We start from the raw sequence: 532,660 nt of genomic DNA, 5'->3' as shown, positions 1-532,660 counted from the left end.
GTTATAAAGTTCGATTATTTGTAATTTAAAGAGAAAGGAGAGGGAACGCATTTTTTTTTCCAAATAATTTTAAAGCTGCCAAACATTATATTTTAAATAATGGTACTATAATGTTGATAAACAATGTGCGTTCATAATGTCCATGTTGTATAATAGATATTGTTCCGAAGACTCGTACTATCCCAAATCCCCGTACCGTAAATTCATATTCACGAACGGGGAATGTCAGAAAGGCACGTAAACTATAGTCTGTGTTTAGGGGAACTTCAACCTATCACATTGTCTATAGCTTTAACAGAAGCTGCGGTTTCATCGCCGCAACGGTGGGAGATTCGTCGCAGGAAAGGTGGATAAATATGGCCGAATGCATCATTATTTTACTTGACAGGAACATACATAGGCATATGTTCTCTGCAAGAAAATGGTGGATGTTGGATGGTATCATACTTAAGGTATGATGCGAAACCATCAAGTGTCGTTTTGTACAATATTCTACCATTTATATTCCGGCGAAATTCCTCAGAAACGGTAATCACGATGGTCATTTTCCCATGATTCCTGACTAAATATAGTAAGCCCAATAACTTGATTTCCTTTTGGGAATTAAAATCAACATTTTTGACATTTTTTCCCATCGAAAAGGCACAGTGCATAAGAATATACATTTTATTATAAAATGCATCATTTTGAATCTGGAAGCATAGATTATATGTTTACATTATGAATTTTATCGGTAAAATGGCGCGAAAGTTTGTCAACAGATGGTATCCTCATATAATACAAAACTGATACAGCGGTTATTAAACTTTCAACAAAACTGTATATACATTTTTGAAAGATGTAGGAGGAAAGTCTGAGTGGAAACGATTGAATATTCAAATTACCATACCCACACTTAAAATCAGATTGACTGGAGCATCCTTACAATATCCAAACTTGACGCGACAATGAAAATATTCCTACAAAGTTTAATCAAAATCTGATTTCAAGGTTGTACACATATTTTCAATCAATAAATAACTCGGACGTTAGAAATTTAGACAAATCTTTTACAATTGCGTACTGTATTGTATTTTTCTTCTGCTGTCTGTTTTTTTTGTGTAACTAACCCGACGGCAAGCAAATTACTATATTTACTCTCCCGTTCAGGATGATCAATGAGTGTGCTTCCCCGACGGCAAGCAAGTTACTATACTTACTCTCCCGTTCGGGATGAGTGTGCTTCCCCGACGGCAAGCAAGTTACTATAATTACCCTCCCGTTCGGGATGATCAAATAATGGTGAGTGTGCTTCCCCGGCGGCAAGCAAGTTACTATACTTACCCTCCCGTTCGGGATGATCAAATAATGGTGAGTGTGCTTCCCCGGCGGCAAGCAAGTTACTATACTTACCCTCCCGTTCGGGATGATCAAATAATGGTGAGTGTGCTTCCCCGACGGCAAGCAAGTTACTATACTTACCCTCCCGTTCGGGATGATCAAATAATGGTGAGTGTGCTTCCCCGACGGCAAGCAAGTTACTATACTTACCCTCCCGTTCAGGATGATCAAATAATGGTGAGTGCGCTTCCCCAACGGCAAGCAAGTTACTATATTTACTCTCCCGTTCGGGATGTTTGGGATTTAGGTAAAAACCTAATTATTTCTCAAATAATTGAATGTATACATTATTATTGTTGTAGCAATACATTATAACTATTGTGACATACAGTAAATAGAGTTACACTAATATCATCCTTTGTAAGCTGTTTTAAAAGAAGAACTTACATTGAAGGCAGAATTGTGTCATTATTTGGTAAATGGAGGTAACGCGGAACTAACGAACGTTGTCTGGAAATGCAAACATTTTTTTTTCAAAGCTAAACACATTACTGTTTGGCTTGGACAATTGGTAAATGGACAATGTTAACCTGCATATTTGGATTTGAATAAGTCTTGCACTATATGGCAATATGTGACCATGATGGTATGCAAGTGTTCAAAGTTTCAAAGCCATATACCAAACAGTTTAAAAACAAAATATCAAATGGTATGCCAAACTTAACTAATTTCTATGTCAAAAAAGGGCCATAACTGAGCTAAAGTCCTTGACCTACGTATGTAGACTATGATGGTAAACAAGTGGTCAAAATTTCAAAGCCATATGATAAAAATCTAACAAGGTCATTATCAAGATTTTAACCTGGGGTTTGAAACATTTGATAAAATATACTATAATTATGTCACACAGAAAAGAAAGAGCAGTATTAACTATTATAATTCGACATGGTTTTACAATGTCAATTCTAAAATTTATTTGTTTTATTTATTGATATTTTGTGACTTGACAGACAAAAATACAAAATAACATTTAAGAAACTACATATTAAGTATTGTTATGGTAAAAATGACTTTTTTAATTTCTTATGAAAAGTCCCTTCTTTTACATAGTTTGTAACTTAAAGTGCATGTCAATTATACTGTTTAATTTCTTATGGAAAACCACTTGAAATTGAAACAAACATTGAGATGATAATACCCGGAGGCAATAGATATCGACATCGCAATGCCGGTCACCCGTTACCAATACCATATAGCTGTTGTCTCCCCTGGTATGAAAAACTTAACTGATTTCAAAGTCCAAAAAGGACCATAATTCTGCCAAAATAGTTGACAGAGTTATGTACTCTTGCTGACAAATGGGAATCATGACAATAAACAAGTGTTAAAAGTTTAAAAGCCACTTGTCAAATAGTTTTGACAAAACACTGACTTGTATGAAAACTGAACCGATTTCCAAAAAGGACCATAATTCAGCCAAAATACTTGACAGAGTTATGTACTCTTGCCTACAGATAATAAGATGATAAGCAAGTGTTCAAAGTTTCAAAGCCACATGTCAAATAGTTTTGATAAAACATGGACTTGTAAGAAAACTGAACCAATTTCCAAGTCCAAAAAGGGCCATAATTCAGCCAAAATCCTTGACAGAGTTATGTACTCTTACCTACAGATAGAAATCATGATGATAAACAGTTGTTCAAACTTTTAAAGCCACATATCAAATAGTTTTGACAATAATGGACTTGTACAAATATTGTACCTATTTCCAAGTCCAAAAAGGGCCATAATTCATCCAAAATAGTTGACAGAGTTATGTACCCTTGCCTACAGATAGAAACTGTTATAATTTACTAGTGATTAAAGTTTCAAAGCCATATGTCAAACACTTTACACAAAATGTGAACAGGTAAGAAAAACTTAACCAAGATTTCTAAGTCGAAAAGGTGCCATAACTTAGCCAAAATCCTTGATGGAGTTATTTTCTCTTGCCTAAAACTGGACATGGTGGTGGTACACAAGTGTTGAAAGTTTCAAAGCTTTATCTCAGAAGACTTTGTCAAAAATGTGGACTGGTATGAAAAACTTAACCAAGGTGTGACGCTGACGCCGACGCCAACGCCATGATGAGTAGGATAGCTCTACTTATTCGTCGAATAGTTGAGCTAAAAAGGTCTAGAAGTCGGGTTCCGAACTTTTTTGGTTGAAATTGACGTAATTTGGCACTGATGTTCTTCCAAACTTGTTTGGCTTCACAGAGGCACCAACTTTTAACATAAAAATGTTGCTTTGATCCTCTACCAAGATTATTCAGTTATCAACGTTCGATAAAACATGGCCAGTAGCATTGTCTAACACTCACCTTGATTATATTATTCTACATTCGTCATTCCAACCAAACTACTTCTCATTGTAGTGTTTTGGCTTTATCTGAACAGCCATTTCATTGGTTGCTTTATTATTTAATGAAGATTACACTGTTTGATATGGGTTCCATGCACATTTGGAGACCCTGCATAAAAGATTTATATGAATGAAAATATATTTTAGGCCATGAAATATAATTTAGGCCCCGTTAGTAGTCACTGACTTATAGAAAGACTTATACAAGAGGGCCAAGATGGCCCTAGGTGGCTCACCTGAGAAACACACCATAACAGTGTAAACATTTGAATTGTCCTAGCGACCTAGTTTTTAACCAAAGATGACCCATATTCAAACTTGACCTTAACTTCATCAAGGCTATAATTCTGACCAAATTTCACGAAGATCAATTGAAAAATACAGTCTCTATCACATACACAAGGATTTTTTTTATTTGACCTAGTGACCTACTTTTTGACCACAGATTACCCATATTCTAACTTAACCTAGATTTCATCAAGGCAATTATTCTGACTAAATTTCATGAATATCCAGTGTAAAATGTAGCCCCTATTGCGTACACAAGGTTTTTCTTTAATTTGACCGGGTGACCTAGTTTTTGAACCTAGATGACCCATTATCGAAACTGATCTAGATTTCATCCAGACAAACATTCTGATCAAATTTCATGAAGATCCAGTGTAAATTGCAGCCCCTGTTGTATACAAAAGGTTTTTCTTTAATTTGACCTTGTGACCTAATATTTGACCCCAGATGACCCATACTTGAACTTGACCTAGATTTTATCAAGGCAATCATTCTGACCAACATTCATGAAGATCAATTGAAAAATACAGCCTCTATGACGCATAAACAAGGTTTCTTTTTTATTTGACCTAGTGACCTAGTTTTTGACCCCAGATGACCCATTTTCAAACTTGGCCTAAATTTCATCAAGTTAATCATTCTGACCAAAAATCATGAAGATCAATTGAAAAATACAGCCTCTAGCGCATACACAAGGTTTTTCTTTGATTTGACTTAGTGACCTAGTTTTTAATCCCAGATAACCCATTTTCAAACCTGGCCTAGATTTCATCAAGGTTATCATTCTGACAAAATTTCATGAAGATCAGTGGAAAAATACAGCCTCTATCGCATACACAAGGTTTTTCTTTGATTTGACCTAGTGACCTAGTTTTTGACCCAAGATGACCCATTTTCAAACTTGGCCTAGATTTCATCAAGGTAATCTTTCTGACCAAAATTCATGAAAATCAGTTGAAAAATACAGCCTCTATCGCATACTCAAGGTTTTTCTATAATTTGACCTAGCTTAGTGACCTAGTTTTTGAACCCAGATGACCCATTTTCGAATTTGCCCTAGATTTCATCAAGGTTATCAGTCTGACAAAATTTCATGTAGATCAGTTGGAAAATACAGCCTCTATCGCACACACAAGCTAAATGTTGACAGACGACAGACAGACAGACGCCGGACATCGAGCGATCACAAAAACTCACCTTTCTCAGGTGAGCCAAAAAGTGGTCGCCAAAATTATAACATGTTAAATAAGCCATTTTATGGTATTTCTGGTCAATGCTGTGCAGTTGATAGGTTCACCATTAATTTGGTAAGTTAATTAGTTTCTTGTCTACGGTTAATATCACAGACATTTGGTCTATGATGGGGCAATTATGACAACATAATTATGTTTGTCAAAATTAGGAATTTATGAACATTGCTTTATTGTAATTTAGATGCATGTGGGGTATAATACATTAGTTCTCTGGATATATTACTATAAATTTGTAGAGATAATATATATGCTCCTAAAGTGAGATTACTCTTGGTGGCTGCCTCCTTGCATAAACTTGAACTAGAGCTATCACAGTTGGTGAAGGATACTCCAGCTAAAAGACCTGTTTGTAAATGTTTGGAAGATTATTCAAGATGTTTGCAGGAAGGATACTAGAAACCATATCAACTGAAATGGGATTTTTCCCCCCAGTTATGTGTCCCCCAGTTATGTGAGGAGGCAAGGTGTAATGCAGGCAATAGTTGTGGGTCATGTGGACGGGAATACTAAAATAAAAGAGAACAAGGAATTAAGTAACTAATAGAGATAGGAGAAAGTAGCACCTAAGTTAAAGCTTTAATTATAATCTATATTCTTCCGGTTTGAAGACTGTTAGTTAAAAAGGCATTTATACAAGCATACAAAAACACCTAGTGCAGAATGATTGAAGTGTAACAACATTTCAAATTTTCATTTTCTTTATTTTTTTTCAGGTCTAAAAATAAAGACAATGTGACACAGATAACATAATGCAAGGAAAAAACAGTAATAATTAGAGTTTACATTTCATACAATGTTTTAAACTGAAATCAACAAAGTAACATTTAATATGTTAATAATAAATAATATCTAAAATATCTGTGATAATGTGTCTATAGAAAACTGTCTGGAATGTAGAATGAGACACCTGAGAAACAAATCACAGTTGAATCATGCTTTGTAACCTCTCATGCAGACCAGTATGATAAGCAAGAAGCCCAATTGGGTCCAAAGCACTCACCTGAAGAGGACCTTGACTTTTTTTAAAATTGCGGAATCATTTGTGGAATTAATAAGATGAGAGAGATCCATACCATTATGCTACAGACTAGTTTGTTGAAGATCAATCAAGTGGTATATCTTCTCAGGTTTTTCTATATTTAGCTCTGGTGGTCCCTTAAAAGGGGGTTAAGCAGATCCATTTTTTCTAACTTTGCTGTGAAGGCCCAAAATGCATAGCAATTTGAGCAAACCTAAGAGAGATGGTCCAACCAAGTGTGCTTTAGATCAAATTTGGTGAAGATCTAGCACTTCATGTAAAAGTTTTTCTTTTTTCGGCTCTGGTCTTTAAAAGAGCAAAGTTAAACCTTTGAACAACATTGAGAGAGGTATAGGCCAAGATTGGCAACAATCCATAAAGCAGTTTATAAGAAGTTGTTTCAAGGTTTTCTACTTTTAGCTCTGATGCCAAAAATTGGTAAAGTGGAACCATTTGAAAAAAAAATAGACAGAGGCCAATCGGAGTCAACTGAATAAATGTGACAGAGGGCTATAAAACAATACTACAAACCAACCGAGTTTGCTGAATATCCATCAAGTGTTTCATGGGAAGTCTTTTAAAGGTTTTCCTATTTTTAGCTCTGGCAGCCCCTGAAAAGGGCCAAGTGGAACCATTTGAAGGATTCTGACAGATGTCCATGTAATGATGCTACAGGCAAAGTTTTTAATGATCCTTGGAAGATGTTGTCTAAAGATTTTTCTATTTTTACCTCTGGTATCCACTAAAAGGGCCCAAGCAGAACCATTTAGACACACTTTAGAGAGATCCATACAAAAATGTTATAGAATATGTTTGGGAAGATCAACAAGTGGTTCATGGGTTGTTTTAAGCTTTTTTTCCCTAGTTTTACTCTGGCAGCCCTTACACAGGGCCAAGCAGAGCCACTGAACAAAACTGACTAAGGTCTATGCATGGATGTTACGGGCCAAGTTTGGTGATGATTCATCGGGCAGTTCATGACAAAAAGTTGTTTAAACATTTTCTATTTTTAGAGCTGGCTGCCCCTAAAAGACCCAAAAACTGAAATAAGTACATGCAAGGATAACACAGGCCAAGTTTGGTGATAAACCATCAAACTGATCATGAGAAGAAGCTGTTTAAAGGTTTTTCTATATTTAGCTCTGGCAGTCCCTAGAGGGGCCAAATAGAACCATTTTGAACAAACCTGAGAGATAACTGAGTAAAGATACTACAAGCCAAGTTTGGTAATGAATATATATTATAAAAATTAAATGCTTAAAGTTTTTTTTTCTATTTTTTTGCTCAGGTAGCCCTTGAAAGGGCCAAGCATTACAATCTGAGCGCATTTGAAAGAGGTCAATGCCGGGATGCAACAAAGTCTGGCATAATTCTGAGCAGCAGTGTCAGAGAAGAAGTTGTTCAAGTGAAAATAATGTCATAATAGGATGGTTCTCAGACATATCTAATCATTAGGCCTAAAAAAAAATCTTTGTTTTTTTTGATATATGCTAAAAAAATAGGATAAGTAGATCCAAATTTTTATTATTATTTTTTTAAACAAAGACTTTTTGCAAATTATTTTTGTGTCAAAATGAATAAAAATAAGGGGGTTATGCCTTTAGTTCATCAGTTAGTTGATTTCTAACATCACTGACCATGTTTAAAGCATAAAACATGCAGTTGAAAAAAAAATTCTCCAAGGCCATAAAAGCATTTAGGGTTGGGCAAAAAATTTAGGGTCGTTTACGCCTTACTATAGAAACAGCAACTTGCCAAAAAATTCCAAAACTGACATAGAGATAGATTTGATTTAGAAGAATTACACAGCAAGAGAAACAGGCCAAATAAATACCGATAGGTATGCTGTCAAGTAAGACTCTTAAGTTCATTGGATAAAATCTGATCAAAATTTTTTCCTGAATGAGAGACAACATTAACCTGGCCAGCAGATTAAAACCACTCATTGAAAGAGAAGATTACGATCACATTTCTAAAAATGATGAGGTCCCTATCTCACTAAACAATAGTCCTCACATTTTAAAAGGGCATACCTGCTTATGTACATCATAATAACATATTGCCATCTCTATAAAATATCCAAACCTACAGGTATAAATCTATAACATTTCAGCTGAGACTTGTATAATTGATGAATTCCTTCACTTTGATACCAATTTGACAATACTGACAATGTGGAGGTGTGCCCCTTTAAAAACATCCTATGGAATTAACTAATACTGGCACAGTGACATAGGCTTAGCTGCTAAAGTCATAAAATTACAAAGACAAAAAATGTCAAACAACTGATGAAAATGTTTTGATCAATGCATATGTAAAATGTGCTAACTTGCACAACAACAATTTCGCCTAAACAGATATTTTTAAAAGAATACATAATAAAAAAGAACGATGTAAGGATGCTCCTGACTGAATTCTGACAGTCATTTTCAGAGATTTATTGTGTAGTAAGACAATAGGCAATGGCAACATTTGTCAAATACAAATCACCTATTTTGGTAAAGAGCAAATAAATATAATAAATAACAAGAGCTGTCTCCGTAGGATGACACATGCCCCCGATGGCACTTTGAATGAATAGTTATGGCCGATGTTAGAGTTTAGGACCTTTGACCTATGGAGCTGGGTCTTGCGCGCGACACATCGTCTTACTGTGTCACACATTCATGCATAGTTATTTTAAAATCCATGCATGAATGACAAAGATATGGACCGGACATGCCCATCAATGCACTATCATGAAAAATGATCTTTAACATCTAAGTGTGACCTTGATCTTTGAGCTACGGACCTGGGTCTTGCGTGTGACACGTCGTCTTATTGTGGTACACATTCATGCCAAGTTATTTGAAAATCCATCCATCGATGACAAAGATATGGACCGGACACGCCCATCAATGCACTATCCTTTAACATCTAAGTGTGACCTTGGCCTTTGAGCTACGAACCTGGGTCTTGCGCAGGACACGTCGTCTTACTGTGGTACACATTAATGCCAAGTTATTTGAAAATCCATCCATCGATGACAAAGATATGGACTGGACACACTCATCAATGCACTATCCTTTAACGTCTAAGTGTGACCTTGACCTTTGAGCTACGGACCTGGGTCTTGCACACTGCACGTCGTCTTACTGTGGTACACATTCATGCCAAGTTATTTGAAAATCAATCCATCAATGACAAAGATATGGACCGGACACGCCCATCAATGCACTATCCTTTAACGTCTAAGTGTGACCTTGACCTTTGAGCTACGGACCTGGGTCTTGCGCACTGCACGTCGTCTTACTATTTGAAAATCCATCCATCGATGACAAAGATATGGACAGGACACGCCCATCAATGCACTATCCTTTAACGTCTAAGTGTGACCTTGATCTTTGAGCTACGGACCTGGGTCTTGCATGTGACACGTCGTCTTATTGTGGTACACATTCATGCCAAGTTATTTGAAAATCCATCCATCGATGACAAAGATATGGACCGGACACGCCCATCAATGCACTGTCCTTTAACATCTAAGTGTGACCTTGGCCTTTGAGCTACGAACCTGGGTCTGAACACTGCACGTCGTCTTACTGTGGTACACATTCATGCCAAGTTATTTGAAAATCCATCCATCGATGACAAAGATATGGACCGGACACGCCCATCAATGCACTATCCTTTAACGTCTAAGTGTGACCTTGACCTTTGAGCTACAGACCTGGGTCTTGCGCACTGCACGTCGTCTTACTGTGGTACACATTCATGCCAAGTTATTTGAAAATCCATCCATTGATGACAAAGATATGGACCGGACACGCCCATCAATGCACTATCCTTTAACGTCTAAGTGTGACCTTGACCTTTGAGCTACGGACCTGGGTCTTGCGCACTGCACGTCGTCTTACTGTGGTACACATTCATGCCAAGTTATTTGAAAATCCATCCATCGATGACAAAGATATGGACCGGACACGAAAATTGCGGACAGACCGACAGACGGTTCAAAAACTATATGCCTCCCTTCGGGGGCATAAAAACAATATGTATAAAAAATGTTGTATCTAATATGTCAATTTGCCATATGCTCGTATTTAGTATAGCAATTTGCTATATCTTTGTATCTAATATGGCAATTTGCTATATCTTTGTGTCTAATATGGCAATTTGCTGTATCTTTGTACCAAATATGGCAATTTGCTATATCATTTTTAAAACAGATTTATAAAAACATTCAAATTAAATAAAAATTTATCCAAATAAACAATCAACATAAAACTTCTAGAAATGTGTTCATAGAGAAAAATGCACCCTTTTATGTTATATTAAGACACAGAAGTATGTTTCCTTAAAGAAGGCACTTCAACAACAGATCATTTAAACTGAACCCAAAATGTGACGTTTCAAACTTTGAACTAGAAATCGAAGTCTTGCAAAGGTCATATTTAAATGTTTATGTTAAGTTATTTGAATATCCCCTTCATCTATAAAGAATTACAGTCAAGCCTGTCATATGTGACCTTCGATGGGACAGATGAAATAAAGTCGCATATGGCAGGGAGTTCACAAACGGTCCTCCGATACCCCACTCACTTACAAATACAGGTCTGAAAGATCGCCCATGCCGGGCTCTTGTGGTACCCAAACACACTGATGTGTAAACTTATCACTAATTGATTACACCTTGGTCTATTCTCTTCGTACACAATAGGGGATTATGAGATCGTTTGACACTAAACAATGACATAATTAGCTGGTCATTAGACAAACTGAATTGCCAAGTCGAAATCAAACTTTTAAAACCATTTTGTGATGGACTTTTTAATAATTTCTGAATTTTAAACCCAGTGCGATTGAATTCGGCCCGAAAATCGGCAAACCGGTACGGATAAAGTTGCTTAAAAAGAAGAACTGAAACAAATCTGACCGAAAAATGAAGGTCGCTTGTCACGTTAGACAGGGAGTCTCTAAATACGGACTCATTTTATAGCATTTTACATCGGGCGGACTTGACTAGGGTCACATAAGACAGGGAGTCATTAAATTCAGGGAGTCGCTAAGGCAGTCTTGACTGTATTGACAGAACAAGAAAAATTACTAAAAGCATTGGACCTTGGCTTTTGAGCTAAGGGTCTACTCCAAATTTTGCGAGGGACAACTCCACATGAAACCATTAGCGAACAGCATGGATCCTGACCAGACTGCACGGATGCGCAGGCTGGTGTGGATCCATGCTGGTCACAAAGCCACTATGTCGGTTTTCTCATGGCGAGGCTTAAATAAAGAAATATGGCTGGTGGAGACTTTATGAACTTTAAAACATTCATGGCATAAGAGAAAAAATGCTGCCTGTCTAATAAATGAAATAGAAAGTGAAACTGAACAACTGAAAATGGGCTAGAAATAATTATGGGCATTATGGCACTTTCAAAATACATGAGAAATATTCCCTCATTTATCTACATGTATAATCTTAAATGAACTAGATCAGAAATTGTTTGTTAAAACCAAGTTGCATTCACACTATCTTATTATTGAACTGGTCATATGTGCTGCCCATCAACATGAGAGGTATTATATAACATGACTTTCAAGACAGCAACATTATTGGCACAGGAACTATTGCCAAATACATGTGTTTTCAATTCCAGTACAATTCCCCCAAAAATACAAATCAGCAAAGGATTCTAACCCAACCTGTAAGACTAGTTCAATATTTGACCTTGACTGTAAAATTTGTATTACAATAATGAAACTGAAAATAAGCTTGACTGAAAAATATCAATACTTCAGTCAAATAAAACATTTTTATCAGATCATTGTTCTTTTCATGAAACATAACAAGAGGGCCATGAAGGCCGTGTATCGCTCACCTGACCTACTGACCTAAAGATCATCAAGAATAACATTCTGACCAAGTTTCATTAAGATATGGTCATAAATGTGGTCTCTAAAGTGTAAACTAGCTTTTCCTTTGATTTGACCCGGTGACCTAGTTTTTGACCCCACATGACCCAGATTCGAACTTGACTTAAAGATCATCAAGATTAACATTCTGACTAAGTTTCATGAAGATACAGTCATAAATGTGACCTCTAGAGTGTTAACAAGCTTTTCCTTTGATCTGACCTAGTGACCTACTTTTTGACCCTGTGTAAATTATGCACATAGATCTTTGCTCATTGGTTGGTGAGGTTCCCGGATAGTGCCATTAGTAGCTAGAGATAAACTTGAATAATATCTCAGTACAATCTAAAAAACATGATCTGGGACAACTGGGTGTAAAAAAAACATTTATGTAAAGGTTATACAACAATAAAAATTTCCATAAAATATTTGTTACAGATTAAAACTACATGTAACTAAGACATTTAACGATGTATGACATAAGGCAAATATCAGCTTCACATTTACAGGTGCACTTAAAGTAAATGAAACAAAACTAGAATTGTGTTCATTGGACATGGATGCCCCTATACTTCACCAGTCTCTGTTTATTGGACATGGATCCCCCCCTGCATACCATATAGCGGGTTATTTCTGCGGTCAAAAACTTCTGCGTTTTGGTCCCAAAAATTGTGGAATAAATTTCTGTGTGTTTTATTTCTGCGCTTTCACATAAAAAAAAGATAGATTTCTGCGTTTTCAATGCGAAGGAGTAGGTAATTCTCCGAATGATGCGTCGCTGTGAGAATTACTAGCGCGTGAAAAATAAAGAAACTCTGCTTTGAATGAATACATTGTAAGATATAATTACATGTTAATTGAAAAAGTATATGTTAGCAAACTGCTATAACATGAAAAAAATTCTGTGGGATTAACAGTTAGGACTTTGCTGGACCATCACACTCAATCATACAATTATCAGTAATTGATAGACGACGGCAGTAATGTCCAATAATTAGACCATCCTATTGTGAACTTTGGATTACCTTGGGTAAAATAGCGTGAAAAAGTTGGTGAAAAAATGCAGATTATTTTGCGGTTTAAATTTTTTCTGGGTAAAAATTCTGCTGGAAATATTTTTGCAATTATACTGAGAGACCACAGAAACGCAAAATTATCCCACCCGTAGAAATAACCCGCTATACAGTATTGCACTATTTTCTATTAGCAAAGTTTCAAATGAAGAATGTTCGACTAAAAGTTTGAAGCAAATTGTATTCAGATTAAGGTTGTGCATCTGGGCAAATTTGAATCCATTTCTTCAAAAAGTGCATGATGAGTTGAACACTATGGCCTATTTTGTGAAATTAAGAAAGAACAGTAATTGTAGAAAAAATAGCCACAGAAAATGATCATCTTCACATCAAGGTCCTTCATTTGTGAAATTTACAAGCAAATCCTTTCATAGCATTTGAGGAGTTGGACACACATTTTTCTCTATATTCTATATGCAAAACTATTAAAGGGCCATTACTGCATTACAAATAGTCATAGCAAAAGTTCGTAACTATGGTCGTCTGCATATCAAGCTTGTTCATCTGTGAAAGTTTGAAGCAAATCAGGCTAATAGTGTGGGAGAAGTTGTACACACAAGTTATTTCTCTATATTCACACAAATTTTTGGGATGTACAACAGAAGTACGTTCAGACAGCAGCAATGCTATATGGCCCGACATAAATTTGGGGGCATAACAAAATAACAACACACAGACACAAGTATATATTAAACATTTTGAGACATGGCTTTGATCAAATATAGATAAAAAACATTTATTTCTAAAGCAACTTTACCCAGCCTTAAAAGTAACATTAACAATCAACATAAAACATGATATGTGCACACTGCATATAGTAAAACAAGATGTGTGCCACAGCATTCTTTAGTTATCGTTTTCAGTCTCACTGTGACCTTGACCTCTGACCTACTCCCCCCCCACCAAAAAAAAAATAATCAAAGGCCTGAAGGGCCTGAGTCGGCTAATGATTGATGTACTGACAGTATAGTCTACCAGTTTCAGTTTGTTTTTAGTTTTTTTCTTAAAATTTCATAACACATCTCGATATTTACCCAAAATATTATATCCGGATACGATTACACTTCTCTCCAGTTTCAACAATATATTTTACAAATTGTGATGATACGAAGACATTTAGCAGCAATTGGCAGTATCTGACATTGAAATTTACGGTTAAATTACCTCTTATTTATATCTTTTCATAAAAAAGTTGTTTCGTTTCGTGAAAGCAGCCAAACATAGACGATCTACTTTCGATTTCAAAAACTACAAGAAAATACAATTTAATGTTTCGCCGATTTGTTCATTTCTCGAAAAATAAGAATTAAAATCATTTTTAATATCTGTAGTAACTAAACAAACCAGTAAGAGCTTCTTCTTCCGATAATTTATCCGTTTACTGACTGCAAAATTCAACCCACGCAAAGTTTATAGAAATCATACGATGCGTGTATACGTTCAATGTGGGAGAATTAAGGCTGATCGGCTATGTTACCTAACGCATCCAGACGATTCAGATTTTGTTTTTAAAAAAGCATTGTGTGCATTTCTGTAATTTAATATACGTTTTTATACGCTCAGAAATTATCAGACATGCGTATTTGCATTATTTCTATACGTAATTTACGCTAATACGCATCTTATCTGGAGCCCTATGGAACTATTTTTTGTCTTTCGCTGGATGTTACGCAAGCTTTGTAAGCCTGCGCAATTCATAAAATGCACATTTATGCTTAATGAGTTACATTCGAGTATTGCACAATTACAAGTCATAAATATGACAGATTACATTGTATATTGGTCATAGCAAAGGGAATTGACACAACTTAACTTCATTCATGCAGTGAACTGTTTGAAGTTTGAGAAATCTAATGGAACTACATCCCTTCACTGTGTTATTTGGTCCATTTAGAGAATCGCTGAACAGCAAGGACTTGTCAAAATGCTTTCAGCGTTTAGCCGACTCAAAAACAAACAAAATCATTAGGGTTCTTCTACTGACCACAAGCATCATCATCTGAAGTTTGGCGACTGTAGACCACAAAGCTTCAGTCTCAATGTCACTGTAACCTTTATGTTTGACCTACTGACCTAAAAAAAGAGGTCAATTACTGACCACAGGAAATCATCCTTTGAAGTTTGATGCCTGTAGGCCAAAAAGTTCTTCATATATCAATTGGAAACCATATTCAGCTTCAATGTCCTGTGACACTGACCTTTAATCATCTTATGAATTTTGACATCTATAGGCAAAAGTGTTTTTCAGTTATTGTTTTCAGGTGTAAGGTCACTAACCCCTAAAACAATATGGGTTATATAACTTCTACAGCCAATCATCCCGTGAAGATTGGTGCCTGTACGCCTAAGCATTCTTCAACAGATACATGTTCAGACAGATGGACAGTACAACTACAATATGCCTCTGTTGGGAGGCACAAGAAAAGACAAAACAGTAAATAATGCCCTAAAATGTGAAACATACATACAAGGGGTGTTCGAAAAGTATCCGGAAAAGTCTCATAACTTATTTATTTATATGGTTATTATTATTTATCCTGTCACTTGCAGTATTTTCGTCCCGATATCAGGGTGCCGTATATCTTTCTTGATATACCGTCAGTTGACACGTGACCAGTGATATACGGTCAGTTGATCATGTGAACTTATGATTGATATTGTTGTCATAAGAAATTTTGCATTGAAACCATCACCATTGTGTTGGAAATGTCCGAACTAAGAAAATGAGTGGTCAAATAATGAGTTTTTATTCAAAAACGAAGAAGTTATTGCGATTTTGTCGTCATTATATAAGTGACGTCATTACGAATATGACGTCATTAAAACGGTTGTCGCATACTTATTTTTGTAAAATAAATTGCCAAATATCGGAAAATGAAGTAATGACAAGATAAATAGAATAATAGGTTAGTGCCTAAGATGGAGAAAGTTTTTCTGGCTCGGCTCCGGACGTTATCAGGTTCGCCTTCGGCTCACCCGATAACCTCCTCCACCTCCCAGATAAACTTTCTCATCTACGGCACTAACCTATTATTCTCTATAAAAATTGCAAAAGTGATACTTTGATAATTTATTATATTTTGTAAATAATCCGAAAGAAAACATGATACAAATTGCACTAATGCAAAATCCACCGTCTCTATAGCAACGTCTGCTGACGTTGAGCGGAGCATATTCGGCAAATCACGAAACATGTCAAGTGTTAATGCGTCTTTAAAGAGTACATAAAGACATATTATTCTCGGCGTCAAAAACTGCCCAAAATACAAGTGCATCTTTTGCGCCCTTCTGTCAATTCCTGTGTAACATCATGGGCTGAAATATGACATCATTTCCTTAAACAAAGGAAACCGAGAACATGCAGCCGTCAATATGGCACTTGAGCAGCGATATTCCGTGAAGTTTTGTGTATTAATAGGAAAAACAAAATCAGAGACACTCTCCATGGTCATGGACACTTCCAATTCAATGAAGAAAACCAGCATATATGACTGGTTCAACGTCTTCAAGAACAATACTTTGCACGATGTTGATGACCGCTCAAGATCAAAGCTGCATGGCAGTAGGTTTGATGATGTTGATGACTTACCCACTGTTGTCCAGGAAACATTCCGTAAAATTCTGAAGGAGCATTTCAGGTCATCCTTTGACAGGTGGATTTGTAGGTGGGAGAAATGTGTATCATGCAAAGGCAAATATTTCAAATGGATGTAAATTTTAGAGGCGTCAGACAGGCTTTTCAGATGCCATAATCCTGTAGGGATCCGGACATTTGTCCCCAATAAAATAGTGGACTGCTGGACATTTGCCCCCCAGTGAAAATGGTAGATAGGACATTTGCCCCCAAGTGCTTATTTCTGAAACGGACATTTGCCCCCCAATGTTTGTCCCCTAGTGATTTTTTTAGAAACTTAGTAGAAGATAATTATCATATTGCAGATAACAATGTCTTTGTTTCTTACATCTTTCTAGTAGATAATTGCCAAATTAACAAGTTTGAGTGTTAAAAACATTGCACAAATTAAAAAATTATAACATTGTTATGAGCACTTTTATAACTCAATAATAGGGTATTATTTACCTTAACACCTGAATGTAATTAACATATTCATCAAATTTTTATCAATAAAATAGTTTGTTTTTTTACTGAAAATTGCTTTTTAGAGTAATTTTGATAATAAAACAACATAAAACACAGTATATCTACTGCCAGATAGGACAAAAATATTGGGGGGTAAATGTCCATTCTAAAAATAAGAAGTGGGGGGCAAATGTCCTATCTGTCATTTCAACTGGGGGGCAAATGTCCGGTAGTATATTTTTTCATTGGGGGGCAAATGTTCTGGGGGGCAAATGTCCTACAATCATTCCTGTAGTTTGCCCCGCCCAACGTTACCATAGTGACTGTGGATTTTGCAAGAGTGCAATTTGTATCATTTTGTCATTTGGATCATGTACAAAATATATCAAAGTATCACTTTTAGAATTTTCATTCTAATATCCATATAAATAAATAAGTTAAGAAACTTTTCCGGATACTTTTCGAACACCCCTTGTATAAAAACACTCTACAACTGAGACTGAGATACAATTTTATGAATATAAGAAAATAAAAATAAAATCATGAAGAGAATAGACAATAATAAATCCTTTCAAAGTTTTCTACTACATTTATGGCGTAAGAATTTATTGTTGTAAAAATCGAATATAACGGCATCAAACAACATGGCACCTACACATAAAATTAAAAACAACTTAAAAAAGATGACTAAACTAGTCCAAATCCATCATGTTCAAACCAAATAAAATGTTGGACAATCTGTTAGGCAGATCTAAACTTTGTTTACTCATCTGACTTTAAAAAGATTTACTGATATATATGATTATCATGTGGAAACTTGTTTTTAACAAAGCCTGAGCAACACCTACCTAAGATGACACTTGCTAAAGTAGTGTGCCGATATGTTGTTAACTTTTGTTGTTATAAAGGGTTACAAGTGTACCTTGTTCTTACAAGTACACTTTCTCACTTCCTTATGTCAGTTGATAGGCTTTACTTGCAAAATGATTGCTTGAAACCTTGTCCACTAGTAATTACAATATACCTACGTACATGCCACCAACATAAACATAAACAGAAGATTAAAGAGCAGAGATTTGTCCCGGGGACAATGTTGAATATCTGAAAAATGAGAATGACAAATGAAGAGATCTTTCACAAATATTAAAAAAATTACAATACAGTAAATAAGAACATGATGTATCATTGTATGATATATGCCCCCTTGAAAATGCTTGTTAGAATAATGAAGTCCAAAAAGTCGGACATAAAATTTTAACAAGACCATGATGGTCCTGAATCGCTCACCTCTTCCCACATGACCCAGTTTTGAGTATGACGTCGTTTTTCTATTATTTGACATAGTGACCTAGTTTTTGAGCTCATGTGACCCAGTTTTGAACTTGACCTAGATATTATCAAGATAAAAATTCTGACCAATTTTCATGAAGATCCAAGGTTTTTCTATTATTTGACCTATTGACCTAGTTTTCAAAGGTACGTGACCCTGTTTTGAACTTTACCTAGATATCATCAAGGTGAACATTCTCATTAATTTTCATGAAGATCTCATGAAAAATATGGCCTCTAGAGAGGTCACAAGGTTTTTCTATTTTTATACCTATTGGCCTAGTTTTTGATCGCACGTGACCCAGTTTCGAAACTGACCTAGATATCACCAAGGTGAACATTCAGATCAATTTTAATGAAGATCCATTGAAAAATATGGCCTCTAGAGAGGTCAAAAGATTTTAATAATTTTAGACCTACTGACCTAGTTTTTGATCGCAGTTGACCCAGTTTCAAATTTGACCTAGATATCATCAAGATGAACATTCAGACCAACTTTCATACAGATCCCATGAAAAGTATGGCCTCTAGAGAGGTCACAAGGTTTTTTTTATTATTTGACCTACTGACCTAGTTTTTTAAGTCACGTGACCCAGTTTCGAACTTTACCTAAATATCATCAAGGTGAACATTCTGACCAATTTTCATGAAGATCCATTCAAGGGTATGGCCTCTAGAGAGGTCACAAGGTTTTTCTATTTCAAGACCTACTGACCTAGTTTTTGACCGCAGTTGATCCAGTTTCAAATTTGACCTATATATCATCAAGATAAATATTCAGACCAACTTTCATACAGATCCCATGAAAAATATGGCCTCTAGAGAGGTCACAATGTTTTTTCATTATTTGACCTACTGACCTACTTTTTGAAGGCACGTGACCCACTTTCGAACCTGACCTAGACATCATCAAGATGAACATTCTGATCAATTTTTATGGAGATCCATTCACAAGTATTGCCTCTAGAGAGGTCACAAGGTTTTTCTATTTTTAGACCTGCTGACCTAGTTTTTGACCGCACATGACCCTGTTTCGAACTTGAACTAGATATCATCATGATGAACATTCAGACCAACTTTCATACAGATCCCATGAAAAATATGGCCTTTAGAGAGGTCACAAGGTTTTTCTATTATTTGACCTACTGACCTAGTTTTTGATGGCACGTGACCCACTTTCGAACTTGTCCTAGATATCATCAAGATGAACATTCAGACCAACTTTCATACAGATCCCATGAAAAATATGGCCTTTAGAGAGGTCACAAGGTTTTTCTATTATTTGACCTACTGACCTAGTTTTTGAAGGCACGTGACCCACTTTCGAACCTGACCTAGATATCATCAAGGTGAACAGTCTGACCAATTTTCATGAAGATCTCATGAAATATATGGCCTCTAGAGAGGTCACAAGGTTTTTTTATTTTTAGACCTACTGACCTAGTTTTTGATGGCACGTGACCCAGTTTCAAACTTGACCAAGATATCATCAAGGTGAACATTCTGACCAATTTTCATGAAGCTCTTGTGAAATATATGGCCTCTAGAGAGGTCACAAGGTTTTTCTATTTTTAGACCTACTGACCTAGTTTTTGATGGCACGTGACCCTGTTTCGAACTTGACCTAGATATCATCAAGAACATTCTGACCAACTTTCATAAAGATCCCACAAAAAATGTGACCTCTAGAGTGGTCACAAGCAAAAGTTTACGGACGCACGGACGGACGCTGCGTGATCACAAAAGCTCACTATGTGACAGGTGAGCTAAAAAATATGTGCATGTCCATTTCATGATGAAAATGTATACCAAGATTCATTTCTATTTGATGGAAACATTAGGAGAGGTTGAGAACACAAATGTTCTGATGTACTGGTAATATTCTAGGTCCAAAAAGGGCCTTTACTCCATAAATAACAAGAGTGCGAGACTGTTACAAATACATATAAATATTCAGTTATGTATCATAAAGGTATTAATGTTGATGTTTATGCCTTGTTAACAGTTCCATTTGGGATGAAATTGACAACTGGATCATAACTGTTTGAATGGACAAGGCAGATTTCGAGTAAGTCAAGAGTGACTGGGGCAATTTGGGAGATTATCGAACTTGGCTGAGATATTATGGCCACAAACATTATCGGCAAGTTTGGTGAAGATCTGATGAAAAACTGTTAGACTTAGAGGACAAGGCTTAATTTGCAGTTTTTGGAGTAATTCAAGGGCCATAATTTAAGAGTGCCTGGGATGTTTGGCTGGTTATCTAACTTGGCCAAGATATTATGCCCACAAACATTATCAGCAAGTTTGGTGAATATCGGATGAAAACTATTTGACTAAGAGATTGGGCAAGGCTAAATTCAGTTTTTCGAGTAATTCAATGGCCAGAATTCAAGAGTGCCTAGGGCAATTTGGCTGGTTATCGAACTTGGCTGAGATGTTATGCCCACAAACATTGTCAGCAAGTTTGGTGAAGATCTGATGAAAACTGTTTGACCTAGAATGCGGACATGCTTTTGGTCGGCGATACGTGTGTTCACATGATACGCCCCACTCTTTCAAGGACGGTCATATAATAATTAGACATTAAAAGTCCCCACAATATGCGCTGGTCCATTTCATGTTGATAAAGCATGCTAAGCTTCACTTCAACTGGATAGAAACTGTAGGAATTGAGTACATAACAAAGTCTGACAGATGGACAGACAGTTCAAACATTATATGCCTCCCCGCTCTTCTGGCTCTTATGGTGACTACATGTCATTTTATCACCTGAGTTTCTAATCTTGAATACAACATGAAACATGATGGACGGCACAGATTATGGCAATATACCAGATACTGCTAATTGGGTGACCAGATACAAACTTATATAATACTTAATACAGTTATAATACAGTTATAATACATAACATTTGATACTGAATGAAACATGTACTTTAATTAGAGTAATACAGTCAAAACTCGGTATCTCAAACTCGCTTACCTCGAAATTCTGCTTAAGTCGAAGAAATTTTCAAGTCCCGTCAAATTTCCTTCTTTATATATGTAATTCAACTTCGGTTACGTCAAAATTTGACTTGCCGATACTTCGGATGTGTCAAAAGGGATTTTCAGTTCCGTCATTTAAATTCAAGTGCATTGTAAACTCGGTAAGTCGAAGTGAGAAAAATATGCGATAAAATTTAACACGTCATTGTGAATGTGTTTGGTTTTTAACACATGTCCGTGTTTATTGCCTAACCAGGAAGCCGTGATGCCGACATATCAAAGGTGCGGCGATTATCAAAGTGAGACGATGTCATAATGATTGCACGTGCCATAATGATAACTGATTCATGTAAACATTAGATTTCTTTAATTAGCAGTCATTTGTTATTAGACTTTATGAAAATTGATTTTAATTTAAACTAATGAATTAATTCGTTTGAACAGTTGGGATCTTTAATAAGGATTAATTAGAGGTAATCGCGATGACACTGTAACTATTAAAATTTACTTCTTGTGGGAAGGCATAATTCATCCAAAATGTCAGATCGAAATGCTGTCAATCCTCTGGGAGAAAAACATGGTACAAAAAGGAAACTTGACTCAAAAACATTTGAGGTTAGTATCATTTTTATTTTCGAAAAACTGAAACAAACTGTACGGGATCGTGTACGCGTAAAGTGCCGACAGCTAGCGTATACATGGCATCAAGGAAACACTTTTTATTTTTTATTAAATCTTTTCGTAATGTGTACACATTTCGTCCATATACTTCCCTCCTTGTAACTCGAATTTCGGTTATCTCGAAATAAAAAGCACGGGCCCTTGAAATTCGAGATACCGAGTTTCGACTGTACTTCAAACAAAATTTGATTTTGTGTAAGTTGCAGCTACAATTTATCTTAAATTTTTAACATTAATTGAGTCTTAAAGTACATTTAACTGGACTATCCAATCAATTAAATCTTATTCAAATACCCGGCAGTAAGCTTCATGGCAAAAAAAAACACAAAAATAATTTATCAAGTGACAATGAAAAGACTTTTGTACTGACAAGAAGTTTTTTGCAAAATTTCCTATCTAACAACCTTTCTTTCAATTCATCTTGAGATCCATTTTTTAAATTTCTGATAGATGATTCATCGAGATATATATTTCATTGACTGTAGCTAAAAAAATTCTGTCAGGACATTGCAACATCTGGTATTTTCTTTCCATTTCGGTAAGGGCTTTTCTTAGATTTTTCACCTGGCTTTAAACCATCTGAATTATATTTTCTATCAACTTCTTGAAGATTATGTTTAACATCAGCTGTTACATAGCTCTTCACACCACTAGATGAACCGCTGTTACCATGACAACTGCTTGTTGACTGATGTTCGATGGAACTGTCACTGCCACTTGAAATACTATTCCTATTATCAATCAAGTTAGGTACACTTGAAATGAACCCATTTTTACCAATCAATCCATTGACAATATTGTTTTTGTTCTCTAGTTTTTCCATATTCATTACATGCTGATCACATGATTTTAATACATCTGTGCTTTTAGTCTGATCAGCTGAATCACCAGATACACCCTCAATGTCATCTTCACTCTCACTCATGCTAAATACATCCTCTGATCTTTTATAACCTGTATCATCCTCACTCTCACTCATGCCTCTCACATCTTCTGATCTTTTATAAATTACACTTGAACTATAGGATTCATTCAAGTTATTGTCTGTACCATCAATGTCACTGGTGGTTTCAGCCTCATCTTTTTCAGATAAATCAGACATACTACCATTTATTGATTTCTCTGAACTGTTTTGTTCTAATGGCTCACTAGCAGCTGTTAAATTGCATGCAATTGCACTTGTTTGACCAGAAAGATTGACACTGCCTGATTCATTATCACTCCTATCAGACACATCTATACTTCCATCTACAGACTCTGAACGATCCTGTGGGTATGATCTACCCCCACTGCTGTCACTTTCTTTCACAAAAAGTTGATCAGCCTTACCATTTTCCTTATCATTTTCATTCGATTCTTCTACACCACTTTCATAAAAAAATGTGGAACCACTGCCGAATTCTTTGTATAAATCTTCAGATGTTACTTCCTGATCTATAAACATCTCAAAAGGTATGCTTGTTAACTCAGTTTCGTCTTCCAATTCCTGAGGTACAAGTATGCTAGCAGATGAAAAATGGTTGGCACAATTAGATGTCATAGTTTGCAGTTCAATGTTTTCTTTATGATTGCAGTCATTTACCTGATCCAGCTGAAGTTCTGACTGACTTTTAACAATATTTCTGTTCTGATCAGGTTCGTCTTTCATTGCAACATCACTTCTGTCAACCATATCAACATTAGCCAGAGATTCAGCTGTCTTTTGTTCCTCCAAAGTCTTCTGAGATTCTTCCTCCTGGTCTTCAGATCCCACTTCCAGTGAATTTTCAGAAGTTAAAGCTTCCTCTTGGTATCCTGACTCAATTGCTTCAAAGTCATTTGGCTGTTTATAACCATCAATATCACCTGAGCTTTCACAGTCATAATAGAGTAGTGGTTGACCCTCAGAGATGTTGGGCACACGTGTGGATGTTGTACCTGCACTGGAGTAGTTGTTAGGAACAGATTCTGAAGTATCCATACCAGATGTTTCATTGTAAAGCAGTCTGTCATACTGGCCCTGCATGTTGTCATGGTTACTATCAATCTGAAATGATAATTCATATGGAGTTCTTAAAACTGATATGTTAATGCTAAACATGCAAAGATAGGAGATAAATTAATTCCAAAGCTGTCTGCTCTTTCACAATTTATATGCATGACAAGGGAACAGACTGCAGCCTCTGTATTGGTAATTCAAACCTATTTTCATCTGACCAGCTGTATGAATGCTGAAAATGAAGTTATAATGGAAAAGAACTAACCTCTGGTAAAGTAATCTTTCCCCTGTCTTTCATTTTTCTGTAATATTTCCTGAAGTAAAGTGTACAATACAAGTTAATACAAATGCAACAGGAGACTTTTGCCAACTAAATGAAAAATGTCTGCTCTGACTGAGATGCATAATAAATAAGCATTTAACAAAAGTTGCTAGAATAATTGTAAAAAAAAATTTACCTAAACTTCTCTCCTATCCTTACCTTCTAAGCCAGGTTGAGTAACATTATATAACAACTTGGAAATAGGAAACATAAGAAACTAGAGCTACCACAGAAGGTGGTGAATGTAACCCCTGCATGCACTGACACAGTACATTGCAATTTAATGCACACATGACTGCATAATTATGTGGACTGTATGTATATAACATAGTAACAAACAAGAGTTGTCACTATTGGTGACAAATGCCCCCGAAGTAGGCCCAAGAATGCCACAGTTGTATGCGCAAAAAAAATCACATATCATATTGGGACCTTGACCTAAGTGGACTGGGTCATAAACATGACACATCTTCTCAATATGGTTAACATTTGTGTCAAATTAATTTCAAATCCCTTGATAAATGGCAGAGTTATGGACCAGACAAGAAAAACCTTTGACTTCTAAGTGTGACCTTGACCTTGGAGCTAGGGGTCTGGGTCTTGTGCATGACATGTCATCTCATTATGGTAAACATTTATGCCAAGTAATTTCAAAATCCCTTCATCAATGGCAGAGTTATGGACCAGACAAGAAACAGACCATGTTAACCTTTGACCTCTAAGTGTGACCTTGACCTTGGAGCTAGGGGTCTGGGTATTACTTACGAAACGTCGTCTCATTATGAGGAACAATTATGCCAAGTAATTTCAAAATCTCTTAATGAATGGCAGAATTATGGACCGGACAAGAAACATTCCCTGTTAACCTTTGCCTTCTAAGTGTGACCTTGACCTTTGACTTAGGGGTCTGGGTCTTACGCATGACACGTCATCTCATTAAGGTAAGCACTTATACCAAGTTGTTTCAAAATCCCCTCATGAATGGCAGAGTTATGGACAGGACTCGAAACAGACCATGTTAATATTTGACCTCTAAGTGTGACCTTGACCTCGGAGTTAGGGGTCTGGGTCTTATGCATGACATGTCATCTCATCATGGTGAACATTTATGCCAAGTTATTTCAAAATCCCTTTATGAATGAAAGGATACAGCCCGGACAAGAATTTACCAGACGCACACACAGACGGACGGACAGTGCCTTCGGGGGGCATAAAAACAAAGTCCCATAACTTTGCAGAATATTGTTCTGAAAGAACAATACATACACCATACACAAATAAGGTTGGTACTGATCACTTTTTTGAAGTTTCATTAAATTGTGTGCAAGGGTTCAGGAGATAAGGCGTGCACAAGATTGCATATGCAGACTGTATGTATATAGTAAAGTAACAAAAATCGAAGTGCCATAACTCTGCAAAATATTTTCCTGAAAGAATCTTGCATGCATTATGCACAAGTAAAGTTGGTACTGATCACTTGTGTGAAGTTTCATTAAGTTGTGTGCAATAGTTCAGGAGATTAAGTGTGCACAAGACTGCATACACAGACTCTAAGTATATAGCATAGTAACAAGAAACAAAGTCCCATAACTCTGCAGAATATTTATCTCAAAGAGGGTAACATCGACCATACACAACTAGGGTTGGTACTGATCACTTGTGTGAAGTTTCATTTAATTGTGTGCAAGGGTTCAGGAGATTAGGCGTACACAAGATTGCATATGTAGACTCTATGTATATAGTATACTAACACTAGATGCCCACAGGCAACATGTCGAGCCTGCCATACAAAAGGAGTAACATTTATGATACTATTTTGCAGCAGCAGAACTATTTGCGGCAAATATTTCTGCCAAGTTATTTAAGAACATCTCCATCCATGGCTAAGTAACAGCTTGCATCAACTTTTGACCTTTGACCCGTAAGTGTGACCTTGACCTTTCAACTACTTATGCCTGACAGACTGTCTCATTATTGAGGCAAACAATTGTGCCAATTTATTTAAGAAACCCTCAATCCATGGCTGAGTTACAGCCCAGACAAGGAAAACTGCACAAAGGAGGGGGTGGGGTGGAAGGGGGGTTCAATGAGGATTTGGGAAACTGTGTCTATGTGTAGACAGGCATTTGGACAGACATACAAATATAGAACTTTATTAAAAACTTAATATATGAATTCTGTCAAAAAAACTGCTTGTATTTCACTAATAAATATAAACAGGCAGGAAATAATTTCATATTGTACCTTTTGTATTGTATGTTGCCGGACAACTTTCATTTAATATGCATGGCCTGACATAACAAAACAACAAAACAAAAACACTGAGGTATAAAATAAAAGAGTCATCACAATAGTAACTAGATCTGGGACTTTGTATTCAGCTCTTACTGATTTTGGGAGGACGGATCACACTGGCACTTGTGCGTCTCGTGAGATCTGATCTTGCAATATCCACTCGGGCTGAATACAGCATCCCAGATCATGCTACTGTTATAATAACCCTATTATATCTCTGCTGGTTATAAAGAAACCTGAACCTGCAACTAGAAGATGCTTTTGTAAACAAGAGGACCATGATGGTCCTGAATCGCTCACATGTCCCAACATGACCCAGTTTTAAACTGAGTATGACGTCGTTTTTTTTCTATTATTTGACATAGTGACCTAGTTTTTGAGCTCATATGACCAAGTTTTGAACCTGACCTAGATATCATCAAGATGAACATTCAGACCAACTTTCATACAGATCCCATGAAAAATATGGCCTCAAGAGAGGTCACAAGGTTTTTTCATTATTTGACCTACTGACCTAGTTATTGATGGCACGTGACCCAGTTTCAAACTTGACCTAGATATCATCAAGGTGAATATTCTGACCAATTTTCATGAAGATCCATTCAAAAGTATGGCCTCTAGAGAGGTCACAAGGTTTTTCTATTTTTAGACCTAATGACCTAGTTTTGACCACAGCTGACCCAGTTTCGAAACTGATCTAGATATCATCAAGATGAACATTCAGACCAACTTTCATACAGATCCCATGAAAAATATGGCCTCTAGAGAGGTCAAAAGGTTTTTCTATTATTTGACCTACTGACCTAGTTTTTGATGGCACATGACCCAGTTTCGAACTCGACCTAGATATCATCAAGGTAAACACTCTGACCAATTTTCATGAAGATCTTGTGAAAAATATGGCCTCTAGAGAGGTCACAAGGTTTTTCTATTTTTAGACCTACTGACCTAGTTTTTAACCACAGTTGGCCCAGTTTCGAACTTGACCTAGATATCATCAAGATAAACACTCAGGCCAACTTTCATACAGATCCCATGAAAAATATGGCCTCTAGAGAGGTCACAAGGTTTTTCTATTATTTGACCTACTGACCTAGTTTTTGACCGCACGTGACCCAGTTTCGAACTTGACCTAGATATCATCAAGGTGAACATTCTGACCAATTTTCATGAAGATCTTGTGAAAAATAAGGCCTCTAGAGAGGTCACAAGGTTTTTCTATTTTTAGACCTACTGACCTTGTTTTTGACCGCATGTGACCCAGTTTTGAACTTGACTTAGATATCATTAAGATGAACATTCTGACCAACTTTTGTAAAGATCCCATGAAAAATGTGACCTCTAGAGAGGTCACAAGCAAAAGTTTACGCACGGACGACGGACGCTGCGCGATCACAAAAACTCACACTGTCACTTTGTGACATGTGAGCTAAAAAGCGCATGTCTCCCCCAATGCAAAGTCATATAGGCAAGAAGTCAATTAGGGGTCAGGAGCGAAAGTCAAAGAGACACTGATGGTTGGATGCTATAGGGATCATCTACTTGGCATGTCCAGTCATCCCGTTAAGTTTCAACATTCTTGGCCTAGTGGATCTCAAGTTACTGTTCAGGCTCCTGAGATCTTGACCTTTGATCAAGTGACCCCGAAATAAATAGGGGTCATCTACTCTGCATGTACAATCATCCTATGAAGTTTCAACATTCTAGGTCAAGTGGTTCTCAAGTTATTGATCAGAAATGGTTTTCCATGTTCAAGCCCCTGTGACCTTGACCTTTAACCGAGTGACCCCAAAATCGATAGGGGTCATCTACTCTGCATGTTCAATCATCCTATGAAGTTTTAACATTCTGGATCAAGTGGTTCTCAAGTTCTTGATTGGAAATGGTTTCTAATGTTCAGGCCCCTGTGACCTTGACCTTAAACGAAGTGACCCCAAAAACAATAGGGGTCATTTACTCTGCATGACCAATCATCCTATGAAGTTTCAACATTCTGGGTTAAGTGGTTCTCAAATTATTAATCTGAAATGGTTTTCAATGTTCAGGCCCCTGTGACCTTGACCTTTAATGGAGTGACCTCAAAAGCAATAGGGGTCATCTACTCTGCATGACCAATCATCCTATGAAGTTTCAACATTCTGGGTCATGTGATTCTCAAGTTACTGACCAGAAACTGTTTTCCATGTTCAGGCCCCTGTGACCTTGACCTTTAATAGAGTGACCCTAAAATTGATTGGGGTCATTTATTCTGCATCTCCAATTATCCTATGAAGTTTAAACATTTCAGGTCAAGTGGTTTTCAAGTTATTGATCTGAAACGGCTTTTCATGTTCAGGCCCCTGTGACCTTGACCTTTAACAGAGTATCCCCAAAATCAATAGGGGTCATCTATTCTGCATGACCAATCATGCTATGAAGTTTCAACATTCTGGGTCAAGTGGTTCTCAAGTTAATGACAGGAAATGGTTTTCAATGTTCAGGCCACTGTAACATTGACCTTTAAAAGAGTGACCCAAAAATCAATAGGGGTCATCTACTTTGCATGTACTGGTACAATCATCCCATGAAGTTTCAACATTCTGGGTCAAGTGGTACTCAAGTTATTGATTGGAAATGGTTTTCAATGTTCAGACCCCTGTGACCTTGACCTTAAACGGAGTGACCCCAAAAACAATAAAGGTCATCTACTTTGCATGACCAATCATCCTATGAAGTTTCAACATTCTCAGTCAAGTGGTTCTCAAGTTATTGATCGGAAATGGTTTTCAATGTTCAGGCTCCTGTGACCTTGACCTTTGATGGAGTGACCCCAAAAACAATAGTCATCTACTCCAGCAGCCCTACCACCCTATGAAGTTTGAAGGTTCTAGGTCAAATGGTTCTCCAGTTATTGATCAGAAATGAAGCGTGACGTACATACGGACGGACAGGGCAAAAACAATGTCTCCCTGGGGGGGGGGAACGGACGAACGGACGACGGATGCCACGCAATCACAAAAGCTCACCTTGTCAGCTAAAAACTAGAGCTGCTTTTGAGAAAAGTGCATGTCTCCCACAACTGAATTATCAGACTTTCAGTGCTTTATCAACAAGAGCTGTCGGAGGACAGCAACGCTCGACTATTCAACAGCCTTGTCGATTAAATGAATACGAAAGTCGAAAAAGGGGCATAATTTAAAAAAAGCAAAATAGGGTTATGGAACCTGCATAGTGCTTATCAGCTCATGACAGTGGACAAGTGTGTGAAGTTTCAATCCATTCCCGTTAGCTGGTACTGAGATACCAGCTTACATATAAGAATTTAAGCAAAAACTCCTAAGTTTAAAAAAAGGGGCATAATTTTGTAAAATGCAAAGTTGAGTTATTGACCCTTTGCAATGCATGTCATATCATGACAGTGAACAAGTGTGTGAAGTTTCAATCCTTTCCCATTAGTGGATACTGAGATACCAGCTTACATACAAAAACTTAACCAAAAAATTCTATGTTGAAAAATGGGCATAATTTTGTAAAAAAAGCAAAATAAAGTTATGGGACCTGCTTTATGCATGTCAGATCATGACAGTGAACAAGTGTGTGAAGTTTCAATCCATTCCAATTAGTGAGTACTGAGATACCAGCTTACATACAAAACCTTAACCAAAAAATTCTAAGTCGAAAAAGGGGCATAATTTTGTAAAAAAACAAAATAGAGTTATAGAACCTATGCAATGTAAGTCAGTTTATCACAGTAAACAAGTGTGTGAAATTTCAATCCATTCCCACAAGTGGTTACTGAGATACCAGCTTACATACAAAACCTTAACCAAAAATTTCTAAGTCAAAAAAGGGGCATAATTTTGTAAAAAAGCAAAATAGAGTTATGGAACCTGTGCAATGTAAGTCAGTTTATCACAGTGAATAAGTGTGTGAAGTTTCAATGCATTCCCACAAGTAGTTGCTGAGATACCAGCTTACATACAAAAACTTAACCAAATCGGGACGCGGACGTGGACGCAGACGCCGACGCATGGGCGAGTCCAATAGCTCTACTATTCTATGAATAGTCGAGCTAAAAACAAGTTTCAAAGGCCATAATTACCAAGTGCCTGGGCTGATTTGGCTAGTTATCGAACTTGGCTGAGGACTTATTGGCAAACACATTTTTATCAAGTTTGGTGAAGATCGGATGAGAAATGTTGGACTTAGAGTGCGGACAAGATTTGTGCCAGACAGACACACAGACTGAAAGACACACACACAGACAGGAGTAAATCAATATGTCTCCCACACCACTGTGTGGTGGGAGACATAACGAACCAAAGTCACTCAAATTTCATACTGTACCTGATAAAGAGAAGCAAACCAATCATAAGAATGACAAAAGAAAGAAGAGACAAAACCACTGCAATAACTTTCAAAACAATACTATCTGCTTCACCTGCAATGTAAATAAATGTACATAGATAATATGACAATCTTATTTTTACAAAACTGCTATACAATGTGTAATCCCTGGATAGATATGGCAGTTCAGTGAAAAATAAATACAAATTTGGCTTGAATATACAGTAAACCTCGCTTATAAGGAACAGCTAGGGACCTCTAAAAAGTGTTCCTTATAACCGAGGTTCCTTATATCCGTATAGCGAACTAGTTCCTTGTAACCGAGGTTTGTATAACGAACACAATTTGTATAGCGAACACTATTTGATTGACGTTTCATAAGGGCTATGTGTTCACACTCCGGGCCGACCTTGAATCTTTATGTGAGGAAGTTGCTTTTCTAGTACCGGTCCTATCCTGGAGAGATGGTAAGGTAAACTGCCTGCATGCATATGACTGAAAGAGTGCTGAAACGCGGCGTTATACCTAAACCAAGCCAAAATGTTCATCGGTAAGAATGATCGTAATTTATGTTTATTTTTTGTCGGTCAATGATGACAATAAGATATGTTGCAGTTACTCCCCTTACCTTGCTTGACTGTATGTTATCTGAATAGTCATCAGTACTAATATAAAATAAATGTTCAATTTTTTATTACAAAAATGTTAAATTAGACTACCCATTAAAAATCAAAAGTAGGGTATTTATGACATACAGTGTATTACCCATACATACAGATTAAAGTGTAAATTATACCTATACTTTTGCTATTGTCCATTTTAGCACCTGCTATAATTTTTACAATTGGAAATTTGGTAAACTGGACTGTTTGCCATTGTTAATCATGTGTAATTAGCAAATTTGTTTAGGATTTTCGTTCACTATTGTTAACATGACATACCCAATACATGTAGCTGTCGAACATAATCTTGAGTAAATATAGTCTACTATCGTTTAGTATTTGGTAATCTGATGATATTATATATTTTCTTTTTATCGTATCCGTGAATTAACAAACTAAAGATCATAGAAATGAAATAATTTGTGTTTATTCATGTGCATGAAAGTGATTTTCATGTGCATGAAAGCGCGTGATAGTGCCGACGTTGCTCTGACATCATCAGCGATTCTCATGTTTATTTCCGGTTTTCAATCATTTTTATTCTTTATGTCTGTTCGCTATAACCGAGGGGTTTTCCATTGCATTTCGTACTTTGGGCCTGGAAAAAAAGTTCCTTATAACCGAGTGTTCCTTATAACCGAGTTCCCTATAACCGAGGATTTTTACATTAAATAAAGAAGGAATTAGATCGGGGAATTGAAAACTGTTCCTTATAACCGAGTGTTCCTTATATCCAAGTTCCTTATAAGTGAGGTTTACTGTACTAACTTTCTTGAGTTTGCTGAATTTGAATAAAATGTTTATCAATGACATGAAAGGTGGAAAATAATTCCTTAACAATATCAAAAGTAGTTACACGAGGATAATGATTCCATTTTATAGATAACAACTATAGTACATTGTCACATGGTGAGAAAATGTGCAGTCAATCAGGGGCCCCTTGCTTACAGGACGAATGTTCTACCAACTGAGCTAACCGGCTGCCTGACATATTCTCTCCTAACGTGACCAAGACTGTAACGTGACATACAACCCCACAAACTGGAAATTTGTCCTCGAATCCCTGAGGTATATAATATTGCAAGCGTCATAAGACTGACCAAGCAAGCATGCCGCAGCCCCACTTTGGGCACCTAATGTCACAGGGTGAGAAAAATGTGCAGTCAAAGGGTTCGAACCCGGCACCCCTCGCTTACAGGGCAAGTGCTCTATTGACTGAGCTAACCAGCTGCTTGTCACATATTCTCCCCTAACTTGATCAAATTCATACCTTGACAACTTTAATAATTTTTTTTAAAAAACTGTGTCTGTTTGCCTCCATATTATCATACCTTACTCTTACTATTTACAGTTACTTTATTTTACACTCAATTTCTAAGTTTTGTTCACGATCAAATCTATTATGGTAATACTGACACAAAGAAGTGTTCTAAAAGTTCAAATGACTATTCATAAACTAATTTTTTTTAGAAAATGTCTTATGTCCAAAAAAACTAAATAATGACAAACTACTTCCATGCAATTTTTCAGTCAGTTTTTTAGAAAAAATGCAGACTTTAAAAAAATATTATACGCAATCAAAGTACAGTTGAAACTCACTTATCTCAACATTCCAGCTGTCTCGAAAGTATTTTCAAGTCCCATCAAAATTCCTTCTTAATCTTTGTATTTACAATCTATATAAGTGTAAAAACTGTGACTTTGGTTGTGTCAAAGTGAATCTGAAGTTCCATCAATTAAATTTTATGTATTTCTATAGTCAAATTAATTTCAAATCCTTTAATAAATGGACCAGACAAGAAAAACCTTTGACTTCTAAGTGTGACCTTGACCTTAGAGCTAGGGTTCTAGGTCCTGCACACGACATGTCATCTCAATATAGGGAATATTTATGCTAAGTAATTTTAAAATCCCTTCCTCAATGGCAAAGTTATTAACAGGACAAGAAACACACCATATTAACCTTTAATCTCTAAAAGTGACCTTGACCTTAGAGCTAGGGGTCTGGATTTTGCAAATGACATGTCATCTCATTATGGGTCACATTTATGCCAAGTAATTTCAAAATCCCTTCATGGATGGCAGAGTTATGAACCGGGCACTAAACAAACTCTGTTAATCTTTGACCTCTAACTGTGACCTTGCCCTTGGAGCTAGGGGTCTGGGTCTTGCGCATGACACATCGCTACATTATGGTGAACACTTATGCCAAGTTATTTCAAAATCCTTTTATGGACGGCTGAGTTACAACCCAGACAAATATTTACAAGGACGCACTGATGGATGGACAGTGCAATTTTAATATGACCATCTTCAGGGGCATAATAAAAGCTATGAAAACAAAAGGGCCATGATGGCCCTACAGATGCTCACCTGACCTTTATTTTTAGTCAAATGATAAAACACTTGGAATCTGAGATACCCAAGTTTCAGCTGTGTATGTTTGGCCAAACAAGTTTTACTAAACAAGCTTTATCTTCTGACAGAAGTATACAAAATGGCACTTTCGCCCCAAAACGCAAACAAAATAAAGCTTAAGTTTTCTCATCTTCTTACCAATATTTAGTGTTTTTGGTTTTTCATTTGCTGGTCCCTTTCCAGTGCTGCATACCCCTCTAACCCAGACGCACACATGGGAACCAGCTAATAGATCATTCGTCGAAGTGTAACTTGTGTTATGTCGAGAGACATTCACAGTGTTTTTACTTTTACCTGAAAGGAACAAACACATGTTTGATTTGTTTGTTTGTTTTGGGTTTAACACCATTTTTCAACAGTATTTCAGATATGTAACTGTACCAGTACAACCATTTTCTCTGCAAGTAACCGCCAACTTCCCGAGTTGTGGAGGACGAATGATTTCAGACACAATGTCTTTTATCAAATCGTCACGGAGGATCGAACTCCACCATCTGCACATCAGCGCTCTCCTTATTGAGCTAAGCGCGTGGGTTAACATGTCTTTGAAGTCAGTCAGTAAGTACAAGGATGATAATTATTTTGTCACTTTAATTCAAACTGTAGGTAACACGATACAACCAAGGTACTAGCAGTGATCCACTGATTAATCACTGTATCCACCAATCACTAGTTCACGACTTGACCCAAGACAACTATTTTCAATGATTCACTGAAAAGAAACTTTTGACGTTATGTTCTACTTTGTCATATACAAAAAATTTCAATTAATCACTATTGTAACACCTTACCACAGCACTGGCCAAAACGACAGAATCATAACAGCCAAAAACAGTTCTGGCTATACAGAAAATATGTTACAGTAAAATATCAATACATTCTTTAGACATGCAAGAAGTATATGGGGAATTAGTTTAAATGTAAATATTTTAAAACTCTAAACAAGAACAAGAGGACCAAGATGGCCCTAAGTCGCTCACCTGAGTAACACACAATAACAGTGTAAACATGTTTTACCTAGTGATTTCATGCAGACAAATATTCTGACCTATTTTCATTAAGATTGGACCAAAAAACGGTGCCTCTTGAGTGTAAACAAGCTTATTCTTTGAATTGGCCTGGTGACCTAGTTTTTGACCCTACATGACCAAGATAAAAATTCTTCCAATATTTCATGCACACAAACATTCTGACCAAGTTTCATGCACATCAAATGAACAAGAGTGTTAACAAGCTTTCCTTTGATTTGACCAGGTGACCTAGTTTTTGACCCCATATGATCCAGTTTAAACTTACCTAGGAATCATCAAGATAAACATTCTGACCAAGTTTCATGAAGATAGGGTCATAAATGTGGCCTCAAGAGTGTTATCAAGCTTTTCCTTTGATTTGACCGGGTGACCTAGTTTTTGACCCCATACGAATCAGTTTCGAATCTGGCCTAGAAATCATTAAGATAAACATTCTGACCAAGTTCCATGAAGATAGGGTCATAAATGTGGCCTCTAGGTTGTTAACAAGCTTTTCCTTTGATTTGACCTGTTGACCTAGTTTTTGACCCAACATGACCCAGTTTAGATTCAGACCTAGAGCTCATCAAGATAATCATTCTGTGCAAGTTTGTATCAAATCAAAGCATAAATGAAACCTCTATATGGCTGAAAAGTCCAAAATAGAAAATTTTGCCACTTTCAGGCGCAGTAACTCTAGAACCCATGATGGAATCTAGCCAGTTTTCAGAAGGAACCGAGATCTTATTGTGACTTAAGTTGTGTGTAAGTGTGGTGTAAATCAAATATAAAATGTCACTTCTATCGTGTTCACAAGGTAAAAATTACCAAATTTTGGCTCTTTCAGTGGTCAATCAGGGGCTGTTACTCCCGAACCTATGATTGGATCTGACAGATTCATCATGGAATCCAGTATCAAATCAAATCATAAATGAAGTCTCTATATGGCTACAAAAGCCAAAACAGCAAATTTTGGCCCTTTAAGAGGCCATAACTCTGCAACCTGTAATGGGATCTGGCCAGTTTTCGACAGGAACCGAGATACTATGCCAATACAAGTTGTATGCAAGTTTGATCATAGTGGATTGCAAAATGTTGTCTCTATTGTGTTCATAAGCCAAAAAAAGCAAATTTCGGCCCTTTAAGGAGCCATAACTCTGTAACCCATGATGGGATCCAGCCAGTTTTCGAAAGGAAACGAGATATTATGCCAATACAAGTTGTATGCAAGTTTGATTATAGTGGATTGCAAAATGTTGTCTCTATTGTGTTCACAAGCCAAAAAAAGCAAATTTCGGCCCTTTAAGGAGCCATAACTCTGCAATGCATGATAGGATCTGGCCAGTTTTCTAAAGGAACCGAGATATTATGCTGATACAGGTTGTGTGCAAGTTAGATTAAAGTTGATTGCAAAATGTGGTCTCTATCGTGTTCACAAGCCAAAAATAGCAAATTTTGGCCCTTTAAGAGGCCATAACTCTGGAACCAATGATGGGATCTGGACAATTTTCAAAAGGAACCGAGATAATATGCCCATATAAGTTGTGTTCAAGTTTGATAAAAATCAAATACAAAATGTGGTCTCTATCATGTTAACAAGGAAAGTGTGGACAGACGACGGACAGACGGACAAAGGGCAATCACAAAAGCTCACCTTGTCACTACGTGATAGGTGAGCTCAAAATGACATGCTTTTATATTTTTTTTACTTACATGAACAATCATCTTTATCACCAGACACACAGTATTCTACATTGTAATGAGTGATAAAAACTTTCATTTCTTTACAGTTGTAGTGAGTCCATTCGACAGTAAATCCTGTACCCTCTTCAACCTCCCACAGTCGAACATTGCCTAACGGCTTGTCAATCTCTGAAACACACGGCAAATATAACTTGAGTTTATGATTCGCACTCGCCAATAAATCGTCATTTAACCCTTATCCCGCTAAATTTCTATAATGAACTTGTCCACCTTTCAATTTGAACAGTACCATTAACTGTTAAAAGGGGTGTTTACCAAAAAATACTGACTGAATGGTGAACAGTGCAGATCTTGATCAGACTGCATGGATGTACAGGCTGATCATGATCTGTACTGGTTGCAAATTCAGAATCAATTGTGTCAAGCATGATAAGGATTAAAATATCTTTGAAATATTTAAACAAAACAAATATATATCATAACGTAATATAATGAAAGATTTTATGCGGTAAATAAAGTATCATGGTGTAAACTATCATCCTTCAAGGAAAATTAATGTTAACATGTATCTCTTCATATAAAGTACTTTTCCTTTAACCTTTACCCTGCTAAATTTCTAAAATGGACAGGTCCATCATTCAATCTGGCCAATACCATTTATTATTTGGAGGGGTGTTTACTGAAAATCTACTGACTGAATAGCAAACAGTGCAGACCATGATCAGCTTGCACGGATGTGCACTGTGCAGGCTGATCTTGGTCTGCACTGGTCGCAAAGGCATAATCACTTGCCGCCAGCAGGCTAAAGGTTAAGCATTATTCAAATATAATTTACCAAAATATTCCTATCTTAGATAAACTTCTGTACATAAAGAATGAGTCTGACAAAATCCCCACAGAAGAGAATACTGTGAAATCATTAATATTCGTGGGGGACTAATTTTCGTGGATTTCGTGGTTGAGTCAATCCACAAAATGTAATCCCAACGAACAAGTAAAATTCCCATTCACTTTATTTTCAAAAGTTGTAATTCACTAATTCATGTCCCCATGAAATTGCCATTTTGACCAAAACCACGAAATTTCATGCCCTCGAAATTAAATGATTCATAGTACATGACAAAGAGAACATTTACAACTGGTATGCCCGTTACTGTGCAACTTAAATAATCTGTATGAATATATTGTTTCCATCTACACTTTTACATGGTGACCTTCAGGTCATGACCAATGTAAAGGTCAAAGTCTCAATTAGAGATCCAAGTTATAACAAGGCAGTCTGAAAGACAGCTAAATCCCCCGCCACTGCTATGGATAGTGAAAGGGTAAACCTTTGATTTTAGCTGTGACCTTGACCTTCAACTGACATGGCTGACTCATGAATTCTGCACAACGTCTTGATGAGGTGATCATTTGACCAAAGTTTCATGAAATTCCTTCAAGGGGTTTAGGAGATACGGAGCTGAAACCTTTGACCTTCAGTTGTGACCTTGATCTTGAGTTGACATGGCTAACTCATGAGTTCTTGATGAGGTGATCATTTGACCTAAGTTTGATGAAAATCCTTCAAGGGGTTAAGGAGATACAGAGTGGACACCAAATGGAAGGCTCAAACCTTTGACCCTTAGTTGTGACCTTGACCTTGAGCTGGCATGGTTGACTCATAATTTCTGCATATCGTTCTGATGAGGTAATCATTTGACCCAAGTTTTATAAAATTCCTTCGAGGGGTTTAGGAGATATTGAGCGGACACGAAATGGAAGGCTCAAACCTTTGACCTTCAGTTGTGACCTTGACCTTGAGCCGACATGGCTGACTCATAAGTTCTGCAAATCGCCTTGATGAGGTGATCATTTGACCCAAGTTTGATGAAAATCCTTCAAGGGGTTTAGGAGATATAGAGCGGACACAAAATGGAAGGCTCAAACCTTCGACCGTAAGTTGTGACCTTGACCTTGAGCCGGCATGACTGACTCATGGGTTCTGCACATCGTCTTGATGAGGTGATCATTTGACCCAAGGTTTATAAAATTCCTTCAAGGGGTTTAAGAGATATAGAGCGGACACAAAATGGAAGGCTCAAACCTTTGACCTTGAGTTGTGACCTTGACCTTGAGCCGGCATGGCTGACTCGTGGATTCTGCACATCATCTTGATGAGGTGATCATTTGACCCAAGTTTTATAAAATTCCTTCCAGGGGTTTAGGAGATATAGAGCGGACACAAAATGGAAGGCTCAAACCTTTGACCTTGAGTTGTGACCTTGACCTTGAGCCGGCATGGCTGACTCGTGGGTTCTGCACATCGTCTTGATGAGGTGATCATTTGACCCAAGTTTTATAAAATTCCTTCCAGGGGTTTAGGAGATATAGAGCGGACACAAAATGGCAGGCTCAAACCTTTGACCTTGAGCTGTGACCTTGACCTTGAACCGACAAGGCTGACTCATGGGTTCTGCACATTGTCTTGATGAGGTGATCATTTGACCCAAGTTTCATGAAAATCCTTCAAGGGGTTTAGGAGATATGGACCGGACACGATTTTGTTACGGACGGAAGGATGGACGGAAGGACGGACGCTAACCATTCCTATAATCCCTCCGCCACGGCGGGGGATTAAAAATTCCCTGCATACATTGGAAATTATATAAGCAGGTCTGTAAGTTAAATTGTCTACAATTAAAGTATCTCCTAGCTTTGACCTATTCACTATATACCTGTTGTATCCAAAATCATATAACATGCAATCTTAAAAGGTTTTAACTGGTAGATATGACCTTAAACTGACCAATAAATGGGCCAAAAGTAACAATAACTTGATTTAATTAACAAAATGTCATTTTGGGTTCAATAAAAGGAGATACAAAAGTATAAATTTTATGTTCAAGTTATGGCCCATTCATTTCAATTTCCTAAATTGTATACCGGTAGGTCATAACCTTAACCCTTATCATGTTAAACATGACTGATTATGCCTTTGCGACCAGTGTAGATCATGATCAGTCTGCACATCTGCGCAGTCTGATCATGATCAGCACTGTTTGCCATTCACTCAGTATTTTTTTGGTCAGCACCCATTTTAACAGGGTTAATGGTAACTGTCCAAATTGCAAACTGAAAGATGGGTGACTTCATTATAGAAATTTAGCAGGGTAAAGGTTAATATATTTTTATATGTCAATGTAATCCTGTCACACTTATGCCAAGTTTCTTCAAAATCCCTTCAAGGATAACATAGTTACTGACCAAACATGAAATGGATTCTCTAAATATATTAAACCAAATATGACTTTGACTAAGATGCAGTAGACCTGAGTGTTGATTGTGACACACATTCCAGTTATAACTTACCTCTACCATAAGAAATAAAAAATGTGAGAACTTTCCCTATAATAGATGTTAAAAAAGTTTTAAGTCTTCTAAAAATCACTTGATGAATAACAGACTACCATCACACTGACCTTAAAACTGAGAACCTGGGTAACATGACTGTTAAGGCTCACAATTATGCCAGTTATTTCAAAATCCCTTAGGAATGAGATATGGAATTGACCCGAATCTTTTATCTCCAAGTGTGACTTTGATCTTGGAGTTATGAACTTTGGGTTTATATTCTCCAAAAGACATCATCATGTCACAGTGAAAATGTGAGTGTGACAGTTAGTGTGAAAGTGTGACAGTGATAGCGATTAACAAGCTGACATACCACAAATCATCATTTTAATGTCTGTAAATAGTTAGCATTTTCTCTATTCAACAACTTGAAATATAATCTGTATTGTTGAGCATTAAACCTGGTACAGTCTCAAGATCTCTGTTTTCTTAAAGGTTTTAAATAGATAACATTTAGCGGTCATATCCGAGTGAGCTAGACATCCAGAGATATACAGAGCTACAAGTGTAACATGGTATAATATGTAGCAGTCATATGTATTTGTAAGAGTTCAGCATACTGAGATGTTTCATGTAGCATATAACTTTACCTTTTCCTGACTGGTAAATACAAAGTTCCCAGTGAATACCAGTATCAGTTATCTCACTTTGACCTTTAAGGTAACCATGGGTAGCTAAACCATAGCGATAGTCAGCATCACACAGGTTGCCAGGGAACACAAAAGCAGTTGCATTTTTCAGTTTCTCAAATATAACTGGCTCCTGAAATTCAATTAGATCACAATTTAAAAACTTCAAAAATAAAAAACATAAGGGCATTAGGTTGCTGCTACGAAACTCTAATCTTATTTATTTCAGCAGTAAAGCTCTACCTGCTTACAATTTAATAATTTTAAAATGGTAACATAATTTAATGCAATCTATAGTAAACAAGAGCCCCACCATGTGGATGCAGAGGCTCATCTGATTTTTTTGTCTCTGTCCAAAAGGGGCCATAATTCTTGCAAAAAGCAATGCAGAGTTACAGTACTTGCTGTGCAGTGTCAGCTTTTAATGGTGAATAAATGCTCCAAGTTTTAAAGCAATAGCTTTGACCGTAAAGGAGAAATGTTGACCTAAATGCAAAACTTAACCAAGAAATCTGATATTTTCTATGTGCAAAAGGGGCCATAATTCTTGCAAAAAGCAGGATGGAGTTATGTTTCTTGCTGTACAGAGTCAGCTAATGATGGTGAACAAGTGTTGCAAGTTTTAAAGCAATAGCTTTGATAGTTTAGGAGAAAAGCTGACCTAAATATAAAACTTAACCAGGCAACGCCAACGCCGATCAAGTGATGACAATAACTCATCTTTTTAAAAAAAAAATCAGATGAGTTAAAAATGATCACTGCAGTCACTGAAGTAATTTAAACAGGCCATTGTAATAAACATAGCATTATACTGGTAACTAACAAAATGTGTATTTTCCTCATTTTGCAGTCACAAAATCAAAAGTTAGATACTTGATACACTCCCACTTGAGTGTACATCAAAATCCCATTGATCGAAATCTCCTTCACTGAAAAAAGACAGGTTGTTACAAAATCCCCTTGTGATACCCCTTTCAAAAGTGTGAAGGGGATTTTCTAACACTCCATCTTTTTTCAGTGGAGGGGATTTTGATCAAGGGGATTTTGATTATCCCCTGTTTCACTCATAACAAATTAAGTGGGCACATTACATACATCACAGAGCCTACCTGACAGTCTTGTGTTCCTTTACACCAGACCAATGTATGGGACACATCAGAGAACTTGGACAGTTTTTCCCTGACTACTATCTCAGCTGATGTCACACAATCTTTAATTGTCTTGTTGTACTGTACTATCAGTTCTGAGGGACTAAGGTCTGTCAAATACAGGTAAAGTATTATCAGATTACTAAAAGCATAATTAAATGTTGAGTAAAATTTTCTTTTCTTCTGATTTTTATGTGTTTTTGCCATTTCCATATCATTTATTATTTAATCAACTATACATAGTCTGTCTGCAATGTTTGATTCCATTAATGTTGAAAATAATGAACATAACATAATCTTTAAAACAGAAAAAAACAGATTAGAATTTTGATACAAAATAAGACTAACACACAAAAAAAAAATAATACAAATTAAGACGAACACACAAATAAAATAATAACATGTGAAAACTAATTTTCACCATACCATCCAATGCTGGGAAAATGGTAACATCTCTGTTCGAGGGAGGGGAGCCCACGCTGTTTGAAGCTTGAACAGTAACATTGAGCATACTCATTCGTGGAACATGTATATCTATCTCTGCCATGAAAGCCGGATGTTTCACTGATTTGGTCACATTGTTCAGTGACAGAATGTAACTCACGTTATCTGATGCATCATGTAAATCGCAATCCTTCATTGGCTGAAACAGTAACCAAATTTATAACATTAATGATATACTCGGCCAAAATTTCATATTTGAAAATATGAGCAATTACTAGATATAATTTACGAAAACGTAAAATTTACAAGTTTATGTGCATTAACTGTTAAATGCATTATGTTTAAAAAAGTACACAACACATTTATAATTAAACAGTATAAATATGTCTACTGGTAGTGATGATAAACTCGGACAGAAAATGAGGTTTTTTACCTGTAACTTTTTTATTTCTGCCAATTGTTATAAATGGTTGGTATCAAAATAAAGAACATGTGCAAAAAAATATCCTCTTCCCCAATAATTTTGGATAAATATTTTTAAACAGATAAATGTAAGGCCACACCAAATTGAAAAGTTGTTCATCGGATTTTTTTCTGAAAAAATTGAGGCGGCGAGCGAAAAAATTATTTAAATATTTTTTTTTGTTTCTGAGAAATCATGAGCGAGCAAAGAAATATATTTGTCTTGATTTGGCTTTCGATTGACTAATAAAAACCTTAAAATAGAATGTACAGCCCTTTACATTAAAAATAATTCACCAGGGATTGAGAAAATTTGACCTGCAGACGCACAACAAAGCGAACATGTGAAAAAAGGTAATAACATTGGCATATAGTACAGTGTAATCAAAAAATGTATGCTTTTGAAAATGCTGTTAGAAAATATGTAATATATAACAGTGCATAACATAAATCATAATAATGACATAGATATGTGACTTAATATTTACTGCTTTGAAAATGTAGCATTTTTAGCTCGACTTTTCGAAGTTTTTGATAAAGTCAAATATCTTTGTTACTATTAAATTTTTTAACTTGAAACTCAAAACAGTTATTTACTATCAAAGTCTACACCAGGAGAAACAATCCCTATAACTCTGATTGAATTTTGACAGAGTTATGCCCCTTTTTAACGTAGATTTTTTTTGTTTAAGTTTTATACAACGTCCAATAGCTCTGTTACTTTCAAAGCTTTTGGCTATTATGCCCTTTTACTAGCAAAGCTCTAATTCAGAGTCAAGGCACTAAAAAAAGTCGAGCATGCTGTCTTACGGACAGCTCTTGTTCTAACTTTAAACTTCCTTAACGGATTAAATTTGTTGAAATAAAGTCTCAATTAAGGTCTGAAATGGAGATTAACGTGCATTAACATTATTCTACTCGAGGATTGGAAAATTTGAAAATCTAAACTTGTCTGAACACAACTCATAATGTAAATTCCTTACCCCACCCACTTTCATATACAAATGCTGATCATTTGGACAGGAAAACAGAAAAAAGAACAAGAGGGCCATAATGGTCCTATATCGCTCACCTGTTATCATTGCACTTCAGAACAGGAAGGTCAAAAAATCATACTCAAGATCAATCAAAAGAATCATGAGTAAATATAGTTGAAATTTTCTTAAAGGTACAGATATTTCAAAATACACCTAATTGGAGGAACCATCCATGTTGTACCACAGAAAAGTGGTCTCGGTTTTTCCCTACGGCCAATAATCTTTAGAAGTTACTAAATAAGCTATTTATAGTTACATAAAATAAAGTAACCCCTGGGGCTGGGTCAATTTGACCTGGGGGGTCAAGATTTGAAAAAAATTTGAAGAGGTCCACTAGGCAATGCTACATGTCAAATATCTAAGCTCATCTAGTTTATTTTTAGAAAATTTTGAAGATTTTTCTATGTACAATCCAGTAACCCCATGGGGCGGGGTCAATTTGACCCCTGGGGTCATGATTTGAACAAATTTTGTAGAAGTCTACTAGGCAATGCTACATGTCAAATATCTAAGACCTAGGCCTTCTGGTTTATTTTTAGAAATTTTTGTAAAAATTTTCCTATGAAAAATCAAGTGACCCCTGGGGCGAGTCAATTTTAACCCCGGGGGACATGATTTGAACAAATTTTGCAGAGGTCTACTAGGCAATGCTACATGTGATATATCTAAGCTCTAGGCCTTCTGGTTTATTTTTAGAAACTTTTTGAAGATTTTCCTATGTAAAATCAAGTGACCCCTAGGACGGGTTCAATTTTGACTCCGGGGTCATGATTTGAATAAACTTGGTAGAGGTCCACTAGGCAATGCTTCACACCATATATCTAAGCTCTAGGGCTTCTGGTTTTTGAGAAGAAGATTTTTTAAGATTTTCCTATGTAAAATCAAGTGACCCCTGGGGCGGGGTCAATTTTAACCCGGGGTCATGATTTGAACAACTTTAGTAGAGGTCCACTAGGCAATGCTACATGTCAAATATCTAAGCTCTAGGGCCTCTGGTTTTTGAGAAGAAGATTTTTTAAGATTTTCCTATGTAAAATCAAGTGACCCCTGGGGCGGGGTCAATTTTGACACCAAATATGCTTCACACCAAATATCTAAGAGCTAGGGCGTCTGGTTTTCGAGAAGAAGATTTTTTAAGATTTTCCTATGTAAAATCAAGTGACCCCTGGGGCGGGGTCAATTTTAACCCCGGGGGTCATGATTTGAACAAATTTTGTAGAGGTCCAGTAGGCAATGCTACATGTGACATATCTAAGCTCTAGACCTTCTGGTTAATTTTTAGAAATTTTTTGAAGATTTTCCTATGTAAAATCAAGTGACCCCTGGGACGGGTTCAATTTTGACTCCGGGGTCATGATTTGAACAAACTTGGTAGAGGTCCACTAGGCAATGCTTCACACCATATATCTAAGCTCTAGGGCTTCTGGTTTTTGAGAAGAAGATTTTTTAAGATTTTCCTATGTAAAATCAAGTGACCCCTGGGGCCGGGTCAATTTTGACCCCGGGGTCATGATTTGAACAAATTTGGTAGAGGTCCACTAGGCAATGCTTCACACCAAATATCTAAGCTCTAGGGCTTCTGGTTTTTGAGAAGAAGATTTTTAAAGATTTTCATTTCGGTTGCCATGGCAACCAGAGTTCTACATGGAATTCAATTCTTTGAACAATTTTGAAAGGGGGCCACCCAAGGATCATTCCTGTGAAGTTTGGTGAAATTCTGCCCAGTGGTTTTCAAGAAGAAGATTGTTTTACAAATTGTTGACGCACGACGCACAACGCACGACGCACAACGCACGACGGACATCAAGCGGTCACAACAGCTCACCTTGTCACTTTGTGACAGGTGAGCTAAAAATGACATGCATCAATACATATTTATCCTTACCAAAATAATGTAGATTGATGTTATCAAATAAATTAGTATGTTTTTTTCATCCAATTTTCAATGAAATAAATCCGATTTTTGTAGCAACTCAATTTAGTAAGGAAGTGGCTATTCTTACGGTCCTATATGAATAGCCTCGCAGGCTATTATTACGGCTCTCCCGTAAGAATAGTGAAAAGCCCGCAGATGGTTATTCCTACGGCAGTTTTGTATTACAATACATTGTACTGAAGTCATTCAACAGATTTATTTTCAACCGATTTCGGAAATGACATGTAATCACATTTGGTCATTGTGTAACAAATAAAATGTCAGGTCAGAACTGATGCAAACATGTCAAGCTGATGTGTGACAAACGTCAAGTATAAAACTACATTAAAGGGCAATAAACATGTTTAGAGTGGTAAGAGATTTGTACTGTTGTGAAAAATATGCATGTATATACACGAAACATAGATCAATGATTCTCTGACTGGTTTAGTTGAAAACACTTGGACAATATTTTTTTAGTGTTTCAATATTAATAACGTATGTATTTACATCTACATCTGTACAACCAACAATCATTTTCCGATTTATTTAGAAGACAAATTTCAGTTAAATAAGTATTTTACACTTACGATAAATTTGTTGTATTAAAATTATTTGTTTATGTAACAAATGGAAGTAATAAAATGTGATAAAATGCGTTAAAACTAGGGGAATCACTTCCCTTTTTTTGTCTTCTCTGGATTTCCTTACCGGAAAAGTAATTCAGTACGATGTGTAACACAAAACTGCCGTAAGAATAACCACCTGCGGACATTTCATAATTCGTAGGGAGAGCTGTAGGAATAGACACATGCGGGCTTTTCACTATTCTTAGGGAAGAGCCGTAAGAATAGCCTGCGAGGCTATTCCTACGGAACCGTAAGAATAGCCACTTCCATTTGGTAATCATCTGAAGAAAATGGTGTAACTGCATAAAGGGGAAATAACTTTAATGCAACTAAATATTATGATATATTATATAGACGATGTGTGCGTAGTATGTATTTATTATGATTAAAGTCCATTTTAGAACAATCTGGGACTGGAATTATAAGCATTTGTACACTTTTACGTCCGTAAAAAGTAGTGCACCATCAAATTTTGGCTTGACTTTTTTCAATGGGGCGAGCGCAAGACAAAAACAAACAAAAAATCATTTTTTTTTGTGTTTCTGAAAATATACGAGCGGCAAATCTGATGAACAACTTTTTAATTTGGTGAGGCCTAAGTCATTTATTTATACAGAATATTTACCAGTTTTGTTTTTATTTACACCAGTTGGTGTTGTATAAGTGATTGCTATTAGACAGGGTGTTCAATTATATAAATAACCGACAGAAATTGAATAGTCTGAAGGTGGTCGACTTTATCATCTGTCCGAGTTTATCATCAGTACCAGTACCAAAAAAACTGGAAGATTTTTTTACAACTGACTGTTACTGCACGACATCTAATTATGAAAGCAGCTCCACATACACTTTAAATCCATATATGTAGTAAAGTTACATTTCATGAGGGTTTCTATCATTTGAAGTCAATAATTAAAGATGAAATATTTTAGTGAATGATAGGCAATGAATATCTTTACAGAAACTATTGTTGTGGTTCTTTCTGCCTCAGTTAAGAAGCATAAATTTTGTTTTCTGTCAATATCTAAGCCCAATTTTGTTCAAAATTCCTGAACAAAAAGTTGTTTCTAGATGCCTAAAAACTGCTTTACAAGCATCTCCTAATTCCATGTCTATGCTATCATGAAATCAAACTAGCTAGAATGCAACTCCCAATAAATATAATTTTTTTAACAACTGATAAAAATTCACTATTAATGGCTGTCAGTGTCATCCTGCTGCTTATTGGTTTAAATCAAACAGTTAACCCTGGAATATTTTGTTACCATCTGAAGTCTTTAACTTGATATGACCCCCGTTTTCATAAAACCTTTAAAATCCTCCACAGTTGCTACACAATAGAGACATACCACTTCGCAGAGATTGACAGTGGGAACAGAGAGATCAAGAACAACAACTCTGTGAGAAATAGTGTCAGAGAAGCAGAACATTTCGATCTAAAGCTCAAACAATTATTCATACTGATGTATTAAATACAGCATGACTATCAGTAATTACTGTAACAGATATGATCATGAAAATACATTCCAAAACTACTTACAGTCCAGTACAGATGTAGAGAACACAACAGCACATTCCAAAACTACTGACAGTCCAGTACAGATGTAGAGAACACAACAACATATTCCAAAACTATTGACAGTCCAGAACACATGTAGAGAACACTACACATTCCAAAACCACTAACAGTCCAGTACACATGTAGAGAACACAACAACACATTCCAAAACTACTGACAGTCCAGTACAGATGTACAGAACACAACAACACATTCCAAAACAACTGACAATCCAGTACAGATGTACAGAACACAACATCACATTCCAAAACAACTGATAGTCCTGTACAGATGTAGAGAACACTACACATTCCAAAACTACTAACAGTTCAGTACAGATGTAGAGAACACAACACATTCCAAAACTACTGACTGTCCAGTACAGATGTACAGAACACAACAGCACATTCCAAAACTACTGATAGTCCAGTACAGACGTAGAGAACACTACACATTCCAAAACTACTAACAGTCCAGTACAGATGTAGAGAACACAGCAACACATTCCAAAACTACTAACATTCCCAGATGTAGAGAACACAACAACCAACACATTCTAAAACTACTGATAGTCCAGTACAGAGACGGAGAACACAACAACACATTAAACAAGAGGACCACGATGGTCCTGAATCGCTCACCTCTTCCCACATGATCCAGTTTTGAGTATGACGTCATATTTTCTATTATCTGACATAGTGACCTAGTTTTGGAGCTCATGTGACCCAGTTTTGAACTTGACCTAGATATTATCAAGATAAAAATTCTGACCAATTTTCATGAAGATCCATTGAAAAATATGGTCTCTAGAGAGGTCACAAGGTTTTTCTATTATTTGACCTATTGACCTAGTTTTTTGAGGCACGTGACCCAGTTTCAAACTTAACCTAGATATCATCAAGGTGAACATTCTGACCAATTTTCATAAAGATCCATTCAAGGGTATGGCCTCTAGAGAGGTCACAAGGTTTTTCTATTTCAAGACCTACTGACCTAGATTTTGATCGCAGTTGACCCAGTTTCAAACTTGACCTAGATATCATCAAGATAAACATTCAGACCAATTTTCATATAGATGCCATGAAAAATATGGCCTCTAGAGAGGTCACAAGGCTTTTTCATTATTTGACGTACTGACCTACTTTTTGACGGCACGTGACCCACTTTCGAACTTGACCTAGATATCATCAAGATGAACATTCTGACCAATTTTTATGAAGATCCATTGAAAAATATGGCCTTTAGAGAGGTCACAAGGTTTTTCTATTATTTGACCTACTGACCTGATTTTTGATGGTACGTGACCCACTTTCAAACTTGACCTAGATATCATCAAGGTGAACATTCTGACCATTGTTCATGAAGATTTCATGAAATATATGGCCTCTAGAGAGGTCACAAGGTTTTTCTACTTTTAGACCTACTGACCTAGTTTTTGACCGCATGTGACCCAGTTTATCATCAGATATCATCAAGGTGAACATTCTGACCAATTTTCATGAAGATCCATTGAAAATTATGGCCTCTAAGAGAGGTCACAAGGTTTTTCTATTTTTAGACCTACTGACCTAGTTTTTGATGGCACGTGACCCAGTTTCGAACTTGACCTAGATATCATCAAGGTGAACATTCTGACTAACTTTCATAAAGATCCAATGAAAAATGTGACCTCTAGAGTGGTCACAAGCAAAAGTTTACGGACGGACGCACGGACGGACGGACGACAGACACCGCGCAATCACAAAAGCTCACCTTGTCACTTTGTGACAGGTGAGCTAAAAAAAAACTGACAGTCCAGTACACATGTACAGAATACAACAACGCATTCCAAAACTACTGATAGTCCACTACAAATGTAGAGAACACAACACATTCCAAAACTACTGATAGTCCAGTACAGATGTAGAGAACACAACAACACATTCAAAAACTACTGATAGTCCAGTACAGATGTAGAGAACACTACACATTCCAAAACTACTAACAGTCCAGTACACATGTAGAGAACACAACACATTCCAAGACTACTAACAGTCCAGTACAGATGTAGAGAACACAACACATTCCAAAACTACTGACTGTCCAGTACAGATGTACAGAACACAACAGCACATTCCAAAACTACTGATAGTCCAGTACAGACGTAGAGAACACTACACATTCCAAAACTACTAACAGTCCAGTACAGATGTAGAGAACACAGCAACACTTTCCAAAACTACTAACAGTCCCAGATGTAGAGTACACAAGAACCAACATATTCTAAAACTACTGATAGTCCAGTACAGAGACGGAGAACACAACGACACATTAAACAAGAGGACCATGATGGTCCTGAATCGCTCACCTATCCCCACATGACCCAGTTTTTAACTGAGTATGACCTAGTTATTTCTATTATTTGACATAGTGACCTAGTTTTTGAGCACATGTGACCTAGATATCATCAAGATAAAAAATTCTGACCAATTTTCATGAAGATCCATTGAAAAATATGGCCTCTAGAGAGGTCACAAGGTTTTTCTATTATTTGACCTAATGGCCTAGTTTTTGAAGGCACGTGACCCACTTTTAAATCTGACCTAGATATCATCAAGGTGAACATTCTCACCAATTTTCATGAAGATCTCGTGAAAAATATGGCCTCTAGAGAGGTCACAAGGTTTTTCTATTTTTTGACCTACTGACCTAGTTTTTGACCGCACATGACCCAGTTAAAACCTGACCTAGATATCATCAAGCTGAACATTCTCACCAATTTTCATGAAGATCCGTTGAGAAATATGGCCTCTAGAGAGGTCACAAGGTTTTTTCTATTTTTAGACCTACTGACCTAGTTTTTAACCCCACGTGACCCAGTTTCGAACTTGACTTAGATATCATCAAGGTGAACATTCTGACCAATAATCATGAAGATCTCATGAAAAATATGGCCTCTAGAGAGGTTACAAGGTTTTTCTATTTTTAGATCTACTGACCTAGTTTTTAACCCCACGTGACCCAGTTTCGAACTTGACCTAGATATCTTCAAGTTAAACACTCTGACCAATTTTCATGAAGATCCATTGAAAAATATCGCCTCTAGAGAGGGAAAACCTTCTGACCAATTTTCATGAAGATCCATTGAGAAATATGGCCTCTAGAGAGGTCACAATGTTTTTCTATTTTTAGATCTACTGACCTAGTATTTGACCCCACATGACCCAGTTTCGAACTTGACCTAGATATCATCAAGATGAACATTCTGACCAATATTCATGAAGATCTAATGAAAAATATGGCCTCTAGAGAGGTCACAAGGTTTTTCTATTTTTAGATCTACTGACCTAGTTTTTAACCCCACGTGACCCAGTTTCAAACTTGACCTAGATATCATCAAGGTGAACATTCTGACCAATTTTCATGAAGATCCATTGAGAAATATGGCCTCTAGAGAGGTCACAAGGTTTTTCTATTTTTAGACCTAATGACCTAGTTTTTGACCCTACGTGACCCAGTTTCGAACTTGACCTAGATATCATCAAGGTAAACATTCTGACCAATATTCATGAAGATCTCATGAAAAATATGGCCTCTAAAGAGGTCACAAGGTTTTTCTATTTTTAGACCTTCTGACCTAGTTTTTGAACCCACGTAACCCAGTTTCGAACTTGACCTAGATATCATCAAGGTGAACATTCTGACCAATTTTCATGAAGATCTTATGAAATATATGGCCTTTAGAGAGGTCACAAGGTTTTTCTATTTTTAGACCTACTGACCTAGTTTTTGATGGCACATGACCCAGTTTCGAACTTGACCTAGATATCACCAAGATGAACATTCTGACCAACTTTCATAAAGATCCCATGAAAAATGTGACCTCTAGAGTGGTCACAAGCAAAAGTTTACGGACGCACGGACGGACGACGGACGACGGACACCGCGCCATCACAAAAGCTCACCTTGTCACTTTGTGACAGGTGAGCTAAAAAATCAACTGACAGTCCAGTACACATGTACAGAACACAACAACACATTCCAAAACTACTGATAGTCCAGTACAAATGTAGAGAACACAACACATTCCAAAACTACTGATAGTCCAGTACAGATGTAGAGAACACAACAACACATTAAAACAAGAGGACCATGATGGTCCTGAATCGCTCACCTCTTCCCACATGACCCACTTTTGAGTATGACGTCGTTTTTTCTATTATTAGACATAGTGACCTAGTTTTTGAGCTCATGTGACCCAGTTTTGAACTTGACCTAGATATTATCAAGATAAAAATTCTGACCAATTTTCATGAAGATCCATTGAAAAATATGGTCTCTAGAGAGGTCACAAGGTTTTTCTATTATTTGACCTATTGACCTAGTTTTCGAAGGTACGTGACCCTGTTTTGAACCTTACATAGATATCATCAAGGTGAACATTCTCACTAATTTTCATGAAGATCTCATGAAAAATATGGCCTCTAGAGAGGTCACAAGGTTTTTCTATTTTTATACCTACTGGCCTAGTTTTTGACCGCACGTGACCCAGTTTCGAAACTGACCTAGATATCATCAAGGTGAATATTCAGATCAATTTTCATGAAGATCCATTGAAAAATATGGCCTCTAGAGAGGTCAAAAGATTTTAATAATTTCAGACCTACTGACCTAGTTTTTGATAGCAGTTGACCCAGTTTCAAACTTGACCTAGATATCATCAAGATGAACATTCAGACCAACTTTCATACAGATCCCATGAAAAGTATGGCCTCTAGAGAGGTCACAAGGTTTTTTTATTATTTGACCTACTGACCTAGTTTTTTAAGGCACATGACCCAGTTTCAAACCTGACCTAGATATCATCAAGGTGAACATTCTGACCAATTTTTATGGAGATCCATTCACAAGTATGGCCTCTAGAGAGGTCACAAGGTTTTTCTATTTTTAGACCTACTGACCTAGTTTTTGACCGCACATGACCCTGTTTCGAACTTGACCTAGATATCATCAAGATGAACATTCAGACCAATTTTCATACAGATCCCATGAAAAATATGGCCTTTAGAGAGGTCACAAGGTTTTTCTATTATTTGACCTACTGACCTAGTTTTTGATGGCACGTGACCCACTTTCGAACTTGACCTAGATATCATCAAGATGAACATTCTGACCAAATTTCATACAGATCCCATGAAAAATATGGCCTCTAGAGAGGTCACAAGGTTTTTCTATTATTTGACCTACTGACCTAGTTTTTGATGGCACGTGACCCACTTTCAAACTTGACCTAGATATCATCAAGATGAACATTCTGACCAATTTTCATGAAGATCTCATGAAATATATGGCCTCTAGAGAGGTCACAAGGTTTTTCTATTTTTAGCCCTACTGACCTAGTTTTTGACCGCACGTGACCCAGTTTCGATCTTGACCTAGATATCATCAAGATGAACATTCTGACCAACTTTCATACAGATACCATGAAAAATATGGCCTTTAGAGAGGTCACAAGGTTTTTCTATTATTTGACCTACTGACCTAGTTTTTGATGGAACGTGACCCAGTTTCGAACTTGACCTAGATATCATCAAGGTGAACATTCTGACCAATTTTCATGAAGATCTTGTGAAATATATGGCCTCTAGAGAGGTCACAAGGTTTTTCTATTTTTAGACCTACTGACCTAGTTTTTGATGGAACGTGACCCAGTTTCGAACTTGACCTAGATATCATCAAGGTGAACATTCTGACCAATTTTCATGAAGATCTTGTGAAATATATGGCCTCTAGAGAGGTCACAAGGTTTTTCTATTTTTAGACCTACTGACCTAGTTTTTGATGGCACGTGACCCAGTTTCGAACTTGACCTAGATATCATCAAGTGAACATTCTGACCAACTTTCATAAGATCCCATGAAAAATGTGACCTCTAGAGTGGTCACAAGCAAAAGTTTACGGACGGACGGACGGACGGACGCACGGATGGACGACGGACACCGCACGATCACAAAAGCTCACCTTGTCACTTTGTGACAGGTGAGCTAACAAGAGGACCATGATGGTCCTGAATCGCTCACCTCTTCCCACATGACCCAGTTTTGAGTATGACGTTGTTTTTTCTATTATTTGACATAGTGACCTAGTTTTTGAGCTCATGTGACCCAGTTTTGAACCTGACCTAGATATTATCAAGATAAGAATTTTGACCAATTTTCATGAAGATCCATTGAAAAATATGATCTCTAGAGAAGTCACAAGGTTTTTTTATTATCTGACCTATTGACCTAGTCTTCGAAGGTACGTGACCCTGTTTTGAATTTTAACTAGATATCATCAAAGTGAACATTCTCACTAATTTTCATGAAAATCTCATGAAAAATATGGCCTCTAAAGAGGTCACAAGGTTTTTCTATTTTTATACCTACTGGCCTAGTTTTTGACCGCACTTGACTCAGTTTCGAAACTGACTTAGATATCATCAAGGTGAACATTCAGATCAATTTTTATGAAGATCCATTGAAAAATATGGCCTCTAGAGAGGTCAAAAGATTTTAATAATTTTAGACCTACTGACCTAGTTTTTGACCGCAGTTGACCCAGTTTCAAACTTGACCTAGATATCATCAAGATGAACATTCAGACCAACTTTCATACAGATCCCATGAAAAGTATGGCCTCTAGAGAGGTCACAAGGTTTTTTTTTTATTATTTGACCTACTGACCTAGTTTTTTAAGGCACGTGACCCAGTTTCAAACTTGACCTGGATATCATCCAGGTGAACATTCTGACCAATTTTTATGGAGATCCATTCACAAGTATGGCCTCTAGAGAGGTCACAAGGTTTTTCTATTTTTAGACCTACTGACCTAGTTTTTTAAGGCACGTGACCCAGTTTCAAACTTGACCTGGAAACATCAAGATGAACATTCAGACCAACTTTTATACAGATCCATGAAAAAATATGGCCTTTAGAGAGGTCACAAGGTTTTTCTATTATTTGACCTACTGACCTAGTTTTTGATAGCACGTGATCCACTTTCAACTTGACCTAGATATCATCAAGATGAACATTCAGACCAACTTTCATACAGATCCCATGAAAAATATGGCCTAGAGAGGTCACAAGGTTTTTCTATTATTTGACCTATTGACTAGTTTTTGATGGCATGTGACCCATTTTTGAACTTGACCTAGATATCATCAGGGTTAACATTCTGACCAATTTTCATAAAGATCTCTTGAAATATATGGCCTCTAGAGAGGTTGCAAGGTTTCTCTATTTTTAGACCTACTGACCTAGTTTTTGACCGCAAGTGCCCCAGTTTCAAACTTGACCTAGATATCATAAAGATGAACATTCAGACCAACTTTCATACAGATCCCATGAAAAATATGGCCTTTAGAGAGGTCACAAGGTTTTTCTATTATTTGACCTACTGACCTAGTTTTTGATGGCACGTGACCCAGTTTCGAACTTGACCTAGATATCATCAAGGTGAACATTCTGACTAACTTTCATGAGGATCTTGTGAAATATATGGCCTCTAGAAAGGTCACAAGGTTTTTCTATTTTTAGACCTACTGACCTAGTTTCTGAAGGCACGTGACCCAGTTTTGAACTTGACCTAGATATCATCAATATGAACATTCTGACCACCTTTCATAAAGATCCCATGAAAAATGTGACCTCTAGAGTGGTCACAAGCAAAAGTTTACGGACGGACGCACGCACGGACGGACGACGGACACCGCGCGATCACAAAAGCTCACAAAGTTTCATGAAGATACAGTCATAAATGTGGCCTCTAGAATGTTAACAAGCTTTTCCTTTGATTTGAACTAGTGGCCTAGTTTTTGACCCAACCTGACCCAGATTTGAACTTGACCTATAGATAATCAAGATTAACATATAGACCAAGTTTCATTAAGATATGGTCATAAATGTGGCCTCTACAGTGTAAACTAGCTTTTCCTTTGATTTGACCTGGTGACCTAGTTTTTGATCCAACATAACCCAGATTCAAACTGGAACTTGAGATCATTAAGATTAACATTCTGACCAAGTTTCATGCAGATATTGTAATAAATGTGGCCTCTACAGTGTTAACAAGCTTTTCCTTTGACTTGACCTAGTGACCTAGTTTTTGACCCCACCTGACCCAGATTTGAACTTGACTTATAGATAATCAAGATTAACATTCTGACCAAGTTTCAGGAAGATACAGTCATAAATCTGGCCTTTACAGTGTTAACAAGCTTTTCCTTTGATTTGACGTGGTGACCTAGTTTTTGACCCCGGTTGACCCAATATCAAATTCATCCAAGATTTTATAGGGTAACATTCTGACCAAGTTTCATTCAGTTTGGGCCAAAATTGTGACCTCTAGAGTGTTAACAGTCAAATTGTTGACGACGACGGACGGAGGACACAGGGCGATCACAAAAGCTCACCTTTGAGCACTTCGTGCTCAGGTGAGCTAAAAACAACTGACAGTCCAGTACACATGTACAGAACACAACAACACATTCCAAAACTAGTGATAGTCCAGTATAGATGTAGAGAACACAACACATTCCAAAACTACTAACAGTCCAGTACAGATGTAGAGAACACAACAACACATTCCAAAACTACTAACAGTCCCAGATGAAGAGAACACAACACATTCCAAAACTACTGACAGTCCCAGATGTAGAGAACACAACAACACATTCCAAAACTACTGATATTCCAGTACAGATGTAGAGAACACAACAACACATTTCAATACTACTGACAGTCCAGTACAGATGAAGAGAACATAACAACACATTTCAAAACTACTGATAGTCCAGTACAGATGTAGAGAACACAACACATTCCAAAATTACTTACAGTCCAGTACAGATGTAGGGAATTCCAAAACTACTGACAGTCCAGTACAGATGTACAGGACACAACAGCACATTCCAAAACTACTGATAGTCCAGTACAGATGTAGAGAACACAACATGACAGTCCAGTACAGATGCAGAAAATGCAACAACATATTCCAAAACTACTTACAGTCCAGTACAGATGTAGAGAACACAACAGCACATTCCAAAACTACTGACAGTCCAGTACAGATGTAGAGAACACAAAAGCACATTCCAAAACTACTTACAGGCCAGTACAGATGTAGAGAACACGACAATACATTTCAAAAGTAATCAGAGTCCAGTAAAAACACAGAGAACACAACAATACCTTTCAAAACTACTCACAGTCCAGTATGGGAACAGAAAACACAACAAGAGGGCCATGATGGCCCTATATCGCTCACCTGAGTCGAGTTGCTTGCTTGCACAAGTTTAAGTTTTGCACTTAAGCTTTAATTTAAAAACAAAAAAATTAGGAGAGCTGGTCAAGGTAAAAATTATGCAAGATTACATTTGAAATCTGTAAAAAAATATTACAGGTGGTCCAAATCTTTTTGCTGTAGCTTAAAAACAAGAAAGTAGGTCAGTAGGTCACATTCTTGGTCACTGAAAGTCAGTTTTAAGATCCGTGTGCAAAACTGTACATGTAATCCAAATTCAAGGCTGTATCTTAAAAAAACAAGAAAGTAGGTCGGTAGGTCACATTTATGGTGCAAAACTGTACAATCATCATGTCATCCAAATTTCAAAGCTGTATCTTAAGAAACAAGAAAGTAGGGCCTAAAATATCAAATTTTGGCCCTTTAAGGGGCCATAACTCTGGAAACCATGATGGGATCTGGCCAATTTTCGAAAGGAACAAGATATTATGCCAATACAAGTTGAGTGCAAGTTTAATAAAAGTTGATTGCAAAATGTGGTCTCTATCGTGTTCACAAGCCAAAAGTAGCAAATTCTGGCCATTTAAGGGGCCATAACTCTGGAACCCATAATGGGATCGGGCCAGTTTTCGAAAAGAACCGAGATATTATGCCAATACAATTTGTGTGCAAGTTTGATTAAGATTGCTTCTAAAATGTGGTCTCTATCATGTTCACAAGAAATTGTGGATGGACGACTGACGGGCGATCACACAAAGCTCACCCTGTCACTATGTGACAGGTGAGCTAAAAATATAATCCAAACTATTCACAGTCCAGAACGGACACAGAGAACATGACAACATGTTTCAAATCTACAGTCCAGTATAAACAAAACACAAAAATACCTTCCAAAACTACTTACAGTCCAGTACAGAGACAGAGAATCAGCAGATATCTCATACAGTCCAGGTGTTGTCACAGGATTTACATCCAGCACTGAAATGTCAAATATAGGGTTTGTATTGACAGTAGATGATAGTAGATTGGCAAGGTTCAACATCTGAGATCTGAACATTCAACCATGACTGCTTTCATATCAAACTAAATAATGATAGGTTTTTCAACATTGTTTGAGCAATAGATTGATATATTTGGATAATCACTTATTCATAAAACATAATAAGAGACTGGGTGTTAGTCTGAATATAAATTTATTGTTCTGTATAGTAAAACATTTTATTTTATGTTTTCCAGTGAATTATGGAGTTTTTTCAGTGAAATAAAAGTGATAATCCACAGTTTTGAAACAGTAGATTATCATTTTTATTTTTCACTGTTTTTGCCGAACTAATTCCGGTCCTCCGTCGCGATTGAAGTCAAATTGTATACCGAGCGTTATGAATACCAGGGACCAAAATGACGATGATGTCGTAAAAATGATGTCATTTTTGTTATGCTTTCTGCTGACCTTTCCCGCGATTTTCGACATTTATAAATTATGCAACAAAAATAGAGTTTTACACATGAAATAAAAAGAAAATTTGTTTGTGTGATTGAAGTATCAATTTTATTTCACCCGTAAGCACCAAAAACAAGTCATTTTCACTCGAGACTATGCCACTCGTGAAAATATCAGTTTTTGATGCTCACTTGTGAAATCAAATTGATATTTCACTGAAACAAACAAATATCCTATATAACTTTTCCTTTCATTCTGTGTTTACCCAGTCTCTATATTCTAGGAGATCTGAGTGATACTGAAGACAGAACGGTTCCTACAGTGAGACTGCTGCTGAGTTCCATGAACTGGAATTTGTAATAATGTCACATCATTCAGTATGGAATAAACTGTTATCATACAGGGAACTACAATGATGGTAATCTTGTGCATGCAGAGGAGAAATACAGAATAACAAAGTTTATCCACAGATTTACATTGCTTGAAACAGATATTATTTAATAGTCTGTCACTAAATGACTTTAAACTCAGGTGCACACTTAATACATCATGTCATATCAATAAGTTAAATTTATGCAAAATCAAGGTGTAAGTCCGTTACTACTGTGTTACAATTCAGATGTTATAAATCAATTCAACACTAATCCTAGTATAACTGCCCAAAACTATCCAACTGAGATTTTCACAGACAAGTTTGTGGGATGCATGTTTAACATAAGATATTAATTCTAGTAACATAAAAAGACAAACCATCTTTGTCCGTTCGCACTTTAACTACTTCTGGCTTGCTCCAGTAACCACGCTCGATGTATGTTCCACTGTCTTCAATTACTCGACCTTTGACACTGAATGTGTACAAGGTATATGGCACCAGATCACATATTACAACACTGTCATTGAATTTCTTCTTGTAATAGTAAACTCTTTTCTCCTGCAATACAACAATACTGTCCAATCATTCATTTTCAATGGACACTGATTTTCGAGGATTTCACTGTTGAGTCAACCCATGAAATTTAATTCCACTGAAACAGTAAAATTTCTATTAATTTAAGTTCAAAGGTCAACATTCACAAAATGATATCCACATGAAACTGTCACTTAGGCCAAAACCATGGAATTTCATGCCCATAAAATAAAATGATTTTGCAGTAAGTGAATTCTGTAACATGGGGAAAAAAACTTTGTAAAATATCACATCAACATTCCAACTCACCAGTTCTGGAGAGCAAGTTGATCTGTAGGTCACAATAAACACGTAGGATCTGGTTGGACTTGATGGTTTCCATTGAAGCTCTACACATCGGTTTTGCAATGGTTTCCCCTTCAGTTCAGTCACAGGCCCTGGTTCAACTAAAAGCATAAATAAAACATACACATTTATTCACACATGTGACTTGCGTATATATATGTAGGAGTAAAAACTGAACATTTTATGGTTGTTGAGTAACAGCAATAAAATGTTGCATCTTAATTTTTTCCTTAGATTTTTCTAGTGGGAATGGCAAGAAATACCTTCACTTGAAAATGTTAGAGCAATTTCAGAAACAAAAGAAGGGTACTAAATTATTATTTAAAAGCTGGGAACAAATGCTGTCTACATAAACTGCTATCATAATATAAATTATTTCCTTAAAATAATTTTATTTATTTATTGAGAAATAAGGTTTTTCCGTTGCTAAGGAATCGGGATTAATTTGCTTTTATCCCCGAGTTAAACTGGTTCCCGTCTTATCAATGCAGAACTGTTGTGTATGTGTAGTGAGCCGAGAACATGGCTTGCTGTTCGATATAAAAGCAAAAATCCCGTGCAAAATCTTCACTGTATTTCTACACGTTGTTCAGTAAGTTTAACTTACACTGTTCTACACGTCGTCAATACACCGCAATTAGAAAGGTCTTTGAGATGCCACGTGAAAGGGTTAGGCACAGACAGCGAGGCCGGGAGAGGAACGATGGTGTTCAAAGGCAGAATGCCAGAGCGAATCGCCATGATGACCAGCAACAGGAAAACCGCCCAAGGACGAGGGGTCAGAAACATCAGGTGGATGAAATGGCTAGAGACGAGGTTCAGAACCCACAACCACACGACCTTGAGACAGGGGCAGACGAATTAGAGACAGGGGGAAACAGGACTCTACAGGATGATGCCGGTGGGTGCAATATAATGTTATGATTTTGAAACTGTTCTGCATGGTTCTGGTATTTTACAAAATAATGTAGTTGATACAACGAATCAAAGTAGAATTCAGTGGGGTGTGGTGAGGTAAACGTCAGGGCAATTCTAGTAGTTCATCTATATGGCGTTGAGTCTATTATCAAACCAAACAGGTCACAGCTCATGGCAAAATGCACAAAACGTTACTTCTATTCATCTAGCCAATGACGATTTGGCGGCACATGTGCCTTCACCTCTTAAACAACAAATATGTAAAGGCGAATATATAAATTTGACGTTATTGCTGAAAGGGGTGGTCGAGCTGTCAAGTTTTTGTACAGGGGGCCTTCTGAAGTTGTCTGCTGACGGTCACATCGAATCCGCTCAAAAAGAGTGTAAGGACAAGATTAATTCTATAGAACAGTGGACGAACGCGTTCATTATTTACACGTCAATTTATTTACTGAATCATAGTGATAAAATTCATGAGATGCTCCATTACATGTACAATATTAGGGAGTGCGCTATGCGCCAGGGAGGTTTTGCATGGCGTGTGTATGACGAGCAGTTTCGGTTACGTCAGGCAATATCGCCCGCATCCTGGTCACAAATCAATAATGATCTGTGGTGGCGATGTATGCAGGTTAACGACACGCCGAAAACGGTTCAAGCGAACACACGTCGTTACACGTGCAATGACTTCAATAGCAGCAATTGTATTTGGCCAAATTGCAAATTTTCTCATGTATGTAACACATGCTTCGCTCCACATCCAGAGGTGTCTTGTAATCAGTACAACTCTTCAGTGAAGTACCAGAACCCCAGTCCCGGGGTAATTTTCAAAGTAGGGCATTTCAATAATCCAGCAAATTCACCGGTCAATGTAGAAGCTTTGAAACGCTACGCTCACAATTATGATAAAGAAGAGGCTGATTTTTTAATTCGTGGTTTCACTCAAGGTTTTCCAATTCAGTAAACGGGCCCTAGGTTACCACGTGATTCAAAAAATTTACGCTCTACCTCTCTGAACCCGGATATAATTAAATCTCAGATAAATAAGGAAGTAGAAAAGGGTAGAGTAGCTGGTCGTTTTCAGAGCGCCCGCTTCCCAATTTGATAGTTTCCCCGGTTGGTTTAGTTCCTAAACAAACGCCGGGCGAATTTCGTATGATACATCACCTGAGTTACCCGGAGAATAAGTCTGTCAATAGTTATATCGACCCAGCAGTTTGTTCTGTCAAATACACCAGTTTCGATGAAGCTGTTAAATTAGTTCAAGATCTAGGTCAAGGCTGCAAATTGTTCAAATCTGACATCAAAAGCGCATATCGTTTGATACCAATACAGCCATCGGATTTTGAACTATTAGGTTTCTGTTATAATGAAAAGTTTTATTTCGATAAAGCACTCCCTTTTGGGGCCTCGATAAGTTGCATAACATTTGAAAGATTTGCTAGATTTTTAGAATTCTGCGATAAATCAAATCTGAAATCGGACAAATTAAAACATTATCTTGATGACTTCACTGGAGGCGGTTCTACAACAAAATCTTGTACAGAGGCTTTAAAGATATTTAAGGATACAATGTCGGAATTAGGCGTACCATTGGCAGACGAGAAAACAGAAGGCCCGACCGAGATTCTTGTATTTTTGGGTTTAGAACTTGATTCTATTCAGATGGTGGTCCGAATTCCGCTTGCTAAAATTCAGGAAGTAATTAAAAAAAATAGAGGAAATTCTGTCTCATGAAAAAACAACTTATAAAAAAATGCAATCCTTGATTGGTTCATTGAATTTTTGCTGTAGGGCTATTGCTGTGGGTAGACCATTTTGTCGTTGCTTAATTGACTCAGTCTGCGGGCTTACCAAGCCTTATTACCACATAAGGGTTAAGAAGGAAATTTGTTTAGATTTAAGAATGTGGTTAGGATTTTTCCGAAATCACAATGGTGTATCCGTTTTTTCATGACCGTTTCTGGGTTACCAATGAGGATGTACAGTTGTTTTCTGATAGTGCTGGGGGTAAGGTTTGGGCTTCGGAATTTATTTTAAAGGTCACTGGTGTAATGCAAGATGGCCGGACACGTGGCACGCACGTGGCATAACCTCTGATATAACGTTACTGGAACTATTCCCAATTTTAGTTGCATTATACATTTGGGGTACTGAATTGACGAACAAAAAAATCAAGTTCAATTGTGATAATATGTCTGCTGTTCAAATTTTAAACAAACTGTCTTCTAAATCGAGTCAGGTCATGTGCCTGCTTAGAGTATTGACTTTAAGATGCCTTCATTTAAATATTCTTATCAAAGCCAATCATGTGCCCGGTCGATTAAATGAGATTTGTGATGCCTTGTCTCGCTTTCAGCTGGCAAGGTTCAGGAGGCTGGCGCCAGAGGCAGACCCAACGCCTACCCCAGTTCCAACGAAAGTAAAGTACCTGCGATAGTGCATGTAAAAAACTGCTTTTAAATTCATACCACACACATAACGCATGGAGTCATTTCATCAGAGTCGTTATTCATACTTAGATCACTGTACGTCAGTATTGCGTCTTAACTGTTCACAAGAAATATAAAACATAGTTAAGAAATGATATTTTGACAAAGTTTATATACAGAAACAGTAAAAGGTAGACAATACGGTGAACTCTTCCGTGCCAAACAACAAGGTGAATCATATTGCATGGAGAGTTTACTTGCCTGATTACCATTTTACTATTGAAAATATTTTGTATATAAACAATGTTCAAAATATCGTCTGTGAATATAACTAATATTAGGATTGACATGTATGTTGTGATGCAGTAAGTTTGTTTGTTTATTCATTTGATTTCAACGCCCTGTTTCAACAGTCGGAGTTATATGAAGTTTTTGAAGTTTGAAGTTTATTCAAATATATTCCACTGGGCTATAAGCCCACGGTGGCACACAATTACATAATATAAACGAATAGTGGTGATATACAATATATATGGGGAAAGTAAGACAAACATAATTTTCACAAATATATAAAAACGTTACAAAACAGAAAGTTGTATACCAAAAAACAAATCTATGACATCATATAGAGAAATGCAAAAAACACTGGCCGTATTAGGTTTGATATCCCAAATTGATCAGTTAGATCTATCAATTTAATGAATTCCATATACATTATTATTTACAACTCAAATATAATTATAATTATGACATGAGGCGGGCAGTTCACCTAACCATCGTTCCTGGGAAGTACCAGTATACTAGACTCCCATCCTCCGTAAGCAATGCATACTTTCTCACATAAAGAGACATAGTGGGTAGCTGGGGCTCGAACTACGGTCCTCTATCAATGAGAGGTTACAGTGGTTTGAAGTCAGCGACCTTAACCACTCGACCACGGAGGCAGGTCACAGTAGATAAGTATAATGGAGTGTCCTTTATCACTAACAAAGTAGAAGACAATCAAAATACTGGTAAAATTATGTCTGTTAGATCATTTTAAGAGAAGTTCCTTGGACAGTTCACCCCTTCATAACAAACAATTTTATTCTTAATTTGCTTGATAATTTCTTTGGAGCCTTATTTTCTGCAATGGTCTTGTTAGAATGAATGTATGCGCTTACAAAACCAACACAAAAAGCAAAAACTATGATAGATATTTCTCACAACAGACTGTGACGAACTCTTCTAAAATCACAAGCTGAATTTTAATTATCAAGAAATGTAATTGATTGAGTGTTTCTTTAAATTATTTGGCTGTACTTTTAGCGATAGACGCGCTACAGATTGGTTTTGTAAGCGCCTACATTCATTCTAACAAACTGCGCCCTCGGAAAAATTCCTTTCCTCTAAATTCCAAAAAAAGAAAAAATTCAGCGACAAATACGGGAAGAGTTTTTTTAAATTTTTTTAAAAAAGGGCTTGCGGCTCTGGAAATGACACCAGTTTTAAATGTGTGTGGTATGTTTTTAAAATAGAAAAGTTTTTTTAAATGCATTTACCGCGGGTTTACTTTCTTTCTTTGGGAGGGATTGAACCCCTTTCTTTATGTTGAAAAGGGGTTTTGGGAACTACAACCCGAATTTATTTAGTAATTTGGTTTGGTTTCCCAAACGTATGGGCGCAAAGCTACAATTAAAGGGCCTTTTTTAGTCCCCACAAAACCACGAATTTGGGAGCAGGGGAATTTTTCCCTTTGGAGCACATCCAAGGTATGTTCTTTGCTCTACCTTTTTTGCCCCCCAACTTCCCTTCCCTTTTAAAATTTCCCCGTTTATTCGCATAAACGCTTTTTTGGGCCCATTTTTTGGGGGGTTTTTTAACGGGGAGAAAAAACGTGGTTAAAAAGAGTTTTCTCCCCGCTCACGGGGTTTGTTTTAAAAACCTTTATATTTTATGCTTTTCCCAAAGGGCAAGCGTAACGCTTTTACCTGTTTAAACACCCAAAAAAAAGGATAATTAAAAATTAAAATTTGACTTTCAACGTGACAAAACAACGTAGATTTTTACCGCGCATTTTCATGGAAATTTTCAATGACATTGGGGAAACAATATTTTCCCATTTTCCCGTTTTTAACGCGTTTTTATGCTAAAATTTGCTTAGCCCCATATTTTTTTTTCGGGGTTATAACATTTTAAAAACCCCTTGGGAATCGTTGGTCCCTCGCCGTAAGGGGCCCCTCGGGAAACCAAATCAATCCCCCCGGAGCCCTTGCAAAAGTTAAAAACCCCAAAAAACCAGTTTTTATCCCTACAAAAAAATTTTGAAAAACCCCGCTCGTAATCAAAAAACAAAAAAGAATCGACGCGCTACCCCCTATAACACAGCGATTTCTAAAAAATTTTAAAAAAAAGGCCCCATTTAAATGCTAGAGGGAAAATCATTTTTTCTCTAAATGAACCAGAGAAAGTTAAAACTCACTTAGACAAGTATCTCAACAACGGTTTATTTTTATGATTTTTCCCTCCCCCCACATAGCATAAATTTAGCGGCACCCACAAATAGCATTTTTTATTTTTTTAAAAAAACGAGGGGAAATAGCAAAAAATATTTCTTAACGATAAATTTTAAAAACTGTCAAAAAAGGGTTTAAAAAAATTACATTCCCTTTTTTTCCTTTTTCCCTTGTGCTGAACCGCTTTTTTTAAAAAATTTTTTTATAAATTTTTTTAAAACAGAATAAACCCACACAAAAAGCACGTCGGCAATCTGAAAAAAAAACCCGGGGTTTTGAAATTTTCAACAAAAAACAAAATTTATTTTTTTAAAAACTGAGGGGCCTTGATTGTATCTTTTCTTATGGGGGGCCCTCTTTTTTATTTGAAAAAAAATTTGGTGGGATTAAGAAATTTTTCTTTAAAATTTGTTACCTAAATCGACGGCTTTTTTTATTTTTTTTAAAATCCCCAACACATAGCCATAAAAGTCCCACGTGGTGGGGGCCCACCGTGTTTAAAAGGGCTCAGTTTTCCTGCCGTTTTAAATAAATAAAATCAAAAAAGTTTTGGCCCTTGCCCCGGTTTTGTCCCGGGACACATATTTTTTCAAATCTTTTGGGCTCCCAGACTTAGAAAAGGGGCCTTCATTCAAACCTTTTTAAAAAACCCTCGGCAGATGGACGTCAGATTTTTTTTAAAAATTTGTAAAATTCCGGTCTAAATATTTCAAAATTTCTGTAGAAAAATTTTTGTTTTTGGATACTACACGGGGATAATTTTTGGAACCTTAGCAATAGCAAAAATTTCGTTAAAAAAATTTTTAAAATTTAAAAATAAAAATTTATCATATTGTATTTAAACAAATATTCTTTGTGAACTTGTACAAAAGTTTGGGGAGAGATCGCCGTAAACTCACGCTTAATATTGTTTATCTGGGGGTTGGCCCAAAAACCAAAGGGTTTTTTAAACACCGTTTGCGTATTGAATCAAAATTTTTTAAATTTTTTTAAAAATAATTTTTTTGGCTCATTTATGGTTTTTTAAAAATTTAAAAAAAAGTTTTAAAATACAAACAATTTTCATTTTTTTTGTATCCAAAATTTTTTTTAAATGAAAAACCTTTTTAAAAAATTACATAAAATTTAAAAAAAGCGGGTAGTGATTTTCAAACCCTTTTTAAAAAAACAGTTTTAATTTTAAGCGTTCATAATTAATCCATTTTTTTCAAAATTTAAAAATTTTAAAATTTTAAACCCCAAAATAAAATTGTTTGGTTTAAAAAACTTTCCTTTTGATCAAAAAATTTTTAAAAAAATTTGTGTTTTAAGAAATTTTAAACCCGTAGAAAAACATCACTTTTTTACAAAAAACGGGGACAGTGGGCCCTTCCTCCCACCCGATCCGGGTCTTTTAAATTTTCTAAAAAAAAAAATTTTGGGTATACAAAAAACGATCCCCTCCAAATATGGGGAAACTATATTTAGTTTGACTTTACCATTTTTTTTTTAAAATCATTTTTCTTTATTTAAAACAGGAACTTTTTTGGGGGAAAACCGTTTTGGATCATAAAGCGTAGCTTAAAAAAACCACATATTTTCTTGTTTTATAGTTCCCAATTGGGGAAACCCACTTTTAATTTCTTTCTATATATAAAAATTTTAAATTCTTTTTTTTGGGCATTTTTTTTTTAAAATTTTCTCAGAAATATGGATATTTGGGGGAAATTTCGATCCCTTTTTTGGGCTGGCGGGGGGCCCCCGAAAAAAAGGGGAAGGCTAATCTCTTCAAAATTGGCAGGACTCCCCCTGGTGGGGGTGAGAGGTCTGCAAATGGAGTGGTTTTCGACCCCACAGCCCAAACCCCATTGTTGTTTGTCTCCTCCTCCTTCTCCCATTGCCATACACTTAGGGGGGAAATGATTTCCCATGATCTTTCTTTTATAAAAAAAAAAAAAAGAGCATTGGATCCGAAAAAACCGGTATTTAAAGGGGGCCTTTCCTGCCCAACCGTTTTTTGGAAAACCGGGGAAAATTTTGGAGGGGGGGTTTTTTTCACCAAAAAAGTTTTTAAAATTAAAAAAGTAAAAAGGGAAAAAACCGTTTGGGGTTCCGTTCTTTTGTTATAGGTCGGGCCCAAAGGGGTGACTGGGTTCTCCTTGATGTAGATGTAGAAACTAATTTTTTCGCCGGATGGCGGTCCATCTGAACGAAGGGGGGTTTTAGATTTTTACCTCGATTATTTAAAGAGAGGGCTTTTTTAAAAAATTTTGGGAAATGTTAATTTCAGCTTTTTTGTTTTTTTTGGGGATAAATTTTTTTTGCAAAATTTTTTTGTGGCAAAAAAAAATCAATCGCCCAGGAGGAAAAAATTGGGTGCCGGGCGCTGGTCAAATTTTTTTCTTAAAAGCACTAGATTTTTTGGCCCTTTTCTCTTGACTTATTTCGAGGTACCATTTTGGTACAAAAGCCAGAGTAACCCGGGGGGTTTTAGGGCCCATGCTTTGGGGTGTGGCCGTGTAAACCTACTATAAAAACCATTTGCGGGTTTTTTTAAGGAAATTATCGTATCATGTTTTTGTTTCATGTTTACCTGGTCTCCTCCGTTTCGAAGTTTTTTAGAGCGGCCAAAACAGGCCAACTTAATTTTAAAGTTTTTTTCCCCACACATATCTGTTGATGCATTTTTTTTTGGGAAATGTAAATTTTTCTTCATATTTTTGATGCATTTACTTTGAAAATTTGCTCCTTCAAAAAAAATTTTTTAAAGCCCTTTATATTGGTTCATCAAAAATTTTTTACATGTTTTAAGGGTTTTTGCTTTTTTAAGTATTAAAATATAGTAATGGGGGGAAAATTTAAAACAAAAATTTTTAACATTTTTCTTTTTTTATTTCGAAAAACTTAAAAATAATAAATATTTTTTCCTTAAAAAAATTTTATTTATTTTTGAAAAAAAGGTTTTTTTTCCCCTTTTGCAAAGGGAAATTGGGGTTTAAAATTTGGGTTTTATCCCGAGTTAAACTGGTTCCCGTTTTAAAAAATGCAGAACTTTTTTGTGTTTTTTTATTGACCCAAAAAAACAGGGGCTTTTTTTTTCAATAAAAAAGGGAAAAAATCCCGTGCAAAACCCTTCACTGTTTTTCTAAAACGTCCGTAAGTTTTTTTTTCCCCCCCCCGGGCCACACCCCTAAAAATTGCTAGGGCTTTAAATTTTGTTTAAAATTTTTGGTTAAAAAAAGAGAGAAACGCCAAAAACTTTTAGTGTTTTTTTTTTGGGTATAACATCCCAAACAGGGGTTATTTTGTTTTCATTTTTGCTGTTTTTTGTATTACCCTTTCAGGATCGTTCATATTTTTTAAACTTTTTGTTAAAATTGGGTAGTGAGCGGGTTTGTGAAAAACTTATGACGTCTCCGATTTTTCCAATTACAAACCACCCAAAGGGAAAATTTAAATTTTAGAACTTTTGGTTACACAGAAACTAAGGAAAGGGAACTTCCCCTTTTTACTGTAAATTTTTTCATGGCGACCCCTTGGGAAAAACCCACACATCAGAAAAACCCCGGCAGGGAACTGAACTAGAAAAATAAGTGAATTTTTTGTTTTTGATTTGTATATCAGTGTTTTTTTTAAAATAATTTTTTGTTTCAAATTTTTTGTGAGGATATCGAAATTAGAGATTACTCTAGGATTTTTTTATTTTTTAAATAAACTGAGGAAAAGAAATGATAAAAATTGTGCATTACATTTTTTTTTATTATTTCTTTTAAATTTTCTAAGTTTCATTGATAGGGTTAAAGCTCACTGATAATAATTCTTTGTCACTTTATGAATCAGAAATTGTTTTTTTTAAATTTATTGGGATTGCCCGCCCAAGAAAAATTGGGAGGTTCGCGGGCATCGGGTTTTAACAGGGTGATAAATTTTAATGGGGTTTGGGGTTTTTTTTTTCATGGTCACAAAGAAATTTTTTTACAGTGAATGTTGAACTTTTGAAAAATTAAAAGGCTTTTAAGTTTTCCAGAATTTTTTTTTGTAACTGTTTAAGTGGGAATTTGGCAAAAGGGACATAGTCAGTTTTGTTGTGCATTGTAAAATGCGTATAAAGGGGCCCTATCAGGGGTTTTAGGTTTTCCTTAAACCGTACAGCTTCCCTTCACGCAAAAAGGGGGTTTTTAAATTTTTAAAAGAGGGAAATTGCTTTTTAAAGGGTTTTGGTTTGGGCCCCGGTTCCCTTCGGGTTCACTGGGGGGCCCGGGCCCCTTTAAATTGTACTGGGGGGGTCCCAAGATTGCTTTTGCATTGGGGTTGTTTGGCTTTAAAGGTGCCTGTAGTGCACCACTTTTGAAATTTGCGAGTCTGATATTGCTTTGGGTTTTTTTTGCAAATTTAGTGCCCCGCATTTGCATCACTTTTGTACTGGCTTCTGTAGTTCTTTTTGCTTTGGGGGCACAAGTAAAGGGGTGTTTTTGGCACCCACTAGGTTTTAGTGGGGGCCCTAGGGTTGGCTTTTGCTTTTTGTAAAAGGGGTTTGCCCCTGAAAAAACACCCCTTGGTGATGGGTATGTTTGGCCCCAAACCGCCCTGGTCGGGAACCGATGGAAACCATGAGCTGGGGTCACAAATTTTTTTTAGAGCGGCCAAAACATGCCAATTTAAATTCTTTAAAGTTTTCTCAAACATATCTGTTGATCCCTTTTTAACCTTTGGAAAAATGTAAATTTTCCCCCTTTATATTATTGATGCATTTATTTTGAAAATTTTTCCTTCAAAACTAATTTTTTAATTCTTTAATATTGGGTTTTTTCATAAATTTCTAGGGCATTTTTTTACGTTAAAAAGCTCTTTTAAAATGTAAAATATAGTAATGGGAAAATTTAAAACAATGAATGTTACATGTTTTAAATTTTTTTTCAAAATAATTTTGAAATAAGATTTTTGGGAAATTTTACGCCCGGGTTTAATAATTTTCAAACCCCTTTAAACCCGGGCTAAATTTCTTTAATAAAATTTTGGTCCATCTTTTAAATTTTGGGACGTCCCATTAACTTTTTAAATGGGGGGTTTAAAAAAAAAAAGGATCCCGGGCCCTAAAAAGCAAACAGTCCCAGATTATGATCAGATTTCCACTGAGGTGCGGGCTGATCTTGATTTTTCACGGAACGAAAAGGGGCAGAACCAATCATGTCTACAGGGGAAAGGGGGTTTTAAACCCCTTACTTCCCTATATCAAATTTATTGAATGTTTGATTTTCATTTCTGAACTTTTCCCGCCTGGTGTTCCTCACGTCCCCTTTACATCTATTGTTGATATGGGTTGTGGAAAATGATAAAGGATCCCAATGACAGGGAAATGTTAACCAATTTGGGCCCCTCTCCCGAAGCTACCACCGTTTGAAAAAAAACCAAAAAAAGTATATAAACAAAAGGAAATAGAGAATAATATAAAAGGGGAAACCCTTTCTTAAACCCAACCCGGGGTTTTTTGTTTTTCAAAAGTTTGGTTTTTAAATTTTGGGCATTTTGGGTACAAACAAAACTGTATTTTTCGCACTTTTTATTTTCCTACTGGTTTCTTCATTTTTTTATTTGGTTGTTTTTAAAAACAATTTTTTTCCATAAATTTTAAATTGAAAAAATCATAGGGAACCCTTTTCTTTTAGGGGTTAAATCCCAAAAAAAATGAAAAAAACCTAAATGATTTTTTTTGTGCAAAAAAAATATGATACGTATCAAAAAAATTTTTCATTTTTCCCCCCTCAAATTTTGTAAAATTTCAAAGGAAGTAAACAAAAGATTTACTTATAAATATAGCCCAAAGGGAAGGTTTTCCCTTCTTTTGGATCACAACCTTTTAAAATTTAAAAATTTTAAAAATTTTTTGTTTTTTGATATTAAAAAAAACTGTCAAAACTTCACAATTTTTGAAATCATTTTTGGTTATTTTAAGGACTTGGAAATCAAATTTTAGACTTTAAATTTAAAGTAAACTAAACATTGAAATTTTAGGGCCTATCTCTATGTAGGAATTTTTTTAAAAATCTCTTGTTAAAAAAAATGTAAAATTAAAAATTTTTTGTAAAAATTTTTCAAGTTCATCTGTATTTTTACTATACAAAATGAAATTTTTTCCCCTACTTATTTTTCCTTAAAAACATATATTCAGCAAAAAACTGCTGTTTTTTTGTCACTTTTTTTGGGGGTGTTTTAACAGGAAGAAAACGTGTGGTTTCAAGAGAGATTCTCGCGCTTGTGTGCTGTTTAAAAAAACCTTTTTATTTTGGCCATTCCGTGGCTAAGCAAAAAACGTCATTCGACCCCCCAAAAGGATTTTAAACAAAAAGGATGAATCAACTTAAAAAAAAAATCAGACTTCCCGCGCAAATTTTGGGAAAATTTAATGCGTTTTTGTTACAAAAGTATTCCCTTTATCAGTTTTTACGCGTTTTTAAAGCTAGAACAAGCGGGGGGGGGGGGATGTCGAGGGGCTTGGCCCCAAAACTATTGTAAACTTGTTCTTTATTTATATACACTTACAAAAATTTTTTTTGCACCAAACCCTCGATGTTTTTTTTTCGTTTTATAACATGTGCAAAATCCCCGGGAATTTCGTTTGGGACCCTCGCCCCCAAAGGGCTTGGGGGACCAAAAAATCCCTTGGGGATTCCCGCACATGTTATAAAAAACGGGAAAAAAAAGCGTTAAACCCTAAAAATTGAACCCGCCCCTAAATGGCCCATGTTTTTAAGCCCGCCAAATTGTTTGGGGATTTCCTAGTGAACTAAAAAATCACAAATGATAATTAAATTTATTTTTACATGGCTTTAAACGCCTTTAAAGGGAAAAACTTTCCCAAAAGCTGGGTCCTTACTGGTTTTTTGGGTAAGCAAAGAGAAATTTGGGGTTTAACACAAATTTAAAACAAAGTCTTTTGGGAGCCCAACAAGTTTTCTAGAAGGAGAAAATGGGATCATACTAATAAAAAAATGAAATAAAAAATTTAAAATCCCAAATTTATAAAAAACTCACCCTTTACGGAAGGTAATTTTCTTGTTTTAAAAAAACATTTTTTTACAGTAAACTTATAAGGTCCCAAAAAAAAAAGGCCCTAGTTTGCTCAATAAATCTCCATGGGGGGCCTAAATAAAAATTTGGGAAAACCCTTTCCCGCTTTAATTTAAAAAAATAGAAATAAAAGTTCTTCCCAAATGTGGTTTTCATAAAAAAAACCTGTGGTTTTTAAATTCTTTTTTGCGTAAGAAAAATTTCCCTGAAGGCCCAAGGCCCCGATTTACTTTTGTGCGAAAAAGGGAAAGAAAAACCTTGTTATTCTACGATTTTAAAACCCGGCCCTTTGGGGAAATTGTTTTTCGATTCTAACACAACACCCTATTTTCAACAGTGTTTTAAAAAAAAGATACTGCCCTTTTGGGGGCAGGTTTCCCCTAAATTTTTCACTGTAGCATTTGGTTTTTTTTGACCCGGGTTTTTAAATAATTCTTAAAAGTTTGCAACACAAATTTTTTTAAAAACCTTTTGTGTATTTTTTACTTTTTTAGCCATAACTCTGGCCCCAAAACCCAGGGAAAACCTAAAGAGAACACTTCACAGGCTAAAAAAAAACAATCCTCTAATGTTTTTATGATTCTAGGTCAAGTACAAATTTTAAAAATTCATGTTTTCACAAACTTTTTTTTTTTTTTTAGTAAGTCCCGGAAAAAGAAGTCTGGGCCCTTTTGTAATGAAAAAAATTTAAAAAAAAAATAATCAGGGGGCCTAACTCCTACACGACGAAAGAAAAAAGAAACGCGAAACCAAAAAGGTTTCACAACGGGACATTTCTGACCAACATTTTCCCGTAAACTTTGGGGACCCTTTGGTCAAATAAATTTTGGGCTACCCCGCGACCAACATTTTAAAAGACCAAAATTTTTACTAATTTGGGGCCCTTACTCCCCATAGAAATGAATGAAAAACCCGGAAAGGGGAAACCCCCGGTGCACAACTAAACTGCCTTTACCAACATTCCGTAAAGTTTTGTGACTCTTTTTTCCAAAAAACTTTTGGAGCGGCGCGACACCCAAAAACTAAAATTTAAACCCAATTTTTTTAAAAAAGTCAGGGGCCCTTTAAAACCCCAAGGGCTGAATGAATCAAAATTTCAAAAAACCCCGGGCACATCTAAAACATGCTGACCAACATTCCCGTAAAGTTTTTTACTCCCCATCAAATACTTTTGGAGGTTGGGCGACCAACAAATTTTTGGAAGGGCGGGCGGACGGGGGACGGACAAGAGCAAATTTATATGCCCCCACCAAAGGGGGGGTTGGGGACAAAAAGGCAACTTCTTTTTTCGGTTTCAAAACCAAACCTTTAAATTTCTTTTCAAAAGAGGTGAGTCCAAATACTTTCCGTGCAAAAGGGTTATCGGGGAAAAAAACCGTTGTTTGAAATTTTTTTTCCCCTTTTGTTTTTGGTTATTTTTCCAAATCATGTTTGAAAAACTAATTATCTTTTTTTATAGAATCCAATTTAAAAAAAACATTTAATATTAAGCATTATAAAAAAAAACAAAAAAAAAAGACAATTTTTTTTTAACATACGTTTGGACTGCCCCACTGGTTTTTTTTTTAATGGCATTAAAAAAATTTTTCCCTTGGGGTTTTTTTGTCACCCGGATTATGATAAATTCCCAAAAGCCAGGGCCAAGGGGTTCACATCATCTCAAATTAAAAAACAAAAACCCCCACTTTTTGGGTTTACAGGCTTGCGTTGGGGAAACTGTGGTGGAAAAAAAACAAAATTGGGGCATTCCTTTAAAAAATTTTCAAAATCAGTTTAAAAAACACATCTTACCCAAAAAAAAGAGACTTTTACCCAATTTTAAAAAAAATTTTCTAGAAATGGTAAAATATTACAAAGGGCTAAAATTTTTAACTTTAAATTAAAAAAACAACCCCCAATTTTAAATTTTTTGTTTTTTTTTGTTTTTAAAAAAAAAAAATTTTTTTCATTGGGTTTTCCGCCCCCCCTTTCTAAGTTTTCCTTTTCACTGGGTTTCAGATGAAAGCTTTTAGTGCCCAAACCCATTTCCTTTGTTTCCCCAAAAAAACATTTTTTTTTAAACCTTTAAAAAATTTCAAATATTAAAAACTTGATAAACTGCAAATAACTTTAAAATTTCAAAAAACCAAAAAAAAATTGGGAAATTTGGGGGTACCTTTTGAAAAATTGTTGGGGTTTTTTGACCTATCAAAATGTTTGAAACAAAATCCGAAACAAAAAAAATTTAAAACAGGCCCTTTTTTAAAAGTCACAAAATTTGGGGATTAATAAGCCCATTTTTTAAAAAAAAGTAAATTTTATAAGTAAATGCATTAAAAAATTCATAACAAAAAAAAGAAAAATTTTTATGTGAGTGAGTTTTTGGTTTTACGGAGAATCAAAACAAAATGGTTTTTATATCGGGCCCAATTGTTATGTGAGGAAAAAATGCTTGACGGGATTATAGTTTTTGTGAGAAAAAATGCTGGACAGCCTTTTAAAAAGATATAGTAAGACTGTTAAAATTTAAAAAGACCCTGTTGTGATGGGGTTGACCTACGGAGAAAAAGCTGTAGGTTTTTTTGGGCCCCCCAAAAGCCCTTTTCTGCCATAAAACTTTCCTACAAAGGGGTTTTATTGGATTTAAAATTTTGTTTTTACTTAAAAAATGGGAAGCAAAAATTTCAAGTTTACCTAGCTTTTTGGTAAAGGGAGCCTTCATGGGATCTTTTCAAACTTCTGTTTGCCTTATACAAGCTTTTTTAAAATAATCGTTTCTATTTTCCCGTTAAAATTTCAATAGGAAAAAAGGGGAAAAAGTCTTTTTTTTTCCTACACGCCTTTAATTTCATTTATTTTTGTTTAGTAATTTTCCCAAACATTTTAAAGGGTATTTTAACAAAATTCAAATATTTACTTTTTTAATTTTTCAAGTTTTAGATAAAAATGTAATAAAAAGGTTATCTTTGCAAACTGAAAAATATGACTTTTTTCTTTAGCAGGGAAAAAATTCGCTCCTAAAAAATGGCGCAATATTTTCCCCCCTGCAGAAAATCCCTGCATAATTTTCCCATACCCAAATAATAACCCTTTTTTTTATAATCAGATATTTCACAAAATATAAAAGATTTTTTTCCCGGGGGGGAGTAACATTAAAAATTTTATTTAGACCCCTGTCAGCAAGGTTTGAAAAATGATTTTTTGCTAATTTGAAAAAAATTTAATAACCCGGTGGTTTAAAACATTTCATTTTGTCAACTTCTTTTTTAAAAAAAATTTTCTAATTAAAAGCTAAAACAAAACCCACCAAAATGAAAGTTTTCCCTCTAAAAGGCCTTCCCAAATTTTAAATCCTTTTCCCTTTTAAACAGGAAAATCCTTATTTTGTTTTTTTCTTTAAAGCAAATTTTTACTGGGTATAAAGTTTACTGACTAAAAAAATTTTAGAAAAATTTTAATCATGCATGAATTTTCCCTTTTGCCCCAATACCCCTTGATCTTATACATGTATAGGGTCCCCGGCAAACCCTAATGGTGTTTTTTATATGATTTTTGTTTTTGAAAATCATTTCTTTAAAATTTAAAAAAGGAATAAAAATTTGGTCCCAAACTTAGTAAGATTTTTTTTTTTAAAAGAATTTCTTTAAAAAAAAAGAGGACCCCCGATGGTCCTGAATCGGGTAAACCCCGCTTCCCCATGACCCGTTTTTTTTGGGATTTAATCGTTTTTTTTTTTTTATTTGGGGCATGTGACCTTGTTTTTTAAAATTGACCCAGATATTTCAGAAAAAAATTTTTGACCAAATTTTTTGGACCCCTTGAAAACCAAAAGGGGCCCCTTTGAGAGGTTTAAAAAGGTTTTTTTCTATTATTTGACCCATTGACCCCGTTTTTCGAAGGTAAGTGACCCTGGGGTTTTTTTTTTAAAAGATATCATCAAGGTGAACATTTTTCACTAATTTTTTTAAAAAATTTCTTTAAAAAAAAATGGCCCCTAGAGAGGTCAAAAAGGTTTTTTTTTTTTATACCTTTCTGGCCTATTTTTGACCGCACGGGATCCGGGGTTTTTAAATTGACCCAGATATTTTTCAAAGGGGAACATTCAGAACCAAATTTTTTTTGAAGATCCCCTTTTTAAAAAAAAGGCCTCTAGAGAGGTCAAAAGATTTTCATAATTTTAGACCTACGACCTAGTTTTTGACCGCACGTGACCCAGTTTCAAACTTGACCTAGATATCATCAAGATGAACATTCAGACCAACTTTCATACAGATCCCATGAAAAGTATGGCCTTAGAGAGGTCAAAAGGTTTTTTTTATTATTTGACCTCTGACCTAGTTTTTTTAAGGCACATGACCCAGTTTTCAAATTTAACCTAGATATCATCAAGGTGAACATTCTGACCAATTTCATGGAGATCCATTCACAAGTATGGCCTCTAGAGAGGTCACAAGGTTTTTCTATTTTTAGACCTACTGACCTAGTTTTTGACCGAAGTTGACCCAGTTTCGAACTTGACCTAGATATCATCAGGATGAACATTCTGACTAATTTTCATACAGATCACATGAAAAATATGGCCTTTAGAGAGGTCACAAGGTTTTTCTATTATTTGACCTACTGACCTAGTTTTTGAAGGCACGTTACCCACTTTCGAACTTGACCTAGATATCATCAAGATGAACATTCAGACCAACTTTCATACAGATCCCATGAAAAATATGGCCTCTAGAGAGGTCACAAGGTTTTTCTATTATTTGACCTACTGACCTAGTTTTTGAAGGCACGTGACCCAGTTTCGAACTTGACCTAGATATCATCAAGCTGAACATTCTGACCAATTTTCATGAAGATCTCATGAAATATATGGCCTCTAGAGAGGTCACAAGGTTTTTCTATTTTTAGACCTACTGACCTAGTTTTTGACCGCACGTGACCCAGTTTTCGAATTTGACCTAGATATCATCAAGATGAACATTCTGACCAACTTTCATACAGATCCCATGAAAAATATGGCCTCTAGAGAGGTCAAAAGGTTTTTCTATTATTTGACCTACTGACCTAGTTTTTGAAGGCACATGACCCAGTTTCGAACTTGACCTAGATATTATCAAGGTAAAAGTTCTGACCAATTTTCATGAAGATCTTGTGAAATATATGGCCTCTAGAGAGGTCACAAGGTTTTTCTATTTTTAGACCTACTGACCTAGTTTTTGATGGCACGTGACCCAGTTTTCGAACTTGACCTAGCTATTATCAAGGTGAACATTCTGACCAATTTTCATGAAGATCTTGTGAAATATATGGCCTCTAGAGAGGTCACAAGGTTTTTCTATTTTTAGACATACTGACCTAGTTTTTGATGGCACGTGACCCAGTTTCGAACTTGACCTAGATATCATCAAGATAAACATTCTGACCAACTTTCATAAAGATCCCATGAAAAATGTGACCTCTAGAGTGGTCACAAGCAAAAGTTTACGGACGCACGCATGGACGTACGGACGGACGGACGACGGACACCGCGCGATCACAAAAGCTCACCTTGTCACTTTGTGACAGGTGAGCTAAAAAGAAAAGTGTTGCATTAGAAGATTTGCTAAGTGTATATAAACTGATGATATCATGTCCTAAGAAGCTATTTGACAAAGGTTGCAACCTTTAACATTGTTGTGCTGGAGCAAACACAGAACAAGAGGGTCATTGACCCTGAAGTGCTCACCTGTGTACAAGGCTTCAAGTGTGTTTGTATAAGTACAGAGTTAGGTTTCTTTTACGTTAGCCTATATTATACACATGTCACACACACTTTTGAACCTAGGGCAATAATTTGAACAATTATGGTAGACATTACAAATCTGATATCACACACCAAATATCAAGGCTCCAGCTATTATTGATTCAGAGAAGAAAAGTGACCACGCCCCCTGGCAGCCATGTTTTTTGACGAATCGGAATAATTTGAATAATCTTAGTAGAGGGTCAAACAAGAACCATTTGTGTAAAATTATTTTAAAATCCAGCTTGCAGTTTCAAACAAGAAGATTTTTAAAGTTTCCTCTATATACATATAAGGATAAAAAAGGTGACTATGCCCTCTGGCGGCCATGTTTTTTGACGAATCAAAATAATTTGAACAATCTTGGTAGAGGGTCAAACAAGGACCATTTGTGTAAAATCATTTTAAAATCGGGCTAGCGGTTTCACACAAGAAGATTTTTAAAGTTTCCACTACATATATATAGGGAAAAGTGACCACGCCCTCTGGCGGTCATTTTTTTTGACGAATCAAAATAATTTGAAAAATCTTGGTAGAGGGTCAAACAAGGACCATTTGTGTAAAATTATTCTAAAATTGGGACAGCAGTTTCGCACAAGAAGATTTTTAAAGTTTCCACTATACACATATAGGGAAAAGTGACCACGCCCTCTGGCGGCCACGTTTTTTGATGAATCAAAATAATTTGAACAATCTTGGTAGTGGGTCAAACAAGGACCATTTGTGTAAAATTATTCTAAAATCTGGCAAGCAGTTTCATACAAGAAGATTTTTAAAGTTTCCACTATATACATATAGGGAAAAGTGACCGCGCCCTCCAGCAGCCATGTTTTTTGACGAATTGGTATAATTTGAATAATCTTGGTAGAGGGTGACATAAGGACCATCTGTGTGAAATTACTTCAAAATCGGACCATCAGTTTAGGAGGAGATGTCGTTTTTTCTATTTTTAGCGCTGGCAGCCCCTATGTGCAACCAAGCGGAACCGTTTAAACAACTTTGGTAGAGGACCATCCATGCCAAGTTCCATCAAAATCCATTCAGTGGTTATGGAGGAGATGTCGTTTAAACACATATGTTGACGACAGACGGACGACTTGATGCATGGATGACGGACACAGCATGATCACAATAGCTCACTATGAGCACTTTGTGCTCAGATGAGCTAAACAAGAGGGTCATGATGACCCTGAATTGCTCACCTGAGTAATATGAGCCACATGTTTAAAATGGCAAACTGATGCTAAAATATTAGAAAGTAGGTCAGTAGGTCACATTCATTGTCACTGAAAGTCAGTTTTAAGATCGGTGTGCAAAACCAAGAAAGTAGGTCAAGGTCACAGTCAAGTGACCCCTAATCACTTGGAACCATCAGGTAATTATAATTAAGCAGTCTAGGAAATATGATCTGATAATATTTGAAGTATTTATTCCTATATAACTAATATAACAAGTGACCCCCAGGGTGGGGCCTCTTTTCAACCCAGGGGCATAATTTGAACAATTTTGGTAGAGGACCATAAGTCAATGCAACATACCAAATATCAAAAGCCTAGGCCTTTCAGTTTCAGACAAGAAGATTTTTGAAGCTTTTTCCTATATAAGTACACATGTGACCTTGCCTTTAACCTACACCCAATGGAGAACATCTATATACTGACTACAATCCCAGTGACCTTCACCTCTGACCTGTTTATCTCCAAAACAGTAAGTGTTAATACTACATGTGCTTTATAACAAGAAATTGTTGTCTGGTGAAAATCGAGCAAACAGTTCATGACAGAAAAAATCTTGTTGCCAGACAACCGGAGGAACTACCATACTAACAGTCTACCCGAGCCTTTGGCTCCCGTGAGCTAAAAACTAAAGTGCATTAATTTTTACCACAATACTTGACACTGCTTGTCTTAAGAACTGAAATGTTGAACTACCTTTAACCTATAAGACAATACATTCAACTGTTCCACTCTTGATTTGCCTTTCAGCACTTTCTGCCATTACAATGTGTTGCATAACAAGCTGATACCAAACTTTATCAATTAGTTGTAAAAGTTTTGTAAGAGTTCAGCCCTGGGAAGTACAGTCTGTCTGTTAACACAGTTATCATCAGATTTACATTATTACATTATGGTCGTATGATATATTAATATACCCCCACCCCAACCCCCATTAGTTGATTCTCTGTATCTTGAATTCAAAGAGACGAGTATTTTACTTTGCAATAACAGAAATTCAACCTGAAAATTGTTTCAGTTGTTTTTAACAAAATTTTCTGTAAATCATTTGCTAAAGCTTCATAAATATATAACAAGAGGGCCATAATGGCCCTAGGTCGCTCACCAGAGTAACACACCATAACAAACATGTTTGACCTAGTGACCACCTTTTTGAAACCACATGACCCAGTTTCAAATTGTCTGAGTTTTCAAGGAGATAAACATTCTGACCAAGTTTCATGAAGATTGGAGCAAAAATGTGGCCTCTAGTGTTATTTTCTTCGATTTGGCCTAGTAACCTAGTTTTTGACCTAGTGACCTAGTTTTTACCCACATGACCCAGATTAAAACTTGTCCATCATTTGATGAAAACAAACATTCTGACAAATTTCTGTGAAGATTGGAGCAAAAAGGTGGCTTCTAGAGTATAAACAAGCTTTTCCTTTGAATTTACAAAGTGACCTAGTTTTTGACCCCACATGACCCAGAGTCGAAATTATACAAGACTTCATGATACCAAACATTCTGACCAAGTTTTATGAAGATTGAATAAAAAATGTGGCCCCTTGAGTTTTAACATGCTTTTCCTTTGATTTGGCCAGGTGACCTCGTTTTTGACCCCACATGACCCAGTTTCGAACTTGGCCTAAAGGTCATCAAGATAAATATTCTGACCAAGTTTCATGAAGATTGCATCATAAATGTGGCCTCTAGAGTGTTAACAAGCTTTTCCTTTAATTTGACTGGGTGACCTTGTTTCTGAGCCCACATGACCCAGATTCGAACTTGACCTAGAGGTCATCAAGAAAAACATTCTGACTAATTCTCATGGGTTTCAAACTTAAAATGTGATTTTCCTTTGATCTGGCCTAGTGACCTAGTTTTTGACCTGACATGACCCAGGTTCAAACTTGGCCTCAAGATCATGAAGATAAACATACTGACCAAGTTTCATGACGATAGTGTCATAAATGTGGCCCCAGAGTGTTAACAAGCTTTTCCTTTAAATTGACTGGGTGACCTAGTTTTTGACCCCACATGACCCAGATTCAAACTTGACCTAGAAGTCATCAAGAAAAACATTCTGACTAATTCTCATGGGTTTCAAACTTAAAATGTGGTCTCTAGAGTGTTAACAAGATTTTCCTTTGATCTGGCCTAGTGACCTAGATTTTGACCCGACATAACCCAGATTCAAAATTGGCCTAAAGATCATCAAGATAAACATTCTTACCAAGTTTCATGATGATAAGGTCATAAATGTGGCCTCTAGAGTGTTAACAAGCTTTTCCTTTAAATTGACTGGGTGACCTAGTTTTTGACCCTACATGACCTAGAATCAAAGCTGACCTAGAGGTCATCAAGACAAACATTCTGACTAATTCTCATGGGTTTCAAACTTAAAATGTGGTCTCTACAATGTTAACAAGATTTTCCTTTGATCTGGCCTAGTGACCTAGTTTTTGACCCCACATGACCCAGATTCATTCATGGCCTAGGAATCATCAAGATAAACATTCTGACCAAGTTTCATGAAGATAGGATCTTTATGTGGCCTGTAGAGTGTTAACAAGCTTTTCTTTTGATTTGACCGGATGACCTAGTTTTTGACCCAACATGACCCAGATTCAAACTCGGCCTAGAGGCCATCAAGACAAACATTCTGATCAAGTTTCATGAAGATAGGGTCATAAATGTAGCCTCTAGAGTGTTAAAAAGCTTTTCCTGTGATTTGACCTGGTGACCTAGTTTTTGACCCCAGATGACCCAATATCAAACTCGTCCAAGATTTTATTGAGGGTAACATTCTGACCAAGTTTCATTAAGATTGGGCCAAAATTGTGACCTCTAGAGTATTAACAGTTAAATTGTTGATGACGATGGACGACTGACGACGGACGACGACACAGGGTAGTCACAAAAGCTCACCTTGAACACTATGTGCTCTGGTGAGCTAAAAATGTTAACATCACATATACATTTTTTGTACATGTAACGAATGTGTAGTAATTAGAAATGCATTTTTCATTGGTTTTGTTTATTTCAGATCACCCCTTTATATAGGCAACAATTTTTAGACATAATATATACGATTTGACTGCATAATGAGACTTATAATTTAACTTCAACAAAGTGAAAATACAAATACATGTATTAATAAGACATTTAGATGGGACTTGAAGAATTCTTCAAGACAGCTGGAATTTCAAGATAAGTGAATTCAAGAAACAAAGTTTCAACTGTATATATAAAAAATTCTTCCCTCAGGAAGGCTTAACGCCGAAACGTTGGAAGTTAATAATTATCTATGAACAAACGCTACACATGTTGTTGTTGATTTTTCTTTTTCTTATTTGTTAATAACTGTATATATACAAATTCTGTATGTTGGATTGCAAGGAAAGAAATAAAGCTTATCTTAATCAATCCCGAGTCAGTTACCTGGTAAAGACATTAACAGTGCCAGGATGATGCAGTATGAGGATGATGCGATCCTTCAGGTTGAGTCGTCAATATATTACCCACTAAACCCCATGTAGATGACATATCAGTAGCAAATACTTACATTCCAGACGAACATAAACATTGTCATAACATCTTTTCTTTTTATTACCGGTATGTATACATCTGTACTGTGTAAATGGGCTACTAGCATCAATATCTTCTGCCGTTATATTTGGAATGACCATCTGTCAATGTTTAAAAAAAGTTTCAAGTTAGTCAAGTATAAATTGTAGAAATCAAGAAATCAATATACTGAATGACTCTACTTTAAAGGAGACATTATGAAGATAATTTGTCAATCTGTTTGACATTTTCTGCTCTATAATTTACATTGGGGTCATATTTGTTTCATTCTGCAAGAAAAATTAAATTGAAATTCTATGTAAAAAGAGATACTAAATCATGAAATATTTCAGCTAGAGGTGATCAAGTTTCATGAAAATCCTCCAAGGGGTTTATGAGATAGAGTGGACACAAAATGTTACAAACAAATGGACGGAAGGACCATGAGTGGTGGGGGATTAAAAAATCACACATGTAATATCCTCTATCTATAAAACATAATTTTCTCCTTGATTCTTTTCAACCACATTTTGGAATGAAATTAGACATTTCATAGAATTGTTTAAACAACAATATATCCCCAACAGTGTGAAATGCGCAACGGATCACATTGTTTCAATTCTGATATAACATTGTGTGAAATGCCCAATCAATCACTGAGATACATTGTTTCAATTCTGACATAACATTGAGAAATACTATCAATGAAGGCATCCCTTGAAAATTTGTCTGTTTTGTATTTATTCCAACATGCCATCATCATATTTGAAGCTTGAAACATGTATAAGGATAAATTCAATCATTCTATTGCATAATCAATGTCACATATTCTAGTCAGTAAATCTAGCTGGAAAATGCACCTAACCTATACAGACTTCTCCGCTTAAAAGAAACAAGAGGGCCAAGATGGCCCTAGGTCGCTCACCCGAGAAACACACCATAACAGTGTAAACATGTTTGACCTAGTGATTTCATGGAAAAAAATATTCTGGCCAATTATCATTAAAATTGGGAGCAAAAATCTTGAGTATAAATAAGTATTTTCTTTGATTTGACCTAGTGCCCTAGTTTTTGACCCCAGATGATCCATATTCGAACTTGACCTTGACTTCATCAAGGCTATCATTCTAACCAAATTTCATGAAGATCAATTGAAAAATACAGCCTCTATCGCATACACAAGGTTTTTCTTTGATTTGACCTAGTGACCTAGTTTTTGACCCCAGACTACCCATATTCGAACTTGACCTAGATTTCATTAAGGCAACCATTCTGACAAAATTTCATGAAGATCAGTTGAAAAAATTTAGCCTCTATCGCATACCCAAGGTTTTTCTTTGATTCGACCTAGTGACCTAGTTTTTGACCCCAGATGACCCATATTCGAACTTGACCTAGATTTCATCAAGGCAATCATTCTGACTAAATTTCATCAACCTCAATTGAAAAATACAGCCTTTATTGCATACAGAAGGGTTTTCTTTGATTTGACCTAGTGACCTACTTTTTGATCCAAGATGACCCATAATCAAACTTAACGTAGATTTTATCAAGGCAATCATTCTGACCAAATTTCAAGATCAATTGAAAAATACAGCCTCTATTGCATACACAAGGTTTTTCTTTGATTTGACCTAGTGACCTAATTTTTGACCCCAGATGACCCATTTTCAAACTCGGCCTAGATTTCATTAAGGTTATTATTTTGACTTAATTTCAGGAAGATCAATTGAAAAATACAGCCTCTATCGCATATACAAGCTTTTCCTTTGATTTGACCTAGTGACCTACTTTTTAACCCCAGATGACCCATATTCAAACTTGACCTAGATTTCATCAAGGCAATCATTCTGACCAAAATTCATGAAGATTAATTGAAAATACAGCCTCTATTGCATACACAAGGTTTTTCTTTGATTTGACCTAGCGACCTAGTTTTTAACCCCAGATGACCCGTTTTCAAACTCGGCCTAGATTTCATCAACGTAATCATTCTGACCAAAATTCATGAAGATCAATTGAAAAATACAGCCTCTGTCGCATACACAAGGTTTTTCTTTGATTTGACCTAGTGAGCTAGTTTTTAATCCCAGATGACCCATTTTCGAACTTGGCCTAGATTTCATCAAGATAATCATTCTGACTAAAATTCATGAAGATTAATTGAAAATTACAGCCTCTATCGCATACACAAGGTTTTTCTTTGATCTGACCTAGTGACCTAGTTTTTGACCCCAGATGACGCATTTTCGAACTAGGCCTAGATTTCATCAAGATAATCATTCTGACCAAAATTCATGAAGATCAATTGAAAAATACAGCTTCTATCGCATACACAAGGTTTTTCTTTGATTTGACCTAGTGACCTAGTTTTTGACCCCAGATGACCCATTTTCGAACTCGACCTAGATTTCATCAAGGTTATCAATCTGACCAAATTTCATGAAGATCAGTTGAAAAATACAGTCTCTATCGTATACACAAACTAAATGTTGACAGACGACAGACGCCGGACATCGAGTGATCAGAAAAACTCACCTTAGCATTGCTCAGGTGAGCTAAAAAACAACAAATATGGTTGTAGCCAGACTTATTAATTATTCGTCTGTTCTAAGTGTTCTGAGATATACAACCACATTAATTTCTTATACCTTTATTGCAGTGTCATTGAATTGTTGAATATACTTGTCTGGCACTAATGTAGAATTCTGACCTCTAACAAACGTCAAATGTTTAGATGGGCCCTTCTTTCTGTTGCACATGAGAACAATATCTTCCCCTTCCAGGAAATATGGCTCTGCTGGTGTAATTGCTAAAATAATTGTACAAATAAAACAAAACAAATAACTAATTGAGTATTGATTAGTCTTTCAAAATGGTGACAGCGTTTCCATCTGTTCAGATACATGTATATTAATTGATTCTATGATAATTTACTGTGAAATCATTGTCAGTAACTAATTATTATATTGCAATTTAATCCTAAAGAATAAATATTGTTCCTTTTAACTTTATCTTCCAAATCTAAAATCCTATAATGGCCTGGCTTTTACCTGCACAAGAGACATAGGTTATGTCACGGTATAGAACTTGTATATTTAAACAGGGAGAAAGTGTGTAGGCGGCCGGGTAGCTCAGTCGGTAGAGCATCAGAACTGTATTCTGAGGCCCCGGGTTCGAGTCCCGGTCTGGCTGCACATTTTCCTCACCTTGTGACATTTGGCGCCTAACCTGGGCCGTGACTGCATTACACTGGTTAGTCTACGACGCCTGTAATTGCTTATATATAAAGTACCCGCCGCTGAAATTCGAGGACGAATTTCAAAATGGTGGGGAAATATGTCACGGTATAGAACTTGTATATTTAAATGGGGAGAAAGTGTGTAGGCGGCAGGGCAGCTGTCAGCAGAGCATCGAAACGGTATTCCGAGGCCCCGGGTTCGAGTCCCGGTCTGGCTGCACATTTTTCTCACCTTGTGACAGTTACAAACAATTATAGTGCTTATTTGATTGAATTTACAAATGGCTTACTCTCTCACAATCTGTATCCAAAACAATACAGGGTGAAATCCCTTCAAAATTGAAAGGAACTGGATGTTATACCAACCATATACCTGTGATAAATGTCACTCCTCCCTATTTAACCTTTCGCCTGCTGGCAGCAAGTGGTTTTGCCTCTGCGACCAGTGCAGACCAAGATCAGCCTGCACATCCGTTCAGTCTGATCATGATCTGCACTGTTCGCTATTCAGCCAGTATCTTTTTGGTAAGCACCCCTTTTACTAAATTGGAAGATAGACATTCAAGTTCATTTTAGAAATTTAGCAGGGTAAGGGTTAGATCTTTTCAGTCATCTGAATTTCAGTGTAATTTCAAATTGGTAAATTACTGTTTGTTAAACTTCAATCTTTGGATATTTAATTTATATTTTTTACTGAAGTCACAAAAATTTGTCAAATACGGCCCAAAATAAATACCCTCACCCCCTTATGCAAAAATGCAGTACTCAATGGGCATTTATATGCAGGTATATGGTAGTTAAGATGAACACAAAGTAAAAGTGAAACTTTGTGTTGAAACAACAATGTCATTTCTATTTATAGACAGTAATAGATTACTTAAAGGTGGATAATCAGAGTTTGTCTAAGTAACGGATTTGTTTTAAACTTTAACATCTGATCATTTACACTCATTTATGTTCAGTTAGCGCTTAATACAAGTTAGGTTTTCACTGGAGATATTTTTAATAATTGGTTTTCCTACTGCAGTTGCCCAACCAAGATCGAGTTATTTTATCATAAGTATAAATGTGATAAACATACTTTACTTAAGAAAATGTAAAACTAACCGATATATTGTATTATATTCATAAAATAATTGCATTAACAATTACATATGTAGATTGAATTCATTAGAAATGCAAGTTTGAAAAATTATTATTACCTCCCTTTGCCTATCTTGGTTGCGCAACCATGATAGAATGGAAAAAAAATGAAATTCAGAAGCTACATGCATTTTAAAACCCACCTTTTGATTCAGATTGTTAAATATTCGGTATATCTATCCAATGCAAATGTAAAACTCGGAATTATATGGAAATAAAAAGAAATACCAAGCATTTTAAATATTTTCATATTAAAGGGGAGTAATTACAATTTTTTATGAAAATCAATAAAGTATACATTTCTAACAGGGATCTAACTCTAAGTAATGGGTATTTTTGTTTCTTAAATAAATCTCTAACAGAATATACAAAAAGTAAAAAATGTCACTAAATTTTGCTTAAATATGATTGACCACCTTTAGGCCATACCAAATTGATTAATAGTTCTTCGGAAAATTTTCAAAAAAAATAGGAGCGGGCGAGCGAAATTTTTATTTTATTTTTTTTTTCTCAATTTTGATTTTTTCAGAGGCGGGTAGATTTTACATGAAGCGAGCGGGCTTTTTTTATTTTTTTCCCCAGCTTGGACCTTTGAGGAGGCGGTTATGATTATACATAAAGATAACATTTCTTTAGAAATAACACAGAAATCAAACATTTACAGTGTGGGTATCACAGTATATAGCTTTTCTATATGTTTTAAAGACTACATGAATGATTTTGCAAATAAATTCTTGCCAAAACTCACTGAATCACTTTTATTTTTATTTTGTTATTATAATTACTAAGGGATGAGTGTCTTATTTTTAATTTTGAATTTTCTACATTAATCTGAAGGCGTGCCTATTTAACGGCACATGATGAGGAATATTTAAGACAAAACAGGCACATGTGTGGAATAACATTTCTTCTGAAACACAGTTAGATGGCTTTGACACATGAACAAATTTGTGCCCCTAGTGGAACTCCAACCCATAGAGGTGAGGGGAAGTAATAAATCACTTGACCAGTGAGACCAAAGTGAGTTGGGCAGACAGATGCTTTGACATTGCTCAAATCCCTTCGGAATAATTTCTTAACAGATCAGGCTAGCTTAAGTTTTTGTGGTAGAGATTCATTTCAGGCAAAAATGATAACAGACGGTCAAAGAATGATCCCAATAAGGCCACCCTTAAAAGTGGTTTGTTGTGCTTTGACTGAACTAGAAATTTAGAGTTGGGGAGATCTGTTTTTTTTTTCAGTTTCTTTCGTTCAATCAATTTACAGCCAATTAATATATCCTGGCGTCATGTGTACAAACAGGCAAAATTGGGGTTACAAAAGGACAGATTTTGTTAGAAATTATTTTCATATCAACACTACTTATTTGAACAGCTAAACAATTTTTAAATTGACAAAATGCGTTTTGATAGAATATCTGACTGCTGTACTAAAAAAGTTACGTTCAAAAAGATTTGGGCCGAGACAATGTGATAGGTCGGTCAGGATCTGTGAACAAATATTTTTTTAAGATAGTAGTTGGCCTCAGCTTTGGGCTCTAGATATAACATGCTGAACTAAACAACTGATAACAAATGGTTTGAAAACTTTATATCTGAACAATATTTCCAAATACTTTTAACTTCATCCCCGTGCACTTCTTACAAGTCGGGCTTCGTTCTTTTCACTGTATTGAACAAAAGTAGAATGTGCCTACTTCATTACCTACCGGCACATCGAAGGCCATGTGTGGCACTAGCACAGACACTCCAGATTTAAAACAAATGATGAACAACACCATAATTCCTGACTTTTTAAGTTTGGGACATCAGCTACATGTATTACGGACGTATGAAATCCGATCAATATCACTTTGACGCATTAAAACAGCGATAAAATCTGTTTTGCCGTTATTATTCTGGACCGCGTAATCGGAAAAAAATTTTTTTTTCGGAGATTTTTATGTACGTGCGGGCGGGTGATTTTTATTTTTTTTTCTCAGGAATGAAATTATTGATGCGGTAGTTCCGACGAACGACATATCAATTTGGTATGGCCTTAATGCATCAACAAGGAAGCTAGTCACAAACATACTGCAGGATCATAATTATTTAAATTGTAAGTTTATACCAACAAAGCAAATCAAATGAAAGAAGGAAGTTATTTTTAGAAATGGGAAACCTGATGATAACTAAAGTGGTAACTACTATACAATATTTTCAGAAATATATTTTGCAATTCAGTGATCATGCCTTAAACAATCCAATCAACAATAAAAGCGATTAGGAACCCAGGAACACCTCACTCTAATATCACATTCTTTCTTGATCTTCAATATTGTCTTAATTTTTGGCCTTAGTTATTTCTATTTACACACAGATGATTCAAACTTTACATTGTTCTACAGTTTAGTGCCAATTTTTAACAAAGAATATTGTTAAAATTTAGTGCCCATATCCTTATACTTAGAAATCATTATTAATGGACTTCTTAACAAGAGAACCATGACCATCCTAGACTGCTCACCTGAGTTTCAAACCTAAAACAGAGCAAACTTTTGGTAGAGTCACTCAAGAAACATTTCTACTTACCTACTTTGAAAACCATAAACTGATAAAGTCATACGGGGCCATGTTTTTGATAAATCAAAATTTTAGACCCAGCGAACATAATCTTTGAAAACATTTTAAAAATCCAACTGGTGGTTAGGAGGATCATATGGCATTTCAAAATTCTTCCATTTTTAGCTCTGGCAGCAAAGTATTTGTGACAATTTAAATCAGAATAATTTCACCAATCTTGGTGGAATATTTCTGTGTAAAAATTTCAAAACCAGACAGGTTATTTTGTAGGAGATGTTGTTTGAATTTTTTTCTCTATTTTCATCTCTTTTTGCTATGTTTTTGACCAAACAGAATAGTTTGAAGAATTTTGATAAAAAATTACTAAAGAAATGTTCGCCCTCAAATATTTTTAAATTTTAAATTAAATCAGTTTCTGACAGGATTTTGTTTCTACTACATACATAATAGAAATCAATACCGGTACTGGTTTTCCAAAGAAACATTTAGATCTAACTTAAATTATTTTGCAATCAATAAAGCAGTTCCTGACAATATAACTCTTAAAGTCTCCAACATAGCTATAAAACAAAAACCCCGCCCACTCCTCAGGACTCATGTTTTTTAACAAGGTGGAATGATCTGATAAATTCCGTAGAGAGGTGTTTCTAACAATTAGATTCGCTGTAGCCATGTAAAAATGGTGGCCAAAATTTTGTAACAACAGACTGACCGCACTGTACAAGGTCACTTAAGGAATGTTTCTATTTATATATTATGAAATTGGACCAGAGAAGATTTTTTATTTCTTCCCTTTTGGTTGCCATATGTGATACAATAATTTTGCATACATGACCTAAAGAAGGTCACAAGGTTTTTCTATTATTTGACCTAATGACCTAGTTTTTGAAGGCAGGTGATCCAGTTTCGAGCTTGACCTAGATATCATCAAGGTGAACATTCTCACCAATTTTCATGCAGATCTCATGAAAAGTATGGCCTCTAGAGAGGTCACAAGGTTTTTCTATTTTTAGACTTACTGACCTAGTTTTTTACTGCACGTGACCCACTTTCAAACTTGACCTAGATACCATCAAAGTGAACATTCAGACCAACTTTCATGAAGATCCATTGAAAAATATGGCCTCTAGAGAGGTCACAAGGTTTTTCTATTTTTAGACCTACTGACCAAGTTTTGGACCGCATGTGACCAAGTTTCAAACCTGACCTAAATATCATCAAGGTGAACATTCTTACCAATTTTCATGAAGATCCATTGAAAAATATGGCCTCTAGAGAGGTCACAAGGTCTTTCTATTTTTAGACCTACTGACCTAGTTTTTAACCGCACATGACCCAGTATCGAACTTGACCTAGATATCATCAAGATGAACATTCTGACGAACTTTCATAAAGATCCCATGAAAAATGTGACCTCTAGAGTGGTCACAAGCAGAAGTTTACGGACAAATGCACACACGCACGGATGGGCGGACGCCATGCGCACGTGACCTTCTTTCGAACTTGACCTAGATATCATCAAGGTGAACATTCAGACCATCTTTTATGAAGATCCATTGAAAAATATGGCCTCTAGAGAGGTCACTAGGTTTTTCTATTTTTAGACCTACTGACCTAGTTTTTGACCGCATGTGACCCAGTTTTGAACTTGATCTAGATATCATCAAGGTGAACATTCTGACCAATTTTCATGAAGAACCATTGAAAAATATGGCCTCTAGGGAGGTCACAAGGATTTTCTATTTTAAGACATACTGACCTAGTTTTGGACCGCACGTGACCCAATTTCGAACTTGATCTAGATATCATCAACATGAACATTCTGACCAATTTTCATGAAGATCCATTGAAAAATATGGCCTCTAGCGAGGTCACAAGGTTTTTCTATTTTTAGACCTACTGACCTAGTTTTAGACCGCACATGACCCAGTTTCAAACTTGACCTAGGTATCATCAAGATGAACATTCTGATGAACTTTCATAAAGATCCCATGAAAAATGTGACCTCTAGAATGGTCACAAGCAAAAGTTTACGGACTCACGCACGGACGACGGACGACACACGATCACAAAAGCTCTTCTTGTCACTTTGTGACTGGTGAGCTAAAAATAAGTCAATTCTGACCAGACGCAGACACTGTAAGAAGACATTGCTGTTGTTCCACAATAAATGCTTGGGATTTTTGCTTCACCAAACTTGCTAGATATATTTCTTACAAATACATGTCCTAAAACAAAACTTTCAAGAGTAAATTCTATAAACTAATGAAAACAGTTGGCAAGTGTTAGCTGAAGTGGTTGTGGATGCAAAATTTTTCCGCATTCTTTCTGCAGCTTATTGGTGCAAATACCGTCTTCCTGGTATACATACTTAATTGATAATATATATGATCTGTGCAGTCATTTAAACAACTACTTTGGATAACTTTACCAAAAGGACTCCTGTTCTAATGAAAATATAGGCATCTGTAAAAAATATGCTGATATAGTGGACGCAACTTGACCTCGATGGTTGACCTTTGCATTATAATACATAACAAGAGCCATGTCAGACATGGCTAATCCCCCCACCGGGCATATCATAATTGAAGGATGTGGTCCGCATCAGGGGTTTTAAGATGTGGAAGAAAGAATAAGTCAGTAGTGAGGTGGTTTACTGCTAAATTTTATTAATTTTCATGAAGAGTATAACTATGATGTTTTTCTATATGGCTACTGTAAAAAGAAGGAATGGAAAGCTAACAGGGAACAAGAGTGCCAGAATGTCACAATATATGCCTGTCAAAGCAAATTTCTTTACTCTAGCAGCTGTATTTGCAAATGGAATGTTAATTTTGTGGTTGTTTAGTAATCACTGTAAGTCTTTTGTTTTTTTAAGTCCACAAAAAAACTCCTTACTAGGTAGAGATACCTTATATATAATAAAATTAATAAAATACACCTAAAACTGGAGAGTAACATCTATGCTGTACCACAGAAAAGTGGTCTTGTTTTTTCCCTACGACTAGTAAGGAAAGGGAAGTTAATCTTTAAAAAAAAAAAAAAAAAAAATTGCAAGTCCACACAAAACTCTTTATCAGGAAGAGACTGGTCAAAATACACCTCAAAACTGGATTTAGCATGTTTGTTGTACTACAGAAAAGTGGTCTCGATTTTTCCCTACGACTAGTAATGAAAAAGTTACAATAAAAGCTATTTAAAGTAACAACAAAGGGAAGTAATTCTAAAGAAGGGAACTGCGCATGACACTTTGTCTCATGATGGTGTATAATTGTGCCAAGTTACATCAAAATCCCTCCATGCATGAAGAAGAAATGCTTCGGACAAAGTCATTCTTGTATCTGACCTTTGGCCTCTAAGTGTGACCTTGACCTTGGGCCTAGTGACCTGGATCTTGCGCATGACACTCCGTCTCGTGGTGGTAAACATTTGTGCCAAGTTATATCAAAATCCCTCAATGCATGAAGAAGAAATGCTCCGGACAAGGTTTTTATTCTTGTATCATTTGACCTCTAAGTGTGACCTTGACCTTAGACCTAGGGACCTAGTTCTTGCGTATGACACTCCGCATCGTGGTGGTAAACATTTGTGCCAAGATATATCAAAATCCCTCCATGCATGAAGAAGATATGCTCCGGACAAATTTCTTTAAGAAAATATGATAAAGGGGAATAACTCAAAAAATAGGCAAGGTAGAGTTATTGTTCTTGCACACTGCACTTCCTCCCAGTGTGTTCTATCAGTGTATGAAGTTTGAAGAAAATCCCTCCAGTACTTCTGGGGTTATGCTCCGGACAAAATGTTTTAAGAAAATATGATAAAGGGGAATAACTCAAAAAATAGGCAAGATAGAGTTATTGTTCTTGCACACTGCACTTCCTCCCAATGTGTTCTATCAGTGTATGAAGTTTGAAGAAAATCCCTCCAGTACTTTTGGAGTTATGCTCCGGACAAATATCGTTGCGGACGCACGGACGGACGGACGGACGCACGGACGGAGAGCATTTCTAATATCCCCTTCACCTTTGGTGGGGGGATAAATAAGGCACAACCTATAATTGAAAAGGAGTGTACGTAAAACACGAGCTGCACGAGAAAAGGGAAAAATAAATTTGTGTAGAAATTAGTGTATTGGAAAGTTTTAACTGATCAAATGTAAGTATATATACTTTGATACTGCACTGATTACAAACGAATTCCATATAAATATACACGGCTACCCTAAGCACCCTAAATTTCTACAATGAAATAATCGATATGAATAATCAGCCTAAGGTCAACCATCGCGGTCAAGTTGCGACTACTATACCTTGAATGGAATCATCAGACTATGCATAGAACTAATAATTATTGTTTTAATATTTATTCACTATAAATAGCTACCTATACTGCAACTAGCATATTTTAATAGTTAACATATTAAATATGCCATGATTTTGGCATTTTGTTTTACCAAACATTTCCTTGACTGTGCTTTGTTGCATCAAATGCATATCATAATTTGAGAATAAATGTATCAGAAGTTCCATGAGAGACTTGATAAATCATACTTTTAACCCTTGTTTATAGACACTTTTCATGTGGAATCCATGATTCTGGTTTGTTTTGAGCAGCAAGACTCACGTGCTTTGCATTCCAAGGTACTGGGCACTGTAAAATGCACTACAAGGTTTCCTTTATGGATTAACACCTTGAATATTTCAAAGAAGACCACTGAAGGAATATTTCTATGAAGTTTGGTTGAAACTGCTAGGTGGTTTAAGAGATGTTTTTCAAACAAATTTGTACAATTTAAATCCGACAATTCTAAATTATTGCAATGAGCAATATATGCTCATACGAGGTACAAATCACTTGAGAAATTACTCATATAAAACTCCTACATTGTAACCTAACTGAACTGTTTAATTCTGTGCAAACAAAATGAAGTTATCTAACATTATTTGAGCCGCACCATGAGAAAACCAACATAGTGCGTTTACAACCAGCATGGATCTAGACCAGCCAGCACATCCGCGCAGTCTGGTCAGGATCCATGCTGTTCGTTTTCAAAGCCTACTGCAATTAGAGAAACTGTTAGCGATCGACAACATGGATCCTGACCAGACTGCGCGGATGCACAGGCTGGTTTGGATCCAAGCTTGTCGCAAATGCACTAAGTTGGTTTTCTCATGGTGTGGCTCATTTGTATGATAACATGGTAAAAGGCAGAAAAGAAAATGGTAAGTAAAGCCTTGAATGTGTATTGTTAGATATATAGTAGACTTACTCCCTCTATTACAGGTTCTCTGGTCTTTGTTGGAATTAGAGGCACTACACACAGTTAACAAAAGCATCAGACACACCAACACTGAAATACAACATAAACATGTTTAACTCATTCAAAGTTGTTTACCTCAATCATAACTGAGGATAAGATTTTGTATTCCGCTGATCATTTTAGATATGTAACATGGCTAATATTAACAGAACAAGTGTATCCATTTGGGGATCAAACTTTCATAGTGTTTAGTTCTACACACTGCATGAGTTTACTTGGTGAACAACTGTGGAAACCTGCTGGCCATTAATCAGTGTATGAGTTTTCTTGGATCTTATATAACTTAAAGCCTGACTATATATACTTGTATGCACAGCTGACTAACTTTCATATAACAACATTATTTCTGGACATCAAAAAAACTATTTGTCTTTTTGCACCAAAAACTAATTTCTTGGTATTAAGAAAACAAATCTCTATAGAAATAGTTATTCTCTTTCCAGGAAAGCAACCAGTATTTTTAATAACAGTCAGACTTCCCAAATTATGCATCTGAACATCTTTTGTATAACTGGCGCTTCATCCATGACAGACAACTTATGGCTGCACCAATTATTGTTTAATTATAATGGCAGCTAGGTGGTGTAGTCACCACCCACACATTCAGAATAGCCCATTATGTATTATGTTTATTTATATGTGGAAAAATTTCAGAAAATTTTCAGCAGTTACATGTCATATAAATAAAAGTTTCTGAAAATGAAAGTTGTTCATCTCGGGTCAAAGAATGACATATCGGTAATACTATTATTAGATATATATATATATACTTACAGGCCTATACATATGCTGTATTAATAAGCCTATCCTTGAAATTTCATTGATATAATGTGAAATAATTAATGTTCATAGAGGACTAATTTACCACGAAATTTAAACAAAGTTCTCATTTAAGTTAATGTAGGATTAAAAACGTAGTCTGAACACGGTATAACTGTTCATATATCTTATCTGTAATCTACAAATTCATATATCCACAAAATAGCTATTTTTGCCAAATCCATGAAATTTCACACACACCAAATTAAATGATTTTGTACTATGATAAAGCAATACTAAAATATTTTCAACAGGATTATACACCTGTGAGATAACAGGACTAGGAATCAATTAGCCTTTGCCTCAGATTTAATATTTCAAATGAAAACTTTCTTATTCGATATGCCGGTACACATTTGTCATTTTGCCCACCCTATTAACTCAATAGGGAGAGCGCAGATCCACAGATTGCGGGGTCGTGAGTTCGAGCCTTGGACGAGGTATATGTTCTACGATTTGATAAAAAAACATTGTGTCTCAAATCATTCATCCTCCATCTCTGATTCATGTGGGGAAGTTGGCAGTTACTTGCGGAGGTTTGTACTGGTACAGAATCCAGGAACACTGGTTAGGTTAACTGCCCACTGCCCATTATTAAACTGAAATACTGTTGGAAAATGGCGTTAACTCAAAACAAACAAACAAACATTTGTTATTCAATGATAAAGCATTAAAACTAAATATTCCACTACAAACTACATCTTATTAATTCATGATTTATTATAGTTAGAATTTAAAGCACACTAACCAGTAACCATCTTAATCAAACTACAGTGAGATCACAGTAAAGTGGCACAAATTTACTTTTATAAATTACATGTATTCTGACAATATCGGCCTCTACCAAGTTTGGTGTAGATACATCAAACTGACCATGTAAAGAACTTGTTTAAAAGATTTTTTTCTTTTTTTTTCAGCCCTAAAAAGGATCAAGTAGACACATTTGAATAATTTGAGAGAGGTCCACAAAGGTTTGCATCTGAGCAAGAAGATGGTTCATGTGAAATAGTCATTTAATGTAAAAGACTACTTCCAGATATAACATCACATATATTAACTTCATATCTTACTGCCATGATATAATTCTTCCATTCCCATTCCTATCTCAATCCCCAGTTAAAACAAAAGACACAGTAAACTGAACCGCATGTATGTCACTTACAATTAGTTTAATACTGCTCCCCGCCTCGTACTTTTCCGACTGGCCTGATTTACTAATTAAATTTCTGCCACTAAAACGCTCACCTACAGAAGAATTCTTGCTAGTTTTACCTTTACCACAGTATTTCCCGCAGCACATGTGGAAACACTGGCATAATTGTGCAGGGGTGACGGCTGTTGATGCAGTTACCATAGTGACAAAAACCCTCCAGAAAGCAGTGAACATCCCAACACTTATTGCCCTACACCATCACTGGTCCTTCTCAGTACTTCAAACATCTGGCAAACAGAAAAAAATCTGATGAAACTGTTAATGCATGCGATAACAACTTGGCTCACCAAGACGGTATGACTTGTCTAACTAAGCAGTACTAAAGTGAAGCTGAAGCAGTGACACTCAGTCAGTGGAGCTAAATGGGAGGACACTTAGTCAGTGGAGCTAAATGGGGGGACACTCAGTGGAGCTAAATGGGGGACACTCAGTCAGTAGAGCCAAATGTGGGACACTCAATCAGTGGAGTGAAATGGGGGACACTCAGTCAGTGGAGCTAAATGGGGGACACTCAGTCAGTGGAGCTAAATGGGGGACACTCAGTCAGTGGAGCTAAATGGGTGACACTCGGTAAGTGGAGTGAAATGGGGGACACTAAGTCAGTGGTGTTAAATGGGGGACACTCAGTTAGTGGAGCTAAATGTGGGACACTCAGTCAGTGGAGCTAAATGGGGGAGACTCTGTCATATGAGCTAAATGTGGGACACTGTCAGTAGACCTAAATGTGGGACACTGTCAGTAGAGCTAAATGGGGGACACTCGGTAAGTGGAGCTAAATGGGGGACAATCAGTCAGTGGTGCTAAATGGGGGACACTCAGTGGTGCCAAATGGGGGACACCCAGTCAGTGGAGCTTAATGGGGGACATTCAGTCAGTGGAGCTAAATGGTGGACACTCAATCAGTGGAGCTAAATGTGAGTAACTCAGTCAGTGGAGCTAAATTTCAGTCAGTGGAGCTATATGGGGGACACTCAGTCAGTGGAGCTAAATGGGGGCCACTGTGTCGGTTGAGCTAAATAGGGGGACATCTAGTCAGTGGAGCTTAATGGGGGACATTCAGTCAGTGGAGCTAAATGGGGGACACTCAGTCAGTGGAGCTAAATGGGGGAGACTCTGTCATATGAGCTAAATGTGGGACACTGTCAGTAGAGCTTAATGGGGGACACTCGGTAAGTGGAGCTAAATGTGGGACACTGTCAGTAGAGCTAAATGGGGGACACTCGGTAAGTGGAGCTAAATGGGGGACAATCAGTCAGTGGTGCTAAATGGGGGACACTCAGTGGTGCCAAATGGGGGACACCCAGTCAGTGGAGCTTAATGGGGGACATTCAGTCAGTGGAGCAAAATGGCGGACACTCAATCAGTGGAGCTAAATCAGAGTAACTCAGTCAGTGGAGCTAAATTTCAGTCAGTAGAGCTAAATGGGGGACACTCAGTCAGTGGAGCTAAATGGGAGAGACTCTGTCATATGAGCTAAATGTGGTACACTGTCAGTAGAGCTAAATGGGGGACACTCGGTCAGTGGAGCTAAATGGGGGACAATCAGTCAGTGGTGCTAAATGGGGGACATTCAGTGGTGCCAAATGGGGGACACCCAGTCAGTGGAGCTTAATGCGGTACATTCAGTCAGTGGAGCTAAATGGTGGACACTCAATCAGTGGAGCTAAATGTGAGTAACTGAGTCAGTGCAGCTAAATTTCAGTCAATGGAGCTATATGGGGGACACTCAGTCAGTGGAGCTAAATGGGGGCCACTGTGTCGGTTGAGCTAAATGGGGGACAACCAGTCAGTGGGCTAAATGGGGCAGACCCTGTCATATGAGCTAAATGTGGGACACTGTCAGTAGAGCTAAATCAGGGACACTCGGTCAGTGGAGCTAAATGGGGGACAATCAGTCAGTGGTGCTAAATGGGGGACAATCAGTGGTGCCAAATGGGGGACACCCAGTCAGTGGAGCTTAATGGGGGACATTCAGTCAGTGGAGCTAAATGGGAGACACTCAGTCAGTGGAGCTAAATGGGGGCCACTGTGTCGGTTGAGCTAAATGGGGGGACACCTAGTCAGTGGAGCTTAATGGGGGACATTCAGTCAGTGGAGCTAAATGGGGGACATCTAGTCAGTGGAGCTTAATGGGGGACATTCTGTCAGCGGAGCTAAATGGGGGAAACTCAGTCAGTGGAGCTAAATGTGAGTAACTCAGTCAGTGGAGCTTAAATTCAGTCAGTGGAGCTATATGGGGGACACTCAGTCAGTGGTGCTAAATTGGGGACACTCAGTCAGTGATGCTAAATGAGGGACACTCAGTCAGTGGTGCTAAATGCGGGACTGCCAGTCAGTGGAGCTTAATGGGGGACATTCAGTCAGTGGAGCTAAATATGAGTAACTCAGTCAGTGGAGCTAATTTTCAGTCATTGGAGCTAAATGGGGGCCACTCTGTCGGTGGAACTAAATGGTGGCCAGTCAGTTTCAGTGGAGCTAACTGGGGGACACTCAGTCAATGAAACTAAATGTGGGACACTCAGTCAGTGAAGTCAAATGTGGGGCATTCAGTCAATGAAGCTAATTCTGGGTCACTCTGCCAGTGGAGTTAAATGTGTGGCATTCAGTCAGTGGAACTATATGTGGAAAACTCAGCCAGAGAGAAAAATGGGGGAAATCTCTGTCATTAGAGCTTAATGTGGGACACTCAGCCAGCAAAGTTAAATGTAGTGAAGCTAAATGTGAGACACTCAGTCCGTGGAGCTTTATTTGGGACACTTAGTCATTGGAGCTTAATGTGAGAAACTCGGTCAGTTAAATGTGAGACACTCAGTCAGTGGAGCTAAATGTGAAACACTCATTCAGTGGAGCTAAATGTAGTGGAGCTAAATGTGAGAGAGTAGTCTTAGTCAGTGGAGCTGAAAGTGAGTCCTCAGTCAGCAGAGCTAATTGTAGTGGAGCTTAATATAAGACACTCAGTCAGTGGAGCTAAATGTAGTTCAGCTAACTGTGAGACACTCAGTCGGTGGAGCTAGATGTGGGACACTCAGTAAGCAGAGCTAAATGTGGAACACAGTCATTAGAGCTAAATGTCGGACGCTCAGTTTAGCGGAGCTAAATGTGAGACATTCTGTCAGTGAAGCTAAATATAGCCGAACTTTATGTTGCACACTCAGTCTGTGGAGCTTTATTTTGGATGCTCAGTCAGTGGAGCTAAATGATCGACACTCAGTCAGTTGAGCTCAATGTGGGACAGTGGAGCTAAATGGGGGAAGGGCTGCATTCAGTCAGTGGAGCTTATTGCAGGACACTCAGCTAAATGGGGGTGGGGGGGGGGGCGTGCATTCAGTCAGAGGAGCTAATTGTGGGACACTCAGAGGAACTAGTTATTATGGAACTAAATGTGTAAAACTCAGTCAGCAGAGCTAAATGGGGGACACTCAGTCTATAGAGCTTTATGTGGGACACTCAGCCAGCAAAGCTGAATGTAGCAGAGCTAAATGTTGGACACTGTCAGCAGAGCTAAATGTTGGACACAGTCAGCAGAGCTAAATGTTGGACACTGTCAGCAGAGCTAAATGTAGCAGTGCAAAATGAGAGACACTCAGTCATTGGAGCTATATGTGGGATGCTCAGTCAGCGTAGCTTAATTTATGACACATAGTCATTAGAGCTAAATGTGGGACACTCAGTCAGTGGAGCTAAATGTTGGACACTCAGTCAGTGGAGCTTAATGTAGGACACACAGTCAGTTGAGCTAAATGTAGCCAAGCTAAATGTGGGTCACTCTGTCAGTGAAGCTATATATGGGATACTCAGTCAGTGGAGCTAAATATGGGGAAGTCAGTCAGTGGAGCTCAATATGACACACTCAGTCAGTGGAGCTAAATGTAGTGGAGCTAAATGTGGGACACTCTGTCAGTGGAGCTAAATACGGGACACTCAAATTCGTGGAGCTAAACATGGGACAATAAGTCAGTGGAGCTAAATGTGGGACACTCTGTCAGTGGAGCTAAATATGGGACACTTGAGTCTGTGGAGCTAAATGTGGGACACTCAGTCAATAAAACTAAACATAGCTGAGCTAAATGTGGGACACTCTGTCCGTGGAGCTATATGTGGGACACTCGTCAGTTGAGATATATCAGTAAACCTTTATTGGGACACTCAGTCAGTGGAGCTAGATGTGGAACACTCTTGTCAGTGGAGCTAAATGTGAGACAGTCAGCAGAGCTAAATGTGGAACGCTCTGTAAGTTGGTCCTATTAAAGAATATAGTCATGCACATCCAGTCAGTGCTGCATGAATGCTATAAGTGCATGTATAATTCATAGATTTTTCCCTCTTGCGTCTCTGCAACATTGTTAAAATGCAAGGAACCATGGGTAAAAAAAGCTGATAATGTGGAAACAATTTAGAAAACTAGAAAATGCTTTTGTAAAAAAGCGCATGTCTCCCCCAATGCAAAGTCCTATAGGCAAGAAGTCAATAGGGGTCAGGAGCGAAAGTCAAAGAGACACTGATGGTTGGCTGCAATAGGGATCATCTACTTGGCATGTCCAGTCATCCCGTTAAATTTCAACACTCTTGGCCTAGTTGTTCTCAAGTCACTGTTCAGGCTCCTGTGACCTTGACCTTTGATTAAGTGACCTCGAAATAAATAGGAGTCATCTACTCTGCATGTCCAATCATCCTATTAAGTTTCAACATTGTAGGTCAAGTGGTTCTCAAGTTATTTCCAAAAAATGATTTTACATGAACAGGCCACTGTGACCTTGACCTTTAATAGACTGACCCCAAAATCAATAGGGGTCATCTACTCTGCATGACCAATCATCCTATTAAGTTTCAACATTCTGGGTCAAGTGGTTCTCAAGTTACTGACCGATATGGTTTTCAATGTTCAAGCCCCTGTGACCTTGACCTTTAATGGAGTGACCCCAAAATCGACAGGGGTCATTTACTTTGCATGTACAATCATCCTATGAAGTTTCAACATTCTGGGTCAAGTGGTTCTCTAGTTATTAATCGGAAATGGTTTTCCATGCTCAGGCCCCTGTGACCTTGACCTTTGACGGAGTGACCCCAAAATCAATAGGGGTCATCTACTCTTCATGACCAATCATCCTATGAAGTTTCAACATTCTGGGTCAAGTGGTTCTCTAGTTATTGATCGGACATGGTTTTTAATGTTCAGGCCCCTGTGACCTTCACCTTTGATGGAGTGACCCCAAAATCGATAGGGGTCATCTACTCTTCATGACCAATCATCCTATGAAGTTTCAACATTCCGGGTCAAGTGGTTCTCTAGTTACTGATTGGAAATGGTTTTCAATGTTCAGGCCCCTGTGACCTTGACCTTTGACGGAGTGACCCCAAAATCAAAAGGGGTCATCTACTCTTCATGACCAATCATCCTATGAAGTTTCAACATTCCGGGTCAAGTGGTTCTCTAGTTACTGATCGGAAATGGTTTTCAATGTTCAGGCCCCTGTGTCCTTCACCTTTGACAGAGTGACCCCAAAATCAATAGGGGTCATCTACTCTTCATGACCAATCATCCTATGAAGTTTCAACATTCCGGGTCAAGTGGTTCTCTAGTTACTGATCGGAAATGGTTTTCAATGTTCAGGCCCCTGTGACCTTCACCTTTGACGGAGTGACCCCAAAATCAATAGGGGTCATCTACTCTTCATGACCAATCATCCTATGAAGTTTCAACATTCTGGGTCAAGTGGTTCTCTAGTTATTGATCGGAAATGGTTTTCAATGTTCAGGCCCCTGTGACCTTGACCTTTGAGGGAGTGACCCCAAAAACAATAGGGGTCGTCTACTCCAGCAGCCCTACAACCCTATGAAGTTTGAAGGTTCTAGGTCAAATGGTTCTCCAGTTATTGCTCGGAAATGAAGTGTGACGTACGGACGGACGGACGGAAGGACGGACGGACGGACGGACAGGGCAAAAACAATATGTCTCTTGGGGAGACATAATTATTCACTTTGCTATTCACCCAGTTTCTATTTTTCATCACAATTGATTCTCTTTTCAAGGTAAGAAAATCAATCCAGCTCAGACAGTGAAATTTACATTCTGGGGCTCTATATATAATCAAAATTGATATCCTCAAGGTTGGAAGTAACTTTATTCCACTGGCAGGATAATCACATCATAATTGTCATAACACTGAACTGCTATTTAATTTAAAGATGTTCTTTTATTTTGTTACACCCTTAGTCTTACATTTTGAGAAAACAAGAGGGTCATGATGATCCTGGATGGCTCATCAGAGTAATATGAGGTACATGTTTCAAATGTCAAACTTATGCTAAAATATTAAGAAAGTAGGTCACATTAACGGCAATGCTACATACCAAATATTAAAGGCCTAGGTCTTGTAGTTTCTGACAAGAAGACTTCGTTTTGTGGGGGTATAATGAAGTCTCCACATGGCTGCAAAAGCCAAAATAGCAAATTTTGACCCTTCAAGGGACCGTAACTCTTGATCTGGCCAGTTTTCAAAGGAACTGAGGTATTATGCCAACACAAGTTGGGTGCAAATTTGATTAAAATTAATTACAAATTGTGGTCTCTGTCGTGTTCACAAGCCAAAAATAGCAAATTATGGCCCTTTAAGGGGCCATAATTCTAGAACCCATGATGGAATCTGGCCAGTTTTCAAAAGGAACAGAGATACCATGCCAATACAAGATGTGTGCAAGTTTGATTAAAACTGATAGCAAAATGTGGTCTCTATCGTTTGCACAAGCTAAAGATAGCAAATTTTGGCCCTTTCTGGGACCATAACTCTGGAACCCATGACTGAATCTGGCCAGTTTTTGAAAGGAACCGAAATATTATGCCAAAACTACAAGTGTGTGCAAGTATGATTAAAACTGATTGCAAGATGTGGTCTATATATTGTGTTCACAAGCCAAAAATAGCAATTTTGTCCCATTAGGGGACCATAAATCTGGAACGCATGATGAGATCTGGCCAGTTTTCAAAAGGAACTAAGATATTATGCCAATACAAGTTGTGTGCAAGTCTGATTAAAATCAATTGCAAAATGTGGTGTCTATCGTGTTAACAAGAAATTGTGGACTGACGACAGATGGACAGACGAAGGGTGATCACAAAAGCTCAACTTGTCACTATGTGACAGGTGAGTTAAAAACAGATTTGGTGTAATTCTGACAAATAGTTTCAGAGAAGAAGATGTTGCTCACCCTGAACCTTCAGTGCAGATGAGCTTAAAATCTTTCTTCAGCTTTCATTATCAATATAATTATGTACAAAATTGTCTACTGGTGTTCTGCCCACATATTAAGATGTAAAAATGCTATAATTTATCACTGTATTTTCAAATATGACAATAGCTAATTTTTGTTTTGGTTGGCTTTAGCGTCACACTGACATAAGTAAGGTCATATGGCAATATTTATCAGTAGCTGAATATAATCTTCTGGAATGCACACCTTGTTTATTTTTCTGAAACCTTATATGATAACATTGTAGTCAGTAAGTTTAATGACAGTTTAACAATCTGCTTTGTCTTCCATTGATAAATTCTATTTAAACCACATAGCATTGTTTAATGTACCATTCAAAGCTAATATTAACTTTACAGTCAGCACAAAATTACCTACCGGTATTTTTTATTCCATTTTGAATATAAACAAAATAAAGTTGTCACTGAAATTATCACACATGTTATTGAGAATATACTCAAAGTTAGATCTGATTCTTTGTTTTGTCTTGGTTTTATTTAATCCTTAATTACCCTGCTGAATTTCTATAATTAACTTGTCCATTTTTTAATTTGGACAGTACCATTAACTGTTAAAATTTCTTATAAAAATTGATATTATAACACAGAAATTTTTTCAGCTGTTATTACTTTTATTTGCTCTGACTGCAGTTTTGTACAGTTTAGAGCTCATTCGCTAGAAATTTCTATAATACTAACTCAAAATTTTGACTTACAAACTAAAAATTTTGATTTCAACTAAAATGACTTGAAATATTTTTCCATTACAGCTTCTTTTTGTTGTGGGCCTATTATGCAAATGCGTGGCTCTGTGGCTGTGTTTTTAGTGCCCTGAGCTTCCGAGAAATCTACCCTTACCTATTATCTTTTGAATATATGACTTGAAATTATACTGACATAGGTTTAAAGGTCCTAGCCAAAATTATAGGTATCTTTGGTAGCTCTTGATCAGCCCTGCAGGGTCATACAAGATAAAAGATTAGTGTTCTAGCCCCTACAGCAAGACTGAAATATTTTCAAATACAAGAGCATGCTAAAAGTGTGCTGAGGCCAAAGCTGTAATAGGATAGCTATATTTATTCTTTGGATAGTCCAGCTAGAAATGGTTACCCAAACAACAAGGATACTGACTGAAAAAATGATGCTCCATGATGCATGTGCTTTAGGGAGATACAATAAAACCTGCTTAAGCAGTCACCTCTATTAAGCAGCCAACCTGTCTTAAACAGCCAGTGTCTCATTTCCCAAAATAGTCATTCATTCTATATATAACCTGCATTAAGCAGCCACTTTTCACCACTCCCTTGGCTGGCTGCTTAAGACAGGTTTTACTGTAATTAAAAATCTAGGTAAGAAAGAGTTATGGTTCTTTGACACTGCACTTTCCCACAATGGCCTCTATCATTTTGTGAAGTTTCAATGAAATGCCATAAATACTTTTCAAGTAATACTCTGAACAAGCCTTATTTGTATAATAAAGGAAAATAATTTTAAAAAAAACTTAGTAGAGTTATGGTTCTTTGACACTGCACTTCCCATCAATGACCTCTATCATTCTGTGAAGTTTCAATGAAATGCCATTAATATTTTTCAAGTAATACTCTGAACAAGCCTTATTTTGTATAATATTTTAAAAGGGAGATAATACAAAAACAGGGTAAAGTAGAGTTATGCTTCTTTGACACTGCACTTCCTGACAATGGCCTCTATGATTACATGAAGTTTCAATGAAATGCCATTATTACTTTTAAAGTAATGCTCTGGACAAGCCTTATTTTGTATAATAAAGGCAGACAATTCAAAAACAAGGAAAGGTAGTTATGGTTCTTTGAAAGTGCACTTTGTCTCAATGGCTTCTATGATTACGTGAAGTTTCAATCAAATGCCAGTAATACTTTTCAAGATATACTTTGGATAAAAGTGTGACGGACAGACAGATAAGCCACCAAAATGATATAGGGGGCCATTTCTTTTGTTATTTTCTTTTGTTGTTCAAGGGCCCCGGCCCTATAATCTATTATTAACAGATTGAAGCTATTGTTCTCTTTTGATCTCTTTACAGTTAGATTGGCTTCTCTATCTTTTTAGTTGCTCGGACGGACGCCTTCCGGGAGCATGAAAATTTGCTCCAATAAACATTGTCAAACTGTCAAAACCACTTTTTTGTATTCGCTAGTAAGTTCCATTTGCGATTCATTTTAACAATCAAGAAATGCTTGCAATGGAATGCTAACATAACATGTTCCATTGAAATTCTATCAATAAGAGCCACCACATCTATGTATAAAACAAGGCAGTCTGAAAGACAGCTAAATCCCCCGCCACTGTTATGGATGGTGAAGGGTAAACCTTTGATCTTGAGCTGAGACCTTGACCTAGAACTGATATGGCTGACTCATGATTTCAGCACATAGTCTTGATGAGGTGATCATCTGACCCAAGTTTCATGAAAATCCTTCAAGGGGTTAAGGTGATACAGAGCTCAACCTTTGACCTTGAGTTGTGACCTTGTCCTTGAGCTGACATGACTAAATCATGAGTTCTTGATGACGTGATCATTTGACCTAAGTCTGAGGGGTTTAGGAGATAGAGAACACAAAATGGAAGGCTCAAACGTTTGATCCCAAGTTGTGATCATGAGTTCTGCACATCATCTTGATGAGGTGATCATTTTACCCAGGTTTCATATGCATCCTTCAAGGGGATCAGCTGATCAGGAGATACAGAGCAGACACAAAATCAAAGGCTAAAGCCTTTGACCCTGAGTTGTGATCATGACTTTGAGCCACCATGGCTGACTCATGACTTCTGCATATCATCTTGATGAGGTGATCATTTGACCCAAATTTCATGAAAATCCTTTAAGGGGTTTAGGAGATACAGAGTTCAAGATGGGACTGTTCGGAAATACATATTCAATAGGTAATATCTTTATTCTTTAATACACTATATCAGCAATATCTATATACTTATACAGTTCAGAATTATAGTTTTATACACACGCTAAATCAGTTTGAATCAAGTACTCTATAAACAAATTGTTTTAAAATGGCAATATAAGCAGGTATTTCCGAACATTTAACATTATTGCTGAACTGTTCAGAAATACCCACATCCCTTCTAAATCAAATATTTATATCAATTAGTTCTTAGTGTATTATGGTGAGTGATCTGTACGATTCTGAATTCCTTTTCACATGATAATGAATCTGACAATACACAAATCACACAGCTTGTTGTGAGTTTTTTTACAGGTTATATAACCTTGCACTTGTTGCAGACAACAAACATTTTTACATGACTGACAAGTCAATGAATAATTGATCCCAACTAACTTGCCTTGAGTAAAATAATTTTGTTGTAATTGTTATAGGCTTATAACATTGAAGATATTTTTCTATTATCTTACATACAACTGTTTACCATTTTATCATTATTCTGAGCCCCTTATCAGGTATTTAATTCAGTTCTTGTCAGTAATATAATTAAGGTTCAAAAGTTTATGCTATAGTTTGATACTCCAACAGTTAAACTTAAAAAATTCCCGTGAAGAAAAATTCTAAGGATTGTTGTCAATAAATAAACCATGCTTTTACATGTTGACCCTCACCCTCTGAAACAGCCAGTAGCTTTCCTGTTGAATCGAGACAGGGTTTTTTTCCGGCCGTTTTTATAGCCGTTATTCGGCTATATTCCCAATGCCAAAAAGTATGTATTTTTCCCAAAATGAGTGCAAAAATTCCCAATCTACATTCTGAAAAAAATTTCATCAAAATTGCACAAACATTGACCAAATTATGGACAATTTTGTAATGGAAGTATGTTAAAAGAGATTGTACAATGTGAAACAAGTGTATGAGAAAGTGCTTAAACACATCTTTACTATATCCTATGGGACTAAATATTTCCCAATTCAAAACATTTACGCGTCAAAATTCCCCAAATTTTTGGGGGGTTTGGCTATGTTTCCCCAAAATTTGCTAGAAAAAACCCCGCGAGACTTTAGACTAGCTAACTGTCGCTGAGTGGCTGCTTTTTTAATTTCTGACTTTTGCAGCCACCGCGACGTTAGATTGAACGTCACGGTATTAAACAAACTGTATACATCGGATAAGTTCAACTACCGAGACTTGTGATCATTTGTACTAGCTCGCAAAAACTAGGGCCTTTTTTGAAAAAGTTCTTTTTCAAAATTAAAAACAGACAAAAACAAGTTTTTCAATAATACGGGAAAGCTGAAGGTTTTTCCGTCAATAGATAATGTATATAGGTGGTTACTAAAACAGTTTCCAATAAGAATTAAGCTTATATATTAGGAGTGGCTATTCCTACGGTCACGTAAGAACAGCCTCACAGGCTATTCCTACGGCTCTCCCAAAAGAATAGTGAAATAGCCCGCAGGAGGCTATTCCTACGGCTCTAAAGACATTTTTTTTATGTCCATCTTGACATGCATTGTACTGAATTAATTCAAATGGTATATTTTTGAACAAATTGTTTACTTTTCAGTATCACATCAAGAGAACAGGAAGTACGTGATTTCGAATAATGGAAAAGGCTAATTTATGTCTATGTGTAATATTGTTGTCATCGAAATGAGATATATGTATAGATATATGCAACAAATCAATGAATATAATGATAATAGTGTGAGTAATAAATATGTCATTATGTTAAGTTTATTTTGAATATCATTTGGATAGAGCTGAAAACTGATATGCAACTACAACAAATCGAACTCACTTCCTCTGGATGTGATATACTGAAAAGTAAACAATTTGTTCGAAAATATACCAGTTGAATTAATTCAGTACAATGCAAGACAAGATGGACTTACAAAACTGTCTTTAGAGCTGTAGGAATAGCCACCTGTGGACTATTTCACTATTCTTACAGGAGAGTTGTAGGAATAGCCTGTGAGGCTATTCTTACCGGACCGTAGGAATAGCCACTTCCATTCCTATACAGTGTTTTAGGGTATAGCGGACTATGGGATAGCTTACTATTTTTTCCTGCATTCCAGTTCAAAGAAATGACAATAATAGTTCTTTCTTAGTATATCAGACAGAAAACATCTATTCTTCTTAAAACAGTCAGCTTTTCATAGAAATTCATGTGTTTTTTCTCTCCACGCCATTGTTTACATATGAGCTGATTTAGGGTGTACAGGATAGCTTTGGTCATTTTTTACATTATTAGTTTAAAATCCACATCTTAACAAACTTTCCAAGACTTCTTTACTATAAATCGGAATAATAATGTATTCTCTTTTCAAAAACATTTAGGTTTTTACATTTCTATCAAATACTTTTCATTCACTGACGTTTTTTACATATGCACTGGTTTAGTCTATAGGGGATAGCTTTATTTTACATTTGATGACATATGAAAAATAACACAATGAGCAAATATTTAAAATGTATGTCAGAATGTCTGTTTGCATGCCAGTAAAAGAATGATATGAAAATTTATACAATAATTCAAGTCTAAATATAGAATTTATCAACCTATCCTCTATACCCTAAAATCCGCTGTACCCTAAAGCACTGTATATTACCCCAGTGATTTTAGATAAGCAAATTTTGTGCCAAGATCTTCTATTGTGTATATTTCTATTTTTTGTGAATAACACTATTTTCTTATAAATATTTTTAACAGTCATATGGTTTGCCACAACATGCATAACATCTACATCTACATCGTTACAACCAACAATCGATTTCCGATTATGACTGGTCTTAGAAACAGGAAATAGCTACAAGTGCAAATTTTCTAAAGGCTTTGATCAATGAAAAAGCTCAGAATTACGAGAACGTGACATAATATATAAATACTATACCCTGGTACATTTATTCCAAAACACTAAACACAAAACACCTAGCTATAATTTGTAAACAACAACACGTTTCGCAATGTTCAATTTGGGAATAACCTACTTTCAGTTTCAGTTTATCTAGGTTAAAATCTGGTAACCGGTATATTTTAGTAGAGCATGCCTGTATAAACTCCAGTTTACAGTGTACGGGAAAAACTGCATGTGATCAGTTTTCTATTACATTTCAGTCAAGACTGGTCAGTTACGGTTTTTACCGGGAGTATAATCAAGAGTAAAAGTCAAAATCTACCCACAAACAGTTTTGTTTTGCAAAAACTGTTTTAAATGAAATAAGTGTGGAATGAAATGAGGCCTAAAAAAATCCTTTGTTTCCAGTAGCAATGCTCAAAAAAATTAGGGTAGGTAGGTCTGAATTTTTTTTTTGTGGGGGGGGGGGGGATTTTTTTATGTGTAATTTGATTTTAGCTAGGACTGTTCGACTTGATTTAAGTTTAGTACCAAGACACAAAGCAATGAACTGTTTTTGCCTTTAAGAGGACAATAACTCCACAATTAAACGATATTTTTCAAATATTGACTTTTCAAAAGCTGCATGTTTTAAATCAGAGAAGAGCCTTAAACATTCTCATCAGCTCATTATGCAAAAGCTCCTTGTGTTTCATCTCAATTTTTTATTCCACTGTTTGAAGATTTTCTGGCATTATGATTTTCTTATGTCTAAAATTAAATGTAATGAATTGCAACTAATGTTTTGTGAGAAAAAAAACAAACAAAAAAACCCAAAACCGATCATTTAATACAACGAAATCGATATAACAAACTGATTTTTAAACACTTTTAATCATTTATATTTGGAAAAGCAAATCCATGCAAATTTCAATATAATCTAACAAAGGAATGAAATGTTTTTGTTCAAGTACATTGCTCTCACTTGACCCAACTCCTGAAATTTACTCAAATAAACATTAAACTATGACTGAAACCACAGCAAAATTCAAATGATATTGAATTCTAACCATGACAGTGAAAGAGTAAAATCGTGTAAAATGGTATTACCTTTCATAAATAATCCTTGATTAAATCACTCAAACCGATTATATCAGTAAAATACTACATTGTCAACATAGAATAATGCAGGTCATGTATGATAACATTTTTCTCAGTAGGTAATAATTTAAGGTGTGTATCCTTTCTAAGAAGAAGGTTATATTTAAACATGTATTGTCGTCTTTAGAACTGGGTAGTATTCTATTTAGTCTACTTTATTGAAGTTATTTGTTGACTACATGACTCACCTTGAAGATCAATAAGTTTATCAATATTTAAGGCCGAAACACAAACAAAATAGTTCCTTGTGCACCACTGCATTCTTGTTACATAATCTTAATTATTATAGCGAACAGTATTTCACAAAATCAAAAAAAATGTGTTTGTACTTCATTATTCACAAGTATAATTTCATTATGATCTGAACAGGACATACCTATAACATTCACAGGGTTAAGCTTAATATGGATGTGGTAAATCACATTTAATTAGCAACAGGACATCTTATATAATGTAGCAAATTTGTTTCTAATATTCCTTATAAACTTTGTTTTCTTTTTCTTTTTTGAATGCAGTTGAAATGATCTAATGAGAGTAACTTTTGTCAGTATACAATGTAGATGAAAAGTTTAAGAGCACAATATATCATAGTAAAAAATATACATGATTTCAACAAACTTTGTAGAAGACTTTAAAACAATGACGACTTGTCAAATATATAGGCTCTTGGCCTTGAAGATTTGGACAAGATTTTTGAATTTTTTCTTGTATATATTTTTGTATATGTCTATGTAAAACATGTGACCCCATATTTATGATTTGAATGAACTTGGCAGAGAACAGTTAGTCAATGCTGCATATCAAATATCTAAGCTCTGAGTCTTGCAGCTTCAGACAAGAAGATTTTTAAGATTTTCAGGGCCAATTTTTACACAAGAGGCACAATCGGAACAAACTTGTTAGAGGATCACTACACAATGCTATATGCCAAATATCATAACAAATTTGCCAAATACGAAAAGAGGCATTATTACATCAAAATGATAATATGAGTTATGGTTCCTTCGTCATTCAGTTGGTACTACCATGGTGAAGACATGTGAAGTTTCATTCAGTTGCAGTGTGTAGATACTGAGATGCTAGCTTGCTGACAGTTATGGACAGAATTTTATTGAAACTAGACATGATTATCTTGTAAACATGTTTTACCTAGTGATTTCATAGGAGACAAATATTCTGACCAATTTTCATTAAGATTGGACCAAAAAACTTGGCCTTTTGAACGTAAACAAGCTTATTCTTTGATTTGACCTGGTGACCTAGTTTTTGACCCTACACGACCCAGATATAAATTCATTCGATATTTCATGCACACAAACATTCTGACAAAGTTTCATGCACATCAAATGAACAAGAGTGTTAACAAGCTTTTCCTTTGATTTGACCGGGTGACTTAGTTTTTGACCCCATATGACCCAGTTTCGAACTTGGCCTAGAAATCATCAAGATAAACATTCTGACCAAGTTTCATCAAGATAGGGTCATAAATATGGCCTCTAGGTTGTTATCAAGCTTTACCTTTGATTTGACCTGATGACCTAGCTTTTGAAACAACATGACCCAGTTTCGATCCAGGTCAAGCGATCATCAAGATAATCATTCTGAACAAGTTTGTATCAAATCAAAGTATAAATGAAACCTCTATATGGCTGAAAGGGCCAAAATAGAAAATTTTGCCCCTTTCAGAGGTAGTAACTCTAGAACCCATGAAGGAATCAAGCCGGTTTTTGAAAGGAACCAAGATCTTATTGTGACTCAAGTTGTGTGTAAGTGTGGTTAAAGTCAAATATAAAATGTCACTTCTATCCTGTTCACAAAAAAATGAAACTGAAACTGTTTTATTTGATTAAACGCCTGTTTTTACGTAAAATATATTCATTGGCGTTTTACAAATGCATAAAAAAAATATGGTCACAAGGTAAAAGTTAACAAATTTTGGCTGTTTCAGGGGTCAATCAGGGGCCGTAACTCCAGAGCCCATAACTCTAGTCTTGAGGCAAGTCTCAAACAAAAGCCCAGGTGCACAACTTCACATGCTGAATAATATTCCTATGTTTCATGACTAGGTGAAACACTTTTTAAGATATGAGCCGTGCCATGAGAAAACCAACATAGTGGGTATGCGACCAGCATGGATCCAGACCAGCCTGCGCATCCGCGCAGTCTGGTCAGGCTCCATGCTGTTCGCTTTTAAAGCCTATTGGAATTGGAGAAACTATTAGCGAACAGCATGGATCCTGACCAGACTGCGCGGATGAGCAGGCTGGTCTGGATCCATGCTGGTCGCATACCCACTATGTTGGTTTTCCCATGGCGCGGCTCATATGTGCAACACAAATATTTAGACCCATTAAGCATATTTTTGATAAAGTTAAGGGTAATAACTTTGGTGTGACTAAGTGATATCCAAAACAAAACCTTAGATGCACAACTTCACATGATGAATAACATTTGTATAAATTTCATGACCACAAGTCAAATACTATTTGAGATACATACACCACAAACTTTTAGCTCTTTAAGTACATGTATACTTTTTACTAAGTTAAGGGCCATAACTATGTTTTGGCCAAGTTCTGAATAACAGTCCTATAATCTTTGGCTTTAGGTCAAATACTTCTTGAGATATGCTCAACACAAATTTGGACAGACAGGCCGACAGACATATAGACAATGGCAAATCGAAGTGCCTCTCTCAATTTTGAGGGATGGGGGGATGGGGAGGAGGAAAAAAAGTGGCTTAGTACAAGGCAAGTGCAGCAAGCCATCACAAAATACACCTATTACAGCAAAATACTCTATTGAGCAGACAAGTTGTCAATTTTCTCAACTTCAATCAATGCAAGGGCCATAATTCAAGAGTGACAAAGACTATCTGGTTGGTTGACAAACTTGGAGAAGATAATATGCCTAATAATAACATCCTACGTTTGGTGAACATTTGATAAGAACTGCTAGTTATTAAGCAGACACTGTCAATTTTTGCATTTATAAGTAATTTAAGGGTCATCACTCAAGATCTACTGTGTACAAGTGGTTATCACACTTATTTGAGATAATATACTCATAAACATTGTGACCAAGATCAGTTAACACTGGTAGAACTGCTTGAGTTAGAGAGTGGACATTATCCATTTTTACAATAGTAATTCAAGGGCCATAACTCCTTGCAGGACCCAGGTGGTTATCAAACTTTGCCCAGAAAATATACCCATAACATTGTGACCAAGTCTGGTGAACATTGGATGTAAGAACTATTAAAGTCATAGAGCAAGCACTGTCAATTTTCACAATTTTTAGTAATTCAAGAGCCACTGGGATAATCTGGATGGTTATTCAACTTGGTCCATAAACATTGTGACTAAGTTTAGTGAATATTGGATAAGAACTACTTAAGTTTAAGAACAGACAAGGGCCATAACTCAAGAGCCACTAGGACAATTCAACAAGCTATTATGCCAATAAGCAATTATATTAAACCTAGTTTGGTGAACCTTGGACAAGAACTGCTCTGTTTAGAGAGCAGACACATGCTGCCTGTCGCTGGTGTTCCCATAACACTGTATAAATATGTCCCGTTTCATGGGCATAAATAGGAGAAAAATTTCATCAAAATACTATTATACCAGATTTATGAACCACTGGTGTTCAAAAGTGCTTTACATACAAAGGCAACCAGTCAGGACATCAATTTCAACCTCTACCAGTATAGACACAGAGTGGTGTGACCAGAGGGATAGATAGAGGGAAAGTCCTAAGGTCTGTGAGAGAGGAATATTTTAGATACAGCCATGTCCAGTTAACCAGCCGTGCTCTTTTTGAATGGAAAGCCTGGATCTTTTATGTACCTGGTGTATAGAAGTGATACATGCAGAACCCTCTTTCCTGGGAAGAACCAGAACTGGACTCTTAGAAATGAGGGGGTGGGGTTAGCATATACTGACAGCAAGGGTTATATAACCTGGTATTATGGGGAAGGCACTATGAAGTTTCATTCAGTTGTGATCAGTAATCAATGAGATATAAGCTTGCTGAGAATCAATAACAAGGTGTCTATACAAGATGCTAACAGTGGAATAGCTCTTGTGACAATTGGCATAGTGAGCTAAAAAGATGTGTTTTTTTTTTAATTCATTAGCAGTTTTCTAAATCAGTAGGTTATATTTCAATAATCTACACTCACTAATATAAAAGTGACTTTCATTTTTATTCTGTTGGTTGAGCATAAATGATACAACTTTTGTATCTATCGAACCGCAACATCTTTAATTCAAATTTTTATACATATTCCTGAATGATGTAAGAAAGCAGTGGTCAATAATATTGAAGGTAGTCTGAACAAGAAGTAGATAGATTTTCTATTTCTCAGTGTATCTGTCTGCTGTAGTTTCAGTGTTACATACTGTAAACTTTCTATTACCACCAGAATATGGCACCATGTTCATGATTTCCCTCGGTATCACAGTTTAGACTTTGAGAATGTGTTTTTTGATAGTCTAATCCATGGATTGTACATCTCTATCCTGTAGGAGGTATGTTCTATCAAATACAGATAAAATATCACTAGAGTTCCGACAGATGACAAAATCCAATATATTTCCTGACTGACAGATAACTAATTTCCAAAGTAGAGAATGATCAGCTTAATTAAATGAAATATTCAACAGAACTGATCATTTATTAAATGACATACATGCTTGTTACTGTTGAAACACGCTTATGCTAAAATGATGTCATGTCAATGGACTATGGCGTCAATGTTTCTGATGCGACCAAGAAAGAGCGCTTCTATATTTTATCTCTTGTTTTAGATAAAGGGCATATAAGAATGGAAACATTGTATAGGAAAATTGTGTTTTACGTAAATTAAAACACTCAAAATCGGTTGTATGTTGCCAAACTAATTCACTCAGGCTACACCCTCGTGAACAAATCCACGGACAGAGCCTCTTTTTCGTGTATAAATAACTTTAAAACACTATTTTTCTATACATTATGTCGTAAATGACATAGTCAATAGAACATACCATTTATTAAACTAGAGCTGCTTTTGAGAAAAGCGCATATCTCCCACAACTGCCTAATCATCTAGATTGGCATTTCTTTTCCATTATGTATCTGAGTCAACCATGAACCAAGACCTGTATCACTGGCATCAGTATTTTTGGTAATTCAAGGGCCATAATTCCGAAGTGCCTGGGCCGATTTGGCTAGTTATCAAACTTGGCCGAGGACTTATTGTCAAACACACTTTGTTCAAGTTTGGTGAAGATCGGATGAGAAATGTTCAACTTAAGAATGCGGACAAGATATGTGACAGACAGACACACACACAGACAGGAGTAAATCAATATGTCTCCCACCACAAAATACTAGTAAGTGAAATTTCTGAGGGTAGCAGAGCAAGAGGGGTAGTTCGTCTTTCATTCATTTCTATACACCTGTACAAATAATGAAGGGTGTATGGTTAACAAAAAGACAGAATCAAACCCAATGTTAACAAAATTTTATTCTCATTTAATTAACGTGTCAATATGAAAACACAGAATGCGCAAAAAATATGTCACAATTTCTTCAGTCTTACTGAAATACATAATTTCACTGCGGCTCACATAGCCAATCATTTGATTTAAGACAAGTACACAATGTATAATGAATAATGTAAGACAAAGAGATTGAGCAACATGAATAATGAATAGATAATTGACTCAACATATACAATACAGGAAAATAAATGATGAAACCTCTTAGGGCAAAAGTTGAAAGTAATTGCTGAGTTGGCAAAAATGTCTCAAATTTCAATGAAGAAATTGCTTTTAACTTGTATTCTGACTCAATTACATCGATTTTATTGAGTCAAGTTGGCATCTTTGTTACTGACAAGGGAGACAAGCTAACAGAAATCTTTCCTTTTTTCTGGGAGCAAACTGACAACTGAGGAAACAGTGGCATGACTTTTTCTCTTGATCTTTATGTAATAACAAAGTACCAGGAAACAAATGAAATATAAAGACAGAATATAGAACATATAGGCAAAACACTGAAAAAACAGAAATCTTTTTAAAATAAAGTAGAGTATAAAAATGTAGGAAATGTGTGACATCTATCTGAACAATGTAGTAACAAACATGATCGATGAAGAAACAATTACTTATTGTATCATTGTACCAACTGTTCTAATCTAAAAATGCATTGACTATCATGTTTTCCTTATTTACATTTACAATCATTTTTTGCTGTGATGTGATCATTGTTGTTGCAATAAACCATGGTGAATCAGTAAAACACTGATGGGAACTCTGCCCTCACCTCCTCCTCCTCCCTCACCCCTCTTCCTATACATAGCAACCTGGTAGGGTTCAGTGACTTAGCTGACTACAAATATGTAAAGTTTTCAGTATAACTTGTGCTGTGAATATGAAAGTTGGAATAAGTCTATAACAAATGATGTGAAATATGTGATAATATCTGGCTAAGGTAAATGAGCCGTGCCATGAGAAAACCAACATAGTGGGTTTGCGACCAGCATGGATCCAGACCAGCCTGCGCATCCGTGCAGACTGGTCAGGATCCATGCTGTTCGCTATTAAAGCCTTTTGGAATTGGAGAAACTGTTAGCGACCAGCATGGATCCTGGCCAGACTGCGCGGATGCGCAGGCTGGTCTAGATCCATGCTGGTCGCAAACCCACTATGTTGGTTTTCCCATGGCACGGCTCAAATGTTCTACTATGTAAACCACCTACTACATGTATGATTCTGGTTCTTCTGGTTCAGAGAAGATTACTTATACCACTATTTTTGAGTTAATTTGGAGTCATAATAGATTATAAAAGAGACAGTTTTCCTTAAATATTAAACCCTTGCCTTAGCAAGATAACTGTTTATTCTTCCTGACCAGGCAACATACATATCTAAACTCACAATTCTAATCATTTACAAAACTTCAACTGAAACCTGAACTGAAGGAAATTAATGTATGATAATAATTCAAACATTCATGTTATTAAACGTTTGCGTGTAGCACAGCTCTGTACACACAGATGAACTTATACTATACAACATGAGATACCTGTAGTTTGTTATTTTTGTTCTTACTTGACACCAGTGATCATATTCACATGTCAAAATACATTAAGAAAAGTAAGTGGTAAACATTATTAAGGCATAAGTAATATTTAATTGATTATATAATAATTCTGAAAACATAATAAAAAGATGTATGTAAAGTATCTCTTTAATTAGAATACATCTTTTTACATAATGCCCAATTTTTAATAACATTAAATCCTGTTAAAATGACTAAAACAAAGATCTGAATATAACTGAAAAATAAAGAGAACAAAGTGAAAATGAACAAAAAATGCCCAAAAGTTAGAACATAGGTAGGGTATATACAATAAATGAAAGCTAGATACAGCACTGTGTACAAAAATATCCGACCATTTATACATGTACAATTGTGAGTAAAACATCTAATGAAAAATATATACAAAAATATTGACAGTAGTCACAGTACCGGACATTGTTCAATCTGCTACTAACAGTTTCTACTGACAGTAGTCACAGTACTGGACATTGTTCAATCTACTACTTACAGTTTCTACTGACAGTAGTCACAGTACCGGACATTGTTCAATCTGCTACTTACAGTTTCTACTGACAGTAGTCACAGTACCGGACATTGTTCAATCTGCTACTAACAGTTTCTACCGACAGTAGTCACAGTACCGGACATTGTTCAATCTGCTACTAACAGTTTCTAGTCACAGTACGAGACACTGTTCAATCTGCTACTAACAGTTTCTACCGACAGTAGTCACAGTACCGGACACTGTTCAATCTGCTACTAACAGTTTCTACCGACAGTAGTCACAGTACCGGACACTGTTCAATCTGCTACTAACAGTTTCTACCGACAGTAGTCACAGTACCGGACACTGTTCAATCTACTACTAACAGTTTCTACTGACAGTAGTCACAGTACGTACACGTTCAATCTAGCTACTAACAGTTTCTACGACAGTAGTCACAGTACCTGACATGTTCAATCTACACTAACAGTTTCTACTGACAGTACCTGACACTGTTTAATCTACTACTAACAGTTTCTACTGACAGTAGTCACAGTACCTGACATTGTTCAATCTACTCCTAACAGTTTCTACTGACAGTAGTCACAGTACCTGACACTGTTCAATCTACTACTAACAGTAGTCACAGTACCTGACACTGTTCAATCTACTACTAACAGTAGTCACAGTACCTGACATTGTTCAATCTACTACTAACAGTTTCTACTGACAGTAGTCACAGTACCTGACACTGTTCAATCTACTACTAACAGTTTCTACTGACAGTAGTCACAGTACCGGACACTGTTCAATCTACTACTAACAGTTTCTACTGACAGTAGTCACAGTACCTTCAATCTACTACTAACAGTTTCTACTGACAGTAGTCACAGTACCTGACATTGTTCAATCTACTACTAACAGTTTCTACTGACAGTAGTCACAGTACCTGACATTGTTCAATCTACTACTAACAGTTTCTACCATTTAAGGTAGTTCTGCATGTTTGCATCATACAGAATTTAATTTAAGTCTTGAATTTCATACGTTCAAGATACTGTGAACATTTGGTCAACAAGAGATGTCAGTGGACAGCCTGCTCGACTATTCTCAGTGCTTGATAGTATAATATAAGCAATGGGTAAAACTTTAACATTACAATAAACATATTCTAAGTCAAAAAGGGGCCATAATTCAGTCAAAATGCTTGATAGAGTTGCCTCCTCCTTTTTACAGACTGGGGTCATGATGGTAAACAAGTATGCAAAATATGAAAGCAATATCTCAATGGACTTTGAAAATATTTGGGGTGGTACGCTTTGCTTGTTGTATATATCCCGTAGACAAAGGCACTCATTGTCTATCCTATACATAATTCTCAGTGCTTGATAGTATAATATAAGCTATGAGTAAAACCTTAACATTACAATAAGCATATTCTAAGTCGAAAAGGGGCCATAATTCAGTCAAAATGCTTGATGGAGTTGCCTCCTCCTTTTTACAGACTGGGGTCATGATGGTAAACAAGTATGCAAAATATGAAAGCAATATCTCAATGGACTTTGAAAATATTTGGGGTGAGTAGGATAGCTCCCCTTTTCTTCGAATAGTCGAGCTTATAAAAGGACAGGTACATACGCTGGAGATTTTTGCAAGACTAAACTGAAAACTTAGGTCCTTAGTCAAGGATGTCTATGGGAATATCTCAATATTGATGATATGGGAATATCTCAATATTGATGATATGTTCCCATACAGAAAAGTTTCTGCAGTGTAGATTTTAGTAAAATTTCTCAGTTGTAAATCTACATATCCTTTCCCCAGCCTTAACGTACTAAAACGTATTAGCGTCTGATGGCCTTTTCACGCTTCCATAGAAACAACATTTATTACACGAAACTTATTTTGAAAATATTTCTGAAATGTCTAGGTCTGCAGCTCTCAAATACGGTTATATCTTACATCTGAGGCATATACTGACACTCTCAGACAACATCAAAAATGACATTTTGAGCGATTTGATGAAGTTCCAAAATTATTGATGTACCCTTCGTCCATTACGGACCCCTGTGGGATTTCTGTTTATCCAGAGGTAATTTCAATTTGTAATAAAGTGCTGAAAATTGGCTCCCCAATAAAAGAGAATTATGCCATGACTTTCAAAACATGCAGAAATACCTTAAACGGAAGTTAACTCTAGGTGTTGGTACAGAAATACAGCTTCATAAATAATATGAAATGAATTTTTTTCTGACAGGAAATGTGACAGAATTACCACCTATATCAATGACATTGTAGACAAAACCTCAAATAATAGAAACAAAATATATTGAATTCCTTACAATTCAAGGAACATTAGGCAAACATGTATGAGATAATGAAGACTTTGAGAGCACTTGTTGTTTGCAGATAATCAGCACTATAATAACAAGAAGAGATTAACCAGGAAGAAGTCAGGCACGGTTTGTATGCACTTAATGTATCGGATGTATCAATGACAATGAGTAGTTTTTATTGATAAATTGTTCATGTAAGAATTTTGAATGCAAATAAAATGAAGTTTCAGCATTTTTTATTAGTCCCATCATCTGTCATTCAGTCAGTCCATCTCAGTCTTGTCCTGTACCTCACTCTGCCACCCATCTTGGAATTTTCATGTAAATTGGCACAAATGCTTCCTATAAGATGCTGTGTCATGCACAAATACCTGGCCTATAGTTCAAATTTCAAGATCACATTTGAATGCTTTACGTTAACTGGGACTATTTTGTTTTCCTTCAATATATTCTTTCCGTCAAGATATTTAGCTGTTACTTGGTACATGTGTTCCCTAAAACAAGACAACATGTCAAAGGCAAGACCCAGACCCCTAGCTTTAAGGTCAAGGTCACCTCTGAGGTCAAAGATGTCATGTCTTTTTTTGTCACATTTACATTTTTATCCATGGATGTATGTTGTAATAACCTAGCATACACATTCACCAGGACAAGAGGATGTGTTGCACCCAGGACCTACACCCCAATCTCATTTGTCAATTCAAACTGAGAGGTAAATGATGACTTCTTTTAACAGTTTTTGACATTTTTAATTAAACTTTTTACACAAGAACATATATCTTTTACTTAATTTTCAATACAGAATGTAAGAAACAAAATTTTAAGAATACAGGAGACTTTACAATACATTTTATGACATGAATTACTTCCTTTTAAAATTTAATGATTGCAAGTCTTAGAGATAATTTCATTTACTAATATTACTTCCCTTTAATTCAACTTGTTTTTATTGTCTACAATTTAATTCAATTCAGTTTATTTATACACCAATTCCTTATAATTTACAACGTAAAATCAATTTAAGCAAATAAACAAAAGGAGTGAATATGCATTTAACAAACTGTTTTTAAAGAAGTAGAAATGGAGCATATGCCACTGGACTGTATTCTTCTAAAGCTTAACCAGTATAGAACTTTGGGTACAACTGCCAGATAGATATTAGAACTATTCATGTCTGTGGGCACACTACCATACATCCATGACAGCACTGCAATCTTCACAATTACTTGTGTGTTATCTACCTATGTATATCATCACCTGCAGGGGAATCTGAGGAAAAGCAATCAGACTTCACCCAAACATAATGGCATAAACCAGTTTCATACTTGTATCCATGTTGTGTAACCTATATCCTAAGGACATGTCTTTAAACTGAAACTGATGTTTTTGTTGAAAATGGGGTGCATTGTTAAGATACTTATCTGTTATGTAATCTGATTTCTTGGAAGAGAATTAATATCAATGCATAATTCGAACAGCTATATCTGGTAGTGACTAGTGAAATAGAAAAAAATTGAAACTTCACAGGTCGCTCAACACGACAAAAACGAAAATGTTGCAGGCTTGGTTTGATTGAGCCTGTTCATGGACGGTAGTGGAAATGCATGCTACCGTCCATGCCCTCTAGCCCCGGGTTGAACAGAACTCAACATTTACACAAGCTAAAAGTACAAAAAGCAAGTTAGAGACATCCGCAGATGTATTCAGTCCACACGGGAACAAATAATTTAAACCAAACAAAGAAAGTTGTTTCAAATTAGAAGCAAAAACGTCAAAATTACACCTGAAAAGCTACAGGTGTCCAAAGGCTATGTACCGGTAGTTTGAGAACTAGTCAGTCTTCTCTTAGGAAATTCAATGGCCTTTTATGTCCCCCATATTTTTTTCTCCATAATTTATCATCATTATTTACATAATCATACAACAATATGCAAAGTCAAAACTACATGATAAATATATAAACTTAGATGATTCAAGTTCACAACCAAGGTTTATTGATTGTTATAATGCTGATTCAAGGTATAATTAACTATATAAATTTACTGCATGTCTGCTCTGACATATTCAGTCACACACACCCACACACATTTTAGGTACAACATATTTTATACACCTGTATGTGGGGGAAGCGCCATGTATGCAATGCCATTGGTACCTTTCACATTATGCACTTGCCTTTGGTGCCACCAGTAACATTACATTATGCATTGGGATTCCCTTGCCTTCAGTGCCGCTGGTACCAGTCACATTATGCATTGTGATTCCCTTGCCTTCAGTGCCACTGGTACCAGTCACATTATGCACTGTGATTCCCTTGCCTTCAGTGCCACTGGTACCAGTCACATTATGCATTGTGATTCCCTTGCCTTCAGTGCCATCGGTACCAGTCACATTATGCACTGTGATTCCCTTGCCTTCAGTGCCACTGGTACCAGTCACATTATGCATTGTGATTCCCTTGCCTTCAGTGTCATCGGTACCAGTCACATTATGCACTGTGATTCCCTTGCCTTCAGTGCCACTTGTACCAGTCACATTATGCACTGTGATTCCCTTGCCTTCAGTGCCACTGGTACCAGTCACATTATGCACTGTGATTCCCTTGCCTTCAGTGCCACTGGTACCAGTCACATTATGCAATGTGATTCCCTTGCCTTCAGTGCCACTGGTACCAGTCATATTATGCATTGTGATTCCCTTGCCTTCAGGTAAGTCAATGGCAGTACAATTTTGACATCTGGGGAGTTTGAATTCTTAAGTTTCAACTGAAATGAAGCAGAAGTACAATAAAGTTTATGCTTCAAAATATCCCATTATAATATACAGGTGTTATGGTACACTACAGCTACATACAGAGAAAATGCCCAGATATATACGGAGAAAATACCCAGATATATTACAAATAGCACTATACAATTGTATATCCTAAAGTAACAGTTTTACACTAAATAAAGTCTATAGCTATATAATAATTATCTTTGAACAATTCACTTCATATGAAAAATAACGAAGCTATTGAAAGAATGTACAAAAAATCAAGTAATGGAATGTACAATATGGAATAAATATAAAAGGAAGGAATGTACATTTTGAGTAAAAAAGTAAATAGAGAATGGAAAATTATCTCCCATTTTCAATAATAAATAAGTTATTAACATTAAGATGCCAAATAGAAAATGCAAGCTTTTCAAATTCTTTCTTTTAAAACACATTGTGTGTATACCGGTAATGGTTTTAGAAGTGCTAAAAAAAGTCAAAACAATTTAAAAAGCATCATACTTGTAAGTTAGGTGCTCAGATGACCTAAAATCAGCCACACAATATGGTGACCTAAAATCAGCCACACAATATGGTGACCTAAAATCAGTCACAAGGTATGGTGACCTAAAATCAGCCATGTGATGACCTAGAATCAGCCACACAATGACTTAAAGTCAGCTATATGGAGACTGAAATTCAGACACACGGTCACCACAAAAAAAACATTGGTGACTTTAAACCTATCACTAGTGTAATAAGTTTATAATAACTGCTGAAGAAATACAATTTTATGATTGAATCAATGCTAAACCATCTTCCAGCTAACTTCTTATCTCTTATACAACCAAATAATTAATTATGCCATATAAAGGTTTAATTATGCTATAAATTGTGAAAGATAGGCTTCAACATAAGTTACATACAAAGGAAGACTGCTTGCATGCATCAAGCTCCGACTTATTACAGAAAATGCAAAATATACTTGAGGTACCAATTATACACTATAAATAAGAAATACATATGTAAACATTTATGACCTGATTAAATTTTCACAATTTCATTTCTGTATGTATGTAAAAAGTTGTTGCAAAACTGCCTATGGCTACAAGCTTTAAAAAAGTAGCTGTCCACAAATAAATGAAATATGTTTTAAAAAACATTCCGATGCCCATCAACACGTTTTCCATAAATATACAATAAGATTCCAACATACATTTTAAAAACAACAGGAAAAAAAGTACAGGAGTGGGAGGTTGGCAAGTAGTAAGCAATTCTTATTTATATATTTTTATGTCCTATGAGTAGACATTCTCAAAACACTGACAAAAGGTTATATATAAAGGTATCACTTATAATTTAATTCAAAACGTTAAATTAGTCCAGAAGTTGAAAGGTTTCTGCGATATTTCTATTCATGTGTACATATACTACATAGGGTATGAATCACACTTAAAGAATCTGTTTCTAGAACTGAAGACCAGAATAAATAATATTCAAGAGGTTTATTTCAATAGCTCTTACAGAAATAAAATTTTCAAAGTTTTAGATTTTGGATTTTAATAAAAGATTTATCAAGAATTATTAGAACTTAGTAAGAAATTCCTATAAAGAAACAAAGTAAGGTGAAAAGGCAACTACTGGATGAGAAATTGATACAGAAATGAACTGATCTTATATCTGAACATGAACTGATCTTATATCTGAACATTGTTCTGTATGGTTAACATACCCAAATAAGCAAGAAAATGAAAATTTGTTCATTGTAAAAAAAATTATTGTCTTCCTTAATCATAACATGATATCATATTTTCATCAAGTATATCTATTGTAAATTTCTACATTAAAACTACCTGATACAAAACAGCAGAATATTATGCGATTCTCACCGGTGGAGCTGAATATATAACATCGTACATTAACTTCAAGTCAAATATTTACTCTACTTCACCAAATATGGCACAAAAACATATATTGTTAAATATGTGATTGTCTTCAGATATTACATCATTCTGACATAATAAACAATCAAATTATACATAAAAATATACAGCTATGCTTCATTCTATTGTATGCCAGCCATTTGACAATAAATACAATATATGGCAAGTCCGAATGAACAGTAGAACAGAAATAATCCAGCTTTGGTCCATAATTTATTTCTAAGTAATTACAACTTTAATCTCTTTTATGTGAGAATATTTTATTAAGTTTCAGACCTCAGTTTGGAAGAAATATTATGATAAGTAGTAGAGTGAATCTTGATATATTCAACATCTTACAAATGAATTTCATGATTCCTGTGCAATTTTCTTTCAACAAAAAAACAAACACTTGTAAGTTTCAAGAATAATTGCTTATATAATATAATAAATTGCTATTGTTTTTATCTGAACTACTAACATAGTTTTTATGTAGAAATAACAAAAGAAATGATATCACTCGCAAATGATATAATCTGTTTTTGGTGATATCAGTGGTTACAAGTGACCATTACAAAATACATGATATCACTGAAGATAATTACTAATTAAGGACGCATATGGCAGTTTGGGGTAAAAAAAAATCCCCAATAATAGAATTTGTTCAAACTTTGTATATGAACACAGTGTCATGTTAGAAACAGAATTATGAAAAAAACTGAAGGTCACCATGCTTGTTCAGGAGTTATCTGCCCTTGAATATGAAAATTTGAAGAAAAATGGTCACAAATGGTTTTAAGGGCAGATAACTCCTAAACAAGCAAGGTGACCTATGATTGCTTTTTGCATTTTTCTGTTTCTTACATGAAACTATGTTCATATACAAAGTTTGAACAAATTCTATAATTAGAAATTTTTTGTCCCATCTCTCATACAAGAAACTGCAGCCTGTGTCTTTAAATAGTTACAGAACTGATGTCACCTATTCAGTGTTTACACAAAAAAATGTATACACAATCAATTCCTGTTCATTTGTAGTCATAATATATATATTAAAAAACATTTTTTCTATTTTCTATTTCAAGATCTGTTTCTGTATTATGCTGTATCAGATTGTGTGAATTAGTATAAATCTTTAAAATAATCACAGATACATATGTGACAAAAAGATCTTTGCACAATGTATTATTTCCACATTCTCTAGTTTTTCAAGCATTGTACATCCATACAGTTTTATGAAAGCTCTAACAAAGCCAGCGGATTAAGTGTAACATTATCCCTTAAAGTATAACATGACCTGTCTTGTTGGCTGGTTTTGTTATTTACAATTCAGTTGTTCGGGATGGGTCTACAACAGTTCCCATGGAACCAAAGTAATGTGGTGGAAGGTTAAACACTTGACTACACGGACGTAATCCATTCTTTTCTTTATCCTGTAAACCTGAAACTTTCTGAAGGACATCATCATCTTGTCTCTGAACATTTGAAACCTTCTCACGTAAACACTCACAATTATCCTCAGAGTGAGAAATCATGGCTGCCTCGGTGACGTAACCATCACCAACCATCACCTGTGTCCCATTGTTTTTGTGGCAATCACAGTTACACTGTAACAGAGACACATCTTCCATTGACTCCATTTTCTTACTGTCAACAAATTTTAAGTAAGAGTTCATTCCTGGTACCTGGCTTCCATCTGATCTATATACCAAACTTTCTGGTTCTCGGCTACTAAATGAGTCTGTGGTTTCATGTTCTATATCCTCCACACTGTCAAGGGTACCAGCTTCAGAATTCATGTCACTTGATTCAAATTCTTTAGTTTCTCTCATTGAGCTTAGTCTTCGATGTTCCAAATCTAAGTCATCTCCAGCACTTTGAGCTCTATAGTCTAATGGCTGAGACATAAATGTTGACATTTTACACAACCCTGGTGGTAAAGATAATGTGCTCCCTTTACACTTTGATATTTCTGCTTTATCACAAGACGACTTTCTAAGTAACTGTTCAGATTTACTATCAATTTTTTCCACAATGTCAACACAACTGTATGGATTAACTTCCCCACAGTTCAACTTTCCGTTATCACCACTGAAGTTATAAATATTTATATCACAATTGTTCTTGCCCCTGCTCTTCTCTGATTGGCTGGTGTTTGTATAAGTACAAACTTGGCCCCTCCCATCAACAATTACACCAGAGTCACTCTCTGACTTGTTGGATTTCTTGTTTTTCTTGTGCTTTCTGAGATGAGATGGATGAAGTCTCATGAGTAAAGTGTCAGCTGATTGGCTCAGACTGCCCCGCCCACTGTCACTGCTGTGTCGGGCACGCTCTTTTTTACCATATATATGTTGCTGTAATTAGAATAATGTTAAATGACTATTACTGATACATATATAGGTTAACTGTCTTGATACCTTTTTATTAGCATATGCCTGTAGTATTTGATTAAATAGAAAGGATGTATTATATGAGAAATAGCATGCAGCTTATTTGCACTTTTAGCAAGAAATGCTGGAAAGACAGCTTGCTCGACTATCCAGAAACTGCTTGCCTAATAGAGAAGTGAAAATTACAGCAAATAGTGAATGCAACAAGCAGTTGCAGATAAATTAGGTTTTTCACTGTCAGATGGATTAAACTTAGAAACAATGACCTTGACCTTTATGATCTTTTATATTTAAACCACAAAGACAAGTACCTACATGAAATCTAAAAATTTTAAGGGCAGTAAGTAAGAATTAACTGTCATATAGGCATTACTGCTTTAACCCTTACCCTGCTAAATTTCTATAATGAACTTGTCCATCTTTCAATTTGGACAGTACCATTAACTGTTAAAAGGGATGCGTACCAAAAAGATACAGACTGAATGGCGAACGGGTGTGCAGGCTGATCATGATCTACACTGGTCTCAAGGCAGACTCAGTTGTGTCCAGCATGAAAAGCATTAAAGCTGTAACCAACACTATTATCATATTTGACCTCAGTGTTCTTGACCTCCAGTGGACCTGACCCCTAAACTGAAAGATGCCTTCCCCCAACCCTTATGTGAGGTTTGATGATAAAGGGGGTGCAGTAAAGAAGATTATAATTCAAACAAGCCATAAAACTTTAACCTGAAAGCAACGGCAACAGCTACTTCAAGGTGGATAAAAAATTCTACTTTTTGCAATACAAAAACTATGCTGTTTTATAAATGAGAAGTCAGATTAAACACAGTTTATAATGGTCTTTATATATAATATATATCTAAAGAAACCTTTAAAGATGAAAATTTCCATTTGTTGTTAATGAGAGGAGCTTCTACACCAGTGGTTGATTCAGTTGAAGAGCTGGGGCTGGGCGGGCCTTCTACAATTTTCTCATAAATTCCGTCTGAACTATCTGAGTCTGGGGGGTTTTGGCGTGGAGGCATCGGCTAAAAATTTTAATTAAAATCCATTAATCATTTAAAGAAATATATATTAATTCATAACTTCTGACATTATTTATCTCTGTTTCTAAGTAAACAGACATTAAAAAATTCTTATGTCTGCTTTACTTATGTAATGAAAACACCAAACACAATCACTACCTGCTTTACTGTGTAATGAAAACATACACTATAATCACTATTTGCTTTGCAAGCGTAATGAATGTCAAGACTTTCATGACCTGTTTGCATTGATAGTGTAATGAAAAACATCCAACACAATCACTACCTGCATTGCAGTATAGCGAAAATGCTAGTGTAATGAAAACAGACACCACAATCACTACCTGCACTGCTGTACAATGAAAACACCCAACACAATCACTACCTGCATTGCATTTTAATGAAATCAGACAACACAATCACTACCTGCTTTGCTATGTAATGAAAACAGTCAACACAATCACTACCTGCACTGCAGTACAATGAAAACACCCAACACAATCACTACCTGCACTGCATTTTAATGAAATCAGACAACACAATCACTACCTGCTTTGCTATGTAATGAAAACAGTCAACACAATCACTACCTGCACTGCTGTACAATGAAAACACCCAACACAGTCACTACCTGCATTGCATTTTAATGAAAACAGACATAACAATCACTACCTGCTCTGCTATGTAATGAAAACAGTCAACACAATCACTACCTGCACTGCTGTACAATGAAAACACCCAACACAATCACTACCTGTATTGCATTTTAATGAAATCAGACAACACCATCACTACCTGCTTTGCTATGTAATGAAAACAGACAACACAATCACTACCTGCACTGCTGTACAATGAAAACACCCAACACAATCACTACCTGCATTGCATTTTAATGAAATCAGACAACACAATCACTACCTGCTTTGCTATGTAATGAAGACAGTCAACACAATCACTACCTGCACTGCTGTACAATGAAAACACCCAACACAATCGCTACCTGCATTGCATTTTAATGAAATCAGTCAACACAATCACTACCTGCTTTGCTATGTAATGAAGACAGTCAACACAATCACTACCTGCACTGCTGTACAATGAAAACACCCAACACAATCACTACCTGCATTGCATTTTAATGAAATCAGTCAACACAATCACTACCTGCTTTGCTATGTAATGAAAACAGTCAACACAATCACTACCTGCATTGCTATGTAATGAAAACAGACACCACAATCACTACCTGCACTGCTGTACAATGAAAACACCCAACACAATCACTACCTGCATTGCATTTTAATGAAATCAGACAACACAATCACTACCTGCTTTGCTATGTAATGAAGACAGTCAACACAATCACTACCTGCACTGCTGTACAATCAAAACACCCAACACAATCGCTACCTGCATTGCATTTTAATGAAATCAGTCGACACAATCACTACCTGCTTTGCTATGTAATGAAGACAGTCAACACAATCACTACCTGCACTGCTGTACAATGAAAACACCCAACACAATCACTACCTGCATTGCATTTTAATGAAATCAGTCAACACAATCACTACCTGCTTTGCTATGTAATGAAGACAGTCAACACAATCACTACCTGCATTGCATTTTAATGAAATCAGACAACACAATCACTACCTGCTTTGCTATGTAATGAAAACAGTCAACACAATCACCACCTGCACTGCTGTACAATGAAAACACCCAACACAATCACTACCTGCATTGCATTTTAATGAAATCAGACAACACAATCACTACCTGCTTTGCTATGTAATGAAGACAGTCAACACAATCACTACCTGCACTGCTGTACAATGAAAACACCCAACACAATCGCTACCTGCATTGCATTTTAATGAAATCAGTCAACACAATCACTACCTGCTTTGCTATGTAATGAAGACAGTCAACACAATCACTACCTGCACTGCTGTACAATGAAAACACCCAACACAATCACTACCTGCATTGCATTTTAATGAAATCAGTCAACACAATCACTACCTGCTTTGCTATGTAATGAAGACAGTATCAACCACAATCATACCAACCTGCATTGTAACATAAATGAAATCATACCAAACACAATCACTACCTGCTTTGCTATGTAATGAAAACAGACAACACAATCACTACCTGCAGCTGCATGTACAATGAAAACACACCAACAATAACACAATATCATCAAATACACTTGCATTGCATTTAAAATCATACTGAATTAATAACAACAACACAATCACTACCTGCTTTGCTATGTAAAGAAACAGTCAACAACAATCACTACCTGCACTGCTGTACAATGAAAACACCCAACACAATCGTACCTGCATTGCATTTTAATGAAATCAGTCAACACAATCACTACCTGCTTTGCTATGTAATGAAGACAGTCAACACAATCACTACCTGCACTGCTGTACAATGAAAACACCCAACACAATCCTACCTGCATTGCATTTTAATGAAATCAGTCAACACAATCACTACCTGCTTTGCTATGTAATGAAACAGTCAACACAATCACTACCTGCATGCTATGTAAGAAAACACACACACCAATTCACTTACCTGCAACACTGCTGTACAAACAAACACACCCAACAACAAAATCACTACCTGCATTGCATTTTAATGAAATCAGACAACACAATCACTACCTGCTCTTTGCTATGTAATGAAGACAGTCAACACAATCACTACCTGCACTGCTGTACAATCAAACACCCAACACAATCCTACCTGCATTGCATTTTAATGAAATCAGTCAACACAATCACTACCTGCTTTGCTATGTAATGAAGACAGTCAACACAATCACTACCTGCACTGCTGTACAATCAAAACACCCAACACAATCCGCTACCTGCATTGCATTTTAATGAAATCAGTCAACACAATCACTACCTGCTTTGCTATGTAATGAAGACAGTCAACACAATCACTACCTGCACTGCTGTATAAAATACACCCAACAACAATCATACCTGCATTGCATTTTAATGAAATCAGTACAACACAATCACTACTCTGCTTTGCTATGTAATGAAGACAGTCAAACATCAAAACATCACTACCTGCTTTGCTATGTAAATGAAAGTACAGTCAACCACAATCACTACCTGCATTGCTTTTAATGAAATCGAAGAACAACACTAAATCACAATCACCACTCTTTGCTATGTAATGAAGACAGACACCAACAATCACTACCTTGCACTGCTGTGACAACAAGAACACTAACTCTAACCAACAACAATCACTACCTGCATTGCATTTTAATGAAATCAGACAACACATCACTACCATGCTTTGCTATGTAATGAAAAAACAAATCCATACACAATCTACATTAACACTTGCTTTGCTATGTAATGAAAACAGTCAATCACAAACACTACCTATCTGCATTGCTGTGTAATGAAAACAGATGACACAATTGCTGTGTAATGAAAACAAACAAAACAATCACTATCTGCTTTGCTGTGTATGAAAACAGACAACACATATCCATTTGCTGTAGTAGTGAAAACAACATATGCAACCTATCAACTTTTGCTGTGTAGTGAAAACAGACAATGCAATCACTACCTACTTTGCTGTGTAGTGAAAGCAGACAACGCAATCAGTGCCAATCACTACCTACTTTGCTGTGTAGTGAAAACAGACAACGCAATCACTACCTACTTTGCTGTGTAGTGAAAGCAGACAATGCAATCACCACCTACATTGTTGTGTAGTGAAAACAGACAACACAATCACTACCTACTTTGCTGTGTAGTGAAAACAGACAACGCAATCACTACCTACTTTGCTGTGTAGTGAAAACAGACAATGCAATCACTACCTGCTTTGCTTGTGTTATAAAATCAGACAATATGATCACTATCTATTTGCTTGGCTAGTGTAATGAAAACAGACAATAAAATCACTATCTATTTATAATCTGCTAGTGTTATACAAAGGAACAACACAATCATTAATTGCTTTACTAGTGTAAAGGAAACATACAAAATATAATCACGGACAACACAATCACTATCTGTTTTGCCAGTGTAGTAAAAACAATAAGTTCACTACATGTTTTGTAATGATAAAGACCGCATTGTTACTCACCGTGTTTTGCTATTAAAAACAAGGACCTTTTTAATTGGCACAATATACGCTTATTTAATGGCTAGCCAGTCAAGTAAAAAATATTTGCCCACAGTCCAATTAGTCATAGCTGTTTGCCTGAAGTCCAAAAAAACCAGGGCTGATACTTTTGACTGTTGACCAGCAAGCCATTCAGAAAGTGTTAAGTTAATGACATCAGAAAAAGTTTGGAATTTTTTTTCTTTCTTCAATTTTTGACTTTAGCGCAGCAAACCACTGACAGAATAATGCAGAATAACTATCCAAGGTTCCTGACTGTCTAAATACCAGCTGGTATGTAGGTGCATCTTCTTTCTGATAATTAAATATAGACTACGAGTGTATAAATATTTAAACAGTGCAAGAAAAATTTCAAATATAACATTTACAGATATTTTCACTAATGAAGCACATCTAAACTTTCTATCCTTTATTGAAGTACTTGACATAAAAACAAGCAAAAAGCCACTTACTATTGGTGGTAATGGGGGTAAAGAGGTATGAGGTATTTCTATGGGGACTGGTACAAAATATCTCTGCTTCACTGTCCTAAACACTTGCCTGCAACATAATAGAATATCTATGTGAAAGTTACAATGGCATGCATGTGTCATCACTACAGTGGAAGGCATGTGTATGGTCACTATGTATAGCTAAGTTTTGCACAACTACAAACTACAAATATGTTAGTCTAATATGGGTATTATTATACAATCAGTTTACAACAACAGTTTCTGTATTATACACTTGCCCTAACTTGTTCTTCCTAATGTAAGTTCAAAGTGGAGAAATTTATATCTGGCATGTAGTATTCTGTCAAATAATGATGCAAATTCAAAAAGGGACCGTACCAATGGAAAGTGGCTAACACAAAATTGAAGAGACTGTGGTTAAAGATATATATATCCCATATCAAACTTAACACAACAATGTCTATTTATATTTAAGTGTATTTCTGTGTGATCACCTGCTAGAAACATCTATCATGCAATACTGAATGTATCTACATTGTATCACTAATCTACAGCAAGGGTCTGACTGTGCAAACAAGAGTATGTGTATTATATATCACTACGATCTTTTGTACATTGCATCAAGAACAAGGTTCCTCTTAAGGAGGTAGGTTACCTTCATATTTGTATGTGCGCATGTCCAACCGGAAGCTAACGTGACGATTTACGACGACGTTTACGACAAACTAAATGTATTTGTATATTCATTCTTCTGAAAACAAATCATGAACCTGTCTTCGATCTGATGCTTTATGGTTTAATAATGCAGAAATAATGAATGAATTGCCGCAGAAACGCTTCAAAACAATGTTGCCTTAAAATGACGTCATTGACGTCATGACGTTACGTGTCAGTTACCGCGCAAAATTAATAGCTTTTATCTTGAAAGTACGTAATTCTGTGCATTTTCTTTATTTTAACTATTTTCAAATAACCATTATTTGCTGAAATATTTTTTATGAGTCTTTTGCTCTGAACAATAATCAATATTTTGCTTCTTTTATGTAGTTATATTGAAATGTTATGCGGAATGTAAGAAAATGGATGATGATAAGCAATGTTATTTGGATATAGTTGGATGAAAGGTTACTTGTTACGGTCATTTTCAAATAGAAAATCTAGCAGTTTGATTTGTAATACCTATTTTTCAGGTTCTGTTGATAATTTGTTACTTATGTACTAAAACTAAGATCTAAAATTGTTCAAATTTCAGTAGAAAATTGTGGTTTCTTGAATTGAATTGATGTTACCATGGAAACGAAGCCCGTGACCTATGTATCTAAATGTAAAATTTAAAAGCGTTGACACTGGTCTATTTAAGAAACACACCTTCGGCTTTTTATTTTCATTTCAACAATATCCATGAGAATAATAGCAGCATGCTGGACGATTTTTCCATGAAAAATTCCGGACGAAGGGTACTGCTGTAAGTATTCTAAGCTGTGAAATTTGTTTGAATAAATGCAAATAACACGAAAATATAACTTACGTCAGAAATAATATGTTTTAAAGCTACATCAACTAGAAAGATAATCTTATTCAATACTTTTTATAAGAAATTACGACAAAAATCAAGATATAAGCTATTTTAAACATCCCTGTTGCCATGGTTACTTTAAACTTTAAGAAAAATAGGGTACCATGTAAAGTGCTTGGTATTTTGCTAATAATATTACCCAAATATTCCATGTTGGTCATTAACAGAATGGCACGGAAGCCGTCGAAAACCCCTATTTTTATACATAGTTGTTTAAAAATGTGAGAAAATGCGTTACCATGGAAACACGAGCCCCGTGACATATACATTTTAAGCTTATATTAGAAAGCTAACGTGCATATTAGTAAAATTATCAATTATGCAAACTTCTAAGAATATCAATGAAATTAAAATACACTGAAAAGTGTTAAATATCCGTATTTTCCTTCTTCTTTCAATATGAAATACCTTTGGAGGGTCATGTTCTTCAAACCTAGATAAAAAATGAACTTGAAGGGACAGAGACAAACGAAATTGAGATTGTAGCAGTTAAAACTTCATATTACACGAAATACAAAAGAATAATGCGGTTCAACTAATTTGAATTTACCCTTGTAACAAGGTAACCTACCTCCTTAATTGGTTACATGAGAAACTGTTTTATGGCAGCTTTCTTACTTTTATATTCAAGAGTCATAATAATATTTAAACAAAAAAATGTTTAAACATATTAGAATACATAAATTCTTTATTTTCAGCTCTGTTTTTTTTTCTTCAAGGAAACAATTTAAACAACATTTTAATATCTTTTATTTCCTTCCCTTTCTTAACATAATTTTCTTCATTTAGTAGACTGTTTTCCTGTAAAATTGTCATTACATAACAGAATTAGTCTCTACAGGACAGCTTCCTTTTAACAAGAGGGCCATGATGGCCCTATATCGCTCACCAGAGTTGATCTGCCTACTGACTTAGTTTTTGAGTTTTTGACCACATATGACCCAGTTTCAAATCTGACCTAGAGATCATCAAAACAAACATGCTGACCAAGTTTCATAAAGACTGAACACAACTGTGGCCTCTAGCGTGTTAACAGGTTTTTTCCTTTGATTTGACCAGGTGACCTAGTTTTTGACCCCACAAGACTGGACCTATAGGTCATCAAGACAAACATTCTGACCAATTCTCACGAGTTTCAAACTTAAACTGTGGACTCTTAGAGTGTTAACAAGATTTTCCTTTGATCTGGCTTAATGACCTAGTTTTTGACCCCACATGACCCAGATTCAAACTTGACCTAGAGGTCATCAAGACAAATATTTTGATTAACTCTCATGACTTTCAAACTTAAACTGTGGACTCTTGGAGTGTTAACAAGATTTTCCTTTGATCTGGCCTACTGACCTAGTTTTTGACCCCACTTAACCAAGTTTCAATACTGACATAGAAATCATCTATACAAACATTCTGACCAAGTTTTATAAAGATTGGGCCACAACTGTGGCCTCTAAAGTGTTAACAAGCTTTTCCTTTGATTTGACCAGATGATCTAGTTTTCGACCCCACATTACCAAGATTCAAAGTTGACCTAGAGGTCAACAAGACAAACATTCTGACCAATTCTCATGAGTTTCAAACTTAAACTGTGGACTCTAAGAGTGTTAACAAGATTTTCATTTGACCTGACCTGCTGGCTAGTTTTTGACCCCACATAATCCAGTTTCAAACTTTACCTAGAGATCATCTGTACAAACATTCTGTCCAAGTTTCATAAATATTGGGTCACAATTGTGGCCTCAAGAGTGTTAACAAGGCAAATGTTGCCGACGCCAGCGGACAATGACCGGTCACAAAGGTAAGTAACCATCTTCCTGTCAGATGTGATGTTGTATACATGGTAGTCAGTTTTTAGCTCCCCTTGATCGCATCTGACAAGAAGATAGTTACTTACCTTGTACACAATATCACATATGAGGCTATACTGTCACTTTACCAGCTTTTGATGGTATAGGAAGACCAACAGGTGCCCCTCGAGACACTGTCTCAGGCATAGACAGACACCTAGATAACCTTCTGTAAGCCAGCTGGATGCCTTCCTCACATCAAGATTTCTACATCCTAACCAAGGTTTTTACCCCATTATGACAAAGTATTTCAAAGTCAGTGACCTTGACTACTTTGCCTGGTAGGCCACATACACCATACCAGACCTGAATCGCTTACTGTGTACAGTGCTTACCATGTACATGTGTATACAAATTCTTGCCAGGAAGATGATTACTTACCATGTACACAATATCATGTCACTTACAGTGTAAAGAACAATAAAATAAAGGATGATCACTTACCGTGTACACAATATTATACCGAACAGGAAGATGATCACTTAACATGTACACAATATTATACTAAACAGGAAGATGATCACTTACCGTGTACACAATATTATACTAAACAGGAAGATGATCACTTACCGTGTACACAATATTATACTAAACAGGAAGATGATAAGAACAAACAGGGAGCCAACCACTATACCACCAATTTCACCAGCATTCAACCCTGAAATAGTTATTAAAAATTTATCTCATTTGTGAAGTTCCAGCAAAACATTTTCCCTCTGAGTAAGTCTACGACAATCATCAATCTTCAATAAAATGACATTCATTCAGTGCAACAATTTTGTTTTAGATCTCTATAAATAATGAAGTGAATGGTATAGCAAAGAGACTTTCATCACATCCGTGAAAATTAGAGTAATTCTCACAAATGATCTCTTTTTACACAGCACCAGACACTCATAAAAATTTCATTGAAATCTGTCAAAATGACAGTAAGGACATAAAATGATTTAATAAATAAAATTTGATTAACTGTTGACCTTAGTATAGTTTACAATAAGAATTCAGTAGAAATATATTCAGTAAAGGGAGACATTTCTGAACGATCACAAAATGCTGTCATTTCACACATCAGCAAAAAGTTGGATGCTATTTATGTAACCTAATGCATTTGTTGATTATAAACAAAGTACATGTAGAAACTACAGCATTATTCACACAAACATAGGGTCTACAGATACAGGCAACATTTAACATGACCCTGCACCCTTACAGAACAAGGCTTCTCTGGTGTACATTAAGTTTACTATATGTGTACTATTCGCATACAATGAAGTTGCGGCAGGAGTACACAAGATGTTCACGGCAACGGGTGTATAGTTCGCATACATTTATTTGATGTCGCGAATAGTAAACGGGAGAACCAAAGTACGCTAACAGTTCGCTGCAAAAATTGATAGTATACAAAACATACACAACAGGGACTTAAAATTTATATTGAACAATTTTTTATTTGCTGAATGTTCACAGCAGCAACTTGAAGATTTTTTTCCATAGTTAAAGTACACGACACATACACCGCAGGGACTTAAGATTGGTATTTCATAGTTTTTGGTTTGCAGACTGTTTGCAGCAAAAACTTAAAACTTTTATCTGAAACCATATGTTATAATACGAAACATACACTGCAAGGACTTAAAATTTATGGTTAATTATATAAGATTTGTTGAAATAAACATCATTACTTTTTCTCCTAGAGTAGATCTAACACCAAGAAGAACATCATTAACAGTAGTTGCATAAATAATATTGCATTTTTTTTCCACCTGGCTATTAAGGGGTGATAAATTAATCTACTGCAGTGTATTATGCTGCTTGTCTCACAACAGAAGATTACCACAGACTGATAAGATCTTGCCTGCTTTATATTTAGAAACTCTACCGGCCAAGAGGTCAGCCAATGAAAATAAAGTCAGTGAACTACTTCTGGGGGTTGTGCATGTACCACAAAAAGTAATCCTTAACTTTTTTGGTTTTTTTTATCAGAGTAATCTTTAAAATTTATCAGTATCTAAATGGAATAAAATCTTACTCTAGTACAGAAATAGTTTTAACATCCTAGATATATCCTTCATTAGCTGACTGTAAATGACAAATTTGCCCAAGAATATCAAAATTTCAAATCTATAAACAGGAAGTTCTTTGAGAGCAGGATGGAGTTATTTTACTAAGGCTACAAAGAAGTTTATTTATATGGTTCTTTGTTTACAATGTGCAGATTATTTTAGCATGGAATTTAAGAGTAATGAAAAGAATACAAATTAAATGGTGAGTCAATATATTATTTATTCATTTTCCAAGTTATCTAGATTACCTGTAACTATAGTAGCTCTAAAACATATATATTGTTCATATGTAGCTCAATGTGAGCTATTTAAATCATGGAAAAATGAAAAAATACTTTGTGCATTATCAATTTATTTTTTCATGGAACTTTGTAAGAATATAATTATCTTCCTATATTCAAACAAGTATCTGGATAAAAAAAAAGATATATATTATATATGTCAACTTAAGTGTGGAAGTGAAAACTGATTTATTTAGATTTTATTATTTCATGGTATAACTGAATAAATAATACCTTAAAATATTGGCTTTTGGCAATAAGTAAAATAAAAATGGTCTTAAAGTAAACTTACTTAAGTTGTGTTTGTGCATACATCCTTTATTTTGCATGAGTTTATTTGACTGCAATAATAGTATTGCAGAACCATAAAATTTCTGTCTGCTGACATTTTTGTGAGTATAGTCTATACAGTTTTTTGTATAGATTTAATAAGGGTGTAATAATTTATTTGATATAACCATTTGTCATGTATACATATATATATATATATCTATCACCATGTATTATGTTGCCGCGTACATTATGTGTACAAAACCTGCCGTGTACATTATGTGTACAAAACCTGCTGTGTACATTAAGTGTACAAATCCTGCTGTGAACATTCTGCGTACATTGCCTGCTGTTTACATTCTGCAAATGGAATCTTGCTGTGTATAGTACGCGTACAAAACCTGCCGTGAACATTCTGCGTATAATGCCTGCCGCGTACATTCTGAAAAGTTTATTGTCAGCATACATGCCGCATACATTTCTGCGGTGTACACTCCGTGTACGTCTGCGGTGTACATGCAGTGTATATTTTCTGTGGTGTACCTTTTGCAAACTAAAATGTCCACGGGAAGAAATGTATGCGGCAAACCATCAATTTTCTGAAAAGTTTACTGTTGGCGTATGTTTCGTGTATATCAAGTGTATGAGTCGCGAACATCTTATTTTGTATACCGGCAATAAACATATAGTATGCCGAAGGTTCACTGCAATAGTACGCGGGAGACCATTTTCTTCCGTAAGGGTGAACTTAAAGTTATACAAACATGTGTACCACAAAACAAACATACATAAATGTGAAACAGCAAATTCTATATATTGACCGTTCACTAAGCCATAGGAATCTTTGAGCATTCAAAAGTTGATGTAATACATGAAATTCTAGAATAAAGCACACAATGGTAAATCTTTTCATGCATAAAATGCTGTTTTACAGCAGACAGTATTATGCAGTTCATGCAATACAAAACCCAGTCACAGTGAAGCTTTCAAGCATTTAACACTGAAATTCTATTGCATAATAGGAGTCATTTTAAAGATGACCTTTGTAGGAAGAGAGCAATGCTTCACTTTTTGCAAGCCTCATCATCAAACAATTAAATGAATAAATACATGGTCATACATAAGCACAAATGGGGCAATAATTTTGCTAACACTTAAGTAAGAGTTGTAGAACTTTCCTCCCTTTTGTCTTGACTAAATGAGCTAGAAAAACTTAACCAAAAAAATTTAGGTAAAAAAAGGAGCATTATATAAATTTTGTGAGAAAGCAAAATAGTGTTATGAAACCTTTACACTACACAGGTCCTATCATCACAGTTAACAAGTATGTGAAGTTTTAATGTTTTCCTAACAGTTGTTACTAAGATACCAGCTTAAAAAACCTTAACAGAAAACTGCTTATTCGAGGAAGAATAATTTTGCACAAAAAAAAAAATAAGTATTTTGTTCACTTTAATACAAGCGCAATTGAAGTTTACTCACAATTTATGAATATAGCTCATTTGTTCAGACAAGTTGTACAAACATCTTAAAAAAGTTATTTCCTCATGATTGTTGGGAAATCTTTTAATGAAAAACAAATAAAACTAGAGGCTTTACAATAATCCCAAAAACTACAGTAATTCATTTAAAAGCCAATTGAAGTGTACTCCACAATAGTAATTAATCCTTTGTCAGCAAGCTTGTACAAACATTTAAAAATTATCTTCATGTTTCTTGAAATTCTTTTATTCAAAAACAACATAAAACTAGAGCTGCTTTTGAGAAAAGCGAATGTCTCCCACAACTGCCTAATCATCTAAATAGCAAGTCAGTCTGTATAAACTGTTTACTCACTACAATTCATGGGCCAAAACTCCAAAATGCCTGGACCGATTTGGCTCATTATCGAACGTGGCCAAGGTCTTATGATCAAACACATTTTGTTCAAATTTGGTGAAGATCGGATGAGAAATGTTCGACTTAGAGTGCAGACAAGAGTAAAAAGGCCGATTTTTCGGTAATTCAAGGGCCGTATCTCCAAAATGCCTGGACTGATTTGGCTAGTTATCGAGCTTGGCTGAGGTCTCATGGTCAAAACATTTTGTTCAAGTTTGGTGAAGATCGGATGAGAAATGTTTGACTTAGAGCGCGGACAAGAGTAAAAAGGCCAATTTTTGGTAATTCAAGGGCAGTAACTCCAATATGCCTGGACCGATTTGGCTAGTTAAGGAACTTGGCCGAGGTCTTAGAGTCAAACACATTTTGTTCAAGTCTGGTGAAGATCGGATGAGAAATGTTTGACTTAGAGCGCGGACAAGAGTAAAAAGGCTGATTTTTGGTAATTCAAGGGCTGTAACTCCAATATGCCTGGACCGATTTGGCTAGTTAAGGAACTTGGCCGAGGTCTTATAGTCAAACACATTTTGTTCAAGTCTGGTGAAGATCGGATGAGAAATGTTTGACTAAGAGTGCGGACAGACACACAGACAGAAAGACAGACAGACACAGACTGGAGTAAATCAATGTCTCCCACACCACTGTGTGGTGGGAGACATAAATATACATGATAAGTATACACATATTGACAATAATGCATAACAGTCTCTAGAAAAGCATTGTAATAAAGGATTGCCTAATTCAATCTAGAAATAAATTATTTTACATGGCAAGCCTTAAATTAGTTTAAAAGATTAACAAACCAAGATGTAAGATCTCACTACTTCCTGATGTCACAACTAAAAAAAACAAAGTTTTTATTTAAAAAAGTCAAGACAAAAATATGTGCTGTTTTGAACACACTTAAGAGTGTATCAAAAGACAGCCAGATGGAATATTGACTTCCTCCCATGCTTTCTCAAGCAAGGTTTGAACCAACAGTGGTGAGGGACAAGTGATTCAATAGCTGCCGCCTAAACCACTTGGCAGCAGAAGCCCATTCCTTCATATTATATGTCCTGTAACTTTAACACCTTAATCACACATATTTTTAGGCTTCAAATATTGTAACTTGGTCTCTAGTTACACTACATCTTATTGAATTAATGATTAATTTAAACAATTAACCACTCCAAAATATCTTACGTAAATTTTAACACTTTTTATCTTTTCAACAGATGAACTTTTCGACTGACAAAGTAACTGACTAAGATTTAGCACTGAAAGGTGTTTTGTTAACATTTTGTCCTGTAGGTATAAAGAAAGGATCAAGGACAGAATTTTAGCAACAGCACTAGAGACACAGGAACAGTATCAAACACAGTGAGATAAACAAGGACGTACAGACAAGGGAGACAACTTTGCAAAGGGGGACAATCCTGCCAAATACAAATTTTTCAGTCTCTTTCTATAAAGGAAACAACTTACGTCTGTCAACAACAACACCATAGAGTACGCTGCTTCTGGGACCGAGTCCTGCTGCTGACCTCACATTCACCCACACTTTGTAACGGGAACCCTCTGCTAAATCATGTATTGTAAAGACATTCTTATCCTTGTCTACTTGGAATGTTGATGTCTCTCCTACCAAAGATATATACAGTATGTATATTTATTATCATGGAAATAAATTTCCAATATTGTCACAGGCCACTTGTCTGTTAAACTTGCGGACTGACATCTGGTTAAATGTTCGACACAGTCCTGACACTACAAGGAAACAACCTAAACATTTTGTGTGGGAGGATGAACGACTAACTTAACTGTATTAATGCCTTAATTAGCCTTGTGTATTATGACAAACAATCATTAAACTATGACAGTATCATATACTGCTCATTAATATGCTCAGTCAGTTTTTATAAATATGCATGAATAAACTTTGCATAATAAAATCTAACCTGAGCAGTTTTCTCCCTTGACTGAAGGACAGATATGGACAATGTAGCTTTTTATGTAGGCATGAGTGTCCTCACATGACAATTTGTCCCACTCTACACTGAGTGCACTGTCTGGTTGATATACTGCAGCATGGAAGTTTCGTGGTGCCACCTCGGGTTCTAGAACAGCAAGCATAATCTTCATACATCTATTAAATAAACAGCTAACCCATTACAATTTCCTTTAGCTTTGTTAAGGGCCACTGTCTTCTGAATGTTATTCCAAAAGAAAAGTTGCTTTATTTACCGTCATCCTACGAATATAAGACGCACATTTTTTTACCGAGATTCTGGTCTCAAAGGACCGATGCGTCCTATATATGGGGATAGAAAAAGACCAAACATTTCCCACAACTCAAAAATTAAGAAAATCGATCTTTGTTTACACCACGTACCTTTATATTGAAGAGAATTCAAGGGGAGTAAATACCAATGACTTGGGCTAATAGCAAGTATCGGGACCCGGCTTCTTAAATTACTTTTGTATAAAATGTAAAATTTAGAGCTAACGTAAAATCCTAAGATAAATAAATGCTGTTTTTCATTAAAATATATTTTAAAATGCATTTCTGTAACTGATCATAAGTTTTGAACAAAACCTGTGTAAAACTTTCCCGGCCTGTTTTCACACATTTTGCATTCAAATACTTGAAACTCCGTATCAGGTAGCCTGGAAATCAACTATCTAGTCTTCAAACATAATTTTGATAGTTGTCTATAATCCTCTTGTTCATCGAGAAATTCACGCCCGAGGCATTACTTATCTTACACCTACTGTCACAATCTGCAAACAATCGTTTAATCATATCCGGAGGCAAATGTAAACATGTGGATGCAAGATTTTAGACTGATCCACTAACAAGATCATAGTCACTGATCCGTAATGTTCAAAACAATTTGCAAACCAGTCATTAAATTACGTCATTTTGCCGCCACATGCCAAAGTGTACTTTCGTTTTCGCTGGCGTCAATATTCATGGAGTGATCAGAGGATGCGGCTGTTTAGTGCTTACACAGAGTTTATGCTTTTCAATTTAAATACTTGCACAACATGCAAAAACATCGAAAATGATTTTGCAAAAACCAGCGAGTTACTAGTGTCAGAACCTATAGCGAATTTTGGACAACATAAATTCGGATAAGTGATAAGTGGGTATAAGCATTTTTCCAGAATTCTGTTGATATTTTTTCACTGTGTCCTATACACGAGTGCGACCTATAATTGGCCGGTTACGGTAATAGTGCGTATGATCAACAGACAACATGAGCTATTACAACAATCTAGGTATGCACAGATAGTTACCTGGGCTTATTTTCCTCTGTGTACAATCCTTTGAAAAACAGTCTGCTAATCAAGAAAACCACTGGTTACAGTGATACCATATTCCACAATATATCATATCTCTACAAAAATTTTGAATTGTAACCAAATTGAATTTGGCTTAATACCTGTCTACCAAAACTGAATTCGATCCATTCATTCTTTGAATATTTTTGATGAATTTAAAGTTGAAAAGGGGCCATAACTTTTGGCAAAAATTTGTGGATTGTAACCAAAATCATCTTCTGTACATACCCTCTGATCATATACTGGTATAGCAAAATTGTTGTTAATCCACTAATCATTTCAAGTTATCACAGGGGTACAGATGTACCAACATTGTGACCCCCAGTATATCCACTCCTAAACTTTGTTTTAAGGATTCTTATAGCAGCTACATTAAGTGAATGAGACCTCAAACTTATTTTCATTAAAACACTTACTTGTATTTTTGATGTAGATACAAGTATTCCACTTAAATCCACTACTGATAATCTCCCCTGATGTTGACAAGGCATTTACTGCCACTCCAAACATATACATCTCAAAACTATGCAAATGTAGCACATACTCTGTTTCAGTTACAGCCACGTCAGCAGAATTTATAGCATCCTGTGGAAAAGACAAGAACATTTCACTTTTATTTCCAACTGTCATATATATAAATCCAAGGATGCTGCAGACCAGGTAAAGATCCATCATGTGGCTTAAAAGTGTTCCTATTTTTAGCTTTGATGGCTCATTAGTGCAATTCAAGTGGAACTATCTAAAAAATCTGAGAAAGATATCATATATCAAAGGATGCTTCTAACAATGTTTGGTGAATATCCGTCCATCCAATCTTGGGAAGTTGTTTTAAACCTTTTTCTGTTTAAAGATAATTTACCCCTACCATCTGCCTCAATTACTTGCCCCTAAATGCAGTCAAGTGGAACAATTTGAATATATCTGATAAAGATGTACCTAAGAATGCTTCTAACCAAGTCTGTTGAACATCAATCTTGTGGTTAATAAAACAAGTCATTTAGAGGTTCTTCTATTTTAGGCTCAGGCAGCTGCTATGTGCAGTCAGATGGAAACATTTCAATAAACTTGAGACTATGCAAGATGGTGACAGACAAAGTTCAATGTAAATCTGACTTGTAGTAAACATAATGAAGAAGAGATGCAGGACCATCCAACTATACTCACAATTCACCCATTTTGTCTGGTTCAGGGTGAGCTATAAACATGTATACACTGTTTTATCACAAACCAGAAATGATTTTTCATTACCTGACAATTTTCTAGTTTTGAACCCCTACACCAGAAGACAGTGTATGATATGAGATTTCTCCAGTAACTGGATGACCGTGTGTCCACTGGCTTCCAAGATATAGTTACTCTTGTATCCTTTGATGCATTGTCGGCCTCTACAATGTGTTCTGGTACCTTTGGTTCTAAAATATAAATTGAAACAAGCAATGAAGTGTGCGTGTAAGCCCTTGAGCTGTCACCATGATCTTTGACATACTGACTAAAACGCAACAGGGGTAATCTACTGACATATACCTTTGGCATATTGACCACTAATGCAACAGGGTTATCTGTTAACAAGCAATCATCCACTGAGGTTTGGCAGTCACAGGCCAAATGCTCAACAGTTATTGAAAGGACACCAAATGGTTTGATGATGGACTTACAGAAACCAACAAAAGGGAATGGGACATCAAATTTAATATTCATCAGGTTTATGGACTGTAACATATGTGAACAAAGAATGACCCAGAACCATACATACCATACACCATTGTAACAGATGTACAAAACAAAGAGTAACATAAGCATCAATGGGGCAGCACAGATTCACAGTCAGTGATATGCTTGTACTCCCACATGATGTCACATTTATCTGTCACTTACATGACAATGCTTACCTAAACATCTAATATGATATGGCAGCTGCAGTGCAACATATGTAACTCTTTTAGAGCTGTTTGTAAAACACATATTCCCCCCAGTGATTGTCTGTTGGTAGAAATTTTCAATCTCAAGTACACTATGTTGATGACCTTTGACCTTATAGCATCGCAAACATTAGTGGTCATCTACTGACCAAAAGCAATCACACTTTAAGTATAATAACCTAAACCTCAAACCTTTTGTTACTAATCAGAAACCCATTTCAGCCTAAATGGTAAAGTGAGTAACTTTACCTAAAACAAGAGGACCATGATGGTCCTGAATCGCTCACCTGTCCCCACATGACCCAGTTTTGAACTGAGAATGACGTCGTTTTTTTCTATTATTTGACATAGTGACATAGTATTTGAGCTCATGTGACCCAGTTTTGAAATTGACCTATATATTGAGATAAAAATTCTGACCAAGTTTCATGAAGATCCATTGAAAAATATGGCCTCTAGAGAGGTCACAAGGTTTTTCTATTATCTGACCTAATGACCTAGTTTTTAAAGGCATGTGACCCAGTTTCTAACTTGACCTACATATCATCAAGGTGAACATTCTGACCAATTTTCATGAAGATCTCATGAAAAGTATAGCCTCTAGAGAGGTCACATGGTTTTTCTATTTTTTGACCTTATGACCTAGTTTTGGACCGCACGTGACCCAGGTTCGAACTTGACCTAAATATCATCAAGATGAACATTCAGACTAATTTTCATGAATATCCATTTAAAAATATGGCCTCTAGGGAGGTCACAAGGTTTTTCTATTTTTACACCTACTGACCTAGTTTTTGAACGCACGTGACCCACTTTCTAACATGGCCTAGATATCATCAAGATGAACATTGTGACCAATTTTCATGAAGATCCATTGAAAAATATGGCCTCTAGGGAGGTCACAAGGTTTTTCTATTTTTAGACCTACTGACCTAGTTTTTGAATGCACGTGACCCACTTTCGAACATGGCCTAGATATCATCAAGATGAACATTCTGACCAATTTTCATGAAGATCCATTGAAAAATATGGCCTCTAGGGAGGTCACAAGGTTTTCCTATTTTTAGACTTACTGACCTAGTTTTTGACCACACCTAACCCACTTTCGAACATGGCCTAGATATCATCAAGATGAACATTCTGACCAATTTTCATGAAGATCCATTGAAAAATATGGCCTCTAGGGAGGTCACAAAGTTTTTCTATTTTTAGACCTACTGACCTAGTTTTTGAACGCACGTGACCCACTTTCGAACATGGCCTAGATATTATCAAGATGAACATTCTGACAAATTTTCATGAAGATCCATTGAAAAATATGGCCTCTAGGGAGGTCAACAGGTTTTTCTATTTTTAGACCTAATGACCTAGTTTTGGACAGCACGTGACCCAGTTTCAAACTTGGCCTAGATATCATCAAGATGAACATTCTGACCAATTTTCATGAAAATCCATTGAAAAATATGGCCTCTAGAGAGGTCACAAGGTTTTTCTATTTTTAGACCTACTGACCTAGTTTTGGACAGCACGTGACCCAGTTTCGAACTTGACCTAGATATCATCAAGATGAACAATCAGACCAATTTTCATACAGATCCCATGAAAAATATGGCCTCTAGAGAGGTCACAAGGTTTTTCTATTATTTGACCTACTGACCTAGTTTTTGATGGCACGTGACCCAGTTTCGAACTTGACCTAAATATCATCAAGGTGAACATTCTAACTTTCATGAAGATCCATTGAAAAATATGGCCTCTAGAGAGGTCACAAGGTTTTTCTATTTTTAGACCTACTGACCTAGTTTTTGACCGCAGTTGACCCAGTTTCGAACTTGACCTAGATAAACATTCTGACCAACTTCCATAAAGATCCCTTGAAAAATGTGACCTCTAGAGTGGTCACAAGCAAAAAATTACGCACGGACGCACGCACGGACGACGGACGCTGCGCGATCACAAAAGCTCACACTGTCACTGTGTGACATGTGAGCTAAAAACAACAGGGGTCATCTACTGACCACAAGCAATTATCGTATTTAGTTTGGCTGCCATAGGTCCCAGGGTTCTCCAGTCACCAGTACTAATCTGTTCTCTTCAAAAAATGGCCAAATCCTTCACATGAATCTGAGTTAGAGGATAAATCATTTCAGATACGATATATTTTATCAAATCATTATGAAAACCTACAAGGGCTTTAAGACCATGCCCTTTGACCTAATGATTCTACACCATGATTCACAGACTTAAAGTGGCATTATGCGCATCTTTCTGCACATAGTGTGTTTTTTGGTGACTGTTTTATAAAAGCAATTTTCGGTTGCTGTCCATTTAAATGTGTTAAATTAATGATAATGCTGCATAAGTATTTGAAGTTGATGCTTTAGAAATAAAGAAATCGGACTAATAAAATAATAGTTCTTTTCTTCAATCTCCTTTGCAGTGATCTCCCTTACCTATATGAAGAGATTTCTGAAGTGGAAGGGAAGCAACTCCTGAATGCAGTTTGACTTTCCTTTAAAAGACTACCCCAGTCAAAATAAGAAAAGTCATATTTGGAAAGTTATTATTTCGTACTGGTAACAGGAAGAGTTTGGTATATTAAGTTAAAAGTTATTATTTCCTGCACCCTGTTTACACGCACATCTATTTCAGCTAGATTTTTACTAGAAAAATGTGCATAATTCCACTTTAAACTGATAACATTCCAGGACATTCTTCAGTTTTCCATGCCATTTTTCGTACGGACAGAGATATACAGTTTAGTGGATGTACGACCAAGCTTTCTTTAGTTGACTGGTCTCAAGGTTGCTAACACAACAGAGGTCCTCTACTGCTCACAGGCAACCAATCTATGAAGTTTGATAGTCCTAAGCTCAGCCCTTCCTCGGTTATTAATCAGGAACCAAATGGTCTTCCTATGGACAACCAAGCAACATGAGTAAATGATTATACCAGACTCAAATATACCCTTTCCTCTGAAAGTGGGCATTACCAGTGTGTCAAACAGTACCTTGTTTATAACACCTACATTCAGTATTACCAATCCTCTATTTATGGGATATATATTGTAAACAACTTAAAATGGTGCATAGGACTGCCAAACATATTAAGTGAATGAACAATCTAAATTGCAAAGTAAAATTAATTTTTCATTCTGTACAGATGCATATACCTAATCTTCTCTATAGCTATTAATAAATCCTGTAATTGATGACACTAAAACTGATTCCTTTTGTAATTTAAATGGTTCCTTACTTTCAGATTTTGCAGGAAGACGTATTTCTGAGAAGACTTTGGATAGTCCTTTTGAAGTAGCTGCTTGAATGCGGATAACATAACTATCTGTGTCTATCAATGTTAGAATGTCCTGAGTCTCTCCCTTGACCTGAGTTGTCTCCCATTGTGAAGCCGTGCCACAATTACGATGCTTGATACGGTAGTAGGTGATGTTACCATTGGCATCTTCTGTACTTAGACGCTGGAAAACAACAACAGTTGAGTAACTGATATGGAAAAGTAAAACTAAGAAAGAATAGAAGTGTCATGATTAATTTCGTTACAGCATGCCATACAGCCTTCATGTCATGAGTAAGTGATAAACTATGCTTGCAGACGTCTACTATACCTTCCTGGAGTAATAAACTATGCTTGCAGACATCTACTATACCTTCCTGGAGTGATAAACTATGCTTGCAGACATCTACAACAGCTTCCTGGAGTGATAAACTTTGCTTGCAGATGTCTACTATACCTTCCTGGAGTAATAAACTATGCTTGCAGACATCTACTATACCTTCCTGGAGTGATAAACTATGCTTGCAGACATCTACAACAGCTTCCTGGAGTGATAAACTATGCTTGCAGACATCTACTATAGCTTCCTGGAGTGATAAACTATGCTTGCAGACGTCTAAAAATACCTTCCTCGAGTGATAAACTATGTTTGCAGACATCTACAATAGCTTCCTGGAGTGATAAACTATGCTTGCAGACGTCTACTATAGCTTCCTGGAGTGATAAACTTTGCTTGCAGACGTCTACTATACCTTCCTGGAGTGATAAACTTTGCTTGCAGATGTCTACTATACCTTCCTGGAGTGATAAACTATGCTTGCAGACGTCTACTATAGCTTCCTGATTGAACATCTCGTATATTTCCTCATCAGTTTTAGTTTTATAAATGTCACAGAAACTTTCTTAGATAATAGCTTTTATAGCAAAGTTTTGCTCTATAAAATATTTCCTTTCAGTTTCCTGCAAACATATGCCTAAAATAGTGCAAACATTTATGAATCTTATTTGTAAAACAACAGCTGTCTGTTGACAGCGTGCTTGACTATTGGAAGAATTGATGGAAGTATGGGGTCAAAACATTACCAGAGATTTTCAGACAAAAGAAAAAAAAAAAAAAACAATGTACCTGTATTTGTGGATTTGGACAAGACTTGCACTATATGGCAATGTGTGACCATAATGGTAGGCAAGTGTTCAAAGTTTCAAAGCCATATAATCAAACATTTTTTTTTTTTGTTGGGTTTAACATTGCACCGACACAATTCTAGGTCATATGGCAACTTTCCATCTTTGATGGTGGAGGAAGACCACAGGTGCCTCTCTGTGCATTATTTCATCACAGGCGAGCACCTGGGTAGAACCACCGGCCTTCTGTAAGCCAGCTGGATGGCTTCCTCACATGAAGAATTCAACACCCCCAGTGAGGCTCCAACCCATATCAGTGAGGGGCAAGTGATTTGAAGTCAGCAACCTTAACCACTCGGCCACGGAGGCCCCATCAAACAGTTTAGACAAAATATGGAATGGTATGCGAAACTTAACTAATTTCTATGTCAAGAAAAGGGCCATAACTGAGCTTAAGTCCTTATCCTAGTTATGTAGTCTTGCCTACATAATGTTTGTAAACTATGATGATAAACAAGTGGTCAAAGTTTCAAAGTCATATGACAAACAGGTTAGGCAAAATATGGACTGGTATGAAAAATTTAACTAATTTCCAAGTCCAAAAAGGGCCAGAATTCAGCCAAAAAAAGAGTTATGTACTCTTGCCTACAGATGGAGATCATGATGATAAACAAGTGTTCAAAGTTTCAATGCCACATGTCAAATAGTTTTGACAAAATGTTGACTTGTACGAAAACTGAAACAATTTCCAAGTCCAAAAAGGGCCACAATTCAGCCACAGCCAAAATAGTTGACATAGTTATGTACTCTTGCTTACAGATGGAAATCATAATGATAAGCAAGTGTTCAAAGTTTCAAAGCCACATGCCAAATAGTTATTACAAAACAGGGACTTGTATGAAATCTGAACCGATTTCCAAATCCAACAAGAGCTGTCCGTAAGACAGCATGCTTGACTTTTCTCAGTGCTTGACTCTGAATTAGAGCTTTGCCAGTAAAAACTTTATAAAACTTTAACCAAGAAAGGGGGCATAACTCTGTCAAAATTCAAATCAGAGTTATAGGGACTGTTTTTCCTGGTGTAGACTTTGCTAGTAAATAACTATTTTAAGTTTCAAGTGGGATCCGGACATTTGCCCCCCAATAAAAAAGTGGACTGCTGGACATTTGCCCCCCATTTGAAATGGTAGATAGGACATTTGCACCCCCCCCTCCCCACACACACACCCGTGCTTATTTCTGAATCGGAAATTTGCCCCCCAATATTTTTGTCCCCTAGTGATTTTTTAGGAACTTAGTAGAAGATATCTATCATTGTAGATAACAATGTCTTTGTTTCTTTCATCTTTCTAGTAGATAATTGCAAAATTAACAAGTCTGAGTGTTAAAAACATTGCACAAATTAAAAAATTATAACATTGTTATGAGCACTTTTATCACTCAATAATAGGCTATTATTTACCTTAACACCTGAATGTAATTAACATATTCATCAAATTTTTATCAATACTTTTTTTTCACTAAAAATTGCCTTTTAGAGTAATTTTGATAATTAAACAACATAAAAAGCAGTATATCTACTGGCACATAGGACAAAATATTGGTGGGCAAATGTGCATTCTAAAAATAAGAAGTTGGGGGCAAATGTCCTATCTGCCATTTCAACTGGAGGGCAAATGTCCGGTAGTACATTTTTTCATTGGGGGGCAAATGTCCTACAATCGTTTCAAGTCAATAGCTTCGATGCTAACAGAGATATCTGACTTTATCAAACACTTTAACCAATGGCGATGAAGACAGTGGGGCTAGTGCAATAGCTATACTTTTTCTTCGGAAAGTCAAAATAAAAAAGGCCATAATTCAGCCAAAATACTTGACAGAGTTATGTACTCTTGCCTACATGTAGAGACTGTTATAATAAACAGGTGTACTAAGTTTGAAGTAAATATTTTTGATGGTATACAAGATATTACCATTTCATAAAAAAAACTTTAACCAACACCGACGCTGGGTTGCATAGTATAGCTCTCCATACTCTTCAAATAGTGAGCTAAAAACCAAAATTTGTATTGCTTTAGTAAACCAGGACACTGGTAGTTTAAGCAAACTGCTAAATTTGTATTGCTTTAGCCAGGACATTAAAAGCAAAAATTTGTTTTCTTTAGCCAGAACTTGCCAATGCACTAACCTTCCAGTAGATTCTAACCCTCTTCCAGTTGTAGTGATGGTACGGTTTCTCAACGTAACTTCCTGGCAACAATTCTGGGGCTTTTGCAGGAACTGTAATACAAACAATATATCTTATACACTTTTAATTTGACAATTTTCTTATTTTGTGATTTCCAAAAGAACAGCTTTGTTTGTATTATCAAGAATGCATAGTTTATAGTTGTTTAATGATTTTTCATCCTTCACAAGTGTTCTGAATTTGCCTGTCACTCTGGATAGTGAAAATTAGCAAAAATAAAACCTATACAATTATTTCCCAATTGTCAGTGATTTCAGTTTTCTATATATTCAGAATAGGTCTCTTTTGAGAACAAAGCATAAGAATTTCACACAAACTTGTGTATTTGGAACAAATTTCAACACAATCACTTCTTTAAAACAAGAAGCTGTGTTCAATAAACGCTTGATGCCCCCAGTGGCAGCCTTGTCATACAAAACAACTCAAGTCCAAAACGAGGTCAAAGTCAAACTGAGGTCAGGTGATGTTTGAAACTGAGGAATGGTCACAGGTTACATCTGCATTAGTATCAAGTCATTCTAGTAAGGGGTATTGATGCTAGACGAAACGGTCCCATTTGGTTAACCTGGTACGGACGGACGAACGTTCCTACAGATGGACCTTTACTGGGTATTTCTTTTGTTAAAAAGTACCCAATATGCTACAAAAAGTACCCAATAAACACTACGGAATGAATAGAATTTACCGTTACCTATTGTTCTCTATACCCAACAAATGTTCATTCGTGGGCTCGGACAGACAGACGAACGGAAAGGACAATCACTATATGCCTCCCGCATCAGTAGATGCCGGGGGCATAAAAACTAGAGCTACTTTTGAGAAAAGCGCATGTCTTCCACAACTGCCTAATCATTTAGTGATTCAAAGTGGTTTAGGTGAGTGGTTCCTTTAGTGATTCAAGGGTCATAATTCAAAAGTGCCTCGGTCCATTTCGCTAGTTATCAAACTTGGCCGAGGACTTACTGGCAAACACATTTTGTTCAAGTTTGGTGAAGATTGGATGAGAAATGTTAAACTTAGAGTGTGGACAAGATTTGTGACAGACAGGAGTAAATCAATATGTCTCCTACACCACTGTGTTGTGGGAGACATAATTAAGTCAAATTAATAAGGTCCTGGTCATTAAAAATTGATACTGTAAAAGACGTACATTCTATGAATGTTTCTTAATAAATATGAATTCTATAGCCTGCACAAATATGACAATTTTGATTAATGTAAGGGCTATGACTCTAGTGTTATTTAAGTAATCCAGTCAATTAGTGATTCATACACATTCTAGGAAAGAAAAATGACCTCCAATGATATACTGGTACAGTAATTCTAATTTATTTAAGAACCATATGGCATATATCTTAACCATTATTTAAATAAGCTTGCCCCCATTAGTGTTTTTAAAGCATGTGCTATTTCAAAATGTATAAAAAATACATATGTGTTCAAAAGCAGGGACGAATGTAGGACAAAAACCCACCCGGACAAAAATCCACCCAGTGTTTTAACATAGGCAGACAAAAACCCACCCTAATTATTTTCCAGGTGGACAAAAACCCACCCTATATAATTTGTAGGCGGACGAAAACCCACCTGTGACAAAATATTCAAGGAATACAAAACCCACCTGTGACAATAAATTGACTATTTTTGTTGGGATATTAATCGCATTTTTTTCCCTTTTAAATAAATTAATCAAATATACAGCAAAGTTAAATTCTTTTATCAGATTCCTCATTCCTCTAATTATTTGAAATATCATCTTATGAAGTTCAAACTGATGTTAGGAAAAGTGTCACCCTTCCATAATTGCTGCATCCCAGGAAATTTGCTATGCAATTTGTAAATGTGCTACTTCAAAAATTAATGTGCTACTTAAAACTGTGTTTCGTACATATTATTAATTTTCCATGTGACTGGTATACCTGCATTCTTTAGTTACATTTACTTTTATATCAGGTTCAACTCTTAATATTTCGTTTCGATAAGGGTTAACATGGAATATAATATTAATTCCTTAATTTTAGCTTGAATCTAATTATTATATCATTTTAAATCTATTTCTGATCATGTTCAACTATTTCATTCTGAGAAGAGTTAACATTGATAAAATGATTTCAACAAAATTGTTAATCACTCAAATTAATTGCTCAATTTTTTTTTCGAGTAGATATTGAGTGAATATCTAGCTGTTTGTCTTGTAATTACATTTATTTATTTATTATTTGTTAATAGTATAATGTTGTTAGCATTCCATACCATTGAAAATATTTAAAAATATCTTTAATTGGATAATTTCATCCAATTTTATCATCATCAGCCTTTATTCTTTGTCATGTTATGCAATTAGAAAAATAAAAACTGTTGAATAAAATGTTTTTATTCATTGGCTTTTATTTAGAATGAATGTTATCTATCTCTAGTACTGAAAACTGTTTCAAATGTGAACAAAATGTAAGTAATAGTATATATTATATAATATTTTTTTTACAATATATATAGTATTCTTAATAATTTTGTTCAAATTTCAAACAGTTTATAGATCTAAGAGTATAAACTATAGCAATATAGGAATAATAATACAGCAAAAACAGCTGGCACGATACTCACTACTTTATTCCAAAAATTGACAGCATAATTAACCCTTATATATACATAGTAATATGTATCAGGTGGGTTTTTGTCCGCCTACAAAATATATAGGGTGGGTTTTTGTCTGCCTGGAAAATATTTAGGGTGGGTTTTTGTCCGCCTATGTAAAAATCGCTGGGTGGATTTTTGTCCGTGTCCCTGTGGGACATATCAGGCAATATTAAGAAAAGGTATTGTATATCCTCAGTACCATGTACACATTTTTTACATGTTCATAAGTGTTTGCCTAATTTAGCAGTACTCATCAGAATGAAATGAGATCTTAGAGGCAGTTATCTGGGAGATTTTTCAAGGGGCAAGCATGACTTAGACCTTTAGTGTTCCATCACAGACATTTATGTAAACTGTTTTAGAAACTGGTGAAACAGGTTAAATTTGTGAAGTTCTTTAAGAACCAACAAGAGCCTATCTCAAACAATCTAACAGACTTTTATCAGTAAATGTTTGTCTTGTATCTTTTTAAACTTGTGAGATCAGTACTATAAAGTAAAGATAATACCATCTTCGTCTGTCCTGACAGGCAAAGGTGTGGGCTTGCTCCAGAAACCTTCCTCTTTACCCCCAAACAGTCGGGGCATACACAGTACTTGGAAATCATACAGTGTGTTTGGGTGTAAGCCACAAAGTGTCAGTGTTTCTGATTCTCCTACATGTTTTGTCTGAAATAAAAAGAAACATTCTGATAACGTAAGAAGCATGTAGTCATAAATGAATACAAACCAGAATTATTAGCTCTTCACTGTGTACTAAAGTTTCCAAAAATTGTAAATTCAAAACACATCCCCCACCCCTAAAAGTATGTATACCCATGTTTTTACCTTTAACTAGATGTTTTAAAGCAACTTAATTGTAATTTAATGAAGCTGGCGTGATGCTTGTGTTAGCTATATACTGGTATCTTTAGACACAAGCCTAAGTTCTTATATATTAATATGAGCTCCAAAATTCCATACAAGCCTGTGTCTATAAGCTTATATGAAGTTTTGAGAATTTTTACCTCCCTAAATGTACTTTTACAAGGATTTTACTTTCAAACAAGTGCTAAAAGTTAATTAAAATGACATTCACTTTTCAGGACTGATGTTGCAATTATTTTTTATACATACAGATTTTATCACAATTTCAAATTGTAACACCTGGCTGTATTCATTTTTTTACCACTTAATGCTGTTGCTTTCTAATTGAAACACTTTCAATGAAAGTTGTCTAGACTGTTCACATATTTAAACAGAAAGTTACTATTTCCTTGGGAATAAATCAATTGAACTGATTTACCTGTTGATAATTGTATAAAAACAAGGAATGCATTTCTATCAATATGTGACCAAACATGTATATAGTGCCTGGTATTTCTTGTTTCCAATAAAGATTTGTTTGTGTTTTCAACATATTGTTCTCATTGTTCAGTCTTGCAGCACGTAAAGTTCTTTGAATGTCATTTTTTTTCTTTTGACAACATACCTAATATGAAATTTTAACAAGATCTATTTTTACTTTAAGCCGGCTCAGCTATGCCATTTCAAAGTTTAAAATCTAAAATGAGTGATCAAATTTAAGTACTTAGCATGCACCATTAAGTACTCATATAACAGCATCAGAAAATGGTTCTCCAAAAAAATAACACGTTACTACTATCAACATAGAAAGTGTTATGAACAAGCTTACGTAGGGTTGTTTACAGATGTTTTCATGCTAATTACATGCTTTCTGATACAGCTGATAAACTTGTGTTTTGTATTTATTTAATAAGTGATACATTCTTGTGATAGTTTATTACTTAAAACTGAATAATGTTTATTATGAAATATTATATATCCTTCTCAAATGCGCTCATCTGATTGGTCGAAATGAGTGCACGAGCGGGTCCGTAAAAAGCGATGTTGACCTGCAAAAGTGATAATGACTTTTCTGATATCACTTTTTCTTATATGTATGAAATATGAGTGAGTCAAATGAATGCATCTGAGAAGGGCATATAATATAACAATTATAGACTTATGTTTCGGTCAATATGTGTTTTTACGGACCTCAACATAAGTCAATAACTGTATAATAAATATTAATAAAACAACTTTTGGTTAATCATAATAATTCAGATCTAGTGGAACCCCTGACACAGGTTTTTTTTTTATGAAATAGATTCATGATTTATCTGTTCCTTTACCCTGCTAAATTTCTAACCACTTATTTTTCAAAGCGGTGTTCACTGAAAATTTGCTGACTGAATAGCGAACAGTGCAGACCAATGAATAGCAAAGAGTGCAGACTATGATCTTGGTCTGCACTGGTGGCAAAGGCAGGATCTCTGCTGCCAGCAGGCTAAAGATTAATTAAAGGAAACAGAAAGGGGCTGTTATGTCTAATAAAATCTTGCCGTGGTAGTAGCTATAATAACTACATGTAACAAGAGGACCATGATGGTCCTGAATCGCTCACCTCTTCCCACATGACCCAGTTTTGAGTATGACGTCGTTTTTTCTATTATTTGACATAGTGACCTAGTTTTTGAGCTCATGTGACCCAGTTTTGAACTTGACCTAGATATTATCAAGATAAAAATTCTGACAAATTTTCAAGAAGATCCATTGAAAAATATGGTCTCTAGAGAGGTCACAAGGTTTTTCTATTGTTTGACCTATTGACCTAGTTTTCGAAGGTACGTGACTCTGTTTTGAATTTTACCTAGATATCATCAAGGTGAACATTCTCACTAATTTTCATGAAGATCTCATGAAAAATATGGCCTCTAGAGAGGTCACAAGGTTTTTCTATTTTTATACCTACTGGCCTAGTTTTTGACCGCACGTGACCCAGTTTCAAAACTGACCTAGATATCATCAAGGTGAACATTCAGATCAATTTTCATGAAGATCCATTGAAAATTATGGCCTCTAGAGAGGTCAAAAGATTTTAATAATTTTAGACCATCTGACCTAGTTTTTGGCCGCAGTTGACCCAGTTTCAACCTTGACCTAGATATCATCAAGATGAACATTCAGACCAACTTCCATACAGATCCCATGAAAAGTATGGCCTCTAGAGAGGTCACAAGGTTTTTTTATTATTTGACCTACTGACCTAGTTTTTTTTAGGCACGTGACCCAGTTTTAAACTTGACCTAGATATCATCAAGGTGAATATTCTTAATAATTTTTATCGAGATCCATTCACAAGTATGGCCTCTAGAGAGGTCACAAGGTTTTTCTATTTTTAGACCTATTGACCTACTTTTTGATGGCACATGACCCTGTTTCGAAACTGACCTAGACATCATCAAGATAAACATTCAGACCAACTTTCATACAGATCCCATAAAAAAATGGCCTTTAGAGAGGTCACAAGGTTTTTCTATTATTTGACCTACTGACCTAGTTTTTGACGGCCGTGACCCACTTTCGAAACTGACCTAGATATCATCAAGATGAACATTTAGACCAACTTTCATACAGATCCCATGAAAAATATGGCCTTTAGAGAGGTCACAAGGTTTTTCTATTATTTGACCTACTGACCTAGTTTTTGAAGGCACGTGACCCACTTTCGAACTTGACCTAGATATCATCAAGGTGAACATTCTGACCAATTTTCATGAAGATCTCATGAAATATATGGCCTCTAGAGGGGTCACAAGGTTTTTCTATTTTTAGACCTACTGACCTAGTTTTTGATGGCACGTGACCCAGTTTCAAACTTGACCTAGATATCATCAAGATGAACATTCAGACCATTTTTCATACAGATCCCATGAAAAATGTGGCCTTTAGAGAGGTCACAAGGTTTTTCTATTATTTGACCTACTGACCTAGTTTTTGATGGCACGTAACCCAGTTTTGAACTTGACCTAGATATCATCAAGATGAAGGTTCTGTCCAACTTTCATGAAGATCTTGTGAAATATATGGCCTCTAGAGAGGTCACAAGGTTTTTCTATTTTTAGACCTACTGACCTAGTTTTCGAAGGCACGTGACCCAGTTTCGAACCTGACCTAGATATCATCAAGGTGAACATTCTGACTAATTTTTATGAAGATCTTGTGAAATATATGGCCTCTAGAGAGGTCACAAGGTTTTTCTATTTTTAGACCTACTGACCTAGTTTTTGAAGGCACGTAACCCAGTTTCGAACTTGACCTAGATATCATCAAGATGAACATTCTGACCAACTTTCATATAGATTCCATGAAAAATGTGACCTCTAGAGTGGTCACAAGCAAAAGTTTACGGACGCATGCAAGCACGGACGACGGACACCGCGCGATCACAAAAGCTCACCTTGTCACTTTGTGACAGGTGAGCTAAAAATATATGACATATTATACAATCAGGAACCTGACCATAAAACCTAATAATCTTATCTTGCCCATGGCAAACAAGAGCACCGCAATGTGGAGCAATATAGGCCCGAAGGTATGACTTGTGACCCCTAAGTGTGACCTTGACCCTTGAAGCAAGCCATCTGAAACATGCACTCTGCACGTCATCTCGGTGTGGTGAACATTTGTGCCAAGTTTCTTTAAAATCCTTCAAGCAGTTCAAGAGTTACAGAGCGGACATAAAACAAAGTCATATGACATTTGACCCCTAAGTTTGATCTTGACCTTGAAGCGAGCCATCTAAAACATGTGTTCTGCACGTTGTCTAAATGTGGTGAACATTTGCGTCAGGTTTCTTTGTAATCCTTCAATGGGTTCGAGAGTTACAGAGCGGACACGGAATTGCTAACAGACGGATGGACAGACACCAGTGTCATAACATAATGAGTAACATGAAAAAAAACAAGAGCACCACCTTGCAGGTGCAGACGCTTGTCTGATTGTTTTTTTTGTCTCTATATAATAGCTTTATGATATTTTCTAAGTCCAAAAGGGGCCATAATTCTTGCAAAAAGCAGGATGGAGTTATGTTTCTTGCTGTACAGATCAGCTTTTGATGGTGAACAAGTGCTGCAAGTTTTAAAGCAATCAAAACTTAACCAAGAAATCTGATTTTCTAAGTCCAAAAGGGGCCATAACTCTTGCAAAAAGCAGGATGGAGTTATGTTTCTTGCTGTACAGAGTCAGCTATTGATTGTGAACATGTGTTGCAAGTTTTAAAGCAATAGCTTTAATAGTTTAGGAGAAAAGCTGACCTAAACATAAAACTTAACCAGGCAATGCCAACGCCGATCAAGAGATGACAATAACTCATTTTTCTCTCAAAAAATCAGATGAGCTAAAAAAAAGAGGGTATACTGTAACTTTCTACTGCAATTTTTTAATGTTATCCTTACTTGGCATTCATGGGTCATGTTAGCCAAAGCATGAAAATTGCCATCAAACAGCGTCAAAGTAAGAAACCAGATATCATTGCAAGTAAACATGTCAGTAAAATGTGAGTAATATCACTTCTACAATGATTTAATGGATTCTTATTTCTTATCCATAATTTTACCTGTGTACCCCTCTAAAGGCATAAAAACCAAATACTGCTTACCTGCCAGTGTCTATCTGTGGTTTGCTTGAAATCTACCCTGTATACCTTGTCCCTACGTGTTTTTTCATGTCTCCAAGACAGAGATACACATGTACTATTTTTGTCTGCAGTAACATCTTTCACAGAAGCTGGCTCAACTAAACCAAAATAAAAATCTCTTAAGTGTAATGGGGTGGAACATTACATGATACACAACGAATGCAAAAATGAAATTCACAATTAAATCTATGTCCAATCAATTTACCTCTATGTCAAATCAATTTACCTTTCACTTGACATACGCTAAATGCAAGCTCCTGCTCATATCGATGTACCGTACATAACATGTAACAAGAGGACCATGATGGTCCTGAATCGCTCACCTCTTCCCACATGATCCAGTTTTGAGTATGACGTCGTTTTTTCTATTATTTGACATAGTGACCTAGTTTTTAAGCTCATGTGACCCAGTTTTGAACTTGACCTAGATATTATCAAGATAAAAATTCTGACCAATTTTCATGAAGATCCATTGAAAAATATGGTCTCTAGAGAGGTCACAAGGTTTTTCTATTATTTGACCTATTGACCTAGTTTTTTAAGGCACGTGACCCAGTTTCAAACTTGACCTAGATATCATCAAGGTGAACATTCTGACCAATTTTCATGAAGATTCATTCAAGGGTATGGCCTCTAGAGAGGGCACAAGGTTTTTCTATTTCAAGACCTACTGACCTAGTTTTAAATCGCAGTTGACCCAGTTTCAAACTTGACCTAGATATCATCAAGATTAACATTCAGACCAACTTTCATACAGATCCCATGAAAAATATGGCCTCTAGAGAGGTCACAATGTTTTTTCATTATTTGACCTACTGACCTATTTTTTGAAGGCACGTGACCCACTTTCGAATTTGACCTAGATATCATCAAGATGAACATTCTGACCAATTTTTATGGAGATCCATTCACAAGTATGGCCTCTAGAAAGGTCACAAGGTTTTTCTATTTTTAGACCTACTGACCTAGTTTTTGACCCCACATATCCCTGTTTCAAACATGACCTAGATATCATCAAGATGAACATTCAGACCAAGTTTCATGAAGATCCATTGAAAAATATGGCCTTTAGAGAGGTCACAAGGTTTTTCTATTATTTGACCTACTGACCTAGTTTTTCATGGCACGTGACCCACTTTCTAAACTGACCTAGATATCATCAAGATGAACATTCAGACCAACTTTCATACAAATCCCATGGAAAATATGGCCTCTAGAGAGGTCACAAGGTTTTTCTATTATTTGACCTACTGACCTTGTTTTTGATGGCACGTGACCCAGTTTCGAACTTGACCTAGATATCATCAAGGTGAACATTCTGACCAATCTTCATGAAGATTTCATGAAATATATGGCCTCTAGAGAGGTCACAAGGTTTTTCTATTTTTAGATCTACTGACCTAGTTTTTGACCACACGTGACCCAGTTTCAAACTTGACCTAGCTATCATCAAGATAAACATTCAGACCAACTTTCATACAGATCCCATGAAAATTATGGCCTTTAGAGAGGTCACAAGGTTTTTCTATTTTTAGACCTGCTGACCTAGTTTTTGACGGCACGTAACCCAGTTTAGAACTTGACCTAGATATCATCAAGGTAAACATTCTGACCAATTTTCATGAAGATCTTATGAAATATATGGCCTCTAGAGAGGTCACAAGGTTTTTCTATTTTTAGACCTACTGACCTAGTTTTGGATTGCACGTGACCCAGTTTCGAACTCGACCTAGATATCATCAAGTTGAACATTCTGACCAATTTTCATGAAGATCTTGTGAAATATATGGCCTCTAGAGAGGTCACAAGGTTTTTCTATTTTTAGAACTACTGACCTAGTTTTTGACCCCACGTGACCCAGTTTCAAATTTGACCTAGATATCATCAAGGTGAACATTCTCACCAATTTTCATTAAGATTTTTTGAAATATATGGCCTCTAGAGAGGTCACAAGGTTTTTCTATTTTTAGACCTACTGACCTAGTTTTTGAAGGCACATGACCCAGTTTTGAACTTGGCCTAGATATCATCAAGGTAAACATTCTGACCAATTTTTATGAAGATCCATTGAAAATTATGGCCTCTAGAGAGGTCACAAGGTTTTTCTATTTTTAGCCCTACTGACCTAGTTTTTGATGGCACGTGACCCAGTTTCGAAGTTGACCTAGAATTTACCAAGATGAACATTCTGACCCATTTTCATGAAGATCCCATGAAAAATGTGACCTCTAGAGATGTCACAAGGAAAAGTTTACGGACGCACAGACGACCGACGACGGACACCGCGCGATCACAAAAGCTCACCTTGTCACTTTGTGACAGGTGAGCTAAAAATGTCCTATTTACAGAAGTGTTGGGTGTTAAAGTCACAGTGACATTATCTTGGGTATATGGCAACTGTTCAGGGTATATATTCAGGGTATAAGACAACTATTCAGGGTATATGGCAACCATTCAGGGTATAAGACAACTATTCAGGGTATATGGCAACTGTTCAGTTTGTTTGTTTTGGGTTTAACGCTGTTTTTCAACAGTATTTCAGTTATGTAACGTTGGGCAGTTAACCTAACCAGTGTTCTTGGAGTCTGTACCAGTACAAACCTGTTCTCTGCCAGTAACTGCCAACTTCCCCACATGAATCAGAGGTGGAGGACTAATGATATCAGACACAATGTCTTTTATCAAATCGTCACGGAGAACATACGCCCTGCCCGAGGATCAAACTCACGACTCTGTGATCCGTAGATCTGTGCTCTCCCTATTGAGCTAAGCCGGCGGGCAACTGTTCAGGGTATATGGCAACTGTTCAGAGTATATGGCAACTGTTCAGGGTATAAAACAACTGCTCAGGGTATATGGAAACTGTTCATGGCATGATGCAACTGTTCAGGGTATATGGCAACTGTTCAGGGTATTTGACAACTGTTCAGTGTATATGGCAACTATTCAGGGTATAAAACAACTGTTAAGGGTATATGGCAACTATTCAGGGTATATGGCAACTTTTCATTGTATGAGACAACTGTTCAGGGTATATGGCAACTATTCAGGGTATATGACAACTGTTCAGGGTACATGGCAACTATTTATAAAACAACTGTTCAGGGTATATGGCAACTGTTCATAGTATGAAACAACTGTTCAGGATATATGGCAACAGTTCATGGTATGAGACAACTGTTCAGGGTATATGGCAACTATTCAGGGTATATGACAACTGTTCAGGGTATATGGCAACTATTCAGGGTATAAAACAACTTTCCAGGATATAAAACAACTGTTCAGGGTATATGGCAACTGTTCATGGTACGAGACAACTGTTCAGGGTATATGGCAACTGTTCATGGTATGAGACAACTGTTCAGGGTATATGGCAACTGTTTAGTTTTAGTGGTGAAGAAAGACCCAATAAGCCCCTTAAGGCATAATTTTTATGCATTAGTCTGCACTTTGGCAGAACCACCAACCTTCCACAACACAGCTGGATCATTTCTTCACATGATGACCTTGTTTCAACTCAAAAGATGAGGGGCAAGCAACAAGAGTCAACAAATTTAAACTACAGAACCAAGAATGTGGCTACTGTATACCTATCTTCGAAGTATCAACTGTGATTGCTTTAGTTTTCTTTGGGTAGAAAGTTGAAGGTTTTGTTGCTTTGTTTTCGATACTGACACCCATGTGGTAGTCCTGACCAGGCTTGAAGGAATCATCTCCATCAATCTTCCACCAAGAACACGATGTTGCTGTCTGACGTAAACAATCATGCTGAGAATCCCCCCTGAAAACATAACACACATGTACAGCATAAAATCTTCATTACATACACAAGATATAGAGAAAGCACATCAAAATTAACATGAAGTTCTGAGTAAAAAGAGGGCATAATTCATGAATTACTGTTGTCCTAAGATGTGGATGATGATGTTGAACAACTTCTTTAAGTCTGAATCAAATCTCTGTAGTAATAACAGAGACAAAACTAGAATCAAAAAACTTTAACCTGAATTTTAAGCAAAAAGGGGAAATAATTCATGAAAAATTGGTGTGACAGTTGTGGTTTTTGTGTCATATGATGCAGGTAATGATGAGGAATAACTATTATGAGTTTGAAGCAAATCCATGAAGTAACTACAGAGATAAAGAGAAAGTATATCAAAATTTTAACCAAGGTGTGGACACCAACACAGGGTTGAGTAGGATAGCTGTCCATATACTTTTAATAGTTGAGCTTAAAACTAGTGTGGCGAGATGCCCCTATCAGGATTTATAGGTGTTGATATGATTTAGTTGTCGCATACCTTATAATTCGTACCTAAAATAGTTAAACCCAATAATATTCGCACTCACTAATGAGTTGTTATAATTCAATATTTTAGATGATAAACAAAATGAAACAAGAGCACCACTAAGCGGGGCAATATATGCCTGAAGGGTTACATCAGGGGATGGGAACAAAATTTAAAGAACTTGACTGTTGAAGCCCAAAGGACAGGAACAACAAAGGGAAGAAATTCAAAACAATAGCTAGAAAACTAGCCTAATCCCATGAGGACCATGCTTTTTAAAGAAATGAAAGAGTTTGAAAGAATTTGGCAGAGAGTCAGTTACAACATTGCTGTAAAAAACGATGACCTAGATTTTAAGGACTCTATAATGTAATGCGTTTTAACAATGATAATAATAATAACGTCTTTATTTACAGAGGCTACACATCTGGGTAACCCAATCTTCCATGTGGGCCTCTCTAGATATTTACATGTATAATATGTACAGAACAAACAAAATTCTTGACAAAAATAACAAAAGAAGAAAATAATAGTAATTACAACAGTGAAAACAGTTTAGAAAGATGAACTTGCCATGAAGATACAGATCAATGTACTCTAGTGTCAAGGAGAGGAGTTCAGACCGCCAGAGAACCTCCATTTTATGTAAAGATTTTTGAACTGTTGTAATGTATCTGTGTGTCTGACTGCGAGTGGTATTATGTTCCATAGTTTAGGTCCTGAATAATCAAGTGATTTTCGAAAGAATTCTAGACTTGGTTTTATGTTTATGACTTGGTTTAGATTTATGTTATGTTTACTTGAACTTTTGGTAAATTTTGTTTGCATATGTGTTGAAGCTGAGTCAGTGTTTACTGATTTATACACAAGAATGGCTTTTTTGAATTCAACTTGATCCTTGAATTTCATCTAGCCTAGCTGTTTAAAGAGAGTTTTTGAAGGTGTGTCAAAATCTTTTAGTATGATTCGTGCTGCTCTTTTCTGGAATTTTAGCATATCATCAAGAAGATCATTGCTACAATTTCCCCAGACTGTGCAACAGTAATCCAGATGTGGTAATATGTATGCAGTGAAGAATAGTTTTCCGACCTCTAGTCTCAAGTATATTCTAATTCTTAAATGAAGACAGGAGTAATGAATTGCATTTCTTTAGTGTGTTTTGAACTTGATCTCGCCAATTTAGACTATTATCTACAGTAATGAGACAGTGGATACTAGCCACATCTGTTTGAATATACAATTTGACTTTCCTCTATTGCTGAACACCATGACCATGTATGAGCTATGGCTGGAGAATGCCCTAATATTACACAAGAATACATACTCACCTGAAAATTACAGACTGTCATCACTACCCCATCAACGTTCTACCACTCACATTTAACCAATTGAAAGGAATATTTCATCAAATCTTTGTCATAATGAAACTTAAAAATGAACCCTTAAATTTTTCACCAACTCAAATTTCAAAATTACAGATGGTTGTGCACTAGATATCTTGGTAGGTGCTGACAAAACTTTATATCTTAAAGTCATAAATATAGGTGAGGAAGTTGACAGTCACTTGAACAATCTGGTGCTGGCTAGAAATCTTCTAACACTAGTATGCAATACCAATATATTGTTTTATATTACAGTACATAACTGAAGCAATGTTGATAAATACAGCTTACATTTATAAAAGGTACAGGCAATCCAAACAGTGGTTTCAGCAAGTATAAATTAAACACATTGTACATGAAAGTTTGGCGCTCACAGTATAGTCCAGGCAAGCCTTAGGAAGTGTGTATGTATATAAGGTACTCACAGTATAGTCCAGGCAAGCCTTAGGAAGTGTGCATGTATGTAAGGTACTCACAGTATAGTCCAGGCAAGCCTTAGGAATTGTGCATGTATATAAGGTACTCACAGTATAGTCCAGGCAAGTCTTAGGAAGTGTGCATGTATATAAGGTACTCACAGTATAGTCAAGGCAAGCCTTAGGAAGTGTGCATGTATATAAGGTACTCACGCTATAGTCCAGACAAGACTGATAACCATAGTTTTGGGGTGTATGAACTGAACACCGAGATCCCATGTACATGTCATGTTTTCCCAGTTGTAAACTCGGCATTTTACCTCAGTAACAGGCTTAGGCTCATCTAAAAACATAGAACTGAAATTTAATGCATGTGAAAATCATAAATATCCACATCTGAACATTTTTAATAAAAACAGACTGACTGATTTACTTCTGATCCAGCTATGTTCCGTTTTAGCAGAATTTTGCCTATATTTTACTAACTACTTGACTGATTTTCATAAGATAGACAGCACTGTAGATGGAAAAATGTGTGCTTTCCTCTGCACAGAACGACTGCAATCAGTTCTCAGAATTTTTCTCCAACACTTCGCCCAACTGCGAAAGTGTGCACGATATCTCCACAGTTTGTCCATGAAAATCAGTTGTGTGAAGTATTCGAGACTGATGGAACATCAAAACTAGGCAGATAATTAGTTTTTAATACAAAAATAACTTACATTCAACCATAACATACTGGGTTCCAATGATTTCTGGTCGACCTGTTGTCCTGTTAAGTTTACACAGATAGTTGCCACCATATTCTGAGGATGTCATTGGATAACGGAGTACAATGGATCTTGTTGAAAGCACAGTGATGTACCTTGATGGAATAACTTCATCATTTTTCCGTGAGAAGCTCAGGTAGTTAGAGTTGTATACCTCATCGTATTTTGTCAGGTTACATGTCAGGGTCAGATTCTTACCAATATAAATATACGGGTCATTTGGAAGAACCACTGAAAAATAAACAAAATATCAATTGAGCCGCGCCATGGGAAAACCAACATAGTGGGTGTGCGACCAGCATGGATCCAGACCAGCCTGCGCATACGCACAGTCTGGTCAGGCTCCATGCTGTTCGCTTTTAAAGCCTATTGGAACTGGAGAAACTGTTAGCGAACAGCATGGAGCCTGACCAGACTGCGCGGATGCGCAGGCTGGTCTGGATCCATGCTGGTCGCACACCCACTATGTTGGTTTTCCCATGGCATGGCTCAATTAGGCTTTCCACAGGAGGCAGGTGCCCCACAAATTGTCACCTCAATTTAATATTATACAGCAGAGCACCACTACTGGGAAATTGTGTTCATACTGAGGTACTTTTGGTGGAAGAACAGTGCAATACAGAAGACTCACGAATACCAGAGGCTTCCATGGTTCTTTAGTGTACCAGGTGTAAAGGACCCAAACACAGGAGTCTCATCTCAATGCATTGAAATCATGAAGATGAATAATGTTAGCATATTAACATAGTCCGTACTTAACATGTATTTTCAAACTGACAGTAACATCTATCAAAATTGCTTAATTATTGAAAGTTCAAATAAAAAATGTAAAGAATGCATCATCTCAAAGAAAGAAGTTGCATATTAACAACTTTTGTTCTCTGAATTAATATCCCCTGCCGAATAAGTTTTTTTGTGAATGAGAGACCTATACTTTTAAAGACATTTCATTTCGAGATATATTCAAGTTATGTACAAAAGAACCATGCAATGGTTTGTTGGTTTTTATTTTTAAGATTAAGAAGTAGGCCTTGAGAAACAAAAATCAAATAACACCAAAATCATAGAAAGAAAGAGTTGTTTGACATGAAAATTGAAGATGTAAAACATGTATATTACTTTATGAAACAAGTGTTAATATACTGATATAAACATTGTTTCCAGAAAATGACTGCCTATAGGGGCCCCACTTCTGGACAGTCAAACGCCTTTAAAAACTCACCATTTTCAAAGAACTGCTACACATGCTCCTATTTGCTATAGTGTGCAAGTGGTGAAGTTTCACATAACAAGGTGGAACACAGTTTTCAGCAATTGCTTATCTTTATTTCTTTACAAATGGCATTCATTTTCAAAGGGAGACAACTTTTTCTCAACGATTACTTAAAATAATCTGAAAAAGTCGTCTCCCTTTAAACAATTGCTAAAAACTGTGTTCCACCTTGTTATGCCAAATTTCACCACTCGCACACCATAGCAAATACATCAAAACGAACATGTGTAACTGTTCTTTGAAAATGCTGAGTTTTTAAAGGCGTTTAACTGACCAGAAGTGGAGCCGTTTTAGGCAGTCCTTTTACGGAATTCTATGTTTATATCAGTATACTAACACTTGTTTCGTAAAGTAATATACCTGTTTTACATGCTGTTCAATTTTCATGTCAAACAACTCTTTCTTTCTATGATTTGGTGCTGTTTGATTTTTGTTTCTCAAGGCCTACTTCTTAACCTTAATGAAATAAAGGGGAAAAGCTATGCTCTACAGTGATCTATATCTGTATTAAGTTTCATGAAGACCATCAATAGGTTACTTTGTTTTGTGGGAATTTATGAATTTTAAAACAATTTAAGGGCAAATAACTCTGCAGTTACTGAAGAAATCCTGATGAAAGACATGCATGCACCACCGCCCTATAATGTTCTATAATGTCATGAAAATCCATCAATGGATAACTTTTTATGCAGGAATATAATTATAGGGCAATAACTCTAATTAAAAAAGTGATCCTGCACCACCACTCCGCAGTGATTTAAATTTGTGTAGCTTCATTAAGACCCATCACATAGGGTACTTAGATGCAGTCCTAATACTCTTTATTTTTGACCAAATCATGGGGAAAAACTCTGCTTTTACTGAGTCAAGGGGAATAATACTACATGTGAGCAAATGGATTGTACTAATCTGTTATTATTTGAGGTTTGATGATTCTAATTAAAATACTTTCTGGAATTGTAGGCATTTTCTACCATTTTTATTAAATCAAGGGGAAAAACTCTGCTTTTACTGGGTCAAGGAGATATTACAAACGGTGAGCAAAGTTCATGTTATTATTATTCATTATGTGAGTACTGGTGATTCTAGCTGAAATACCTTCTGAATTATAAGCATTTTCAAAAACAAAAATTCAAAGGGGAAAAACTCTGCTTTTACTGAGTCAAGGACAATAATACTAAATTTGAGCAAAGGTCATGTGCTTCTTAAGAATGTGAGATTTAGTGATTCTAGTTTAAATACTTTTTGAATTATCAGCATTTTCAATTATGAACAGACAGCCGGATGAACAAAGAGCCGGAAGGACAATGCCAAAACAATATCCCGCCGTCTTTAGTGGGGGATAATTCAGCACTTTGTCAATAAGGCAATCTTTATAGACTTTCAAAAAACATGAAAACCATTCAAAACAAAGAAAAACAGTAGATCCCCTTAAGAGTTTAGGCAACTCTTAAAAAAATATAAGAAAATACAGCAGAGGTTTAATGGCATATCTGTATCTAAAACTGTAAGAAAAGCACAACCACCAAGAAAGAAAATCCATGATAAATATGCCTGCAAGAGAGTTTGTTTGACATACCTCCGCTACCGCTGCTTCCAAAACTGAAACTTGAGGTTGTGGGTATGAACACTAGAAGACATGGGATTACATACTGTAGCAACACGTCACCCATCTCTCATCCTCTAACCTTGTCTGCAATCACCACCTCTTAACATCAGGATTGCTCTTCCCGCATTCTGTCTCCCTGAAAAATACAGGAGTTTCGGTTATTTTTTTTCCATTGCACTTTCTGTTTATTAGTTTAAATATACTTTTTGCATGCAACTACACCTTTTTCTCTGACTAGGCAACACTGCCTTAGTTTCACACCTTGCATTAGCTAAGATCAATGGCATGTTCATCCAAAACCTTAAAGTAAACATTCACCTCCACATGAGACTTCTTACATCTAGTTCTGATGTTTCAACATTTTAAAAGCAATACAATGCCCCCATCAAATATCCAATCTTGTGGGCAGTGCACTGTCCTCTTACAAACGTCCATCTACAAATATACAATCTTGAGGACTGCACTCCTACAAATATCTACCCTCAAATATCCAATTTTGAGGACAATGCAGTCTCCTCTTAAAATGTCCACCTTTTTCAATCTCTAGGACAACGTACTATCCTCTAACAAAATGTCTATCCTCCAATCTTGAGAACATTGCATTTTCTTCCTACAAACGTCCATCTTTAAATATCCAGTCTTGTGCACAATTTACTCTCCTCTTACAAATGCCCACCCTCAAGTACCCAGTCTTGAGGACAGTGCACCCTCCTCTAACAAATGTCCACCCTTAAATATCCAGTCTCAGGGACAAATGTCTACCCCACAAATATCCAATCTTGAGGACACTGCATTTTCTTACAAATGCCTATCTTTAAATATCCAATCTTGAGGAAATTGCATTCTCCTTTCTTAAGCGTATATCATTTAAACATACAAAAAACAAAAAACTCCACTGTTTTTTTTTGTCATAGTTTACATTTTTGAAAGGCACTGACCTTCAGATTTTTGCTTAAAATGAGCTTTATTTCAAACTGAAGTTTGGTCATATTATGAATAATAGAACACGAGTTTTTGTTTCTAAACTATCTTAAAAATGCCAAATCATGAAAAAAACAAGAGGACCATGATTGTCCTGAAACGCTCACCTCTTCCCACATGACCCAGTTTTGAGTATGACGTCGTTTTTTCTATTATTTGACATAGTGACCTAGTTTTTGAGCTCATGTGACCCAGTTTTGAACTTGACCTAGATATTATCAAGATAAAAATTCTGACCAATTTTCATGAAGATCCATTGAAAAATATGGTCTCTAGAGTGGTCACAAGGTTTTTCTATTATCTGACCTATTGACCTAGTTTTCGAAGGTACGTGACCCTGTTTTGAACTTTACCTAGATATCATCAAGGTGAACATTCTCACTAATTGTCACAAGGTTTTTCTATTTTTATACCTACTGGCCTAGTTTTTGACCGCATGTGACCCAGTTTCAAAACTGACCTAGATATCATCAAGGTGAACACTCAGATCAATTTTCATGAAGATCCATTGAAAAATATGGCCTCTAGAGAGGTCAAAAGATTTTAATAATTTTAGACCTACTGACCTAGTTTTTGACCGCAGTTGACCCAGTTTCAAACTTGACCTAGATATCATCAAGATGAACATTCAGACCAACTTTCATAAAGATCCCATGAAAAGAATGGCCTCTAGAGAGGTCACAAGGTTTTTTTATTATTTGACCTACTGACCTAGTTTTTTAAGGCACGTGACCCAGTTTCAAACTTGACCAAGATATCATCAAGTTGAACATTCTGACCAATTTTTATGGAGATCCATTCACAAGTATGGCCTCTAGAGAGGTCACAAGGTTTTTCCATTTTTAGACCTACTGACCTAGTTTTTGTCCGCACATGACCCTGTTTCTATCTTGACCTAGATATCATCAAGATGAACATTCAGACCAATTTTCATACAGATCCCATGAAAAATATGGCTTTTAGAGAGGTCACAAGGTTTTTCTATTATTTGTCCTACTGACCTTGTTTTTGACGGCACGTGACCCACTTTCGAACTTGACCTAGATATCATCAAGATAAACATTCAGACCAACTTTCATACAGATCCCATGAAAAATATGGGCTCTAGAGAGGTCACAAGGTTTTTCTATTATTTGACCTACTGACCTAGTTTTTGACCGCAGTTGACCCACTTTCAAACTTGACCTAGATATCATCAAGGTGAACATTCTGACCAATTTTCATGAAGATCTCATGAAATGTATGGCCTCTAGAGAGATCACAAGGTTTTTCTATTTTTAGACCTACTGACCTAGTTTTTGACCGCACATGACCCAGTTTCAAAACTGACCTAGATATCATCAAGATGAACATTCAGACCAACTTTCATACAGATCCCATGAAAAATATGGCCTTTAGAGAGGTCACAAGGTTTTTCTATTATTTGACCTACTGACCTAGTTTTTGATGGCACGTGACCCAATTTCGAACCTGATCTAGATATCATCAAGGTGAACGTTCTGACCAATTTTCATGAAGATCTTGTGAAATATATGGCCTCTAGGGAGGTCACAAGGTTTTTCTATTTTTAGACTTACTGACCTAGTTTTTGATGGTACGTGACCCAGTTTCAAACTTGACCTAGATATCATAAAGTTGAATGTTCTGACCAATTTTCATGAAGATCTTGTGAAATATATGGCCTCTAGAGAGGTCACAAGGTTTTTCTATTTTTAGAACTACTGACCTAGTTTTTGACGGCACGTGACCCAGTTTCGAACTTGACCTAGATATCATCAAGATGAACATTCTGACCAACTTTCCCATGAAAAATTTGACCTCTAGAGTGGTCACAAGCAAAAGTTAACGGACGCACGGACGGACGGACGACGGACACCGCGCGATCACAAAAGCTCACCTTGTCACTTTGTGACAGGTGAGCTAAAAACAACACCTGAGTCAGGAATCGAACCGGGTTGCCAGGGCAAAACAAATTTTTTGTCTTGACCAATACACCAAGGAAGAATAAGTATGACATGATCGTCAAATATAAAGCTTTTTAATTAGGGCAGTTCACCTCTGGTACCATTTTTTATATGCTTTTCAAATTTGAATGGCACAATTAATTCTAATTCTTACGTGTTTCCATAACTTATAATCTGACAGTAACTAAGGTTACAAGGCCGTACGTCTTAAGAAATATATCAATAATTTTCTGATATCTAAAAACAGATATTTTTTGTTGTTGTCATACAATCTGGAGGTGTGTTTTATTCGACCTGGGAGGGTTAATCTCTGACATAGGCAAATAATTGTTATCTCAAATAAGAGCTGTCCGTACGACAGCCAATGCTCGACTATTCGAAATATTGTCCCAAAAGCAAATATTACCCAAAATGTTAAAATATCAAAAGAGTTTTAAGTTCAAAAGGGGACATAATTTGACCAAAATGCAGGTCAGAGTTATTGGACTTTATGCTATCAACTAGTTTTATAACCCCGAAGGCACATGTGAAATTTCAACTTAATATCTGCATTTGTTCTGCAGATAGTAACTTGCACGCAAAACTTTTAAGTTCAAAAGGGGGCATAATTTGCCCAAAATACATGTCAGAGTTATGGGACTTGATGCTATCAACTAGTTTTATAACCCCGAAGACACATGTAAGTTTCAATTCAATATCTACATTAGTTTTGGAGAAAGTAACTTGCATGTAAAACTTTAACCAAGTTTAAGTCCAAAAGGGGGCATAATTTGCCCAAAATACATGTCAGAGTTATGGGACTTGACCCAGTGGGGTTGGTAATTGATCTAGAAAAAGAAAAAATAAGTTTCAAAGCTATACGCCTTTAAATGATAGCTGTATGTACTTGCACGCAAAACTTTAACCAGGAATTTCTAAGTCCAAAAGGGGGCATAATTTGCCCAAAATACATGTCAGAGTTATGGGACTTGACCCAGTGGGGTTGGTAATTGATCTAGAAAAAGAAAAAATAAGTTTCAAAGCTATATGCCTTTAAATGATAGCTGTATGTACTTGCAGGCAAAACTTTAACCAGGAATTTGTAAGTTCAAAAGGGGGCATAATTTGGCCAAAATGCAGGACAGAGTTATGGGACCTGATGCTATCAACTAGTTTTATAACCCCGAAGACACATGCGAAGTTTCAATTCAATACCTGCATTAGTTTTGGATATAGTAACTTGCTTGTAAAACTTTAACCAGGATTTTTTAAGTCCAAAAGGGGGCATAATTTGCTCAAAATATATGTCAGAGTTATGGAACTTGACCAGTGAGGTTTGTAATTGACCTAGAAAAAGAAAAAATAAGTTTCAATGCTATATGCCTTTAAATGATAGCTGTATGTACTTGCATGCAAAACTTTAACCAAGGTGTGACTGTGACGCCGACGCCGACACCAGGGTGAGCAAAATAGTCGAGCTAAAAACGTGCAAAATAGGTTGAGCAATATAATTTTTTAATTCCGTAATCTTTCGGTAACAAACGCTACATTGCTTACAATGTAAGGTAGATGGCCACTGAATAAGAAATCAGGTTGCTGAATATACTACAGATCCTGCACAATAATGCAGTAGACCGTCGCAAAACCCTGCCCCGCCAGGTTGTTTAAATTGCAAAATAAATGCTTTTAAAAGCATATTATAAATTTTGTAACTTTCATAATGATAATAATTTTCATGAAAGATGATTGATAACTTATTATTTGGGGATTATATTTAAGGATCTTAAATGCCTGCCTGTGTAAGGTAGGATTTGCTGCAGTGAAAGAGAAAAGCTGTACCGTGCTAAATTTCTATAATGAAGTTGTCTATCTTTCAATTTCGACAATACCATTAAATAACTGTTAAAAGGGGTGTTTACCAAAAAGTCACTGACTGAATGGCGAACACATCCATGCAGTCTGATCATGATCTACACTGGTTGCAAAAGCAGAATCAGTCATGTCCAGCATGGTAAGGATTAAGTACCTTATAACTTACTATTTAACTTTATCATAGTATAGGTAATACTTTTTTTTTACCAAAATTGGTAATTTATCTGTAACAGGTAGAGCAACTGATCGTTGTAACAAATGAAAAACATCCCCTGTCTACAGATAATTCCTTTGACACCTGAAAACTGTGCCATGCCACTTTATATTATATGTGCAACTATCCAAGGACAAACAATTGATGACGGTTAAAATCAAACTTGTAATTTTCATACTGTGTGCTAATTAGGTGTGTGTTAAATCTATCTGACTGGACCCAGTAGCAAGTTAACATGCATCTTTAACCTTTAACTTGCTAAATTTCTAAAATGGACTGGTCCATCATTCAATTTGGGCAGTACCACTTATTATTCAAAGGGGTATTCACTGAAAATTTACTGACTGACGAATGTGCAGGCAGAATCACTTGCCGCCAAATGACAAAATGTTGTACAAAAAGCTGAAATAGTTTATGTTTGGTATCGTAAAATTATAACTACAGTATTCCATTACCTTTATAGTAGAATTATATTAACTTTCCTTTCTATCTATGTTTTTTTTAAAATCCATGTTTAGTTGTAAATCCTATTTAGAGTGCAGCTTTATTTGTCATCCAAAGAACGCTAACATATACCACTAACAAACACCCGAGGTTATGTCGAAACTGTGTCACCACCTGATATTATGTGGCTTGCTACCTGAAAATAATACCTTGCCGCGCATAATTTTATCTGGTGCAGAAAGAGTACACAAGTCAAGTATGTCAATATTTGTATTCTGTCCCACTCTAAATAACATTCAATCATATTTGGCATGTAACTTTATGCATGACTTTGCAATTATATCATTGTGTACATTGTTAAACAAGTAAGCAAATAAAGATCTAAATGTTTTGTTGATGGAATGAAATATCAAACTAATTTAATATATCTGTATCCTCTACAAACTGCTCCTGTGGTACACACATGTTCTGTCACTTATATCAGCCGCACCATGAGAAAACCAACATAGTGCGTTTGCGACCAGCATGGATCCAGACCAGCCTGCGCATCTGTGCGGTCTGGTCAGGATCCATACTGTTCACTAACAGTTTCTCTAACTGCAATGAGCTTTGAAAGTGAACAGCATGGATCCTGACCAGACTGCAAGGGTGCGCAGGCTGGTCTGGATCCATGCTGGTTTTCTCATGGTGTGGCTCATTATGTTTTTTTAATTCTCCAAGAATTTAGAAGTTTTTTTCACCACTTAGAAATGTTTTTTTTTTATAAATAAATGAACAAACACAATGGTCTTAACTCTTTTATGGTCGATATTTATAAAGAAGGTGTTTATGTTAATTTTCAATTATTAAATTAATCTCACTGTTTGCATAGTATTACATAAAATGAAATGGAAACAAATGGGGTTACCTTTTAGGGGTCTCAATATGAAAATTATGCTTCTACTTAGTGCAGAGATATTCTGAATTCTTTTTTAGCAAAATGGTATTAAACAATGCAATTTTATAGAATATTACATGTGTTGGCTCCTGCAGCAAAAAACTCCAAATTAAAAGGTAAAAAGATATCCAAGAACTTTTAACTTCTGACCTAAGTCATGTGACTTATTGTATTCTTGTCTCTGTGCTGCAGAAGGTAGTTTAAATAGCCTGTTGGTGCATATCAAATTACCACAAATGTTACACAATATACAGCTAACAAATGACTAAAGCTCAACTGTCACTCTTGCCAAGGGTATATCAAAAACTTAAAACTTGAGTAAGTGTAAGTTGTAAGAAGGTTTGTCAAACACACATAAATAGGAGGGAGGCTAGTATTAAGGTAGTTAATTTTTCTGCTACCTGAAACATCTGACAGATGCTTATGTTACCTGAAGCTTGAACATGTTTCCTGATGCATGCATAATTATGTAACATGAAGCATATGCACATATTAGCTGAAGCATGTATATGTTAGCCGAAGCATACATGTGTTACATGCAGGATGGGTGTGTTACCTGTAGCATGCACATGTTACCTGAAGGATGCATGTGTTACCTGAAGTATGCATATGTTACCTGCAGAATTAATATGTTACCATAAGCATGCACATGTTACCTGCAGGATGCACATCGTACCTGAAGAGTGTTCAAGTTACCTGAAGCATACATATGTTACCTAAAGCATGTACATGTTACCTAAAGGACTCACATTATCGGAAGGTCTCACATTTTACCCGAAGTTTGCATGTAACTTACCTATATGCTGTCAGTATCATACAGAGATGTGGTTGTCAGCAAGAAGGGTATCAAATATCAGTGACGTTTGGGTAGGCTGACACAGACTAAACATACTTTGTGAGAAATTTGATGTAATTAATGTGACACTTGACTGTTCCAACGGTTGATCTTGACTATCAACATTTCTATATACTCTGATGTGAGTGTGTTCAGGTTTAACGTCTTTTTCAACAATTTTTCAGTCATATAAAAGACCGTGTCTACTTGTAGCAGTGAGCACAATGCCAAACTTTATAGTGCTGCCTCACTGGAATACCACGCCATAGACACGTGGCATGATACCCCACCCAGTCCTAGCACTTTCCCCTTAATGCTGAGCGCCAAGCGAGGAAGCTGCTAGTACAATATTTTACGTCTTTGGTATGACGCGGCTGAGGATATCAAGGAGCAAGACTATACTACATTGGAAAAGTAAAAAGTCTCTTAATCCAGTATAATATATTGATTACAGATGGCTGTAAGTGGTATGAAACTTCTCATATGTCAGCCCTTTAAAGGTGGTCAATCACATTTAAACAACATTTAATGACATTTTTTACTTTTTGTATATTCTGGTAGAGAATTATTTAAGGAACAAAAAGACCGATTACACAGAGTTAGATTCCTATCTGAAATGTATATTTTATCATTTTTATAAAATTTTGTAATTACTCCCCTTTAATATGAAAGTATATAAAAAGCTGGCTATTTCTTTTTATTTCGATACAATGTCTAGTTTTACATTTGCATTTGATAGACATATCAACTATTGAACAATCTGAACCAAAATGCAAGTTTTAAAGCTGTGTGTAGCTTCTGAATTCATTTATTTCCAATCTATCTTGGTTGCGCAACCAAGATAGGCAAAGGGAGGTAATAATAATTTTTCAAACATGCCTTTCTAATGAATTCCATCTAAATACATAATCTTTAATGCAAATATTTTACAAATATATTACAATATGTCTAATATTTATACATTTCCTTAGGCAAAGTATGTTTATCAAAGTTATACTTATGATAAAATAACTCTTATTGCAACCAGGATAGGAAAATGAAATTTTAAAAATACCTCCAGTGAAAATCTAATTTGTATTAAGTGTGAAGTGAACATAAATGAGTGTAAATGATCAGATGCTAAAGTTTCGAACAAATCCATTACATTGCCAAAATCTGATTATCCACCTTTAATGGTCAATAAATCTAACACATTACCATAACTGAAAATATTTCCTCAATATTGGTGCCACAAAGCAATAATATCAGTAAACATGCTCACTGTAATACAGCTGGAAAACAGATTTATCCCCTGTCACTATAGCACCTTCTATGTTCAAATGATATTCTCTTATATTAGTCTGCAAGAAGTAGTGTAGGTTCAATCTAAAACTAATCTTAAAATACAGGTCTTATATTATTCATAAATGTTATTAAATTACTCAAGTAATTTTAACTGTTCTAGCAGGATGTTGCTGCAATGGATAATATTTTATGCCATATCCATATTATATCCTGGCAGTGACTTCCACCAATCTGCAATACATTTCATCTAGATTTTTTAAACAGGATTTTGCAAAACAATACCATTAAAACTACCCTCAATTATTATTGCCTTCAGTCATTTAGACACCAAGTGGATTTTTCCTTTCCATAAAGTGGCCAATAATCTTCTCAAATTATTTTGGAAAAAAGAAAAAAACAATCAAAATTTCAAGGTTTGGCTACAGCTCTCCTTGTTGGAGGTAATAAAGAATCTATTTAACTGTGATGCAATTCCATTATGGAATGCAAAATTGGCATCTTACTGTTTACCAAAGTGGGGAATCTAGTATTGTAAACAGGCAGGAAAACACTTTTGTATAGTTTTATTTTCATCGGTAGGCAGGTGACCATTTCATTCAACCAGGTAGAAATTTTGTAAATACATGTTTTCCATTTAAACAGACTGAGCTTGTTTAAGCATATAAAAATGGCAGCCTGGATAACATTGCTTTTCCTGGAACAGGCTACCACCAACATGTCTTTCCATACTGGCCTTTTACAAACTGATATAGGGCCACAACTCTAGGAATAATGGCACCTACAAAATTTTGTGTCAAATATACATCTACCAAAAATATCACCACATTACCAAGAAATTGTCTGTACATTACCAGAATGTCATTCCTACATTACAATGGCTGCACAACCAAGATGGATTGAACATAGATGAATTCAGAAGCGACATGCTATTTCAAAACTTAGCATTTGCTTCAGGTAGTTCAAATATCCCAATATTTATTAAATGCAAATGTAAAATTAGAAATTATATTGCAATCGAAATAAATAATTCACTTTTTTAAAAAAGAATATATTAAAGGGAGGTAATTACAAATTTCCATACAACTATTAAAATATGCATTTCCAATAGGGATCTAACTCTATGTAATGGGTCTTTCTGTACCTTAGATAAACCTCTAACAGAATATATGAATATTGAAAAAGAGGGCCATGAAGGCCCTGTATCGGTTACCTGACCTACTGACCTAAAGATCATCAAGATTAACATTCTGACCAAGTTTCATTAAGATATGGTCATAAATGTGGTCTCTAGTGTTAAATAACTTTTCCTTTGGTTTGACCCAGTGACATAGTTTTTTACCAGACATGACCCAGATTCAAACTTGACCTAAAGATCACCAAGATTAACATTCTGACTAAGTTTCCTGAAGATACAGTCATAAAATTAATGTGGCCTCTAGAGTGTTAACAAGCTTTTCCTTTGATTTGACCTAGTGACCTAGTTTTTGACCCCACCTGACCCAGATTTGAACTTGACTTATAGATCATCAAGATTAACATTCTGACCAAGTTTCATTAAGATATGGTCATAAATGTGGCCTCTACAGTGTAAACTAGACTTGATTTGACCTGGTGACCTAGTTTTTGATCCTACATGACCCAGATTCAAACTGGACCTTGAGATCATCAAGATTAACGGATGGACGGACAGACAGACAAACAACCTGAAACCAGTATACTCCCCTTATAACTTTGTTGTCGGGGAGTACAATAAAAAATTAGAAAGGTCATTTTGTAAGTAGAGAAATTTTGGTTTGAAAACGTGTCAACACGTATGACCTAGTAATCGAACTGTACTGTGCGATACCTATACATTCGCATGGTATTTGTAACAATAACATGTTAAATGTTACTACTGAGAAAAGGGGAATCAGGTAGTGAAACCATTATCAGTAACAAAATAGTTGTACTACTTTTGAATTGTATTGACTATAAAGAAAATCCTGGTTTATCATGAAGTAATAACCCTGAATTACCAATAAAGACATAATCGACTTTTCCAAACAGTTCTGTTATCGTTCTCTATTTATACGTAGAACAACTACAGTAAACGTTTACATAAGACGTTAATATTCACATACTGGTACAAGTAAACAGGTTTCACACTTCTTGCACATGCAGCAAACACACAAGGTGTCAGGCACACACAAACTGTTGACAGAGGTGATTTTCTCTAATATAACAACCACCACAGTTAAACACCAAAAATCAATTTACATTTCCTTATTACTGTACACCAGAAGAGAAGGTTGGTCTGTAATCAAATTATTCAAAGCTCTCGGCACTTAGCAAACACTTCTATATATGGGCATAAGTGTTAAAAGTTCCAAAAGGTTTTTGATTTTATATCAAAAACAGATAATACAGATATCCAAGTAGATTCTATGCATAATAAAATTGTAGGAAAATCACTATTTTCAATATCACACAGGAACTTACATTGTTAGGGCAGTAAAGGGAGGTTATCATAAACAATGTATTCAACAATATTTTCAGCAACATAAAAGCTTTGGCAAATACATGAGAAAACAATTACTAAAGTTGGGATTAAACAAAAAACAGAAATATTTTATATTAATGATAATAAAAAAACAAGAGGGCCATGATGGCCCTATATCGCTCACCTGAGTTTAATTGCTTTCTTGAAAAAAATTCTTTGCTAAAGCTAAACAAATAACCCCATGGGGTGGGGTCAATTTGACCCCGGAGGTAATGATTTGAACAAATTTTGTAGAAGTCTACTAGGCAATGCTACATGTCAAATATCTAAGATCTAAGCCTTCTGGTTTATTTTTAGAAATTTTTTGAAGATTTTCCTATGTAAAATCAAGTGACCCCTGGGGTGGGGTCAATTTTAACCCCGGGGGTCATGATTTGAACAAATTTTGTAGAGGTCCACTAGGCAATGCTACGTATGAAATATCTAAGCTCTAGGCCTTCTGGTTTATTTTGAAGATTTTTCTATGTACAATCAAGTAATCCCATGGGGCGGGGTCAATTTGACCCCGGGGGTCATGATTTGAATAAATTTTGTAGAAGTCTACTAGGCAATGCTCCATGTCAAATATCTAAGACCTAGGTCTTCTGGTTTATTTTTAGAAAATTTTTGAAGATTTTCCTATGTAAAATCAAGTGACCCCTGGGGTGGGGTCAACTTTGACCCGGGGGTCATGATTTGAACAAATTTTGTAGAGGTCCACTAGGCAATGCTACATGTCAAATATCTAAGCTCTAAGCCTTCTGGTTTATTTTTAGAAATTTTTTGAAGATTTTCCTATGTAAAATCAAGTGACCCCTGGGGCGAGGTCAATTTTGACCCCGGGGTAATGATTTGAACAATTTTAGTAGAGGTCCACTAGGCAATGCTACAAGTCAAATATCTAAGCTCTAGGGCTTCTGGTTTTTGAGAAGAAGATTTTTTAAGATTTTCCTATGTAAAATCAAGTGACCCCCGGGGCGGGGTCAATTTTGACCCTGGGGTCATGATTTGAACAAATTTGGTAGAGGTCCACTAGACAATGCTTCACACCAACTATCTAAGCTCTAGGGCTTCTGGTTTTTGAGAAGAAGATTTTTAAAGTTTTTACTTCTGGTTGCCATGGCAACCAGAATTCTGTATGGAATTCAATTCTTTGAACAATTTTTAAAGAAGACCATCCAAGGAACAACCCTGTGAAGTTTCATCAAAATTGGCTTGTTGGTTTAGGAGGAGATGTTGTTTAAAGGAAAGTGTGGACGGACGGACGACGGACAGACGGACGGACGGACGACGGACGGATGGCCGGACGCCGGACGGTGAGTGATCACAATACCTCACCCTGAGCACTTTGTGCTCAGGTGAGCTAACAAGAGCACCGCCAAAAAGGGGCATAATTCTTGCAAAAAGCAGGATGGAGTTATGTTTCTTGCTGTACAGAGTCAGCTTATGATGGTGAACAACTGTTGCAAGTTTCAAAGCAATAGCTTTGATAGTTCAGGAGAAAAGTTTACCTAAACATAAAACTTAACCAATAAATCTGATATTTTCTAAGTCCAAAAGGGGCCATAATTCTTGCAAAAAGCAGGCTGGAGTTATGTTGATTCCTGTACAGGGTCAGCTTATGATAGTGAACAACTGTTGCAAGTTTCAAAGCAATAGCTTTGATAGTTTAGGAGAAAAGCTGACCTAAACATAAAACTTAACCAAGAAATCTGATTTTCTAAGTCAAAAAGGGGCCATAATTCTTGCAAAAAGCAGGATGGAGTTACGTTTCTTGCTGTACAGGGTCAGCTTATGATGGTGAACAAGTGCTGCAAGTTTCAAAGCAAAAGCTTTGATAGTTTAGGAGAAAAGTTGACCTAAACATAAAACTTAACCAAGAAATCTGGTATTTTCTAAGTCCAAAAGGGGTCATTATTCTTGCAAAAAGCAGGATGGAGTTGTTTCTTGCTGTACAGGGTCAGCTATTGATGGTGAACAAGTGTTGCAAGTTTCAAAGCAATATCTTTGATAGTTTAGGAGAAAAGTTGACCTAAACATAAAACTTAACCAGGCAACACCGAGGCTGATCAAGTGATGACAATAAGGCCAGAGTTTTTTTATCTTTCGTTTTACGGGAGATTTTTGAAAAATGAGCAGGGGGAGGAGGGAATAAAAATAAAAATAAAAAGCTTGAAAGTGAGCATCTCGGAAAAAAATAAAAATAAAATAGAATTTTTTAAGATTTTTTTTATTTTGATGAACTTTCGTTTCAAGTTTTGTTTACTTGCGTTTGTGTCCAATATTTAATATTGTGATGTATTGTTATGTTTTAAGACTATAAAAGCCATTTATACAGGATGAACATTGAATAAAATTTTCATGCATGCTTGTGAATAAACTGCTTCAGGCACTGTAACTCACACTGGCAAGTCTTTAAAATTCAGAAAGCTTGTTTTACTTAATTTAAGTGGAAGACAAAAATTATTTTATCTGTTACAACAGCCACAGTAAATTTCAGTGACAGCAAGTAGGAACTAAACACGTCTGGTATAAAGTGGCTTAATTAGTAGTGTAGTAGTTTTGGTGGTTTGGTTTGCTTGCATCTACTGCTGTGTAACCTCTGCTTTTTATACTTAATATTTACTTATTGTATCTTTCACCAATACATCTTTAATGAGCTAACTTTACAGTTTATGCCAGCTCATAATATACTGGATTTTATCAGCAAAATAAAGTATTTAATAACTTTGAATAACAGTCACAGTGCAGAGGGCAAGATTTTTTTTCAGTGATGAAAAACGAAAGATAATCTAGCAAAAAGTAATCTGAAAATTTACCTCATTTAACTCTGTGATTTGCACCTTTTTATAATACACTTAGTGCAAGTACTGAAGTTGCTTCTGTATTTGCACCTTTTTATACTACACTAAGTTCAAGTACTGAAGTTGCATCACTTTTTGTCAAAATATGTCTCCAATAAAAAGTATTCTTAATTATTCTTTATACACCTATGAATTCTATCAAGTTACAAAAGAAATGGACCATCTGTCTGAGATTTTGCCAACACTACCAGCTGCTTTATGCCAGACAGTCCCAAGCCTGTGTAAAGTGTGAAAGGTCACCATTGAAATAAAAATGTAAAAACAATCTGCTGTTACAAACATTTATTTGTTCTGCAAACAACTAATGTTTTGAATAAAATTTAATGTCAAAGCACCTTTGATATTGTATTACCTTTCTATGGCAAACTTGCAAGTTGAATCTATTGAAAACAAAATGTGAGTAAGACAATCTTTAGACAATTTAATACTTTTAATACTGTCACTTTTATGAAAGGAGTATTATGTACAATAGTATTATTCCCGCAAAAATATATATTTTGAAAAGTGTCTAAAAAATTTGGACACAATCATCGTCCGTCCACCCGTGTAGAAAGAGAGAAAAAAAACGTTAAAGATTATCGGTAATTATTCAGTGATAAACTAAGTAATGTTGACCTTGTTTTCATGATCAATTTACACCCCCTCTAAGAGCTAAAAGAAGTGTGTCAGTATCTTGACATCTGAAGCGAGATCAAAGCGGTATTTTTGCTCGAGATTGTCATGGCATTACGTCATGTTTTCCGCGCCATGTGACACATCACTGTCTGATCGTACCGCATCGGTTCTTAAAATTGCTGAGAAATAGAAATCAATAAAAATTTCTTCTTTAATTTGTTATCAAAAGCGAATGTGCTATATCCCGTATAAAAGGTAAATGTCTCAAACGATAGTTACTATAGTGGATATCCTACCTCTGTGACCTATTTGCCCTCAAGGAATTTACATTACTGTTTGACAAGAAAAACTTTAAATTGTTGGTCAAAAAATACATGTACAAAGATTCATTTAAAACTTATTAAAAACCGCAGTGACATCACATTGCTTTATTTTAAAATCGCATTTCTACTTACGTTCACGAGGTCACGTAATCTATTCTGCCGCACTAACAGAAATCTGTTTGCCAAAAATCGTTTACTCCATGTATTGTAATCGCAGCCGCTTTTTCATTATTTAAGATTTTTTTATTCTGTTTTTTGTACTTTCTGGTCAAAAGTCTGAATTTTAAGCCCATAGTATTCATCATTTATTTACTTTTAGAAAGAAATAAGTAACTAAGATCGCGCTGTTTGAATTTTTACAAATGATTATATGAAAATTCGACCGTTTTTATAAAATTTTGCCTACATTTCTGTCGATATCTTATTAAAATCATTATAGAATTCAAAAAGTATTATTTCTCGAGGGTGTTGAAAACTTGAAGCGAAAATATTAAAAAATGAATGCACTACGCACGGTTTTTGTGTACGTGTCGATGTAAATTAGATGTTACGATAGGTCACACGTGCTTGTGGAATGGAAAATTACCGGCATGACGTTTTGGTATCTTTATTTGTTTCCAGTCAATCCAGGTAGCGACTGAACCATCTCAAAGTTTGTTGACGTTTTGTAGATGTAATTTCTGAATTTTGGTAAAGTAAGGACGTAATAAAAACCACTCGCCCGATCGGTCGAGTACACAGCGAGGTCCACTCGTCCTACTCAGACTTAACTCGCCAATGCAAGCAGGCGAGTAGAATTTTACACCCTGTTAATGCCGATAAATGTACGGCAAAACACGATATTTTGCACACGTTAAACTCCCTTCCTGTGAAATTACGTCCAGGTGAAAATAGACTAATTTTATTTTTTTTGGGGCTGAAAACAACCGACCGGCGGAAAAAATAAAATAAAACTCGGGAAAATGAATTTTAATTTTATTCCACTTTTGCAATATTTAGGACCGGCGCTCCCGTAAAACGAAAAATAAAAAAACTCTGGCCTAACTCATCTTTTTTTTTTTCAAAAAGATCAGATGAGCTAAAAATGTCTCGGCAACACTATAGAGCGAAAATAACTAATCTTTGCTTTTTTTTTTCATATTTCCCACACATTCTGATTTCTCTTAACCAAAATAAATTTATGAATAATATGGGATGATAATGAAGCAACTTTTCCTGTAAATCTAAAATATAGCCTTTCATAAGGCAACATAGATGTATCCTAAAACTACATAGATTTCAATCACAATCCCCTTCTGATTATCTGGAACACTTCAAAAAACTGAGAATTCTTATTTTCCTTAGTGTTCGTAATTATAGGTTATTCACTTTGTATGTGGATATATGCACGAGTTCTGCAGCGGTAATATTGCGCAACTTTTGGAGCACAATATTATCCGCAAAAGAACAAGTGCATATATCCACATACAATGTTGATAACCTTTTTATTACATACCCACTATTAAATAAGCAATTTATGTCTAAATTATCGTTCTGTAATGAAAGACAGGAAAATTACGAAAAGAACTTCTCCGAAAATGTCATAAACAAATCAAACTGACGCGCATTAATATTTTCCGCGCAAATGACGTCAACTTGTTATCGCAACGTGCGCGCCATGGACGTCATGCGATTCTTTCCATTACAACGTTAAGAAAACATTCCACGTCCGATATGAAAGCGTTCCACGTCAATATGGAAAAATATTGCACGATCACGGTCCATTGATACTCAATGGAAAATAATTTTAGGTATGTAATAATTACAGGATATCTATCATTATTGTCAAGTACATAATAATTTAACAATTTTCATTAGTCATGTGTTAAGATATGTTTAAATTTCTTATCTTATCATGGTAGGACATTTATTCATATTCTTCAAAATATATCTTTGGTTTTCAGATTATTTTGATCATGTGATTCCCTAGTGTCTTAGTAATGAAACAAAGCAGCTGAAAGAACATCCATTTCTTTTCTCTGTAATTTTAAGACTAAAAACTGATACAGTTGCCACTTTGCTAAATGAGAGCAATATTAATGCCATCGCGCAGTAGCATATTTGTATTCTCTCCTGGTCTCTTGATGAGACAGTGCATCAAGATAGAGGTCTAATGTGGCAGCACACATCAGTATCTGTCATGGATGATTGATGACTATGCACATTATTCTTTATCGGTATTAACTACTGACACTCCTTAAGCTGCTTCCTTCTAGACAGACAAAACCTACGCTGAACACTACAATCCTTTTAACTTGAGGACATAACCACCACCACATTTTTTTCAGAATTAAAGGAATATTAAAATGCAATTTTATTCATTCAAACTTAAAATTTGTATTTAAGTATATTAAGTTTCTGTTTTAAGTTATATTATTTGTTTGAAATTAAAACAGCAAGAGGAGGGATAAAACAGAGAAACATTGAGAGTGAATTAACTTATGTTAGCTTTACATAACATTAGAATTGCACTGATGCAGTGAAATTATAAATATTTACATTTGCCCTATTCTTTTCCATTGAAACTTTTGACGTTCATTTAATTAGTATGAACAGCAAAAGGAAAGGCGCGAAATTTACATCATCACTGCTTAGTGTTAACTGACTGCTGTTTTGATGACATCCGCCAATAGTCAGGGAGAACGTTCCTTAAATGACGTCGCAGTTGTTCCGTCTGGTGAACAGAATGGCCGGGAAGCTGATTTTAATGTTAAATGCTACAAATTATATGCAATTCATAATATTATATATTTTACAAATGGAAAGGAAATATAATGTAAATATAAGAAATGAAACTATTTTTTTTCGGTGTTCACGCGAAATGAATGACAGAATAGGATTGGCAAATTAAACATGAATCGCTAGCACAATTCATGGATTTGCTGATCCTATTCTGTCGTTCATTTCGCATGAACACCGAAAAAAATCATTTCATTTCTTAAAAAATCTCAATTTATATGTTCTTGAACATTTTACTTATGGCATAAATTTGAAATTGGCATCTTTAAGCTGATCAAAATGATTTACAGTGATAACTTTACAGTGAAACATTGGCAAACACTGGTAAAACAATTCTAATCACCAGCTGTACAAAAACCCATATGAGGCAAGCATTATGATGTTATAATCCCTCCCAAATGAATACCAATTAGAGAGGACCAGTTCTAGAATTACTCTGCATTATTTATCCTTAAATATGGATAATAATTTGATCCTTTCTAATGCTGATTTCAGCATATCTGCCCTGTATTTGATATCCTGGCAGACAGCTCAAGAGCTGAAGGAACAACAGGGTTATCAGACGACAAAGAAATTAAAAGTAACTTAAAACCTCGCATTGCTTGGATTCACATGACTTCTGTACAGTTGGTAGGGTGGAAAAATTATGCCAAGTCGAAATGTAAAGGAAGGTCAACAAGGAGTGTTGCCCCTGAAAAACTTCACCCTTGGCTTGTGTTATTTTCAGTGGAAGCACCGCAGCCATACACTACTGGACAATATACAGTAGTCTAACTAGCACATATCCATCAGCACTAATCATTTATTGAGAATGAACAATCATAACATGGTTGGGTAAGTATCTTGACTAATGTGTAACAAGCTCAGGTTTTAGAATTATATTGTGAGCTTGAATTGTAATCAGAACGTAATATTGTATTCTAGTATTTTGGCACCGAGTATCGCTGTTTAACATGTACATTTGAACTTAAAACAGATATCCTTAAGACAGCACAAGTAAGTAATCTGAAACGTGGATGGTGGTAGGGTGGACAAATGTGAAAGGATAAAGAGTGGGTATGGGGGGGGGGGGGGGGGGGAAAGAAAGAAACACAAACAACAAACAAGACAATATACTAAGTTGAAAATAGGGCCGCAGCAATGAAATATTCAGTAACCTATATAAAGGAAACTGAAGGAAACTTTGAACTGCATTGTTTTTTATTGAACATAATTATGTTATCAGGAAATACTAAGTTGAAAAAAGGGGCGCAGCAATGAAATATTCAGTAACCTATATAAAGGAAACTGAAGGAAACTTTGAACTGCATTGTTTTTTATTGAACATAATTATGTTATCAGGAAAGATTCAATGCCAGTGACACACTTGCTGGTGGCCTAGCTGAGTTTAAGCTTTGCATGGGAGTAAGTAAATAAAAATCAAGGTTACATAGAAAAATGAGATAACTGTTCCTAAATAGATTGATACCTTAAAATCATGACCTAAATAACACTGTTTGAAACTATCAGCTACTTGCATGGAAATTATTTAGAACATGATGATGAACAAATCATAGGCAAACTTTCTTTAGTAGAAACCAAAATCTAGATGTGTGTCCATATGACGTTGGTGCCCCAACTTCCTGTCACTGTACCTTAATCATACGAGTATAGGTCACATTCCTGTATAAGACGTAGTGAAAAAATATTAACAGATTTCTGGAAAAATGCTTACACCCATGTATTGGTCGCAGTAATACAGGGAATCTCTTGCTCCGGATTGTCCATATTTAGATTAAAGCTACATGTATTTAAACTCGGAATTCTTCTCTCATTAATAAATGCAACATTGCAATATCACAAAAGGAATGTCAATTAATTTTTATGAACTTGCAAAATCCACAGGGCAGTATGGATTGCAATTTATCTCACAAATTCACTTATCCGAATTTATGTTTGTCTGAAATTCTCTATAGTTTCTGACATGAATTTGCCCATGGTCGATTTTTTGCATGTTGTGCAAGTATTTAAATTAACAAGAGGGCCATGATGGCCCTATATCGCTCACCTGAGTAGAGTTGCTTACTTGAACAAGATCTAGGCCTTCTGGTTTATTTTTAGCAAATTTATGAAGATTTCCCTATGTACAATCAAGTAACCCTGGGGCTGGGTAAATTTGACCCTGCGTTGGGGGAGGGGGAGTCAAGATTTGAACAATTTTTGTAGAGGTCCACTAGGCAATGCTACATGTCAAATATCTAAGCTCTAGGCCTTCTGTTGTTTTTTTTAGAAAATTTTAAAGATTTTTCTATGTACAATCAAGTAACCCCATAGGGTGGAGCCAATTTAACCCCAGGGGTCATGATTTGAAATTTTTTTGTAGAAGTCTACTAGGCCATGCTACAATGTCATGTCAAATATCTAAGCTCTAGGCCTTCTGGTTTATTTTTAGAAATTTTCATATGTAAAATCAAGTGACCCCTAGGGCGGGGTCAATTTTGACCCCGGGGTCATGATTTGAACAAATTTAGTAGAGGTCCACTAGGCAATGCTACACGTCAAATATCTAAGCTCTAGGCCTTCTGGTTTATTTTTAGATTTTTTTTTTTTTGAAGATTTTCCTATGTAAAATCAAGTGATCCCTGGGGCGGGGTCAATTTTGACCCCTGGGTCATGATTTGAAATAACTGTAGTAGATGTCCACTAGGCAATGCCACTTGTCAAATATCAAAGCTCCAGGGCTTATGCTTTTGAGAAGAAAGATTTTTTAAGATTTTCCTATGTAGAATCAAGTAAACCCTGGGCGGGGTCAATTTTGACCCCGGGGTCATGATTTGAACAAACTTGGTAAAAGTCCATTAGGCAATACTTCACACCATATATCTAAGCTCTAGGGCTTTTGGTTTTTGAGAAGAAGATTTTTTAAGATTTCCTATGTAAAATCAAGTGACCCCTGGGCGGGGTCAAATTTGACCCTGGGGGACATGATTTAAACAAATTTTGTAGAGGTCCAATAGGCAATGCTACATGTCAAATATCTAAGCTCTAGGCCTTCTAGTTTATTTTTAGAAATTTTTTGAAGATTTTCATATGTAAAATCAAGTGACCCCTGGGGTGGGGTCAATTTTGACCCCGGGTCATGATTTGAACAACTTTAGTAGAGGTCCACTATGCAATGCTACATGTCAAATATCTAAGCTCTAGGACTTCTTGTTTATGAGAAGAAGATTTTTTAAGATTTTCCTATATAAAATCAAGTGACCCCTGGGGCGGGGTCAATTTTGACCCCAGGGTCATGATTTGAACAAAACTGGTAGAGGTCCACTAGGCAATGCTTCACACCAAATATCTAAGCTCTAGGGCTTCTGGTTTTTGAGAAGAAGATTTTTAAAGTTTTTCCTTTTGGTTGCCATGGCAACCAGAATTCTGTATGGAATTCAATTCTTTGAACAATTTTTAAAGAAGACCATCCAAGGAACATCCCTGTGAAGTTTCATCAAAATTGGCCTGTTGGTTTAGGAGGAGATGTTGTTTAAAGGAAAGTGTGGACGGACGGACGGACGGACGGACGGACGCCGGACGGTGAGCGATCACAATACCTCACCCTGAGCACTTTGTGCTCAGGTGAGCTAAAAAGCATAAACTCAGTGTAAGCACTAAACATCGCTCCATAAATACTGAGGTCAGCGAAAATGAAAGTACACTTTGGCAGGCTAAATGACATAATTTTAAGACTGGTTTGCATATTGTTTTGAACACTACGGATCAGCGACTAAGATGTTATTGGATCAGTCTAAAATCTCACATGCACATCTTTACAATTGCCTCCGGGTGTGATTAAATGGTTAATTGTTTGCAGATTATGACAGCAGGTGGTAAGATAATCAATGCCTCGGACGTGAAATTTCTTTATAAACAAAGGGATTATAGACAACTTATGATTTTTCGACAGATGACTTTTTTTTGTATTTATTTTTTACGGGAGATTTTCATGTTCCAGTGGGAGACCAGGAGATATACTGAAAATACAGGAGAGATACCACATGTATGCTCGTGTTGTGGCAGCTTGTTATTACATTTGGTTTGATGTACTTGCAAAATGTGTGAAAACATGTTGGGGAAAGTGTTACACAGGTTTTGTTAAAAACTTAATGAGTTATAGAAATGCATTGTAAAGTATATATTTAAGAAAAAACAGCATTTATTTATCTTAAGCTTTAACATGTGCTCTTAATTTTTCATTTTATACAAAATTAATTTAAGACACTGGGTCCTGATACAGGCTTTTAGCTATGCTCGAGTTATAGGTAGTTACTCCCCTTGAATTCTTTTCAATGTAAAGGTATGCGGTGTAAACAAAAAACGATTTTCTTAATTTTCTTGAGACAGGGAAAAACGTGGTCTTGTTCTGTGCCTGTGTATAGGCTGCACCGGTCCTGACCAGAATCTCGGTAAAAAATGTGCGTCTTATACTCGTACGATGACGGTATATGGTTTCATGACTCTAGATAAAATATTTTTCAAGATAAACAAACTTTTAAGCACTTTACATGTTTTTTTCCAGTAAGAAAAGGACCATAACTTTGTCTGGCTGAGTGAATTCCCAAACAGAACACAACATCCTCTAATATTTATAACTCGGTCAAATACGGAGAAAAACTTTCATACTCTTTATGCATATTTTAAGGGCCATGTCTCTATTTTGTCCAAACCAAATCTCAAACAAAGATGCTAGGAGCAAAACTTCATTATCTGGGTAATATTCCTATAATGTTTTATTATCTTAGGTCAAATACATGTTAAGACACATGTGACACAAACTTTTAGGCCCTTTTTATGCCTATTTTTTAAATAAACCATGGGCCATAACTCTGGTCTGGGTGCTGTATAACAATCTTAAAGGTGGTCAATCATATTTGAGCTGCATTTTATGACATTTTTCAGTTTTCATATATTCTGCTAGAGATTTATCTGAGGACAAAAAGAAACATTACAAAGAGTTACCCTAGATTCCCATGTATTAGGTGCACCCGTGTATAATGCGCTTCTGCTTCTGCCTTTGTGACCTGTGTCTGGTGTGTATGATAATATGTAAGAATCACTCAAAGGGTTATTGCAACACTCGAAGTTCAACAAACCCAGTCGAAAAATTGACAGTTTATTACCATGGTAATTCATGGTCATAGGACAATGGTTTGCCATGGATGTGGTAATTGGCGTCACAGTCACAAAACATGGTATCAGACCATTGTCAAAAACCATAGTCAACCATGGCTGTGGACCACAGTCAACCAAGGTCCACCATCATGGTCGACCCTGGTGATAATAGAGTATCCAACTGTATAAATTTGAATTTAAAAGGGTTGTGAAAATACACGACAACTGCAGTCTATATCCATTTTTACAAGGTAGTCATTTATTTGTCATTAAAGTGCTAAGATGACAACAAAATATAGTCAGACTATGAAAGTTTACCTTTGAATCTGTCTATAAATGCAGGAAAACTATTAAACTTCTGGTGCCAAATAGAGAATAATAGGTTAACGTCGATCGGGGTATTATCGGACAAACCAATGAACATCGGTTATTCTAAAAGACATAATCATAAAAATGCATTATTACATCGGTCACATGTTTTTTAAAGTTTATGCCGCCTGATTTCAGATGACTACAGAAGCAACAGCGATAAAAGGTAACAAAAATACAAACAAAAAGATTCTCCTATGCAGAATAAATCCACTTCCTGTTACAAATATTAACATTCCGATATAACATTTGTTGGAATATTTCTTTGAAAACATGTACAATGATGTGCTCAAGTGGTGATTTGGCACCAGTGTTTACAGTCGGTTTGATAAACAAACAATGCAAGGTACAAATGTACTTTGTATGACAGAGACGCTTTGCTCTCCATGGAGGCCCGTCAAGGGGTATTTTTGAACACTTGTTTAAAAAAATTGGGAGACTACATTAACCAAATTAATAATAAATTTTACAACACTCCAAATTTTCTGCTTGTTGCTTGCAAAACTTTAATTATAATTGCTGAAGGGGTTGGTGGAGACACAGACCAAAAAGAAACCCCCTCCTGCACCTACCCCTATTCGTCTCGTATTCGCACCCGCTTCCAGAAAATCCTTGCTACGCCTATTGCATACTATTACAGTAATTAGCTGAAAGACTTTATTTTTACGAACTTTGTCCGATAATACCCCGATCGACGTTACTGTCTTTTGAGAAAGGGTTTCTCAGACGAGGCTAGATATGGTCCTGGAAGGAGTCACAGGCTTGCAGAGCTCCTTCCGGACCATATCTAGCCAAGTCTGAGATATCCCTTTCTCAAAAGACAGTTACCTATTCTTCTATTTATCATGCCATTATTAACAACTTTTATTGTACCTTCATGCGAAATAAAGGGCAAAACGTGGGGGTAGAATAAATTTTGCTGTTTTGCTGGACTTCTTCAAAATGACACCATCTTCTTACGGGGAATAACTGCTAAAAACAATTTATGCAATTATTTTTATAAACACGCTCTTATTAGGTAAGACCATGTCACTCATGTATAGCATATGCCTACCGTATTTGCAATTTCTACAAAAGTTTTTATAACAGAAACATTCGAGAAATGGAAAAAGACTCATATAAAGCGTTTGTTCAGGATTTTAGCTCTCTGCACTTAAATCAAGAGATTTTGTATCTGGAATGAAATGTTATTGAATAAATCATCGAGGAAACGGTAATGCCTATTTTTTCTGTCAAGCGGCATTGTGGCTTGTGTATTTAAGGTTTAGGAGTATATCACCAAAACACAGAAATATTTTATAAACAAATAACATCGTTACCAATATTTTACTTAACCATTACATGTTCTGCCGTACTGTCCCGTACTGAAAATATTCTAAAAAAGTTGTCCCCCTTTGAAAATGAATGCCATTTGTAAAGAAACAAGCAAATTCGATGAATTGGTAACCCCCGCCGAAAAGGGTTTGTGGTCAGGAATGGCAAAAAAAAATATCTGGCAAAAAGTTAAGGATATTACTAAGAAGCAAATAATTTCATTTGTCAAAATCAATTTAACAGAAAATGAATGCTATTTTTTGGTTGGGGAAGAGGGGGCAGCAGGGGTGACTTGGTGAGGGTACAAAACATCGATTATGATTGTCATTGATCATTGATGTTGATTATAAATATTGAAATATTGATGGAAAATTAAAAATGAAAAAAAAAAAAAAAAAAAATGGGGGGGGGGTGGGGATGACTTGGTGGAGGAGTGAGGTGGGGGAACAGTACAACTTTGCATGTTGATAAATATTCATGGAAGGTTTGAAAATAATAATAATAAAAAGGAAAGAATTTTTTATTTTTTTAGGGGGGTTGGTGGGGTTGGGAGGGGGAGGGGGTGTGACGAAGGCAAGGTGGTGACCAGGTGTGGGTAAACAACTTCACATGTTTATACTAAATGTTCATGGAAAAGAATGAAAGAAGTTTTATGAAATTCTACCAATTGGTTGGTTTGTTATGTACAAATCTGTAGATTTTCAAACAATTAAAGGGCAATAACTCTAAGGAAAATTGACCAATTGAAAAAAAAAATGACAGACATCATTGAAGTATGTTGGTTCATATTTATTCTAAGTTTCATGAAATTCCACCAGCTTGTTACTGAGAAATGGCTGCAGATGTGGATTTTTCATTTAATCAAGGGCAATAACTCTAAGGGAAATTGACCAATCCAAAAAAAACCTTGATGGGCATCATTGCAGTATGTTGGTTCATATTAATTTCAAGTTTCATAAAATTCTAGCTGCTAGTTACTGAGAAATGGCTGCAGACGGACATTTTTGGGCATTTTTCATTAAATCAAGGGCAATAACTCTAAGGGAAATTGACCAATCCAAAAAAAAACTTGACGGGCATCATCGCAGTATGTTGATTCATGTTTATTTCAAGTTTCATGAAATTCTACCAGCTAGTTACTGAGAAATGGCTGCGGACGGACGCACGCACGCACGCACACACGGACGTGACGGACGGACAACGCCATTTCAATACCCCCCTCCCGATTTCATCGGCGGGGGATAATAAAAATAAACAATTGCTGAAAACTGTGTTCCACCTAGTTACGTGAAATTTCAACACTCGCATGCTATCGCAAATGAATCAAAACAAACATGTGTAACAGTTCTTTAAAAATGGTGATTTTTTGAAGGCGTTTGACTGCCCGGAAGTGGGGCCCCTTTAGGCAGTCCTTTTTTTCGGAATTCAATGTTTATATTAGTATACTGACACTTGTTTTGTCGTTTTTGTAATGATAGCGTGTATATTACTCTACAAAACAAGTGTCAGTATACTGATATAAGCATTGAATTCCAAAAAAGGACTGTCTAAATAGGCCCCACTTCCAGACAGTCAAGCGCTTTTAAAAACTCACCATTTTCAAGGAACTGTTACACATGTTTGTTTTGATACATTTGTAATAGCGTGCGAGTGTTGAAATTTCACATAACTAGGTGGAACACAGTTTTCAGCAATTGTTTATTTTTATTACTTTACAAATGGCATTCATTTTCAAAGGGGGACAACTTTTCAGAATATTTTCAGTACGGGACAGTACGGCAGAACATGTAATGGTCAGGTAAAATATTGGTAACGATGTTGTTCGTTTATAAAATATTTATGTGTTTTGGTGATATACTCCTAAACCTTACGTCACATCTACCGTTTGCTTGGTGAGAATGGGTAGCCGACTTGCAACTGAACTTCGAATAGAAATTCACTTGGCAGCAAATTAGAATTATTCATTCATGTTTAGCAGAACAGAGATGTAAGGTATAAAACACAAGGTAAAATATTTGGGATTTTAAAGACCTATTTTAGTGCAGTAAGTTTAAATGCTAGACAGACACAATCTGATGTCCTTGGACTTTATCTTAGGTTTACACAGTGCAAAGTGTTCTCTGGTTACTAACATGAGAAAGGTTGCTTTTCTCAAACAGGCATTTGTTATAGTAATTGCACAATAAAATGCTGTCAGGTGTCCTTGGTGCATTGTAAAACTTGATAAATGTGAAAATTACTAACATGATCATGGTAGTCCATGGTTAATTATGGTTAAAAAAAGCTGACCATGGTAAACCATGGTCAAACTGTTGATCATCTTTTCTCACCATGGCCAAGCTCATCTCACCATTGTCGACCATGCTCCTGACCATGTTTTTCATCACCGTGGTATTTGATAAAAAAACATGGTTATCATGGTCAACCATGGTCATCATTTCGTCTGGGTGTGTTTCTAGGTACTTTGTAATAGCCATTTTATGGCAAACAAAAGATACAGACTCACAAAATCGGTTTACTGAAACTTTACAGGACACTCTTTCAAATGCTAATTGTATACAAATTACTTAAACCCACTGATGACCAGACAAGCAGACAATTTATTCCGGTTATTGATCAATGGAGTATGAGGTTTCATTGACCATTACAGACTTCTGATAGAAGTTTAAGTATTCAATGACCTTGTGAATATAATCGATACCACAATTTAGTATGTTGTCAAAAGCAGTTGTGAGAAAATCATTTAAGTAACCTTGAACAGTTAAATATTTAAAATCTCATGCCCAACAATATTTAATTTCAAACTACTTTTAATCAATATTTTTGCAAGATACAGTATTTGAAACAAAATTTAAACAAGAGCTGTCTCCATAGGGTGACACATGCCCCCGATGGCACTTTGAATGAATAGTTATGGCCGATGTTAGAGTTTAGGACCTTTGACCTACGGACCTGGGTCTTGCGCGCGACACGTCATCTTACTGTGGTACACATTCATGCCAAGTTATTTGAAAGTCCACCCATGGATGACAAAGATATGGACCGGACACAAATGCACTATCATGAAAAATGACCTTTAACGTCTAAATGTGACCTTGACCTTTGAGCTACGGACCTGGGTCTTGCGCGCGACACGTCTTACTGTGGTACACATTCATGCCAAGTTATTTGAAAATCCATCCATGGATGACAAAGATATGGACCGGACACGAATGCACTATCATGAAAAATGACCTTTAACTTCTAAGTGTGACCTTGACCTTTGAGCTACGGACCTGGGTCTTGCACGTGACAGGTCATCTTACTGTGGTACACATTCATGCCAAGTTATTTGAAAATCCATCCATCGATGACAAAGATATGGACCGGACACGAAAATTGCGAACAGACTGACAGACCGACAGACCAGCAGACAGACGGTTCAAAAACTATATGCCTCCCTTCGGGGGCATGAAAAAACAACAAACAAGAGGGCCAAAATGGCCCTATATCGCTCACCTGTTATCACTGCACTTAAGGACAAGAAGATCAAAGAATCATAATCCAGATCAATCAAAAGAATTATGAGAAAATACAGTTGAAATTTTCTTAAAGTTACTTCAAATAAAATCATTTTCAAATCAGGCCAGTAGTTTTATGCCCAAAGGATTACATCGAGCAAAATTTTGACCGATGAAGCCCAAAGGACAGAAACAACAAAGCTGCTATTAAGCCGAAAAGGTCAAAATAGCTAATTTTGGCCCTTTCAGGGGCCGTAACTCTGGAACCCATTAGGGGATCTGGCCGATTCAAGAAAGGAACCAAGACCTTATGGTGACACAAGTTCTGTGCAAGTTTGATTAAATTCAAATATAAAATGAAGCTGCTATTGTGCAGACAAGGTCAAAATAGCTAATTCTGGCCCTATCAGGGGCCATAACTTCGGAACCTATAAAGGAATCTAACCATTTCAAGAAAGGAACCAACATCTTGGTTCAATACAGGTTGTGTGCAAGTTTGGTTAAAATCAAATTATAAACAAGAGCTCGTCGAACACGAAATGCCCCCCTTGATGCATTTAGTAATTGCACAAGGAACAGAAATTATATGCACACTGTAAATAAGTATATGTAAACCATGTGACCCACAGGGTGGAGCCATATTTGACCCTTGGGGAATAATTTGAATAATCTTTGTAGAGGATCACTAGATGATGTCATATACAAAATATCAAATTCCTAGGCCCTGTGGTTTTTGACAAGAGGTTTTTCAAAGTTTTTTCCTATATAAGGCTATATAAACCATGTGACCCTAGGGGTGGGGCCATATTTGACCCCAGGGAAATAATCTGAACAATCTTGGTAGAGGACCACTAGATTTTGCTACATACTAAATATCAAAGCCCTAGGCCTTATGGTTTTGGACAAGAAGATCAGAAACCATTTAACTGTTCCTGGCCAATGTGACCTTGACCTTTGACCTAATGACCTCAAAATCAATAGGGGTCACCTGCTGGTCATGACCAACCTCCCTATCAACTTTCGTGATCCTAGGCCTAAGCGTTCTTGAGTTATCATCCGGAAACTGTTTTACTGTTCAGGGTCACTGTGACCTTGACCTTTAAAATACTGACCTCAAAATCAATAGGGGTCATCTGCTGGTCATGGCCAACCTAACTATCAATTTTCCTGACACTAGGCCCAAGCGTTCTTGAGTTATTGCCTGGAAACCATTTTACTGTTCCTGGTCACTGTGACCTTAACCTTTGACATACTGACCTCAAAATCAATAGGGGTCACCTGCTGGTCATGACCAACATCCCTATCAACTTTCGTGATCCTAGGCCTAAGCGTTCTTGAGTTATCATCCGGAAACTGTTTTACTGTTCAGGGTCACTGTGACCTTGACCTTTAACATACTGACCTCAAAATCAATAGGGGTCATCTGCTGGTCATGACCAACCTCCCTATCAACTTTCATGATCCTAGGCCCAAGTGTTCTTGAGTTATCATCTGGAAACCGTTTTACTATTCAGGGTCACTGTGACCTTGACCTTTGACATACAGACCTCAAAATCAATAGGGGTCATCTACTGGTGATGACCAACCTCCCTATCAACTTTCATGATCCTAGGCCCAAGCGTTCTTGAGTTATCATCCGGAAACGAATAGGTCTACATTCCGACCGACCGACCGACCGACCGACAGACCGACATCTGCAAAACAATATACCCCTCCTTTTTCAAAGGGGGGCATAATGAAGCTGCTATTGTGCAAACAAGGTCAAAAAAGCTAATTTTGGCCCTTTCAGGGGCCATAACTCTGGAACCTGTTGCAAGATCTGGTCAGTTCCAGAAAGGAACCGAGATCTTATGGTGACACAAGTTTTGTGCAAGTTTGATTAAAATCAAATCATAAATGAAGCTGCTATGGTGCAGACAAGGTCAAAAAAGCTAATTTTGGCCCTTTTAGGGGCCATAACTCTGGAACACATTATGGGATTTGGTCGGTTCAAGAAAGGAACTGAGATCTTATGATGACACAAGTTTTCTGCAAGTTTAATTAAATTCAAATCATAAATGACGCTGCTATTGTGCAGACAAGGTCAAAATAGCTAATTTTGGCCCTTTCAGGGGCCATAACTCTGAAACATATAATGGAATCTGGCCAGTTCAAGAAAGGAACCAAGATCTTATGGTGACACAAATTGTGTGCAAGTTTGGTTAAATTCAATCATAAATGAAGCTGCTATTGTGCAGACAAGGTCAAAATAGCTAATTCTGGCCCTTTCAGGGGCCATAACTCTGGAACCCATGAAGGAATCTGGCCAGTTCAAGAAAGGAAAAAAGATCTCATGGTGATACAAGTGGTGTGCAAGTTTGGTAAAAATCAAATCATAAATGAAGCTGCTATTGTGCAGACAAGGTCAAATAGCTAATTTTGGCCCTTCAGGGGCCATAACTCTGGAACCCATAATGGGATCTGGCCGGTTGAAGAAAGGAACCAAGATCTTATGGTAATACAAGTTGTGTGCAAGTTTGGTTAAAATAAAATCATAAATGAAACCACTATCGTGCAGACAAGAAATTGTTGATGCACAAAAATAGCAAATTCTGGCCCTTTTAGGGGCAATAACTCTAGAACCCATGATGGGATCTGGCTAGTTTTTGAAAGGAACTGAGATATCATGCCAATACAAGTTCTGTACAAGTTTGATCAAAATTGCTTGCAAAATGTTGTCTCTATCTTGTTCACAAGAAATTGTGGACGGACGACGGACGGACGGACGGCGGACAAAGGGCGATCACAAAAGCTCACCCTGTCACTATGTGACAGGTGAGCTAAAACCATCATACAGGAAAAAGTCAAACTGTATAAATTTTTTAAAGAAATACATAACAATATAAGGTATCAAATACCACATTTAAATGACCAGTTTGAAATGTCTACAAAAAACTTCTGAAGAACAAATATTAACCGATCTTCCATGGTAAACAATTTTTTCAAGTAGACCGTTTGCTATTCAGTCAGTAAATTTTCTGTGAACACACCTTCAAATAATGAATGGTATTGCCCAAACTGAATGATGGACCAGTCCATTATAGAAATTTAGCATGGTAAGGGATAAATACCTAAAAAAACAATCAAGTCTTCTTTGGTATATTTGTGTACAGTATGGAGATTTATGCTTAATTTTCTTTACTGTACACCATAACATACATAATAAATTACTCCTTTGCTCTGGTATGGTCTATAAGATGTAAAGGAACCAACATGAGAACCAATCTGGTCTTGTCATGTAATGGCAGGTTGTAGGACACTATATCTCACTTGGAATAGCCAGACATATATGCATACAGCAAGTTTTTGCTTAAATTTCAATGTGGATGTAATTTTCATATTTTGATAGAATCTGAAAACAAGAGCACCGCCTTGCGTGTGCTGACACTCATCTGATTTTTTTGTATAATAGAAATATTGTTCTACCCATGATTTTCTAAGTCTAAAAAGGGCCATCATTCTTGCAAAAAGCAGGATAGAGTTATGTTTCTTGATGTACAGCGTCCGCTTATGATGGTGAAAAACTGTTGCATGTTTTAAAGCAATAGATTTGATAGTTTATGAGAAAAGCTGACTTAAACATAATACTCAACCAAGAAAACTGATTTTCTAAGTCCAAAAGGGGCAATAATTATTGCAAAAAGCTGGATGGAGTTATGTTTCTTGCTGTACTGGGTCAGCTTATGATGGTGAACAAGTGTTGCAAGTTTCAAAGCAATAGCTTTGATAGTTTAAGAGAAAAAGTTGACCTAAACATAAAACTTAACCAAGAAATCTGATATTTTCTAAGTCCAAAAGGGGCCATAAATCTTGCTAAAAGCAAGATGGAGTTATGTTTCTTGCTGTACAGGGTCAGCTTATGATGGTGAACAAGTGTTGCACGTTTTAAAGCAATAGCTTTGATAGTTTAGGAGAAAAGCTGACCTAAACATAAAACTTAACCAGGCAACGCCGACGCAGACGCCAACACCGATCAAGTGATGACAATAACTCGTCACTTTTTTTTTTTAAAAATCAGATGAGCTAAAAAATGACAGAAGTTGAAGTATTTGGTGGAGAAGGTGAATTATCTGGTGAAGTATTTGGTGAAGGAGAAGATGAATTATCTGGTGAAGTAGATGAATTATCTGGTGAAGGAGAAGGTGAAGTATCTGGTTAAGGAGAAGGTGAAGTATTTGGTGAAGGAGAAGGTGAAGTATCTGGTGAAGGAGAAGGTGAAGTATTTGGTGAAGGAGAAGGTGAATTATCTGGTGAAGGAGAAGGTGAAGTATTTGGTGAAGGAGAAGGTGAATTATTTGGTGAAGGAGAAGGTGAAGTATCTGGTGAAGGAGAAGGTGAAGTATTTGGTGAAGGAGAAGGTGAATTATCTGGTGAAGGAGAAGGTGAAGTATCTGGTGAAGGAGGTGAATTATCTGGTGAAGTGTTTGGTAAAGGAGAAGGTGAATTATCTGGTGAAGTATTTGGTGAAGGAGAAGGCGAACTATCTGGTGAAGGAGAAGGTGAAGTATTTGAAGGAGGTAAATTATCTGGTGAAGTATCTGGTGAAGGAGAACGTGAATTATCTGGTGAAGGAGAAGGTGAAGTATCTGGTGAAGGAGAAGGTGAAGTATCTGGTGAAGGAGGTGAATTATCTGGTGACATATCTGGTGAAGTATTTGGTGAAGGAGAAGGTGAAGTATCTGGTGAAGTATTTGGTGAATGAGATGAATTATCTGGTGGCATATCTGGTGAAGTATTTAGTGAAGGAGAAGGTGAATTATCTGGTGAAGTATTTGATGGAGGAGGTGACATAGGTATCTGGAAAAGAAAGTGAAGTATTTGGTGAAGTAAAGGGTGAAGTATTTGATGAAGTAGAAGGTGAAGTATTTGGTGGAGAAGATGAAAATAAAACAAGAAAGAATATCCAACAGGAAAAGCCACGTTCAAAACACGCAGCCTCCCCAAAGACACACACGAACAACCCTCGCACACAACACAAAAAATGAAACACAAAAGGACAAAACAAACAAATATAGGAACACAGTGGGGCACCGCCTTGGAACGGTCAGTGGCAAAACCACCACTGGGGAGTTTAAACCGATTTATGGTGCACCTAATCTCACTCTTACCCCCACCATGTTCCGAAGTCACAAGACAGTGTAAATAAAAGTAATCCCCGCCAGGTGAAACCCTAACATACGTAAAGGCAACAGAAGTCTTTGCTGAAGAAAAGGTTGAAATATCAATAATTTTGGCAAAGAAGTATTTGGTGGAAGAAAGGGTGGAGTTTCTGATAAAGGAGAAGGTTAAGTATTTGGTGGAGGCAGTGAAATATTTGTTGAAGTGAACTAAAATGCATGCACAAGTCAGTAAATATCAGGTCTAGTGAACATGATCTGATAGAAGATACATGACCCTATCTTTTGTAGCTGAATTATGTTTATAGTTTAAAGATTATTCATCAGTATAAGTATTTGTAACCTGAAATTGGTCTAGCTATATGCAACATCACTGTTTTGTGAACATTGTTCATTTTATACAGATTTGTGAAAAGAATTTAGTGCATTCATGCCTTATGGAAAACTGGCAGCATAATTATTAGATTCATAAAGGAGATAAATCAGAAAAAGTATTAGCTAATGCTGACGGGAGTCAATAAACCAGGAGATTTGCTGGACTTCTAATGAAGGCTGTCATTTAATGCTCCATAAATCACAACCATTTTGTCTAAAGATGGTGACCAGAAGTTGACAGACATGCCAATAATCTGGAGATTTACACAAGTCAATATTTCCAAATATGGATATAGTACATATACACAAACCAAGCAACTGCAAAATAAGAAATTATTCTGTGTAACAAACTAAGGAAATAATGAAAAAAATGAGCCACACAATGAGAAAACCAACATAGTGCTTTTGTGACCAGCATGAATCCAGACCAGCCTGCACATCTGCGCAGTCTGGTCAGGATCCATGCTGTTCACAAACTATTTCTCTAATTGCAACAGACTTTGAAAGCGAACAGCATGAATCCTGACCAGACTGCGCAGATGCGCAGGCTGGTCTGGATCCATGCTGGCCGCAAATGCACTATGCTGGTTTTCTCATGGTGCGGCACAAATTGGCCAGATGTTCCGTATTTCAAATGAAGCAGGTTTTATGTCACCAAAAAAGAATGTTATGGTAACTCAACGACAGCAGATTTTTTCACATTGATGTACTTTAGGGCAGAATAGTTTTGATTACAACCAAATTTCTTTTGTCTACACAGTAGCGTTGTTTTCTAGGGTTATTACAGCAGGGTTTTATTCAAATTTTAATCAATTATAATTATAATCAAAGCTGCTCTAAACAAAGGTAATCTATAGGGTAATGGTAAAAAGGTAAATGTAAAAGTGAATTTTATTTACCATCACTTTGTGAAACAATGTACATAAGGAGGCATGAGTTATCATACTCTTTATTGGGGCTATACACTGGGCATGTTAAAGAACCAGACTGTTGATTTGCAAAAAGCTAGCAGACCTGTATCTAAAAAGGATTTCTCTCTATCTGTTCTGCAGGCTTTATCTCACTCTATCCCTCTGGTCAGACCACTCCGTGTCTGTACTAGTAGAGGATGAATTTCGTGCCCTGTGTGGCTGCGTTTGGTATATCTAAAGTGCCTTTGAACCTGTTTATCATGAAAAGGGGCACTATATAAATCTGGCATAATAATAATAATTTCTTTTAAAAGGTAAAAACAAGAGTGTTTTCATGGCAGCTTCCAAAAGTACATATTAAGGTGAACAATGCATTATGTAAGTGTCTGATCTAGATTTTGCATAAGACCTTTCTTAATGTTAGACACAAGTCTGTTAAATTATCCAGAAACAGTTTCCTTTTCTGTCCTCAAAGTAATTTATTCCTCAAGGGAGACATAAGAGGAAACTGCTTTTAACACCCCTAATATGCCATACCATTTTCTGTAAGCTAAATAAATTGCTTTATACCCCTAAGGAATTAGGCTAAATGAAATCTACAAATAAGTTGAAAAATAAGCTGTGGACAGCAAAATTGATGTAAATCGTATTCTTGAAATTCTAACACTCTAACACTCAGTGCTTCAAAACACTGGCAGAAAACAGACTCAAATAAAAGCATTTTGAATAAGCAGAACAATGAATGTGCCCACAGGCTAAGTTTGCTGCTGGAAGTGTACATGCAGGATTGTAGATTGAAGAGGTAATGTGTTGTGGTGAACTGCAGATGAGGAACACCAAGATACAATATTAAGAAACTGTCAAGAGAGTGCCAAACTGTCAAAATATAAACCTGTTACAATAAATTACTTTGGACTGTTCAAAAACTCTACTTACTGAGCAGAACTGTTGTCAATTTTCCCTATTTCAACTAATTCAAGGGCCATCACTCCACAGCAACAAAGAATACCCAGGTGAACATCAAACTTGGAACCTAGTAAGTCATATTATGTTCATATAATGTTCATGCCAAGTGTTCATATTACTAGTACTACTGTATAAATGGACTAAGAGAGGTGGGAGTGGAGGTGGTGGGAACAAATCAAGCAACAGTTTAAATAATTACTACAAGTTACTACAAGAAGTACAGAGCCTAAACGAAACATAAGATGACCTTTGACTCCTAAGTGTGACCTTGAACTCGATGTGCGTCATCCAGAACATGCCCTTTGCATGCTATCACAATGTGGAAAATATTTGTGTCAAGTTTCTTTGAAATCCTTCAAGGAATTTAAGAGTTACAGAGACACGAAATTGCTAACAGACGGACGGACAGACACCAGCGTCATAACATAATATGTCCCTTCAGGCATACAATAAGAGCAAAACAGATAAAACTGCATAACGCTGAATTCAAAACTGAATGAAGTCAAAGAGTACAGCTAATGAAGACATTTTTAGGATACAAAATTTTTATATAGTGCAAAATAAGGAAAACAGCCTAAGATTAATCAGTGCCAGGTCATTACTTACAGGCAATATCACTTAATATAGATCGCTTTTCCTGCAATGTATCAATAAAAAGGCTGGATTTTCATACTTGTACCTGGTCAGATCTCATAGTTTATGCCAATTAGTGCTTGAGATATTAAAATTCAGAAAATTACCATCTTGCACACTGTCTGTATGCATTCCAAAATGTACTTGCAAAACTTGTAAGTTTTTAACATTTTTATTTATGTGCAATGAATAACTAGCTATGCTATTCTGTAATCACTCATACAGTAGAAGATTTTCATTTGCATTTGGAAGGTGCTTGTTCCCTTGAAGAAATAAAGTAATTAATTTGGTTGAGATTTAATGTGCATGTAGGTAAGTGTAGAACATCCAGTGCATATCTGTATAAAATTACCTGTTCCAGACAAACTTTATATTTCTGAAATGTAAACCGCTAGTTTCAGATGAAATTTCAATACTTTGACTTCCTTGTCCTCAGACTCTTACCAAAATATTAAATAACAAAACATATCCATGCACATTTAACATTTTTCAAGTTTTTTTAGATACTGATCATTTGTAAACTCCTTTTTAAAGAAATATGGAGAATGTAGCTGTTCTTGGCATTTACTGTAATTAATATAAATAATAATAATAATAACTTTATTTCAAGAGATGACCCAGTCCTCCCTGTGACTTAGTCATTATGATTCAAAGTTAGAAAGACTGAGATTAGGTCTCGTGTATGCCAGGGTCTGTATATAACTTGATCATATATCCTTAGGACAGCCGCACATTTTTATGCAGTCTCGCCAGGCATGTTTTTGACAACACAGAAAATGATGTCACTCAACCTTCAGCTATTTCCGGAAGTAAAGAAAATGAAAGTAGAAATGCTAAACTGCCCCTGTGAAAAAGGTTCATGAACAAAAAAGTTCATGAACTACAATAAAAAGTTCATGAACTTAAATTCATGAAGTCTCAAGTTCAAGAATATTACTTTCATTTCATGAACTTGTAAATGTAGTTCATGAACATTTCAGAAAATCCATTAAATGATTTAAGAAATTCATGAGTTTGAAAATGAAATTCAAATAATAATTAAAATTGTGATTCAGGAACTACAGGGTTATGACCCTGTAAAAAATGTTCTAGAACTAGTATTAAGTTCTTGAACATTCAAGAACTTCTCAAGAACTTAGAGAACTGTTCATGCACCAACATAACGGTTCTTAGACTGTGATTCTAGAACAATGATAGTTCTTGAACACTGGTTCAGAAACTGCAAAATTTCAAGAACTTATAGAACTTTACCAGTTCCTGAACAGTTACTGTTGGTCTAGACTAAGACTAAGAACCAAAATTGTTCATGAACACAGGTTCATTAAAAGTACTAAAATTCAAAACCTTTTTCTAGTTCAGTGTAACCAGTTCTTGAACCCAATTGTGAGTTTCTGAACTGTTCATTCATTAAACATAAAACTTAGGTTTATTACCTTTTACAATAAATGAATACGTTTCATAAATGTTCATGAACATTAAACTGATAATGTGGCATGATCAGTTTCCATTATTTTGTTGCATGCTGGGAAATTTTTTGCACATGTGATTCAGCAAGTTTGTGCAGTAAATAAGAAGGTAATAATTATTATACTACAGTTAGGAATTGTTTAAAAGGAACCTGAGTATACTGAAAATCAAATAAGTAATTATGGTTTTGTCATAAATCATCCATTTAAAAAAAATAAAGTCCTTTTAAAATGTCACAAGTTTTCACGACCCTGAAGCAAAGCTGGTACATGTACCTGAATTTCAATCTTGAGATTAAAGTAAATTATACATTGTTTAACTTAATGTTTTGTATTTTATACAGCAATTGTTTACTTCTTATTATGCTCCCAATCCCACTCTAGTTAACTGTTTTACTCAACATGTCATTTGTTGAGGGTTGAAAATGTCATTGTCACAATGACTCAGCAGACTAAAAAAAAAACAGTCTCTGACCAGGCTAACTGAACAACACTTTGACCTACAGGATTTTTTCTTGTATCAAGCTCTTCCGGAATTGTTAAAAGAATTCCATTATATGCAGATCTCTCAGGCGTTACACTCCTACCAGGTTTCCTCGACTAGTTCATGAATTTGTTCATGAATAAATTCATGAACTTTTCTTCTTCTTTTTTTTTTTTTACAAAAATAGTTCATGAATAAATATTCATGAAAATCAAAATGTATGTTTCATGAATTTCAATATTCATGAACTAGTTCATGAATTAAAATTCATGTATGATTTTTAATTCATGAACAAGTTCATAAATATCGAGTTCATGAAAACCAAAATTTATGTTTCATTAATTTCAATATTCATGAATTTGTTCATGAATATATATTCATGAGAATCAACATTTATGTTTCATGAATTTCAGTATTCATGAACTTGTTCATGAATTAAAATTCATGAATAGATATTCATGAGAATCAAAATTTAAGTTTCATGAATTTCAATATTCATGAATTTGTTCATGAATTAAAATGCATGAATAAATATTCATGAGAATCAAAATATATGTTTCATGAATTTCAATATTCATGAACTTGTTCATGTATTATTTTAAGTCCATGAATATCGAAATTCATGAAAAATAAATTTTGACTCTCATGAATATTTATTCATGAACTATTTCATGAATAAATTCATGAAGTTCATGAACCTTTTTCACAGGGGTAATTTTGTAAAATGCGAAGTTGAGTTATTGACCCTTTGCATTGCATGTCATATCATGACAGTGAACAAGTGTGTGAAATTTCAATCCTTTCCCATTAGTGGGTACTGAGATACCAGCTTACATACAAAAATTTAACCAAAAATTTCTATGTTGAAAAAGGGGCATAATTTTGAAAAAAAAAGCAAAATAAAGTTATGGGACCTGCTTTGTGCATGTCAGATCATGACAGTGAACAAGTGTGTGAAGTTTAAATCCATTCCAATTAGTGAGTACTGATCGAGATACCAGTTTACATACAAAACCTTAACCAAAAAATTCTAAGTCGAAAAAGGGGCATAATTTTGTAAAAAAGCAAAATAGAGTTATGGAACCTGTGCAATGTAAGTCAGTTTATCACATTCAATAAGTGTGTGAAGTTTCAATCCATTCCCACAAGTGGTTGCTGAGATACCAGCTTACATACAAACACTTAACCAAATCGGGATGCGGACGTGGACGCATGGGTGAGTCCAATAGCTCTACTATTCTATGAATAGTCGAGCTAAAAATGCCCAAAAATATTGGTGAAGATTTATGAGTGCCAGTAAATATTTAAAACGGAATGAACTATGAACTGGCATCGTCTCTGAACATAATTTTATTCTTAATAATTCACAGCCAAGCACTGCTTTCTACAATAGTATGTATCAAAGTAATTTCACGACTATTTTTGTTTGATTAAAGTAAAATTCTAAAGCATATTTCCTTTCATAATTTTGACATGCCGTTTTGTGCCTTTTCATTCAACATACACTCAATTATTTGAAATAAATTGAATCTTACAATTTGACACCTTTTCAAGAAAATTAGGACCATAGTCTAACAATAAATTTATAATGGCTTTCTTCATCAAATTCTGAATTAACATACAACATGCATTAACATGCATTACAATACTACAAAATTTCAATGTAAATTTACTGATGATAAATGATAGTTTAAATGAAATTAAATTTGTCACCACAGTACAAGATGATGCGCTCACTCTTGTTGCACTAACATGACTATATAATTATGTATACCTAATAGGCTATTATCAATGTATCAACCTGTATTTCATGCTTTTCAGTGGGTTACTAAAATATAGTTACATTTATAACTTCAAATTTTCACTTATAGAACTTGCTTGAATGCATAAGAAAATTAAGATTTAGCAGTAATTATCACCAAACCACAGAAATATATGGTAAATGAACAACATCTTTACCACCAACCAACTGTCTAATACATGTTGTGTGTGACTGAATACTTGAAATATTCTCCAAAAGTTGTCCCCCTTTTGAAAGGAATGTCATTTATAAAGCAATCAACACAGCTGATGAAAATTAGATTAAATCTAGTTTTGTGAAATATCAGCACTGGGACTTATTAATAATTGCAAATGCATCAAAACGAAAAACATGTCAAAGTTCTTTGAAAAAATTGCTGAACTGTCCAAAAGCATGGTGCCTTTATTCAGTTCTTTGCAAGAATCTAATGCATATATCAGTTAACTTGCAATCTTTTTACAGAATAATATACATGTTTTATATGCTATTTCAATTTCATATAAAACGCCTCTTTCTTTCTATGATTTGTTGATTGAATTTTTTCTATTCAAAATGTGAACCTTACCAATAATTATAAATAATCAGGAATTCTTTCCAGTATGTACAACAACTAAGATTTCTAAGTATATATTATATGCCTACAAAAACATAAAGATATGCATACCATGGTATTAAAATGTAGAAGAAATTGAAAAATCAATTTTGTTTTAAATGTATGATTGAACTAGCTCTACCAGTATATCAAAATTGTCACTCTTGCCTTTATCTGATCTTAGTCTGTGAAGATATGAAACAAAAAGATATCCTCTATACGATATACATCAAAAGGAAGTTTACCTCTCTTTAAGTGTTAGCATCCTTTTTGTTACAAAATCAAATGTATCCTTTTACTAGAAAATAATGTATATTCTTCTTGTATCAGCTGTTCAAGAATGCATACATAAATCCTTTCTACCAGAAAAACACAGTTTAAATTGTCACACTGCATAACAGTGTTTTAGATACCTATATATTGACATACAGATAAACAGTGTCAGCTAGAAGCTTGCTACCCTAATATCAAGCCTCTATTTACTGAGAGGTACAATTATCGGAAAACAATTAGAGCTCAGTGTAACCAGCGTTCATACACACAATACCCTATTAGGAGGAAACTGGAATCTAATGGAAGAAAATGTTTCTATAGAACACACAGCTGGACAGAGAAAACCGGAATCTAATAGAAGGAAAAAGTCTTTCTACTGAACACATAGCTGGACAAAGGACTGAAATCAGGATCAATTTTACCATACAAAAATATTTAGAATTTTTCAATTTTCCTGACGGAAGTGTTTAAACAATTAACAGATTTTTTCAGGCCGGACATGGTCTTTATCTAACCACAAAAAAAAATAAAAAAAATTTGCACCATAATATGAACTGACACTACTTTCACAGGTCACCTAGTTCTGTTATCAAATTTTGGTCAAAAGGATTAAAGTTGATCACCTACATTGCAACATTGCAAATAAAAATATATCTGTAACCATGTGCTTTAAGCATTGATCTTCCTTTCCCCACCCACCACACTAATCAAACATAAACAGTTTGAAAAATGGTTGTGCTTTTTTTTTCAAGCAGGTAGAACAGGAAGAATTTCAAAATGGTGTAACAGTTCTGACTATTTCAGAACCAGTATATCTGAGAGACTTGAGAGGCACAAGCTGAGCAAGAAGGCCTCGATCATCAGCAATACGCACAGAGTTAGGTGTAGGTACAGGACAGGGATGCTTCTGCCTGTAAGGGGCTCTAATCCTAGAAATTTATGAAACACTGGTATGAAATGGTGGACACTTGCGCATTTCTGGGTACTTTGATGGTGGCTTGTCATGTAATGAAATAAAAATGCCAAACCTTTTGCAACATGCTCGAGTACAAAAAGCACAATTTTATTATTGGATGAGTAAGTATTACAGATCTATTACATGGAATAGTTAGAACTGAATTTTGTCAGAGATCTAACTGACCAATCAGCATCCAGGTTGGTATTTTTGCCTCTCTTACCCAATGATTCAACACAACCAAGGGTTAAATTTTGATAATGTGTGATCAATGTATGATAATATCTTTATGAGACCTCTACCCTCAAATTAGAAGGACTCTAACATAAGGAACAGCTTTAATGACCTCTTTTCTACCTTTAGAAGTCTGTTTACACCTTAACAGGTAAAGTTTATTACCTTGTTACAATCCATTCATTGATACTTGACCAATATATGACAATGTGAAATTCTGTTATGCTTGATAATGACTCAGCTTTTATATTGCAGGATTGCTATAGACCATTAAAGCATTTTCATTCATTTTATAATTTCCAGTTTCTATCATGTTATAAACTCCAATTTAATGATAAATGGTTCTACTTAAATCAATAAGGTGACTTCAAACCTTGCAACAACAAGCAAAATCTTGGTTTATTTAGACACAGCAAGTCTTCGTTCCACTCAAAGTGTAGCCTGGGTGCCTATTTTAGTAAAATTAACAAAAACAGAAAACAAAACATACCTTAGCAAACAAAGTCACTGCTTGATAACTAATGTACCACACATGCAATATCTTGCCTATTATGAGGAAAAATCATGTTTATTGAAATCCTTCAAACCACACCTGAGTGGTGACTCCAGGCAAACAGAAAATTAAGTACAGACATTATATGCACTACATTTATAATTACCAAGGAACCAGAAGGGTCCTAAGTCTGATCTTCCTCAAACATACTCACTGAATCTTGCTAGGCTGCATTTTGATTGCAGTTTACATTTCTACCATGTCTTGTTGAAACCTTTCAAATTGTGCCTAAGATATGGCTCCGGAAGTAAGGAAATATTGAACATGACCTATCACTAATGGTGATAAAATCCCCAGACAGCAGCTTATTGACAGAGGAACAGGGTACTGAAAATATGATGCATTGCTTTGTATATTGTATAGGGAGAAAATGTAAAAAACAAGAGGGCCATGAAGGCCCTGTATCGCTCACCTGACGTTTCATTAAGATATGGACATAAATGTGGCCTCTACAGTGCTAACTAGCTTTTCCTTTGATTTGACCCAGTGACCTAGTTTTTGACCACACACGACCAAGATTCGAACTTGACCTAAAAATCAACAAGATTTAACATTCTGACTAAGATTCATGAAGATATATCATAAATGTTGCCTCTAGAGTGTGAACAAGCTTTTCCTTTGATTTGACCTAGTGACCTAGTTTTTGACCCCAGATGACCCAATATCGAACTCATCCAAGATTTTATTGAGGATAACATTCTGACCAAGTTCCATTAAGATTGGGCCAAAATTGTGACTTCTAGTGTTAACAAGCTTTACCTTTGATTTGACCTGGTGACCTAGTTTTTGACCCCAGATGACCCAATATCGAACTCGTCCAAGATTTTATTGAGGGTAACATTCTGACCAAGTTTCATTAAGATTGGGCCAAAATTGTGACCTCCAGAGTGTTAACAAGCTTTTCCTTTGATTTGACCTGGTGACCTAGTTTTTGACCCCAGATGACCCAATATCGAACTCATCCAAGATTTTATTGAGAGTAACATTCTGACCAAGTTTCATTAAGATTGGGCCAAAATTGTAACCTCTAGAGTGTTAACAGTCAAATTGTTGACGACGACGCCGATGCCGACGGACGGACGGACGACGGACACAAAAGCTCACCTCTGAGCACTTTGTGCTCAGGTGAGCTAAAAATGCACAAAAAAACGTTGTCAAAACTGTACAAAATCTCCAAATTTCATTGCTGTAGCTTAAAAAGAAGGAAGTAGGTCAGTAGGTCAAAATCAAGGTCACTGAAAGTCAGTTTTGAGATGTGTGTTCAAAACTGTGTAAGTGGGTCCCAATTTTATGGCATATCTTAAAAAAGAAGAAAGTAGGTCAGTAGGTCAAGGAACCATGTAATCACTAAGGGTCATCAACTAGTTATAATAACAGCATATGAAATATGTTAGAAAATTATTGAAGTTTTTTCCAATGTAACTCTATTCATATCTGAAACAAATAAAGGGCAATAACTTCGCGAAAAATTATTAAAATGAAACGTGCTTCACACATGCACAGCTGCACTTGGCACCAGTGATAATTACTAGGTTTGATAAAAAGTCTGGCAAATAAGAACAGAGAAATAACGTGGACAAATTTTTTCCATATACATGTAAAGAAAAAATTAATAAAGGGCCGTAACTTCGTGAAAAATCATCCAAATGGAACTCGCTTCATACATGCACAATTAGGCCTGGTACTAATAATCATAACAAAGTTTGATGGAAATCTGGCAAATAATGCTGAGAAATAGCGCAGACAAATTTTTTCCATACATACATATAAAGAAAAAATTAATAAAGGGCCATAACTTCGTGAAAAATCATCTGAATGGAACCTGCTTCATATATGCACAACTAGGCTTGGTACTGATAATAATTACAAGGTTTGATGGAAATCTGGCAAATAATTGTTGAGAAATAGTGTGGCAAATTTTTTTCCATACATATATATAAAGAAAAAATTAATAAAGGGCCATAACTTCGTGAAAAATCATCTGAATGAAACCTGATTCACATATGCGCAACTAGGCTTGGTACTGATAATAATTATAAGGTTTGATGGAAATCTGGCAGATATTATTGCTGAGAAATAGCCCGGACAAATTTTATCCATATAAAGAAAAAATTAATAAAGGGCATTAACTTCGGATCATCCGAATGGAACCGCTTCGCACATGCACAACTAGGGTTGGTACTGATAATAATTAAAAGGTTTGATGGAAATCTGGCAAATAATTGCTGAGAAACAGCCCGAACAAATTCCGTCTACAGACGGACGGATGGACCTGAATCCAGTATAGTAAGTCACTATATAGAGCTATGTACTATAAATAAGTACAAAGGGCCAGAAATCTTTCTTCTTGCTGCACTTCCCTATAACAATTCACATTTCTACCATGTTTTATTGAAATCTTTCAAATTATTATATAGACATGTCTTTGAACAGGAAGATGGAAGGAAGGATAGATGGATGGAAAGACGGACTGACAACATTAAAGTGGTATCACTCAATCTCCAGCAGAGGACAGTAAAATTGGATATAGCAATCTGAGCTGACTTGAAAAGCAAAGCCTATCTTGCCTACTAGCTGAAATTTCAAGATTTAATTTCTGCAAGCATCAAGAAAACAATATTGAAGTTACATGATACAAGCAATTACAAATGCCATAGAAATGAAATGCCATCAGATTCAGGAGACAGATTTCCATAAACGAGATTTTAAAACTATAATCTATTATGAGACAGGAGACACTATAATTAAGGAAACTCAAGACGAAGAATCAATGAAGACGGAACTCGCAATGTTTCATAATAAAGTTTCAAAAAAATAAAACAATATCCTGTCTTTGTCATTATAACACAAATCACTTGGCTTACTGGAGACTATGTTACATTTAACGAGCGGCATTTTCTTCACAGTAGGTTCTTCATATGACTGTTAAATCAGCTTACACATTTCCATGACATGACTGCTGTGCCAGTAACAGAGTCATCTCCCTTGAAGTTATGTTATATAGAATGTAATGCAGAGCATAACTTGAGATGCTTCTGAGAAAAGCGCAACTGCCTAATCACCTAAATACGTAAATAGTAAGTCAGTCTTTATATACTGTTTACTTAATCCACATGTGCATGCGCTTTTCTGACACCAAAAGGACGCCTATACTACTAGTAGTATAGGCGCTGGTTTAGGGGTAAAACTGCGCAAGAAATCTGAGTGTTTTTGGTAAATCAAGGGCCATAATTCCGAAGTGCCTAGGCTGATTTGGCTAGTTATCGAACCTGGCCGAGCACTTATTGGCAGACACATTTTATTGAAGTTTGGTGAAGATTGGATGAGAAATGTTCGACTTAGAGTGCGGACAATCTTTGTGACAGACAGACAGATAGACAGACAGACACACACACACAGAGACTGGAGTAAATCAATATGTCTCCCACACCACTGTGTGATTGGAGACATAATTTATTATCATCAAGTTCCTTTGAAATGTTTGCTCTTATAGTGCTCATACAGATTTGTATTTTGCTCATTTTGTTGACGACTTAAGTCTCTATACAATAAAAGTCTGTAGCACAGAGCTGCAAATCCTTTTAACTGGACCCAAATTGTCCATGTGAGTAAGCCATCTAGCTGGGTTGCAGTTTTACCCTGATGCCTGCCTAGGCCAGTATATTTGAAACAATGCCTGTTTCAAACCTTATGACCAACATTGTGTCAGTGTGACTAATAAACTAACAAAGGAAAATCTGATTTTTTTTTTAAAATGTCATTATGACTTGGTCAACATAGAACTGATAGCACGTACTTTAAGCCTTCATGTCAGAGATGCATTTGTTAAATCAAATTGCAGTATAGCATTTCTGACATATTTAAGGTGATGTCACTTTTTGAATTTCCGGTGAATAACAAAAAACCAAAGAATATTCAGTTCTTTCCAAAAACCGTTATATCATGATTCAACCAAATAGTTTCCTTTGTCTACCAGAAAGGAACAATTCTTATTTAAGTTATATCTTAATATTGAGATTTGATACCTTTATAACAGACAATAAACTAAAACAATAGACATTCATATGTGACGTCGGTGAGCTCAACAAAGCAATTTCAAGCACAAATATTAATGTGGAATATAAAGTAAGTTGCACATTACAATATCCGTCCAAGATACTTTCAAAAACAATGCATTTGCAGAATAGAGAGATAAAAATAAGTTTGACAGCTCGCGAAAACTAATGACAAATTTTGACAGGTATATGATGACTCATGACCTAATTAATTTTTTTCTGTTATTTCTTACTTCCAGATTGATTTTCATAAAATGGGTATTCTTTATTGTAGCTTACAACTCATACATTTAAACAATAAAAGAATATATTTTTACCTCACTGTTGTTTTGTCTATCCATCTCTCGTACGAATTCCTATTGTTTCAGTCATTTGTCAGTAATTAGAGCAACTCACAGTGTTGCAATCATACAAAACACATCCCTTGTTTTCACATAGATATTGAGGATTTATCTAATTAGCACATGTATTGGAAACACAATTTCAATACCGACTGTGTATTGTAATAATGCTAAACTATCTCAGTAGTGATGTCTCCTTAACTACTCGTTTTCTTACTTATGCAAAATTTGCAAGCTGTCAAGTTTTTCATCTGGGTTGATGTTAAAAGTATTCCAATACAATTTATCTCAATTTATACTTTTACACATTTGTGCTACTTTACAATCATCTGTATGTACACAAGCATTTTGCCATGCATAACCCAGTCAATTAAAAGTATCCAAGTCAAATAAGAAAATTCAGTTGTGGTATGGAAATAAAAGCCAGAACTTCAAATAAATATTTGCATAAAAGTGGATTTAAAATGTGTTTGATATCATTATTTTTTTAAACTGGAATAAAATTTCTTGATTTAGAGAAAAATAAGCATGCAGCTAAGATGTTCTGACCAAGAACTGCGTTTTACACTGACTCATGTCAGAACAAAGGTGTTCATGAATACCAAATATGGCTAACATCATCTGGGAGTTTAAGGAGAAACTTTTAATCTTAACAAAGAAAACATGATGGTAGAGTAACACATAATTCATGCAGGAAAACAAGAAGCTGGAATTCTGTTACTATGGCAACCATATTTCTGCTTCCTAATAGTATTCATGACTTAAGGCAGTTAAAACTCTGGAAAGCATCATAATTAACCAAAGTATAAATTCAGCTTAAAAGATGATAAAAACCTAGTATTAAATGGATGATCAAATCAAACGAAAACTAGAACATAAGACATCCATTAATTTTGGACACTTCCTTAGTTTCCTGACAATTTTAACCAATATCACTGCTTCTTTTAATTACTGACTCAGCATCAATACAAATCAATCACAATAATACTGCCATAAAACTACATCTGCCATGTTTTTGCCTTAAGACAAAATGCTTCTTTTACAACAGTCACATGTCATTGAATGCTACACACATTAGTAAATTCCTGAACTGCTGTCCCCAGGCAACTGTCTCTGTCTCCCAAGACAATCAAGTTTTGATTTGAGATGGAGGGAATAAATGGGAGCTTTTTCAACATGACCTTATTTGGTGAGGTTAATTCTAGTTCTATTTTATATAACCAGGTCTTGTTCTAATGTGACTAACTTGATTGCTGCAGATTTTAATTGATAGTATTTTACCTGACAAGAAGAGACATAAATCTGCAATAAACCTCAAACCTAATCCATGTCTGTGACTCATAATGTGCTGGTTTAGTGCCTGTTGTAATCAATAGCTTACATGACTAACAGTAACACACAGGTTAAAAGTTTATTAAGCAGAAAAGCTGGCCTTCTGAGAAACCTCTAAGCTCTGTTTACCTTTTTTGGTTGGGTTTAAAGCCATACAGTAACAGTCTTAGATCATCTTTACCTTTGTTTTAGGTTTTATTAGTCGCAAAATCACAAAATTAGATCATCTTTTCCTTTGTTTTAGGTTTTACTTAGTCACAAAGTCACAATATTAAATCATCTTTACATTTGTTTTAGGTTTTACTTAGTCACATAGTCACAATTTTAGATCATCTTTTCCTTTGTTGTTTGGTATAAAGTTTAGATCATCTTCACCTTTGTTCATGGTGCAGTCATCAAGTTAAACATTAAGAGATTAATTTCTTTACATTTGAACATTATTGGTCACAATTTTTAATAATGCATAGATGTTTTCATCTTATTCTAGTATTATCACCATCAATTTAGCCATATAATGTGGATCATTCCGAATAACTGCATTGTTTCATTAACTGCATTACAAAGTACAGCTAACACCAAACAACAAAGAACTTGAACTTTCATCGCACCACTTTGAAATACATTGATGGCAATTTATTATTTTCATGATAAATATTTGATGATTTTGCATATAGTATTTGCTAGAAGGCAGCATCATAGGTAGAAAACAGCCATATAAATATCAGCATTTTGTTGACCAAATCCTTGAACCTCCATAAAATACTCAAAGACAGTGACATTTAAAAATTCAGAAAGACAAGCAGAGACATTGATTACTTCTACATTCGCTCATAAACCAGTGACTTTCCATATATGGGCATACAGCGAATAAAGTGATAAAATGTCTTTCAGGTTTTGCACAGAATTACCTCATCAATAACTGTGCCTTTCAATTTGTTCTCTAATGAGAAATTAAATCAAATTTACAGTCAATTTACTCTAAACAAAGTGATTACCTTGCTGCTGATTAGTACCAGAACTTCCAAACTTAATCCAATATAAGTTCTCTGCATGCAAAATTGCAAAAATGGTGCGAGAATGCAAGCACAAATGTGATTAAAAAGACATTCTCATTCTTGGTATACAGTGACATGAACTGACAGACTTAACTTCAATGTTTTACATTAAAGCACCAAAAGGAGAAATTACTGACATTTTTATTTTGTATTTTTCAAAGAATAAAACAAGAGGGCCAAGATGGCCCTAGGTCGCTCACCTGAGAAACACACCATAACACAAAATAACAGTGTAAACATGTTTGTCAGACCTAGTGATTTCATAGAAATAATTATTCTGACCAATTATCATTAAAATTTGAGCTAAAATCTTGAGTATAAGTGAGTATTTTCTGTGATTTGACCTAGTGATCTAGTATTTGACCCCAGATGACCCATATTCGAACCAAACTGACCAAATTTCATGAAGATCAATTGAAAAATACAGCCTCTATTGCATACACAAGGTTTTTGTTTGATCTGACCTAGTGACCTACTTTTTGGCCCAAGATGACCCATATTAAAATTTGACTTAGATTTCATCAATGCGATCATTCTGACTTAATTTCAGAAAGATCAATTGAAAAATATAGCCTCTATGGCATACACAAAGTTTTTCTTTGATTTGACCTAGTGACCTAATTTCTGATCCCAGATAACCTATATTTGAACTTGACCTATATTTCATCAATGCAATTATTCTGACAAAATTTCATGAAGATCAAATGAAAAATACAGCCTCTATCGCATACACAAGGTTTTTCTTTGATTTGACCTAGTGACCTAATTTTTGACCCTAGATGATCCTTTTTCCAAATCAGCCTAGATTTCATCAAGGATATCATTCTGACCAAAATTCATGAAGATTAGTTGAAAAATACAGCTTCTATCGCATATACAAGCTTTTTCTTTGATCTGACCTAGTGACCTACTTTTTGACCCCAAATGACCCATATTCAAACTCGACCTAGATTTCATCAAGGCAATCACTCTGACCAAAATTCATGATTAATTGAAAAATACAGTCTCTATGGCATACACATGGTTTTCCTTTGATCTGACCTAGTGACCTACTTTTTGACCCCAGATGACCCATATTCAAACTTGACCTAGATTTCATCAAGGCAATCATCCTGACCAAAATTCATGAAGATTAATTGAAAAATACAGCCTCTAGCACATACACAAGGCTTTTCTTTGATTTGACCTAGTGACCTAGTTTTTGACCCCAGCTGACCCCTTTTCGAACTTGGCCTAGATTTTATCAAAGTAATTATTCTGACCAAAATTCATGAAGGTTAATTGGAAAATACAGCCTCTATCGCATACACAAGGTTTTTCTTTGATTTGACCTAGTGACCTAGTTTTTGATCCCAGATGACCCTTTTTCAAATTCGGCCTAGATTTCATCAAGGCAATCATTCAGACTAAAATTCATGAAGATTAATTGAAAAATACAGCCTCTATCGCATACACAAGGTTTTTCTTTGATTTGACCTAGTGACCTAGTTATTGACCCCAGATGACCCATTTTCGAACTCGGCCTAGATTTCATCAAGGTAATCATTCTGACCAAGTTTCATGAAGATCAGTTGAAAAATACAGCCTCTATTGCATACACAAGCTAAATGTTGACAGACAGACGACGGATGCCGGACATCGAGCGATCAGGTGAGCTAAAAACAATTCAAAATACTGCAAAACCTGAAACAGGTACTTGAAATTTTCTACCTGAACTATGCCAAAACCACAATTTAAGAATCACCGATACTTGTTTGACATTTTATCACTTAATATGAAATAAGGCTTTTCTTACTGAATAAGTGACATAATTATTCTGTGCCTAATGGTAACTAGAAAATGCTTTTGTAAAAAAGGGCATGTCTCCCCCAATGCAAAGTCCTATAGGCAAGAAGTCAATAGGGGTCAGGAGCGAAAGTCAAAGAGACACTGATGGTTGGCTGCAATAGGGATCATCTACTTGGCATGTCCAGTCATCCCGCTAAATTTCAACACTCTTGGCCTAGTGGTTCTCAAGTCACTGTTCAGGCTCCTGTGACCTTGACCTTTGATCAAGTGACCTCAAAATAAATAGGGGTCATCTACTCTGCATGTCCAATCATCCTATTAAGTTTCAACATTGTAGGTCAAGTGGTTCTCAAGTTATTTCCAAAAAATGATTTTACATGAACAGGCCACTGTGACCTTGACCTTTAATAGACTGACCTCAAAATCAATAGGGGTTATCTACTCTGCATGTTCAATTATCCTATGAAGTTTCAACATTCTGGGTCAAGTGGTTCTCAAGTTATTGATCGGAACTGGTTATCAATGTTCAGGCCCCTGTGACCTTGACGTTTAACGGAGTGACCTCAAAAACAATACGGGTCATTTACTCTGCATGAACAATCATCCTATGAAGTTTCAACATTCTGGGTCGAGAGGTTCTCAAGTTATTGATTGGAAATGGTTTTCCATGTTCAGGCCCCTGTGGCCTTGACCTTTAACAGAGTGACCCTAAAATTGTTAGTGGTCATCTACTCTGCATGACCAATCATCCTATGAAGTTTCATCATTCTAAGTCAAGTGGTTCTCAAGTTACTGACCGGAAATGGTTTTCAATGTTCGGGCCCCTGTGACCTTGACCTTTGACGGAGTGACCCCAAAATCGTTAGGGGTCATCTACTCTGCATGACCAATCATCCTATTAAGTTTCAACATTCTGGGTCAAGTGGTTCTCAAGTTATTGTCCAGAAATTGTTTTCAATGTTCAGGCCCCTGTGACCTTGACCTTTAATGGAGTGACCCCAAAATCGATAGGGGTCATCTACTCTGCATGTACAATCATCCTATGAAGTTTCAACATTCTGGGCCAAATGGTTCTCTAGTTATTGATCGGAAATTGTTTTCCATGTTCAGGCCCCTGTGAGCTTGACCTTTGATGGAGTGACCCCAAAATCAATAGGGGTCAATTACTCTTTATGACCAATCATCCTATGAAGTTTCAACATTCTGGGTCAAGTGGTTCTCTAGTTATTGATTGGAAATGGTTTTCAATGTTCAGGCCCCTGTGACCTTGACCTTTGATGGAGTGACCCCAAAATCAACAGGGGTCATCAACTCTTGATAACCAATCATCCTATGAAGTTTCAACATTTGGGGTCAAGTGGTTCTCTAGTTATTGATCGGAAATGGTTTTCAATGTTCAGGCCCCTGTGACCTTGACCTTTGACAAAGTGACCCCAAAATCAATAGGGGTCATCTACTCTTCATAACCAATCATCCTATGAAGTTTCAACATTCTGGGTCAAGTGGTTCTCTAGTTATTGATCGGAAATGGTTTTCATTTTCAGTGTCAGGCCCGGTGACCATTGACCATCATTTGAACTGGGCAGTGGACCCCAAAAACAATAGGGGTCGTCTACTCCAGCAGCCCTACAACCCTATGAAGTTTGAAGGTTCTAAGTCAAATGGTTCTCCAGTTATTGCTCGGAAATGAAGTGTGACGTACGGACGGACGGAAGGACGGACGGACGGACGGAAGGACGGACAGACGAACGGACAGGGCAAAAACAATATGTCTCCTGGGGGAGACATAATTATCTTTATTAATTTGAAATGAAGGACTTACCTTGTATAGTCTACAGCAATCACTGCATCAATCTGACACACCTGAAATATGGGATGTGTGAGATATTGTTCATGGAAATTTACAACACTCCATAACTTATATACACTTTTAAGACAAAAAAAAAAAAAAAAAAAAAAAGCAAGGAGGAAAAAAATCTACTTTTGCAATACAGTAGCATTACAGATTCAGTTGGAACTCCGTATGAAGAACTACTGTCAAAATTCTATTTCAATGTATGTATTTTAGTTATGTTTAAGTAATCTGACATACTTCAACTGTGAATTTAAAAATCCATCAGTAAAATTCCTATATATGGCAATGCCTCATTCTGCTGAGAGAAAAGCTTTGGTTGCTTATATAAAGGGTATAATTATATATGCTTTGCAAATATGAATACATTTCAAACAAGAGCTGTCTCCATAGGATGACACATGCCCCCGATGGCACTTTGAATGAACAGTTATGGCCAATGTTAGAGTTTAGGACCTTTGACCTACGGACCTGGGTCTTGCGCGCGACACGTCGTCTTACTGTGGTACACATTCATGCCCAATAATTTTAAAATCCATGCATGAATGACAAAGATATGGACCGGACACGCCCATCAATGCACTATCATGAAATATGACCTTTAACGCCTAAGTGTGACCTTGACTTACGGACCTGGGTCTTGCGCGCGACACGTCGTCTTACTGTGGTACACATTCATGCCAAGTTATTTGAAAATCCATACATGGATGACAAAGATATGGACTGGACAGGAATGCACTATCATGAAAAATGACCTTTAACGTCTAAGTGTGACCTTGACCTTTGAGCTACGGACCTGGGTCTTGCGCGCGACACGTTGTCTTACTGTGGTACACATTCATGCCAAGTTATTTGAAAATCCATCCATGGATGACAAAGATATGGACCGGACAGGAATGCACTATCGAGAAAAATGACATTTAACGTCTAAGTGTGACCTTGACCTTTGAGCTACGGACCTGGGTCTTGCGCGCAACACGTCGTCTTACTGTGGTACACATTCATGCCAAGTTATTTGAAAATCCATCCATGGATGACAAAGATATGGACCGGACAGGAATGCACTATCATGAAAAATGACCTTTAACGTCTAAGTGTGACCTTGACCTTTGAGCTACGGACCTGGGTCTTGCGCGCAACACGTTGTCTTACTGTGGTACACATTCATGCCAAGTTATTTGAAAATCCATTCATCAATGACAAAGATATGGACCGGACACGAAAATTGCGGACAGACTGACAGATGGACAGACTGACAGACGGACAGACAGTTCAAAAACTATATGCCTCCCTTCTGGAGCATAAAAATATTTATTTTTTAAGCTGAATTAAGCAAAATGCTCAGTCTCATGGATTGAAGATCAATGCACAATTAAAATATGGATAGGGCATACTGCAACACTGTCTTAGGTACTGTAATACTTGACTATGTAATACTTCTGGAATAGACACTTCTATGTTTAAATGCCTAAAATTGCCAAAGGCAACAGGATATACTATATACCCGAGAAATGAGAAAATTTCTTATATTTTTGGTAAATATGCACGTATGAATGTATCAAAATTTCAGTTTTTAAAAGTGACCTAATATAAAAATTAACCCTATAAATACAATTTTGATGCTTACTGATGCTTTAAAGGACGGGTTATTGAAATGATGAACATACTCCTCGTTTAAATGGGCCAACAGTGTTGTACTTATAAAATAGACTGGCCGGCTTATAGGTTGGTCAGGGCTTTGGATATGTATTGTATTTTGTCATCGAAATATTTCTATAAAATGCTTCTTCCACTTCAGTTTGGAACCGTCCATGTTTACAAACACGTTTGTTTATTTTATGACTAGTAACATTCTTCAGGTGTTTGGTAAGTGTATTTATTACCCTCATTTTTGTTCATTGTGGTTATATGCAAATTACATCAAACTATGAGGTAATATAGACAAGTACCTGTACAGATGAGCAGTGGTGAAGTGGGAAAAGTGCAAGCCACTCTACCTGAAGGTTGTGTGTATGAGCTGGTTTTCCAGGAGCAGACACAGGACAGATTTATCATTTACTGTTGATCTTCTTATTAATCTATAACTGCTGAGTGTAAGTTATTTATTACTTTAGACAAATATGTAAACGTCACAGGTTAATTCAGTTTAACTCTGTATTAAATCCAGTACTTTAACTCTGTGTTAAATAAATAATCATGTTTGGGATTTCAATCTGAAAGAAAAGTTGTTGATCCCTAAAAACTAATCACCTTGTTTAATCCATGATTAAGAAGTATAATTCATACAATTGCACTGCTATTATACTATAATGCAATAATCCAAAGTTCAAAAGGCTATTTAAGATTATTTTCTCCTATTTGTGTAAGATTCTAAGAATCTGCATTCATGACCTCTTTAATATAACTTTGTCAAAGTTGGTTTGATCTATCTCAAGTTGGTTCAGATGGTTACCCATTTTGGTGCCATCATAGAGAAAACAGAAACTCATTTATGTAACGTTATATGAATGGCTTAATGCATACTCATAAAACTTAGTCAGATGCATGTGTCTTAGACGATCAACCTATGCCCATTTGGGCCTCTTGTTTATATTTCTCAGACGGACATTTTTCTTCACATTTTTTTTGCTCATCTTGCAAAAGTTACCTCTCTGTCTGTTTCCCTACATACTGCAGGGCAATGGTGGTTACTCTGGAAAAATGAAGCAGATTTTGTTTTTTGGTAATTATGCTGCCAATTAAGTAGTTAGTGAAGTTAATTAGTAGTCTTCTTCCTTTACTCTGCTAAATTTCTAAAATGGATTGGTCCATCATTCTATTTTGGCAGTACCACTTGTTTATCAAAGGGGTGTTAGACATTTGAGTTTTATTTTATGTAGTTAAAGAAAGCCCATTTTATCCCTCTTCAGAGATTTTATATGCCCAGAGGAAAGTAACATGTAATGGCACTGGTTGTTAACTTGTTAGTCTGTCCATCTATCTGTTAGCTATTGAGTATCTGCTCAGTACCTTGCGAATGCTTTGACTTATGAACCTGCAACTGTATAGGAACATTGCTCATGTTAAAGTTTTGATGCACTTTCCCTTTATCCCAATTGTTACCAAACAAATTTGCTTCGCACTTAAAACAGTAACTGTTTTTCTACATCATCACCCACATCATATGACCCAAAGATCATAACTCTGGCACAAACATTGCATGAATTGTATCCACTCTAGTTTGTATATAAGGTAAAAATTGAGAACACTTTCACTTATGATCCTCAAACTTTATACAATATAGGTACTTTGCTCATGGGCAATGGACAACTCTTACTGATTTTCAAAATCTCAAAGATTGTTACTGTGATCCTCAGCCCTGGGAGGCAAATTTCCCAGGGGAAGTGAATGATCTATATTGATTTTGAGGTCAGTGGGTCAAAGTTCAACATAAAAGTAACAGTGTTCTTTTCTGTTTCTTCTCAGTATCTTAAGAATACCTTGACCTATTCTCCTCAAACTTGGCATGCACATTGTATATAATGGGCATCAGATTCAGCTTACTGATTTTGATGTCAGTTGGCCAAAGGTCTAGGTTACAGAGTTTATTAGTACAAAAACTGTTCCTGCACAGTGTCTTGGAAATTTCTTGACCGATACCGATCACAGTTGCCAGGCATATTGCCTATGAGCAGTGAATGACCCATCTTCATTTTAAGGTTTCTTAGTCATAGTTCATTGACACTGTGAAGTTAGGTGGTCAGATATACATCTGCTAAATACCTAAAGGGTTCAACACCATCAGCATCAAAACTGGCTTCAGGCATATATTGCTTAGCAGAGTGGCCTCATCATTTTAATTTTTGTTTTATTTTATACTGTGACTGATTCTTTTCTGGAAGACAAAGTGCTCTTCCTTTTTCTGAATATGTAAATTCTGAGATGGCCCTACTGGCCCACAGTACTTCTTTTTTAGTCTTTTTTCTCGTAACTGTTAAATTTACTACTGATCTGTACAGTGTCTCTGATATGTTTGTTTATAAAGTAAACTAAGTGTTTTTAAATATTTAGCATTGCTGACTTAAATGCATAGTTAATTAAAAGTGGCTACACTGAATTACCATTTCCCCTAAACAAGAATGTTCATCACTTTGGGTAAGACCAAAAATCAGTGTCAGGGTCAGCATGCCATGTCTACTGATGTGTGCCTGTAGCAGGTTGTGTCGATGGAATATCTCTGATTTCAGACTGTGATTGTGGAGAAACCAAATGAATCTAAGTTTGTGAGTGACATGGGCACTAACTCTTGTATGGGTAATGTGAGACAGTAAACATTTTGTCTCACGTCAAAATCTGTACAGGCAGTATTCTGCTTTCCCTATCTACTTCACCGCAGGATTACACTTCCAACATCTGTACAGGCAGTATTCTACTTTCCCTATCACCACATCTGAACAGGCAGTATTCTGCTTTCCCTATCTACTTCAACACGAGATTACACTTTCAACATCTGTACAGGCAGTATTCTGCTTTCCCTATCTACTTCAACACGGGATTACACTTTCAACATCTGTACAGGCAGTATTCTGCTTTCCCTATCTACTTCAACACGGGGTTACACTTTCAACATCTGTACAGGCAGTATTCTGCTTTCCCTATCTACTTCACCACAGGATTACACTTCCAACATCTGTACAGGCAGTATTCTACTTTCCCTATCACCACATCTGAACAGGCAGTATTCTGCTTTCCCTATCTACTTCAACACGAGATTACACTTTCAACATCTGTACAGGCAGTATTCTGCTTTCCCTATCTACTTCAACACAGGATTACACTTTCAACATCTGTACAGGCAGTATTCTGCTTTCCCTATCTACTTCAACACGGGGTTACACTTTCAACATCTGTACAGGCAGTATTCTGCTTTCCCTATCTACTTCAACACGGGGTTACACTTTCAACATCTGAACAGGCAGTATTCTGCTTTCCCTATCTACTTCAACACGGGATTACACTTTCAACATCTGAACAGGCCTTATTCTGCTTTCCCTATCTACTTCAACACGGGATTACACTTTCAACATCTGAACAGGCAGTATTCTGCTTTCCCTATCTACTTCACCACGAGATTACATATTCTGCTTTCCCTATGTACTTCACCACAGGATTACACTTTCAACATCTGAACAGGCAGTATTCTGCTTTCCCTATGTACTTCACCGCGGGATTACACTTTTAACATCTGAACAGGCAGTATTCTGCTTTCCCTATCTACTTCACCACGGGATTACACTTTCAACATCTGAACAGGCCTTATTCTGCTTTCCCTATCTACTTCAACACGGGATTACACTTTCAACATCTGAACAGGCCTTATTCTGCTTTCCCTATCTACTTCACCACAGGATTACACTTTCAACATCTGCACAGGCCTTATTCTGCTTTCCCTATCCACTTCAACACGGGATTACACTTTCAACATCTGAACAGGCAGTATTCTGCTTTCCCTATCTACTTCACCACGGGATTACACTTTCAACATCTGAACAGGCCTTATTCTGCTTTCCCTATCAACTAATTTGGCAGACAGCTAGATAAAGAGGAGAAATAAGGCTTCTATGTGCTTACTTCATTCTGTAAATAGTAGGAAAAAATGAATAAATATATTATAGGAAAAAAAGTCACCCTCTAAATCTTTTTTCATTAACTATTCGTGTCAACAATATTTGAACAAAATTAGGGGCGGCTACGTTCTCCCCATACCAAGGACTTTCTTACAGTTGGGTACTTTCAGTCGGGTACTTTAAATAATAACATATTCAAGGCCCACATAATCAAGTAGTTCAATATCACTTTGAAAAAAAAAAAAAAAAAAAACATTTTGATGTCTGATTTTATCAGCATGGTTTTATTGCTCTATCATACACTGATATTAGGCTGGTCATTTTAACTAATTACAACATACACATTTAGATATGGAATATGTTATGTATGTAAAGATATGAAACACAGAAAAAAAGCTGACATAATTTTTGAGATATTGCAATTGGAATTATGCAGCTACATCTAAAATGTATTGTGGCTGTTACTGTGAACCATAATTAAGCTTTATTATTCTACTATCATAAATGTTTTCTTTTAATATCAGAAAAAAATGGTATTTTAAAATTTCTAGCAAGTTCTGGTAGGCTATGTTTAGTATTTTACCATCTTTGTCAAAAAGCGTTGGTGTCGAGATTCAGAATATAGAATTTCCAACCAAATTTGTACATACATATTTCTAAAATAAACATGTCTGCATTTAAAGTGGAATTATGCACATTTTTCTAGTAATTAGATGCCCACGGGCAACATGTTGAGCCCGCCAGCTGTCAAAAGCACTAGGAGTTGCACATGACACCCTGTCTCACTGAGGCAAACATTTATCCCAAATCAAAAACAAGAGGACCATGCTGGTCCTGAATCACTCACCTGTCCACATGCAACCCAGTTCATTGTGGCTAAGTTTCATTGAAAACCACCAAGTAGGTCACAAGGATTTTTTTTTTAGACCAACTGACCTAGTTTTGGATTGCACATGACCCAGTTTCAAACTTGACCTAGATATCATCAAGATGAACATTCTGGCCGGCTTTCATAAAGATCCCATGAAAAATGTGACCTCTAGAGTGGTCACAAGCAAAAGTTTACACACGGACACATGGATGACGTAGACCTACTGACCTAGTTTTTGACCGCAGTTGATCCAGTTTCAAACTTGACCTAGATATCATCAAGATGAATATTCAGACCAACTTTCATACAGATCCCATGAAAAATATCGCCTCTAGAGAGGTCACAAGGTTTTTCTATTATTTGACCTACTGACCTAGTTTTTGATGGCATGTGACCCAGTTTCAAATTTGAATTAGATATCATCAAGGTGAACATTCTGAACAATTTTCATGAAGATCCATTGAAAAGTATGGCCTCTAGAGAGGTCACAAGGTTTCTCTATTTTTAGACCTACTGACCTAGATTTTGACCGCACATGACCCAGTTTCGAATTTAAACTAGACATCATCAAGTTGAACATTCTGACCAATTTTCATAAAGATCCATTGAAAAATATGGCCTCTAGGGAGGTCACAAGGATTTTCTATTTTTAGACCTACTGACCTAGTTTTGGACTGCACATCACCCAGTTTCGAATTTATCCTAGATATCATCAAGATAAACATTCTGACTAACTTTCATAAAGATCCCATGAAAAATGTGACCTCTGGAGTGGTCACAAGCAAAAGTTTACGCATGGACGACGGACACTGCGCGATCACAAAAGCTCACCTTGTCACTTTGTGACAGGTGAGCTAATGATTGCAAAAAGTTACAATATAAGTTATTTATAGTAACAACAAAGGGAAGTAAATCTTTAAAAAAAAATCTAAGTCCGCACAAAAAACTTTACCAGTAGAGATAGGTCAAAATACACCTCAAAATTGGATGTAACATGCATATTGTACTACAGAAAAGTGGTCTTGATTTTTCCCTACGACCAGTAATAAAAACGTTACAATATAAGCTATTTATAGTAACAACAAAGGGAAGTAATTCTAGGTTCTTGCACATGACACTCCGTCTCATGATGGTGAACAATTGTGCCAAGTTGCATCAAAATCCCTCCATGCATGAAAAAGAAATGCTCCGGACAGTCATTCTTGTATCTGACCTTTGACCTATAAGTGTGACCTTGAGCTTAGACCTAGGGTCCTGGTTCTTGCGCAAGACACTCCGTCACATGGTTGTGAACAATTGTGCCAAGTTACTCAAAATCCCTCCATGCTCCGGACACATTTTTCTAGTAAAAATCTAGCTGAAATAGATGTGCGTGTAAACAGGGTGCAGGAAATAATAACTTTTAACTTAATATACCAAACTCTTCCTGTTACCAGTACGAAATAATAACTTTCCAAATATGACTTTCCTTATTTTGACTGGGGTAGCCTTTTAAAGGAAAGTCAAACTGCATGCAAGAGTTGCTTCCCTTCCACTTCAGAAATCTCAACATATAGGTAAGGGAGATCACTGCAAAGCAGATTGAAGAAAAGAACTATTATTTTATTAGTCCGATTTCTTTATTTCTAAAGCATCAACTTCAAATACTTATGCGGCATTATCATTAATTTAACACATTTAAATGCACAGCAACCGAAAATTGCTTTTATAAAACAGTCACCAAAAACACACTATGTGCAGAAAGATGCGCATAATGCCACTTTAAGTGAAAACGGGCTGAACACCAAACATGTGTACCTCAAAGTCAGAAACAAGAAAATAAGTGATTCGTAAAACAAAAATGTATTTACAATGTTACTGCAGGTGGGGGGGGTACTTGATAACATGAAAATGATAAAACAGTTACGGAAGTTATTTATAAAATGCTTCTTGAACTGCTTTATCATGTAACGAATGTATGTGAATAAATAAATGATACTGCTATTTTGTTAAATTGATATCATTTTAGATAAATTTGCAATACATTGTTTAATTAAAATCTAAAGGATGATACATACCCTTAAATATCGTCTAATTTTGAGAGTTTGACTTAGATTTTTGTTTTGAGAACTTTGTTTAATATGTAGATTAAAACTCATCAATAAAGCTTCATGATGGAATCAGTTTCAAGTTCTGACAGCCTGGCCTATATATCATTTTAAATTGATTACATCCCTACTTAAACCTAATTGAGCTGCGCCATGAGAAAACCAACATAGTGGTTTTGCGACCAGCATGATCCAGACCAGCCAGACAAAATATGGAATGGTGCACAAAATGCAACTACTATATGGCAAAAAAGGCCTTAATTGAGCCAAAATCCTTATGATAGTTATATAGTCTTTTCTACATATGGAGACTATGATGGTAAACAAGTGGTCATAGTTCCAAAGCCATATCTCGAACAGTTTTGACAAAATATGGATTGCTATAAAAAATTTAACTGACTTCCTAGTCAAAAAAATTGCAAAAATTTAGCCAAATATTTTTACCATAGTTTCATACCCTTGACTACAGATGGAGATCATGACGATGAACAAGTGTTCAAAGTTTCAATGCCACAGTCATGTCAAATAGAATCAATTTCTCAGGTCCAAAAATGGTCATAATTCAGCAAAAATACATGACTGAGTTATGTACTTTCGCCTACAGATACAGACTGTTTTAATAAATAAGTGATAAAAGTTTCAAAGCCATAATTATGTCAAACAGTACATACACAAAATATGAACTGGTACAAAAAAATTCACCAAGATGTGTAAGTTAAAAGAGGCCATAAAACTGGCCATGGTGATGGGTTTCAAAGCTATATAATTATCTAAAGGTTTTGTCAAATTGTGGACTGGTAGGAAAAAATTTAACCAAGGTGCAACGGCTACACCACAGTGAGTAGTATAGCTCTTGAGCTAAAAGATACTCAAACTTAAGAGCAGAGAACTTTAGCAGGTATCTCGGAAATGCCAAATTACGTATAACTGGTCCCGGTATACGCGTGTTTTTCGAAGCTTAGGAGTCCCCAGAGGCAAGTTTGTGCAGTGGGATGCAAACTTTAACGAATACACATGGTTTGCTTTACTTTGTTGGGTTTAACGTTGCACCAACACAATTATAGGTCATAATTATGGCGACTTTCCAGCTTTGATGGTGGAGGAAGACCCCAGGTACCCCTACATGCATTATTACATGAGCGGGCACCTGGGTAGAACCACCGACCTTCCGTATTAAAGCTAGCTGGGTGGCTTCCTCACATGAAGAATTTAACGCCCTGAGTGTTACAGAAACTGTAGCAGTAAGTGTTTGATTCACAAGTGATAGTTCTAATTATTTTTACTGGTATAAATAATTTAATGAACAAGAGCTGTCTCCATAGGATGAAACATGCCCCCGATGGCACTTTAAATGAATAGTTATGGCCGATGTTCGAGTTTAGGACCTTTGACCTACGGAGCTGGGTCTTGCGCGCGACACATCGTCTTACTGTGTCACACATTTATGTGTAGTTATTTTAAAATCCATGCATGAATGACAAAGATATGGACCGGACACGCCCATCAATGCACTATCATGAAAAAAGACCTTTAACATCTAAGTGTGACCTTGACCTTTGAGCTACGGACCTGGGTCTTGCGCTTGACACATCGTCTTACTGTGGTACACATTCATGCCAAGTTATTTGAAAATCCATCCATCGATGACAAAGATATGGACCGGACACGCCCATTAATGCACTATCCCTTAATGTCTAAGTGTGACCTTGACCTTTGAGGTACGGACCTGGGTCTTGCGCGCGACACGTCATCTTACTGTGGTACACATTCATGCCAAGTTATTTGAAAATCCATCCATCGATGACAAAGATATGGACCGGACACGCCCATCAATGCAATAACCTTTAATGTCTAAGTGTGACCTTGACCTTTGAGCTACGGACCTGGGTCTTGCGCGCGTCACGTCGTCTTACTGTGGTACACATTCATGCCAAGTTATTTGAAAATCCATCCATCGATGACAAAGATATGGACCAGACACGAAAAATGCGGACAGACGGACAGACTGACAGACGGACAGACTGACAGACGGACAGACCGACAGTTCAAAAACTATATGCCTCCCTTCGGGGGCATAAAAATTGCTGTGAACACCTGGACTCTTTCATGGAAGTGGTTTGTGTTTTGAGAGCAGTTGTCACATTGCCTATTTGACCCCATGTCTTACAATATACAGTAGGTATGTTGCTGGCCTGTTTATCTATAGTCACTAATTAGCTGTCATGATCAATAATCCCACTGTACTATTCTCAATGCTTGAACATGGTAACTTTATTTTAAAAATAAGTAATGCAATCATGGTATTCAATTTACCAGTATTGACCACTACATGTACTTTCAGGAATACTGCACAGGACTAAAATTTGAATTGACCAATACCCTCCATTTTGCTGAGTGTAATTTATAGTAATAAAATCTTTAATTCATTTAAAATCAAGGCTAACTGTAAGAACTAAAAGCATTGAATAAACTAGTATTGACCAGTCTAAGTATATTGTCCAAAATGTAGCTTGACCAGGACACATTGCCAGAGACCAAAACTGAATCGACCATCATTGACCAGTATACTTTTTAATGAACAAAACTTTATATTATTCAAACTGCTTTTATTATTTTTATATTACTAGTTGGCCTGTGCTATAATCTGTGAATGTACAATATATTAAAATGTTGAATAAACCAATATTGACCAATCAAGAATAACCCTACGTCTTGAATCAACCAGTATTGACCGACCAGTATTGACCGGTTTTAACCAGTACTGACCACCAGCCCGGTCAATACTCATACTGACTGGCTTTTTGCCAACATTGGCCCTGAGTGAGGCTTGAACCCACATGGATGAGGGGCAAGTGATTTGAAGTCAGCGACCTTAACCACTCAGCCATGGGGGCCCCTCACACACATGGTTTGACTTTGAGCAATATTAGATGGAAGAGTTACTCGCTTGTCATCAATTGTTGTGTATAGCTGCAATCACACACCCTGGTACTGTACAGTATTTACTGAGTATTTTACGTGTTTTCTTGACATTTGACATTTTTGAGTCAAACGTTCACGTTTAACTCGCCGTATTTTGTTTATTTCAAGATGAAATTTGTTTATTTCAAGATGAAATGTTGTGACACTCACAGAACATAGTCATCAATTATTCATCAGGACGCAGATATTTTTCATTTTACAAAAAGTTTTGAATTACCAGAGATACAATAAGAAATACTTACACCACCGCTCCTCCAAAATCGCTTATTGAGCGCTGTATGTGCGAGTGCCACCTGTACTTGGGAGCGCCGGTACCAGGGTGTGAATCAGTGTTGCCCTTTTGCATTACACCACAAGACATGATGGCATGTGTATTATCTATGCAATTACATGTGATGTAGGTGGCAATCGCTGATTGAAAACTAATGGTTTATAAAGTGTTTGAAGTAATTTCGATTGTTTTCTCACGTACTAATTACATGGCAGAATTAAAGAACATTTTAGAAAAAGTTAAAATTACCCTTAATTATAATTCTTCGGGTAATTTTACGATGCTGTTGATGTTGTTTTACCATGATTATTTCTTCAGTTTCAAATTTTGTTACAATGCTGAGTCAGCAAACACTGTTTGGTTACAATAGGGGTAAAAAGAAATAAAAATGATGCAAGTCAATCCTCCAACTCTGAGATCGTTAGTGACATGCAAAAATGAGATGAAATGTACTGTGCATTATTGTATTAAAATTGCTAGTAAGAACCCTGCTTTAGCTGGCACCACCTGCTTGCGGGTGTATAAAAACTCAGAATGTACTCAAAAAGATTTTATTTCCTGTAAAGGAACTGAGTGTTGAATGAAATTAAATATTCTATTTGCAGTTTTCAACTATTCATTAAGATTGAGCTTTGATTTTTGTTGAAGATTTTTAAATTTTAGCTTGTTAAAGGTGGTCAATCACATTTGAGCAGCATTTTATGACATTTTTTCTGGTTTTTTTTTTTTCAGTTTTCATATATTCTGTTAGAGATTTAGTTATGGAACCAAAAGACCCCTTACATAGAGTTAGATCCCTATCAGAAATTTATATTTTATAACGTTTTATGAAAATTTGTAATTACCTCCCTTCAACATAAAAATATTTGGATATTTCAACTGCTTGAAACAAAAGGCAGGTTTTGAAACAGTATGTAGCTCCCGAATTCATATATTTTCAATCTTATAATTATCGCCTCAATAGCTCAGTGGTAGAGTGTCTGCTTTGAGTGCAGGAGGTCTGGGGTTTGATTCCCGGCCGCGTCATACCAAAGACATGAAAATGGTACTGGTAGGGTCCCTTGCTGGGCACTTGACACTCAGCATTTAAAGGTTAGTATCAGGAGGTACAATAAGCACAGATCTACATCTACGGAGATACTCCCAACAATCAATTTCTGATCATAACTGGGAGCAGGATAAGTACCTGTTAATGGATCACTAGTTTATCGCACATAGTCTTTTTGAAATTTTTTGACAATAAGCCATTAGAAAGGTTTTTATGCAGTATTTCTTTATAAATGGTTGGCTGTCATTTGGGCAAGTGAATACTCTTTCAGAAAAATCTTACTTCAAGGCCCAGTTGCAAACCGTTTACGCACAACAAGCGAGCAACGGCGTAAAAAAATTTATAAGACACTTCCAGTGAAAATCTGACATGTATTAAGAAGTCTGTGAACATTTAAATAAGTGTAAATGATCACACCATCTATGTATGTATGGTAGATTTGTATCATTTATAATCATTAACTGCAGTGATCAAAGTGTAATATAATTTCACAATTACTGTATCTAAAACACTAAACACACACTGTTATCTTGATCAAGACAAAATGCTTAATATGCATAAGAAATATCAACTTACCAAATACCTTATAAAGCTCCCTCTCGTAAATGTCCCAGTTTTGAAGTATAATAAGGTAACATATTTCAATAGCGCATAAGATATTGAACTCAATTTATGACAAGAAACCTGAAATAGGTCATTCGATAAAGTATTTCAAGATGAAATAAATGTAGCCAATAAATTTATACAATTTATAAGCATTTATACAATTTATAAGCACTTACAAACACTTGATGAAATAACTGGATAACTAATTCAACACTTTCTTACATTTGCACCATTTGTTGTATGTTTACCCTATTAAATCCAATTTAATCTTCAAAATTATGCTTTCCATATATAGGTTCCATATATAATATAAATCACAAAATTCACTAATACATCTAAATTACTGTATAAATCATGTATATAGATTGTGAAAGTTGTATAAAAATTTTGTTGTGTCACAGTTGAAATATTATGCCCGGAGGTAGTCATTGATGCGGACAGAAACGTCTTTACAAAACTAAAGAGATCATCACTGACTATTGTGACTCCTTTGTAGTACAATACCCCAGGCTGTATCTGTTAAACAAACAGCTGTCAGGCCACGCATACAAGGTTCACGTCTAAAGTAATTTTTGACAAAATTATTATCATAAACTCTATAAATTTTCTAAAGATATATTAATACTTTTATAAGACTTTTTTTCTTTTTTTTTTTTTGGTAATCATTTCAAACGGAGGTTGATGATCGAAATTACATTGTTTTCATGGATAAAAATTTAAAGACACACCACAAAATAACTGTATTCTTTTGTATTTCCATGATGGTGAATATACCTGATTTGCAGAAAAAATTGAGATGGACAAGTTTGTACAAATAAACTTTGATAATGTGGCTGCAGTTGACCTCAATACAATCAACACTGTTTTTTTCCAATACAGGTAAATCCAATAATTGCTTTGCAATAGATCTATGACGGATTATCTTTGAACACCCCTGTACTTATTGGACTCAACTGCCACATTATCAAAGTTTATTAGTACTCATAAAATAAACAAACGTGTTTGTAAACATGGACGGTTTAAAACTGAAGGTGATCCATGCTCAAAAATAATGACAAAATACAATACATATCGCATATCGTGGGCTGAGCACAAAACCTTTGTAACTGTATAAAAATAAAGAACAAGATACAATAGTTTCACGCTCAGCCCTCGATATCTGTAGCCCTGACCAACTTATAAACTGAGCCAGTCTTTTTTGAAAGTACAACAACACTGTTGACCCATTTAAACAAGGAGTAGTTATAAATCCCGCATGATAACTTAAACGATAACATGTTTGATAATTATGATTTTTCTTCATTAAAACGTTTCAATACAGAAAATATTTTTGTATAAATTTACAGTTTGCAATTTACTTCTGTCACTGATAACAGTTTTGAGTGCAATAATGCATGAGAACTTAAATATAAACATGCTGTCATTTAAATTATCGTGCGAGAGTATTGTCCGTATTCAAAGTATTGACCTGGCACTCATTAATCTTCGTCAATATTTTCGGACGTTTTCGTTTAATTATGCAATATTTGTATCCTGGAAATATCTATATTGCTGAAGTAACAGATATTCAGTTAACCAATGACATGGTAGCGTGTCTGACTTCCACGCATGTCACCACGGGTCCGAAATCACATTTTTATGTAATGTAATGTTATCGATACCTGTTTTATTGAAACATTATTTTATGCATCATATTTCATGAAGTTTAATTGTTTCTCTTGTAGTATTTATTTTCTGGAAACGCTGGTGACAAGAACTTTGTATTTTTTATCTAAGGCCACCCCAAACTGAAAAGTTGTTCATCAGATTTTTTTCTGAAAAAATTGAGGCGGTGAGTGAAACAATAGTTTAAATATTTGTTTTTGAGAAGAAATATATTTGTCTTGTTTTGGCTCTCGATTAACTAATAAAAACCTTAAAATAGAATATATAGCCCTTTTACATTAGAAATAATTCACCAGGGATTGAGAAAACATGGGTACATTTTGGTTTAGGTACATTTTGACCTGCAGACGCATAACAAATCGAACTCATGGAAAAAGGTAGTAACATTGGCATACAGTACAGTGTAATCAAATAATGTATGCGTTTGAAAATGCTGTTAGAAAATATGTAATATACAACAATGCATAACTCTACACCAGGAGAAAAATCCCCATAACTCTGATTTGTATTAAGAGTTATGCAACTTTTTAACCTTGATCTCTGTTACTTTCAAAGCTATTGACTGTTATGCCCCTTTTACTGGCAAAGCTCTTATTGAGAGTCAAGCACTGAGAAAAGTTCATATCGGAGTACCTCAATTATATAATGGTTTAACTTTCATACTTAATTTTTCATGCTGAAAGGCAATATTTCATCCAAAAAATTTGGTCCTACTTGGAAAAGTGAAGCCAGTGACACATATCCTATATTGTTTGTATAAAACTTGCGGTGCCTTCACTTTTTGGTATAAGCAACAAACTTTTACGTACAAAAAATGTAAACACGCTATAGAGCAGGAGGCGAGTACGTGGAAAAATACGACTTTTAGAGACGTAAGTTGATTTTACTGATGATATCACGGAACATAAGTAACTTCTAAGCTTCCACCTGCATGAAAACAAAATGAAAAGTTTCAGCAGTTTTTGCCATATAATCCTTACAGTTCGAGTACTGCTGTACAAATGCAGCAAATGTAAATTGTTTACTGCAATTTTTTTAAAGATCTGTGACGTTTTAAGCACAGTTTTTTACAAATATATTCAATTTTTATCCATAGAAACAGGAAAAGAAAAGAAACCAAATTTTTCTACTCTTAAAAACACGATTTCATCAAAATATGAAACACCTATTTTTTACGTATAACACTGAACTGAGGCACCTCCATTATTTTCCAAAACTTTAATGTAATATTTAGCAACTATATTTTGTTTTTCTGTGCCAACGCTCAGAAGTGGCGTTCATCCCTACTTTGGCTCCAAAAGCCAAAATGAAGAAGATCATTGACAGACCATGTAGATGTGGCAAGGACAATTAGGTGTGAAATTATAGATCGAGCTAATAGTTTTATACTAGAAGATTTTCTAAGTTTCTACTACATACATATAGGGAAAAGTGACCTCGCCCCCTGGCAGCCATGTTTTTTGACAAATCGGAATAATTTGAACAATCTTGGTAAGAGGGTCACACAAGGACCATTTGTATGAAATTATTTTAAAATCAGAACTGCAGTTTCACATAAGAAGACTTTTTTAATTTCCACTACATACATATAGGGAAAAGTGACCACGCCCCCTGGTGGCCATCTTTTTTTACAAATCAGGATAATTTGACCAATCTTGGTAGAAGGTGACAGAAGGACTATTTGTGTGAAATTATTTCAAAAGTGGACAACTGGTTTAGGAAGAGACTAATGTCCTTTGAAGATTTTCTATTTTTAGCTCTGGCGGCCCTTATGCGCAACCAAGCGGCACTGTTAAAACCAAATTTGGTAGAGGACCACCCAAGAAACATTCAGGCCAAATTTTCTCAAAATCCATTCAGTGGTTTTGAAGGAGATGTCGTTTAAACACAATTGTTAACGAGGGACGACTTAACGGACGGACACAGCGTGATCACAAAACCTCACCATGAGCACTAAAATGTGCTCAGGTGAGCTAAAAATATTTTGGGTTGGGTTAGGGTTATGAGTTTTTGTGCAGTGGCAGTGATGGAATACTAAGAAGAGTATTTTTTTCTAATTGGTGTTGGCAGGGGGGTGGGAGGAGGTAAATGTGTATGTGGTAGGGAAGAGGGGATTTAATATGGTTTGCTGCACTCCTCAAATGGTTTCATCACCAACCACCTATATTTCAAGTTGATAGTCAATACCTTGAATAGAGTTGATGTTGTGCTCTGGACACAATCTACAAAGGACAGCTTTGACATTTGACCTCAATTTAGGACAATGACCATTGACCTACTAAGCAAGTTCATGCGCTCAAATACAATGGCGCAAGAATACAAAAGTACATGTAATTGTTTTGGATGTGGGTGGAAATTAATGTGGATTATTGCACTCCTCAAATCACCTCATCATCAATAAAATCTGTAAAAAGATCCCTTGGGAGCAAAGAATGCAACCAAGAAGAATAATAGTAGACACTTATATTCCAAGTTTTAAATTAATACCTTGATCAGTTTTTAAGTTATGCCCCCTACTCAAAATATGAGGCACAAAATGACCTTTGAGCTCCATTTGTGTCCTTAATGACTTGGTTCATGAGCTCTGCACATAGTCTCATCGCTACCTACCTATATGCCAAGTTAAAGTATATACCTTGAACAGTTATTGAGTAATACTCCGGACATGAAATTAAGTTTAAAATCAATACGATGAATAGTTATTAAGTTGTACCCCAAACACAAAATATGAGGAACAAAATGACCTATGAGCTCCATTTGTGTCCTTGACCTTTGATGTAACGACCTGGTTTATAAGTTCTGCACATCGTCTCATTGCCACTTACCTATATGCCAAGTTTAGTCAATACCTTGAATAGTTATTGATTTATGCTCTGGACACGAAATATTGTATGGACAGTCAGAAAGAGGGACAGACAGACGATCCACTTCATAAAATGTCCGTCTATCCAAAATGGGATAACAAAGTTAATGTACATCTGGGATAAATAGCACAGATCAAACACGGCCATAACCTGTTTCCTGCTGAATGTAATAACTGTTATCTGATAGAATTAACACAATGGACCAACAATGTTTGAACAGAATCATTAATGTGTAATAAGGTCTTTACTTTCTGTATAATATTGAGCTCAAGCTATGAAATCAATCTCTTTCAACGAAAAACTATAGCGACCTTTGATGTCTATCAGATATACAAGAAAATAGTCTCAGTATTTTGCAACCTATTCTTCAAGCTATTATAATTCAACGCCCCAAGTGAGGTTCAAACCAATATCGATGAGGGCAGAATTATGGTTCTGCTTTGGCAATCTACACCAATATCGATGGGGGCAGAATTATGATTCTGCTTTGGCAATCAACACCAATATCGATGGGGGCAGAATTATGGTTCTGCTTTGGCAATCAACACCAATATCGATGGGGGCAGAATTATGGTTCTGCTTTGGCAATCTACACCAATATCGATGAAGGCAGAATTATGGTTCTGCTTTGGCAATCTACACCAATATAGATGAGGGCAGAATTATGGTTCTGCTTTGGCAATCTACACCAATATCAGTGAGGGCAGAATTATGGTTCTGCTTCGGCAATCTACACCAATATCAGTGAGGGCAGAATTATGGTTCTGCTTTGGCAATCTACACCAATATCGATGAGGGCAGAATTATGTATCTGCTTTGGCAATCAACACTAGTATCAGTGAGGGCAGAATTATGATTCTGCTTTGGCAATTAATATTCAATGTAAAATGAATGTCCACTTAAGGTATGCCTAATAGTAATTTTAAACAAGAGCTCACTTAGTGGATGCAATGTCCTATTATTTGTCTCTGTTAATAGAAATTGTCCTTCCATGTATTTTTAAGTCCAAAAGGGGCGAAATTCTTGCAAGAATGTAGTTACAGTCTATCAGTGCAGACGTCAGCTTTCTTGGCAAATAACTGCTCCAAGTTAAGAATAGCTTTGAGTTTAGGATGATAAAGCTGACTTAAACACAAAACCTTAACCAAGAAACTTGATTTTCTAAGTCCAAAAGGGGCATAATTGCCATAATCAGGATGGTTATGTTTCTGTTGTCAGAGTCAGCTTCTGATGGTGAACCAATGCAGTTAAGTTTAAACTATAGCTTTGATAGTTTAGGAGAAAGCTGATTAAACTAAACTTAACCAAAATCTGATTTTTAAGTAAAAGGCCATAATTCTTGCAAAAAAAGATGGAGTTATTTTTGTTTGACCTTTATGCTATCGATGGTGAAAAGGTTGCACGTTTCAAAGCAATTAGCTTTGATAGTCTAGGAGAAAAGCTTACCTAAATAATACTTAACAGAAATCTGATTTTAAGTCAAAAGGGGCATAATCTGCAACAACTCAGAAATGGTATGTTCTTGGTACAAGAAAGTTCTGATGGGTGAACAAGGTTGCACGTTTCAAAGCAACTAGCTTTGAATGTTTAGGAGAAAGTTACTAAACATAAACTTAACCAAGAATTGAATATCCAAGTCAAAAGGGCCATATTCATTGCAAAAAGTGAATGGAGTTTTTTTTGTTGTAAAGTGAGCTTCAGTATGGATGAATCATTGTTGCACAAAATAAGCAATTTGATGTCTATAGTTTAAGGAGAAAAGCTACCTAAATTTCAAACTAACCAGAAATCTGATTATTCTAAGTCAAAAGGGGCCATAATTCCTTCGAAAAGCAGGATTATGGTTTGCTTTTGTCGATTCACTATCTGGGGTGAAATGTTGCGTTTCAAAGCCAATAGCGTTTGGGGAAATAGTTTCTAAACAAACATAACCATGGAAATTGATGTTCTAAGTCAAAAAGGGGCCATATTATTGCAAGAAAATGGATGGAGTTAGTTTCTTGTTGTCAATAGAGTCAGATTCTGGTGTGAACATTTGCACTTCAAAGCATAGGCTTTGATTAGTTTGGAGAAGCTTACCTACAAAAACTTAACAAGAAATCTGATTTTCTGCAAGTCAAAAATGGGCCATAATTCTTGCAAAAATCGGGTGGAGTTATTGTTCTTGTAGGGCAGATTAGTTCTGCATGGATGAAAAGTGTGCACGTTTCAAAGCAATTAGCTTTGACTTTAGGAGTAAATATCCCAAACATAAATTAATCAGAAATTGATTTTCTAGTAATAAAGGGGTCCTATAATTAGAAAAATCCAGATTGAGCTATGGTTTCTTGTAAGAAGCAATTCTGATGTGACAATGTGTGCACGCAAAGCAACTATGCTCATTTTAAGAAATAGTTAGAAAACTAAACTTAACAAAAATCTGATTCTAAGTCAAATTAGGCTCATAAAGCCAAAAACAGTGAGGAGGTATGTTTCTTGTTCAGTCGCTTTGATAGGGAACAAGTGTACGTTTCAAAGATAGCTTTGATAGTTTAGGAGAAAAGCTGAAACTTAAAACTTAAACAGGTAACCCAACGCCAACCGAACCAAGTAGACAATAACATCCATCTTTTTTTCAAAAAATCAGATGAGAAAAATGGTGTATTCTTAAAGTTAACTGTGTTTCGCATTGTGTTGCAAATTTTTAAACAACTTTTATTGTGCCATTTTTTATAAATTTTGTATTATTTATGGTATTTCCTCAAGCTCAAGAGATAAATTGCAAAGAGATGGTCACTGACCAAAACATTTACAGAGAATTCATTATACCATTAATTTTGATAAAAGAAACACCAAACTATTAAGTAAAACTTTCAATATGATATTTTTCTAGGTACTGCCTCAAGTAAACAGATTTAATGAGACAGAATTCTAGCTACAACATTGAACAATTATGGTCGAGTCCTCTGGGACTGTTTTAAATTTTGCTCACTTCATTCAAAAATAATATTGGGGCAGAATTAAACTTACCTACATTTCTTTCACAATATGTATGCTACAGAGTATAGGCAAAATAAAGAACTTTCACTGCATGTAACTCAGTATTTTTAAAGATGTCTAACTCCTCCCCCTTCTGTTTCAGAGGTGAATTCACTTTGAACAGCAAGAAATTGAACTGCTTATCAAATGAAAAATTTCCACTTTTGTACAATAAATCAATAATAAGTCTTGAAACCAGAGCTGTCAGTGGACAGCGCGCCCGACATAATTCTCAGTGCTTGATAGTATAATATAAGCTACGAGTAAAACTTTAACATTACAATAAGCATATTATAAGTCGAAAAGGGGCCATAATTCAGTCAAAATGCTTGGTGGAGTTGCCTCCTCCTTTTTACAGACTGGGGTCATGATGGTAAACAAGTATGCAAAATATGAAAGCAATATCTCAATGGACTTTGAAAATATTTGGGGTGGTACGCAAACTTTAACATTACAATAAGCATGCATATTCTAAGACGAAAAGGGGCCATAATTAAAAAGTAAACAACGAAAGGCATTCTTAGTGTTTGTGGGCAGGAAAGACTGCACTTAAGGCCTTCAAGATATAACGTCATAGCCTGGCACAACAATGTTAATAAATTACAGAGTCCAAAATGACACCTAAAATATGGCAATTTTAAAAATTGTACATACTATATATGAATAAAGGAACCTCAATCATTGGGTTTACGCAAGTTTAAACTACTATTATACCAAATTTTAATACACATTTTCAATTGTTTCCACATTTTTTAGTACAAAAGATAATATTGGCCAGTTCACTCACCTTGTAATCCTTCAGCAGCAATTTCCACCATTTATTTGTGCATTCTAGTGTTATATTTTGCATGTGTTGCTGTTACTCACGGGTGGTAAACACGCAGTCCAATTCCCACTGGGAATACACTAAAAATGGGTTGCGCGACGTACGGTGCTGGTGTTGCGCATCAATATATACAAAATCGAGGTAGGTGGGTTTTTGTTTTTGTAAATAATGACACATTTACCAATGTTTTCGAAAAAAGCAAAATGCTATTCGACACGAAAATGAATAAAGATCATGTTTGTGAAATACCAACTTATTAATTTAAGAATCAGCACTACTATCAAGAAAACTCTGCTGGCTCGAACTGTCAAAAAAGCATGGAATCATGAAAAATGCAAATTTTCTAACTCTTGTGCCTTCTTTCTGGAAATGTGATGCTTCTAATGATCAAACATGTGTAAAACAGTCATGAATATTACATACACTTGAATGAAATGTTGCTTTTGGGAGAAAGATTGGCAAAAAATAATTGGGAATGGGGTTGTGCCCCGGGAATGGAGTTGAGCGTAAACATTATATACATTATGATGTATACAAGCAACTCCATTCCCGGTGCCCAACCCCATTCCCGATGATTTTTTGCCAATTATGTCCCCGTAAGCAGGATTTGAAGCAAATAATTTTGATATTCGTTACTTTATAACAGTTGAGTTATCATAAAAAGCATCAGTTGTCCTCAGATTAGGCATAATTTATGAGGTCAGAAAATTCTATTTTTGTTGATTTCATACTTTTTTCACGCTTCGTGATAATAGAGCCGAATCATAAATTACAAACCAGATATTTTACATACTTGTACTGATGATAAACCCAGACAGATGATAAAGTCGACCACCTCGGAAATATTTGATTGCAATCGGTTATTTAAAAAATTGAACACACCATCTAATAGTTTCCATTTACAACACCAACTGGTGTAAATAAAAAAAAAATTGGTAAATATTCTGTATAAAAAAATGACTTACATTTATCTGTATAAAAAAATATTTATCCAAAATTACCGGGGAAGAGGGTGTTTTTTGCCCATGCTCACTGTCGCCACATGAAGGCCTGACATTGGGTAACCTTTTTATTTCTTGATCAGGAATGACTGTTGCAGCTTTTTGGGAAAGTTTCAATATAATACTACAAAGAACATTTTGTAAACGACAAAGTGTTCGAATTTATTATTAGTCAACCTGCTTTCAGTCCCCAATTTACTAACCCCTTTCAGGGCCTCACTTCGTGTGAGTTTGCTAACTAAATATAAATTTAAATTATGCAAAGTTTTCACAAATGTTAAGCTTTATTTTGATACCAACCATTGATTACAAATTGCAGAAATAAAAAAGTTACAGGTAAAAAACCTCATTTTCTGTTCGGGTTTATCATCCGTACCAGTATATGATGTATTATCATATTTGTGTCGAATAGCATTTTGCTTTTTTTGAGAAAATTTATTCTTGTCTCATATTAAGCAAAATCATAACTTCACATACCTCAATTTCATCTTTTTTACACGCAACACCAGCACCGGATGTTGCACAACCCATTTTAAGCATAATCACTATTCCCAGTGGGAATTGGATTGCGCGTTTACCACCCGTGTTACTGAATATAAACGGTGACTACAGTGTCCATGTAGCTGAGCTTTACATTGACTGAAATGTTTTCTGTACTCTTACATTATAGACTAAATCTGATCTTTTCAGAATATTGGTATGGAGTTAAAACCTTTGAAATACATGCAAATATACATGTCCGTATATTTCTCTTTATAATATTTTAAACAAAAATACATAAGTCTTTTTCTTCTTCAAGTTACTGCACTCCTTGTTAGAAGCTGATTAAAATTTATATTTTTAAATATCAAGTTGGTACAGTCTTGACAGTCATGTACTTTCCAAATTTTACATGATTAAAACTTTGTACACTGGTTGCTGTTTAGAGACTAAGGGCAGAATTAGAACAGGCACAGTGACAATAGCTTTGAAGGAGTATGAACTTACCAGTTAAAAATAACTCACACAGAATCTTTTATATTTGCCATTTTAACTGCAGGCGAACAGCAGACAACTGTCGATCAGTATTATGACTAAAATCGACTGTTATTCATTCATTCCATTGTTTACATTTTTACAAAGTTACAGTTTATCAACATGGCCCATATGGGCATCAGTATTGAATATCAATGCAACAAGTTACATAAACAAATTAGAGCACAAACTACAAATAGATACAGATTTGCAAACATACCAAAGATAACTAGAGTTGTCACAGGAGTGACGAATTATACCCCCACAATATGGCCTTGTCACAGAACTAAGCCAATGTCAAAGCTGAACTTGCTTGACCTTTGACCTACTGACCTCAAAATCAATACAGGTCAGTTATGAAGTTATTGTCCGAAAACAGTTTAAATGTTCTGGGTCACTGTGACCTTGACCTTTGACCTACTGATATCAAAATCATTAGGGGTCATCTGCTGGTCATAACCAACCTCCCTACCAATTTTCATGACCCTAGGCCCAAGCGTTCTCAAGTTATCATCCGGAAATCGTTTAACTGTTTCGTGTTATTGTGACCTTGACCTTTGACTTACTAGCCTCAAAGTCGAACTTGACCTGTATTCAATCATGTTACACCTGTGTACAAAAATTTATTATCCTAGACCCAAGATTTCTCAAGTTACCTTCTGGAAACCATTTAACTGCTCCGAGTCACTGTGACCTTGACCTTTGACCTACTGACCTCAAAGTAGAACTTGACCTGTATTTCATGATGTTACACCTGTGTACCAAAATTTATGATCCTAGGCCCAAGCATTCTCAAGTTATCATCCGGAAACCATTTAACTGTTCTGAGTCACTGTGACCTTGATCTTTGACCTACAGACCTCAAAGTCCAACTTGAGCTGTATTTTATGATGTTACACCTGTGTACCAAAAATTATTTAAATCGGTCAAACCTTTTATAAGTTATCATCCGGAAACCATTTAACTGTTCAGGGTCACTGTGACCTTGACCTTTGACCTACTGACCCCAAATTCGAAGTTGACCTGTACTTTCTGATGTTACATCTGTGTACCAAATAATATTTAAATCGGTCAAGCCTTTCAAGAGTTATCATCCGGAAACCATGAAAACCAACGGACCGACCGACCGCCAAGCTCACGTCTATATACCCTCCCAAACTTCGTTTTGTGGGGGGTATAATTAAATTTGCACTTTTACTAACTAAAACAACCAGAAATAACGACTGTAGTTCTAGACAGATTACTGACTAAAAGGACTAGAAATAACGACTGTAGTTCTAGATAGATTACTGACTAAAACGACCAGAAATAACGACTGCAGTTCTTGGTAGATTACTGACTAAAACGACCAGAAATAACGACTGCAATTCTTGGTAGTAGATTACTGACTAAAACGACCAGAAATAACTACTGAAGTTCCTGGTAGTAGATTACTGACTAAAACGACCAGAAATAACGACCGCAGTTCTTGGTAGATTACTGACTAAAACAACCAGAAACAACATCTGCAGTTTTTGGTAGATTACTGACTAAAACGACTGCAGTTCTTGGTAGATTACTGACTAAAACGACCAGAAATAACGACTGTGGTTACTAAAACAACCAGAAATAATGACTGCAGTTCTTGGTAGATTACTGACTAAAACGACCAGAAATAACAACTGCAGTTCTTGGTAGTAGATTACTGACTAAAACGACCAGAAATAACGACTGAAGTTCCTGGTAGTAGATTACTGACTAAAACGACCAGAAATAACGACTGCAGTTCTTGGTAGATTACTGACTAAAACGACTGCAGTTCTTGGTAGATTACTGACTAAAACAACCAGAAACAAGCAAATTCGATGAATTGGAATCCCCCGCCGAAAGGGTCAGAGTTGAGGAACGGCAAAAAAATATATCCAGCAAAAAGTTAAGAATGTTACCAAGAAGCAAATAATTTCATTAGTCAAAATCAAATTAAAAGAAAATGAATGGTTTGTTTGGGTGGGGCTGGGGGGGGGGGGGGGGGTGAGGATACAACAGTTTACATGTTGATTATAAATATTGATAGAAAATGAAAAAAAAAAAAAAAAAAAAAAAAAAAAGGGGGGGGGGGGGGGGGGGGGGGGAACCACATGTTTATAATAAATGTTCATGGAAAAGAATGAAAGAAGTTTAATGAAATTCTTCCAATTGGTTGGTTTGTTATGTACAGATCTGTGGATTTTTAAACAATTAAAGGGCAATAACTATATGGAAAATTGACCAATCGAAAAAAAACTTGAAGGGCATCGTCGCAGTATCTTGGTTCATGTCTGTTTCAAGTTTGATGAAATTCTACCTGCTAGTTACTGAGAAATGGCTGCAGACGGACATTTTTCATTAAATCAAGGGCAATAACTCTGACGGAAATTGACCTATCAAAAAAAAAACTTGACGGGCATCAGCACAGTATCTTGGTTCATGTCTATTTCAAATCTGATGAAATTCTACCTGTTAGTTACTGAGAAATGGCTGCAGACAGACATTTTTTATTAAATCAAGGGCAATAACTCTGAGGGAAATTGACCAATCAAAAAAAAAACTTGACGGGCATCATCGCAGTATGTTGGTTCATGTTTATTTCAAGTTTCATGAAATTCTACCAAGTAGTTACTGAGAAATGGCTGCTGACGGACGGACTGACTGACGGACTGACAACGCCATTTCAATACCCCCCTCCCGATTTCATCGGCGGGGGATAACAACATCTGCAGTTCTTGGTAGATTACTGACTAAAACAACTGCAGTTCTTGGTAGATTACTGACTAAAACGACCAGAAATAACGACTGTAGTTACTAAAACAACCAGAAATAACGACAGGTAGATTACTGCAATAACGACTGCAGTTCTTGGTAGATTACTAACTAAAACAACTAGAAATAATGACTTTACACTTAACAAAATAAGACTGTAGTTCTATAGGTAGCATTAATGAATTAACTCCCACATCACATGCATGAACTTGATAAAGAGCAAATTTTAAGAGTAATAGGAAATATAGTACTAATAGACATTTGCAAATTAAGAGGAAGTGGAGTGTGAACACCTAGGAGGATCAATTTTTCTAGGGGGAGCATCTCAAAATAATTTGATTATATTATGTGCGGTAGGAAAAACATGCGTATAACGGTGATAAGGTCTAATTTAAAGTACCTAGTGTACAGATTTCGCTTTTATTATCTGTCCATCCGACTGTCTGTCCGTCAGAGAACATCTGTGTTACACATATCGCCAAAAGAATTAAACGTCTGTTATCAAATTGTATAGGAAATGTTATTCAACCTACCTACCTACCGGCTACCTCGTTTGAAAATGGTCTATTAATATAACTTATAGACAGCTTAATTGGTCTATGATAATTACCAGACATGTCCTTCTTCTATTGGTTACACTACAGAATATAATACAATATTTCAATGTCAAACAAACCCACTCAGTAACATTTCCATGAGACAACCTCCGTCTAAGTACTGGCTTGGTCAGAAGAAAAATTCCCGAAATATGAAAACTTACAGAAATAACAAAGCTGTCGAAGGATAGCAACGCTCGACTATTCAACAGCCTTGTCAACTGAATGAATATACACGTTGAGAAAGGGGCAAAATTTTGTAAAAATGCAAAACAGGGTTATGGAACCTAAACTGTGCTTATCAGCTCATGACAGCGGACAATTAAGTGTGTGAAGTTTTAAGGGGACGCATATTGCTACATTCACAGTTCATACAGCAATGCGGAAGGGGTGCATATTCAAGAAATCAATGGTGGGAAAATAAAAAACATATTCCTAAACTGATATAATACTGATGGACACCTGTAATATTCAGTATTTTGTGGATAAGGATGTGGTACTATGAATGTAATAGGAAAACAGAGGTGTTTGTGAAAGTACATTCAACACAAAATATTTAGCTTTTGTATAAGGAAAAAACAGGTTTTTTACAATAACAGTGTTCCAAATAATGTTGAAGGGATGAGATTTTCTTTCTAACACACCAGGTTTGCTTAAACATGTAAAAATTTAACGCCACGTCAGTTCATCTCGGGATGGACGCCATATTTCTCATTGATAAAAAATGTAAACAAAAAAATCAGAGTGGGATTAGCATTGCAAGGGCATAACATGACATTCTACACAATGAATACCTTAGAACAGATATCTAAGATGCTACACAGGTCAGGCGGGTTAAATGCATAATGTCGATCACTTGAAATTCATCTTGAAAAGGTGGTTAATTTTAGCTTGTTTACATGGTTTTTAATTTTCCCACGACTTCTCGGCGATTCACTGCAAATGTATTACTGCGCCGGACGAAAGGTAACTCTAATAAACAACGGGAGACAACTTAGGTGTCAGCACGTGTACGATTTTTAAAAAAACATGTCGATGATTATAATTTCTTATCAAATAATGAATCCTATTCAGATATTCGTCTTTAATATTAGAAAATTATTAATTTCTGTGGACATTTGTCAAAAAATATTACCTACAGTGGACTACTTTGCGCATCAAACTGGTTTCCGCTTCAGTTGTGAGGCACTTCCGTTATACTTTTGACAACAATAACAAAACACAAAATGAATCAATAAAGTCACTTATAAACCGACTGCTACTTAAATCAAAGCAAGTAAAGTTGTTGTTACAACATTATACATGTTCGTTACGTTATGAGATAAAGTTTATCTTGAACTGCATAATCCATTAACTACGTTTACATGATATTGCATTTACAACTTATTTGACCCCATTTTTTTTACGTGAATGACAGCATTCTCGTGCAACTCGTGCAAACAGAGTTATGAAAAGTATGGTGGAGAATTCAAGGACAAATTATAAATGACATTAAAATGAGGATAACTGTATATTCGTCCAGTTTTGATCATTGACATTCCTGCTGTGTATTAGTAACTTTTGTGAACAAGATTAGAATGTTGCTTTTGCACATATACACATTGATTGGACCTCTCAACCAAATTTCATACCTTATTTTAGGGATTTTTAAGACAGTACATTTTCAAAAGTTTGTTGAATGTGTTTTGATATTTAAGTGCATTGCAATTCATGAATACCAAATTAAAAATTAATAATGGCAACATTTCTAGGCCTTTATTGTTAGCCACTAGACTTCTGTAATGATAAATGTTTAATGTATTAAGGGGAATATACTCTTTTAGTTTTGTAATGTGGCATTCCTTGACCACCGTATCTTTTCTTATGCACTACTTTGTAAACAAACTAAATAATGTGTTTTAGCTCACATATGCCAAATGAAAAGCAAGACAGTGAACTTATTTCACATTCTTTCTTTAAATTAGAATCTGTAGGACATTGATAAATGTTTGGACAAAGTGAAGCACTATTATTTTTGCACCAAAAAGTCTTAATTGTTGACTTTGAATGTACACAAGAAGTCTTATGTAATTCAACAATAACTTTCTTGTTTCAGTTTTTCTCATTTTTATTTTAGTGAGCAATCCTTTGTGTACTTATAACAGTTGAAACAGTATTCATTTCATTTACCAAAACCTTGTACTTTTTTGCAGGTAAATTTTATAATACCCCACCCACTTTTTTCTAATTTCAAAGTATGCGTCCCCTTAAACCTTTCCCATAAGTGGGTACTGAGATACCAGCTTACGTACAAAAATTTAACACAATTTTATAAAAAAGCAAAGTTATGAAACCTATGCACCGCATGTCAGATCATGGCAGTGAACACGCGTGTGAAGTTTCAATCAATTCCCATTAGTGGGTACTGAGATACCAGCTTACATACAGAGCATTAATCAAAAACTGCTTGGTCGGAAAAGGGGCATAATTTTATAAAAATGCAAAGTAGAGTTATAGAACCTGTACACTGCATGTCAAATCATGACAGCGAATAAGTGAAATTTCAATCCATTTCCCATCAGTTGGTACTGAGATATCAGCTTACATACAAAACATCAACCATATATTTTTAAGTCGAAGAAAAGGAGAATAATTTTGTAAAAAAGCCAGTTATTAAGCATGTGCAATGTAAGTCAGTTTATCACAGTGTAAGTGTGTAAAGTTTCAATCCATTCCCACAAGTGGTTACTAAGATAACAGCTTACATACAAAAACCAAATGGGGACGTCCGCGTCTGACGCGGATGCAGACGTGGATGCCGGCGCACGGGTGATCGAGTCAAATAGCTGTTACCTATTCTTTGAATAGTCAAGCTAAGAATGACAAACTATAAACTCGCAAAATTTGCAAACATCAAAAATTTCCGCTGAGTGCATTATTAATTCTCCATGAAATTTACATGGAACACATCTGTCAAACTTGTATTTTAGAAAAAAAAACTTTTAACTATTCAGAACATATTTCTATAATGTTTCTGGGCTTGTCTGATACTGTTTAGAATGTTTCTAAGACATCAGTTTGGAGATTGGTGATTCAGAAGTGTTTTTGACATAGTACATATCTCGTTTTCTAAACAAAAATCTCCATAATTTTGCCGAATATAGTTGAGTTATATCAAATTAATACATTTTGTATTAGTATTAATGTGTGCTTTTAGACATTCTAACATAAAAGTTCTGTTCTTCTCACATTTTGGGGGTGTTTTAACAGGAAAGAAAACGCTCTCACGTGCTATTAAAACACCTTTTTATATATGCGAGTTCCGTGGAAAAGCGTAAACTTATTACTGCCCCAAAACGGATAATTCAAAAGGAAATGACGTTAATGTGAACAAGAAGCTGCGTTCAATAAACGCTTGATGCCCCTGGTGGCATCCTTGTCGATACAAAGCAACCTAAGTCCAAAACGAGGTCAAGTTCAAGGTAAAACTGAGGTCAGGTGATGTCTGAAGATGAGGAATGGTCACAGGTTACATCTGCATTAGTATCAAGTCATTCTAGTAAGGGATATTGATGCTAGACGAAACGGTCCCATTTGGTTAACCTCGTACAGACGGACGGACGAACGAACGAACAGACAGGACAATCACTATATGCATAAAAACATCGTAGACATTCCCATGTGCTTCATGAAAATTTCATGACGTTGAGGGATAATTTATTTGATTTTTGTTTACTACGCATTTTATCCTACCGGGCTCGGGCACTAACCAATCCCTCGTGATTCTGCAGCTGTTATAACAGGAAACAAGGAGCTGCGTTCAATAAACGCTTGATGCCCCTGGTGGCATCCTTGTCGATACAAAGCAACCTAAGTCCAAAACGAGGTCAAGTTCAAGGTCAAGGTCAAACTGAGGTCAGGTGATGTCTGAAGATGAGGAATGGTCACAGGTTACATCTGCATTAGTATCAAGTCATTCTAGTAAGGGGTATTGATGCTAGACGAAACGGTCCCATTTGGTTAACCTCGTACAGACGGACGGACGAGTAAACAGACAGACGGACAGGACAATCACTATATGCCTCCCACATCAGTAGATGCCGGAGGTATAAAAACATCCGTTATCCCTACATTATTTCATTTATTCACTGTAAAAAGTTTTGTATGTTTCTCTAAATCTTATAACATTTATATAATAATCTTTCATTTATGTATATAATGTACTAGACTAAGTATTAACTTTATATTGGAAAGTAACTGACAACTTCTCCAGGTGAATCAGATGTACATGACAAACCATTTTAAACATAAATCGAGGGCTGAGCGCGAAACTATTGTATCTTGTTCTTTATTTATATACAGTTACAATAGTTTCGCGCTCAGCCCACGAAATATGAACAGAATAGAACAGAACATATACAGTAACTAAACATCCCCAATTGGAACCCAGTTTTAACAAATTAGTGATTATAAGGAGCCTTTTGAAATGTCAAAATTTTTACCCTTCTCTGTTGTTTGTAAAATAAAATGGTTACAGCAAAGAAAGAGAGTCAGTGGCACAGTGGTTGGCAGGTTGGACTACAATTTTAAACAACAGCAATCCGTGTTCGATTTGCGGTTGCCACTGACATCCCTAAAAGTCTTCAGTGCTGGGAGGTTGTCTTACTTTGGTATGTTTCTGGCACTACTGGTCTAGACTGAATGCTGGGGAGGTAAGTAAGACTTGGCTGAAAATAAGTTGTTCCACCCATTCCAGATGGGGACTTTCGTCTACTACCCAAGCTAAACAAGAAATATGGTGAATAATCTGGTATAAGGAACACATTTCCTGGTCATTGAAAAAAAAACCCATAGGGTATACCAGATCTGTCCGGATTTTATCCATCCCGGAGTACATATCAATGGCGTCCAGTAAAACGAAAGTAGAAACAAACGTAATTCAGACTGAAAAAACATCTTTGAATTAAAGTCATTCGTAATTTTAATAGTCTGTATGGGTTATTTACGATATATTTTATTGAAAGTAACCGCTATTGGTTGAAAAGCCGCCGATATTGATATTTTTTATCCATTTTGTTCGTTCGTAACAGATGCATGTAATTTTGCGAGAGCTATGGTCAGAAAATTGGCCCGAAAAAAAAAACTGCTGGCAATGTTCTGTCGTATAGGTCGCAGGAACTTTTTCAGGCAGCAGAATGGGTAGAAAAAGTGCGACCTATACACACCAAAATACGGTAGAAAAGTCCAAAAAAAAATTTTCAGATGTTATCCACAAAGCTTTAATTTACATAAGGGTTAGGGTTAGGGTGTCCGGTAACATACTAAAACAATTAGGGTAGGTAGGACGGAAAAACTTTTTGGGGGGATTTTTTTTTATTAAGTGAGACTTTCCGGAAATTATTTTTGTGTCAAAAATTGAATACAAATAAGGCAGTTAATACCTTTTGAGCATCAGTAAGTTGATTTCTAACACCAATGACCATGTTTAAAGCATAAGAAGTGCAGTTTTGCAACTTTTTATTAAAAAGTTGAAAAAAATATTCTCCAAGGCCATAAAAACATTTAGGGTCGGGCCAAAAATTTAGGGTAGGTCAGGATACGCCTAATCATTTGGTAGACATTGTACCAACAATTTTGAAATATTAACTTTTTTTAAACATAGCGTGATTGTTGATATATATCAGAACGACATTTAAAACCAAGTATAACACTGAAATCTTGATTTGGTAATCTTTAAGAATGTTGTTTAAGGTCTATTGAAATATAATACAGGTAATTTAGTTACCTATTTAATATGCCATTGCAAATTATGTAATCACTAATTGTAAAGAAAGTTCAAATACACTTTGTAGGGTGTCAAACCTGTGCATTACTCTTAGTAGGATTTAATTTGGTGTAATTATTTGATATATCTTTTGTACTTCATTTTCTACAACCTTGCTGCACTGAAAATAATGTAATAATCATTATGCATGAAAAATTATGTCTGCAGTATTATTAATCTCAGCAAAATGTCCTATTCAAAAGCTTTTTGGCTTTGCTGATTTTCTCAACCAACATTTTATCAATGTTTGACATATTCAGCATTATAGTAAACCTAAACAAAGCAGTCTGAAAGACAGCTCCCCAGCCACAGTTATGGATAGTGAAAGGGTTGAAGGTATTGGGTGGAACCATTAAACATTCAAGTCGTGACCTTGACCTTAAGCTGGCAGGTGTGAATTTTAAATTCTACACATTGTTAAGGGGAATATTACAGCCAAGTCGTATTAACATCCTTCAAGGGGTTTTGGAGATACAGAGCAGACATAAAATGGAAGGCTCAAACCTTTGGCCTTGACCTTGAGCTAACATGGCAGACGCATGGGTTCTGTACATTGTCTTGATGAGGTGATCATTTGACCATGAAAATCTTTCAAGGGGTTTAGGAGATATAGAACGGACACAAAATTGAAGGCTCAAACCTTTGACCTCGAGTTGTGACCTTGACCTTAAGCCAACATGGCTGACTCATCAGTTCTGCACATTGTCTTGATGAGGTAATCATTTGACCTAAGTTTTATGATTATCCTTCAAGGGGTTTAGGAGATACAGAGCAGACAAGACAAGGAAGGCTCAAACCTTTGACCTTGAGTTGTGACCTTGACCTTGAGCCGACATGGCTGACTCATGGGTTCTGCATATCGTCTTGATGAGGTGATCATTTGCCCAAAGTCTCTTGAAAATCCTTCAGGAGGTTTAGGAGATACAGAGCAGACATGAAATGTTACAGGACAGATGGACGAAAGGATGGACAGAGACCATTCCTAACGAGTGGTTGGGATTCATAAAATGTCTGTACAATTTTTTATGCACTTACAGAATGTTGATTTCATGATTATATAATAACTTTTCCTTTTTTTTAAAAAGTTCAGAATAGAAAATGGTTTTGTCAATAAATTATTATGATAAATTTATTTCTGCTTCTGATAAAATCTCTTAAAGGCTCACTGTTCAAGGCTCATAATGCCTTTGTTTAAAATGTGGCAGCCATATTTTTTCGTTATTAACTTAAAATATGTTAATTTCTTGTTAAATCTGATCTTTGATAATTGTTTTGTACAAAAGGATGGATGGACGGACGGATGGAAGAATGGACAGAGACCATTCCTATAACCCTCCACCACTCGTGGCAGTGGATTCATAAAAATGCCTGTACTTAACAATTTTTTATGTACTTACAGAATGTTGATTTCATAATTATATGATAACTTTAAAATTTAAACCAAAATCTCTTAAAGGCTCATAATGCCTTTGTTTAAAATGTGGCTGCCCCAATTTTTTTGTTATTAACTTAAAATATGTTAATTTCTTGTTAAATCTTAAGTTTGACAAGTTAAAGCATAGCAAAAGTTCCTTCTAGGGCACATCTATATAAATATATAATGATCATCTTGTAAAATTTTGGTTGCAATGTCTGTTTTATAGAGCTACTGCCAAAAATGTCAACATAAATTGTTAATCCAACAACAAATTAAATCTGTTACCACTTTCAGTTGAGTAAATAGGCAATAAGACATTGACCCGGTCAATCCCTTACGATTCGATGCCTGAATTTGTTGCACATAATTAGAGGGTCGCAATGGGGTTTGTTTTCCCATATTAACCATGCATTTGAAGATAACGATAATATTTAATTGTTTACATGTAAATTTGCTGATATATGTCTATCTGTTTGTACATATGTTATGTTCTTCAAGAATGGAGGAAATAAAAGGATCAGTCAACCATCCTCGGGTTCAGTAATATGTAATCCATATGGACGCGTTCAGTCAGAGAGTCGCCTCAATTAGGAAAGAATAGTTTTAACGTCAGAGGTTATTTCTAAGGTCACGGAGTTTGACTGGCCATCTTGTAATGACAACAGCTTTCGATATCAGTAGCTCAGTCAAGTGTGACTAACAAAACTATAATATTCCTTCTCAAGAGAAGGAATAATAATTGTTTCGTAAAATTTATAACTGTTTCGTATAAATTTTACAAAGGTCTGAATATTGATGAATAAAGTTGAGAGTTTTATTGAATTCAATCTGTTATCTTTGATTACCTCCCTTTGTAGCTCTAACTGTACAGTCTCATGTACAGTATTAAAAGTAACGCTTTCCAAACCATATAATTTTTCATGAGATCTATTTGGACAGCTGTTTTATCAGTCTTTATCATAAAATTTAAAGCCTTATGGAACTTTAAGTGTGAAATCTCTACAATAAACACAAATATTGCATAAAATTTTTTTCCCAGTGAACATATTATCCACATTTCCTCCAATTTTTCATCTGATATTGGAGAAAGTTTTTTGTTTTGTTTTTGCTGGGTTTAACATTGCACCAACACAATTATACTGACTTTCCAGCTTTGATGAATGCAGAAAAAAAACAGCATTCTTTATTTCATTCAATTATTCATACTATTAAAGAAAATATTTCCATTGTAGCAAAATTGCATTATTTCATCATGAGCGGGCACCTGGGTAGAACCACCAACCTTCCTTAAGCCAGCTGGAAGGCTTCCTCACATGAAGAATTCAACGCCCCGATTGAGGCTCGAACCCATATGGGTGAGGGGCAAATGATTGGAAGTCAGCAATCTTTATCACTCAGCCATGGAAGCCCCGGTATTGGAGAAAGAGTAGTTCAGAGCATGTTCTATATATATTCCATGTTTACAAAGGCGACCGAGACATTCTGTACTGATGTCATTTGCACTGGTTTGTTTGATCACATTTTCTCTGGTAAAAAGTGCTCTTTTATGACAAGTGTTGACATTTGATTTTAAGAGCAAATCTCCTCCCAGCCATTTTTATATGGATGAGAGTTCAGTAATTTGTTTTTGCCATATGTAGTGCAAGAAGCTTTCAGACAATCAATTAATCATCTCCATTAAAAGCAATTTACAAGCTGAGTTTCAGAAATACAGCCCTGGAGACTAAAATATATATTTCTTGTTTCCATTATGGTATATTTTTTCTCTGAGAAATGTATTCATTAAATGCCGACTAATGCTATGGTAATGAAAGTTATGTTGGATAATGGAGGTAAAATTCCTTGTTTTTCCCTATATTTATGTGTTTTGGAAGCCAGTGCAATGTCTCCTGTCTTATCCTAGTCTGTCATTAATTCTCCCATCTTTTATTTAGTATGACCATTTCCATAATTCAGTATCATATTGTATCTTATTTACCCTGTTATTTTCACTCTCGTGTCCTTTTATTGTTCTGTTCACTTAATATAGGCCTTTCCATTTCTTGCTTTTATTTCTTTTAGTCTGATTTTGAAATTCAAGCAGTTAAATACATTGAATAAAATGTTGCCATTTTGCATAAATTCCATTTTACAATGCTTGTTTAGAGGCTGGAGCATCTTGAACATTACACAGGTTGCAAAATAACTGCGGGAATTTATGATGTAAGCTGGCAGGAGGTAGTGCACTAGTATTTTGTTGTTTTTTTTGTTGTTGTTTTTTTGGTAAATCATAGTAATACTGTATACAGTGTAACCTGTCTGAAGCAGCCAGCCAGGGCAAACAGACAATGTGGCTGCTTAAGCCAGGTGACCACTGATCAAAGGGGCAATGCATAGTGGGATTAGGGAGCAAACTGTATGGTTTATAAATTGGACAGTATATATATTTCAGACTTCTGACCAGCATTCAATAATGAGTTTAGGCCCATTTCTTTTTTTGTTTAAATCTTATCATTTTACCTGGATACATTGACATGCATTACCTTCGCAATACTAATTTGTCTTCTTAGCAATCAACACCTCCTGTGTGTGTTTAACAACAAAAATTGCCATTTCTTTGGCTCGCGAAAACCGATTCACTATGTTAACATTAAATGGAAAGAGTGCTTTCCCTTGCCTCTGTTTGGGGTGCTTTTCACATGTACATGCATTGTAATAACTCCGAGATTCTGACACAATATTTATTCTTAGTCATTTTCGTCCCAGCTGATAATAAACAATGAAAACAGAAATTTTATACAAGTCTTTAATTAACTCAATTAAATAATAATAAGATTTAAGTTTGCATACTTTACAATACTAGGTGCTAAGCATGAGACAGTTTTGATCTTTTGTTTGGAAAAAATGTAATGATGTACGGCCTTCATCAAAAATCATTAAATATCTTCAATCAATGAAGCTGATTTCGCACCATCACGTGTTTCTCAAATCGGGTATCTTCGGCGATTTTTGCCAAAAAAATGATTCTGGTTGAAACATGGCCACTCACAGGAGTCAAATATGGTGGTCGGGAGGCAATTCTAGTGGCCGCTGCCCAAAGGGATGAAAAAGAGGAAAATCTGTTGGGGCATCACAAAATAACTGCCAAACGGAGGTTTGAAGTGACCGTTAGTACAGCTTAGACTGTACTTACTTCATGGTTACCATATAACTGACTTCACAATATCCCAAAATATTTCCTATTTTTGGATAAATAAGAAAAATCAACAACAACACGTGTAGCGTTTGTTCATAGATAATTATTCACTTCCAACGTTTCGGCGTTAAGCATTCCTCAGGGAAGAACTAGAAAATGCTTTTGTAAAAAAGCGCATGTCTCCCCCAGTGCAAAGTCCTATAGGCAAGAAGTCAATAGGGGTCAGGAGCGAAAGTCAAAGAGACACTGATGGTTGGCTGCAATAGGGATCATCTACTTGGCATGTCCAGTCATCCCACTAAATTTCAACACTCTTGGCCTAGTGGTTCTCAAGTCACTGTTCAGGCTCTTGTGACCTTGACCTTTGATCAAGTGACCTCAAAATTTAACTACTCTGCATGTCCAATCATCCTATTAAGTTTTAACATTGTAGGTCAAGTGGTTCTCAAGTTATTTCCAAAAAATGATTTTACATGAACAGGCCACTGTGACCTTGACCTTTAATAGACTGACCCCAAAATCAATAGGGGTCATCTACTCTGCATGTTCAATCATCCTATGAAGTTTCAACATTCTGGGTCAAGTGGTTCTCAAGTTATTCATCGGAACTGGTTATCAATGTTCAGGCCCCTGTGACCTTGACCTTTAACGGAGTGACCCAAAAAACAATAGGGGTCATTTACTCTGCATGAACAATCATCCTATGAAGTTTCCACATTCTGGGTCGAGAGGTTCTCAAGTTATTGATTGGAAATGGTTTTCCATGTTCAGGCCCCTGTGGCCTTGACCTTTAACAGAGTGACCCTAAAATCGTTAGGGGTCATCTACTCTGCATGACCAATCATCCTATGAAGTTTCATCATTCTGGGTCAAGTGGTTCTCAAGTTACTGACCGGAAATGGTTTTCAATGTTCAGGCCCCTGTGACCTTGACCTTTCACAGAGTGAACCCAAAATCGTTAGGGGTCATCTACTCTGCATGACCAATCATCCTATTAAGTTTCAACATTCTGGGTCAAGTGGTTCTCAAGTTACTGACCAGAAATGGTTTTCAATGTTCAGGCCCCTGTGACCTTGACCTTTAATGGAGTGACCCCAAAATCGATAGGGGTCATCTACTTTGCATGTACAATCATCCTATGAAGTTTCAACATTCTGGGTCAAGTGGTTCTCTAGTTATTGATCGGAAATGGTTTTCAATGTTCAGGCCCCTGTGACCTTGACCTTTGACGGAGTGACCCAAAATCAATAGGGGTCATCTACTCTTCATGACCAATCATCCTATGAAGTTTCAACATTCTGGGTCAAGTGGTTCTCTAGTTATTGATCGGAAATGGTTTTCAATGTTCAGGCCCCTGTGACCTTGACCTTTGACGGAGTGACCCCAAAATCAATAGGGGTCATCTACTCTTCATGACCAATCATCCTATGAAGTTTCAACATTCTGGGTCAAGTGGTTCTCTAGTTATTGATCCGAAATGGTTTTCAATGTTCAGGCCCCTGAGACCTTGACTTTTGACGGAGTGACCCCAAAAACAATAGGGGTCGTCTACTCCAGCAGCCCTACAACCCTATGAAGTTTGAAGGTTCTAGGTCAAATAATTCTCCAGTTATTGCTCGGAAATGAAGTGTGACGTACGGACGGACGGACGGACAGGGCAAAAACAATATGTCTCCTGGGGGAGACATAATAACAATAAAAACAACGGACATGACGTCGTTTAACAACGTCGCGTAAAAAGGCGGTAAAATGTATACAAAGTTTAGATCTACATTATTTACAATGTTAAATAAATTAAAAATAACGTTCCTTTAAACGGATTTAACAAACATACCGAGTAAATTGTCGAATAGTGTTTATACAAAATTTCCTATACTTATGTATATAAAAAACAGAAATAGGAAAAAATGATATACTCGGCATTACATATCTATATATGTAGATCAATACAATTAGTTGATTGGTCAATTTATATCAAATAAAACTTTAGAATTTAAACCATCTGGATAGAGCGTTTTCAGTTTATGTATCCACACTGTTTCTTTGCAGAGACGATCAATGTCATTTCTTACAACATCAATAGGCATAAAAGAAAAGTCCTTTAAGCAATGATCTCATAAATTGAAATGTGATGCAACCATTGAGGAAAAAGTAGGGTCAGTAAAACTATTAATATCAAATCGGTGACTGTTCATGCGTTTTGATACAGGTTACTTAGTTTGTCCCACATACTGTTTGTCACATTTTTTGCAAGTAATCAAATAAATTACACAGTTACTTTTACAGTTTACGTTATGATGTAAACTGTATGCTTGACCAGTCATTTGAATGGTAAATTCTGAACCTGTTTCGATATTGGTACAATGCGAACATCGGCTACCATTACATCTCTGTGAGAGATAAAGTTTATCACTTTGCTTATTGAACTCTGAACTTATCAAATAGTCTTGTAAATTTTTCGGACGTCTATAGGCAACAACAGGTTTACAGTTCTCATAAACGGATTTAGTTGTAAAGCTTTTTGATAGGTTCAAAATACTCCAGTATTTATTAATAGTGTTACCAATACGTAGAAGCGCTGGATCATACACAATAGTAAAAGGAACTAGAAAATGCTTTTGTAAAAAAGCGCATGTCTCCCCCAATGCAAAGTCGTAAAGGCAAGAAGTCAATAGGGGTTAGAAGCGAAAGTCAAAGAGACACTGATGGTTGGCTGCAATAGGGATCATCTACTTGGCATGTCCAGTCATCCCACTAAATTTCAACATTCGTGGCCTAGTGGTTCTCAAGTCACTGTTAAGGCTCCTGTGACCTTGACCTTTGATCAAGTGACCTCAAAATAAATAGGGGTCATCTACTCTGCATGTCCAATCATCCTATAAAGTTTCAACATTGTAGGTCAAGTGGTTCTCAAGTTATTTCCAAAAAATGGTTTTACATGAACAGGCCACTGTGACCTTGAACTTTAATAGACTGACCCCAAAATCAATAGGGGTCATCTACTCTGCATGTTCAATCATCCTATGAAGTTTCAACATTCTGGGTCGAGAGGTTCTCAAGTTATTGATTGGAAATGGTTTTCCATGTTCAGGCCCCTGTGGCCTTGACCTTTAACAGAGTGACCCTAAAATCGTTAGGGTTCATCTACTCTGCATGACCAATCATCCTATGAAGTTTCATCATTCTGGGTCAAGTGGTTCTCAAGTTACTGACTGGAAATGGTTTTCAATATTCGGGCCCCTGTGACCTTGACCTTTCACAGAGTGACCCCAAAATCGTTAGGGGTCATCTACTCTTTAAGACCAATCATCCTATTAAGTTTCAACATTCTGGGTCAAGTGGTTCTCAAGTTACTGACCGGAAATGGTTTTCAATGTTCAGGCCCCTGTGACCTTGACCTTTAATGGAGTGACCCGAAAATCGATAGGGGTCATCTACTTTGCATTTACAATCATCCTATGAAGTTTCAACACTCTGGGTCAAGTGGTTCTCTAGTTATTGATCAGAAATGGTTTTCAATGTTCAGGCCCCTGTGACCTTGACCTTTGACAGAGTGATCCCATAATCAATAAGGGTCATCTACTCTTTATGACCAATCATCCTATCAAGTTTCAACATTCTGGGTCAGGTGGTTCTCTAGTTATTGATTGGAAATGGTTTTCAATGTTCAGGCCCCTGTGACCTTGACCTTTGATGGAGTGACCCCAAAATCAATAGGGGTCATCTACTCTTCATGATCAATCATCCTATGAAGTTTCAACATTCTGGGTCAAGTGGTTCTCTAGTTATTGATCGGAAATGGTTTTCAATGTTCAGGCCCCTGTGACCTTGACCTTTGACGGAGTGACCCCAAAATCAATAGGGGTCATCTACTCTTCATGACCAATCATCCTATGAAGTTTCAACATTCTGGGTCAAGTGGTTCTCTAGTTATTGATCCGAAATGGTTTTCAATGTTCAGGCCCCTGTGACCTTGACCTTTGATGGAGTGACCCCAAAAACAATAGGGGTCGTCTACTCCAGCAGCCCTACAACCTTATGAAGTTTGAAGGTTCTAGGTCAAATGGTTCTCCAGTTATTGCTCGGAAATGAAGTGTGACGTACGGACGGACAGACAGGGCAAAAACAATATGTCTCCTGGAGAGACATAATTACACTATTTTTGTCCCCAACTTGTGTCTGTAAAGCTTCTTGCTGAGATATATTGACTACTTTTTGGAAGGCACGGTCTAACACATCATGTGGGTAACCTCTGTCAACGAAGAATTCACGAAGCTGCGATAATGAATGTTTGAACTTGTCATCATCTGATATTATACATCTATAGCGTTTTGCTTGACTATACGGAATACCGTTCTTACATTGTTTGGGATGACATGATGTATAGTCCAGGTACTGGTGGTTATTAGTTTCTTTCACATATATGTTAGTTTCGACACATAAATTCTCTCCCTTGGATATATTTACATCTAGAAACAAGAGCGAATATTGTGAAATAGTATGCGTAAACTTTATTTTTTTTATTTTTTTTTTTTTTTGGATATCAATAACTCATACAATCAAAATTAAGATACCTACAATTCATTTTCTGATATCACAAAATTGATGTACTGAATAACATCCTTAACTCTATTAAATGAAACATTAAATTCATTGGATGACATCAATATTCACCCAGATAACGCAGTCTCAGAACTGACCCCATACTAAAGACAATGATAACAGAACTTCGTCCAAAGTAAATCAAATGTAGACACTAAAATATAAACAAATCTTTTGTATGTTTGACTTAGTTTTTGATATCAGATGAACAACTTTTAAATTCTATCTAGATTTCATAAAAAAAGATCCAAAAAAAACAAAGGAAGCTACCCAAGCCTGCAGAACTGCATATCATGTCCTTTTATGACAAGCAATTCTGAATTCACTAGCTCGGCAACTGGACAAAAATTCAAAGTCGTAGGTAAATTGACCTGCAAAAGCATCAGTATCTCATCCTGTAAAGAATGTAAGATCCAGTACGTTGGACAATCAAGTAATTCTTTTAGAGATAGATTTTACAGACATAAAGCATATATACCTGCCAGAAGTTTTGAGCCATTTCACACTTGCAGTCCACAACGTCAATGGTATTGATGTTACGATAATACAAACAACAGCAAGAGATACAAATATCTGTTTACCTACTGAAGAAGTATGGATAGCGAAATTGAAAACAAAAACACCAGCTGGACTCAACATTATCCAGTAGATACCAAAATAGAATACATAGCACGACTAGCAGCTCTCTCTCCAAGAATTAACAAATACTGCCAAACGCTAAAAATCAAGAAAGAGGGTTGGAAAACGCTTCAACCAACTATGTGATGTCTGTGGAAATCAGTTCACAACATCTTCTAGTTTATACAGACACAGGAAAAAACACAATGACACAACAGTGAAATTTCAATGCTCTTGGTGCAAGAAAACCTTTGCCACTAAACAAACTCTATAATGACATGCCACATAAACCTGTCACTACCAAGATGACTACAACACCATCACAACCAAACAACTACAGAGGGAAATACCAAAACAACACAACTTTCAACTTGGAACATGAACATTCAACCTAAATTTAGAGTAGTACCAGGTACCAAAACTTGGATTTGAAAGCCTGAGAAAAAGAACAAACCAGGAAAACACCAAAAAACGGAACACTCACCCAACATCAATGAATGCATATTTACTATCACAGATCCTATTTCACCACCATCTACACCTGCTAGGAATGTTCCAAGCAACACAACGATTTGCCAAGATGAATATGGACTATTCAATGAAGAAAACGAACTAATTATCAGTGTTGGGAGAGTATATGGAACTTCTGACAGTAATAATATTTGTAATTGTCTGAGTCTAAACTTGGCAGCCTGCCAGACCATTAGATATGAATAGTAACATTTATGCTATAATTAGTAACAAACTTCACAAACTGACACAACAATTTATGTATTTCAGTGAATATTTTTCTAATGAAATTTATCCTGATGAAGGTCTTAGTAGACCGAAATAGTAGATCAAATAATAAATAGTCTATTAACCACCCTGGTGTTCGACATGTTGTTCTCCCCTCCCATGTTTTGTATTTGTTGTAATTTCATAGACAAATATTCCAACACAGTTTCCAGTCTTCGTCGTAACTGGGTTGCCCGAAGTCCAGGACAAGTAGACCCTGTTTCGGGCAAGCCAAAGTTTTCAGGTGGCTGCCCGAACGGACAAGTGCTTTTCCGAAATTTAAATCCCTTAATTTTCACAATAATTACAAAAAAGAATTTCATGAATCTGAAATGAACATCCTAAATACCAGCTTTCGTATATTGATGCATAAATTGATGACTTCACGTGACATTTGCAATATATAAAGTTACTTTACAAAATTCAGAAATTACATCCCTATGACTGGAGTTTACCCACGAATCGTAAAGATATCAAAACGTCATGCCAGTAATTTTCCATTCCTCGAGCACGTGCGACCTATCGTATCGCCGTTACTTTTGTTTATCGACACGTACACAAAAAACGCGTGTAGTGCATTCATTTTTTAATATAATCGCTTCAAATTTTCAACACTGCTTGAGAAGTAATACAGTTCTAATTCTATAACAATTTTAATAAGATATCGACAGAAATGTAGGCAAAATTCTATAAAAACGATCGAAGTTTCATACAATTATTTGTAAAATTTCAAACAACGCGATCTTAATTATTTATTTATTTCTAAAAGTAAATAAATAATACATACTATGGTCATAAAATTCAGACTTTTGACAAGAAAGTACAAAAAAACAGAATTAAAAAATCTTAAATAATGAAAAAGCGGCAGCAATTTAAATACATCGAGTAAAACATTTTTTGGCAAACAGATTTCTGCAAGTGCGGCAGAATAGGTTACGTGACCTCGTGAACGTAAATAAAAAATTGTTTTAAAATAAAGCAGTCTGATGTCGCTGTGATTTTTAATAAGTTTAATAAGTAAATGAATCTTTGTACATGTCTTTTTTGACTCCACACTATGTCAGATATTCTTTTCAAACAATAACGTAAATTCCTTGAGGGCAAATAGGTCACAGAGTGTAGGATATCTACTATTATCATTTGACACATTTACCTGTCAGTTTATACAGATATTGCACATTCGCTTTTAAAAAAAATTAAAGAAGATACTTTTTTACTGATTTCTTCTCAGCAATTTAAAGAACCGAGGCCGTACGATCAGACAGTGAAATGGCGCGAAAACATGACGTAATGCCATAACAATCTCTGGCAACTATACCACTTTGATCTCCACTTCAAATGCCATGATACCGACACACTTCTTTTAGCTCTTTGAGGGGGTTTTAATTGATGATGAAAACAAGGCCAATTACTTGTTTATCAACAGAATAATTACCGATAATTGTTAATGTTTTTTTTTCGCTTTAAACACGGGTGGGTTGATGATGATTATTGTGTCCATATTTTTTGGACAGGTCGCCCCGGACTGTGATATTTACTTGATAATAATGATTCAACTTTTTTTGGCCATGCCACCAGAAACACAACAATTTTTTTTTGGGGGGGGGGGGGGGGGGCCTAACCAGGCTGATCCATTATTGCAGTTAAATTTGAACAACTACACTATATTTTAAAGGCCCTGGATTAAAAAAGTAAGTTTTAGAAGGGTAGTGTAAATTTGAACCCCACACCAGGCATATAACTAGATACTGGTATAGGTTTTACTTTTTTTCTAGTTTTCTCCCATAATTTTTGTCTGCTAGTTACTTGAATATTGCAACATGGTTATCCACTTACGTTGGCTTAGCCTGCCCATCAATAGTGTGGGTAGGTTAGTTGACTACCATTTAAATAACTGAATGTTGAATTAAGCATAAACCAAAATACATCATATTTATAAACAAAATGATTTCGGGCAAGTAAAAATGTTTTCGGGCAAGTGGTTTTCTTAACTTACTTGCCCGAAAGGACAAGTGCTGAAAAAAAATTAAGGCGAACACTGCAGTTTCAAGAAAATCAAGCAGCAATGTGTATCTAGGAAGCTTATAATGTTTTTTTTTGTTATGACATTTTAGACCCCAGATGACCTTGAAAACTTGACACAAATTTCATGAACTTTTTGATCTGCAGGTTCACTAAGTAGAATTATACATAAAACTTTGTTCTTTCTGGACCTACTGACCAAGTTTCAATCTTGTCTGATTTCATAATGATCAGGTGACATAAAGGTGAAACTGAAAATATGACCTCTCAAATGTTAACAAGGTTTTTCTATGACTTGACCCACTGACCTAGTTTTTGATTACTGATATCTCAATTTCAAAATCATGCGAGATTTTATTAAAACAACTTTCTTACCAAGTTTTTCATGAAGATTTGGTCAAAATTACATGCATGTAGTTTTCATGAAAAATGTTTGGTTGCCAGACATGGATGCCATCATATATCTTTTATAATAATAGCTCACCTTATGGTTTAAAGCAAAATATATTAATTCTTAGAAATGGCCATTCAATACAGCCATGTGCATCTAAATGTCATGAATGTTTTATATTAGTGTTCTTGCTTCTAGTTACTTGGTTTGATAAAATCTTTTGCATATCTAATTTCCACAGGTTATAAATAAGGACTGCTTGAAAGAACTAATTATTCGCTTTACTTCAAATTTCCGTTTACTAATGTTTGTCGGAAGTTTTTCCCCAAAAAAAGCCTTGGAGAAGAGGAATAAATTAAGAGTCAGAAGGTTTCTTCATTTCCATATGAAAATCCTGCTTAAATCTCAAGATGTTATACAGGCAATTTGTTGTGACACTGACTTTTAAAGCTTTGTTGCAGGAAGATTGTTAATCAACCATTTTGATGCGTTTACTTTTAGGATCCATAGAAAATGGGATTTCTGTGCCTTTCCATTATTTCTGGAGACATGGAAAGATAAATTGAGATGTCAACGCCTTTGATCCTCCACCTCCAATGATGCTGAAAAGCAACCATAATTATGACGTTTTGAATGCAGTTAAAATGAAGATGCAAATTACATGTACTAAAACTTAAAGATGACACAATTCGTTATATAATTATATAAAGATTATAGTCACATGACTTGAAATTGTTTGGCCAGTATCAATGTTTCTTTTTTTAATTGCTTTAAACATTTTGTCATATTCCTTCTTTTTTCTATTTTGTTTTAAAGTCTGATAACTAGGTAAACTTTTAGAGCCTTTATGCATTTTGACTGTCAAGGGCCATAACCCTGGTCTTACTGAGTGAAAATCCGAACAAAACCCCAGGTGCTCAACATTACATGCTGAAAAACAGATATAATATTTGATGGCTCTTGGTCAAAATCCTTCCTTGAGACATGCATGGCATAATTTGGACAGTTGTAGGACATTTGCCCCCCAAGACATTTGCCCCCAATGAAAAAATGTATTACCGGATATTTGCCCCCCAGTTGAAATGGCAGATAGGACATTTGCCCCCTACTTCTTATTTTAGAATGGACATTTGCCCACCACTATTTTTGTCCTTTGTGCCAGTTAGATATACTGTGTTTTATGTTGTTTTATTATCAAAATTACTCTAAAAGGCAATTTTCAGACAAAAGAAACTATTTTATTGTTAAAAATTTGATGAATATGTTAATTACATTCAGATGTTAAGGTAAATAATAGCTAATTATTGAGTTAAAAAGTGCTAATAACAATGTTATAATTTTTAAATTTGAGCAATGTTTTTAACACTCAAACTTGTTAATTTCGCAATTATCTCTTAGAAAGATGTAAGAAACAAACACATTTTTATCTGCAATATGATAATTATCTTCTACTAAGTTCATAAAAGAATACTAGGGTACAAAAATATTGGGGGGCAAACATCAGTTTCAGAAATAAGCACTGGGGGCAAATGTCCTATCTACCATTCCAAATGGGGGGCAAATGTCCAGCAGTCCATTTTTTTATTGGGGGGCAAATGTCCTGGGGGGCAAATGTCCGGATCCCAATTTGGACAGATGGACATAAAGATGGATAGACAGACAATCTAAGTACCACCACCCAAATTTTTGTAAGCATAAAAAACATGAAGAAAAACATGAGTAAGTAAAAAAGAAAGAAAGGGACAGGAGAAGAAAACCTAATAAAACTTTGGAAATGGGGTGGGAAGAAAGGACTTTTTAGGGTTTTGCAGAAACAGGCTCCTGGTTTTGAGTGATACTGACAGTAGTGTAATATGGGAACTTTTCAGCTTCACTGGTAAAGGTCCCTGGCTTTCCCTGGGAACAAGATTTCTGATAGAGAAGTGCATCTCAGCATATACCTATATATACCTGCTGGATGCCAGCTCAAATAGGCTATAAACAAGAACTGACACACTCGACTATTTTGATGCTGGATAGTGAAACCGGGCACATCTTAGGAAGCTGGGGCTGCCACTGGAGCATTTTATAACTCCAATGGTGGATTAAAATATTGCACAATAGCTTGAGTCTTATTCCACAATAGCTTGAGTCTGTGTCCGAAATATTAAGTAATAAGAGAGGTAAAGATAAAGTGTATCAAAACACTATATAAGTATAATTCTAAGCAAAAATTGGGCATAATTCATAAAATATTGGTGTAAGAGTTATGCACCTTGTATCATATGATGCAGGTGATGATGTGGAACAACTACTTCAAGTCTGAAACGAATCCATTTCCTAATAACTGAGATATAGTGAAAATGCATCAAAATTAATATAAAACTACCGTAAAAAACTTGAATATATTATGCTAGCATGTATATTATGCACCCCCGATCTTGTATCAAAATCTTGGGAAAAATGCTTACATTGGAATATATTACGCACCAAAAAATCAGTCAGAAAACATTGTTTACAAAGTCGAAATCGGCCATTAGAGGCATGCGTAAAAACAATTTCTCGTGAAAATCGCAATTGCTGCATAATTGGTTACAGACAACAGTGGCAATATCTGACAGACAAATCAGTCAGAAAGTCGAAATCGGCCATTAGCGGCATGCGTAAAAACGATTTCTCGTGAAAATCGCAATTGCTGCATAATCGGTTACAGACAACAGTGACAATATCTGACAGACAAATTCTTTCTAAAGTATTTGAGAACTTTCTCAAGCTGTCAACACCTTAGTACACTTTAACTGACGTGTGAACAAACATCTCATAATTATGGGCACATCAAACGAGAAAATCGCGGCTAATTAGCGTGTTTGTTTAACAATGTACGAGCCGATGTATTGATCAGTAATAATTTGCTGGAAATAAAGAAATAACAAACAATCTGTTTTAATTGCAATTTATTTGAGCATCCTTGAAAGATAATGATTTTAATGATCAAACACCTACAACCAGGAACCGCGAAATTTTGTATTTTGCCTAATTATTAAACTGACACATTATCCAGTTCTCTGGATATGTACGATACTTATCAATTACAAATACAAAAAATTTAAACTCACAAATAAAATCAACTTTACCATATATCATCAGAGGTTCCGTTCCGTACGTGTTTTTAGACCCACCCAATAAAACGCTCTTCAAGAGGAGGTTAAAAAAGCACGGCCCAAAATGTAAACACATGACAGTTTACAAAATTGTCCGATTTTCGCCAATATTTTCGGGTTTTCAAGCTGGGAACAAGAGTGCAAGAATGTTACAATATACGCCCGTCACAGCAAATTTCTTTACTCTAGCACCTGTATTTGCAAATGGAGTTTTAACTTTGTGGTTGTTTAGTAATAACTAAGTGTTTTGTTTTTCTAAGTCCACAAAAAAAAACTCCTTACCAGGTAGAGATACCTTAAAATACACCTAAAATTGGAAAGTAACATCAATGTTGTACCACAGATAAGTGGTCTTGGTTTTTCCCTACGGTCAATTATAAAAAAGTTACAATATAAGTTATTTATAGTAACAACTAAGGGAAGTTAATCTCAAAAAACAAAAATCTTTACCAGGTAGAGACTGGTCAAAATAAACCTCAAAATTGGATGTAGCATGCATATTGTACTACAGAAAAGTGGTCTCGATTTTTCCCTATGACTAGTAATGAAAAAGTTACAATATAAGCTATTTATAGTAACAACAAAGGGAAGTAATTCGAAAGAAGAGAACTGCGCATGACACTTCCTCTTATGATGGTGTATAATTGTGTCAAGTTACATCAAAATCCCTCCATGCATGAAGAAGAAATGCTTCGGACAAAGTCATTCTTGTATCTGACCTTTGGCCTCTAAGTGTGACCTTGACCTTAGACCTAGGGACCTGGTTCTTGCGCATGACACTACGTCTCGTGGTGGTGAACATTTGTGCCAAGTTATATCAAAATCCCTCTATGCATGAAGAAGACATGCTCCGGACAAGGTTTTCATTCTTGTATCCTTTGACCTCTAAGTGTGACCTTGACCTTAGACCTAGAGACCTGGTTCTTGCGCATGACACTCCGCCTCATGGTGGTGAACATTTGTGCCAAGTTATATCAAAATCCCTCTATGCATGAAGAAGAAATACTCCGGACAAAATTTTCATTCTTGTATCCTTTGACCTCTAAGTGTGACCTTGATCTTAGACCTAGGGACCTGGTTCTTGCGCATGACACTCCTTCTCATGATGATGAACAATTGTGCCAACTTTCATCAAAATCCCTCTATGCATGAAGAAGATATGCTCCGGACAAAGTCATTCTTGAATTTGACCTTTGACCTCTAAGTGTGACCTTGACCTTAGACCTAGGGACCTGGTTCTTGCGCATGACACTCCGTCTCATGATGGTGAACAACTGTGCCAAGTTTCATCAAAATCCCTTCATGCATGTAGAAGATATGCTCCGGACAAGGTCTGTGGACGCCGCCCGCCCGCCCGCCCGCCAACCCACCCGCCCGCCCGCCCGCCAGGGGCGTTCCCATAATACGTCCCGTTTTTCAAACGGGCGTATAAAAAATGTTTGAAGCTCTACCTTGGTATATATGATGCACCCCTTTGAGAAAATGAAAAAAATTGTAAAAAAGCTGCGTCATATATTCGAGTTTTTACGGTAGATGCTTTTGAGAAAAGCGCATGTCACCCACATCTCCCAATGAAAAATGTCTAGTTTCTCTAGATGGTTTAGACGAATGGACCTAATTAGATGGTTTAGACGAGTGGACCTAATCAGTAATTCAAAGGCCATAATTTAAAAGTGCCTGGGTGGATTTGGCTAGTTATCGAACTTGGCCGATGTCTCATGGTCAAACACATTTTCTTCAAGTTTGGTGAAGATCGGATGAGAAATGTTTGACTTAGAGCGCGGACAAGCTTTGTGACAGACAGACAGACACACAGACTGGAGTAAATCAATATGTCTCCTACACCACTGTGTGGTGGGAGACATAATTCTAAGTATAAAGGAGGCATAATTTATGAAACATTGGTGTCAGAGTTATGAACCTTGTGTCATAATTATGATGTAGGTAGTAAGGTGGAACAACTATTTTAAGTTTGAATCAAATCCATTCAGTAATATTTTACTGAAATAAAGTAAAAAAGCACCAAAACCTGAAATTCTAAGTAAAAAGGGGAATAACTCATGAAATATTGGTGCCAGAGTTTATGATCCTTGTGTCATATGATGTGGGTGATGATAAGGAACAACTATTTTAAGTTTGAAGCAACTCCATCAAGTTATAACCAAGATAAAGTGAAAGTGCATCAAAACTTTTACCTGAAATGTTAAGTACAAAAGGGGGATAACTCATAAAATACTGGTGTCACAGTTATGCCCCTTGTGTCAAATGATGTAGGTATTGATGATGAACAATTATTTTAAGTTTGAATCAAATCGTTTGTGAAATAACAGAGATATAATGAAAAATGCATAAAAATTAACATACAATTCTAAGTAAAAAGGGGACATAATTCATGAAAATATTGGTGCCAGAGTTATGGGCCTTGTGTCATATGATGTGGGTGATGATGTTGAACAACTATTTTAAGTTTGAATGAAATCCATTAAGTAATAACTGAAATAAAGTGAAAGTGCACCAAAACTTTAACCTGAAATTCTAAGTAAAAAGGGAGAATAATTCATGAAATATTGGTGCAAGAGTTAATACCCTTGTGTCATATTATGTGGGTGATGATGAGGAACAACTATTTTAAGTTTGAAGCAAATCCATCTAGTAATAACAAAGTTAAAGTGAAAGTGCATCAAAACTTTAACCAAAGTGTGGCATGGAAGGACGCCGACGCTGGGTCAAGTAGGATACTTCATATAGTCGAGCTAAAAATGTAAAATCATCTTTTATAATATATCCCTTAAAATAACAGAGGTACATATCAGTATTCCAAATCCAGTCTCTGTTCCAGCAGTTTATTTGAATGAAATGAAATCATGATACTGAATCAGTCGAATTGCTCCTTGGATATGATTTGAACTGAAACAAGCTTATTCAAAATGGCCAAGGTTGCAAACACGGATGAAATCAATCATGTGAATCAGAACCTTTTTTAATTTAGAGAACATTTTACAGATTCACCGAATCCAGATTCAGATTTGGGTAAATCGAATGCACCCCAGGACACAGAAAGGTCTTATGATTATTCCCATTTTCTAAGCAAGACAGCCAAATTATACAGCTTTACAATCTAAATGATCAAACACTCTAAAGCCATTGTTTTGTTCATCTCTAGATGTCACAACAGATCACGAGTAAAACAGTCTTCAGAAATTAGGCAGGATTTACATATGGAAATGAAGAAATCTCCTGACTCAAATTTATTCTTTTTACAGATTTTTTTCTCTATAAAAACATTTGCCAGCGGAAATTTGAAGAAAAGCGAATAACAGTTCCTTCAAGAATTCATGATTTATACCCAGAGGATATTAGATATGCAAAAAGATTTAAACAAAACAAAAACACTTTAATGCCTTGCAAACATGTACATGTCAGAGAACTAACTGAGCTTGTAACAATCTTTTTCTAGACCAATTAAATTCCTTGTGAATGTTACTCTTTGATGGAAATGTGACTGTATCACAGGGAGCTGGCTCAGTACAAGGCAATTCCATGAATTATGAGACAAGTAAAGTATCAGGTTTAAGTACCAGTGTTTGTTTGTATTATTTAGAACATATAAAAAGACAGTCAGTCAACTCAGTGATTTTTTTTCTCCTTTTGGGAAAAGGTCTGGTACCGGATAAATTGGGAAAAATAGCGGGGTTTTTACTCCGATTGGGAATTTTTATAGTTAATTTATAACATCATTTAGAATGCTTCTTCCTTTATTTCCATGTAAATAGAATCAAACAAACTGTTTAAATGGTTAAATCATGGTGAATGTCAATTGTAACTAAGTTTTCCTTCTGTAATCATCAAAATGCAAACTTAATTTGGTCATTTGGGGAATTTTTGGATGATAATTGGGAAAAAAGATTGCATTTTTCAATTGGGAAAAGGTCCTTTTAGGGGTACTTTATAAAGAAGGAAAAAAAATCACTGCAACTAGATCCAGTTACCTTTTAAACAGTATTTGAAAACTATGATTTTGTTTAGATCCAGGTATCTGTACATAATTCATTCTTTTTATACATTTTCATAAAAAAATTGAGAGGATACCTCAAGCCAAAAAAAAAAAAGAATGCCATTTGTTAAGAAATAAAAGTGAACAATTGTTAAAAACAATGTTTAACATATATAAGTTATCTAAAGTTTAAGCACTGAGACATTGTTGCAAATGCATCAGAACAAAGACATGTAGCAGCTTTTTACAAAAGGTGAGTTTTTAAAGGCGCTGAACTGTCCAGAAGTCCCTTCATGAAGTATCTTTTTCAGAATTCAATATATATATATATGAGTAAATTGACAATTGTTAGGTAGAATAATATAAATATTTTACATGCTGTTTCCTTTTCATGTAAAACAATTCTTTCTTTCTATGATTTGATGATGTTCAAACTTTTATTTGTCCGAAAAACATGGACCTAACTCTTAAACTTTTCATGCAGTGGAATCATTTCTTAATACCAATACTGTTATTCTCATGTCTTTGCTGAACGGTCTCAATTTGTAAGGCTAAGTGTTCTACCCTAGAAAAAGAAATCATTTTGATGAATGGGAATTTTACTTGTTAAATGGAATTTAATTTCTCGGATTGGCTCAACAAGGAAATCCACAAAAAATAGTCCTGCAGTACTACAGTACCTACTGGAAGAACTTTTATTACAGTGCCAGAGATACTAATATGAAAATGGATGAAATAAAAAAAGATGTCCTCTACATACAGACAGACAAACTGAAAAGCTAGAAGAAACCATCCATTCAAACTGAAGATTCCATAAACTGCTTACTGTTTTTATTATAGCACTAATGGTCTAGATGTCATTATATTATTGAGAGATAGTATCAAATAATGCTGATAAACTAATAGCAGACAATAGAAATATTCATATAAACTTCCTTAACTTCCACCTCATCTAGATCCTGTATATCATTACAATAATTAGAACAAGAAGGGATATATCAGCTTTTTTTTTCTCTTTATTTTTTTGGTGAGGATTTTTTTTGTAAGCGGTACATCCCCATGGCAGTATGATAGGCACTAATCAAGGCTAAATGGGTTGCTTCCTTAGTCTTAGTATTTACTTGAAATATCTTAGATCTCTTGTGTGACCCTAAATGGACAACATGAAGCACTGGTCAGTCATTTAAACTGCAGTGAGATAAAACCTTCATAAAAATTTGTGTGAAAAAGGGATGATGAAACATAGATTAGACTTGTTGATAGTAGCAAGTAATAAATTTATCCATTACAGCAATTGTTATAAATCTTATGTTGTGTGTAGTTTCCTAAAGCACAAACTCTTGCAAGCTTAACATCATCAACTATTAAAAGCTGCTCCAATCTCTTTATTAGCATTGTAAAATGGAATTTATGCAAAATGGCAACATTTTATTCAATGTATTTAACTGCTTGAATTTCAAAATCAGACTAAAAGAAATAAAATCAAGAAATGCAAAGGCCTATATTAAGTGAACAGAACAATAAAAGGACATGAGAGTGAAAATAACAGGGTAAATAAGATACAATATGATACTGAATTATGGAAATGGTCATACTAAATAAAAGATGGGAGAATTAATGACAGACTAGGATAAGACAGGAGACATTGCACTGGCTTACAAAACACATAAATATAGGGAAAAACAAGGAATTTTACCTCCATTATCCAACATAACTTTCATTACCGTAGCATTAGTCGGCATTTAATGAATACATTTCTCAGAGAAAAAATATACCATAATGGAAACAAGAAATATATATTTTAGTCTCCAGTGCTGTATTTCTGAAACTCAGCTAGTAAATTGCTTTTAATGGAGATGATTAATTGATTGTCTGAAAGCTTCTTGCACTACATATGGCAAAAACAAATTACTGAACTCTCATCCATATAAAAATGGCTGGGAGGAGAATTGCTCTTAAAACCAAATGTCAACACTCACCAGAAAACAGCAGTTTTTATTAGAGAAAATGTAATCAAACCAGGGCAAAATGACATAATTATATTCAAACACAACATCATATTGTATGCTTTTTTATTCTAATTAAAGAGAAAGAAGAAAATTGCAGGTTCACCTTTATAGAAAAACTTGATCTATCACTCAATATGATATATACCACATGATTACACTTTGTCATAAAGAAGTAAGAAATTTTGTTTTTACTCTGCAATGTCTCTGGTCACTTCATTATGATCAAGTGTATGATATGCACTGTAATCCATTTATATCTGTAGAAGTACCGGTACCAAACATTTTTGCAAAGGAGTGGCAAACATTACACAATAAACATGTAAATGTAAAATGACTCTTTTATACTCCCTAACTTTGCTGGAAGTACTCTGTGCTCTTTGCTGGAATCTACCCTTCCCTTGTATCTTTCATATCTTGCTTGTACAAAGGAATAGAAATGAAAACGAATCTATTCAACTGGCATAATCTTTGTTACATTAAAACAAGAGGGCCATGAAGGCCCTGTATCACTCAACTGACCTATTGACCTAAAGATCATCAAGATTAACATTCTGACCAAGTTTCATTAAGATATGGTCATAAATGTGGCCTCTAAAGTGTTAACTAGCTATTCCTTATATTTGACCCCACGACTTAGTTTTGACCCGACATGACTCAGATTTGAACTTGACCTAAAGATCATCAAATTTAACATTCTGACTAAGTTTCATGAAGATACAGTCATAAATGTGGCCTCTAAAGTGTTAACAAGCTTTTGCTTTGATTTGACCTAGTGACCTAGTTTTTGACCCCACCTGACCCAGATTTAATCTTGACCTAAAAATCATCAAGATTAACATTCTGACCAAGTTTTATTAAAATACGGTCATAAATGTGGCCCCTAAAGTGTTAACTAGCTTTTCCTTTGATTTGACCTTGTGACCTAGTTTTTGACCCTACATAACCAAGATTCCAATTTGTCCTAAAGATCACCAAGTTTAACATTCTGACTAAGTTTCATGAAGATAGAATCATAAATGTGTCTTCTAGAGTGTTAACAGGCTTTTCCTTTGATTTGACCTTGTGACCTAGTTTCTGATCCCACCTGACCCAGATTTAAATTTGACCTATAGATCATCAAGATTAACATTTTGACCAAGTTTCATTAAGATATGGTCATAACTGTGGCCTCTACACTGTAAACTAGCTTTTCCTTTGATTTGACCTAGTGACCTACTTTTTGATCTTACATGACTCAGATTCAAACTGGACCTTAAAACCATCAATATTAACATTCTGACCAAGTTTTATGAAAATATAGTCTTAAATGTGGCCTCTACAGTGTTAACAAGCTTTTCCTTTGATTTGACCTGGTGACCTAGTTTTTGACCCCAGATAACCCAATATCCAACTCATCCAAGATTTTACTAAGGGTAACATTCTGACCAAGTGTCATTAAGACTGGGCCAAAAATGTGACTTCTAGAGTGTTAACAAGCTTTTCCTTTGATTTGACCTGGTGACCTAGTTTTTGATCCCAGATGACCCAATATGAATTTGTCTAAGATTTTATTGAGGGTAACATTCTGACCAAGTTTCATTAAGATTGGGTGAAAATTGTGACATCTAGAGTGTTAACAAGCTTTTCCTTTGATTTGACCTGGTGACCTAGTTTTTGACCCCAGATGGCCCAATATCAAATTCGTCCAAGATTTTATTAAGGGTAACATTCTGACCAAGTTTCATTAAGATTGGGCCAAAAATGTGACCTCTAGAGTGTTAACAAGCTTTTCCTTTGATTTGACCTGGTGACCTAGTTTTTGACCCCAAATGACCCAATATCAAACTCGTCCAAGATTTTATTGAGGGTAACATTCTGACCAAGTTTCATTAAGATTGGGCCAAAATTGTGACCTCTAGAGTGTTAACAAGTTTTTCCTTTGAATTGACCTGGTGACCTAGTTTTTGACCCCAGATGACCAATATCAAACTCGTCCAAGATTTTATTGAGGGTAACATTCTGACCAAGTTTCATTAAAATTGGGCTAAAAATATGACCTCTAGACTGTTAACAGTCAAATTGTTGACGAACTGACGGACGGACGACAGACACAGGGTGATCACAAAAGCTCACCTTTGAGCTAAAAAGTTTGGGTCACTAGTTAGAACTGAACTGTACACAGGGTACCTATTAATCATAATAAGATTTATATCCTGTCCAAATCATAGTCCACTAACAGCTGATATTAGAATTGTGACCATAGGATTTATATCATCCTTCATTTACTGGAGGAGTAATTTATCGGATGTCATGCAGCAACTCAACGTCATAAATTAATGCTCTCTTATCGGTCTGTGCGTCAATCATTGTTTATCCCAGAATATACAGAGCTTGATTTCCTTCTTTGTTTAACTGGAAATCAAATCGAGCAATGTTAGACTGTGTTAGATAACAGTTGATTGCAGTAGAAAAAAATTTTGTCAGCAAGGAAAGTTTCTGCAGAGTAAAGTTTCAGTGATAATTTCTTATCTGTTAATGTAGTATCTCATTCCCAATTGGAATGAGTAAAACATATTTTCATCCACAGAAAGTAGCCTTGCAACTAATTGGAACCTATTTTTTTCAATATTTGATATATAGCAAAATATCTACATATTTTCATTTCTGGCCGACTCTTGTTTATTTTTTGATGCTAGGTCTGACACTACTATTTGTAACAAAGTGTTTCCTGTCATAATAGGCAATAATATCCCAATTACTGAAATATGCGCTACAATCATAGCATCAGTAATGATGATGGCCTGTCAACTGTAATTCTCATCTATTTATGAACCGGAAATTTAAAATAAGTCCCCACTTTGGAGACCTTCACACTGCAATGGAATGATTTATTATCATTGTACTCATTAAATAGTTTCCCTATGAAATCACTGTATCTAATTACATATTGTAACATATTATAAGTCAACAACCTCTATGTATAATTAATTAATATAATATGCAAGATTTATTAAATACAATATAAAACAATAAAGCCAAAATGACCCTATCAGCTGATGGCCCATAATACAAATTCAAGGAAGTATACAGTCATGTTGTCTCAACATGGCAGGAATGGTGAAGAAATTTAATTGCTTATGGTGTTAAAATGGTAAACCATACTACTTTCTCACAAATAACAGGTACTTAACTCCAGACCATCTCTTCAGTTTCAACCTATTCACCTTGAATGATAACTCATTTGGACTGGCAAAGAAATAAAGATGATAGAAATGAAAAACAGGAGGACCATCATGGCTCCAAATTGCCCAACTGATTTTCTTCTTTATTTGGCTATCAGAAAGACAACCCTTGTGACAAATGTGACCTATGTTTTGGTCTGAAGTAACCCAATTTCAAACTTTCATTTCATTAAGATAAACAGTTTGACAAATTTTCATATAGTTTCAATCTAAATTTCATATAGACAAACATTCTGACCATATTTCATATTGATCAGGAGGACAATTTACCCTCAAGAGTGTAAACAAGTTTTTTATTTATAATTCCTTTTTGATCCCAGATGACAAGTTTCAAACTTGGACTACACTAGTCTTGATAATGACAAATATTCTGACTCAAATTAATCATGAAATTATGGCCTCTACAGTGCTAACAGCATTTTCTTATCTTTTGACAGAGTGAATTAGCTTTAGACCTTACATGAGCCAGTTTTAAACTTAACCCAAAAGTCCACAAAGACAAACATTCTGATCAGGATCCAATAAGACAAGGTAGAAAATATTGCCTCTAGTGCTAACAAGGATTTCGAATTATTTGACCCATTGATCTAGTGTTTAACATGAGATTACCCATTTTCAATTTTGACCATCAAAACAAACTTTCTGACCAGAATGGAAAAAATATTATGGTTCCTAGGATGTAAACAAGTTATTTTTTAAAGTTTGACGTAGCAACCCAGTTTTTGAACCAAGATGACCGGGACCTTAAAGAAATAAATATTCTGCTTGTCTGCATAAAAAGAAGAAATGCAAGTTGCTAGATAGAAAATTTCCATGCTTAAATACGATACTAAGATAAGATCAAGACAACAATAACAACACCTTGACCATTTTTTTTTACAAATGTTTCAATGCAATACCTTTTTGAAGATCAATATAGCATTTTCTGATATAGCTCTTAAACTAAAAGTCTTCTATCAAACTTGACTGTCATCTAATGGCCACATAGACTATATCCAAGGTCAGTTAAAACTGCCTAGAAAATAGGATAATGTTAGCAAACAAACTGCAGACAACATACTAACAAATCAGATCAATGTCCGGCATGAAACTAGCAGTTGAGCTGATATAGTATGAATAAACTTGCAGTTGGGCTGATAAGGCATGAAACTAGCAGCTGAGCTGATATAGCATGAAGAAATTAAACTAACAGCTGAGCTGGTATAGCATGAAGAAACTAGCAGCTGGGCTGATAAGGCATGAAACTAGCAGCTGAGCTGATATGGCATGAAGAACAGGGCTCCGGAAATTTTGATAACTCAATCGGTCCGAAACGAAAATCCTGACATCGGCGCTACCCCACCCACCGCATTCCCAATATTACATATTTTGTAAAACGTGATAGAGTAAAGAAATAAGCATGTCATGCATTAAAACTGAGTTACCGGTCACCGCGAGTTACCATAAATGAAGACAGTTATTCAGTGTTATGTGTGATCGTTACTTTGTTTAAATTTCGATGTTTTTCCAAGAAAATACTTGGAAGGATAAAATTGCCGAGGCATTGACAACGCGTACGTAACTAGTCTAAAAGCCAACGCACGTGACTTCGGTACCGTACACACGCCAGATACTTTGTGATGTTTCCTCATACTTTGACGGAATTCTATAAAATACAATGCGTCAAAGTGAATTATACGATACATATTCTCTGCTAAACAGCCTCAGTATTTTAAGAATACTCTGCCGCGGACCGAATGTGTACGTTATGTGAATGCTGAGATCGAATTTCCCGCATGCATAGTACCAAAATGTCACGCTCTAAAGACCGATTTGATAAACAGCGCCACTCCGGTTCTCTTTATCATTCGTTGTTTTCATTTTCTTTTTTTGTACAGTCGGGTTGCAAAGAAGATTTTCCACACTTGTTTCAACTGGAGCCCCAACAAATGAATCATGTAATTTTTTCAAATAAATTAATTATAAAAATTATTTTTATCGGTTTTCCGTGTGATGTCTCATTAAATCAAAGACCTATAATGCACAATTACAACTCTTTGATTAAATGCAGTGACCCTTTGTTTTTTACCGCGATCAAACATAGCCTTTTGTAATAAACCATCCATCGGATTCTAGATAAAAGAAGTGGACCCCCGTCGAAATGATTTGGATCCAGTCAGAAACATTTTGAAACCAGTCAAAAATGTTTAATACATTGCAGTCGGCTGTCTGCAAACATTAAAGGATGTGCCGCGCGAGCACTGACTGCGTCACGTGCTAATTACGGAACGATTATCAAAGTGACAATCAGACCGTTTGACACGTTTATTGATTATCTGAGAGTGCGACCAGCAATTTCCTGCTTGGCAGGTGATCGTGTATTGAGATATTAGACCGAAATTTATACTTTTCTCCATTTTTACGGGACCGATTTTTTTCGTTTTTTCACTTCACAAATCGGTCTGAAAAGTCAAAAATCGGTCCAAAACCGACAAACCGGCAAATTTCCGAAGCCCTGATGAAGAAACTAGCGGCTGAGCTAGTACGGCATGAAGAAACTAGCGGCTGAGCTGGTATGGCATGAAGAAACTAGCAGCTGACCTGGTACGGCATGAAGAAACTAGCTGTTGAGCTGATAAGGCATGAAGAAACTAGCAGCTGAGCTGGTATGGCATGAAGAAACTAGCAGTTGAGCTGGTAAGGCATGAAGATACTAGCAGTTGAGCTGATATGGCATGAAGAAACTAGCAGCTGAGCTGGTATGGCATGAACAAACTTGCTGTTGAGCTGATATGGCATGAAGAAACTAGCAGTTGAGCTCATAAGGCATGAAGAAACTAGCAGCTGAGCTGGTATGGCATGAAGAAACTAGCTGTTGAGCTGATAAGGAATGAAGAAACTAGCAGTTGAGCTGGTATGGCATGTAGAAACTAGCAGTTGAGCTAGTATGGCATGAAGAAACTAGCAGTTGAGCAGATATGGCATGAAGAAACTAGCAGCTGAGCTGGTATGGCATGAAGAAACTAGCTGTAGAGCTGATAAGGCATGAAGAAACTAGCAGCTGAGCTGGTATGGCATGAAGAAACTAGCTGTCGAGCTGATAAGGCATGAAGAAACTAGCATTTGATCTGATATGGCATGAAGAAACTAGCAGTTGAGCTGATATGGCATGAAGAAACCAGCAGTTGCGCTGATAAGGCATGAAGATAATGTTCTTTTCAAAAGTCTGTGATTTACTGGTATAAAATTTTGAAAAAAAAAAAAACTGGAAAAATGTATGGTTATTTCTTATGTTCAATGAGACTTCACTTAACCTTTAAATCTACTTTACTGCAAAAATTAATCACCCTCAAAATATCATTTCACAGAATATCCTAAATATACAGACATCTAATGACATCAAAATAAGCAGATATATATCGGTCTAATGTAAAACATACACATTTATGAACAAAAACCTCTTGGCATTTATTTAATTTTGCCATATATCTCTTTTTCAGACAGAGTAATTGTATTTCATATAACAAGGAAAAAATAAAAACGACAAAATTTTCCTGAGTAGATTAGAAATAAACATGAAGGCCACGATGGCACAGGTTCCTCACTTAAGTTTTTCAACATAAAAATGTTTCATTAGGCTATGGTTCTGCATAGGATAGATAAGGAGTGATCAAGGAGGTCGTGGGTTTGACCCAACTATGGTCACCACCATGACCTCTCAAATGACACCTGTACTGGTTTTTCCAGGAAGTGGACTAAAGAGTGATTCAGATAAGCTTTAAGCTTTAATCACAATCAAGCTAAAATCAATTAGTATAATCTAAAACTTGTGACCATATCTATTTGAGAAATACTTGAGGGCATCATGGGTACATATCGAACAGACACGGTCACAAGTTTATCTATACAACTTTGACCACAATATCCAGTCAAGATAATGTTCATGAGTTCATGTACTTTCATGAAAAGTTCATGAACAGTTCATGAATTGTTCATGATCTGTTCATAAAGTGTGTTCATGAACAGTTATTCATGAATAGTTCACGAACAAATTTGAGGTGGTTCATGAACAAAACATCTTTAGCAAACTTAATTCATTAAAATTTCATGAACTTTCATGAACATCGAAGTATTCATTCATTATACATAATACTTAGGTTTATTCAACCTTAATAAATAATGAATAAGTTCATGAACTGTTCATGAACTTTCATCAACATTAAATTCAAAATGTCACATGATCAGTTTCCATTATTTTGTTGCATGATGGGAAATTTTTTGCACATGTAATTTGAGAAGTTTGTGTTGCAAATAAGAAAGAACTATTTATCATACCACAGCAAGGAATGGTTTAAAAGGAACATGAGTGCACTGAATATTAAATAAGTAATTATGGTAAAAAATAAAGAATCCTTTTAAAATGTCACAAGTTTTCACGACCCTGAAGAAAGAACAAAATCCTAAAATGTGTTCATGATCTGTTCATGAACAGAACAGAGTCTCATTTTCAGTTCATGACTTCATTCATGAAATTTTCAACAGGGATGACATAAAAACTTTAATCACTCAATATTGTCCTATGTGTAATTTAGAAATAGACATTTAACTATTATCTGCTATTTTTTATAATATTATTTTCGGAACCATTACCACAGTAGCCCATGGAAACATGCATGTTAGCTTGCATGAACTCTTTTTGCCAAATACAGGTTTTCTAAAATTTGACATTTATTAATATTTTGAGTCAGTTGTAGTCTGTGATGAACAGTTAAAATAAGGAATTCCCAAAAATACTCGAAATCAAAATTGCCGGACATTATTTTTTTGCGAGTGTGAGCATATGGTATAAGCTTTGTTTCAAGATAAGATAGATTATAAAATACAGTACTAGCAGCAGAGCGGACATTAACGTGTCAGTATCCAGTACTAGCAGCAGAGCGGACATTAACGTGTCAGTATCCAGTACTAGCAGCAGAGCGGACATTAACGTGTCAGTATCCAGTTCTAGCAGCAGAGCGGACATTAACGTGTCAGTATCCAGTTCTAGCTAGCAGAGGGCATTAGTCATATCAGTACAGGCAGAGCGGACATTAACGTGTCAGTATCAGCTCTAGCAGCAAGCGGACATAAACGTGTCAGTATCAGCTAGCAGCAAGCGGACATAAACGTGTCAGTATCCAGCTCTAGCAGCAGAGCGGACATTAACGTGTCAGTATCCAGTTTTAGCAGCAGAGCGGACATTAACGTGTCAGTATCCAGTTCTAGCAGCAGAGCGGACATTAACCTGTCAGTATCCAGTACTAGCAGCAGAGCGGACATTAACGTGTCAGTATCCAGTTTTAGCAGCAGAGCGGACATTAACGTGTCAGTATCCAGTACTAGCAGCAGAGCGGACATTAACGTGTCAGTATCCAGTACTAGCAGCAGAGCGGACATTAACGTGTCAGTATCCAGTACTAGCAGCAGAGCGGACATTAACGTGTCAGTATCCAGTTCTAGCAGCAGAGCGGACATTAACGTATCAGTATCCAGTGTTGGTGTTTATTTCAAAAAAATAAAAATTTCCAACCTTACTTACCCTAATTTTTTTGAGCATGTTACTGGAAACCAAAAATTTTATTTTTTAGGCCTTATGACAACTGCATTGAAAGTTAAGTGTCACACAATCTTTCACGTTCATTTTTTTTGTGTGAAAAAGGTCCACTTGTCTTTTATCTTAAATTTTTCCAAAACAGTATTGTAAGCACGGTCTCTGTAACAAACAATTGGCTGAACTATAAATTTATACTGTTCTCGGAAATCCGATACGGTGCAAAAGCAGTGTAGAACTGGCCATTGTCATTTCTTCTTGTACAAGAAGATCAAGATTTTAATCAGATTGTACAGCTACCTGAACAAAAATAAGATGCATTTGAATTAACATCACCTTTGATATAAGTAATACCCTATGAAAGAAATAAGAAAATGCATTTTCAAAGTCTTGATGAAACTTATGAACTTTAATTTATGAAATAAACCCCAGAACACAATAAGTATATATACCCAAATTTCATTTAAAATGTATCCCTATTTCAAATGAGATCAATCTTAGACATATTTCAATTGCCTTTACATTTATTACTCCATACATGTATCTCCATTGCAAAAAGTAACTGACACTAGGACTAGATATATTTTACCTCAGTTTCATGCTTGTCCAGAATTTGCAACTCACAGCTAATCAATTATTAAAATTTAATATTACTGATACGCATGCCTGATTTAAATTGGAAATCAGTTACAAGGGAAAATAAAACCAATGTAAAAAGTATTCAACCAACAATATGTATAATAATGAAAATAAAAGACAGGTACATTACAATCCATTTCATTCTCTGTACTCCCCAAAAGAGAGATATAGTTTTTTCAGAAATAAATACAATGAATGATAACTCTTTTATCACAACTCGGTATTCACATAGTCATTAAATATTTACAACTGAAATTGAATTGGATTCCATCACAGATATACTACTGACAGCTATTCTGATGTTATCATTATTTGTGTCTAATGTCTCACACTTGCACAATTTTTTGCTCATCCAATTATCTAATCGAACCTGCAATTAATTACTATACCTTTGAGCTAGCACATAGATTTTTTCCATCATAAATTGGCTACAGCAATGTGGCTGTAGTGTCATCAAAGCTGATATAACATGATAGATGTGCATTCCCAGAGGGACAAGAATATAGACATTTGGGCTAGGCTATGAGCACTGGCAGCTTGACTCATATACCTCATCCTTCTCTGCTAACACAATATACTGACATATCTTTTCTTTATCTGAAAACACACTTACCTCAATAGAGAGTGAAGATCTACAGATCACTGGTCTGTGAGTTTGATCCCTGATGAGGGGAGGTGTATTTTCATCTCATCTGAAGTGACAGTAAAGATTGTCAAAAAAAACTAGAGCTATCACTAAAGGTGATGAATGTACCCCCCGCATGCACTGACACAGTACATTGCAATCTGACGCACACAAGATTGCATAATTATGTGGACTGTATGTATATAGACTGTATGTATACAGTATAATAACAAAAAACAAAGTCCCATAACTATGCAGAATATTTATCTAAAAGAATGTAGCATGCATCATGCACAACTAGGGTTGGTACTGATCACTTGTGTGAAGTTTCATTAAATTGTGTGTAAGGGTTTGGTAGATTAGGCACGCACAAGATTGCATATGCAGACTGTATGTACATAGTATGTTAACAAGAAACAAAGTCCAATAACTCTGCAATTTTTGTCGCTGAAAGAACCTAACATGCCCCATGCACAACTACTGTTGTTACTGATCACTTGTGTGAAGTTTCATTAAATTGTGTCAAGGGGATGTGAGGAGAGATGGTGTGCACAAGATTGTGTCTATGTATATAGTATAGTAACAAAAAAACAAAGTCCCATAACTCTGCAAGTTTTTTTTCTGAAAGAACCTAACATGCCCCATGCACAACTACTGTTGTTACTGATCACTTGTGTGAAGTTTCATTAAATTGTGTCAAGGGGATGAGGAGAGATGGTGCGCACAAGATTGTGTCTATGTATATAGTATAGTAACAAAAAAACAAAAGTCCCATAACTCTGCAAATTTTTTTTCTAAAAGAACCTAACATGCCCCATGCACAACTACTGTTGGTACTGATCACTTGTGTGAAGTTTCATTAAATTGTGTCAAGGGGATGAGGAGAGATGGTGCGCACAAGATTGTGTCTATGTATATAGTATAGTAACAAAAAAACAAAGTCCCATAACTCTGCAATTTCTTTTTCTAAAAGAACCTAACACGCCCCATGCACAACTACTGTTGTTACTGATCACTTGTGTGAAGTTTCATTAAATTCTGTCAAGGGGATAAGGAGAGATGGCACAAGATTGCGTCTACGGACAGACGGCCAGACGGACAGACAGACAGACGGACAGACAGAGAGACAACCTGAAACCAGATACCCCCCCTTACAACTTTGTTGTCGGGGGGTACAAAAAACCCTGACATATGGATGACAAATCTTTAAAGTTTGACAGTAATTTCACTTTCATCCCCCACTTCCCACTAACCCTGCTGAAGGGCATCAAAACACCAATAGGAAACTTAAGAAGAGGGCCAGTTTTAGTAGCGAGTCATAGGAAGAAATCTTTGTAAAATTATATTGAAGTAGGGCCAGTGATTTTTTACAGGGAAATTTTCAGAAGTTTCCACCAAGTATATACTGATAATTTGTGGTGGGAAGGTTCAAGATGTATCCATGCCAGCAGCTTTAGAAGAGAAGATTTTTAAAGATTAAATTTCACAAAGGAGACTTCCAGAGAAAACTAGACTTGCTCCCTGGGGGCCATATTTTTAACTAAAAAGAACAATTTGCAGGCATATGCTAGAGGATCAATTAAGAAACACTAATTAATGCCAATTCATTTTGAAATTGGGCTAGCAGTTGAGAGGAGAATTTTCTTTAAAGTTTACCATAAATCCAAACAGGGAAAAGTAGCTCTAAGCCTCCGGTGGCCATATTTTTTAAAAATGATTTGAAGGTGTTTGGTAGAGGGTCACTTAAGAAACACCACTGTGAATTATTTTGAAATCGGGCCCGCTGTTCATATCGCCAAAAGGGAAAACTAGCCATGCTCCCTGGCACACCTGTTTTTAGTTGTCTTTTTTTTTAATGAAACAGAATGATCTGAAGAAATCTCATGTGTCACCCAAGCCCACAGAATATTTCTGTAAAATTATTTTGAAATTGGAGTAGAAGATCTATAAAGTTTTTCCTTTTAATTGCCATGTAACTAGAATTCTTGGATGACCTAGAAGATTTGTGATGATCTGAAATGAAACACTCCTGTGAAGTTTATGAAATTGGTTTGGTCATTCAGGAAGAGATGTCCTTTAAAAGAAATTGCAGATAGATGGAGGACAGCATTCAAATGTCCTAAAAGCTCACCTTGAGCACTTCATACTTAGCGGAGCTAAAAATCTCATAGGTTATCATGCACTGATGTTCATATAAGATGTCACCTAAATGAAGGTTGAATGTGTCAACTTTGGTAGTAACTACAACATAATACCTAACAAATTATGTCATGTTTATATCTTCTATGTTCCAAAAATGTATCATATATTTAACCCTTACCTTGCTATATTTCTAAAATGGACTTGTCCATCATTCAATTTGGGCAGTACCACTGATTGTTAAAAGGGGTGCTTCCAAAAAAAGATACTAACTTAATGGCAAACAGTGCAGATCATGATCAGACTGCACGGATGTGCAGGCTGATCAAGATCTACACTGGTTGCAAAGGCAGAATCAATCGTATCCAGCATGATAAGGGTTAAGGCATTGTAATTTCTTTTTTTACAATATTGATGATTTAAAACATGACATCAGTTCTGACATAGAACTTTTTCAGTTTTTCTTTGAATTTTGGTTTCATCAATATTTTAAATATCAGCAACTAAAGCAGTTTCCACAAAAGTAGTGTTACAATCACAATAATAATGGAAGTGTTTCCTTAAAACTTAGTCTTGTCTTTTTTTTTACTCACTTCCACTGGATTAAAATTCCTTAAACTTTTTTTTTTAAATGTGAATACAACTCTTATATCAGTAAATATTTTACAGTCCAAATGCTCTTCCTTCCTCTGACTGTTGTATTGGCTGATGATTTGTCATTTCCGAGATTTATTACTTCAAAAGAATGTATTACTGAATCAATTTTTACAATGTGATAAAAGGAGAAAAAACATGATATTTAAACATCAAATAACTAGAGCTGCTTTTGATAAAAGCGAATGTCTCCCACAACTGCTTAATCATCAAAATAGCAAGTCAGTCTTTATATACTGTTTACTCACTACAATTCAAGGGCCAGAACCCCAAAATGTCTTAACCGATTTGGCTCATTATCGAACTTGTCCGAGGTCTTATGATCAAACACATTTTGTTTCAAGTTTGGTGAAGATCGGATGAGAAATGTTCCACTTAGAGTGTGGACAAGAGTAAAAAGGCCGATTTTTGGAAATTCAAGGGCCATAACTCTTATATGCCTTGACCGATTTGGCGAATTATCGAACTTGGCCAAGGTCTTATGGTCAAACGCACTTTGATTAAGTTTGGTGAAAATCGGAAGAGAAATGTTCGACTTAGAGTGCAGACAAGCTTTGTGACAGACACACGGACACACAGACTGGAGAAAGTCAATATGTCTCCGACACCACTGTGTGGTGGGAGACATAATTTCAGTTGGGAAAACAAAATCTTTGTGTTTATTAGCATCCACTCTCACATGTATTCTATTACTAAACCAAGATACAACAGACTTTAGCAAAAACAAGAGCTGTCCGTAAGACAGCGTGCTCCACTATTTTGGCTGATTTGACAGTAAAATGAATATGTATCTCAATAAGAGACCTCTACTTAAAAAGGAAGATACACCAAGTGGCATGATTCTGTCAAGAACACAAATTAGACTTATTTGGGATTGTCACCACACATGCAGATGATGATGGTAAAGATATATTTTGAGTTTGAAGTCACTTTCTTATGTAGTACAAAAGTTATATCCAAAAAACAAAGTTTGTCAAAAAAATTAAGTATGAAAGGGGCATAACTTGGTCAAAAATACAAATCAAAGTTATGGGGATTGTTTCCACATATGCAGATGATGATGATAAAGATACATTTCAAGTTTCAAGTGTCTATCTTATATCTTATTTTGTACTAAAGTTATATCCAGAAAGTGAAGATTGCCAAAACATATGAAAGGGGCATAATTCTGTAAAAAATACAATTTGTAGGCATTGTAACAATACATGCAGATGATAATTATAAAAAATAATTTTAATTTCAAGTCTTTATATTTTAAAGTACCAAAAATATGTCTACAAATGAAGCTTTCTAAGAAACATGAAAATAATTACATGTATAACAACTTTGTGACCTTGACCTTGGGTATAATGGGCCATGCCCCTACACATACTTTGTTTGTATACTGGACAATGTTTTTGCAAACTTACAGTTAGATATAAGCAATAGCAACAAAGATATGACAGAAAACAAAGGTTGCCAAAAAACTTTAACCTGAAAAATAACCTAAGTATAACACCTTTGTGACCTTGACCTTGGATATAAGGGCCCAGCCCCTACACATACTTTGTCTGTATACTGGACAATGTTATGAGCGCCTCAGTAGCCAAGAGGTAGAGCGTCCGCTTCGAGTGAGGGAGGTCGTGGGTTTGATCCCCGGCCGCCTCATACCAAAGATGTAAAAAATGGTACTAGTAGCTTCCTCGCTTGGCGCTCAGCATTATAAGGGTAGTGCTAGGACTTGTCAGCCCGGTGTCAGTATAATGTGACTGGGTGGGGTATCATGTCACGTGTCTACGGCGTGATATTCCAGTGAGGCAGCACTATAAAGTTGGGCATTGTGCTCACTTCTACAAGTAGACACCGTTGTTTATATGACTGAAAAATTGTTGAAAAAGACATTAAACCCGAACACACACACACACACACACACTGGACAATGTTTATGTGAACTTACAGTAAGATATAAACTATAGTAACAAAGATATGACAGAAAACAAAGGTTGCCAAAAAACTTTAACCTGAAAAAATAACCCTAGTATAACACCTTGAAGACGATGACCTTAAGTATAATGGGCCCAGCCCCTGCACATATATTGTTTGTATACTGGACAATGTTTATGTGAAGTTACAATAAGATATAAGCAATATAGTAACAAAGATATGACAGAAAAACTAAGTTTGCCCAAAAACTTTAAGCAAGATAGCTCATGTTGATGCCATTGCTGGAGCGAGTAGAATAGCCCCTTTATTCTCCGAATAGTGGAGCTAAGAACTTATTCAGCAGTAAAAATTCCCCGGCTTGGACCCAAGAGGAGGTGGTTATGATTATACCTGTATGTATGAAGTTAACATTTCTTTAAGAATAACACAGAAATCAAACATTTACAGTGTGACTAACACAGTAGATAGCTTTTCTATATGTTTTAAAGACCACATGAATGATTTTGCAAATAAATTCTTGCCAAAACTCACTGAATCACTTTGTTTTTATTTTGTATTTATAATTATTTAGGGATGAGTGTCTTATTTTTAATTTTGATTAATCTGAAGGTGTGTCCATTTAACGGCAGAGGATGAGGAATATTTAAGACAAAACGGGTACCCGAGTGGAATAACATATCTTCTGAAACCCAGTTAGACGGCTTCGACACATGAGCAACTTTGTGCCCCTAGTGAAACTCCAAATGGTCGAGGTGAGGGGAAAGTAACAAATCACTATGAGACCAAACGGAGTTGGGCACACAAATGCTTCGACAATTCCAATTGGAATAACTTCTTAACAGATCAGGCTAGCTTAAGTTTTTGTGGAAGAAGTTCATTTCAGTCAAAAATGATAACAGACGGACAAAGAATGATCCCAATATGGCCACTCTTAAAAGTGTTATTTGTTGTGCTTTGATTGACCCTGAAATTTTGAGTTGGGAAGGTCTGGTTTTTTCAGTTTCTTTCTTTCAATCAATTCACAGCCAATTAATAAACAAACAGGGAAAATTGGGGTTACAATAGGACAGAATTTTTTTTTATATCTACATTACTTATTTGAAAAGCTAAACATTTTTTAAATTGAATATATCAGGGGTGGTATAGTACGTCATCAACAGGTGCGCGCAACACTTCCCGATGCGGCTTTTTTATGTCAAAACACCTCGATTCGGTGAGTAAACTTGCGATTATTTCATTGGTAACGAATAGATTTGGAAATGACATATAGTCTAAAGTACCAGCATGTGTCTCTAGTTTATCGCTGACGTTTGCATTTTTCAAGAAAGTCTTACGTTTAAGAGAACATTCGAGCACAATGCACTTCATGAAAACACCTCACCATTCACCGCACCATATTATATCGCATAAAAAGAGTTTTCATGCATTTTTAATGACTAAATGCCTTGACGGGTGTTCTTTTATGGCAAACAGATGTCAGTGATACCTTAATTAATTATAGCAATCTATAGATTCAAAGAAATCAGTAATATAAAAGGTCGCCTTCCGGGTTCATCAGGTAAAACGATGCACTTCCCGGCTCACCGACCGTGTGGCATTGTGTTTGACTTAACTTTATGTAGCCTTTCAATTTATTTTGACGCATGGTACTTCGGTTGCCATACCAGCAAAACTAGTATTTAGCAATGAACGTTTATGTCAGTAAAAAACAGTGATTAATTTACCTTCAAGGGATATATTATGACAGATTTACTTTTACTTTCTTTTTCAGATCACAACAGAAACACCTGAGATATTCTGTTTATCAGAATTAAATTATGAAGCTAAACACTTGGGGTTCAGCAGTATGATATTCGTAGACAGATGAACATAAACTGCATATAGTAATTCATGCATTTCTCGGGAATAAAATGACACGTCAAAAAAATCGGAATTGTAGAAAGAACAATACCCGCTTGTTGTGGGTGTTTGTTAAAAAAGTCAGAAATGAAGACCACAAAAGTAGTCGTTGTTTGAGGTTCACTCACTGGCAATATGTGCAGACACCGTTTAAAACAGCTCACTGTTACGTGTGACCACTACCGTACAATATTTAGCCATAAACAGCTTTTGTAGATGGAATTTAATGTGATTTTGCGTGACTGTGGTGCCCTTCAAACAATTGTGAGTTTTTATTGAAATATTTTTTGTTTTGTCTGTCTGTGTTGAAGTCACAGAGTCTTGTCAGTGCCTCTCCTTTCTTCTAAATATCATTTGACAGATTTTGATGAAAGGCAACAGCAGCATAAAACTTTGTATGAAATGTAGTTGACACTAATGCTCATAACGGATGTAAATATTCTTGTTATCTCTATATTTTGGTCAATAAACGTTCACAGATTATACTACATTGCCACTTTATCAATTTTGTGTGTTTTTAATGAAATTTCTGAGTTATAACTAGTGTAGTTGCGCAAAACCACATCATTTTTTTAGTTTAATGGTTTCAGGAGTTATTATATTCTGATCTTTGTTGATTTTGAAGCATAGGCAGTGCATCTCCACTTCAACCTTTTTATAATCTTCATAATTACAAAAACATGCACATGGTGTATATCATGGCTATAATTGGTTTTAACGGCAACTTATCAATAACATTTAGAGCTTTCATTTCCACGTAATTCCTTCCTCTATAGATGTTGACATATTCTTTGACATGTTTTCCACAGAAAGCTGCTGTCGTCTATACAGAATGTGGATGAAAACAAACGGCCATTTAAAATAAAACACCTTTAATTTCATAATAACCATGTTGTTGAGGGCATTGTGCGTTTTAGAATATGTGATAATAAATTACCAATAGTCTTTTATCATTTTTCTTTTACAATAAAATTACCACAAAAGTTTTGTAATTATTTTAGGGTTCCCCGTCGTGTCTGAATATTACCAATTGTTGAGAATATGTGACACAGAGATGTACACTACTTCTTGATCGAAGAAAATTAAGGCATACAATGTGGAACGGATTTGTCAGGTATGCGATCTTAATAAAACTTAAGGTGAATTTCATTTTTTTTAATGTTGAGTTATAAAGAATTACGTCCAAAGTTAATAAAACGTTATCATTTATACTCGTATAAGTGTGTATAAAATTTAGAATTGCTACAATCAAGTACTAAATCTACTTTCGTTGATTTGTGTAAATATATAACATTAGCTAATAACAAGGAAAATGTTGTTGTGTCTTGAAAGTGTATGTGTGTATGTTTATGTCACAACGGCTTCCACTGTGTAAGGGCTTAAATAAGAAATCAATAAAATGTCCTATTTTAAATAATCTTTTATACAACAACATTTTCAACAACTAAACAGTTAAAGAAAGTAAAATAATTTACATTGCAATTAAAATTGTTCTACCACTGTTCAAGCTCACTACGAGTTTTAACATGAAATTGGGTACACTAAGATTTGCAAGCAAAATCTAAACATTAGTCAAATGTTAAATCTTGAACTGCTTTCTCGTGTAGATTCAATCGATGTCCCATTCTACTACGTGGTAATTATAATTCGGTTGCAGTCACTATTATTCTTTCCCTGCGCACATCTAAAACCCCTTAATAAGAACATTCGTTGGCGCGATACAGTAATTTCTCATTTTTCCCGAGCAATTGTGATGAACACGTGACCTCTGAAACGTTAAACAAAATTAAATAGTAGCATATCCTTAAAAACTAAATTGCATTGGTGCAACTTTATACCTTTAAAATATATTAAAAGGTTGCTCCTTTAAAAAACAGCACATGATAATAATTTAACTATACAATTTTGCTTTACTTAGCATATTATCAATGCATATTCTCATTTGTCTCATCGAGTCTTGCCTTGAACTCAAGTTCGGAATCAAAGCCATCATACTCGACTATTTTCGATGACACGCCATATATAGTTATCATGAAAAAATAATTAGAGTAACAAGTTAACTAATTGTTTCCAAAATACTTTTTATTTATATTATCATGTGTTGAAGTGCCTATCTAACTATACCCCTGATTAAGGTTTATCTACTGTAAAATTACTGAAATTAAATCAGTTATTTATATCCATACCTTTAAACAGCAACCCACATAGTCATGTTTGGTACGGAGACCTAGTTGAGCGTTGAAATCCTTGTCTGAGGTAATTCCGTTAGAGGATGTTCTCCAATTCTCAAATATTATGTCGTACAGCTTTTGGAAAATATAATACGTCAATTATCATATGTCTTGCATGCCAATCACTCAGCAAGCCTTTTTAACATATATTGACAATTCCATTGTTGCAGACTAGAAGTTTTGTTTCCTTTTTCATCTTTCATGTACCTAAAATAACAAATATAAGGACATGATAGAACATATATCATACATATGCACGTTTATAGTACACAACATGTGTTCAAGGTACGCCTCGTTCTTTCAATATTATCTTCAAATGCTTAAATGAAGTTTACGAACCATCTAGTGCAAGCACTCTAACTATTAGTTATTCCAATTAATAGAACTTCCAGGCAAGCGTGATCACATTTACATGAGCACCAGCCCGATTTTAGTCATGCTGGAAATTGGTGAGCCGGGAAGGACATCAATTCAGTTGGTGAACCGGTGTAACAGCCCAGTTTTTCCCCCAGTCAGTCACCGGGAAGGCGAAATTTTAGTTCACTGATTTTTCGGAAAGTTTAGATTCCAATGACTAATCAAGGTATCACTGACATCTGTTTACCATAAAAGAACACACGTCAATGCTTGGATTTATCAGAAATGCATGTAAACTCTTGTTATGCGACATAATATGGTGTGGTGAATAGAGAAGTGCTTCCATGAAGTGCATTGTGCACGAATATTCTCTTAAACAGAAGGCTTTTTTGGAAAATGCAAACGTAAATGATAAACTAGACACATGTGCGGGTACTTTAGACTATATGTCATTTCCGAACCTATTTGTTATCAATGTAATAATCGCAAGTTTACTCACCGAATCGAGGTTTTTTGACACAAAAAAGCCGCATCGGGAAGTGTTGCGCGCACCTGTTGATGACGTACTATACCACCTCTGATATGCATTTTGATAGAATATCTGACTGCCGTACTAAAGAAGTTACGTTCAAAAAGATTTGGGCCCGAGACAATGTGATGGATCGGTCACGATCTGTGAACAGACATTTTTTTTTTAAGATAGCACTCGGCTTCCCTTACAGAAGCAAGCCTCTGTGGCGTATATGCTGCGTATTTGCTGTGTTTATGCAGCGAACACAGAGGAGTACATTTTACATACACCGCATGCCGCGTACTATTTCGACGAGTACACAGCATGTACGCAGGAGGTCACTAGTACACTTCAAGTACGCAGCACAGACTCTGAAAATTTAAGGAGTACACTTCATATACGCAGGAAAGACTTGTACAATTTCTTTTGGCATTTATACTTAGTTTTTTTTTACAAGTTAAAGTCTGAAGTAAACTTCATATACGCGGGAGGGACTTGTTCATTTTCTTTTGGTGTTTATACTTTGAATTTTTTTAGGTAAAAGTCTGAAGTACACTTCATGCAGGAAGGATTTGTACATTTTTTTTTTTTGGAAGCAAGAACTTGATTTCTGAGTAACTTTTATCTTAATAGCATATAATAGTTCAGATTACCGGTATTCTGAACAATGAAAATTTGCCAAACTATTTGCAATGTTCATTTGTGAAGCTTACATCTTAGTGATTTCTGAGCTGCACCTTGCATGCAGTGTAAAAATATATTCTTTTTCATTTTGAATTAATCCTGGAGCTTTCTAACTTGGATAATTGAAAAGCCTTATTTGAACTTCGTTGCATTACATTTTGTAATACATGAAATAATTACCAAGATAATGCCTCAACAGTGCCCGATTGAGAAGAATTAATAGCTCTCACTGTTATTTGAATACTCTTAAGCAAAACACCATTCTATCATGTTTTATAAAGGCTTTAATGCTCATTATGTTAACTTATTAAGGCCTCACCAAATTAAAAAGTTGTTCATCGGATTTGCCGCTCGTATATTTTCAGCAAGTTTTTGGCTAATTGCGCTCGCCCCATTGGAAAAAATCAATCCAAAATTTTTTGGTGCGCTACTTTTACGGACGTTAAAGTGTATAAATGCTTATATAATTCCAGTCCTAGATTGTTCTCAGATGGATTTTAATCAAAATAAATTCATACTACCCACACATCGTCTATAATAAATCACAACACTTACATTTAGTTGCATTAAAGTTGTTTCCCCTTGATGCAGTTAGGCCATTTTCTTCAAATGTTTACTAAATTACATGCTACAAAAATTGATTCATTTCATTGCAAAGTGGATGAAGAAAAGCATACTAATTTATTTGATAACATCAATCTACATTATTTTGGTAAGGGTAAATACTTATTGATGCATGTCACTTATCTTTTTTCTGTTTTTTTCTGTCCAAATGATCAGCATTTGCATACGAAAGTTGGTGGGGTAAGGAATTTACATTATCACAGCAGTTTCGCCACAAGAGTACACAGCATGTACCCCGCAGGACTCGGGCCAGAGTACACAGCATGTACGCCGCAGGGGTAGTACACCGCAGGCTCATTTGCATGTGAAAAGTGTATGTGCCGCGTACATGCTGCATACTATTTCCCGCATACTAAATTCCTCCAGCGTACATCCTGTGTACTATGTAGTCCACAGCATGTACGCAGCAAGTAGTATGCGGCAGAGCTCATTTGCATGTCAAAAGTGTACTACAAACGTACTATCGGTGTATGTGCGGTGTATATCCTGCGTACTATCTAAAGCCCTTGATTTCAGTACACATTATGTACGCAACATATACGCTGTATGTACACAGCAAGAGTACGCAGCAGGCCTTTTTCTTCTGTAAGGGTTTGGCTCTAGATCTAACATATCGAACTAAATAACTGATAACAAATGGTTTGAAAACTTTATCTAAGCGTACATCCTGTGTACTATGTAGTCCACAGCATGTACGCAGCAAGTAGTATGCGGCAGAGCTCATTTGCATGTCAAGTTACTACAAACGTACACGTGTATGTGCGGTGTATATCCTGCGTACTATCTAAAGCCTGATTTCAGTACACATTATGTACGCACATATACGCTGTATGTACACAGCAAGAGTACGCAGCAGGCCTTTTTCTTCTGTAAGGGTTTGGCTCTAGATCTAACATATCGAACTAAATAACTGATAACAAATGGTTTGAAAACTTTATCTGAACAATATTTCTATGTTTAATCCAAATATTTTTAATTGAACCCCCGTGCACCTCTTACAAGTCGGGCTTTGTTCTTTTCACTGTATTGAACAATCATAGAATGTGCCTACTTCATCATCTACCAGCACATCGAAGGCCATGTGTGGCACTTGCACAGACACTCCAGATTTAAAACAAATAATGAACAACACCATAATTCCTGACTTTTTGAGTTTGGGTCATCAGCTACATGTATTACGGACGCATGAATTCCAACCAATATCACTTTGACGCATTAAAACAGCGTTAAAATCTGTTTTGCCTTTATTATTCTAGACCGCGTAATCAGAAAAAAAAAATTTTTCTTCAGAGTTTTTATGTACGTGTTGGCCGGTGAATTTTTTTTTTCGGGAATGAAATTATTGATGCGGTAGTTCCGACGAACGACAAATCAATTTGGTATGGCCAATTATCTATTTTATTTATCTAATCATGAACATTAATATTTGCAACACATAACAGTAAAATATATTGATTTACCGTATTGGACACACGTTCATCCGGACGATTCAACGGACAGTTAAACTTTCCCAGGTTAAACATGCGCTAAAGCCTGAAACGTGTGGTAATGTTCCGAATGTTGATCGGGTGAAGTAGGCGCTCTTTGTACATATTATATGTCTGTATAATATATATTTGCACTCATACTAAGCTGGAGGCCGAAATACAATATTCAGTGAATCATTTTTAATATAAACTAAAATAAAATAGATATAAGATGGAAAGGTTATTTAACATTGTGATGTACAATATACGACATATATTTGGACTCGTACCTAGCGGCTCGTCCAACATGGTTTTCTCAATTGGGTACTCGTCCAAATATATCTGTGTATTGTACAGAACAATGTTAAATAACCAAAATATTTTACGAGGGCTTGGCGCAAAACTATTGTATCTTGTTCTTTATTTATATACACTTACAATAGTTTTGCACCAAGCCCTCAAAATACAATAATATAATATAATAGAAAAAGCAAAATTTCAACATCACTCTTTTCTACATTTTTACTGCAATGACAAAATCAAAGGAAACAAGTAAATTCGATGAATTGGTATCCCCCGCCGAAAGGGTTTGTGGTGAGGAATGGCAAAAAAATATATCCAGCAAAAAGTTAAGGATGTTAATAAGAAGCAAATAATTTCATTAGTCAAAATCAATTTAACAGAAAACAAATATTTAATGAAAGAGTACATAATAGATGTATGATACTTTGATCCTGACTAAAGAATTTATTTTGAATGGGATAGACTTACTGTAGTAAGCTTAGCTTTTAAAATTAAATGCAGTTAATTGAAATGTGAGCTTGGAACTTTAACTGGAACAAAATATTGTCTTTGAGTGGTTTGGCACCAGGTGTTGCTGTTTAACATGAACATTTGAACTTAAAAGAACAGATGTTCTTAAGAGAACACAGGTAAGATATCTTGAACATGGCTGAGGACAAGGTTTGTGCAGTCACAACTTAATATATTTATTTTTTTAGGGGGTGGGGGTGCGGGGGAATGGGAGAGGAAACAAAATTTCACATGTTGATTATAAATATTGATGGAAAATTAAAAATGAAAAAAAAAAAGAGGGTAAAAGGGTGAAGTTGTAGGGGGGGGGGGGGGGGGGGGGGGGCAGAGGATGCATGGATGCATGTTCATTGGTGGGCATGACTGGGTGGAGGAGTGAGGTGGGGGAATGGTACAACTTGCATGTTGATAAATAATCATGGAAGGTTTGATAAAAATCTAAAATAAGAAATGAAAAAAAAGTTGGTTTTTTTTGGAGAGGGTGTGTGTGGGGGGGGGGGGGGAGGGGTGTGACCAAGGCAAGTGGGTGACCAGGTGTGGGGTGCACAACTTCACATGTTAATAATAAATGTTCATAGAAAAGAATGAAAGAAATTTAATGAAATTCTGCCAAATGGTAAATTTGTTATGTACAAATAATTATGTGGATTTTTATACAATTAAAGGGCAATAACTTAATTTACATATAAATACAAACAAAATTGTGTGTACACAACCACATTATGGTGATCTAAATTCTGTTTAAGTTTCATAGTTCTAGGTCAAATATATCAAAAATTATGATGCAGAAATTGCCATATCTATAGATCTATAGTATATAGTTAACACTGGAAACTTCTAAGGGCCATAACTCTGGCGTTACTTGGGCAATCTGTCTGAAACTTGATGGGCCACATAACCTCATAGTGGTGAACATGTATATGAAGTTTGTTTAAAAAAAATTAAAGAAGGATTTTTTTTTTTTTGGGGGTGGGGGGGGGGATAGGGAGGGATGTAATCAAGGTAAGGGGGAGACCAGGTGTGGGTACAAAACATCACATGTTTATAATAAATTTTCATGGGAAAGAATGAAAGAAATTTAATGAAATTCTACCAAATGGTAAGTTTGTTATGTACAAATATGTGGATTTTTATACAATTAAAGGGCAATAACTCTTAATTTACATATAAATACAAACAAAATTGTGTGTACACAACCACATTATGGTGATCTAAATTCTGTTTAAGTTTCATAGTTCTAGGTCAAATATATCAAAAATTATGATGCAGAAATTGCCATATTTATAGTACCCTATATAGTTAACACTAGAAATTTCTAAGGGCCATAACTCTGGTGTTACTTGGGCAATCTGACTGAAACTTGACGGGCCACAAGAACTCGTAGTGGTGAACATGTATATGAAGTTTTAAATAAATATTCACAACCATTTCCTAGATATGGCTCCGGACGGACGGACAGATGGACAACACCAAAACTATATCCCTCCGACTTTCGTCGGGGGATAACAACAAAGTTTTATACAAGTAGTGCTGAAAACCATAGGAAAATCATGTGAGACTCTATGTTATAGTGCATTTTATTTGACCTGGTAGGACAGAGTTAATCTCTATGGTAATCTCAAAGGAGAGAAAACTATGACAGAGTGATGGACAGATGGAATGACAGACAGTTCAAACTCTATATGCCTCCCTGGCAAATACAAAATGTAATACTTTAAACAAGGGCTATCTGTGGAAACAGCACACTTGTATATTTCCATGCTTGTTAGTGATGTATGACAAGTCTCAGAAAACTATAGCTATCACTGGTGTGATTTATAACCTCACAATACCTCTTTGTCAGTGGCAACAAAACCACAGGTGCCCGTCCAGTCTTGGTGCCCATATGGGTGCCGCCCCCCCCCCCCCCACCCAACCCCACTCAAAAAAAGAGTTAAAAACCACTGTTTTAATCCTAAAATGAAAAAAAAATTGAATTTTTTTTTTTCCCTATATACTCTTATATGGAAAAGGTGCTTGTGTTGCCATAATGCTATGGAGGTTTACTAGAACATGCTGTGGAACAAACAAAATGTCCAGTTCAGTAACAGTTGAGGCTACCTTACTGCAATTTACACATCATGCATTTATAAAATAGTAAACAATCTTGTTCTGCCTAGTAAACAGCCTTAAATAACTTACATTTAATCATCCATAAAACTAAGGTATTAGACCGGTAATAGGGTACCTCCTTTTTTGAAGAGTATTCAACTCCTACCAAAAACCTACTTTGACTGCTACTTTCGGCGGGGGGTGGGCGGTTATGGGTGTAGGTTAAAGCCCCACTGGGACCAAATTTTTTCTCCTTATTTTCCTTTTTTCTAGTTAGTTTTTACTTCTTTCAAGACTTATTATTGCTTTATTGTACTAAAAGTGTAAAAAAATTCATTTGATAAGCGATTTCTTGCTGTTCAAAGTAAATTTACCTCTGAAATAGAAGGGGTAGAGTTAAACATCTCTAAAAATACTGAGTTACTTGCGGTAAACGTTGGCTATTTTGCCATCACTCTTTAGATTACATTTTGTGGAAGAAATGTATGTAGGTGTTACTTCTACCCCAAGGTTATTTTGGAATGAAGAGAGCAAAATTCAAAACAGACCTGCAGGATTCGACCTTAATTTTTCAATGTAAATTGGAGGTAGAATTCTGTCTCATTAAATCAGTTTACTTTAGGAACCCTAGGAAAAATGATATTGACAGTTTTATTTCATATTTTATAATTGTTTACCAATAGTTTGATGTTTCTTTTATCAAAATTAATGGTATAATGAATTCTCTGCAAACGTTTTGGATAGTGGCCATCACTTTGAAATTTGTGTCTACTTAAGCTTGAGGAAATACCATAAATTATACAAAATTTATAAAAAAACGGCACGGTAAAAGTTGTTAAAAAATTGCAACACAGTGCGAAACACGGTCAACTTTAAGAATATACCAAGCAAATGCCTTTTTTTAAACATTACTATTAGGGGTCCAATACCTTAAATTCAAACAAGCCAAATTGTCTAGACACTTGCAAAATAACAGTGATGATCGGCCATTTTGTTTCAAAACGAAAGTAGAAAACCTATTCTGTTGTTGGCGTCTTAGAATTTAAATGTAAGTTATTTAAGGTTGTATACTAGGTAGAATAGGATTGTTTACTGTTTTCTAAATGTCCGATGTGTAAATGGCAGCAGGGTAGCTTGCATTGGTACTGAACTGGACATTTTGGTCGTTCCACAGCATGTCCTAGTAAACCTCCATAGCGTTACGGCAACACAAGCACCTTTTCCATGTGGTACTATATAGGGAAACAATTTTTTCAAATTTTTTTGTTTTTCGTTTTGGGCTTAAAACAGTGTTTTTATTTTATTTTTTCATTTATTTATTTTTTTGGAGGGGGCGACACCCATATGGGCACTAAGACTGGACGGGGACGGGCACGGCCTTGTAAGTTTTAATATTTTACAATTTGGAACTTGCAGGGAAAATTATTCTTTTTTTCTGTTGCTTATTATATCATAATATCAAAGCAAAGCTTTTCTCTTTCAGGTAATTTAAAAGGGAACACTGGCAGCAACACAAACTGACTGATTCAAATGCATATAGATATTTAGTTCCTTCCTGAGCTACGATACTGTAAAATCATTTTATTTCGTGGGCATGTAATTTCGTGGTTTTGGTCAAAATGGCAATTTTGTGGGGATATGAATCCGTGGATTATAACCTTTGAACATAAAATGAATGGGAATTTTAATTGTTCGTTGGGATTAAATTTCGTGGATTGACTCAACCACAAAATCCATGAAAATTAGTCCCCCACGAATATCACTGATTTCACAGTACCTAGGATCTCAAGTCAGGACAGAACATGGCAACTATTTGACATTGGTATTAGGATGATTCAAAATACACATTGTATCCTGATAAAACCTGATTAAACAAAGACTGAATAAACTGGATACTGTTGTTTCATAGTTTAATTACTGCATACAATCCAACACATAGAGTTTACTAAGTTAATGCAAATATTTAAGTCCTATAAAAGTACATTTTTTTTTCCATTTTCCTTTCTTCCTGTTGAGTTTTATCTTTTGTAACATGTTTACTTTAAACTCAAAATTTATCACAATGCACAGTTAAACGTGACACCTACAAAGGAACAGAAAAGATTCAAAGCATGCAGAATATAAAATTCTTTCCCTGGTCGTAGTTAGGGGTGTAACAATATGCTAATCTCACAATACAATACATATCGGGATACAGATGCAACAATATGGTACATATCATGATACACATGAGTACCATAAGTAAGCATTCATAAGACAAAATGAAACAAGAGCTGTCACTATTGGTGACAAATGCCCCCAAAGTAGGCCCAAGAATGCCACAGTTAAATGCGCAAAAAATCACATATCATTTTGTGACCTTGACCTAAGAGGCCTCGGTCATAAGTGTGACACATCTTCTCAATATGGTTAACATTTGTGTCAAATTATTTTCAAATCCTTAGATAAATGGCAGAGTTACAGACCAAACAAGAAAGAACTTTGACTTCTAAGAGTGACCTTGACCTTGGAGCTAGGGGACTGGGTCTTGCACATGACACCTCAGCTCATTATAGGGAACATTTATGCCAAGTAATTTCAAAATCACAGCTATATCAAGTCACTAATGGCGCATTTCATTCATAGTCAGGTACAGGTGCCGGATGAGCACAACATCTCGGGCTAATTCTAAATGTATAAGCGCAATATTACTTGTACATTTACTATGATCTAAAGTTGAATTATAAAATTTTAAGACAAAACAAATATTAGGAGAGAACTATTCACATATATTCTCATGTGCTTGTGCTTCACGAACACCCCGAATAAACTTTGGGTGAACAAATCAAGTACAACTTCCCACATTTACACCCTCAACACACTTTGTAACCAACATGAAAGTCAGAAGTGCCACTGGTGAGGCTAGAACTTAAGACTGTATTGAATCAAGGTGAGAGAGTGACTCCTGCCTCAAAGGTAATGGGACTGGGCACTGATGGGCCCAAGGTAATGACCGGAACTGGGAAAGGACTGACCGGATTCATGCTAAGAGACAATCCAATGCTGGTAAAATACTATTACATTGCACACAGGCTAGCACTTGTCTCTTCACGAGCAGCCAATTCCATTCCATACTTGGCTGATTATCAAAACACATTGACTGAAATATTCTACTACTTAAAGTCTTCTGCTAACAGAGTTGCACAGCTCTCAAGTATTCAAGCTTTGCTTGATGAACCCACCTTGAAGATAAAAGAAGTATATGAAGTAAGGTAGCTGTCAACATACATTGTTGTGCAAACAGTTTATAAGACACTAGATTCATTGCTGACATTTTTCAGTTCAAGTGCTGATGCTAAGGCAAAAGGTTGTGTGAAGAAACTTATTCAGCATGATTTTATAGCCTCGACATACATGTTGAGGATGTGCTACCAGTTGTATCAAAAATGTGTCATGTCTTTCAAAAACAAGACTTAGATATCAGTCAAGTGAAAGTTCAGGTTGACCACACAAAGTAGGCACTGGATAAGATGAAATCTGATGCAGGTGATCTCTCATACCTGAAAGAACTACTGGTAAACACCTTAGCATTGAAAATGGGAAAGTAGTTTTCAAGAACAGTCACATAGTACTGGGGAAAAGAAATACTGACACCATCAAAGTTAAGTTCATTGATGCCATCATGCAAAAACTAGAAGACAGATTCCCTAATGATGACAGTAATGTTATTTATGCATTTTCTGTTTTAGCCATGAGGCCACTGTCATTTCTCAAGAAAACTGAGCTAGAAACATGGGGCAATGACAAGCTGGAAGTATTAATTAAGCAATATGGAGAACAGAAGGTCTCTAAAGCAACAGAAGATCAGCCAGAAGTGACAATGGAAGCCTTGAATGATCAAGAAAAACAAGATCAGAATGGAGTAAAGTCAAAGACCTTGTCTTGCATGAAGGTTACCCAAGACATAAGACGAGTGTGCTGTGGGGCCTCATACATCAGCATTACAAGGAGAATTACCCCAACTTACTTTCATTAGCAGCCCTGGCAATGACTGCTCCCATCCACACAGCAGATTGTCAGAGAGGATTTAGCACCCAAAATGCCACAGGGACAGCTGCAATAGGCAATCTGCTGAAAAAGTGGATGAAATGCCAGCCATAAAGCTTGAGCGTGGCAATAGGGGAGATTTTGACTTCACGGAAGCTCTTAAGGAGTGGAGACTCAAGAACAGGAAATTTTTTGCTTAACTTTCTGGCAAGCAAATCATATTATAGAAGTTCACATGTTTTAAATAGTTGAATTTTTAACAGTTAAGTGTTCATGAATCTAATTAATGGACAAATCAAATTCATAACATTTACATGATACTTATGAAACTTGTGTTTGAAAAACACTCCTGAGAAAGTTAATACCAGTGTTGGTCAATGCAGAGCTGCTCTAGATATGAGCCGCACCATCAGCAAACCAACATAGTGCGTTTGCGATCAGCATGGATCCAGACCAGCCTGCGCATCCGCGCAGTCCAGTCAGGATCCATCCTGTTCGCTTTCAAAGCCTATTGGAATTAGAGAAACTGTTAGCGAACAGCATGGATCCTGACCAGACTGCGCGGATGTGCAGGCTGGTCTGGATCCATGCTGGTCGCAAACGCACTATGTTGGTTTTCTCATGGCGCGGCTCATATCAACCTAATATAGTGCAATCATAATTAACTCCTTGAATGTAGTAAAGGAGAAAGTGTCAAATATAATAAAGAGATTTAATCAAATCAATGTTTAAGGGTTTCTAAGCATACCGTAACTTAGATATATCAATGTCAACGTTCTGCACATCTCGAATGCAATTTTAACAAGTTCACGGTATCAAGCACTGTCTTAACACTTCAGTAATATAACTGTCAATTGTTTTGCACATTTAAACAATCCACAAAATCACTGTCAATGAATATATACAAGACACTAATAATCAATTAAAACATGTGCAGTATATCACTGATATAAAATTAAAGTTTAGAAAGAAGAATTTGCTTACATGTTCTTTGACCTCTAAGTCTGACCTTGACCTTTGAGCTAGGGACATGGGTCTTTTACATGATATGTCATCTTACTATGGGGAACATTTGTGCCAAGTTGTTTCAACTAGATGCCCACGGGCAACATGTCGAGCCCATCAGCTGTCAAAAGGACTGGGAGTTGCACAAGGCGCTCTGACTCATTGAGGCAAACATTTATGCCAAATAAAACAAGAGCTGTCTCCATAGGATGACACATGCCCCTGATGGCACTTTGAATGAATAGTTATGGCCGATGTTAGAGTTTAGGACCTTTGACCTATGGACCTGGGTCTTGGGCGCGACACGTTGTCTTACTGTGATACACATTCATGCCCAATAATTTTAAAATCCATGCATGAATGACAAAGATATGGACCGGACACCCCCATCAATGCACTATCATGAAATATGACCTTTAACATCTAAGTGTGATCTTGACCTTTGAGCTACGGACCTGGGTCTTGCGTGCGACAAGTCGTCTTACTGTGGTACACATTCATGCCAAGTTATTTGAAAATCCATCGATGGATGACAAAGATATGGACCGGACACGAATGCACTATCATGAAAAATGACCTTTAACGTCTAAGTGTGACCTTGACCTTTGAGCTACGGACCTGGGTCTTTCGCGTGACACGTCGTCTTACTGTGGTACATATTCATGCCAAGTTATTTGAAAATCCATCCATGGATGACAAAGATATGGACCGGACACGAATGCACATCATGAAAAATGACCTTTAACGTCTAAGTGTGACCTTGACCTTTGAGCTACGGACCTGGGTCTTTCGCGCGACACGTCGTCTTACTGTGGTACACATTCATGCCAAGTTATTTGAAAATCCATCCATCGATGACAAAGATATGGACCGGACACGAAAATTGCGGACACACCGACAGACTGACAGACCGACAGACGGACAGACAGTTCAAAAACTATATGCCTCCCTTCGGGGGCATAAAAAAGATTGCAAAAAGTTACAATATAAGTTATTTGTAGTAACAACAATGGGAAGTAAACGTTAAAAAAAAAAAAAAAAAAAAAAAATAATTCTAAGTCCACACAAAAATTCTTACCACTAGAGTTAGGTCAAAATACATCTCAAAATTGGATGTAACATGCATGTTGTACTACAGAAAAGTGGTCTTGATTTTTCCCTATGACCAGTAATGAAAAATATAAGCTATTTATAGTAACAACAAAGGGAAGTAATTCTAGATTTTTGCGAATGACACTCCATCTCATGATGGTGAACAATTGTGCCAAGTTACATCAAAATCCCTCTATGCATGAAAAAGAAATGCTGCGGACAATGTCATTCTTGTATCTGACCTTTGACTTCTAAGTGTGACCTTGACCTTAGACCTAAGGACCTGGTTCTTGCGCATGACACTCCGTCTCATGGTAGTGAACATTTGTGCCAAGTTACATCAAAATCCCTCCATGCATGAAGAAGAAATGCTCCGGACAAAGCTGTCATTCTTGTTTCCTTTGACCTCTAAGCGTGACCTTGACCTTAGACCTAGGGACCTGATTCTTGCGCATGACACTCAGTCTCATGATGGTGAACAATTGTGCCAAGTTACATCAAAATCCTTTCATGCATAAAGAAAAAAATGCTCCGGACAAAGTCATTATTGAATTTGACCTTTGACCTCTAAGTGTGACCTTGACCTTGGATATAGGAACCTGGGGTTTGCGCACGACACTCCGTCTCACTGAGGTTTACATTCATGCCAAATATAAACAAGATTGCTCCATGCATGTCAAAGTTATGGACTGGACAAACAAATCCGGACGGACGCACGCACGGACGCACTGATGCACGCACATACACCGAACAGCCATTTGGACAACTATGTCTTCACTTCCGCAAGCGGGCTCGACAAAAACACTTCGTGGATGGCAGAGTTATAGACTGGACACTAAGTGTGATGGACGGAAGGAAGAACGGAAAGCTGAAGTCCTTTCCTATATCCACATTTTTTTCCCTCGAAAAAGGCCGGGGACAATTAGCTCTAGTTTGTTTTATCAAAAAATTCAATTTCCTTTACTTCCTACAAGCCTTTAATAACACAAGTTTCGAGAGGGGAAGTAAACTCAATATGAAATGACCATATGCATTAGTAACCTTCTGTCAAAAGAAAAAGACTGGTATGCTTTGAAGTGAATCAACCCTTGTTTCTAAGAAAGAAATGAAAATAGGTTAACAATAAATTTACAGCCGCTGTAAAGAGTTTACGATTCCCTTATAAATTTTATGACATACTGAATTATAAAGGATACTGATTTCTGGAAACAATGTTATATTTTCTCACAATAACTTATTTCAAAACATCTGCTAATAACACAACAGCTGCATTTACATGTGTACATTATAAATGATATTCATAATATTGGATAAAATACATACTAAAAGTGGGATAAAGACAAAAATAGAGGGATAAACTTTTATTTTATGCTAACTAATGAAATACTGTATTCTATCAGTTAAATATTTTTATATCTCATCACTCACACTGTGAAAATATGAAATCTATATTTTCACACTGTGAGAGATATAGCTCCGATCTACTTGTACATTGTGTATGAATTTTAAATTATTTGCTTAAAACGGGATGAAAATTGTAGTCGCACTTTGTTCATTATAGTATATTTCTCGATTCAAATTATTTTACTTAATGAGAATTTCATAACGTTATGCAGCAAAAGATAAAATAAAATGGAACTTTATATTGTGTGCGTCTTCTAACGTCACAACACGTCTGACGTCATGTCTGTTTACGCGCGCCTGTTTCCCGTGCTGAGATTAAAATTTGTTGCAAAATGCACATCTCAATGTAATTAAGCATGAAATAAAAAGAAAATTTGTTTGTTTTTCGTGAATATGGAAAACATCTCACCCCTAAGTGAGAAAATTTTCACATTCTCACTTGCACACGCGCTCGTGAAAATATCGAAATTTTCTCACTTTTCTCACTTCTCAGTGAGCCTGCCCGCTTAGCTCAGTAGGGAGAGTGTTGGTCCACAGATCGCGGGGTCACGAGTTCGATCCCCGGGTGGGGCGTATGTTCTCCGTGACGATTTGATAATAAACAGTGTCTGAAATCATTCGTCCTCCACCTCTGATAATTCAGGTGGGGAAGTTGGCAATTACTTGCGGAGAACATGTTTGTTCTGGTACAGAATCCAGGAACACTGGTTAGGTTAACTGCCCGCCGTTACATGACTGAAATACTGTTGAAAAACGGCGTTAAACCCAAAACAAACAAGCAAACAAAAAACTCACTTCTCAGTGAGATATGAACCAGTATCTGGACTGGACCAATCTCCAGACACATGTTAAAATACCTCATTTAGGTGTTTTTCATACAACCGTTTCATCTGGGTCCTTTGAATGTTTGTTCTCCATAGTGTTTCACAAGACTGTTTATCACTGCCTCGGTAGCCTAGTGGTAGAGCGTCCGCTTCGAGTGCGGGAGGTCGTGGGTTCAATCCCCGGCCGCGTCATACCAAAGACGTAAAAAAAATGGCACTAGTAGCTTTCTCACTTGGCGCTCAGCATTATGAGGGTAGTGCTAGGACTGGTCAGCCCGGTGTCAGTATAATGTGACTGGGTGGGGTATCATGTCACGTGTCTACGGTGTGATATCCCAGTGAGGCAACACTATAAAGTTGGGCATTGTGCTCACTGCTACAAGTAGACACCGTCGTTTATATGACTGAAAAATTGTTGAAAAAGACGTTAAACCCGAACACACACACACACACAAGAGGAAAAGTATAAAAGCCAGCCAGCCAGAAAAATGGCCACTTGTTTTGAACTCTCTGAGCTGTCTGCTAGCAGAAACAGAGAAATCAAAATGCTATTTTTTTTATTTTCTAAAGACACACTGCATACTTTTTTCTGAAATTTGGCATACTGTTTATTTAGAACACAAGCAATATTATCTGAAAATTTTATTTAATTCTGACACTTATAAATGTGTTAATCCAAAAATCTTTTACAAAGCAGTTTAAAAAAATTCAAATCTGACGGTTGCTTGAGTGACAGGTGAATAGAGGTTATGACCTTTCCAGCAGCCAACTAGATTTCTGTAGGAATGTAAACTTTCTCACAGCAATGAGGTCAGCTAAGGTTTTGACATATGGCGGGAAGTAAATACTACAAACTGCTGGAATTACCTGAATACGAGATGTATCTTATTGAATCAAATGTACATTAGTAATAGTATAAAGGAATCAAAGCATATTCAGAATGCACATTTTGGAAAATAATCTTACTATATTAAACAGTTCCTTTACAGAATTAGTATACACTAATAATGTTCTTGAATGATTTCCTTGAAGAGCGATTAAAATGTAAATAAGGTGTTGGTTATAGATATGGAAATCATTTATAATAAATACTGATTGAATAAAATTTGATTTTAACTTCACAAAAATTAATGTTTCCATCTGAATGTTTTTATAATTATGTGCACTGTTTATTCCCATAAATGTCCCATGTATGGATCTCCAACTGGATTTGGGAACCTTTCCCTCACGACAGTTAAGACACATTTTGGCATAATATCACGCCTGTGCCATACATATTTTTTAAATCGCCTGTCTCTTTGTAATGCAACAGTTTTTGCTTCAACATAACGCGGATCAAACCAGGCTTTGCGGTGAGGTAGCATTGTCCAGAAGCATTTGTACAGTTCCTTACGCAAGCTACTGTTTCTCGCACTGGCAGGGTTATTTTCAGTTTCCCACCAAAGTTGCCTCATACTTTCGTCTGTAATACATGGCCTACATAGACGGTATCTACACTCGTCTTGAGAATAATCCTGTTCAATTTGAAAATCAGTTACACAATTGCTGTTTTCCTCATTATGAAGCGATTCATTTTCTACACATGTTTGAGTTGAAACTTCTGTATTACTGGTGCAACCATTCTGCCTTTGAATTTCCTTATATTCCCACTCATAATGATTGAATAATTGATTTACTGTCTCTAATTGGGTTGGTAATAATTCAAGAGTTACTCTGATTCTTTTCTCAGACATAATAATTTAATATCGAGTCACACATATTATGTTATATTAATAAATCCAATACTGCAATTAGAAATGATTTTATTTTTTCTTGTAAACCTGTAGATCTGAAATAAATTACAAACTTCCTAATCCTAACAACTCAATGTATAACACTTCTTTATAAATGGCACTCAACATCTGTATCAGATTTGCAACATAGATAAAATTGCATAATGTACTGGTACTTTATGGTCAGCATGTGGTCAAGAAATGCTGAAGGGATAAAGATCAAGATTATTAGGCATTGGAAGAGTCAAATATTATGTTCATGCAGGTAAAGTAGGTATTAAAACTTGAATGAAAGTCACTGTGACATCTTATTATATGCATGTAATAACAAAGTTTTGTGTAATAGCAGCACAATGAAGTACAATATAACGTATGTAAGATGTTTTTTTATTATTATAACAACCATTTAAAGGGATAACTGGGCTGTTACATTAACCTTTAATAACCCTGTAAAGGATTCCTCCATTATACATTCACTCCTTTGTGCAGAATCCTAATCTCTTTTACAATAGATATTGCTCTCTATTACAACTTACATACATTATTATAATACATATTATTTTGGACATTGAAAATGAATAGAAGAAGACCGCCTAGTTTTAGGATTGAGGTACCTGGAGATGAAGATAAAAAGAAAGAGTTTCTGCAAAAAATAAAAAGTGTCAGGGATGTATTAACACGAACATACAATAAGCCTGCCAACATCTTGGACATATTAGATACTGCTCTCTCGTTTTGGATTGATAACTTTAATGGAAGTGAAGGAGACAATACAACAACTGCATCCTTCGCAACAGTTGACAGGAATGAGACAGAAGAAAGCCTGTTTGTGGTGGCAGGCTCTTCACTGCAACGATTGGTGACAATGACTGAGGAACATGCTTAGTCGTGTAGGCATTCGAACAGGGTTGTGAAAACAGTATGTCGTGGACATGTGGGAATTAATACATTACAGTGTGACAAGGCAGACAGACCTCATGTTATGAAGTGGTCATCATCCCCATACCTATCAATTAACAAGTTCCTTGTAAACTACAGAATGCATCATGCATTTATTTGCAGTGGAATGCTTCCTGTTCATTACACAAGGTTTGCCAATGCTGCTGGAATTGGATATATAACGAAAAAGGAAAGAAAAACCATGTCAGGGATTTATAATGAAAGTGTCCAGAAGGCATACAATTCTTCAACTGAGGAGGCATTACTGGAGGAAACTGCCTGGTATGAAAACCTTGATGGCATTGACATCATGACAGACGCCCGCCACAGTTGGCGTAAAAATGCAAAAGACAGTAGCATCGTTGCGCTGGGAGAAAAGACCCACATGGTTCTTCAGTGTGTTACTGTGACCAAGCAAGATGACATAGTGTCTCAGCGGCATGAATCAGTTGGCACAGCAAAAGTGTACGAGTATTTAGATTCCAAGGATGTCAGTGTACGCGTTCATACCCATGACAGAAATTTGACAATAAATAAAATGGTTAAAGGCAGGGGTGTTACTATAAATCAAAATGATTCCTGGCATGGAGTGAAGAATTTGAAAAAGGCAATGAAAGCAGTGTCTTCTGGACCACTGTATAAACAAGGACAAACTTGGTCAAAACAATTGCTGGATAAGGTTGAGCCTGTTGCCACACACTTTCACTGGGCAATCCGAAACTGTCATAATGATCCTGCAAAACTGAAAAAGCTTTTCTACAATGTACAAAAGAACATTTGAGCCGCATCATGGGAAAATAGGTCTTCGGGAATCTTCGAGGCTTTGCGACCAGTGTGGGCCCTGATCAGCCTGCACATCTGTGCAGGTTGATCAGGGCCCCCGACACTATAATTTTACTGTTACGTCAAAGAAGGCTCATTCTACCTGGAGATGCAATTTTCTTATCCTAATTCAGATGCATAAATGTACAGGACAGCCTAAAAACACGTTCCGGAAATTCGCAAAAATATCCGAAGGAACATACTCCGGTGATGTGGCTCATTTTTTCATATATATATATATAGGACATTAATGAATAAGTGACATTTTAGAGCATTACTTCGATCAAAGACAAATCATGTAGTGACAAAATTGATGCAAAAAGTACATTTATAGTGTATTCGTTTAAATAGTGCTTCTGCTTCATTCTAAAAAATATCTGTCTTGAATATGTCATATATAGTATAAGAGAAATTACAATGGAATTCACAATCATGTGAGTAATATTTTAATTATTTATCCTGCAGGTATATAATCTTAATTACATAGATTTCTGTAACATTTTGTGTTTAAATAGAAGCTAAATTGAATTCTAATTGTACAAAATTACACCTCTTTCCCCAAAGCTTTTATCTATGCAGCAGACCATGTGCTTCTATTTACTAGAGAGTGAATGTTTATAAACTTATCTGACCCCAGGTCAGTGCTGTAACAGTGTTGTAAAACTCCACCCCTCTAGCCATATAGGCTTAATGGCCATCCACCTGGACTCCGGCCTTTAACAACAATGTAGCATGGCATTTGTGCTGATGCACAGGTTACTTTTATTTCAAGGAGCTAATAACATAAAATGAATGGCTGGCTAATTTTATTCTATATCCATTTGAATTATCAGACAAAATTTGATATATTGACAGTTAGCCTCTCTAGTTTTTGTCAAACGTATATTTTATGGAAATGTGGTTATCTTAAATGCCATATTAATTTTTCCATAGTAACCTACATGAAAGAGTTTTGTAAAATATAAGACAAACAGTATTGTTGCTTTGCATCACAATAAAATCACAATAAAATCAATAACGCATCTGAATTGTCAAAATGCAGAGAAGATACTGGTAATAATAGGTATATATTCAAATTACTTTCATTTACAATAGATTAGAGGTTTGACCTTGAATTTGACTTTGACCTTGAACCTTCCAGCATCCTTTTTTCTCATGGTGGTTTAGATGTGTTTAATATACTTTAAACATGAAAAAATCAATTCTAATTAATTTTGTCATATCTTGCAAAAATGGAAGCTATCTTGGATGCCATCCTGTTTTTTTGGCTGGTACAAGTCAGAAAAATACGTTTGCATGATCCACAAACATCAGACTTGCCAACATTTTGATATATAATATCTTTTGTTACATGTATATCCCTTGTAATAAGCCTGTTTTTGGTTAAGGCAACATACTTAAAACAGAGATAAAGTGAAAATGTGTAGGAATTTGGACATGGACGTGGAAGTGAACACAAGGGTGGTTAGGATAGTTTTCCATAAAATTCTGATTAAGTTTTCCATGCATCAAATCATACTGTTTGTTAGAATGTATGAAATCTGTTAAATATGTAAAAATGTCAATCAAACCTTTAAAGCTTGAGACACAGGGCTATTAGTTTTCACTGATCAATACCTGCAGACAATTAAGTGTTCCATATTAGCATACCTTTTGTAGCCAGCTCATATTGCCACATGCAAAACATCCCCGCATTTGTGTCCAGTCATTAACAACCTGTGTAAAATCACCAGCTGAAAGCTATCTGAAAATAGATTCATGCAATCTTTTGTTAGTTATAATACATTGTGTAACAGGATGCATCCCAATTAGACAACTTTCAAGAATTACAGATTTCTTAAAACAAATAAGGAAGATTTCAATTTCATTCTAATTTTTCATACCAGTCAGCCAATTTAATTTTTTCAAATATTTTGAAATCACAAAAATATCAATTTCTTTGTTGGTTACCATTAATACATATTTCATACTTGATCATGATCATCAAATGAATTTTTCTAAATTTAGACTACTTTAGTTTATACTAATTTGTTTTAGCTTGATTGTGATGAAAGCTTTAAGCTTACTGTAACCACTCTCGAGTCCGCTTCCTGGAAAAACGAGTATGCCCTATTCCTACCAATTCATGGCTCTTAACTGTTAAATTTGCGCATGCGCGTTACACATCTCGTCAGTCAAAATTATTTTTTTGTAATAGTGAAGCAAAACAATTAACTCAGAACATTAAACATCGAAAACAAACAAAAACATCGTTTTTATCAAGGTTACTGACCTTTTACACCATGACCTCCATTATCAGAATCACACAGATGCTTTCCTATTGATTTCGTGGCTGCGATTGGCTCGTCTATAAATAGCATCACGGATTTCTCCATCCAAAAATATACTGCGCAATAAAAAGTTTGTGGTCCCTACTATAAATGGTGCAAATTTGGTAAATTCCAGGTTTGTTTCTTTCAGATAAATGATTTATTCAAATAGGTATTGTCATTTTCTTAAGCAGAAGGAAAAACGATTTTTAAAGTTGCTTTAAACGTTTATATATTCTAAACAAGCTTTAACAGTTTCAAATAAGTATGAAACCAACACATTTACACAGTAGTACTTTACTGTATATATACGCATGTATTCTACACAGTAAAGGCACTGAAACGTGCTGTGTCTCCTCACAATATGCACGTCAGTGCACAGAGTCAGATGCACCCAAATGACCACATTTGAGCTAATTGAGTTTTAAATGGTTTCCATATTTTAAGTGTTGCTCAACTTTTTTTGTGAATTATAGATGATGGCGGGCAAAATTTAGGATCTGACTACCATATGTGACATCATAAGATGGATGCTGTGTAGGATTTCTGTCAAACATATCGGCAAATACTGAAGATATTACTTATTATTGGGCGTATTTTTCACTGTATTTCAATGAAAATGGAAACTTATCAGCAACTTTACATGTATTAAATAATAAATACGTTAAATTACCTGTTTTTGCACTCGTAGTTACTGTATGCGTGTTTCCGGAAAACTTTCATGGACCTCGGAGACGCGGATTGCTTGCACGAGCAATGTTTCTGTAACCACGAAATCGATAGGAACAAGCAAATTCGATGAATTGGTATCCCCCGCCGAAAGGGTCTGTGGTGAGGAATGGCAAAAAAATATGTCCGGCAAAATGTTAAGGATGTTAATAAGAAGCAAATAATTTCATTAGTCAAAATCAATTTAACAGAAAACAAATGTTTAATTAAAGAGTACATAATAAATGTATGATACTTTGATCCTGACTAAAGAATTTATTTTGAATGGGATATGCTTACTGTAATAAGCTTAGCTTTTAAAATTAAATGCAGTTATTGAAATGTGCACTTGAAGTTTAACTGGAACGAAATATCGTCTTTGAGTGGTTTGGCACCAGATGTTGCTGTTTAACATGTACATTTGAACTTAAAAGAACAGATGTTCTTAAGAGAACACAATCAAGTAAGATATCTTGAACATGGCTGAGGGCAAGGTTTGTGCAGTCACAACTTAACATGTTGAAGGTTTGAACATTTAAAAAAAAAAAAGGAATGGAAATATATATATGTAAATATTTATTTTTAAGGGGGGTGGGGGTGCGGGGGAATGGGTGAGGAAACAAAATTTCACATGTTGATTATAAATATTGATGGAAAATTAAAAACAAAAATAAAAAAAATGGGTGAAATGGGGGAGGGGTTGGGGGCAGAGGATGCATGATCAGTGGTGGGTGGAGGTGGGGGAATGGTACAACTTGCATCATGTTGATAAATATTCATGGAAGGTTTGAAAAAAATCTAAAATAAGGAATGAAAAAAAAAAATTGGGGGAGTGGGGGGGGAGGGGTGTGACCAAGGCAAGTGGGTTACAAGGTGTGGGTCCGCAACTTCACATGTTTATAATTAATGTTCATAAAAGAATGAAAGAAATTTAATGAAATTCTGCCAAATGGTAAGTTTGTTATGTACAAATATGTGGATTTTTAGACAATTAAAGGGCAATAACTCTGAAATTACAAAAGAAATCCCTACGAAATTGTGTGTGCACAACCACATTAAAGTGCTCAAAATTCTGTTTAAGTTTCATAGTTCAAGGTCGAATATATCAAAAGTTATGTTGCAGAAATTGCCATATCTATAGTACCCTATATAGTTAACACTAGAAACTTCTAAGGGCCATAACTCTTTCTCTTTTTTTTTGCGGGGGGGGGGGGGGGGGGGGGGGGGGGGGGGGAGGGGTGTGATCAAGGTAAGGGGGTGACCAGGTGTGGGTACACAACTTCACATGTTTACAATAAATGTTCATGGAAAAGAATGAAAGAAATTTAATAAAATTCTACCAAATGGTAAGTTTGTTATGTACAAGGGCCATAACTCTGGTGTTACTAGGGCAATCTGACTGAAACTTGACGGGCCGCAAGAACTCATAGTGATGAACATGTACATGAAGTTTAAATAAATATTCCCAACCATTTCCTAGATATGGCTCCAGACGGACGGACGGAAAGACGGACGGAAGGATGGACAACGCCAAAACTATATCCCTCCGGCTTTCGTCGGGGGATAATAAGGCATACTGGTGTCATATGAGAAGTCATGGTTGTGCCCCAGTGGGGCTCGAACCCAAGACCCCTGGATTGAGCTGCCAACACCTTATCCACTAGACCACCACTGCCCTTGACTACTTTATCTAGTTATTTATTGTAAAAATCAAGAATAATGTCAATACTGTATGACACATGCCCCCTGAAATTGCTGTATAAAATTAAATATAAATTCAAAAGAGGACAAACTAAAAAAATATCTGACAAGAAATTTCGAACAATATATGCATGTCTACTTCATGCTGATGAAAATTTTCAAGTTCCATCTGAATTGGATGAAAACCATAGTAGGAGTGGACTGTAAAATGTACAGATCTGGTTGTACAAAAACGGGCATAACTCAAAAACTAGTAAATGGGCATGAAAGTTCTATTATGCACCTTGAAGATGTATACCATATTTTATTTGAATTAAACAGAATTTTCAAGAGTTGAGTACACAAAATACAGATGAAGTTCTAATACAAATGTTTGGCTAAGTCCAAAAATGGAGCATAACTCAAAAAATAATAAAGTCCCAACTATATGCTGATTTCCACTTCATGTTGACAATTTATACAAGGTTTCATTTGCACTGGATGCAAACTGTAGGAGTTAAGTACACATGATACCGAGGTTGTTATGGCTAAGTCCAAACAAGAGGGTCATGATGACCCTGGATCGCTCACCAGATTAATATGTTTCAAATGTCAAACTGATGATTTTTAGAAATTTTTTGGAAAATTTTCCGATGTACAATCAAGTAACCACTGGGGCGGGGCCAATTTTACCCCGGGGGTCATGATTTGAACAAAGTTTGTAGAAGTCGACTAGGCAATGTTACATATCGAATATCTAAGATCTAGGCCTTCTGGTTTATTTTAAGCAAATTTATGAAGATTTCCCTATGTACAATAAAGTAACCCCTGGGGCTGGGTCAATTTGACCCTGAGGGGGTCAATATTTGAACAAATTTTGTAGAGGTCCACTAAGCAATGCTACATGTTGAATATCTAAGCTCTAGGCCTTCTGGTTTATTTTAAGAAAATATTGAAGATTTTTCTATGTACAATCAAGTAACCCCATGGGGCGGGGCCAATTTGACCCCGGGGTCATGATTTGAAGAAATTTTGTAGAGGTCTACTAGGCAATACTACATGTCAAATATCTAAGTCCTAGGCCTTCTGGTTTATTTTTAGAAATTTTTTGAAGATTTTCCTATGTACAATCAAGTGACCCCTGGGGCGGGGTCAATTTTGACCCTGGGGTCATGATTTGAACAAATGTTGTAGAGGTCCACTATGCAATGCTACATGTGAAATATCTAAGCTCTAGGCCTTCTGGTTTATTTTAAGAAAATTTTTGAAGATTTTCATATGTAAAATCAAGCGACCCCTAGGGCGGGGTCAATTTTGACCCCGGGGGTCATGATTTGAACAACTTTAGTAGAGGTCCACTAGGCAATGCTACATGTCAAATATCTAAGCTCTAGAGCTTCTGCTTTTTGAGAAGAAGATTTTTTAAGGTTTTCCTATGTAAAATCAAGTGACCCCTGGGACGGGGTCAATTTTGACCCCGGGGGTCTGATTTGAATAAATTTGTAGAGGTCCACTAGGCAATGCTACACGTGAAATATCTAAGACCTAGGCCTTCTGCTTTATTTTTAGAAATTTTTTGAAGATTTTCCTATGTAAAATCAAGTGACCCCTGGGGCGGGGTCAATTTTGACCCTGGGGTCATGATTTGAACAACTTCAGTAGAGGTCCATTAGGCAATGCTACATGTCAAATATCTAAGGTCTAGGGCTTCTGGTTTTCAAGAAGAAGATTTTTTAAGATTTTTCTATGTAAAATCAAGTGACCCCTGGGGCGGGGTCAATTTTGACCCCGGGGTCATGATTTGAACAAACTTGGTAGAGGTCCACTAGGCAATGCTTCACACCAAATATCTAAGCTCTAGGGCTTCTGGTTTTTGAGAAGAAGATTTTTAAAGTTTTTCCTTTCGGTTGCCATGGCAACCAGAGTTCTGCATGGAATTCAATTCTTTGAACAATTTTTAGAGAAGACCATCCAAGGAACATCCCTGTGAAGTTTCATCAAAATTGGCCTGTTGGTTTAGGAGGAGATGTTGTTTAAAGGAAAGTGTGGACGGACGGACGGACGACCGGACGGTGAGCGATCACAATAGCTCACCCTGAGCACTTTGTGCTCTGGTGAGCTAAAAAGGGGCATAACTCAAACGAAAATAATGCTTTCTACTCAAGACATGATTAGATGCAACAACTGCATTATTAAGTCACATCAGTGTACTTTTTCAAAAGGTAGATTTGAAAAAATATATGTCAGCCTTAAAAATGAAGGTATTAATAAATAGTGTCATATATACTGGCACATGATAGCGTAACCTACAGAATGGCACTAACCATGTCTCAAACGATTGTTATGGTCAGTTATATACCTGTTTGCAGGAATTGGGCCTATACTTGTGACAGCAGGACTTCAGAGAAACATACCATAACTTTATCCTTTGGCTTGCATAGATTGTGATGTAATTAAAGTCTAAAAGCTAGTAAAGCAGTTCTAGCCAACAAGCTGAAGATTCTCTTAAGCCATCTGAGACAGTGACGGTATTTTCCAAGTCTACAAGTCTATCATGTTGTATATTCAACAGGACCAGAAGCCGACTGAATTCAGATCTCTGTAAAACAGAAACAATAAATATGCATTAGTAATTCATTAGCTTCCATCAGTCTATAATTATTCTTTGTGTTAGCAAGAATCTGTGACAAAACCTAACAAACCATTGTTTCTTTATTGATTTCTGTAAGAATGTTCATGTAAAATTAATGGTTTAGTGAGAGCAAATGTTTAAGGTCAGTTATGAAAGAAGCTAACTAAAATTATTACAGAAAGAGTTAATAAATACGGATAAAAAATTCAAATTAAAAGCTATAAAATATAAAACCATGGCTACAGCATTAATGTCTCCAGTCTATTGTATGCAATTTGTACAAATTATCTGAACATAAATAGCAGAATGTTTTTTGACATCCAGCAATTATTTGCAGACAGTAAAAGCATCAAAAGATCTGTTAAATACCAACATGTCCATATTTCAAAGTTAAGCAAAACCAACGAAAATACTACACTTTTAATTTCACTTTCTTAAAACAGGTTTGGCACTCCATGATAAATAAGCGATTACAAAGTAACAAAATGCCATTTAAATGTAATAATTGCTATTTGTATAGTCAGAAATTGTAAATAAAAAATACAAATGCTTGCAATTCCATGGAAGGTGATTTTAAGTACAGCTGAACATGCCTTAACAGCCATCTGTACTAAACAGCCACTTGCTCAGTTTACTTCCAAAAATGACTTACCAGTAATTTCAATTTGTCAGCCTTATTAACAGTTGTATGGTGTCACCCCTTAGCTTGCTGCTTAAGGTTGTTGCATGTTCGGATCAAATTTTTTTCTACTAGAGACTTTGATTAAACCCTGATTTTTCGAAACTTCAGAATATACAAATAAAAAAGATAGGGTTGTGTGCTTAAATTGTTGCTAAATTGATTAAAAATTTTTGGACCTTACACAAGTTTTCATAATGGGAGTCAATGGGAAAATCACATTTGCTTATAGAATTTCTTCTACCATGTAATTCTTAATGAAATTTCTTACAATTATAAATTAACATAATTTCTATAGTTAATATTTAGTTGAAATAAAATGTATAGGTCTCTGTGCTGATTTCTGAGATATTTGCCCATGATGAAAGAAATGGGAACATTTAATGCTGATTTTAAGACATAATTCAGACTTACTTTAAATGTTTTAGACTTTATGATATCACATTTTATCTTTAAAAAAGATAGTAGTGTTGCTGGTTTAAGAAATTTACTCAATTTGCCATTAATTCATAAAATGATTTTCATTTCCTTATGCCAAGTCCAGACTTTATTCTACATTATCCGGTTAAATGATGTTACATAATTACTTCCAACATGCAGAACTACCTTAATACAGGTATGACTATATACAAATAGTGGTCAGGTTGAAAGTGTTACAAGGGACAACTACTACCATCTGGCCAAGAAGTATTGAGTAATCAACACTGTTAGCCCAGCCACAGATTAATATTCAGCTGAGGGTAGTTGCCATGTAAACGAGGGTAGCTGCGATATAAACGAGGGGAGTTGCCAGTCGATGTCCACAGAGGCATTGGAGAGTACATCTTTGAAGTTCAAGTAAACGAGGGTAGTTGCCATGTAAACGAGGGTAGTTGCCATATAAACCAGGGGAGTTGCCAGTTGATGTCCACAGAGGCATTGGAGAGTACATCGTTGAAGTTGAAGTTAACAAGGGTAGCTGCAATTTAACAAGGGTAGTGGCCATGTAAACGCAAGGAACAACCAATTCTTATTTTTCTTTACGTCTATATTTTCATTTATTAGTGAGCAAACTTAAAACTGTCTCAGTGTAACTAACTGACATGGAAACTTTTCAAAAGTATGTGCAGTTAAGAAACAGTATAGTCAGACTATATCTTTTAAGCTACAAAATGTATGTATACATGTGTTGTATGTTCCTCAGAGTGTTTTACAATTACGTTATAGTCCTGAAAATACATTGTAAATCTTGATAGCTTTGATTTAAGACTGACCATTTTCCACTGAAAGAACTAAAGTGAGCATTGTTTTTCAATCAACTGTTCAATTAATGGAGTACTGATGACTGATGGATGCTGCTGAAAATTCAATGTTCTGACTAAGCTACTTTTCCTAGCAAAGCCAACATGGTGCCATTGTGCATTGTGCATAGTTTAGTCATGTTTTTAGTCATTTCTTCTTGCCAGATCTGCTGGAACACACCAATATTGGAGAAGCCCTAAGCCATACCTAAGGGAAAATACTATATAACAAATAATAGTATAATGGTAGTAAAAGTTTTCTCTCTTGTATCATGCCATATCGTAATGGCATTTTGATGCAGAAAGGAAAATTAATGTATTTATTTTACCATGTCACCTGGAAAATACTGGACCAATGTAAAATGCTGCAAAACTGTCAGGTAATGAAATACCAAATTTTGACTCAAGGAAAATTTTTCAAGCTAAAATACTTGTAGTTTCAGGAATTTCAACAAAAATGATCAGCAGTATAAATTTTAAACCCCATTTAAACTAATGTCACATTAGTCGATACACTTTTTCAAATATCATGACCATTTAGGGAGAAAATCTTGTTTTACTTTTCAGTAATTACTAGTTCTCAGTGCGTGACTCACAGCTATATAATTTTTCAAGAAGGGCTCCCTTAAAACAAATTTCCAAAGACTAAGGCCTGATTTTTATGCTTTTCTACACAAAATAGTGAAAATCTGATAATTTGGAAACAATTTAATGTTAATTGTCATAAAGATTTTCATGCTTTATGTGACATTTTTATTAGAAGACAACAATGTAATAACAGTAAATCATCTGACATGTTGCAAGTTATTGAAATTTTTGAAAATCGGGAACCATTTTGTTATATAAAGCCTATGTATCCCTAAGATTCCATTCTCGCATACCAGATGTTTATCATGGTTCACTAGTTGAACCTCTGGCATATTTCGTCAATATTTTTAGTTTGGTAACATTACAGGTAAAATGTTTCAGCCAATCAGCAACATTCTGTGACAAATCTTCCTGAACCAATCAAAATCAGCCGTGAAAAGAGTGACCATCTCCTTTTCAATATCAAACACCAAATAACGAGGAATATTCTTATTTTTAAACATCCGATTAGAGGAAGTAACCTTTATTAATCGCAGTCATGCAGTATCATTTTATTTCATAGTGCACTTGTAAGTATTTTTTATAAAAATCCTATTATTTTTTCAATTCGGTGTGATGAATAATTGCGAACATAAATTGGCTTAATTATTTCCATCATAGTAATTAGGAGACCAGATGCTCACCTGAGATAAACAAAAGAAATATATCAGAGGTCTGTCTCAGGATTTTGACGAACCTCTAATGGATAAGACTGTATGATTCGAATGATGTATCAAATGGCATGCATGTAAATCAAGAATATGATTTAGGAAACCATTATTCATTGGCTCTTTATTTTTATTCTTGTGCATGATGAGAATTTACCAGTAAGATTCCAACGAAATCCATATGTCCAGCCTGTACTTTTACATCTCACCAGCATGTGCAATTTAATTTGCAATATGGAAAATACCAAATACATTGTTTATTTTTAACACATTATCGCCTCAGTCACCATCAAATGCATACTTTTTATGTGCTCCATGTTATATACAATATTTAAAAATGCATGTTTATATATTCTATCTTCAGCACTTCAGGAGTTACATATCACTACCCAGTTGCAGGTAAAACTACTTTCAGGTATCTGATGTACATATGTAACTAACGCCATGCTGTCCAATAACAGAAAAAAAGGTCAAAATTCAGTGTTATGTTGTTTCACCTTAAAAAATATGCTTTTTGTCTTTTGATTTGAATAAAAACCTGAACAGCAAGACCTTTTTGTGGTATTGGATGTACAGGAAAATTTGTCTATAAATTTCACTATAAATTATTTCAATTCTAATATGCCTTTAATCTAAAACAGTAGATACAATACTGAAGTGCTCTTTCTTGGTCGCAACAAAAATTTTGACGTCACCGCACATTAATGTGACATCATTCTAGCGTAAGAGAGTTTTAACAGAGACAAGCATATTAGAATATAAATAATTCATTTTTCACTGTCTTATTTGCCTCTGTGTAAACTTCAGTCTACCGTCTTCTGAAAATGATAGCATTCTTTCAGGTGGAAATTTCGTATCTCATCAAATTTGACTCTGAACGGACAATGATAAATGCGCCAAATTTTTTGTCCTGTCCCTAGACACCTATTTTCTTTGTGAAGGATATAATATTAGAGTTTGATCACTGTGGATATGAAAGCTGCTAGGATAGTGTCTAAGTTGATAAACATTAGACTGAATTAAGCTGGGTTATAGAGATATAAAGAGATATAAATAGTGGTTGAAATGCAAAATGTCTTGTCCATAGACACATGTCTTGTCCATAGACACTAAAGAAACAAAGGTTTTTTGACAAATATCATTTATAAAATCATACTGGAGCTATTTATCAAGTTTCAATGATACTTCACACTTAATGTTAATACAAAATATAGAATAAATATATTTGAAATGAAACTGACTTCTTCAAAATGCAAAATGTTACCCATGTAATCTTGCAAGTACAATCTGAATCTTGCACCTACAATCTGAATCTGGTAAGTACAATGGATACAGAATATGTTTTAATCTTATACATCACTTACATAAATGTTAAAAGCTATCTAAAAAGAATAATACATTTCTTTCTAACCCTCCCTTTGTTATGGCAAAGACAAGACATACAATGAAAGTGTCTACGGACAAGACATTACGCACATACTATTCAATATATTTTCTGTTTTCAGTAAAAACTAACAATGGACCTTAGAAATAAATCAAGAAACTCTGAAATGCAAAACAAACAATCTGAAATAAAACAAGTTAGTAGTAAAACAGAAAGAATGAGAAGATACAGGCAAAAACATAAGACTGAAAGAAGTCAGGCATATAATCCATTCAGACTGACTGACACACACACCCAGAGGAGTAAATCAATATGTCTCCCACCACAGTGGTGTTGCAGACATAATTAAGCTATGTATTTAAGCACGAAATTTATTGTTGTTTCCAAGTAAATCATGGTTCATAATAAAAATTTAAGTACTTTTCAAGGATTTTTTTCCCATTTTCAAGGACTACAAAATCGCATTTGTCACATTTATTTCTTTTACTTATGATGACCTAGTTTTTAAACCTGGCACAGGAATCATCAAGATAGATATTCTTACCAAGTTTCATGAAGATATGGTCATAAAAGTGGCCTCTAGGGTGTTAACAATGTTTTCCTTTGATTTGACCTGGTAACCTAGTTTTTGACCCCAAATGTTCCAGTTAAGAACTTGGCTCAGGAATCATCAAGATAAACATCCTGACCAAGTTTCAGGAAGATAGGGTCATAAATGTGGCCTCTAGGGCGTAAACAAGCTTTTCCTTTGATCTGACCTGGTGACCTAGTTTTTGACCCAACCTCACCCAGTTTCTGACTTGGCCTAGAGATCATCAAGATAAAGATTTTGTGCAAGTTTGTATCAAATCAAAGCATAAATGAAACTACTATATGGCTGAAAGGGCCAAATAGAAAGTTTTGCCCCTTTAAGGGGCAATAACTCTAGAACCCATGAAGGAATCTAGCTGGTTTTCAAAAGGAACCAAGATCTTATTGTGACTTAAGTTGTGGGTAGGTATGGTTAAAATCAAATGTAAAATGTCACTTCTATCGTCTTCACAGGGAAAAAATTAACAAACAAATTCGATGAATTGGTATCCCCCGCCGAAAGGGTTTGTGGTGAGGAATGGCAAAAAAATATATCCGTCAAAAAGTTAAAGATGTTAATAAGAAGCAAATAATTTCATTAGTCAAAATCAATTTAACAGAAAACAAATGTTTAATTAAAGAGTACACAATAAATGTATACTTTGATCCTGACTAAAGAATTTATTTTGAATGGGATATGCTTATTGTAATAAGCTTAGCTTTTAAAATTAAATGCAGTTAATTGAAATGTGAGCTTGAAGTTTAACTGGAACGAAATATTGTCTTTGAGTGGTTTGGCACCAGGTGTTGCTGATTAACATGTACATTTGAACTTAAAAGAACATATGTCCTTAAGAGAACACAGGTAAGATATCTTGAACATGGCTGAGGGCAAGGTTTGTGCAGTCACAACTTAACATGTTGAAGGTTTGAACATTTAAAAAAGAAAAAAAAAAAAAGGAATGGAAAAATAATCATATATGTATATATTTATTTTTTTAGGGGGTGGGGGTGCGGGGGAACGGGAGAGGAAACAAAATTTCACATGTTGATTATAAATATTGATGGAAAATTAAAAATTAAAAAAAAAAAAAAAAAAGGTAAAAGGGTGAAGTTGGGGGGGCAGAGGATGCATGATTAGTGGTGGGTATGACTATGGAGGAGAGAGGTGGGGGAACTTGCACGTTGATGAATAATCATGGAAGGTTTGAAAAAAAATCTAAAATAAGAAATGAAAAAAATAAATTATTATTTGCTTTTTTGGGGGGGAAGGGGGGTTGGGAGGGGGAGGGGGTGTGACCAAGGCAAGTGGGTGACCAGGTGTAGGTGCGCAACTTCACATGTTTCTAATAAATGTTCACAGAAAAGAATGAAAGAAATTAAATGAAATTCTGCCGAATGGTACGTTTGTTATGTACAAATACGTGGATTTTTTTTGGGGGGGGGGGGGGGCAGAGGATGCACATGATCAGTGGTGGGCATGACTGTATGGAGGAGTGAGGTGGGGAAATGGTACAACATGCATGTTAATAAATAATCATGGACGGTTTGAAAAAAATCTAGAATAAATGAAAAAAAAAAAAATTTTCGGGGTGGGGGGGGGGGGGGGGGTGGGGGTTGGGATGGGGAGGGAGTGTGACCAAGGCAAGTAGGTGACGAGGTGTGGGCGCGTAACTTCACATGTTTATAATAGATGTTTACAGAAAAGAATGAAAGAAATTTAATGAAATTCTGCCAAATGGTAAGTTTGTTATGTACAAATATGTGGATTTTTAGACAATTAAAGGGCAATAACTCTGAAATCCATACAAAATTGTGTGTGCACAACCACATTATAGTGCTCTAAATTCTGTTAATGTTTCATAGTTCAAGGTCAAATATATCAAAAGTTATGATGCAGAAATTGAAGTTTGTCTGAAAAAAATGTAAAATAATGAATTTCTTTTTTTTTTTTGGGGGGGGGGGGGGGGTGATCAAGGTAAGGGGGTGACCAGGTGTGGGTACACAACTTCACATGTTTACAATAAATGTTCATGGAAAAGAATGAAAGAAATTTAATGAAATTCTACCAAATGGTAAGTTTGTTATGTACAAATATGTGGATTTTTATACAATTAAAGGGCAATAACTCTAAATTTACAAATAAATCCAAACAAAATTGTGTGTACACAACCACATTATGGTGATCTAAATTCTGTTTAAGTTTCATAGTTCTAGGTGAAATATATCAAAAGTTATGATGCAGAAATTGCCATATTTATAGTACCCTATATAGTTAACACTAAAAACTTCTAAGGGCCATAACTCTGGTGTTACTTGGGCAATCTGACTGAAACTTGACGGGCCGCAAGAACTCATAGTGGTGAACATGTATATGAAGTTTTAAATAAATATTCCCAACCATTTCCTAGATATGGCTCCGGACGGAAAGACGGACAGACGGACGGAAGGACAGACGGACGGACAACACCAAAACTACATCCCTTCGACTTTCGTCGGGGGATAACAAATTTTGGCTCTTTAAGGGGCCATAACTCTAGAACCCAGGATAGGATCTGGCCAGTTTTCGAAAGGAAACGAGATATCATGCCAATATAAGTTGTGTGCAAGTTTGATTAAAATTTATTGCAAAATGTGGTCTCTATCGTGTTCACAAGCCAAAATAGCAAATTTTGGCCATTTAAGGGGCCATAACTCTGGAACCTATGATGGGATCTGGCCAGTTTTCGAAAAGAACCGAGATATTATGCCAATACAAGTTGTATGTAAGTTTGATTAAAATTGATTGCAAAATGTGGTCTCTATCATGTTCACAAGAAATTGTGGATGGATGATGGACGCCGACGGATGAATAAATGCCATTTTTAAAGAAATGAAAATAAACAATTACTAAATTTCAGCTCTGGGACATTATTGCAAACATAACAAAATGAAGGTATGTAACAGTTGTTTGAAAATGGTGTGTTTTTAAAAGAGCTTAACTGTCAGAAATTGTGGCACTTTTATGCAGCCCTTTTCCCAAATTCAATGTTACACAGCATATATCAGTAAATTGACACTTGTTTTGAAGAGTAATGTATACCTGTCTTATATGCAGTTCAATTTTCATGTAAAACATTATTTTCTTTCTATAGTTTTCTAAAAATATGGGCTTAACCTTCAACCAAGATACTGGAATATGTTGGGAATATAATGCTATGTTATTATAATGGGCATAACTTCAACACATCAGTATAGTCATTTGATTTTGCAGATGCTGAAATTTAGCACGCACGCACAAATAACTCAAGTTGATTAACTTTACTTTTCACCACTGATGATGATAACTGATTTGACTTTTTCTACTGGCACATGACTGTGCCTCAGAGTGAACAATAATAGTTTTTATTTGTACATGCTGTCTTTGGGCCTAAAAATAAAAGTTGTTTTTTCAGGATAACCCAAACCTACCAAGCTAAAACACCTATCCTAGAGTTTTTTCCAGTTTTATAGCAATTTTTTTATTAATTAGCAAAAAGGTAAATAATACGTATTGGATATATCTGTCAATATATCTACAATGTCTAATGTTTTCTATATATTAAGTATAACACTAACGACTCTAGTTACTAAATAGTGAGGATTCAGGTGACACTGCTTCCTTCACTGAAACTGTTGCACATATATCAAGCTGCTGATCATTGTACTCTCTGAATTTCATATACGAGATTTTTTTTGCCAAAGGTGCTCTACAGAAGATCAGTATTCAAACTGTGAGTGGACATGTAGGTGTTGCATGCTATTTCTTTTGATGTATGACATATTATGTGATGGCGTGACAAAAATTACCCTACGTTGCCAAATTAAGTCTCCGTTTATGTATAAACTCTTGGCGTTTACCCTTCACTTTCTGTAACTATGCTGCACATTTTAACATTAATTTGGTAAATTCAGACAACGTTAATATATGTATGTGAAGAAGCTCACTACTTTTACTCGTGATTTTTATAATGATATTTTACTTTAAAAAATAGACATTTAAAATATCAGATAAAATATATAAGTAACAAACACAAGATCTTTACTTCGATATGCCATTCCCAAAATTATGTATAAACATTAATCAGGTTGAAAAGACTTGCATTTTTTATCAAGTTCTAATAAATTAATGTGAATTGAATGCAAAGCACTGATATAAGGCAATAGGGTTAAGGGGCCTCAGGTGGCAGCGTGCAGTCATGACTGTTTGTTTAAATGAAGTTATCATTATTATCATTATGTACACACCATTGAATATGTTATTGTATAGAATAAGGTGTTAAATCAAATTATTCAGTTCCGGTTTCAGTAATAAATTCCTATAAACATATATAAATATACATAGCACAGTAAGGTAGAAGAAACGCGCTTTTATCATTAGTGGCTTATAGCCTAAAATAGAACACGGAAAACCCTAAATAATCTCAGGAAATCCAACAACAAATTATGCCTGGGGAAAAGTCCATTACTTTTTAAAACAATTTTGGTATCTTCACTCTTTATTTCGATGGTTCTAACACCATGAAATATATATTTTAGAATCGTAAATAGATATATTTATAAAGTTGTTGACAAAACTCTTATTGCAAGATTTTAAGTGCGTTCAAATTTGTGTAAGAACTTAACCACTATCTCTGCAACAGACTATCACACAGTCTAAAAACAAACCTGTTAAAAGTGAATGAACAAGCAGAGTGACGTCATGCCAGCTTAATGAAGGAACGCGTAGTAAGTTCGAATGTAATTAGCAACGCTTTTATAAAGACCTGTTTTTACTTTCAAATACATTTCCTTTAAAAGAAATCATGATTATAAAATGGTTGAACAAGAGCTCCGCCAAGCGGGGCATTATACGCCTAAGGGGTTACATTAGATGATGGGAGCAAAATTTAAAGAACTTGGGAGTGTGAAGCCCAAAGGACAGGAACAACAAAGGGAAGAAATTCAAAAAAAAGTCCACCAAAAAATCCTTACCAGGTAAAGGTATGTCAAATACACCTAACAATTGGAGGTACCACCACAGAAAAGCGGTCTTGGTTTTTCTCTACGGCCAATAATAAAAAAGTTTCAAATAAGCTATTTATAGTAATATAAAAAGGGAAGTAATTCAAAAATATTTTACTGTAAGTGAACAAAAGAGGGATCTGCCAAATAAAAACAAGAGCACTGCAATGCAGTGCAATAAACACAAAGCAAAGTCATATATGACCTTTGACCCCTAAGTGTAACCTTGACCTTGAAGCGAGTAATCCTGAACACGTGCTCTGCATGTCGTCTTGGTGTGGTGAACATTTGTGTCAAGTTTCTCTGAAATCCTTCAAGCAGTTCAAGAGTTACAGAGCGGACACGAAACAAACTGATATGACCTTTGACTCCTGTGACCTTGATGCGAGACATCCAAAACATGTGCTCTGCAAGTCGTCTCGGTGTGGTGAACATATGTGTCAAGATTCTTTGAAATCCTTCAAGGGGTTCAAGAGTTACAGAGCGGACACGAAATTGCTAATGGACGGACAGACAGACGGTCACCAGTGTCATAACATAATACGTCCCTTCGGGGGTATAAAAAGATTTACTGAAACAGGTAAGTTTAACTATTATTATTATCATTCATGCTAAAATCACGGGGGAGGAAGTGTCACACGAAGAATGGAGTTCTTCTGATAACCTGTCATGTTTTCTTCTGATAACTGTTACAGAGTTCCTGGAAAACGTTACAGAGTTCGTCTGATTTCTGAATGACGTGCCAAGGAATCGTAGGAAAAAATGGTAATTATTTATTTTTAAATAGAGAGAATGGGGTGTAAAACTAAAGTTTGATGATCAAGGCTGCCTGATGTCTTGTGCTATGCGTCAGAAAAAACTGTTTAGTCTAATAATCAGCGCCACTACTTTGAAAAGAAGACATTTTGAGTAAAATATCGAAATCGTTTGCTCATTCATACATATTATTCTTCTTATTCACGTTCTTCATCCGCAGCACATGCAATAGAATAATTTTAGTGCAAAGTTGCAAACATATACCACTTTCTAACAATTTTATGCCCGATTTTTAAAATGTTACGGAATTCCGGTGATAACTCTGAAGATATCACAGAGTTCTTATGATTACTTTTATTACTGCCAGGGTGTTTCTTGAGCTATGTTAAGATACTTTTTAGCTAATTTTATTATTTAAAAAGGGTGTTAACGATGTTCTGACGTAACATAATATATTTATCCAAGGCACAGTATTGTGGTTATATAATGTACAGAATGAGTCTTTTGTAAAGTTTAAAACTATATGCAGTATAATGACATATATAGTAAAATACGAATAGATAATAAATGCAGTAAATGGTATTTTTTCGTTCTATCAATGGATGTGCTAATGTTCGTGAACAACGATTTATTGGTTTCCATTTTGATTGATCACTGAACTGAAATCAAATTCGTTATCTTTAATCTAGGGTACATCTATTTGCTGCATTTGCAGAGGCTGTCTTTTTCTGAAGTGGTTGATCGGATTAATATGTATGACTGCTGTTGTCATTGCATGCAATTCAATTGCTTGTCTAATTATGCATATTCATACTACGGTCTTTACGTTAAGTTAATATGTGGTAGGTTGAAAAGGCCAATATGCTAGGTAAAGCTTTAGATAATTGTCCTTTGTTTCAGGATGCGACAGTCAGATGTAAATACTGTCACAAAAGATTCCCGACCCCGTCTGAAGCAGTTGCTCATGTTGTAAATATTCATCAGAATATGAATGATATATGAAACAATTTTAGAATTTTTTCAAATTGTTAATGGTTAAATTACGAAATATGGTTCTCTATAGTAAAAGTTCAGTACCACATGCAATCTCAACCATCAACATAATACTGCAGCATGTGTGATTTGACTAGAGCATGACCATACTATGAGAATATGGAAATAACTCTAAATTAAAATCGTTATTGTATGATATTTGTTGACTAGGGACCATAATTTGCCACACCACAGTAGATTATACTCCATAATCAACAAAAATCGTACAATAACTAATTAATACTTAAACGGCAACAAGAAATTATTTTAAAACACACCAATATTATAGCCCCAAATGTACAATATACATAAAATCTATCAAGGATAATTGTGTTTGCGACTTTGCTAATGTAAATTGCATGACTATTTTCATAAAAGCATTTAACTTTAATCCGAACGCCTTCGCATACAGTTGTATTCATATCAATAGAATTTTTATAAAGAATGTAATAAAGATAAAAAAATAATGCTATATAGTACAATTTACCATGATAATTATAACTTTACCATCATAATTTTTTTAATCCTTCATATAGTTGACACTGAAAAAGTACAGTCACAATGCGACACTACACAACACAGAGAGCGAGCTACCTGTGTCATTACATCTTACAGAATGCATATAGTTTTCGATGGGCTGAATACTGCGTACCAGATATGGGGTTGTCATCCTAATACGTGCATATACTATTTGTCATATAGAATATCATAATGAGTGAATAATGTGAATTTTAAAGTGCTATCTAAATGCTATAAGATGAATAGAATGGCATTTTAGAGTTTAGCTGGAAATATTATAAAGTAAGAGGATTCTGCACTTTCTTACAATAGAATCCACAATGTAATTTCCAAGCCAATTAAATGAAAATAAGAGTATATTTCTGTAACTGTTTAACACTGTACATCATTTATGTGCAATTTGTATTTAAAAAATTAACCATACTTAGCCAGATCATCATTATTAGCATTCACAGTCCCTTTAAAAGTAACATCTAGTCAGAATAACAAATATAACACTAAAAACTTATCATTGGAACTCAAAAACACACATACTGTACATTATATAACCACAGTACTGTGCCTTGGATAAATATATTACGTTAGAACATCATTAACAGCCTTTCTAAATAATAAAATTAGCTAAAAAGTATCTTAACATAGCTCAAGAAACACCCTGGCAGTAATCAAAGTTATCATAAGAACTCTGTGACATCTTCAGAGTTATCACCGGAATTCCGTAACATTTGAAAAATCGGGCATAAAATTGTTAGAAAGTGGTATATGTTTGCAACTTTACACTAAAATTATTCTATTGCATGTGCTGCGGATGAAGAACGTGAATAAGAAAAATAATATGTATGAATGAGCAAACGATTTCGATATTTTACTCAAAATGTCTTCTTTTCAAAGTAGTGGCGCTGATTATAAGACTAAACAGTTTTTTTCTGACGCATAGCACAAGACATCAGGCAACCTTGATCATCAAACTTTAGTTTTACACCCCATTCTCTCTATTTAAAGATAAATAATTACCATTGTTTCTTACGATTCCTTTGCACGTCATTCAGAAATCAGACGAACTCTGTAACGTTTTCCAGGAATCAGAAGAAAACATGACAGGTTATCAGAAGAACTCCATTCTTCGTGTGACACTTCCTCCCCCGTGAAAATTGATAAACAGCACAGAACTGTTTGAAATAATTTTGTGTTGTCAGTCTCTTTCAATTTATGGTAATAATAGTAGCCTAAAATAGTTTGTCTTTTGAATTTAAAACAAGCTTTGTACATGTAATTGATTGCTTGTCATTCTCCCATACCAGACGTCTATCATACAGTACTTTTGCCTGAAAGTTGGACCCATACATGAACTATTTACATTATTAGTCCTCATTTCCAAACATTCACACAAAAAGAGACACAATTTCTACGGCTATAGGCCTAATGAGATTCTGTTAGGTTTAAAAATTTAACAGTCCAAGCTTTTCAATTTGAAGAAGTTATCATTTGTGACTGATTTCTATGATAATAATTTTTGTAAAATTGTTGATGCAGTACGCTTTAAAATGAACAAGGCAGTCTGAAAGACAGCTAAATCCCCCGCCACTGGTATGGATAGTGAAAGGGTAAACCTTTGACCTTGAGCTGTGACCTTGACCTTGAACTGAGATGGCTGGCCCATGAATTCTGTACAACGTCTAGATGAGGTGATCATTTGACCCAAGTTTCATGAAAATCCTAAAAGGGGTTTTAGGAGATACAGAGCTCAAACCTTTGACCTTGAGTTGTGACCTTGACCTTGAGTTGACATGACTGACTCATGAGTTCTTGATGAGGTGATCATTTGATCTAAGTTTAATGTAAATCCTTCAAGGGGTTTAGCAGATACAGAATGGACACAAAATGGAAGGCTCAAACCTTTGACTCTAAGTTGTGACCTTGACCTTGAGCTGGCATGGCTGACTCATCAATTCTGCATATTGTCTTGATGAGGAGATCATTTGACCCAAGTTTGATGAAAATCCTTCAAGGGGTTTAGGAGATACAGAGCGGACACAAAATGGAAGGCTCAAATCTTTGACCTTCAGTTGTGACCTTGACCTATTGCCGACATGGCTGACTCCTGGGTTCTGCACATCATCTTGATGAGGTGATCATTTGATCTAAGTTTAATGTAAATCCTTCAAGGGGTTTAGCAGATACAGAATGGACACAAAATGGAAGGCTCAAACCTTTGACTCTAAGTTGTGACCTTGACCTTGAGCTGGCATGGCTGACTCATCAATTCTGCATATTGTCTTGATGAGGTGATCATTTGACCCAAGTTTGATGAAAATCCTTCAAGGGGTTTAGGAGATACAGAGCGGACACAAAATGGAAGGCTCAAACCTTGACTTCAGTGTGACTTGACCATTGCCGACATGGTGACTCTGGTCTGCACATCGTCTGATGAGGTGATGAGTGATCATTTAATCCAAGTTCAATTATCCTCAGGTTTTAGAGATACGAGGGACATGAATGGTAGGCTAACTTGACCTGAGTGACTTGACTTGAGCAGACATTGCTGATCATGGTTCTGCTAATCGTCTTGTGATGTGATCATTGATTCAAATTTCATGAAATCCTTTAGGGGTTTAGGAGATACAGAGCGGACACAAAATGTTACGGAATGACAGAAGGACAGAAGGGCGGAAGGATGGACGAAGACCATTCTTATAACCCCCCACCACTTGTGGCGGGGCATTAATAACAGAAATTATTCAAATATGTTTTTAATCCCCCGCCACGAGTGGTGGGGGATTATAGGAATGGTCTCCGTCCGCCCTTCCATAACGTTTTGTGTCCGCTCTGTATCTCCTAAACCCCTTGAAGGATTTTCATGAAACTTGGGCGAAATGATCACCTTATCAAGACCATGTGCAGAACCCATAAGTCAGCCATGTTGGTTCAAGGTCAAAGTCACAACTCAAGGTCAAAGGTTTGAGCCTTCCATTTCGTGCCCGCTCTGTATCTCTTAAACACCTTGAAGGATAATCATGAAACATGGGACAAATAATCATTTCATCAAGACAATACACGTGCAGAACCCATGAGTCAGCCATGTTGGCTCAAGGTCAAGGTCACAACTCAAGGTCAAAGGTTTGAGCCTTCCATTTTGTGTCCGCTCTGTATCTCCTAAACCCCTTGAAGGATAATTAAGGAACTTGGCAAAATGATTACCTCATCAAGAAGATGTGCAGAACCTATGAGTCAGCCATGTTGGCTCAAGGTCAAGGTCACAACTCAAGGTCAAAGGTTTGAGCCTTCCATTTTGTGTCTGCTCTGTATCTCCTAAACCTCTTGAAGGATAATCATGAAACTTGGGAAAATTATCACCTCATCAAGATGTGCAGAACCTATCCTATGAGTCAGCCATGTAGGCTCAAGGTCAAGGTCACAACTCAAGGTCAAAGGTTTCAGCCTTCCATTTTGTGTCAGCTCTGTATCTCCTAAACCCCTTGAAGGATAATCATGAAACTTAGGGAAATGATCACCTCATCAAGAAGATGTGCAGAACCTATGAGTCAGCCATGTCGGCTCAACGTCAAGGTCACAACCCAAGGTCTAATGTTCGAGCCTTCCATCAGGGGCATAGGGACGATTTGAGCATTGGGGCGGAAGAGGGGGTGGGTTTGTGAGGGGGGTCCCCCTCCTATGAACGGGGTCCGGTTGCCCCGGGAAAATTTTGCATATAGCTAGAGTAAATGGTGCAATCTGGGTATTTCTTTGACTGCTCAGTATCTGTTGAACATACTCGTTTTTTTTCGAGTTTTCACCCCTATTTACAGTTTACTGTGTTTAAACACTGTAATGGCGGTATGATGTTAGATAGAACAATGTCTTGCCAGGGTAAAACCAGTACTGTCCTGAGTAGGGGATTGAGCACAAGACCCTGACTTAAAGGGGTAATCCAATCCTTGTGCAGGGTTTTCCCTCAGTTCTTTTATTTGGGAGTCCATGGACTCCCATGGCTGCTAATTTCAGGGTCCCTTATAATTTTTGGGGGTCCACAAATTACTGATCTTGAAAATGGACATTATTACTATAAAAATTCACCCTAAAACGGAATGAACTTGTATCTTTTTAATTTAGATAGCAGATGATTCAATATTTCGTAATGGTATCTTTCAAAGTGACATCCCTTACAGAAGCAAGCCTCTGTGGCGTACATGCTGCGTCTTTGCTGACGAGTACACAGCATATACGCAGGAGGTCACTAGTACACTTCAAGAACGCAGCACAGACTCTGAAAATTTAAGGAGTACACTGCATGTACGCAGGAGGGACTTGTACAAGAAAATAGTACACTGCATGTACACCGCAGATACTTTGAAATTTGTGCAGTACACTTCATATACGCGGGAAAGACTTGTACAATTTCTTTTGGCATTTATACTTAGTTTTTTTTTTATAAGTTAAAGTCTGAAGTAAACTTCATCTACGCGGGAGGGACTTGTTCATTTTCTTTTGGTGTTTATACTTTGAATTTTTTTAGGTAAAAGTCTGAAGTACACTTCATGCAGGAAGGATTTGTACATTTTTTTTTTTTTGGAAGCAAGAACTTGATTTCCGAGTAACTTTTATCTTAATAACATAGAATAGTTCAGATTACCGGTATTCTGAACAATGAAAATTTGCCAAACTATTTGCAATGTTCATTTGTGAAGCTTACATCTTAGTGATTTCTGAGCTGTACCTTGCATGCAGTGTAAAAATATATTCTTTTTCATTTTGAATTAATCCTGGAGCTTTCAAACTCGGATAATTGAAAAGCCTTATTTGAACTTCGTTGCATTACATTTTGTAATACATGAAATAATTACCAAGATAATGCCTCAACAGCGCCCGAATGAGAAGAATTAATAGCTCTCACTGTTATTTGAATACTCTTAAGCAAAACACCATTCTATCATGTTTTATAAAGGCTTTAATGCTCATTATGTTAACTCATTAAGGCCTCACCAAATTAAAAAGTTGTTCATCGGATTTGCCGCTTGTATATTTTCAGAACGTTTTTGGCTAATTGCGCTCGCCCCATTGGAAAAAATCAATCCAAAATTTTTTGGTGCGCTACTTTTTACGGACGTAAAAGTGTATAAATGCTTATATAATTCCAGTCCTAGATTGTTCTCAGATGGATTTTAATCAAAATAAATACATACTACGCACACATCGTCTATAATATATCATAACACTTATATTTAGTTGCATTAAAGTTGTTCCCCTTGATGCAGTTACACCATTTTCAACAAATGTTTACCAAATTACATGCTACAAAAATTGATTTATTTCATTGAAAAGTGGATGAAGAAAAGCATACTAATTTATTTGATAACATCAATCTACATTAATTTGGTAAGGGTAAATACTTATTGATGCATGTCACTTATCTTTTTTCTGTTTTTTTTTCTGTCCAAATGATCAGCATTTGCATACGAAAGTTGGTGGGGTAAGGAATTTACATTATCACAGCAGTTTCGTCACAAGAGTACACAGCATGTATGCAGCAGGAGTACACAGCATGTACGCCGCAGGACTCGGGCCAGGAGTACACAGCATGTACGCCGCAGGGGTAGTACACCGCAGGCTCATTTGCATGTGAAAAGTGTATGTGCCGCGTACATGCGGCGTACTATTTCCCGCATACTAAATTCCTCCAGCGTACATCCTGTGTACTATGTAGTCCACAGCATGTACGCAGCAAGTAGTACGCGGCAGAGCTCATTCGCATGTCAAAAGTGTACTACAAACGTACTATCGGTGTATGTGCGGTGTATATCCTGCGTACTATTTAAAGCCCTTGATTTCAGTACACATCATGTACGCATCATCTACGCTGTATGTACACAGCAAGAGTATGCAGCAGGCCTTTTTCTTCTGTAAGGGATGAGCTTCTCAATTCAGACCGATAACAAAAGGTGTGATACCCTTTGTTACGAACAAACAGCCTGTAATTACCGGCAATTAACGTGTCACCTCGTGCAAATTATATTGTTCACAGTTTGATCTCGGTTAAAGATAATACTCGATCCTTAATTAGTATCATAATTTTTGTGATTTAATTATATTTCTTTTATCAAAACACTTCTAAATTTATATGAAATTAATTTTGTTTGAAAGAAAAATAAACCATTCGATCTTTTACGGAACGTAACGGCAATCTTAGATTTTAGCGGTGACAGTTAGTGCGGAGAGTAGTTTCCCTTAACTTAAATGGCGAACATTGGTAACAAAACTTGGTTTGAAGTTGGAAAATCGTCTATACCTGTGTATAAATGTGCACCCACGATTCGGGGGTGGTCCCGGAGGTAAAAAAAAATGTGCATTATACATGGGTATCTCACAAAAGAGGCTTCAGTGCAAAGGAGTTTCGTGACCGATTTTGCGGGTCCAGTGGACGCAGAGGCACTGAAAAATGCGAGTTCAAAGCAGTAAAATCGCGTCAGAGACGCAGAAAACCTGCGTCCAGGAAAACCCTGCTTGTGGCATTTTAGTCATTAAATGGCATTATAAAGGTAAAACGCAGTTCACTGTATTCTTTGAACCATTGAGGGTTGAATGAACGGAGTGCAGGGTTCTTTTTACCAAATGATCGATTTGGAAATGCAAAATTGCGAGGCTGATTGGCCTTTTATATTTTTATGTAGAAGCTGTAATAATTGTTAATTTAACTAGATCTGTAAAATCTGTGAGGATTTTACTACATTTTATGCGTTGAATTTAATCATTATGATTGGTGCCTTTGATTTTCAAACAATATGTTTAAGTATCAAAAATATTTAATTTAATATATTTTATGTAAAGACATCTAAAGATCCCGATTTGCGTTTGTGTCAAGATACTTTCCTTTGTCGGCAGAATTTGAGACACAACAATAATTGCAATTTTGGCAGTAAGCAATTAAATACGATTAACTTTCATTAATTAAATTAATGTATTGCCTATAATCCGAGTCTGCGGGGCGTGAAAATACAGCAACCTGGGTCGTTGCGGAATCCGCAATGCGGATTATCGATTTTGTACAATACCCTGTCATCAAGGTGATCTAGCAAGGTGTCAGCGATATGACAAGATTCTGTGTACATATCAGTCGCCGATGCACTTCATGATAAATGGAAGACCGCTGTATTTATTTTCAATTATATTTTCTAGCCTTTTCAAAAATTTACGAGTTCGGCATTTCGCTGCTCCTCTAAATATTGGGGCGGCGGGTGCCGCCCCTGCCGCCCCAGCTCCTACGCCCTTGTCCATTTCGTGTCCGCTCTGTATCTCCTAAATCCCTTGAAGGATAATCATGAAACTTGGGTCAAATGATCATCTCATCAAGACGATGTGCAGAATCGTAAGTCTGCCATGTTGGCTTGAGGTCAAGGTCACAACTCAAGGTCAAAGGTTTGAGCCATTATCCATAACAGCGGCGGGGGATATACATGTAGCTGTCTTTCAGACTACCTTGTTCTCTTCATCTTGGTGCAGATGTAAATCTATACCGAACTTTCTTTTGTTTAGAATATTTGTCGAGTTTTCGCATGTTGAGATTTAATCTTAATGCAATCTAAGACATAACAAACTTATATTGCATTCAGAAATCATGAATTATCATTAACACAAATAATTGTAATAGAACTAAAAGAACATAAACTTCCTAAAATGGTTCCATAATTCCAGATATTTGCAGCCACTACTGTAACGATTACTGAATGCATAAAGGGAAGTAACTGCATTAATATGCAAATTTGTAAACCTGTCAATTGTCACTGGAGTGAAATGACAGTATATATGCACATTAAATCACCTTTGGTGATGAGCTAGCTTTTCACCAACGGGATTTGTGTGGCACTGAAACGTTACAAATGGTGGCAGCGGTGGGATGAAGTCAACTGCCGGACTGGAGTTGCCTTACCCATGTATTTCCTAGGCCAAATCTCCGGACGAGATTTCTCGGAGGGGAAAGTAATGTAACGATTACTGAATGCATAAAGGGAAGTAATTGCATTAATATGCAAATTTGTAAACCTGTCAATTGTCACTGGAGTGAAATGACAGTATATATGCACATTAAATCACCTTTGGTGATGAGCTAGCTTTTCACCGACAGGATTTGTGTGGCACTGAAAAGTTACACTACAATAACAATTCCTTTAATTTTTTATGGGGCATTGGTGGTTTTTCAAGTGAGCTCTGCCTTTTAGGTAGCCCCTAATTTCATATTAGGCCACTTTCAATGGCCTTGCTGTTAGGATAACCCTTTAGCGACGTGGTTAGTGTCCGCCTACGGATCATGAGGTCCGGGGTTTGAGCCCCAGTAGGGACCTTGGTATTATCTCTCCCAGGGTTTATTTTAGCTCCAAAAATCTCCATATACACTTGCTCCATTATGGACCCCTGTGGGATTTGTCTTTATTCTGAGTTCAAATATTTTTTTTTGTATATGAGGTCACAACTCAAGGTCAAATGTTTGAGCCTTTCTGTAGATGAGAAGCAGACAGTGACATGCAGCGCCGTAGCCACACTGAGGCAAACCGAGGCAGTTGCCTCGGTTAAAATTTGAGGAGCCAAAAATAAAAAAGGAGTAAAAAGCAGGCCTGTCACACTCATGAAAATTCAGTTATAAAAGTTCAAAAAAGTATATTAACACCATTAGAATATATCAGAATATCATTTGCCTCATGACATCATTGAGGCAAGGTGAGACAGAAATCCTAGCAGTCCTATTGATAGCCTGGCCAGGCCCAGATCCAGGGCCGGGCCAAGTAGGCCCTTGCCCCTCCCCCTTCCACAAGTTGGCTGAGAAATGCACCAGAGACCACCATTTCATGCATGTAATTCAAATTTTTCCAGGGGGAGTGCCCCCAGACACACTAGAATGAGGGGTTGCCTCTACAGTACCTCAAAATTTAGACCAATTTTTTTCCAGGAAGAATTTAGACAAATTTTTTTCCAGGAAGAAAGCCCACTGACCCCTCTAAAATATGGGGGAAACCCCCTCCAACAACTTAAAATTTAGACCAAAACATGCACCAGAGGCCACCATTTCATACCTGTATTTCAAAAACTTCCATGGGGAGAGCCTCCTGACTCTCCTAAAATGAGGGTTTTCCCCTACAGTACCTCAAAATTTAGACCAAAATATGCATCATAGGCCACCATTTCATACTTGTATTTCAAAATTTTTCAGAGGGAGAAAAATCCAGGGGTTCCCACTCCCACACCTTAAAATTTAGACCAACCAAAGTACCAGAGGTCATGTTTCTGTATTAATCCCCTGGCCCCCTAAATTGAGGTGGTTCTTCCTAAAATACCTAAACATTAGGACCGAAAATGCACCATAGGCCATCATTTCATATCTTAGTTCAAAATTTCAAAAAAAATTAGAGCCCCATGACCGCCCTAAAATGAAGAGGTTCTCCCCTTCAGTACCTCAAAATTAAAAGCAACAAGCAAATTTTATGAATTGGTATCCCCCGCTGAAAGGGTTTGTGGTGAGGAATGGCAAAAAGATATATCCGGCGAAAAGTTAAGGATGTTAATAAGAAGCAAATAATTTCATTAGTCAAAATCAATTTAACAGAAAACAAATGTTTAATTAAAGAGTACATAATAAATGTATGATACTTTGATCCTGACTAAAGAATTTATTTTGAATGGGATATGCTTACTGTAATAAGCTTAGCTTTTAAAATTAAATGCAGTTAATTGAAATGTAAGCTTGAAGTTTAACTGGAACGAAATATTGTCTTTGAGTGGTTTGGCACCAGGTATTGCTGTTTAACATGTACATTTGAACTTAAAAGAACAGATGTCCTTAAGAGAACACAGGTACGATATCTTGAACATGGCTGAGGGCAAGGTTTGTGAAGTCACAACTTAACATGTTGAAGGTTTGAACATTTAAATAAAAAAAAAAAGGAATGGAAATATATATATCTATATATATATAGATATATGTATATATTTATTTTTTTAGGGGGTGGGGGTGCAGGGGAACAGGGGAGGAAACAAATTTTCACATGTTGATTATAAATATTGATTAAAAATTAAAAATGAAAAAAAAAAAAAAATAAGGGTAAAAGGGTGAAGTGGGGGTGGTGGGGGGCAGAAGATGCATGATCAGTGGTGGGCATGACTGGGTGGAGAAGTGAGGTGGGGGAATGGTACAACTTGGAAGGTTTGAAAAAAATCTAAAATAAGAAATGAAAAAAAAAATTTTTTGGGCGGGGGGGGGGGGGGGGGGGGGAGGGGGTTTGGGAGGTGGAAGGGGTGTGACCAAGGCAAGTGGGTGACCAGGTGTGGGTGCGCAACTTCACATGTTTATAATAAATGTTCACAGAAAAGAATGAAAGAAATTTAATGAAATTCTGCCAAATGGTAAGTTTGTTATGTACAAATATGTGGATTTTTAGACAATTAAAGGGCAATAACTCTGAAGTTACAAAAGAAATCTGTACAAAATTGTCTGTGCACAACCACATTATAGTGCTCTTAATTCTGTTAAAGTTTCATAGTTCTAGGTCAAATATATCAAAAGTTATGATGCAGAAATTGCCATATCTATAGTACCCTATATAGTTAACACTGGAAACTTCTATGGGCCAAAACTCTGGTGTTACTTGGGCAATCTGTCTGAAACTTGATGGGCCCCATAACCTCATAGCGGTGAACATGTATATGAAGTTTGTTTGAAAAAAATCCAAAATAAGGATTTTTTTTTGGGGGGGGGGGGGGGGGGGGGGGGGATAGGGGGGGAGGTGTGTGATCAAGGCAAGGGGGTGACCAGGTGTGGGTACACAACTTCACATGTTTACAATAAATGTTCATGGAAAAGAATGAAAGAAATTTAATGAAATTCTACCAAATGGTAAGTTTGTTATGTACAAATATGTGGATTTTTATACAATTAAAGGGCAATAACTCTTAATTTACAAATAAATCCGAATGAAATTGTGTGTACACAACCACATTATGGTGATCTAAATTCTGTTTAAGTTTCATAGTTCTAGGTCAAATATATCAAAAGTTATGATGCAGAAATTGCCATATTTATAGTACCCTATATAGTTAACACTAGACACTTCTAAGGGCTATAACTCTGGTGTTACTTGGGCCATCTGACTGAAACTTCACAGGCCGCAAGAACTCATAGTGGTGAACATGTATATGAAGTTTTAAATAAATATTCCCAACCATTTTCTAGATATGGCTCCGGACGGATGGACGGAAAGACGGACGGAAGGACAACGCCAAAACTATATCCCTCCGACTTTCATCGGGGGATAACAATGACAACTTCCCCCCCAACCCCCCCCAAAAAAAAAACAACAACAAAAAACAACAGAGATCATGTCATGCCTATATTTCAAAACGTTTTAGTGGGAGACCCCTGACCTCGACCCCTCTCCCCAACCCCATCACAGACAGAGCAACCCTCCCGTACCTACGCCCTCTCGGGTTATAAACTAATTAACTATTGAACTACTAGTAACCTGATAGATAGCATGTTGCTGTATGTCTTTACTGATGGTTTTCTTGTTATCAATATATTTTTTTTCTTAAAATATGAAAGTGTGAAAGTGACTGTGAGAAATAGGGCTAAAAGGACGATTTTTACTGTGATATTACACAGTCTGAGAGTGCTCCAGAACGCACCAGAGATGTCCTGGGGGGAAATTTAGGCGGGGCTTCGAACGGCTGGCATGCCCCCGGACGCCCCTAGTTTGCCTCGGTTAAAATCTGTGTCTGTCTACGGCACTGACATGTCGTGCTAAAGCCCAGGTATTTTCAAATCAGAGGTCACCCTGTCCCTGTCTATGCGAATGGACTTTGTTTGCAAAGGCTTATTATGCATTTCTGAGCCTCGACAAACATAAATTCCGGAGTTTAAATTTTACGCGCGTTCCTTACTTATAAAAAGAAAACAAACTTTTGGCAAATGCTTGATTTTTTTTTTCGGTAGATTCTAAAATAATGTTTACATTTAATCGGAGCCTTTGTGAATGACATATAGGATAACAAATAAGACATGAACTTAATTAAGCTTCCTTTACCTTAGGCACCGTTTTTGGATGAAAAAGTCCGCATGGAGGCTGCCATTTGTTCTGTTCTGTTCAGCACTGTATACATGAATAAAAACCAAACCGTCATTACGGTTTAGAAACGTACACCTCAGATATGTTTTGGATTGAATTTAATCACAGTTATTTTATGTTCTATAATGATGATCTTAATACGCAAAAGAGTACACGATCATTTGTATCAATCTCAGCTATCTTCGTTAATCCAGTTTTTAGTCTTTTAACACTTAACAGTCAATTTCAGTTATTCCTGGAATACTAGTACAATGTTTACTTCTTAGTACAGTAGAATCTATATGTTTTTCCCCTTTAATATACTTGCGTTATATTTTTGAAGTGACGTTTCCTGGTAATTTTGCTACATAATAGTAAGTGGGGAGTGCTTGCCCACATAACGCCTGTGAATAGTAACTTGTATTTCAAGACAAGAGGAACTGAAGGAGCGAGACGGTATCGTGTGCAAGCTGTTAAGATACAGCTTACATCTAGTCCTGATCATGAACTCCAGTGGGACACACTTCAGCACAGACGCAATATATCCAGAGTAACATGTTGTACAAAATTAGGCATAATCTTATCGACATTATTCCTGATCCTCCTCTACAGCCACCAAGATCAGTCAGAGTCCACAACAAACAGTTCAACCAAATCTTCTGTAGCAAATCTGCCTACCAACACAGTTACTTACCAGCCACTGTTGTCCTTTGGAACCGCCTGCCTCAATGTGCCTAAATCAGACTACGCTAAAGGGCTTTAAGGCTGTTATAGGAAATATCAACACATTCGTTTTATCAGTTTTTAAACTGTGTGCACAGAGTGACTTTTAGGGTTTTAGATGTAAATAGTTGTCCCTTGCGACTGCGCATGTACAGTATTTCAATCAAATCGCGAGTATACTCTTCTAGAGTGAGGCAATTACTGAAGAGGATGGTGTTGTGGATAAAGTTTGTACTAAGTGTGATAATGATGTCAACACCTTGGATGAGGCCCTCCATTGTTCTGCTTGTAAAAAACAAAGACAAATATCAAACAGGGAATGCCACGCACCAAAAACGCAGCCTCCTCAAAACGAAACCCACAACACGCAGACGCGTGCACCACACACACACACACACACACATCCAACACATTAGGACAAAACGAACAAAGGAACACACACACACACACACACACACACACACACAAAGCCAACACATCAGGACAAAACGAACAAACAAAGGAACACAGTGGGGCACCGCCTTGGAACGGTCAGTGGCAAAAACACCACTGGGGAGCTTAAACCGGCTTATGGCGCGCACCCAACCTCACTCCCACCCCTACCATGTTTCAAAGACACGGGACAATGTAAATAAGTTGTTCTTCTGCATGAGATGCACAAGCTCAAATAAAAAGGTCTTTGATATGATAATTAGAGATGAACTAAGTGATAACAGATTCGTGTGTAAGAGTTGCAAGGCAACTATTCCAACACTGGAATATATAAATGAAACATTGAACCAACTAAGCGTGAGGCAAGAGGAGCGCTTTGAAAGAATAGAAGCCAGCAACAAAAACGTATTGATTTGGGGCTAGAAAACGCTAGGAGGGAGCTTAAAGCTGCTTCGAAGGATGATATAAACTGAAAATGGAAATTTGCACCAAAGAATACGATGAACAGAGGAGGGAAGAACACAGTGTGGTTATCTTTGACTTAGTTGAATGTACCGAGAGTAGTGGCTCGGGCAATAAGCTGTATGATGAAAAAAAGTGAAAGAAATTTCAAAAGATCTAGGTGTAGACAATTTACAAACACTAAAATAAGAGGCTCTAGAGTTGTTCTTACAGAATGTATGCAAAGAAAAAACTTTTAGAGAATGCAAGTCACATCAAAGTCAAATGTGACAAAATATTTAAAAGGTGATCATTTAAATGACTTGGCACATAAACAATGGAAAATTAAACCAAAGAGTTAGGGCTAAGAATGTCTTAAACGCAGAACCTTTAACATTTGAATCTAAATCTCCGCTGTTGAATCTCTACCATTCCCCCTTCTAATAATGATAAAAGATCATCGGATTTTTAAGAGTCTTTGTATAATTTTTGTTCTCCTTCCCATGTGTTCAAACACGATTTGTTTCAATATTCATAGTGCTCGTCAAAATTAAATAAAATGTATAGGACTTTGTGCTTCTTTCAGATATTTGCCCATGCTGAAAGAGATCCGAAAATTTCAAGCTGATTTTAAGATTATTTGAAAATATTATGTATTGCGTTTATTTTCGTATAAAAAACAGTCGTGCAATACTATCAAGGGTGGTCATTTCCGCGATGTTTCACGCGCGATCTGACGTCATTCACAAAAAAAAGTTCGAAAAAAAAAAACCGTTCAAAATTGGACACCACTATTTATAAAAGACCATTAGAATAAAGATAGAAGTTATTATTCTGACGGTAAAGATCGAAATTGATTTCCTGAATTTAGGGATATGTTAAATGAAAATCGGGGACTGTATTTTTTTATCGGAAAGCGAAGTGCAATGTAACGTGAGCGGGTATTTTAGTCTGTTCTATTTAGATGTTGAAAAAATTGATATCCTGATATTTTTTGCATCTATTTTGATTTTCTGATACTCATGGATACTCATGGAAAGCATACAACTTATTCTTGTAGCAAGCTACTGTAAAAATGTAAATATTAGAATTGAGTGCTATTTTACACGGGTATAAATCACATTGGGACATCTTGCAAATCATCCACGAATTCCTAGCGCGATACTTGGATTTACAAGATATCCCAATATAGTTTCAGCACGTCTAAACGCACTAATATTGCATTTAGTTTCTTCTTTATTTCTTCTCATTTCAACATTTTATTATTTTATTTTCACTGAAAGGCCTAGATCTTGGCAGTGGACCAAGGGACTTCCGTCTTCATTAGCGCAGTTGGGGGCTAATGACTATCACAGTTTGGTGCCAATAAACAAGGGTCATTGTCTATTGGAAAGTCAGTCTACCAAAGAAGTATAAAGTATTATTTTTTATAGATCTTTGCTCTACCTTATAAGTGTATCAATAAGTGAGAAGGGAAACAGTGTATCTTATTTAATAAATATGTGATAACTTTAAAAGTTATACCTATTTTGGCAATTTTTATACTGAAAATATTTTTTTGTGATCAAGCATAATAATAAATAGTAACTTATTTAAGAATATTTTACAAATTTCATTATGTTTTTAGAAAAAAAACAAGTTTTTATTTTTTAAAGTTCTGACTTAAGATGTGCACAATTTTAGAAAAATGTGACATTCACTTATCTAAAAGTTTTGTTTTAATGCTTGCTGAATATTGTAAATAACATTTCTCTAAGATTGAAAACCGAATGTGCATTTCAGTGTTATAATGTAAAGCATGAAAAAGTACAATTTATGTAACTTATTATTGAAACTGAAAATTCAGTATAGATGGAACACAATAATTTGATTTTATCCAGTCATATTATATTCCGTATATATTGGATTTGGAGGGGGACACTTATATAGTATCTAGGCCTTTATGAGAATGATAGCGACATTGTTTTTTCTTTATATAATTCACACACGAACTGCCAGTACTTCATAGATTAATGTTCGATTCTGTATGCCGGTAACAGACTTTATTCTATGTTATCCGGATAAACGACATTACGCCATCGCTTTCGGATTATAAAATGTGCAGAATCACCTTAATTAAACTTGAATGTTTCATCCGAATCTTTTATGATTATTATTATTATTATTTAAATGTTTTCGGGTCAGTATCCTTGTGAGTTCTAGTTTCATTTATCTACACTTGAACTTGAGATTATCATACAGATTATCCGTAATTCCGTTCGTGATAATAACAATGCATTGTTGTGTCTTGGTTAGAGAAATGTGCAGTAATTTCATGACATTATTTAGATATGACAGGTACCTATATATAAAGAAGCTTCTTCATATTGACTCCTGTTATTTAATTTCGAAACTTCTCAAATTTACTTATCAGGTAAGAAATGCATGACATAAAATAATCATATGGATTACAAAACATCCTTTAACATATTGAGGACTGAGGTTTTGTGCATGCAAGAAGGAAAATGTTTCGTCTAGCTTTTGTGATCTTTTGTCTTAACTCCTGTAAGTAAACATTATATATGTCTTAAAAGCGTTTGAACTTTATTAACACATTTCATAAATCATAATTATTAGAAAAATAGTTCGATACAATGGTTGCAATTCTCAAGTTTCATTTTTCATTCGCTCGAACTAGAATGTTTCATTATTCGAGAGATGGGTATTTCGAGATATATATGTGTTTCCATTGTATATTTGAGTCGAAATTTCAAGAGAAATGTCAGTAATCAATCATGTTTAAAATCAAGAATAATAATTCTGAGGGTATTGTTAAGAAATGTATATATTCAAAGAATTCTCGTACATTAAACTAATATATTTAACATGGGTTGCAAACAAGGGAAATGAAATTGCTTCTTTTATTTCACGTGACATGACAAACGATAGGGGAAACAGCAATCAAAGTTTTTAACGATCATTACAGCAAATGCCTGCACGCAAAGCGGCTGGTCGTCATGGATAAATGATAGACTCGCTTCACAAGCTCCTTTGCCAGGGGAAGAGAATGCGACAGAACTTAAAAATCCTGGCGGTGATTTCGAAAACATGAACACCACAGTCAGGGACCATTTTTGTGCGTCTGGTCACGGTGTTATTACAGATATAGAATGCGTCACGGCGAATAACGGAACCAGTTACGCACATGCGCAGTCAGGACAACATGCGATGTCATGTGAAGCTGCGAGCGGTTTCAAGTGTTTAAACCGGCACGTGGATGGCGGCTCCTGTTTGGACTACAAGATTAGATTGTTTTGTAATTGTACAAGTCAGTTGTTTTTCTCTATAAAGCTTGAACTGGGCAGTATTCATAAACGTTTAAACGTTTTATATTTGAAAATTCAGACTTAAATTTAATGTTTTACTGCCATTGTTGAATCAGCGCAGACTTTAATGGAACTTTGTACGAGTGTTCCCTCTTCAGCTACTGGCAGCTCAGTAAAGTGCTGGCTGTTTGAATTGATTGTAAACAAATTGTAGCAAACTAATATTTTGCACCCATATGTCTAACCGTTGATAAACACGTCACCAACAAAAACGTTTTTAAACATCATAAAATTTACTGTTAACTCTACAATCAATGTTCTTTGTAGCTTATCAAAACATATCAATGCAATTTACTGTCAACATTGTGTCTGTAAATTTATATTCTGCAAAATATTTCTTTATCATACAGGTCCTGTACTAATATCACCTGCATCTGCTGTGGTTACATCATCAGAGACTACTCTACCAAGCAAAACGATGTCTTTACCTTTAAAGAACAATACTGAAAAGTCTCTATCCAGTCTATCTGCTAAAAGATACCCTACCACGAGGAGAGAACCAGTGACGTCCTCAAACGGCAAGGACATTTCTACAAGCAAGAGTGCAAATGAACAAGGGGAGCAAAGTGCAGCAAGTAAGCATTGAAAAAAAAACACGCATTCTTGTAAGTAAATCCTTCTTCTGGTCAATGAACTAAAGCTTAATGCGGCCTTGTCAGAGGTTATATAACTGATTGTAGGCACCAGTGCCAATACAACATTTTGGATGAACAAATGACGAGGTGTTGTGCTTTATGTTATCAGCAAACTCGGTTGTATAAGCTTTCAGTTGTATTAAAACGGTCGCTTATACCCAATAAGTTTTGTACAAAATTGCCCTAAACTGTGTTTTCTTTTTCATTTTTTTTCAGAGAAAAATGCTGGTGTAGTTGTCATCATCTGGATGCCATTCACTTTCCTCTTGGCGTTGGTTACAATCGTACTTACCATGAACAATAAGTGCTAAAACTCTTTACCTTATCATTCTGAGCATGAATATGTAGCGTAATGTCTACAAACTTTTGCAGTAATTGCTTCTTTTACAATTTAGCATGCATTAAATATGCCAAATATGAAGTTAGAAATTCAGATTATGTTGCTTCGAGTAACTGCTACTCTATTTTTACAGAAATTAGAATTGTAAAATATTTCTTGTGCCTACACCGCATTTGTTTCCATGAACCGGACTTGAGAGTAATTAAAAAAATCACCTCTTAAAACTGTCATTACCATCGAGCTAATATAAATTAGTTACGATTTCATACTTGTATGTGTGCGTGTGGTTTCACCTTTGTTTAAGAAAGCGTATTGGGCGTAAGTGTTTAGAACAATATTAACACAATTTAGCCACACACGTTCAACATATACTTGTAAAGCCTAAATGTTAAGTCTCAAACAAGGAGAAAAAAATCTGTAAGTCTTATCTTCCATTCTTTTCCTTTCCTGGTAATATCATTTTGAGAATTATCCCTTTTACACCTTCTTGACATTAACAAACGTCATTTCTTTCTGTATAAATATAAAGTATTTATGTATAAAGATCAGACTTGTAAGGTTTAATATTTGTTCAAAGATATATAGCTCATTTGTTGCTATTATTCATTTTGACAAATTCCAACAAAATTGATTAGATCTATAAGCCAAAATAAATAGAAAGTATTTGGACATTTCCATCAGATTTCTCAAAAACTAAGAAATCATCAATGTATGTGGTCTTTGTAACATTATGTGATATTGAACGCACGTAGTTAAGAGCTGTTTATGGTGTCATGAAATGACGTCACTTTTATTCTCGGCGTTTAAACTGCTTTTGATTTTTTTTGTTAAATTTCACATTTTAGATTTTTAATAGTTTCGTCAAAAAATATACATCACAATTTTCCCTAATAATGAAAAATTCCTGAACACGAAACGCAGATATAACTGCTGGGCAAATAGCTAGAACATTATGCGTAACTTTTATTACTTTAGTGTTGTTAATTAGATCTAACCTGATAACATGTTTTACTCTAAAATGTCTTCAGTAGAACATTGTAGTGACAATTCTGCTATTACATTTAAATAAACTCTTATAATCAAGTTATGCATGCTCATTATTTTTGTCAAGTGTTAAAAGCATGACCTAAAATAGAAAAAAGGAAGCCCGCAGGCCGTCCAATGCGACAGAAGTGAAGATGTTGCAGGCTCGGTTTGATCGAGTCTGTTCATAGACGGCGCTGGAAATGTTTGATTACAATCACACCCTCTGCATAATGAAGTGTTTTCAGTCGTTTAATACAATGATGTGGTCGTAAGTAGACCTTATTGCATGTGGTTTTTGCAGAGTATTTTTAAAACAGGCATTACATTTTGTCCCATGTACCATTCCGTTTGTTAGTCGTGATTTGCTTTTGCTCTGCTTGCTCTGATCTCTGATACACTACTCTTGCAATTCATTTAATCGCGACAACCTTTCCTGTATTATGAACTTAACAAAATCAAAATGCATGAAGACTTACCTTCGCCTGAAGGAAAACGTCTCTTGTCTCTTGTCTCTTTGTGCTCTGATCTCAGATCCCCCAAGTGTTAGAGCTTAGCTCAATGGGAAATTATTTTATTTCCATTGTCTCCTCTTACAAATTGAATTCAGGCAAGTGAGAGGTTGGTTGGGTTTGCATGCCAAAACACATTTTAACCGCAGTGACCATTTCTGGCTGTTTCTGGCAATGCCTCAATCTTCAACTTTTCATCTTGGCTGTTGCAAATGTTTTGTCTGTATGCTTCCGATGTTCTAATCCTAACCCTCCACCCTAACTCTTTCATACTCCCACTGTTTAAACACTAACTCACTTCTTCCCTGTCCCACCTATTGTTTGCATTGTTCTTAAAGCAGACTCGGTTCATAAGAAGTAATGAAATGTGCAAGCCTGATTTTCTTACATTCAATTAAACCAATATAAATTTCATGTAGGTATGCAATATCAAGCTATGCAGTTTGATGTTCTTATGTCCATGTATTCCCTGGACATTTACTAGAAGTTGTTGTTACTTAAATCAAATGACAGATTTAATAGGAATAACACAACCCTCTCAAATCGAACATTTATAACAATTTATGTATAGATGTTTGCATGTACACAAGTATACTTGCTTATTGCTAGTAATAGCTACTAAACAGGAAAAGTAGAAATTATGAGAACATTAAACACAGTCAGCTACTCTAGATTTACACACCAAAAAGACACTCGTCAACAACATACATTTATAAATTCATCTGTGACGTTGCTTGGTTGCTTTCCACGGGATATTTCTCATATTTTATTAATAGAATTTCCCATGGTCAGCGGATGAATCGTAATTGATTTCTTGTAAATAGGTCAAAGGTCAACGTTATTATGTCCCTTCAGTCGATAATGGTTTCTGATAAATAACTTTTTCGGCTTAAGAACACACAACGTCGCAGGATGGTTGCCCGTAGTCTGTAGATGGAATTTATTTGTGTAAAACCAAAGTCGCCCTTACCCTGTTATCTGACCAAAAACTGCACAAAACTTGAATGTGTTATACAAAGTAGGGATGCCTATGGTGAATAGATGAGCGTAGATTCCTGCCTGCATTTGGTGCTCTTGTCCAGTCTAAGCTTCTCAAAACAAAATGTTCTGTCTTTAGATATAACATTCCTGTAACCTGAATGGACTTCATTGGGATATGAATCACCGGACAGGGTGATTCACATCTAGTATACTAAAGAACGAGGTAAGCTTCTGGAATGAATACGAACGTCATCAGTATCTTGCTCTATCCTATAACTAAAATTGCCCGTATGGGTCACTAGTGGCGACTTGTAAATGAGCTAAGAATATATACTAAAAGCTAAATCTCTGACATACCCAGCAGCTGATTCAAATTTCTGGGCTAAAATTTCGAGGAAAATTTGGCTAAAAACGTTACTGCAAAAGTCGACAAAAATATTTTAATTAGAGGAAAAACAGTACATCTGTATTATGAATAGAATGTTTAAAACGCTATGCGCCTATGTCTGGAAAACTCTCTGTTTGGCCCCGCTGTGATACAAAGTACTAGAATTAAAGTTTTCTTGTTTTGTAAAACAAGTTTTGTTCAGTAATTTTTTCTAAAATCCCTTCGATATTATGGCAATACGTTACATAATATCCGCAGTACATTTATGAAACTTTCTGTTCGTTTAGACAAATGTGTTGTTTATCAGATTAAAAGACATCAACAAAATAAAGTACTGAAATGTTATGACTTGAATCATTTTAGTCCTCTACCCATTGTTTTAAAGTCACAAAACTGCGCATGGATGTTTTGTTTTAATTCAAAGAACGAACACCCTTGGTGTATATTGATTTTTACGGGCATATGGTCAAATATCAAACATAATTTAAATTTGTTTCTTAGAAGTGTCAGGTATGTCCAGAGAAAGAACTAATATTGTTTGTGCCATGATTTACTTTGGTGTTTAGATGTATTTTTGGGACATTTTAAAATTGACTGTATGCTTTCTCCTAAATCCTACATACAACGGACGGAGGGAGTTGACTTTTGTCTTACAGTTTTCTTAGTCGTGCCCTTAAAAGTTAGGCTTTTGTTGCTCTGACTTCAGACAAGTTGTTGAGTACATTGGTGTAATTGTACCTTAAATTTACCTTAATTTTATGTTTTGCTTTATTTATCTGTTACTTTTGCACTAATGTTAGAGACTTTCTCAGCGGGGACTTTATTTACATTGTGTTGTTTAACTTGTTGAAAATAGGGTAAGTGCGAGTTTGGCATGCCCTAAACGCGTTTAAACCCCCAGTTTCCTTTATCTAGGTTACTGACCGTTCCAAGGCGGTGCCCCTATTTTCAACAGGTTGTTTAGTCTGTCTTGTATTGTGTGTTGCGTATGTTTTCTTGTTTGTTGTAAGCGTTTTTTTTTCTCCGCCCCACTCCCCCTTTTGCCCTCTCCTTTCCCTTGCATTTACGCTACTTTTTGCATCCCCTCCTTTCCGTGGCTCCTCTTTGTTTTGGCAGCCGAATCCCAAGACGGTACTTGATTGTTTTTTTCCTACTTGTGTGGGTGTGTTTGTAAGCTTGTGAGTCTATAACGGTGCCCTACTGTTTTCTTATGTGTTGCTTGTTCGTTTTTCTATGTTATTCAGTTGATCGTTGATCAGTTGAAGCAACCCGTCTGAAATATTTTTCCATTACAGCTTCTTTTTGTTGTGGGCCTACTATGTAAATGCGTGGCTCTGGGGCTGTGTTTTTTCGTGCTCTGTGCTTCCGAGAAATCTACCCTTACCTATTATCTTTTGATGTCCTAAAATGAATCACATCGATTTTGGTTCTAATGTTATTCACAATATATGTATCTAAGCCGAGGAGGAATTTCATAAATGTACGTAAGTAATAGGAAAGATATTTTAAAAGATATCGAGGGTATTAGAAGTTTCTTTAATGTAGATCTATGTAATTTGCGTTGGAACAAGCAACAACAATGTTCTTTAAATTTTGTTCCCATATTCGTCGCTACATAAGAACAACAGCATGCAGAACATTTCATTTAAGATTTTCAATAAATATTCAAAGATGATAACTAACATTATCTGGCACCATCTGTAACTCTTTGATATCTATCTATAACAATAAGTGAAGACTTACCACGTGTCTGACAGCATGTTTTGTTGGTAAGTTCTATCAAATTAACATAGAATTTCTTGTTCCTGAATGTCTTATTAATAGCAGCTGGGATACAGCTTTTCTAATATACAAATTAAAGGCAATTTGTTATTCATATAAACTGTTACTGATCAAGTTATGTGTTTACTCAAAGAAGAGTGTCCAAAAGCTATGATATAGAACCCAAGTAGAAAAGAAGAAGCATGCCACATAGTAAAAAACAAAGACCTGATAATTTAACAAATTAAAGAAAACAATGTCAACTTGTTTTGAAAACTACACATGAAATTACAAAATAAAAACAAAACCGATAAAAATAACAAATACCCAGAAAATCTATCTTTGTGATTTTTTAGATGAAAGATATTTATTTTAATTATCATTTTTTCTATTACTGCTAATAATATTAATATAGATATTATTCTACATTTATATAGCACTCGTTTCATGTAGGCCTATCAAAAGTGCTTTACTAAATATATTCGAAAATGCAGACGATTGCGAAATAAAAAATAGGGCCCGGACTGTTATTTAGATTTACTCAACATGAATATCATATCAACAAAAACAAAACAAAGAAATATACAATTAAAATATTTCAAAAATAAAAGTACACGAGCTTATGCAACTTCTTTAGAGACATGATAAGTAGTAAAAAATAGTGTTATTATATTGTCTGTATGCAACAATTACATGAAATCAGATACACTACACGTCTTTCTTTTATCTTCTGAATTTTCTCAGTATATTCTAGAACTTGGAAAACATCGATTTTGTCAAATTGTATGATTATTTTGAAAAATATGATGCTGACTGCACAGTATCCGGTATTATCAATTATATACACCAGATTTATATCTGCCAATGCGTGTGAAATCTTGCTCTTAAAAATAAAAAGTACCATAACATCGGGGTACAAATTACTTGTTGCTTAATCTACAAAAAAAATTCCAAAAACAACCTTTCAATTATTTTTAAATGCATATTTTGAGAAGTCTAGCTAAGACCATGACATATTATTTTTTCAACTTTTGTTTTTAAAATTGTGAATGTAGCCAGTCTATATCATATATCCAATAATAATATTACAACCAGTTCTCTGAGAAAATCATTAAAATAGACTGGCATTTGTCATTATTACATAGATTAAATAAAAAATAACAAAAATTTAAATTTTGTGGCAATTCTTTATTATCAGTCTAGTGTAATTTTGAAGAATGATGTGTATTTCACATTATAAATTTAAGCTTTTTTCGCTACAGGTCAAACAAAAATCTTAGTAAACTTTGAGAATGTTTAGGAATGCAAATTCCATTTTTAACTGATTCTGATTCTTCATGTCCTCCACTTGGTGCATATTACAATTATAATTAACATCAAACATACATGTATATCAAAGTACATAGGTAAAATACAATTGATGACATATTAACAGAATTTTATCATTTACAGATATATATCAAGGAGCTAAACGGCAAATTCCTGTTATGTGTCCTCCTGCTCTTTTATATAAATTATTTTTTTGGTCGTTTTTTTTAAACTAGGGATTTTGTCCATATGTTTGCTATTATATATCTTTTAATTGAGTCTGTGCGACTTACTTTCATACACTTGATAGACTATGGCGGATCATATCAGTCTGGAGTATTATGACATAATCAAACTGCATTTAACCGTTCCTGCCACAATTCATATTCTTTCCTACTTATAGCATCCTTCACCTTTGATTTCCATGTCAGTTCAGTCAATATGCCTTGTCATTACTGATGTGTTGTACTTTTTGAGAAGTTTACATATATCTGGGACGAAGCCGCTTGTTACCGACATCTCATGTGCCACATGCATAATGTATTTGCGCACGAATAAGCTGTTAGTAAAAGAGTCGCTCCGAAGGATTAATTAATATTCTATGTCGTTAGAGAAAACAAAATATCCTTGATTCGAGGATAACGTCATTGTATGACGCCTTGGATAATGACCAACTACACGCAGTCACGGTGCGCCCTGTCTGAGATGCTAGGCAACAGAGTTCATACTGTTTCCAGTATTCTAACCAAACAACATGTTATGACTTAGGAATTGTTAATTAGAGTTAATGAAATAAATTTACAAATTTAAATTAATGCAAACTTAAATGAAAGTATCTCGAGGAAGTCACGACGTCGTTATCGTCCTTGAAATATGATCACCGTGCGCTTGGTTCGTGTAGATGACTGTTTACGAAGAGACATAACTTCTTACTCTGTGCTCATAATCACGTCAAATTCACGGTGAAATTAGTAGAAAGATTGCGAATCATTACGGTATATTTCTTGCTTTTTTGTCATTACGGTATATAAAAGCAGGAGACAAAGTCTATGTTATGTTTTGAAGAGTCCTCGTAAATATAATATTACAGGTAGATACTAAAATTATGATTCACTGAAGAAATTACACCTTGTGTTATTTCATTTTAGAAATTAAAACAATTATAACAATAGAAGTAACGTAACTATTCTCTCATTTAGTCAATAGTCAATGCATTTTTGCAGTAAAAATGTTGATAAATATAGATCTATCCAAATATTAACTGATTTTGACATTGATATTCAAAGCATTGACAATACATTGAATAAGATCCACAATTTTGCCGTCTCTTTAACATTTCAACAACGGCAGTTTCGGCTTTCATTGGTGTGTTTCATATGTAATGTTATTGACCTTGCTTCCTCCTTGTATTGCACGTAAAGCACGCAATCTTTACACTTCTGTTAACTTCAACGTTGATGCCAATACACACATGCTTGGCATTTGTGCCTAACAGATACATCAGGAATTGTATTATGCATATGGGCATAATGAAGTGTCATAAATGACAGTAACAATGTCACACTTCCAGTGCAACGTCTGAAACGTACTTCAAGAAAGTTGTTGATGTAGAGAAACCTGATGCAGGGCTTACCGTTCTTGGCTTACCGTCCTTGGCTTACCGTTTGTCAAATTGCAGTGGTCGTTGGTATATCACTGGTCAGATTTTATCAATCTAATTTACATACACCTACGTTATAAAATAGGTTATAGATTTTCACAATGTTTGTTTTGTAAATTGTTTTAATGTTTTTATATATCATAAATATCTTTTATGTCATACTTTCCTACTGAGGGCCTCTATCCTTTATAAACTGAGAACTAGTCAACATTTTAAAAAAATATATATACAGATAAATGTTTCTATAGCTGTATCTAGAGTCTATCTATTCGGCTTTTTAAATTCTACATTCTGCATAATTTTATTAAAAAGTTATTGTCAACAGCATTTCTGTGTAATCGATTGTCCCGCAAGTTCTCTACACAAAACTGATAAGTTCATATATTTCGGGATGTTTGTCAATATCATCCGCCCTTCTAAAGCAAACTTAAGCTTGCATAACAAGAACAGAGGACTTTTTTACTCTTTATACAAAGAAAATAGAATGTTTCCTTTTCGCCGACTGATTCACAACTTCCTGATCAGCGAACGCACTCAATGTCGAGCCTCTAGATGGCAAACCTAAAGATATAGTACTTTTCTTTGGACTGATAAATATCTCACTGTCTCTAGAAAGCCGCATATTCTGTGTAGACGTTTCTCTAGTTAAACGCAAAGCTTGTACAGAACTGTCCCTGGACAGACGTACACTCAAAGGAGAGTGGTCTCTTGAAAGACGTCCAGTTTTGGGAGATGTCGTTTCGCTAGAGGTTAGTACTGGTAACGGCAATGGCGCCATTGTATCTTCTTCATCTGTCTCAGAATTGAAGTCAGGTGCCACATGCAGTGTGAGCGAGATTTTTTGTGCATTTCTGTTAAGCTGTAAATTATGGAAGTAAAATGCTACACATAGGAATACAATGACGATAAAGGCTGCTGTTGGTCCTGCAACAATTATGGCGAATGGTAATTCTTTTTCTGGGTCATCTGGTTTCCATGGTAACTCTCCATTTTCTGTGGCATTTGTTTTAATCGTCACTGTATTATTAAGTTCCTTGGAAACATTTGGAAGTTTTGTAAAATTTTCTTCCGGCTGAGATAAATTGTTATAATCCAGGTATGAACTCATGTCAATATTCAGTTTAATTGTGCTGTTTACATATGTACACAAGTATTGCTTGGTAGCTACTTGGAATGTTAAGACAGAAAGTAGCAATGTCATTGTGTTTTTATGTTTACAATAATATCATATAATCACATCTGATAAAAGTAATTGCAATTGTGCAACCTATGAAACCACTTTACATATTTTCTTCACCTTTGTTAATATATTTTATATGTTCCACAGAATATCATAACCGTTTTATTCCTTTTGTACAACAAAATCCTCTTTGATGATTTTCAGAATAAAATGTCCAAACTCTGTTTGTTTTAGATCTTCAGCTAATCGTTGCGATGTTTGCTCTAGTAATGTTATTCTAATGGATGCTGCACCTTCTGCAGTTATATTCGTTTTCTACGTAACAGGATCATCATTCTGGCTAATAGCACAGATAGTGTAAACAAGATATTTTTATATATTATTTTGATAACCTCGAACATCTGCCGTCTTGATGTTTCTATATGATCTACCATTGAACATTAGAAAAAAAAACTTCTTTTGTGGCTCGTATTAATAATTTCGCTTAAAGTTATGTTTTATTATCGACATATAATATACTGTGAAAGAACTTAGGTAAAGATCAGCTCTTATTCTCATGAATTTAAAATGAGAAAATATGATGCACATATACCTACATAGTGGCACGACCGGCTGTGACCGTTCAACTTTTTTTCATTACATTTATTATTTAGTTCCCGTGTTTCTTTGAGAGTTCGTAAATTTGTAATTTATCTTAACTTCAATTTCCTCTGTCTTTTAAATCAAAATTATGTTTTAAGTAATATCATCTTTCATATGATTAGCACACAAATGCTTACTCACCTGTTACCTGTCCCACCTATTCGTCCCTGCTCCTTCAAAACAGATTTAACATGTAACGTTTGTCTTCCCGTAAAACGAACTGGCTAATACTGCAATAGTGTTTCTTTCCAACAATACGGAGTGTTATTTTTTACCAAAGTTTTCTTTATCTCACAACGAATTACGGTGTTTTCTTTATCTTACAATAAAGCATGAAGTACGGTGTTTTCTTTATCTCACAATGAATTACGGTGTTTTCTTTATCTCACAATGAATGACGGTGTTTTCTTTATCTCACAATAAAGCATGGTGTGCGGTGTTTTCTTTATCTCACAATGAATTACGGTGTTTTCTTTATCTCACAATGAATGACGGTGTTTTCTTTATCTCACAATAAAGCATGGTGTGCGGTGTTTTCTTTATCTCACAATGAATCACGGTGTTTTTTTTTCTCACAATGAATTACGGTGTTTTCTTTATCTCACAATAAAGCATGGTGTACGGTGTTTTCTTTATCTCACAATGAATCACGGTGTTTTCTTTATCTCACAATAAAGCACGACGTATTATTTCTCCTGTACTATACTATTATTATTCTGTTGTAGATAAGGTACAATTTCATACATTAAGCAGCTCACAAAGCCTCTCACAGTCAAGTTGGCATTTTTGTTAAGGAAATAAATGATAGGTATTAAAAGTGTTGGCAATTGCATTACATGACATATCGAAACAGTACATTTAAATGTCAACTTGTTGATTGTGTTTCTTACTTGTTTGATAAATTGTCTGATATTGGTCTTGAAAAGTAAAGTTTCATAAAAGAATCATGATTGAAAATAGCAGTATCTCAGCAGTGACTTAATTTACCATTGTAAGGATAGTACTTTCATCATCTGAAGTTTTCGTTTAACACTGATATTTTCTATGAAGTGAGCACAATCTAAAATGTGCAATATCAAAGTTCCTAGAGTTTATATACATAAACAGAAGCTTAATTTGGCAACGTAGTGTATATTTGTTTATTTTATAATGTCCCTTGTTTTTCTTTTTATTGTTCTTTGTACTAACTCTTTTTTTTTTGTTTGCAAGGAGACTTTGTAATACTATGCAATACGTCCTTCCTATGTTCTCCCTGATGTTTGTCTTCCCTCTGTTACAATTTGTAAAGTGTCATTAATTTCATAGTCTGTTCCATAGTATTCTAAACCGTGATTGCTTGTTCACAGTATTAAAAATTATCTATTTCTACAATAGCAATTCCTTACATGCAAGTTAACCTAAAGTCGTTTACACAACTGCTTTGAAGTGTTGACTTGGGATAAGAGTGAGGCTATGTGCGCACTATAAAACTCGCCAGAACGAAGTAAGGTGGTACCTTACAGTACTCCTTCATTTGTTACTTTCGTCCTCAATATTTATTGTGATTAATCATGTTTTGATTTTGTCGATGTTTTTCGTGTATGTTTATACATTCTTACATACACTACTATTGGGTTGAGGTTTAATATTGGTTGTTATGTAACACAGATGTGAAATTGCCATGACTTCTTACCACCACGTTGGAGGATTACTGAGAATAATGCGCAGCATAAGAAAAGAATGTTGTGTTAGTTTTCACTGCAAGTGTTATATGCAATTAGATAGAATCGGAATGTTTACTGTAAACTATATCTATACATGTAACACGAGGAAATATACTATTTTATTTAAAACTTTAATGTTTCATGTCTTTGAAAGTATGATTTGTTTGCATGTTTGCACCTGCCCGTTGATAGTTACCTTAACGAAATTCTTTTGTTATTTTCTAAAGGATGTTACTATCACAGCAGCCGTTTTAAAGTGCTGTGTTCGACTAAATATTGTTATTATTTCTAGACCTTTGCGATCATGGAGTCCATTCATTGTTTATGTAAAACATATTTCTGTAGAAGCTGGGAATTAGGAGGGGGTGTATGAGAGGGAGAGCATGGGTGTGTTGTTACCGCTTAACAACAGACTCAGTTTAACTTAGTATTTGTCTATTTTGCTCTTTTTATTAAGTATTCTATAAATCTGTTAATGTATAAAGAAGAAAACCAATTTTTATGCCATATTTTTCATGGAACTTTGGAAAATATAACTTAGGCTATTTTTCCATTGGAATTGCCATGATTGAAATTTACTAAGATTAGAAATGACGTTGATGTTACCTTTACTGTATGGTCATTGCTTTTAGCCACAAACAATTGTTTCAATGACATTTCTAATAAATCATATTTTGGAAAATTTATTTTCGGACTTTAATTTTCGTTTGTTGAAGCTATGTTGTTTATTCCCATTCAAACATGTATTGATCTCCATCAGCAGCTTATGTGATTGTCTGTGTTAAATTCTGCCACCGATTCGTGACCTTCTTACATGGTCGCAACTGGTACAGACCCAGGATGTCTATGTTTATTCATATGATTTTCAAGTAAGAAAAATACATACCAAAAGATATAAACCTTTAATCAAACTAGTATTCAATTGCTTTCGAAGTTTAGACTTTCAACCATATCCAAAATCGTATATTCAACAATATATGTATATTATACAAGATTTAGATTGTACAATATTGTACAATATAATATTATACAATATTTCTTTTTTTTTTGTGTGTGTATCTGTTTAGTGAGTGTAAAACAGTATGTTGGATCTAGTCGAAGTGATATCGTAACAGCGTCCAGACTACAACATAATTAGTGTAGGAGGCATATATTATCGCGATTTGTTTTGAGATAAATGTTTGGCAATGAATTCGAAATCCGTTTGCTATGAAGTATTTTTGTAAGGAATTCTGCGAACAAGCATTTTTGGAAAATAAGCCAACTAAATCATACGGAGCTCAAATTGTTTGCCTTTCCGTAAAATACTGGATTTATAGTCTTTAAAGCATTTTACTTTGGATCTTATTACAGACGATGTTATATAAAGGTTTTAAAAATGCGAGTCAGAAAATACAAAAATACTGTTAAGAAAGTGACCGCTAAACGGAATAGTATGTAATTATAATGCGGAACTATTTTATTAATTGTGTTGCATAGTCTTGGAATGAAATTTAACACAAATATTTTAAAAAAAAGTGTTGGAAAGCGAATTTAACTTTACATGCTATATTATGTATTGGTAAAGCACTACTGTTTTGCGGTATTCAAAGTGGAAGGACGAAACGGTCATTCATGTACTAAATTCCTAAAGACAGTACATATTTTTAATGTCAGAAGAAAGGAACTTCCTGTTTTCAGCAATGCTTTGCCATTTTACTTATTTTTTTTTACCAGGTTATAAGTTTGGAACTTCAATAGCAGAAATACCATCGGCATCTTTAGCAGTCTTTGCAACTTTTATCGTTGTATAATTACCAGTCTGTTGATAAAAATCTTAAAGAAACTGGATTCGTTACCTTCGGATGTTTTTGTTGAGATTAATAATAGATAGCAAAGTGGTTATCAAATAATATCAAACACATATTTACATTATCTTTGTTGTAAATTATCATGATGCGATCATTCTCATGATAGAAATGAATGAAGCTGCAGATGGTGCAATACTTGAATAAAATTACTCGGAGCGAATAATTCTGGAACATAAACCGATAAGGTTTAAAGATATGTCAGAAGGTGGACGCTAAAGTATACTCATAAATATGTTATTTTTGCACAACATAACGTTTAGACAGAATATTGTTCCTGAAAGATTGTGATAAGGAAATGAAGAATATGAAGGAAATGACGTTTTCGCACAATCAAATTAATTGAATAACTATCGCAGCAGTGAAATAAATGCATTTCTTATTTATCTTTTCAAAAATTCATTTTTGTTAAAAAGGCGATATGGCACTGCTTTTATTTCTTGTCATATCACAAACAGTGCAACTCTGTGCATATGAAAATGGTACGATAAATTGGAATATGAATAACACTTCTATGGTGAATTATAACAAAGGATCTTCAGAAATAGCGAAGCGAAATACCACAAAACATATGAATAATTCCTATGAAGCCAATACGTCAGTGATGATATTTCAAAATGTTACAGACGATGGGCAGCTGCCATGGAAACCAGATTACCCAGAGAAAAAGTTACCTTTAGCCATAATTGTTGCAGGACCAACAGCAGCCTTTATTGTTATTTTATTTCTATGTATAGCATTTTATTTTCATAATTTACAGCTGAACAAAAAGGCACAAAAACTGACGCTTACAGTGTATATGGCAAATGACTTTAGTTCTGGGACAGGTGAAAGTGGCACAATGATCTCTACGGCGTTACCAGTTGTAATCACAAATGGAACCACGTCCCCTAAAACTTTGCGTCTTACACGTAATCTGTCTGACCAAAGTTTGCATTCATCCAGAAACAATTCTGTGCAAGCTTTGCATCCAACCAGAGACTTATCCACTCAAGATATGCGTCTTTCTAGGGACAGTGAGATATTTATCACTACAAAGAAAAGTTCTATATCTTTAGGTTTACCATCTAGAGGCTCGACATTGAGTGCGTTCGCCGATCAAGAAATAGTAAACCAATCTGCGAAAAGGAAACATTCCATGTTTTTTATATAAATAGGAGTATATACATGTGATAACAACACTTTCTGAGGGCATATTCCAGTTTACATGAAACCCAAACCTAACATGTTTCTAAATCAAATCACATAAAGTATCTGGTGTAACAGATCTTTTTAACCTACCTAGTAAAAATATTCTATTAGTGATTGTTACTGCCACGAAGATTTAGATATCTCTCTTTCTGTTATTACCAGACGTGACTGTGATCATTTATGTTTCCTTCTTTTGTGTGCAGCAACAAAGGAACACAAAGACGGTTAATACCAACGAAAAATTGAGCGGACATCTACTGTACTTCCTGATGTGCAAACTGCAGAAATGAGAAATGTGGTATATTTATCGTTCCTAAATTTATATGAGTTTACATATTCAGAAAGGGCTTTACAAAATTATTTAGAATGTGAAGGTATACTAGTATGCATGTTCCAATAATTTTATAGCCCTTTGCCACTCGCCTATTTGATTTATATGAAAGTATACTCAGTTCCAAACGGAAGTATGCACTTAGTTTTCTGTTATTTTTTCTCGGTTATTTTCATGAAAACTTTTAATGTTTAGTACCAAAATTTAAATCAGTTCGTAAACAAATTGGTGTGCATTTCAGATTTTGAGTTATACCTGAGAGTTAGTGTATGAAAAAATGAAACAAAAACGTCGGGGAATTTTTTGAAATATTTAAACTTAAAAAGTGCGTATATATGACAGTAGTGCGCTCCGAAATACAACAACAACAAAATTGTTGAAAACGAATGTCTGAAACACATGCACAATTAAAATGTTATCTAGCATGACGTTACAAGTTTTATTTCCACCCATTATCATTATATGCTTGCATAAAAACTACTTTTTCCACTGTCTCCGCCCATGTATTAACGGGAGAAAAATTGTGTATTAACAAGATGATTCATGTGCTGGTGATGCATGACTTTTATTTTTGAAATGCTTTGCCAGTGACGTATATGTATTTCTGCACAAAAGCGTGTGCAAGACTACTCAAGGAGATTCACAAAGGACAGCTGTAGTCGTAAAAAGATATATTCAAACTATTGCTTAAAACTGCGCAAGCCCCAGTAGATGGAAGAATGCAGTCGCTTCGATCGGGTATACAAGGAAGCCAAAAATCCGAGGCTAGCGCCTATAGGCCTATATCCTAAGCATGCATTGCCTATGAAATGATGGAACATATTTTTGTTTCTAACACCATGTCCTACTTTGACAGAAACGATCTATTCATTCATAACCAATATTGTTTCAGTTTAGAGCTTATCTGTGAAACAACAGTTATAACTGTTACACAAGAGGTCTTCGAGAATCTAGAAAATGGCCAGCAAACTGACAATTATGGTAATGCACTTTGCTAACGCTTTCGAAAAGGTGGACCACCATACAATAATACATAAACTCCACTGGGAGTCCATCCATTAGCCTCAGAGAGCACAAAGTCATTACTCAAAGACGTATCTCAAAGTGCCGTTGTTAACGGCTGTTCTCACGCACACTACCTGTTCTCGCTGCAGTTCCACAGGATTCAGCAATAGGCTCCTGTCTCTTCTTGATTTACCTTAACCATTTACCGATTCCATTAAAAGTAACAGTAGACTATTTGCATATAACACCATTGTTATTGTGTGTCTTATGCGGAAATCCTTACTAGTTACACAAATTCTGCAAAATGATCTTCATTCCCTAGAAGCACAGAAAAAGGACTGGTCAATGAAGTTCAACCCAGATAATTAGAGGGTACTAGAGACTACTTGAAAGAAAGGAAAAAAACATGCATTTACAATTACACAGTTATTTCAAAGCATAATTATCAAATTAATAAAATGAACAAAATACACCGGCGTCACTTTAAGTAAAGATCTCAGTTGGTAAAAGCACATAAATATCATAACTGCGAAAGTAAAGAATTCACCCAGAATTAGCAAGAGAAATGTCAAAACAACAATCAGAAAAGTCAAAGAAACACCTTTATGTCCGACCAAAACTTGAATGTTGCACTACCATCTGACATTTATAATATAAAATTCAACGTAATAAGCAGATCGAAACGTATGCATAAACTATAATCAAACGAGCAGTATCACCTTAAAGAACATAACTGGCAACCCCTTGAAAATCGCAGTTTCCAACCTCTCTCTCATAATATTCTATAAATAAATATTATATTGTTGAAACTTATCATAATAATATCATACCCAAAAGGAATCTAGTAAGTTTGACATAAGGAATCTAATATATTTGATCCCGCAATGTCACACCCAGTATGCAAACTCTTTATTCCAACAACCATACGCTCTTTGAATAATACAGTTTCACAAACAAGAGGACCAAATTAGCCCTAACTCGATCTCCTGGGTATTAAATTACGATATGATAATATGATATGTCAGGAAAGGAAACACAGAAAAAATTCATCAAAGATATCAAGGCACATTTTTGAGATACTGTATCTGAAATTCTGTGGACCATACGCAGTGTTGTTCTACTACCAATACATAGCATATGTTTGCTTTGAAGAAAAAGATATTGTAAGATTACTAGCAAGTACTGGTAGTCTATGTTTACTATTTTACCGTGTCGGGATCTCAAAATTCAGAACATATGCGTCAAAATTCAGAACATAGAATCTCTACCTAATCGATACATACATATTTCTTAAACAAGCTCGTTGGCATCAGAGATAAAGGGGGTTGAACACCAAACATGTGTATCTCAGAAGTCAGAAACAAGAAAAAAAACGTTCATAGGGGATGTATTCATAATGTTGTTGCAGATGGGTGGGGTACTGAATAGCATCAATATTTAATCAAAAATTATAAACAGTTACAGCAATTATTTATAAAATCTTTCTTGAACTGCTTTATTATGTAATATGATGCATGTAATGCATGTGAATAAAGAAGTGATACTAATATTTTGTTTATGTCTGTTAAAGTGGCATTATGCGCATCTTTCTGCACATAGTGTGTTTTTGGTGACTGTTTTATAAAATCAATTTTCGATTGCTGTGCAGTTAAATGTGTTAAATTAAAGATAATGCCGCATAAGTATTTGAAGCTGATGCTTTAGAAATAAAGAAATTAGTCTAATAAAATAATAAGTCTTTTCTTCAATCTCTTTTGCAGTGATATCCCTTACCTGTAGGTAGAGATTTCTGAAGTGGAAGAGAAGCAACTCCTGCATGCAGTTTGACTTTTCTTAAAAAGACTACTCCAGTCAAACTAAGAAAAGTCATATTTGGAAAGTTATTATTTCGTATTGGTAACAGGAAGAGTTTGGTATATTGGGTCAAAAGTTATTATTTCCTGCACCCTGTTTACACACACATCTATTTCAGATTTTTACTAGAAAAATGTGCATAATTCCACTTTAATGCCCTAAGATATCGAAATCATATTCTGGCGTAAAAAATGTTATAGATATATTTCTTTTGTGTTGATCAATTATGTCCTTTGACTCAGTTTTTTTATTAAGATATGTTCGTGTAAATGTCACGTGTTTATTTGGTGAAGATCTTTCTGGCTGCTGCTTTTGGACACGTGTCCTTGTTTTTTGGTTTGTTTGTATTTGTTGTTGTTTTTTTGTGTGTTTCTTTTATTTCTTGTCTGTTAGTACTAGTCTGTTTTGGAGCATAGTAGAGTGTACAATTGAGGTTGATGAATCGCTAAATAGACCCAAATAACACTTTGGTTAACACAATGTCAGTCTGCCAGCTTCCATTAGTCCAGCTGGTTCTTCATTTCGAACTCGACTGTCTACCCTTGCGAAACAAGTTTACGTACTATTATTTACTAATTTTAGGCCTAAATGCATTTGACCTGCATCAAGAATTACCAAATACCAAACGCATTTACTCACTTTTCCAATTATTTCCATTATATCACCTGTCTACTTTAAGTCTTTATGTGTATTATGTGTTGATGATTTTTAAAAGCGTGTCGCGTGCATAGTTGCATCTAGTTATATAAATATATCCATTGTTCTCGATACTAAAAGAAATACTAATACTCTGTATTCTTCATTACTTACACGTAGAAACGATACTGTTATGCTTACAGTATAGTCATTTGAAAGAAAACACTTTTAAATACTTCAATTTCTTTAAATATTAGAACTCAATTATGTGTACAGAATTCAAGATAAAATTTGTAAAAAGACCTTTTGGAAGCATATATTGCAACCAAAGACGGTAATAGCAGATTCGGTTTTGACAGAGTCTGTTCATGAGAGGTAATGGAAAGTGCAACACCTCTCACGGACCCCTAGCACCGGCTAAAGCGGAATTCTATTACACAGATACTGAACGGACTCCATCAACACTGAATCCAAGTACGGGGAAAAGTTTTACGGCCGCCAAAATGGAACTTAAAGACCAGTCTTTTGAATTAAAGGCAATGGCTAGAAAGCTCTTGCACAACGTTCATTGGGGAATTGAATATTTTCTGAGAGTTATGCAAGAGTGAGCGTCTGTGTAAGAAGGTTTAAAAGAAAGATGTACATGAGAGTAATAGTAATACTACGTATTTGCAAGAATTTTGAAATTGAAGTTGACAGCATTAGTTAAAACAAGAGAAACACTCAAGAGTTAAAACAATATTTTCCACGTTAGTCATTGTGGGAAAGTGTGGCCACAGTCTGTTTGAATTTTTCTAGGACAATGACCTGCATAAGCTCGGCTTGTAGATAATTGTATAAGATTATAGCTGCTGGTGGGAAGAAGGAATACGAGTACATGTTATAATTACATGGATTAAGAATTTACATGTAGAGAAATGACTGCAAATATCTAGTGAAATGGTGGAGGGGAGGGGGTTGGTGAGGGTGAGGTGGCATTGGCAGTACAACCAGTCAACACACTATCTTAAAGAACATAATAGGTCTAGACTCTTCAATTATCCAGGGAACGCAACCGTAAATTCTTTAGCATGTGACAATGAAGACATAGTGCCAGCAATATCACGTTAAGGTACATCTGCCTTAAAGTTCGGCTAATTGACGAGAATTAATGATTGAAATTGGGTAAACTGAAATAAATTGGTGGTATAGAGTTATTGCCTTATGCTTTTAGTAAGACGTGATGCTATCTTTTGTGTTAAAAAGAAGTAACCAATCACTAACTGATTAGTTCAGCGTGACTTCTTAAATTGCATAGAATATTCTGAAATATCAAAAGAAGTCAGTAACGTGTAGCATTTCAGTAGAGCCATTTATGGGTTCAATGTTGAGAACATTTACTAGTAATTGGTGTCTTAATTTGTAATGTGGTATACATATAGGCTAAATGGGGAGTAATGAAAGTACTGTATGATGGATATAAAGAAGTGTACAATGAAAAACTACAACCACTTTATTCATGTTATTTATTTATTTAATTATGATACATGAAAAGGCAACGGAATAATATTCTGAAGTTACTTTGTACAGATAATATGTGGACATAATAAACGCATGGCGTATCAAACAAAGGATACTCTTGATTTCAGATGCTATGTTAAATCATTTTAAAATCAGCTCAAAAATAAAAATAACGAGGCTATACTTATTCACGAAGAGAATAAGAGAGTACAATCAGATAGAATCGGAGAATAGAATACATTTGTTATGCAAACATTCTGAAGAATATTTAAAATCTCAAAGGGTTTCTGTTGTCGTGTTTTAGGTATAACTGTTTATTTCATTGTCATTTTCCATGTTTTTAATTGCATTTTTTTCTAGCATACAACTGGGATACACTTTTAAAACATTGATTTAATATACGTTAACTACGCTGATCTATTCACACTGAATTTTCCTAAGTTTTTACCCAAGGCTTTCAACTCTTGGCAATTACTGCCAAGTAAACATATCCTTCCTTGTTCTATAAAACTATATCAATTTTTTACAAAAGGTTCTACCAGCTGTAGAGCAGGTTTTACATATATACAATTTACTAAATTGGCGTAAACCACATAAACTATTACTGATATGTTTATCTAACGAATTATGTAATTAGCATCATTATACGGCAAGTTATTCCCGAGTCATTCAAACATAGTTTAGACAATGAAAAGTTAAAAAGTGTGCGATTGTTAAGAAAATCAAATTAAAAATCACATAGGGGTCAGTGAACAAATTAACAAATTTATAAGAAATTCATTTGAAATCATAAAATGCAATTAATCAAAATAAACTGAATAACAGGCTCGGTTTGACTGAGAGATATAAACGGTTTAAGCTGAACTCTATTACCAAAGAACATTACACTGACTTCGTGGTTCCAAAAGGACCAGAAAAAAATAACAACACTCAGTCCAAGAGCTTGTTTGTTAGTACATTCGTTAATAAAGGAATTGTCACACAAAGGTAAGGATAGATGTCCTGGAAGCACAGAATACCCCAAACACAGCCATAGAGCCATGCAGTGCAAAGTAGGCCCACATCAAAAAGAAGCTGTAACGGAAAAATATTGTAGACGGGTTGCTTCAAAAATCCAACAATAAGTACATTATAAATATATGTAAAACACAATAAAACAACAACAAACAAAAGGGTCATACATCCGGCTCACTACAGTATAGTTTCATAGGTGACCAGGTGTGATAACAAATACTTTGACAACTGGATTGCAGATTTAAAAAAGTCGTTCAAAGTGTTGCGTAGAGCAAAACTGGAAATACTACACACGCCCCGGCGAGCCAGCGAGCCGTGTTTCTGACAGATCAAAATGACTTTTAACACTTCCAGTAGAGGATCATCCAAGAACATTTCTGTATTATAGTAGTTAAAGAGGAGATGCCGTTTGAAAAAGTTTGTATTTCTAGCTCTGGTAGCCATGTATATATATATATATATATATATATATATATATATATATATATATATATATATATATATATAGAGAGAGAGAGAGAGAGAGAGAGAGAGAGAGAGAGAGAGAGAGAGAGAGAGAGGAATGTAACCATACTCCCAGGTGGCCATGTTTTTGACAAATCAGATCAAACTGAACGATTTTTGATAAAGGTCACTCTATATTTTTGAAGTCTCCACAATATACAAATACAAAACTGGCGGCCATGTTTTGTTTCGGTAGAATTTGAACACTCTTCGCAAAAGGTCACCGTAAGTACGTTCATGTCAAACTCTTTTTAAGTTTCCACTAAATGCACATACGGAAATGTAACTACGCCCTCTGGTGGCTTTAATTTTGACAAATCAGAATAATTTGAACAATCTTCGTAGAAATATACGTTAGGCTTTATCACAATCGAGCTGATAAAAATACAACTGTAAGTATCAACTAATAAGCTCGAACTGCTTTATATAATCTTTGCAGTAAGCACCAATATTTGGTATAACAAACGATAACATTTTGTGCTCCGGCATTCTTTACAGTATGATGGGCATTCATAGTAATTTCCTAGCGTTTGGACAATTGCTTTTTTGTCGAGTCTAGAATCACGCTGATACAATTTAGGTCATATGTAGACTTTTCCAGCTTCAGATGGAGGAGGAAGACCTTTCGAGTATGAGCGGGCACCTGGATAGATCAATTAACTTTCCGTAGGCCAGCTGGATGGCTTATTCATATGCCCAAGCAAGCTTTCCAACCCACATCGATGAGGGGCGATTGATTTGATGTCAGCCACGTTAATCACTCATTTAAACAAATAAAACATAAAAGCAATGATAACACAAGACAAGGAAAAGAGATTTGTCAAAAATCTAACAATCATTTACCGCACATTTCTCACTAGAGTGATGGAACCAATGCTCTGCGTATTTTAATAAAAGAGGATTTTTAAGTTACACAGATTTTTTTTTGTTTAATACTTCTATTTATAATCAAGCTTTACACATCATTGCATTGTAGAAAATAAACAAAAGACATTTAAATATCGTGCTTAGTGACAGAAAGGAAACCAGTGCTCGGCGTAATTGAATTATATGCTCACTTTCTTGTAATATTTTGAGCGCCGGTACTATTGCTGAAGCAATACAAACGGTAGCCTGTCCGATCGTCTCTATTTTTCAGTCAAAAGACATATACGGTTGTATAATTTCGCTTTAAAAAATGAATTGATTATCATTTGAACTTACTGCAAAGGAAGTATTTAAAATTTGATTGCATGACGAGATTGTGTGCGCCGAGCACTGGTTCCGCCCCTCTAGCTACATTTTTAAAACACTTTATACAATATAAATACATCATTACATACAATCATTACGTTTGGTGTATGCCATTGAACATTGATCACGTGCCGTCGTTGTATTCTGGAATATGGAACTATCTAGTTGCCACATTATTTGCGTTTTCATGTAACGTTTCTATATTATCTTTCTCTGGAAGTATGCTCTCAACAACACTGTTATTATTACAAATGAATATACTCCTATCTATATAAAGAACATTGAATGTTTTCTTTTCGCAGACTGATTCGCTATTTCCTGATCAGCGAACGCACTCAATGTCGAACCTCTAGATGGCAAGCCTAAAGATATAGTACTTTTCTTTGGAGTGATAAAAATCTCACTGTCTCTAGAAAGACGCATATCTTGAGTGGATAATCCTCTAGTTAGACGCAAAGCTTGTACAGAATTGTCCGTAGATAGGCGCAGACTTTGGTCGGAAAGATTACGCTCGAGATGCACAGCTTTAGGGGTCATCGTTTCGATTGTAGTTACTATTGGTAACGCGGTAGAGGTCATTGTTTCACCTTCACCTGTCCCAGAACTAAAGTCAGGATTCACATAAAGCGTAAGTGATAATTTTTGTGCCTTTCTGTTAAGCTGTAAATTATGGAAATAAAATGCTACACACAGAAATAGAATTACAATAAAAGCTGCTGTTGGTCCTGCTACTATTATGGCAAATGGTAATTCTTTATCAGGATCATCTGGGGTCCACGGCAATTGTTCATTATCTGTAACATTTTTATGTGTCACCGCTGATGTATTACCTTTATTGGAATTATTCATATGTTGCGTAGAATTTTCCTCCATTGTTTCAGAAAATCCTTTGTAATAATTCACCATAGAAGTGTTATCCATATTCATCTTAACTGTAACATTTTCATATCCATCTATACATTTACAATGTTGAATAACTGTTTGGGATATGAAGACAAATAACAGAAGTGTCATGATAGTTTTTTTTTTTTGTCACAAATGATGTTATCTCATCATATAAAACAATAGTTACTTAATTTTATCCCTGATATAATTGCTCCAAAACTTCAAATCCTCCTCAATACTTCATTTTCACATTTCCATACAATCGTAACAAATTTCTAAGAGTATTGTAACAACATTCTTTAGGAGTAAAACTTAATGTCCGCCTAAGGGTTCTCAAACTGATTTTGCAACCTAGAATTATTCATAGTGAGTCAGTTTATTGCTGTAGTTTGATTCATCACGATCGCCTTGAGATGCAGTGTATCAAGAATATTTGATAAAGTCCTATTTATACAATATCAATCTCAACAAAACAAACCAAAGTTTCATAATTCTGATTTGTTTTAGAATTTTAGCAGACTTCTCTGAGCTAATTACTGAGATATGGAATTATTCTTGGAAAAGGAATAAAATCAAGAAATAAGAAAGTTAATCTTAAAGCAATATAAAAAACATAAATTTTAGTTTTACCTTAAGCACGTTAATACTTGTACAATAAAGTCCATTTTCCAACTCTCTGAAATTTGTTATAGGCTACTTAAAGAGTTTCGCACTAACATTTCACTATTTAACTTAGATATCCATATTGATACGGTATTGTCGTATTCTATTTTGACACTCAACATTTCCCTTTGCACAGTATATCTTAATTGTATACAAAATTCAACTTCTTTAAAGATTATAAATCCAGCATTAAATGATATCGACTTCCTGTATTTTAGCTGCCTTATTTTCAAAAAGTGCTCGTTTAAAGATGCATCATTAGCATTGCATACAAAAATACTTCACGGCAGACGTAGTTCGAATCCACTGCCAAACATTTCTTTATCGCACACATAAATCATGACGTTACATGTCTCCTATACTAATTCTATGATCATTTTACGGTTGTAGTCTGGACGTAGTTACAGCATAACGTTGTCAAAAAACAAAATACTTTGTCACAATATGTCTGCGAGAGTGAGACTTAAGATAAAATTTTGTGTGGCTCTAGTTATGCATTGTATAGTGATAGTACCTAAAATTTTAAATTATGAAAAAAAAAAGAAGAAAAAAAAAAACCCTAACATTTAGTGCTAATAAACAATTAAGTTCTCGTCAATACTAGTCTTGATTTGATCCTTCTAAGCATGTTGTTGAAGCTTTTTTTGAAACTCCTTATTTATTTCTCAAGTAGCCCCTCTTGCAGATAGACCTACCTTTCAAGCAACTGATACATAAAAACGCTTTTGAATGTTTATTTTATAGATGAAAAGAGCGCTATAAAAATCTGGTAAATAATAATAATAACAAAATATTTAATTCCCAATTATAACTGGATTATTGTGAAGAACTTACCTACTGCGAAAAAAGTTGTTAGATACCTGCATATTGTGAGTCATCAGAAAATGTTTTAAATCTAACAAACTAAAACAGATCTACTATTTTAGCTGAAATTTAGATATAATTTTATAAGTATACCATATCACACATTATATATATAAAAAAAACAAGAAAAAAGCTCTTTAATATTTACCTAGAAAATTGACACTAAAATGAAATGACTTATCACTAAGTTTTTTACCATGCGTAACAAACAGGTGCATACATAAATACCAGGCAGGATTATTTGTGTCATTGATTGATCTATACTAAAGTATATCTACATTGTACTTGTGTGAACTTTTAAAAATCTTTTCGGTAATATGGAAGTATATTTATTTGACAGCAAGCTGCCAGAATGGTACAATATGTATTTAGAGTAAGATGGTGGTTGATAAAATTAATCTACCACATGTGTACCACACCCTGGAGTTGTGGATAAGAAAACCCCAAGCAAGGTTGAGATTTTATCTATCGAGTTCTAGAACATATCTTAACCAAAGGATACCACAACTTAATTGGTGGAATACATTTAATTTCTGACCACTCATTTCCTTGAATTATTCTAACACGACTCGATTGATATATATTTTAAACAAAGAAGACTCAAACTATGTTTTATAATGCAACAAAACCACTGTTTGTTATTAACAATTATTACGTTATAGCGTCAAGCGTCACAGCGGCGCGCTAGAAACGAAAACTACACAAAACAGGCAAATATTTGCTGGATGTTCTAAAACATGTAGGTAATAATCCTTGTTATCGTGTTAGAGTCGAAAAAAAATATACCAATCAGCGATTTTTTAAAAATAAAATCCACGTGCGTGCTATAACATCACTCGGGCAGTTCACTTGTGTGATATATGTAATTCCTTCGCATTTAAACTCAAAACAACTGTTTTATTAAACGACCAGTCGTTGTTTCTTAAAAACAAAGATAAATATCCCACAGGGAAAGCCACGTTCCAAAAAACGCAGCCTCCCCAAGCTCACACAAAGCAAACACACCAGGTTAAAACGAACAAATAAAGGAACACAGTGGGGCACCACCTTGGAACGGTCAGCGGCAAAACCACCACTGGGGAGATTAAAACGGTTTATGATGCACCTAACCTCACTCTTACCCACACCATGTTCCAAAGTTAGAGGACAGTGTAAATAAAAGATATCCCCGCCAGGTGAAACCCTAACATACGCAATGGTACTCCCGCGACGTCAAACATGTGATGATATTTGTAAGCGACAATTTTTGTGAACGATAACGGCTACTGTTGGTCCTGCAACAAAAATGGCAAACAGTAACTCGTCTTTTCAATTACATATCTCCACCATCCATGACATATCAGCATAGACATATTACTGGAATTATTTATATGTTGTGAAAAATGTTGCTCTACTTTCTAGGTATATCTTGTGTAACAATTCACCATTGAACTTTTATCTATACTGCATTGTTAAATTTCAGTTTTTATCCGAACATGCACAGAGCTAAAAAAAGTGCAATGATAGTGCTGCTTTATTTTTCAAAGGCGTTCGACATCAAGCATTACATAAAATAATAAATACATTTACCGGTATTTCATGTGGTAGTTATTTCATCTTATAACACTTCTATTTCACATTTCCTTACATACCTAACACTTTTTTTCCAAGAGTATTATGAAAATGTTCGTAAAACATACTGTCCGCCATCATGAGGCTATTGGAAGTGGTTATTTGCTGCTCCTGCAGCAACACGTGAGCAATTTTATTCCGGAATTGCATTACCTGCAGTTTTATTCATAGTATATCTAGGATAATGAAAACAAATATTTGATTACAAATTAGATAAACGTCCTTGCTGTATATTATTAATCTCAACAAAAGCCTCCAGTGTTATAAGAATCAGTCCATCAACAGTTTCAAAGAAATTAGAACTCAAATTTTTAGTAAAGATGTTGATGGCATTTTCTGATATGCAAGTGCCAAAATTATAATAAACCGGATCTTAATTTATCACTTGAACATAAAAATATCAAGGCTCGTCTATTCAACAGCCTTGTCAGTTGAATGAATATAAAAGTCGGAAAGGGGGCATACTTTTGTAAAAATGCAAAACAGCGACATGAAACCTTTCCAATGCATGCCAGATCATCACAGTGAACAAGTGTCTGAGGGTTCAATCCATTCCCATCAGTGGTTAATGAGATACCAGCTTACATACAAAAACTTAGCAAAAAACTGCTTTGTTGAAAAGGGAGCATCATTTTATAAAAATGCAAAGTAGAGTTATGGAACATGTGCACTGCAGGTCAGATCATCACAGTGAACAAGTGTGTTAAGTTTCAATCCATTCCAATTTGTTGGTAAATAAAACTGAAAACCTCTTCTGCAGAACCTCACATTTAAAGACTGTCATGTAATACCCTCTACTTTATCCTTCTTAAATCTTGTGAATTCTGTACAAAAATGCTTTATCTGATGTTAATTTGTCTGTAACACACCTTTTAAGCTACAAAACGTGTTTGAAGATTATCTCTCACACAGACGTCAACTTGCTGTACTTCCTGGAGTCAAATCTAACTGGGCTTTTGTAAAAGCTGGAGTTCCCCAGGGTTCGATTCTCGGGCCTCTTCTTTTTATATTCTTATCAATAACATCGTAGAAGAAATCAGATAATGCAACAATTTTTTTTCGCGAATACATTTAGCAAAAGGATTGAGTCCAGTTTTATTGGACAGGCTACCGCCAGTTACCAATTCACTTGCGCTATCCCACTACTGTCCAACACGGGAACTTTTGTCTGCTGTGTATTCATCTTAGGCTGATACGTTCCTCCTTCGACAGCCTGGACTATCCAGGCTCCACCGAGTGTCCCATATTGATGCCGGGCTTAGCGCGGACGCCCGATTGACACTGACAGGCTGACAATAGGGCTCTCACCCTCAAACCGTCCTCAGATCCCTGCCTCCAAGTAGCTGGATTGCAGGAGTACGCCAACACTCCCGGCCGATTGTAACTCTCTATAATTTAACTTCTAACCCTTCAATTAAAGCATTTCTTTTATATTTTAATTGTTTATTTTTATTTTTGATAAATTTTGTCATTGATTTGTCATTATTTTATCAAATAGATAAGCGTTGCACATTTTTTCAAACGAATTCAATTTGGACCTCTGTGGGAATGTGGTGAAGATCGCTGTCCTCAAATCACTTGCCCCTCAGCGATTGGTTCAAAACCTCTCTTGTGGTGTGTAATTCGTTCTTGTGTTTTTGTGAGGAAGCTACTTTGGACGACATTCTTGGGATGTTTCTCGTAGAATAGAAATATATACACAAACACGATGTAGCCACGTCAATGCTGCCTGACAAGTGTGATTATTACAAAATTCAAAATTCCGTATATATATCACCGGTCCATAGTCTGTGCTAATGACCGGTCTATCATTCTGTAGTATAAAAACTACCGTTTCAAAAAAGTTTTCATATCATGTAATAAAACATTAATGATAATTATGTTAAACCATATTTAGTATAGACACTGAGCGATCTGACCAGAGTTGCAGAGGGACTAAGCGAGAAATAGCCCCTAGACTGTGACAGAGAGATAAAAATCCTATTTAGTTACATTTACCTAGCTGTTTGCGAACTGCTCGGTGCAGACAGATGCACACGAAACCCTCTTTCCGGGGATAAACCACTGACCTCTTTAGGTCTCAGGAAATAGTTTTGACTATTGAACGGCTAGTATTTTAATAAGTATATTGTATAACGGTACATATATTGAACAAATGTTTTTGCAACACTATGGATATTTTATTTAATTTTCCCCGATTTATGTCCATACCAGCGTTCCATATCCCTCCGGAAGTTTACCTGTATTGTCTTTCTCACGTGGAATTATCCTCTTATTCAATATACACAATTACCTACTATTAAATATAATAAAAGATTTAATTCAGGTGCATCGACACTTAATACATAAAGGTTAATATTATCACCTTGCCAGGGCCATTATCACTCAAAGGCACCGCTCTCCCATGTATTTACCTGTTTATTACATGTTTACCTATAATATAGTAAGAAATGGGTTTTTGTGTCATTTATATGGGTACTTGCATCTTCTGGCACAATAAATTTCAGCTTTTCAGTGTCTATTATATTTAATAGTAGTTAGTTGTGTATATTGAATAAGAGGATAATTTCACTCCCTTGGGTTATTTTTATCTTTCCAGGGCCATTATCACTCAAAGGCACCGCTCTCCCATATATTAACCTGTACTTAAAGTAGGTCATTTAATTACAATGTTGAACTTCAACAATACAACAACAGTCCTACAAATTATGATTCACTTGTTAAGTCTAATATGCCTTTAGGCTAAAGAAATACCTGCACAAAAATAAAGCAAAATAAAAGCAAATAACAAAACAAACTAAATACGCAGATAAACAAACTTTACAAAACTTACATTATCTGTCATCAAAAGAAAACCTGTGAAAACACAAGATAATGTAATAAACATGAGTAATCAAAATAATCAATTACATATCTATCTGTACTAATGATGAATAATCCCTTCTCCTAAAAAAAACAAGAATTCTAGAGAAGTGTCACATACTACTTCCACTAGAAACAGACCCTGCCGGAGTAAGATACCTCCATTAAAGAGTCCCCTCACTAGAGAGAATAATTACGCCCTCTGTAGTCAAACCCCTAGGAATTGATGTACTTCCTAAGAAGTAAAAATATCCAACCCTTATATAACCCCTAGGAATGTGACATTAAAGTTTGCACAATAACTTGAAAAGGTTAACATGAACACAACACAAGTCAAACAATATATATGTACAACTGAAGTTGGTGATCTTGAAATCATCTCCTTTTACACATCAGCAATGCTTTTGACAATTTGAAAAAGAAATTCAAAATGGTAGCAACGTGTAGGCAGAGCTATTGAATATAATATCAGTCCTTAATCTGGGAATTCTTGTTTATGCTAAACTCTTGTCTTTATCAAGTATTACTTAAAAAGATGAACAATTGTATTGATAAAACACTATCGAAGTCGACGTGTGCCTTCTATGTTAAGATGCAAACCCCCATCTCTAATGGCAAACAACTCTCTAACTGGTTTACCAAATCTAAAAAAGCATCTGAAAGATGAAACAAACTGACAATTCCTATTGTCACATAACTTTTTCAATTGTACATTAATTGATTTTATTTTTGGACCCGAAACTTCATGATCTAAAGGTGTAGGTAAAATACTGGAAAAAATTATATATGTATTGGAGTTGCTACGTACAGTTGATATGAGGTCGTTATAAGCACTCATAATACTACCTTCAGAAAAATTAGTTATGGCATTGGTGCCAACGTGTAATATTGTACACGGAGATGACACTAAGTCTATATTCTTTGCAATTCTTGCCGTGAGACGAGTAATATTTATTCCTGGAAAGGGAATTACTTTTGCCTGGCGAATATCTGTCACGTATTTCGCTATGGAATCTGACAAAATGGTGACTTTAATATCTGTAAAAATATATAAAATTGATACTAAACTTCTCAGCGTAATTGTTATACAACAATTTGTTTTTTGATCAGATAAATTTGGAAAACATCTCCCGAAGAATATTAAGTTTCTCTACCCACGAAAGTTCTAAATAGCACTTATATGCGTCAGATTTCCAGTCACCTAGTAACTGGATGTGTTCTGGAAGAACATTAGACTGAAATGCCAGAGTAGCAAAACCTCTTCTGAAAGAATGCGTAGAAAAGTCTCTTGGATTTAAATTAATTTTGTAAATGCATTCCCTGAACTTTTTGAGAAAAAGCCGATATGTGATGCTTTTACCACCTGGCAGACAAAATAACACACCATATGAGTTATTAATATTCAATTTAATTAGCTTCCAATATGCCGAAACAGGGCATAATTTGGATGACAGACGTAATAAGGGAGACACAACTTCCCTTTCTCCATACTGTATTGTTTCTGACCAGCGAAAAGGTACTAAAAGGTAATTAGGAAATATTTCAATATCGTGTTTGTGTAAGAACTTGCCATTAGCTAAATCATGTTGTGTGGTTGGTACTAAATTAGACTTGCGAGCAGCGAGGAAAAGGGCAAAAACAAACAAGCACCAATAAACTATGTCATTTGGATCCGAAAAATCTAAAATTTCGTAAATATTGTTCAGAATTTGGAATGGTGACTGGTTGAGCTGCTCTATGTACTGTGTGTTGTTTTAATCTGGCCATTCCTCTCAAAGACAATTTAAGCAGATATATGTTAATATGCTCAAAATCATACCCCAGAAGGGCATGCATAGTTTTGATTCCCGAAATATAATTTCGTATACTGTCTAAAGATTTAAATGTCCTGCTCAAAAACTGAGCGTAAAACTGTAATGTTTGTATTGAAGTAGATAAAAATTTAAAATTAAAAAACAAACAGAACAATAAAAAACTCTCCCATTGAAGTTTTAAGTTCTTATTTGTACCTTTTGCAAAGGCTGAAGCTGTGGAAAGCTTCAGTTCCTGTCTCAACTTGAGTAATTCTGAAACAGAACCAATTTCTAATTACAGAAATTACCACTCGTGTGAAAACTGAAAACAACTATCTGTGACATTTAACTCTGTTAATTTACCCAACTGTGCACATAAGCTTTGAAACTCCAGTTGATAAGAAGAGTGTAAATGCCATCTTGATAAACAATCAGACAACCTATTTGCTGAACCTTCTAAATGACACGCCTTAACCTGAAACTCATGTATTGATGCTAGAAAACAAATTTCGCGAAGACACTGCTGCAAAAATCTGCATCTAGCTTTACCTGAATTGACTACTATACAAGCAGCCTGATTGTCACAAAAAAGTGATAATCTTTTTTCCCTTCCACTGTGAACCCCAAAGTTTTAGGCACACTATTACAGACAGGAGTTCTAAACCGCTGATATGTATGTTTTTTTCCATAATGAACTTTGGAAATTCCCTATGAAAAAACTGGGAACCAAACATGCCACCACAGCCTGACAAACAGCTGTCAGGTGAAAATATACCATCAGCAACAGACCATTCTCCATAATCTATCAAGGATATTCCATTATACAATGGTAGAAATTTATCCCACCAACACAAATCTTGTTTAACCTCTAAAGGCAGTGGAAAGCTGAGATCATTATGTGCATAACATTCTCTGAGCCAATTTAAAATCCGATTTATGAAAACTCTACTGGATGGAACACAAGCTCCAACAAAATTTAGTTTTCCTAGCAACTTTTGTATATCCTTCAAAGAAGCGTTTTGTTCTGTTTAACCATTCCTTGATTAGTAACTTTATCTCAGAAAGCTTATCAGGAGTAACCTGCATTGTCATGCTTTCACTATCAAAAAGAACTCCTAAAAATATCATAAGGGTGGATGGAGAACAAGCTTTTTCCATCGCTTCATCAATTCCACTCTTAACCAATAAACTACGCAACAGTGAAAAGGCAAACGGTGCAATAACCTTATTTTCTGCACCCGCAAAATCATCCAAGTAATTTAATACGGCTAACCCACAGTTCCACATCATATACGCAAAAGCGTTTGTAACACGTTGACAAATTTGAGCTGCCGACCATAACCCCGTTGACAAGACTGTGTCACAAAATATATGACCTTTGCAAGAAAAAGCTACCAAGTTATAGTTAAATGGACAAATACTGATCTGTCTGTATGCTCTACTTAAGTCCAATTTATACATTAAGCAACCCTGACCTTTACTTTTAATTAAAGCAATAAAGTCATCAATTTTAGGAAAAACCAATAGTACCTCTTCTCCGAGATAACTATCTTTAGAAATATGATCATTAACAGCTGAACCATCTTTTGGAAAGCTAAGATCTAGGATAACTCGTCTATCATCTTTATTGGCCTTTGGTACAGTGTTAAGTGGACTAATTTTTATTTGCTCGGCAAACGGATTCTCTGAAAAGGGTCCTATGATTGCTCTATTTGTTGCCTCCTTAATATTTCTCTAAGTCAGTTGGAAAATCTCTTGCTCCTTTGTGATTTTTAATTCCTAACTTATTATCCGAACTGCTTGATTGTACCTGTATTTCTGATCATCATATCCGATAGGAAAACCATACTTCAGTAAATCACAAACCATGAGATCCGAATAATTATGTAACATTTTTTTCATAAATTCTGTATCTATTTTTGAATTAACTGGAATTTTACAACCCTCAAAATTGTATTTACCAGACTGTTTTACTAAATGATGTATCCTTAATTTGGTTTCAGAATCTTCATTTAAAATATTTTTAACTCTTTTATAAATTTTACATCTATTACCATGCTTACAAAACCCTGTTTCTTTTATGTACGCATTATTTTTGAATGAATCAATACAGAACTTTGGTAAAAAAATGTATACTACAGTTCGGTTACTTTCATTTTTTGGCAGTCAAGCAGAGAAATGTGGACAGGCCGACGAACATTCAGGATGGTTCAGTTCCTTATGATCAGTTTGCCAACAAGTTGCGCATATGTGCTTCGCCAATCTCATTTTTCCTTTATAAACCATCATATGTGAATTATTGCTGGAGCACTTGTTTCTTTGAAATTTAGAACAAAACCACAACTTTTCACTATCATTGCTGCTGCCTGAGAAGAGAAACTTTTTGATTTAGAAACATTCTCTGATGATTTGGCCTTTGCTTTATATCTGGACAGACAGTAATGCATTTTCAACATACTGGAAATCACTGTCCCACTTTTTGTGACGTAAGTCTATCTCTCTCAGAACTGCCGCATAAAGTGTTCTTATCACGAAAAGTCATATGCACTATTCAAGTACATTAACCTTTTTAACAACTCAAGCCTACCTTGCTTCTCAATTTGGAAGTTTTGCTACTGGAAATGATTTCAATTTCACCAGCTACAAACAAATTTATCTCTAAGTTATTGAATTCTATATTATGGCTTACAAAGTCAAATCTTAAATGAGCCTGAGGATATCTTTGTTTATAGGTGACAGAATCAGAAGATTTTGATTTAATACCTGATTTTTTCTTTTTACTCTTAGATTTTTTCCTGTTTGAAGAAGAACTTGATGAGTCTAATTTTGTTTCACTAGAATTCAACGAGCTACTTTCACTAGAGCTTAAAATATCAGAGTCACTAGAATTGCTGTCAGCTAAAATCCTTAACTTAGACAATTCGTGTATTGCTTTTTTCTTCAAACCCGGGATTTTTCTCAGATCATTTATATTTATTGTGTCCATACCTTTGTCTTCTTCTTTTTTCTTCTTCTTCCCGCCAGATTTGTCTTTCCTTGACCTATCCGAATTTTCGCCAGTTTTGGTCGTTGTTGAATTGTCCGAATTCTCGGCAGTTTTGTCTTTCCTTGGCTTATCCGAATTCTCGGCAGTTTTGGTCGTTGTTGACGCTTCAGATTCTAGTTTCTCTAAGTCCTTTTCTCTCTCTATCACCTCCTGTCGAAGAGTCTCAAGTTCCTGTTTTTTTTACGCAGTCGCTTGGTTTTTTTCTTCTATTTCTGCCAATTTCTTCTTCAGATTAGCAGTTTGGAGGCAGTAAACAGTTTTGAGCCGTTAGTGTCGAATTAGCCGGGGTGAAATTTACAAATAAGAGGCAATTTACGGAATGAAGTGCATATTTGAACTTCTAAATAATAATAATTGCTAGAATTGAAGTTTCAGCGGCTAGAATTGAGTTTCACTTATTTAAAAAAAATTAGTTGAGTAGCCTTGATCTTGATAGTATGACGTAATGACTTGCAGGAGCGTATACAGGTTACACTCTACCAATTCAAGTCCTTATTTATTTCATATTAATAACAAAACATTCAGACCTCATTTTCAGCACTTTAGAGCATTTCAATGATATGAAAACCATATATGCTCATTTAGTATAACATGTCTTCTTATCAAAAATAGAAAAATATTGACATGTTATGTTGAATATAAGAAAAATAATCTGTTCTGAGAAACATCACCCTCTAAAAATGCCCCCATGAAAACAGCCGTTTAGCAGTTACGCGTAGGTAGACATTTTTCGCAAAGAATAAAACTTATTCCAAGAAATTTACAATGAAAATGGTCTAGATCTATTCTCAGTACTATAAGCAATAAACATAAGCCAAAAATTTAACTGTCACCTCCTCATGTCACTCATTATACCAGATTTCATCCATAGCATGGAACTACATTTTGGACTACTTCACATGTAACACTGAGTAGTCATTTCCGGTTTGGTGTAATCCGTCCTACATGCTTCCTCTGAGCTAGCTTAAAGTGGGGTTGTCATTTTAGCAGGGACCTCAGGAAAACTGGAACAGTGAAGAAACGGTACGGATGGCACATATATTTGAGCTTATTTTCAGATTTTACAGTGTTACTGGAGTATGGAACAGTGTAGCAGCTGGGGCTATCATTTTCAGAAAATTTTCTGCAGCGATTTAAAAATTGGCAAATTTAGCTTTTTTCGTCATCAGTTTCCGCGACCGGGAGAGCACAAAATTCAGGTCTTGTAAACAGAAAACTAGATATTAGAGATGTATTGTAGATGGTTTGTAACGATAGACATACAGTGATGTTAATGTTGCAATATCTTTATTTCAGGTGTGTGGTTACAGACTTTTGTGTGAGGTTTTGAAAGTTAGGTAGGCGACTCTAGGCTCAGAAAACTGTTTACTGCCTCCTTTCTTCAACATGTTTCTTCAACATCTGAATGACCCGGCGCATTTTCAGTAATCGAGGGTTTCAGACGCACGCCTTCTGGACTCAAGGGGTTACCCACGGTTTATGGTAATGGTAGACCTTCGTGGAGTTTTTTATAATCAATCTCGGGTTTGCTCCTGTCCGACTTTCTTTCCGCCATACCCATAACTTCACACGTCAAATCAAATAAAGTCACAAAAATTTCACAAAAAACACAATGATGTAATAATTTAACGTTCAGTTCTCCTCTTCGCAAAATATAGTCTCTAAATCACATAGTCTCTAAGTCATTGTTGTAAATTAAATTCCTTTCTTATTAGCAATAAATTTATCAATATCTGGGTCACAGCTAAACCTTCAAATTAAATCAACGTCGACGATTCAACAAAGTGTCGAAAACTGTTGGTCTAAAAACGCGCGAAATTCTATAAGTAATTCTCTCGTATTAATACTTCATAAACAACTTTGGTTTGACCAATAAAAAGCAAAGGAATGGCATAGAGAAGTGACGTAAAATTGTAAACAAAAAAAGCAGCTGATTGAGGGTTGATAAAAATGTTCGGAAAAACAGCTGATTGAGGATTGATAAAAATGTTCGGCGAACACTATGGATATTATTTAATTTTCCCCGATTTATGTCCATACCAGCGTTCCATATCCCTCCGGAAGTTTACCTGTATTGTCTTTCTCACGTGACTTTTTCTATCCTATCACCTTTAAGGTTACAGGTAACATTTTGAAAAGAGGGGAAAAGACAAAACAAACAAAACCGCCATTTTTTGTAGGGATTTCTTTTGTTATCAGTATAACTAATTATACTGGAAATATTATATTATCAGGTATTTATAATATTCATACTTGATAGACATTTGCGTTTCCGTGTTGTAAACACTTTACCGATATTCAATTTATTTATTGATGTAATGCTATTGTAAGTAGTATTGTCCGTAAGTATTGACCTGACACTCGTGAATATTCCATATGTTTCCGTAAATTTATTTTCGGTGTACGAACCCAAACAATGATATAGCTGTTGAAAAGCCAATTATATACCGTCATGTGCAGATGCAGCTGTGCGGACAAAGCGTTTAGCCGCTAACCACAGGGTTGAGTGTTCGAGTCCTCTGTCTGACCAAATTGGGGTTTTTTTATGATTTTATCTGTAAAAGACGGAAACTTGTCACACTTATGTTTTATCAACGAAATACTCTACTATCGATTACCATTCTTCTACGTACATAAAACCGTTTTACAAAAATGTCGTTTAAAATCTTCAGGACCGGACAAGCATTCATTCATTCATTCATTCATTCAACGGACAATTCAAAGAACTGTTGTTAGCGATACAAAATGCAATGTTTCATAAAAAAATATATAATCATGGATACAAATACTAACACAAGGAATTATATTTTAAAAATGGTTAGAAAAGAATTCGAACCCATGGTAACGTGTTTTCAAGTCGGAGAGCTTACCACTACACCACTGTGCCGTTGGTTCTCTAAATTGATTATTTTGATAAATCTAGATATTTTCAGGACACGAATATCACGTGAAATAACGAAAACGCCCGAAAATATTGGCGAAGATTAATGAGTGCCAGGTCAATACTTAGGGACAATACCGCACAGTATTATGGCGTTTTTATCTTTAGCAACATGTAAATAAACAATTAGTACTTAGCAATCTCTTTTAACAGGCTGGTAACATTGCCCGATCGGGCTTATGACACAAAAAGTAATATTTCTTGACAAATAATGAAGATATTTCTTTCAAACTTGGTCCATTTATTAAGCATTACATATAATGCTTATCAAGATAGAAATAACTTTGTTGCCTTTAGTTTAGTTAGAATTACTTCCCTTTTTCAGATTTTTATGATGCATATTTTTTGAAGTCCAAAAATATTATGTTTAATGCAATGTTTAAAACAGAAAAGGGTTCAATGGCTTTCTAGTGCTCCAAACTTGTGCGCCAATACCTTTATTCTATATATTTAGGGTAAATACTTTGTTTCTAGTGCAGATGTATGAGCAATTTTTTTAGGACTAACATTTCTCTATAATGTTGTAAGTGAAAGCAGAGTAAAATGTTTACATTCATGTACTAGCGCAATAATTTAGAGCATTAGAAAGCCATTTAACCCTTTTTTGTTTTAAACTTAGCATTAGAACATTGTTTTTTTGGACTTCAAAGATTATGCGTCATAAAAATCTGAAAAGGGGAAATAATTCTACCAAAACTGAAGGCAACCAAGTTATTTTTATTCTAATTTGTATCATTTGTTATGCTGAACTAATGGACCAAGTTTGAAAGAAATATCTTCATTATTTTTCAAGGAATATTACTTTTTGTGTCATATGCCCGATCGGGCAATGTTACCAGCCTGTTTAAAAGGAAAAATATTGAGAATAAGATCAATAGTTGGCTTGATGGCGCAGTAGGTTGAGTGGACAGATATGTTATCATTTTGTAGTGATAGTTTTGATGGTTCGAACCTTGCACGCGTCATTGTTTTTATTTTGCATTTAATTTATATACTTTGTGCTTTTCTCCGATTTCTAATTTATTCACGAAACTCTCAAAACATTAGATCATATTAAAGATGAATCATATTTAAACATGATTACGTTCTAACAATGACATATATAAGTTAGTGAACAAGTTATTACTAGATTGACACACTTTGTTGTTTTCGTTGAATCGTGTTGAAAAAAAAATTAAATACAGTTTTTCAAAATACTTTATACGGATCCGGGAATCGAACTCCCGACGAAAAAGTATAAGACGGATACCAATGCCGCTCGGCAACGACGAAATTCTGTTTGCAGCGTAAACGTAGTGTATCGACTTAATTTATGCTATTGTTTTGTTTGTTTACATTTTAAAGCGCCTTATTACTGTTCGATTACTAATAAACTTTGATAATGTGGCAGTTGAGACCAGTAAGTCCAGAGGTGTTCAAAGATAATCAGTCATAGATCTATTGAAAAGCAAATATTGGATTTACATGTATTGGAAAATAAACAGTGTCTATTGTATTGAGGTAAACTGCCACATAGTGCTAGGTCATCCGTGTTTACATGTATTCAAACCAAAATTTCTCTACTTACAAAATGACCTTTCTATTTTTTTAATTATGTTTTGTTTTAGCTTGAGCGCACGTTTTTCTTATACAAGACACGCCAAAATATGGAACCCTGAGTTTAGGTTACAAAACGCAATCTTTAATGTTTACAAACATGGGTTTACGAAAACGAACTGTACTAATAAGCTTTGATAATGTGGCAGTTGAGTCCAATAAGTCCAGGGGTGTTCAAAGATAATCCGTCACAGATCTATTGTAAAGCAATTATTGGATTTACCTGTACTGGAAAATAAAAGAATATTAGTACTGTGCGATTTTTGAAATTCGCACCGCGCCATTTTCTTTTTTGACAGATTGCACGTGTTGCTATTTTTCATTTTGTACATTACTTGTTACGTTTGTTTCAGATAATAGTAAATATAAAAGGGAGCCTTCACCTGTTCACAGAACTCGTGCCGCGAAAACAGATTACGAGGTTCGTTACCCAATCGATTGCATCCACATAGGCGTACACTGTTGGCTGCGTGAGACGATTCATAGAAATGTAAAAGGTAGGTGTTGTTTTCATTCTTAGCGTTCAAAAGGTAGCGCACACAGTAGCGCACACAGTCACAGGGTTTGGACAGGCCAAGTAAGCAGTCCTGAGCCCTATGAAACTTTCTTGTAGTAATTGAACAATGATTAGTAATTTCTATACTGGCCTGAAATACTATATATACCTCTTAGTTCTCTATTGTGAATATTTCAATGACATTTTATTAAAAAATAAATTTCATGTTTTTCAAAATGTTATTCATTTTTAGCTCATCTGATTTTTTGAAAAAAAATGATGAGTTATTGTCATCACTTGAGCGGTTGTCGGCGTCGGTGTCGGTGTCGGCGTCGGCGTCTGCGTCGGCGTTGCCTGGTTAAGTTTTATGTTTAGGTCAGCTTTTCTCCTAAACTATCAAAGCTATTGCTTTGAAACTTGGAAGACTTGTTCACCATCATAAGCTGACCCTGTATAGCAAGAAACATAACTCCATCTTGCTTTTTGCAAGATTTATGGCCCCTTTTGTACTTAGAAAATATCAGATTTCTTGGTTAAGTTTTATGTTTAGGTCAACTTTTCTCCTTAACTATCAAAGCTATTGCTTTGAAACTTGGAATACTTGTTCACCATCATAAGCAGACCCTGTACATCAAGAAACATAACTCCATCTTGCTTTTTGCAAGAATTATTGCCCCTTTTGGACTTAGAAAATCAGTTTTCTTGGTTAAGTTTTATGTTTAGGTCAGCTTTTATCCTAAACTATCAAAGCTATTGCTTTGAAACTTGCAACACTTGTTCACCATCATAAGCTGACCCTGTACAGCAAGAAACATAACTCCATCCTGCTTTTTGCAAGATTTATGGCCCCTTTTGGACTTAGAAAATATCAGATTTCTTGGTTAAGTTTTATGTTTAGGTCAACTTTTTCTCTTAAACTATCAAAGCTATTGCTTTGAAACTTGCAACACTTGTTCACCATCATAAGCTGACCCTGTACAGCAAGCAACATAACTCCATCCTGCTTTTTGCAATAATTATTGCCCCTTTTGGACTTAGAAAATCATTTTCTTGGTTGAGTATTATGTTTAAGGCAACTTTTCTCATAAACTATCAAAGCTATTGCTTTAAAACTTGCAACAGTTTTTCACAATCATAAGTGGACACTGTACATCAAGAAACATAACTCTATCCTGCTTTTTGCAAGAATGGTGGCCCTTTTTAGACTTAGAAAATCATGGGTAGGACAATATTTCTATTATACAAAAAAAAATCAGATGAGCGTCAGCACCCGCAAGGCGGTGCTCTTGTTTAAAGCAAGATCTTTCTATAAATGTTAAAGAAATTGAAGTTGACTTTGCGTACACATTTTTGCTGAATAAGCATGATCCATGCAGGTGTTTTGTTTACAATGTTTCCCTAGGTGCCAGAAAAAGATGTAAACAAAGGCAGACCACTGCTTCCAACAGATACACAAGAAACCCTTTCCTCGGATGAACCACTTCTGACTTCTTCGGACCTAGAGAAATAGTTTTGACTATTGAACGGCTAGTATTTCAATAATTATTAATTGTATAACGGTACATACAGTGTGGATGTTTTATTTAAGTTTCCTTGACTTATGTCCATACCAGCATTCCATACATATCCAGAACCACCTTTTAGGTTACATGTCATATTTTGCAATGAAAAGATGCCATTTTTGAAGGCATACTGAAGAATTGGGTAAAAATCGATTCTATTATCTTTCCTCGTTTATCGAGATCAACGCTGTAGGGGCCTATATAGTTGTCTCTCTTCGATCGTCTAGCTGAATATCGATCACTATCAGATATTTTTAATCTCTTTAAATTCTCAGTATAACAAATTGTATTGCATATATATTATCAGGTATTTATTATTTTCATACTTTATAAATATTTGTATTTCCGTGTTGTTGTTTTTTTTGGTCAAAATTTATTCGCTCCACTATTCGGAGAAAAGGGGGGCTATTCTATTCGCCCCGGCGTCGGAGTACCCTTTCTTTAAAGTTTTTCGCCAACCTTTGTTTTTCTGTCATAGCTTTGTTACTCTTGCTTATATCTTACTGTAAGTTCATATAAATATTGTTCAGCATACAAGCAAAGTATGTGCAGGGGCTGAGCCCATTATACCCAAGGTCAAGGTCACCAAGGTGTTATACTTAGGTTATTTTTAAGGTTTAAGTTTTTCGGCAACCTTTGTTTTTCTGTCATATCTTTTATCACTATAGCTTATATCTTACTATAACTTCACATAAACATTGTCCAGTATACAAACAAAGTATGTGTAGGGGCTGAGCTTATTATACTCAAGGTCAAGGTCACCAAGGTGTTAAACTTAGGTTATTTTCAAGGTTTAAGTTTTTCGGCAACCTTTGTTTTTCTGTCATAGCTTTGTTACTATTGCTTATATCTTACTGTAAGTTCATATGAATATTGTTCAGCATACAAACAAAGTATGTGCAGGGGCTGGGCCCATTATACCCAAGGTCAAGGTCACAAAGTTATTATACTTGCAATTATTTTCATGTTAATTTTTTCCGAAAGCTTCGTTTATAGACTTGGTACTTGAAAGATAATTACTTTAAATTAAAAATATTTCTTTATAATCATCATCTGCATGTGTGGTTACAAACCCCATAACTCTTAATTGTATTTTTGACAGAATTATGCCCCTTTTTTACTGAAGTTTTTTTTTCAATCTTCGCTTTCCGGATATAACTTTGGTACTATATAAGATAATGACTTGAAACTCAAAATATATCTTTACCATCATCATCTGCATGTGTGGTAACAATCCAAATAACTCTTATTTGTGTTCTTGACAGAGTTAATTCCCTTGGTGTATCTTCCTTTTAAAGTAGAGGTCTCTTATTGAGATATATAATCATTTTACTGTCAAATCGCTGAATAGTGGAGCGCGCTGTCTTACGGACAGCTCTTGTTAGATAATTTATTGACGTGACGCTACTAATATCATGTTTTGAAAACTGGCACCGTGCCATTTACTTTTTTGACAGATTGCACGTGTTGCTATTTTTATTTTGAACATTACGTGTTACGTTTGTTTCAGATAACGGTAAACTTCACCTGTTGGCAGAAATCTTGTCGTGAAATCAGATTATGAGGTTCGATACCTACGCGATTACATCCACATAGGCATACACAGCTGCGTGAGTCGATCCATAGAATTCTCGTATGACGGTGGTTCCATACAGGATGTAGGTCAGTCCTATTGTGAAAGGTAGGTGTTGTTTCCATACTTAGCGTTCATAAGGTAGTGCACACAGACACAGGGTTCGGACAAGCCAGGTAAGCAGCCCTGAACCCTATGAAACTCTCTTGTAGTAATTTAACAAACTGGCCTGAAATAATATATATGAACTGAAATGACATCTTAGTTCTCTATTGTATTTCAATGACACTTTCCTAAAAAAACAAATTTCCAATTTTTCAAATATCATTTAATTTTTTAAAGCAAGATTTTTCTACAAATGTTAACCTTAGTTGACTTCGTGCAATTATTTTGCTGCATGAACATCATGCACATGTTTCGTCTACAATGAGACGCGTCACAAAATAACTGTATTCTTTTTTCACTTCCATGATGATAATTTTACCTGCATTGTATGGAAAAACATGAGAAATAACAAGTATCTGGTTACAAATTGGCAGTGACATATATAAGGCCAAGACAATGTGTTTAATGTCTAAATATAAATCGAATTAATGTACTTGATGTATTAAGGTGAGTTTAGACCACACTTCGTTAGCTCACCTGAGCCAAAGGCTCAGAGTGAGCTATTGTGATTGCTCACCGTCCGTCCGTCGGCGTCCGTCCACACTTTCCTTTAACTAACATCTCTTCCTAAACCACCAAGCCAATTTTGATGAAACTTCACAGGGATGATCCTTGGATGGTCTTCTATAAAGATTGTTCAAAGAATTGAATTCCGCACAGAACCCTGATTGCCATGGTAACCGAAAGAAAAAACTTCAAAAAATTTCCTGTCCAAAACCACAAGGCCTAGAACTTTGATATATCTAGTGTGCCTCTACCAAGATTTTTAGTTTATATAGACTTGTATAGGAAATAAACTTTAAAAATCTTCTTGTCTGAAACCAAAAGACCTAGGCTTTTGATATTTGGTATGTATTTGGGATAGCGTACACAACCTAATATTTGATGTGACATCATCTGAGATGTCATTTATATGTATCAAAAATATAATTGGTCCTAGTAACGTTCCTTGTTTGACTCCTGATAGTACTGATGATACGTTAGGTAAGTAACCATTGACTACTACACATTGACTACAATAATTTACTAAGAAAGAGTCAGTCTAATTTAAAATGTTTGATCTTAAACTACACGTATATGCAGTTTTGGACTTTAGAAGTTAATGTGGCACAGTAATGCAAGTCTTTGAAAATGTCTACGTGCTTGTTCCGATCTATTGAATATGCTCAGACATTGATCACTGTTGCTAGTTGTGTTTCATAGCTATGTTGCCTTTCTAAATGCATGTTGCCTGTTATGTAGTATATTATGAAGTTACAAATATTTCATAAAGTTTGAACAAATAATGTGTTCAAGAACTTTGCAACATATAGTCAACGATATTGGACGGTAGTTTCTAGGTAAATATTTATCCTTTATTTTTCTACACTAGTAATGGACAGATATTTGCCATCTTCCAGTCTTCATGTATTTTGCCTACGTCAATTTGTTGTTAAATTATCAATATGAGATTCTACTGTCCTATAGTCATCAGTTATTAAGGGAAATATTCCAGATTTTTTTTTCAGTTTTTGGTCACAAATATATTTCCAATACGGCTTAGAGTCACTTTTAATATCTCCGATTAGGTTGTTTACATATGTATCATGTGAAATTTTAACTTTCTTTTTCAATGTTTGCCTAAAATTTTGCCACCTATTTTTCAGTCTGATACTACTGGTTTTCTTAAAGCTTGAATGTACACGACTCACGTCTTTTCACAAGTGTTTTGATCTTATATGAAATCCACGGTACAGATTTTGATCCCTTAGTCTTTTTTACTCGGAATGTTTTCCTTGGGAACTGCCGTTGCGGCGCCTCAATTTCTTGATCATTGGAATCAACTTCATTAGAAGATGGTGCGTTTGATTTTGACCCTTTTTTAACAGACGAGAAAACCGAGTTCTTTCTCGTATCCCTGGAAACGGATCAATTGTTAGACTCACAGTTTACCACCGTTGTAGGGTCTGTTGGTGAACATCTTAATCATGACTTAGAAGTCAATTTTCACGCTTTTTTTTCGCAGACCAGATGTCATTATAAATCAAGAGATATTGCAACCTGAAGAGTTCTAGATACGTCACTTGAACGTCACATGTAGGTCAAAATGATTGTTTATATGCAATTTGTCTCAAAAAAAAACAAACAAAAAAACAACAACAACAAAAAACAAACAAAAAAACAACAACATGTTTCTTCTCAAAGTACAAATGAAAACGACATAAATTCACTTTTGCAATGGACCCCCAAAAGGGTCTATTAAACTTCAGTTAATATATTAGCAATTAATCGATATAACAAAATGTTTAATATATCCAACTTCATTTGTTTCAGTTCTATTTTCAAACTGATTTGATTAGTATTTAAAATGTCAACAACTCAGAAATAAGTGACACTAGATTTTACGATTCCTGTTTAAAAGTGAGTGGTATACCCAGACAAAATACAAGTGACAAACCAAACCGAGTACCAAACGAGCACCGATGAAAACTCGGGAGTTAAAAAGTGGTTACCGGCTTGAACCGTGAAATAAAGAGCTGACCGGGCAAAAGTTGAGAGTGCTTACATTAAATATTAAAATAAACCATTTAGATGCCCAGTCACTAGCACATGTTTCATTTTTATCAGCGAAACGTCCTTGAACGAGCACCCATTCTGATACCCCCGACAGCAAGCTATTAATAAAAATCGTTTTTCAAAAAAAACAACAAAAAACTGTGTTGTTAGGTACTGTCCAAAAACTAGTACTCTTTTCAACACTAACAAAACGATGCCTCTTTCTGTTAACAAAAACATGAATGTAAAACATATAGATTAAACAAAGTAAGACAAATAAAATTATTACATACATATTTAAAAAGTGACTCCATGATTAAATATTGTTCTTTCTATGCTGTGACATGAAAAGAAAAACAATATAATTATATTTAGTCAGTTTGCGAAATGCTGTACAAAGAAGTCGGGTTGAAAGCAGCCTGAGTGTCAGCGGGAAGGAAGTTCCATAGCCTAAGCCCCGATTGCCATACATCGCGGTTTTAGTCGTTTGCACAATCAGCGACGCCTGTCTATCCGGTCTATAAACTTCTATCATATCCCTTATACAGACAGGGAACTGATCGTGTAGAGCCTTAAAGGTGTGGATCAGAACCCTGTGCTGTATCCTGTATTTCACCTGTAACCAATGGAGCCCCCTTCAGTACCGGCGTATTATGATTGTGACGGGGCGTCCTAGGTATAATGCGAGCTACCCTATTCTAGACATGTTGCAACTTGACAAGTGCGCTGTTTGAGATACCACTTAACAAGGCATTACATTAGTCAAACCGTGTGGTAACCAGGCTATTGACAAGGGTCTTTGTGGCATCACTGGTAAGACGCCATCTGATATAATTTGTTCTTCGTAGGTGTGCGTATCCAGCCTGACACCAAAACGTCCCTGGACGAATTCCTTCAAAAAAATGTATGGTCCTCTGCTGGCCGCACCGTACAATCTTAGTCTCTCGAGAAAAGTTTAAGGCTTATCTTTTTATTTTTTTTTATTTTTACTAATATCGGATGCTATGATTTCTCAATATAACTGCCGAAACAAACCCGTTTGTGTACCAAAGAGGTTCCCCATTATCACACTCCTTGACGCTGTCACAAGTGTTGTTGCTGTACCTCCGGCAGTGACGTCGGCATCATGTTTAGGCACCTCAGTAATGGTTCTCAGCGAACTCACGTCTTAGTTATTACTCTACATTACAATACCAACTGAAAGACATTCTGTTTCATTCTTGCATACTGGATAGGACTTCCCGCGTGTTTTTTTCCGCTTTCATCCCGGGGAGCTAAATGACTTAAAGACGCGCCACAGAATAACTGTTTTCTTTTGTATTTCCATGATGGTAATTATACACGATTTGCAGGGGGGAAAAGAAATACAAGTATCTTGTTACAAATTGACAGTGATATATATTAGGTCAAGACAATATGTTTCATGTCTAAACATTTTATTAAATGACTATAGCAGTATGCACAGTTTTTGATGTATGAAGATAAGTTTAGACTATACTTTGTTTCTACCGGGTAAGATGTTTATAAAACTATACTGAAAAGTACGGAAGCATAGAGGGGACATCGGATATTCTTATTTTAATTTATCTCGTGGCCAAGAGATCACTAAGAAAAAAAACGAAAAACAAAAGATGGTATCTCGTGGCCACGAGATATAATTGAGAAAAAACAAACAAACAAAAAACAATGTCTTAATTCGTGGCCACGAAATATAACTAAGAAAAGAAAACGAAATTGCTAATTCGTGGCTAGGAAATATAAGTAAGAAAAAAGCAAAAAACGATTTTTGCTAATTCGTGGCCACGAAATATAAATAAGAAAAAAACAAAAACGATTTTTTGCTAATTCGTGGCCATGAAATATAACTAAGAAAAACAAAATAACCATTTTTTGCTAATTTGTGGCCACGAAATATAACTAAGAAAAACAACAAAAAACGATCTTTTGCTAATTCATGGCCACAAAATATAACTAAGAAAAACAACAAAAAACGATCTTTTCCTAATTCATGGCCACAAAATATAACTAAGAAAAACAACAAAAAACGATTTTTGCTAATTCATGTTGTTTTTTTCTCAGTTATATTTCGTGGCCACAAATTAGCAAAAGATCGTTTTTTGTTGTTGTTTTTCTTCTTACTTAAATTTCGTGTCCATGAATTAAGAATTTAATTTTTTGTTTGTTTGTTATTTCTTAGTTATATCTCGTGACCACTAGATAACATTTTTTGTTTTTCGTTTTTTCCATAGTTATAACTCCTGGCCACGAGATAAATTAAAATAAAAAATCCGGTGTCCCCTCCATGCTTCCGTAGAAAAGAGATTGACTGAATAAGTTTGCAGATTAAATTGCGAGAACGCATTGATTCAGAGACGGACTAAATTGTCCACCCGCCATTTGTATTATAAACGTATTTATACAAGTATCATCAGAATTTTTTTACACGAGGTTCATGTTAGGGAAAAAGCGTAGGTTACTAGGTTGTGGTGGGTCTTTAAGGGCTTAAGCTTAGAACGAATGCGTAAATTTATATGCTACTATTTGAAGAATATGGTATGCAAGAAAAATAATCTATGACTGGTTAAAGGTGTGGATGGAAATATTCAGCTTTTGGGTAACTGCTTTTCGGTAACTCGGCTGCGTCCCGTGACCGCCTAAACAGTTACCCCCGAGTCAGATATTTCCGTCCACACCTTCAATCAGTGAAAGATTCTTACATAACTATTATTCTCTTGAAAATATGCCCCTTTTGTACATGACCTAGCGTCATAAAGCATTAGAGGATTGATGTATAGCATGTGCAATTGTTCAGCTTGTATTCTGTTTTGGATTTCCCCCAGGCAGTCCAGAGTTATTTCCCATGGCTTTGTGAAGAATAAAAGTGCTTAAACCTTGTGTTGCATATATTTAAAAATATTTCACATAGAATCATTAAACCATGCACCGTGACAGGAAGTGGGGCATCAGTGAACTATGGACACGCATCAACTTTTTGAACACAATTCTGTTCGCGATTGACAGTGATTCGTATGATACTTTACACTTTTCTTGCATACCAGACACGACTTCCTCGTGCTTTTGCCAGTGCCAAAAACAACTCGTCTTACACACCAGTGTGTATATAAGCTCAGTCATGAATGAATGCTTAAATTCATACGCTACTGCTATAAAAACGAGCTTAAAAGAAAAGCATTTGTTTTACTGAAGTTCTTCTATTTATTGAAGAAATGGCATGCAAGACAAAGAATGTGTCGCTAGTTGAAGGTGCAGATGGAAATATCTGCATAGCTCCCGGGTAACTTTTTGCGACAACGCGGCAGGTACTCGTTACCGTCTAGACAGTTGCCCCCGAGCCAGATATTTCTATCCTTACATTCAAACAGCGAAAGATTCTTAGGGCCTTTGTTGCTTTAATTTCAAAAGTATGAACAAAGTTCTATAACTCTTGATTTCATTTTGATAAGAGTATGCTACATTTTATGAAAGAAATACAAGAATCTAGAATTTTTTTCAAATTTGCTTCTGGATGGTCAGTGGGTGTGAGAGGGGACAGACAGATGGGCAGAAATACAGATGACTATAAGAAAAGCATTTCTATATTCTCTCTTTCGACTTCCCAGCAGGGAATAATAAGATATATTCAAGAAAGACGAAAGAAACAGACTAATTTAATTTGTACTCAGTTACATAAAGTTTGTCGAAATATAACCCTTGTTTGACGTAGAACCTGTAGAAAAGTCGAGCACGTTATCTTACGGACAGTTTTTGTTTTGATTATTTTTTTGTAAATAAGCTGCTATCTCGGTAATAACTAATGAGAATGGATTGCAATTTCACTTTTTCTTGTGTGTTGCTAAGTTTCAACTACTCATTTTTGTGTTTTCGTAAGTTGAGCCCCTTTTTCTACTATTTAAAGTTCCATAAGACCACATACAAAGCAGTTGCCCATTTAGATGAAATGCATATTTACTGTTCACATTTGAAACAGAGATATCATGGGCCTTTAACTCTTTAGTGACAAGGCTTTTGAGTAGTATACTGAACTGAAGCATAACTGATTCTTTACAGAATTATTCCCCTTTGTCACTTTGGTTTCACGTGGCTCTCGTTGATAACGGAAATTATTTATATGAGCAAAATTTTTACACCATGTCTTCAGTTGCGATTGGATATAAGACAGCAATTACACATTGAATTATTTTTAAATATGTGGGCCCCACTCGAGTATTGATGTTCTAGCTGGACAATAGATGTAGTCATTACTTCCCATTTTTTGTATTCAGTTATCAACATGTTTGTTTTATGAAATGATTGTTATATGCTTTAAATGAATTTTGGACTGAAAATTATGTTACATAACTGGCAGACACTTTTACCATTCATTCCAGTTTTTCAAAAAAAAAATCCTAAATGAGAATTGATACCTAACTTTTGTTTTTCGTCGACTTAAACAGTTTCAATTCTTTTCAAATCTAGGATGTATGTACAACATGGATTTCAAAAGAAAGGGAGGTCATGTCAAATCATGACAAATACCATAGACTAATTGTATGCGCACTGAAAGCGCTACGGAAACTATAGAAAGAACTCTTGATAATTTTCCAAATTAAAACAATTAACAATGCTATTTTCCCTATTCCTCTAGCTTTGGCGGCATTTCCAAACCAATGTGAATTTTCTAATACTCAAATCTTTTGCTCAGATATTGCTTGCTTGCAATTATGAAATTATCATTGCCAGTGTTTCTTTGTCCAAACATGTTGTGTCAAGTATTAGGGCCCCTATGAGCTATGGTCAGCTTCCATTATAGACAGATATATAGACAAGTTGGACAGTGTTTACACAGAATTACGTATCAAATTATTTTACATCTTTGACATAGAATGCTATGATGGACATTCACCTTTCAAATTGATGAACCTGTTAAAACTGAGGTTTTAAAGAGAGACATATAATCCTGTGAAATCATTAGTATTCGTGGGGACTAATTTTCAAGAATTTCGTGGTTAAGTTAATCCACGAAATTTAATCCCAACGAACAAGTAAAATTCTCATTCTTTTTATATTCAAAAGTTGATATCCACGAATTTATATCCCCAAGAAATTGCCGTTTGGACCAAAGCCACGAAATTTCATGCCCACGACATTTAATGATTTTACAATATTACAACTGAATCAAAATGACACAATGTCATATTTGCATTTTTCGCAGGTTCCATTGTCATTCTTTTCTCATCCAGTCTTTTTTCGGCGTTTTATTTGATGGTCAAACTATGCTTTTTTGGTTGGATCAGCAGTTTATCATTTTCCAAGTAGTTCTAATACATGTGTATGAATTCTTGCGTTTAGTGATGTTGAAATCCATCAAACTAAAACGTTGATTATGCATTTTCAGTGGTGACCATGAAAACGTTTTGATGCTAACTACTCTTTGCCCATTCTGCTACATACGCGCTTTTCTCAAAATTTTACTTTTGATAATCCTACAGTAGAAATGTTCCTTTATGATTGATAAAGCAAAGTTGCGTAGCTCACATAAGATGTGAGAGTTTCCAAATGGAAAGCATTTGGATTTGTGGCGAGATGATGAGTCTGTGTGGTCCAGTACTGTAAAGGTCGCCTTCCATGAGTAACACAGTAAAGAAGCATATTTCGTTTAAACGAAATGATTTCGTTTAAACGAAATGATTTCGTTTAAACGAAATAGTTATTTCGTTTAAACGAAATGATTTCGTTTAAACGAAATGATTTCGTTTAAACGAAATAGTTATTTCGTTTAAACGAAATAGTTATTTCGTTAAAACGAAATGATTTCGTTTAAACGAAATAAAAAAAGTCTCACATTACCAAGTGGAAAAAAGTGTGTAACATGTCACTTTAGGGGCACCGTACTAATGCAATAGTCGACTAAGTCTGTTTATTTGACTTGGATATTTTGCGCACTCGTGTACAATAAACGTGCTTATTACATACCTAAAATATTTTCCATTGGGTTTCAATGAACCGCGATCGTGCAATATTTTTCCATATCATGACGTGGAACGCTTTCATATCAGACGTGGAATGTTTTATTAACGTTGTAATGGAAAGAATCGCGTGACGTGCATGGCGTTCACGCTCACGTTGCGACAACAAATTGACGTCATTTTCACGGAATTTATTAATGCGCGTCAGTTTGATTTTTTATTGCATTTTCGGAGAAATTATTTTCGTATTTTTCCTATCTATCGTTGCAGAATAATAAATTTAGATATAAATTTATCATTTGATAGTGGATATGTAATAAAAAGGTTATCAACTTTGTATGTGTATATATGCACTCGTTCTTTCGCGGATAATATTGCGCTCCTAAAGTCGCGCAATATTACCGCTGCAGAACTCGTGCATATATCCACATACAAAGTTAATAACCTATAAGTATGTTATGTATAGGAGAGCACAATGCCGTGAAATAACATCTACTTTTATTATTATTGTGATTTTATTTCATTATATCCAGCAACAGAAACAAAAACTAAATTCGAATTAATGTAAATCAAGTATGTCATTTTGCGCTGTGTTGAAAAGACAACGTTAGTGGTCATGGCAGGGAAATGGAGAAAAAAAAGTAACACACTGTCGGAAATATCGCCAATTTTAATCTGTGAAAATTTTATAACAGACCTTTGAAAAATGAGGGGTGGTGGATTCTATAATAAACGAGGAAAACATATTATGCTTTTAAACATATATTTGTTATCGGTAATATGTCATTTGTTACGACATTGACAGAAAGGTATCAGTGTCTGATTCATTAAAACATGTTTTATGAGCACTGTGTTCACAAATATGGGATTCAACATTAAAAAATCCTTAACTGTACAATGTTTACATGTTACATGTTTTTTTTCTGCAAAAACATTACGAACAAATTGGATGTAACTGTTGTGCACTGGGAATTGTACCTATTTTTCAGTCGAATTTGCGCTCAAACAGCTTTCATGTTTAGGTTGCTAAACATGTCATAATGGTGAGCTTATTTAAAGCTAATGGCGGGTAAATGATTGCAGAGATATCCCTTTTTCCGCATTCGAAATACTTTTGACGACATCAGATTCGATTTATACTTTAATCAAAACACAAGTAAGACTTTTTAAACGTGGAAAATTAATATTTTATAATGCTTTTTCTGAACAGTTTCTGTCTTATTATTCATATCAATCGTCATTATCAAAAATCGTATGTCCAACATATATCACAAAGTGGTAATTTTCGCGTTATACCCATATCTAATAAAAGTGTTTTTAAAACCTGTTTTGCGGAGACATGCACCACACGACATCCTTATCCTTAGTGTTATGGAACTGCTTGAAATTTAAGAACGAATCGGAACTATTGTTCGAGGAATCGCAAGTCCTTTCGGCGTCATGACATACATGTACTTTTTAAAGTCAAGATGCCTTTGACGGAAAATAATTCTTTCAAAAATGTATTTTGTTGAAACAGTGTCTTATACATTACAGTATCTACAATAACGCCATTCTGCTTTTTATCATTAAGAACGACACATTTTCTGAATGTCTCGTAAAACAAGAGCTAGTTTATACGTGTTTTGGCGGGAAAGTTGAACGTGCCTTCCATGATGTGCATATGTTGACGTTACATTTTCGTGTAAATAACAAGAGGTGTCACAGGAGACAGCGCGCTCGACTATGTCGATGCTGGATAGTGAAACTGGGCACATCTGAGGAAACTAGAGCTGTCACTGGAGTGTTTAATGATTCCAATTGTGGACGAAGATATTGCACAATGTCAAAAATATCAACTTAAAGTAATAAGAGAGGTAAATATAAAATGTATCACAACACTATATAAGTATATCCTAAGCAAAAAGGGGCATAATTCATAAAATATTGGTGCCAGAGTTATGCACCTTGTGTCATATGGTGATGATGTTGAACAGCTATTTTAAGTTTGAATCAAATCCATTCAGTAATAACAGAGACAGAGTGAAAGTGCATCAAAACTTTAACCTAAAATTCTAAGTAAAAAGGGGGAATAATTAATGAAAAATTGGTGCCAGAGTTATGCACCTTGCGTCATATGGTGTGGGTGATGATGTTGAACAACTATTGTAAGTTTGAATCAAATCCATTCAGTAATAACAGAGACAGAGTTAAAGTGCATCAAAACTTAAAACTAAAATTGTAAGTAAAAAGGGGAAATTATTCATGAAAAATTGGTCCCAGAGTTATGCACCTTGTGTCATATGATAAGGGTAATGATGTTGAACAATTGTTTAAGTTTGAATCAGATCCATTCAGTAATAACAGAGATAGAGTGAGAGTGCATAAAACTTTAACCTGAAATTCTAAGTAAAAAGGGGAATAATTCATGAAAAATTGGTGCCAGAGTTATGCATCTTGTGTCATATGATATGGGTGATGATGCTGAACAACTATTTTAAGTTTGAATCAAATCCATTCAGTAATAACAGAGGTAGAGTGAAAGTGCACCAAAATTTTAACCTGAAATTCTAAGTAAAAAGGGGGAATAATTCATGAAAAAATGGACCAGAGTTATGCACCTTGTGTCATATGATGTGGGTGATGATGTTGAACAAATATTTTAAGTTTGAATCAAATCCATTCAGTAATAACAGAGATAGAGTGAAAGTGCATCAAAACTTTAACCTGAAAATCTTAGTGAAAAGGGGAGATAATTCATGAAATATTGGTGTCAGAGTTATGGCCCTGGGAACGCGGAAAGACGCCGACGCCGACGCCGGGTCGAGTAGGATAGCTCTCCTTATACTTCGTATAGTCGAGCTAAAATGTTGAACTTTCATACTGCATTTGAACAGTTATCTTCAATTAGAAACCAATAGATAAAACAAACAACTAATTTCTGATTGGCCGTACACGCTTGTTATGTATGAGTTAGATAATACATAAAAGTGTGTTACCGGCTGGTATCATCATGCGCGGGGGAATCTCAGGGAACGTAATTTGGGTAGCAAACGAGCCTCATAGAGGCGAGTTTGCTATCAAATTACGTTCCCTGAGATTCTCCCAAGCATGATGATACTCGCCGGTAACACACGCGTATGTATTGTCTAACTGATTTATTGCATGATTAAAAACAGTAAACTGAACACATTTTTCAAATATCTTAAATTTAAAATATTTAAAAATATTTCCCCTCTTGAGCCTCCCTTAGAAACATTTCATGGTAAACCCCCAACTACCATATAAAAGCCAGAAGATGGAGCTGGGTAGGTTTTTATATAAATTATGCATGCTTCACATCAGATCCCTTTTTCAAAATTTTAAATAAACTACTGAAAAAAAAAGTTATAAAAAAGTGCATAAATACGCATTGAAACATTCTTTATCAATTGGTGTAATTGTTTTTCAAAACAAAAAGGTGTGAAATAGAGTTTCAAAAATAATTTAAACTAACTGCTCAAAATTTGAATTTGCCGTAGGGGGGTGGGGTGGGGGGGGGAGGGTGAGGCGCTAACGAGGTCATGAACCCTGGAGAAATAGGGAATGTAAACAAACCCCACGTGGCTAATTTTATCAACAAACGTTTCATGTATGGATGAAATGAACACCTAAAGCTTTGCCAGAAACGTAATTTGAATTTTTAAACTGAATGAATATCATAATCATTTTTGCAGTTATATTTTTATGTTATTTAAAATGTCAAGTTTTAAATCAAGATGTAGGGAACTAAACTACAGAAATACAGTAATAAATTATTTCAAATAGCTTATCATTTTCAATACCTTATCACAGCAACACTTGCTAATTTGTGTGTATTGTTCTACATCCCAGACACAGAAAACTGTGAGCGATACCTGTGTGCAACGGAATTTAGAGCACGGCTAACCGTGGCGATACCAGAATTTAGAAAACACAAAACTTCAAAGGAAAATGCCGCAGTCATGCAATAATTTAAGAGTAAACGACAGCTAGCGACTGTGACGTATATACTGCGGCGATATCAAACTATCGGTTTTTTGTTTGAAGTTGTTCAAAGTAAAACGCGTGAAAATCGTCCAACGGGAAAGGTCTTCTTAACGGGTAGTAATTTATGAAATATTGGTGCAAGAGTTACGACCCTTGTGCCATATGATATGAGTGATGAGTGTTGAACAACTATTTTAAGTTTGAATCAAATCCATTCAGTAATAAATCCCTTCCAGGCACATAGAAGTTATGAAGTTAAAACCAAATATCCAACCTTTGACCTTGACCTTTGACCATCAGAAATAGGTCATGTGTTCAACACGTCATCTGACCTTGAGGGATATTAAAATCCTTCAAGGCATATAGATTTCGAGACGGGACGCGACGCGATATGCTCAACTGGCTCCTATATAGCCCCCCCCCTCCCCCCACGCCCACCCCCACCCTCAACATGTTTGGATGTTTGGTGTGGGGGTGTATAATGAAAAGTTTACTTTTGATTAATCATATATTCATATATTCATAAAAGGCATACATGCATATCTACAGCACACACCAGCGTTATTCATTTTCATAACTGCTCTTTTTTTAAGGTAGTATCATTTATGGTTAATCATAAGTATTTGAATTCTTAAACATGCTAAGTTTCGGGCGTTTAAGAACGCGATTATGCACTAAACAATTTACTATTAAAGGTGCACGTGTTTTTATCAATATTTCAACGGAATGTTTTTTTTTTTTTTTTTTTTTTTTTGGATTTAACGTCGCACCGACACATGATAGGTCATATGGCGACTTTCCAGCTTTAATGGTGGAGGAAGACCCCAGGTGCCCCTCCGTGCATTATTTCATCACGAGCGGGCACCCGGGTAGAACCACCGACCTTCCGTAAGCCAGCTGGATGGCTTCCTCACATGAAGAATTCAACGCCCCGAGTGAGGCTCGAACCCACATCGATGAGGGGCAAGTGATTTGAAGTCAGCGACCTTAACCACTCGGCCACGGAGGCCCCTCAACGGAATGTATGTTGATTGCATGAAGTAAGTTAAATATTCAAAAGAATGGTGAAAATAATGTGAAATCTTTTACTTTTAACGAATGACTTCGTTTACAAAAATATTTTAAAGCGTATCACAGGTAAAGCTAAAAGGTAAAGGTAAATTCTATTTACCTTCGCTTTGTGAAACAAGTCTCTGTAGAGCTTTTAAGCGACCCTATTTTAAGAACAGTTAAAACCATTAATGCCTTATCCTTGCTTGTATCCATTTACTGCTGGGTCGACTGAGGCAAACGTGCTAAAGTGCCTTACCCAAGGACACACCGCAATGGGAGTAGCCAGGATTTGAACCAGGGGCCTTCACCTCCGTAGGAAAGCGTATTAGCTCACTCAACCACTGCGTCCAAAAGATCCATATTTTTGTCAACCTTTGAACTATTTGGTGCCATAGCCACCAATTTTTGTTACAACAACAAAATTAAAGGATGTGTTTGTTCGCCACACTGCCTTCTACAAAACTGAATGTAAACATCTTCTATCACCGGAAAATATCGTGAACTTTTGGAGTGACTGCATGATTTTCATTTTTATTGATGGCCGGACTGAGGAAGGTGGTGTAAATCGTGTTTACACAACGTATTAACAGACTGAACCTCAAGACGAAACTACATTTGTATGCTACGTTTCATAAAGAATGTTTGATAAACAAGACGGGGCTTTTGTCGTTTGCGGTAGGAATTGAATTCATCCTAGCCGTTTCCGGTTCAGTCGTCTGCAGCCGTGCTATTTACCATAACTTTATCAAATTATAGTAAGAGTATGGTTGTATAATGGGGGAAGCATGTATGAAGTTTCGTTTATTTATAATATGTCCTTACTGAGAAATTAACACTGACAATCAAGAACATACTTTTGTAGAAACAGGAGCTGTCGGAAGACAGCATCGCCTGACTATTACACTAAAGACGAAAAAGGCCCATATTAGTTTACAAAACGCAAAACAGAGTCGTTGTACCTGTACAGTACATGCCATCTCATCACAGTGGACACATGTGTGTAGTTTCAAACTATTCCCGTAAGTCGGTACTGAAATACCAACTTACATACACAAAAACTTAACCAAACATTGCGAAGTCGGAATACCTTAATACAAAAAGAAAAAGGAAAATAGAGTTATGGAACCTGCTCATTGTGGGTCAGTTCCTCACAGGGAATAAGTGTGGGAAGTATCAATCTATTTCCATCTGAGGGCATTGGAATACCACTGTGATACAAAAACTAACTAAAACTGCTAAGTCGAAGAAGGAACATAATTTTGTAAAAATGCAAAGTCAGTGCATGTCAGATCATCACAGTGAACAAGTGTGTGAATTTTCAATCATTTTACCTTGTGAGTACTAAGATACCAGCGTACATACTCTAAAAGCTTAACAAAACTGGAGTTGTTACTCGGAAAACTAACTTGCAGACAATCGCAATTAGAATTTTCTTAAAAAAAGTGTAGACTGAGATATTTTCAAACTAGAACTATCGCTGAAGGTGATGAATGTACACCTCCCCCTCACCCCCCACCCCTCAATCCCGCATGCACTGATACAGTGCATTGCAATTGGACGCACACAAGTGGACGGAATGTATATAGATTTTATGTAGATATATAGACTTTATGTATATAGTATAGTAACAAAAACAAAGTCTCATAACTCTGCACAATTATTTTTCTGAAAGAATCTAACATGCCCCATGCACAACTAGGGTTACTGTTGATCACCTGTGTCTAATTTCATTCCATTTTGTGCATGGGTTCACGAAATTAGACGCGCACAACATTTCATATACAGACTCTATGTATATAGAGAGTAAACAAGCAAATTCGATGAATTGGTATCCCCCGCCGAAAGGGTTTGTGGTGAGGAATGGCAAAAAGATATATCCGGCAAAAAGTTAAGGATGTTAATAAGAAGCAAATAATTTCATTAGTCAAAATCAATTTAACAGAAAACAAATGCTTAATTAAAGAGTACATAATAAATGTATGATACTTTGATCCTGACTTAAGAATTTATTTTGAATGGGATATGCTTACTGTAATAAGCTTAGCTTTTAAAATTAAATGCAGTTAATTGAAATGTGAGCTTGAAGTTTAACTGGAATGAAATATTGTCTTTGAGTGGTTTGGCACCAGGTGTTACTGTTTTACATGTACATTTGAACTTAAAAGATCAGATGTCCTTAAGAGAACACAGGTAAGATATCTTGAAACGGCTGAGGGCAAGGTTTGTGCAGTCACAACTTAACATGTTGAAGGTTTGAACATTTAAAAAAAAAAAAAAAAAAAAAGGAATGGAAATATATATATCTATATATAGATATATGTATATATTTATTTTTTTAGGGGGTGGGGGTGCAGGGGAATGGGAGAGGAAACAAAATTTCACATGTTGATTATAAATATTGATTGAAAATTAAAAATTAAAAAAAAAAAAAGGTAAAAGGGTGAAGTTGGAGTGGGGGGGGGGGGGGGGCAGAGGATGCATGATCAGTGGTGGGCATGACTGGATGGGGAAGTGAGGTGGGGGAATGGTACAACTTAGAAGGTTTGAAAAAAAATCTAAAATAAGAAATGAAAAAAAAAAAAAATTGGGGGGGGAGGGGGAGGGGGTGTGACCAAGGCAAGTGGGTGACCAGGTGTGGGTGCGCAACTTCACATGTTTATAATAAATGTTCACAGAAAAGAATGAAAGAAATTTAATAAAATTCTGCCAAATGGTAAGTTTGTAATGTACAAATATGTGGATTTTTAGACAATTAAAGGGCAATAACTCTGAAGTTACAAAAAGAAATCCTTACAAAATTGTCTGTGCACAACCACATTATAGTGCTCTAAATTCTGTTAAAGTTTCATAGTTCTTAGGTCAAATATGTCAAAAGTTATGATGCAGAAATTGGCATATCTATAGATCTATAGTACCCTATATAGTTAACACTAGAAACTTCTAAGGGCCATAACTCTGGTGTTACTTGGGCAATCTGTCTGAAACTTGATGGGCCCCATAACCTCATAGTGGTGAACATGTATATGAAGTTTGTTTGAAAAAAATCTAAAATAAGGAATGAATTTTTTTTTTTTTTGGGGTGTGGGGGGGGGGGGGGGTCGGGGGATAAGGGGGGAGGGGTGTGATCAAGGTAAGGGGGTGACCAGGTGTGGGTACACAACTTCACATGTTTACAATAAATGTTCATGGAAAAGAATGAAAGAAATTTAATGAAATTGTACCAAATGGTAATTTTGTTATGTACAAATATGTGGATTTTTATACAATTAAAGGGCAATAACTCTTAATTTACAAATAAATCCAAATGAAATTGTGTGTACACAACCACATTATGGTGATCTAAATTCTGTCTTTAGAAGCATAGAACGCAGTAAAGCAAAATAATAGCAGACACGACTGAGTATGTTCATGAGAGGTAATGCAATGTGCAACACAACTTGCGCCACTAGGGCAGGCCTAATAGGAATTCTATTGTTGTAAAATTAAATGGGCTCCTTGATCCCAAAGGACAAAAAGTATGACACTGAGTCTTAGGGCGGGGAGAATTTTTACACTGAATGGATGTTGGAACATTGAAAAAATCTATAAGAATATCCTTTGGCACTGGAAATTTCCGAAATACTTTTCCGTGCCTCCCACCTAACTAAGAGCGCTGTTTTTTCCCAGGAAAGACATCTTCCCGTGTATTGGTCCTGCACGCATTGCACGTTAAAGAACAAGACTGTTAATTTGCATAAAGCGCGACTATGATAGCCGAACATCTCTGTATCTAAAAGTATTTCTCTCTGGCTATTCGGTGTTTTTTTCTTGCTGTGTCTCTCTGTAAGATGGCTCTACGTCAGAACTTTTAGGGGCAGCATTTGTTTTTCTGGGTGTCTCCCTTTGTATGTAAAGCACCTTTGAACCAGTTTGTCATGGAAGTGGCGCTATACAAATCTGGTAAAATGTAATTAATTGAACGCAACTTGAACGAAAAATTGATTTAGTCTTAATGAAGTCTGCATTACAACTCACGTGCCCCAGATCGGCTTTTGTGGAATTCTATTATAACAGCATGATATTAAGTAATGTTTATTTGACTTTATTTCATAGAGCGTCTTTTAAAAACAATCATAATCTAAATACCAAACTGGGAAGAGCTTTTTCGTTTTTTTTTACTTTCGCTCTTTCTAAAATACAGGCCATGACTTCTCATATGTTCAAGACAATTCTGAATGTGTTACTGTATAAACTGGTGATTTTTCATGAAAGTCACTGTTCCAGGAACACCTACGTACCAATCAATAAACGCCAGACAGTCGTACTCGTGAATCGCATACGATTTACATTTCATTTCCTATGAAACCCTACGGACCAAAAGTATCAATTTGAAACCTGAAATTGCGACGCACAGATTAGTTCAGAGTGTTGCTGGTTCAAAGTGTATCCACTGTTAAAAGCAGTGTTTGTTTTGTTACTGTCAATGTACAACACAACGATCCGTATCCGTAAGCATTAAAGTTGATTCATGACGGACCGGTTTGGACAAGATATCTTAAATGAATTGCCAAAACAAAAATCAATTATTCCTATTTTATAGTAGTAACATGAACAATCCTCCGATAATACGAGAAGTAAACGAAGTATCAACAGACCACATTCTTTCTTTGTCATGTTCTTTTCACGAGCAGGAAAAACGGCAGCGTGTGTATAGGAATATTCAGCATCAAGCGAATAATTACACACCCGTTTTCATTCTCTTTTAAGTTATAGTGAAACCGGAAACATCTATTGTTTTCCATATTAACGTCTGAATTTCATACCCGATGAGTACGTGACATCATTCTATTTTTCCTTTGTGTCTGTTTTGTCAGTTTTATTCCGAATATTGCACGTTTTCATAACATTAAATTAACATACGTATGTGTAGATACCTATGTAATAAGAAAACAGATGTGCATCGAAAAATATGCACATGATCTTTCGCGGAATGATATTGGCTCCTTATGTCGAGCAAAATATTTCCGCTACAGAACTCGTGCATAATTTTCGATACAAAGGTAGCCTAATAACTCATAATGTCTTATATGGCACATACGTTAGGTTTGTGGGTTGATGAATAACTTATGGAATTTTAAAATACACAAGAGTCTTGTTGGAAACGTGTAAACTAAAACAATTTTGATATACGAGTGGTGATTTATATGTAATGCAACTGTGCTTAAATATCGAAATCCACGTGCGCTACTGTCACTAAATCAGGTTTCATTGAAAGGTATATCCTTCGGTTAGCGATGCATGTAATTTTACAAAAAAAATATATTGAACCAATTTTTAACACGATAATTTTGAATTAGGTGTAGTCATAACACTGCATGTAAAACAGTGGGATCACGCTCTGAAAAGTGGCATGAAATTCGAGGGTATATCAAAGCTAGGAATATTTTAGGAATAAGTGGTCGAAACATTTTCAGTGAGATTTGTGACATATATTGACGTAATGAGGTATCGTTAACACAGTTACCAGGCGGATGGCTCGTTTCAAATCTGGAAACGAACAGTTACAAGACCTTTCAAAGTGTGGACGACAAAAATCAGTCACGTCTAGGCAAGGTGTTATGAAAATCAAGGAATTAATTGAGGAAGATGCTGGATTGACTTTGCGTGAATTAGCCCATAGATCAGGGATTTCAGCTGCACGAGTTTACTGTATTCTGCGCAAAATATTGAAAGTAAATAAAGTATGTGCGCGTTGGATACCCCATTTATTAACAGCTGAACAAAAACGAGACCGTGTTAAAAAGGCTAAACGTTTACTGAAGTTGTACCCGATATTTGAAAGTAAAACCTTTTCTAAGTTAATAACTGGTGATGACACGTGGGTACAATGTTTTGAACCTAAACGGAAATGTTCCAATCTTGTATGGGCTTCAAAGCATTCCAGGAGACCTGTAATTTTCAAGAGAACAGGAACCGTGAGGAAAGTTTTGTACTGTATTTTCGTTTCCATTCAGGGACCCGCCATTCAAGTTGCTGTTCCTAATTTAAAAATTGTGACTGCCAAGTACTATACTAATGTAGTTTTGAGGAAAGTGAATAATTATTTTAAGAAACGTCGGCCTAAAAGCGGCATAAAGCACATATCTCTTCTCCATGATAATGCTTCTTCTCATAAGGCTCACATTACGACTGAATATTTGGACAAACATAAAGTACGTGTTTTGGATCACCCAGCTTACTCTCCAGATCTGGCACCCTGTGATTATGTTCTATTTCCGCGGTTTTTATCGGTGCTTTCTGGAAAACGTTATGGCTCACGTAGTACAATGGGCTCAGCAATAAGTCAGTGTATTAAAACCATACTATTGAGGACTATAAAAAGTGCTTTCAGAAATGAATTAAAAGACTGAAACTTTGTGTCAATGCTAAAGGAAAGCACCTTGAAGGATTGCATTGGTTTAAAATGTGTAAAATGCGGCAAATAAAAAGTTACAGCCCGAGTTGCATTACTTATGAATCACCCCTCGTATAACAATAAAATCTGTAAAAATATAGTTGACAGGATAGTAGTGTGTTTTATATATTTTTCACGTTATGGTGCAATTAAGTCCCAGAATATAAACTACTGGATTGTTTAGCTTTGTTATATGATGTAATCTGCATCAGAAATAGTTACAGAGAGATTGCACTAATCAACAATTCAATCATACATGTATAATGTTAGCCTTATAGAATATTCAGTTAAGGGTCTCGGTAAGCATTTTATTTTATAAAGGTTTTCTGTAGCGATAAAGGAACATACCTCAATCGTATTGTAGGTTGACTGCTTATTTCTAACAAGAAGACTAGTTTCGTCGATGTTTGTCACAATTTGTCCTTCTGATTGTTGTGGTGATATGGATTGATCACGCCGCATAGTATGACCGCTTGCCTGCATCTCCAAGTGATTGTCTTCAAGAGCATTGTCATTGCGCTTATCGATTTTTGATTTCATTTTAATCTGTAAAATTTCAGCTTATTCCATCAGTTTTATACAGCAATATTGGCTAATACAGCGTACCTAATCGTCAGTAATTAATAACAAAGTATCAATGAGAGAGGAAAACTGACTGTACTGACCCTTGAACTTTCTACCTTGCGTCGTCTATCTTCTGAATAAAGTCAGTAACCAATATGCTTTTGACTTCAGCCTGATATTACAATAATAGAATCTGACATTCGGCCGCTATGCTGTTCAGATACATGGTCACAGATATAGTTACACAAAATATGTCAAATGATAGAACAAATCTCCATCATGAACTTTTGATAAGCCATATTTTCCATTACAAAAAAAAAAAATAACCATTTCATTGGTCCTGGACGTCCCTTTACCTCTGCTTTGGGTCTCTTGGTAAATATTTTACTTACATTTTCCTTCCTTGTTTTCTGTTCCTTCATTTCTTCTTTCTCTTCTTTCTCCTAGTGTTAAAATTGTATTTACTTTACCTATGAAGTAACGGGCTACATGTGTAACCATACAATTATTTATAACGACTGAAGAGCATCCATCTGTATCAACAACAGTTAAGACACCTTGCCAGGGTTTCATTGTATTGAATACTTTAAAGGCACATGCTTCTAGACTAAATTCACATGTTTAAAATGAAGGTGATGATTCTTTAAAGAAAGAATGCATCTACAAACGTATCGTGTTGTCTATAATCATATAGACACTTTTTACTGCCTGCACCGGTCAGGCAAATTGAAATTTTTCGTTTGGAAATAATTTATCTGTCCTTCAATATTTATTCGATATATAATGTTTTCTACCTTTTTCATATTGTTAGGTCATATGCACCTGTGATACAATATTTTATTTAATACATATTTTCTCTTCCAACAGCGATTTGCTTATGTGCTAGATGACCGTCAAATATAATTTCGCATTAATATAAACACGAGGCAACACCTTTGAATCGAATATATCAACTAAAAGATAACGGCCGTTGACCGATGAAAGTATGCGCGTGGACAACATCATCACAGGACGTAAGACGCGATGATTTTATATAAGTTTAAGATAAAAACAAAATCGTACCCATCAGATTATATTTGTTTTTACTCTGAAGAATAATTAAAAATATGTAAGAGCTAAGCTAAATAGAACAAACAAAAACGGCAGATGGTTCCTATTTATTGATTGTTCTAAGTTTTTGTCGATAAAAGACCTTCTTAAGGAAAACAAATATCAGATTCGCCTATCGTCTTGTTCATTATATTTCTCTCGAATGGGTACTCGTCCAAATATATCGCTGTATTGAACATAGCTATGTTTAATAACCTAATCACAATCCTTATAAAGTTCTTAGACAAACTCTTTTACCAGAGACCTTAACGATGGTAAGGTTCGACAGAATTTCGGATATAACACATTCGCAATATCATATAGACGTAACAAATACAGTTGAGATATTGTTTATTATTTGTTTGCTGCAACTTGATTATCGAATACTTTATTCTTATCTTTAGAATAACAAAGTGGTATATAGCAGCGTTTATAATAATATTATATCCGATGAACACGAGGTTTCCCAGCATCCATCCATCAATATATGTTAGATCTGACACGGGTGGTAATTTGTTGTATATGCGCCATATTGTTAGGCTGCACTTTTTGAGCTCTGATTTGATTTAATTTTGTTGTCGTTAATAGTGGGAGTAGAGACGTGATTTTTGGAGTGTACTTTTGTGAATGTGTGCTTGATATGTTTGTGTCATTATATTTTGGATTGCTGCATGTGTTGATCCAGAATCAGCATCAGAAACAATCACATATATAAACTTGAAATATTTATTATTGATAAACACTTTGTGAACTTTCGTTCACCATTGTAGTTTTCAATCATGGATTTTATTATGTATGACAGAAATTTCTTACACAAAATTGGACAATCAACAAGGTGTGGACTTAATCCTATTGTGTTATCAAGGTTAAAAGATTTGAGAATATTGAAACAGTACAGAGGAAAAAGAGCTGGTCGCCTGAAGGCACAATCCTTGAACAATAGCAAAAGTGGTTACGGTAAACCAGTGGTTTTCAGAGGTGTAAACTTAAGCAACCTTATATACCCTAAGAAAAATGGAAATAAATTGAATGGACAAAATGAACAGCTTACATGTTTGACGCTAAATTGTCGCTCGGCAGTAAACAAGAATGTTCTTATTGGTCATTATTACGCGAGGAAAAGATAGATTTTGCTCTTCTTACAGAGACTTGGTTTTCGGACGACAAACAACACCAATATGAAACGTCTGATCTCAATCAAAATGGCTACAAACTGAGTGTTACGAAACAGGCAAAAATAGGGTGGGTGGTGGTGTTGCACTGACGTGTAGATCTGCTGTAAACATGCGCAAACTTTCGGCAGGAAATTCTCACAGTTTTAAATATGGTATTTGGCAGTTGATTTTCAAGAACATTTCCATGCATATAATTGGGATTTACAGACCTCCGTCTTTATCCACTTGTTCCCAGTTCGTCACAGACTTCTTTCAATATATGGAGGGAGTACTATCACAGTGCTCAAATGTAATGGTCATGGGTGACTTTAATCTTCACATCCACGATGACACAAATGCAATAACAGAATTCAATAATTCTTTGTACGCCATAGGTTTACAACAACATGTACAATTTAGTACACACACTGGTGGTAACATTCTTGATTTGGTCCTTACGGAAGTCGTAAATGGTGTTGAAGTAGTTTCTTGTGAACAGGGTCCATATATTTCTGATCACTGTGCAGTCAAAATTGTGACAAATGTTAGAAAGGAAAATATAACAAGTGAGGTGGTGATCTTTAGAAATTTCAAAGACATGGATACGAATACATTTTCAAACGATCTGAGAAAAATGACAGTCGAAAGTGATAATGTTGACCTTTTTGTTGAAGAATTTCAGACAGCAGTAGAAAAGATTATGAACTCACACGCACCATTTATAGAAAAAACAATCATCCATCGCGCTCAAAAACCCTGGTTCACAGAAAAACTTCTTCACCTTAAAAGAGTGGCTCGCAAATCTGAACGTTTGTGGAAGAACATAGACAATCACATCTGCATGAAGCCTTCAAAACAGCACGTAAAAACTACGAAAAGAACTCAAACATGAGAAAAAATCATTTCTGAGTGAAAAAGTTCTTAATGCAAAAGGTGACTCGAAAAAGCTTTATAGATTTGTATCTGAGACAACAGGCACTAGGTCTGAGAACCCTATGCCAACTGGACATGACACTACACTGGCTGAGAAATTTGCAGATCATTTCATGAATAAAATCGAAAAAATTCGAGAATCGTTGAAACATTTCGATAAGTTTCAACCATGCGAAAAAGATATTCCTTGTTTTGACAGTTTTAAAGATCTGAGCGAGGAAGAAGTTAGAAAACTTATAAACCAACTACAGACAAAATCATGTGAACTTGATATTCTACCAACAAAAGTGCTAAAATCATACTTGGATGAGCTGTTGCCTGTTATTACCAAATTGGTTAATTTGTCGTTGCGCGACGGCATCTTTCCAACAAAATGGAAACAGGCAATTGTAAGACCTTTGTTGAAGAAAATGGGACTTGAACTTGAATTCGCAAACTAGAGGCCTGTTAGTAATCTATCGTTTCTGTCAAAATTAATTGAAAAAGCAGCTCTGTTCAAGCTCAATGATCATGTAAACACACACAATCTTCTACCAAAAAACCAGTCCGCTTACAGGAAAAACCATTCTTGCGAATCAGCACTGTTACGTCTTGTAAATGATTTACTGGATGCTATGGAGAAGAAAGAAGTTACGGCGCTAATTGCCATCGATCTCAGTGCCGCTTTTAATACTGTAGATCATGACATTCTTGTTGATGTGTTAAACAAGCAGTATGGCGTTCGTGGAACAGCACTGAGCTGGGTTGATTCTTATCTGCGCCCCAGAAGTTGTCGTGTAAGTGTCAATTCAGCCATGTCATTTCCACGCCAATTAAACTGTAGCGTTCCACAAGGGAGCTGCTTAGGACCGTGGCTATATTTGACATATGCGGGGACACTGTTTGATGTTATTCCGCCGTCGATTTCAGTTTACGGCTTTGCGGATGACCACACTGCTAATAAACGCTTTAAACCATTATCTCCAACAGTAGAATCCCAGGCAATACGAGAACTAGAACAATGTGCTAAGACAATCAACAACTGGATGAATGAAAATAAGCTTAAAATGAACACTTCCAAAACTGAGTTCATCATGTTTGGTAGTAGGCAGCAGCTCTCTAAGTGTTCAACTGACAAAGTATGCATTGTAGGTGATGAAGTGAAATCAGTGAGCTTTATTCGATATCTAGGTGCATTCCTAGATGAAAACTTGAATCTAAAAGAGCATGTAAAACGAAAGTGTAGAACAGCAATGCTCAACTACTTCAGAATAAAATGTATCCGGAAATATCTTACCAAGGAGGCTACCGAAACCCTTGTCCTGTCATTGTTGATATCCCATTTAGATTATTGTAATGCCATTCTGTATGGTATTGCTCAAAGTGAAGTAAAAAAATGCAACGAATCAGAACATGTGTGCAAAACTTGTCCTAAATCGAAGAAAATAGACAGTTCCAAGCAAGCGCTGTATGACCTTAACTGGCTACCAATCAAAGCCAGAATCACATTCAAAATGCTCACCTACATGTATAATTGTTCAGTTGGAAACTCTCCAGAATATCTTTCTGAACTTCTCATAAAACAAACACAGACAAGAAACTTGCGTTCTTCAAACTCCGTTACTGGGTGTTTCGTTGTTCCTTTCAACAAGCGCAAAACGTTCAGCGACAGAAGTTTTGGTATTGTTGGACCTAAACTCTGGAATGAATTGCCTCTCGAAATAAGGAACTCAGACACAATAGATGTTTTCAAAAAGAAGTTGAAAACTCATTATTTTGGAAATTACTTTGCACTCTTTTAGAGACTGTGACTGTAATTTTTAAGAAATTGAGGTAACGTGAACTGGATGATTTTATTGTGTAAATACATTCGAATATGTACTATATTATAACAAATACAAAATACAATTAATTACTTCTGGACATGTCGCAATAACCCACTTATTCGTACTTAATAACAAACAGCTGTCTTACTGTATCTTAATATTCTAATATTTTATTAATCTTATCTGATGTCCGATCTTTTTTTAATGCTTACTAAATAGTTTATTCACAATGGTATTTATGCTAATTTATGTTATATGTCATTAAATATCTTAATTTTTGTCGTATTTTTATGTATTTGTAAAACGCCATTGAATATGTTTTGCGTAAAAATAGGCGTTTAATCAAATAAAACAGTTTCAGTTTCAGTTTCAAACATGATACTTACAACGAACAATATCATTTGAAAGGCGAGTTCCAGCTAGGCCTTATGGCTAAAGCAAATTTAAAGTAACCTCTATTTATCATTGCATCATATTTCTATTTCACAAACTGGAACAAGGTTATAAGGAATATCCCTTGCAAAAACAAAACAAAAAAAAACTCGGCAATGTTTAGAAGGCTTATAGCCCAGTTTGGTAATTGTCCCCTGTACAGTAACGTTTCCCTATTTGACGGTGCGATGTCAAATAAAGTTTAAAGCTCCATGATGCTTTTCTCCTAAATTGGAAACGAAACGGCTTGTTTAGTCGTGCCCTTCAAAGTTAGGCTCTTGGTACTCTGACTTCAAACAAGCTGTTGTAATCGGTGTAATTATACCACAGATTATATTATATGAAATAGTTTATATAATGTTGTAATTTGTCACTACTGTTAGAGCCTTTCTCAGTGGGTACATTATTTACACCTGTCTTGTCTAACTTGGTGAAAATATGGTAAGTATGAAGTTGGCAAGCCCTTAACACAGTTTCTTTAATGTTGGTTACTGAACGTTTCAAAGCGGTGTAACTACTTTCCTTTTTTCTGTCTCGTATTTTGTGTTGCGTATGTTTTCTTCTTTGTTGTGTACGTTTCTTTCCTCTCTTCCCTCCATCCACCATCGCCCCACCTGCATTTGAGTCATCTTACATTTTAACTCCCCTCTCCTTTTACTATCAGTGAATTATCGTGTCCACCACTTGTTTAGCTCACGGCCATTCATTAACAGTGCCCCTATGTGTTTTCTTTTCCTGATTGTTTATTGGAATGTGTGTGCGTGCACATGCATGCGTTTACATGACTGTGTGTCTTGGGTAGTGCCCTTCTGTATTGTTTTTCTTTCTTGTTTGTGTCCCTGTGTCTGCATTTTAATAACATGACTTTTCCTGACGAATTGCTAAATATTCATTCTGGCTTTTCTTCCACAATCCCTCAAACATCATCCCTTTTATCAACCTCATATAACGCCCTTTCCTTTATTTGATATTTTTATTATACAATGCACATGTAGTTGGTTTATACAACAGGTGTGCTGTATATATCCGTTCTTTTTGTTGCGGGCCTACTGTCCGAGACATGGCTCTATGGCTTTGTTTGGAATGCTCTGTGCTTCCAGAAAATCTACTCTTCTTTTAATTTTTCAGAATACTACACAGTAACAAAATGTAATTCTTCAGATAAAATGGACCCATAAGAGATATCAGTTGACATTTATGTTACTTTAAAGTATGTATTTCATGCCGCCTAAACGTTTTACTCCTTACAGGAAAAAAAACTGAAAGAACTGAAAGAAGATTTCCTTCAAATTCTAAAAGATAATAATGGTATTACAACATCAACACAATGGGAGACTGCAGAAAAGATTATGGAAAACGATCCACGCTATAAACGCGCTTGTGAAAGGGATAAAGTACCCGAGTGGTACAAGAAGTACATTGATGAGGTAAATAAATATAAATATTTTTTTCTTCTTCATGGTGGAAAACACTACTTTATACTTATACTTTATCTATGTTTTAGACTTAAAACATATATTATTTGCACTTGATATGGTTTGTATGATTAATGAATGTCGCATCGAAGCATTGAAATGTAATATGGTATTAACATATTTTTTTTGTAAAATATCGATTTGGTGCGTCTCTTTTCGTGCATTTTGTTAGGCTTCAAAAATGGATGAAGAACATTCGAAGATCAGAAAGACTTACATAAGGTCTCTCCAATCAGAACTGACGAATGTCGAATTCCGCTGAGCATTGTAAAGGTATATGTATACAAGCAACCGTTTTGCTGCTACCTAACACTATCGTTATAAAATTAATCTGCAATTAGTAATAATTAAGTAAAATATAATTATTATGTCAAAAAGATTATTAAAGAAGGCAGGCCGGAAGGTTGAATGACCATATCCAACACTTTTGTTATTTTTGACAAGTATTTTAAGATTTGTGTAATGGATATGGCACAGAGAGCAAATGAAGTGATCCTTTAGTGAGTGTCATAATATAAAAGTTTACCTCATCAACGAATTCCATATACCACTGTTGCGCTTTACCCATTTTGCAAGCGAGTTTTTAGCATGGATCAACTTCCAAAATTCTTACTGCATCCTTCCATTTTGTTAATGCTGTAATATTTTTATCTTCGAGAATTTGACGGAAATATTCTTTCAATTCATTTTCCTGTAAGTCGTTAAAACTTAAGACAGCATAAATCATACTTTCATTATAGTAACATAATCGTAACTTTATATTTCATTTGGTCCATATTATGTCATGACTTACCTCTAGCTGCTATTTAGTTCTCTAAAAAAACAAAGACAGGTATCAAAAAGGGAATGCCACGTACCAAAAACACAGCCTCCCCAAAACGAAACCCATAACACGAAGACGTGCACACCACAAACACACACACATATACACATACACGTTCACACACTCAAACACACACACACAAAAGAAAAATAAATACAAATATCAAACAGGGAATGTCACGTAGCCTCCCCAAACGAAACCCACAGCACGCAAACGCATACACATACACGCGCTCACACACAAAGCCAACACATTAGGAAAAAACGAACAAACAAAGGAACACAGTAGGACACCGCCTTGGAACGGTCAGTGGCAAAAACACCACTGGGGAGCTTAAACGGTTTATGGTGCGCATCCAACCTCACTCTTACCCCCACCATGTTCCAAAGACACGGGACAGTCTAAATAAAAGTAATCCCCTCCAGGTGAATCTCTAACACACGTAATGGAAACAAAAAGGCATGGCATGTAAAACACAAAAATGCTCGTGTATAAATATATAAAAAGCGAACCTTTAGAACCAAAAACGTATGTACTCAATGTCTTTTCAGAAGACAGAGCAACAATAGAAACACCCTTAAGGGCCCGACGAAACAGGTCAGAAGACAGATAGCAAAACAATTCAGTCCTGGTAGGATTTAAAAACTGCTTATCATAGAGTCCTCCCCCTCTTCCGTCCGACACAATCAAAGAGGGAAGCGTAGTGTCCAACTGTAAACGGGTTGAACACTAAACATGCGGTATGTCTCAAAACAGTTGGGTAGTAACCTCTTTTAATAAAACGTTTCATAATTTTACCAAATACATTTGGAAAATGCCTTGACCCTAGATTTTACGAAATACCTTCTCGCAGAAGTGTCTTTAAATTACTATTGAATTTTAAAACAAAATCAGAATTACGATAGTAAAATTTCACAAAATATTTACACAATTTGTATTAACGGTAGCCTTGATGAAGAAGTTTACTTTAAATATATTGATTACGTTCATTGAAATGCCTGACATGACTACACGCTCTGGCCAGCCGAATTAATTGAGAAATATATTCCCCATAAGATGTAGCCTGAGGTACATCCCCATCCAAATGGGGAAAACTTACAATACTAAAATCAAAATCATCCCTCTTGTCATAAATTTTGGTATGTATAATATTGTCATAAATAGAGAGATGTAAATCTAAAAATGAAGCATCAGTATCCGAATTGTTAGTTTTAATTAACTGAAGCTCCCTAGAATAAATAGTACCCACCAATTGACCAAAAAACGGACTATCCATATTAAGAATATCATCCAGATAGCGTGATGTATTATTAAATGCAGTTATAATATCTGCTTGCGTATCTGGAGAAAGGCTCAACATAAAGTCTCTTTCATAACAATATAAAAACAAATCTGCGACAATTTGTTCCAATGGGAATACCATTACTTGTCTAAAAACTGCATTCCCAAACCTGATGTAAATGTTGTTCAATAAAAAGGAAAGGGCTTTACAAACTTCGTCATAGGTCCACATTGTATAATGTTTAATAATATTGCTAGTAAAAAAAAGCCTTATCAAAATTGCAAGCGATAAATGTAGCATTCTCTCTGGCAAAAGTCTTTTGAATTAGGGCAGTTAGTTTGTCATTTATTAAGTTATGTGGTAAAATGGTATACAAAGTAGAAACATCGTATGTACTGACTGTAGATATCTTGTAATTAATTTTAAACTTATCCAGGATTTCGCAAGAATTTTTAATCGACCAAAATAAGTGTTTACCAGAGTTTTCGTATACTTTATCTTTCCTCGTGGGTTTTCACAGCAGTTAGACATGATGTTAATAGTTTTGAAATATTTGTAGTTGTACAAGAGCTTGAATTAGCGATGAAGCGAGCTTTATATGGTTGTTTATGCAATTTAGGAATCAAGTACATGGTTGGTAGTTTAATTTGTTGATCGTCTATACGAACTTTTAAATTAGAAACTTCAGTGATGTGATCAGTGACCAAATTATTTTCAACAGAAGGACTCAGTGTATAAGTTTTAGTGCTATTTAGTTCGTTTTGTAAAACATTAAAATAATGTAAGCGTCAAATGATGATAATATTGTTGGCCGCCTTGTCTGCTGGAACTAAGACATACTTAGAATGAAATTCTTGGATTTCCTTTTTCAAATGTCTTAAAGTAAACTTGGGTTTTGGTGGAAGTAGGTCTTCATTAGTTTGATAAAATTTAATACGAGAATCATCTATGTTAAAAATATTTCGTTTCCAAGACGTTAATGCATTGGGATCAGTATTCTCACGACGACATTATTTAACACAAAAAGTTTCGATGGATTCCGCAATATGACCACGACAAGCATCAAAATCAATAGTTAAAAAATTCTATATCTAGGTCCTTTAAAGAATAAATTACGAATACGTTTGTTTTTAATAATATCAAAATTATCAGTAATGACATGACCGGCATCTGAATAGCAAAATTTTGCCGAATCATTTCCTTTCTTCCAAACAAAGAATTCTTTAAATTTAAATAAATATGTTCAATGGATATTGCTTTATAATTTGTGACAGGTTGTGAAAGGTAATGCAATGATAAATAGATGTTACTGAATGTTTGTATTTTAGATGTTTTTACTGTAAGACTTGCTAATTGAAATCCGTCGGCTTTTAGTGGTCTTTGTGACTTAAAACTACAACTTTTTATCAGACTAAAAGGGGATATAGTTCAGAAAGGAACTGTATGTGACATTCCAAACATGCAACACTGTCTTATGTATATGTCATTCCCCTTACTTTATTGATAAGTCACTGTTTATATAAAGTTACTTTTGAACTGTTGTGAAATATTGTGGAATTTATTCTGATTGAATTTTAATTTGACCTGGACAAGATTAGGACTTTTGTTATTCATAATTGGATTTTACGGCTCTCTGACGTTTTTGAAGGTATTTGAATTGTTACTAAAATTCATGAAGAAAATTTTGTTATTGTTAATACATGTAGTTGCTGGATTGTCCTTCTGTTACTTTTATTTACTGTAACAAGAAATTGTTACCCTCTGACGTGAAGTATATATATGAATATGTATATACACACATATGCACAGGAAAAGTACAACGTGAAGATAGAGGGTACAAAACAACATTCAGGGGTCCACCTCGCAGCGGTTAGTAACCGCGTTAGCTTGTTCACAAGACCACGATCTATGACGACGTCACAATGAAACGTCCGAATAAGTATGCAACCTTTCTTCTGAAACATCTTAGTCATATATATTATGCTAGAGTTGTGATAAACACGTTCAAAAGCGCTTTACATAGCAAAAAGGCAGCCACTTAGACGGCGCCAAATTCATCCTCTACTAGTACAGACACAGAGAGAAACCATGTATATGATTAACAAGTATTTTTCAATATCATAAAGTAAGGTTATGCTCAAATCATATTCGTCTAACAACTGGCTCATTTTAAATGTCTTGTCTATTTTAAATCTATGTTTTATGTGGTCCACAAATGTTTTGAAATATAAGTAAACCTTTAGTAAAGAGCATTTCAATAAAACACTGGTCCTGACCATATCTTTATATCTAATGTGATGGAGCGAGTGTTCGGCGTAAAATAAATACAAATAAACTCAATATAAAAATCTGATAAACTTGCTTTTCGAGACGTCACACAAAATGAATGCTTCTTATAGATTGAGTAATGACATTGCATCTTGCTTCGAAGGTTATCTACGCTCGAGGTATCGTTACTTTAAACAAAACAAGAGCATCTTTGCACAAAACAACATTTGTTTCATGAGAGCACTCTCGACTATACAAAATCGATAAGGGATATCACTCTAAAAATACTGTATGTACAGAAAGTACAGCAAGTTTCAATGAAATTTCTTAGATAATGAAGTAGATATTAGACTTTACAAAATCTTCATCCCAAATATCTAAGTTAAACAGGTGATAATTCTGAAAATATTGAAATAAAGGCTCTTCGCACATTAATGCAATTTCTTTTAATGAGCAAGTACAGAAAAATACATTCAAACATCTTAAGTAATGAAGAAGGTAATTGGCTTTATAAAAACTTTAACCAAACATTGTCACTAAGAGCAACTACAAAATGTTCCTTATGTATATCTGAAGATTGTTGTTATATTTTCTGATCCTTTGGGATCAAGGAGAACTTTCATTTTTACAATAACAGAATTCCGCTGAAGCCGATGCAAAGGGGCGTAAGGGGTGTTGCACATTTCATTTTCATTCATAACAGACTCAAACCAAGTCTGCTATTATGTTGGTTTCGTTCTGGAGAAATCGTAGTGAACAACTGTTCATGAATATACATTCTTATTTAAAATGGGCCTGGCTATGTACTACAACTCTCAGAGTTTTGTTAATTCTATACAGGTTATATAGTATTTTTTTACTACTGTACAACCTTCTATGCTTCAAAAGGATCTTTTCTCAAATTTTATTCATAAAAGATAATAGTTAAGGATGGATTTCACGGAAGCACAGAGCACCAAAAACACATCCACAGAGCCACTTATTCGCAAAGTAGGCCCACAACTAAAAGAAGCTGTAATGGAAAAATATTACAGAGGGATTGCTTCAAAAATAAAAATTTTAACCAACGCAAACGCTGACGCCAATTCCGACGCAAGAGCGAGTGCAATTGTCCTCCTTATTCTTCGAAAATCGAGCTAATAATTATTCAGAGTTTCATCTGAATATCATCTGAATACTAAATGAATAATGAATTAAACAATATTTTTGATTTCTAGTGTAAGGTTTTCTTACATCATTCATGAAAAATTTGCCGTTGCACAAATCAGGATTCTTTTTTTTTTACATTTTGAAATTACAAATACGATAACAAGAGTAGTTTAAGAATTTAAAGTACTTGAATTTTAGTTAGTGCATAATATTCTATGTCTTTTACTTTTTGAGTATGGTAGTTTGATTTTCATTTCACAATGATCATCATTTATTTACTTTTAAGAAGGTACAATTAAGGTGGGGTTGAACAAAATGAAACAATGTATCCTGTTGATATACCAAACAATACATGCTTTAATAAAAAAGAAACAGGCATTTCGTCTTTAAATTGTAAGACCTTATTATGTAAAACATGGACGAATAAACACACAGAGAAACGAGAAACTAAAGTTTAAAAGCTCAACATCACCAAACCGCAACCCAGAGCAAAAGGACGTGCACATGATAACTTCACCCTTTTAGAGACAGACCTGTCTCGTGAACATGTCGGAAGTTGAAACTGGCAAACATTGAAATAAGTAAACAAATACTTCACATAAACGATATTTTACACAGATTGTAGAGGTACTTGTGGCGCTCCTTTGATAAATTGAGAATACGGAGAGAACTCGAATAAGCCAACTACAAGCTCCATCCTTTAATCAAATTGTACAAACACATGACCCTGTTTCCGAACCACTACGCTGATGGGGTCTTTGCGAATTTGTACTTCATGTAACTGTATTGGCAATAAATTAATTCCCATTTAACTTTTACGACCTAAGTTACAACCATATTGATTTTTATTTAACATTAGAAAATACTTTTCTTGGAAGATCTTCAAAAGTATTTCTTAATTCAGCAAGAACTATAAAGATCTAATTTTATATTTAAACACTTGTTTCCGTAGCAAAAACAGGTGTTGATTCTTACATTTATGCATATACTAGTAATTTAACGCAAATCTCTATGTAATTGATTCCCGTAGTGTATGATATTGAGTTTAGTCAAGGCATAAAGAAATAACAGAATATTAAACTAAGACGATATTTGCAACAATCAAATTAATTCAAATAGAGTTAATTGATAATAGGTAAGGGTAGATTTCTCGGAAGCACAGAGCAAGAACAAGAACATAGCCCCAGTACAAATCTGTTCTCCGCAAGTAACTGCCAACTTCCTCACATGAATTATCAGAGGTGGAGGACGAATGATTTCAGACACGATGTATATTATCAAATCGTCACGGAGAACATACGCCCCGCCCGGGGATCGAACTCGCGGCCCCTCGATCCGTAGACCGACGCTTTCCCTAATGAGCTAAGCGGGCGGGCTGGAAGGAAATGCTAAGGGTCAAAATTTGACCTGGGCGTGGGGGAAGTGGGAGGGAACACGAAGGGGAAAGTTGAGCAAGGATGAATATACAAAAGGAATGCCTCGTTCCTTAATAAAAGTCACACTGCAACGTAAGCCATAATAGCGCAGACACTCATGTACCAAAGATAAACATACAACCACGACTAACTGAATAACATAGACAAACGAACAAGCAACAGATAAGAAAACAGTGGGGCACCGTTATAACCTCACAAGCATTCAAACGAACCCACACAAGTAGGAGAAAACAATCGTGTACCGTGTTGATTCCGGTTGCCAAAACAAAAGGAAGTCCCGAAAACTTACTCAAAGTAAAGGGAGAGGGGATGCAAAAAGTAGCGTAAATGCAGGGGAAAGTAGGGGACAATAGGGGGAGTGAGGAGGAGGAAAAATCGCTTACAACATACAAGAAAACATACGCAACAGACAATACAAGACAGACAAAACAACAAGTTGAAAATAGGGGAACCGCCTTGGAACGGTCAGCTGTCGCGATAAATAATTATTCTAAGTAATCAAACTATCATACTTACCGAACTCGTTCCATATAGTTCCTGCTCATTTAGAACGAGCGGTTCTTTTTCATCGGTGCACGTTGAGTCTGCAGTGGAACTTTCTGGTTTTTCAGTCTGCAAAAAGAAGGCTGTCGATATTTATCAAATTAATTTGATTCATAATGATAATTTTCTACAAATGCTTCATAGAATTCCGATCACGTTTGTTTACAACTTAATATGCATCTTGCACAGCAAAACTATCGTTTTTACTGGTCACTTGTGTGAAGTTTCATTAAATTGTGTCAATGGGATGAGGAGAATTGGTGCGCACAAGATTGTTTCTAAGGACAGACGGACGGACGGAAGGACGGACAAGAGCAAATCTATATGCCCCACCACTCATGGGGGGTGGGGGGGCACAATAATCCACTATTTTGGTTATTTCAAGGGCTGTAATTTTGTAATTAGTGCTAAACTCTCAAGACGAATGGCAAGTGTGTAAGATCACGTCAAGACGAAGACTCATGCAAGGTTTCATAAATTTACATCCAATACTTTTTGAGCTAGGCACGTGCACTTTTGACTATTTCAGGGGCCATTACTTTAGAAATAGGGGTTGGAGACAGACGTCAAATAGTAAGTGTGCAAGTTTGTTTATATAACGATATATCATAAAAAGCTCGTGCAAGTTTTCATCAATTTATATCAAATACTTTTTGAGCTAGTTGCGTCACAAGGTGAAATTGTGCATCTTTTGAATATTTCAGGGGTCATAACTGTCAAAATAAAAGGGGCAATGCCAAACGAAAAAAACAAGTATGCAAGTTCATATCATGATTGAGACACATGCAAGATTTCATCAATTTAAAAGAAATACATTTTAAGCCGGGGCCGTAACTCTAAAAATAGGTGGCGGAGCCAGACGAAAAATTAAAGGGGTGCGAGTTAATATCGTGATAAAGACTCATGCAAGGTTTCATCAATTTATTAAAATACGTTTGAGCTAGGCGCGTCACAAGGTAAAAATGTGCATTTGTGATTATTTCCAGTGCCATAACTCTCGAAATAGGGAACGGAACCAGGCGAAAAATAGAAGGTGCGCAAATTCATATCATGATTAAAACTTATGAAATGTTTCATTATTAAATATCAAATACTTTTTGAGCCAGGCACGTCATACGGTGAAAACGGAGTGACGCACGGACAAGACCAAATCTATATGCCCCCACCACTCATAGTGGGGGAAAATATACTTCCCGCTTACATCTCTATAAGACTACTTACAATTTATTTGTGTGAATGGGAGGGAAATAACACTCGGCAATTACAATAGGATTGCAAATTCCTGTTAATAAATTTGTCATTTCTGATGTAAATGTAGATCAATGCAAACATGGCTTTCCGCTAGAACTGGAGTAGAATGCCGAAATAGAAAACGTGAATTTCGTTAACTGTCAACTGTTCTCACGGCCAAGTACCTTAAAACTACAAACACCTGATGTTTGACTGATTTTACGGTTGATTCGAACGGAAGCTCAACAGTTCGCAAATTTATGATTTTTTTTTTTTTTGAAATTATTTATGGATTCAAAAGAGTTTATTTTCAGCTGCCTTGTAATTGTTTTGAAAAAAATGTATTTGCATAGACGCGTCTAATTTTATTTTGATATCTTTCTTGCTATTTAATGCCATTAAATATTATAAAGTAGCATAGACTTTAATCAACATACTAATCTAGTCATAACATGTTAGCCAATAGTGCATGGTTTGTCCGCATAAAATACTTCTTAGGCTAAATTCCCGCTGTTAAGGTTAAAAACTCCGTATGCGATTCTGGCATTCTCTGGTCATGAAAAATATTTTTCTTAAAGCCGGAGAATGCGAAATCTCAAACGGAAAATACGCAAACGTATGATAATTGCCGACTGTTATTACGTGTCCACTATCTGAAATTATTTTTATTTGTCTAAAGCATCATTTCGTTTGTGTGAACTCCATACAAGATAGAAACATGTGACAAACAGACCATACAAATCTGCTAACGTAATAAAACATATAAAGTTGACAGAGCGAACGTTGCTCGACCATTTGATCTGGAAAAAAGAACACGAAAAAAACGTGCAATTACCATGCAAATAAGACATTTCGTGCTGTCCTGAGAAATAGATTCGTTTTGTTGTTTTATTGCAGTAGGTGTAATGTGCTATTATTTAGTAAGACATTATGTCTCTCATGATATATTAAACAACTTGCGCCGAAACAAAGTTCCATATAATTATGTTATTTTTTTAGTATTTTATTGTTTTTAAGATTAAGATTCCCCCCTTTAACAAGTGCTTAAACATTTTATCGGACGTCCGCTTAGCTCATTAGAAAGTGCGTAAATCAACAGATTAAGGTGTCATGAGTTCGATATCCGGATGAGGCGTATGTATTTCTTAATGAGTGATTAAAGACATTGTGTCTAAAATCATTCGTCCTCTATCTCTGATTCATGTGGGGGATGGTGGCAGTTGCTTTCGGAGAACAGGCTAGTACTGGTATAGAATACAGGAAAAGTGGTTAGGGTCCCGCAAATATATAACTAAACTAATGTTGAAAAACGGCATTAGACTGAAAGAAAACTAACTAACTTACCTGTTTAGCATCAACATTTCCATTTGTCGATTCCATTGTTGGCCCAGTAGACGGGTTACTATCACTGACCCCTACGTCATTTTCGCCTTTTCCCGTGATGTCAGCGACCTGCAGTTTATCTTTCTTCTGCATTAAAGCATAAAATACATAGATATTTCATGAGTATCTTTTCATATTGAATTTTTCAACGAGCTGAATAAAATAATAGAATGCGAGACTCTGGCGGGCAATTTATCCATTTAATTCAAGGAGTTAACTAATTCAATGTAGAAAGGCACACACGTTATAAGCTTTTTTTTATTACATTTAAGCTTTTCCTGATGAAACATAAAAATTCCTTTCTTCTTTACCTATTATAGATGAAGTAAATTCGATTTATAGTTTATTATTTCATAAACTAAGTATTTACAGATTGTTATCTATAGGTTGTTAGCTCTAATTTCTAGAGGGTTTTATTTTTATTTTTAGAAATTACGGTTGCAAATACAAAATAATTATACTAAAATGCTATTTGAAAATATATATTAAATAAATCAAGTATCAATATCAATAAATTTACTATATGAACGGTAGACAACGGTACAAACATTTCGCGTATAATCTCTAAGAGAAATGTCTTCAGTGCAACTCTCAAAACCTTTTTTGCGCGATCCTTGTTCTGATTTGGGTTGCTTAACCTTTGAACCGCTTTACTGTGATTCTTCACCTTTGTCGCTAAGATCACATGATTTTGGATTTCACCTTCTAGTGTAAAATGTATAATATGTTACGATTTTAGAAGAATAAGAATTATCTGAGCTGTAGCTGTTTTAAGAGTATTTTAGTAACAAAATGAAACTCTGGTTAGTCTCATGTGAAGAATTATGACAAAATATTCATAAATCTAAGGACGTTCGTAAAGAAATAACTGATCAAAAACGTTTAATATTTCTCTCCAACCTCGTTGCAATAGAAGACATTCAATCAAGATAGTTTAAAAAAAATTTCACACATTTTCGTAGTTAAGCTGTTTACAAAACAGACTATTGCTGTTCCAGTGCATGAAAATGACATAGAACACGTACTCTAAATTCTGTCGAAGAGGACAACTTTCTACTACTTTGAATTAAAGACTTTTCAGAATCGGAACGATATAACAGAACGACATAACTCTCAATTCACACACACTACCCGGTAATAAGGGATGCAGAATAGCACATAAGACGTCAACGCACTTCTGCGTTGTTCCGTTAGACGTATAACTTTTATCATTTTTATATTTATTATTTTAACGCATCTCAAACGCGGTTAAGCGTTGACGTCACAAGAAGAGTTATTTATTTTATCGTCTCGACGTATTAAGGAGGTAGGTTACCTTAATATTTGTATGAGCGCATGTCCAACCGGAAGCTAACGTGACGATTAACGACGACGTTTACGACAAACTAAATGTGTTTGTATAGCCATTCTTCTGAAAACAAATCATGAACCTGTCTCCGATCTGATGCTATACGGTTTAATAATGCAGATATAATAAATAAATTGCCGCAGAAACGCTTCAAAACAATGTTGCCTTAAAAGGACGTCATAACGTTACGTGTCAGTTACCGCGCAAAATTTAATAGCTTTTATTTTGAAAGTACGTAATTCTGTGCATTTTTCTTTATTTGAACTATTTTCAAATAACCATTTTTTGCTGAAATATTTTTATGAGTCTTTTGTTCTGAATAATAATCAATATTTTGCTTTTTTATGTAGTTATATTGAAATCTTATGCGGAATGTAAGAAAATGGATGATGGTAACCAATGTTATTTGGAATATACTTGAGTGAAAGGTTACTTGCTACGACCATTTTCAAATAAAAAAAAGGAGCAGTTTGATTTGTAATACCTATTTTTCAGTTTCAGTTGCTAATTTGTTACTTGTATACTAAAACTAAGATCTAAAATTGTTAAAATTTCAGTAGAAAATTGTGGTTTCTTGAATTGAATTGATGTTACCATGGAAACGAAGCCAGTGACCTTTAAACCTAAATGCGAAATTCAAAAGCGTTGACACTGGTCTATATAAGGAACACAGCTTCGGCTTTTTTTTTTTCATTTCAACAATATCCATGAGAATAATAGCAGCATACTAAACGAATTTTCCATGAAAATGCCAGACGAAGGGTACTGCTGTAACTATTTTAAGCTGTGAAATTTGTTTGAATAAATGCAAATAACACGAAAATATAACTTATGTTAGAAATGATATGTTTTAAAGCTACATTAACAAAAAAAAATAATTTCATTCAATATTTTTTAATACGAAATTACGAGAAAAGGCAAAATATCAGCTTTTTTAAACACCTCTGTTGCCATGGTTACTTTAAACTTTAAGAATAACAGGGTACCATGTCAAGTGCTTGATATATTGCTAAAAATATTACCAAAATATTCCATGCTGGTCATGAACGGAATGGTACTGAAGCCGTCGAAAAATCTCGTTTTTATACATAGTTGTTTTAAAATGAGAGAAAATGCGTTACCGTGGAAACACGAGCCCCGCGACATATACATTTTAAGCTTTTGTTAGAAAGCTAACGCGCATAGTAGTAAAATTATCAATTATGCAGACTTCTACGGATATCAATGAAACTAAAATACAATGAAAAGTGTTAAATCTCCGTATTTTCCTTCTTCTTTCAATATAAAATACCTGTGGTGGGTCATGTTCTTCAAACCTGGATAAAAAATTAACTTCAAGGGACTGAGATAAACGGTTGAGATTGTAGCAGTTAAAACATCATATTACACGAAAAACAAACAAAAAATGCTGAGGTTCAACTTATTTGAATTTACCCTTGTAACAAATTAACCTACATCCTTAAAACATGTTTCTGCCATATATGATTTCTGAATTCTTAGGTTGTATTTTTTCTTGGTTTTGCAATTTCCCGATGAAAAATACAATTTCATTTGTGTACATGTAAATACGGTTCTTTGTTGCACGTCATAGTCTTTTGGATGATTCTTAATTCTAGTCTGAAAAGCGCTGTTTCATTTTTCTATGGTATTTTGGTGTGCATATATCCGTTATACACAAATAAATAGTACATATATTACTCTACGAGGGGCACTACCTTTTTAGAATATGGGACATTATTAAATCATTGTCTCTGTCAGTATTCGCAGTAGAGGGAAACTTCACATTTCATGCTTTACGTACTTACTGTAGCATTTTCCTTCTTTGTTTTTCCTTCTTCCTTTGCTTCTTTTACATCTTTTTCTATTTTGTCCTGTAACAAATAATGATTTGCTTCTACTTAACCTTACCCTGCTAAGTTTCTAAAATGGACTGATCTATCATTCAGTTTGGGCAGAACCATTTATCATTCGAAGGTGTGTTCACTGAATGTTTACTGACTGAATAGCGGACAGTGCAGACCAAACCACATCAGACTGAATTTCGCCAAACCACAATATGATTCAATATGTCGTGCTTTTGTTTTTAGAATGTACCAAAAAGTGAGTTGGTTCAACAGTTCATTTTTTGTTGTCACAATTTACCAGCAGAGGATATGCCTTCACAGTTCTTGTTTTCGCTTTCATCATTTAGCAGGAAGTGATTTGGTTCAATAGTTCTTTTTTTTTTACTTTCATAATTTAACAGGATGAGATTTGGTTCGATATTTCTTTTCATTGTTTTTAGAATTTACAAAAAGGGATATGTTTAAATAATTATTGTTTTTGTTTTCAGTATTTACCAGAAAGGGATACGGTTCAACAGTATGTGTTTGTGTTTTCAAAATGAACCAGAAAGGGAAATGAATCAACGTGATAAAAAAACATTTAGTCTAAAATCATTGAACCTGCACGTCTTGTTCATGTGGAGAAGTTATCAATTACTTGCTGAGAACTGGTAAAGACTATTACAGAATCAAAGAATACTGATTTTGTTACCTACCCAATGTTACATAAATAAACACCCTCGGAGAACTGCGCTAAAGTCCTTTTACCCCATCTCCCTAACCACCCCTTTCCAAGAAAAATCTTAAGTGGTACATACCTTTAAAATAAAAAAGTGGCATATAACAGCATTGACTATCAGAACAACTCCAACAAAGGCAAGGTTCGTAAGCATCCACACATCAAGTTGAATAAGAACTGATACAGGTGGCAGTTTGTTGTATATCCCAGCCCACTGCATTATGAGCTGTGTTAAGACGCCAGTGGGCACAGTGATGCGGGCTTGAACATTGTCGCCGAGCAAGAAGGATGTAAATGATACTATTACCAATATAACTGGAGGTGCAACATACATAACTTGAAATGATTCCGTAGGTCGTTTGAAGCTAATATTTGCGACAAGCGTTGAAAAGTTCCCAACTGAAACAAAGCATGTAACATTATTATAAGTATTGCCTTATATTTTGTGCTGTTTCATCTGTATTGACACAGAGATAACAATATTTTGAGAAGTTTTATTCTACATGTTCTGTGCATAAATTAACCCTTAGCCTGCTAAATTTCTAAAATGGCCTGATCCGTCGTACAATTTGCACACTATCATTTATTATTTGAAGGGATGTTCACTGAAAGTTTACTTACTGAATAGCGAACAATGCAGTTAATAATCTGACTACACGGATGTGCAGGCTAATCTTGGTCTGTACCGGTCGCAAAGGCAGAAACTCTTACCGCCAGCAGGCTAAAGGTTAATGGGTATTTTGATATTCTAACTTAATTAATACTTTTCTTTAATACAGGGGCATACAATCAACTTGAAGACAGATAACAAGGTTCTGTGATCACTTGTGTGAAGTTTCATTAAATTGTGTCAAGGGAATGAGGAGAGATGGTGTGCACAAAATTGTGTCTATGTATATAGTAAAGTAACAAAAAACAAAGTCCCGTAACTCTGCAATTTTTTTTTCTAAAAAGACCCTAACATGCCCCATGCACAACTACTGTTGTTACTGATCACTTATGTGAAGTTTCATTAAATTGTGTCAAGGGGATGAGGAGAGATGGTGCGCACAAGATTGTGTCTATGTATATATAGTATAGTAACAAAAAACAAAGTCCCATAACTCTGCAATTTTTTTTTCTGAAAGAACCTAACATGCCCCATGCACAACTACTGTTGTTACTGATCACTTGTGTGAAGTTTCATTAAATTGTGTCAAGGGGATGAGGAGAGATGGTGCGCACAAGACTGTGTCTACAGACAGACAGACAACCTGAAACCAGTATACCCGCCCCCCCCCTCTTACAACTTTGTTGTCGGGGGGTACAAAAAAAATCTAAGTCCACAAAAAAATCCTTACCAGGTAAAGGTATGTCAAAATACACCTAAAAATTGGAGGTACCATCCATGTTGTACCACAGAAAAGTGGTCTCGGTTTTTCCCTACGGCCAATAATAAAAAAGTTTCAAAATAAGCTATTTGTAGTAACATATAAGGGAAGTAATTCAATTTTTTTTATTGTAAGTGAACAAAAGAGGGATCTGCCAAATAAAAACAAGAGCACTGCAATGCAGAGCAATAAACACAAAGCAAAGTCATATAATGACCTTTGACCCCTAAGTGTGACCTTGAAGCGAGTCATCCGGAACACATGCTCTGCACGTTGTCTCCATGTGGTGAACATTTGTGTCAAGTTTCTTTGAAATCCTTCAAGCTGTTCAAGAGTTACTGAGCGGACATGAAACAAACAGATATGACCTTTGACTCCTAAGTGTGACCTTGAACTTGAAGCGAGACATCCAAAACATGGCTCTGCACGTCGTCTCGGTGTGGTGAACATTTGTGTCAAGTTTCTTTGAAATCCTTCAAGGGGTTCAAGAGTTACAGAGCGGACACGAAATTGCTAATGGACGGACGGACAGACTGACACCAGCATCATAACATGATACGTCCCTTCGGGTGTATAATTATGATAAGTGGAGGTGCACAACTTCAGAATAAACTGACATTGTTAAATATCAGGACTCTCTATTATATAGATAATTACAACACAAAATTAGGCAAGAAGCATTACAGACATAAGTACACACACAAAAACAGAGCGACTCATAGACTGATGGGCAGACAAGGGTGGCGGGTGTAAACTGAGTTTTTTACCCATCCTACATGGTTTAGAAGCAATATATATAACCGTTTTTGAGAAATTTTCATTTCTGTGAATTTTCAAAGACTTCAAAAGAATCTATACAAGAGGGCCATGAAGGCCCTGTATCGCTCACCTGACCTATTGACCTAAAGATCATCAAGAAAGTTTCATTAAGATACAGTCATAAATGTGGCCTCTAAAGTGTCAACTAACTTTTCCTTTGATTTGACCTGGTGACCTAGTTTTTGACCTCATATGACTCAGATTCGAACTTGACCTAAAGATTGTCAAGATTAACATTCTGACTAACTTTCATGAAGATACAGTCATAAATGTGGCCTCTAGAGTGTTAACAAGCTTTTCCCTTGATTTGACACGGTGACCTAGTTTTTGACCCCACATGACCCAGATTCGAACTAGACCTAAAGATCGTCAAGATTAACATTCTGACTAAGTTTCATGAAGATACAGTCATAAATGTGGCCTCTAGAGTGTTAACAAGCTTTTCCTTTGATTTGACCCAGTGACCTAGTTTTTGATACCATCTGACCCAGATTTGAACATGACCTATAGATCATCAAGATTAACATTCTGACCAAGTTTCATTAAGATACGGTCATAAATGTGGCCTCTAGAGTGTTAACTAGCTTTTCCTTTGATTTGACCCAGTGACTTAGTTTTTGACCCTACATGACCCAGATTCAAACTGGACTTTGAGATCATCATGAGTAACATTCTGACCAAGTTTCATGAAGATACAGTCATAAATGTGGCCTCTACAATGTTAACAAGCTTTTCCTTTGATTTGACCCAGTGACCTAGTTTTTGATACCATCTGATCCAGATTTGAACATGACCTATAGATCATCAAGATTAACATTCTGACCAAGTTTCATTAAGATACGGTCATAAATGTGGCCTCTAGAGTGTTAACTAGCTTTTCCTTTGATTTGACCTGATGACCTTGTTTTTGACCCTACATGACCCAGATTCAAACTGGACTTTTGAGATCATCATGAGTAACATTCTGACCAAGTTTCATGAAGATACAGTCATAAATGTGGCCTCTACAGTGTTAACAAGCTTTTCCTTTGATTTGACCTGGTGACCTAGTTTTTGAACCCAGATGACCCAATATCAAATTCGTCCAAGATTTTATTGAGGGTAACATTCTGACCAAGTTTCATTAAGATTGGGTCAAAATTGTGACCTCTAGAGTGTTAACAAGCTTTTCCTTTGATTTGACCTGGTGACCTAGTTTTAAACCCCAGATGACCCAATATTGAGCTTGTCCAAGATTTTACTGAGGGTAACATTCTGACCATGTTTCATTAAGATTGGGTCAAAATTGTGACCTCTAGAGTGTTAACAAGCTTTTCCTTTGATTCGACCCGGTGACCTAGTTTTTGATCCCAGATGACCCAATATCGAAATCATCCAAGATTTTATTAAGGGTAACATTCTGACCAAGTTTCATTAAGATTGGGCCAAAATTGTGACCTCTGGAGTGTTAACAAGCTTTTCCTTTGATTTGACCCCAGATGACCCAATATCGTACTCGTCCAAGATTTTTATGAGGGTAACATTCTGGCCAAGTTTCATTAAGATTAGGCCAATATTGTGACCTCTAGAGTGTTAACAGTCAAATTGTTGACGACGGATGACGGACAGAAAGACGGACGACTGACGACGACGGACACAGGGCGATCACAAAAGCTCAGGTAAGCTAAAAAAAAAAATGCTAATTTCTTCAAGGTCAAGGTCACTTGGGGGCTCAGGACTCACCATGGGGGTATAAAATTAGATTCTTAATCATCCTACAAGGTTTAAAAGAAATATATGTAACAGTTTTTGAGTATCTCAATTGTTATTGCCGTCATGGATCACTTACTCCCGCTTCCACTAAAAGTAGACAAAAACCACTATACAAATCAATTCAATTGGCAAAGGGGAAATAGTTATGTTTTAACACACTGTAATTTGACTTACAAAATTACCCCCCTTTAGTGCACAGCAGTTCATAATGCTGTTTAACTTGATACAACTGTTAATAGCTTTTATCTAAATAAGAAGATGAATGAAAGTTGTTGTATTATCAAGATGGCCAACTTGTTTGCCATCTTAAAAATAGCCCCCAAAATTCAAATATTACTTCCCCTATTAAGGCGTAAAAATTTTTTGTTTGTTTCCGGTATCCCGACCTGCCTTAAACTTTTGGCCCGACCCTAAATGCTTTTATGGCCTTGGAGAATATTTTTTTCAATTGTTTTTTGCTTTAAACATGGTCAGTGGTGTCAGAAATCAACTTACATGTATTCATTTTTTGACACAAAAATAATTTCCGAAAAGTCTCGCTTAATAAAAAAAAATTCCAAAAACACCAATTTTCCGACCTACCTATATCCTAATTTTTTTGAGCATGTTACCAGAAACAAAGAATTTTTTTAGGCCTAACTTGCATAAGTATTCAGCAAGAATGGGTTGCATAGCTTATTCATTAAACCAAAGAGCTATAAAATAAATAGATCGGTAGCTTGAAAGGCATATAGAGCAAATCTCGCCAACATCATGTGGCAACTGACTGAGATCTCGTTTTACCAGTGTATGAAACAGAAAGCAGAAGGATAAAAATTTGTGTTGTGAAAAACTTTCTATCAGATTGTTTGTTTATAATAACAAGAGATCACAGAGTGATCTTGGCGCCCACCAATGTGCCATTTTTGAGTGTTCCAAATTTCAAGACTTATTGACTAGCTCAAGGTCAAATTTCATTTCCGTACACAACACAAATTTATGCATGTGGTCCAAATTTGAAGCCTGTACATTCAAAAATGTGAAAGTAGGTCACTAGGTCAATGTCAAGGTCAAAGTTTGTTTCAGTACACAAAACTATGCATGTGGTTAAAATTTGAAGCCTGTAGCTACAGAAAAGTGAAAGTAGGTCACTAGGTCAATCTTAAGGTCAAAGTTCATTTCGGTACATAAAACTATGCAAGTGGTCCAAATTTGAAGACTGTAGCTTGAGAAATGTAAAAGTAGGTCACTAGGTCAAAATCCAGGTCAAATTTTACTTCGGAATACAAAACTATGCATGTGGTCCAAATTTGAAGCCTGTACCTTTAAAAATGTGAAAGTAGGTCACTAGGTCAATGTAAAGGTCAAAGTTTGTTTCGGTACATAAAACTATGCATGTGGTCCAAATTTGAAGGCTGTAGCTTGAGAAATGTAAAAGTAGGTCACTAGGTCAAAATCAAGGTCAAATTTTATTTCGGAATACAAAACTATGCATGTGGTCCAAATTTGAAGCCTGTACCTTAAAAATGTGAAAGTAGGTCACTAGGTCAATGTAAAGGTCAAAGGTCATTTCAGTACACAAAACTATGCAAGTGGTCCAAATTTGAAGGCTGTAGCTTGAGAAATGTAAAAGTAGGTCACTAGGTCAAAATCAAGGTCAAATTTTATTTCAGAATACAAAACTATGCATGTGGTCCAAATCTGAAGCCTGTACATTCAAAAATGTGGAAGTAGGTCACTAGGTCAATGTCAAGGTCAAAGTTTTTTTCGGTACACAAAACTATGCATGTAGTCCAAATCTGAAGGCTGTAGCTTGAGAAATGTGAAAGTAGGTCACTAGGTCAAAATCAATGTCAAATTTCATTTTGAAACACGAAACTATGCATATGGTCAAAATTTGATGCCTGTACCTTCAAAAATGTGAAAGTAGGTCACTAGGTCAAAATAAAGGTCAAAGTTTTTTCCAGTGCACAAAATTATGCATGTGGTCCAAATTTGAAGGCTGTAGCTACAGAAATGTGAAAGTAGGTCACTAGGTCAAAATCAAGGTCATCTCATGTCAAGGTTCATCTTGCCACTCAAAAATATACATGTGGTCCAAGTTTGAATGTTGTAGTTACTGACAAGAACATTTTAAAAGCTTTTCCTGTATAAGTCTATATGAACCATGTGACCCCCGGGGCGGGGCCATATTTAACCCTAGGAGGATAATTTGAACAAACTTGGTAGAGAACCACTAGATGATGCTACATTACAAGTATCAAAGCCCTAGGCTTTGTGGTTTGGACAAGAAGTTTTTCCCTATATAAGTCTATGTAAACCATATGACCCCCAGGGCGGGGCCATAGTTGACCCTAGGGGTATAATTTGAATAATCTTAGTTGAAGACCACTAGATGATGTCACATACAAAACACAAAGCCCTAGGCCCTGTGGTTTTGGACAAGAGGTTATTCAAAGTTTTTCCGTATATAAGTCATTATAAACCATGTGACCCCCAGGGCGGGGCCATATTTGACCCCAGAGAAATAATTTGAATCATCTTGGTAGAGGACCACTAGATGATGCTTCATACCAAATATCAAAGCCCTAGGCTCTGTGGTTTTGGACAAGAAGGTTTTCAAAGTTTTTCCCTATATAAATTATAGAAATAAACAAAGGGCCATAACTCACTCATAAATTGTTGAACCAGTCTGATTTTCAGGGGGACACAACTAGGGTACCAATACATCATTCTGACAAAGTTTGGTCAAAATCCCCCCAGTAGTTTCTGAGGAGATGCGATAACGAGAAATTGTTAACGGACGGACGGACAGACGGAATGACGGACGGACGGACCACGGACGCAGAGTGATTTTAATAGCCCACCATCTGATGATGGTGGGCTAATAATGGTGTTTTTAGCTCACCTGTCACATAGTGACAAGGTGAGTTTTTGTGATCACCCTTCGTCCGTCGTCAGTCCGTGCGTGCGTCCGTCCGTGCGTGCGTCAATAATTTCGTGTCTGCACGATAGTGGTTTCGTTTATGATTTTATTTTAACCAAACTTGCACACAACTTGTATCACCATAAGATCACGGTTCCTTTCTTGAACTGGCCAGATCCCATTATGGGTTCCAGAGTTATGGCCCCTGAAAGGGCCAAAATTAGCTATTTTGACCTTGTCTGCACAATAGAAGCTTTATTTATGACTTGAATTTAATCAAACTTACAAAAAACTTGTGTCACCATAAGATCTTGGTTCCTTTCTTGAACCAGCCAGATCCCATTATGGGTTCCAGAGTTATGGCCCCTGAAAGGGCCAGAATTAGCTATTTTGACCTTGTCTGCACAATAGCAGCTTCATTTATGATTTTATTTTAACCAAACTTGCACACAACTTTTAAGCAATATAAATGTCACTGAATAGTGTGTGATAATGTACATATCTGAATATGACTATCCGAAAAGCCATTCTGTTTCAGATTTTTTGCTCAATGACAGTTGAATTATTGCAAGTTTTGGGAGTAATTTAACTGAGAAAAGCTTCTGGTCACTTGAGACAAAACCTACCATTATCAGCTTATTTGATTTCAACTAAATAAATTTGTCAATTTCTACCAACAGTTTCCTTTAATATGTCAATAAAAAAAGCTCAAAATTGGAACAATTTCATAGACATCTGTTCATAACTGACGTATATTTCCAGTTAAACAATGATTAACAAGAACTTGCAAACAATTTGACAGTTTGTGGTAAAATTGGCCATTGCTTGCAACAGAAATTGTCAATTTTAATTCTAAAACTTTGAAATACATGTATCTGCCTTTAGAGACAATTACAACTTGTTGTTATCAAGTGATTATATATTAAGGTGTTAATTCTGTATATTGAATTTCTGAAGCCAGGTGCTAAGATACAGTAAGCCAGATGTGCCCTGCTTTAATTGGCTGGCGATAATCCTGTGTGTGTATGTTTGAGAGGTAATGAGTTGAGGAGGGTTGGAGGCTGATTTTTATTGACTTTCTCCTATTTTATTTTTACCAGTGAGTTATTTAAGATTACTGATGGTGTTTCTATTAATAGCATCCCCCCACCCCCACCCCAACAAACAACAAAAATTTGACCTAGATTTCATAAAGACAAACATTCAGATAAGATTTAAGAAGATCAAACAGAAAATCTCGCTTCTACGAGTGTTAAACAAGGTATTCCTATGATCTGACCTGATGAACTACTTTTTGACCTCAGGATGATAGCCCAGATTTGTTAGAGAGGAATATTCTGACAAAGTTTCGTAAAGATGAGGTAGAACAAGAGCTGTCAGTTGACAGCGCGCTTTACTATTCTCAGTGCTTGATAGTATAATATAAGCTATGAGTAAAACTTTAACATTACAATAAGCATATTCTAAGTCGAAAAGGGGCCATAATTCAGTCAAAATGCTTGATAGAGTTGCCTCCTCCTTTTTACAGACTGGGGTCATGATGGTAAACAAGTATGCAACATATCAAAGCAATATCTCAATGAACTTTGAAAATATTTGGGGTGGTACGCAAACTTAAACATTACAATAAGCATATTCTAAGTCGAAAAGGGGCCATAATTCAGTCAAAATGCTTGATAGAGTTGCCTCCTCCTTTTTACAGACTGGGGTCATGATGGTAAACAAGTATGCAAAATATGACAGCAATATCTCAATGGACTTTGAAAATATTTGGGGTGGTACGCAAACTTTAACATTTGTGTGACGCTAACGCTAAAGCTCACGCTGACGCCGGGGCGAGTAGGATAGCTCCCCTATTCTTCGAATAGTCGAGCTAAAAAGTGGCCTCCAGAGTGTTAACAAGATTTTCCTATAAACTGACATAGTTTTTAAACCCAGATAACCCAATAATGAACACATCCAAGATTTTATTTATTTAATATTCTAACCAAGCTTCATGAAGATTGGGCTAAAATTGTAATCTGTACAGTATCAACAGTCAAAGTGCTGATGATGGACCACACAGTCAGAGTATCATAAAATGCAGCATTTTTGAATTTGTCTTGTGATATCAAATAGAGACCGTACCTAAGTTTTTCAAATCATAGGTATGAAGTTAAAAAGCTTTAAAATGAAGACAAATGTCCATATGTTTCTCAAAAATCGATATATTGACAATATTTTAACCAGAAACATAGAGTTACGAGCATTTAATATTTTCAAGAAAAGAAAATTTTGTGATCAGGGAAATGTAACTCTTCTTGAACCTGGAGAGCAGAAACATCAAAGGGACATAATATAGCTAATATTTTCTACTTGGGTGCATTTGATTTAACATTCAACTGTGATCTGGATTTCTAAATAATGGTCCATGATACTGTGTGCTAAAAATATAGAACAACGGTAACAGTCCTTACAGCAAAAAGATGCTGTAGCAGAATGCAAATTGTTAAGCTCTAACCGGGACTCGAACCCAGGACCTCTCACATCTAAGGCAGACACTCTACCACTTCCCTATAACAGCAGTAGCTATAGCTAGGCAATTTAAGTGCAGCGATTACATGACGTGAACTGGAACAATTTTGTGACAATAACATCATTATCGGCCTACTCCGGATTATCGGTGTATTCGCTTTGTTACCTAACGGCAATTTTCGTGTAAAGAAAAAATATAATCTAATGCTGCAAATGTTTTAATCGATCAAAACTGCCCAAATTTCTCTGACGTGTTTTTTAGAGTATGAACTTACTAACTGGTAGTACCAGTGAAATATAACTAACACTGAATCTTATATATTTGCCTTTTTAGCAGCTGGCGAATGGCAAAGACAGTGGGCTTTGTTCAAGTATAAGCAATTACTTTACCAGTTTCGAGAGGATATCAGTTGATAGGAAGTTACAATTACAAACTAAATACCTTTCTGCAACACATGGAGTCATCAGCTTTCACTGTCAATCAATATTACGACTAAGATCGACGATCATTCATTCATTCAAATAATTTATAGGCAGAGTCCGTTGTTTACATTTTAATCGTAACCGGTGCTCTTGTAAAAAACACTTTTTGAAAAATCGAAGAATGCGAAAAGCTATGGTACGGTCTCATTATCAAAGAAAAAACATTTTGTCATGCATGGGGCGGTATTCTTTGAAGTCTCAGTTACTTTTGAAAGCTTCTAAGTAAGGCATATTATGGGTATTTAAGGAATTTTTTTGAGTCACATATTACCAATGTATAGGATTTCCAATTTATTGTTTGACAATCTTCTTGAAAATCTACACATAAAATATTCTAATTTAAATAAAAGTATGTATTTTTTCCTTGGAATCTAAATTAAAATATACTGTAAAATCATTTAATTGCATGGGCATGAAATTTCGTGGTTTGGGTTCAAATGACAATTTTGTTGGGATATGAATTCGTGGCTTTCAACTTTTGAACATAAAATGAATGGGAATTTTACTTGTTCGTCGGGATTAAATTTTGCGGAATGATCCACGAAAATTAGCTCCCCACAAATATTAATGATTTCACAGTATTTCAAAGAAAATTAATGGGAAATTTCAAAAGTCTATGATGTAAAAATTAGGGTAATTGTGAAAAGAACAAGAGCTGTCACTAATGGTGACAAATGCCCCCGCAGCACCTTGACCTTTGACCTGGTGACCCCAAAGTCAGTTGGGGTGGTGTACTCAATAAGTACTATCAGCATGTGAAGTTTGAAGGTCCTGGGTGAAGTGGTTCGCATGTAAAGTGCCTTCATGCAAAAAGTTAACGTTGGCTCCTGTGACCTTGACCTTTGACCTGGTGACCCCAAAGTCAGTAGGGTTGGTGTACTCACAAAGTACTATCAGCAGGTAAAGTTTGAAGGTCCTGGGTGAAGTGGTTCGCGAGTAAAGTGCCTTCATGCAAAAAGTTAATGTTGGCCCCTGTGACCTTGACCTCAGTCAGTAGGAGTGGTGTACTCAATAAGCACTATCACCACGTGAAGTTTGAAGGTCCTGGGTGCAGTGGTTCGCGAGTAAAGTGCCTTCATGCAAAAAGTTAACGTTGGCCCCTGTGACCTTGACCTTTGACCTGGTGACCCCAAAGTCATTAGGGGTGGTGTACTCAATAAATACTATCAGCATGTGAAGTTTGAAGGTCCTGGGTGCAATGGTTCGCGAGTAAAGTGCCTTCATGCAAAAAGTTAACGTTGACCCCTATGACCTTGACCTTTGACCTGGTGACCCCAAAGTCAGTAGGGGTGGTATACTCAATATGTACTATCAGTATGTGAAGTTTGAAGGTCCTGGGTGCAGTGGTTGGCGAGTAAAGTGCCTTCATGCAAAAAGTTAATGTTGTGACTAACGAACTAACTAACTAACTAACTAACAAACGAACGAAATGGACGGACAGTTGAAAACTAATATGCCTCCCTTCGGGGGCATAAAAAGACATTTCTTCAAAATTGTTAAACTTGAATAATTGAAATTTTACTTTTATGAAACACTGCCAATTACATGATATATAATGAAAAGGTATAAAAAAGTATAGTTGCAGCTGTTGGACGATTTTATTTTAAAAAAAATTAATAAACTGATGAATTCCTTTTACTGTACGAGTAAATAGTGGCCAATAACCAAACTCATTGACAAAGTATGGATATTTTCTACGTAAGTACCGTTTTGTTGTTGTTGATACAGTTTTGTTGTTGTTCATGATGTCACTACAGGCACCAGCACTACTTCCCATTGAAGACCAGGCATCATTCGATTGACCAATAAGATAAATAATATTTGTCTGACAAAAATCCTATGAGACTGATGACATGATGGAAGTATTTTACAGATACATATTTGGAAGTGTCTAGCACTCCTCTATCTGGATGCCCAGCTTGCGTTCTAGCCGTTCCGTAATTGGATGTCTGGACTGTCCTCTAGGGGTTTTCTAGGCGTCCGGTAATCAGTTTATTTATGAATTATGTATTTTTAGCTCACCTGTCACATAGTGACAAGGTGAACTTTTGTGATTGCATTTTGTCTGTCGTCCATCCGTCTGTTCACAATTTCTTGTAAACACGAAAGACCACACTTTGCAATCAATTTTAATCAAACTTGCACACAACTTGTATTGCCATAATATCTCGGTTCCTTTTGAAAACTGGCCAGATCCCATCATGGGTTCCGGAGTTATGGCCCCTAAAAGGGTCAGAATTTGCTATTTTTGGCTTGTGAACAAGATAGAGACCACATGTTGCAATCAACTTTAATCAAACTTGCACACAACTTGTATTGGCATAATATCTTGGTTTCTTTCCAAAACTGGCCAGATGCCATCATGGGTTCCAGAGTTATGGCCCCTTGAAGGGCCAAAATTTGCTATTTTTGGCTTTTGCAGCCATATAGAGACTTCATTTATGGTTTGTTTTGATACAAACTTGCAAAATATCTTCAAAAACAATAAATCTTGGATTCCATGATAAATCTGTCAGATCCAATCATAGGTTCTGGAGTTACTGCCCCTGATTGACCTCTGAAAGAGCCGAAATTTGTTAATTTTTACCTTGTGAACATAATAGAAATGACATTTTATAATTGATTTTAACCACACTCACACACAACATAAGTCACAATTAGATCTTGGTTCCTTTCCAAAACCGGCTAGATTCCATCATGGTTCTAGAGTAACTGCCCCTGAAAGGGGCAAAATTTTCTATTTTGGCCCTTTCAGCCATAGAGGTTTCATTTATGCTTTGATTTGATACAAACTTGCACATAATGATTATCTTGATGACCTCTAGGCCTGGATTGAAACTGGGTCATGTCAGGTCAAAAACTAGGTCATCAGGTCAAATCAAAGGAAAAGCTTGTTAACAGCCTAGAGGCCACAATTATGACCCTATCTTAGTGAAACTTGGTCAGAATGTTTATCTTGATGATTTCTAGGCAAAGTTCGAAACTGGGTCATATGGGGTCAAAAACTAGGTCACCCAGTCAAATCAAAGGAAAAGCTTGTTGACACTCTTGAGGCCACATTTATGACCCTATCTTCGTGAAACTTGGGTCAGAATGTTAATTTTGGTGATTCCTAGGCTAAGTTGGAAACTGGGTCATATGGGGTCAAAAACTAGGTCACCCGGTCAAATCAAAGGAAAAGCTTGTTAACAGTCTTGTTCATTTTATGTGCATGAAACTTGGTCAGAATGGTGTTCTACATGAAATATCAGATGAATTTTTATCTGGGTCATGTGGGGTCAGAAACTAGATCACCAGGTCAAATCAAATAATAAGCTTGTTTACACTCTAGGGGCCACATTTTTTATTCTATCTTCACAAAACTTGGTCAGAATGTCTGTTATCATGATGTCTTTGATGATTTTGAATCTTGGTCACGTGGGATTAAAAACTAGGTCACTAGGTCAAATCAAAGGAAAAGCTTGTATACTCTCTAGAGGCCACTTTTTTGCTCCAATATTCCTGAAACTTTGTCATAATGTTTGATTTTTTGAAATCTTGGACAAGTAGGAAGGTCAAAAAGTAGGTCACTAGGTCAGATAAAAGAAAATGCTTGTTTACACTCAAGAGGCCACATTTTTGGTCCAATCTTAATGAAAATTGATCAGAATATTTGTCTTCATGAAATCACTAGGTCAAACCATTTTAACTGTTATGGTATGTTACTCAGGTGAGCGACTTCTATTAAGCTATTGTATTACATTTTAGACAGAAAGTTGCTTAACTACATTTGATAACACTTGTGTTAAAAAACATTGCTGCTAATGAAGTTACTGTCTTTGTTTTTGAAAAATCATTCCAATGTCATTGTTGCTCTGCCAAAACAAATTTTGACAAACAGAAGTTTTAAAGACAATATTATATTAAAGTGTTGCGTTGGAAGATTTGGTACACTGAAAAGTAAAAGGAACTAATAGAAATCCCATTTTAGCAATATTGCTTATTAAGTGGCATGCTCTAAATATAATAACAAAAACAAGAGCTATCCGTAAGACAGCCAAGCTCGACTATTCGAAATATTGTCCCAGAAGCAGGAAAATATTACCCAAAAAGGTTAAATATCAAAAGAGTTTTAAGTTCAAAAGGGGACATAATTTGACCAAAATGCATATCAGAGTTATGGGACTTGCTGCTATCAACTAGTTTTATAACCCCGAAGCACACGTGAAGTTTCAATTCAATATCTGCATTAGTTTTGGAGATAGTAACTTGCATGTAAAACTTTAACCAGAATTTTCTAAGTCCAAAAGGGGGCATTATTTGCTCAAAATACATGTCAGAGTTATAGGACTTGACCCAGTGAGGTTGGTAATTGATCCAGAAAAAGAAAAAATAAGTTTCAAATCTATATGCCTTTTAGTAATAGCTGTATGTACTTGCACGCAAAACTTTAACCAGAATTTTCTAAGTCCAAAAGGGGGCATAATTTGGCCAAAATGAAGGTCAGAGTTATGGGACTTGCTGCTATCAACTCGTTTTATAACCCCGAAGACACATGTGAAGTTTCAATTCAATATCTGCATTAGTTTTGGAGATAGTAACTTGCATGTAAAACTTTAACCAGAATTTTCTAAGCCCAAAAGGGGGCATAGTTTGCTCAAAATACATGTCAGAGTTATGGAACTTGACCCAGTGAGGTTGGTAATTGACCTAGAAAAAGAAAAAATAAGTTTCAAAGCTATATGCCTTTAAATGATAGCTGTATGTACTTGCATGCAAAAACTTAACCAAGGTGTGACGCCGACGCCAAGGTGAGTAGAATAGCAAGACTATTCTTCGAATAGTTGAGCTAACAAGAGGGTCATGATGACCCTATATCGCTCAACTGTTAAACTTGGCCTTGGAATCATCAAGATAAACATTCTAACCAAGTTTCATGAAGATAGGGTCATAAATGTGGCCTCCACAGTGTTAATAAGCTTTTCCTTTGATTTGAGTAGTGACCTGGTTTTTGACCCAACTTGACCCTGTTTCGAACTTGGTCTAGGAATCATCAAGATAAACATTCTTACCAAGTTTCATTAAATACGGCCTCTAGAGTGTTTACAAGCTTTTCTTTTGATTTGAGCAGGTGACCTAGTTTTGTATCCCATATGACCCAGTTTCAAACACTTGGCCTAGGAATCATCAAGATAAACATTCTGACCATGTTTCAAGAAGATAGGGTCATAAATGTGGTCTCTAGTGTTAACAAGCTTTATATATATATATATATATATATATATATATATATATATATATATATATATATATATATATATATATATATATATATATATATATAATATACATTATTCAAAAATCATGTATTGTGTCTGCGGATATTGATAAAACTCATTAATTGTACTATGTAATGTCAGTTTGTTAAAATATTCACTTTACAAACATCTGAGATAATCTATTTCTACATTTTTAGCTCACCTGTCACATAGTGACAGGGTGAGCTTTTGTGATCGCCCTTCGGCCACAATTTCTTGTGAACATGATAGAGACCACATTTTGCAATCAATTTTAATAAAACTTGCACAAAACTTGTTTTGGCATAATATCTCAGTTCCTTTCGAAAACTGGCCAGATTCCATCATGGGTTCCAGAGTTATGGCCCCTTCAAGGGCCAACATTTGCTATTTTTGGCTTGTGAACACGATAAGAGACCACATTTTCCAATTGATTTTAATAAAACTTGCACACAACTTGTATTGGCATAATATCTTGGTTCCTTCCGAAAACTGGCCAGATTCCTTCATGGGTTTCAGAGTTATGGAAAAGGGTTAAAGGGCCAAAATTTGCTATTTTTGGCTTGTGAACATGATAGAGACCAATTTTGCATTTGATTTTAATTAAACTTGCATACAACTTGTATTGGCATAATATTGCGGTTCCTTTTGAAAACTTGCCAGATCCCATCATGGGTTTTAGAGTTATGGCCCCTTACAGGACCAAAATTTGATATTTTTGGCTTGTGAACACAATAGAGACCACATTTTGCAATTGATTTTAATTAAACTTGCACACAACTTATATTGGCATAATATCTCGGTTCCTTTCAAAAACTGGCCAGATCCCAACATGGGTTCTAAAGTTATGGCCCCTGAAAGGGCCAAAAATTGCTATTTTGGCTTTTGCAGTCACATAGAGACTTCATTTATGGTTTGATTTGATACAAACTTGCAAAAGATCTTTAACAACAATAGATCTTGCATTCCATGATGAATCTGGCAGATCCAGTCATAGATTCCAGAGTTACGGCCCTGGATTGACCCCTGAAAGAGCCAGAATTTGTTAATTTTACATTGTGAACACGATAGAAGTGACATTTTACACTGGACTTTAACTACACTTACAACTTAAGTCACAATAATATCTCGGTTCCTTTCAAAAACCGGCTCGATTCCGTCATGGGTTCTAGAGTTACTGCCCGTAAAAGGGGAAAAATTTTCTATATCGGCCCTTTCAGCCATTATAGAAGTTTCATTTATGCTTTGATCTGAAATCAAAGAATAAGCTTGTTTACACTCTAGGGGCCACATTTTTTATTCTATCTTCATAAAACTTGGTCAGAATGTTTATCATAAAGTTTTGGATGATTTCAAATCTGGGTCTGGGGCCAAAAACTAGATCACTAGGTCAAATCAAAGGAAAACTTTGTATACACTCTTGAGGCCACTTTTTTGTTCCAATCTTCCCAAAACTTTGTCAGAATGTTTGTTTTCATAAAATCGTGGTAAAGTTCAAATCTGGGTCATGTGGGGTAAAAAATTAGGTCACTAGGTCAAATCAAAGAAAATGCTTGTGTACACTCAAGAGGCCACATTTTTGGTCCAATCTTGATGAAAATTGGTAAAAATATTTGTCTCCATGAAATCACTTGGTAAAACATGTTTACACTGTTATGGTGTGTTACTCAGGTGAGCGACCTAGGGCCATCTTGGCCCTCTTGTTACAAATCTTTTCGCCATTATAATGTTCCTGTTTTATTGGCACACTTCCAATTTTTATCAGTTAAGATAAGATAAGATAAATTTTATTTTAAGTCGGCAAGACAGAGAAACAATACAACATAAGCGACAAGCGCTTTTTAACCGACTATAAAGTTGAGAAACAGTCTTATGTTTGAAATTTTACCAGTATTTATATGCAGGTAAATATATACTGCTATCTTAAGCAAACAAAATATGATAAATCAAATTAATTTACAAGATTTTTTAAACTAACTGTAACCAAAGAAGTATAAAATACACAGAATGGCAACTGGCTGTAATCTCGCGTCCGAGCGTGATTCGGCGTTATCTTAGTGAAGCAAGCATGGAGTTGCAATTTGTACCTTTAAAACTACATGTAACATACATGTTAGCTTCTAAAACAACATTTGTTTAATATGAAATAGTCTTAAGCACAAAATAATGTTTCTTACTATAAAAAAGCCTGGTCATACGGTGATAATTGATTAACTGACAGTCATTCTTTCGCATACAAAATGGCGCATGGAGAACTTCTGGTAATGAGATCTCGTTTGCAGCCGCAGGATGTTGGCGAGATTTGCTCTTTATGCCTTTCAAGTTGCTGATCTATTTATTTTTATAACTCTTTGCTGTAACAAATAGATTACTGCCATACTGGACGCTTAGAAAAACCTTACGTGTTAGTAACTTAGTTTAGGCATCCAATTACTAGACTAGGCAACCAGTTAACAGACAGCTAGACACTGCCAATATTATTTGAAAGAAAATGGAACAATTAAATTTGCTCATTTTTCGCAGTGGCCAGAATCAAAATCAGCTGACAGATTTGCCTACAATTTTCCACAGGAACCTGAAATTCTAACCATAAGCAACCACAAGTCAATATAAAAAAAAGTTTCCCTCAGTGTTTTTTTCAGGGGGGGGGGGGGGGGGGGGTCTTATTAAAATAAAGACTTGTGGCAAGTTGTGGTGGCTTATGATATTTTTTATGCCTTTATTACTCATTATTTATGGATAGAAATTCAGGCTCCTGTCACCTGTGTAATTTCTATATTGTGTTACGAGATAGAGACAAAAACTCTTGACCGAACCTTTAGTCTAAAGACTTACAGAAGGCTTATTCATTTGTTCAAGCGTCATAAAGAGAATGTATTCAATAGAAAGAAGAATTCCCCTGTGAAACGACTGAAACGACACACAATGCCAGGGCAGCCATTTTGAATCCGCAGGGCTAAAATCCTGTATAAACGTGTCACAACTGTACTGTACTCTTCTCGTTCCTCTTAACTTCATCACTCATATTGAGTATTGTCGAAGATTTAGGTGAGTATTTATAACGTCGCCGAGAACAATCGCGGTGCCAATGGTCATATATCCATCTGCACAATTAACAAGAGGGTCATGATTACCCTATCACTTTTTGCAAATAACATGGCGATCAATGTTTTATCATTTCTAAAAAAAGGCAGTGGCTACGATTACGGTACCGTAATCCTAGCCTCCGATTCTAGGATTACGGAAGTTCCGTATTCCTAGACACACCTATGAGGATAGGCTAGGATTACGGAAGTACTTAAGAGGCATCAAATGTATGTTAGGACATGCATAAATGTTATTGTAAAATTACTTATTTCACTTAAAATTTGGGTGTGTTTTTTTTTCATGCCTGTCCTATTATTTCGTGTTATCAACAGCCATTTAAAACTATAAAATCATTACTTATTCATTAAGAAATCAATTACTGGACGGCTAGAAAATCTCCTGAGGATTTGCTAGTCGTCCGGTAACCGGACGACTAGAATGCAGGCTAGTCGTCCGGTTACCGGACGGCTAGACACTTCCTATTATCGCGCACCTGTTAAACTTGGCCGTGGAATCACCTACATCTACTGTGTACTGCCCAACAATCAATTCTGATTACAAGTCGAAAGATTTCCTGCGGCCAGAAGTTATACAGACCATAAATTGTTATGGATGCATGTGTGACCACTCAGCCTAAAAGTAACATGAGTGAATAAGGTGCTTGATTTTTAGCCCACCATCATCAGATGGTGGGCTATTAAAATCACTCTGCGTCCGTGGTCCGTCCGTCCGTCCGTCATTCCGTCCGTCAGTCCGTCCGTCCGTCCGTCCGTTAACAATTTCTCGTTATCGCATCTCCTCAGAAACTACTGGGGGGATTTTGACCAAACTTTGTCAGAATGATGTATTGGTACCCTAGTTGTGTCCCCCTGAAAATCAGACTGGTTCAACAATTTATGAGTGAGTTATGGCCCTTTGTTTATTTCTATAATTTACATAGATTTATATAGGGAAAAACTTTGAAAACCTTCTTGTCCAAAACCACAGAGCCTAGGGCTTTGATATTTGGTATGAAGCATTATCTAGTGGTCCTCTACCAAGATGATTCAAATTATTTCTCTGGGGTCAAATATGGCCCCGCCCTGGGGGTCACATGGTTTATATAGACTTGTATAGGGAAAAACTTTGAAAAACCTCTTGTCCAAAACTACAGGGCCTAGGGCTTTGATATTTTGTATGTGACATCATCTAGTGGTCTTCAACTAAGATTGTTCAAATTATACCCCTAGGGTCAAATATGGCCCCACCCTGGGGGTCATATGGTTTACATAGACTTATATAGGGAAAAACTTTGAAAATCTTCTTGTCCAAACCACAAAGCCTAGGGCTTTGATACTTGTAATGTAGCATCATCTAGTGGTTCTCTACCAAGTTTGTTCGAATTATCCCCCTAGGGTCAAATATGGCCCCGCCCCGGGGGTCACATGGTTCATATAGACTTATATAGGGAAAAGCTTTTAAAATCTTCTTGTCAATAACTACAACATTCAAATTTGGACATGTATATTTTTGAGTGGCAAGATGAACCTTGACATGAGTTGACCTTGATTTTGACCTAGTGACCTACTTTCACATTTCTGTAGCTACAGCCTTCAAATTTGGACCACATGCATAGTTTTGTGCACTTGAAAAAACTTTGACCTTGATTTTGACCTAGTGACCTACTTTCACATTTTTGAAGGTACAGGTATCAAATTTGGACCATATGCATAGTTACGTGTTTCAAAATGAAATTTGACATTGATTTTGACCTAGTGACCTACTTTCACATTTTTGAAGGTACAGTCTTCAAATTTGGACCACATGCATAGTTTTGTGTTCCGAAATAAAATTTGACCTTGATTTTGACCCAGTGACCTACTTTCACATTTCTCAAGCTACAGCCTTCAAATTTGAACCACATACATGGTTTTATGTACCGAAACAAACTTTGACCTTGAAATGAACTTTGACCTTAAGATTGACCTAGTGACCTACTTTCACATTTCTGTAGCTACAGGCTTCAAATTTAGACCACATGCATAGGATTGTGTACCGAAACAAACTTTGACCTTGACATTGACCTAGTGACCTACTTTCACATTTTTGAAGGTACAGGCTTCAGATTTGGACCACATGCATAGATTTGTGTTCTGAAGTGAAATTTGACCCTTGATTTTGACCTAGTGACCTACTTACACATTTCTCAAGCTAAGCCTTCAAATTTGGACCACTTGCATAGTTTTGTGTACCAAATTAAACTTTGCCCTTAAGATTGATCTAGTGACCTACTTTCACATTTCTCAAGCTACAGCTTTCGAATTTGGACCACATGCACAGTGTTGTGTACGGAAATGAAATTTGACCTTGAGCTAGTCAGTAAGTCTTGAAATTTGGAACACTCCAAAATGGCACATTGGTGGGCGCCAAGATCACTCTGTGATCTCTTGTTTAATTATACCATTACGCTATAATGTGGGAAATATTACCCCATTCTCCATTTCTAAATGATATAAAAGTAGATCTATGAAATATGTATTTCTTAATTCTGAAAGTTATTGTTTTGAGCAAAATCACTACTAGTATATATCCCTTTCCTGTATAACATAACTTTTAGCTCAGCTGGTCACATTCCTTGACTTTTGAAATACTTTACTAGTGCTACATGCATTCAATTGGACTTCGTTGACATATAGTATAGAGCTAGACAACACAAGACCATGATCCAGGAAATTTAAGACCAATTCAAAAGAAATCATTTATGCATAACAAGGTATATCAATATCGATCATTGCTGAAAGTTTGAATAAAGTTTATGAAATAATGAATGAGGAATTCAGGTTACAAACATTTCTCTGAATATCATATAGAGTGCCAGCTATGTTGCGAAAACGGCGTTCCATAAATGCGATAAGCCAATCGTATATCGGTAAAAAGTCATGTGAATTAACCCAGTCCCCATGTGCTTCACTACTTGTTGCATTCCAATATGCAGGTAATAACTAGGAGGCGCTTGTCTGGGACAGACTGTTAATTAAAAGATGAGCAAGCTCATTAGGTGCAAGGTTAAAAAGAACTATAATTACTAAGATAAAAACATAGATATAGATTAGAAGGTTACAGTTGCCAGCCTCTAGGTGAATAGAATCAAACTGGGGCTGGACTTTATGACATCAAGATAAACATTCTGACCAAGATTCATGAAGATAGGGTCATAAATGTGGCCTCTACAGTGTTTACAAGCTTTTCCTTTGATTTGAATAGTGGCCTAGTTTTTGACCCAACATGACCCAGTTTTCAACTTGGCCTAGGAATCATCAAGATAAACATTCTTACCAAGTTTCATGAAGATAGGATCATAAGAAAGACCTCTAGAGTATTGACAAGCTTTTCCTTTCATTTGACCTGGTGACCTGGTTTTTGACCCCATATGACCCAGTTTTGAACTTGGCCTAGGAATCACCAAAATAAACGATCAATATGGCCTAAAGGGTGTTAACAAGCCATTCCTTTGATTTGACCTGGTGACCTAGTTTTTGGCCCCACATGACCAAGTTTCTAACTTGGCATAGAGATCATCAAGATAAACATTCTGTTTAAGTTTGTGTCAAGTCAAAGCATAAATGAAACTTCTATATGGCTGAAAGGGCCAAAGTAGAAAATTTTGCCCCTTTCAGGAACAGTTACTCTAGAACCCATGATGGAATCTAGCCGGTTTTCGAAAGGGACCGAGCTCTTATTCTGACAAATCAAAGCACTGAGAGTACTGGTGGGGCGATAGTTTCAAACAGGGGATCATCTCATTCACACGAAAATTACTTAAATGAATTATCACTATTCATATGTTTTCCGTCCCATTTTATTTGTTGGAACTAAGATAGTTCTTGAAAAAATGTGATTGGATATATATGTTTCGATTTATAGAAGGCCGTACACGCCATAATGTTATAATGGAAGTCTTTGGAGAAACAACTGGTGTTCTCTAACCTTTAAGGGGCCATAACTCTGGAACCCATGATCGGACCAGTTTTCGAAAGGAACCGAAATATTTTGCCAATACAAGTTGTGTGCAAGTTTGATTAAAATCAATTGCAAAATGTGGTCTCTAGCGTGTTCACAAGAAATTGTGAACAGACGACGGACGAACGGCGATCACAAAAGCTCACCATGTCACCACGTGACAGATGAGCTAAAAAGGTAAAATCGGCGGAAGTTCTACGCGACCTATGACTGCAGCTTGACCTCGAAGCCCTCGATGGTATTGGCTGCAACCACGCTAGAGTCTAACCCGTTCCATAACACTATGGTACTCGGAAAAAATGAGCCTTGATATTATGGAATATCGTACAAGATAGCGAATGTCATGACCTCGAGTGATAGTTTCACCTCGTGAGATAGTGAGAGGTGGGACAATCAAATATGGCTGAAATGGAATCTGAATCAGATTGTTAATGATTCTATACATCATGATGCACTTAGCATTTTTGCGGCGCTGCTGTCTACAAGCTCTCCGAAGATAATTCATTTAGCATAGATGTGACACTGCTTGTGTGCCTATAGTCCACAAAAACATACCGTGCTGCTCTCTTTTGCACTTGTTCAACTTTATTAATGTTCTTCTCTTTGCATAAGGATCACAGACTGTTGAAGCATATTCAATTACTGGTCTAACCAATGATTTGTAGCACATTTCCTTTACCCTGGTGGGACAACTGTTTGTATTGCGTCTTAAGAAGGCCAGAGTGTTATTAGCTTTACGTGACGTGTTATGTTATCATCACAATGTTCGTCACTTTATTATTAAAAAGGGCTACAAAAATCGTATTAAAACCTTGACAAAACCATTATTTTTGTAACGGGCTGGGCATTTATGCTGAAGATTCGAGTTCTATAATAATTCAGTACCAGAGCTCCCTGTCGATAACGCAGACGCGAGCATCAATTGTAAAAACCCTCCACGCCAGTCACGGTGATAGAAGTACAGGTGTATTGCATTGGTCACAACCTCATAGCAATCGACAATTACAAGACTTAGTGTTTGACAATGTCCATAAAGATTAATTGTGCTAAAAGACGCATCAACTTCCTGAATCATCACAGACAAATGCACAAACTAGAAGGGTATCTTTGACGGCATATTTCCCTTTCACTCCTAATTTTTGCTAAGTTACTTGAATATCCGTCGATACATATATTATTTATGGACCAAAAAATAAGCTTAAATATTTGATCTTGCACGTCTGGATTACCTGCCCCTTGATCACTGTCAGTTGGTACTAAAATACATAGTACGACGGGAAGCAAGTTAGTGATGTATACGGTAATATGGCGGTCATATCTGCCAAGTTATTTGAAGATTCATCTTTATGTACAAAGTTTATAGACCGGACAAGAAAAATTAAGCAAAATCTGATCTTTCACACTATCTTATTATGGTGAAGGTTTTGTGCAAGTCTGTTTGACGATGCAAGTACATGTATATCCATCCATGGATACAAAGGGTACAGACCACGGACTTATGTGACATCGTCTAGTTACTGTCAGTGTTTGTGCTAGGTTATTATTTGTTCATTGATGCTTAGAAATGTTAAAGACTGGACAAAAACAATGTCGTAAAATCTTTGACTTCTAAGTTTGTGGTCTGAGTCTATCACGCAAAGCATTATCTACTTATGGGAAACGTTTATGCAAAGTCATTTAGATATCCAGATAAACATACAAAAGTTATAGACCAGACATGCAGAGATGTTAAATCTTAAATTAAAAAATAAAATGCACAGCCACAATAAATTTAACATTTACCTTTAAGCCAAGAGTCTAAAAATTATCTACTTATGGCTAAAGTTTGCACCGAAGTATCTGAATACCCACTATTTCATAAATGTTATAGTCAAGAGAAAACGACCATCATTATTTTACCTCTGTTGTGACATTGACCTTTAAGCAAGGAGTCTGGGTGTTACATGACAAACAGTTTTGTTACGGTGGTCATTTGTGCTAAGGATACCCATTTTGTCGCACATGAGCGTAATATAGCCTATCTTTACCTTTTTACCATGCACGGCATCTGAACTTCTCGGCCACGCAAACGCGTGCACACGCACGCAAGCATGCACACACACACACACACACACACACAGAGGGGTAACAATGCCCATTATTATTTTTTTCTTCACAGGGTTTGGCTAGTTTTGTACGTGTGGTAAGTCGCCACTAAGGTTTAGTTAGATAATTTAATACGTATAATACATGTTTGACTTTGACCAATCGAACTTATCTTGTCATATCTTTCTCTGCAAATGCCTACAGCTGTTGTATGTCTTCTTTTTCATTATTTTTCTGTCGCATTTGATTTCCGACACGGCTAACAATGCCCACAATTATTGATGCCGGGGGCATTTTTTCACTTCCTTTTCACTGTATACACATGATTTAGTTAGTTTTTGTATATCCTTTCCGCTGCCGTAACGTAGTAAAACGTATTAGCGTCTTATGGCCTTTTCACGCTTCCGTAGAATCAACATTTATGACACGAAATTCAGTTTGAAAATATTTCTGAAATGTCTGCAGCTCTCAAATACGGAAATATCTTACATCCGAGGCATATATAATGACACTTTCAGAATTTCCAAAAATCTCCATACACCCTTGCTCCGTTACGGACCCCTGTTGGATTTGTGTTTTTTCGTAGATGAAAAGCTGACATGTGCTAAAAAGATCAGGTATTTTCAAATCGTCAGAAAGTGCTGAAAATTGACTCCCTATTAGATCTAGCAAAAGAAAAAAGAAAAAAACTTCACGCGCATACATTTAGACAGGGTGATCCCTGCGCGTGACCCCTGACAATAGACCAATGCAAATGCGACTTTCGTTTTCAAGTTTCATTTTCTTTACTTCCAGAAAAAGCTGAAGGTCTTCTGATGTCATTTCCTGTGTTGTCAAAAACAAACGTACGCTTGGCGAGATTGCATAAAAATGTTCCAGCAGTCCTAAGGATATGTGGTAAATCACTAAAGTTTAGTTAGCTAATTTAGAATGTTTAATATGTGTCTGTCTTCAACGAAGCTACTCTATCGTGTCCTAGTGTTTTCTAAATGAAAATGTCTTCATGTCACGTTTAGTTTCCTCAAGTTTACTGTCAATCAATCCATCTATCTCTTCATCAATATCCAGAAACTTTAGTGCTGTTATCAGCATAAGGTTCCATAATGCAAAAATGTTCTTAAACAAAGTGCAAACGTGATTCACTCCCTCCCTCTAATCATTGCATTCGGTTTTCTAGTCCATAGGTATTTCACGACAATATAATGTATATGATAGTGTACAGTATACATATAGTTTGCATTTCTTTCCAGTATTCATTGTTGAGGTGCAAGAAGAGCAATAGTAACACTCATCAGCTCACAAAAATTGATGCCAGATTTTCTGATATTTTTCTGTACAGCGGACTCATTCCTTTGACAAAGACAAGATACTTCTTCTGTGAACGATATGCTTCAAGATACCCAGTGCTCAGACATTTGCAAAGGTTAGTGCTTCTCTTGGCATTCTGCAGATTTTATTCAAGTAATCATTGTTCATTTGTTGTGTCTTTTTTATTTCCGGAAATTTTACGCAATCCTGTTAAGTCTTTAGTATATCAGATTTTTCCATGTCAGTCAATACTGTTACTATATTCATTAAAGCCGGACATCAACAATTAAACTAGAAGTTCAAGCAGTCTCGTAAATAAACCACATAATGGATAGCTCTTTTATACTAATAAATAATTGTTTGCAATATTACTCTACATCATATCTGAACTGGTTATCTAGTGATTTAGAAAATAAGACACTTTAACAGGAAATCAAGAAAATCTAACATCAGGAAGGGTTGCAAAGTTTCCAAACGAGGTCATTCATAACTTAATCAGAATATCGGGTTTGAAAGTTTAACATCAAAGTGTACGGCGCACATACTAGGCTGAATGATCACACGCAAATCCTTTTATGGACAAGGGATCTGAGTTTCCTTCTTTCATTTTCGAATTAACTTGATTGAATTCTCTGCAAGTATGCTATATTTCGCTTTTCCAACCACGCCGCAGTAATAGTCACATTAGCTAGCTGTTCAGCTGAAGTTTCATCTTCCACTTGGAATTAAACAAAGCAATGATCATGTATATTACTGTAAGATAATTAGCTCATCCTGTTCATGATATCTGAAAGTAAACAAACCAGACAAAAAGACAATTACACATAATTGTTTTATCAGCTTTGAAAACTCTAGTCATAAAGTACATTTTGCGTTTCTAATGAGTTGGAAATTATGTATCAAGCAGAATACATTTTGATGAGGTTTTTTTCACGAGTTATTAGAACCTGGTAAAAAAAAACGCCTATCTGTCTCAACAAGTAGGTAGACGAAATTTGACTACAAATAGGTGACCTCGGTCTATTTAATAGTCCCCTACTGGTTGAAAACCTGTTTCGGGGACTATAGGAATGCGCTTTTCCGTCCGTCATTCTGTCATTCTGTCATTCCGCCATTCCGTCCGTTCGACCGCAATTTCGTGTCCCGTCCATAACTCTGTGATTCATGCAGGGATTTTAATATTACTTGGCACAAATTTTCCCCATGATGAGACGACGTGTAATGCGCAAAACACAGACCCCTGGCTCAAAGGCCAATGTCACGATTGGAGGTCAAAGGTCAACAGGGCTTTTTTCCTGTCCGATCCGTAACTCTGCCATCCATGAAGGGATTTTAATATCACATGGCACAAATGTGCCACATAATAAGACGATGTGTCAAGCACAACTTTCAGATTCCTAGCTTAAAGGTCAAGCTCACACTTGGCATTCAGATGTTTACATGGCATGAACAGGGTCTGTTTCGTGTCCGGTCCATAACTCTGTCATTCATTAAGGGATTTTAATATTACTTGGCACACATATTCCCCATGATGACACGACGTGTCATGCGCAAAACCCGGACCCCTAGCTAAAAGGTCAAGATCACAATTGGAGATCAAAGGTCAACAAGGTGTTTCCGGTCCAGTGCATAACTTATGTCATGCGCAACACCCAGAACCCTAGCTTAAAGATCAAGGTCACGCTTGGAGATCAAAGGTCAACAGGATTTTTTCCTTTCCGGTCTATAACTTTGTCATGCAAAATAGGATTTAAATATCAGTTGGCACAAATATTTCCCTGGATGAGACAACGTATCATGCGCAAAACCCGGGCCCTTAGCTGAAAAGTCAAGGTCACACTTGGAAGTCATTTTTTAAGGACCAAAAGGGCTTTTTTCCTGTCCAGTCAGTAACTCATCAATCCTTAAAGGGATTTTGATATTACTTGGCACAAATGTTCACCACCATGAGACGGAGTGTCTGCGCAAGAACCAGGTCCGTAGATCTAAGGTCAAGGTCACACTTAGAGGCCAAAGGTCAGATACAAGCATGACTTTGTCCGGAGCATTTCTTCTTCATGCATGGAGGGATTTTGATGTAACTTGGCAAAAATGTTCACCATCATGAGACGGATAGTCGTGCGCAAGAACCAGATCCCTAGGTCTGAGGTCAAGGTCACACTTAGAGGTCAAAGGTCAAATTCAAGAATGACTTTGTTCGGAGCATGATTGAAGGGATTTTGATGTAACTTGGCACAAATGTTCACAATTATAAGGCACTTTTGTTTTTAGAATTACTTCCCTTTGTTTTACTATAAATAGCTTATTTTGTAACTTTTTTATTACTTGCCGTAGGGAAAAATCGAGACCACTTTTCTGTGGTACAGCATGCATGTAACATCCAATTTTTAGGGGTATTTTGACCCATCTATACCTGGTAAAGAGTTTTATGTGGACTTATATCATATAGAATTGTTTTAGGATTTACTTCCCTTTGTTGTTACTATAAATAACAGTAGAGAAAATTAGGTGCTTCCAGTAGGGGACTTTGTATTACATGGCAATACTTCATTCACTTGTTTCTTTCGTTATTAAAGCTTTATCTTAACCTGGTCGGTAAAGAATTTTCTCGTAGGAAAAAGACAGAAGGTCACATTTCGAAAGAAATTGTATTTTTTTTATTCCAACTACCCGTATATATGTTTTCAGTCTAATTGATAGAAATGTTTCATTGAATGATGTAAAAGATCATCATTTGGTCAACAGCCAAATTGCTACAAATGCCGAATCGTGTCAAATGAAAAACAGTTGTTATTAAATCTGTTATCTCGTAATTACGAGAAAAGATATCATTTTAATAGAAAAGATCTCTTTTTATGCCCCCGAACTGTCCGTCTGTTCGTTAGTTCGTCACAACGTTAACTTTTTTGCATGAAGGCACTTTACTCGCGAACCACTGCACCTAGGACCTTCAAACTTCACATGCTGATAGTACTTATTAAGTACTACACGACTCCTACTGACTTTGGGGTCACCAGGTCAAAGGTCAAGGTCACAGGGGCCAATGTTAACTTTTTGTATGAAGGCACTTTACTCGCGAACCACTGCACCCAGGACCTTCAGACTTCACTTGCTGTTAGTACTTCTTGAGTACACGACCCCTACTGACTTTGGGGTCACCAGGTCAAAGGTCAAGGTCACAGGGGCCAATGTTAACTTGTTGCATGAAGGCACTTTACTCGCGAACCACTGCACCCAGGACCTTCAAACTTCTCATGCTAATAGTAATTATTGAGTACATGACCCCTATTGACTTTGGTGTCACCAAGTCAAAGGTCAAGGCGCTGCGGGGGCATTTGTCACCATTAGTGACAGCTCTTGTTCTTTCAGAATATTACTTAGGTTGCAGAAATGCTCCTAGTGTGAACTTAATCAAGGATAGCTGTCCTGATGACTGAAACCATTGGCTTGGCTGCTGGGCCTATAATTATTAATGAAGAGTGCACACGTGCACTTTTAAAATCTTATCTGAAACTGAACTTCACAAAACAGACCCATGGATGTCCCTCTTTTGAAATAAATTCAAAGGTCAAGGTGCTGCGGGGGCATTTGTCACCATTGGTGACAGCTCTTGTTATCAGAAAATTTTCTCATAACCAGAAAAAGATCTCAAAATAACAAAAAAATGTGTTAAATGTCACGGTCACAGCGCCTGGACATTGAAAACAGTTCCCGCGCAATAATTTCATAGGTCACTGGTCTTGCTCAGTTGATGACTCGGTACTAGTATTGTGGTCAATAGATCACAAGTCAAGGTCGCAGAGGCCTGAACCGAAACTTCCAAACTCGAGAACAATTTCACAATCAACCTTCAAACCTCAGGGTCACTGGGCTAGGGACTACTTGGTTTCTGTGGTTTTCCACTTTTTTCTATTCCCTATCGTTTTTGGTGTCAACAGGTCGAAGGTTCAGGTAACGGGGGTATATGAACTTTGAACACTTTTTCAGCTTAATAGCCTCAAAACTGTTTGATCTAGACCCTTCAGACATTTAAGTGTTATTGACTTTGGTCAATAGATGATCATTATTGATGTTGGGATTGTAGGTCAAGCGCACAAGGGTTTGAACTTTTCTCGTAATATCGAGATAATTTTCTCGTAATTATAATCTCTTTTCACGTTCTTACAAATTCTTTTCTCGTTATTTCGAGAGCATTATCTCGTAATTTTAGACAAAAGATTCAATGACAAGATTCGGCTTTCTCAGAATAACGAGAAATGGGACTTGGCCCGTTTGGCGTAGATATAATTATTTCTGTTTTATACCATTTTTTTCTCCACCAATCAGCGAATCGTATTTGAATCATGTGACCGTCCATTATATTTCCGTACTGGATACATTATATTCCGTATCGGACGATACGAATCTCAATGTAAATCAAACGATAAAAGCCGCTGACCGTTTAAATTATCCGAATGAATATCAACATCAATAAATGCTTTACGTGATGTTTCTGTATACATTTAAATGGAATCGTGTCCGCCTGGTCCCCAATTTTTACTTAGAAAAGTAGAATTAAAATATGAATTAGAACTCTCTAATACAAGTTTATACAACACGGTATATACTTTGGACTCGTCTATCGGCTCGCCCGATATGTTTCTTCGAATGGGTAACCGTACAAATATATCGTCTTTTTATGCAGAACAGAGTTAAATAACATTTTGAAACTTACCAATAATACATGGAGCTTTCTGTCTCATCCATCACAAGCCATTTTTACTATAAAATACAAGGATATTAAGAGAAAGGGAATATGTAATATAAAATAAATGGTAGCGCCGGATGGCTGTGTAAGTTGAGGAAATGATTTTAATTTATTCAAATAATTTAAATGCACATGACAGACGTAAGCTGTGTCAATTGAATAATGATTAACAAAGCGATTCATAGATTCTGCAATCGTCTTTCTATTACGAACTAGGAGCTTTCTGATTATCTGGTAGAAAGTAATATATTTAGATCATCGTTTAATCGGATTCTAAGCGAGCAGGGCGATAACTTCCTGTTTTCACTGTAAGTAAATTAAATTTTGCGGGAAGTAATGTCAGCTCAGACTAACTGTAGTTCTATGATTTGTGTATCTCGAATGTCATTTCTGACTTACCAAATGAGACTGCAGCTACACATTTTGCTATTAAATTCAAAGCCAGAGTTGATTCTAAGATACTGTACACATGACTGTGATATAAACGGTATAAAGGCACCATATCTCAAAACGGAAGCACAGGCAAATAATAAATTTACCGGAAACGAAATGGGTATTGTATCGAATACGTCATTATTTTAGTGTTGAGGCAATGTTCAAGATCAAAGTATAGCAGTTACCTCATCCTTTGTTGCCGTATACAGTAAATGGCGCTTTATTTTGCATTCTTCCCCGGCGCGTGCTCGCCTTGATTATTGCAAAACGTAAAACAGTTTCCTACCTTACTTTAAGCAGTATCCTCCATTTAATTGGAAATGTTTATGTTCATTTTACGCAATTTCAGCATCGCCGTCCTGTCAAACTTTCCATAAAACCAACGCAAGGTTTTTTTCTAAGTTCTTACGATTCGAAAAGCTTGACAACAAAAAACTTAGTTTCTGTTTAAAATATATTTAATAGTATAATGATTCAGTTTGTATGTCGTTTTTAATGCTTTACTTATCAGTCGGTACCGTGTAAAGTCAGTCGTAGTGAAGACACGTGATAACCATGCATTTTCTACGGGCAGTTATAACATCGGCTAAATCGGATATGTATAATTAATCTGTAAATATTTCGCAAAATATGAAACTGAAACATTTAAAGATACCTTTTCTCATGAAATTCGGACTGCATGAAATAAAAGTGTTCGTAGCTCTGAGGTATTTCTGTGCTTTATAATACAGGTAGCCTAACCGACAGTAAGCCAAAATCTGCACCAGAAAACACGAAACTTTGATAATTTCCGCCCAGTAGTTCCAAATAAAACAACAAAAAAATGCTGAAAAAGTGCAACACATTCATTTGTATTTGATTCTACAGCCATCAAAAGAAAATACTGTTTATTCCATTAAAATATGTATGTCCATAATAGCTATATAGAATTCATGTTTTGCTGAACTTTTATTGTCCTTTTGTTGTCAATTAACAAAATTGTGTTGCACGCCGGACATTTCAGACCTGGTTCTCTTTAAATGCATTTCATGCTTGAAATATAACAGACAATAAATCATATATGTTAGAATTACCTCTAATGGAAATTCCACGAAAGCAATAGGATAAGTGTGTTTAAAATAGTGCATGTGATAATTAACAGTGAATTTTAGGTTGAAGTTAAAAATCACATTGTTTTTTCAACACACTCGGGACAAATTTGTTCATACTTTTAGTTATTAAAGATATGGCATTGAAACTGCACCAATATTTAGAAAATTAAATTCTTAAATAAATGTTTAAGAGGCTGCAACAATCAATTGATCTGAGAATTAACAACTACTTCATCTTTTATTTTTAATCTACCCATATCAATACTTTATTTAAACTGAATATCCTTTGGAAACATAGGATGCAATACGGCAAAGTAAACTCGCAGTTCACACAATAAGAGACTTCAATATGACTACAATTAACACTATTTACTTTAAGAATGGCAACATTAGTATTGAATTCTTTGGTTTGTTGGGTTTGCTTTCAAAGAAAAAATACTCAGGGTTGTCATTTCATTTACTGATCTCGACTTTAAATACTGCCTGTTTTTGATACTGCTTGATTTGAATACTGATTGAGCCGGAAGTTCATTTGCGGTTTGGCAATTTCTTGACATATTTTCCAGATGCCATATTTGTAGACTAAGCGTACAAAAAGCTTGTTCATATTTCTACCTATAAAATTTACGTATTTCTACCGATATAAAAGTGGGATGTTTTGATTTTCTTATTATGCCCAAAATAATCAAATATTCATATAGATTAACATCGCACCGTGAATGACGATAGTGTATTTATTTCGTACGGACACTAAGTTTGTAGTAGTTGAACAATAAATATTTTGGTACAATTCCGCCTAGCTGTCGTTTCAAGGAATTTTCAGAATAAGCGTAGTCATTCGTTAATCAGTATGACTATACCTTTAAATTTTGTAAATGTTTAGTTCTTCACAATATAAAAAAAAAACTTTTTCATAAAGATAGGTTATAAATAAAATGTGGGTTTACTGTAAATGTCTTTATTTTATAGCGGATATTACACTTAAAAAATGCGACCAGAAACAATCCATTTTAATTATTTGAACTACCTTGAAAACTTATTACCAATCTGAATCCTAAAGTTAGACTGGAAACACATATTTGCAACTTGTTTACTATACATATGGTTGCAATTTTCTTCGCTTTTTAAGTACTTCAAAATTTCCATAGAACGACTTGCAACGTACACATTTTGCCAAATAATCCTGTAACATTTGATGTCAAAGGTCAAGGTCACACTATGCTTATATGGACATTATAACAACTTTGCACAAACATTCACCATAACAAGACTATGTATTGCGTTTAATATTCATACCCCTACCTAAAAGACCAGTGTCACAGATTTAAGGCAATTGTTCTTGTTAGCTCTATATTTTTTATGCATGCATGGATATTCAAATAATTTGGCATAAACGTTCACAGTGACAAGAGACGAATCGCTGTCAAAAATCATCCACCTACTGTCAAGGTTACACTTAGAGGTCAACTATTTTACATCATTAATAGTCTCAGATCTCCAAATTGTATGAATGGGTGGATGTTCAAGTGCTCTTGCACAAACATTCATCGTTACTAGAAAATGTGTTGCTTTTATGCCGATAACTTTTGTATGAATGGTCAAGTATTCAAATAACTTGGCACAAATACTCACCATTATCAAATGATGTGGTGCATGTAAGACAAAGACCCCTTGCTCAAAGGTCCAGGTCACACTTAGAGATACAAAATTTTACCCCATTTTTCTTGTCCAGTCTATAACTTTCGTATTTTATATACATGGACGGATATTCAAATAACCTAAAACGACCATTCACCAGAACAAGATGATGTGTCAAATGCAAGAAAACATTTGGAGGTCAAAAAAGTTATGTCATACCGGTATTTTCTTGCCATGTCTATAACATTTATATGCATAGCAGGATATTCAATTAACTTGGTTCCAACTTCCACCATATAATAAGATGAAATCTGTAATCACTTAAAGGTGAAATAAAAATTAGTGGTCATTTTTCTTTCTTTGCCAGTTAATAACTTAAGTATACTTGTTTAATATTTGTTTTATTGTCAAAGTGCCATTACTCACAGCACTCGCACTTCTATGTCCTAACATCACATGGCGGAGACAAATGCCTTGTCCAAGTCAATGAAAAGTAACGTTGTCAAGTGTGTTGGGATTTTTGTTGAAGAGACATGTGTAAGACTTACCAAGTTTTTAAGAATCATGATACTAATAAATGTTGATTACTCACGGCAAAAAAAAAAAGATTAAAGTTTAATGTCATGCTTTAAGCTTACTGTAGAAATCTTCAAAGAGTAAATGCAAAACAGTTTCATTTATTTAGCTTGGAACTGAAGCAGAGAAAATGCAAAATCGTCATAGACTTCAATAGTCATTTTAGTTAGAGATGTAAATATCTATAAAAAGGATACCTTTAACTCGGAGTTTTCTCAAAAATAAATGTTCTCCTCGATTGGCGCAGCAGACGGAATTGACGTTATCTACAAGTTACGATACTGTAATTACCGACCCTTTACAAGAACGTTAGGAGATAACAATATAATGTTCCCGTAGCCTTACCGCAAGCCAAGATATTTTGCCCCTGACTGATCTCCAGCTCCTTTAGGAATCACTTTTTTTTATATATAGGATTATCACGACAGTTGATTTACAGCGTATTTTGAAAAAAATAAAAAATAAACAATTTAGATAATCTTATACACTCTCAGACTTCTTTTCTCACGAAGAACGTTAAATTATGTTTCAGATGTATTGCTGTCTCAGTTATCAGTGGACCTACCTGGTTATCATCGTTTTGGAGAGAAAAACACATGTCACACTCCAATGAAGTCCCATCAATCTCAGTTACTTTGTCGCTTAAGTTCAGTTGTCGACATGGACACAGACAAATTTATGTTCAGGTATGCTAAAAGAGATTAAATAATGTAGTGTTTCAGTATATGTATCCGTAAAAATATCCCTGTTTCGCGTGCACAATATCAAAACATAAAAAAGACTTTCTTCAGTTCCATTTCGTAAATGTTCTATTCATTTCGGAAAATGGGGGATACGCATCAAGCAACCGAGACAATTATGTGGAAATGTGCTTTTTTCAATCTCAGACAAAAGTTCTTTATAATAATATAAAATCGTAAAAAAATGGATGTATGAATGTCACATTTTTCTTAAAATTTCAATTTGAATTTGTGCATATCTCAAACAAAAGTTCATCAGATTATGATTTAAATTCCATCGGAATAAAGTTGACAAGAAAGGTCTTTTTTAATTTTATAAGTTAAAATTTGCTGACATAAACCAGACAGAATTTGAAATATTAAAAACATTTTGTTCATTAACATGGCAAAATTTGTAATATATTTATAAATAAGTTTCTTATTTTCTATTATTATGTCTGAGCAAGAAACATTTTTCTTTAAATAAAAATGTGAAAATAGACTATAAAATAAACTGACTTTACAATAAAAATAACCCCTGTTAATTGGAATGATACTGCGAAAGTCATGAGCCGAGTTGAGTAGCAACTTTACACATATTGAGGAGATTAATATTTGCTAAAATATAACACAGTATTATCAAATATAAATTTATAATGATTTCCACTGGTCTAAACACAGTTACATGATTAGAGTAAAAAAAAAAATTACTTGAGAGTGGAGCTAAAATTACATATTCACTTTTAGCAGTGATGCCACAAAGTTGACACATGGCAAAATACTGCAAATATCTGCAACACATTCAAGTTATTGAATTTAATAATAAAAAAAAAAGAGATGCCTTTAGGATTCCGTCAAGATGAAGATTTACTGACCTGGAAATACAACCATGTACTAATATCAACCCCGGGCTAGGCCCAATGTCAGTGCCATTTTTCCCAGTTCGATACATTCTCAGATATCGACCTCGCATAAAAGCAATAATTGTTTTGTAACCTAGACAAACATTAACAATAGCTTTCTATATACATTTCAACTAATTGCAAAATATCACGGTGATACATTTTTGAATGTCAATGTTTTAGCTCGTTTACATATTTCCTGATGCCTGTATAGAGGTTCACACTAACCTTTTCGTTTCTTCCTAGTTGATTCTATTGGTTTCAACCGCTGTTATCTCAATAGTTACGCTACCCTATAACAAAAACAAAAAAGACTAGTTTCAATCACAGAATTAGTTAAGAAAATGACGTAACATTAAAGCAGCTGTTTGTCAATTTAATATTACAGATATACATCTATTTTGTTATTTCTAAACGTACGTGATTACATATACTGTGGCTTATGTTCTATTCTATGGTTCAGTATATTCTATTCTAATATTTCATCTACAAGGTAGCTTTTAACTGCTGTACTATTACAAAACTTTAATACAGCTGCTGGCGGTTCTATCTATAATGTAGGAGTTTTGAAAGAAATTGGGAGGGTTTAGAGTCATATCAATATACAAGGCGACTTTTCAAATTTTTGATGGTGGAGGAAAACGTAAGTTGCCCTCAGACAAAGGCGGTTACCTAGGTGGAATCACCGACCTTGTAAGCCAGCAAAATGGCTTCTGACGAGGAATTCTACACCACAAGCGAGATTTCGAAACCACATTGTTGAGAGGCAAGTGATTCGAAGTCAGCGACCTCAAAAATATGCAAAAACCATTGAGATACTTACATCTAATCGCAGTGCGGGTATGTCACCAAGATACTTTGATAGGCTGAATTATATCTGTAATGAAAGACATAATTAATATATTGTAAACAATCTAATAAAGGTGAAGTTAAGCTTTATTTATCGTCGCATATAATCTAACATACAACACGAGCTACAAAGCTCTTGAGCGACAAACTAGGTATCCAGTAACAGATACAGTGTACTTACCTGTGCTTATTTTACCACCTAGTACAACGCTTTCAATGCTGAGTGCAGAGCAAGGGAGCTACCAGTACCGTTTTTCACGTCTTTGGTGTGACGCGGCCGGGGATCGAATCCCTAATATTTTGTGTTGCAGACGCAATTTGTATGTTATCAGAGCATTTTATCATTCAAATGTTTACTTGACAAAAAATTAAATTAAAAAGAAATAATAAAACTCCTGCCTTGTTTCAGTACTATTATTTGCAATACAAAGGAAGATAAGTCTGTTTTTCTCTCATAGTATAGAAGGCAGGTTATTGCAGGAAATAACTTGTATCAGATTGACCTGTACTTCCTTTAAACATTAAAGAAAATTATAAAGTTTGTTAAGTGATAGCACAATATATAAAATTTCAAGCAGTTGTTAGGTCTCAATAGAATATTACAGATTTCACGTCTTACGAAAAAATTACTTTTGCGGTCGCTTAGCTAGAACTACAGGGGCATAAATATCAAAAGTCTTTTAGAGAGATAAGGAATGCAATGGTTGCCATACCAAACTTATATGTGTTTATGAACGCTGTTTACCGCTTGCAATCAATATCTATAAATGAAGCTTACTAAAAGACGTTCTATAGTTGTTCGCCTGACAATGAGTCCGTTCTGTGTTGTCATAAGATCTGACACAAAAATATCGGATTATAATTCCGTACTGGTAAGGTCATGTAACGGATTAATCTATTGTAATTATTCACGATATTTTTATTACGTGTAATTATTTATATACTAAGATAAAATCATTCAGCGGGTTATATATGCAGGAGTGAATTGCCATGAATGAAGCGAACATCTTCTTTCAATACTAAGCAAGAGGTAGGAACTGCACTCGATTTACCATAAACTCGTGGCGGCACCACTGGCACCAGATCAGAAAGAAAATGGCCCCGTACGTGTTATACCCTACCCCTAGGTATTCTATAAGAACCATGGTCATGAACGGGAAAATATACTAACCCATTTCAATCGCGTATTTCATAACTAAAACACGCAGTTCAGTAAATGTGTACTATCGATATTAAACAAGCGATAATTTATCTTCCATCGTGCACCAGTCACATTGTCTCAATATACCATATTGCAGAGATGCTCCATATATTTTATGCTTTAGTCAGCGTTACAGAAAAAACTTGCGTGAACTCCCCTAATGAACATCTGGTCTAGAGGTCACGGCAGTGTGCACATGTTAAGCGAAATGTAAACAAACAAAAACAGAATGCAATATATTCAGTTTTACGATAAGACTCGAAATGATGAATGAAATTCATCTTGTTTATGATTTTGAATTTGAAATCGTACATTGGTATACATCTATTCTGTTTATTTAATTCATTTTGCACATTTATGCTGCATTAAAACATTATAGCTTACACGTGTAGTAAAATGACGACTGACATACATTTTCACATCAGCCAATCAGAGTGTGTCTGTAATCTAGACCGGAACTTCACCAGGGAAGTTCAAGCAAGTTTTTTGTGTACCTTTGAAAAAACTGTAAACTACACGTTGTTTTTCTAAAATAAGAAGTATTGAAGAAATGTGACCGGTATACTACGGAAGATAAATTACCGCTTGTTTAATATCAATAGTACACATTTACTGAACTGCGTGTTTTAGGTATGAAATACGCGATTGAAATGGGTTAGTATATTTTCCCGTTCACGACCATGGTTCTTATAGAATACCTAGGGGTAGGGTATAACACGTACGGAGGCATTTTCTTTCTGATCTGGTGCCAGTGGGCGGCACAGAATAGTTTTAGCGGTGCATATGCACCTGTCAATATTTTGCCCGCCCGGGGGAGCGGCGGGCATACACGGGACTTTAGACAGAAGACCATTCCCGACAGGCGGGAATTTGACAACCAAATTCACCCCCCCCCCGGGCAAAATATTGACAGGTGCAATACTATTTGTTAATATGTTTGAAATAGATAGATATAAAATAGTTTACTAGTGTACTGAGTATCTGAAAGCATATCTTTTAGAAATCTGCAATTTTACAAGTTGACTGTGGATAGGGTAGAGTATCCTTTCCATCATTTATGTTCTTGTATATATGTAGGGTCTAGAAATACTAGACTTTTGATACTGTATGGATAAAATTCCATGCTCATGAGCTGGAACATTGCTCAGACAGAACAAATAAATATTTTTTTATCCCTAGTTATCAAACTCAAGAGCAAATAAATCAGTTTCAGAACGATTTTATTTTGTCTGCTTTCGTTTACATTTTTTGTACGTTTGATTTTTCGCAAGTCCGTCAATAAAAATAAAATAACAAGTTAGGACAGACAACGCAACCTATATGCACCAACACCTGGCCGACAAAATATGTGGTAATTCATGGATTTAAAACGGTTGGAGAGAGCAAATGACAGTAATAACAAAAACAAGTAAATATCATACCTGTATGTATTTGATGATTATATTTAAAAGTTGTATTACAGCTGCTGTTTCGACATGAAAGCGGAAGTAAAATTTCGGAAAATGTTCAACTTTCGTTTTCGGTTTGTTTGTTTTGGAGGGGTTTACCAAAAATAAACAGTTGTAGAAATGTGTAAACACGATAGTACTACAAGTTAAAGCATACCAAAAGTTCCTTCTAGGGCACATCTATATAAATATAAAATGACCATCTTGTAAAATTTTGGTTGCAATGTCTGTTTTATACTGCCAAAAAATACCAGGTAAATATTTACGCTAGGTATTTAACATAAATTGTTAAATCCAACAACAAATTAAATCTGTTACCTCTTTCAGTAGTGTAAATACGGCAATAAGACATTGACCTGGTTAATGTATTATGATTTGATGTGTGAATTCTTGCACATAATTAGAGGGTCACAATATGGGGTTTGTTTTCAGATATTATCCATGCATTTGAAGGTAACGATAATATTTGGTTGTTTACATTTGAATTTGCTGATATATGTCTATCTAGTGAATGTACATAATTTATGTTATGTTCAGGAGGAAATAAAAGAATCAATTAATCATCCTCAGGTTTAGTATTGTGTAAGTCGCCTCAATTGAGAAAGAATAGTTTAACGTCAGAGGTTATTTCTAAGATCACGGAGTTTCATTGGCCAGCTTGTAATTACAACAGCTTTCGGCATCAGTAGCTCAGTCAAGTGTGACTTATTGAATTAAGATATTCCTTCTGAAGAGAAGGAATAATTAGTAATCCTTTATTTCAGTCAACATTTTGTTCTAACAGATCGTATATTTACGTGATATGCTGGAAGGAAAACAACTGAACAATTGTACATATATTTGTAAAACTTACATCAGCTATATTACGTGTCTTTTTCAATATAGAAATGAGTTTATAAATTATCATAAAGCTATTGATCCACACGAGTTGATTGATCGCAGAAAACTTTCATTTAACATTTTTGTTCAAACGATAATCAAGAAGTACAAAATGAGTTTATAAATTATCATAAAGCTATTGATCCACACGAGTTGATAGATCGCATAACATTTTTGTTCAAACGATAATCAAGAAGTACAAAATGAGTTTATAAATTATCATAAAGCTATTGATCCACACGAGTTGATAGATCGCAGAAAACTTTCATTTAACATTTTTGTTCAAACGATAATCAAGAAGTACAAAATGAGTTTATAAATTATCATAAAGCTATTGATCCACACGAGTTGATAGATCGCAGAAAACTTTCATTTAACATTTTTGTTCAAACGATAATCAAGAAGTACAAAATAAAATAATGTCTTTCTTATTCTCGAGTTTCTAATACTTCTACGATACCGTTACCCAACAGTCCGTCATTGAACATTTCAGGAAATTTTTCAACGTCACAAATACACGAGGAACTCCAGTAGTTTTTGTTCGTCTTCATTCTGCATCCTAGCTTATTTGTCGTATTCCATCTGAATTTTGTTACTAAAGTAACTGTCTCCAGATGCTTTTTGACAAATGATATAGCATTTTTCTCTGAAACGGGAGTTATTGGTCCTATCGCATCCTATCGCATCCTATCGCATCTACTTACACACTGAAGTTGTATTTCCAAAAGTAGTAACCTATAGGAGTCACTGCTGTCCTACTATTGACTAACTGGCTAATGCTACACTTCTTGGAACTATCATCTATATCATCTCTTTAATAATATTACCCGTTTCTTCTTCGAATGATCTTTCTTTATTTCGTGCTGAAGCGATCTTCATTTTCTGTTGTTTTCATCTTCTTTTGTTTGACACGACCTTACCTGAACTATTCCTGTGGCTAGACTCATCTTTGCACACCGACCAGAAAACGCGTGTTTTTCCACATTCATCACTAGTGACTAGTGACTCCTGAATATGTGACTAGTGAGACTAGTGACTCCTGAATATGTGTCGGTGTGACGTCAAAGTCGACAGAAACAAATCTGTCAATCTCAGATGACGATGACATACTATTCAACATAGATAAAAACTTTTTATTTTGTTAACTGATTGCTTAACGTAAATTTCCTCCTATCTCCAGTCCTTGTGTATCTTGGCTACAAAAACTATTATATATGAAGCATGAATGCTTTTTCAAAGCTGATTTGAACAATTTGGACCTGACACAAGTTTTCATAACGAAAGTCTATGGGAAAATCACAACTTTGTTACCATTTTCGTAAACAAAAGTTTTTCTACAATGTAGACTTTAACCGAGCTCCTAAACTGGGGCTTTAACGAGCTTTCAACTGATTTTGTGGCTGCCAACTAGTCAACTATAGTAAAAGAGCCCACATGAATTTCAATAAATGGCTCAGTTATCTGTATGATCTCGACAAAAGACTTAGCCAGTCGTTCTTTCAGTAACATATCAAATAATATGAAGATCCTTCGGCAGAACCAAACACAACAAAACGATAGGATAGATCCGATTTTTCTGATAAGGAACGCCCCCCCTTGGATATTGTTGCTATGTCTCACAAGCTTTCTCCAAAATGGCGGAAGTACATTATACCGCTATGACGGATTCTCTTTTATAAAGTATCTAAATCTTCTGCTCATTACTGTAAAAAGATCAAAAACCTGTCGGATCACGCGCTAAATGAATCATTTAATGATTATACTTAAGGTTATATTAACTCCATGAAGAAAAGTGATGAAATGTAGCCGTTAAATGTCAGTGCTAATAAGGTCTTCATAAATATGAAAGTCGTAGAATTTGATAAATTTGTTTATTTTGGGACCGCACAAAATGTTCACAGACTACTGGTATAAAGTATGATACATATGATAAAAAGAAATCACGATACAAGGAATACATGTATGTCTATAAATAAATTAAATTTAATCTGTTGATTTCACTGAATAACACCTGCGCGTTGTAAATTCTATATGTTCGTGCATGATTATGTTTGCTTTTACGCAGCCGATATATCTCATTCATTTCTATATTTGCGAATGATTAAGTACCAGTATTATATTTAAATGTGAATTAAAATAATTGTATTTTATTTAATATGTTGCACTCTTCTGGAGACTCGACTGATACTGGTAGCTACAACATCGTTAGGTGTGGAAATTCTGCAATATTTATGTATACCTTCTGAAGGAATGTCCCGCGGTTTGAAAAAGTTAAACTTTGGCAGTAGGTACCACGGTTATCGCCCGCTGCGAACGACAAAAGGAAACAGATCGATTGTCACATCGGTGTTAATCACAAGTAGAGGATGTCTGTTGTAAGTTGTAATTGATAATACATGTTTTTACTGAAAAGAAAGAGTAACAAATCTGCAGGTGTTAACGTTTTCCAATATGCGACACATTTATTCATGTCATTAATTAAATTATCTTATTATTTGATCAGTCAATACTACAAATTGACGTAATTCTTACAAGTTGTACACAATGATGTTTATAGGCATCTAAATGGTTATTAGATATAGAAGCCATACGATCATTTAACGCATGTTAATTCTATATTCATTGAGATTTGTATTTTGTAAACAGACTTGACTTGTCTTTTATTGTGCCTTAAAGAAATGTGCATCCTCTCGCACACCATCTAGCACGACTGAAGCGGAACACAATTAAAGCGGAACTATATTACTCTGTTATTTGGACTTCGCTATTCCAAAGAAACAAAACTAATAAAACCAAAATTCTCAAGTACGGGGAAAGTGTTGCGATAACCACGTGGCTGCTTAAAACTATATTTGAAAAAAATGTAAAAAAAAAACCTTTAAGAGGAAGCAAAGAACATAACCTAGCAAAATAGTAGAAGTTTAGGTTTGAGTGAGGGAATGAAATGTGCAACTTCTCTACGTCCTCTATGTGTCCTTAGAACTAACTTTATCTGCTTTCTTATCAGAAGGTCCTTTGATGGTTCAAAGGTTTTCAACTTTCTCCGTATTATCTATTGACTTAAACATAAAGTGCTCATTTTCCGTTTAACTATGCTGCTAAGTGAAAAAAAGTTCTGAGAGAAACTCTTAACATGGTTGACATCTGACATCTGTCTTACACTGGTAGACTGACTTTTGGGATCATACGAGCGGACAACTAGAAAGCCGTAAGTGTTGCCGCTGCAGGTCTTTTTGAGATGTTTCCTGCACTCCGCCGATACTATTTTTATTGCATTATATCCCAGTTTTTTTCACAGATATATGGTAACCAGCTTAAAGAAATGTTATATTCGAGTTCATACAGTCACATATGATGTAATACTATATGTAATGTAAATGCTGATTCTATATTGATTATGTACTATGTATAAATCTAATAAAATATACCTTATAGCGGGTTAATTCTGCGGGCGCAGCTGATTTATGTTTAAATCTGATTTCTTTTCATTACCGTGCATGATCAGAAATCAGTGTTAAAAATAAATAATGTAGGTCTAGTACCGGTAAATCATTTTGAAAGACATTTTCATAAAATGTAACACTGCTGATAGAAAAAAAAAACGATTTATTTACAAATATATACAAATGCAAAATAAGTACATAGTCCGTTCACAGTCCAGGCCAAAATTTATATAACGTTTGTCAAACTTTTCATAAATCTAGCGTGTTTTGTGATATACACTTGTAAAGATTACACGCCTGAAACAGTAACCATTCATTCGCGGACAATAGATTGCTACAATAACAAATTTTTAAAACCTTGCTCCGCGGCTATTCAAATCCTATTGTGTGTATGCAACCCATGATTACAATAGGCAACAGTTAACGGCCACGCACCACACTTAGCACGCAAAACCACAGGTATCTTATATAGAATTTTATATAAAATAGACTCTATTTTGACAGGCGTCACAGTTCATAGTCAGGATTTTCATGCTTTTTCAGTGACAATTTAAGGTTAAAAGGTATGACTAGAGCAGGTCTTTAAAGCAATCAACCACAATCGATACGGTGTGAATAACTTGACAGCAGACGAAAAACTCATGAGATAAAGATAACGGGTCATTATATTAAACGAAATATCAAAGTTTATTTCTGCGTCAAAAAATTCTGCTGATAGTTTAAATGTGTGGAATTTATTTCTGCGTGACAGCCTCGATCCGCAGAATAAGCAGAAATAAAAACCCGCAGAATAAACCCGCTATACGGTTTGTTCTGTTCTGTTCTTAACCACTTTTAATTTCATACTGATATATGAATGTTAGTCTTCAAAAGTGCAATGTACGTGCTCCCTAATTTGTAACATAATGTTTTCGTAGGAACTTCCCTGGGCGAGTGGTTATCGCTGAATCTGAATAAATTGCCCCTCACCGCTGTGGTTTCGAAACTTCGATTGGGAGTGTAGAGTTCTTTTATGCCAGGAAGCCATTCTGCTGGCTTATGGAGGTTCGGAAATTCTACCTAAATGCTCGTGCTCGAAATGCGACGCAGAGGCACCTGGGTTCTTCCTCCGCAGTGAAAAGCTTGAAAATCGCTACAATTACACACAACAGACATATGTTCCAGTCAAAGTAGATGCTCTTTTAAAGATTTTGAAGCCCTCGCCGAATGGTTAATGTTTCTAGCTTCGAATCACTTGCCCCTCACCGTTGTGAGTTCGAAACCTCGTTTGAATTGTAGAAACCATCAGAGACAGCCTTCCGGTTTGCTTGCGGATGGTCGGTTGTTCAGCCCCTCCGTCAGCTCAAGCATGAAATAATACTCGGAGGGGCACCTGGGGTTTTCATTCACCGTTAAATGCTGGAAAGTCAACATGTGGCCTATAATTGTGTCAGCGTGGCATTACAACAGCAAAATGATTTTTAAAACTCTCATGCATACCTTTCAATGATTTAATTTTCGAAGTGTTCCATTATAAGATGCACACCTCAAGTACCAGTATCCTTTATCTCTCAGATCTTCCGTTGTCGGTTCTCTGTGCATTTTGCGTCTCTCGTTTATTTTGCACTTTTTGTTTGCTATCCTGTATTCTGACTTCCTACCAAACATCCTCTTTCGTTCTCCCATAGACACACATTTACCATTGTCCAGTTTGAAGCTCAAAGCAGGATCTATATTTGTCTTCTAACTTGCAATATGATCAAATATACCGCTTTTTATCTACTCGCAGGAAGTTTTAGTAGTAGTCTCGATACTCTAAGCCGATCCCAATGTTTATGAAAAATCCCACCGTACTTGGACTTAAGTGTTTTTATATTTTTTGTCTCCTAAATTGTGAAGTTAATTCAATTTTATAATACAGTTCCGCTTAAGCCGGTACTTGGGATGGGGGAGGGGGGATGCGTGAAGTGTGTTGCACATTTCATAACCTCTAATGAACGGCCTCAATTAAACCAAGTCTGCTTACTTTCTTTGTTGTGTTCTATGCATCCGAAGGATTTTCTAGTTGATATAACTGACACTTTGCTAACAACAGTCTAACGTGCTCATTGTTGTTATTTCTTGTCGTTTTGGATGTAGTTATCCAATATGACTTTATAATTGACTTTCATTCCACTGAGGCTGGCGTTAGGGGGCGTGAGGGATGTTGCAACTTTCGTTTCCTCTTATGAAAAGACTAGGTCAAACAGAATCAGTTATTCATATATTGTAAACTTCCAGTATACTTCCACGTTACCAGATGGCTGATTTGTCTATATACTTACGGAGCAGCATAAACTGATCTATATAGCTCTTATTACCCAGCATCAATTAGAAACGAGCCGAATTGAGGACTTCAACGTTTCCATATCTACACGGCTATTAGCCAATACTGGTGATGCAATGACATTAATGTTTTCTGATACTGAAGCATGTACGCTAATATTTCTAACTCTGAAGCCATGACACTTACGTTTTGTCGAACTCAGAAGGCAAAGTAGTTCTTTACTTGGCAGAAAAAGATTCCGATGTGTCCGGACTTGACAGGCAACGACTCCAAAGTTTCCTGAAATGCAGATATGTAAATTTTATGTGTGATAATATCGGTATTTACACGCAAGCAGTCTTTGTTTGACAATGTCTGAAAATCACCTACATATTTTCCTACTTCAGATCATGGTTCAGAAAACCTAGGAAGTACAAAACGTTATTTGACCAGAAACTTTTGTTTGTTTTACGTTCTTGACTTTGTAAGAGTGCGACTTGAAATATATATCATTAACTTTTGCCACATAAAGACAAATGTCCTTGATATCTTAATCTTTTGGTACGTGTGATGGGTATTAATTACAGAATATATCATTTCTAGTTGGTCTGATGACACATATTGTTGTTTTTGTTTGTAACATTTTCTTAAAACTTTCAGCGCTATAGTCGCTTGGTAGATTCAGTCTTGTAACTTGGTAGACTTTTGCATTGCCTTTAACAAAATAGTAAAACAAGAACCATAACTCGTCTTGCATAATGCGTTTAAAATGTTGGGTAAACGTTAGTTTAAACAACACTCAAATGAAATAAGCAACCTTCTTTGTGTTTGAACACAGCTGGATGGAGTAAATGTTTCATGAAAACGTTTCAAATGAAAATACGACATTTATTTCCCTGATATTGAACTTTGTTTGTAGCAGAAATGTTTTAATTGTTGAAATTCCACAGTAAACTTATTCTGATAAAACTCTATTTGAAGTTAAATATATGTTTGTATATTAGAAATTTAATCGAATGTAAGGTTGTAAAGAAATGTTAAAATTACCCCTGAATTTTCACAGCATTTGTCCTTTTTCAACGTATGCTTAAGTGTACATCAGCTGAAAAGTAGTTAAAATATGTCTATCGTCTCATTCAGTCATTGTTTATCAAATGAAATTAATCTCGTCTAACTGATAATGAGAACAGTTACATATACATGCCATTGATACGTTCGTATGCACACATAATTATCTTAATAGTTATATATACTAGACGCACTGGGGGAGACATATTGTTTTTGCCCTGTCCGTCCGTCCGTCACATTTCATTTCCGATCAATAACTGGAGAACCATTTGACCTAGAACCTTCAAACTTTATAGGGTGGCAGGGCTTATAGAGTAGACGACCCCTATAGTTTTTGGGGTCACTCCATCAAAGGTCAAGGTCACAGGGGCCTGAACATGGAAAACCATTTCCGATCAATAATCTGAGAACCACTTGACCCAGAATGTTGAAACCTCAATGGATGATTGATCATGCAGAGTAGATGATCCCTATTGATTTTGGGGTCACTCTATTAAAGGTCAAGGTCACAGGGGCCTGAACATGGAAAACCATTTCAGATCAATAACTTGAGAACCACTTGACCTAGAACGTTGAAACTTCATAGGATGATTGGACATGCAGAGTAGATGACCCCTATTGATTATGGGGTCACCCTATTAAAGGTCAAGGTCACATGGGCCTGAACATGGAAAACCATTTATGGCTAGTAACTTGAGAATCACTTGACCCAGAATGTTGAAACTTCACAGAATGTTTGGACATGCAGAGTAGATGACCCCTATTGATTTTGGGGTCACTCTGTTAAAGGTCAAGGTCGCAGCGGACAGAACATGGAAATCAATTTCCGGTCAATAACTGGAGAATCATTTGACCTAGAACCTTCAAACTTCATAGGGTGGTAGGACTTACAGAGTAGACGACCCCTATTGTCTTTTTTTTTGTTTTTTTTTTTTTTTTTGGGGGGGGGTGTCACTCCGTCAAGGGTCAAGGTCACAGGGGCTGAACATAGAAAACACTTTCCAATCAATAACTTGAGAAGCACTTGACCCAGAATGTTGAAACTTCATAGGATGATTGGACATGCAGAGTAAATGACCCCTATTGATTATGGGGTCACTTTATTAAAGGTCAAGGTCACAGGGGCCTGAACATGGAAAACATTTCCGGTCAGTAACTTGAGAACCACTTGATCCAGAACGTTGAAACTTCATAGGATGATTAGACATGCAGAGTAGATGACCCCTATTGATTTTGGGGCCACACTGTTAAAGGTCAAGGTCACAGGGCCCTGAACATGGAAAACCATTTCCGATCAATAACTTGAGAACCACTTGACCCAGAATGTTGAAACCACATCGGATGATTGGACATGCAGATTAGATGACCCCAATTGATTATGGGGTCACTCTATTAAAGGTCAAGGTCACAGGGGCCTGAACATGGAAAACCATTTCCGCTCAGTAACTTAAGAACCACTTGTCCCAGAATGTTGAAACTTCATAGGATGATTGGACTTACAGAGTAGACGACCCCTATTGTTTTTGGGGTCACTCTATCAAGGGTCAAGGTCACAGGGGACTGAACATAGAAAACTCTTTCCAATCAATAACTTGAGAACCACTTGACCCAGAATGTTGAACGTAATAGGATGATTGGACAAGCAGAGTAGATGACCCCTATTGATTTTGGTGTCACTCTATTAAAGGTCAAGGTCGCAGCGGACAGAACATGGAAATCCATTTCCGGTCAATAACTTGAGAATCATTTGACCTAGAACCTTCGAACTTCACAGGGTGATAGGACTTTCAGAGTAGACGACCCCTATTGTTTTTTTTGGGGGGTGGGTATGGGGGGGGGGGGGTCACTCCATCAAGGGTCAAGGTCACAGGGGGCTGAACATAGAAAACTCTTTCCAATCAATAACTACTTTCGCTCATGTCCCCTATTGACTACTTGCCTATACGACTATGCATTGGGGGAGACATGCGCTTTTCTACAAAAGCATCTTCTAGTTTTTACTGTTATTTTAATGGAACTAATTGTATCTATATTACACGCATGGTATATAAAGATAGCGTAGAATATATAAGATAGCAGTCTGGTATTAAAATGGATAGTGTTACAATTACATGATTGTGTTGTTATCTGCAAGACACGGCAATGGTTTTTCGCCACTGTTATGCATATAACAATCTTTCCAATGGGTATGTATATAAACATGTTGACATGTTTATTACTCCTTTCTGGACTGTACCAATTTGTTATATCTTTGATATATAAAACAATAATACGAAGATACAATAACATAATATGCATTACTTACAACCGACATTATAAAATATCATGACACTATATCTTACACGGCACTGACCACTATATTAATTTAATACTACAGTACCCGAGAGTGCTTCCTTGTACATGAAAGTTAACAATTGTGTAAGTGGTAATCTGAGAAAAAAATGATAGTCTCAAATCATTCAGCCTTCAGAGAAATCCAAGATGGCCGCTAGATTTTGCAATTGCACAAACGCCATAGATTTCAAATACATAATTGGAATGAATGTTTAATAGCTCATTTTATCTCATTTATTCCAATTTTTATATTTTACAATGATTTGTCCAACAATAGTTTTAGAAAACAGAAGATGTCCACTGATACAAAAGCTTTACCATTTTGTTTAAAAGGGAGCTGTAATGGCAGAGATATGGAGCCTGTTTAAGAATATGCTGAAGACTTGCGAAGAGTCTGAAAGCATTCAGTACAATTGTTCCTGTTAACGGTATACAATCGAAACAATCACCCCAAAACGACTAAATGAAAAAGCAGCATACTAGTAATTTTATCAAAATGTGAGGTCATTCCAAAGGTATGTGTAGATTTTGAAAACCTTTGGTGAGGTACTTTCTGTGAACCATGTTGTTAAAATGGGGCATTATTTTGACAAAATGTAAGAGTTACGAAACTTGCTCTGTGAGTTTGAAAGCATTCAGCTAAATAGATTTTTAGAAACCTGATTATGTGCAATACTTTCACAAAATTTCTAGTTAAAAAGGGGCATTATTTATAAAATAAACGCTAGACTTACTTAACTTATCCTATGATATTGCAGACACGTGTGGAATTTGAAAGCATTTGACATAGATTTTTTTTGATAACCTGCTTACATGCAAAACTTTAACCAAAAAGTCTTAAGTAAAAAGTGACATAATTTTGTTAGGATATAAGTTAGAGTAATGTAAATTTGTCCTGTGAGATCTTCATATGATACCGGACATACATGAAATTTGAAAACATTTGACCTAGTAGGTTTTTTTAGATACCACATTACATGCAAAAGGTGTGTGACGCGGGCATACCGCCGACACCGATGAAAAGGTGACAACAAAAGCTCTGTTATTTGAAAAATTTCAAATAGCTGAGCTTAAACACAGTATATCACCATGGAAACTTTTAAAAATATAGTGAAAATCAGAAATGTTTTGTTGTATTTTTTTATTTTTTTATATTATTTTTTTAGTTAAAATGTGAGTATTCAATAAAAGTTAATAGATGTAGCAGATGTGTGCGTGTGTGTGTGTGTGTTTGTCGCGGGGATCACAGAAAAAAATATTCAGGCTCCAAGTCAGATTTAAAAAAAACTAGATTGTGTCAGTAGGACACAGGGTATGCCCCCACTGGTACATTTGTCACAAATATTGGACAATAATTTAAATGTTTGCAGTCTTAAAGGGGTATAGCCTCAAAAAACATTTTATATAAAGGATTCATTACTCTAGGCCATATAATTTTTGAGCTATGAGCATCACAAACAAAACTAGATGCCCACGGGCAAGATGTCGAGCCCGCCAGCTGTCAAAAGGACTAGGAGTTGCACATGACACCCTGTCTCATTGAGGCAAACATTTATGCCAAATACAAAATGATTGCAAAAAGTTACAATAAATGTTATTTATAGTAACAACAAAGGGAAGTAAATCTTTAAAAAAATCTAAGTCCACACAAAAATCCTTACCAGTAGAGATAGGTCAAAATACACCTCAAAATTGGATGTAACATGCATATTGTACTACAGAAAAGTGGTCTTGATTTTTCCCTAAGACCAGTAATAAAAAAGTTACAATATAAGCTATTTATAGTAACAACAAAGGGAAGTAATTCTAGGTTCTTGAACATGACACTCCGTCTCATGATGGTGAACAATTGTGCCAAGTTACATCAAAATCCCTCCATGCATGAAAAAGAAATACTCCGGACAGTCATTCTTGTATCTGACCTTTGACCTCTAAGTGTGACCTTGACCTTAGACCTAGGGTCCTGGTTCTTGCGCATGACACTCCGTCACATGGATGTGAACATTTGTGCCAAGTAACATCAAAATCCCTCCATGCATGAAGAGGAAATGCTCCGGACAAAGTCATTATTGAATTTAACTTTGACCTTCAAGTATGAGCTTGACCTTTGAGATAGGAACCTGCGGTTTGCGCATGACACTCCGTCTCACTGAGGTTAACATTCATGCCAAATATAAACGAAATTGCTCCATGCATGACAAAGTTATGGTCCGGACAAACAAATCCGGACGGACGCACGCACGCACGCACGCACATACACCGAACAGCCATTTGGACAACTATGTCTTCGCTTCCGCAAGCGGGCTCGACAAAAATCCACTATTTTGGCTATTTCAAGGGCCATCACTCTGTAATTAGACTCCTGCAAGGTTTCATGAATTTACATCAAATACTTTTTGAGCTAGGCACGTCATTAGGTGAAAATGTGCATTTTTGACTATTTCAGGGGCCATAACTTTGGAAATAGGGGGTGGAGCCAAACGAAAAGTAGGAGGGTCGCAAATTCATATCATGATAAAGACTCCTGCAAGTATTCATCAATTTATATCAAATACTTTTTGAGCTAGGGGTGTCAGAAGGTAAACATGTGCATTTTGAGTATTTCAGGGGCCATAACTCTGGAAATAGGGGGAGGAGCCAGACGAAAAATAGGAGATGCGCAAGTTCATATCATGATAAAGACTCATGCAAGGTTTCATCAATTTGTATCAAGTACTTTTCGAGCTAGGTGCGTCACAAACTTTTTTCGGACGGACGAATGCATCCACGGACGGATGCACAGACAAGACTAAATCTATTTGCCCCCACCACTCATAGTGGGGGCACAAAAATATTTCCATTACTCTGAAAGCCATATTTTTTGTTTCGAAACTGCTTCTAGATTTAATATTCTATAATTAGCCCACCATCATCAGATGGTGGGCTATTCAAATCACTCTGCGTCCGTGGTCCGGCGTCCTTCCGTCCGTCCGTCCGTCCGTCCGTCCTTCCGTTAACAATTTCTCGTTATCGCATCTCCTCAGAAACTACCAGGGGGATTTTGACCAAACTTTGTCAGAATGATGTATTGGTACCCTAGTTGTGTCCCCCTGAAAATCAGACTGGTTCAATAAATTTTTAGTAAGTTATGGCCCTTTGTTTATTTCTATAATTTACATAGATTTATATAGGGAAAAACTTTGAAAATCTTCTTGCCCAAAACCACAGAGCCTAGGGCTTTGATATTTGGTATGAAGCATCATCTAGTAGTCCTCTACCAAGATGATTGAAATTATTTCCCTGGGGTCTAATATGGCCCCCGCCCCGGGGGTCACATGGTTTATATAGACTTATATAGGGAAAAACTTTGAAAAACCTCTTGTCCAAAACCACAGGGCCTAGGGCTTTGATATTTTGTATGTGACATCATCTAGTGGTCTTCTACTAAGATTGTTCAAATTATCCCCCTAGGGTCAAATATGGCCCGCCCCGGGGGTCACATGGTTTACATAGACTTATATAGGGAAAAACTTTGAAAATCTTCTTGTCCAAACCACAAAGCCTAGGGCTTTGATATTGTAATGTAGCATCGCCTGGTGGTTCTCTACCAAGTTTGTTAAAATTAACCCCCTAGGGTCAAATATGGCCCCGCCCTGGGGTCACATGGTTCATATAGACTTATATAGGGAAAAGCTTTTAAAAACTTCTTGTCAATAACCTACAACATTCAAATTTGGACCACATGTATGGTTTTGAGTGGCAAGATGAACCTTGACATGAGTTGACCTTGATTTTGACCTAGTGACCTACTTTCACATTTCTATAGCTACAACCTTCAAATTTGGACCACATGCATAGTTTTGTGCACTGAAATAAACTTTGACCTTGACATTGACCTAGTGACCTACTTTCACATTTTTGAAGGTACAGGCTTCAAATTTGGACCACATGCATAATTTCGTGTTCCGAAATGAAATTTGACCTTGATTTTGACCCAGTGACCTACTTTCACATTTCTCAAGCCACAGCCTTCAAATTTGGACCACATGCATGGTTTTATGTACCGAAACAAACTTTAACCTTTACATTGACCTAGTGACCTACTTTCACATTTTTGAAGGTAAAGGCTTCAAATTTGGACCACATGCATAGTTCTGTATTCCAAAATAAAATTTGACCTTGATTTTGACCTAGTGACCTACTTTCACATTTCTCAAGCTACAGCCTTCAAATTTGGACCACTTGCGTAGTTTTGTGTACCGAAATGAACTTTGACCTTAAGATTGACCTAGTGACCTGCTTTCACATTTCTGTAGCTACAGGCTTCAAATTTAGACCACATGAATAGGATTGTGTACCGAAACAAACTTTGACCTTGACATTGACCTAGTGACCTACTTTCACATTTTTAAAGGTACAGGCTTCAATTTTGGACTACATGCATAGATTTGTTTCTGAAGTGAAATTTGACCTTGATTTTGACTTAGTGACCTACTTTCACATTTCTCAAGCTACAGCCTTCAAATTTGGACCACTTGTATAGTTTTGTGTACCGAATTAAACTTTGACCTTAAGATTAATCTAGTGACCTACTTTCACATTTCTCAAGCTACAGCTTTCAAATTTGGACCACCTGCACAGTGTTGTGTACGGAAATGAAATTTGACCTTGAGCTAGTCAGTAAGTCTTGAAATTTGGAACACTCAAAAATGGCACATTGGTGGGCGCCAAGATCACTCTGTGATCTCTTGTTACATATTAAGGTTAGTATATATCATAACATAACATTTTTTCTGAGCAGCATTTCTATCAACATTTAAATATTGGACACTGCTGAAGAAGAAAGCCACATTGATTCTCAGTAGTGTAATTGTGACTGCAATATGTTATACTGATAATTCCAGTATATGAACAGTAATCTATACTGTATACATAAGAGTAGGGAGGTGGGGGTTGGGGTACCATCTTTTGAGTATCAAATATATATTCCTTCTTATTTATAAGACCATACTGATAATTATATCCTAAAAGCTAACTAGAATTCAGCATTTGGCTGTTGAAATATTCAGAACCATCTGCAATAATACTGCCTACAAGGATCTTGCACCCTAATAAATTTTCTACTTAAAATACCTTTTTTTCCAAGTTTTGTTGACAATATATAACTTAAACCTAAAATAATCACAAACATAATCAATGTTAAAATCCTCTTAGAATTCAGGATTTAGGATGCACAAATTGCAAAATTTTATGGGGGAGGACCCCCGTACCCACCTCATACAGAAATAATACAACACTTTTTCAAAATAAGATAACCATCTTATTAGCTCGACTTTTCGAATAGTCTAGCAAGTCTACTCACCTTGGCGTCGGCGCCGGTGTCACACCTTGGGTAAAGTTTTGCATGCAAGTACATATAGCTATTATTTAAAGGCATATAACTTACTTTTTCTTTTTCTATGTCAAAAACCAACCTCACAGGATTAAGTACCATAACTCTGACATGTATTTTGGCCAAATTATGCCCCCCTTTTTGACGTAGAAAACCCTGATTAAAGTTTTGCGTGCAAGTTACTATCTCCAAAACTAATGCAGATATTGATTTGAAACTTCAAATGTGTCTTCAGGGTTAAAAAACGAGGCGGTCCCATCAAGTCCCATAACACTGACAAGCATTTTGGCTAAATTATGCCCCCTTTTGGACTTAGAAAATCCTGGTTAAAGTTTTGCGTGCAAGTTCCTATCTCCAGAACCAATGCAGATACTGGATTGAAACTCTATTGATATTTTAACATTTAAGGTAAGATTCCTGCTTCTGGGACAACAATTCGAATAGTCGAGCTTTGGCAAGGACAGCTCTTGTTAAGAATATCTCTCAAACACAACATACCAAAAAATGTGAATAACAATATCTATAATTTAACTCTTTAAAATACACACAGATGAACTGATTAAAAACTTTGTTTAAAATTTCATTAACTTCAGAACTGTAAATTATGAACTCCGGCATCTATCATTTGTTGTTGTAGGAAATAAAATTGAAAATAATCTACAGACTTGGTCTCATCAAGAACTGGCCGTAGCCGAAGACATCTCACTGTAGACCAAAACAGAACTCAAGGCGATAAGCACTCCAACATCACCAGCACCCTTCATTGTTTTGTATTTTTTTCTTTGTTTAATAATAAAAATTTCATTTGAAATACAGACTTTTCTCCAGTGAAACAATAATCTTGTGAAACTTCTGTTAATGACAGAAATTACTTTCTCTTAAAAGTCAGCAGAATGTAGGATTTCGTCTTTAAAATACAAAAATATTGCAGGATTGGGTCCCCCCTCGAGTAGTCTTCCCCACCCTGCTACATCTTAGTATACATAGGCACATATACACCATCTGAGTCAGGGGTGCACCCAACGCACCATTGTTCCTAAAAACTGCAAGCATACATGTTTTAAAGCTTAGAATTCAGATTCCAGAGCATTAAAAAAAATTCTGGAGAGAGAAGAAAACAGACCCACTGTCTTCTAGTTATACAGGATATTTTGCTTCTTCACCCTTTCTCTACCCATCAGATATTTTAAAAACTGAAACAAATAGAAATCTATGTAAACTAGATTAAAGTTACTTTTGATTTCCCTATTATATGTCAGACCACATCATTCTACTGGGAAATTTGATTTTTTTTACAGGTATTATAACTTTTTTTCTGAAAGAATTTAGCTGTTACACTGACCAGTTAACATGCTAACATGCCAAATTGCAGTGAAATCTTTACGTAATGTTTTTTATCGTTTCTTGAGTGAACTTATACCAAAATGACTGTCACGTTTACTAAAAACCATAGATACGATATGAATTATAATAAAGAATAAATAGACTAGTACTAGACCACTCTAATCTAATCAGATACTGTATAATGCATTTGAAAATACAAGTACTTTGTGTAATTGAACTATTTATTATTATTCAACTTTACAATATTACACACTGTATTAGATCAATTGCAAACATCATATGAAACAGACAGAGCTAATACAAAACATAACTGAGCCAATATGAGAAAAACAGGGCCAATACGGAAAAACAGGGCCAATACGGAATTCAAGCATTTTGATTGGTTCAAAAGAGAGGGCCAATACGGAGAAGCCACTTCCGTTTGATTTTTAAATGACGCCATTTTGTTTTACATCAGAGTTATAGATTACATTTTTTTTCACATTTTGATAAAAAAAAGTCATCCAACATGTTTGAATTTAATAACCAAGTATGACTGAGCGGGATGTACGTCTTCGGAGATTACAACGGTACTTTCGCTTATTCGGTATTGTGTAAAATGCAAGTGTTTCCTGTCAGAAATTCTAGCAGTTGTCAAGGAAAATAATATTATTTTCTCCCTCGCTACGCTCGTCCGAAAATAAAACATTTCTTGATTATACTGTGATAAGAAAAGAAAACAACACTGGTGACGGTTTCAAAGAATGCGGTGCGTTACTGATCTTTATTTTATAACAATTATTGTTAATGGTTCATACAATTGTATTAATTAATGTATGATTAACATAGTATTAAACAACTACTAGAATATGTGCATGAAATGACATCAAATAGATATTGTAAGTTACTTAGAATAACCACATGTTTGGAATTTGATAAAAGAGCTATTTATCTTTCAAAATTATGAATTTCTAAATAGTAAAATATATGCGAACCAAAAAAAAAAAAAATATATATATATATATATATTTAAATAAGACATCATTAGTATATTTATATATTATATATCCGGCCTCACTTTTACAGATTTATTCCAGAAAAATTTAGCGCACAAACGACTTTCTTCTATCAGTACGGCCTCGGGCCAATACGACTACCCTTGGACAAATAACAAGGCCAATATGAAATTGCTTGATTAATAACATTATATTATTAATAATAATACTGAACTTCTATACCGGACAAACCACATTCATAAAAAAATTTCAAAGAGAATTTTTGCCCTTATCGAATCCAGGAACATGGGAAATAATATATTCACAATTCGAGTTACCATTTGAAGTTAAATTAAATTCTTGCAAAAAACTACTTGTTGAAAGTATGAACATTTGCAACAGTATAAATCAGAATTGATTTGGTAAAAGTTTCCTTTAATTTCAGATCATCACTAATAGCATCAGAAGTAGGAAAGTCTGACAGATGAACCACATAGACAAACATCCGATAGACTTACAGATCTAGCGACTCCATCCAAATAAAAATCAATGTATAGTCATGTGTCTAGCGTCCAATTATTGTAAAAGGTCAGATGCGATGGATATGTGAAGCTTAAAAGAAAACGATTCCAGGTAAATGAAAAGCTTAAAACCTGGAAGCACTTAAGACACCACATGAAACATATCAAGTTTTGACTATTTTATAAGAGTTGCTTCTTTAAGGACAAAGCCAATGCCTGTTGAAAGTGGAAAGGTTGATTTTTTTTTTGCTAACAGGCAACCCTTGTGGCTGAAAGAGGACTCGTTACGTGATGAGTTTGTAGCGTTAGAAAATGTTTAAGCTGTGGGTTAACCTAGCAATTCAGATTGATCCGAGTAAGATTGTATTCAAGTTTATAAAGATATCTTGTTGTTTTCCTAAACAATGTAGTCAATCTGTTCCGAGTAAAAACTTTCAGGTAACTGTATTCCAGATACAAAGATGGCTGATTATCATTCTTAACTGTTTTTAAAGGCCGAAAGAAAGTAAATTTTCCGAAATGCACGTGCCATCAGCTGGGATTACAAGATGTAATTTGATAGAAGAAGTCTAAAACTAGTAAGAAGCATAGCTGTAATCTTAAGATGTCCGTGTTTTTTTTTGTCGTATTCATATTAAGATGGGTTTTGATGTTTGATTTCCCAGTCCTATTCTGATTTTAATGCGAGGCAAATTGTTATAAACCGAAAAAAGCTTGTAACCTGGGTGTTTATAGGTCAAATTAGCGTTAACCCCCCCCCCCCCCCCCCCCCCCCCCCCCAAAAAAAAAACAACCCAAAAAAAACAAGTAAATTTGTTAATCTAAACCGAACTTGTAATAATATATATGTTTATTATTGTATACAAATATTTACATTTGTGTGTCAAAATTGTTTCATTCTGAAAGAATAGTCTGTTTCTGAAATTATATAAACTCACAGGGGAGAGTACCGCTAAAACTAGAAGCTCTACTGACATGGGATAGAAGTCAAAAATATATTCCCGCACAGGTTTGCAACTAAACACCCACAGAAATCGCTAATTTTATGGAGTGGATGTCTAGATATCGTTTCTACATGTTAACCATCAAATGCATACATTACATTACATCATCGTGATCATTTATTTGGTGACATTAATCTGTTTAAGTTTTGCATATATTTTCAATCAATGTCTATTTCAATCATTTTCCGGACATTTTCAATAGTACTTATTAAATTCCCCATGTATCGTTTGTTTTTGAATATAACACATTCCACTGTATCGTGTATCTGTTTCGACCCTTGAAACATATAAACTATAATAACAGTACACCTATGTGTATTATGCATTTATCGAATGTATACTTGAATGAGTTGTTGGTGCCGGATTAATAAAGATTTTGTAGATACGGACTTTTATGTTGTTAAAACCGTAAAAAAGCATCATTTTTCTCATTTCGATTATTGAAAATGTAGCAAACTATTTTCTACGTACTGCTTTACACCATAAATGACGAGGTTTACTATAGTCTATAGTATGTATTTTACAAACAGCTGTTTGTTATACTAAAAAATCACTTTAAAATATCACAAGCTTTCATAAAAGAAGCAATAAATTAAAAATGTCTATGGAGAGAGGGCAATATAGAAATTTCCTTTTCCATTTACTTTGCAAATGCGTAAAAATGTGTCTTTGAACATACACACGACAGAAGTCTTGACAAAAAAATCTTCGATTACCTTTTAAAACGACATGTTTTCTTATATATTCTATTTTCTCGCAGAATTATCAAGAGGAAATTGCATTTTATGCTTAATAAACGTAACAGCATAGACTAGTCATAAATTAATGGAACCCACTAGTAATCACAGTGTAACTGTCCCCCCCCCCCCCCCCCCCCCCAAAAAAAAAAAAAAAAAAAAAAAAAAAAAAAAAAAGCAAGAGGGCCATGAAGGCCCTGTATCGCTCACCTGACCTATTGACCTAAAGATCATCATGATTAACATTCTGACCAAGTTCCATTAAGATATAGTCATAAATGTGGCCTCTGAAGTGTTAACTAGCTTTTCCTTTGATTTGACCTGGTGACCTAGTTTCGAACCTGACCTAAAGATCATCAAGATTAACATTCTGACTAAGTTTCATGAAGATACAGTCATAAATGTGGCCTCTAGAGTGTTAACAAGCTTTTCCTTTGATTTGACCTAGTGACCTGGTTTTTGACCACATCTGACCAAGATTTTAACCTGACCTATAGATCATCAAGATTAACATTCTGACCAAGTTTCATTAAGATATGGTCATAAATGTGGCCTCTACAGTGTTAACTAGCCTTTCCTTTCATTTAACCTGGTGACCTAGTTTTTGCTCGTACATGACCCAAATTCAAACTGATCATTTAGATCATCAAGATTAACATTCTGTCCAATTTTCATGAAGATACAGTCATAAATGTGGCCTCTACAGTGTTAACAAGCTATTCCTTTGATTTGACCTGGTGACCTAGTTTTTGACCCCAGATGACCCGATATCAAAATCATCCAAGATTTTATTGAGGGTAACATCCTGACCAATTTTCATGAAGGTTGGGTCAAAATTGTGACCTCTAGAGCTTTAACAAGCTTTTTAGCTCACCAGTCACAAAGTGACAAGGTGAGCTTTTGTGATCGTGTGGCGTCCGTCGTCCGTCGTCCGTGCGTGCGTCCGTAAACTTTTGCTTGTGACCACTCTAGAGGTCACATTTTTCATGGGATCTATATGAAAGTTCGTCAGAATGTTTATCTTGATGATACCTATGTCAAGTTTGAAACTGGGTCAAGTGCGGTCCAAAACTAGGTCAGTAGGTCTTAAAATAGAAAATCCTTGTGACCTCTCTAGAGGCCATATTTTTCAATGGATCTTCATGAAAATTGGTCAGAATGTTCAACTTGATGATATCTAGGTCAAGTTCAAAACTGGGTCACGTGCGGTTAAAAACTAGGTCAGTAGGTCTAAAAATAGAAAAACCTAGTGACCTCTCGAGGCCATATTTTTCAATGGATCTTCATAAAAGATGGTCTGAATGTTCATCTTGATGATATCTAGGTCGAGTTCGAAAGTAGGTTACGTGCGCATGGCGTCCGTTCATCCGTGCGTGTGTGCGTCTGTCCGTAAACTTCTGCTTGTGACCACTCTAGAGGTCACATTTTTCATGGGATCTTTATGAAAGTTCGTCAGAATGTTCATCTTGATGATATCTAGGTCAAGTTCGAAACTGGGTTATGTGCGAGTAAAAACTAGGTCAGTAGGTCTAAAAATAGAAAGACCTTGTGACCTCTCTAGAGGCCATATTTTTCAATGGATCTTCATGAAATTTGGTCAGAATGTTCATCTTGATGAATTTTAGATCAAGTTCAAAACTGGGTCACGAGCGGTCCAAAACTAGGTCAGTAGGTCTAAAAATAGAAAAACCTTGTGACCTCTCTAGAGGCAATATTTTTCAATGGATCTTCATGAAAGTTGGTCTGAATGTTCACTTTGATGGTATCTAGTTCAAGTTTGAAAGTGGGTCACATGCGGTCAAAAACTAGTTCAGTAGGTCTAAAAATAGAAAAACATTGTGACCTCTCTAGAGGCCATACTTTTCACGAGATCTGCATGAAAATTGGTGAGAATGTTCACCTTGATGATATCTAGGTCATTTTCAAAACTGGGTCACGTGCCTTCAAAAACTAGGTCATTAGGTCAAATAATAGAAAAAACCTTGTGACCTCTCTGGAGGCCATAATTTTAATGAGATCTTCATGAAAATTGGTGAGAATGTTCACCTTGATGATATCTAGGTCAAGTTCAAACTGGATCACCTGCCTTCAAAAACTAGGTCATTAGGTCAAATAATAGAAAAACCTTGTGACCTCTCTTAGAGGCCATATTTTTTCAATGGATCTTCATGAAAATTGGTCAGAATTTTTATCTCGATGATATCTAGGTCAAGGTCAAAACGGGGTCACATGAGCTCAAAAACTAGGTCACTATGTCAAATAATAGAAAAAACGACGTCAGTCTCAGTTCAAAACTGGGTCATGTGGGGACAGGTGAGCGATTCAGGACCATGGTGGTCCTCTTGTCCTTTGATTTGACCTGGTGACCTAGTTTATGACCCTAGATGACCAAATATCGAACATGTCCAAGATTTTATTGTGGGTAACATTCTGAATAATTTTCATTAAGATTGGGCCGAAATTGTGACCTCTAGAGTGTTAACAAGCTATTCCTTCGATTTGACCTGGTGACCTAGTTTTTGATTCCAGATGACCCGATATGGAACTCGTCCAAGATTTTATTGAGGGTAACATTCTGACCGATTTTCATGAAGGTTGGGTCAAAATTGTGACCTCTAGAGCGTTAACAAGCTTTTCCTTCGATTTGACCTGGTGACCTAGTTTTTAACCTCAGATGACCCAATATCGAACTCGTCCAAGATTTTATTGAGGGTAATACTCTGACCAAGTTTCATTAAGATTAGGCCAAAATTGTGACCTCTAGAGTGTTTACAGTCAAATTGTTGACGACGGACGGACGACTGACGACGACGGACGACGGACACAGGGCGATCACAAAAGCTCACCTTGAGCACTTCGTGCTCAGATGAGCTAAAAACAAACAAAAACAAAACAAAACAAAAAACACACAAATCGTAAAACAAAGTGTAACAGTGTGTTTATGTTATTCAGAAGCCCGTCATTGATCTACAATAGTAGACAATATAGTTATATCGAACCTGAAGAGACTTGGATCTACAATGAGAGATAAGTGAGTCGAACAACCAGCCAAAGTGACACCTACAAGAGTTGATAAATAAGATCAAATAATCACTATCAAACTTTTACTCACGCTTTTATGGAGAAGTAGCCGGAAGTAAACAAAAGATTACTGGTACCCTGTTGTGTTACCATACCATCAACAACGTAACGTGGAATCCCAACCCTAAGCTATTATTGGATTTTATTAAACCAATTCGACTGTCACAGATTATTATATTGTGAACTTAAGCCTTTATTTTCCCATGATAAACATCTGTTTTGGATTACAACTACGCGTTGTTATTAATTTACAGGTTGTAAATTCTAACAGTGTACAAAAACTCACTTTGGAATAAGTAAACATCGTCACATAAAGATAACACATGTAAACGATTATTATGTAAATTGATGAATTTTTACAATACAAAGCCGACTACTTGCAATACGTTTTAAAAACTTGCTTTTATACCCTTGTTTAACCCCTTCATGTTGATCTTCCATTACAGTGCAACTACTGTACTACCGGATAAACTACGTATTGGATATTCAAAGAATTGCACAGTAAAACGTTCCGCTTACAGGTGTAAAATAAATATAATTTATTTATGAGACAAAAAGGTAGGTGTAATTTTAATTATTTATACATTATTTCAATGTGTGTTTTTTACACTGGAATAATTTTGTTTTTTTAGGCGTGTGTGCCTTCAAACGATATTGGCATACTAGGAATTGTATCATGCCATGCCAGTATCGCCTTAATTAAGGTATTAGACCCGTAATAGAGTACCTCCTTTTTGAAGAGTATTCAATTCCTACCATAAACCTACCTTGACTGCAATTTTCAGGGGGCGTAGGTTCAAGCGCCACTGGGACCAAAAATTTTTCACTTATTTTCCTTTTTTTTCTAGTAAGTTTTTACTTTTTTCATGACTTATTATTGATTTATTGGACAAGAGTGGAAAAATTTCATTTGATAAGCGATTTCTTGCTGTTCAAAGTGAATTTACATCTGAAACAGAAGGGGTAGAGTTACACATCTTTAAAAATACTGAGTTACATGCGGTAAAAGTTCTCTATTTTGCCTTCATTCTTTAGATTACATATTGCAGAAGAAATGTATGTATGTTTTACTTCTGCCCCAAGGTTATTTTTGAATGAAGTGAGCAAAATTCATAACAGACCCGCAGGATTCGACCTTAATTTTTTCAATGTTGGAGTTAGAATTCTGTCTCATTAAATCCGTTTACTTGCGGCACCCTATCAAAAATGATATGGACAGTTTTTTTGTTTTATAATTGTTTACCAATAGTTTGATGTTTCTTTTATCAAAGTTAATGGTATAATGAATTCTCTGCAAATGTTTTGGATAATGGCCATCACTTTGGAACTTGTCTCTACTTGAGCTAGAGGAAATTCCATAAATTATACAAATTTTTTTTTAAAAACCGGCACGGTAAAACTTAAAAATTGCGACACAGTGCGAAATACGGTCAACTTTAAGAATATACCAAGCAAATGCCATTTTTTAAACATTACTATTAGGGTTAAGGCACATCAGCTGCGTTTCATTCTCCGCGCCCACAGGCGCGGAGTATTTGTGATAGATTTTTGTCAGTGCAATGTATGCCGTAACCTTTCATTTGCAAAATCTCGAAATTTTATTTTCAATGTCTGGCCTGGCTCATAATAATGGCAACTTTAAAAACACAAAAGAGAAACATAACTTCCATAAGATCAGGAAAGAAATCAAAGAGCAGGAAAAAAATGTCGGACATCACGTGGAAAATTCCTTTCCTTTTCAGTTTGAAGAATGCGCAAGAAAAATAATAGTTTTGATGAGCGTGCTTTTCAATAAACTCTAAACCATGTGAATGCGCATTTCTCAAGCACATAATAATTATTATTGATGGCTTACCAACACTATTTTAAATGTAAGCTCATCCACATATTTTGTTCAGTGTGTTGCAATAATATCCGTTTGCGTAATAATATTGGCAGTAGCTGTGCAACTTAACATTTTGGCAGCATTTTCATGGAGAATTTTTGCATTTATAGAAACGTAATCAAACTTTTTCACTCATGTGTAAATTCATACATTTTAGCTGTCAGTTTGGAAGATATTCCATAATGTTGACCTGTCAGACAAAAAAAATCCCTCTTAGACGATACATGACCCCTACTTTTCTTGGTGTTTTTGGTGGTTTATAGGTCATTTAAGAACACAAGGCTAGTAATTCTTTTTAATGGGCCTGGCTGTGTGTTCCAATTGTTCATTGTTATAATACAATTCCACATTCTATTATCTGTTCCCAGACTTAAACACCATAACGACTGTTTTTAGCTCACCTGAGCACGAAGTGCTCAAGGTGAGCTTTTGTGATCGCCCTGTGTCCGTCGTCCGTCCGTCCGTCGTCAACAATTTGACTGTTAACACTCTAGAGGTCACAATTTTGGCCTAATCTTAATATAACTTGGTCAGAATGTTACCCTCATAAAAATCTTGGACGAATTTGATATTGGGTCATCTGGGGTCAAAAGCTAGGTCGCCAGGTCAAATCAAAGGAAAAGCTTGTTAACACTCTAGAGGTCACAATTTTGGCCCAATCTTAATGAAACTTGGTCAGAATGTTACCCTGAATAAAATCTTGGATGAGTTCGATATTGGGTCATCTGGGGTAAAAAACTAGGTCACCGGGTCAAATCAAAGAAAAAGCTTGTTAACACTCTAGAGGTCACAATTTTGACCCAATCTTAATGAAACTTGGTCAGAATGTTACCCTTAATAAAATCTTGGAAGAGTTTGATATTGGGTCATCTTGGGTTAAAAACTAGGTCACCAGGTCAAATCAAAGGAAAAGCTTGTTAACACTGTAGAGGCTACATTAATGACTGTATCTTCATGAAACTTGGTCAGAATGTTACTCATGATGATCTCAAAGTCCAGTTTGAATCCAGGTCATGTAGGGTCAAAAACTAGGTCACCAGGTCAAATCAAAGGAAAAGCTAGTTAACACTCTAGAGGCCACGTATGACCATATCTTAATGAAACTTGGTCAGAATGTTAATCTTAAAGATCTATAGGTCGTGTTCAAATCTGGGTTAGGTGGGGTCAAAAACTAGGTCACCGGGTCAAATCAAAGGAAAAGCTGGTTAACTCTCTAGAGGCCGCATTTATGACTGTATCTTCATGAAACTTAGTCAGAATGTTAATCTTGATGATCTTTAGGTCAAGTTCGAATCTGGGTCATGTGGGGTCAAAAACTAGGTCACCAGGTCAAATCAAAGGAAAAGTTAGTAAACACTTTAGAGGCCACATTTATGACCATATCTTAATGAAACTATCTTGATGATCTTTAGTCAATAGGTCAAGTGAGCGATACAGGACCTTCATGGCCCTCTTGTTTTATCAACATTTACAATTACTCCCTATTTATTACAAAAAGTTGTAACGATTAAAAGCCCTCCTTAGAATATGAAAATAAATGTGTCGTCCGCAAACAATTAGATTACTGATGTAGAAACCGGAAACACTGGACATGAAAGTTAACTGATTTATAGGTAGACCTTTTAATATAAAGAATGACAATACATACTAAGACATTATTTACTACCTGCACTATTTACCAAAGCCGCAGAGCAATTTACAGATTATTATAGTTACATGTGTTACTTGTAGGCAGTGAAACTAAAATACAAACTTCAAGTAGGCACTTCCTAGTAGTTAACTGCATCAAAATACACAGTCTAACAATAATTAAAATATCATTTCTGAAAAAAGAGTTATTTGAGCTGAAAAAATGATCCCGGGTGAAATATTTGGAAAAAAATGGAGACAAATCCGCTAAGACTGTACTGCAAGCTTTGTTGAGCCGTATATGTCACAGAACGAATATATAACACGAGTGAAAGATTCGACCGAATATATATCACACGTGTGATGTATTAGATCGAAAATAGCACGCACATGAAACGTATATGATACATAATATTGATGTATACGCTGGACGTTGGTTTTCATAGGCACACCAAAACGAATATCTCACATGCAGAAATGGGCAAAGAAAAAAGAAATTTTCAAGGAATACATCACATTTTTATCAGTTTGGGGTTTTAAAACAGTCAAATTTTATTGACACATCTCAGTTATGCCACATAGATTCTGCTAATGCAAGATTCACAGGGCTGACCGGATCGACCCGATCGTTCCCAAAACATTGTTCGGGAACTGGACTAGTGTGGTTAGTCTTATGTCTTTAATTTGTAAAAATGTTTGATCAATTGCCGACCGAGGGGTTCGGAAAGTTACCGACTGCGTTCGTGCGACCGTCGGGTGGCGGTCGTGTTAACACTGACAAGAAATTGGGAAATGGTCGGTAACTGATCGAGCTCGATTAGCAAGAGGTCGGAATGTCCGTTTTAGGTCTACTTCCATCGGCAATGCTTTTTATCCGATATTTGTATACGTTAAAAATTGAGTAGGGTCGGTTGGCAAGGGTTCTTGAAGAAATCGTGAAAAGATCGTGAAAAGATCATGTAGCAATCGACTCTTGATCGTTTAGAAACTACATTGATCGGAAAAAGATCGAAAAACGAAAAACTCGATTACTGTATGAAATCGCCAATCGTTCGATGCCATCTTCTGTCCAGTTTAGTTCTAACTACCACTACCACCACCACTACTATTACTACCACTACCACAAGCACTACCACCATTACTACCACTAACATCACCACTACCACTAACACCACCACTACCACTACCACTACTACTACTACAACCACCACTACTACTATAACTTCTACCACTTCCACTACTACCACCACTACTACCAGTACTACCAAAACCACCACCACCACTACCACTACCACCACTACTACTACTACCATCACTACAACCACTGCTACTACTACTACCGCCACTTCTACTTCTACCATCACCTCTACCACCACCACTGCCACTACCACCACTTCTACTACTACCACCACCACTACCACTACCACCACTACCATTTTATTTTTGGACTGCCTGTTTCTTTCCTATGAGACAGCATGTGTTCATTCAGAGCACGTATATATGAAACTCAAATATCGGTAATCCCCTGTGTATACATTTTTTTCGGAATAACATCGAGTATAAAACATCACTATACATTTTTATCGGTGTAACACTTGGGTCACGGTGTTCGGGGACATCCATTAGCATTTCATTCTGTAATTTGCCACAATGCAATGACGGGAGTATCTATAAAAATCCCAGTTACACGTGCGACCTTAAGAATACATTTATTTCAAAGCGATCAGCTTAAACACAGAGTAAACTTGATATATTTGGCCGGCTACTACGGGGGTCCGGGGATGGGTGGGTTCTGATCCCCTTCCTGGAATGAGTTTAACTAAAGCATTATTTGTAGTTTCATGCATTTTATATCACAACGAATGTGGCATATACGTTTCGGTGAAAACTGTCAAAAATGACCAGACGAATATGTCACATAAGACAAATGTCAGTTTTACGGTCGAATATATCACACACGTGTTGATATTTGATCTGTGACATATACGGCTCAACAAAGCTTTGGTGACTATTGACCTAGTACCTCATGCAAAACATGCACCACGGAAAAAACATCCTTAATTACTACAAGGATTAGCAGTCTGAAAAGAAAACTATGTAAAGATCAAATCCTTTGAGGCCCTTGGGAAAGAGTGACATTTTTTTGTGGTGAAATTTGTCAACAAACAGACGATTTTTTTTTAAATAAGTCAAAACCCAAAGAATTTCACAAAGTAAAATATGCTGGAAAAAAATCTACTGCTGGAAAGAGAACAATCTCTGATATCAATATAATATATACGTCTAAATATGGGAGAAATATCTAGAAATATGAGAAAATCAAAGAAATCAATTTTAGAATTCTTAGATGCATGACTGCGTTATCCTGCATAGCATTTATCATAGATAGCTTACTTTTCCATTGCACTGATACAACATAGAGACCGTACAAAAAGTTATTGGCGTACTTTGATTTTGCTAATATAGGACCAGTTCGTTTCAGGTGTCAACCCGGTATTGAAGTACATCCGGGTCGTTGTATCCTAGGAAGTAGTGTCATTTCTGATGTCTTTAACAGTTGTTTTATGTGTGATTTTCAGGACTACATTTCTGTGCGGAAGGATTAAAAAACTACACCAGACTGGCGGCCATGACAGATGTCAGTGGGAAATTTAAACATGGACTAGATACTTTGATGTGTAGCAAAAAAGTTCATTGTTGATGGTGGTGTTTTTCTGTGATATATTGACTGGGATAGTATTACTCTTCAGAAATACAGAGCTGTCTATGCTGCAATTTTGTTGTGAAATTCACAATCTATGTCCAAAAGTGATTGTTTTACTATACAGCAAAGAAGGAGAAATTATACTGGGCCGACACCTATATGCAAAATTCAGAAAGTGGAATATCTCAGCAACCATAGGGTTTACAGTAATGAAACTTCATGCACTAGTAGCTGATAACAATACAAATCAGTGGCTAAAAGGATATTTCCAAGGTTTGTGGAATTTTAATTTTATTCAAATTTTAAAAATTCAATAGTTGAATTTTCTTTTAAATTTGAGTAATAGTTGTCTCCTCTTGATTTGTCAGTCTTCTGCTATAGTGCTAAGACACTGAACAAGTAAGAAGCTTTAAAAAGGCTATATAAAAAGAAGACACATAGTTTTTCACTAAAATTTTTAAAACAAATTTAACCTGTTGCATCACTGTGGCTTACGTAACTCACCATAAGTGCTATGATAAATATCGTTTACTAGAACAAAGTGTTTTATTTTCTTTTAACACTATTTAATCTAAGCTGAAGAAAATTTACTTTCTCAGCCGTTTGATTTTGGTGTAAATATGCAGCTCTATTTTATTTAACACAATCATTATTTCCACTCCAATATCACTGTGTTTTAATTCATCTATTTCAATAACAACAGAAATACATTCATGAAACAAGTTCTGAGCAACCATCAGTGACTAAAAAATGACGGCCTCTCAAGTTCCCAGTATAGAATTGCTCTTAACTCACTGGCAACATGTCTTTCATACATCCGTCCAAAAGGAACAAAATAAAGCATCGTTCTAAATTTAGTATAAATACGAATATCCTAAGGAACATATAGCTCACTTCAAGAATAAACTTTAAAGGCCTCTTTAAAGTTCTTGTCAATTAAAAGGTAATTTATGATACAAAGAATATACATAAAAACATCAATCAGTCAACTAAACCTAACATTGTTATTTGAACGGAATCCTGGTTTAAACCAAAACGGTGTTGAAAAAGACGTTAAATCCGAACGCACGCGCACGCACGCACACACACAGAGTTGTTGAAAAGACATTAAACACGCAAGCACGCACCCACACACACCTTGATAATAATATGCTTAACAAACACTAAGGGTACACGACATTGTGGTGCTGAGGTATCTACTGTTGTAAGGAACCATATAGATGTGTTGGGTTAAGTCGGACCTCTTTGGTTCTGCAAAAATTATCTGTCTATTAACGTTATATTGAACCTATTCAGTAGATGTCTGTCGTGCTTCAACAAAATCAAATACTTTTAAGGCGTCATCTTTACAGGCATTCAGCAGTTTCTTTAAAATTCTTCCTGTTATATTGTAAGACAATGTTCCAGAAACAGCAGAGCCTATCACGGGAACAATAGAAACACCAAATCTGAAATTCTGTAAAGCGGATTCCGGCGATATTAAACTAACGATACCTGCAGATGTAAACATTGCTGGTCCTAGCTTTAAACCAGCAGCTTTTCTAAATACATCGGGTGTTACACCGGTATTGACGGCAAATGTGTTTATTTCTTCATCTGTCAATTTGAAGATTTCCCTGTACGTTTTGACAGTTTTGTAAATTAAATCTATATCTATATCGGAGCCTAGTAGGGGAACAACACCTGCTAATCCTGACAGAAATGCAATTTTCCAAATCTCTCCTTCTAGAAATTTTGCTTTCCTTTCAATCAATTCTTTAGAAGTTAAACATAGACCAAAAACATGCGCATGTTTTTGTTCCGAAGGGGCATCGTCAACAAGACGTTCCAAAAGTAATGGGAAATCATAATCTGTCGGATGATAACTTGAAATCAAAAAAACGGCTGCATTATCAGGAAGATAGCTTTCACAATAATTCCGGATGGTCGCAAGCACATTTTGCCTGTTAAAGCTTTCTATGCCCTTGTCACGACATGCACAGTCTATGTCCTGGTCAACTTTTGTGCGGAGAAAATAAAAACGTTTATGTCTCTTCTTTATTTCTTCGGCCAACCATGAATCGTGTTCCTTAAATCTGGCAGAAGAACATATAAGGAAGAAATCATACCGATCGACCACAATATCGGATAAATACGTTTTCTTTGGAAATCTCGGCGATCCGACTCCCGGAACATCCCATAATATAATATTTTTATATTTTGGATGTGGGTAATCTTTACATTCGTATGTTGTTTCTGTCGTACCAGACTTGGCATATGATTTATCTTTCGGATCTTTGACGTCACGTAGTACATTAATTAGAAATGATTTTCCGTTTCCACTAGAGCCTGTGACGCATATATTCAAAGGCGAAGATTTCCATTCATCAACGCTAGACCGTACAATTTCCTCAACGTTCTCATCTCCATATTCCTTCAATTTTCGTTTTATTTCCTTAGCACCTAAAGAAAAAGGCTTTAAGGTTTAATACAGGAAATTATCAGTTTGTAACTCGTCATGACATATATTATAAGTTAATGAAACATTTTGCATTAAGGAAAATGATTTAGCCTTTGATTAAGTCACTGGCATAGCATAAATTGCATCTAAGATGTGGCTCTACGTTAAACCCTACGTGGTCAATATATTTTGTATAAGCAATATGTTTGAAGGGGTATTTTGGGTCTTTATCAAATAGAATTGAATACCCATAATAACATCCGAAGTATATCTGAATGGCCCGAGCTATAATTAAAGCTCATGAAATATCTCTAACACATACAAAAATACACTTATAGAAAACTTTCCTTTCCTGCTTTCTATTCAGGTTTAAACCTTTTTTTACAAATTGATCAAAACTATGCTTTATATACCTGCTGTTATGTCTTCTACGGCAGGATCTGACCACTCAGCGGACCCAATACCAATTTCGTCAGTATATTCTATCAAAGAAAATATCGAGTTTATTATAACACAGAAACTAGACACTGCTTACTCCCATGTCATTTCTACGTCAGGGAACGGTAAATAGATAGATAGCATCTGGCAAAAAATAAAAGATGACATTGAATTAATCTGAACTAACATGGTCAGAGCGGGTACGAATTACCGCCTAAAAGACTTTTTCATACTGGATAAAAGAAAATTCTGTCACACAAATCTCAAACACACGCACGCTTGCATGTCCTCACGCACGCATAGATGTACAAATGTCGTGCGCACATAATTTGGATGTTTGTGTTGGGTTTAACGCCGTTTTTCAACAGTATTTCAGTCATGTAACGGCGGGCAGTTAACCTAAACAGTGTTCCTGGATACTGTACCAGTAAAAACCTGTTCCCCGCAAGTTACTGCCAACTTCCTCACATGATTCACATGAATCAGAAGTGGAGGACGAATGATTTCAGACACAGTGTCGTAGGTAAGCTTTTCATTCGCATGGAATTTCTGTCTTACCTACCTAGCAAATGATCCTTCATTTTTGATATTTGTACTTCATTCACGCTATGCATTTTGTATGATTTTACGTTTCTGTTAGACCCATTGCTCCATATAATTACAAGATATTATTGTCATTCCTTCAAGACACCCAGTACACAGAGGATATTACATTAGAGTGTTTTTATAATGAATTTATTAAACGAGTTGTTTAAAATTGATATAAAATGCGAGGCTTTGTCGAGCATTTCATCAATTTTATTCAACGCGTTTAATAAAGTCAATGTACAAAAGATAAAAGGTAAGGTAGATTTCTTGGAAGCACAGCGCACTAAAAACACAACCCCAGAGCCACGTATTTGCATAGTAGGCCTACAACAAAAAGAAGCTGTAATGGAAAAATATTTCAGACGGTTGCGCCAAACATCCAACTAGTAAATATTAATTTATGCTACATATAGAAGGGGAGGGGAAGGAAAAGGTAATGGTGCCGGTGGGGGGGGGGGGGGGGGGGGGGGGGCGAAAGGAACCCGAAGAGGAAAGTTAAACATGGGCAAATACACATGGGAATGCCATGTTCTTTAATAACAGTCATACTACAACGTAAACCACAATAGCGCAGACACTCATGTACCAAAGTCACAACTACGACCAACTAACCATTTTGTGTCGATTCGCCGTAGAACCCAACTCACTCACTCACTAATAACATAGACAAACCAACTAGCAACACATAAGAAAACAGAATGGCATCGTTGAAAAACTCACAAGCACACAGACGCACAAAGACATGTAGTAAAAAACAATCAAATACCATCTTAGGATTCCGGCTGCAAAGACAAGGTGATGGGGGCACGAAAACTTACTCAAAGTAAAGGGAGAGGGGATGCAAAAAGAAGCGTAAATGCAAGGGAAAGGAGGGGGCAATAGAGGGAGTGAGGAGGAGGAAATACGCTTACAACAAACAAGAAAACATACGCAACAGACAATACAAGACAGAGAAAAAAAACAGTTGAAAATAGGGGCACCGCCTTGGAACGGTTAGTAACCTATATAAATTTATAAAAGAAACAGGGGATTTAAACGCGTTTAGGGTATGCCAACTTCGCACTTACCCTATTTTCAACAAGTTAAACAACAAAATGTAAATAAAATCCCCGCTGGAAAAGGCTCTAACATTAGTGCAAAAATAACAGATAAATAAAGCAAAACATAAGATTAAAGTAAATATTAGGTCTAATTACACCAATGTACTCAACAACTTGTTTGAAGTCAGAGCAACAAGAGCCTAACTTTTAAGGGCTAGACTAAGAAAACTGTAAGACTGTGTAAGACAAAAATCAACTCCCTTTCGTCCGTTGTATGTAGGATTTAGGAGAAAAGCATCAAGGAGTCCTACACACAATTTATTAGTCATCGCACCATCAAATAGGAAAGCGTAGCAATTAACTGTAGAGGGGTCAATCACTAAACATGCACTTTGCTTCACGATTTTCGCATCGTATCCTCTTTTGATAAACTTTTTAACCAATTTTACAAATATTTGATTAAAATAAGTGCTATGTTTTGTTTTCCGAATTTTATAAACTACATCTCTGTCACGGGGGACTTTTATGTGATATGGGTTCTGTATGAGGAAGTCTGGAAATATATATAAAATATATTTATTGCAATACAATGCCTATCAATCTATCTATTCGATAATGGCGGACAACAAATAACAAAGGGGTTCACGGGAAGGGTGATGTGACGTTATAGGATTAGTATGGTACGGCATCCGTCAGTAGATTATTGTATTGGGATGTATAGGTCGTAGAGGAGAATACATCATAAAATATTGGAATATAATATATAATTTACACTGATGCTATAGACCTTAGACAATTCTTATTTTATGACCTATGACATTATTCCCTCCTTTGTGAAAATGTCGTCCTCGACATTGTATTTCAAAATAATTAACGGTACGCCCTGCAAAAGAACATAATTAATTATAACAAAATTTCACGTTAATGAAATCTGATCTGCATATCATATAGGTCCTAAACATAAACATTAGGACACAATTTTACCGTTTACAGTAAAATCCAAACAATGATATCATGATTAAACATTTATTTATAACAACAGAATTCATACTTGATTAAATATGAATTAATGAAATTGTACAAATGGTATGGAATGGAATGGAATGGAGGAATGAATGAATGAGTATATGCAAATGAACTAATGTATTTGACTGCGTATGTAGCATGAACTAAAAACTATTTCCATTACTGCGACAGAAGTATCTTATATAAAAATACTCATATACTGGTATATTAGCATGTTATTTCCAATAACATTTGTAACAGTCAAGTTGAAGATGTCGCGTCGCATCCAAACGATAAATATAAATAATATTTGTGTAGGTGAATATCAGATTGTTAAAAACACTGAACAAAATGTCTTTTTGTTAAAAACACAATAGATGATTGTTCATTTACAATTGTCTCTACATAACTTTTAAATGTTAGAAGCCTTGCCGTTCTACTTGTTTGGTTTCCTCCAGTCGTCTCCTGAATATCGTTCCGGTTTTCGACGAGTACGTTTTGGCCTACGGATAGGACTTTCATCACGACTGCTGTCAGGTTCCGCTGAACGGTTGAAGATCCATGACTTTCTTCTCCATGATCTGAGTCGTGAGAAAGATCAACATCACGGAAAGCCGATCCTTCTAAATGTTCCGGATCCTCATCTGATGATGGCTCAAACACTGAGGAATCAGGTAAGTATTCTGATGGTTCAAACGGAACTGGTAAAGACATGAAGAGAAGCAACATGTTTCTATGAAGAAGCTCCACCTTTGCTCTAGGTACACCTTCTGCTTCCACTTCAAAAACAGGGACGTCAGGATTTGGTTGGGACTTAGCCAGGTAAGTATTTTCTTCCCATATGTCTGAAAGCTTATATTTCTCTTGGAAACCAACTTTCTTAACCAACACTCTGTCACCAGGAAGAATTCTGTTGTGACGAACATTTTTGTCGTAATGTTGTTTGTAACGGCGGCAATTTTTCTTTGTTTCTTGTTCGGCTTTTTGATAAGCAAACTTGAGACGAGATCGTTGTTTATCTATATAATCGTCATGACTTCTCGATCCTTGTCCATAGAAAGAATAAGGAAGGCATCGATGACTAGACGAGGATGCCTGCCGAACATCAAATAGTATGGTGAACAGTTTGTGGTATTGTGAACTGCAGCATTGTAGGCATGCGTCATTGTGGAGACTTGATCCTTCCAGTTCTGTTTCTTATGCTCAGGCAATGTTCCTAACAGGTTTATTAGTGTTTTATTGTATCTTTCGGTAGTTCCGTTACTCATCGGGTGGTATGGAGTCGTTCTGCTTTTCTTTATTCCTGTTAGTTTACATAATTTAGAGATGATCTTTGACTCGAAGATTTGACCTCTGTCACTATGGAGGCGGGCTGGGAATCCATAGTGAATGAAGAAATTTTCATAGAGTGCTTTGGCTGTTGTCGTTGCCTTTTGGTTTCTTGTTGGAATTGCCTGAGCGTATTTAGTAAAGTGATCTGTTATCACCAAAATATTCTCATAGCCACCTTTTGATTTTTCTAGGGAGAGGTAATCTATGCACACTAGTTCCATGGGACTTGAAGATGTGATTGGAACCATTTCTGCGGCTTTGGTAGGTAAAGTCTTTCTCGTTATACATCGCCCACAATGCTGTATACTGTTCCTTATGTATTTATCCATGCCCTGCCAAAAGAATCGCTGTTTTATCAAGGATAAAGTGCGGTCACGACCTTGATGGCCTAGATCGTCATGGTAAGCCTGGAAGATGATATGGCGTATTAGTTCAGGTACAACAAGTTGATCGCATTCAAAACCATTTACAATCCCTTTGTGGAATAAAATACCATCTTTCACGTGAAGTTTGTGACGCATGGGATAATATCTTCTCAGCTTTATTTTGTCTGCACTTTGAGACTTGTCGCTTTGACAGAATTTAATGGCCGATAACAAATCATCCTCTTTTGATTGAGCTTTGATCCAATCTTGTTGTGTCAAAGCAGTACTTCCCAAAAATGCAGGAGGAATATCTTCACATTGGGATACTTCATTTCTATTTGTTGAAGATGGATCTTCGACCACTAAACTGTAAACGACTGGGGATTCGTCAGTAGATGTTTCGATAGCTGATGAAACTGCTTTGAGGATGTCAGGAAATACAAGAACCTGTTCATCTCTTTCATTGTACATGTATTTCCGTGATAGGCCATCGGCATCAGCATTTAGTTTTCCGCTTCTGTAACGAATTTGGCATTTATAGTGTGCTAATTCTGCCATCCATCTATGTCCGGTGGCATCAAGTTTAGCACTGGAGAAGACATACACCAACGGGTTATTGTCGGTTAACACGTCGAATGTAGAGCCATATTAGTAATCATGGACTTTGTCCACAACTGCCCATTTAAGTGCTAAATATTCCAGTTTATGTGCCGGATAGTTACGTTCCGATGGTTTTAGGCTTCTACTAGCATATGCTATAACGCGACCGTATCCATCTTGCTCTTGGTAAAGGACTGCTCCAAGACCTGTTCCAGAAGCGTCCGTGTGAAGCTTAAACGGCTTACTGTAGTCAGCATATGCTAGTATAGGTGGATGTGTTAATGCGTCAATAAGGTTGTCGAATGCTTGTTGTTGTGCTGGTCCCCAAACAAACGGTGTTTTCTTCACTTTATGACTCTTTGTCTGTTTCTTGCTCTTTTTGGTGGTAGAAGATCAGACTAGAAGATCGTTAAGAGGTCTTGCTTTGCTAGCATAGTTCTTGATGAAGCGTCGATAATAGCCAGTGAAACCAAGAAAGGCTCTAACCTCTTTGACTTATGATGGTATTGGCCACGACTTGACAGCAGTTATCTTTTCACGATCAGTCTCAATTCCGTTTTCAGACACAACATGACCTAAGTATGTGACTTTTGATTGAAAGAATTCACATTTTGATGCCTTTAACTTCAGATTGTGTTCTTCTGGACGTGTGAAAACAGCATCAATTCGTCTGAGATGTTCTTCGAAAGATTTTGAAAATTATATGACGTCATCGAGATATATTAGGCAGTCTCGAAGATTCATTTCACCCATGCAACGCTCCATCACACGCTGGAAAGTCGCTGGTGCGTTGCAGAGTCCAAACGGCATCCGGTTGAATTCGTAAAAGCCAAGTGTACCAGCTTGAAATGCAGTTTTATGTTTGTTCTTTTTACTTATTTCTTTCTGCCAGTATCCGCTTCTAAGATCCAAATTTGTGAAATATTTTGCGCCAGACAATAGATGGAGTGTGTCTTCAACGCGAGGAATGCCATAAGCATCTTTTATTGTCAAACTATTGAGCTTCCGGTAATCTAGGCAGAAGCGGATTGTGCCGTCTTTCTTGCGGACTACAACTATATTTGATGAATATGGACTTTCACTATTTCGTATGGCTCCAGCTTCGAGCATTTCTTTCAAATGTTCTCGGACTTCTTGAAGCAATGACGGTGGTATGCGACGATGGGGTTGTTTAAATGTTTTTTCCGTTTCAAGTTTGATTTCATGTTTTAACAGATTACAGGAGCCTAAATCAGTGACGCTTTTAGAGAATATATGATCCCATTTACTTAAAAATGTACTGACTACTTTTATCTGATCTTCTGATAATCTACTTGTTTAACATGTTTCTTATTTTCTTTTTCAGATGCTGCTTGCTGGTGGACTTGAGCCTTTGACGGATGACTGATGGGAGCTGACCTGAGGACATCAACTTCGTGTAGTTCACAGATATTAGCTTTCTCTGGAATGGTTATAACTTTAGCTGACATATTAAATATTTTAACAGGAACCCTTGATGTTTTTCCTTGTTCGTTCAGTTTGACGACTCTGGGACATACATTGACTTTACTAGAATATCCACTGTCTGATGGTTATGTAACAACTGCTTCGCATGATCTAATATTTCTCACAAAACCTGACACTACAGTCGATTCATATGGTTGTAAAGTGACTGATTTTGTAGATTTCGCAATACCTGCTCTAGTAGTACAAATTGAAGTAAATGCATTGCTCCATGCTTCTGGTATATCACTTTCATCTTTTAGCTCTAATCTTGCTTGTCTAATAACATTTGTGCCAATTACTAATGGAACTTTTCTGTTGTAATCAGTCATAGACACTACTAAAGCGGGAACAGAAAATGCAGTGTCTGTTAGGCATGGTATTTTAACATCTATCTCAACATATCCTCTGTATGGAAGTTTCTCTCCGCTAGCACTGGTTATTTCTAAATCAAAGTCTTGTAATGGATGTAGCTGAGGTACAGGGTCTAAGGACTTGTAAAAATCTACTGCTGTTGTAGTTACCATTGAGCCGGTATCTATAAGTCCAACTGTTCTATTTCCTTCAACTTCAATTTCGATTTCATTACAAGATCCTACTATTCTTTCGTACAATTCATTCCTAGGGCTTTGTTCATGGGAGTCTCTGGTCTGCCCTGCGACAGAGACATCTACCCGTTTAAAGGTTTCTCCTTTTTGTCGGTCTCTTTGTCTTTCTTATCAGACTTTTCAGATTTCTGTTCAGACTTCTCTTTCGGGGTTCTTTCATTTTCTGGTTGAAGTTTGTTTCTATTTCTATTTTGATGCGATGGACTTCGATATCTTCTACCTCTGTACCGTGCACTATAACCAGCATTTCCTCTGAATCTGGCTCTACCTCTTCACTGCGAGTAATCACTATTGTATCTATTCTCCTCTGAATTCTGGCGTCTTTTCAACTCCTTTACCTCCTCTTCCAATGCTTTCATTTTCTCCAGTATCATGTCTAATTTCGAGTCTGTTTCTGAAGTCCTTATCGGTTGGTGTATTTTCGGCTGTGTTGTTTCATCTTCTGTTATTTCAACTGGACTTGCTTCTTTCCTATTTTCTTTCCCTGTATCTATTTCTACTTCCTCCAATTTGCCTTTTTCCTTAACTTCTCGAAAGAATCGCTAGGCTCATAAGTCACTCTTGTCGCATTCTTCAGTCTTTCTGAAAATAATCCTCTCCAAAATCTCTCTTTTAGTTTGCCATCTTTTCTAGATTCATCGACTTCTCCTTTATCAACGGCTTGATAGAAAAGAGTTTCAATTCTGATTCCCCAATCTGTACAAGACTCATTTGATGACTGTTTTGTTGAATAGAAATCATGAATAAGAGAATCTCCACTTTTTACATTTCCATATACAGATTCTATTTTTCTTAGAATTTCTCTTGCAGAAGCACCAGGCTGTAAGGTAAGTAAACCTCTTCTAGTCTTTCCTTCGAGAGAATTCCGAACTAACTGGGCTATCAGGTAATCTGGGTATAATCCTGATTTCAATAAACAAGATACTTCTAACTTCCATTCCTCGAACTGATTGCCTTCAAATGATGGTAAGTATGGTTTTCCGAGGATAGTCTTCTCAAGCTTTGCGAACACATCTGTTTCACATGGAATCTTGTTCTCTATCCCATTAGAAATTCGAGGACGAATTTCATATAGCGGGGGAGTATGTCACGGTATAGGACTTGTATAGTTAAAAGGGGAGAAAATGTGTAGGCGGCCGGGTAGCTCAGTCGGTAGAGCATCGGAACGGTATTCCGAGGCCCCGGGTTCGAGTTCCGGTCTTGCTGCACATTTTTCTCATCCTGTGACATCTCCATAGTATTCCGGAAACAAATTAAGTCAACTAAGTCACAAATGTAACATTCTTTTTGACGTGTTAGTATTTCCTGTAGAAACATCAAAAATTCTACTTTCTTTTACAATATCAACAAGTCAATTTGACCATCGTCTCTTATACTATAAACGACGTCGACGTCAAAGCTTTATTACACTAGTGCATTAACATTTTTTTCCATCGGTCTCCGAGCAAATTAATTCTGCTCATATAAATACGGGATAAAATATAGGTAATTACAGAAAACGTTTAATTCATAAGATCTTTTGTACATAAACATTCTGCTGCAAGGCAGTTTTATAAAAAAAAGATACACGGAGAGATGAAGCAATTATATAAATGTTTACGAATGTAATTATACGAAAGCGCCTTGATATAAGATACTGACTTAGAGAGATTGCCCATGATATTTGCGTTTGGCTTCTTTCAAACACATCAGTCAGCTAGCATACTGTAAAACGATGGTACTATACAAGCCGAATTCCATCCCTTTAACCTCCGTTTGAATGAGCATTTTGTGTGTTTATCCAGTATTAAAATTGAAATGCCATGATCGGAATCATATCTATATAACCTTAATCTTAACTAAAGTCTAAATCAAACATGTCTTTGAATACCTATAATGCGTAATGACAATAGTCATTTTTAGTATCAGGCTGCAACTGCTGAGCTATTATCTTAAAAAAAGCTAAACGATAAGGTGCAGATATAATATTCTGTCTAGAACGACCAGTCATAAAACAGTATGTCCTTCAAAATTTTTTACGTGGAATGATTATAAAAAGTTATCTTCGATTTGAGGTCGCCACTTTCAAAAAATCTGCTAAAACTTACAAAAAATTTAAAAGCAGATATTCACTAGATACCCTTAGGAGAAAATATTCCACGAAACAAAATGCGTAAAAAGAAGAAAAGGTTCGGGTAATACATGTTACAAGCTAATATAATATTTAACAAGCTAATATACACAATTATACTGTCAAAGTTTCATTATATCAATAAACTATAAATATCATATTTACACAATCTCGCCAGGCATAAAAAAGTAGGCTTTTGACAACACAGAAAATGACGCAGACGACCTTCAGCTTTTCACGGAAGTAAAGAACATGGAACTGCACTGGCTAAACTTGAAATCGAAAGTCGCATTTGCATTGGTCTATAGTCGGTGTTCACGTGCAGGGGTCACTCCGTGTAATATGTAGTTTTCATACCTTCTTACAATTTGGAAATACCTGAGCTTTAGAACGACAAGAAAGCTTTATATCTACGAAAAGTATTTAATAAGAAAAAAAACCCCCAAAAAAACCATAAATCCCATAGGGGTCCGTAACGAAGTAAGGGTGATGGTGATACCTCGAACTTCGTCAAAGCGTTCAGACGGTTCGTTTTGATGTTGTCTGTCAGTAAATGCCTCGGATGTCAAATATTTCCGTATTTTAGAGCTTCAGACCTCGTCCTTTCGGAAGTGTTTTTAAAAAGAATTTCGTGTTATAAACGTGAAAGGGCAATCAACGACCAACGTTTTATTACGTTGCGGCTACGGAAAGGATATATGAATGTAAAAAATAGAAGTTGCATATTCATCTTATAGACAAGTACTTCGTGAAATGAAACAAAATGAGTAAAGAGAAGAAAATGTTCAGGTAATACATATTACAAGCAAATATACACAATTATACCGTCAAAGTTTTATTTGATCAATACAAAATGAATATGTTAATTATCAGTCTTAGCATAGATTAATGACATAATAGTATTGTTTTGGTCTTTTACTCTGCGCATTTATGATATCATAACAATATTACAAAATAATAGCTGATTTCACACTTTAATATGCCGAGTACCTTACCATTACAAACGGATGCCTTTTGTTGACGCAAAACAAGTATCGAAAAATTATCAAATTCCGGTATGGATTCTTCGTCAATTTCAAAGCCGTCTTCTGTTTCAAAAATAATAGTCTCTCTTTCTGGTATGCCAAACTTTTGCTTACCTATATGATAGAATCAATAATAGAAAATATCATATATATAAATAAGAGGGTCATGATGACCCAGTATCGCTAACCTTTTAACTTGGCCTTGGAATCGTCAAGATAAACATTCTGATCAAGTTTCATGAAGAAAGGGTCAAAAGTGTGGCCTCTACAATGTTGATAAGTTTTTTCTTTTGATCTGAGTGATAACCTTGTTTTTGACCCGACATGACCTAGTTTCGAATCTGGCCTAGGAATTTTCAAGATAAACATTCTGATGAAGTTTCAAGGAAATAGGGTCATAAATGTGGCCTCACGTGTGTTAACAAAATTTCCTTTATTTTGACCCGGTGACCTAGATCCTTGATGCTTTTTTCATATGATCAAATTTCTAATTATGCCTAGAGATCATCAAGATAATCATTCTGTGCAGGTTTGTATCAGATCAAAGCATAAATGAAACCTCTATATAGCTGAAAGGGCCAAACTAGAAAATGTTGCTCCTTTGAGGGGCAGTAACTCTAGAACCCATGACCGAATCTGAGGGTTACGAAAGGAACGAGTTCTTATAGTGACTTAATTTGTGCGTAAGTGTGGTTAAAACCGAATGAAGTAAAATGTCATTTCCATTTTGCTCACAAGATAAGAATTAACAAAAGTTGACTCTTTCAGGGGCCGGAACCTATGATTGGATCTGACGGATTCATCATGGAATCTAAGATCTATTGTTGTTTAAGATATTTTGTAAGTTTGTACTATATCAAACCATAAATGAAGTCTTTATATGGTTACAAAAGCAAAAAAGCAAAAATTGCTAACTTTGGCCCTTCAAGAGGCTATAACTCTGGCACCCATGATTGGATCTGGCCAGATTTTGAAAGGAGTGAGTGGGTTTGGTTTTACGGCGAATCGACACAAAATGGTCGTAAAGGATCCCAGATATAATGCAAAAACAAGTTGTGATCAAGACTGATTAAAATCAATTGCAAGATGTGGTCTCTATCGTGTTTACAAACCAAAATAGCAAATTTTGTCCTTAAAGAGACCATACCTTGAAAATGGGATCTGGCCAGTTTTCGAAAGGAACCGAAATATTATGTCAATACAAGTTTTGTGAAAGTTTGATTAAAATTGGTTGCAAAATGTCTCTATCGTGTCAACAAGAAACTGTGAACGGACGAAGGGCGAACATAAAAGCTCACATTGTCACTACGTGACAGATGAGCTAAAAAGTAATAATACTATTTGCTTAGACAATAATAATATACTCATCTTGAATATATATTCTTTTTCCTGTCGAGAGCCTCGATAAAAAGTAAATGATACATAATCTGTAAATATTTCTATAAGAGGAAATTTTATAGCCAGTACGAATGTTTAAAGGGGTACATTTGATACATGTGCAATAAGCAATCCTGTGGTAATGACAAATAAATACAATGATAGTCATGAGAAAAGGTAATTACATTTTAGTGAGAATTCCTTGTAGTTATGTTGATACTTTACGATTGTCTTTTTAGAACCTGTCGAATCTGTCAGTTTAAAAACCTTTCCTTTATCAGGATAGCCTTCAGCCATTACTCTGTTGTACCTTTCAAGTAACATAAATGAAAGAAGAGATATATTGTTAAGTAAACATTGAAAAATAACAAAAATAACATCAGTTTTGGTCGCTGAGTTCGAATCCCTAACTCCTAACCGATGTGGGTTCAAGCCTCACACATCCAACTGGCTTAAGGAAGGTCGGTAGTTCCACTGAAGTGCCAATTGTGATAATATAACGCACAAAGGGGCACCTGGGGTCTTCAGCAATCACCAAAGCTGGAAAGTCGTCAAATGAGTTCTAATCGTGTTGGGTCGGCGTTAACTTGTCGTTGTTGCACATTTTCCATTCAATACCTACATTTGTTTTTGCATTCAATACCTAGCACTTATTTTGATAATTTCCTTGTCTACAATATACACCAAATTGCAACTTTAGAATTAAGCAAGTTCTATCAAGGAGATTCAAGTGTTATTTGTTTGTCAGATAAATAGGTTTGAAGATAGCATAAAAATGAAACGCTGTGTTAATGTTTATTATCGAGTGGTTAAGGTCGCTGACTTCAAATCACTTGCCCCTCATCGATGTGGGTTCGAGCCTCACTCGGGGCGTTGAATTCTTCATGTGAGGAAGCCATCCAGCTGGCTTACGGAAGGTCGGTGGTTCTACCCAGGTGCCCTCTCGTGACGAAATAATGCACGGAGGGGCACCTGGGATCTTCCTCCACCATCAAAGCTGGAACGTCGCCATATGACCTATAATTGTGTCGGTGCGACGTTAAACCCAACAAAATAAATAAATAAATAATGTTTATTATTGACAAATAGTCTTTTCTTTTCCGTGCAAATTGTTTAAGAATTAGTCACCATTAGTATAATCTTTTTTAAATTATATTTTGAAATAACTTGTCCCCTCTACTCACTGCTTTTCAACATAACAAAGCGAATCCGAATGAAAGATTTATGCGATATTTTTGAAGTAATGATACTCTTATATATTTCATCAACCTTTGTATATACAGATATCAAATGGCTGTAATTTCAGTAATGAACAGTTTTGAATATGATAACAATACATCTGCGGTTTAGTATAATATACCTTTAATAACCTTGAGTAAGTTTAAAATATTCATCGCACGGAACCAATTCGCTATTTCACATAATTAGAAATAACTTTCAATAAAGTTAAGAAGACAAAATAATTTACTGATAAAAGGACATTAAATTATGAAAGTAATTTATAATAAGAAGTATGAAATAAGGCATTGCCTCAACCCGAAATCGACCCTACATCAACTCATCACATAAGATTTGAATAGAATTGTCTGATGACAGCAACGATTCCGTATCATTTTAAAAGAAGATTTTGTAATAGAAACAACACTGCCCATATTTGTACTGATGTGCAAGACGTTATGGTTGGGACACGTTATGTGGACGCTTATTAGTCACAAGTAAAATGCGATTTCTTCCAAAACATCCGAAGTCAAGCACTCTGTGCGCGTGCCGGAAGGTCACATTTTGTAATTCACACATTTTGTAATTCAATAGTAAATATTTCTTTCGGTATATCGCATGCTACTGTAAAGAGATCGATCCCGATTTTCGTCTTTTCGCGACGAAAATCGGTAAGATCGATTCCCTATAAAAATGTTCGATTTATTAATGTTGTTTCGACAATGTATTCTGAGCCGTGCAATATTTGCATACAATAATATGAATTCTAACACGATCTGCAGCAATTGCTATATAAACATATAGCGAAATCGCCTACACATGAATCTACGATAAAATATGGTTGGCTGTTACATTTCACCCCCTATGATTGTGGCATAAGAGATTCTACTTCAGTTCCATTATATACGAATTATTTCAGGGCAAAACGTTTAAAAACAGCATTTCAAAAACACAAATATGATAAAAAGTCATACTGACTTATGTGTAGGACCGTAAAACACGTTTTGATCTCTACGAGCGAATTCAATTAGCTTAATTAAGATTCAGCGGTGACGTCTTAAATGTATGACATAAAGTATGACGTCATAATGATGTGACGTCATATAAAATTAAGCTCGTAACATCCATTCGAGCTACTGACGTGGCGTATCGGTAAGTGGCAATTTGATGATTCTCTTCATAATTAGTTTGCTAGCTGTTAGATTACTAATTCATAAATGCTTCTCAAAATTCTGATAAAAAGAAACAAATTTCTATACGTTCCATTGGCTATGCAACTCTTTCTAACCATAGGGGGTAAATTGTAACAGCATATGACCCGAATGACGTATTACACTGAAAATGTAGTACTGAAAATGCGAAGTATTTGCGTTGTTAGAATCGAAATAATAAATATGTTCCAATAATTTTATCAATTAATAAAACATGGGCAGTCGTTTGGATGCGAATAATTAAATCACTCGTGCTACGCACTCGTGATTTAATTATTACGCATCCAAACTCCTGCCCATATTTTATTAACTGATAAAATATAGGAACAGATTTATTATTTCTTAATTAAGGCACCGCCTAGCATGGGGATTTATCTTTTATATATCCACTTACAAAGAAATATTCAACACTCAAAAGAAAATGAAACTAATATTACAAAAAAAGAAGTAAAAGAATCATGTTGGCACGGTTTACGAATTTCTATAACTGATTCTGGATGCTCGGATGTTCATGCAGACAACCAGTCTGCGGCATATACATAAACCGGAACCGGAAAAAAATCGAAAATATTGCCTCAGTATATGCAGACAACAAAGACGAATAACTATATACGGACGTTACCGTCTCTGGATTTTCATCCCCTATTAATTTAGACTCAGCAAGCCGTATGTGACAATGGTATATCTGTGCCAGCACGCGTCCGTGTAGGAATCAATAAGCGTCTTAGGTGTCAACAGGAATATGTTTTTAAAGAATTGTAAATATAAACTGTTTATTAAAATATTGTATAGTCTATAGCCACAACAGGATTTTGTCACAACTGACGTTAATCTTTACCATTGGATGGTTTCTCGCCAGTCATCATATATATCATAAAAATTTACGTAACTAACTTACGAATACTTTAAATTGAATCGCTTACCAGTGATACCTTATGTACTTCTTTTGACGTAAATACTAGTGTTAACCTGCCGCTGCTAAGGGTCACCTTGGACCTCTTGTATCGCTTTAATTCTTCCTTACTTCGCCCTCATTTTGACCTGTCAAGAAGATTGATTTCGTACAGTCATAAGCACAATTTTAAGATACCAAGGACTAATTAAAACCACCTTTAGCTAAGTAGGGATAGCGTCGGTCTACAGATCAAGGGGTCGCGAGTTCGATCCCCAGGCGGGGCGTATGTTCTCCCCGACGATTTGATAAAAGACATTGTGCCCGAAATCATTCGTCCTCCACCTCCGACAATTCATGTGGTGAAGTTGGCAGTTACTTGCGGTGAACAGGTTTGTACTGGTACCGAATCCAGAAACACTCGTTGGGTTAACTGCCCGCTGTTACATGACTGAAATACGGTGGTTAAACCCAAAACAAACAAACAAACAAGGACTAATAAAATGTTTTAAAGAGGTCTGGAAATATGATCCGTTTCTAGAACAAAATGCATTTCGATTAAGAAGGTAGTATATCTTTAACACTTGTATGTGCGTATGCCCAACCAGAAGCTTAAGTGACGATTTACGACAAGTTAAATATGTTTGTAAATTTATTAAAAAAAATCATTAAACTGTCACTAATATTTTGCGTTTTTATACAATTATATCGAAATGCTATGCGGAATGTAAGAAAATGGATGATGGTAACTGATGTAATTGGGAATATAGTTGAGTGAAAGGTTACTTTATTACGGTTATTTTTTAATAAACAAGCTTGCTGTTTATTTTCCGTTTCCATTGATAATTTGGTTCTTACACACTAAACCTATGATCTGTTATTGTTCAAATTTCTGTAGAAAAGGTGATTTCTTGAATTATTGCTCCTTCTCAAGGGAAGGAACACTTATGGTGAACATGTCACACTTGACTGAGCATGTAATGGATACAAGGGTATCGTCAAAGGAATCCGATTTCCCGTAGGGCGCCGCAATCTTGGACTCATGCATATTCATTACAAATAGCCTCTAGCCCAGTATGTGTTTACGCATAATCAATCTTAAATTTATTACAGTCTTTAGTGCAATACAACTACCTAAAATAACAGAACAACAAGACACAATAATGAAGTTTAAATCATGTAACTCCTCAATTGAATATATCATAGTAAAGAATCGAGATTAATGAAATGAATATGCATCATCTAAAAATAGACTCCCGCCAAAAAAAGTACGTAATAAAATTTTCCCTGGTCACGTGATTTTTTTAGTTTCTAACGTTTCAGATTTGTAAGTGCTTTCTTTTGCGTACTTTTTTACTCTTCCTGATTTGTTTTTCGACTCGTAAATGCATGTATGAAATTTCTTTGTGTTAAATGTGCAGGTACTCGCTGGTGTAGTCGCGTGATGAAAACATCCGGAATTGAAATACAGACTGCAAGACAAATGCTTCCAAATAGCATAATATGTACTGCGCTTGTACTAATATGCGCTTGCTTTATTAAACATTTGTAACATTATGCTAAAACAATATCCCTTAAAAAGAATATTTTATATGCGCTAGAAGGAACCTTTTGGTAAGCTAAATCTTGTATTAATATTACTATGAAAACGAATCCCGTAACCTATATATCTAAATGTAAAATTCAAAGGCGTTGACATTGGTTTATGTTAGAAAATTAGCTTCAGCGTTATATTTCAACACTATCCACGAGAATACTAACTGCAAACGCTATGATTTTTCCATACAATAGTCAGACGAGGGGTATTGCTGTAAGTTTTTTAAGTACTGAAATTTGTTTAGATAAATGCAGATAATTAGAACATATCGTACTTTAAAAACGAAATGTTTTGAAGCTACATTTAACGAAAGAGATCATTTTATTTAATATTTTCTAAAACAAAATACAATAAAAAACAAGATATAAGATACTTATAACAGCTCTGTTGCCATGGTTACTTTAAACCTCAAGATGAATATGGTACCATGTAAAGTGTTCGGTATTTTGTTAATAATATTATCCTAATATTCCATGTTGGTCAATAACAGAATGGCAAAGAAGCTGTCGAAAAACGCGTTATCATACACAGTTGTTAAAAAATGAGAGAAAATACGTTACTATGGAAACATGAACCCAGCTAAGCATACATTTCAAAGCGACTATCGAACACATCGTGTTGTGAGATTTTAAAATATCAAACGTTTCCGAACTTCACCTTTACGTTTCATATTTATGTTCTTATAATGCATTTTTCATCTGTTGAAAATTGTATTTTTCTAAAAGATAAAAACATTCTTCTGCTATTTCTAGTAAGGGTTTTCCGGTTTATAGAAAACGGAATTCCGTTCAGCGAGCACCTTGCAAACATCACGTGACAGAGAGAGAAAATAACACCAAACATGATCATCAATAAAGCACACACGAGAAGTGTTAAATATCCGCATTTTCCATATCTTTTAATATAAAATACCTTCTGAGGATCATGTACTTCAAACCTGGATAAAATTAGAGATAAACGAACTTGAGACGGTAGCCGCTAATACATTAACTTGCAGAAAATACAAGAAATCGCTATGGTACAATTAATTCGAATTCATGCTGATAACAAGGTAATCCACCTCCTTAATGGCAAAGTTACTAATAATTGATCAAATGTTTGTGAATTATGATTAATTACACCGGGTCCCGTATTTCGCCATAGATTTTATTATTTGCGTGTTATTATTACACACTTAATGATTGCGTTATTCAATCTTCACACAAAGTCAACAATACATATGGTGAAGGTATTATATTATCAAGTTTTGCGTTGGTACATAAATTTATACAAAGTGTTTAATAGCCATGTGACAGTCCTAAAATACCACCATATACCTGGACTATTATCACGAGGTTTATTCAAGGTTAGATAAACAGAATGCGGCTAATGCCGCTTGGGAAATAAAGTGTGGAAGGAAGGTGGTGGGGTGGGGTGCGGCGGCGGAGAAAGAGCGGGTTGAGGCGTCAGCTGTTTTTGCACGTTTCATTACATCTCATGAGCAAATCTCCATATATGGCGGTAGTCGTAATGCGGTTTTTTTTTCGATTGATCCAAGAGCGTTGCGATTATTTTTACTTCCTTCTACAAATCATTTTTTGTTACTCATTAAAATATCTTGCAAGAAATCATACTAGGTCATTTTCGCAGTATGCACATTTGAATGAACATGCCGATACCTATAACATATGTATAACATGTAATTCATCAAACCGCTCATTTATACCTAATCTGCAAGGTTATTATCTGTATGTTATGAAGTCGTCAGCAGTTTTCGTTCCGATTTCAAAACGATATGGTCACATGGTTAAGTGTATACTAAAGTCAATGCTGAATGTTATCGGCAACAGGGGCACTATTTTACGAATTTCGGAGTATTTCAGTATTTCAATACTGTCTATTTAGGCCATCTCTGGACATACGCCAAAGCCACTAGCAATGCCATATAACATGTACAGAATTCAGCAACAAGGATAACTTTATAAAAGCTAGAAAGAGAAAGTGGATGGCTAAACTCTTGTTACGAGAGGACAGGGATGAAGCTCAGTGATATGCCAATGAAAAATGGTCTTTGAACTTTCATAGTTCCACCTCGTTAGCTTAGTGGCAGAGTGTTCGCTTCGAGTGCACATGGCCGTGGGTTCAATATCGATATTCTGAAACTAGATACCGAGTTTAAGTGGGATAGAATTTAACTGCGGTAGCCAGTTAGCCTACCCAGTGTTCTTTGGGTTGAAATAGTACAAACTTAATCTCCGCACATAACTGATTACACACGGGCATTACTCAGAAATAGGTAATAATGCAGCCTTAAAAGTTGCCTCACTCTGGAATCTAACTTGCGGCCGCATTGCAGTAATTCTCCTAGTGATGATTTTACGAATCGGCGGGACTCCGCACATATTTATACTAACAAATTTGGGTTTTGCAGTTTTCGATTGTTTTCATTTGGATTGGGAAAAATATTTTACCTATGACAGGACCGTAGGAAACATTTTCAGATGGGGGGTGGGGTGTACACATTATAGCTAAAATTGACTCGCTGTCAAAAAATTGATAAGCCCCCCACTCCCCTCCCTATGCGTGATATATGAGAAACGCATCACAACTACTAAAACGCTACCTTCGTCGTTTATAGTTTCTGAAATAACGGAGTCCCTGGACACGAATAATTGGGTCTTATTCTACCAGTTACGTCTTCATTAATTCATTTATACACGTCCAATTTTTAGAACGAAATGCTCAATGTGAGCTTTTGTGATCGCCCTATGTCCGTCGTCAACAATTTGACTGTTAACAATTTAGGTCCAATCTTAATGAAATATACTTGGAATATTACTCTAAATTGAATCTTGGACGAGTTCAGCTAAGAGAAAATTTTACATAGCATTTATAAAGCAATAAACAAATATTTCATCGTTATACTTCCTGCTTCTCGCTGAATATGGTTGAAATGCCAAACAGTTTATTGAAAAAGCTAGTAAGGCAGAAGAAGAGAAAACCAGGAGATACCCCTTCTTATAAGTTCAGAAATACATGTTGATCTCCACTTTCTTTGTATTTATTTGCAATCGTAAACACAACCTCAAAAAATAACAACAAATTTTGAAGTTGCTTACAACAATTAGAATATGACAAAGGAAAATCGATAGGCAAATACGCAGTGCCTAACAATCAACTGTCCTATTTTTTTATAGAAATCTCTATAAAGTTCAAGTGCATACTTTTCTTTATTAACTAAATTATTTCGATTTTTTTTTCTGCTTACAACATATCAAAATGAAAAAAATGAATGAGGCCCTGACAAGAGTAACGAAAAATCTTGATCCTGTGCAATTGCCCACCATCTAAAATGTTCTTTATTCTGTATAAAACTAACAGAAATGTGTACTATGTACCTTTATTTCTCTTGCAGAAACTGTTTATACTAAAGAAAAACATATATTAAAGTAAGAAACAAGCTTGATTCATGTGCTGTATTTATAAAGGGAGGTAATAAAAATTGTTACTTATTGCATTTAAATACCAACATTTAGAAGTATTAAAATATTTAAAGTGCCAATAAGTTTGGTATAGTAAATATTTTGAACATGTACCTATAGTTTTTATTAAAATTTATATTAAAATCTTTTTGAATTGCCAAAATAGATACCGTATATTAAATTGGAACAGGTACACTATATGATTAACATTTATGAAACTATGCAAAATAATTGAATTCATAATTATTAGAAGTAGCATAATTATAATACACTATAACATGAGTATGACCAAAAGCTTATAAAATCATCTGAGACAACCCCTTAAGTAAAATGTTGAGTGTGAAGTATGGAAGTTACCAGTACTTTTCCAACATCTTTGGTATAACACAACAGAGACACACAAAACTATGGTGTTCCATTAGGGCCAGCGCCTACACCCAATGAGCATGATGCGAGAAGGTACGACGGAAAGATAGCGGTGCGTGACAGTACAATGGCAAAGCGCAACAGTACGATTGTGATAACACGTCAGTATGATGGCGAAGTGCAACAGTACGATGGCAAAGTGCAACAGTACGATGGTGACAGCCCGTCATACTGTTGTGCTTTGCCATCGTACTGTCACACTTCATCATCAGTGTCATGCTTCGTCATCGCACTGTCGCCCTTCACCATTGTAGTACCACCATTGTTCTGTCGCGCTTCACCATTGTACTGTTGCACTTCACCATCGTACTGTCATATATAGCCATTGTATTGCCATGCTTCACCATCGTACTACTGCACTTTGCCATTGTACTGTCACACTTAACAATCTTACTTTCACGCTTCGCCATCATACTGTCATACTTCGCCATCGTACAATTTTGTCTTTGCGCTCACAGGGAAAAGGTGCTTACATAACCATTAAGCCATTGAGGCAGTATAACTCCTGTAACTTTTATTTATTATTCTTTATTTTGACGCCTATTAGGAAGTATTAAGTGGTTGTTTAAAGCAGGTGACTGTTTCAGACAAGCTGAAATAAAAATGTGGTCAGTTTGGGAAGTTAGCTAATTTGCTGTTTAAAAAAGCGGCTCCTTAAAAGGTGGCCATTTAGGCCAGTTCAACTGTAGTCACTTTCAAAATAAATGTTGAGTATCTGTACTTACTTAATGGGAAGTGTTATGAAGAGGGTTAGAGGTTATAACACACTAAATAGTTTTTGTTCTTTATTCTATATAAAATTGACCTATTTCCAATGGCTGCAGCACACATCAGAACCCATTTTAAATGTCTGTAACCTACATTTTCTTGAAGAATATTGTCAGTGCTAAATAAAAATCAAAAGAAAGGTGGGAGTAATGCTTGATGCAAGAAAAATATTTTCAGTCAAACACACAAACTGCAAATCAGCTAAAAAATGAGACCCCAAATTATACTGGTGGTGTATGATCTAAGTTTTCATGAAAACATTTGTCATGATTTTATTTCATTGTGAAAATGCTACCTACATGTCAAACATAGTTCTATCATGTGATTTCAGCAACACAAAAATGCAAAGAAAATAAGGAAAATGGCTCTACAGAGCAAAATAAAACCCCCAAAAAACAGAGGACTATTTGAATCTGCTATTATGCGACTACCATTTGTTTTCACGCCATTTTTCTATTTGGTGTCTGTATGCCTAGAGGTAGGCTAGCCACTAGACTGATAGTAAAGAATTTGTCACAAAATTTCAGATTTTTGTGATTTTCTTATGTTTTCCATAATAGTGACAAAATTAGTGCCAGTCTATTTTACAGAATCTGACATTGTCTCAGAGAAGTGATGGTAATGTTGGACCAGAGATAATATAGACTGGCTATATTCACAACTTTAAAAACAAAACTTAAATGAAAAATATCATAGTCAGGAGCTAGTCAATGTCAGATGTTGCAGGAAATTTTGAGAGAGGACCATATAGATGACCTTAAGATGTTAATAAAATGGTTACTTTATTCAGTC

General features: G+C 35.8%; 5 protein-coding genes and 2 long non-coding RNA genes across 18 annotated transcripts; 2 read left to right on the top strand and 5 right to left on the bottom strand.

Moving 5' to 3' along the window:
- Positions 1-5,944: 5,944 nt before the first annotated feature.
- LOC123525161 (leukemia inhibitory factor receptor-like) lies at positions 5,945-60,345 on the bottom strand. Its single transcript, XM_053538127.1, has 11 exons — positions 60,184-60,345; positions 59,718-59,898; positions 58,431-58,504; positions 42,644-42,860; positions 42,179-42,327; positions 41,031-41,202; positions 37,057-37,215; positions 34,472-34,627; positions 31,254-31,347; positions 24,576-24,624; positions 5,945-24,358 (listed from the first exon to the last, which is right to left on the bottom strand). The coding sequence occupies exons 1-11, from the start codon at positions 60,328-60,330 to the stop codon at positions 22,832-22,834; spliced, it is 2,925 nt and encodes a 974-aa protein (XP_053394102.1). The 5' UTR covers positions 60,331-60,345; the 3' UTR covers positions 5,945-22,831.
- Positions 60,346-78,352: 18,007 nt separating this feature from the next.
- On the bottom strand, positions 78,353-112,274 carry LOC128555541 (uncharacterized). Of its 2 annotated transcripts, XM_053538123.1 has the most exons (6): positions 112,090-112,274; positions 98,010-98,177; positions 95,868-95,948; positions 86,305-86,465; positions 83,652-83,775; positions 78,353-80,783 (listed from the first exon to the last, which is right to left on the bottom strand). In XM_053538123.1, exons 2-6 carry the CDS (start codon positions 98,122-98,124, stop codon positions 80,743-80,745), a joined length of 522 nt encoding a protein of 173 aa, XP_053394098.1. In that variant the 5' UTR covers positions 98,125-98,177; positions 112,090-112,274; the 3' UTR covers positions 78,353-80,742. The 2 variants fall into 2 exon arrangements, with proteins under 2 accessions (XP_053394098.1, XP_053394099.1); XM_053538124.1 differs by lacking the exon at positions 112,090-112,274 and adding an exon at positions 111,037-111,464 and having other exon boundaries at positions 78,353-83,775.
- A 7,916-nt stretch (positions 112,275-120,190) lies between these two features.
- On the bottom strand, positions 120,191-319,529 carry LOC123525163 (interleukin-6 receptor subunit beta-like). Of its 9 annotated transcripts, none has more exons than XR_008370145.1 (19): positions 238,689-239,663; positions 225,218-225,258; positions 172,469-172,634; positions 169,569-169,847; positions 169,060-169,189; positions 166,350-166,540; positions 162,721-162,857; positions 157,748-157,907; positions 154,543-154,634; positions 151,191-151,413; positions 147,265-147,428; positions 146,433-146,601; positions 144,630-144,788; positions 144,157-144,312; positions 138,768-138,855; positions 134,778-134,865; positions 129,994-130,152; positions 120,406-129,085; positions 120,191-120,365 (listed from the first exon to the last, which is right to left on the bottom strand). XR_008370145.1 is itself a non-coding variant. In XM_053538120.1 (19 exons), exons 4-19 carry the CDS (start codon positions 172,560-172,562, stop codon positions 128,051-128,053), a joined length of 3,324 nt encoding a protein of 1,107 aa, XP_053394095.1. In that variant the 5' UTR covers positions 172,563-172,634; positions 225,218-225,258; positions 290,471-290,549; positions 319,409-319,529; the 3' UTR covers positions 120,191-128,050. The 9 variants fall into 9 exon arrangements, 4 of the variants coding, with proteins under 4 accessions (XP_053394095.1, XP_053394094.1, XP_053394097.1 ...); XR_008370147.1 differs by having other exon boundaries at positions 120,459-129,085; XR_008370148.1 differs by having other exon boundaries at positions 120,610-129,085.
- A 34,117-nt stretch (positions 319,530-353,646) lies between these two features.
- On the top strand, positions 353,647-356,708 carry LOC123523597 (uncharacterized). The gene is made up of 4 exons (XM_045301259.2): positions 353,647-353,847; positions 354,269-354,610; positions 355,019-355,243; positions 355,520-356,708. The coding sequence occupies exons 1-4, from the start codon at positions 353,808-353,810 to the stop codon at positions 355,612-355,614; spliced, it is 702 nt and encodes a 233-aa protein (XP_045157194.1). The 5' UTR covers positions 353,647-353,807; the 3' UTR covers positions 355,615-356,708.
- A 33,874-nt stretch (positions 356,709-390,582) lies between these two features.
- On the top strand, positions 390,583-390,977 carry LOC128556020 (uncharacterized). Its single transcript, XR_008370396.1, has 2 exons — positions 390,583-390,663; positions 390,937-390,977. It is a non-coding gene; the product is annotated as an uncharacterized LOC128556020 (long non-coding RNA).
- A 72,845-nt stretch (positions 390,978-463,822) lies between these two features.
- Positions 463,823-502,094, bottom strand: LOC128555539 (uncharacterized). 3 transcript variants are annotated; one of them, XR_008370142.1, is made up of 9 exons: positions 501,699-502,094; positions 486,281-486,335; positions 485,441-485,533; positions 481,746-481,911; positions 475,953-476,006; positions 475,358-475,422; positions 474,074-474,199; positions 469,736-470,961; positions 463,823-465,808 (listed from the first exon to the last, which is right to left on the bottom strand). It is a non-coding gene; the product is annotated as an uncharacterized LOC128555539 (long non-coding RNA). The 3 variants fall into 3 exon arrangements; XR_008370141.1 differs by having other exon boundaries at positions 469,736-469,782; positions 501,699-502,072; XR_008370143.1 differs by lacking the exon at positions 469,736-470,961 and having other exon boundaries at positions 501,699-502,073.
- Positions 502,095-508,697: 6,603 nt separating this feature from the next.
- LOC123539879 (interferon-inducible GTPase 1-like) lies at positions 508,698-525,852 on the bottom strand. Its single transcript, XM_053538118.1, has 5 exons — positions 525,648-525,852; positions 522,481-522,605; positions 520,889-521,032; positions 510,739-510,807; positions 508,698-510,327 (listed from the first exon to the last, which is right to left on the bottom strand). The coding sequence occupies exons 2-5, from the start codon at positions 522,590-522,592 to the stop codon at positions 509,174-509,176; spliced, it is 1,479 nt and encodes a 492-aa protein (XP_053394093.1). The 5' UTR covers positions 522,593-522,605; positions 525,648-525,852; the 3' UTR covers positions 508,698-509,173.
- Positions 525,853-532,660: the final 6,808 nt, after the last annotated feature.

Source organism: Mercenaria mercenaria, chromosome 3, assembly GCF_021730395.1.
Source record: "Mercenaria mercenaria strain notata chromosome 3, MADL_Memer_1, whole genome shotgun sequence".
Classification (NCBI taxonomy): Eukaryota; Metazoa; Mollusca; class Bivalvia; order Venerida; family Veneridae; genus Mercenaria; species Mercenaria mercenaria.
The sequence above is the reverse complement of the archived record's forward strand: the minus strand, read 5'-3'. Positions and strand labels throughout refer to the sequence as shown.

Bases quoted from the DNA above. Each gene is read 5' to 3' on its own strand.
- LOC123525161 (XM_053538127.1), bottom strand. From the start codon at position 60,330: ATGCTTTTAGTTGAACCAGGGCCTGTGACTGAACTGAAGGGGAAACCA. The intron at 59,899-60,183 runs GTGAGTTGGAAT...GTTGTATTGCAG, and splicing joins CAACTTGCTCTCCAGAACTG to GAGAAAAGAGTTTACTATTA. The intron at 24,625-31,253 runs GTACAGTATGAA...ACTTTACTTCAG, and splicing joins GGTTTGCTTCTCTTTATCAG to GAAATATTACAGAAAAATGA.
- LOC123539879 (XM_053538118.1), bottom strand. From the start codon at position 522,592: ATGGCTGAAGGCTATCCTGATAAAGGAAAGGTTTTTAAACTGACAGAT. The intron at 510,808-520,888 runs GTAAGGTACTCG...TTTCTTTGATAG, and splicing joins AAAGGCATCCGTTTGTAATG to AATATACTGACGAAATTGGT. The intron at 510,328-510,738 runs GTATATAAAGCA...CTTTTTCTTTAG, and splicing joins CGTAGAAGACATAACAGCAG to GTGCTAAGGAAATAAAACGA.
- LOC128555541 (XM_053538123.1), bottom strand. From the start codon at position 98,124: ATGTTCACTGCTTTCTGGAGGGTTTTTGTCACTATGGTAACTGCATCA. The intron at 95,949-98,009 runs GTAAAACTAGCA...GTTGTATTTCAG, and splicing joins CGGGAAATACTGTGGTAAAG to TGTTGGTGTGTCTGATGCTT. The intron at 80,784-83,651 runs GTAAGTATTTGC...TCAACATTTCAG, and splicing joins TGTTTATGTTCGTCTGGAAT to TTCTTAAGACAAGCAGTGTC.
- LOC123525163 (XM_053538120.1), bottom strand. From the start codon at position 172,562: ATGGGTGACGTGTTGCTACAGTATGTAATCCCATGTCTTCTAGTGTTC. The intron at 169,848-172,468 runs GTATGTCAAACA...TTTATTTTTCAG, and splicing joins TGGAAGCAGCGGTAGCGGAG to TGGTTCTTCCAAATGACCCG. The intron at 157,908-162,720 runs GTAAGCAGTATT...TTTTTATTTCAG, and splicing joins CCACAGATAGACACTGGCAG to ACAAAACATGTAGGAGAATC.
- LOC123523597 (XM_045301259.2), top strand. From the start codon at position 353,808: ATGTTTCGTCTAGCTTTTGTGATCTTTTGTCTTAACTCCT. The intron at 354,611-355,018 runs GTCAGTTGTTTT...TTTATCATACAG, and splicing joins ATTGTTTTGTAATTGTACAA to GTCCTGTACTAATATCACCT. The intron at 355,244-355,519 runs GTAAGCATTGAA...ATTTTTTTTCAG, and splicing joins AGGGGAGCAAAGTGCAGCAA to AGAAAAATGCTGGTGTAGTT.